This window comes from Pipistrellus kuhlii, unplaced genomic scaffold (genome assembly GCF_014108245.1).
Source record: "Pipistrellus kuhlii isolate mPipKuh1 unplaced genomic scaffold, mPipKuh1.p scaffold_m20_p_4, whole genome shotgun sequence".
In the NCBI taxonomy this organism is placed as follows: domain Eukaryota; kingdom Metazoa; phylum Chordata; class Mammalia; order Chiroptera; family Vespertilionidae; genus Pipistrellus; species Pipistrellus kuhlii.
This window is the reverse complement of record NW_023425540.1, coordinates 79,097,947-79,674,662: the sequence shown is the minus strand read 5'-3', so window position 1 is coordinate 79,674,662 and position 576,716 is coordinate 79,097,947. Positions and strand designations below refer to the sequence as shown.

At 47.5% G+C, this 576,716-nt stretch overlaps 1 protein-coding gene and 1 non-coding gene across 2 annotated transcripts; both read left to right on the top strand.

The window, feature by feature from the left end:
* Nucleotides 1-204,204: 204,204 nt before the first annotated feature.
* XYLT1 (xylosyltransferase 1) lies at nucleotides 204,205-510,756 on the top strand. The gene is made up of 12 exons (XM_045571260.1): nucleotides 204,205-204,834; nucleotides 302,775-302,813; nucleotides 380,766-381,273; nucleotides 437,067-437,239; nucleotides 438,170-438,372; nucleotides 469,744-469,824; nucleotides 482,593-482,809; nucleotides 485,745-485,921; nucleotides 490,324-490,586; nucleotides 496,944-497,139; nucleotides 500,359-500,692; nucleotides 504,575-510,756. The coding sequence occupies exons 1-12, from the start codon at nucleotides 204,511-204,513 to the stop codon at nucleotides 504,895-504,897; spliced, it is 2,838 nt and encodes a 945-aa protein (XP_045427216.1). The 5' UTR covers nucleotides 204,205-204,510; the 3' UTR covers nucleotides 504,898-510,756.
* Nucleotides 510,757-511,528: 772 nt separating this feature from the next.
* Nucleotides 511,529-511,719, top strand: LOC118704053. The gene has a single exon (XR_004983277.1). It is a non-coding gene; the product is annotated as a U2 spliceosomal RNA (small nuclear RNA).
* Nucleotides 511,720-576,716: the final 64,997 nt, after the last annotated feature.

Sequence of the window (576,716 nt, the reverse complement as noted above, 5' to 3'; positions counted from 1 at the left end):
ATTGAAATTTTTCATAGCATCAAGTCAAGGAAGGGAACACAGAATTTATGCTCTTAGTGACCCTGCCCTACGGCCTGAAGTTGGACGGGAGGCAGGGAACCCTGCGAGTCTGGCCCCTGGCGTGCCTCAGCTGCCCCTGCTGGGCCCCCAAGCCACAAGCCACACATCAAACTGAGCTGTTGTCCCTTCCCAGGGCAGTGGCCACTCCCAGCTCTGTTTCTGCCTAAGCGGGGAGCCCAGAATGCTCCTCAGCTTTATTGGAGCATCCTATCTTGCTCTTACCCACTCTGAAGGTTTTGGTGCGGTCTGTAGTCAGTGGTCGCAGGATCATCCTTGCCCCCTGGCCTGCCCTGTATCTCTCAGCAGGTTGCAAGGGGGTTCAGGACCACCCGAAGCCTCCTTTTCTCATTGCCCTCCTTCCCCCTGAAGCACAATCCGCCGTGACATTCCCTTGCAGATCATAGCTGTGCATCTTCCCGGTCCACAAGCAGATGCAGAGCAATTGGTCAGGCGAGAGGCCTGTGCCACGGGGCTCCGGGAATCGGAAGTTCAGGCCCGGTGTCTGCAGCCCAGATGGCCATCCTGAATCTTCCCATCAAAACGCACTCTCAGAGATTAGGCCACACGTCGCCAAGCATATGCCTTTCCCTCCGCTGCTCGCTCGGAATCAGCTGAGCATCCTCTGTAAGCCTCTGATGTCTGGAATTTGGAAATGTGCAGCAGGCTGTTGAGGGTAATGGTCACAGGCGAGCGGAGACTGAGCTGAATCCATCACAGGGAGCAGCCAGCCGCCCACACGGACGTTTCATCCAAGACCTGCATCACCGTGCCTCGGGCTCCGTCCTGGGCCCTGAGCTTCCCCTCTGGGTGGCTAAAGAGCACGCACACACTTGCCTTACGTTCAGCACCGGGAAGTCCTGTGTGTGATCTAATCTCCGTTAGGTGTGCTGTAGCTTGAACCGGTTTCTTTGTTTCACTTTTTACTGTTTGTCTTTTTTTCTTCTTCTTCCAGAACTAAATGGTACCCTGTAGACCTTTCTTTAGGGTGTCTAAGCTCGCTTTGCCTGGAATTTTCCTTTATGGAAGCAAGTCACTTATACGAGGAAACCCCTCAGTCCCCAGGCAACCAGGAAGCTTGGTCCTCTCTCTCTTCCTCCCTCTCTCCTCTTCTCCCTCCCTCTCTCTGTCTGTCCCTCTCTCTCCCTTTCCTTACCACAAGAGGAATAGCTCCCATCTGTTCTGCTTCTCCTGTGCAGGGACATATCCCAGGAGTGAGGTGGTGACAGTATTTGCTTCACTGAGGCAGGAAGGGTGTGCCATGCCTCACCTGGGTCAGTCCTCACCAGCCGCTGAGGGACTGGGTTCCCTCCATTTACAACGGAACAAACCAAGGCGCACTCAGGCATCTGCTGAGCCGCTGCTGGAGAGTGGGGAGCTGGGCTCCTAACCAGAGTAGATGGTTAGGCCCCAGAGCCTTCTCACCCGACCGCTCAGGACACACATCACAGTTGCTGGTGGTTTCCAAGAGCGGAATCGGGTCTGCGGGCCGGACCCAAGGCTGCGAGCCAGGGTCTGTGTCCTAGTGCCCTCCACCCCGTGTGGACAGAATAGAACCTCACTCTTTCACACTCACTCAGAGCCCGTGGGTCCTGCTCCCCCCTCACCGCTCCCACTCCCCACAGGACACCCTCACCACCCTGAACCTGTCCCTTTCCCAGACGCCCCACCCTCCTTCCTGCCCTGCACACGCTGCTCCCCGGGACCGGAGCCCCTTCTCCGTGGCTGAGCCCTGCTCCCGCCCCACAGCCCAGCGGTGAGCAGGCCTGGCCCGCGACTAGCTTCCTGCTCAGACTGCCCACCCCATTAGCCCCAGAGGTGACACTGTCCACATTAAACCTGGACCCTTGGACAAACATGCTACTCTCCCGGTGCCTCAGTTTCCTCATCTGTAAAATGGGGACAGTGACGAGGAAAATCCCATTTTACAGAAGAGGAAGTGGAGGCACAGAGCATAAATGACCAGCTATTGAGCCCCGGCCCAGGGATACAACCCCTGCTCCTGTGGTTTGAGGATCCAGCTTCTCAGTTACTGTTTGTTTTGTTTTATTTTTTGTTAATCCTCACCTGAGGATATCTTTCCATTGATTTTTATTTTTATTTTCTTAGAAACAGTGGAAAGAATGGGAAGAGAGAGAGACATTGATTGGTTGCCTCCCACACGTACTCCGGCCGGAGGTACATGTCCTTGACCAGAATTGAACCCAGGGCTCTTCGGTCTGCAGGCCGGTGCTCTATCCACTGAGCCAAACCGGCTAGGGCTCAATTATTGTTTTAGCTGCTAATGCTGTGCCGAAGTGGATGGGGCTTTGCAACAGAGTTGGTGGAGGGAGGGTTCCCAGGAAGAGCCCTGGAAGGCAGGCAGCAGGGAGGATCCATCGGGCGCAGGACCTGGGTCCTGGCTGCTCATCGGAGTCCTAAGGGCAGGCTCAGAAGTGCAGACCCTCGCCCAGAACAACTCAACCAGGGCCTCGGGGTAGACCCATCTCTCCCACCCGCCCCCCCATGTCTGAGACTTCAGGGGAGTCCAGCGTGCAGTCCAGGCTGAGAACTGTTGGAGGGGAGACGGGCATTTTGGGGAGCAGGGACACACCCCCACCTATCCCTTGCCGCTGCCCCCTGTTCTCCCTGCTGCCGGGTCTGATGGGAAGGCGAGGGAATTAAAGCTCCATTAAGGGAAAAGGTTAAGAGCATCCTTCGCCTCCCAAGTTAGCAGGCGGCCAGGACGGGGCTGGATCAATGCGGCCGCCCACCCGTCAGGCCCCCGTGACAAATGACCTTCTGAACCGGTGCCTCCGCAGATACTTCTACGCTGACCCTTGGAGATAGCTAATAAAAGACCAACCTGTCCTTCGAGATTAACGACTAGGGAGGAAGATGGAGGGAGGGAGGGCGGGCTGGAGCAGCGGCTCCGGCAACCTCTGCTGTCCCAAGCCCTCCCCTCGTTGCTGCGAGGAAGCCGGACAAAGGAGTCGCTGGACAGGGCAGGGCCAGCTCCGTCATTCCAGCCCGCCCTTCTGCACAGGAGCCACCTGGGCTTCCCCTGCCCTCTGACCCCATCTGTGGCAACCCCCCCTCCATGGCTGCCAGCGTCATCTGTGCCGCCCCCCTTTCTTGAGATTTCTGTTTTCCATCCTGCTGTCCACTCTTCCCAGGGCTGTGGTCTCTGGGCATTTTCCAGGCCTCTCCATCTGTGCCTTCATAGCATTTCCTCTCCCACTTCCTCTCTCCCACTCTTGTTTCTCTCTTCCTATGTTTGCGCCTCTCTCAGCCTCTGTCTCCTTCAGAGTGTGTGTGTGTGTATGTGTGTGTATGCTGTTTTTCTCATCTTGCTCTGCGTCTGTCTCTCTCAAAGCCTTTTTTTTTTTTTTTTTTTTTTTTTGCTCTGTCTCTGTCTGTCCCTTGACAAGCCCTGTGTCTCTGTCTCTCTCTACCTCTGCTCCCCTCTGGCTGTCTCAGATCTGTCTTTAGGCCTTCCTTTCTGTCTCTGCCTCTTTGATACTCCACCTCTATCTGTTTGCACCTTGCTCCCTGTCTGCGTCCCCTCTGCATCTTCCCAGTGTGTGTTTATCTGGAGCCCCCTGTCCTCTCCCCGGCCTGCCTCTCCTCTCCTCCTTTCTAGGATGCTGACAGGGTCTGGCAGAGGGGCCTCTCCTCACCTCGGACTAATCAGTGGTGGGCAGATCGGGGGTGAAGACCGCAGCCCCCCTCCTGCCTGCGCACCAGCACCTGGCCCACTTGCTGCCTGATTGTATGGGGGGAGGGGTCCCTGAATCTGAACTTGTCCTGCTGATTGGCCCCCTGCAGAGTCCTCATCAATTCCCCACTCTCCACTCTAATGCTTTTTCCTCAGAAAAATACAGATGAAACTCCTCATGCTTCACCCCATCCACGTTAGCAAGAGCCCGTGTTTACAACCTGGGAGCTCCAAGCAAGTGACAGAGCCACCAGCCATGTTTGCTACTTCACATCTGCAGCTGGGATTTACCAAAAGCACATGGCCTGCCGGGCGGTCTGTGCATGCAACACATTCCCACAATCCTGCAAGTCAATACCACCTTCCCCGTTGCTCAGGCGAGGAGGAGACTGGGGACCAGAGGGATGAAGACACCTGCCCAGCTCACACAGCTAGTTTAAACGGTAGAGGCAGAATCCAAGCCGGTTCCGGGTGAGCCTGAGGAGGGTCCTCCTTCTACGGAACCTCCCAGCACTGTGCTGCTCCAGGAGGCAACCGTTAGCCAGATGTGGCTGTTTAAACGAATATTTTAAATTGAGTTTCTCCATCGCACTCGCCGCAGTCCCAGGGCACAGTGGCCACGTGTGGCTGGTGGCTGCCACGTTGGCTAGTGCAGATACAGGTGGCCTCCTGTTCTGTGCTGAGCACTGACTGTTTCAGGTGCCCATGGAGGAGTTCTCGGCATTGCTTTTGTGGAAGAACAAAGGAAAACAGAAAATTGCCATAACTTGGGGCCTGTCCCAGTGGGTCCCAGTCCTTGCCACGTGAGCCGTGGCCGGAAGAACCTGGACTGAGACAGCAGCCTGCTCCCGAACACCTGCGGGCGGGTGGCCTTACTGGGGCCGTGGCAGACCTGCTTCCAGCCTGATTCTATCAGGATCGCCACACAGGCGCACTCTGGTTTCATTAGGGGGTGGTGGGGGAGCAGGTTCTTCTCCGAGGCAGACCAAGTACAATCTTATGCCAGAAATTGAATTTTCTTATTTCAGCTGGTGTCCAGGGCTTTGAACCCTCTCTCCACGTGAGCAGCTTATCGTGTTCCCTTCGATCAAAAACATTTCATAACGCCGGCGCCTTCCGCAAGGTCACCTTGAGATCTCTTCCCTGCTCGAAGCATCCTGAATCTTGCTTTCCTTAATAGAAACATTCTCGAAATCTGAGTAAATGGACTTGCTCAGCCATTTCTCCTCTCTGGGAAAATAGTACCTCGCCTCTCTGTAACAAGTCACTCAGAAGAGGGAAATGTTTATGATTTCTTGCCAAGTTTACCAGTCTGGGCAATCCAAACGCCCAGCACCCTCCAGCTCCCCTACACAGGTTAACAGAAACAGACCTGGAGACAGAGAAGCAGCGATCAGACTGTCGGGACTCGGAGGGTTGGGGAGCGTAGCGGCAAAGGGGAGATATCAGTCAAAGGTCTGTGCATGCATATAAGCCTAACCAGAGATTATGGACAATAGGGGTTGGGCATACACGGGGAGGGATCTGGGATGGGAATGGGGGGATGAGGACAATTATGTGACACCATAATCAATAAAGAAATTAAAAAAAAAAGAACCTTGGCTTCATGCACATTTCTCCCAGCTCCTCCAGCCCCCAAGTCTCTCAGGCTGGGAGAATACATCTCTCCTGCAGCTTTCTGTGCTGCTTTGTCGGGCACTGGTCATTCTTAGCATAGGGATCTCCTCCCCTGGGGCTCTGCCTCCCTTTGGAGCACCTAGTCGGAGGGTTGCCATCCTGAGCCGGCGTGTGGGTTAGGCAAGACTTGTTCTCTCTCCTGTCTGCTTTGTTTTGATTCTCAGTGACCCGAGGTGGTGTTATTTGGCTCCAAGGCATAGTGCTTCCTGGAGCTCCTCTGACAGTGTCGTGGTTGAGAGCATGCACCAAGGAGCCAGGTGACCTTGGTTTGTATCCCAGCTCTGTCACTTGCGTACTGGAAGGGTGGCCTGATGTAGCTTAGTTAGCCTCCATGTGCTCAGTTTTCTCATCTGTAATATGGGAATAATAATGCTGACGCCTCAGGGTGAAGACTGAATTAGCTCTTACTGTTGTTTATATCTCGGTTTGTCCTTTGGGCTGAGAAGTGCCTCTGGGTGTGGTTTCCCCCACAGCCATCATACCAGACTCAGAGTCTCTGCTCCCCACAGCCACAGACGGCTCTGTCCCTGGGTTGTTTGGGCTGCTAATTCTGTTGCCCTGTCTCCTGGAGGCCTTTCTTAATCACTCCTGTCCTCCCCGTCTTTTCCCTCAGACCTCAGGTTATCCCAGCATGGCCACAGAAAGCACCGTGAGCTTGAGCGTGGGAACACACACGACTGCCTCCGCAGCATCCCTCTGGCTGCCATCTGTCCTGTTTGACCAGGTCCTTCCAGTCTTAGCCTGTGGACGCATTCAGCTTATCTTGACCATCTGTAGTTCACACCTGATTCACCTTTCTTCCCGTTCTCCAGCCTCCATGAGACTCCTTATTCTGGATCCCCAACCTCGGCATCTTCCCCTCCACCCCACTGCACCCCACCCCTTGCTCGACTTGACTTTCCCGTTACATGCTCCCAGCCTTCAGAGGCAGCACTCACACCCAGCTCAAAACACACGCTCCTGCCTCCAAGGGCCTTCCATCCTGGGGGAGCAGAGCACAGGCTGGACACGGGCACCCCTGATTCCCACCCCTGATGACTCCAGCAGGAGAAGGTGCTGACAGCTGCAACTTTTTTTTTTTTTTAATAGTGACCTCTAAATCCCTTTCCAGGCGGGACGGACTCATGACTTCTGTATTTAATGTGTGCTCTCTGTCTCTCTCGGTTCACTGGCTCCAGACTTATAATCTTGCATTTGTCTGCATTACCTGCCTTTTCCTCTGACCGTCTGAGTCGCCTGCAATAACCCAGGCCTACCCCATCCCAATTCTTTCTGGGTGCCTGTGCACATGCATCCATGTAAGAGGGTGCATGTGGGTGCACACATACGTGTGCATGCATTGTTTATGTATGCATGTGTGCATGCATTTGCACTTTGCCTCTTATGATTCCCATAAGCTTAGGTCCTGGGACAGGGAGGTGAGTTCTGAGTTCCAGGTGGTGTTGGGGATGTGAAGGGAGGAGATCTAATGCTGCAGAAGTTTTATTAATGGTTCAGTTTGCTGGTGTGAACAATGGGAATAATAACCACCTCATAGTTATCGTGAGAACAAATAAGATGAATCTCACAACAGTGCCAGCACCCACTCAACACTGTGTAAATATTTGCTACCATTATTGTTGTTACTGTGACAACTGCTCAAAAGTTATGGCAGATTAATCCCAAGATTTACAGAATGATAAAATAATGGCCACCATTACCAAGTACCCATTAGTACTATGTGCTAAGTACTTCATCTTCAACAACAACAAAAAAAGCCCTGTTTCTCTGCTCTGATTAAAAATATTTACTGCCCTCTTCAGTGTGGCTCAGTTGGTTGGGTGTTGTTCTATGCACCAAAAGATTGCTGGTTTGATTCCCGGTTGCAGACTTGATCCTGGTAGGGTATGTGCAGGAGGCAGGTAATCAATGTTATGCTCTCACATCAATGTTTTTTTCTCTCTTTCCCTCTCCTTTCCTCTCAATAAAAATCAATTAAAATATTATAAAATTATACATATGGATTGTGGGAAACGATATAGATAGATTACTAGATAAAACCAAGAAGAATGAGTGCCTAGCAGAGCGACTATAATTCCTCATAAACATTAGTAAATATTGGCCAGGCTGAGGGTGGTTAAAGAGAGGCTGTGTACACTATTCAGATGGGGCCACTCTCAATGTTTGAATGTCTGCATTTCTATACATCCAGTTATGAACTGCTATCCTTTTACAAAAGTATGATTACATTGTACATCATGATTTTCTTATTTCCACTTACCAATGTATTATAGTTACAGTTCCTTGCTGGTAACTATGGTATGAAGAACATGCAGGTGCTCCTCAACTTATGATGAGGTAACATCCCAGTGAGCACATCGGAATTTGAAAATACTGTAAGCCAAAAATGCATTTAATATACCAAATGCATTTAAAATGCCAGACACCGTGAAGCTTAGCCCACCTGCCTTCAACGTGCTCACAACACTTCAGCCTTGGGCGAAGTCACTTAACACAAATCCTGCTTTATAACATAGTTTTGAATATCTCATAATTTAATGTGCATATTGCTTTCACATCATCATAAAGTCAAAAAGTTATCATTGAACCGTCGTTACGTCGGGGACCATCTGTACTGTGTGTGGCTTCTAATTCTCCAGTGTTGACCACCTTACATAGACTGATGGGAAAGAGGTTTCCTTAAACTTACAGAGCTATTAACTGTCTAATTAAAATAGGACATCGAATTTAAGTTTCAAGAACCCCTAATAAGCATGTACTAGTGATTTGTTTGATATTTGAATTATGTTACCGATACCTCACACTCACACACACACACACACACACACACACACGGGGAAAACAAGAGGGGGGGGGGGCAGTTATAAAGACCTTTTACTAACTGCATGCTGTCCCATCAAATAGTTGTACTATATTGTGTTTAATTTCTGTTTGATGAATTATTTCCTAAGTATGGCCCATTTGATTGACAAGTATCAAGTCATGGATGGAAAACCCTGAAAGAATTTTATTTTTCCAGTAACTGTTACTAACTCTGCCCTTTCAGCTCTCCCCTTTCCTGTCACCTCCGTAGTGGGCTTGCTCCCAAAGTTGCATGACCTCCACCAGCCAGACCCCTTCTGGTGTGCAAAGTCTCACTTTGCTTTTAAGGCCCAGTTTGTATCATGTTACAGCTGCAATCTCATATGCTACTTAAAGCCGCTGCTCCACCCCTTCCATTTGGGAAAGATAGAACTTAAATCAGGGTGGTTTATCTTTGCTACATGTGTATGCATATATGTATGCATGTGCATGTGCATGCATGCAACCATTGTTGCATCCCAGAGTCTTTGCCCAGGAAACACTAGAACCTGTCAGCAAGCAGGGAGGGGCTTCTTATAAACGCCCCAACTTAATGCACTCTTGGCCCATGCCTGCCTCATCTGGGGACAGGAGCAGAAGCTCTGGGGACATGAGAGGAGGTAGGGAGAAGCTCTCTTCATCAACATGGCCCCTCTCCAAAAGGGTGGCCACGCTCTCCCTCCCTGTGTATTTTCTGTGGGCCTTGAGGTGTGAAGCTCCTCTCTGCTCGTGAGTGCCAACTGTCAGTCTCTCTTCCAAACGCCATGTCTATGAGGGCACACCGGTGGCTGGAAATCAGCACTGGTGGCAATATTTATGCCAGGGAAACTGATGTCACCTGACAAACCACCTATCCCTCCCTGCGAAGCTGGTGGTTAAATATTTACCATCACATCCCTGCTCCAGCCCGCCCAGCAGTGCGGTCCCCAGCTGGGGTGTGGGATGCTGGCTCCCTTTGTTCTCAGCCTTTAAAGCCAATGGTGGGAACTCAGGAAAGATTCCACCATCACAACAAGCATTGCATATTATTAATGATCTTTCAAAGAGTGATTGTTTTCCATTTAACCCGCCCGTTTGAGTGATTATTTCCCTTGGCTAGGTGCCTGGAAATGGAAACGCTCCATCCAAAGGTATGTCTGGTTTAAGTTTCCGATGCATGTGGTTCAATTGTCCTCCAGAAAATACGGACCAGTTACACTCCCACCACCAGGGTGCCTGGCCTGCTGTTCCCTCACCATAACTATTATGGTTTAAAAATATACTTTTAGTCTTTTAGGTAAAATATATATATATATATATATATATTTTGTTTTCATCTGTACCAATATGTTTAGACGGTTTTTTAGAACATGCACTGTATTGATTCATAGCATTTTCTGAATGTCCTGTTCCTTTATGAGTTTCAAAAAAGGCAGGCAAGTCGGGTCCCAGGCAGGGAGGACGGGCAGAGGACTGCTCTGTCCTGAGGCCCCACTGTGTTCCCTGTGGCCCCCCTGTGTTCCCCGCCCACCCTGAGCTCTGCCCCAGCAGAGCAGGCAGATCGGTGCATCGTACAGACACCTTTTTAGAGGCAGCACTTTAATTAAAACCTTTCTTACATGATACATTGTCTATAAAAGCAATTCGGTTAGAATATTGATTTTGCTGTGTGGTTACAGAGCTCCCATAGGAGGTCTTACTCCATGATCTACAGCTTTCTGGACATGCTATGGCAAGCAGCTTTGTTTGGACTGTGTACTCACCACACCCGTACACCTGGACACACACACTCATCAGACACACACGTTCACATGCATATGTTGGACACACAAACATTCATCAGACACACGTGTTCACATACATGTGCCTGGACACACACATGCACCTGCACATACTCATTCAGACACACACATTTACGTGCATATGCCTGGATACACCCACACATTCATTCATTCACACATTCACACACATGCCTGGACATACATGCACACACTCATTCAAACACACACACTTTCACATGCATATACATGGGCACACACATTCACAATCATGCCTGGGGACATACATATATGCACACACATGTGCCTGGGTGCACATGCACACATAAACTTACTCATAAAGATTCTGCACACATGTACAGGATGCACGTACACACTCATACATATAGTCTTTCTCCCGGTCACTCTCAGTGCTGCTGCCATATTCCACTTCCGTCAGCACTTCAAAGGCGCCCTGAGAACTCTGCACAATGTTTCCTCTGCTTGGGACCCTTTTCCCTCCCCTTGTCATTTGGCTGAGTCACATGCACTCTTTATGTATGAGTTTAAAGGTCACTTCCTTCAGACCCTTCCCCTGAAGGGTCCTATGGGGCCTCTGGCCACTGCTCTGCTGTACCCTTGTCTTCCCTGCAGTGACCCTCACTGTGCTCCACACAGGACAGCTATTCCAGGAGCGCAGGCTCGTGTCTGCTCTGCTCCCGGCTGTGTCCCAGAGCCGAGGCAGTGCCCTTGGGAGGTGTGCAAAACTAGTTATTCCATGAGTGAATAGTCTGGGAAACTGAGGCTCTGGTGGCTGATAGACATGCAGCTAATGTAGACGCAGGACTCAAGTGCTTGGAGTCTGACTCCAGAGCTCACATTCTTTATCTTCTAGCTCTTCTCCTCACTGACTCTTGACTCTTTCAATGCATTCTTTATTTCTAAACACACATGTGCACACACACACACACACACACACGCAGAAACCGAAGGAAAGGGTCCTTATATAACTTTCCAATGGGGAATTTCTTCATCCATCAGTCATCCATCTTCCCCATGACCCCAGCTCTCCATGAAGAGAGATTCTTCATCTTGTTGGCTGTGGTAATAACCTCCGCAAGTAACACAGAGGCTGGCCCATGGCAGGCACTCGGAGTATATGTTAAATGAACAGGCAAAACTGTTCAATACACAGTCGCTGAACATCTACCAGGCACTGGGCTCAGTGCTAATGGGGTTGCGGAGATGAATGAAAACAGCCGTCGACCTCAATATCTTGCTGGCTGGTTGGGGAAACAGTGAAATAAACCTTTGCCCTCTGGGCTGTGCAGACAGTCTGGCCCTTTCCTCATGCCTGTGTACAGACCAGAGGCGCATACACACACACACACACACACACGCACACACACACACACACACACACACACACACACACAGCTTCACGTGTGTGACAAACTCCAAGTGCCCCACGCACATGCATCTGCACGCCCAGACCCCCCGTCCAACCTGGAAATAAACAGGTTGCAGCATTTGCAGCCCAGCCTGATGTGTTTTCTCCGAGTTCAAAGGAGTTTATTAATTTCAGCCCCTTCATGTGGAACTCGCAAAGCCTCCTGGAGGAGATATCCATAGCAACTATGGTTACCATCTGAAAAAGATGTTAACCTTTTGGAGCCTGCTGCCCACTCTGTATGTCACTCTTAGCATATTTACAGCGTTTCTCCACATCTTGCAAGCAATGTGGAGCTCTGAGTAAAAGAAGCAGCCATGGGAAGTGGAGAGGTCTGAGCCAGGAGAATGCTTCCTCCCTGAGCCCAGGGCCTGTGCCCCTGGGCAGGTTCGCGCTTGATTAGATAAGCCTGGTGCCAGCTGGTGTTCAGAGCTGGAGGTGGAGAGCGGGGCTTGCATGGTGTCGGAATCAGCCTCAGTGCTGCCTGCAAGCTACAGGCTGAACTTTCTGAAATTGCCAAAAGGTCTCAGTCTGGGTCTCGCTGCCTCCAAGCTGACCTTTTCAGTGAGAGTGAAAAATGCTCGGTGCCTCATCTTTGGGTCCATAATGGATTGTTTTTCTTAAGCAGGTCAGCCATTTCTACTCGATTCCTGGCCGTGGGCACACCACCCCAATTTTCTGATCTCACGGGATTGGGGAGGCTCCAGGGTGCTGTGTGGATGGGGAGAGGCACCTCAGTGCCTGCTCTCAGGGGATGCTTGGTGGAGAGGAGAGGTTTGGGGTGTAAAACACAGACCCATTCACATATTTGCCGTGTACCCTCAGTTCCTTCTCTCCAAGCCTCAGTTTCTTCATTGGCAAAATGGACACAGTGATACATTCCTGACAAACCTATTCAAAAATCAAGGACAGTCACATGTGCAAGCGGTTTAGTTTTGTACTTGTTATCCAGTAGGACTTGGAATATAGTAGGTGCTCAATGCATGCCCCTCCCCCCATTCCAAATCCCACTTTTAAATAGCAGTTTCCTTTCTTCTCTATCCTGCTGTCTGCTGCCCTCCTCTCTGTGCCAACTACAGATATAGATATAAACAAAGCCTGCCCCAAGGGGCTCTCGGTCTAGCAGACAGATGAGCAAACAAAGAATATGAAACAATGAAGGGAGCGGCTGACTGGACATGGGGAAGGCAGGGAATGTCACTGAGAAGAGGTGACACTAACCTAGGGCTGAGTGAGCAAGCAGACTAGGAGGGGAATCCATTTCCTGTAGAGCAGTGGTTGCCCCCAGGGGATGTTTGCCAACGTCTGGAGACATTCTTGGTTGTGAAGCTGGTGATGGGAGCTTCTGGCATCACGTTAGCGAGAGAGGCTGCTCACATTTCACCATGCACAGGGCAGTCCCAGCAACAAGAAATCATCCAGCCCAAAGTGTCAGCAGGGCCAAGGCTGAGCAGTGCTGCTGTAGAATATCACAGTATTCCTCGTCATGAACATTATAATCACTATCGATTTCTGAGAACCTACTGTGTGCCAGACAGGGCACTAGGGGCCCTCTCCACGCATTACTCATTTAATGATCACAGCCAGCCTGTGGGGTGCTTCTCAGTGACTGCACTTTAAAGCTAAGGAATCTGGGGCTCAGCGAGACTGAGGACTTGTTGGAAGCCTCTTGGAATCAGAAATGAATTTGGAATTCAGGTCCGCAGGACTCCAACCCCACTTTTTTTTTTTTTTTTTTTTTTTAAATCGTACCATGCTGTCTCAAACCTCTGTTGTGGAAAGATCTGGGGCTTGCTTGACCCCTGCTGGACATGTATGCAGGTTGTGTCAGACTAGCTCCAAGATTCAGGGAAGAGGGGCCGCTGCTGCCTTTGAAGGTGCCGCCTGGGTCCTCAGGCAGGGGAGCAGCCAGCTCAGCCCAGGAACAAGGCACTTCCATGGGTGGGAATAGCAGAGGGGGAGCAGCTGCGTGTCCCTTCCCCACAGCTCTCGATGCAAATTCTGCCACCGCTGCTAACTTCTGTGATTACTACCACTCCTTCAGCTAATAATTAAGGAGCACGCACCCAGCTCTGCCTTCTGTTCACTTTATGTTGTTGCTGTCCCTCCAGCAACACAGTGAAATGGGTATGGTAGCCTGTATTTCGCATAAACAAACTGAGGCCCAGAGAAGGGCCAAGCATATGAGGGCAGACTTGTCATGGAGCCCATGTTATTCTATCAGTGGTTCCCAATGGGGGGAATCTGTCCCTCCTGGAGGGGGTATCATGTGAGACTCCAGAGATTGTCTGGGGACCGTTTTGATTGTCACATCTGGAACGGGGTGGTGATGTGTGCTGTTGGCCTCCACCAGGTAGAGACCAAGGGTACTGCTAAGCATGAAACACCTACAATGGCAGGACAGCTGCCCACCATACAGAATCCCCTGTCCACACCCCCTTTAGCTGTGCCAAGGTTGGGAACCTTGGACTCTACCTCAGCATGCAGTGGGATTAACGGTTCTGGGTTGTGCTAAGTAAATGTTTGTTGGAAGTTTTCTAAGGACAGCAGCTCCATGCATGGTGCCTCGGAGCACAGAGGAGCAGCAAGAAAGTTAAAAATTCATTTTTGACAAACGGGATGACTTCTGTGGCAAAACTATGAGCAAGGCCAGGAACCTGAATATTGTGAATCCAGCTGCTTATGGCTCTGTGAGGGTTGTTGTTTTTTTTCAGATGGAAATTGGGAAGGCGAGCAGTGAGCCCTGGTGAAATATTCATGACCCCCATCTAATTTCTAATCCAATTAAAAGGTGTTAATGTAGTTTACTGTGACAACGATTATTTTTGTTAATGAATACATTTAAATGCTTATCAGCAAAGGTGATGAGGAGTGGCCACAAGACCCAGCTGCAAACTTGAATTTCAAATTGGTTTCCAGGTTTAACGGTTGTTTTCAGAAAGCTGTGAGCCAAATTCTGAATTTACAAAATGGATAATTTCAGAATTAGATATGCAGTTCCAAAGGCAGTCTTCCATTTTTTGAGGCTTCAAGACAGAATTCTTTTTAAAGTGTAAGTTCTTCTATTATGTTTGAAATAGGATTTATTCAAAAAAATCAAATTACAGTGACTTTGTAAGAACTCAAGGACAAGGAACTGGGCAAATCCCAGACATGGTTGCTGAGCAGAAGACAGAATGTCTCTGCCTTAGGTGTCACAAAATTGTCCCAGGTATGGGAGGTTGTGTCTGGGAACCCCTTTTAAGAGGAACTGAGCAGCATCTCTTTCTAAAAGTTCAGCTTGTCCTGTGGGCTGGAGGGATGAACAACAGATGGGTGTACTGAGGCTGGTAGACCAGATGTCTAGACACAGTCTCTCGTCCTTTCACTGGCATTTAAACCATGTACTTGATGTTGCCTAATTTTAAACACAGTCATCAACATGTGAAATTGCCTGTTTGAAATTTCACTGTGTTTGCATGACTTTTAAAAAGGTTGGTTTCTGGCTTCTGGATGAAAAAAAAAAATGTCTCTTTTCATGTTCTTGAGTCTCACTGTCACTGTTCTGCTAAAGACAGTAGCTACAGTGTTGGGTGTGATGCCAACTTGGTGACCAACATTTCTGCTTTTGACATTCAATCCTACACACTGTGGGATTTGGGGGAAATCATTTCCCCTGTTTATTTCTCATCTGTGAAAGAAAGTTTATAATATCTTGCATTCCTTGCCAGGTTGTTGGAGGGTTAGAGAGGTAACCTGTACGTTTAGTAACTAACAATTTAAGCACCTGACAGTGTTTTAACGTATTAATGCTCCATACTTTCGGCATTGGTGGTGGTGGTACTGGTAACAGTTGTTGGGTTGTTAATCTCAACACTCTTTAATCTCAAAGTGTCCCACAAAATAGGCAACATTATTTTTATTTTGCTGATAGGAAGACTGAGATCCAAAGAAGCTTACTTATCCTGTATCACACTGTTGCTAAGTGGGATTAAAATTTAACCCAGACTGGTTTGATTCTAAAGGGCAGGTTCTGTTGATGTAGCATGGTCCTTTCACTTACAATCCACATCCTGTCATTCCTCCACTAGAAATCTCAGCACACCATACAATGCCTACTAATTCCAATTCACTTCTAGGTCCATACTTAGACTTCACTTGAGAATGGCCAGTTCCCACCATTACTTTGAGCAAAACCCACTCATTTCCTGTATTTTATATTGGGTTATTTTCTTCAGTTGATAATGCAGAAAGTGGGACAAAAGGTTCTGAAGAAGCATCAAGCTCTTTGGGGGGAAAAAATCCAGGGTACTGGTTTCTGCATTTAGACCTAATTATCACCATAGAGACCTCCCAGGTAATGTCTGAAGTGTAGTTGTTTGTAAATATAACCTTTGTCCCAAGACTAATCAGGTCCTGGAAATGGTATGTTCTTGGTAATGTAGGCATGAGAGGAAAGGGCAAAGACCTTAGTATTTGACTGGTGATGTTAGCTCTATAAAATGAACCAGCAGGGGATGTTGGCTCATGCTCCTGAAAAATCCCAAGTATCTGAGTCCAACTCTTTCCCTGGAGATCCCAGGGAAGGGGACACACAGCATTCAAATCTTTCTGGTAAGGACTGCAGAGAGGAATGCAGCTGGTGTGATTTGAAATGCCAGGGAAAAAAATCTCAAAATCTTAACTTGAAGAAGAAATCTGTAACTCATTCAAGGAGAGAAGATAGTTTTAGAAACCATTCAAATCTCAGTGACCCATGAACCTTGAAAACACTATGCTAAGTGAAAGAAGCCACTCATGAGAGACCACATAGTATATGCTTCCATTCCTAAGGAAGTCTGGACTAGGGAAATTTATGTAGACAGAAAGTAGCTTAGTGATTGCTCAGGGCTGGAGGAGAGTGGGGAATTGGAGGGGGAAAGCTAAGGAGACTATAGGGCTGCTTTTTGAGGTGATGAAAATGTTGCAAAACTGACTGTGATGATGGTTGCCCAACTTGTGAATATCCTAAAAACCACCGAGCTGGGCACTTTAAATGTGTGAGTTACATGGTATGTGAATTTTATCTCCATAAGGTTGTTTTTAAAACTCTCAGCAGTCATTGACAGCTCTTGCTTTCGATGCCCACCTATTGCTTTCTCGGCGCCTTTTGTGATCTTGCTTTCCTTATCCTCCCAATCTTACCAAATTGATATTATCCATATGGTCTCGGAAGATGCATAATGATACATATCTTGGAAGCAAAAGAGTCGTTTCTTTCCTTTTGTACAGCATGCTGATTTTTCTGATCACCCTAATTTGTTTTTGTATATTGCGGATATATACTTGAAGGCTTCAAGGAAATTTATGTACCACCACCACCCAACAGCCATCTGTCTCCTGCTTTTAAGCCTACTCTGGGAAGCCTTGGAAATGGGGAGGGGAAATCACTTCAATATGATGTTGAATTTTCTCCTCAGTATCCTCAGGGGAGACAAAGAATAGCAGAAAGACTTTGGTACTTCATTTTCTAACAAAATTTAGATGTTACCACCTGTGAGATCCAGGGAAAATACTTAACCTCCCTGAGCCTGCTTTCTCATCCATAGAAAGGAGGTAATTATAGTACCTGATAGGCTTGTTGTATAAATGAAAGAAAATGATGTCTATAAATCATTTATCTTGACAAATAGTAGGTACTCTGTGGATCAAAGTTATTTATTATAATTGCTGTGGTTTCATTACAATTGATTAGAGGGTGTATATTTATTTATTATTTTTTAAATTTCTTTATTGATTACGGTATCACATAATTGTCCTCATCCCCCCATTCCCATCCCAAACCCCTCCCCACGAATGCCCCCCTCCACCCCCTTGTCCATGACCACTGGCTAGGCCCATATGCATTCACACAAGTCCTTGGTTGATCTCTTCCCCTTGTCCCCACCCTCCCCTACCTTCCCTCTGAGGTTTGACAGTCTGATCGCTGCTTCTCTGTCTCCAGGTCTGTTTCTGTTCATCAATTTATGTTGTTCATTATTTCCCCTAGATACGTGAGATCATGTGATGCAAAGAATTCCCTTATAAAAACCAAAACTGAGACAAGCCATAATGGTTATGCTCAGAGGCAAATGAATCAGCCTGTAGTGAGTTCCTTTCTGGGCCAACAGTTCTTTTGAGGGTGTGTAATATATTTCTTAAAGTTCAGTCTTTTTTACTCCTGGAGGACCTCCACCTAGGAATAGCCACCTTATTGTGGACTCTTCTTTCTTGAAGGAACTGCCATTCTAACTTGACCCAAAATTTATATGAACAGGAGTATGCCTCTTCAAAGCCCCTGGGAGCCACGATGGGGGTGGCCTGGAGGGCTGGCACTCAGACCGGCGGCATCAGTTTTGATGTTGCAGCCTGACCATTCGGTAGCCAGAGATGGGTGGTTGTTGGGTCCTTTTACCTTTACATTTGGAGGGTGATTTTCCAGAGAAGCAAACCAGGGCCCCATGGAGAAAATCGTCCACAGGTGTGTGTGTGTGGTTTGCACCTGGAAGTGTCCCTGCCTTTCAGATATGTTTGTTTTATAACTGGCCTTTTAGAGAGAGGAGGGCAGAGGGAGAGAGAGATAGTAATGTCAATGTGAGAGAAACACCAATCGTCTGCCTCTGCAGCCCCCCACTGGGGATCGAGCCCACAACCTGGGCATGTGCCCTGACTGGCAGTCAAACCAGTGACTTCTAGGTGCATAGGACAATGCCCAGCTGAGTCACACTGGCCAGCTGGAAGTGTCCCTGTTTTCCAATTAGTCACTGGCACCAAATAAAAGTCAGGCTTCCCTTATTACCTAGATTTCTGACTCTTCTGGAACAGCTGAGCACATACACTGAGTGGCCAGGTTATTATGATCTTTGAACACCTAATAATCTGGCCACTCAGTGTACTTCTCTTGAGTGCCTAATTTATTTGATATCAAAGATACTATAAGATCGGTTTTCCCCTTTGCACTGGCTGATAGAAGGCTTAAGGTAAATAGGTGGTTGATCTCCAGCAAAAGTCTAGAATACTTTTAGTACCCATTTGAGATACAAATACACCGAGTGGCCAGACTATTATGCATTCAGAGATCATAATGACCTGGCCACTCAGTGTATTTCTGCAGGACTCGGCCAGCTAGAGCTGAAAGGCAGCTGGCCCTTCCAAAGGGATGTGCCTCCTTGGTTCTCCCAGTCTCCCCTGTTCCTGGCTTACTCATGTCACCTGTCTGGTGTCTGGATACACCTGAGTTTATAATCCCCAAGGTAAGCCTCTGTGACCCACAGCAGAAGAGACATTGCTAGGCTTTCTTTCTTTCTTTCTTTCTTTCTTTCTTTCTTTCTTTCTTTCTTTCTTTCTTTCTTTCTTTCTTTCTTTCTTTCTTCCTTCCTTCCTTCCTTCCTTCCTTCCTTCCTTCCTTCCTTCCTTCCTTTCTTTTTTTAATATATTTTATTTATTTTTTTACAGAGAGGGATAGAGAGTTAGAAATATCGATGAGAGAGAATCATCTATCAGCTGCCTCTTGCACACCCCCTACTGGGGATGTGCCCGCAACCAAGGTACATACCCTTGACCAGAATCGAACCCAGGACCTTCCAGTCAGCAGGCTGACGCTCTGTCCACTAAGCCAAACCGGTTTCGGCTGCTAGGCTTTCTTGGTGACCCTAGAATAATCCTAGTCTATGAGGCCAAGTTCAGGGATTAAGGTATTTTGTCTGGAAGTACACAGGAACAGGAAACAAACGAGGACTGGAAACTCTGGCTCCAAACCTGTTCTCAGGAGCCTGAGGGGAGGAGATGAAGCTTCTAGAACAGAGAAGATGCACTACATCACCTCTCCAGATTTAACACCACGTCGTCATTGAATCAAACTCCTAAGGGACAGGTCGGGGAATCTGCATTACGCTCCCTCTTCCTTAAATAGGTCACAGGAGGGACAGCTCCACAGCCGCACATTCCGCTCCCAGCTCACATCCGGCCTCGGAGGCCCCTCTCCTCCTCCTAGTCCAGACTCCGATCAGCTCGCGTTTGACATTCTCTAATAGAAGCACAAATGAGGTTTATGAACCATTAACCTTAGGTCAGTTTTCCAAAGTCTCAGAAAGCATTTTAAAACACTTAATTACTTTGCTTCGGTGGAAACAGATTGTAGATCAGTGCAATTAGGCAGATGCTCCGGGTGAAACGTTTCGCTAAGACGGACAGTACCCTCCCGCCCCAGAACTTTGGGGAGAGAGACGCATACCTAGACTTCTGATACAGGCCCCCACCCGGGACCCTGGCAATGTCACCACCATTTATTTCTAAGCAGGAGTTTTTTTGTTTGTTTGTTTGTTTGTTTTGGTTTTGGTTTTTTGGTTTTTTTGCATTTTCCAAACCCTTTCTCCTTACAGTTTTGAAGTATAACCTTGATTTTTTTTTTTTCACTTGGGGGAAGGACAGTTCTGAGTAAATGAATTTGTAGGTTAAAGGAAGACCCTCTTAAATTCATTTGGTTCTGTGATGAACAAAATAGATCCAGAGACATAAAACCAGGGAACAGGCTGACAAGCTTCAGATGGAAGGACGGGAAGGGAGGGTGTAAGGGTGGGGGCCAAAATGAACCAGGGGGTTTAGATGCACATCTGCAAAGCCCATGGACTCAGCCAATAGTGTGGTGAGGGCTTGGGAGAGACAGGGGTGGGGTGGAGGGGGTCAATAGGAAAAAAACACACACACACACAAAAAAACAACCAAAAAAACAAAAAACAAAGGGTACATTTATAATACTTTCCACAATAAAGATAAATTTAAAAATTAATTTGGTTCTGTTGGAAACTTCTTTTAGAAAAAGAAATTATTTTGCATTAAAAGAGCTTAGGAAAGAGCTGATTAACAAGACAACAACCACACTGAGCCCAGGGACCAGGTGGGCTGAGTCCTTGGGCCCCTCTTGTAATTTCTCAGGGCTCTTAGAGCAGAAGACAAAGGCCAGGGGCCAGTGTAGGGGGTTAGTGACTTCCTTCTTTGTTTTCCACTCCCACCTCCATGCTGCAGAGGCTTGGGCAAGCCAGTTCCCTTATAGGAGCCTTACCCGTCATCTATAAAAAGATTGGATTGTCCTGGGTCTCAGATTTCCTTTTTAACCCTGACAGTCTATGATTCCTTATAAAGTGTATTCTGTCAACACAAAAGGCATAAGAAACCAGGCCACTACTCTCGGTTCAAGATGGCTCATCGAGCACATCCCTGCGAAAGGCATAAAAGCGGGAGAATAAATCTAAGGCCGCGCTGGAAGCTGGGGAGTGTTGCCATCGGCAGGCCAGAAATGGTGAGAAATGTGTGGAAGAGATAAAATGTACGGCATCAGATTAATGGCGAGTCCTTAACAGCCTTCAGGAAACTATAACCCCAAGTAGATAAAAGAGGAGACAATTGTAAAACCCAGTCTTTCCAACGGAACTCTGGAGGAAAATCAAAATCCGAGATGGCCGTCTGGGAGAAGCAGTGGTCTACGGGTAATAAATTACAAAACAACAGAACGATTACACAAATTCCTCATTCAAAACACAGGCTGGCTGCAGTGCTCACGCCAGGTTTTCTGTGAAGTCAGCGCTCTGTCTGAAGCTGGGATGGGAGTCTGGGAGCCGAGGGGGAGAAATGAACCACTGTCCTGAGAAACCTGAGCTGAACAACGGAGCTGGAGCATCCGCAACCAGAGGCCAAGCTTCTCCCCATGGACACACCTCCTCCCTCCCAGCAGCCGCTCTCTCTGCCTGGGACATAGTGACTGTCACGTGTCTGGAAGAAAGCCATGTTAGCTGCCAAAACTTTCCATCTGGCGCAGCAACGCACAATAGAACAGTCCGTGGTCATACAAACGCTCTAAGGGCCTGTGCTGCCCAGTCCCATAGCCCATGGCTACTGAGCACTTGAAATGTGACTAGTGCTATGGAGGACCTGAATTCCAATTTCATTTTAATCCACTTAAATGGAAATTTAAATAGCCCCAGGTGACTAGTGGCTACCACATATGGATAATTAACCAGCTGCCATGTTGGCCCTGGCTGAGGGAGTCAGTTGGCCATTCCCTACACCAAAAGGTTGTGGGTTCAATTCAGAGTACATACCTAGTTGCAGGTTTGATCATCGGATGCATACAGGAAGAAACCAGTCGATATTTCTCTTTCACATCAATGTTTCTCTCTCTGAAAATCAATCCTATCTAATAAAAGAGTAATATGCAAATTGACCATCACTCCAAGACACAAGATGGCTGCCCCATTGTGGACACAAGATGGCTGCCACAAGATGGTCTGCAGGGGAGGGCAGTTGTGGGGGGGTGGGCAGGCCTACAGTGGAGGACAGTTGGGGGGACCCAGGCCTGCAGGGGAGGGCAGTGTGGGAAGTTAGTGGTGACCAGACCAACAGAGGAGGGCAATTGGGGGAAACCAGGCCTGCAGTGGAGGGCAGTTGGGGGGGGGTGGGGAGCAGGCCTACAGTGGAGGACAGTTGGGGGGACAAGGCCTGCAGGGGAGGACAGTTGGGGGGGCCCAGGACAGCAGGAGAGGGGAGTGGGGGAGGGGGAGGGAAATAGGCCTGCAGGGGAGGGAAGTTGGAAGCCAACAGTCCTGGACTGTGAGAGTGATGTGGGATCAGGCCTAAATGGGTAATCGGACATCCCTCAAGGGGTCCCAGATTGGAGAGGGTGCAGGCTGGGCTGAGGGACACCCCCATGAATGAATTTCATGCACCGGGCCTCTCATTAAAACATATCCTCAGGTAAGGATTTAAAAAAAATAAATAGTTGCATGTTAGCACGTAGTCCTTTATTCATATAAACAGCCACAAGGCGTTGGTGGTATAGTGGTGAGCATAGCTGCCTTCTATATAAACAGCCAAATACTTGAGAGAACTAAATGACATAAAAGAGAAACATAAAACTGAGCATACTGAGATCCTGAATCTCAACCAAAGTTGATACAGGCAACAGAAGATGACTTCAAAGAGTGCTAATTAGTACCCTCAGATCTGGGAAGATGTACCATCCATGCAAAAACTGGGGGTTACTCATAAGAATACTTTAATAATATGAAATAAGGCTTGAAAATTAAAATATGACTAGGAATACTGAGAACTAAACAAAAGGGCTGCATGGCAGAGTTAAAATTAGATAAAAGGATTGACTTAGTAATCTGGAACATCTAGCAAAAGTACTCTCCCAACCCACAGAGCAATGACATAAAAATTACTACAGAAAAGTTAACATGTGAAAGCTGGATCCAAGAGACCAAATATTCAGCCAAGAAAGACAAGTACCATATGATTTCACTCATATGTGGAATTTAATGAACAAACTGAACTACCAAGCAAAATAGGGACAGACTCATAGATGGGGAGCAGGCGGACAACTCTAGTGGTGGTGGTGGTGGTGTGTGTGGAGGTGGGGGGATATCAAGGATTGGGAATGGAAGAACTGAGCAAAAAAGAGAGAGCTCATTATGGACATGGACAACAGTGTGGTGATTGTGGGGGAAGGGGAGATGGAAGAAGGCATAGACGGGATAAATGGTGATGAAAAAATAAAATAATCCTATCTGATAAAGAGGGAATATGCTAATTGATCATCACTCCATCAAAGATGGCTCCATTCACAGCAGAGGCCAAGTTCCCATAAGGAGCCTTAACAAGCAATCAGCAGGGACCTGAGACTACGCCTTCCCCTGCCCCTGTGGGGCTTGACAGGGGAGCTCAGGCCACATCCCCCACCCTTCAGGGCTTGACGGGAGACCTCAGGCTGCACCCCCCACCTGGCAGGCTTGGCAAGGGACTTTAGGCCACATCCTCCACCCCAGTGCCAGGCCAGGGGACCTGAGGCCATGCTCCCTGCCCGGCGGGGCTTGACAGGGGACCCCAAGGTGCACTTCCCGTCCTGATGCTGGGCTAGGGGACCTCAGGCTGCTCCCCAAACCCCAGCTCCAGGCCAAGGGAACATCAGGCCACGCCCTCCACCACTTGGGACTTGACAGGGTACTTCAGGCTGCGCCCCCCACCCTGGCACCAGGCCCAGTGACCTCAAACCACAACCCCCATTTGGTGGGCCTTGTCAGGGGACCTCAGGCTGTGCCCCTGCCCCAGCACCAGGCCAGGGAATCTGAAGCTGCACGCCCTGCCTGGCTGGGTTTGACGGGGACCTCAGGCCATGCCCTCTACCCAGTGGGGCTTGACAGGGAACTTCAAGGTGCACTCCCAGTGCTGGGTCTGGGGAATCCAATCCATGCCCCCCTACCCCCAGCAGGGCTTGACAGGGGATCACGGGCCATTTCTCTCATCTAGCAGGGCTTAATGTAGGACCTCAAGGCACACCCCTCATTCTGGTCTAGACTGGGGGACCTCAGGCCACCCCCCTGCCCCCCGTCCTGGTGCCAGAGGACCTGAGGCGATGCCCCCTGCCTGGCAAGGCTTAACAAGTGTGGGACTGCCTGGGTCTGGATCTAGCTCAATGGGGAGGGGTGCTGGCTGGGTCTGGGTCCCATGTGATTTTGAGGTGTATGTGGGGGGGGGGGGGGACTTGACTCTGTGTCCTGTGGTGTGCCCCAGACCCTGACAGGAGGAAGATTTTCATATACATTTTACTAATTTTCTTTCATCTCTGACATTTCTATTATTGAGAAAGGACAAATAGCAAAATTAAATTATTTCCTCTATCTAATTAATCCCTTTTTAATGTGCACAAATTTCATGCACCAGGTCACTAGTATAAAATAAAAAATGAAGAAGGTACAGTCATGATTGAAGGAAGAAAGGAGCTAAAGAAATAATAGTGGGAAAAATCCAAATAATTGCTGATAATTCAGAGGTAAAATTTCAATACGATTGTAAATTAATAATAAAATAGAAGAGATATGCCATAAAATTAAATATATAAAATCCGTACATGTCTACAACAAAATATTAATCTTACACCAAATCTCTACATCATAAGGCCTGGGAAGTAGAGAGCAGAGGGGAGAAATGAAAGTATGCGACTAGGATTGTCCTTTCAGAGAGAAGATTTTAGACTACTGATTACTTTTTGACATTGCTAAGGAAATAGGATTTGAAATATATGTGTGTGTAAAAATACATATAAATTAAAATACAAGTATAAAAAAAAAGAAAGCAGATTTCTATTTCACTGGAGAAATAAAAGCAAGAAATAATGTTTGCTCAATTAGCTGAAGTCTGGAAAGGAGAACATTTAGGGAAAGAGGAAATGTAAACACCATAAATTAAGATGGCAGAAATAAAACCAAACATACAGTGATTACAGTAAATATTAATAATTTAATTTCTATTAAAAGACAAACACTATTAGAATTTTTCAGGGGAATTTAACCATATGTTGCTGAGAATATATGAAGGAAAATAATGGAAAAAGGTTAGAAATAAAGGTTAGGGAAAACTATAACTATTGAGTTAAGTTGGCAATCATTTTTCCTAAGGAAAGATTTTCTGTATTTAAAGATTATATGCCCCACTGTTTTTTATTTTGCTCTATTAATATGCTCTTATTTTATGAAATGTTAACCTTAGGTCAGTTGCTGAATTATTTTGAAAATTTTAACTCTTGGGAAAAAAAAAAAAATCTCAAAGACTGGCCTCAGGGATATTTGAGTTCCAATAAGAAATCAAGCTTCTGTCAAGGATTTAAAAAAATAATAAAACTTGCTAATTCAAGATTATCTTCCAGGGCCACAATTATATGTTACCTAATTTCTCTTTGTATCATTTTCCATGTTTTGTTTTGTATTACAAAATGTCAAACTTGGTAGTTGGAAAAAATTCAAATGAATCAAAGGTATGTAAAACACATAATTCCTAACACACACACACACACACACAAACACCAATTAGCTCCTCAATTACTGCAGTGGTGTGGAGAGCCAGTTCTCCCTTTGAACATCTTCGATGCTTATTTCCATTTCTCAAAGCTTTAATGCATCTGCTCTAACCCATCTACTTGTCCTAAGGGCCCAGGTTCAGGGTGTTCTGCCTGTCTCTTACAAAGATCCGTGTTTAAAACATTAAGTCAGCAAAATACCCTAAAAGGCCAAAGCTAAAATACCCGCTACATCCCCATCTAGGTTTCCTCATTAGTGGCCTCCCAGATGAGGAAACCTAGATCCAGAGAGGAAAGAGGCCTGCCAAGGCCCCACTGCCGGTATGTGAGGCAGAGCTGGGACTAGGGACTGGGTGCAGAACTCTTCCTCTGGTTTGTTTCATGTGATTGAAAACCCAGCCCCAACTGGCTTTGATCCCCATAAATGAGAAGCTGAGTATCAAAGTGGACTCAAGTGAGACCTGACCCGCTGTTGCATTGTATGACACCAGAATGACATTCCCTGGTCACGTGGCTTTCTTCCATGCTGGCTTTATTCTCGGGCTCCATGTGGTGGCAACATGACTGCTAGCATCACCGAGTTTGAATCCAAATTCACATCTAGCTGTGAAGAGCCCGGAACCCTAATTTTTACCATCAAAGGATCTTTGTGTCTCCCTGGATCAACCAGGATCATGTGACCATCCCTGAACCAACCAGCATACCCACAGCAATGCCTATTCTGATGGATCTGGTCTGAGCCATGTGACCATCCCTAGAACAGGAAATGCATTTAACTCCACCCAAAACACATGAGCTGAGAGTCGGAGAGGAGTGTTCCCTGGAGGAAATGCTGGGCCCTCTAGAAAAAGGATGCATGAGGGAGGGCTGCGTGGCCAAGCCAAGTCTCCTTCCTCCTGACCCAGCAAGTGCACGCTGCACAGTCATCAACACTTGTTCACCCCTCCACTCAAGGAAGATACTGTTACTAGTCATCCTGTTTCAGGGGCAGGAACAACCAGGCAGGAGAATCTGGGCTCCTTTTTTTGTTTGTTGTTGTTTTTTTCCTGGAGTGCTGGCTGAGGGGCAATAGTGAAGGATGAACAATAGCAACACCATTGTTCATTGTTCTGTCATCATCTATTGCAAATTCCAAATCAGCAAAAGCATAAGCTGTCTGGAGTGACAAATCCTGTGATAAATGGAAGGCTTCCTGGTTGCTAAGCACTGACCTTGTTCCAATTATTGATTGTGAAAAATCAATGGAGAATATGGAACCTGAGCTAATAATCTTCTCAACTCTATAGAATACTTTTAAAACTGGCTAGCCAGAGTATCGAATTCAGACAGTGGCCAGTCCTACGGGTGCTGCTTATGGAATCCTTTCCGTCTTGGGTGTGCACTTCAGGACGGTGGAGGGCTGTGTCAGGCATCCTAGCTGCTCTTGGACTTGGGATAGTGTTGGAGGGCCTCTGTCGCTCGTAACTGCTCAAAACCAGTAGTCTCCTTGTGTAGAAAACATCCTTCTCCATCACATTCCTTAGACATTTTATCCCTGATTACAACCCTGCATTTTGCATTGGAAAAGCAGAGCATCTTGCCTGCAGGATGTATATAACCCAGGACGGGACAATCGATATTTCTATGTCTCCTGGTTACAGTGATGGGGCCCATGGTTGAACTAATCAGAAATCTACCTTAGATTTTTTTTTTATAGAAAGCTAATTGAAAAAGTTATCTTTTTTTCCTTCTATTTGAGGTTGTGAATATCTGAGCCCATAGCTGCTGGTGATGGTGAGGAGCAGGGTTTAGAAAAGCTGTGTGCAGGCAGGGAGAGGGGGCATGAAAAAGAAAAAAAAAAAAAAAAAAAAGGCCTGTAAAACTTCTAGTAGGACATTTGCATACACATTTCCAGTTTTTCTTCCATAAGCCTCTGTAGTTGGGTTTTTCCGCTGATTGTGACCATAGGTTTATGCTAAGTTCTTGTGGAGTAGAATGGCCAAACCAGACCTTCTCCTTTTTTAACCAGAGAACCTGCCAGCTGCTCTTCGTTCTGGAGGGAACAGAAGGTCATTTTAGAGCAGATGTGTGCGCTCTCTTTTTTAATATGCAGATATATGCAAACAGGCCGAGATTTGAGAACTGATGATGAGGGCTTTGATCTGACTTGGAGAAGCTACCCTGTGCACTCCTCTATGGTTGCTAAGAGAAGGCCACTCTGCATATGGAGGCGGGGGAATTTTGGGGGAGGAAAGACACCAACCTTCCCACAATAGCTGCCCTGATTATTTTACTTGGGAAGCTGTCTTGGAGAAGACTGGAGTGGACCTGGCCAAGAGTCAATGAAACAGAAGAGCAATCGGGCCATTGATGAAAGTAATCATGAGCTTAGGGAGATATTGGACTAATGGTGTCTCTCCTACATGGACTCAGGAAAAAAGAGCAAAAGTGTTTCTGTGGATCCAAGATAAATACATCTTAGGGAGGCTTTCTGATCTGTGCTATGGTATTTAGCTTGTGTCAGAAAGTGGCTAGGTGCTAACTGTTGCTAAGGGTCAAAGCATCTCGGTTTTCCCTCTGTGGGAAGGTTTTAGAGATGTGGGTAGGGCCATCTCCCTGCATTCTGTTCTCCACATTTCTCATTTCTGGTGCCGATAGACCAAGAGGCTATCCTAGTGAAACTGATCCTGTATTGAGTGGGACCTTGCATGTGTATATGTTTGTGTGTTTTTCTTACTGCAGACAATGCCAGCTGTTCAAATTGCATTCCATTACTATGACTTAAGAGTGTTTGGTGTGCTGAAACCAGTTTGGCTCAGTGGATAGAGCGTCAGCTTGCGGACTGAAGAATCCCGGGTTCGATTCCGGTCAAGGGCATATACCTTCATTGCAGGCACATCCCCAGTGGCAGGTGTGCCAGAGGTAGCTGATATATATATATATATATATATATATATATATATATATATATATGTGTGTGTGTGTGTGTGTGTGTGTGTGTGTGTGTGTGTGTGTGTTTGGTACACTTTTGTAATCCATAGAACATGCACCAGGTTATTGGCTTTCTGTTTGAATACATGCAGTAGGATACGTTGGTGCTTGGGATTTGGCGCTCATGTCTACTGAGCTGATTGTTGCTTCTAGAAGTTTTCAGGAAATAAATCATAATAAAATACCTGGTGGATTCATGTTGATACTTAGAGTTTTAAGTCAGGCTTCTCTTATTCAGCCTCTTCCCCATACATCAATATGTCCTCTCTTCCATTCCAAGAGTCCTGGTGTTGAAGGGCACAGGGAGTGATACAATTAGAATAATTCCTCATCTGTTTCATCCAATTTTAAACACAAAACAGCCTCAGAATAATAATAGTAACACCATCTCCACTGTGATTCTTGAAAACATTAAAAATTTTTATATATGCTCTTCTCATCCCCCCCCCCCCTTTTTTTTTCAAGCTTAATACATAAAACCTACATACAACAAAGGTTACCTGTTTCAGGTACACAGGTCTATAAATTTGACAAACTTTTAGATAATCCTTTTATTGTTGTTAATCCTCACCTGAGGATATTTTTCCATTGTTTTTTCTTTTCTTTCTTTCTTTTTTTTTCTTCTTTTTAGAGAGAGGGAGGGAGACAGAGAGAGATGAGAAAGAGATGAGAGAGACACATGGATCAGTTGCCTCCTGCGTGCACCCAGGGCCAGGGATCAAATATGTAACCCAGGTATGTGTCCTTACCCAGAAATTGAACCCACAACCCTTTGCTCTGATGCTCTAATCACTGAGCCACATTGGCTAGGGCAGACCCTGCTTGCCATTCTTAATAATTGTGCTGACTCTGCATTGCCAGAACACATGTAACAATTTCATGATCTATTCCTTCCTGTGCTTTTTCATTTTGTCTTAGTTCTATGTATCTTGGTAGCTATTAAATTAATGCTCACCAGTCATTGTGTCACTGACCCTTTAGTTATGCTGGCTGTCTAAAACTCATTCCACACTAGAGTACTCAGAAAGGGCTGTAGGAACAAAATTTCAGAGGCTTGTCTGTGTCCATTGTACTTAAGAATCAATTTTGCTACATATAAATCCTTGGTGCTTTTTTCCTTGAGTTATCTCAAATATATTAATTTTCTTCTGATCTAAAGCCTGGTTTTTCAATGCTTTAATAACAATAATCTAATTTTCCCTTAAAAGTCACATACTCTTCTTCGCTGGATGCAGAAGTGTGTGTGTGTGTGTGTGTGTGTGTGTGTGTGTGTGTTAATGTCCCAGATCTTGCTGGAATATGTCTTGATATTGAACATTTTGGTTCAGTGTTTTTATGTATGTATTATGCTCTTTTGAAATGTGATTTCCAATTGTTATTTATTTAATTTCAGGAACATTTTTTTCAAATATATTTTTTAATATTTTTCCTTTTCCATTGCTTTGGTTTTAATCTTCATAGATGCCTACTATCCATGTGTTCAGTCTTCTTTGACTATTTTTAGTTCTTGCCTCTCTCTTGATCACTTTTTCTGTCATTCCTTGTTTTGAAATTTATTTTTAATTTTTTTAAATTGTGGTAAAATATCCATAACATAAATTTTAACATTTTAAGCATTGTATAGTATACAGTTTAGTGTAGTTAAGTATATTCACATTATTGTACAACCATCACCACCATCAATCTCTAAAACTATTTTTCGTCTTGCAAATCAGAAACTCTACCCATTGAAGAGTAACTTCCCACTTGCTCCTACCCTGGCAGCCGCCATTCTGCTTTTTGTCTCTATGAATGTGACTACTCTGGGTACTCCATATGAGTAGAATCACAATATTTATCATGTCTTCACTGCCTTATGTCACTTAACATAATGTTTTCAAGTTTCTTTATGTTACAGCATGTGTCAGAATTTCCTTCCTTTTTATGGCTAATATTCAGTTGTATGGTTCTACCACATTTTGTTTATCCATTCATTCATCATTGGACTTTTGAATCGTTTCCACTTTGGGCTAATGTGAACAAATATCATGTTCCTCGTTTCTTACTGACTTTTGATGTTTCCTGACTTTCCACCTTCAGTTTCTTTCTCCTCCTCTCCCACCCCTCTCCATCAGTTACCATATTTAATCCTCAAAACAACTGTGAGAGTTACTATTACCCCATTTTACAGACATGCAAACAGGCTAAGCGACCAATGGTTCCCACCTCACGCCTGTGTTCTTGGATTCTTCTCACCTCCACATGTGTTTTCCTGCTGTTAAGTGGAGATCAACGGCACTTACTTCCTCTTGTAGTGGACTAATGGGCATGTGTTTTGTCATCATCGTGGCTCCTACAACCCAGTGGGCCAGTCGGGTTCCTTCTCTTACTTTAAGGCGTTGCTTCTGTTGTGCTTAGTTGCCCACAGTCCTCAGTTTCTGCCTCCTACACCTCCTTCCTAGTCCTCCCTCACAGACATCTGGTCCATGCAGGTCTCCATCTCTTAGTGGTGTGTCCCCGCCCTCTTGCATTTTGGAGTTAGTGGTGGTTTCTTGTTCCCTAGATTTGTTTTTAAATGTTGTCCATGAGTTTCCACTTTTTCTATCAGTTGCTCTGTTTTTGTGGGGATTGAAGGAGATTGGAAAACTGTTGCCACTGCTACCATCTCCTAAGGACCGTCCCACCTTGTTTCTCTTCTTACTTCCTGTTTTATTTCCTGTGTGCTTAGACATTCATGACTGGTTGCTGCTCATTTGTCTTGGAAATTTATTTGTGGCAACCCCCTAAGGACTGGGGGAAAGCTGTGTTTCTCCAGAGAGCATCTTCATCTGTCTCTCCCTGGCCCCTGGGGCACAGTCTGTGAGTGTGTCCATGCCTTGGCGATCTTTGGACATTGTGGGTGGTTCAGTTTAGGCTGAGCCCCTGTGATCATGGCTTTTTAGAGAAGGTGTTTTTCTTCCTGTGCTTCTCAGCACAGAATAAAGTTTCTTTCAGACTTGGTATTGGGGCCTGTTTAGGTGCAATGGTTCTCCTCTGGTTCCATGGTCGGCAAACTGCGGCTCATGAGCCACATGCAGTTCTTTGGCTCCTTGAGTGTGGTTCTTCCACAAAATACCACAGCCTGGGCAAGTCTATTTTGAAGAAGTGGCGTTAGAAGAAGTTTAAGTTTAAAAAATTTGGCTCTCAAAAGAAATTTCAATCGTTGTACTGTTGATATTTGGCTCTGTTGACTAATGAGTTTGCCGACCACTGCTCTGGTTCATCCTGACACTGATATTGCAGCATTTGAGGTCCCATATTTTGTAGTCTTACTTTTCACTTTCCACTTTGGGAAGGTCGTAGGCTCAACATTTATAGTTCCTTGTGTCCTATGAGGTTATAAAACCTGAAGCCTAAGTTCATTAGATTTGAGAAATGCTTTCAGCACACACACACACACACAAAAAATAGATTCAACATTGTGCTTACCATCCCGGATTTCCGCCTTCCCTTAGATTTTGGCCAGGCAATTTGTCACCATCAGCCTCTGTTGTTGTTTTCAGTGAGATGCTTGGACTCCCATTAAGTCAGAAACAACAGTTTAAAATGATCTTCTTCTAGGTAGGGTTTTGTAGAAATATCTATGAAGCGTTTTATAGAAATATCGTCCCTCTGTACAGTCTTAGAAATCGCTCTCTTTTTCTTTCAGCTAGCTACCAGGAACTATGCTAGGTGAAGTCGGGGTTTCCAATTATGGGCACCCAAGAGCCTCTAACAAGGCTCAAGAAGGCCAGGTTAGTTCCAGTCACATCTACACACACGGCAAGCATGTTGGATCCGTCCTTCCCTACCTTTTTCTCCCGCAGTAAGGGCACTGGCTACAGAACACCCACCTTTGCTTCTGAGCTGGCGCAGATGTGTTTTTCTTAGTTATCATCAAGGACAGGACATGTGTCCTCCAATCAGACAGCCTGGTTCCATAGGACAGTGTCACGACCTTGAACATGAAATTTAATCTCACAAAGCCCCTTTCTGCATTTTCAACGGGAATGAAAAAGTACGCGCTTTATTGGATGTCCAGAGAACTGCGTGTGATCAGGTGTTGAACACGGCGCCGGGCCCGACTAAAAGCTCTCAGCAAACATTATCTTTACTTTTCATATCCCCAAAGGGAAGCTTTGTGGCATCTTTTTCTTCATTTTCTTTCTTTTCACTTTCCACTTTGGGGAGGTCCTTTTCACACCTATCCCCTCACACTTCATCCAGAGTGAGATCTCTTTGCTCATCGCAGTTACTCTTTGCCGGACCAGAAATGCTGAAGCAAAGTTTTAGGGGCTGAAATGGGAACACAAAATTGACTGATGCCACAACCTGTGAATCTCCAGAAAATTGTGCTGCGTGAAAAACACAAATCTCAAAAGGTTACATACTGTGTTATACATTTACGTAACATTCTTAAAACGGCAGACTTATAAAAATGGAGAACAGATGAGTGATGGCAGGGTCAGGAGAGAGGGTGAGGGGCAGGAGGGATGCAGGAACAACTACTTGATGGATACCTTCAGTGATAGAAATACCCAGTACCCTGACTGTAATGATGTTAATCTCCTTGTTGTTATACCCTCCTATAATTTTGCAAAGCATTCCTGTTGGGGGAAATTGGGTAAAGGGCACTTGGGATTCCTGCCTTATTTCTTACAACTGCCTGTGAATCTACAATTATCTAAAAATAAACTTTCATTTTTTAAAATGCTAATGTACCTCAAGGACTCGGAGCAGTGACTAATGCAAGGCCAGAACTATGTAGTGAGCATTTGCTCTTGTTAATAGTGATCGTATATTAACATGCCAGCTGTGTTGGATTCCAATCCCTTGGAGGATAGGAAGTGAAACAGTCTCCACCCGTGTGGGATGGAGAGGAGAAAGTGGAGAATCTGGCCAGCCTCCGTGCAGGTACCTAGAAGCAGCCTCTTTCACATCCTGGCATCAGGAGAGCTCCTCCCTTCCGTTCAGCTCCTTCTTGGCCTCCAGAGGGCCTAGCATGACAGGACAGACCAATGGTGTCCTTCCCAGAAGGTCACAAATCTCTAAGACACTGTAGGATCCCCCAGCCTTGGGGAAACATCTCCTGCCCAGTTCCTGGTAGAAGCTTTTAAGCGGAGCCCACGGCTCATTTGCTTTCATCAGCATGTAGATGGTGCAAGTAACATAGACCTGTGTGTGGAGGAGAAAGATGTCTCATTCGTGTTGTCGTGGTCCCAGAATCCAACACAGTTCTCTCCTCCTTAGGCATGTGACACTCTGAGAGCCTCCCTCAATGTCCTCCTGCTCTGGAATGCAAGGTCCTCCCGCTCAGGGCTATTATGACCCATGTTCCCAGAATCCCTTTGGCCCTCTCTCTGAAGGCGTTCAAGCCTCAGTCATGTTTGTATTTGGGCTGGCGGTTCTGAAGGAGGGCTGATACCAGCCCCTCGAGAGTGGGGCATTCGGACTCAGAGCCAGAGTTTTGGTTGCTTGCCTGGCTCCCAGAACACGGTGCTTTCCTCCTCCCTTTCCTTGGCATGAATGCATAGCATGTTTTCTGTCCTCTGGCTTTTATCTTGCAACCACACCGTGCCGTGATTACGAAGCCATGAAGACCCAGTACACAGGGGCTGATCATGGTGTTGACACTAAAGTGAAACTCCTAACCTGGGAGATCGGACACCTATTTCACGATACGCATCACTGTCACCGTGCCTGAGGGCAATTAGGCACAACTTACATGCTCTTCACGTAAGTGAAAGCAATTCCTCTCTTCAAGATGCCAGACCATGTATGTCTAGAGTTAAGAGAATGGCAGCTGGGAAGAGGCTGGCTCAGCAAAGGTTCTCTTCTTGCCTAAGGACAGCCTTTCCTTCTTGGTCCCACTCGGGTGCGACAGGTGGGACCAGAACCAGGACCAGAACCAAAGGGCACTCACCCGACAGCGGCTCTAACCCCCTGTGCTTATACTTTCCTTAAGGACCAGATGACAGTGATAGTTGAGCCTAGTGTATCTCCACCGGTAGCAGAGCTGTATTCTGGTGATGGAGAGGTGCCTGAGTGTAGATTTCTAACCAGTGTTTCGCACTCTCAGCTCCAGGAACTAGCTCTTCTGGAGAAGAGAGTTTAAACAGGTGTAGATTCACCACCGTGAGACCCTGAAAGGAGTTTGTCTCTGGGACTGGAGAGATCTGGGTTCCCTGTTAAGCTCTGTCACGTCCCACCTCTGTGAACCTGGACATGTTACTCACTTACCTCTCAGAACTTCAAGTCTTTATCTCTAAATAGTCACTTGGCTACTTTTTTTTTTTTTTTTTTTGAAGTTTGAGATCATATTTATTCAGTTTCTGGTCTATATTAGACACTCAGTAGCTAGGAAACTAAAATTCTTCATCATAACTCAGGCAGATGACAGAACGCCAGAACTGTATGATCGTTGTTGACATCTTAACCTTAATGTCCGCTGGGGTTACTCGTTCTTTGGAATTCAGATGAAATGGGCTTTACCTCCATCCTACATGGTGGGAGAGCCCATGTCCCTCCTGTCTCTGGGACCAACAGAGCCAAATATCAATAGTACAACGATTGAAATTTCTTTTGACAGCCAAATTTTTTGAACTTAAACTACCATGTTTCCTCGAAAATAAGACATCCTCTGAAAATAAGACCTACTCACAGGTTTTCTTCTGAGTGAAATATAAAGCATCCCCCTGAAAATAAGCCCCCCCCCCCCCAGGCTCTGTCTCAGAATGCTATTGCTAAACATGAGAGATTTGGTCCATGATTCTAAAAGAAATGGAGTCACAAGAAATTCACCAGGAAATTCAGGAATTGGATTGTTATGATGATGTTCCAGAAGATGATGACATGATTGTCATTAAATAAATGAGTAAATTCTTGATACTGTAGGATTCACAGTTTGTCTGGTTTGTGTTGACAACTACCGTACTACCGTACTGTATACAGGTAATAAATTTCCTTTATTTTTATTTAACAATAAATATGTACCGTATTCTTCTTCATGGAAAAATAAGACATCCCCTGAAAATAAAACCTAGCGCATCTTTGGGAGCAAAAATTAATATAAGACACTGTCTTGTTTTCGGGGAAACAGGATATATGGGTAGGTACATTGTTATTAACTTAATTAAGGTACTCCTAAGCTGGCCTTTGCTAAAAATTCAAGGGGCCAAAGAGCTGCATGTGGCTGACCACTGTCCTAGGCCAAGTACTAATGTGGGAATAGCTTTCTATCCTTCTCTGCTGGGACTGGGAGTGAGTGGTGGTGGTGCTTTCTTCTAGTTTACCTTTCAAGAGGGCATCATTTTCCCTTTCTCATAAAGGTCTGTGTGTTAGCAGCGGCAGAGCCCTGGACCGAAGTAACACAGCATCAGCAACTGAGTGGGAACCACAACAAGGCTGTGTCGCTTTGAGGGAAGATGCCTGCGGTTCTCCCCCAGCTGCCACTGGGAGGTATCATTTGCATATTAAACAAATATTTAAAATTAGCCATGCAGCAAACAATCAGAAGCTGGCATCACAGATGTCACTCCTTCAAAGCAACAGCAGGGACTTAAATGTGCCTCTAGGTGTTCACATCTGGATCAGGGTGGTGTGACTTGAGCTGGGATCACTTTCTATGATAGGTGAACTCTTCAGGTACAAAAGGGAAAATAATTTTTTTTAAAGTGAAATAAAATAAAAACCACCTTCTATAAACCCCAATCCTAGAGAGCTATTCTGAGGGTCAGCTGTGATAATGCATTTAGACTAGTGCCTGGCCAAACTAAGTGCTACAACTGCCATTATTCCTGGGGTGACAGCTGAAATATCCATTAATGGACTGATGAGAATGGACAACACCTATAGACAGTTAGTACAGCCATTATCCGACTTGGTGTTTCTTACTCTATCAAACTGTGTTTTCAGAGTAAGCTAAGAGCATGACATGTTTTATTTTGTTTAATAAATAAACATGTAGCCAAAACCTCATATTGTAGGGAATAGCATTAGCCCATGTTACAGATGAGGAGACTGAGGTAAAGAAAAGTTGAGTTGGCCAAAGTCACACCACAGCCATTGGAACTCAAGGCAGGACTCATGTCCTTGGTCCCATGCTCTCCCTGAGGCTCAATAGAAGGACATATCTAACTCCTTAGATTTAACGGGTAATTCTTTTTGGTGATGCAGTCGCTATGGCCAGCTAAGTACATTTTTTTTCTTTTAACAACTTTATGCTTTTCCCTAGTTTCCAATTTTTCCTCAGTTGTTCGAGTATCTTTATAATTGGAAAAGGAGTGATAAAATGTTAGTTAAGCCGAAACCGGTTTGGCTCAGTGGATAGAGTGTTGGCCTGCGGACTGGGGGGTCCCGGGTTCCATTCCAGTCAAGGGCATGTACCTTGGTTGTGGGCACATCCCCAATGGGGGTGTGCAGGAGGCAGCTGATCGATGTTTCTCTCTCATCGATGTTTCTAGCTTTCTATCCCTCTTCCTTCCTCTCTGTAAAAAATTAAATAAAATATATTTTTTTAAATGTTTGTTAAATTTAAAGGAGAAAATAAATAGATGCCCCTGCCCAATCAACAGTATAATCGATTTGTGTATTGATTAAAATGCTTTGGTGGGCACATTACTACATACCCATTAGCTCCCTTTGTCTTCACCAAGGGAGGAGGGATTTTATATTCGTATTTGAATGGGATTAAACATTCCCAAGGGCAGTAGGCGCAGATTGGGTGCCTGAATCATCCCCACTGCCCGTGTTCAGCATTTTCTTCATCTGAAGGCAGAACAAGCAGCAACCCACTCTTGAGATTTGAAACTGCTGTTTATCCTTTCTCCAACTAGAGCAGTGTTTGTTTGTTACACTTAGTGACTGTAAGAAAGAAGTGGGGATACTTGTTGAAAATGTGGGTTCTCACGCTAAGAAATCTTGACTTATTGGAGCTGGGGCAGTCCCAGGAGTCTTCTTACCAAGCACCTTAGGAGGTTCACTGAGAGTCATTCTTCTCCGTGGCTGTGGATGGGAGGGGCGTGGGTGAGGGAGGCGGAGGAACAGAAGCAGCACTTTCTCGTTTATCCTCACAACCACCATCATTAGCCCCATTTTACAGATGTGTAAACTGAAACTCAGAGAGTTCAAGCCAATGGCACAGCCAGAGCTCTGCCTCAGCCCGGCCACACCCAAGGCCTGCCCTCTCGACCCACATGTTAACAGTCATTCCCAGATCCTGGTCCACCAGCTGGTCCCATCATAGTCACTAAGGCCTTTTGTTAAAAATCATGTCCCCAGCCCTAGCTAGCTTAGCTCCATGGATAGAGCTTCAGCCTGCAGACCACAGGGTCCTGGATTTGATTCTGATCAAGGGCACGACCCTTTGTGGCAGGTTCATCCCTGGCTTGGGCCCTGGTTGGGGCATGAGCAGGAGGCAACTAATTGAAGTGTTTTTCTTACATCGTTATTTCTGTCTTTCCCTCTCTCTAAAAATTAGTGGTAAAATATCCTCAGGTGAGGCTTTAAAAAAACAAACAATATATATATATTCCCAGACCCACCCTGGAATCACTGAATCAGAACCTGAGTGAAGGGTCCAGATTCTGACTTTTTTCCACAAGTGCCTCAGGTGGTCTGTGATGTGCCCAAGTAGGGCTGTTATTCAGCTGGTGTGCCCTGGCATGGTTATTTATGTTAGTTAAAAGGTCAGAATACCTCCATGCTGGTGGTAAACACCTGCTGTCCACAAACTTGGGCGCCCCCTCCATAGCCTGCACATCCCAGGACGCCTCACCATCCAGCTAGCAGAGAGCTCACCGGGGCCTCCGGGTCTTCTCCAGTGCTGAATCCACTGCGTGTTCTGACCCCTGGGTGCTCACACACACCTGTTACCAGATTTGTAATGTACCCTGCATACAGTCCATCCCCCTCTTCAGTCCACTGGCCCTGAAAGACAGGACAGATGACTGACTCACACATCCTATTTTGCAAATGGGCCTCTGTCAGATGCTTATTGAATTTAGTTGTTTTTTTTTTTTCATCATAATTATATGATTTTTTATTCACTCACATGTGTTGTAAGAGGGGGCCTGTGCAGAAGTGGGGGGAAGACCCAGAGCTGATTTCTGGAGACTGTACCTCGGGGCGACCTGAGAAGCCTGGGATGGAATTAGGGCTCCCAACTTGGAGGCACTTGGGAGAGAACGAGAGAGCAGGGATGTTGCCGGAAGAGAAAATGAGGTGCTCAGCAGCAGACAATGGGTCCTCAAAGAGACATTTGTTCAATGTTAGGTGAGTGAACATAACAAGAGAATTGCAATTGGGCTCATTTTTCACGTAATCTAAAGAGAAGAAAGGACCCGCGGGTGGAAGCATGTCAGTTGCGATTCCACTGCGGCCGCGGCATGTGGGAAAGACATTAAGTTCGCAGGAAGGAACCCATTAAGCCAAATAAACGTCACAGTAGCCACACATTACCGGCTCCCTGACTTCCACAGATAACTTCAGCGATGGTTATTTCCTTAGCCGAGACATCACGGCCAGGTATTTTCTATGGAAATGAGTTTCGCAACCTCCAACACGTTTGAGAAAAAAGAAATATTTTGACACTCCATTCCAATAATAGATAATGCAGAATAATCTCCGGGTGGAATCAGCAATGTGGAACAATTGGCTTCATCACAGAAGAGCCGGCCTCCGCCTACCCCCCTCCTTTCCTTCCTGGAACGTCTGTATCATCTCCCATGCTGCTCTCCGAGCTTCAGAGAAGTAATAAGAAATGTCGGGTAATACACTGTAAACGTGTGTGTGTGCGCGACACTTCCGCGCTGCCCGGCTCGCCCGCCAACATCCTGGGCACTCGGTCAGGTTCACTGACCGGGGTGTCGCAGGGGACTCTGCAGATGTCTAACTAATTAACCCCTGATTATGGCAGAATGAGGTTTATAATAGAGGCTAGCGCACCAAGGCTGCATTTGGGAGATGGAGAGAAAAAAAATAAAAAGTAAAACTGTAACCAAGCCAGCTCAGGGCATGCGAAGGAAATCAGAGCAGAATGCAAACAGCCGACCAGCGGCTCCCTGGCCTCAGAGACGGGATTTCCCAGCTGAACTGAGCTTTAAAAAGAAATTCTCCGAGCCGGTCATTCAGTGCAAACCCCTAACCACCCTGGAGCTCCCTGGTACAAAAACGAACGCGATATCCATTCTTGACCCGCAGAGGTGACTCCCAAGGCAGCCTCTAGCTCCTAAGGAAAGGCGGGTGGAGAGGTCAGGGATGTCCAGGGTCTCTGCCTTCTGTGTGTCCGTCACCACACCTCCGTGGAAAAGCGACGGGCATAAACCACTTTGGCAAGGAAGGTTTTCCATTCCTTGTTGCAAAGATGAGCGCAGTGTTTTCATGTTCTTTCCACACAGTGGGTTGTAAAGGATGAAATCACAGGGTTTGCTGATGTTGTAGAAATAACATGAGGTTTCTCAAACAGGAGTCATCCCACATGTCCAGAAAAACCAATGTTGGGTAACTAAAGATTCCATACATGTAAATATACATGTAGGTATAGATCTGCTTTCATTCCTTCCCAAATACCATCATTTTCTGTCTTAACATAAGCAAAAATTTTGGGGGTTTGGAAGGTTTGAGTTCCAATTGCAGCTCATCTCTTCTGAGTGATGCTAGGCCAGTGGTCGGCAAACTCATTAGTCAACAGAGCCAAATATCAACAGTACAACGATGGAAATTTCTTTTGAGAGCCAAATTTTTTAAACTTAAACTTCTTCTAATGCCACTTCTTCAAAATAGACTGGCCCAGGCCGTGGTATTTTGTGGAAGAGCCACACTCAAGGGGCCAAAGAGCCTCATGTGGCTCTAGGGCCGCAGTTTGCCAACCACTATCCTAGGAAAACCCCTTACTTATCTGAGTCTCAGTTGTCTCTGCTGTGAAATGGGACTGGCCATTTCTGACCAAGGATGCTTTAGAGTGCTCAGATCAGAAGAAGGGTGAATGGTCTTCTCCCCAGTCTAGCTTACACATTGTCACCTGCCCCTGAAATAATCCTGAAAATGCCCAGAGCCCACAACACCCCTAAGGGCAAGGCAGTGTGTCAGCCGCCAGGACATGGGGAAGGCGGGCCAGGAGACTGGGAGAGGCCCATGTCATGCATTATAAAACGAAAGCTCCCATGCATATCAACAGATGCACACAATTCCTGAGAGAAGAGAAAGAAAAATGTACACAATTCTGTGTCTGAGCATAGTTGGCCCAGATGCTCTGACAACTCATCCTCATCATCATCACCACTACCACCATCATCATCCTCATTATCATCACCACCACCACCATCATCTTCATCATCACCATCATCATCATGGCCACTATTCCTTAAAATTCTGATTGGGAAGTCATGCCTCCACCCTGCTGTTGGCTCACGGCTGGGGCAGAACTTTTAGAACAAAGAAAAGTGAAGTCCTGGTCTTGAAAAAGTTACATTTTTCAAAAAGGAACACAGAATGAACATGAACTTGTTTTGTATTTCCACAGTGAATCTTATCAGTGGAATCAGCAGACCAACCCAGCACCGTGCTGATTCAACTGCAGACTCCAGCTTAGTGACTTCCACACCCGGCTACACCTTAGAAATGCCTGGGAGCTTAAAAAACAAACAAGCGAAAACCACATGTCCAGGTGCTGGCCCCACCCAGTCTGAGAAGGGACAGGCATCTGTGACATTACAGCCCCCAAGGGGATTTTCACATGTGGTTAGGATGGAGAAGGACTGATCTGAACTTGTTTCTTTTGTAACTTTTTGAAGGTGCTAGTGCAAAATAAAGATCAGTTCTTGACATTTATGTACAGACCTTATCCTGTCTGACTTCTATCCAATAAAAGCCAACTAGGGTGCCCTGGCCCCCAAGAAATATAGGGTGTGGTCTCAGATTCAAAGTCAAATAAAAATAGTAAAGATGATTTCAGTCAAGAAGTCACAGCGGCAGTTCCCTGGGCTGTGGGAGCCTTCCTTTGGCCATGGCTGCCTTCTCTGGCATACGAGAAGGCTGAGGGGGCTTGTTGCAGAGGAAGAGGTGAAATTGGCGGGAACATACAGCCACTCAGAATCACTGCCTGCTTCCTGTAAAAACTGGGCCTAACTTAGCCAGTGCTGGCTGTGCTTAGCCCACAGTAAGGTGACTGAGACTCCTCAGAAATGGAAGTCACCTAACCATTTATCTGTAACCACTATCAATCGCACCTTTGCCTGAGCACAGTTTCAGTAGGTGAAGCTTGGGTGAGACCTTCCATTTATCTTAGAAATAGCCATGTTCCATCTGCCCGTGTTCATCAAGGTCTGGGAAAAGCACCCTCTTCTTCCCCATTCACCCGCACTGGCCTCTCATATACTGGGTCACCTCTGTGAGCTCTCTGTGAGCTCTCCCCTCCACGCCTCTTCCCTCCCTTTTCTCTCCCCCTCCCCTCCCCCCTCCCTGTTCCTTCACCAAAGCTAAGGACACAGTGTCACTCCTTGCTTCCCTCTGTAGGGAAGATCTTTATATCACTGTAAAGCAAGGCTTATCTTTGGGGCTTGTAGACTTAATTATTGATCTTAATTATTTCTTCCCTTGGAATGGTCTTAGACACCCACCCCCTTGCCATGGGCTTCTGGTGGGCAGTGTTTCCCCACATATTGCCTTTGGGCTTGGTCATGTGAGTTGCCTTAGACAATGGGATGCCGGCAGACAAAAAATAAGCAAAGACTTGAAATGTGTTTGTGTGATTGGACTTGCTGTCTTGTGCATGTTGTCATTGCCATGGCATAAACCTGCTCTCACACACCTGTTGGTGCAAAGAGGGTGAGAGGCCTGTGGAGCTGACTTGCACCTAGATTGCAGCTTGCAGCAGAGCATGACCAACTGGAACCTAGCTGGTGCACAGATCAGTGAAGAAGAAATACACTCTTGCTGTGGTATAGGACTGGGTTTTGGTATGGTTTGTGATGTGGAATTATGGTAGCAGTGACTAGTGCTAGACTCCCCTAACTGCATGGCCTTTAACTATCGAATCTTTCCTACTTTGATACATAAAAATCATTCTATGGTGCCTCTCATCCTATATAATAAAAAGGAAATAAGCAAATTGACCATCATGCCCTCACAAGATGGTTGCCTATGACCAGGCCAGCAGGGGGGTTAATGAGGGATGACCAAATGACTGAACAGCAGGCTGCTTGGGGCAATCAGGCCAGTGGGGGTAAAGGGGTGTGAGGGGCAACCAGGCTGGCGGGGGGGAGGGCAGTTGGGGGCGATTATGCTGGCGGGGGGGTGCAGTGAGGGGTGACTAGGCCCACAGTGGGGGGCTGGGGGGAGTTGGGGATGACCAGGCTAGTAGGGTGGGGGGCATTAGGGGCAACCTGGCTGGCAGAGGGGGGCACTTGGGGGCAATCAGGCTGGCAGGGGGCAGTTAGTAGTGACCAGGTCAGCAGGGAGGTGGGCAGTTAAGGGTGACCAGGCCAGCAGGGGGGCAGTTAGGGGTGATCAGGCCAGCACACAGAGTCAGGGAGGGGTGATCAGGCCAGCAGGGGGGGGGGGCAGTTAGGGGCGATCAGTTAGGCAGGCAGGTAAGCTATTAGGAGCCAGCAGTCCAGGATTGTGAGAGGGATGTCCGACTGCCGGTTTAGGCCAGATCCCCAGAATCAGGCCTAAACCGGCAGTCAGACATCCCCTGAGGGATCCCGGATTGGAGAGGGTGCAGGCTGGGCTGAGGGGACCTCTTCCCCCTGTGCATGAATTTCATGCATGGGGCCTCTAGTTATTTATAGTTCCTATTCTGAACTCATGTCTTCAACCTGCTCACTCACCTGCTAACATGTTGTACATGTTTATCACCTGTGTTCCTTGACTGTTGATGGACTTGCCTTGCTCCTTAGAAAGTGTGCTCTTGGCTATCTCTCCTGCTCCTTCAAGGTTGACTTGCATTTGTTCTCTTTGTTTTCATTGGTGAAGCACTTCTGTGGGTGCTGGGGCTCTGCAGCCACCCTTGGAGCCACAGAGACAGGTCCCCACCAGGGCTCAACTATTCATGTGAGTTCGATTTAGCTACCTCTCCACTTTTCCCAGTTTTCACCCAAGCACACAGTGGAGAAGCAGTGCGTCCCAGTGGTTAGAGCACAGACTCAGGACCCAAGGTGTACAACCTTGGGCAAGCATTTCCTTGTCATCACCTGTTAATAGGGGAGGGCAATGCCTACCCCCAAGTGGCCTCAAAGATTAATTCATGGAAAACACTTAACGCAGAGCCTGGCACTTAGAAACCAGTGTATGTGTTTTTCCTATTATTATTATTGTTAGCGTGATCCTTCACCTCCCTCAAATTACTGCCTTCTACATCCAACACTCTCAACATTCTACCCTGTGACTGGTGTAAAATGCATGAATAGCCAGCCAACTTGACTATGTTAGATGCAAGTGGTGGCATCAAGCTTTAGTGCCAGCTAACGTGTGCAATCCCATATACTACAGGGATTGCAACCAAGGTGTGCAATCCCTGTCGCACATGATTCTGTGCTAGCAAGTACTCCAACTCCATGGAGTAAATACGGTGCCACCTTCCAGAATGTGAATTTTGCTTGACAGTAAATTATTAGAAACACCGCTTTTATGTAGGGAAGTCAATTTTAAAAAAAATATTATTAGCTTGAGGAGAATTTCTCTTAGGGAAGAAATTACCTGTGTTTAAGCAGAAGCTTTATTAGCCTTGTGGTAGAAAATTAAGCCCCAGAGGTAAGGAGCCAAAACAAATAAAATAGTTAAGAATATTTTGGGTTTCAAGTGACAGAAAACAACTCCAAGTGGCTTTAAAAACAAGGGGTCTTAAACATAAAAACAAACAAACAAAACAAGGGGACTTATTAGTTCATGTACCTAAAATCCAGGGAGATATGGTATGAGATAAGGCTTCCTCTAGTAGCTCAAATAATTTTACCAAGGACCCAAGTTTGGTGTAGTGTCTGTCCTCTTTGCTTTCTGTGGTGTTTGGCTTCATCCTCGGTTCTGGGAGTTCTTCTCCCCCCCAGCTCTGAGCGCTTTCCTGGTGATAATAAAATGGCTGAAGTAGTTCCTAGCTTATATATTGTCTAAAGAAAACAAGCCAATCTCTTCTGGGAGTCTCTCTTTCATTGGTCAAAACTGGGTCATGTGTTTAACTCTGAACCAATCACTGTGTCCAGGAAGCTGGGACATGCTAATAGGTTAAGTTTATCAGAGCCAATTCTTGTAGCTGGGGGACCCGATTTGTTCTACCCAGACAGTAAAACTGAGAATGGAGGAGGGCTACATTACAAAAGCAAGATGCTATTGATGGGTGAAGGCAGGCGTATTAGGATGGTAACCCACAAATGTCCAATAACACCAATACAAGAGGTGGTTAAATAGCTTTCTAGAAGATAAAGGAATTCTTTTTTGCATCTGATAGAGAAGGGGAGGATATTACAGGGTTGAGGCAAGAAAGTATACCTATTTCAAAGGATGTTTAGTGTTCAATGTATTTATATTGTTGGGATATAAACCCTTAGTGGTGGGCTGGTAAATCCCGCCTCGTTTAACAACTAGCTCTCTGAGGAAAATACATCCATGTTTAATGAACTTGACTAATGCAATGCAAAGACTGTATAGCACACAACTATAAATGATAACAAAATATACATTATGCTTCACCATATAGCCGGCTGGCTCTATCAGAGTGCTTTCTTGATTTTTGCAGAGTTTTTGCATCTATAGCTGAGCTAAAGTTGCAATTCAACCATGATTTGAGAAAATAGGATACAAATAAACACTTGATTCCAAGCGTATTTCTGGAATGAATGTTGGTTGATATTTTCATTTATATTGATGAATAAGATGGAAGGTGAAACACAAAAGACAGACATGTCAAAACTTCATTCATTTGTCAATGATGAGAGTGACTACTTTGCTGAATGAGGTAATGGTTTTAAAATACTGAAAAATAACAATTTCTTCAATATTTATGCGGGTTACAGATACGACACACTTAATACATTAACATATTATTCATTGATTTTTAAATCTAGACAATCAACAAAGCAACAAACCAAGCCTTGATTTGTAGTATTTTCAGTTAATGTGTCGTACATACTCCCACCATGGCCAGTTTCCTTCTATCTACGTGAAACCACTAAACACAGAACTCAGAAGGGATGTAGCTACCTCTCCCATTTCACGGTGTTTCTACCTCACAGATATACTGGACAACCTCAACAGCATAAATAATAAAATGTAGTAAAAATAATTAGTAAGTAGTGAGTTTTTAATATGTATTACTTTTAATAATGTAGTTTATTTAATTGGAAGTTCATATAATTTAATTTTAATAATGACCATGTTTAACAAACAGATTGCAGAATCCCTGGCAATGCAATGGCTGACCCTTGTGAGCCTAGCCAAACCAGGTCCAGCAGATCGCTGCCCCTCTTCCATGCACTTCTCCCTCAAATAACCATGCTTTCAGTGCACTATTTAGGCTAATTCCTTGTGAGAATGAATTTTACTGGAAATTGAGTATGAGTCACTTGACAATACTGTGAAATGCATCAAAAAGTAGAGATGATTCTCATGGAATGGTGAGACGATCCAGAAGCAAATTGAGTGGAAGCAGGGATTGAGAGCTCTGAGATGAACCCGGGGATATAAGCACCTATTCCTCCCTACCCAACCAGGAATTTTTCTAAATCCTGGGGAAGGCTAGAGCATGGGCCAGACCATGGGCTGTTCTGGGAAATGTTAACAGATCTCCAGGGATAAGCTCATATCTAGGGTGTGTATACACACATATACATATGCAAACACATGCATACCTATATAAACATACACATATTTACACAAAAATTATTAAAGTGGGATGAAAAATTACATAATTTTCAGATAAATGCAAAGATTTCTCAGAAACTCCCCTATGAGAACCACCTAGACCGGAGCTGCGATCTCTTACGGGTATGTGTCATTCTTCTCTGCCATGTGGGACACCGAGTGCTTTCTCTTCCCCGAAAGCCTGTCTTTTTCATCTGGTCTGGGCATAGTTATCAGAAGACTCCTGCATCTGGCTGGGCACCTGCCTCTCCCTGGAGGCACCTGGAAACTACAGGCTCCCGGATCCCAGTGCTAGAGGTTCTGATCAGGAGGCTGAGGCTCAGGGTTGAGCATCTGAATTCGGAAGAACCTACCAGGGTGACTCAGCCACCTGTGGCAGAGAAACTGAGGCTGGGCTGGGTCTAGGTTTGAGCCTTGTTTTGTGACTTGGCAGGTCACATCTCCTCCCGCGACAGGACAGTCTGTCCTCCAAGCTCTGACATTCTGGGCAGCGCTCTGTGCCTCTACTGGGCCAGGAGGCCTCTCCTGTCCCTCCTTGTAGGAAGCAAGTTCCTTCCCACCTTAACATCAACCCAACCCTGCCAGCATGGCCAGCCTCCGTGAGACAAGGAGAAACAATCAAGGTCCCAATTTGCAACAAGATCTCCTGATTGCGGTAAACTTGGAAAGTGTCTCTCCAACAAGGCAAGGACTGGCTCTCCCACCTCCTTTGCCGGGACCAGAGGAGCTCTGTGAGTCAGACTTTCTTCCAAGTGGAGAAAACTTGACGTGAACTTTTAAATCAGTTTAAAAACATTATTATGAATCTGCCTCCTGGGAGACACAATGCTCCGACTAACTGTGGGAAGAGTAAGGGGGCCCCGAGTATCTAATTTAACACCGGAAACTTCCCCAAGATCATTATGCCTCGGAAAGAAGACATATTGAGGGTTGTAAGAAAAGGTTTAATAGAAAAATGTAAATGGAAAGGCCATAAAATTCAAATGAGGAGCATCCCCCGGGTTATAACAAGCTCTGTGCTCAGACCTTGTTAATAGCTTTTTTTTTTTAAAATAATTTTATTGTAGCTTCTATTTTTTCTGTCGGTGTAATTAGAACTTAATTAATTCCCCCCTAAAGGGGAAAAAGAGGACAAAAATGGTATTTGATCTGAGACATGAACAGCAGGCAAAGCAATTAGGATTCACAGTTACTTTCTGTTACCTTTTTTCCTACTCAGCTCTTCCAGGAGGCAGGTGGCTTTGGACAGTGACTCCCAGGGTCTCCCCTGGACCAGAGAATCAGAGGTGCCCAGATGTGCATAGGGCCAAAGGGTTTTATTTAGACAGAAATCATGCAATTAAAAGAACAGCTGTAAAGCCTGCCACATCAATTCTCTTGTAACAAGAAGGGTTCTGGATATAAAATGGGAGTTCAAAGTACTCAAAAGTGTAGTTCATAGAGGGTACCCGAAAGAACATGGTCTCAGTAATACTTACCAGGGGATGGAATCCCAGCCCCAGCCCTGAAGCTGTGTGACTTTGCAGACCTCTCTGAGCTGAAATGTCTTCTAATCTGTAAAATGAGAATGGCAGTAGTCCCTAATCAATAGCTGGTCATGAGGAGTAATGAGGTCATGTAACATAAAGCATCAGATGTAGGAAGTTGTTAAAGTGATGTGTGTGTGTGTGTACCCCTGGTTTCACAATACAGATTAGTGGAATTAGTCTTGAGCAGTCTCTAGTGTTAGAATTAATTGCTTTGAGCTTGCACAGCAATGACTTATTACACCAAACCTGTTAATTCAACCTCTGGTGGCTACATAGGAACGGGAGAAACCACCACAGTATAGGTGTGCTAGCTAATAAGAGGAGAAATATCATGCTCAAGAACCTCGACAGTTCACACTCCGGGATCAGCTCATATCTGTGGTATATATATATATATATATATATACATACACCCGGGGGCTCAGGGAACTGCATGTCAGAAGCCAGGGGCTGGTAGGACCTGCCCAATGGCACAAAGTGATCTAGGTCATGGGTTGGGTGGCAAGAAGATAGGGAGAAATATGCTTGTCTTCCAAAAGCAACCAAGCCAGCCCCCAGCGACTCCAGCATCATGTCAGGGCCTCCAAGGTGATGGACAAGGGAAGGGCTCTTCCTCCAACCCCCAGCATGCTCTGAGGGGTGAAAACCTGGAGCCCGAGCAAAGTCTGTTTCCTACTTCTTGGCCTTGGCATGTTGGTTTTCTCTGAATGTTCACCTTACCTCTTTCATTGAGTGAACCCTTCCTCTGTCTTTCAGAACCTCTGCTCTCTGGGCAACTAATGTGGATGCCAGTCCTAGCCCCCCAACGTATTAAAACCAAGGCAACCACTGTAAGCGTTCATCTCCCCCGCAGCACTTTTAAAATACATCAATTGATTAACGTCTATAAGCTCCAGTAAGTAGGAATTGGTTTCTTGTAGTTGTTGTTTGTTTATTTCTGGTCTCTTCTATAATCCCCTATTTTGAACACAGTTTTGTTGAATGAGCAAACAAATAAGTGGATGGGAAGAGAGAGAGAGAAAAAAAAATGCTGAATCTGCAATAAGAAAAGAGTTTAAGAAGCTGAGATTATTGCCTTTTCTCTTCTATCTGCCCTACCGACCGCCTTTGAGACCCTGTTCACCTTATCCCTTAGATCTCTCTGGGGGCTTTCCCAGGCTCTCTATCTGCCTACTGGAGCAAAGCCTTTCTCCCAATAACAGTGGGTCACCTTGGAATTCCCCGAGGAAGAAGCTGAGGCTGGAATTTCACTGTTCACTCTCTCCTTGAAAAATAGCCCAGATTGGCAGGGTCTGCATAAGCATGTATCTAAGGGTTAACTCTGCCTGAGGTCAATCATCACTTCAAATATGGGGGACTCAGAAAAGAGGAAAGAGAACATTTAGAGTTCCTAGGTTGACTTCTTGGCTTTTATAGTTTGTGACCCCCCAATCTCATACTCCCAGAAAAGGCCAACTTTCTCACTGTTGATACTCTATGGTAAACAAATGGACTGCTGCTGAATTGGAGGAAGAACTGAGATCTGGAAGCCTCCAGGTCAGCCTTGATCACTAATTTGGAGTAAGTACATTAAAGAGGCTAAACAAACAGCACAAAGCCAGCTGTGTCCTGTGAACTCTCTCCAAAATATATATTGAATATCAACCACCAATTCTGGTTCTGTACGGAATCGAATTACAAACATTGGACTTAATCTCTCACCTGAGACAGCCAAAACTAACAACAGCCAATATAAGACACAGTGGTTTTCAAGACATTTGACATCAGGCAACAAAAGTAGTGATCCCGGAGAAATGAGAAACAAATGGCGCAAGCCCTACCATTGCCCTTAGTTTACTGCCTCTCTGGGTAGCACAGGCAGGAAGAGCCTAGGCAGAGCCCACAGATTCGCAGGACAGAATACCAAAGAAGAAACTGTTTTGCGGAGAGAAAACTCAGTGTTTGCAGAGGGCCTCCCTCATTTATTAGCAAGGTACTGATCTGTGCCTGTGTGAGAGTATACTGCTTGAAGCCAGAAGAAGACCACCTGGAAGGATTAGCAAAAGCAGTCATTAGCATTTAGGATAGTACTTTCCCCCATCATCTGGCTTGGAAAAATTCATAAATCACTTAACATTTGGTAGAGTACTTATAGAGTCTTACCTCAGTGGTTAGCAAAATTAGCACTAGATAAAATATCACCTTGGTCATACCTAACAAATCTTAAATGCAAGACCCAAGAGGGTCAAACTGTTTCTAGAACAGTTGTCCCAGAATATACCTAACCCAAGAATATTTATAGAATATGAAAATATCAATTACACAGCAAGGTAATATTCACAATGTTTGACATTCAAAAAAAAAAAATCTAGACATGCAGAGAACCAGGAAAATATAACATATAAAAAAGAGAAAAATTGAACTCACCCAGAACAGGCACAGGTGTTAGGATTGGCAAACAAGGATATTAAAGCAGTTATTATAACTATATCCCATATGTTCAAAAAGTTAAGTGGAAATATAAAAGATACAAAAAATCCAAGTTAAATGTCTAAAGATGAAAACTCCAATGCATCAGGCAGAATTAATGGCAGATTAGACATTGCAGAATAAAAGATAAGTAAATATCAATATATAAAGAATCTCAAATGAAACACAAGAGGAGCCAAAAATGTAAGCAACATCAGTGAACTGTAGACAGAAGCCTAACATACGTATAATTGTTGTCCCTGAAGAGAGAGTTGGAAAAAGGTTTTAAAAAAATAATGCCTGAAATGATTCCAGGTTAGATGATAAACCCACATATCAAGAAGGTCAATAAAACTCTAGCACAACAAACTTGAAGAAAACTACACCAAGCCCCATCATAATTAAAGAGCTCAAAAGCAGTTGTAAAAAATATATATATATATATATATATATATATATATATATATATATATATATATATATATTTTAAGTCATACAGAAAAATAAGTTGAGAAATGTTTTTAAAGTCCTGAGAGGAAAGTGATCCAACTAGAATGTTATAACTAGTAAAAATATTCTTCATAAATGAAGATTAAATAAAGACACCTTCATGCATGCAAAAGGTAGAAATGAAATTACCAGAAGATTCACACTACCATAAGAAATGTTAAAGGAAGGCAAGGGAAAATGATACCGGATGGAAATGTGAAATAGACAAAGGACACCAAATACAGGTAAATACACAAGACTATTTCTTATTATTTAAATCTCTTTAAAGAAAGGATAATTGACTGTTTACATTAAAGATAATAACAATGTAGTGTGAGATACATAAAAGTGGAATGTATGGCAATAGTCCTAATGTTGAAAGGGGAAAAATGGAAGTATACTATATAAAGTACACTATTGTAAAATTGTCAAACAATAAGGCTATAATAGCACGATAAGCTAGATTGTGATAAGGAAAACATGTATCCTCTAAACCACATGTGTCAAACACAAGGCCCGCGGGCCAAATCCGTCCCGCCAGGCCTTGCAATGTGGCCCGCACCGCGCTGTCATCACTGCACTCTGCTGCGTTTCCATCACAATGACAGTTTATGACTGTTCAGTAAACCATTCGGCCCTCGATTTAGGCTGGATTTTAGATTTAGGCCCCTTCTCTGATTGAGTTCGACACTCCTACTCTAAACTCTAAAGCCACCACTAAAATAAGAAGAGTTATAGCTAGAAATTCTTTAAAGGAAATAAAATAAAACAATTTTTTTTTCTCCAATGATGGGGTAAGGACCTCCAAAAACCCATTCCTCTATCAAATCAACAAGAATCCTGGCAAAATTTTTCAAAATTAATCCTTTCCAAAACTCTAGAAATTAACAAAGAGCTTGCAAGAATATTTCTTTAGTCAATAAAAGGGTTGCTGAAACCAGTTTGGCTCAATGAATAGAGTGTCAGCCTGCGGACTGAAAGGTCCCAGGTTCGATTCCGATCAAAGGCATGTACCTTGGTTGTGGGCCCATCCCCAGGAGGGGGTGTGTAAGAGGCAGCTGATCGATGATTCTCCCTCATCGATGTTTCTAATTCTCTATCCCTCCCTCTCTCTTCCTCTCTGTAAAAAATCAACAATATATATATATATATATATATATATATATATTTATATATATATATTTTTTTTTATTTTTTTTTTTTTTTTTTTTTAAGAAAGAAAGAAAAGGGTTAAACCTCAGAAAGAGCAGTGAGCTTTGAGGTGACTTGACTTGTGCTATTCTCCCAGCTCAGTGGTCACCTTCAGACACAGCCCTGCAATTACAGTTGCCGTGAAACCCAGAACCTAGCAGCACGGAAGGGGAAGAACCCCATCCCTGGAGAAGCGTCACTGTCTGCTCTGTCTGGAAGCTCCCTAGAAACTCCCACCCTCTGGGCTCATGTTTATTGGATCACGTTGCCAGAGGAGCAGGTGGGAGATGTTCAAGGAGTAGAGTTTCAGTTATATAGGCTGAGTAAGTTCTGGAGCTCTAATGTATCACTATGTGACTATAATTAATAATACTGTATTCTATGTTTGCAATTTGCCAAGAGAGTAGATCTTATGTGTTTTCACCATAAAAAAACACAACAAAAAACAAAACAAACAAACACACACACACACAAAACACACACATAAAAAAAAAACACAAGAAAAGAAAATAGTAACTATGTTATGTCAGGAAATAGATATGTGGATGTGTTAATCAGCTTAAGTGTGGTAATTATTTTATAATTTAAATGTATATGAAAACATCACATCATACATCTTAAATATTTACAATTTTTATTTAGTAATTTTATCTCAATAAAGGTGAAAAAATAAGAAGAGCCATTATGACCCATCCTCCTGTTGGCAATGGGCCTCAAAGATAATTAATCTTGCTTCTATTTTTATAAGCTATCCAGGAAGGACATCCGTATTGCCTCCCTTAGTTGAATACTCCAAAGAATGAGATAGGGTATGTGGTGAAACAGCCACAATCAATAAAAGCTACAGGAACCGTCAGCAAGGAAGTTAGACCACCTCCCACTGGATTTATGGCTTAAAACTGGCAGTGACCAGCTCAATCCATCTTCTATATCCTTACTGATTTTCCCATCTGTGTAAGGACCAAAACTCTAACCACCAAGTAAACTGGCCAGGCCATCTTGCTTTTTTAAAAAAAAAATTTTTTTTTAAATATAGATATACGGTATAGTTTTTTATTGGTTTCAGAGAGGAAGGGAGGAAGATATATTTATAATGACAGAGAATCATTGACTGGCTACCTCCTGCATACCCCCCATAGGGGATCAAGCCAACAACCGGACATGTGCCCTTGACCAGAATCAAACCCGGGACCCCTCAGTCTGCAGGTCAATGCTCTATCCCCTGAACAAACCAGCAAGGGCCTTTCTTGCCTCTTAATAAGGAGATTTAAACATTAAAATCTAATAGAACTTTTAGTATAAATAGGTTCATGTCTATTATCTCACTGTTGTTGTTTTTAAACCTCTCCCGAGGATATTTTTCCCATTGATTTTCAGACAGAGTGGAAGGGAGGGAAGAGGGGTGGAGAGAGAGGGAGAAATATCGAGAGAGAGAGAGACATTGATTGGTTGCGTGCTGCACATGCCCTGACCTGGGACAGGAATGAACCTGCAACCTAGGTACATGCCATTGACCGGGAATCAAACCCACAACCCTTTGGTACACTGGCTGATGCTTTAACCATTGAGCAAACCAGCCAGGGTTCACTGGTTTGTTTTTGTTTTTGTTTTTGTTTTTGTTTTTGTTTTTTGTGTGTGTGTGTGTGTGTGGTTTTTTTTTTATTAGATCCATTTGTTTTTTTGTTTTCTTTCTGTTTCTTCCTTTTGTTGGGTTAATTGGGTCTCTTTTATAATTTCATTAAAAGTAACAGCTTTAATGAGATATAATTTACTTACCATAAAACTCAGGTTTTTAAAGTCTATGATTTGAGTAAACTCAGACTTATTCAACTATCCCTACCATCTAATTACAGAACATTTTGAGCATCCCTAAAAGAAACTCCATACCCATTGTCATTCCACACTTGTTAGGATCCCCTAGCCTCATTATCCACTCACTGTAATACATGAGCAGGGTACAGTTAGTCATCCTTCACACCGTGATCAGAAATGATAAGCCCATATAGGAGCTCTGCGGAGAAATCTCCACCCTTTTTTCCAGAAAGATTCTGAATATTCCTCTCCCTATTAAATGTCCTACCCTCTAATTAAATGAACCTCAATAAAGGAGGCAGCTCTGGCTGTGGAGTAGCCATTCTCTGTGTCACTACTTCACTAATAAACTCACTTTCACTTTCAGCTCTATGCTGGCTCATATCTGAATTCATCCCTTGCAAATCCCAAGAGCCCTCAGTGGGTCACTGGGGACCCTCAGGTCTCCAGGCCCCTGGAATGCCTGTATCACCAATAGCAGCAAAATACATATTCTTTTCAATGTGTTTTGATGTCCATTCTGAACATTTAGCCACATAGACTATATCCTGGACCAAAATAGGAAGTCCCAGCACAGTCAAAAGGATTTAAGTCATTCAAAATGTGTTTTCAGACTATAACGGAATTAAATTAGAAATTAATAACCTCCCCGGAAAACGCCAATATTTGGATGCCTAACGGCATATTTCTAAGTAACCCGTGGGTCAAGAATTAATCAAAAGGAAAAGTGGAAAGTATCTTGAAAATTAAAACACAACATATGAAAAGGCGTGGAGTGTTGTGAGAGCAGTATTTAGGAATACATTTGCAGTATTAAATAGCTTTGTGAGAAAATTACGAAGGTCTTGATTCAATGACCTCAGTTTCCACCTTAAAATAGAAAATGAAAAGCATGTTAGATTCAAAGTAAGCCTAGGGAAGCATATAAATATCAGAGCAGAAATAAATGAAATAGGAAACAGGGAGCAGAGGAAACCAATCAAAGTGAAAGTTGATGCTTTAAGAACATCAATACAATTGATAAACATCTAGCCAGACTGATCAAGAAAGAGAAGAGGCCATAAATACCAATGTCAGGACTGAGAACGGTGATCTCATTACAGATTCTACAGATAGTTAAAGGATAAAAAGGTGACTAATATTATGAACAGCTTTATGTACATAACATAAATTCAACAACTTGGGTGAAATGAACAAATTCTCTGAAAGGCACAAAATGTGAAAGCTCCTTCAAGATGAAATAGGTAACCTGAAAAGGACTATCTCTACTAAAGAACACGAATCTGTAGCTTCACATCTTCCCACACAAAACAAAACAAAATAAAAAACTTGAGGTTCAGGTGGCTTCATGGGTGAATTCATCCACACATTTTATTTTATTTTTTAATACTTATTATTATTATTATTATTATTATTATTATTATTATTATTACAGAGAGGAAGGGAGAGGGATAGTTAGAAACATCGATGAGAGAGACTCATCGATCAGCTGCCTCCTGCACACCTCCTACTGGGGATGTGCCTGCAACCCAGGTACATGCCCTTGACCGGAATCGAACCTGGGGCCTTTCAGTCTACAGGCTGACGCTCTATCTACTGAGCCAAACTGGCTAGGGCTCATCCACACATTTTAGAAAGAAAATAATACCAGTTCTGCAGAAACTTTCCCCCCAAACAAAAATTGACAAGGAAGGAATACTTCCTAATTCATTGTGTGAGTCCAACATCACTCTGACACCCAAACTCATCAAAGACATTACCAGATAAGCAAATTACAGAGTGAGGTTCTGGTCACCCCCAAGACAGAAACTGCATGTGAGAATACAGAGGGACTATCCGGAGGAAAAGACCATGCAGTCAGCCAAATCTGTGTTCACCATCCCTTCTCTGACGCTTTAGAAGTTCTGTGATCTTGCATGAGTTACTTCACTTCTCTGACCCTTAATTTCTCACCTTACAAAATCAAGGTAGTAACAGCACCTAATGCGCAGACGCGATTGGGTTAGAATGAAGATTAAATTAGATAATACCACCACCGAGTCCTTAAACTCTGCCTGGGGCATAATAGGCAGTTCAATAACTATTAACTGTAACAAAATGATATTCTTATTAAGATAAAGAAGACTTATGCCTTTTGTGGTGTGCATAAATGTTTGCAACAGTAGTTATTTTTTGATCAATGAAGTCATTTCAAAATTATTGGTTTTCTCTGCATTTAAAGGGAGAATTAAAATGCTCTATCACTACATAAGTTATTTAACTACACACTCAGGAAGCAGTGGCGTATTTTTCTCATTTCTTTTTTATTTTTTTCTGTAACGGGAAGAAGTAAAGTAATCTAAAGTCAACCTAAAGTAAAAATTCCTTTTGCCCCGTGTATGTCCCTGCTGACTGAGGGCCTGACCTTCCAGAGCAGTCACTCAGCGACTCAGTTCAAGCTGGGGCAGAGTCCAGAAGAGCCCCACGTGCTAGGATCTGCTGGTTTACCGAAGCCCCTGTGGCTGACGCCCCACTTGAGAAAAGCTGTGTGGAAGAGAGCTTTCCCTGGCTTTGCTCAGAGCCCGGCCTCCCCCTGGCCTGGGAAATATTAATAAAAATGGAGATGTAGCCCTGAGTCCTCATCCTATTTATCTGACATCCAAGTCCCCAGAACACCAAAGCTCAAAGGAGTCAAATCTCACATGCATTCCTTGCCCCTTCCAGCTAATGGAGATGTGCACACAGTGGGGCCAGAGGGTATATGTGATTTCCATGAGCTTTATGTCAGGTTGGCACTTTCCCCCCGTGATGTGGGTGCGAATCACCCACACATTCGCATCCTCCCGTAAGCTGTGTTCTAGAGAGGGGCTTCGATCAGCGCTCACAGGCCTCCCATTTCAAATCGAAACCCAGAATAGGACATGGCTCTCGCCTACGAAAATGTGGCGGACTTTAAGAACCATAAGGACCCATAAGGACCGGGTTCAGACATCAGTGACCAAGTCTCTTTCCCTCCTCCTGTCCTGGGCGGGATGTTCTGCTTATGACAGGATAAGAAGCCTCTCTGTCTGAGGATGGATGGGACCAGAGGAAATAGACAGCCTGGTTCTTGTTTTTAAAGCTTTGGAAGCACAAAGACTCTGCCTGCTTATCACTATGGCTCAATATTATCTCATAGTCTGACAAATGGGATGACTTACTTCCTGTGCCATAGAAAAGATGAAGTAAATGGATAAGGGGGCGGGGGGGGGGGAGAGAGAGAGAGAGAGGAGAGAGAGGGAGGAAGAGGACAGAAATTATTATGGCTTTGTTTTCTCTTCTTTGGGGCTGAAACAGGGTTTCTTACCTGCAGCATTATTGACACTTGGACCAGACCAGTGGTCGGCAAACTCATTAGTCAACAGAGCCAAATATCAACAGTACGACGACTGAAATTTCTTTTGAGAGTCAAATTTTTTAAACTTAAACTTCTTCTAATGCCACTTCTTCAAAATAGACTGGCCCAGGCCGTGGTATTTTGTGGAAGAGCCACAAGCAAGGGGCCAAAGAGCCGCATGTGGCTTGCCAGCTGCAGTTTGCCAACCACAGGACCAGACAATCCTTTGTTCTGTGCACTGTAGGATGCTTAGCTCTCTCCCTGGCCTCTCCCCACGAGATGCCAGAACCAGCCTCGTTTCTAAGTTGTTATGACCAAAATGCCTGCAAACATTGCTGAATGTCCTCTACGATCACCCCACCACCACTCCTGGAGGGCTGAAAACCGCTGACCTATGCAAAAACTTGGGAATAAAGGCATTTCTCATGAGAGTTCTTACAGCTTTGCTTAGAAAAATAAGAAAAGGACACGAATTCCCCAAGTTCACACAGCATATTGTGGGCAATGAGAGAGGAGAAATGGGTTTGCAAAAGCTGCTTGGATGACCCGCCGTGTCTTCTGAATGGCCAAACTTGGCCGGAGTAGAAAATAAAGCACCAATTCATTTAGACTGAAAAATACAAATACTTTGCTTTGGGGGCTCTCGGGTAAGGGCATGGTTGGGGGCTGCAGGAAGACTGAACAATATTTCCTGGCACCCTAGCCTACCCCCAGCGTAATGACCAGGAGTGCAACTCAGACCCTGCTGATGCAGCAGGTGCGACAGAGAGGGGGTGCACACAGGTGTACAGCAGCCTGTCCTAACATCCTCTCCCCTTCAGTAAGGGCGGCCCTTAGTCATCATGAAGCATCCATCTTATATAAAAACTGCTGTTTGAAATGTTAACCCTGCTATTTGGCTTCTGTAAATTCTTGCTTGCTACTACCACTTTGGAGAGGCCATTAAACCTTCCCCAGACAAGGTTATCAGTGCTGGCGCCAGGCCAGGCCTCTGGTTGAGGTCTCAGGGCCCCAGTACGTAGGGGCTCTTTAAGAACTTGCAAAAGGGGCCGGAAACACTCCATATTTGGGAAACAATGAAGGTAAAAACATATACATAGGGAAAATTCCTGCATGTTGGGGCCCAGAATTTGAGAGACATTTTCTCCTGGACCCGTGTGTAATAAATGTAACTCCATCTCTCTAAGTATTGCTTTGCTCTTCTTCGGATTTCTGTAACAATCAAAGGACATTCCTCATCTGTTAGCAAAACTAGGAAGGGGCCAGCCAGAAAGACAAGCTCAGAGAAGGAGACACAGCCTCCTCCCCCACTGCAGAATTCACCATAGATCTGTGATGGGGCAAATGTGAGTGGAGACTGACAGAGCTATGCCAGCAATGGGGACGGGCTAGAACTGTGGACAACTGAATAGGGGCCCTCCCAAAGATGTCTGCATCCTAACCCCAAAGCTCATGAATTCCTTACCTTCTAAGGGAAAGGAGGTTTTCCAGATGTGGTTAAGCCAGGATGTTGAGATGGGGAGATGATCCTGGGTCGTTGTGATGTGATCACAGGGTTTATAAAGGGTGCAGGAGGGTCAGCATAAACAAAGGCAAAGTATTGACAGAGGCAGAGGGAAAGAGAGTGGGAGGTGGGGGCATTGAAGATGTTATTCTGTTGGCTTTGAAGATACACTGAGTGGCCAGATTATTATGGTCTCTGAATGCATAATAATCTGGCCACTCAGTGTATATCCTATATAACAAAAGGCTAATATGCAAATTGTCCCCTCAACCAGGAGTTTAACCAGCAGGCAGGCTGGTCAACTGCCCATGTCCCCTCCCCCTGACCAGGCTAGCTGGACTCCACCCATGCATGAATTTATGCATCTGGCCTTTAATATACATATACATATACATATACATATACATATACATATACATATACATATACATATACATATACATATACATATACATACATATACATACACATACACATACACATACACATACACACAAATACACACACACACATAGGGAAGTGGTCAGATTATTATGCGTTCAGAGATCATAATAATCTGGCCACTCAGTGTATGTTATTGATGAGCCTGGGTTCTTGTCTCCTGGTAGAAAAGAATGTAGACCAGGGACCCTGGTAAACGCAAAGGCAGATGTACTGAGGCTCTGCAGAGGGCATGAACATGGAGATAGGGTTTCAGGTTCTTTGCACTGAACATGGGGGGTAGGCATGTTTATTCCTCAAGGACATGGAGGTTGCCAGTGGTAACCAATCAAGGTGTAGGATGGCTGGTTTTTTCCTCTTTAGGAATGCTGGGATCCCACTGAGGTTTGTGTACGCTTCAGTAGAGCAAGTCTTTCTGGGATTGTGCGGGACTTATTATGGAATGTTGAAAGGAATTTTCCCATCCAGGTATTGGTGGCTTGATTTTAGATTTGAAAAACAGACTTAAATAAGCCAGGTTAGTTCCCAGGAGATTGTTTTATCGATAACAGCCATAGTTGTGGCAGGGCTTGGCTCGAAGGAGCAATTTTGGGGAACATTTTATTCCACCTGTTTCAGATGGAGGGATAGAGAAAGGGGCTCATGAACAAAAAGACATAGGTGACTCCTAGAAGCTGGGCAGGACAAGGAAACAAATTATTCCTACAGATAGTACTAGCCCTGCAGACCCATTTCAGAGTCTGACCTCCAGATCGGTGATAAAGGAGTACCCTGATAAGCCACCAAGGTTGTGGTAATTTGTTTCAGCACCAATGGAAACAAACAGGGCAGGCACCCTCCCATGACTCTGAAGGAGCCTCCGCAGGTGAGGGACCCAGCCTCCAGACCAGTTTTACCATCGGGTGGCTGGCGTTTTGGTATCCATGAGTCTCCATTTACCACTCTGAAAATAGCCAGCCAGCTCTCCTGCTGGGGTGACAGAGAATGCAGGGGCTGTGGTGTCCATGTTGGCCCTGGAGGTATGATTAAAACAAAGGAAAATCTGGTCTTTGTCCTTTCCTGAGTGATGGCTGTCTTTGTTATTCATAAGGAGCCCCTTTGCCCAGGTCTGAATTTATGCTAATGAGGTGACTCATGGTGGAGCCTTAGGCAGTCCCCAGGATGGGTCTGGCCAGGCCAGAAAGACCTAGGGAGTGATGAAAGGGCTGGAACTTTCAGTCTCAGCCTTGCCTAGACCTCCTGGGCAGGGAGGACAGCTGGAGACTGAGCTCTAGTACTTGGTCAATGATTTTACTAATCTCACCTACGCCATGAAACCTTGGCAAACACTCTGGACCCGGCGACTCAGACAGCTTCCCGATTGGTGAACACTGATGGTGTGTGGTGAGGGTGGTGCACCCCAGACTGACCCGGGAGTCACTCCGGACCCTTCCAAATCTTGTCCTTTGGTGGCTCATTTGCCTCCTTTGTGATAAAACTACAATCTCAAGTAGAGTGTTTCCTGAATTCTGTGGGTCCTTCTAACACATTGTCAAGGGGAATCATGGGAACTCCTGAATGTATAACCAGGCTGGTCAGGCACAAGTGTGGGTGGCTCCTGGGTCTTCCAGCTGGCAGCTGAAGTGAAGGGGATCTCGTGGGACTAAGACCCCAACCTATGGACTGTATGCTAATCCCAGGTAGTAGTGCCAGAACTGAACTGAGCTGCTGGACACCCGGTTGGCAGAGGAGAATTGGTATATAGGAGCGCAGCCCTTGACTTGTCGTGTGGCCTTGGGGCCTTGGTTTCCTAATCTAAGTGAGTAGACTAGTGGGGCTCATGACTTTTAGCAGCAAAAGTTTTTTATCCCTATGCTGAAACCGGTTTGGCTCAGTGGATAGAGCATCGGCCTGCAGACTGAAGGGTCCCAGGTTCGATTCCTGTCAAGGGCACGTACCTTGGTTGCGGGCACATCCAGAAGGCAGCTGATAAATGTTTCTCTCTCATCGATGTTTCTAACTCTCTATCCCTCTCCCTTCTTCTCTGTAAAAATTCAGTAAAATATATTTTTTAAAAAAGTTTTTTTTATCTCTAAATAATATCTTGTCCCTAAGCCATCGGTATATGAATTCAAGTAAAAGCCAGGCCATGCATCTTTTCTAAATCTTCCTACCTCTTACTCCTGAGATGCATTTGTGAGAACCGAGGGCCCTATGGAGCAATCAGAAAGCCACTGGCCTGGGTATTCCGAGATTCCCCTTTCTCTCCGGAAATGCTATTTTGCACTCTCACATCTAAAGAGCAGAGGCCTGATTTCCCCAAGGCCCTGGGGCTCCTTCCGAGGGCCCCCTCATCTCCCAAGCAGCTCCAAGGAGAACTAGGGGAAAGTAAGCCCGCCTCTGGCCTGAGTCAGAAATGAGCCCTCACTCCCTCTAAAGTTCTCCCCTCAGGACCCAAGGTCGAGCCTGGGTGGCCGCAGAGCCCAGCTCTTTACGATCAGAAATAATAAACATGAATCCCGCTCCTCTCTCCTCCCCCACCCAAGGCGGCAGCACACTCTGGCCCCATCTCTGGTAATATCAGGTTTATAAGAACAGTTTCTCACTTTTATTCATTTGAGAATTGAATTAGCTTTCACATTTGCCTCCACAGCTTCAAAGAACATCTCCCAGCCATCATTTACCACGCTATTAAATCGAGGAGCATCTTGTCGGTACATCTGATAATTTGATTCTGAGTGATGTTTGTGTTGTTGCTAAGCATTTTAGCCAGCCACAACAACGTTACGAATGTGTGCCTGGGCCTTTTAACTACCAACTCAAAAGAGATTTCGACAACTGGATGTAGCCCTGGTAATGAAGACACTAGATTACTTTAAAAGTTATTATGTTTCAACGGGGGGAACTGGATTCAATTTAAAGATACTCCCAGCTCTGGCCAAAATAACGTCTTTAGTTTCTCTTATGAGGTAAAAATCTCATGTCGGAACAGCGGGATATTTTCAAGTCCCAGCGTATTAAAGAGGTTTAGGGTTGTATGTGTCAAGTTCCATAGTTAGTTTGACCTCATAGGTAAGACCTGCCAAGAGTTATAGGAAAGGTGGTGAGAACATAGGTTCAGATCCCAGCTTGTTACTTGAACAATGTACATATTCATTAGTTTCCTCGCCTGGAAAATCAGCAAAGTAATAATAAGAGTAATAACGATAATAGTTTTTAGATAATAAGGTTGTAGATGGGATTAATTTAGATCAGAATATCTTAACCTTAGCACTGTTGACATTTGGGGCTGGACCATTCTTTTTTGTGAGGGTCTGTCCTGTGTAATGCAGGATGTTTATCAGAAACCCTGGCCTCTACCCATTAGATGCCAGCAGCAAACCCTTCCCAGAGAGTCAATCAAAATCATGTCCAAATCTTGTCAAATCACCCCGATTGAGAACCATTTGTGTAGACAGTGTTTTCAACGCTCTTAGATGGTGTCTGACACATAGTAAGGGCTCAGGAATTGCTAAGTGCTATCAAGATTTGGAATCTAATGAACAAAATAAACTGATGGACAAAATAGAAACAGAGGCATGAGTACATGGAAAAGACTGGCATCTGTCAGAGGAGAGGAGTGTGGGGACTGAATGAAAGAAGGTGAAAGGATCAGCAAAAGAACATATGGGCCTAGCCCATGGACACAGACAACAGTGTGGTGATGGCCAGAGGGAAGGGGTGGAGGGGGTTGGGTGGGCAAAGGTGGGGGGGATGGGGACATCTGTAATCATGTCAACCACAAATATAAAGGTTTTTTTTAAGTGTCTGAGCAGCTTCCACTACTCCCATTAATAGTGGATGGAGCATTTTGTGCTTAACCTCTGCTGCATACATAGACTCGGATTTTCTGTGAATGCAATTCAAGAGAGCCTATAAGGATGTGTGACTTCTGGTGGCTTTTGTGATCTGACAGCCTGAGTTATCTATTCCACAAACTCATGATTCAAAAAATCACATCATCACTGTTTTTGCTTAGAGCAGGATAGGACATGTCAATGGATAAGTGAGGTTGGCCAACACAATGAGTCGTATATCCACCCACCCTCTTGTTTAATAAACACTGAGTGTCTATTATACCAGCGCCTGTGTTTAGCATCAGGAATATAATGAATGAGGGCTGGTCTCTGTCTTCTGGAAATTGCCGTGTAGCAGGGAGAACAAAGAGGTAAAATGTGATTATACCACAGAACTGCAACCAAAAAGAAAAGAAAAAGAAATGATCCCTAACTTAAGCTGGATATCATGGAAAGATTTCTTTATAGGGCCTATTTTGAAAATGTAGGATTTGTTTCTTCTCTCCCAAAACTGATTGCTGGGATTTATCTCATAGGGAAGCTCTTCACTTTCCTGGTGAGAACACTAAAGGACAAAGAGGAGTAACTCTTGTTCGTGGAAACGCTGTGCGTCTGCGCCAGAGTCAAGTTCTGTTTTTTAGTTTTTTTGTTTGTTTTTATGATACAGATCTTCCCATAGCAGGCAAGTCAATACAGTAGTGTGAACGTGGCCCGCAAACTCTTTCATTCCCTAGAGAAAACTCAATGATTTCTCATTGTCTAGCAGGGCATCCTGGTGTGTGTGTGTGTGTATGTGTGAGTGTGTGTGAGTGTGTGTGTGTTGAGATTGGGAAGAGCTGTGTGATATTTGTCTGTGTGTTGCTGGATGTTCCGGAGAAAGTAGGTTTCTCAATAAGAGCATAGTTGGTGTGAAGTGGGGACAAGCTCTCTCCCTGTCAGATGGGCTGAGGGCCTCTCCAGCGAAGGCACTGAAGGGTGTGAGGGAGTCTTTGGGTTAGAAATGTATCGGCAGCAGGAGGGGGCACTTTGCTCCACACTAAACCCAGAAATCACCCCTACCTGACAGATAGCACTTAAATGAGCACTCGGCGTTTGAAGGCAATGAATGCATCAATGATGAGATGAGTAAATGAATGAGGAAACCTAAGCAATAGTGTCCTCCCCATGTTCGCTCTCAGAAAGAGAAGGGTATAGTTCACCCACGGTTTAGTCTGTCCTGCCTGGCACTTTTTCTGGAGACTGTCCCTCTGCCTAGACTGGTTTCCCTTTGAGGCATCATGTTCTCAAATGACCCTTTATATTCAGCCACTGTTAATTGGTCCAGGTGTGGACAGCTGACCTAGAATGGGCCAATCACAGTATAGTATTTTGCACTGAAGACTGCTGATTGGCCCAGGAATGGTCACCTGACCCAAGCTAAGCCGGTGGGTCCATGCATTAGGACCTTTTGCCTGGCACTGAGAAGACTGACATTTTAAGGTGTTGAGGGAAGGGGGGAAACTCAGGAGTTATCAGGGGCCCTGTTTTTGTTGTTGTTTGCTGTGTATGGAGAGAGAAGAATATGGAAACAAGCAGACAAATGCAGAAAGAAATGGAAAAAGAAGCACAGTATTCTGAATTCTTGGTTTTACAATCCTTGGCTTCATGGTCCCATTCTTTCAGGAGAGTCCTCAGCGTCCCTATAATTCCAGGTTTCCTTAAGCTATCTGGAGTTGTATGTCTGTCACCTGCAACCTGATGTGTCCTGGCTAAATACACGGGTCAGGTATCAAGGCGAGTTCATTTCCTTTGCATGATTCCTCACTTCTGTGCATGGTGCCAGGCAGGCAGACCCCGCCAAGCTGTAAATCATAAACACAAGGCCTTTCATCTGTAATAAAGCATCATTCTTCTTCAAATGCATTCAATACGCCTCTGTAAGAGTAATAGATCAGCGGTTACCTCATAACAAAGATGCCGATATTACAGAAGTTCAAGATGGAGAATTTACTAGGGAGAGAAGAGTGGTCTATTGACCCACTACAGATGTTCTGGCTCTGCCATTATTCAAATATCCATATTGCCCGGAGTCCTGATTTTTTTTCTCTCTCCACCCTATCAACGTTCATCTCCCAAGCACATGGGAGAGTTCTGCAAGTCAGCCTTCCCCACCTGTACTATTTTGAATCCGTGTCACATCGTGGAAATGGCTGTGCATGGTGGAACCGTCTGTGGCCATGAATAGAGGCAGCTGGTGATGAAGCCACATAGTCGGATGCCACCATTCAGAAAGGAGGGGAAATCGGCCTTTATCCCCTGCCAACCAGCCTCTGAGGCATTTGTCCAAATGTTATGTGTCATTGGATTCTCACCACCAAACTGGGAAGTATTGGCCTTCCCATTTTGTAGATGAGGATATGGATACTCAGTTAGTTAAGGAAATTGCGTAGCAGACTGACTATGGGATAGAGGTTTGAAGTTGGATTGGTGTGGCTCCACATTCCGTGTTCTTTTCTGGTTGAGATTTTTTAGGGACACAGAAAACTGCCTGGGAGAGATGCTTGACTGCCCAGAATTGAAGGGAGCCCTGGTTTGACCAATCCAGGCTCTTCTTACTGAAAAATGAGCGCCTGCAGGCCAATAGGGGTCCAGGCATGGGCTTGTAATGAGTTGCAGGAGACTCTTCCCATCATAGGGACTCTGTACCAGGAGCCAAAGACTTTATATAATAACGGAACAAAATGTTCCAATACCCTGTGTCCCATAATTTCAGTTGCGGACTTCTTTTCCTCGTTTCCACTAAAATGATCCTTCTCCTTCCCACTCAGGTGGGTCCAACACCTTTGAAACATTTGCTAACTTCTTTCGTTATTCACATTTCTGTTTTGCACCCCAGAGCAGAAGTGAGATCTGGAAGGAAAAAAAAAAAAAAAAAAAAGGAAAAAAAAATGGCAAATCTGTATGGTGCTGCTACTTTGCTTTAATCCCTTCTCTCTGTGGCTTCCCCTGACCCCTGGGATAAGGTCGAAAATGCTGAGCAGGGCTTGCAAGGACCTCCACGGTCACCCAAGGCTTCTCTTGCCTCATCTATCTTTGCTCAGCTTCACTCTTGCTTCACCTAATACAGTTGTGTTTTCCTAGTTCTCTTCCCTCTCCCTCTTCCACCCCACCTGAAGCTTGTAGTCCTCAGGGAAAGGTGTTTTCCTGGGAGAAATGTTTTCCAGCTCTGAGTCCAGGTGAGGTGCCTGCTCGATGCTCCCGGGCTCTCTGTGCTTCACTTTGTAACACCACGTTAGTAACTGCCTTCCCCATCGGTCGTCCTGACTGAACTCCGGGAAGACCACATGGCTGCCCTATTCCCAAAGGCAACTGCCCATACCGCCTGCCATCACCTAGCTAGTCCTCCTGCAGAGGGCCGGTGGGATTCATTGTTTCCTTTCCATTTCTCATCATCTCCCATTTATTAAAATATAATTCAGTTTGTTCCTGGATGTCCTCATTCTAATCCCTTCTGTGCTGGTGATGCACTCAACTTCTTAGAATACCACTTTGAACCTGAAGCATCCTTGTTCCGAAGTGTTCACTGGCCTCCCCTTGCCGACCCTAAGAATAACAAAATAATATTCATAGCTCTTCAAATACGATGCCAACTGAGGTTTTCAGCTGTAGTAGCCAGATTTCTCTTTGCAATCTTAGTCTAGCCCACATGTGTCAAACACAAGGCCCGCGGGCCAAATCTGTCCTGCCAGGCCTTGCAATGTGGCCCGCACCGCGCTGTCATCACTGCACTCCGCTGCGTTTCCATCACAATGACAGTTTATGACTGTTCAGTAAACCATTCGGCCCACGATTTAGGCTGGATTTTAGATTTTGGCCCCTTCTCTGATTGAGTTCGACACCCCTAGTCTAGCCAGAGGTTTTGGTTTTATCTCTTCCTTTTCCCTTCCTTGTATTTCCTCTACCTCTCCCTCCCTGCCTCCCTCCTCCCTTCCTTCTCTCTCTCTCTCTCTCTCTCTCTCTCTCTCCCCCCCCCCCCTCACTATCTCCATTCCTCCCTTGCATTCATCCAGCAAAGACTGCAACAATGGACACCTTTTCTGTGATTATCAAACCCAGCTGTACAGAAGATCTAAATATTTTTTGGATGCCTAGACCTCAATCCGGACCCCACCTCCTCAGAGAGTCCTATTTACTTACTATGGGGCCCTATCATGCATCATAATTTTTAAAAGCTCCCTAAGTGATTCTAAAAGGCAGCTGGAATTGAGAAACACACATTTACATTCGCCAGGCATTGGCTGGGCCTCTTTCCTCCTGGAGTACAGAACACTGTAGAGCGGGGGCTCTCCGTGTCTAGTGTCCAAGGCTTAGGCCAGTGCTGCCGCTACCTCTCTGGTATGCTCAGGGCAGTAGCTTCCCCCCCCCACACACATATCAAAGGATTATCTGGCCCAAAATGTCACTAGATCCAAGGCTAAGAAACCTTGGTGTGAAAGGAAGACTTGTTGATGGAATGGTCACACAAATAAAGTTTTATTTACTCACTGAAATAAGGGCAATGGAGATAAATATGGGGGATACTGGTTATGCAGACCAGGGAGATCTGAAGGAGCATGGCTAGAGTGGTCTTCCTTGGATAGAAATCTGAAGGAAAGGTATAAAGTCATCACTGTGAATGGGATGGAGGTGTGAACAGCCTCTCAGGTGGCTTCCCCAGCATATCTGTAGCTTTGGAAAATTTACAACTCAAAGGACATAGGTGGACTGGAGTGCAAAGAGAGAAGGTGGAAGGAGCATTTTAATCTAGATCACCAGAGCAATAGGAAACTGATTGAGAGGGTAGAAGGGTGCCATTATGATCAGATTTGCATTTGGGAGGGGGGGAAAATGCTCTACCTAGTCAGTGGAATGGAAGCAAAATGTGTAGGAATCTGGCCAGGTGGGACGGGCCAGAGTGGGAGAAAGAGATGCAAGAGCTATTTCAAAGGTAGTCCCACTGCCTTTGAAATCCTGGGGTTCTCTGGACCCTTGGAACGAGCGTTTACTTGTGATGTCCAATCACTATACATTTTGTTTATCTACCATATAGAAAGGTCCTTGACAGCTGATATCTGTCTTACTCATCTTTAGTCTCCATACATTTTTCTTGTTATTTAGTCCAGGACTGGTGACAAGGAAGAGAAACCTACTCGGACTAACTTAAAACAGATTTTCTTTTTAAAGGGAGGCTGGGCAATAGCAAATGTGCCCTGGTATTGCCTGCCCCACACCCATGTTCTGGGAACAGCATCCGAGAGTTCCTTTGCTTTCTGCCCCTTCATCCTCATGGTTTGGATAGGCTGGTTCCACTCCATCATGAGTTCTAAGGACGGAGTGGCCAGTGAGCATGTGCCACCCAGAGCCTTGGTTCCTTGGTGGTTATGTAACCTAAGCCATCCAATAAGCATTAGCCCCTCAGTGTTTCTCAATTTACTGGGGATGTGAGGGCACTTTCTCCATTGCAATCGCTAAGCCAGAATTTCTGGGAGCTTTTTGGCGAGCCCACCTGAGAATGAAGCCAGCCCAGAGGAAAGCAGACAGGAGCTGGGGAGAGGGGACGCTGATGATGTGGTCTGAGCACCTGCAGCCAGTGTGGCAGCTCAGGGGGCCAGCACAGTCCTCTGGTGCTTGAGCAAGGTAGAGTTATGCTTCCGGCACTTGTATCTAAAGGAGCTGTGACTGGCTCTGGAAACCCAGGAGACCAGGGACCTGCCTTCATCGTAAGGGGCATGGCTGAATGGAACACACCAGTCTCTCGTCAGTGTCTTTCTAAAGGCGTATCTGCATCAGTCTAACCCGGTGGTCGGCAAACTCATTAGTCAACAGCGCCAAATATCAACAGTACGATGATTGAAATTTCTTTGGAGAGCCAATGTTTTTAAATTTAAACTTCTTCTAACGCCACTTCTTCAAAATAGACTCACCCAGGCTGTGGTATTTTGTGGAAGAGCCACACTCAAGGGGCCAAAGAGCCGCATGTGGCTCTTGAGCCGCAGTTTGCAGACAACAGGTCTAACCTTTCTCCCTCTCTGCGTATCAGTTGTGTCTTTCTGAGTCAGGTCATCTTCAGAATTGTGTGGCTCTTCACACAGTGCCCAACTGCAAGTGACTACGCAGAGCTCTTGAACTGCCTTCGGCATCCCTGAGGGATGGCTGTCGTTATTCCAGGGCAGGCTTAGATTTCATGTCCATCCATGGCCCATCTGTAACTGCAGAAATGTCATTTCTTTACTGTGACCTTTTCTCTCTTCTCTCCTTTCGATTCAGACTGGCCTCACCCAGCACCCTGACTCAGCTGCCTCATTTTCCCTTGCATGATCACTCCCTTAAGCAGTAAGCCCTCAGGACAACGAGGTGCTGGTTGGCATCGAATAATCTTAGGAACAAAGGCTTGGGTTTATTGTTCCCAGAGACAGAGTTCCAGTCAAACTAGAGATAACATCTAGACCCTAGTTGTGTTGCAACTCCAGCCCGGAAAAAACAACAACAAACAAACAGTAAAACCAAAGGAAAAGATGCCATGGCTGACGTTAGGACCAGATTCAAAGGACCAATCGGTAAACACCAGGATTGTGACCATGACCCTAAATCCCACCTTAGTCACCAAGATTAGTGATTTTTCCCCTATTAACCCATCGCCTGGAAACATCAGGGAGTCAGGTCTTTCGAGCTTTGTTCACCAGTGACTCGGGGCCTGGACCACTTCCTCCACTAATAACCCCTTACTTTCTTTGCTGCAAGCTCCTGTTCCTGTCTTATGGGGTTCTGATGCGTGCAGTCCAGGGGCAGAACAAAAGGCTTGTTATCCACTCAGCAGGCTCGTTGGAAGCCTCCGGAGTGATGGGGTGGGTGCAGCACGCAGCGATTAACACGCCAGCTCTGTGCACGGCTCTGGCTCACCATTAACGAGCACCAATGGACAGCATATGGAGTCGCCCCAGCTTCCCCTCCAGAGCCTACTTGTTGAAACATCAGGAAACAGTCCAGCCAAAGGGACGGCTGTATTCTGACACTTGCATTATCTTCTGTGGTTGAAATGATGAGTCCATGGTAAACTCCAATTATCTCTCCCTTTCGTCTTGTCTGAGATCTGACATGTGAAGCTCCTTCCCCCCCTGGCTCCGGAGATGTGCTGAACAAGCCAAGCAACCAGGCAGGATTCCTCAACCCCGGCCTCACATATCACGCCTGCAGGCCCCCATTCTGCAGGGGGCGGAGACCTTGTTACACCTCTGCTTAAAGCATTCCCAGGATCTGATGATCTCATCTGTTCCTGTGAAAAGGAAAAAAAAAAAAAATCATGCTGAAGGGACAGAGCCCCTTAGAGCATATTTCCCCAAGAACCTCCCAGAATAACCCTCTGGACCCCAAAGGCTCTGGCACAGGGTCCCTGTGTCCCCACTGGAGTCGGGGAAGGTTGGAGCTCCATGATGCTGCCCCAACTTCAATTAGCATCTCTACTTTCTTCTTATTCTTCTTTTTTTTTTTGTTTTTTTTTTTTGTTGTTGTTGTTGTCGATTAGGATTCCAGTGCCTTAAAAAAAAATCTATAACGACACAAAGCAGACTAGTGGGCCCAGGAGCCGAGGAGCAGGTGACTAAGAGGGACGGCTCTGCAGGCACAAATTGCATCGGCAGTGGTGCAAGTGCTTTAAACTAGAGAGAAGCTATGGTTGCTCAACCCTATGAAGGCACTAAATGACCGAATTATTCCCTTTAATTGGTTAATGGTTAATTTTAGGTTATACAGATTTTACCTCGATAAAAAAAAAAAAAAAAAAAAGGCTTGAAAACTGCTAATTCAGTAATCTCATTTAGAAGTCCTTGTCCTGCCTAGAGTATTTACTCTCTCTTAGCCTCAGTTTCCTCCTCTGGAAAAGGGGGTGTCTAGCTGCACCAGTATCGTGGGCCTGATGGGAGATTCTGATGGGAAACCAGTTGGAAGGCATGGGCATGCGGTTGGAAAACATCAGCGCCTTTCCTCTCCATCCCTCTCAGTCCCATGGCTTTGCTGTTCTGCTTGACCCGATAGCTCACTGGGAACACCGCTGGGATATCAGCAGGGACGAGAGGCGATGCCGGTGTTTTATTCTCTCTTTGCACTGAGCTGGAGAGCTTTGCGTACCCTCCTTTCTCTTCCTTCTTCCAGAATCTCTCTGGAGGTCCAGCATGGAAAGGCCACATTTTTCCCCCCTCCCAAACGGCGCCAGAGACTGCCGAGAATGAGGATGAAATTGCCAGACTCTCGAGTCGATGATGCCTACTCAGAGGCGCCCCTGAAAGGGAGCCAGCACTGGCAGGGATGGCTTGGGCTCGCTGAAACGGGCTGATGAATCGGGGCCCATACTGTCGCAATAAAGATGGTGATGCTGTTAGGAGACCAGATTAGATTTTTCTGGACTGCAATGGGCTGCAATTGTCTTGTTATGTCAGCTTGTTTATTGTTTTGGGTCCTGACTTATTTTCTCCGTGCCAGGTGCATGCAGAATAACTCGGCTGTGAATACGAAAATAGTTTGGGTGGCAGACATTCAATCCCTCCAGGGTCTCCCGTTTTTAGTAGACCGGCATGCCCTACGGGGATGCTTACCCTGTATTGTTGAGGAATGTTTCATCATGGTAGAAACTTCACACCCAGTAAATTGCCAATGAAAATGTCATTTTTCCTGCTGAGTTTACCTGACATACTATTTATCTTGCCACTGCCATTAGAGATTGAATTACTGTCAGATTTACTACAAAAAGAACCCAAAACAAAACAAAACAGAATTGATTTTTAATTAGGGTTTCCAGAACTGAAGGTTAAAGATGGTTTAAAGAAATAGGCCTGTGGTTTTCTCCTTAAGTATCCCTGAGATCGCTTCCTTAGTATGGTTAGAAGCCAGAACCCTCGACACTCAGAAAATGCTTACTTCCTTTTCTAACTGGAGTGTGGACAGATTCCCCCCTGTCCCCGCCTCCATCACTTTGGCAAGCCAGGGGTGTCAGTGTCAGAGTAGAACAGGTTGCTTTGTTTGGTGTAACAAGGGTTGCTAAAATTGCCATCTTACCTTTGCAGACAATCCAGGGAATTCTCCGATAACCTCATGCAGGCATTTCATATACAGGCAATTACAGGGAGATAGATTAGAGTGTCCAGAAGAATCATAACTTCCCTTTGCCTGATTTATTAGCCGTATCCTTAGTTTTTCATAATACCATTTATAATATCAACACCATCTAGACAGCTGTCATTGGGAGTTGGATTCTCCAAAGCATCTGCTGGTTCCACACTGACACTGGGACAGGATCCCGGCGGCCAACTCCTTGGAAGAGCTGATCGCAACAGAGGACATGAGTTCAGGTTCTGGGTCAGGCTTGGGTGTGAGTCCCAGTCCCGCTACTCCTAAGCTGCATACCAGTGGACAAGTGGCCGAACCTCTCTGAACTTCTGTTTTCTCTTGTACAAACACAGGGGCACAATAGTTCCTACTCTGTAGGATTGTTCTCTGCAGTAAATGACCTGTACATGGCACATACTAGTAGTTAGCATCCAATGTATATTAGCTAAAGGGCAGATACAGTGATGGAGCTGAGACCTAAAACTTTAGTGGGGGGCAGAGAGAAGGGGCTGTCCATAATTCATTCTCCCAAATATCCATGAGTTTGTATGCTGTCACTAGACACCCACCCCACACTCTGCTTCAAATATAGCTCCAATTTTCTTTGCTATTGTAGGAAAAACTATTTCCATGGCCCTTTCTTCTCGTTTGCTTTTCATGTTGTCCAGCTCATTCCCTAGGGCCAGGCCAAATGTCCACTTGGCCATTATCAGCAGGAACTCTCAACCTGGTGCTCCATCACGTGACGTCTGTGTTCCCGGTGACCCCTCCCCCGAGTCCCCAGACTAGAAAGAGGAGAATGAGAAACCAAATAAGGAAAGACTCTCCCCCTGCCCGGGGCTGTACACCTGGGACAGCACTGAGGCCGCGGGGCGGCAGGAATCCTGCGAGCATCTCCACACTGCCCTTTGGGTTGCTTCCACAGGAAGCCACGACTCTCCTACCTGAAACGGTCGGTCTTTATGCTTTAAACAAAAGAGATTATTGGAAAGGAAGGGCACGAGTGTCTCAAAGTGGTATTTTGGTACTAAAGGATGTCTTAAAATAGCATCTGTGCGCTTCCCATCGGGGCAGGAAGAACTGAGGAGAGAACATTAGGTCTGGAAAAGGCAACATGATTGCTGGGCATTACGGTCCCCTGATGGGTAAGAGGGCTCTCTCTGTGAGACGCGTCATGCACTGGACTGATGGGCTGTGGGCAGAGGAGCGGCCCATGATTAAGGGGAGGCGGGACACGTCCTCTCAGAGGACAGAGCCAATATGACCCCATGAGCTGGAGCTCATTTAGGCAGTAGGAAGGGAAGGGGGTGATGAGTTTGTGTCATTCCTCCTGGGCCTGACCTGAGACCTACAGACAATAAACAGGGAAGAACAGGGAGGCTGGAAGTGACCAGCTGATGGCTGTTCTCTCGTGCACTCGCTTCTGCTTCTGCATGTCCTCTTTTCCGATGTATAGGTTGAGTGCATACAACCACCCCACGTTACCTAGCAAAGAGCCCACGACTCACAAGTCTTAATGGTCAATGCAGATGCAACACAGCTTCCCTAGAGGACATGGAACAGAGCTATATATGGAACACCTTATTGTGAACATCTTAAAAATCGATGGATGACAAGTCTATTCTCCAAATTTAATCTCTGGGGATTCTTTCTCCTTCTATATCAGGGATCCACAAACTTTTTCTTTTCTTTCTTTCTTTCTTTCTTTCTTTCTTTCTTTCTTTTTTTTGTATGTGTTTTTAAATTGATATTAGAGAGAGAGAGAGTGAGAGGGGAGAGAGAGAGAGAGAGAAATATCAATGTGAAAAACATTGATCGCTTGCTTTCATAAGAGCCCCAACTGGGGATCGAACCTGCAACCTGGTTATGTTCCCTGACCAGAAGTTGAACAAGCAACCTTTCAGTACCTGGGATGATGTTCAACTAACTGAGCCACATCGGCCAGGGCCAGCAAACTTTTTTTTGCAAATGGATATATATAATAAATATTTTAGGATTTGCAGGTCAAAAGGCAAATTTTTATACATAATATAGGTAGGGAAAAAAGGCAAAAATCAGTTGTAGCACAAGGGCCATGAAAAACAGAGCTGGGGTTGCCCTGTGGACTGTAGTTTGCCGACCTCCATCCTACCCAATTCTCATGTTTCTGGCTCACCATCTTGCCCATATAGGTCCGAGGCCCGTCAGATGCTCAGCTCTGCGCCAGCTATATCCTGAAGCCAAGCCCAACTCCCCAAAACAAACAGACTCCACAACAAATGGTTAACGGGCTCTATATAGGAACAAATGTGTGGGGAAATAATCAGGATTGTGGATATTTTTTTTTTTTGCCCTGTCATATGAAGAAAGATTGGGGACATTGGTGGAAAGGGACCAACATCTCAGGGTTTCTGCCCATGAGTCGGTAAATTAGGTCATGTTTCAAAGTGAGGGTAATGCCTCTTGGTCTGCTCGGAGGGAACTGGTCCAGTGATTTGTGGAGGAGAATGAGATTCGCTATTGTTATATCCATGTTTATGTCCAGCTCGAATACAAGGTACATACATCCATGGGGCAAGATAAGACTCCTTAATATTGGACTTATTTTTCTTTAGAAACCTTTAAAGACAAATCACCCGGCTACCAAACTACAGAGAAGCCTGGATTTCTCCAGACGTAGCAGTCAGTAAAAGCCAGTGTTCATGGATCTATTTATTTGTTTTAGAAGCATGTATTAGACACCTACCATCTTCAGAGATTTTTTTTTTTAAATGCAGCCAGTGAACTTGTAGAGCTCAGGTTTACATAGGGAAGAAAATTACAGAAATGGACAAATACAATTCCATTTAGCCCAGAATAATTGCATGCTTGCAAGGTATGGGCATCTATGGGAGGACTATTCCCCAGACTGGGAGGGATAGAACAAAGGGACACTTAACACTTCGTCTAGGTCAGTGGTTGTCAAATTCATTAGTCAACAGAGCCAAATATCAACAGTACAACGATTTAAATTTCTTTTGAGAGCCAACTTTTTAAACTTAAACTTCTTCTAACGCTACTTCTTCAAAATAAGCTTGGCCAGGCCATGGTATTTTATGGAAGAGCTACACTCAAGGGGCCAAAAAGCCGCATGTGGCTTGTGAGCCGCAGTTTGCTGATCACCGGTCTAGGTAGTCAAAAGGCAGAAATGGGAGAGGCATCCAGGACAAGAGCAAGCTTATAAAAACACAAGAGCCCTAGCTGGTTTGGCTCAGTGCACAGAGCATTGGCTTACAGACCAAAGAGTCCCAGGTTCAATTCTGGTCAAGGCAACCTACCTCAGTTGCAGGCTCCTCCCCAGCCTGGGCACTGGTCAGAGTGCCTGCGGGAGGTAATCAATCGATGTGTTTCTCTCATATCAATATTTCTCTCTGTCTTTCCCTCTCTCTTCTACTCTTTTGAGTGTGTGTGTGCCTATGTGTGTGTGAGTGTGTCTGTATCTGTGTGTCTATGTATGTGTGAGTGTGTGTGTGTCTATATGTGTGTGTGTGTATCTGTGTGTGAGTGTGTGTGTGTGTGTGTGTATCTGTGTGTCTGTGTGTGTGTGAGTGTTTGAGTGTGTCTGTGTGTCTGTGTGTCTATGTGTGTGCATGCGTGCGTGTGTGTGTGTGTGTGTGTGTGTGTGTGTGTGTGTGTTGGGATGGGGACAGTACTGGAACAGAGTGTCCAAAGATGAGGCTGACCAGTTAGTAGGCAGGAGAAAGAACATGAAAGGGCCCCTCTGCTTTACTTAGTGTTTTTCCTTTATGCTTAACCAACCAGAAGAGGACCCAGATTGGTGTTATTAGAGATGAAAAAGGCATAAGTCTTGTGGGTCCATATGGCTTCAGATCCCATGCAAATGAAGGCCAAATTCTGGAGCATGCATTTCAAGGTCCTCTGCAACTTTGTGTTTGTCTGCCCTTCCCATCTCTCTCCTTTGCCTCCCGACTGTCATGCACCCCCAAAACCAGCCATTCTAGACCACTTACTCCTTTCCTCAACATGCCATTTACTTTGTATAGTTATCTAATGCAACAGAACCAATAGTCCAAAGCTTAACATCTTAAAATACAAGCATGTATTATCTCAGTGAGTTTCCAAGGGTCAAGAATTCAGGAATGGCTTACTGGGTGGGTTGGGCTCGGCTGAGGCTTCAGTCATCTGAAGCCTTGTCTGGGGCTGGGCTTCTATATAATTCCAAGGCGGCTCACTCAATAGCATTTGACCAGTTGCCTCAGCTCCTCACTGGCTATAGGCAGGAGGCTCAGTCCTCACTGTGGAGATTATTCCAAGGCGGCTCACTCAATAGCATTTGACCAGTTGCCTCAGCTCCTTACTGGCTATAGGCAGGAGGCTCATTCATCACCGTGGAGATTTCTCCATGGGGCTGCTTATGTGTTCTCATTTCCTGAGAGCAAGTGATTCAATGGAGAGAACAAAGATGCTTTCTATGACCTAATCTCCAACGTCCCAATGACATCCACCACCTCCACTTATCAGAGGCCCATCACTATGTTCTCCCCATATTCAAGAGGAGAGGAACAAGGCTCCAGTTCTTTAAAGGAAGAATATCAAAGACTCTAGATGGCATGTGTTAACATATACTTTAATGTTGATGTCCTTTTCTTTAAGCCAGTGATTCTCAAATGGGAGTAATTGTGTCCCCCTACTATGAGAGAGCGTTTGTCAATGTCTGCAGACATTTTTGGCTGTCATAAGTGGAGGGGAGTGTGCCACTGGCTGGCATCCATTGGCTGGAGGCCATGGATGTTCTTAAACTTTCCACATGGCACAGAGGGCAGTCCCCAACCCCAACAAAGAATTATCTATCCCAAAGCACTAAACTCTAGTGCTGAGGCTGAGCTATCGTGGTCTAAGATGCTAGCAACCCTGTGACTTTGAGCAAATGAATAACTCTCTCTAAGCCTCAGTTTTCTTAGCAATGAGATGGAGACACGATAGGATTCATCTGGTAAGAAAATGAGATAGAGCATATGCAAAATACTTATACAGTCACTCAAAGGAGTACCTTCTCTGTGCTAGATACAGGCAAGTAGGAGGTGCACTCGCCAGACATGGTCCCGGGCCTCATAGCATTTTGTGTTTGGGACCTTAATCATTACATCAGTCTGAGTTTGAGTATAATTTAATAGAATAGGTTATTGTTTCATTTGTCTGTAAAAATCTTTGAAACAGGAATAGTTTTCTATTTATGTCCAGCCCACCTCACTGCCTGGCAGCCTGCTTTGCACTAACAAGATACCCAATCAATATTTGTGCAATTGAATTCTACCCGCTTGCTTCTTGAAACTACAACTCTTTGTATGAGTTTAGGGTGCTAGAGACTGTAAAATGCCCAATCTATTTAATAACAGCTTTCAATTTTGTTAGAAGCATTTTTTTGGGGGGGAAAACTCTATTAACTGTATTCTTCAATTGCGAGATACATCCTGATTTGAGAAATGTTAAAATTTGAAAAACAAAACACATCTGCATTGCAAAATTGAAAAAACAGAGTAATGTCTTTTTTTTTTTTTTGCATCCTAGCCTACTAATTTTGAGTAAAAGATTTGTTTGCCAATTTCCCTATTATTCTTTCTATGTACATGCTTTTAGTGTCCATGTGTTATTTTTCTATTGCTGCCATAACAAATTACCTCTAGCCACTTGACTTGAACAACATACATTTATTATCTTACAGTTCTATGTGTTCAAAGTCTGAGAGAAATCTCACTAGGCTAACATCTAGGTGTTCCTTCTGGAGACTTTGGGGGAGAGTGTGTTTTCTGGCCTATTCCAGCTTCTTGAGGCCGCCAGCATTCCATGGCTCATGGTCCCTTCCTCCATCTTTAAAGCCAGCCACGGCAGCTCACATTCTTCTAACATCACACCACTTTGTCCTTCTTCCATAATCACATCTTCCTCTGCCTCTTCTCCTCTGACTTCTTTTCCTTTTATAAGGACCCTTGGGATTATATTGGGCCAATCTGGAGAATCCAGTCAGATCCCTATGACTGAAGGTCAGCTGATTAGCAACATAACTCTACCTGCAACCTTGATTCCCCTTTCCCATGTTACCTGAGATATTCACAGGACCCAGGGATTCAAACATGGGCATCTTTGGAGAACCCCCTCTTTCACCTATCATGGTAATAGTGATAACAAAGGAACTACAAAATCCCTCTAGACTTGGAAATGTAGTCCAAGCCATATCTCCCTAAGCAGTGACAGTTGAGCATGAGTTACATTATTCAATTGGATGGATGAATTTCAGCCATTGCTTTACAGTGATAGGGTCCAAAGAAAGAGCACATTTCTGAGCTCCTTGCCACTGGGTGAAGTGAGACTCAATCTTTTTCTACATAAGCAAACAAAACCTATAAACCTCAATTGGCTACTTCATTGTTCCAACATAACATTGCTCAGTGTCGTGAAACGTGGCTCTTCGAAAATCTATTATGTGACAAGCTGGGTGGTTTATGACACAAATATTGTATTTTGCACACTTCATTTGCAGTTAAATTATTGAGCATCTGACAACACAGGCCATGTTCTGTTTCTTAGTGCAAATCCATTAGAAGGTTTTTGTTTTTTTTCTTGGTTGCTGCTGTTAAATTAGGGCTTTCACATTTTCAGACGTGAAGAGTGAATTTATTTTACAATGATTAAAAATCATTTTGTAATTAGATTTGAATGAAGAGGGAGTTATTGGAAAAGCTAAGCCTAATGCTCATACTCTGAAGGAACAATTCCAGCACTCATGTTTTGATGATATTTACTGTTGCATCACTTAGCTATTTTATAAGAGAGGAAATTAAGGCCAAAGGGGAATGACCAATGAGAATTGAGACCAGGGAGGAGGTAACCTTCAGGCAGATTTTCATTTTGTTTCACATCCTGAGATGGGTCAACTTTCTTGTTTTGGTAACATTTTGCCCCATCCTCTCAGTGATTAGGCCATTTATTGCCAAGAATAGGGTCATCAAAGTCTTCTAGAGCTCAGCAGTTAATTAGAATGAGAGGAATTATGCTGGTGCAATAGGGAATGGTGGGGACTTTGGAAAATTGGAAAGCATATGCCCTGTCTAAATGCCCTGAGTCAAAAAATATATATATATATTTGTTGTTCTTGTTGTTTCATATATAAGTGAAATCATCAAACAAAATAAAGGAACAAACAAAACAGAAACAAACTCACAGATACAGAGAACAAACTGATGGCTGCCAGATGGGAGGGGCGTTGGGTGAAAAAGTAAAGGCTATGGAGAAGTACAAGAGTAAAAGCTAAGCCTAATTTCCTCTCTTATAAAATGGCTAAGTGATGTTACTCAGGTCCCACTGGATTTTCCAAAAGAGTATATGGGAGACCAGTCTTGCCATATTTTCCAACTAACCCAAATTCTGGATTTTTGTTTAAAATCTTCAGATTTCAAAATATAGGCTGTTAATACCAACAATGTTTTTCATTTTTAAAAAATCTTTTAATTACAGTTGACATTCAGTATTATATTAGTTTGAGGTGACAGCTAGCACAGTGGTTGTATCTTCTGATGTGATCCCCCTGATAAGTCTAGTACCCACCTGGCACCATACATGGTTATTACAATATTGCTGACTATATTCCATATGCTTCACTTTGCATCTCTGTGACTATTTTTATAATTGCCAGCTTGTACTTCTCAATAGCCTTCACTTTTTTCACCCAACCCCCCTCCCATCTGGCAGCCATCAGTTTGTTCTCTGTATCTGTGAGTTTGTTTCTGTTTTGTTTGTTCTTTTATTTTGTTTCACTTACATGTGAAACAACAAGGACAACAAAAATATATATTTTTTAATGACTCAGGTCAAACAAAACAAGCACAAGTTGCAGTATATAGCCCAGAGGCTATTTTGTTTTTGATGTCTGGGTTCCAATGTGCCACACACACTATATACAATAACTCATCCAATACTGTAGACGCTGCAGGAAGCAATGAAGGTCAGAAGAGTGAGGTGTGGTTCACGGTGTAGATGCTTAAACAGCCTAGGAACAGAATCATCTGTTTCAACCGAAGCTTGTGCATCGACTAACAGTTAATGACCTTGGGCAAGTCACTTAACCTCTCCATTTTGGTTTCTTTTTCATAAAACTGAGAATACTATCTATCTCACCTGGTTATGGTGAAGATTTAGAATTAATTCCTGTTTAATTCCAGCAGAAACTGGATGTAGGAAGTGTTTGTGTGGGTTTGTTGTTGTTTCTGGTAAGGAAAGGAAAGCAACTCCTTGTTCAGCGTTCAGGTGATCTTGCCCAAAATCACACACTGTGACTCTGCACGTGGCCTCTCATGTGTCGCTACTGGTGAAAATGTCAGGGGCTGTCTCATAACTGGTTTAAAAGTGGAAAATATTAAGTCCATGGTTTGGGTGCTAAGATTCCCAAAGCCTTTTTCATTAACACTTGATAAACATACCGCACGAATGCCAATGAATGCCCTCAGCTTCTGATTCAAGCTGACTGCCTTCATTTGCTAGAGTTTGGAATGAGACTTAAAAAGAAATCCTATGACTTGTAATCTTTCAATGACTCCCTTCTACTCTTGGGATATATCTTGATTATTTAGTGTGGCTTCTGGGGCCTTCCATCCGCTGCTTACCCCAGAACTCACCACTCCCTGCCTTACATTCTTTAATCCAGCCCTACTGAAGGCTTCTCTGTACCCAGAATGTATTATATCCTCTTTTTCTCTGCAAATTGTACTTATTATTCCTCTGCATGAGACACTGCTTTTTTTTTGCATTCCTTTTCTTTTAATCTATTGATTGAATGTTTATTGGATCTCAGGAGCATTGAACTGAACTAATCATATTTCCTAGACCATGGTGCATCATTATACTTGGCCAATGGGTACTCCTTGTATTATTTCCTTGCTCATTTATTTCTTCCTGTATACACATAGTCCCCAATATCATTTCCCTCTCTCGTGTGTTTGATATATGTTTGTAAACATCATAAAACATGCAGAGTTATGTTGAGTGCCAATGTGTTTTTAATTAACATAAATAGCATTGTTTTCCACAGCTCAGCCTGGGGCTTTCTCTACTCTACACTATTTTCACATCTACCTATATTGCTTCATACCTATTTATTGTGTCTTCCTTCTGTTGTATGACTTACTATAATGTGCATTTATCTCATTTTATTTATCCAATCCCTAATAATGGGCACCTGGGTTGCCTCCAACTTCTTGCTTGATATTGTAAACAAACCTGATGTGATGAACTCATCATCTTATAAAGCTATATGAGAGCTCCCCTGGGATATCCACCTAGGAGAGAGGTTAATATAATAGGACTGACAAATGCCCAAGTTCACCCCTGAGTCCCGCCAGATAGCTTTTCTGTGTGGTATTGCCAGTTTATGCTTCCACAGGAAACCATTGGCCACCTGTCTAACGTTCTGCCATTCTGATGGATTGATAGCATCTTACTATTTTAACTTGCATTCATTTCTCTAGCTATTAAAGAGTTTGTCCATCTCTTCCTATAGCACAGAACTATGGTATTGTTTCTCCATATCTGAATTATGTATTTATGAGAGATGTTTGTTTGTTTGTTTTCATCATTCCACTGGGTTTCCTGCCTTTTCTTGATAATTTACAGGAGTTTGTTGTATATTGTAGCTATCTAACCCTTTGATTCCAGGTGTTATAAATGCCCCTCGGGGTCTATCACATTCATCTCCTTCCTCTTGGGCTAATAGCAACTCATTCTCCATGCTCCCTAGACATCTCTTCCTCCATGGGGCATCCCACAGGCTCCCTGGATTCTGTCACCCAACTCGTATACAGTCCTGCAGTCCCCTGAGTTTCTGACACACTTAGCAATGTGTCATTATCATCTATTTGAGTCCTAGCTTATGAGCTCCCTGAGGTCACTTCTTGTTCACGGTGACATCTTCAGCTCCTATCTCAGGGTTTAAAGAATGAAGGACCAGGACAAATACTTGTTGAATAAATGAGAAGTATTTAACTCATTTACGAAATATTCCCTATGCATCGAACCCTGATATGTGAGCATTATAGGCAATGATCCTTTAAACCTTCCTAATAGCCGAGACCGGTTTGGCTCAGTGGATAGAGCGTCGGCCTGCAGACTGAAAGGTCCCAGGTTCGATTCTGGTCAAGGGCATGTACCGTGGTTGCGGGCACGTCCCCGGTGGGGGGTGTGCAAGAGGTGGCTGGTCGATGATTCTCTCTCATTGATGTTTCTAACTCTCTATCACTCTCTCTTCCTCTCTATAAAAAGTCAATAAAATATATTCTAAATAAATAAACAAACAAACAAACCATCCCAATAACCCCTTGTAATTGAGGATGAGTGAATTCTAGTTTACACGAGGGAACAGATGATATACATATATGTTGTAGGGAAGATGGGTAACCACAAACATTTCCAATTTTCATACTTTTTGTGTATACCAGTATATGTGTGTATATATATACATATACCTATATAGATATACATATATACATATATACATACTAGTAGTCCTATGCACAAATCTATGTGCCAGTAGCTCACCAATAGCTTGCTGCCACCCTCCAGTAGCTCTCCACCTGCTGCCCCGCCCTCCTGTAGTTCCCTCTTCCTCACCCCACCCCCGCCACCCCCTCATAGCTTGCCGCTCTGCCCCCTCCTGTAGCTTTCTGCCTCCAACTTGTAGCTTGCTGCCCCACCCTCCTGCTGATCCGTGATCCAGTCATTATGTGGTTGGTTGTTACACTTCATGGTGAAATGACAATTTGCATATTACATCTTTAATATATATATATATATATATATATATATATATATATATATATATATATCTCCTATATAATAAAAGGCTAATATGCAAATCAACCAAACAGCAGAACAACCAGTCATTATGACATGCACTGACCACCAGGGGGCAGATGCTCAATTAAGGAATTGCCCCCTGGTAGTCAGTTAAAAGGGGAAGCACTGATCAGCTAAAAGCCAGGCTCATGGCTGGCGAGTCAGCAGCAATGGCAGGAGCCTCTCCCATCTCTGTTGTAAGACTAAGAACCCCTCAGGGGATCTCCAGCTGCTGGCTTAGGTCCACAGGGAGCAAGCCTAAGCTGGCAGGTGGACATCCCTCAAGGGTCCTGGACTGTGAGAGAGTGCAGACAGGCTGAGGCCCACCCCACCCCCCACCCCTCAGTGCATGAATGTTGTGCACTGGGCCTCTAATATATATATATATATTCCCTCAATTGCCAAATTAGGGTTCTAAAAGTTCTTGCCAAAACCATAACCATTTATTTACCCTCAAATATTTCTTATTTCACTTGCCATGGCTACAAGTCCTAGCTTATGAGCTCCCTGAAGTCACTACCACCTATCTACCATCACCACCACCTCTTTCTCTCTATGTTCCAGGAATACCTGATCCTCTTGTGATTCTTCAGATGCTGTTCCTTCTCTTCAGAACAGTACTTATCAATCTCCAATGCAACTATTAACCACTGGGGATCTTGTTATAAAGTTTGGGCTCTTGCTCACTACCTTGGAGAGCAGACTGGAGATCTGCATTGCTAACAGGTTCCAGGTGCTGAGGCCACTGCTCCTAGGACCACACTTGGAGTAGCAGGAATTTAGAACACTCTTTACTCAAATCTACTCTCATCTCCCAACTACTCATGCCTCAGAGCTCAGCTGATATATTGCCACCTCCAGAACCCTACTCCTAACCAGACTAGACCAGGAATGTAATCTCACTGCACTGTCCTTGTTTCTTTTTGAGGCAATCGACACCATCGTATTCATGAGCCACCAGATGAACCCGTTAATGTCTGTCTCCCTGACTCAAACACAATCTCCACAAATGAAGAACATCTGCTCAGTTCCCCATCATGGTCCTTGTGCCTGGTCACAACTCACCCACCATTGGATCTCAGTAAATGGGCATTAAATGAAAGAAGGACTGAATGGAGATGCATATCCTAACATTTGATACAGAGATTCCCCCCATGACTGTGGGTTTGTACCCTCTTTGGGGCTACAGATCCCCTTTGACAATGTGAGAAAAGCTATCCCCAGAAAAACCCTCTCCCAGAAAATCAAAGCCTAGTAACTAAAATTTACCCAACCATTGCATTCCATTTCAGGAGGCGAAGAATCACTGGCCTATGCAAATATAATCACAGTGCGTGTCCTCTCATGAGCATCGGGTGCCCACTAGAGCTTCCCTCCCTCCCCTCACTTCAGTCCAGCATCAGAGGGCACTGAGGGGACGCCTCTTATTCTTATAGCATCTCCATCTCTAAGATCAGTCGCTGCAGGAAAATGTGGCCAGAATGAGGCAGGGGTATGTGCCTACTGCTGGGGAAGTCAAAGACCTGCCAAGTCAACCAAAAAATCAGTCTGCCTTGAATGAACTGAGACTTGCATCAACTAGAAATCACTTCCCCCCAGAAATGGGCTGATCATGGGCCTCATTCCTATCTGTCCCACGGTCCCTGGAGACAGCAATCCTTGTCTCCAGTGACACATCCTACATGCCAAAGTTTATTCCCTTTGAGACCAGTGGGCAAAAGTGTTAACTTCTCTGTGCCTCAGTTTTCTCCTCTGTGAAATGGGTCCCATCAGAGCAGCCTCTGAAAGTCCTGGGACATATTTTCATATGTCTGCCATTTATATTGCTGCTGCTTATAATTGAGGCTTCCCAATTCTGTCCCACTGCTGCCCAACCCCCCTAAAATAACCAGTTTAGAAGAACTTTCTTTGCCCTTTCAGGCCTATTGTCTAATCTTTCTGCTCACCTTTCTCCTCCCAGGATTCTGGGATGTAGCACATTAAAATCTGTCATTGGCATCATTATTTATTTGGAGCCGGGGACATTTTCCAACTTGAACAAACCTGAGCGTGACATCCATTCACAGCCAGATCTAGAAATTAGAACGCATTACCAGGAAGGTATTCCTTTCCTGGCATTCTTCTAAAAGACTTCTGGGGATTAAGAAATTCTGAGCAGCGTCTTTCAGGAAGACGCTCTGCAGGCTGCAGTAAAAGCCTGCATGGGCAATGTTTAAGGTGGGCTTTTTAACGTTCTTTAATATTCTTTTAAAGATTCGATTATTTAATGTGCTGGTTTCAAGTGGAGTAATTGGAATATCACTGCCGGTGAGGGACAGGTGGGAGAGAAGGCAGCAGTTTGAAAATCACACAAGTCAGCTTTGGCTTTGCTGAATACAGTACCTCTCAGGTGCACAAATGGAGGAGGGTTGCATTATTCTCTGTGTTACCGTTTATTAATTTTTTTAAATTACACAGGTAGCCATGGCTGGTGCGGCTCAGTTGGTTGAGCATCATCTGGTATACCAAAAGGTTGCCGGTTGGTAAACTTTCAGAATATTTAGTCTCTCTCTGTCTTTTCTGCCTCTGTTTCTCTTAAACATTTTTCTTTTCCTTGAAGGAGGAGTACAAACAATGCCACAGAGTATGTCTGTGTCCTTGTACAAGTTAGCCTCTCTACAGCTTTTATTTCTGGAATATGTGCTTCAACAGAAAGAATTGCTGGCCCTAATGGTAGGAATATTTTGAATGTTAAGAAACAGAACATTGTAAAAAAAAAAAAAAAAAAAAAAAAAAAAAAAAAGTATATGTGAGCCCTAACTGGTTTGCTCAGTGGTTAGAGCATCGGCCTACAGACTCAAGGGTCCTAAATTTGATTCCACTCAAGGGCATGTACCTTGGTTGCGGGCACATACCTAGTAGGGAGTGTGCAGGAGGCAGCTGATTAATGCTTCTCTTTCATCAATGGTTGTAACTCTCTATCCCTCTCCCTTCCTCTCTGTAAAAAGATCAATAAAATATATAGTATTTTTTAAAAGAGTGAGATGATGGTCTTAAAAAAAAAAAAGTGTATGTGACTTTAACTAGTTGTACATGCAGTTGCCATTTCTCCACACCCTTTCCAGCGCCGGAGGTTATCAATCTTTTTAATGTTTTGCCCCAGATGGAAGAGGAATGGTGCCACGTGGTTGCCTTAATTTACATTTTTCTGATTATCACTGATGTTGAACAATGTTCATATGTTTAATGTCCTCCTGCTCGGGGATTGTCTGTTCCTGTCGGTGGATTTTGCCTAATCTTAAACTGGGCTGTTTATCTTTTGATCGGTTTGTAGGAGACCTTTGGGAATATTAACTGTTGGGAATCATCACCCTTTGTCAGATACATGTATTGCCAAGGTTCTGTCCGGCCTAGCATTGCCCTTGTTTTTATATGGTCTTTAGTTGAACAGGTTTTTTTGTGTGTGGGTTTGTGTGTGTGTGTGTGTGTGTGTGTGTGTGTGTGTTTAATTGTTAGTGTATTCGGTTTGCCAATCATTTATTTTACAGCTTCTGGACTTTCTATCGAGCATTAAAAGGTCCCCTCCACCCAGAGTTTCTGCATATCCTCTTATTTTCTTCCCTGTTTCTTTCATACATTTACATATTCAATTTACTTAGAATTGATTTCTGTCTCTGATTTGATGTGTGAATCTGTTTTCCTCCAGACGGAGAGTCAGATACACACAGCTCCTCTGATTGAATTAACCGCAGGCCGCCCCACGTGTTGAGAATGCCACAGTCAGTGCTGCGTCCAGCATCGTGACCCCAGGAGGGACCTCAGGGAGCCAGAGTCCTAACCCTTCTTTCCCTGGATGGGCCGCCTGGGGGCCACACCTGGCCTGGAGGCGCCTTGGAAAAGTATCTTCTCTAACCATCTGCTCCTCTTGAAAACGTAGACGGTGTTCAGTGTGTGCACTAAGAGAAAGGGGACCGCCAAGTCTAGACAAAAGGATGCCATACCCCTGCTCCCCAGGAAGGCTGGGCCCCAAGCCCGGTCCCTATGAAGAGCATCAGAGAAACCAAATCACATTCTGGTTTATTACGCACCAACCTGGCAGGAAGGGCAGCGGCAGCCTGAAAGGTCTGAATTATGCAGTCAGCTCCTGCCTGCTGCTTGAAATATGCACTGACAGCTAAACCCCGGAGCACGGATGAGCTGGCACCAGCTTCCTGCTTTACCTGGGAACCAATATAAGCAAATCCTGGGTGACTGTCAGTCAACCCGGTTTCAGCGTGCAGATATCTGTATCAAAGTTCAGCCAAAGACTAGAAGTGCTTGGCATTTGCCAACCAAAATGGAAAGCTGGAAAGCTGGCCTGGCCACTTCTTATTTTTCTTTTGTTCTTTTTCTGCACCCCCTCCCCTCTTTCCCTGAACACATGGACACACACCTTTTCCTTCCTTTCCTTCTCTTTCCTTTTCCCCTTCCTCGCTCCCTCCTTCTCTTCTCTTCCTCCTATCCTCCCTCTCTTCCTCCCTCTCCATCTCCCTTCATTTTGGGGAAGATGAGGTCCAGACCATTCCACAGAGGGGTCATTACAGGACAGAACCTCAGCAGCCCATTCTGTGTTTGATCAACATTTGTGGGGGGGGTTGTTTGTTTGTTTGCTTGTTTTTGTTTTGCTTTTTAAATATATTTTATTGATTTTTTTACAGAGAGGGAGAGGGATAGAAAGTCAGAAACATTGATGAGAGAGGAGCATCAATCAGCTGCCTCCTGCACACTCCTCACTGGGAATGTGCCCGCAACCACTGTACATACCCTTGACCAGAATTGAACCTGGGACCCTTCAGTCCGCAGGCCAAAGCTCTCTCCACTGAACCAAACCGGTTTCAGCTGATCAACATTTAAAGTGGCTGCAAATACTCTCACTTCTCATTTAAATTTGTATTGATCTTCCAAAGGGCAAACAGCAACCAAAATAAATTCTATCAAAAGAGTCCACCAATGGGAGAGAGCCAGTGCCAGAGAGGAATCAGAAGCTGGCCCTGGAATGAGATGCGTGTGCTTCAGGGAGAACAAGATAGACAGCGCCGGTCTCTGAGAAGTGAGCCTGGGCCTCCTTGAGCAGAATTGCCCTGTGCTGGCAAGACCTGGAGGTGGCAATAGGCAGCCCTGGAGGACTGAGGGTCCCTTCCGAACCACCACAATGAAGCAAATAGCGAAATCAAGTGGGTTGAAATGTTTTGCTGGTGGAGGGTCTCTCCTTCGTGTGTGAAACAGATATGTAACACCTGTGAAGTTCAGTCAAGGGAAACACAATGAAACCAGGCGTGCCTGAGCATGGGCCGTGAAGGCTGCCTCCTTCCTGAGACCAGGTTTTGGGAATCCCCTGTAGGGAAGGACAGCTCTGGTTATAAGAGCGGCGTCTTGATTTTTTTCTTTTTCCCCCAATCAAACTATTTCAGGCTAGATAATGAATGCCTGGTTCTGGGAAGGAAAGAAGCAGCGGGGAGCCTGGGTGGTAGTGCCTCGTGGCAGATATCTGTAGTGTTTGTCTAACTTTCCCTGTTTTGACGTAAGGAGTCATCTTGTTATCAGTGGAAATGCTTCTTGAGATGCCTCGGGGAAAAGAGTTTCCAAAGGCCCTCACAGGGGGGGCTTTCCTGGAAAGCTTTATTGGTGGTGTATGAGGGCTTCCCCTATCAGGTCTCTTCTCCATCCGCCGCGGAAAAACTCCCATCCTGTCGTCAGCAGGGCCAGGATTAGGGCCACTGTGCAGAGTTTCCACATTGAAGTCCAGGTCAGTCCAGCATCTGGCCAGCTTAGCTTGTGTTCCTGCTGCAGTCCATTGTGTGGGGGGCCTGAATGGCCTAGGCTTAAGGCCACATGGCGAGTGGCGAGTGCAGGTCATGGAGCAAAAGAGAATAAGTGGAAACCAAAGGCAGGAGAGGGAGAGGAACAAGGATTGCAAGAGAAAACTCTTGTCTGATATGTTGCCCTTCCAAGAGTTTGTGTGCTTGCTGAGGGTCTACCCTCCTAGCCAATCCTTTGTTCCCCGGGTCAAACTGACAGGCAAGCACCTTCCCTACACCATCCCATCACCCTGACTTCACTGCACATGCGCCCATATCTCTTCCTCTTTGTTCCATCCCTTTCCCAGTGATCTGCAGGCGATGGCCAGGACGGGTGGTTTCCTGGGGAGTGTGGCACCGTAGCTTCCTGGGGAAGCTGCCCAGATGACCATGCTGATAATGTCTGGCCTCCCCTTCGCTCTCCTCCTGTCACTGATATTAACTAGCTAACTATGACGGTAACCATCTAACCATCTGAAGAGAGGTGACATGCAATGCAGAATTAGCCACTCGGCTTTCATTCTCCCACTCCCTGCAACTGGTTCAGAAATGAGTCCAACACCAGAATAGTCAACACAAACGTTTTGTTTGGCCAGCACTGTTCTGGTCTGTTGGTTTGTTTAAGTGACTCAGTTGCCAACATTGAAACGATGTATTTTGTGTAAAATCACAAATTTCTGGCTTCTCTTTAGAAAAATCTGATGATCAGGTAGCTCCGTGCAGGTGGTCCCACCTGGCAGGTGTCGCCGCAGGTGCACAGTCGGCGTCCTCTTCAGATGAGCATGGGTTTTGCAGTTCCCCACATTCCACATCCACCCCACACGTGTTTGAGATTCTGCCCTGATCTAATTTTATTTCATATCCAATGTCATCTTCGATGGAGACCTTACACATAGTCTCTCCTTATGGTTGGGGAAACTGAGGTCTTAAAAAGGGGAAGTAGTTGTGTAAAGTCACACAGCAAATTGATAGCAGGAGTGAGAAAGGAACCCAGGACATTTTTTTATATTAACTTCCAGCAGCAGACAATACTTAAGTAACCTGGCAGGGAAGGGCTAGTTCCCCAAGGATGCTCCCAAGGTAATATAGTCTGTGATGCAACCCATTAAAGGTGTTAATGGTGGGGATTTCAGATCCAATCGTGGTGGGTATTTTCAGGCCCTGGGACTGAATGTTCTCTCTCAAATTGCTTTGCACAGGTGGGTGCCGACTTCTCTTAGGGTGAGGGTTGAAGGCTGGCTCTATAAAACTGTTCTTTTCCCAACTATTAAAAAAAAAACATATATGACAACTCCCCCTCAGCCTTTCTGAAGTGGTTGTGACTTATAAGTTTATAGGTGGAAAAGACATCCGTCTTTAATCATTTGTTCATTCAATTGCTTGTTTACCTATCCTGCATATAGTACTATATGCCAGGTACTATGCTAACTTCCAGAGACACAAAGATCAATCCCCGAGGTGTTGGTTGAGTTACAAGCTGTAATGCAGACTCACAGGAGTTATGGTGTCACTGAGGAGATGCTGAGTTGCTAACCTTTCCAAGACAAGGCAGGCTCGGTTTGGGGTCGGAGTCAAGAGTGAGCAGCTATGGGCTGCACTTAGAGCCGAGGCCCACTTCAGTTAGTCTCCATTTTTTAAAAACTAAATTTAAAGAGAGAGGTACTGACCACATTTAAAAATGGGAAGATCTCCAGTAAAAGTGCAGGCTTCCAACTTCTCTTGAAAATGAGCGGATCTGACACACTGGGCCTGCATCCCCTCAGGGCAACGATTAGGTGTTGCTGAGTGGGAGCTGCTCCTTAGAGAGAGGGCATGCCTTCTCCAGTTTGCCACACCCCCCACCTCTCCCTATCACATGATTCACAAAGCTAGGTAACCTGCCTGTCCTCTCATGGGATTTCCATTGGTATTCCCTGGTCTAGTACCTCAAGGAATGCATGATGGTCACAGGGAGAAGGTGGAGAGAAATGTGTGGCCAGAGGCTTAGAGGTAGGATACACAACATAGGTTCAGGGAGCTGCAGATAGTTCCATGTGGCAGGCAGACCAGTAAGTGGGACAGAGGGCAGGCAGAAATGAAGCTGGAGAAGGCGGCAAGGGACAAATTGCCCATGGAGGGCTTGTTAGGTCACACAGAGGACTTTGTACTGAATCCTGTACTCAACAAAGAGCCTCTGGATTCTCTGCAGAGTGATGTGAGGATATTTGTGTTTTTGAAAGACCACTGTGCAGCCATGGAGAGAATAAAACTGGCAGAAGTAGTGCAGGAGGCTGGGAGAGACCATGTGGGCAGTAATTGCACGGGCCCAGGATAGAAATGAGGGATCCTCCCTACCCAACCCCACACACCCCCCCCAAAAAAAAAAAAGGAAGGAAGGAAGGAAGGAAGGAAGGAAGGAAGGAAGGAAGGAAGGAAGGAAGAAAGAAAGAAAGAAAGAAAGAAAGAAAGAAAGAAAGAAAGAAAGAAAGAAAGAAAGAGGAAGAAAGAAAGAAAGGAAGGAAGAAGAAAGGAAGAAAGAAAGGAAAAAGAAAGAAAGAAAGAAAGAAAGAAAAGAAAGAAAGAAAGAAAGAAGAAGAAAGAAAGAAAGAAAGAAAGAAAGAAAGAAAGAAAGGAAGGAAGGAAGGAAGGAAGGAAGGAAGGAAGGAAGGAAGGAAGGAAGGAAGGAATGAGGAATCCGGGCATCTTTAATTAATGGCCAGCACAGGCGCTTGGAAAATGATGGTTAATGTTTGAGAGATGAATGAGGAAGTCACAAGGGTCAGTTGCCCCTGTTATCAACCAAGAGTCACCATGCCCGCCCTCTGGGCTTCCCGGGCCGAAGGTAGGCTTGTGTTCACACACACAGCGCAGTGGAATCCTTTCTTGTCTGTAAACTGCTTCTTGCCAAAGCACAGAGGAAGTTAGACTCTCTCAGAAGTAATTACATTATAATGCCCCAGGTGCCCCCAGGGTACACTCAGAGAATTAATGGGCCTACCAGTCTCATTTACTTCTTAGGGTCCCAGGGTCTCCTTCCACAAATGAGCATTCCCAGTGCACTAAAGGAGACCTCAGAGGACTGGAAGAATGATTGCTCCTCTCAAAGGTGAGCCGGAGGTGACTGTCAGCCCCTAGGGGACGCCTCGGGCCCATTGATTGGGAAACACTGCAGTGACCCAGGCAGAAGGCAGTCCAAACGCAAAGAACATTACTCCGGGCAAACAAGGCAAACCCAGCAATTATTTCCACTCAAAAGTTGGTAATGAATAGGCATGTTATTTATTCATTCATTAAGCGTAGGCAAACAAGCAGCCAAAGAGGAAGCAGTCCGGCCATTCTTTTAATGACTCGGCCCCATTTCTGAGTGAAATGTGGGCTGTGTAGATGAGATGCTGAACTCTGGAAATGTATTACCCACTCAGGAAGCCATCCTTCCAGCCTTAATTAAAGAAAATCAACAACTCCCACTTGGCCGTGGGTGATGATGGAGGAGCTGAACTACAGACTCGCCAAGCAAGCTGGGCTGAGTTTAGCTAGGCTCACAGAAACATGGGAACCTCATGAGCTCATCCAAAAGACTGGGTGTGCCTTGAGTGTCCAGGAAGCCTGCATGTAAAAGCAACAGTGGCAAAGGTATTGCAGGGAATTATAGGACACCAAGTCCTTTTTGATAAAGCTTTGGTCATTCATTCATTCACTCATTCATTCCATTTTTTATTCATTCATGGGCTCATTCATCCACTCAGTCAGCATTTATTGCATACTTATTATGTGCCAGGTACTGGACTGTGGGCATAAAATACTAAGCAAAAATAAACATAGTCTCAGTTCTACTCCTCTTAAATTTTAGTGGAGGAGATGTTTACTAAGTACATAATCACATAAATATGTGACTATAAATTGTGATTAAGAACTTGGAGGGGAGCCGAGACCAGTTTGGCTCAATGGATAGAGCATCGACTTGGGGACTGAAGGGACCCGGGTTCGATTCCGGTCAAGGGCATGTACCTTGGTTGCGGGCATATCCCCAGTAGGGGGTGTGCAAGAGGCAGCTGATCGATGACTCTCTCTCATCGATGTTTCTAGCTTTCTATCTCCCTTCCTCTCTGTACAAAATCAATAAAATATATTAAAAAAAAAAAAAAAAAGAACTCGGAGGGGAAAACATAAGGTACCATGCAAACAGGGCATTCTGAACTAACCTGGGGGAATCAAGGTAGATGTCCCCGGGCATTGACTCTTGAGGCTGGAGTCTAAGGTCAGGAAGTAATTGGATGAGGACAAATAGGAGAGGGGGAAAGAAGGGCGATCAGTGTGTCAATAGCCAGAAATGGAGGAGAGTGCTGTAGCTAGAGAAAATGCCCCTTGGGTGTCATTTTGCCTCACTGTTAGATACCAAATAGTGGAATTTTCTTTGCATGTTTAAATTAGGAAACACTTCTGGGTCTACTGCCATGATAGCATAATGCTTGGTTCTAGTGTGTTGGTTTAGATGTGTATCAAATGAATGGGAACGCACCCTTCACCCTAGTAGCCTCATTAAATAAGGTCTGAGCTTGCCTTGGAAGGCAGTAGGAACCTGGATCTCCGGGAACTTCAGCACTTCCTGCCAGGTTGGCTGCTCACCCCTTGGCTGAGCACAGTGCCCTGGAGGCCTCTCAGGTATCAGGGGGAGGGCCCATGTCCTTCCTCTCCATGAGTCTGCCAACCACTGGAGCATGCCCTCCAGAGTCTAATTAAAACATCGACCTGATGTTTGTAAGCTCCGTAACTTTGGCCAAGTCACTTAACCTCATTGTGCATCAGCTTCCTTATCTAAAAGTTGGGTGTGATGATAGTGCCTACCTTAGAGCAGAGGGCTCTTGTGAGGAAGAGCCATATGGAAAGCATGGAGTAGTGCCTGTTCTATAGTAGGAGCAAAATAAACATTTACATTATTATTACTCAGGGAACTCCCCCCATTTCTGTTTCAGGCCAAGGAGCAAAAAACAAGGTTATTGTTTAACCTCAAAGTAGGCAGATGGACAGATGGGCATGTATGTTCCATGTTGTTGGGCACAGCTGAAAGGTAAATGCTCCTGAGACAGAGGTGTAAAAGGGATGTAACTTGAGCGATTGTCCTTGGCCATGTCCAAGGCAGAGTCAGTGTGGCTGGTGTCCACAAGCCTTGGAGTATTATAGTAGGATTCGGCTGATGGTGTCTGGGCAGAAGCTTGTGACTGTTTCTGCGATAAAAATGTGTGTTCCTGAAAGATAGTAATGTTCCCCAACTCTCCATCTCCTCAGCAGCCCACCACTTTCCACTTAGCTAGCCATGATGTGCTGAGTTCCACACTGTGTCTGGATTTCTCACCTGCATTTCTGCTCTGAAAGCCTTTTATTCCTGCTTCCTCTCTCAATCACAGCCATCAGCCACACTATGTATCCTCCTAGACTTGACTTAGTGTCATGTCCCTAAAAGAATCTCCAGCACTCATCTTCCATCTCCATCCTCATGAAGTCAGCAATTTCTTTCTTTATTTCGAACTGAAATGTGTATATAAGTGTCGTGGCCTCTGTAAGGCTGTATTGTCTCTTTAAATTTATGTCTATCTCCCTACATAGACTCTAGAAAAATCTCTACAAGGGAGAGCTCTATTATGTCTATTTTATGCCCAGGATGTAGCACTGCGCTTGCCATGCAGTTGGTACTTAGTGATTATTGGTTGAATTAATGAGCAAATGAAATAAAAACAACACATATGAAAATCTATTTTGTCGTCCCTTGAGTATGGAAGCAATCAATTAAATCACTACCAATGATTGTTTGGGAATGGGTGCTTGTTCTCTTTTAAAAAGCTCATTCATGGAATGCTACTCACCAATTAAAAGAGATGATTTTGATACATGCAACCACTTGGATGACTTTTAAGAGAATTATGCTAAGTAGAAAAAAATTTCAAAATGTTGCATAATGTATAATTCCATGTACATAACATTTTTGAAAAAAATCTTTACTGTTGAAAGTATTACATATGTTCCCCTTCCCCCCATTGACCTCTTCTAGCCTGCCCACCCCAATATAAAATTCTTGAAATGTTGAAATTACAGAGACCAGTTAGTAGTTGCAGGAAAGAGGGTGTAGGGAAGGGAAGGAAGTAGCAGTAGATATAAATGGTAGAAGAAGGTGTCCTGTGTTCTGTGTCCTCACTGTGGGGGTCGTCAAGTCTTCAATATGTGGTAACATTACAGAACACTAAGCAACACACACAATTAAGTGCATAAAACTGGTGAAATCTGACAAAGGCTGGTGGATTTTATCAATTTCCTCATTGTGATATTATACTATAGTCATGCACGATGTTACCATTGGGGGAAACTAAGTGAAGAGTATATGGGATCTATTTGTATTTTTTCTTGCAATGTGAATCTTCAATTATCTGAGAATAAAAAGAAACACCCAGGCACACACACACACATACACATATATCCCACTACACACCTACTAGAATGGCTAAAATTAAAAATACTGACAACATGAAGTAGTGACAAGAATATGGAGCAACTGTAATTACTGCTGGAAGTGTCGATTGGTACACTCTGAAAAAATGTTTGGCAGTGTGTACAAAGGCTGAAAATACACATCTTATGACCCAGCATTTCCATTCCCAGGAATATGATTCAAGAGAAAAACATACATTTTAGATGATCTGAAGCAGTACTTTTCATGATAGTTCGAAACTAGAAATTTCCAAATGCCCATTGACAGTAGAATGGATAGTCAGTTGTGGTATATTTATTCCCATTGCCTCATTCAGTGTGGGCTGCTCTCACAAAATACAAACAGTGTGTGGTTTAAACAATTAACATTTATTTCTCCTAATTCTGGAGGCAAAGGAGTCCAAGGTCAAGGTACAGGTAGATCCAGTGTCTGGTGAGAATCCCTGGTTTGCAGATGGTTGCCTTCTCCTAATGTCTTTCCCTTATGCATGCATGAGGAAAGAGATTATCTCCTGTCACTTTCTCTCTTGATAAGGCATTAAACCCAGCATGATGGCCCCACCCTCATTACATAATTGAATTCTTATCACCTCCCAAAGGCTCCACCTCCAAATACCATCTTGGGGCTTCAACATATGCAGTGGGGTTGGGGACCACAGACTTTCAGTCCAAAGCACCCATGACAGGGTACTGCATACAGTGAGAATGAACAAGTTGCAACTACATATATCAGTATGAATAAATTTCAGAACCATAATCTTGAATGAAAAAAAGGTAGTCACAAAAGAAGACACACTATGTGGTCCAATTTATATAAAGTTCATCGTTAGCAGTGTTGTTGCTGTTAGACATCAGGAAACTGGTTATATTTGGGGGAGGGGAAGTAGCAACCCAAGAGAGAAATGAGAGGGAGATACTTCTGGGGTCACAGTATTTTTCTGTTTCTTGATCTGGGTCCTGGTTATGTGGGTGAATTCAAGTTTTTTAAAAAATTAATCTTATTGTACATTTAGGATGTGTGCCCTTTTGAGTGTATATGTTATTATCCTATATAATAAAAGTCTAATATGCTAAGTGTCTGGTCGACAAGTAAGCTGTTCAACCAATCAAAGCATAATATGCTAATGATATGCTAAGGCAGCTCATCTGCACGCTATGATGTGCACTGACCACCAGGGGCAGACAGTCCACCAGTTGACCAGTTGCTATGATGTACACTGACCACCAGGGGGCAGGTACTCTGACTGGTAAGTTAGCTTGCTGCTGGAGTCTAGCCAATCGGGACTGAGAGAGATGGGCCGGACATGCCCTAGAGTCCTCTGTGTCCCTCCCTGGCCCTGATCGTGGACCAGTGAGGTCTCTCAGCCTGGCCTGTACCCTCTCACAATCTGGGACTCCTTGAGGGATGTCGGAGAGCCAGTTTCAGCCCAATCCCACAGGCCAGGCTGAGGGACCCCACTGGTGCATGAATTTGTGCACTAGGCTCCTAGTTCTTCCATAAAATGTTTAAAGAAAACAAATCCATTCATTTGCACTGTATTGCCTACTTGGTTCTAGACACCCTACTAAGCTCTGTGGAGACCCAGATAGATGATGGAGCCCCTGCTCTGGAGGACTCACCAAATACAAAGAAACCACTTATTTTCTCTTTCTTTCTTCTCTTGCAAAGAGTTCTAAGTAGCAAATAAGGTCGGGGAAAGTTTTCTGTTGGTGATGGTTGTGATTTAATTAGTTATCGAACCAAAAGAACTTGCATACGAGAGACTTTGTTTTGCCTTTGCATTAGAGCTCCTTTTTTATAAAGTACATATTGAACTTGAAATCTTAAGCTCCAGAGTCCCTTTTAAGTCCTCAGACTAATTTTCAATGAAAAGAAGAGAAAATCAACACAACTAATTGCTGTAAAAGAAAAAAGAAAAATCCCCTTTTAGAGAATCTATAACTCTTTATGAATTCAAAAATAAAAATGTTCAAGTGAAAGAATAGTGGCTTGGCTTCACATGGAAGTATCTCAGCCGAGAGGAAATTCTACATCCGTGTTTTCAGCTCTCAGGCCTGGGTGAGCAGAACCCCTGCCCAGAGTATGCCCTGCGATTTAAGTGAAGGACAGTTGGTCGCTTTAGCCATGATATGGTGAAAAGAGTATCTCTTGCCATTCCATCCATAATAATACTTCAATTTGCGGAACACAGAAGGCATTAGAGCATGGTAATATCATCTTCCCATGCCAAAGATGGAAAAGAGAATTAATGAGATCAGTAAAGCTACTCTCGCAGGAAAAATGGAAGCAGATGGGAAATGACACCAGAGTTGGCAAGCCCCAGAGAGGCCTGGGGATCTGCTTATGGCCCCGTCATAAGGCCAGGGCTGCTCTGTGGGCCCGTGAGCTGCCTCACTCCCACACCTCCAGCAGAGCCCACCTTGGCAGTGCTTGGATGAGAAATCCATCAACAGGTCAGCAGGCATTGATGGAACACTGCCATATGCTTGGCGCCAGGCAAGCATCCCTGTGATGTGAAGAATGATGAAATATTGCCCATTAATCAATGAGCTTATGTTCTAAGTAAGAGTCAGATACCTTCACCTGTCTCATACCCTCCCTTCATTCAAAAAGCCTGTTGTATGGGGATAGACATCTGATCAATATGTACAACAAACATTGTGTTAAAGTTTACCCAAGCGTCTCAAGTAACTGAATCCATTGGGTAGGGGCATAGAAGCATCAATCCAGAAAATAAACATGTATCCCAATGCATGTCTTAGGTCCTCAAGGCGACCCCTAGAAAGACGGATATAATTACAGCCAATGTGCAGATGGAAAAACTGAGGCTGCTGGGATAATGCAAACATTCCCCAATATTCCGCAGCAGGTAGCAAAGCCAAGCCAGATCGTCATTAGTCCAAAGCCCGCTTTCTCTCCCCGCAGGAAGGCTGGCACCAAAGACCGGCAGGTGGCACCTGGATGCACATTTAACATTGTGTTATCATGCATTTATGTTCCCATTTATTTTTTTAAAAATACACACAAAGCCCTGGTTTCAGATATTTTTGTTCCGGATGAGGTCAAAGTATTTATATTAGAAACAATGTATTTTTTAGAGCCATATTCAGTAAATGGCCATGCAGCTGGTGCATTTATAGAAAGAAAAAAAAAAAAAGCATGAACAGTTGACATTGGGACAGTTCATTATAGAAAGTGGCTGTCCCTATTACAGGATGTTTTATGGGGTCCTAGACAGGGATAGAGGAGGTGACTCTGGCTCCTAATTCCGGCGCTGGGCAAAGGCAGATTCTGGAGAGCAGAGAGGTGAGTCAAAGTGAAGGGTATGCTGTTCAGTTGGAGTGGGAATGCACTGAGTGGAGTGGACAAAACACCCAGGGGCTGGAGCAGTCTCAAAAAATCAGTGTCCCTCAGTATCAGAAACCAAAGCACAAGCTCTTTCCTATCAAGTTGGAGTGACAAGGAAATACAAACAGTTTTTGAGAACTTAAAGCAAGGGACATTGGAGTGTCATGGGGTCAGCAACATCGTCACCTGGGTCAGCCCAGTGCCTTGCTCACTCACCTCGATGGGCCTGGCAGCTGATTTAAAGGGTACAGTGGGGGAGATGGGGACAGGAAGCAGCTGGCCCAAGGCAGAGGGAGGAATGATAGTCCTAGTGTGTCACTGCCCTTAGGAATTAGCACACTGGGGAAACATGGGGAGGCAGGAGGGAGGCGGGAAAGAGAAAGCAAAGGGTTACGGAAGGAGAGTCAGAAGGAAAGGCCAGTAGGAAGGAAGAAAGGGAAGGCCAGGTAGTAGAGAGGGAAGGGAAGGAGATGGTATGGAAGGGAGGAAGGAAGAGAGGGAGGGAGGAGACAGAGGACTGAGACATGGTATTCACACTCAGTGTTTTTTCTATTTTTTCTCCCTTCTCTTATCTCCATCACCACCTCTGACATGAGCTTGTCGTTGGCCCTTCTATCTTCCCTTTTCCACCAACTTTCTTTTTGATACTTTAATTTATTGCATTTTGTTGGAGCCTCTTCTCCTTTAAGGCATTGTAATTAATGGACCGGTCTAATTTCCTTTGAGACAACATTCTTAATTGCCGAAATTCTCACTTATGTCTTTTGGGCATTTCTGTTGGCGTTGGCTCATTTTCATTTGCATCCTCAAACTCTTCAATTATAAATAGGCTGTCAATACAGGGAGACAGCTCTCCCTCTGCCGCCACAGCGCTGCGCCGAGCCTGCGAGCTTCACGGGCTCCGGCTACCTTTTAACGTCTCATTTATAATTGAAAATCCTCGCAGTCCTGGTACACAGTGGAATTTTTATGAACTTCTGCAAAGAGGTTGGGTTGCTCTTTTTGAAAAGTCAGCACTGGTGTTTTCACAACATATTTTGCTGGTGGATAAATTTGCTTTTGTTTTCCATTGTTTGTTTGTTTTTCAAACCAGTTTTCATAGAATGTGGCCTAGGCACCCAGCATTGTTTAGGTGCCCGAGGTGACAAAGAGAAAGCCGTGAACGCCCCTTCTTTACCCAGGAGATGGAGTGATACTGTTAACTAACACGCCTCCCCCCAGCCCTAACCCTGACAACCAATGATTTGTTCTTTCTCACTGTAATTTAGACATTCTGAGAATATTATATAAATGGTGTCCTTGTACTTTTGTTTTGGCTCATACTCACCTGAGAATAGTTTTTCATTGATTTTAGATAACATGGAAGGTGGGAGGGCAGGAGGGAGAGAGAAGGAGAGAGAAACATCAATGTGAGAGAGAGACACATCGATTGATTGCCTTCCATATGTACTTGGACCAGGCTAGGGATCAAAACCTGCCACCTAGATACCTGCCCTTGACCAGAAATCAAACCCCAGACCCTTCCATGTGTGGGCTGGTGCTCTATCCACTGAACACACTGGGCAGAGTCACGTCCTTGTACTTTTGATTCTAGTTTTGTTGTGTCTGCTTTCCCACTTATGTCTATTTATTTCCAAAGTATACTTAAATTTATTTTGTATTATAATGTAACTAGAGGTCTGGTGCATGAAAATTCATGCACTGGAAGGGGGTCCCTCAGCCTGGTCTGCCCCCTCTCACAGTCCAGGAGCCCTCAGGGGTGGGAGGTGACCTGGTGATCAGGGGAAGGCGACACCTCATCACACCTCTGCTGCTGCCACTGTCAGCAGCACAAGCCTCGGCTGGCCCTGGTTACCTGAGCCTCCGGCAGCCCTGGTGGCTGGGCAGCCACCATCTGAGGTTTACCTGCATCTTGGGCTGGCCCTGGGTGGCTGGGAAGCTGAGAGGACTGGGAGACTCTGGCGGCAGGCATACGGGTGGGGCTGAGGGGACTGGGCGCTACCATCTTATGGCTGTGGGTGCCGCCATCTTTGAGGGCGGGGCATCAATTAGCATATTTTCTTGTTATTGGTTGTGAGCGTATGGGGTCAGTTAGCATATTCCTTCTTTATTAGGATTAGAGTATGTGAATATAATATAGTTATATCATATCCTGTTATATTTTATATTATATTGTATTATCATAATTACATTATCTTTTTCTTTATTTTCCTTTCCATGATATCCTTTAAGGAATGTACAAAATAGTTGGGGGAAGCAAGACAAAAAAATGAAAGGCTAAAAAGCAAAGAGGCAATCATCAAGGTTTCTAAACAAGGTTTCTAAGGGTGCCCTGCTTTTGTTCCTCCTCAGCACCAGCACTTACAAACATGGAGGAAAGAAAGGTCTGATTACAATGAGAGCAAACTCAACAGTCTCCACTATAAGCTGTGATCTTTGGCAATTCACGCCACCTCTCTGCGCCTCAGTTGCCCCACCTTTAAAATAAGAGTAATAGATCCTCTCTCACAGGGTTGGTGGTGAGGGCTGAATGAGTAAGAACGCGTAATGTGTTTAGCACAACTCATGCAACACATTTCTGTGATTGCTGCTGTCATGCTTCTCATTCTCCTAATCTCAACAGTCAAGGACAACATAAGAAGGGTGAGCACGACCACCCGTTTGCCTCCCAGCCTGAAACCTGTCCTTAAAGACACAGGTAGGCAGAGTGGGGAGTCAGCAGCACAGATGGCACTCACAGCCCGGTGATAGGGTTAGTGGGAGAGTCCTGCAGCACCCACAGTGCAGCTTACGGACAACACACCAGCCTCCTCTCCGCTCTGCTTCCTCTCCTGGCCACCCAGATCTGTCCCCCACCTCCTGCACGACCAAGCGCTCTGCCCTGGGCCCCACAGAGCTGCTCACACTCAGCCCTTGGCTGTCATGATTTCTCCAACAGGGCCAATCTGTGACTGAAAGCACAGGCAGAATTCTAACCTTGGGCTACTGGTGCCTCTGTTTGTTTGTTCTTTAACAAATAACCCTTTCTTCAGCTTTGTTGAGGTATAATTGACAAGTAAAATTATATAGATTTAAGGTGTAGAAGGTGATGACTTCATATACACATACATTGGGAAATGGTTACTGCAATCAAGTTAATTCACATATCCATCCACTCGCATGGCTACATTTTTTTTTAAGTGAGATCTACTCCTTTAGAAAATATCAGTATGCAATGCAGCATGAGTAGCTACAGCCAGGCTGCTGTGCACTCGATCCCAGAACTTCCTCATCCTCCGTAACTCGCACTTTGTAGGTTGGACACCTTCTCAGGGGCTTCGAGGACTTGGGCAAGAGTCAAGGTCTGGGCCAGTGACCTCCCTCTGCGTTGGTCATACAGGAAAGTGCCTATGACTTGCTCCTGTCTTCCTCTCCCACATACAGCATTTTTAGGTGTAAGTGTGATCAGTATAACTTTGTCATTTTATGATTAGTCACTGACTGAAATAAATTCTTTCAGCCATTTCATCTATGTTGCTTTTTGTGTTAGTCAGGATTTTCCAGAGAGACAGGATAAACAAATGTCAAAATACATGTAAATAAATTTATTATAAAGAATTAGCTCATGTAATTATGGAGGCTGAGAAGTCCCAAGGTTTGCAGTTGGATAAGCTGAAGGTAGCACACACATCTACAAAAACTTCTATGTGACATCTATTGAGATTTGAGGGTTTACTTGTTATAGCAGCTAATATTATCTTAATACATGGTGCCAAGTCTGATTAAGTTCAATGTCGTTCACCCAACAACAAATTATGAGCCTCTCTAGGCCAGGCACTGGACTGGGCAGTGGGATTCCAGCTCAGATTGTGTAGCTATGTTTACTTCCATCCAGGGGTCTGCTGGTCGGCTTTGACCTCTCCCAGTGTTCTGTCCATTATCATAACACCGAGCATGCTTGGTTCTCATTGTCCATCCCGTGAAGATGTGAGTAGCTTCAGAGCCACTAACACATTTTTACTGTATTTCTAGCACCACGGTGCCTAAGGCACGGTAAAGGTTGGTAAATGTTTAATGGATAAAGGCATCAGCTGCTGCCCTCATGATTTCCCCCTTAGCCGGTCAGCGGAAGGCCATTGCTCCGTGTCCTTTCTGCACTCAGTGTCAGATTCCTGGACTTGAAAGGGAAATGTTATGCCTCATTCAATGGCTTCCCCACCCACTACCCCCACCATGAGAAAATAAAATATTTGACCATTTTCTCTACTGTCCTGCCACTTTGTTTTGAATTGGGCTGCATTTTGTGGCATTTCTCCCACTCAGAAATGATGCATATATCCTTTAAAGTTACTTACACATGAACTTAAAGAGGAACCGAAGTGCACAGGCTGTGGTGGGCTCCAGCAGCAGGTCAGAAAGTTGCATTTTCCAAGGTACCAAGCAAAAGGAATTTATCCAATTTAATTTTCAGGTAGGTCTATAAAATTAATAAGTATTCTGACTGAAAAGCATAATTAAACCAACGATGAATGTAAATGAGGAAGGGAAGTATTGTGCTATGACTGGAATATCGCTTTGCAACCGAATGGCCCATACCAAGAAAACAAATTATTAATGCAGTCTTATTTTTCGAGACTATTCCAGCAAATAAGAAAGCTCTCACTGTTCTGCATAATCATCTTCTTGGGAATGTATGAGCAAAGAACAGCGGGCCCAGCGGGAAGTAGTGGCAGTTTCCACAGCACCGGAGCCAAGAGATGGCTGCCATTTTTCACATCCAGGGGGAGACGGCTTGAATTAAATTAAAGCCAACCTCCCAACCTGTGGTCCACCTGCTAACAGACTCCTAATTTTGCTGGGGAGTCCGACAGTATCCAAGCTCCAGGGTATGAATCACAACTGGTCTGAGCCATCCAGGCATCCCTGTTCCCCTTTGCTGAACATCTCATGGCCCAGCTCACCTTGCGGCTAAGAGTGGTCATTTGACACTATCCTGGCCAACGAGACATCAGCATCTATCAACTAGGAAAAGTCGGAAAATATTTCCTCCCTAATAAAAGGAGAAAGAAGCAAAGTGGTCCTCTCTTGATGCTCTGTCTCGCCCTGACACACCCGCTCCTTCCTGTTGTTGAACGCAGCCAGGATGCCTGAGCTACAGCAGCCAGCATGCAACCATGAGACAACAAGCAGGAGAATACAAAGCCAACATACTAAAGGCTGGATCCATCCTGGGATGGGTGTGGATCTTTAATGGCATAACTGAGCTGCTGAGCCAACCTTGCGGTGTCTGCCTCCAGTCTTTGTGTTAGTGAGATGAGAGATGTCTGTATTGTTTGGGCTACTATTGATTAGAATTATATTACTTGAAGCCAAACATGTCCTAATTAATAGCCTTCCCGAATCCGGTTGATTTGCAATGCCTCTGAAAGCCCTCTCCTCACCAAGTAGACCTGCTGCCCAGCTCAGGCCAGCTCATCTTTTACCTGGACTCTTGCTACAGCCTTTTAACCAGCCTCCTTGCCTCCCGTCTCACACGGACCATCCCCACACAGCAGCCTGTTGATACAGTGTTCCTCCCCAATTGAGTATCTGGAAAATGCTTAGTCATCCTTCAGGACCCTTCAGGGTCAAGATCAGTCACCACCTCTTTTGAAAAGCCTTCCAGTGTTCCCTTCTCTTTTCCCATGTGTAGTACTGTTTCCATATGTATTTCAGAGTTCCTTCCTCTCTTCCTCACTTCTTTCTCCCTTCCTCCCATCACTCCTTCCTTCCTTCCTTCCTTCCTTCCTTCCTTCCTTCCTTCCTTCTTTGCTTCCTTGCTTCCTTGCTTCCTTCCTTCCTCAAATGTTTTATGCAACAGAAAGCATATGAGGGTCACCTCTTCCCATTTAGGGTGCTTATGTTTCAACAGATACCTGTTTATCCAGCTCTCCTATGGTCAGAGACTACAGCTTATTCTTCTCGTATTCCTAACACCCAGCATGAAATCTGGTGCCTCCTAAGAACTCCACACATATGCATGGAATAAAGCCAGCCTCTAGGCACAGGAGGTGAAGTAGTGAACAAAGCAGTGTGGTCTCTCCCCTTGTGGTCTATCAAATCCACCTGGAAAGGCTCTGGAAACAAACCACTGCACACACATACAAGTTTGGAATCTGTGGGAATGCTGTAAAGGGGGAGCCACTCATGTATGTTGAAACCTTCAAGACCACAAAATTGGAAGAAACTGAATTTTTTAGAGTTGGAAAGAGACATTGTGGCTGCAGCATGGTGAGGAAGAGGTGGGAGATGATGCAAGTGAGGTGAGCAGGTATCCTAAAGGTAACATGAAAAAGCTACCTTTTTAATGTTATAATTGGCCCAGCCAGCATGGCTCAGTATTTGAGCATTGACCTATGAACCAGGAAGTCACGGTTCAGTTCCTGGTCAGGACACATGCCTGGGTTTTAGGCTTGATCCCCAGTAGGGGGCGTGCAAGGAGGGAGCCAAGCAATGATTCTCATCACTGATGTTTCTATCTCTCCCTCTCCCTTCCTCTCTGAAATCAATAAGAATGTATTTTAAAAATTGTCTAATTGTACCACACATTTTTTTTTTATATTTTATTGATTTTTTACAGAGAGGAAGAGAGAGGGATAGACAGTCAGAAACATCAATGAGAGAGAAACATCGATCAGCTGCCTCCTGCACACCCCACACTGGGGATGTGCCCACAACCACAGTACATGCCCTTGACCGGAATCGAACCCGGGACCCTTCAGTCCGCAGGCCGACGCTCTATCCACTGAGCCAAACCGGTTTTGGCGAATTGTACCACACATTTTGTATGTTTAGGAAAATCTCAATATACGGAAAACATTGATTATCAATTTATCAAATCAATAACACTCTTTCCAGCATTTATTAATAATGTACATGTAGCATATCTTGTTGCTGGAATAAATTTGTAAGTGTCTATTTCCCAGATGAGTTGAGGCAGACAAGGATTTGGTCAATCAGTAAATTTCAATTTTAAAATAATGATTAGTGGTAATACTTGGCTTAATCCTTTTTTAAAAGTTTTATTTTATTGTGGTAAGAACACTTAACATATCTGCCTTCTTAACACACTTTTAAGTGCACAATACAAATTGTTGACTGTAGGTACAGTGTGTATAGCTGATCTCTAGAGCGTATTCATCTTGAGCCCATTGATTGGTAACTCCCCTTCCCCAAATCCTGGCAACCAGCATTCCATCCCTTGGTTCTACAGCACAGTCCTCATATAAGCGGTGTGTGCCTCTCTGTGTCTGACTGATCTCCCTTGGCATCAGGTCCTCAAGGCTCATCCATGTTATTTTTTTAAATATATTTTATTGATTTTTTTACAGAGAGGAAGGGATAGGAATAGAGAGCTAGAAACATCGATGAGAGAGAAATATCGATCAGCTGCCTCTTGCACACCCCTTCTGGGGATGTACCTGCAACCAAGGTACATGCCCTTGACCGGAATCGAATCTGGGACCTTTCAGTCTGCATGCTGACGCTCTATCCACTGAGCCAAACCAGTCAGGGCACATCCATGTTATTGCACGTCACAGAATTTCCATCTTTGTTAAGGTCAAATTGTATTCTGTTGCATGTCCCTCCCACATTTTCTTTATCCACCCACCTACTGTTGAACATCCTTCCACGTGTGAAGGGCTTTTGATGTTCATCCTAAATGCTAGGGGAAGTGACTGGCTGCAGGGATTTTAAGAAGTTGGAGGTGACAGCGATCTAACATATATTTTAAGATGGTCACTGTTGCTCAGATGAGAAGATGTTGGGAGGAAATAAGAGTGGAGGCTCAGGGTCAAGTTACTCTATTTCAGGCAAAGATAGCATCTTAGGCTGGAGCTGTGGCAAAGGGTCTGAGAGGAATGGGCAGATTGGAGAGGTTTGGGAATTAAATTAACAGGATTCAGTGGGGAGGGGTTGGATATTGGACTGGGAGAGTGATTGAGACACCATTTCAGACACTTGGGGCTGTCTCTACCTCCACCCTCCTGCCTGGCTGCTTCATGTGACTTCCCTTGGGGCATAGGGCCAGGGTCATCCTCTGAGCAGCTGCCAGACCCCTTGTCCCAGCAAACCTGCTTAGTTGGAACAAGGTCAAAGAGAAGCCTTTTCCTTCTAGAAAAATCAATGAAACTCATAAACCAGAAGAAAAAATATTAACCCTGCCTCCCTTCCTTTCCACACATCTGTCCTTATGGAAAAGGGCACGTGATACTTCCCAATAATTAAATCATATGGTTGAGAGGAACTGCAAGATCATGTAATGCTCCAAAGACTGGTCTCCCTAGAAGATGCAGGAGGGAGGCTGTGCAGACTGCGTAGCCTCCCACGTAAGCCATGCATCTCTTTGACGGCAGTGCCCTTGACCCAGGCTAGGTCAGGACTGCCTGCTACGCACTCTAAGAGCCCCTACACCTTATAGCACTTATCAGTCCGCACTTAATAAGTAATCGTGCCCTAACCAGTTTCAGTGGATAGAGCGTTGTCCTGTGGACTGAAGGGTCCCAGGTTTGATTCCAGTCAAGGGCATGTACCTTAGTTGCGAGCACATCCCCAGTAGGTGTTTAGAGGAGGCAGCTGATGTTTCTTTCTCATCAATGTTTCTAACTCTCTCTTTCTCTCTGTAAGAAAAAAATCATTAAAATATGTTGGGGGGGGGAAAAAGTAATCATGTAAGCAGTTGTTTCATGTCTCATTAGGATGGGAGAGGTGCCTGGTTTTGTTCAGCCTGTTTTTAAGGGGCACCCCAAATCCCAGCTAGCACCCCTGGCCCACTGGCTCAAAGGAAATGCTTCTGTCTCAGCTCTCAGCTCTGATGCTCACGTGCTATATGGCTTTGATCATTAGCTGACTTATCCACTTCTGTTTCTTCTTTCCCAGAATGAGGACCATGCCACACCACCACAACATACTGGGTAAAGGCCCTGGAGTCAGAGTGACTCTGGTTCAAATCCCAGCTATGTCACTTATTTGCTGTGTGACCTTGGGCAAGTCACTCAACCTCTCTGAGTCTGACCCCACTTCTCTAAATTGAGAATCAGAAGAGTGTCTATCTCATAGGGTTACTGTAAAAATTAGATAAGATAATACTTTTTTTAAATAGTCCCAAAGTTGGTATTTATTAGGTAATTAATAGCTATTAACTGTTATCATGATTACGACTGGTTTGTCTCTCCCATGCTTGTTGTGAGGAAAGCACTTTGGTACTAAATGAGTACTTCAATGACAACATCATTAACAATAGGGATAACAATGGCCAACACTGTTGAGTGCTGACTCTGTGCTGGACACTTCTCAATGGTTTGGTGATGTTAACATAGCAACCTTGAGAGCTGTTGCTGATAACATCCTATTGTGATACAAGGAATCTAGAAGTCTTGTGCACAAAATTCGTGCATGGGGGGTTAGGGAAGGGAGGTGTCCTTCAGCCCAGCCTGCACTCTCTCCAATCTGGGACCCCTCAAGGGATGTCTGACTGCCCATTTAGGCCTAATCCTGATAGGATCTGGCCAAAACAGGCAGTTGGATATCCCTCTCACAATCCAGGACTGCTGGCTCCAAACTGCTTGCCTGCCTGCCTTCCTGATTGCCCCTAATTGCTTCTACCTGCCAGCCTGATCACTCCTAACTGCCCTCCCCTGAAGGCCTGGTCACCCCTAACTGCCCTCTCCTGAAGACCTGGTCCCCTCAAACTGCCCTCCCCTGCAGGTCTGGTCCCCTCCAACTGCTCTCTCCTGCAGGCCTGGGTCCCCCCCAACTTCCCTTTCCTGTAGGCCCGGTCACTCCCAACTTCCCTCCTCTGCTGGCCTGCTCACCCCTAACTGCCCTCCTCTGCAGGCTTAACCACCCCAACTGCCCTCCTTTGCAGGCCTGGTCCCTCCCCTGCTGGCCATCTTGTGGTGGCCATCTTGTGTCCACATGGGGGCAGCCATTTTGTGTGTTGGAGTGATAGTCAATTTGCATATTACTCTTTTATTAGATATGATTGGAACAACTCAATAAATATTAGATAATAATACCATCAACAAACAGTTAGCATCTACTCTGCTTGGCCCTAAAATACAAGCATTCTTTTCTTCTATAAATTCACAGACAAGCAGAAAAGTTAGATAAACTCATAACTATTTCAAAGTGCTATGTTCACAGTAAGAAGAAAACAGTATGCAAATATTGAGTTAAGCAATTTTTTCTGAGGGCATAAGAGAGAAGAAGGTTAAATCTAATGTATAAGAATGAACTACAGCAGCTTGAATGCACAAAAAGATGAGAAGTAGTTTTATTAACAATTAGAGGCCCGGTGCATGAAATTTGTGCACTCAGAGGGAAGGGTCCCTCAGCTCAAATTTCAGGCCAGGCTAAGGGACCCCATTGGTGCATGATTGAGGCTGGGAAGGAACATGGGAGGTTGGCCAACCAGGGAGGGACCAAGGGAGGGCTCCAGGGCATGTCTGGCCCATCTTCTTCAGTTCTGATCAGCCAGACCACAGCAGCAAATTAAACCACCAGTCAGAGCATCTGCTTCCTGGTGGTTAGTACTCATCATAGCAAGCAGTACACATCATAGCAAGCCTTAGCATGTCATTAGCATATTACGTTCTAATTTGTTAAATGGACAACCAGACGACTGGACACTTACAATATCAGGCTTTTATTATATAGGACTAGAGGCCTGGTGCTCAAAATTGTGCACTTGTGTGTGTGTGGTGGTGGTGGTGGTGGGGGGGTTTGTCCCTCAGCCCAGCCTGTACCCTCTCCAATCTGGGACCCCTCAGGGGATATCTGCCTTCCTGATTGCCCCTAACCACTTCTACCTGCCAGCCTGATTGCCCTCTAACCACTCCCCTGCTAGCCTGATTGATGCCTAACTGCTCTCCTGCTGGCCTGATCATCCCCAGCTGCCCTCCCCTGCTTGCTTGATAGCTCACAACTGCCCTCCTCTGCTGTGACATGCCTCCTTCACTTGGACCTGCCTCTTTTGTGCAAGGCGGTGTAAATACCGGGACCAGCCTCCTCCATGCCGCTCAGAGCCAGGCCTCACAATGCAGAGCAGCCACCAGGCCCTGCCTCCACTGTGTGCGCGGCCATCTTGTGATGGCCATTTTGTGACGACATGAGGTTGTGACACCATCTAGGCTCTTATTAGTATAGATTACAAACAGCTCCTTACCAACCTGGCCAGGTGAGAAAGAATGTGCCTATGATGTGAAGGGAATAGGGCTAGCTTAGGCCCTCCTTAGTGCCATGGTCATCTTCTTTACAGTTCAGTGGATGGAGTGTTGTTTTATGGGTGACTGTAGATGGTCCATCTAATTCCCAAGTGGTGGCCTCATGTTAGTAACAGTGGCTCTTGTGACTTTTATGAAGTAGAAAAATAATTTCATTAGAAATTGTCCATTTATTCATTCATTCATTCATTCATTCAACAAATTTTTATTGAGAGCAGAACTGTAGATGCTGATGATACATTAGTCAATCTAGGAAATGTGACAAGTGCTCCTAGAGGAAAATAAAGCAGGATATAGTGGTGAGGATAGTCTGGAGGCTAGAAGTTAAGATCAAGGTGTCAGCAGGGTGTGGTTCTCCTGAGACCTTTCTCCTTGGGTTGCAGATGGCAGCCTTCTTGCTGCCCCTTCACATGGTCATCCTTCTACACATGCACACTCCAGGTGTCTCTTTTTGTGTCCTAATCTCTTCTTATAAGGTTGGATTAATGCCCACTCTAAGAGCTTCGTTTTAATGTCATTACCTCTTTAAAGACACCCCTCCCCCAATCCAAATATAACCACATTCTGATGTACTCTGGGATTAGGGCTTCTACATATAAACAGTTTGTTAGGGGGAGGCTTATACATCCTATATAATAAAAGCATAATATGCTAAGTGTACAACTGATCAGAAGAGTTGGACACTCAACCAGTCACTATGACATGCACGGCCACCAGGGGGCAGATGCTCTGACTGGTAGGTTAGCTTGCTGCTGGGATCCAGCCGGTGGGGACTGGTTGAGAGGGCTGGACACACCCTGGAGCCCTCCTGCAGTTCCTTTCCAGCCAGCTGCTTCCCATCAGCCAAGATCGGCCCTGATTGCTGACCAGGCTGAGGGACCCAACCCATGTACGAATTTGTTCATCAGGTCTTTAGTATGATTATATTGGACCAGAACTTGAAGGAAATGAGGAGTCACATGGATAGTTGGAAGAACATTCTGGCAGAGTAGCAGCAAGAGCAAATGCTCTGGGGTGGGAATTGGCTTGGTGAATTTGAAGAAGGAGACAAAGTAACTCAAGTTAATTGAGTAATACTATCAGAGAGGTAATGGCGAGTGGTAGATGGAAGGCAAGTCTTGTATTCACGTGACTTTTACTCTCAGTGTGAGGGAAGTGTTTGGAGAGTTTTGAACAGAGGAGTGATACAGTTTCCATCTCTCTTGTCTTTAAAAGATTTCTCTGGCTGCCATGCTGAGAGCTGGCTTTAGGGAGGCAAAGGAGAAGGAGAATTGGTTAAGCTATTGCAGTAACCTCAGTGAAGGATGAGTGTCCTGAGCCCAGATGGTACCCTAGAGGTTGCAAGAAGCAAGTTGAGGTACACATGTGAAAGTAGAGCTGATCAGACCTGTTGATAAGTTGGATGTGGGTGAGAAAGAGAGAGGAGTCAAGGAGACCCCAAGGTCTTGGTTGTAACTATCAGAAGGATGGGGCCCCAGCCCATATGGACACATTTAGTATGAGAAGCCAACAAGTTGCCCAAGCAGAGCTACTGAAGATGGAGTCTGCAGAGAGACCCAGGTTTGGAGGTAGAAATTTGAGAATCATCAGCATATAAACAAGCACATTTAAGCCTACAAGACCAGAAGGAATGATTGTAGACAAAGAAGAGAAAAGGTCTGTCCACCTGGTGTGGCTCAGCGGTTGAGCATTGTCCCATCCACCAAGAGCTCTCCGGTTCAATTCCCAGTCAGGGTATATGCGCGAGTTGCAAGAGGCAGCTGATTGCTATTTCTCTCTCATCAATATTTCTAGCTCTCTCCTTTCCTCTATCTCTAAAATCAATAAAATAGATTTTAAAAAACCAAAGGGAGGGTATTGTTGAGGAATTGGGCTCTGTATCACTGTCATTTTAAAAGCAAAGGTTTCCAGCCTGATGTGCCAATAGAGTTCAGGAAGGCCATGAATTCAGGGGAAGAATAAAATGCGTTCTCATTTTCACTAACTCCTAACTGAAATTTGACAAGTCCCTCAATTATGAATGAGGGAATAAACCACAGTGGTGTTAGTGTAATTGTGACCATGCCACCAATCGAAATCACAGCTAATTATCATGTTAAAAGTGTTGCAGATATTTCAAAATACCATTTACACATATCATTGTTTCAAAATTATGAAGTCTTAAGAAACTGAAACTTCTTTTTAATATGTTAATAAAGAAGCTCACATGTTATCATTTCATACATTTTTATCAAGTATATTGATCAATGTTTTTAATGTCAGTTTCTTTGACACAAAATATTTTATGATTTTCTAAAAAGCATTATTGGCCATGTGACTCAGTTGGTTGGAGTGTTGTCCCATCCACCAAAAGATTGGGGGTTCAATCCCCATTTGAGATGCCTACGAGAGGCAACTGATTGATGTTTCTCTTGCTCTAAAAAATCAATAAAAACTATCCTAGTATAAGGATTAAAAAACAATGATTAAAAAATGTAAAAAGCATTATTCTGAGAAGGTATCACATGATCCTCACCTACCTGCCAAAGGGATCCAGGTCACAAGAAAATGTTATGCGTTTAAAAGGTTAAGGCTGAAAGGTTGCAAGATCAACAGAGCAACCTCAGTCTGATTCTGCAAACCTAGTGCCTCTCCCTGCCTGCACCCCATCTCCCCGGTGACCGTGTCTGCTTTGTCTGGCCCTCTGTTCAGTGCCGCTGGGATTATAAAATGAGCAGGCCAGAGCATCTCCCCAAGACCCTGCTGTTCAGTCCCTGTGAGGAGACAAGTGCCATCAGACGTTCTTACAGCCGACAAAGGATATTCAGCCACTCTATAAAGTTCCCAAGAAGGTCCCTGTATGGCCTTCAAGTGCAGTTTTTCACTGTTGGCGAGCCGAGAATTGACACTGTCATTGTATTCTTTTGTGGCTTTCTTTCTCTGAGACATATTCGGCTCTTTAGGGAGCATGTTCCGTCGGCATTGATTCCATCACTGGAGAAATGCATCCCTCAAAGAATGGACCGTGGCTCATGAGGCCACTCACGGATGACAGGTTCCTTTCTTCTGGTGATGCTCTGTTGTCTCCTTGCCCACTTAAGTCCCTTTGTGGCCCAGACTGGGGGAGGGGAAGGAGGAGGGGACCAACATGGAGAGCTATTTTGATTGTTCCTTTGCAGATTTTTCTATCCCAAACCTCGTGGGTGCCATTTACCCACCGCACCACTGAAAATAGAAGCTCCCAATTGGCGCTGGGGAGCCTGTAGCCAGAGGCCTTCTATCTCACTGGCGCCCTTGGGATGTCACAAATGGCTGAATAGATGTTCTTGGCTCATACCCACTGTCTTGAGCAGCAGTCAGTGGGCAGAATATTTCAGAGCATCCGCTGTGACCCAAAAGGAAACCAAGAGAGGCAGAAGCATCGCCCTGCCTGCATTGCTGGGGAAGTCTTTCATGTCCCATTTCCATAGTTTGTAAAAGAAATGTAGACAAGAGTTTACTGAGAAAGGCATACCTATGGTGGCCTTTAAGGGACATTCTGGACCAGCTCTATTTTACCCACATTGACCAAATGGGGGAAATGATGCCTGCTAAATGAATGCATGCAGATATGAGGGGTGAGATCTTAACTATGAATCCCCCTTAGTAAAGAGAGGCCTGTCTCTTCTTAGGAAAAACATACTTTAAAAATTAATTTAATAATTTTTCTTCCATCATGAATTTATCTCTCCTGTAGGAAACATGTCTCCATAAGAGATTAGGCTTAAAGGGGCCCTGTGGGAAGTGTGAGCATGCAGAAGCTGAGGCGCCTGAAGATTTGGTTAAACTGCTTGGTCTAGACATGAACAAGAATTGGATAAAAAAAGAGAGACATCCCTTAATAAATAGTGGGAACTTTATTTTAATAACCGGGCGACCATTCATTCATTCAACAACTCCTTTTAAATGCCAGGCGCTGTTCCAGACACAGGGATATGGGTGTTTGTCTTCTAAGTGCCTTCCCTTGAATATAGGTGGATGGGTGTTGGAGCATTTGGAGAAATGTTTGCAAACATAAGGCATCAGGAACGCAGAAGGATTCTGTTAATTTGATGACTGAGAGCGAAGGCTTTGCCATCAGTTGGACCTGCCAGGCTTCAAATCCAAGGTCTTCCACTTACCAGTCATGTCACCATGGTCAAGTTACTACATTGTTTGGGCCTCTGTCACCCTCAGTGTTGTCCTGTGAACCAAATGAGATAATGATGTCAACCATTCATTATTAGAAGGTGTCTTCAAGCAGGGTGCCTGTTCATCATATGTACTTCCCAATGACAGGTTATTTTATTTATGTAAACTCCCCTTGTTATATTTGTTCCCAAAGGACCTAGCCTGCGAGAGTACACCTTCATAATAAGCTGGTGTTATTAGTAAAGTTCAGCCATTAGGAAATGGCCTTTTCTCTGCTTCCCTAGAACAAGAGGTGGCATTTGTTCCCAAAGAACCTGACCTGCGGAAGCGCACTTTCATAGTAAGCTGGTGTAATTAGTAAAGTTCAGCCACTAGAAAATGGTTCTTTCTCTGTTTCCCTAGAATAAGAGGTGGTACTATGTCTATCTGTGTGCCTTGTCTTTCAGTCAGTCATGAATAGTTTGGGGACAGTTTGGGTTGTCACAACTGGGAGTGGGGATGCCAGCATCATCTGGGGAGTAGAGGCCAGAGATACTGCTAAACAGCCTACTGTGTGAACAGCAGCCCCCACAACAAAGAGCTATCCGGCTAGAAATGTCAATAGTGTGGAACGTGAAAGGCCCTCTTCTGGAGCACATGTGTCAAACACAAGGCCCGCGGGCCAAATCAGTCCCACTAGGCCTTGCAATGTGGCCCGCACCGCGCTGTCATCACTGTACTCCGCTGCGTTTCCATCACAATGACAGTTTATGACTGTTCAGTAAACCATTCGGCCCGCGATTTAGGCTGGATTTTAGATTTTGGCCCCTTCTCTGATTGAGTTCGACACCCCTAAGGAATCAGCATATGCCCATCTAAGATTCATGCACGCATGCTTTCAGCAAGTATCTGCTGAAGCCAAATGTGTGTGTCAAATACAGAGTATGTGTCAAATACTCTGCTAGGCACTGGCAATGCAGTGGTGACCGAGGCGGGGAGACATGATCCCCATTCTTATGGAGACTGCATTGTAGCTGAAGAGATAAAGAACTTGCACAAATAATGACTTAACCATGACACCACAGACCACCAAATGGCACACTGTGAAGTGAGAGGGTGATGGCAGAAGCTCTCCTGGTATGGGAGCCAGGAACGCCTGCTGCTTGGGAGTGGCATTTAGGCTAACACTTGAAGGGTGTGGCAGGATTTAACACGTGACCTTGAGATCCCAGTCACTGTGTGTTGCACCACCGGACTCAGCAGTCCCCAAGCATCATTATTGCTGAAATCAGAGAGAGATTAAATAAGCATGGCAGATAAAAACATGAACTCACACCCTAACAGGTTTGGCTCAGTGGATAGAGCATCGGCCTGCAGGCTAGAAAGTCCCAGGTTTGATTCTGGTCAAGGGCATGTACCTTGATTGCGGGAACATCCCAAGTAGGAGGTGTGCAGGAGGCAGCTGATCGATGTTTCTCTCTCATCTATGTTTCTAGCTCTCTCTCCCTCTCCCTTCCTCTCTGTAAAAAAAAAAAAAAAAAAAAAAAAAAAGAACCCTGCAGCCAAGTTGCCTTGATTTGTAACCATCTTGGGAGACCTCTGCCTCAGTTTTCTCACCTATAAAATGGGGATAAAAATGCCGCCTGCCCCGTTGGTTCATGGTGAAGATTAAATGAGTTAAATGATGTAATTAAATAATGAGACACTCATGCAATGAGCACCTTTTGAGAATTAGTGATTATTTGAATTAACATTGTTACTTGTAATGGAGGAGCAGGTGTTCTCCACTAGACCAGCCCAAATAGCTGAGAAATGGTGAGAAAACATGTGACAAAGGTGAGCTAATCAGCACAAGCCCATCTTCTCCCGTTTTCTCTCAATGTCATCTTTTTGGAGTGAACTTGGCCATCTTTCTTTGAAAGTGACAGCACCAGAGGCTGGGAGTTGGACCTATATTCTTAGAAAAGTGGGAACTCCAGTGGGCAGAGTGTCAAGCAGACAAAGATGCAAAATCCAATTGTTCTCATATCGTAGTATTTTTGGACTCACCTTCAGAGTCCCAATTCTTTAAATCCCCAGTGAATTCATCCAATTCCTCCCTTCTATGGAGCTTCTGTCCCATAAAAAATGGACTGAAAATGTTATTTTTATAGCTGGCAGGAAAATACCATTTAGGGGATTCTGTCTTTTTTAGAAAAACAGCTTGATAATAAGCTTTAACTGTGGAAGGGCAGTGATACAAAGAGAGAGATGACTAGGCTCGTACCCCAGGAACCTGGGGTAGGGAGAAGTAAGAAAGAGAGAGGAAAGTCACAGAAAAATCCCCCAGCAAAAGGGCCAGGAATGGTCAGCTTTTGGAAAACGCCAGGAGCAGGAGTAGCTGGGGGAATTTTTAGGTCACATGCCCCTAAAACTCAGTTTTCAGGTTGTGTGATTGGATAGATGTCATCCCTTGCCTCAGACTTTCCTTTGAGCATGTTTAACACCAAAATAAATGTCTTCTGTGGATCTTGGGCTCGGAATATCGAGGAGAAGTTTCTGGCGTCCACATCTGCATTGGCCTCCCCAGAGAGAGACTGGTGAGAGCGGCAGGAAATGAAAAGCAAGGGCGCCTGGGAGAACTGAAGACCCTGGAACCTGCAGAAATCCTGGAGCTGAGGATACATTTTCCAGCGGAGTGCTTGAGTCCATTGTCAGAAATCAGGGCAGGATGTACTCAGTTACTTGTGGGTCGGTCACACAACCTTCTTCTTTGCATTTCGTGTGGGCAATTCATGCATCCCAGTAGGAGCTACATTCTAGAATATCCTTATGATTGTTTGAGGCAGATTCTATGTAAAAGACAGTGAAAGTAGTTCTCAGGCTCTCATAATGAATGAACAACAGCATAGAAATCTCAACCTAAAAACGTACAAGAGCCTAACTTAACCTAAAACAACAACAGCCCACAAAAACAAGGGCCTTACAGACTGAGACAAAGAAATCAATAGAAAGGCAAAAAACATAGTGGTTGTACTGACTTCAGAATCCTGTTCTCTTCTAGATTGTAAAGCTGTGTGTTAACTTTGACTTGCTTCCCCTGAGGTGCTGGGATGGACTCCGTCTTGCCTGGGGGTGCACTGAAGTGAGTTTTAAAGAACATCTCTTGGAGAGGTCTTTTGTTCTAGTTGATCACCCCACAGTCTGCCTCTTTCTGAGATGAGAAGGGCAGAAACAAGAGCATGATAATTTAATTAAAAATTCAGGCGCTTTGGGGAGTTTTGGCCAAGTAGCTCAGTTGGTTAGAGCATCTTTCTGATACATGAAGGTTATGGGTTTGATCCCTGGTCAGGGAACATATAAGAATCAATGAATGAATAAATAAGTGGAGTAACAAATCAATGTCTCTTATTTTTAAAAAAATTTTTTTTAAAATTCAGATGCTTTTGAGTGCACTCTGCACGTGGCTGTGAATGATTGCCAGAGCAGCACAGACATGGAATTAGGGTTATAAATACTGTCTAGCAAGGAGGCAAATTCACAAATATAGAATCTGTTATTAATGACAATCAAATGAAAAAAAAAAGTTATACATAGGCATACTTTATACATATACTAGAGGCCCAATGCATGAAGGGGAGGTGTCCCTCAGCCCAGCCTGCACCCTCTCCAATCTGGGACCCCTTAGGGATGTCTGACTGCCTGTTTAGGCCCAATTCCACCAGGATCAGTCCTAAATGGGCAGTCGGACATCCCTCTCACAATCCAGAACTGCTGGCTCCCAACTGCTCGCCTGCCTGCCTTCCCAATTGCCTCTAACCATTCCCCTGTCAGCATGATTGATGCCTAACTGCTCCCCTGCCAGCCTGTTTTCCCCTAACTGCTCTCCCCTGCGGGCCTGGTCACTCACCCTCCAAATGCCCTCCCCTGCAGACTTGATCGCTCCCAATTGCCCTTCCTTGTAGGCCCTCCCTGCTGGCCATCTTGTAGTGGCCATCTTGTGTCCACATGGGGGCAGGATCTTTGACCACATGGGGGCAGCTGCCTTGTGTGTTGAAGTGATGATCAATCTGCATATTACTCCTTTATTAGATAGGATAGAGGCCTGGTGTACGGGTGGAAGCCTGTTGGTTTGCCCTGAAGGATGTCTCAGATCAGGGTGGGGGTTCCCTTGGGGCATGGGGCGGCCCGGGCAAGGGGCCTGTCATGGTTTTCAGGCTGACCACGCCCCCTAGTGATCCAAGTAGAGTTTATTTATCTTCTACAATTGAAACTTTGTAGCCTGGAGAGAGCCAAACCTTCTGCTTGCTCCATGGCCCCAGCCATTTCTGTTGGAAATTATTTACCATCTATAATTGAAACGTTGTAGCCTTAAGAGGAGACCTGGGCCTGCCAGGGTGTGCAGAAATCATGGCTTCTGCCATTGCTTGGGGCAACCCTAGACTCGTGCTTTTTCTAGCTCCATGGCTGCTGCCATTTCTGTTTTGATTTATGTATCTTCTATCATTGAAACTTTGTAGCCTGGAATGGAGGCCTAGGCTGACAAGGGCAGGCAGAAAGCTTGGCTTCCTCCATTGCTGGGGAAACCCAAGCCTCCTGTTCTCTGTGACCAGTAGCCATCTTAGTTGGGTTAATTTGCATATTTGCTCCTGATTGGCTGGTGGGTGTGTCTTGTTGGTGTAGTGGAGTGATATTTAATTTGCATATTACTCTTATTATATAGGATACCTATATGCATATTGTATATGTATATGTGGACATAGAAGGGACTAACAATGTTTAAATCCCAGTTTCTTATCTTGTATTAGTAATTATTATAATAACTACTGTCTTAGCTAACCCTGAATTCTGCTGCTGAGAAGGTACAGAATTCTGACAGTAAATAAGACACACACTGAGCCAAATCAAAACATGGTCTATGTCATTGGAATATCCTCAAAAGCTACTAGTGGACATCATTATTATTATTCTTATTTTCTGGATGAGGTACCTGAGGCACAGAGAACCAAAGTAACTTAAGTTCCCCTAGTTAGAAAGAGTTAAGTCCAAGTTGGGGAGCCAAGCATTCGGACTCCAGATCCTATGCTTTAATGATTGTAAATCATCCTACTGCTCAGTTTTGTCATCAACTTGCTGTGTGACCTTAAGTAAGCTACTTTCCCTCTCTGGACATTAGCCAAAGCGGGAGCATTGAACTAGGTCGAGATTTCATGCACTGACATTTGGGGCTGAATCGTTCTGGGTGGTAGAGCGGCCCTGTGCACTGTAGGATGTTTGGCAGACTCTCGCCTCTGCCCACTATGCCCCCAGTCCTCTCCCTCCCAGTGTCATCGCCATAAATGTCTCCAGACCTATGACCAAATTTCCTTTGTGGGGGACAACATCTCTCCTGGTTGAGAACCACCGAGAAGGAACCTAACCCATCAGGACTTGCCAAACTTAAGAATATTCTGGGATTTCTTTCATTCTTTCTTCAGCTTCAAGTTAGGCAGTTGCTTTACATTCAGGAAGCTCTCTGGGCAGGCGAGAGTTCAGATGCAATGTGCAAGCTAACCAGTCTTATAAATTAGCACGAACATATGTCAGTGGTAATTAATTAAATAGCTCCTTTGCATCACTAATGGCGCCGGCGGAGGACACGTTTGCCGTGCAGAGTGCAGTGCCACCCACTTCTCAGCCTCACGTCGCACACGGTATGGGAGTAAACAGTTTGCTTCAGGGTTTAAACAAAAGCTGTTGCTTTTTCACTTTAAAGGAAAGGAGGAGCCTCCTGAAATAGAAACAGAGTCTTCTCACTTGCCATTCCTGCCACTTCCACCGGATCAGATGGACCCAAGGAGCCAATTTAGACACAGTGCACCAAAGGACAGGACCTCAGTGCCAGTAGGATCTTGTCCCCTCTCTGTGTGGTCAGGACTGTGGGTCTGCCTCTGAGCCTTCAGGTTTTCCCAGCTCATTATTGTAGAAGGGCGCTCTAGCCCTATTCTTCTGCATGGTACATAGGTGCTGTTTTCATATCACTTGACATTATTCTCCACGTAAATCAGTTTTTGGAGGTACTGACTGAAGTCATGAAAAAAACATAGAGAAATATCTGAATCTGTATTGCAACTCTACCTGGGATTGTGCCTTACTGCCTTAGCCTCAGTGGCCTCGTCTGTAAAATGGAGATAATAACACTTATGGGTGGCCATCAAGATGAAACTAGGTCATATCTCTTCAGCACCTGGACAGTGCCTGGCAGGCATTAGTTGCTCCCTGCTGCCAAAGTGATTAGTCAATAGGCAGGTAAGTGGCTTTGGGCTTCTCCCTTAGCTTCCTGCTGTCACTACTGAAGAGCAGTGCTGATGCATATGAGCAAGATGGTCAAAGTCCACATTCAAAGGAGGAAAGAGGTGGGATCATCTGCCCCCGAGTAATGAGCAGCTGACTGTGTATAATGGCTCTGGGAAGCACAGCTTCTGAAGGCCGATTCCATGCTGGCTTTCAGCAGGAACATGTGTCCTCCTGACATGAGCTCAGTCTGGAAAGCTTCATCACACACACACACACACACACACACACACACAAGCACACACTTCGCGTGCACACATAGTGAAGCTGAAAAACTCAGACCCATGGAGCCACCAAACTCCTGAATAATCAGAAAGAGCAGGAGCAATATTTCATTGGATTAAGTTTGAGGAGTTTAGCATTAGAAAAAAAATCTCCAGCCTCTCTGACAATGTTGAACAACCAGGTCGCCTCCTATGTCAGTGGGCTTTTCCTAGGTTATGCTGTGTAAGAAGCAACACCCAAATCTCAGTGGCTTACAAGAGCTTAGTTTTATTTTGCCACCTCCTTATATGTTGGCAGTCACAGGTTAACTACAGCTCTATTCCACGTGTTTTCTCATTCCAAGATCCAAGTTGAAGGAACATCCTCTGTCCATGCCCCATGACATTCATGGAGCAAAGGGAAAGAGAAAGAGAACTGACAGAGACACATAATCCTAAAACTTGTGCTTGAATGTGGTTTACATTGCATCTAATCATGTGCCACTGGTCAGAGCAAGTCACATGGATGAATCTAACACCAGGGGGCCAAGGAGTACAGTCCTCTTACAGGAAAAGCTGATGAGTACTCAGGAGCATGCCCCCATTGGATGGCAGATTGTTCTCTGAGCATTCTCAGGCAGGGATACATTATGGGAATGCCAAAGTGCAGAGTTCCTCTTGGTTTCTTAGGGTCTGTGGACTCCAACTAAGGTTTGTCCAACGCCGTGGTCGGCAAACTGCAGCTCGAAAGCCACGTGTGGCTCTTTGGCCCCTTGAGTGTGGCTCTTCCACAAAACACCATGGCCTGGGGCAAGTCTATTTTGAAGAAGTGGCATTAGAAGAAGTTTAAGTTTAAAAAATGTGGCTCTCAAAAGAAATTTCAATCATTGTACTGTTGATATTTGGTTCTATTGACTAATGAGTTTGCTGACCACTGGTACTCATAAATATTTAAATACACTTCATTAGAGCAGAGATCCATTTACGAGAACAATAATTCATAGCAAAATATTCCTTAGGGGCATCTCTGTGGCTTATGGGTGTTTTCAGCTGAGGAGTGTCACAATTCCTTCTAAAGTTGCAATGGCTGCGACAGACTCCCATTGATGAGAGATGGAAGGATGTGTGTGGAAGGTGGGATGTGTGCGCATCTTGTGAAGGGCCCCTCAGGAATGTCACAACGCCATCACCAGATGGTGGACAGCCCACCCTGCAAATGTTTAAGGGAAATCAGTCCTTCCCTTGGTTTCTGAGCTTTCTTCCACACCTAGGGTATTATGGGTATAGGTTTAGAAACCATCCTCATCTACATTTCAAACCAATTACAGCACCAATTTCCATGTGTGGTCCTTTCCCTCACACCATTGACCTCCCCACTGCCGCTCAGGGAAGCCCCCACGGTGGCCTTCATTGCCTCTCCTCCTCACACTACCACCCTTTCCTTCTTATCAGCAGCACCCACCTCCATAGACCCTCACCCGTCTTCCTCAGATTCTGATTTCCCACTTTCCCCCGAAACTTTTGACATTGGAAAACTTCTCTGACCTTGGAAGTGTGTGTAAGCATCCCATAGCATTCTGCAGCAGCAGTGTGACTGCTCACATTGAGCGTGAATGTCCATTAAAGGAAAAAAAAAAAAAAAGCTCACTCGTCTCCTTTGCTATCACCACTATCATGTTAGCTCTTTACTGAGTGCCCTATAATGTTCCAGGCCCAGGGCTCCATCATGTTCGTGTAGTATATGCTCTCCTGAGTCCAGGAGAGAACGTATGGTCACGCCGGCTGAAGGGACGAGCCAGTGGAAACTCAGAAATGTCAAATGACTTGCCCAAGGTCACAGAAGCTAATAACTGGAAAGCGGGAATTCAAACTCAGTTTTGCCCGACCTCCATCTCCATGTCTTCCTGCCTGCCCCCCCCCCCCCCCCCCTCCTGCTCCCTCACACTCGCCTCCACCTCGGCCCTTGATGAAACAAGCAGCAGCAGGAAGGGCACGCCACACTGGGTATGAGCCATGCCCAGTACGTGGGGCTCACGCCTCCTTTGTTCTCTCTGCACACCCTGATTCACTCAACACACTGAGGCCCGGAACGGGAGACACTTCTTCTCGCTCAGGCCATAAATCATTGGCTTTCTATCTGTCACCAGCTCGATTTTCCAAAGATTTGTTTTCGTCAGTTTAATGAATTTTTGGATCACCTGGAAATTGCTCAGAATTAACCTGTGGCTGACATTAATGGATCCGCAACACAAAGTTTCGAGCTCCCTCTAACCAGCCCAATCCATCCTTTTTGCGGGGAGGAGGCCAGCTGCCTGGCATCGGGCGATCCATTTATTCTGAGGCCGCATCTGCCTGCTCCAGCTGCGGGGGAGCTCGACGGGAAGCCAGCGGCTGCCTCCTCACAGGGTGCCCAGGGCACCGACTGCTGCTTCGCCCTGCCCTGCCCGTCTGGGCAGGAGGCGGGAATCATAATAAACCCCATGGCAGCCTGGCACTCTGTCCCTGGTGCTTTCGGGAGCCTCTGGCAAGCCTCCGGCTTCTTTATTAGAATCCACTCTACATCCCAGCCATCCGTGAGTCCTCTCGCTCTGACTCCAAATATCTCCCCAAGTCAAACCCTTCTCTCCATCTCCCTTGTTACCGGCCTGTTCAAGCCCCTCCTACTTCATGCCTGAGTAACTCCCCCACCCACACCCTTCGTCAACACGTTCTCTACCAAGTGGCCCCAGTCTTCAGTTTAAAGCAGATCCCGCCACCTCCCACTCAGCTTCAAAGTTCTCGGTGCCCTTGGGATGAAATCCCACTGCAAGAACCTCCATGCTCTGGCTCTGCTCCCTCCCAGTCTCATTGAGGACATTGCTCCAGCTCTCACTTGGCCCGTATGGTGCTGGCCTTTATCTCTTTCCCGTTCCACACTCATGCCGTGGTCTGTTTTGCTTACAGCTCTCTCCACAAGAGAGCTTGGCAAACTGCAAGTACTTACTGTGTTGACTTTATGCATTGATGGTGTTGTCAGGGTCCTAGTAGGGTGGGGAATGGAGAGGTGGAGGGCTGCTGATGCCTGCTGAGTGGCTTCACAACACAGTTCTCCTCCCGGGGAGTCCCACAGCTCGCTGCCACCTCCCTTCATGCTCTGGTGCTCAAGTTCCAATTTTATGTGTCAGTCGGATCTCTGGACCAGGAGTCAGCACACTTTTTTCTTCCAAGGACCGGATAGTAAACATTTGCAGTCCACTCAGTCTCTGTCACAACTACTTTACTCAGCCACTGTTGCACAAACACAGCCATAGACATTATGCAAAGGGACAGATGTAGTGGGTGCCAGGAAACCTTTATTTACCTGCAGCAGGCTAGGTCAGGTGCACTGGCCTTGATTTAGACTCTAAGCTTCTTGAGTAAAACTAGTACATGGCTTGTCATCACTCAATAAGGGTCCACTGGGGAAGGTCCAATGTGGTAGAGGCAAGAATTCACCCACTGCTGCCCCAGCCGAGTGACCCAGTTGGTTGGAGCACCCTCCCATACACATAAAAAGTTGTGGGTTTGATTCCAGTCAGGGCACATATCTAGGTTACACGTTTGATCCCCAGTCCAGGCGTGTATGGGAGGCAACCAATGAACTATGTTGCCTCTCTCACCTCTCTCTCTCTCTCTCTCTCTCTCTCTCTCTCTCTCTCTCTCTCTCTCTCTCTCTCTCTCTCTCTCTCAAAAAACAAACAAACAAACAAAACAAACAAAAAACAACCCACCAATAAACATAGTCTACGGTAAGGATTAAAAAAAAAAAAAAAAAAGAATTCACCCACTACTGTGAAAATCAAGAAAGCCTTCCATTTCTGGACCAGCTTTTCAAGTCATGAATATTGGAATTAGGTCTGTGTTCCAGACAATTTATTGAGTTGTTGTCAGTCCTCCTTCCTATACAGTGGGATGAAATAATCTCTCAGGGATGTTTTAAGTGGCAAAGGGGACAACATAAGTGATTTCAGGTGAAATGAGAATCACCCAACACAGGACCACGTGTGCATGCACACTCACACACATGTATGCATGCAGAAACAGTTTTGATTGTCACTGCTCAGTGGACATCCTGAGTGATGTCTACCACCTAGAGGCACAGCAGGACAATAGAAAACATTTCTTCTTTATGGGGAAGAGAAAAAAGATGAGACAAATGACAAATAGAGGAGATTTGGGGGTGGGAGAACTGGTGTTTGGAGATTTTCATGTTGTATGTGATGTCTGATGTAAAGCCTCAACCTTTCCCCAGGGACTCCAGTGCACTATCCTCTTCCCATCACTGCATTGGGGAGTTGGATCTGTTTGCTCTCAGGAGGGGCTAATCTGCCAAGAGCTGAGCCCCTCTTGGTTTGGGCATGACCAGAGAATAGGGGTTCCCTTGCCTGGCATATACAGTAAATGCTAGTCGGTCCCGTTCTCATTCTACCTTAATCATTTCATCTCTACAAAAGAGTCTTTGTAATTCAGACTCAGTGCCAAAATCAGTAAATCTCAAGTACTGGGTGTTTGTTGAAGGAAGAGAGTAATTCAAATGAGGTTTGCTCCATAGAGATCCCTTAAAGGATACACAAGAATGGCTTGCAATTAGCATACTCGTTCTTAATATATAAATGGATTCTTCTAAAGTGCTGAAGTGTGCTTAAAAGCAATTTTATTGTCAGTAGTTCAAGCATCATCTTTGCAGCCTTTTCCCCACACTGTGCACGCTGCTTTATGAGGAAGTTTCCCCAAGAGAGGGGAAACGCGAGAGCAGCCCTTGCCTGAATTACCTACCAGTCTACGAAGGAATAATTGTCCTTGCTCTCTCTGGGAGAGAGAACGCGCTAGGTTGAGTTCTAACATTTTCCCGTATGTTAGTGATATGATATTGAATAAAGCACTCTTTCTCTGAGTTTCAGTAACTTAATAAATTGAAACATCTTGTGTTCATGGATTGGAAGACTTAATATTGTTAAAGTGCCGATATACTGAAAGTAATCTATAGATCTTCCCGGTGTTGTCTGTTGAACTGTGACTCAACTCTGGGGTGAAGGTGCTCTAAAAAATTATTGTTATTGATATTTGTTCTCCTCTAATTCTGGGGATATGCGTGCGTGCATACACACACACACACACACACACACACACACTCACACACACACTCACACACACACAATTTCTTTCTTTGTTTAGTATCATATCTAAGAACCTGTTGCTAAATACAAGATCATGAAGATTTATTCCTATGTTTTCTTCTAAGAGTGTTATGGTGTTAGCTTTATATTTAAGTAATTGGTCTGTTTTAGGTTAATTTTTATCTAAGATGTGAGGTAGTGGTCCACATTCATTCTTTTGTACCTGGAAATCCAGTTTTCCTATCACTAACTGGTGAAGTGACTGTTCTTTCTTCAGTCAGTTGATGGGCTTGATACCCTTGTCAAAAATCAATTGACCATAGGTGTATGGACTTATTTATGGAATTCTATTCCATTGGTGTATCTGTTTATCCTTATGGCAGTATCACACTGTTTTAATTGCTATAGCTTTTTAGTAAGTTTTGAAATGGGGGAATATGAGTTATTTGATATTGTTTTGGCTATTTATATATATAAATTTTGCAATTCCATATGAATTTGAGTAATAGCTTTTTCATTTCTGCAAAAAAACAAGGTCACTGAAATTTTGATAGACTATTGAAGCCATATATCACATCTGAGCAATAGGAGTTCTTCTAATCCATGCACACAGAACGGTAGTGGTTTTTTGTTTGTTTTTTTCATTTTTAAGGTCTTCTTTATTTTTTCCCCCAGCACTATTTTATAGATTTCAGTTACATACAATTTTAACCTCCTTGGTTAATTTGTCTCTTTTGGACCTGTAAATGGGCTTGCTTTCTTAATTTTCTTTTGGGCTGAGTTTGTTTATTAGCTCTAGTGCCTTTCTTGTAGATTCTTTGGGAGTCTCTCTATATAAGATCAAATCATTTGTGAACAGAGATCATTTTCTTTCTTCTTTTCCAGTTTGGATGACATTTTCATTTTTTATTGTGTAGTTGCTCTGACTAAAACTTCTAGTACAATGTCTAGTACAGTGGGGAAAGCGGGCAACTTCCTTTTGTTCCCCATCTTAGGAGGGAAGCTTTCAGTTCCTCACCACTGATGTGATGTTAGCTGTAGGTTTTCATAAATGCTCTTGGTTATAGTGAGGAAGTTTGCTCTGTCCTTGGTTTCTGAGTTGTTTTTTATTTTTATCCTAAAAAGATGTTGGATCTTATCAAATGCATTTTCTTTATCATTGGAGATGATTATATGTTTTTTCTTCATTCCAGTAATATGATGTGTTACACTGATTGATTTTCTTACATTGAACTACCCTTGCATTCCTGGGGGTGAAATCCTCCTTGGCTGTGATGTATAATTCTTTCAATAGGCTGCTGGATTCTATTTGCTAGCATTTATCACTTTAAAATAATATTTTGGATAAAAGCCAAATCGTCAGAAATGTCATTTTAACCATGTGGTAATGAACAGTAGTCCTCTCTTCTGCCTAGATATAATGAACTCATTTTCTAATAAGTGCACTAGATTTTTACTTAGATGTTTGCTGTCTTGGGGGTAGCTTAGTTAAATGGCTAACCTTTTACCTCCTTAAACATGTGCGTGTGTGTGTGTGTGTGTGAATGTGTGTGTGTGAGTGTGTGTGTGTGTGAGTGTGTGTGAGTGTGTGTGTGTGAGTGTGTGTGTGTGTGTGTGAGTGTGTGTGTGTGTGTGTGTGTGAGTGTGTGTGAGTGTGTGTGTGTGTGTGTGTGTGTGTGTGTGTGTGTGTGTAGTTGAGGCATTATAGCACAGTAGTCTACTCTGGGCTTGAGAGGCAGAACGGTCTACACTCAGCTCCCAGCTCAGTCACACACCGTCTGTTGGAACCTGGACAGTGTCTTGGGCTTCACTGAGGTTCAGAGAAATAATTTAATCTCTAGCTCGTAGAGCTATGAAAAAAAGAGCAGGTGAGCCCTGGCTGGGTGGCTCAGCTGGTTGGAGCAATGCCCAGTACACCAAAAGGTTGCAGGTTTGATTCCCAGTCAGGGCAAATACCCAGGTTGCTTGCTGATTCAATCTGGTCAGGGGCACGAATGGGAGACAGTTAATCAATGTTTCTCTCTCATATCAATGTTTCTGTCTTTCTCCCCCACCGCTCCCCTATTTCTCTAAAAAGAAAATAAAAAACATCCTCGAGTGAGGATTTAAAAAAGAGCAGGTGAGACACTATGCACAGCACTCAGCACAGTGCCTAGCATAAAACAGAAAGTCTCAATAAGAAGACCGATTGGTTTGTTCATCAGGGTTATTTTATATGTAACAGTTTTCAAGTATGTTTTGTTTGTGCAGTTTCCTCCCCCAGGAAGTTAGATTCGTCAGGAAAAAAGATGTTCAGTTGACATGAGCCTGTGATGGTGGCTGTGGTAACTACCCAGCCAGATGTACTGTGAAAACAAGAGCATCGGGCTCCAGGAGTGTTCACAATGAAGTGTATGGACATCTCACCCAGGTGCTGGGCACATTGCCTCCGGGCCATGGCCTTGGCGATGTCCTTCCTTCTTGTCCTTTCTCATCTAGCATGGCCCTTCCCCCATCTCCCTCCTGGACCAAGGGGAAGGTGCAATTCCTCACTTGGTCACTTGGTGGCGGGCATCTATTCTCAGGCAGGAAGCTTGGCTGCATGGGTGCCCTGAATTCCAGGTGGAAAACAATAAATAAATTAAAAAAAGAAAAAGAAAAAAAAGTCAGATATTGGAGGTGCAGCCTAAAACTGTGGCCCTGTTATTACAGCCCAATAATAGAGAAATGCTAATGCTGCTGCTTCATTTCTCTGTTGTTTCTCAAGAAGTTGTTGTTTCTCAATGTTGAGGATGGACTCACATTTCATCATACACATACACTGCATATGAAAGAAAAGTTACATTCAATTCCAGGAACCAAACAGCAACCTTAAAACTAAAGCACACTCAGAGATTCACTGTGACAAAAGTCCACAGGAAGGCAGGATAGCATGCTGGCAAAGAACCAGGTCTCAGGAGTCAGACTGCCTCCCCCAAGGCCCAGAATGTTTCACCCGTGACCTTCTAGCTGTGCGATCTTGGGCAAGTCACTTACTCTCTCTGTGCTTTAGTTCTCTCATCTGTAAAATGTTGTAACAGTAAAAGCTAGCTCTGGGCTTTGGGAAGGAGTACATGAGACATGTGAGTATGGTACCTGGCACATGGTAAATATTCAGTAAATAAGACCTGTTATTCATTTAGCCAACATTTATGAGAGTTCATAACAGTATCTCCCCCAAAGAGCAGCTGTGAGAATTAAATGAGATGACATAGGTCAAGTGCTTGGGAAGAGTCAGCACTCAAATCAAGGGTAACTATCAGAGCATTAAGGGGGGGAAGTTTACAAAATACTGATATAGAATATAATCCTGTGTTGAAAATATACAGAGGGCTGGAAGATTAGTCCAAATGTTCTCTTTCTTCTTCTCCTCCACCTTTGGTGCTACTCCAGAGAACCTTAAAGTTGGTAACAACAACTTCCACCCTGGGGCCTTAGAATGAGCACTTTACTGGGGAGTGGTGAAGCCTTCAAGGCCCAAGGAAAGACTTACCTAATGGGATTCCAGGTATCCCAACCAGCTGTGCCAGATTCTGACCCTCGCTCATACCCCGGGTCTCCTGGAACAGGGGTATTAACCCTTCATGTGCCACGAACGCCTTGGCAATCTGAGAAAGCCCATGGACTCCTCCTTACAATGGCGTTTTTAAATGCAGAAAGTGGACTACATCAGGTTACAACAGAAGCCTGCCATTGATAGTCACTCTCTATGATTTCTATAAATGAAAAAGTCAAAATACAAGGTGGACAAAAGTAGATTTAGAGTTGTTCTAGTGGAAAATAATACAATCATTAATAAATAATCATACAAGAAGAAAACTATTTCACATACAACTATAAACCTCCTTTTGTCCATCCTGTACTACTAATACTATTGTCATTTTTTAATATTCGTAACTGACTGAAATGCTAAATTTTAGGTGGAAGTTCATGAAAACTGTTATGAAAAATTTTCCCATTCAAGGCACAGACTCCTGAATTTATTCATGGGTGATGTGGGTCAGTGGGCCTCAGGTGCAGAACCTGGATAAGACAAGTACACGTCATTCCTACCACTTACTTACTTTGTCCATGCCCACTGAGTTGATGAGATTTTTGTTTATTTCCGGAACAACAGCATTCTATTATGCTCCTCGAAATCTAAGTGAATTGATTCAGAACACATAGCTTATCACCTTTTTTAATTATAAGACTGAGAAAAACTACAGCTGCACCTTATGTTAAGGGGAAAATCCATCTGATTGCTATTGAATGGTATCAACAGCTAATTTTTTTTAACACCACTGTTCTGCATGGAGCGAATTGGTTTGGATGGTCAATACTGTTTTAGGGCTTAATGAAAATAATTCCTTCATTCCTTATAAAGTTCTCAATTCACAACTAAATTGATCTGTTTCTTATTAGCAATTGGAAGTGGTGCCACATGCTTTTTAGTTTTTTAAAACATTTTCTGAAAGCTTTCAGTTGCATCAATATTTGTGTCTGAGTACAGATATGAGTGTACACATGTGTGTACATGCGTGCATATGCATGAGTTTTATTCCAGAGTTATGAAATGAAAGTAAATAATTCCATTCCTAATATAGAAAGACTTTTGAGATTGTCTCCATAAATAAACACTTAGAAAAGATGGAAGATACAAGAAGTGAAGAAGAAGAGGACAAAGAGATTCCTTATTCCTGGCTCCCCCGAAACAAACCTGTTTCTGTTACAGTAGACACTCATTCACAGCACTGGATAGTCTTCCCTATTGGCCAAGATGGCATAGGGGGAGGTTCTTATACTGAGCCCACCAAAAGCTAAAAAGATGAAAGGATAGAGACTGAGAGTGCCAAAAGCTAGCAAGATAATTGTATAGAAAAAAAAAAGAAAAAGAAAAAAGGCCCTCCTATATTTATCCCTATAAGAATTGTGAGCTTGAGCAGGAAGAGGGGATGGTCTTTGAGACTGTAGTCCACCATTGTCCTAGGTCTCAGCATCTGAATAAACCTCTTTCCTTTTGCACCAGCACTTGTCTCAGGAGTTTGGCTTTTACTGAGGTAGGCAGCTGAACCTGTGTTTTTGGTTACCTTTTCTTATTTGTTTTCCTTCATCAGGTCATTTATCAGAGAAACAACTTTAGAACATTTACTCCAGTTTCAAAGATCAAGAGGATTAAAAAAAAAGTTTATAGAATATTCCTCTTGATTTTGCCTACCTGTGATTACCTATTGCTTCTTAAAGCAGAGCCTCAAGAACAGTCATTTTCTACTATATCTGTAGCACACCTCCAATGCTAATAAATGTCCTTAAAGTAATCACCATAAATCAAGTTACTTAACACTTAGCCAATTAAGGGCATATCAGGATAACCTGGTATATGGTTGAATTATAATTATTTCAAAACAAAACCAAGCCAAAAGATTGATTTGGTCAAGAAAGTCAATTCTAGGGAAAGAAAAAGGAAATAACTACCCACTGGGGTGAAGAATCCATGACTCTTTCCTATAAGCAGCAGGGTCTTGATGTCTTTCAATGTTATTTTCCAGGACACTCTAAACAAAGCATTGAAAGCTTAGTTAAACTTAGACCACAAAATTCAACGTGTATATATGGTGGTTTGCTTTATGTGTGTCTACATGTCTGTGCCTTGAATTGTATAAGTTTTGATTTCTTTATGTCAGTGTGTTTATGTGTGTGTATATGTTGATGTGTTTTTATGGGGGTGAGCCAATATACAATACATTGCAGGTTAAATGACACGGTAGATACAACCTTCAGCTGGGCTCCAGGATTATGCTTTGTATTTTGCTGAACAAATGCCACCAAAGAGAACTCAATTATTCTCAGATTCAAAAACCTTAAATATTAGAAACCCCTTGACAAGGGAAGCAGAATCTCTAAATCTATAGTGTCTCCTGATACTACATTTAGATGAGCAAAGGTGGGAATGTTGAGTGAAAAGTTAAGGTTCTGGCAACAAAAAATGTTATTTTAATATTTTACCAAGCAAGACTACATAATGGAGTTGAATAAAAACTTGGGATATATTTTAAAGATAAAGCTTGAGACATATTGTTGAATGAATATAAAATAGAAGGGTATTAGAGACATGGATGTATGGCTGACTGGTGCCAGGTTGGAGAGTGCCCTGAATGCCAAGTCAAGGTGAGTGGATCTGGCAGAGGCATGGCACAATGGGAGGCAGGCATGCCATCCTCAGGGGGCTCCTGCTATTGGCCATCGTCCCTGGGTCTTCCTCGTAGACCAATGTGAATGTGGGCATATTCTAACAGGCACACTGGAGGGTTTCTGTGGAAATGAAACTGAGTTAGCTTGAGCCCCAGCTTCCTATTGACTGCCAAACCCCAGACTCTGCTTCACTCTCAGCTTTTCCAATAGCCCATTCCTATGTATTACTTTATTAGTTCATTCAGCAAATGTTTATTGAGGGCCTACATGTTTCAGGCTCTGTTCTTGGCACTGGACAAAAATTATGCAGTCAATATTATCAACCAAATGCCTGCTCTTATAGGCATACATTTAACAATTAATTTATAGACTACATTAGATAGGAATAAGTGCTAAGGAGGAAAAAGGATAAAGTGGACAAGGGAGTTAGGAAGAGATGGGCAGATTAGAATGTTAGGTTGGGCTAACAGGGAAGGCAATGTTCAGGGTGAAACCTGAGGATGTGAGGAGCAAGTCTGTGCCTGGAGAAGGAGAGTATTTTCTATTTTTTTAAATTAAATGCATTGGGATGACATTGATTGACATGATCATATAGGTTTCAGGTCTTTGGAGAAGAAGGATTTTAAGCAGAGATTTGACATGGGATCTTGTCTGCCATCTTCATGGTATTATGAAGATGCCAGTGGCTGGAGCGGAGTGAACATAAAGGAAGTGAGGTCAGCGAGGTGACAGAGGTCATACTCTAGGGGTTGACTCAATCTGAAATCTGGAAAAAGTGAGCTATAGGAGATTAGAAACAAAGCTAACATTCTTCAGACCAGTACCTGGACCTGCACCGACAAAACAAAGCTATTGCTGTTGGCATGTTTCAGGACGGATGCTCTGCCAATCATGGATTGTAATAATATTGACATGCTGTAGCAGTGAACTGGATTCCCTGTTCAGTTCCCAGACAGTTTGGAGTTAGGAACCTCTTAAAAGGCACAGGCGAGTTGGTGGCAACCTCTGCTCCCATTAGACACTGATGTCCATGTGTCAGTATCTGCGAACTTTCCCCTGCAGACATGGACTTGCCATCCACCATCAGTTGAATTCACCAAGCACTGAGAATCCAGAGAGGGTGACCAAAAATATCCAAATCTCCATTTTGAGGGAAATTCTGAGACCAAGGCCCCCCTGTGTCCTACCTCCTTTCTGTTCTTTTCATACACATCTGGTTTTCAAAGGAAATTAAAGCCACATGTAACAGATTAATCACAGACATTGAACCCATCAGATGGATTTGCACAATCCACTGGATATTTTAAACCTTTAGATTCTAATGTTCCTTCCTCTTTCCCTTCCTTTCCTTTTGTTGCTCCTTCTTCCTCTCCCCCTCTATAAATATTCTTTTTCTAGGCAGAGATAATAAAGAGTGTTTTTGTTTTCTGTTGTTTATTTATTTTTTGGCCAACCAGGCACTTTGCCTGAAAAGACTGGGACTCTACCTCCCTCTTCTCATTGACACCCTTTGGCGTATCCTCCCAACTCAGGCCATCATGGCTTCTCACTCAGTCCGTCCCCTCCCTTCCCGCGAGGAGACGTTTCACTTCACCTTTTGTCCTTCTAGGCTCACATCTGCTGAAAGGACCCACAATAAAGTATGGGTGGGGTCCTTGTGTCTTCCTCTGGGAGGAGTTGTAATTTGTCAGAGGGGATTTTCAGCCTCTTCTGCAATTTTCCTCAAAAAAGAGCATTACTTAAAGAGAGGCAGTTTGTTTTAAAGTTCCCTGGCATACAACAGGCTCATTCCAGTCAGGACTTGCCTGCCATGCTCAACAAAAATCTGTGGAGAATGCATCTTGCTTTGAAAGTATGTTCTGGCACGGTGCATAGCAAACATCTAGAAACCCCAGCTCAGTCCACTTTGTCCTTACTTGAGAAAATCTGGCTTCAAATTTTAGCTATCTATGGGTTTGGCCTAGTCCGCCTAGTCCTAGGGTTTGGTGAGACTTGTTGGGAAATGAAAAGCTGATCTACCAAAAATAAATCCAGTACCATCCCCATAGCACAGATTCTCTCTCTTCCTCAACCTCAGAGTTCACTTTTGTTTCTGGTTAAACACTTCCACATCTTTACCAGTGAGGCATCAAGTACTCCATGTAGTACCATTCTCAGTGGTGCTAAAACTTAGAGGGCTAATCTGGTCTAACCAGAACCAGGCATCTTCAACAACGAGTGGAGAAGAGTCTGATCTGTCCTTCACTACTTTTGCTGCATGGGGCCACATGATGGCGCTGTTGAAGATTGGTTATGTTGAGATTGGTTCAACAATGCTCTACTTGGTTACCTAAATCCCTACAGAAGATGCAGTGGTTCCTGTGTGTGTGTGTGTGTGTGTGTGTGTGTGTGTGTGTGTGTGTGTGTGAATCCTCACCTGAGGATATTGTTCCATTGATATTTTAGAGAGAGTGAAAGGGAGGAGGAGAGACACAGAGAGAGAAACATTGATGTGAGAGAGACATCAAACCAGCTAGGGCTGCAATGGTTCTTTGAGGGATAAACAATTCCACTTCTTAGGGATCAGCATAGCCAGCAGTGTTTTGTGCTCATTTTTGAAAGATTACGCATCTTTAGCACTCCTGCAATTATCCACTGATCTCAGAATCACAAGCATGGTATCGCAGGCATGGATGTCCTAGTTCATCAGAGCTTCCTGCATCACTCAAGACTACACCCAAAATATCTCTTCTTGTGAAATTGTAGACTTTATTGTTGAGCTCAGTGCTATAATTATCCTGGGTCTAGAACTTCCTCTAAGACTTCCTCTTTCTTCAAAGAAACCTTACTAAATGGGTCTTATTGACTGCCCTTGCCCCTTTGCCTTGGTCAGGGCCTCCTGGTCAACCTAGTCACAGAAATTCTTAGCTGCAAATCTCAAAGTGAAGGAATGGTATTCTTGGCCCAAACTACCTTTTTCAGCTTCCTTTGCCTGCGGGCAGGGGCAGCCAATGAGGTGTGAGTGGAGGCCATTGGATGGGATTTGGGGAAATGGCTCTGGATCCTTTCCTATTGCTTCCAGCTGGCAGCCAGGCTTGTGGTGGATTCTCCAAGAAACTCTCTTGAGCCACGAAGTGACCTTCAGGATGGAAATCATGAAATAAAGATGTTAGAGAGAGAAAATAAGAAGATTGTGGATCCCTGACAATGAAGGAACTATTGTACCATCTTTGGACTGTCTTAGTTCACCTTTCAGATGGACTTCCCAAACTTTAATACTAGTATGTACACAAACCATCTGTTAAAATGCAGATTCTGATTTAGTAGGTCTGGGGTGTCCTGATATTCTGGAGTTCTCACGTGACCCCAGATTAGGGTTGCTGGATAACATATAGTTAACTTGAATTTCAGTTAAATGCCAAATAAATAATTCAGTAAAAGTATGTTCTAAATATAATTGCATGGGATATTCTTATATTTAAAATATTATAAATATGACCAGAATAGTTTATAGTGAGACAACAGGTGAGCTTCCTTTTAGAAGCAACAAAAAATGCATACCCATAAGGGCCCAGATTCCTGGAGCTTGTGGACTTGTAGTTTTTATTTGCTTGCTTTTATAGTATAAACAGGAGAAAATCTCACTCCATCTAAATCAGGGGAAAAATGATAAAGTCAAAGGAAAAGATACATGGGAAACCCTAGGACTCTAAGACAAGATGTCCAGTAAGTCATTATGCAGTGGCTGGGCCTCAGCAGTTGAGGACAAAGGACTCTCTCTCCCTCTCTCCCTGGGGCAGGTTTTTGTCCCATCTGTGCTGTCTACCCAGGGGGATGACTGTACTCACTCCCGGCCCCTGCTAGTTTCTGACCTTATAGACCTTCAGCCGGCCAGCAGTTTTACAAGATACCAGCCTAGCGCGGGCTCTCCTGGAGTGCAGGAGGCGCTGTGGCCCCATGGCTCAGAGCAGGGACTCTGGATTCATGCGCTGGTGCAGCCACTATTGGTACAAGGGCAGGGGGTGCATCATCTTCTCTGTGCACCAGCGTCCGTATAATGGGAACTCAATGGTACCCACCTTGTAGGAGGGCTGTGGGCCTGAAATAAGGTGAACTATGCAAAGGCCTTAGCACAGGGCCTGGTACAAAGTAAGCACTAACTAAGCCCGCACCGGCTGTTGTTATAGCACAGCTCTGGCCTCATGCTCCCACTGGCTCTGGGCCTCTAAGCTAAAGCCCTCCAGAGAGGAAAGGTCAGGCTACCACGCAGGGGCTGTCAGAAGGTCAGCAGCACCTCTGCCTCCAGGAATAGCTGTGACCTTGGTGCTGTGGGGAACCAAAGGAGGGGCATCAGCCTTTTTAAATTTGGGGGCAGCATCCCAGAGAGGGGACACTGAGCACCTTGGAGGAGGTTTCCAGGTGGGAAAGGCAGAGGAAAGCCTTCTAAGTGGAAGAAGCAGGACAGTGAGTGTGTGATGCCCTCTTGGGGTTCCACCAGATATATGATGAGGTAGGAGCAGCAATAGATGAGAATGTGGCCGGTGGGGGGTGTCAATTGGGGAAAAAGGAGACATATGTAAAACTTTAGACAATAAAAAGAAAGTGTTGAGGATGCAGAGCCCAGCAGGAAGGATGAGGAAGGTCTTTTATCAGCAAACTCGGGAGTCTGTATTTATGCTGCCTACTGCTCTCAGACTAGAGTCCAAGAACCCCTCCTCAGAGGTCTGTGAGTTCACTTTGAGGATTTTCTTTTTTTTTTTTTTTTAATATATTTTATTGATTTTGTACAGAGAGGAAGGGAGAGAGATAGAGAGCTAGAAACATCGATGAGAGAGAATCATCAATCAGCTGCCTCCTACATACCCCCCACTGGGGATATGCCCGCAACCAAGGTACATGCCCTTGACCAGAATCGAACCCGGGTCCCTTCAGTCCCCAAGCCGACGCTCTATCCATTGAGCCAAACCAGTCTTGGCTCACTTTGAGGATTTTCTTAGACACCTTCTGGTGGGATGACTCCAGAGAAGGTAATGTCCCCTCCCTGAGCCTCATTTTTCTCATCTACAATACGGCAATAATCATAGTGCCTGCCTTAAGGAGTTACGATTCGTAAGTTATTGTATGGCAAGTACCTAGCAGTTGCCCAATAAATGCTAATTATTGTTACTGTTATTTCAATGTTGTTCTTATTTAAAACAAGCATTTTCAGGTCACTTGGGTGGCTCACTCCCACTTATAAGATGGCATTGCAATGGGATGACAATGCCCATGTTTGCATCCCTATTTACGATCCAACGGGCACCAACTAGCACGTCTTTCATTGTCAGGGGCTAATTGGAAAAGAACAGCGAGGAGCTTGAGCCCTAAAGGGTGGCTTTGCAGTAAGCGAGGCTCCAGTGGTGTCAGGGCATGATGCTTAAACAAAGGTGCCCCGACGTGTTCAGTGACAGAAATGTGATGCCCTGTCATGGGGCCAGCCCCGAGGAGGATATCCATGAAATAGCATCTGCATCCAGCCGCCAGTGCGGGCCAGCATCACTGCCAGAGGCACTTCAGTGTTGGCAAGACAACCTCATCCGTTCCATTAAGTTAATGTTGTTGATTTTAATTTTATTGGTTCTAAAGTCTCACTTTAAAAAAAAATTACAAATTTTTGTAAGAGCCATTAACACACAAAGTTTATGCCGAGTTTTATGTTGGTACATATTTAAGTGGTGGTGTAGTAAAAATAATTTCAGTAAGTCCTGGGAGTTTGGCAGTTTCTGGAATAGTATTACCACTCACAGTGAGAATACTATAGATGCTGGGGAGGGTACCGAATGGCTTTAGCGGGGGGAGTGGCATGGTTTTGTGTTTCAGAAAGCTCTGGTGGTGGGAAGGCGGGTGGAAGGGGGAAGCAAGTCCTCTTGCCTCAGTCACACAGGTTGCTGTGGGAAATTAACCACATTGTGGGAATAACAATACATTCTCTTCCCTGGATCTCTGTATGGGAAGCGGGCTAACCCACAGTCCTGGTTTACCTGGGGCCTGAGCAGGCTCCGTGAGCCCATAGCTTGTACAGTCACAGGGGCCCCAGGCTCAGAAGGATGCCACCCTTGGTTTGATGCTCTGCTGCTACACTCTTGAAGTTCTTCACACTTTCAAACAAGAGCCCTGCACTTTCATTTTGCTTCGGGTCCCACAAGTTCCAGGGGTCCTCAAACTTTTTTAAAGTGGGGGCCAGATCACGGTCCCTCAGAGAGCTGGAGGGCCGGACTATATGAACTACTAATTCCTACTGTAACACCTCGGCTGTGCTCACTGCCCAAAAAACCTGGCGGGCCGGATCAGACTCCTCTGCGGGCCTCAGTTTGAAGACCCCTGATTACACCATCGGTCCTTCTCGGACCGAGGAGTTTCCCAGATATGAGACATTCCGTGCTAATCCCGGGACAGCCCCAGGCAAACTGGAATGGTTGGTCACCCTACATTGCATGCATGGCTCAGGTGAGAAAGAGAGTGAGTCACCTTTGAGGGGCATCTGGTGCGTGGACTCCCAAACCTCTGGCTGTCCCAAGAGGGTGCCCGCCCGCAGAGGATTCGCTGAGCCCTCGGGTCCAGATGCCGCGCACAGCCAGGCTCAGGGTGTTGGCTCAGAGACGCAGGTTGGGCATTTCCAAAGGGACCACTCACAGCAGAGCAGGAGGGGGCTGGGGCCGCCTGGGGAAGCAGCTGGATGCCATTTGGCACATGGGTGAGCGGGATGGGGGGGAGGTGGTGCTACTCTTCGTAAATGATTGTGACACAAGGGTGGAAACAATGTCCAGATGTGTCTCCTGACAGGCGTGCTTCGTCCAAAGTATGAGGCATTCACAGAAGTCCCTCACCCCCCACTCCCTGCCACCTTGGGAAGGAAAGGGTTCTGTCTCCTCTGCAGCAAAACCCAGCAAGATGTGGTGCTGGTGCCTTCATAGCCAGCGCCAAAGTCAGTCCAGCTGCAGTCTGCTGCTGCACCCCAGGGACTAACTGCGGTGAGGAAGAGGAGGAATACTTTACCTGTCAGGCCCCGGACTCCGGCTGGAGCAAGGTTCAAGGAATGCAGAGGACAGAGGTGTGGGGGTTATGGGAAGCAACACAGGTAGAGGAGCCTCCAATCAAATGCTCCGCTGTCATTGCAGCCAAAGGCCTTGCCTTTCTCCGAAAGATGCTTAAGGCCACTCCATGAGAATTAGAAAGTGCAGTCACCTGAGTGAGGCCAAACAGTCTAACTTGAGAATAGGCGGCATAGTCCACTGGGGTACCAAATGGCAGCATTTAAATTTCTGTTCACCTTTATGTTTTTATCTCATGCTTTTCAATAGCCCTTTCTTCTATGTGCATCATCATTTGGAGACTACATAATTCAACGTATAATTTCTACATAATTATTCTAATAATGGGGTGCCCATTCACTTTTTTGAAAGAGCTGTTTATGATAAGAAATATTTGGAGACTATTGGCTCAGATGTTGCCTTTGGAGTCAAAAGAGGCTGTAAGTTTCACCCTGTCTGGTGTGGCTCAGTTGGTTAGAGCATTGTCCCATACCCTGAAGGGTTGTGGGTTTGATTCCCAGTCAGGGCACACACTGAGGGTACAGGTTCGATCCCTGCTTGGAGTGTATATGGGAGGCAACTGATCACTGTTTCTCTCTAGCTCTCAAAAAAAAAATCAATAAAACATATGCTTGGGTAAGGATTAAAAGGGGGGGGGGGGCTGAAGGTCTCTATTTGGGCTCTTGTCTTCTTTCACCACTCAGCAGGTTATGTGCTGCCACCTTGCATGGGACAGCCTGTGGGTGCGAAGAAGCACCTGTGTTCCTCTGGATCTGCAATCCGATGCAGGGACACCCATAGAAGGGCCTTAACACATGTTTTTGAATAAAAGGTTGAAGATGAGATTTAAATGATGGGGAATGCATTATTGGGTAGATGCAGAGTGGGAAAGTATTTTAGGCAGAAGAAAGAGTTTGGCCCTGACTGGTTTGGCTCAGTAGACTGAAAGGTCCCAGGTTCGATTCCAGTCAAGGGCATGTACCAGTAGGAGGTGTGCAAGAGGCAGCTGATTGATGTTTTTCTCATCAATGTTTCTAGCTCTCTATCCCTCTCCCTTTCTCTCTGTAAAAAATCAATAAAATATATTTTTAAAAAAGAGTTTGGGGAAACATCTGGAGGGAAAAGTATTCAGTCTGTAATGAAGACATGAACTCAAGTAGTGAGAATGGAGAAGGGATGTTTGGATGGCAGATGGCAGATGACTTGGCGAGGAGTGGAGAGAAGATAGAACACTGCCTGAAACAGTAGGTGCTTCATATGTCTTTTTGAATGAATAGGTAAAGGAATGGATCAAAGGCGACCTTGATTGTCACGATAAGAGCCTGGGATTTGACAATGGCCAGTGAGAAGGCACATGAAAACTTTAGTGAACATTTATTATCTTCCATAATTTTGAGAATGGGGATGATCTGCTCATTCACTGCAAAGCTGGGGATGAGGGAGATCTTCACTTTGGAAAACAGGGCACATGTGTATGTCATGATGGCACATATGTGGGTTGGATAGAGAGACACTCAAGTCCAACAGTGTCTGAACCAATGGAGGTGAAAGTCCGTTGATGGAAACTGAGGTTGAAGAAATGTAAATGCATAGAAAAACAAGCAAATACAGCGCTAAGAAGGATAAAAACAGTAGCATGAGATACATAGAACAATGGGAGGAGGTTCCCATGAAGAGTTCAGGTGAGCAGTGAAGATTCAGAATCAGCCAGGCACAGGGAGAGGAGAGCATCCTTTGGGACAAGGGACAATCTCATGCACATGCCCTCGGTGAGAAGGGCCTGACAGACTAGAGAAAGTTAACAAAACAGAATAAAGCAACAACAACAAAGTTAATGTGACTGCACCCTTGTGAGTCGTATGGAGAGAGTGGCCCAAGGTAGCCCAGGACACAGACAGGGCCAGCTCAGCCTCACTGCCAATACACCAAGCAGTCAGAGCAGAGAAGGGGCCTTATGTCTCCTCTCCTCTCCTTTTTACCAGCAGTGGGTATATCTCCCTGAAATCTCTCAGCAGATTTCCTCTTTATGGGGGCTGGGTCACTGGCCATTCCATAGCGAGTAGCCACCATGTTTCTGCTATCATGGCAGGTGGTCGCTCAGCAGGCAAACACGAGTGCCTGCCATACAGCTTCTTGAGACTAAGTTTGCTCCCCTTGGCTTGTTCAGACTTTCTGATGCAGCCTATGAAAGGACATTTCCGTTTCTGGCACTGAAGCCATACAGCAACCAAACCACATTCGGGGGGCTGGGGCCACCTGGGCCACTTGAAAGAAGGTGTGGCGAGTGAGGGTAAGGGTGTAACTGGGAAAGGGAAGGGGTAGAGATGAGGATCACTTGGATTTCACCTCCTCCCTAAGTTGCACCATGGGGATAACTACCTCCTTTTTGGACAGCTTGCTGTATAGCAGAAAGCACTGGACTAGGAATCCAGAGGCATATGTACTTGTCCTGCTCCATCGTCAACCAGTTGGGGAGCCTTAGGCAAGACCGGACTTTTATTTTTATAAATGATATATTCCTTCTAGGAAGAAAAGATATAAACTAATGTGACTAGTACCCACCCAGCTTAAGGAAAACATCATGGGAACCACTGAGACCTCTGTTTACACCCTACCCTATCATCCCCATCCCTCAGATCATAGTCTGGAATTTGGTGCCAATAATCCCTTGAATTTGAGCATTTCTGTCGCATATGCATGTCATTAAACGATGCGTGGTGATGTCGGGTATATGTTTCAACTTTGCCGTACAGTGATGTCATGTCAATGTATTCTTTGGCAGTCGATTCTGCCACCCACGCTTGGTTTTCTCCTCCACTTCATAGGTGACCCTGTACCTCCAGTTCATTGAGCGTCACTGCTTCAGTGTTTAAATGTCCCAGCTTGTTTATCCTTCCTCCCACCATTTGTTTTCGCCACTACAGCCTGACACTTTTGTATTTGTTTCCCTGTGCACATGTGTAAGTTTCTCTAGGGCACATGTGTCAAACACAAGGCCCGCGGGCCAAATCCGTCCCGCCAGGCCTTGCAATGTGGCCCGCACCGCGCTGTCATCACTGCACTCCGCTGCGTTTCCATCACAATGACAGTTTATGACTGTTCAGTAAACCATTCGGCCCTCGATTTAGGCTGGATTTTAGATTTTGGCCCCTTCTCTGATTGAGTTCGACACCCCTACTCTAGGGTATGGCATGAGACTCGCTGTCTGGGCAAAGCACACGATTTAGTCAGACCCACCAGGACTGGCTTCTGGTCCTGCCACCCCCCAGCTGCACGATCTTGGGCAAGCCCGCGAACCTCTCCCCCCAGTCCTGCCTCTGTGAACTCGGGGGGTAATGATATCGTCAGGAGAATCATCGTGAAATTAAATTAAATCGTGTCCATTGAAAGCCTCACAGAGTCCGGGCACAAAGCAAGTTCAGAGGTAATGGTTCCTCCCTCCCTTTCCCTCTGTTCTCCCATTCCATCATTTATAAAATGGTGATTACATCCCCCATCTTGCTGGCTACCTAGGATCAAAGGGGAGAAGGTAATAGGGAAAAACCTTAGGAAATTGCTAAAATTATAAGACAAAAATGTCCTAATGCCAGCAATATCACACACTTCAACAAAATACACAGCAATGCTTTGAAAGTGAAAGCCAGCCCCTTATTCATCCATTCATCAGGTGCCTTTGAAGGTCTACCGCACACCAGGCACCGGGGCATCAGACAGAACAGACAGACACGGGCTCCCCTTCACGCAGACGCAGACCGTCTGCGGGGGGAGGTGTGGAACAATTAGTACACAAACAAGTGCAAAGTGTGCCACGTGAGAGGAAGGAAAAAAATAGCTAACGAGAACAATAATAACAATAACAAATAATAATACTCTTGGCACTTACTATGTGCCCTGCACTAAAACTACTTTAATTCTCACAGTAATCCTGCGAGATTGGCACTATTGTTGGGTGGTGTCTCACTCCCAGAGGTAACTGAGGTGGGGGCAATGAAGGGGATATTTACAAAGGTGCGGGCAGGGCTGAAGGAACTATGGTGGGGTACTGGGGAGGGGATTGGCTAGCAAGCAGGGAGCTGGGACCACCCTTGGTGCTGAAGGTGCATGGTGGGGAGTGGTTTCAGAACTGAGGACAGGCTGTGGGTCAGGAGCCTGGTTGGGGTGGAGGGAGGGGAGGCAGAGCCACCACCAGGCAAGGAGCTGGGTGAATAAATGGCCTGATCTCTCCTGCAGCCTCTCTTTGATTGAATCCAGCCAGAGGACATTGGAAAAACCACCGGTCAGTTCAAGGAAGCATAGAGGAAGGTGGAAAGGGAAGGGCAGATAGAGAATATTCACCACAACTGTTAACCTTTTTATATATATATATATTATTGATTTTTTTACAGAAAGGAAGGGAGAGAGATAGAGAGCTAGAAACGTCGATGAGAGAGAAACTTCGACCAGCTGTCTCTTGCACACCCCCCACCAAGGATGTGCCCGCAACTAAGGTACATGCCCTTGACCGGAATCGAACCTGAGACCTTTCAGTTCGCAGAACGACACTCTACCACTGAGCCAAACTGGTTTCGGCAACTGTTAACCTTTTTTACAAATAAGAAAGGTGGGGCACAGCGAAGGGGAAAAACAGTCTTAAGATAAAGGATAATCAAAAGGCAACTTTTGATATCGTGTAATCCAAGAGGGCTTCTCTGAGGAGGGGACTCATGCAGTGAGGAGGGACCCATGGAGGGAAGAACGTTTCAGAGGGGATTTCAGGGGTAAGGCCTGTAGGTCAGGAAAGTTCCAGGTGTGCTGGAGAGTCAGGAAGAAGATGGGTCAGAGCCGCCGCAGTGTTGGAGCAAGGTGGAAATGTGTTAAAGAGGAAGCACTCATCATCGCCAGCAGCCCTTCCTGCTGGGGAGGCTGATCTGGGTTCACAGAAGGCTGGTGTGGGCACAGGCTGGGGCTGGCTTCTCCTTGTGGGGTCGCCCGCCTGGTGAGTGGTGAGCCGAGAGTGGCCAGGTCTCGGCTGGAGGTTCTTGGCAGGATGCCCGTCCGGATGGACGGGCTGAGCTTGGCTCAGGGCCACGAGGATCCTGCAATGCAGCCATCAGCCCCCTGAGCGATAAGGGCTGCTAATTGCACGGAATGTGTTTAGGATGCAGTCCAGGTGCCAGGCCCTGCTCTACATGCAGCGCCAGCGGGAGGCTCCATCCCCCACGCACAGGACACCTCTCAGACTGAGATGCCCTGCAGCTGTCTGGGTGGTGAGTGATCACTCCAGGTCTCAATGACTCCTGTTTCACGCCTTGCCCAGGACCACAAGGGGTGCGGCACACTGCTGAGGGGAAACATCTTCCAGCTGTGTCACATCTGCAATCCAGGGGTTGGCATTATATAATTTACATATTTACTTTCATAACTTTTTTCCATATGCATGTATGTATTCATCCATCCATCCATCTTCCTATCTATCCACCTATGTGCTTTTATCTTTCTACTAGAATCCCAGTGCATGAAATTCATGCACTGGGGGTTGGGGGGGTCCTTCAGCCTGGATTTCGAGAGGGTGCAGGCCAGGCTGAGGTACCCCACCAGTGATCAGGGCCAGGGGACCCAGGAAGTTGGCCAGCCAGGAAGGGACTGCAGGAGGGCTCCAGGGCATGTCCCACATGTCTCCCCCAGTCCCGCTCAGTCAGACCCCAGCAGCAAGCTGACCTACCAGTCAGAGTGTCTGCTCCCTGGTGGTCAGGGCACAGCATAGTGAGCAGTTGAGCGACCTTAGCATATCATTAGCATATTATGCTTTGATTGGTTGAATGACCGAGGGAACGATCAGACACTTAGCATATTAGGCTTTTATTATATAGGATCATCTATCTATCCATCTGCTTACTTCCTACTTTTCTATTACCTATCTATAAATCTATCATCTATCTATTATCTCTCTGTCTATAAATTATCATCTATTATATATCTCCATCCATTCATCTACCTTCTTCCTACTTTTCTATCTATATTTATCTATCTATAAATCCTCTTGTCTATTATTTGTTTATCACAAACAGCTAGCTATTGGGCTAACCATTATTGATCACTTACTCCATTTAAGGAATGATTTCTAGAACATTAACTTATTTCATTCTCACAAAAACCCTGTGAGGTCGATATTACATGATTCTCATTTTACGATGGTGATACTGAGGCACAGTATGGTTATGTAACTGTCTTAGGGTCATCACACAGCTAGTATATGAGAGAGTAGAGACTTGAACCCAAAAAGTCTGGCTCCAGAGAAAGGCTGAAAGAATAACACAGTGATCACCTCCAAATCCTCCAACTTAGAGAAAACATTGTTGCCACTTTGCAATTTCTGCTCTCTCTTCCTCTACACACACACACACACACACACACACACAAATACAGAGATGTTTTTCTGAACTATTTGTAAGTATTATAGATTGCATATGCCATAATACTTCACCTTTAATACCTCAGTATGCACCCTCTAAGAATAATATATTCTCCTAGAATTAGAATTATTCCTTTCTCCCCAGCTTTATTTTACATATAGCATGTCATTTACATATACCGTAGCATTGTATAATAAGGTTAGGGTGTAATGACTTGACATATATATATATTATGAAATGATCATCACAATAAAGTTGGTTAACACATCCATCACTTCACATAGGTATAGCTGTGTGTGTCTGTGATGAGAACTATTAGCACTTTTCAAATATACCCTACAGTATGCTAACTACAGTCACCATGCTGCACACTGCTTCCCCAGCACTTGTTTATTGTATCATTGGAAGACTGTATCTTTTGACCATCTTCACCCATTTCCCACGCCCCCCACCAATCTGTTTCCTGTTTCAATGAGTTCTGTTATTTTAGACTAGAGGCCAGGTGCATAAAATTTGTCCTCACCTGCAGTCAGGGCCATCTTCTCCAGCTGGTGGCAGCCCACCCCACCCCACCCCCACCAACACCCACCTCTGGTTCCATATTTGTCATTGGGTGAGATTGGGGCTTGCGGGCTGAGGTAGCTTCTGCATTAAGTGCCTGTCCCCTGGTGGTCAGTGTGCATCATAGTGACCAGTCATTCCATCGTTCGGTTGATTTGCATATTATTCTTTTATTATATAGGATTCCACATGTAAGTGAAACCTTACGGTATTGGTCCTTCTCTGCCTGACTTATTTCACTGAGCATAATGCCCTGGAGGTACATCTGTGTGGTCACAAATGGCAGAATTTCTTTTTTATGGCTGCATGATATTTCATTGTGTATATGTCACATGTTTTTATCCATTAATTCATTCATCCACAGACACTTAGTAGTCTGGTTCCTATGAGTAATTCTGCAAGGCACCTGGGGTGCAGATATTCCTTCGAGTTAGTGCTTTCATTTATTTAGGTATAAACCCAGAAGCCGATACTATGGCAGTTGCTGGATCATATGGTAATTCTACGTTTTATATTTTTGAGGAGTCTCCATATTGTTTTTCACAGTGGCTGCACCAATTGACATTCCCACCACCAGTGCACAAGAGTCCCCTTTTCTCCACATCCCCACCAACACTATCTCGTGTTTTTTACAATGGCCATTCTGATGAGTGTGAGGTGACATCTCGTTGTGGTTTGGATTTGCATTTCCCTGATGTTTAGTGATGTTGAGCAATTTTGGAATGTCTTGTTTGGGAAAATGTCTATTCAGGTCCTTTGCCCGTTTTTAACTGAATTACACACAGCTGGTCCTCAAATAACATTTCGTTCAGCATGGTTTAGTAGTAAGGTTCTGACATTGGTGAGAAAAAAATCGATGCCCAAACAGCTGTCTGTGGAGTTTGCAGGTTCCCCCAAGTCTGCATTCACCTTCTCCGGGTTCTCAGGATCCCTTTCCTCCTCCCACATCCCAAAATGTGCAGATGAGGTGAACCGGGCTGTCTACGTGGTCCCAGTCTGAGTGAGCGCGGGTGGCTGTGCGAGTGGCCGTGTGAGTGGCCCTGTGGTGGGTGGGTGGCCAGTGGAATAGGCTCAGGAAATGTGAGCAAGAGAAAGTCCCCTGCAAGTGACAAAGAGGAAGTGGAGCCCAATTCCGCTGAAGGCAACCGTCTCCCGCTGAGCGATTCTCCACCACTCACCCTCGTTATAGAAACTTGCAATGCATGAAGGAATTTCAATCCCCCTTCCCCCCTGCCCCCCTGAAAGCTTCAGCTCATTCTGCGGGCTCCCCATCGGGATGCCCACATACATCAGACCATCCTCTGCCTCTGTTGATTCACTTGCAGCTTTCTCTGCTGCAGCTGCAAGGCTGCTCGGAGCTGTCTCTTCCCTCAGCATCTTTCACGTTTCCTCTAGCCACGAGCCTAACATTTTTCAATCCCCTCTGCTCTTTGCTTTTCCCCAAACCCGTCTGCTTGTTTCTCTTTGGTGGTGGGAAAGCCGGCCTTTCTGACAGCTAGAGACTTAAATAGATCACGGCCCCTAATGGACCTCACAAAAAAATAGTTACACTGCTCTGAGCGATGGCCCCGCTCAGAATGAGCTATAAAGCTGGCCGGGGCGTTAGCTCGGCACGTGTGTACACCGTAACTCCTGCTCAGTATGATGCATTCCACCGGGAGCATCCTGAGCCAAAATACGGCTTTCTACAAAATCCAACAAGATGTTACGTTGGGCAGAGTTTTAACAAAAAACGTTTCTTGAGGCTTGCACGGGGCAGGGAGCTTTGAAGAGAATAGCCATTGTAATAGCAACAACAGCTACCACTGATGGATTCTGACTATATTCGAGGCACCGTGTTAAGTATTTTACATGCGTATCTCATTTACTCCTTGCCGTGGGTCTTTGAGATACAGGTACTACAATTATGCTAGTTTAGAGAAAATCCAGACTCAGAGAGAAGTCACTTGCCCCGCCCCCAGTGTTTCGGACTGTGTGTGTCTGGGGTGCCACCTGATAATCTGCATCTCTAACCAGTGCCCAGGCGAGGCTGCTGGCCCCGGGAACACAATGTAAGAACTGTTGAGTTTCCGAGAATCTGTTCTTGCGCCGGTGTCTCCCCGTTTACCTGGGCTGGCCCGCACTACCATTCGGCCAGTGAGTTTCATTACCCCGTTTGAGTTTCAGAAGAGGGAAGTGGCGTTTACTCAGAAACACAGGTGTGGCTGGCTTCACTTCCACTCCTCTGCACACTCACTGCCTGAGCTGATGGACCCAGGCACATGGAGGGTTCAGAAATACTTTTTGTTAAAAGATTCTTAACATGTTTTTTTTATTTTAATATTTTTATTGATTTTTTTTTTTTGAAATAGAGGGAGAGAAACATCCATGGGAAAGAGACATCAATGGGCTGTCTCCTGCATGCCCCCTATGGCTTCGAACCCACAACCAGGGCATGTGTGACCTTTTGGTGCACAAAACGACACCCAACCAACTGAGCCACATGGGTCAGGCTTGAGATGGTTTTTAAAACCATTGAGTCCCATGGAGAAGCTGGGTTAGGGTTTGCTCATCCCTCTTTGCTGTCCCTGGGCCACTGCAAGGAGCGTGAGGAAATCCTTACGGACCCCCTTGTGGTGCTCCCCACTCTGACCTGCATGTTTTTCCCAGCAGTGCTTGGGAGGAAGGTCCCAGACACTTCCTTCTTGTGCATTTGTGGTTCCTGACTCCATGTGCCCCTTGCCCAGGACTGATAACCCTGCCCCTTCTCAGCACTGCGCCTGGCCCTCTGGTGGACTGTAAGAGTTAATGCAGTTTCCAGGGTTTGTCATGGGAGGCACAGAGCCTTAGGGGCGTGTCTGCATTGAGAGTCTCAGTCCTGGCTGTGGAATGCCAATAGCCAGTCCAGCTAGCAGAGCAGCGCATGGCATTGTGCTGGGGGAATCTGGCATCAGGAGTCCTATCCTTAGCAAGCATCCCTGGTAAATTCTGAGATCAGCGAGGGGTGAGATCTGCTGAGGATGAATCAGAGGGCTGAGGACTCCAGTGCACGGGGCCTGGGGAGGAGCAAGAGAAGTTGCATGTCTGACCACCTTGTGCCAGGTAGTGCGATGCCACCCTCCTCACCCATCCCTGGCGAAGCGCTCGTCACCCATGTCATTCAGAGAACCAAACTCGGAGCCACAGTGAACGGTTGCCTGGGCCACACAACCAGGTCCCGGCACACCCAGGAGGAAGACCTGGTCCTCCGACTGTAGCCTTTGCTGCTCAGCCAGAATCTTCGTCCATCCTCACAACAGACAGTTTTAAGGACCAGATAAATAACTTGGTGCTCACCTAGCTCTCCTAGGTGCTAGGGCTTTAGGACAGGTGGACACAGTTCCTCTCCTCCTGGAGGTAGCAGTCCAAGTAAAGTGGTTAGAACTGGGAGAATTTCACACCTGCTCCACCCCGGGACACTGGACCATGTCTGGAACATTTCTGATCATCACAACTGGGACTGGCATCTGGGGACAGAGGCCAGCGATGCTGCTTCAACATCCTGCAATGCCCATGACAGCCCCTGCAACCCAGAATGATCGGGCCCACAATGTCAGTAGTGCTGAGGTTGAGTAACCCTGGAATGGTGGGTAAGACAGATGTATAAAGAGGCAACTAAAATATAAGTGGGGGGAGGGTGACCTCTGTGTTGGAGGAAGTTGAGGTTGGGTCCAGAGAAAGGCACCTCATGCACGGATGTGGGATCTAGAAGGATTCCAGGAAGAGGCGGGGTCTAAGTTGAAAACCGACAAGATGAGTCAAACAAGAGACTGTGGGTTGGGGCAGGAGTGATCCAGACAAAGGAAGCAGCGTGTGCTCACAGCTCGCCTCTTCTGGGCACCCAGCATCCACCACACTGTCCTAAGCAGTTCAATCACTCATGCTTTTACTTCAGGGACCTTGGAGGCGAATGCTCCTATTACGCCCATGTTGTAGATGTGGCACCTGTAGCATATCTACAGGTCAAATCTCTTGCCCAAGGTCACACAGTTTATATGTAGTGGGAGCTGGAATTAGAACCAGGCATTGTGGCTCCCAGAATCCACAACTTTGACCACTTTGTTACTCGCAGATGCTAATTCACTCTATTGGGGGCATGAGATATTGGGGGGCGGGGAGGTGCATGAAGAGGTGGCCAGTATGCAAGCTACCTGAGTGGTTTAGGCAAATCCTAATGGCCATGGGAAGTCACTGAAGGATTTAGCTGGGAAAGGGACATAGTTTGATATCTGGGGAGTAGCACAGGTCAAGCAAGAGCCCAGATTAAAAGGGCATCGAGGTAGAGAAGCCTTTTAGATTCATGTTCCTAGAGGAAATCCAGTTCCCTTTGTAGTCCAGGGAGATGCAGGCATTGCTAAGCTTTGTGAGAAATCTCCCTTGTCCAGTATCTCTCCTCGAAAGTGCCAGGGGAATCACAGGTCGTCCTGTGATAAAATTAGAACAAAGTTAGAACAAAGTGGGGGAAGTGGCTTTGGAGGAGTCTTCTCTGGGGCCGCCCCATCCCCCTTTTGCTGGGAGCGGGTCCCACCTGACTTCTGACAGGCAATTCCCCACCACCACCTCCTTTCCCCACATTTCAGAAAAGAGGAACCCAAACCTTGCAAGTGGATCTGCATTGTTTGTTATTTTTAAACAAATCCAGCGGAAATTGATCTGCCTTCTTGGGACCACGGTGGCTGCCAAATGGCCTGGCTCCCCTACAGGTTTTTGTGGTGAATGCCGTCGGTTAGCCATGATGGCTTCCATCGTGAATAAGCAGAGAACTAATTGTGGGCCCAGTGGCGTCGCCTTCACGAGCAGGTAACATCATTCACTGCTAAGGGGGGGTGACAGCGAGCCTCTCAGCTACGGAGGAAGCTGGCATTGCCCGGGAACATGCCGGCCCTTGGCTGCTCGTGTTCCCCCAAGGAAGCTGGGATCTAGTGGGCTTCGGCTTTAAGGAGAACCCCGTCCGCCTCCCATCCCTTCCTTCTCCACAGATACTTACTGAGGACCTAAGTCTCAGACACTGGCCAATGGAGCTGGTATCCTGGGGGATAAGCCAGAGGATAAGTAGGCAACTAAGGAAGACCATTATTCAATGCTGATGAGGGCTGTAAGGACAGCAAACACCATGTACCTTAGGATGGAGTCCTTACTGGGGGACTTCTCTGAAGAGGCCGCATCCCACAGACCTGACGTGGCCCTGACGTGCAGATATTCCAGGAAGAGGCCCATGGAAGCAGCAAGCTGGAGGTGCAGAGGCCCCAGGAAGCAGCAAGCTGGAGGTGTCGAAGGGCAGAAGGGAGTGTGTGGAGTGAATTGAAGGGGGAGGAGAGTGTAGGAGAGTGGGCAGGTCACGTCAGCTTTGCAGCCATCGCCGGCTTAGCTGCATTCCGAGGGCAGCAGATTACTCCTGGAGGGCTTCAGGAAAGAGGCAGGCAGGATTCCTCTGAGATCAGTGGCGAGAAGGGACCACGCTTGGCTGATGGAGGCTTGGACCAAGATGCTTAGGCAGGGGTGAGGAGAAGGGCAGGATCCCAGGCATATTCTGGAGGTTGAGGCCTTGGGCGCTGGGTGATGGTGTTGGATGTGATCATTGAAGGTGACCACCTCCCTGCAAAGCATCCTCTTTCCCCACCCTGTGTTTGTTAAGTACCTACTGTGTCCTCTCTAAGTGCTCTGTCTACTGCGATACCAACACTCAAAGGCAATAGACTTTTCTCAATAGCAAACCACAGTGGTTTCCAGAGTGCCTGCCGTGCGAATATGAAACAACATACGTTTTATTTTTGGTTTGGGTTTATTTCTGGGTCACAAGGACCTTTCAGATTCTCACGAAGAGTGATGTGGACTAACTCCCAGGAACATGTGTGTGCTTTCAGGGTAGTTTGCACATGGAACCCCTAACGACTATCCATGAGCATGGTGGGGACCTGGGGACCTCAGGGAAGAGTCCCTTCTATCAAGCTCACCCCCTGTATCTAACAAATCTCTCAACAATGCCCTTGAATCCAGCTTAAGTGCCACCAGCATGCCTTGTCACCCAAGTCCTTGCCTGTCCTAAGGAACAGGACAAGGGACAGTACGTCCTGGATGTGTATTATCTCTGCCATTCTGAACTGGAGATGAATCGCCCTTGGTGAACCACATGAGCTCATGGGAAAACGAGTCAGGAGTCAGCAGGGACATCTTAGCCAGACACTAGAGAAGAGCCACATTAGGGGGGAAGATTATTAGGAAAGCTTGCGTCTGCAGAGGTGGTTGTATGCTGAGCGGGTTTGGGCAAGTCCAGGCACTCCCGAGCTTCACGTAACAACGTTCCTGCCCTAGCAGGCTGGGTTATTTGGAGAATCAAACGAGAGAACGTACACGAGAACCCCTTTATAACCCCAACAGGCAATGCTTAAAGTGCGAGAGCTCTGAGCATTCATCAAGACATGCTTCCAAAGCTTGCTGCTCAGCCCAGGGAGGTTCTGCCATGGAAAGCAAACAAGCTAACTTTCTTTGCAGTCTGTTGCAACGTCTTTTGAGGTAATTGTTGGCATCCCAAGAAACGGGCTGGGAAATGTTCGCCTACGCTCATAAAGCAGGTTGACTTAAACAATTGTTGCATTCCGCCAAGTAGCTGATGAATCACTGCTTCTCACTGGATGTGTTCCAACATGTGGCCACATCTGGATCTTCTGGAGGTTCACGGGGGCTGGTGGAGGAGGCAATTCTGATCAATTAGCTCTGCAGGTTAGGCGAGATTTCCCTTTTTGTCCTTGCCGTTGTGTTTGGGAAGGTTTCTGAAGACCCGGAGTCCACCATTGTCCTTGGTCAGTAGGAACTAAGGGGGAAAAGGGAAGCTTTGGTGAGTTCAGGTCGCCGGTATCATTGTTGTCAGGGCGATGGCCACTGCCCCTGCAGAGGGCTGGATGAGGACAGGCCGCAGGCTGTGTGTTCAATGTGAAGGAGGATTGACCCTGGACATTTGTACATCTGTAAAATAGAATATATTTTAGCCACTGGAAACTGATCTTAAAAAACAATATTAAATGCCAAGAGAAGCTGTTATTGCCAGGTTTGTGTGGCTCAGTGGTTTGACCATTGACCTATGCACCAGGAGATCACAGTTCGATTCCCAGTCAGGGCACATACCCGGGGCTGCAGGCTCCATCCCCCATGTGGGCTGTGCAGAAAGCAGCCAATGAATGATTTTCTCTCACCATTGATGTTTCTATCTCTCTTCCTCTCTTTTCCTCTCTGAAATCAATAAAAATATATTTTTAGAAAGCTTTTATGGGTTACACTCCCCCAATAAAAATAAAAAGATATGTTGAAGTCATAAATCCCAGTACCTCAGGATGTGACCTTATTTGGAAACTAGAGGCCCAGTGCATGAATTTGTGCACAGGTGGGGTCCCTCAGCGTGGCCTGCGGAGTTCAGGTCCCAGCTCGCACCCCAGCCTCGCAGCCCTGCAGCCCCCCCTGGCACCCTGCCTTGGCCTGGGACTACCCTTCATTTGCTCTACCATCCTGACTGTTGGGCAATTGATCAGGGCAAGGCCCCTGCCTGCCTTCCTCAGCACCTGGGAGCCAAGAGGTGGCTCCAACCCCCACTGTATTCGGGGTGACCAGCAGGGCAATCTGGCCTCCCACTACCACCCACCTTGACCTGGTACTGCCCACTCACCTGCTCCATCATCCTTCCATGGTCCTGCTCTTATGAGGGCCCATTGGGGCTGGCAGCACTTCCATTGCTGCCCACTGCCAGCACCACATCGCTGACCAGCACCACATCTGCCATGTTTCATGCTGCCCCTTGGTGGTCAGCACAGGTCATAGCAAGTGGTTGAACTTCCGGTCATACAACCACCCGAGGGAACAATTTGCATATTAGACTTTTATTATATAGGATAAGGTGATGACAAATGTTATTAGTAAAAATAAGATCATACTGGACTAAGATGGGCCTCTAATCACATATAACCAGTGTCCTTTCCAAAAAGAGGCGAGACAGAAACACACAGAGAACACCAAGTGATGGTGGAGGTGGAGATGGGACTGATGCCACTTCTAGCCTAGGAATATGAAGGTCAGCCAACAACCACCAGAAGCCAGAGAAAACTAGAAGGATTCCCTACAGGTTTCCTGGAAGCTGGGCCCTGCCAACACCTTGATCTTTGATGTCTAGCTCCCAGACTGTGAGACAATCCATTTTTGTTGTTTTCAGCCACCCAGATGGTGGTGTTCTGTCTGGGCAGCCCTAGGAAATAAATGCAGAAGCTGTGAATGCTACATTGCTAAGTGAAAATGCTAACTAATAAATCAGTGTGCCGAGTATGATCTCATTTATATAAAAATCATGATTCTGTAATTTCAAATGATGGGAGGATATACAATAAAATACGAGCAGAGTTATCACTAGGTGACAGAATTTCAGGTGTAAATGTTGGTTCATTTTTCTAGTCCATATTTTCTCAATTTTCAAAACAAACGGGTGATCAGCATAATAGGAAAAAAGTTTATTTTTTTTACAAGAGTGATAGTTCCACCGGGAAGTAGGATCCTCACACATATGCCATATATTGTACCACAAATATCATATTGAATGTGGTCCCCCAGACGTTTCCTCTCTCAGCCACATGTGCCCAGACTAGGGCTCTCCCAGAGAGAAGCAGAAGGAGGAGGGTTTGTCCCTCTCTCTTTTCTGATCAGTGGCTCCCCAGCACCTCAGGGTGGGATCCATGTAAGATCTACCATGCCTAGTGCCTGCCAATATCTCCACTTTCATTTCTCACATCTAGCCACCTCATCAATACTGATCAGCCTATACCTACACCTACACACATGCTTGCACGGCGCACACACACACACACACACACACACACACTCTCTCACACACACATTCACACACACCACTGATACATACCTGTATGGTAATACCCTGCCTCATTCCTGAAGGAATCTCTTGTGCCCCACATGAAACCTTACCGCCCCAGGCCTCAGTGCCTGGTTCATGCTGTTTGCTTTGCCAAGAGTGGCCTTCCCCAGCTGAGTTTCAATCATACTAAGATCCTCAGTTTAAATGCCAATTCCTCCAAGAAGCCCTCCTTGATACCTCTGCCTTGTGAGGCTTTGTTGGAGCTCCCACCTTGTGCTGGCTGGCACATAGTAAGTCCTCATTGTATTCTAAAATGAATAAGAATAGGAGAGCATGATTCTCGGGCTCATATAAGTAGGTGAAAATGGTCGTCTGCAGAAGCCCTGTAGTGAGCAGCCCTTACCTCCATCGGTGTCCTTCCGTCTAACTCCAGGCTAGGCCAAGCTCTCTTTCAGGACACTGTGAGAATAGCTTTGGTTTCACTTTGGGTTCATAGGGGAGATGTTTGGGGAAAGCTGCACGTCTCAGAGGACCCTGGAGAGAAGTTTGGTTGGCATATGGATGCATCCCGTGAAAGAATGGCCACCATGACCAGGCCTAGCTCCATGGAGCCCCCCTCCACTTTGCCCTCTCTGCCTGCCTCCCCTGGAAGGAGAGAATTATGACCTTCTTTGTTCTAGCACTAAAGCCATGGCCATCAGGAATGTTGCCAAGATAATACTCACCCTCAAGATCTTAACCTCTTGGTAGATGAAAACAGACTTAAGGACTCCAGGACCAGAATTAGCACCTGAGCTAATATGTGCTTCGTGACTCCGCTGAGGGAATAGGCCACTTAATCCAATTCTGTTAAAATGTGCTGTCAATTACATCCGTGGGTAATGGGTCCAGTATGGCAACTGAAGAGCAGAAAGAGACATTTTACAATTGGATGTTTGCTCTTTCTCTGTGAGCCATCTCCCTCATCTTCCTACAGACATTTACATGTGTGTGGGGGTGCACACATACACATACACATACACACATGTACATACATGCACACATATGCAACACATACACAAATACACACACACCTCTTTGCTGGAGCCCCAGGATGGTTTATTCTTCAGAGGCCATGAAAAGAATGTGGTTATGTTAAAGTCTAAGAGAACTGGGTTAGCATCCCAGCTCTTTCACTAATTAACTGTGTTAGCCCCAGCAGCTTCCTTTACCTCTCTGAACCTCCATTTATTCACATGTGTCAAACACAAGGCCCGCGGGCCAAATCCGTCCCGCCAGGCCTTGCAATGTGGCCCGCACCGCGCTGTCATCACTGCACTCCGCTGCGTTTCCATCACAATGACAGTTTATGACTGTTCAGTAAACCATTCGGCCCGCGATTTAGGCTGGATTTTAGATTTTGGCCCCTTCTCTGATTGAGTTCGACACCCCTAAAATGGGCATCTCACTAATATGCCAGTCATCATGGCATGGCACACACGAAGTGCACGCCTAGGGTTTGGAGCGTGAGTCAGCCTCCTTTCTCCACCCCAGGAGCCTCGGCGTGAGTGGGAGGAAGGAGCGAAGGCCAGCAGGCTTGGGCATTTCAGGGCCCTGGCAGCCCCGTCCTGGGAAAGTCATCTGGCAGACAGGGCCTAGTGGAGGTGGTTGGTGATAATTAGAAATCACAAAGAACACCATGTAACCCCGCGGTCTTTGAAATACCCATTAGCACAAACCATTAAGAAAAAAGCAGAGAGAGCCAAGGCATAATTCAGCACTCCATTTCAGACGGACACACTTTAATCTAGCTTTTACATTTTTAATTACGTTAATCTAATTTTAGACATTAATGAGATTGTGGTACGCCGTGTTTATTTCTATTTCGGGTTGTTTTCTTTCCTTCTCATTCCTCACCCCCCCATCCCCACCCCGGGGCACACAATGCCCAGCGCTGGAGCCAGCCTGCTTCCCTTCCCCAGGTGTGCGTGCTGGGGACCACTTCTCAGCGCACATCTGCTGGCTGCACAAAGCCTGCTCCACTAAGTGGGCTCCACCGACCGCAGCAGAGGCTGAGAGCTGGTTAGAAATGCAGAACCTCGGGCCTGCTCTGGACCTCCCGAATCACAATCTGCACTTTCAAAAGACCCCCAGGTGCCTCAAGCACATTGAAGCATGGGAAGTACTGCTTTTGAGGAGCCTCTAGTCGCCGGGTGATGTTTCTGAGAACATGCCTGGTCCATGGACCCATGGGCCTCAGTGGGCCATCAACATAGTCAAAGCCCACTCACTCTTTCCCCAGGGTGTTTGTAGTTCTTGTTCTTGTTCAAACCCAAAGCCCAGAAAGGTACATCAATCCTCTGGCCACACAAGGTTTGTTCTTTCACCGGTGAGAGTGAACAGAGCTCATCTTTCCCCTATGCTGACTCTATGCCAGGCCCTGGTCTCAATGCTTTATGGGTAGCAGCTCACTTCATCCTTCTAGCATCCCTGGAAGCATCCCCATTTCACAGATGAGGGAATGGAGGCTTACAAGTGTAAATGACTTTCCCAGGATCCCTTCTCATTGGACTTGGAACCCAAGAGTCTGACTCCAGAGCCTGAACTCTTAGCAGTTGTGTGCCTTGGGGGACGCCACCCCAAGAGAGACAGACCCGATTCCTTTACCCAACAAGTATTTAAAGAGCACCTTCAAAGTGCAGGGCATGTGCAGGGCACTGGGGATAGGATTGGGAATGGAGACAAGGATTTCACACCGGGAAGCTTACAGAACAGTGGAAAAGAAAGATATTGACCAGAGAATCACACGTGTGCACATGTATGCACACGTATTAATGGAGAGAATGCTCAAGAGAAGGGAACATGGTGCTCCATGAGTAGCTAGCTGGGGAATCTGCCTGGAGTGGTGTCAGCCTGGCCTCCTGGGAGAAGAGCTCATAGGATGTGCACAGCATCTTAGAGGTGGTTCAAGGGGGAGGGCACAGGAAGCCAAGGGGGTGGAGCAGAACAGGGAGGAGGAGAGTGAAGAGATAGGCCCGACCAGGAGGGCTTTGCCGGCCAGGCACTGAAGGGCCTTATTCATGATCCCTTTATCGTCGCACTGTCCCTCTCAGCCCTAGGATGTCTCTCCACCTTCTTCTCCCACTCCACACTTCACCATCCCCAGGGGAAGTTGGTTGCTTATGGCAGGAGCTTCACTCAGACAGGCTCGAACCTGACTTGTCCAGATTCAGAGACAGCTGGGTTCTGACTCTGCAATGGCACCTGGAATGGCCTCTCTCCATCTTTGGACTCTGACTTCCCATGTTGGCTTCATCTCCAATGGACCCCTTCCAGCTCCGGTCCTACATGTCCTTATACCAGCCTCATGGTTCTGTGACCTTCCCAAGAACAAGTCCCAGTGGCCCAGCTGGGATGATGTGCTAATCACTCCAGGACATGCTAACGCTTCCGTTTGCCAGGCCTGGGCACCACCTCTGGAGGGAGGGAACTAGAGAGAAGGGAACTACAGCTGGCGTCTTGGTGCCCTTCAACATTTGGTTTGCAGTCACTCTTCACTTTGTGCCTAAAAACAGGGCCGCTGAGTCATTCACTCTTACCTGTAGGAATTTACTTCAGTTATAAAATGCCGTTGGCTATTTTAAAAACATCGTATTAAAAGTGAACATTGACCATAAAACACATACTGGTTTTGGAAATGTCAGTGTGGTAAGGGCAGCATCTTGGAATCGCAATTGAGTGCTCATGCGGGCATGAGGTGAGGCACCTGGAAAACCCCAAGCAATGAATTCTCATCTCATTTCCCAGAGTTGCTGAGTACTACTCCTCAGGCCCAGCAGTGTGGCTTATGCTAATTCATAAGGACATCGTCAGTATCTACCAAGGATGGAATTCTGTATCTGAGGGTGGAGGAGAGAAGGAGGCAGAAACACAAAAAGACGGGGCGACAGAGACAGGTATAAACTGAGAGTGCAAGACACCAAAAATAAGTGCAGAGTAGGCTTATAGAAGAGTTGAGGGCAAGGCCCAAGCACAGGTGTAGAGTTAATCAAGATTCCACGCATACATGGATATGGTTCTTGGGCCAAAGGACAGGAATTTTCTTAGGAACTGTGCCTCGGAGGGGAGAGGAGGAGGCAGGATCAGAGATGGGGGAGGCTCCTCTCCTGGGAGCCATCTCCTGCTCTCAGAGGGAATGCAGGCAAACTGTGTCTGCCTCCAGCATGGCCCATGCACATGGCATCCCAGCCCAATGCAGACACATCCCCCCTCATCCTGTTGTTGACAAGACGTTTACAAATTCAGCGAGAGAAAAATGTGGTCATTTATACTGCCGTGTTGTAAAGCTTGACATTAGTGGAGCTATTGGAGTCCATGAATCACAGAAGGAGGTAAAAATTCAAATGGATATAAATGTCCATTAATAGTGGGAAAGTTAAATAAATTGCACTTCATCCATATTATGGAATAATGTGAAGCCATTATAAAAATGAGACAGACCTTTATGCAGTGCCACGGAAAGATCGCCAAGAAATGCTCAGTTAAAATAAAAAAAGCAAATTGCAGAACAATACCTCCAGTAGGATTCCATTTATTTATGCCAGAAAAAAATACCTATGCAAGTAAATGCACAGATAAAGAATCTATGCCAAGTAACACAGTGGTGATCTCCTGGGAGGAACTGAGCATAGTAGGATTAGATTTCCATAATTTTTATGCATTTATATTCTTTATGTATTTTCACTGCCAGACTCTTTTTCAATATATATAATGGCATCATTGTTCCCACCATATGAGAGATAACAATGATGCTTAGTGATTTGGAGAAAAAGAAAAATATATCAATTTATTCACCTTCAGCCTTATCTCTATCTCCACCACAACCATCATCACCACTACCTCTAGCCACGCTGGTCTACTTGTTCTCCTGCCAGGGCTGGAATATTCTCCATCCCATCACTCTCCACCATTCTGCTCCATCCACAGGGTTGTTTTAATGCACATGCAGTTTGTTCAAAAACCATGTAGACTCCACTACTATAATCACATAAGTGTATTAGTCAGGACAGGCATGGCTATACTGCAGTAACAAATGACCCCTAAACCTTAGTGCCTCCGAACAATGGAGGTTTATTTCTTGCTCATGTTTCAAATCCATCAGAGGTCAGATATGACTTGGTTTCAAATTGTCTTAATTCTGGGGTCCAGAGTTAGTCTCAGAGTGGCCTCTATCTGGGATGTTGCTGGTTTCATGTCCAAAGCAAAATGAAATCAGACTGAACTGCACAATGGTTCTTAAAGATTTTTTTCTGTAAGAAATTAGGCTCATGTCACTTCTATTCATGTTTCACTGACATGGCCAAGCCCAATGTCAAAGGGTTAGAGTCCTCCTGAGGGACTAGTAGGGGTGCTGTATGATGAGAAGTAGGCAGAGAATATGTTTGAACAATGATACGTTTCTTTGTGTGCTTCTCAAAGACTTGAGTCACAGCGAATATTTCTGGAGAGCCTACTATGTGCCAGGAGGCAGATGAAGAAATCATAATAATAAAAACTAGAAGTTTTGGGGCCTTATTACCTCAGCTACTATTGTAAATACATTGCATGCATCAGCTCTTGTAAATTTTCAATCAGCAGTTATTAGAGATAAGATGAGGAGCTCAGGAAGGTCATGCCACTTGCCCAAGATCACATAATCTGAGCCCCCTGGGAGTTTATATTCTCTGAGTATCCTAGGATGTGTTCCAGACTTTAAACAAAAAGGTGGATCCCTACTTTATGCTTTCCAAGAACTTATTTAGTAACTTACCAATCACCCATCATATGCAAGAACTGAGCAGAAGTCTTAAGCCGCATTAGAAGAAAGACCGCAGGGCAGTGCTTGGGAATATCACCAGAGCCCTCATTCTTCCCATCTCTCTGTTAGCTGTATGACCTAGGGGAGTCACCCCTCTCAGCCTCCAGATCTTCATCTAAAACTGGGGATGCTACTTGTCTACCTTTGGGCTGTCCAGTCAGCAGGATCCACTGAGCGCCTCCTCTAGGCCATATGCTGTTCCTGATATCAGCGCTGTAGCCATGAGCAGACCACCCTATACCATATTTTCTTCTGGGGAGAGAAATAAAGGAAATGAATGAATCAATACACAGTATAACAACTATATATATATATATATATATATATATATATATATATATATATATATGTATAATGCTAATTAACCGGGATGCCATAATGGGTAGATCAGACAGGAGGAGATTGTGTGCACAGTATCAGGGGTGGGGTAGCAGGGGCCTCTGCATGCTTGCGCTGGGGGAGGGCCTGATCAGCAGCAGTTGTGACTGGTTCAAAGGCCAGAGAGTGAAGCAGGGCTGGACCGGCAACTCAAGGGTGGGCGGCACCACATGATTTCCAATCACAGGCTGGACTCTTGGTGTGAATATAATAAGTGCTATAAAAATAAGGCTGAGAAGGGAGATTGAGTGATGGCAGTGCTATTTGAAATAGAGTGGTCAGCAAGGACCTTATATACTGATGAGGTGACATTTGAGTGTAGACCCAAATACCGTGAAAGACGAACAGGTCACGTGAATTTGTCAGATGGTGTGTTTCCAATGGAGAAAATAGCAAATCTAAAGCCCAGGAGGTCAGGCTGCGTTCCATGGCAGGGGGAAGGAGTGTAGAGGAGGCCAGCGCAGCCCAGTGAAGCAGGTGAACATGGAGGAGGTGGCAGGAGAGAGGCAGGACCAGACTGTGAAGGACCTCACAGGCCACAGAAAGGAGTCTCACTTCTATTCAAACCTGAGTGTTAAGTGATATCTCATGGAAAGGGGCTTAGCTCAGTGCCAGGTGCATAGTCAGCTTTCAACAAATGAATGAACGTCAGCAATTCTTCATGCATTCGGTGACCAAAGGTTTATGCAGGACCTGTTATGTGCTAGGCATGATCCCGAATGCTTGGAAATCACTAGTGTGCATGGCAATCAAGGAGGCACCTGAGAAGTTTGATTTGAGCACAAGTACCAGGCAGTAAAATAAATAAATGAATGAATAAAGTAAGTAAATGATAGAGCATGTTAGAAAGTAAATGCAATGATGAGGAAGAGGAGTGTCAGGCTGTGATGTTAAGTGCTGAGAAAGGGACCAGCAGGCCTCACTGAGAACAAAGACTCCAAGCGGGTGAGGGCCGTGGGGATGCAGATTTTGGGGGGAAGAGCATTGCAGGAAGAGGGAACAGCTGGACAAAGGCCTGGAGGTAGGATCATTCTGGTGTGTCTAGTGATAGCAAGGTTACCAGGATTCAGGGCTGGGTGAGCCAGAAGGAGAGGAGCAGAGGTGATCCCTGGGGGCCAGGTCATGTCGGACCTAGAAGGCCACAGAAGGACTTTGGCTTTGTTCTGAGAGATGTGGTAGAGAGTTCTGAGACAGAGGAGAGACATGATCTGAGGTGAGTTTAATAAGGAGACTCCAGCTGCTGGGCGGAAAGGGTACTTGATGGGACATGTTGGAAGCAGGGAGATCATTAGGAAGCCATCGCTGTAGTCCACGTGGGGGGTGATGGTAGGTGGTGCCCAGGTGGCAGCGGTGGAGGTGATGAGAAGGAATAGGACTCTGGATCTATGTTCAGGCCAGCCCTCTCCCCAGCCCCTATTTCCTCAGTGTTATTACTGCCAGGAGGGAGGAGGGAGCCACCATCAGCATCCCATGCCTAAGCTCTAAGCTCAGGACACAGCCGGGTCTCTGCCCCACTATGTGGGAGCACTGCCTGTTTATTCATGTCCGCTGCTCCTGCTCTGACAGTGTGGAGGCCATCCGAGGCCGGGCCTGAGAGGAGCACAGGATCCGGATGCCAGCAGCAGAGAGAAAGGGCGCTTTTCTATGACAGGAATCTCTTCTCCCAATCCTCCTGGCGCTATTTTTAGAAGATCCCCTCAAATCCCATTGTCACCCCCTTAAAGTCTTAGAACAACACCCTCACCTGATGCCCTGTTACCATGCAGACCTTTTTAAAAAGCCTTTCTTTGCCAAAGGAATTAATGTATTCTGGTTTTCATGTGTTTATTCACTTATGAATTCATTTTGCAGATAATTCATGTGACCTCACAGGGGTCAGCTCCTATAGCCATGTCTGTGACATGTGACTTTGACCCCCACCCCAGCTGTAGATGATGATAAACATAGGAAAACATAATTTTATTTGGACGCTATTTGAATATGAAAAAGAATATTCCTTTGCAATAATGTCTTAGTGCCAGACACCCTGCTACGTGGTAAAGATACTATGTGGGCACAGTCAATACAGCCCTGACTGCAGAGAGCATATCATTGAGTCGACAGACAGATAATGAGAAGTAACCCAGCCCATGAGCAGTGCCACGTTGAAGCAGGGGCGAAGGGTGCACACTTGGGAGTAACTCCTTGCTGGAGGATCTTGGGCAAGTTACCCAACCACTCTGTGCTTCATTTTGCTCACTTGTGAAATGAGGAATAAGAAGATTCCCTACTTTGTAGATTTACTGATGTACAAAGCTTTCATGGAGATATCACACATAGAAAACACCATGTGGGTGTCATCTATTGTTATTATAAGCATTTAATTCAGATTATGATCATCTGTGAAAGGAACATATAGGGCATTTATAAAGATTGAAGAGAAAGGGTATAGAGGGTGTCTCTCCAGGGAAGTGAGTTTAGGGTCAGCCCTGAAGGATGATGAGGAATCAGCTTTGCAAAAGTGTAGGGTGAGGGGGCAAAGTGTTTGAGGCAGAGGAGAAGGTTGAGGTAAAGACAGACGCTGGTGCTGGGAAAGAGATTGTGCCTCTGGAGTTAGAGAGAGGGTGGCGCAGGACACAGTGAGCCTTCAAAGCTCCCTGGTCCTTTCCCGGGCCTTGGACACCAGGAAGCAAGAGACAAGTGGACTGACCTGAACTAGCCAATGGCAAGTTTAATGCCCTGGAAGACGATGGACATATCATTGTCAAAGTGGTCCTTCCAGAGATTGTCATGTCAGTCACTGCATGCCTTTGGGCTCTTTTCCTGCTGTGTCTAAGGCAGACACCTCTTAGGGTATCTTAGGGTATCCCAGCACACCCCTGTGATCTGATATCTGCCTCACCCAAGGAAGTCAGCTCCTACAGCCATGTTTGGGACACATGATTTCAACTACACCTTGAGCAGAACTGATTGGACTGGGCACGAAATGGATCAATCGGGTTCTCACCTGGGAATTTAGAGTTGGACTTGGTTATTCTTATCAGTTCATTGTGGGCACTTGAAATGAAATAACACGAAGAGGAATGGGCTGGCACATTTGAGTCATGGGCAATAGAGGCAGAAAAGGCTGCTCTGCTGAGGAAGAAAAAATACAAAGAAATTAGCTGAGAGCAGCAGAAAGGAGGGAGAGTGCAGCTTGAGGAGAGGGAGAGAGAACAGTGGCCTTGGAACTGATATGATTTCATGGACGGTCTGCAGGATATTTGCTTCCATGAGCCTTTTAAAGTAGAACATTCTTAGCAACTAACAGGTGTGCCTTCCAAGAATCGAAAACCCAGGTCAACACATAAGCTCTCTGTCTATGGATTTATACAAACAACAATAATCTTAGGTCATTCATCCTGGAATTTCTGTTTCTCTGAGCATCTGGTTGACTAAAACAGTGGAAGGGGCCTAGGAACAGATCTAGCCACAGGGCAGTATTTATGGATTTTTTTAAAAAATTTTCTCTTCTTGATTAATTTGTTGTGGAATTCATCATCATCATAATTAATATTTATCAAATAATTCCTATGTGCCAGATATGTTGAATGCTTGACATAAATTCACTTATTTAATTCTCAGAGCAATCCGATGAAACAGGTGCTATCATTCCCATTTAAGGATGAAAAATGGGAGCATAGAAAATGAAGCAACTTGCTCAAGAGCACCTGTTGGTACATGTCAGAACTGGAGCTCAAACTCAGCTGAGGGGTTTGAGTCCAGGCTTCCAGCATCACACTTTCAGCATTTGCCCCCATGGCTAGTTCATGACCCTCATGGCTGGTTCCGTAGCTGACTTTTATAGGATTGCCATGTTCCTGGAAGTTATTGTGTTACTTCTCTGAGATGTTAGAAAGGCTCTCTCTCCCCATCCTCTCTGCCACCCCCTGCCCACTCTTCATCCCCAAATATTTAGCAGCCATGGCAGAGCAACCAGAAGGCAGCATTTGCACGTGGCAAAGTAGAGCCATTAGGCAAATCATTTACCCAAGATAATAAAAATGGTAGTTAGCATTTATTTACTACTTAATGTATGCCAGGCTATGCTCTCTGCAGCCAGAATTTCATGTAATCATTACATTTCCCTATGAGGAAGATATAACTATCGATATTTCCCCCATTTTGCAGATAATAAAATTCAGATTTTTTAAAAAGTATATGATCTAGCGAGGGTCACAGAGAGTATATGATGGAGCCAATATTTAGTCCCTGTCCTATGACACATTTACACACACACATACACTCAAAGCCTTGACTCTTAACACATTGCGGACAGATCATGAGAATTCTTGCTCCATATTACACAGTGTTTTACAAAGCATCCTACTTTAAAAAGATATTAGCTTGTAAGAACATGTAATAAATAACCTCAAAATGCAATGGGTATTTAATTTTATAGTGTGCCTTTAACATTTATGTAAAACATTTTTTGTACTCAGTCAATAGAAACTTATCTGGCCACTGGGTAAAGCTAGCAATAAACTACTGGTCCGCAATGTGTTAAGTACCAAGAACCTTGGTTCCAGAACTGAAAGGAGAGGCAAAACAGAACCCAGCATGGACCTGGCAATGGCCATCAGTACCTTCTGAATCCTAGGTATTCATGCATGAATGCTGAAAAGGACAGGCTTTTACAGTGAAAGAGGGGGTCAAACTAAAAGGGTTGTTTTGGTGACATTTCTGGGGGCACTGAGTGCACCAAAGGTCATAGGTCATAGATGGTCTCAGCAGTATCTGTTTCAACATGGACTTTTGGAGTTGTGTGGTGGTTCCAATGCCATCTCTTCCTTCTTGCCTCACCGCCTCACCCTTAGCAGGCAGCAAAGAGCAGAAGAAAAAGGCAGGTTTCCTATGATGGCCTAGGCCAGACATTCCCCATGAGACTCTCCCAAATGGTGAGCCTGAGGTCTTGGTGAGCTTGAAGTGGAGATGGGGTTGCCATTGTAGATAGGATGCAGCCAGAGAAATAAGGCTCTGGGATGTGTGTCCATGATGCTCACTCTAATTTTGTCACCTGTGGTCTACTACACGGAGATTACACACATCAAAACAGGACAGCTTTTTTCACCAAAGATTCACAGGAACGCCTGCCAGGTGCCAGGCACTGTGGCATACAGCACACACAACAAATAGCAGGGTTCAAAATGATGCTATTATTATAGATAAGAAGGTGACAACAGAGGCAAAAGAATTTAAGATGTTTTCACATGTTCACATGTACCAACACTAAACTAAGAACTGTATTGAACCTATTGAATCTGCACAAAACCAAAAATTATGAAGTAGGCACTAATATCCTCAGCGATGAGAAAACCCAGGATCAGAGAGGCAGATTATTCTTAGGCTCACACAGCAAGTAAGCAATAGCTCCAGGTTTCAGATTTCTTACCCACATCCATCTGGCTCCTGATTCTAAGTATGTGAATAAACACCATGCTCTTTGGCTTCTCATATTTGTCAAGTTGATGTTTCCTTCCTTAAAATGGGCTTCTAGTCTTCCTGGGAGGTTGTCCTTGGAGAGACCACTCCCACCCCACAGGCTGATGAGTGTCAGTGCCTGCTGAGAAATCATGGTGGTACACAGGGAGGTGAGGAGACACGGCTGTCCCCAGCAGTGTTCCAAGGGCTTGTGCTTGTTCTGTAGCTCTGTGTGTGGGTGAGGTGGGCCTGGTGTTTGTTTTTTCACACAACCATAAATAGTTGATGTGGTACAGCTCTCCACCTCACCAGCCTCTCTGTGGTGGGATCTGCATCCCAAATTTGTAGGGCCTGGAGACGTGTTTTAGCCTTAAAAAAAAACATTTCTCAACCACCGAGCTGCTGAGACAAGCATTTTATTCCGAGGCCGGGAGTCAAGGTGAGCAGACAGGAAGGCCAGGATTTGACCACACCTGCTGAGACCAGAGCCTCAGGCTGGGGACCTCAAGCAGGGCTGCATTCTACACACCGTGTCCTCTCCGGGGACGCGGAATGGAAACACAAGTAGGGCAATGTCAGTGTCATGTTTCTGGTTTGCAAACAACAGAAACCATTTCAGGCTGGTAGTGCTGAAAAGAAGTGTATTAAAAGTTATCAGTTGTCAGTTAGCTCCTGGGACCTCCAGGAGGTGGTACAGTGGATTAAATAGAGGCCTGCAAAAAGATATGTCCATATTTGAATCCCTGAAACTGGTGAGTGTGACCTTATTTGGGAAAAGGGTATGTGCAGATGTACTTAAGTTAAGGATCTTTGAGATAAGGAGGTAATTCTGGATTATCCTGGTGGGCCCTAAATCCAATGACAAGTGTCTGTATAAGAACAAGTAGAAAGAGAGTTGACACACTCAGAAGAAAAGGAGAAGAGAGTGTGACCACAGAGGCAGAGATTGGAGTGGTGCGGCCATAAGTCAAGGAATGCCAACAGCCACCGAAAGATGTTAGAAGCAAAGAACGAATTCTCCCCTAGAACCCTTAGAGGAAATGGCAGACACCTTGATTTTGAACTTTTGGCCTCCAGCACGGTCACAGAATATGTTTTTGTTGTTTTAAGCCACCCAGTGTGTGGTCGTTTGTAACAACAGAGATAGGAAACTAATGGAGGTGGAGAGGACAAGCTTGGAAGCTACATCAAGAGCAATCCTGAAACTCACACTGCAGAACTGATGCATCAGAGGTGTCCCTGTCCCCACCGTGGGCCTCACAGACCATGCAAGGCCAGCCCTGACACTCTACTAAGCTTTGGTCCCTGGAACAGCTGGATGAAAATGCTGCCCTTATAGGCTGTACCAGCTCCCAAGGTGAAGTCTGGAACAAGCAACCTAAGTCACATGCTTTCACTCTAGCTGCAAGGGAGTCTGGGAGAGGTGGTGTCTGGCTTCTGTAGTGAAAGGTGGGAACTTACAGCAGGGGAATTCCCCAAACATAGGGAGGAGCTGGGCAGCCAGAAACAGGGAGAGGTGTCCAGAGGTGGCTAGCAGAGCAGACCCACATCCTGTTCCCTCACTCCCCCGATTCATTGGAAATAACAGGGTAGCCCACCTTTCCACGGCATCGGCAGCCCTAGAACCATTTCACTGAGGGAGCCGTGCGTCAGGAGTCTTACGTGTGGCTATAGTACACTGCCGGTCTTGCTTGCCCGATTTCATTGCTGTGGCAGCTGGGGTTTGTTTTGTTTTTCAGAGTTAGCTTTTCCTTTGTTGTTGATGTTTGCTTCTGCCTGAATGCTGGGCATTGACGCAGGTCCATTACCTCATCAGGCTCCTTCACTCCTTGCACTGCTCCCTATGCCCCAGCCATGCTGATCTCACTCTGCTTCTGGAACATTCCCGCTCCCTTCCTCCTCGGGGCGTTTGTTCATCCATTCCCCTCTGCCTGGAATTCACTCCCCTCGACCTGACATGATTCACCACCTCACTTGATTCAGCTTCAACTCTATGTCTAAATGTCATCCCTTCTGGAAAAACCTTTCCTGACCACCCGGTCTAAAATAGCCCCTCACCATCACTTTACCCTGCTTTATTGTTGAAGCACTTATCACTAGCTAGTATGAATGAAGTATTTATTTGCTTATTTTTATTGCATCTTCACCCACCCACCCTCCTCCCCAAACTAGACTGTAAGTTCCTTTTTTATGTTTTGTTTGCTGTTGTATCCCTGGTGCTGAGGAGAATTCCTGGCATGGTGCTCAATAGTAGTAATCAGATGCAGGAAACCATATTGCCTCTACTACTTTAAACATTCTTTTCTTCCCCACTAGGATTTAGCCATTTCTGGGCAATGGTTTAATCTCATCTGGATCTCCCCCGGAGCCTAGGAGAGTGCTAAGCACACACAGGACCCTAGGGAATATTTGCCAGAGGGATGCGTGGATGGGTGGGCACATTTACACTCTTATTAAACCCAATCACTTGGATGTAAACATGCAAGATTCTCAAGGTGTGCTTTCTCCTAATGGTGCTTCCCAGCCTTAAGCTAGCATCCAGTATAATTGGAGCTGTTTTGGTACAGCTTTGTTCACGCACACAGCAGCTCTGTGCGAATACAGCAAGCTATGTACACATAGAATTTTACACTGGTAAGTAGCTATAAGCATCCACCTAATTTGCAAGTTTTATTCATTAGCAGAAGAGCCCTCTTTCCCTCAAACAAGAACAGATGCTGATGTCGTTCTATAAAACAGATGAACAGCGAATGTCCCTGGCCAAGGGCCTGGGACCTGGCCCATATGATCTCTCCTTACAGCATCATGGCTACAAGCGCTGGGTCTCACTAGCAGCTTTGGGAACCCCTGTACAGATAAGAGCGAAGACTGCAACCTTTATTGACTCAACCTAAAGTTTCCCAAGGCCAGTGGGCTCTCCTACAGCAGCAGACTTTACTTCTCACAAGTGGGCACTACCTGTGCTGGCCCCTGCTCTGTGGTACAGTTGCTCTGTTCTGTCCACACTGTGGACCATATCTTGAGGGCAGCTCTGCCACCCTTATAGGATATGTACCACCACAGCTGGCCTCCACTCACCAGCTGCCAGAAGCAGCTCTCCAGGTGTGACAACCAAAACCATCTTGGTGTTGCCAGAGGGCAAGGTCACCCACATTGAGAAGCTCTGTGCTATGACTAATACACATCCTTTTTCTCACCATTTCATGGGATTATCATTGAGATCATTTCTAACCAAGGTGCATAGAAGGCTCCGTTTCCATGGATATCGACATGTGGGCCTTTCATGTAAGCTCCTGTGGGTTTTATCCTTCCATCAATAAGACTCAAGGCTTTCGCTGACCCTTCCACCACATTCGGAGACTCTTGTCAAGCTCCATCTCATTGTCCCATTTGGCCTCTCTTTATCTTCAGTGGTGTCCCCTTTCTCGCAGCCGTGCAGGCGTCACTCAGAATGCGGAGTCCTGTAAGGCTCAGAGGAAAAGGGCACTGGGCAGTACTGACATAGCAGACACATTTTTCTGTGTTGGAAACTGCAAGGCCTTTTATGATATACTGGGGTGTCTCTAGACTCCTAAATGGTTTGAACTTTTTTAACATGACCTTGAACAGAAATGATCTTTGGATAATAAGTGAGAGAATTCATATTTCTAAAACAGAAAGCTTCCCTGTGTGCCTTCCAAAAGGAGAACTGTTGTATTAGCAGGTTCAGACATACCCCTGAATGTTATTTATCCATTTCACATTCTCTACAAAGGCAACGGGCTTGGGTGGCTGTATTTCCAAGCTTCCCATGCTCGCTCATTTCTCTATAGAAGAAGAGCAGGTGGCCTGGCTGCCACAAAGTGCCTAGAAGGGAACTCATCCTCGGAGTTCGGTTCATTGGAACAGGAATGACAGAATGTCAATTTCCCTCCTAACTGCATGTCATCCTCAGGCATCAAATAAGCAATTATAGGAGGCTAAATGGAATTTATTTCCCAGTCAGATGGGCAACCCATGCCTGGGATGCTCCACCAAGAGACACAGCCTTTGTGACTATGTGTGTAATAGCAAGCCCAGGGTGGTGGTCTCTGAGCCATGTTGCCTCCTGCCACTCAGGGTCAGCCTGGCTGAAATTGTCACTGGCTTTTCCATGTCTACCCTCCTGCTCTCACCTCCCCTGGTTACTCTAAGCCTAGAGCTGTGAAAAGTGGCTGCAACATATCTCTAAGGGTAGAATTTTAGGCATCCAGTCCCCATATAAGATCATCCCTTTCAAATGTGGCTCCTCTCAAGGGCTCCTGTAGAATGTCCATTTAGTTGGTCCTGCCATGTAATGTGGTGCTCTCTGAAGTCAAAGAGGAGGAGGATGAAAGAAAGACTAATTTTTCTGAATGTCAGTTACTGAATGACAAGTGATTAAATGAGCTAATCCATGTTAGCTCATTTAATGGGAAAAGTAAGTCTCTGAAATAGGCATTACTATAATTCTCTCCAGTTCTATAGTCTTACTCAACAGAGATGGTGCTCACCATATATTCACATTCTCTCCTGTAATTGCTTGCTTTCCTTGATATTATAATATTGGGTCGGCAACTAAGTACTTGCGGATTTTTTAAAGAAAATCAAAGACAATTTTTTCATGGAACTAAATAACTTTATTCTGTAATGTATTGACCATTTTGATCAATGACCTTTTACCATCTTTCAGGCAGCATCATAATCCCACGTTCAAAAAACTTCTGGTTTTTATTAGCAAAAAACTGAATCAGGTACGATTTGACATCATCATCATTATTGAAATTTTTACCATTCAAGGAGTTTTGTAAAGATCGAAACAAAAAGTAATCAGATGGTGCAAGGTCAGGACTATATGGTGGATGTGGCAAAACATCCCAACCAAGCTCCATTAATTTTTGCCGAGTGACCAAAGATGTGTGTGGCCTTGCATTGTCATGATGGAATACAACACCTTTTCGATTTGTCAATTCGGGCCGCTTTTCTTCAACTGCATTGTTTAATTTCGTTAGTTGTTCAATGTAGACATCAGAATTGATCGTTCGGTTGGGTGGTAAGAGTTCAAAGTAGACAATTCCTTTGTAATCCCACCAAACTGATAACAAAACCTTCTTTTGATGAATATCAGCTTTTGATGTTGTTTGAGTTGGTTCACCTGGCCTGCTCCACGATCTTTTCCGCTTGATATTGTTGTAAACAACCCATTTTTCATCGCCAGTTATCAGTCGTTTTAAAAATGGATCATTTTCATTACGTTTCTTTAGCAAATCGCAGCTGCTAATGCGTTGTGTTAACTGTGATTCTTTCAGTTCGTGAGGAACCCATGTATCGAGTTTTTGAACATAGCCAAGTTGTTTTAAGTGATTTTCAATGCATGTATGTGATTCATGAAGCTTCTCTGCAATCTCACGTGTTGTACTGTGACAGTCTGAATTGATTATTGCTTTGATTAGGGCGTCATCAACTTCAACTGGACGACCAGAGCATTTTTCAACTTTGAGTGAAAAATCACCAGAACGAAATTTGGCAAACCAATTTTGACACTGCCGTTCTTTTAAGGCTTCGTCACCATAAACAGCACATAACTTTTTATGAGCTTGCAATGCGTTTTTCCCTTGTGGAAATAAAAAAGCAAAATATGACGAAAATGTTCCTTTTGATTTTCCATTTTTCAACGAACGCCAAACGAAAACTACAAAACAGATCAAAAAACTTTTTTCACTGATTAACAGCTGAATAGCCAACTACCAAATAACAAAATGTGTTTTACATTTGTACTACGTCTGCAAACCTAAAAATTCAACTGAAGCCATATGTGTGTGAAACCCGCAATTACTTAGCTGCCGACCCAATAGTTTGGGGCCATGAGACTCGTTATGGCTGATGGGCTGAAATGATCAGTGTCACTTCTCGGCCAAGGTAGGCCTCCTTCCCTCTCTTCTGCTATAGCAAACTCAGAGGTCACGTGGTCCCAATGCAGCAATGCCATGGTGGGGAGGTAGTGTTAATGATGCTTATATACTCATATTTGGAAGGGCATTTAAAAGGCTGAGACTTGTGCCTTTCCTCATCACCCCAGCAAGTATATTTCCAACCTCTTCTTGCACATTTCCAGCAGCAAAGTACTCACTACCTCCTTGGCTCCTCGTCATGGGGCTGAGCTCTGTCTCCAAATAAGGACTTTATTTTATCCTCGGGAACCACACAGATCAGTTATCCTTACTCTTCAATAAACACCCTTTTTGCCAGGCTGGCATGGCTCAGTGGTTGAACGTCAACCTATGAACCAGGAGGTCACACTTTGATTCCTAGTCAGGGCACATGCCCAGGTTGCAGGCTCCATTCCCAGTGTGTGGCATGCAGGAGGCAGCCAATCAATGATCTCTCTGAAATAAATAAAAACACATTTTTATAAAAGGAAACAAACAAACATAAAAAACATACCTTTCTTAGTATTTGGACTAGACATTCTGTCCTCAATGAGTTTTCCTTCCTCCAGTCTTAGTTCTTGAAGCTCTTCCTCTCAATCACCTTTCAAGTCACAAACAAGGAAACAGCGTCCACAGAGGGTAAGTGACCACAGTGCAGCTCATTCCCTCACTATAGAGCCTGGCATTGAACCCTCTAAGGCTTAAGCCCTATGAGGGAAGGGATTTGTTCTGTTCACTCCCTATTGTATCCTAGAACAGTGCCTGGCACATAGTAGGTGCTAAATTTATTAGTTGAGTAAATGAATGAACCTGAGTCCCAATTCCCAGTCATTTTTTCCTCGTTTCTTTTAAACAATAGGAAGAAATCGATATTCAGTTGTAAATTCCATGCTGAACTTGTTTGGGAGCACGTGGGCACCAAACACGATGACACACAGTTGTCATTTAAATTCAACGTGTCAAATAGGCGTGGACTTATAAAAGCACCTCAACTTGGTAGGGTAAACTTTTTATGAAAAGATGGATATGATTTTGGGATGAAAATGGACATTGGTTAATAAAGCCACAGATAACTATACCCTTGCAAGATGCCGTTGTGTTTAGGCAATAATTCAAATACATCTACCTTGTTGCGTCTCTCCTACCCCCATCAGATGAGGCAACATGTTCCTGAGAAAAATGTAGGTGAGGGGATAGGTGCAGATCCAAGCTCTACCTTAGCTGTGGTGATCCACCTTTGTGTTGTGTGAAATGAGAATAAGGCCACGACCCCCGGTGTGGCTTAGTGGTTGGAGTGTCAAACAGTGCACCAAAGGGTCACAGGTTGGATTCCCGGTTAGGGGCATGTACCTGAGTTGAGAGATTCAATCTACAAACCCAGTAGGGCATGTGAAGGAAGCACCTAATTGATGTGTCTCTCTTATACCGATGTTTCTCTCTCTCTCACTCTCCCTCCCTTCTTCTTTTCCTCCCTCCCTCCCACTCTCTCTAAAGATCAATTGAAAAAAATATATATCCTTAGGTGAGAATTAACAAAAAAAGGGAGAATAAGATGAAATTGATTAAAAAAAAAAAAAAAACTAACAATGTTGAAATGCCATGCACTAAAAGCTTAATTGCTTTTTACTGTAAAAGGAAGAGCAGTCACCAGCTAGCTAATTATCTGAGTAACTATGTGGATGGGTGGCTAGATATGTATGTGTGTGGGTGGATGGGTGGACTGCAAATAGACAGAAAGGAGGATAGAGTCTTTCTTTGCACTTCCAGGATCATTCCCCTCCATCCAGTAACAGCAATCCAGTTTTCCTTAGGGAATTACACTTCCTGGTTCTCTGTCCACATGGTTTGTGCGGATCTGGCCATACCTCTGACCAGTGGATCCATCCTGGCCAGTGAGAACACTGACTCAGTTCTCGAATGGAGGGCAGGCATGAGCTAGAGAGAAACAACTCTTTTCTATTGGACTTGGACTTAGGAGGGTGTGAGCTTGGCTCTGTTTGGTGGGTTGTGGGCTTCAGAGGGAAGCCACCAGCGAGGACAGCAGAATTGAGGAAGACAAAGGAATACTGAGTAAATTATTTGGACATCTGACTTCTGCCAGGCCTGATACTATCCCCTGGGCTTTGGAACTCCTGTTAGGTTTTACATCTCCATTTGTGTGTGTGTACATTTTCCTGCTTGTCTCTTGCAATCAAAAGAGTTCTAAATAACAGATGTAACCCAGGAGAAGGACCCAGTTTTTGCACAATGGGCCATGGAAGGTGGAAAGTGGAATCAGCCAGAGCCTGGCCAAGTAGCCATGGCCTGCGGGCCACCTGTGACCTGCCTGAGTATTCTGATACAGTCCGAGATCTAATTCCGAACTGAACTATTTGGAAGCCAACTCCACAGGGGCTGCTTCTCAAACATACCCAAATATTTGCATTTCAGTGGCCAAAAGGCAGTGGAAATCTTTTCTTAATGGCCTTCTATTCAGTCAAGGAGGTAAGCTCCATTTTGGGAATATCTCTCTTACCCCAAGCAGCTCAACACAACGATTTTCTCTTTGAAGCAACCATTTTTTATTTATTTATTTATTTATTTATTTATTTATTTATCTATCTATCTATTTATTTATTTATTTATTTATTTTGAGCACGATTATTTTCTCTGGAGCATTCCCTGGGTGCAGAAGGTTGTTCACCGTTGTTCTAGAAAGAGGATGCCCTCCAGTGGTCTTTCCAGCTTTAAAATTCTGAGATCGCCTGGAAAGTCCAGTGGGAAACTTTTCTTTGCATCCATGTACCATCCTCCAAGCCCAGCATGGTATGTAGCACAGAGGAAGTTCTCGGTATTTGGTGACTAATCAGTTAAAAAGTTTTGACCCCTTCAGATCCCCATCTCCTACCTGCTCACTGGGATCTGAGGACCCCAGTAGAGAAGGATCTTAAGAGGCAATTAGATTTCAAAGCATCATCTAAAGAAACAATCACACTGCTAAGGCCGGCATGGCTCAGTGGTTTAGTGTCGACTTAACTAGGAGGACACCTTTTGATTCCAGTCAGGGCACACGCCAGGGTCGTAGGTTTGATCCCCAGGGTGTGGCATGCAGGAGGCAGCCAATCAATGATTCTCTCTCATCATTGATGTTTCTATCTCTCTCTCCCTCTCCCTTCCTCTCTGAAATCCATAAAGTTATATTTTTTAAAAAGTAAAAGAAGAAACAATTACATATCACATATATATTGTACTGTGGAAATTTTGTATTTACATTTGTATGATGTGACATAATTGATGCGACTGTTAATCACTGCTTGACTATGTTAAGTTGTTCAACTATAAAAACGGAACAACTACAGAGCATCAAAACATCCCTTAAAATGTCTCTTCAGTCACCCACGCTGTGAAGAAGTGGCTAGTTTCTCAGGATGACCACCTCGGTCCCTTTCCCCTCCAGCTTCAACTGACCTTGTGTCTTGGGCTGAGCAACGGATGAAGAGGCCGACTTGTTTGAGGATCGGCAGGTTGGCACTCAGCATGGGGAAGGCTCACTCCAGGAGAGGCAAAGGGGCGAAGGGAAGGACATGTACAACCAGATTTTCTATCCCTGCTTTCTGCGCTGTGAGTGGGATGGAGGTGGGAATAACCACCTCTGCCCTGGCCTCCTTCTCCCTCACCCCCTACTTTCCGCCCTTCCCTTCTCTCTCCTTTCTCTTCCTCTTACCCTTCCCACTACCCTCCTCATTTAGTATAATTTAGATAACTAAAACACACTTCTGTGTTCCTAAACTTTCACAGACCAATGAATGTCCCCAGTCAAAGGCACAGGGGGGAGCTGGCCCTCTGTCCCCTGGTGCCCATCCCCTGGTGGCCATCCTCACACAGAACATTCAGAGGTTGGTAGGAAGTGGTCTTTTTAAAAAAATATATTTTATTGATTTTTTACAGAGAGGAAGAGAGAAGGATAGAGTTAGAAACATTGATGAGAGAGAGTCATCAATCAGCTGCCTCTTGCACACTCCCTACTGGGGATGTGCCTGCAACCAAGGTACATGACCTTGACTGGAATCGAACCTGGGACCTTTCGGTTGGCAAGACCGACGCTCTATCCACTGAGCCAAACCAGTGGCAAGGAAGTGTTCTTTGCATCCTTCCTGTTCCAATCTTCAAATAATCTTGAGGAAACAGAAAGATCAGGGGGAAGTGCTTCAAGCAAGCGCCACATTAGATTCTAAAACCACTGATTCATCCTTTTTTCATCCAAATAAAATCCCTGTCTTTACAGTAAATGTGATGAATAGAAATAGTATCCTGGGAGATTTATGCACATCTCGCGGGCGTTCCCCCCTGCCCCCTTTCTCCCCTCCTTCCCCATCTCCTTTTCATTTTGCAGTGCGACGAAGTTTCACGAGAAAGGGTTTTATAGAAAATCCATGCCTGGGGATTTATTCCAGCCTTTGTCATGAATTATGGCAGCATAGAACCAGCCTCTCGTTATACAATTCGAAATATCTCAACAAGGCTATAACAGGGAAGTCCACAGCTCTCTTCAGCGGGAGACGGACTTGGGCGTAGGCAGGTGCTCGCCCAGAGAGGAGCAAGGGGGACGCGCTACAAAGGCTGCCTTTGATGGGAAGGCAAGGCTGACTTTTTGAAGGGAAGGCAGTCTTTTCCCCCAAACAATACCACTCGGAACTAGAATTGTCTTTTTAAAACCCAGACCAGCATCTCTGGGGCACGGAAGTGACAGCACTCGAGACTAAAGAGTTTCCCTGCATGAAAAATGACCTCCTCCCCTGATGCATCTTTGCAGCTCGTATAATGACCTTTAAAATCGACTGGCTGAGAATTGGAAAAAGTGGGAAGAAATCCAGCAAGAAAGCCCCGAGACGATGATAAGGGAGTGTTTAAAGGCCTGCTAATCGGTCGCGGTGCCATCTGTGACCTACAACATAAACCAAGGGAGCAGGCAAGTCACTTTCCTCAGCTTTTCGGATAAAAATCTAATGTGAGAATTAAGATCACTTTGATAATCGGTTTCTGTTCCGGGCCAAATCTCTATGGCCCGTCCAGCCCCCAGAATCAGTTTCCATGGAGACCTCCAGGGATGTTCAGTGGTCCAGCTGACCATCTCAGATAAGCAGAATGGTTCCCACCATCTATCAGATGACGCTGTTGGTTACAATGAGCTTCAAGTTAGGAACCTGTGGGTCTTGTCAGTTCCAACAGATACAATTTATCTGCAGAAGCCTAGACCTTCTTTGTCCTTCACGTCTCAACACCACTGCCAACTGCTCCAGAGGTCCACCCTGGCCACTTGGTCAGAACAATCTTCCCATCCCCCAGACACTGGCTAACAGCCCCTATTTTGATGAGTATTAATAGCTATTCTTTTTATGAGTATTAATAGCTATTCTTCCTCTCATAGAAAATCTGTGTGTCTTATTCGCCATGGTGTTTACAGTACCCAGAAAAGCACCTGGACACTGTAGTTATGAAACAAAATTGTGGATAAAGGAATAGCTTTCCATCCTAATACTCATTTTTACACATGTATCTTATTGTATGCAAGTCAACTAACCTGGCATCGCATCCTTAAATAATTGAGCATATTCTCCCACTTGAAATTTCACAGAAGGATCCCACGGCCAGCCCCACCTGGCCGTGACAGGACAACTTCATCCTCTTTCTTTTGGGAGTGCAACAGGTATACATGGGGGATGCGTGTGGGCTTTGGAGAGTGTGGAGGCACTTGTGGCAGGCGAGGTCTTCTGGAAGCAGATGTTGAGTTGGAGTCTGGGGTAGGAGGTGTTGGTGAGGCATCGACACCTAGGAAAGGAACTGGGAGGAAGCAGGTTGGAGGTAGAGACAGGAAGGCTTGGAATAGCAACAGCGGGCAGGGCTCAGCCCCGGAGCAAGTACTGGGCGGTGTCAAAGTGACTCAGTGTCCCGCAGAGCTACCCCTGCTTCCCTGCATCACAGGTGTGGGCTGGCCCGGGGACCTCTCCACTGAGCGAGGCCAGTCCTGAAGGAGCTGACTGCCCAGGCCATTTCAGGCCACACTCCCTGAAGCAGAGGAGTGGGTCCCCCCCAAACAGGGCACCTCCTCTGAGCTTCAACGTTGCAACGTTCAAGTAGCAGCCTGGCTACTGGGTGTCTTCGAAGATGAGCCTCACGTAGTCCAGTTCCTAAATTAGAAGTCACGTCCTGTAAGTGCTTGCTGACTTGGCAGCAGCAACACTGACACGATTTCACAAATAACGATGTTATCCCAGGCAAACGTTGCACCAGATCAATCACCACTCTATTTCGGTGGCATCTGCTAGCTCCCATGTTTATTTCAGGTCACCTATTTTTAAACCAACCTCTCAGGCTTCTGAACCACAACCAGGAGCTACCTTCCTTTCTCAGCCCTTGATAGCATCTGGCTCACATTTTGAAGTGAAGACGGTGATGGGTGGGGGTGGGGGAGTGGGGAGAAGCTGTTCAGCTACAAGGGGAGCCAGAAACTTAAGGCAAAAAAAAAGAAAGGAGAGAATATTGTTGCCTGCGGACAATGGAAAGCGATGGACGTGAACTGTGACAGGAGAAGGTTTCGGTTCGTTCGGAGAATATCTTCTACTTCTCGTAAGGGGAATGGGGGGATATTTTCCTGTTGGAGAAGGATGCTGAACACAGGTGGAGGGGGCACTGTCAAGAGAAGTCCTCAAAGATGCACCCCGTGTGGCTGATGGGTCTGAGTGCGAGTTGGATTGTGTTGCCCCCAAGTTTTTATGTTGAAGTCCTAACGCCTGGTGTCTCAGAAGGTGACCTTATTGGGAAATGAAGTGGTTATGACGGTTGTAGCGAGGTCATGAGGGTGGTCCCTAATCCAGTATAACTGATGTCTTTATAAAGAGGGGAAACTTGGTCACAGAGAATCGCAAAGGGGGAAAGGGGTGTGAAGAGACACAGAGAGGATTGTTACCGGCTGGAGAGCAGAATTTATGTCTCCCACTGTCCTCACCCCACGTAGGGAAAACCAGCCCTCCTCCTGGGTGTCTCTAACCTCGAGCAACACCCACACTCATGATTCCCTGACACCGATGAGGGGAGTTTCCCCACACCACGCAATTCTGCCGCACCAGCTGGTGTTCTATAGTTAAACTCAATTCTGTCCCCATCTACCTGCAGACAATGTCAGGTCCCAAAGTTAAGGACCTGGTCCCCCACACACACTGCAGACGCCAATCATAAGAAATAGGTACCCAAAACTGCTGTTCTGTCCGATTTAGCTACACATCAGAGGTTCCCACGCCCCCCTCCTCAGGTTCAATTAATTTGTTAGAACAGCTCGCAGAACTCAGAGAACCATGCTTGCTAGTTTATTGAAGGATGCGATAAATGATACAGATGAACAGCCAGCCGATAGGATGCGCAGGGTGAGGTCTGGGGTCCCGAGTGCAGGAGCTTCTCTCCCTGTGGATTGGAATGTGTCTTCCTCATGGTGTGGATGTGATCGCCAGCCTGGAAACTCCGAGAGGTGCAGGTGCAGGTGTTGGTTTTCTGGAGACTTTCTCATGCAGGCCCGGTCACTGATTACCTCCATTTCCAGCCCTCTCTCCTCTCTGGACAATGTGAGTAAGGCTGAGAATTCCAAGCTTCTGATCACAACTTGGTGATTCCAGTGACCAGATCCCACCCTGGCATCACCCAGAGTCGCCTCATTAGCATGAAAGATGCTCCTAGTGTTCTCACCACTGAGGAAATGTAAAGGTTTTTAGTGGTTCTGTGCCAGACCCCGGGGGGCAGAGCCCAATCTATATATTTTCTATTATCTCACACCCCAGATTCACTTGTTGAGGTCCCAGCCCCCAGAGTGATGGCATTTGGAGGTACCGCTCAGGGTGTGGCACTTGGGAAGGCAGCCCCAGCTGGGTTAAGTCAGCAGAAGGCAAGGTGACCCTTATGAACTGTCCTAGCTCCAGGCGAAGGATCCCCTGAGTCCCAGGATGCCGAACACTTGGAGGTCATAGTCCTGCTGTCTCGGGAGACCCATGAGAAAAAGACAAAAGCACCTCCTTCTCCTCTCCTGAGTCTCCTGACTTTGTCATTCCCTGCCCTCTTGTGTCTCTCTCTGAATCTGTTAAACAGTGGATGTGCTGGTGGTGATACGGACTCTCCAGGTCTCAGTGCCCTCATAGGTCAAATGGTCATAACGCGGTACTGGATGTGGAGATTGTGTGGAGAGGAATACGTAGGTACCACGAGTCAGGTGCAAGTGTATAGCAAGGACTTGATAAATAGATGCCCAAACCACCATTTTTGTGGGAAGCAAGAATTTTACATTATAGTTAAGCATTAGCATCTGTCACTGTGATTAATAATTATAAGTGATAATTAGTGAGTAAATCATTATTATTATTATTGGCAAATCAAAGTCCCCTCCCACCACAAGCCTGGGTTGGAAGCTTGGCTCTACCATAGACAAGTGATTGATCCAGGTAAGATGGTTAAGGGGTCTGTTTAAGATGGTGAAGGAGGTCCCTAACAGCACTGAAACATTGCCAGGGAGGCAGCGGAAGTCGGTCCATCCTGGTGAAGGTGGAGTCATGTGGGGAAAACAGGCTGGCAGATGCAATAACAAGTCATTTTCAAACATCTGGGTAACTTTAGGGAAGAGGCAAGAGTTAGTATTAAAGATGGAACCCATAGTCCTCAGCACCTAACTCCTGATGTCTTGAAGATCTTGTTGGAGATAAAGATAGCAAACATCTTCAAGTTCACCAGGGACCAGGAAGTATTTCATCTATTTGTGATAAAAATAATTTTGGGTGGGGTTTTCTGTTTATTTTTCTTGTCGCTTTTATTGATGTTTGGAGTTTGACTCTGTGTCAATAACTGGGAACTACCTTGAATATATTGCTCATACTTTGAACGGCTCCATAATGTAGACTTTATTGTTACCCCGTCTTGGAGAGATAAGTAATCACAGGCTTCAAAGGTTAAAGTAAGTTGCACAAGGTTCCACAGCCAGTAAGTAGCAGAGGCAAGATTTGAACCCACATGGTCAGAACCCAGATGGGGCCCAGTTAACCCCTGTGTTAGTCTGTAAGACCTGCCATAACACAGTGCCACAGACTGGGTGGCTTAAACAACAGAGATGTATCTTCTCACACTTTTGGAGGCTGGAAGTCCAAGGTCAATGTGTCCGCAGGGTTTGTTTCTCCTCAGGCTTCTTCCCCTAGTTGTAGATGGGCATCTCAGTGTTTTTACATGGTTTTCCTCTGTACATGTCTGTGTCCTAATCTCTGCTTCTTATAACGACAGCCATCAGATTGGATGAGGGCCCACCCTAACGACTTCATTTTAATGCAATTACAGCCATCAAGACCCTATCTCCAAATAGTCTTGAGATACTAGGCGTTTGGATTTCCACACTTGACTTTTTGGGGAACACAATCGAGTCCATAGCAAGCCCCTTACCTGTGTTTCCTCAGGGGTGAAGCACATACCATTGTTAAAGCAGCATGGTTTCAGGTAGTGACCTGAACACTAACAGCAGTGAGTTATACCTACAGAAGGCGCTTTGCTTTTCAGATCTCTCCCAGGGACTCTGATTGCACCAAGGAGAACCTCTCAGCAAGGTGCTAATGACTGCAACTTTCCAAGGCTGACAGGTCTGCCCTATGAACAAAGACAGCTATCTGGCTAACTAGAATGTACTAGTCTTGCCTATTTCTGTTGTATTTTGTTTTCAGTGATTTTTTTCTAGTCATGGCAAGGAAAACCAGCCTTTCCTCTTAGTGTAGAGATTTAAAGTTTTCTTTTCAAATACCTTTTTAAAAAAAGAGTGAGTCCATTTAAAGAAACTAAAGTAATGAACAAATCAGGACAAGAGTGAAGTTAGGGAGATGCTTGTCCATACTACAGCCACGGGCACTGCTGTTAGGGAGACTGAAGTTAGGGAGATGCTTGTCCATACTACAGCCACGGGCACTGCTGAAACACAGAGAAAGAATCCGCAAGTCAAAGGCTGGGGAAATGCCTCTGCTGGGTATTGAGGGGGCAACTTAGGAGGGTCTCAGGTTAAGACTCTGGAGTCTTAAGTGGATGCTATAAACTTATCGAGTATTCCCCACCTTGGGAATGCTGTTCTTTTTAGCATTCAGCCTCTAACTCTCACCCTTCTCCTCCCTCTTTACCCCTGATGGGGCTAAGAGTTGGCCAGTTTCAAGAAAGCCTTTTTTTTCCCTTAAGCCATCCCGCCAACCACTACCAGGATGGTGCTGTTGGCAGTTCATCAGTGTTCACATCTTCATAGATTCTCCCGGAAGCTCTTCAGAAAAAAGCTAAGTGACACAGACTTGAGTTCCAATGCCAGCTTCGCCATTTAGCAACTATAGGCCTTTGAAAGGGTTTCCATGACCTGGGTCTCAGTCTCCTCATCTGCAAAACGGATCTAATAATGGATGGCTGTGAGGCCCAAATGGGAACCTGGATAAACCTAGGGAAGAGCTCCTGGCACATATAAGCACTCAATAAAGGGTAGCTATTATTAGCTTCCCCCATGGATAGAGAAATGTAAATGTGTACCTGCCAAGTATTCTGGGACTGTAGCCAAATTACCCCACCTCAGACATGAGAATCCTTCCTGAGTTTGGGATTCCACTCAGTAATATACCCACATTTATTTTAATATAAAAATGATGCTTTAATTTGCCATTGAGGACAATTAATGCTCCAGGAAATGGGCTCTAAGTATTCTCTGCCATGAGCCCATCCTTCCCCTGTTTGTACACAGTTTAAACTTTGAGAGGCATACAGGTTTACATCCCTTTAATTCAGCAGTCTCCATGAAGAGCAGTTTTGTCCACAGAGGACATTTACCAAGTATGGAGACACTTCTGGTTGTCACCACCAGCGGATCTGCTAAATCTCCTACCAGGCTGGGAAAGCCCCCCTTTCCTCCCAAAAGGCCCCAGTCTCAAATGTCAAAGTCAAAAAACTGTGACCTGGAGATATCTAGAAGGCTTTGTTGTTGAAACAAGGCTGGCTTGTTTAATTCTCATTCTTTCCTTCACACCCCCACCAGTCTCTCCTTCATCCTCTCTCCATCTTTGAGTGCTGTGGCCCTAAGTGTAGAATAATGGAATCTTGTCATCACAAGCAAACTATGTTGAGAAACCTTGCTTTAAGATGAGGTGGGGGAGATTATGGAAACAAGAGGTGTTTATGCTGCCCTATTATTCGCACTCATTTAGACCAAACCAATGAGTGAGTGCCCATCAGGCACCAAATGTTATTCTGGGCCTCCAAGAGTTTTCTGGAGTGACAGGCTGCTCAATAGAAAGGTGGCCATAGTGACCCAAGCCAGACCTTAGCAAGACCCAGGCGGCAACAGGTAGGGTCTTCCTAACTTTTCTACCTCTGCTTATCTCCCTGTTCAGGACACTTCTAACTTATTCCCCTTCTTTCAACCAGGTTTCTATTTTCAACCATCTACCTAAGATATCACCTGCTGCTTTAGTCAGTGTTTTCCAGAGAAACAGAACCAATAGGATTTATATATATCTGGAAGGAAATGATAAGGAATTGGATCACATGATTATAGAGACTGGTGAGTCCAAATCTGCAGTGTGGGCCTGCTGCCTAGACACCCAGGAAAATCAATAGTATAGTTCCTGTTAGGAAGGCCAATCTTTTTCTTCTATTCAGGCTATCAACTGATTAGACAGGGCCCACCAACATTTTAAAGGTGCATCGTCTGGATTATTTCTGTCAGTTTAATGACAGTCACTGAAGTCTTAACACATGCTCTATATCCTACAGGTTGAAGTAACCAAAATTCTATCTGAGTTAACATTGCTGAAGAAGTATTAACAGAGGAGAAAAAAGAGAATGAGGGTGCCTTACATGGAGTCAGCATGCCTGCCTCGGGGCTTGGGACTGGCCTGGTGGAGACCAGAGAGGATGTCTACCTCTCTCACTCATGGGGTCTAGCACAGTTCCCTTGCAGCTGCTGGGATGAGTGTTCCACTCACCTGCTGCTTCTCTTTACTGGATCCCCAGGTCCATGCTCAGGAGCAGATACCAGGGAGCCACTGTGGTCCTAAGTCCAAGCCACACCTCCCAGCCTAGCATTACCAACAGCCCAACTGATATTTTAGCCAGCTATTTGTTCCTGTATCTGTTTCTCAATAAAAGAGGTGTTTATAAGTAGCACACAACAGGGATCTCAAAAGGGACAACATCCAAACTTCTACCCTGTGGGTTAATCCAGAATCAAGCAGAAACAGCTCAGAGAAAATGACCTTCAGCTGCAAGGTCAGAGTCTGTTTTGGGTGAGATTGTGGGGACCACATCCCACATCCTTACCCCTTTCTGTGTATCAGCAGCTGTTACCACAGGCAGTTATGGGCCAGTTGTGCTGTGTATGGGGAATCGGAGCATGTTTATCCAATAGACCACATGTGTCAAACACAAGGCCCGCGGGCCAAATCCGTCCCGCCAGGCCTTGCAATGTGGCCCGCACCAAGCTGTTATCACTGCACTCCGCTGCGTTTCCATCACAATGACAGTTTATGACTGTTCAGTAAACCATTCGGCCCGCGATTTAGGCTGGATTTTAGATTTTGGCCCCTTCTCTGATTGAGTTCGACACCCCTACAATAGACACTGGAGATGGCAGGAGGTCTCAGACCCTGGGATGGCAGTTCTGCAGGATGCAAACTGTGGTTGACCAGTTGGCCGGTTGTTCTGATCTTGCTTGCCATCAACAAGGATTCCTGTATTTTTATTAATTTCTACAAAGTTAGGGAAGAAACCTTGAAGGAATTTATAGACCAGATAAAGAACCAAGCTCCCTCTACACATCAGTCACTTCCAAGGACTTCCCTCTTCAGCTCCAGAAACCTTTAGAAATAATTTGGTTTGTTTAACAACACAGGGGCTCTGAGTCAGTCCCTTTATTTCAATAGTGAAGTTAATTGGTTAATGGGCTTCAAGGCCTCCTAACCAATGGCTTTCTGCCTGCCTGTGCTTTGTGTTGGAAAACAAAATGCTTTTAAAATACATGGGCTCAAAAGCTCCTATGGAACAAATGATCCTGGGGCAAATGGGACTGTTGGCCAAGTTTAGGGATGGGGAGTCTTCTAATTACCAATTGTAATGCAGCCGTTGGTTGCTTCATGGAGAATGTCCCCATTTCCTACCCTGAAAAATTACTTGCTGAGCACTTGCCCATCTTTCGTTTACTTCCTTTCTGCCACCTGAGCCATATGGTGAGGGACTTTCTCATCTATGCAGAAAACCACATATTGCATGATTTTATTTATGTAAAATGTCCAGCAAAGGAAATTTTATAGAGACAGAAAGTAGATTAGTTGTTGCCAGAAGCTGGCAGTGGGAATGGGGATTAACTGTAAATGGGCATGTGGGATCTTATTGGGATGATGAAAATGTCCTGAAACTATGCATTTTATGGCGATGGTCACAGTACTTGGTATAAAAAATAAAATAAAATAAAATAAAATAAAACAAAACAAAATAAAACAAAATAAAATAAAATAAAATAAAATAAAATAAAACAAAATAAAACAAAATAAAATAAAATAAAAATTTTAAAAAAAGGAAATTGTTAAAATTGTACAGTTAAAATGGGGGAAATGTTATGGTCTATAATAGATACCTCAATAAAGTTGTTTATTAAGAGCAGGAGGAAGAAAGCGAAGGAGACCCTGGCCATTGTTGATGTCCTGCCCACGTCCCTTAGGCCCTATGTTTTTTTACAGGCTCACTGGCTTCCACCTCCATCCCAGAGCTTTGCCTACGGGCTTTCTCTGGTCCCTAGAGCCCCGTCTGCTCACACGTTTGGCTCATTGTGATGCAGGTGTGCCCAGGCTCTGAGGACCCTAAGGTCTTAGACTTACAGTGGGTTCTTGGCTTTGCTCAGAAAAGAATTCAAATAGCAGCCAGCATAGAGTTTAAAGTGAGAGAAAGTGTGTTAATGAAGCAGCGAGACAGAGAATGGGCCACTCCGCCGACAGATCAGCCCCTCCCTAGTGGGATTTGCTTCTTTCATTGAGGCTCATTGAATCGAGGGGTAGGGCATTCAATAAGAAGGAGGAATATTCAGGATTTTTTCAGGAAGGAGTGAAGACTTCTCAGAAGAGCATGTAGGCGATTTTGTGTCCTTCTATGGCCTTTTCATTTCTAATCAGGGCAGTTTGGGGGGTGTCTTTAGCATGTTCGTGTATTACAAATAACCTACAATGAGGCTAAGGGCTACCAAAAGGTGAAATCAGTGACCGTGTTGGACGGAGTTGGTTTTCTGCTGGTTCTATCTAAGCCGTAAATCCATCGGGGGTTGGGTTTACTATCTCCTTGTAGCCCTTACTAGTTATAGCCACTTCACCACATACCCTGTCTCAACCAGAAGTACCAGGGCAATCATGACCTTTGAGAGAGTCATGACCACGAACTGCTAGGAACCAGTGCAGAAATACCCCGGCTCCCTTGCCCTTTGGGCACCTTCTCTATGGTGTTTCCCAGAGGTCCTCATGCAGGATTGAACTCCAGTTTCCCACTGTGGTCAGTGGTGGATGAAATTCATTGTATAGGCTTCCTTCCCTTCCCTGCCTCAATGTCCCCCTCTTCTACTACCATTTCCTGGGATCCCCACCCAAATATGTTACTTCCACCCAAATCTTTGTCTAAGAGTCTACTTTTGGGGTCACCCAACCGGGAAGGGAAAACCTGTTGGAAATTGGTAAGAACCAAACATAGATTAATCAATTTAAATTGAAGTGAAGCCATAAATTTGGAGGTCTGCTTACCTGGGTTGGAGTCTTGGCTCTCTCTTACTAGTTATGTGACTTTGACTAACTTACGTGATCTTAGTCTCCTATCTCTCACCTGTCTAATCAGGGTAACTCTAGTATCTACATTATAGGGACAGAGTAAGGATGCAATGCAATAGTGCAGCTGGAGCCATTTGTTGAGGAATTGGCACATAGTAAATGTTTAATACGATGTAATTATATGATTTTATGGGGTGACGACTGGTCCACCAAATAATCACAGACATTTGAACCAGGCTGAAAAAGAGGGCTGGCTGGATTTTCCGGGGCTCATCCATAGAGTGTTCATTTGTAGCCAAGATCATAAAGCTTTGGGGTGACACGAGTACCACCCTCACCAACTGACATCAGCCACTCTGGGGATGTGCAGAAAGTGAAACAGACGGTGCCTTTTTTCTTCTTGATGAACAAACTGGATCCAATACTTCTCCAAAGGGAGCTGTTTAAAGTAATGATCAGAGATGAGTAGAATTAGTTTTATGACCTTTGGAAAAGAAGGGGACACTATCATATTTTATTTGGTTCCATATTAAGCCTGAGTTGCTCCCTGGATGGGAGCGCAACTCTGCGGGGACTGAGTGTGGGACTTTGAAAAGTTATTTCCCTTCTCATGGCCCAGGTCTTATCTGCAAAAAGGAGATAAAGGAGGCTTACCTCAAAGGGATAGCTGGAGATTTTGCCATTCATTAAATGTAGAGAGAACTGTGCAAGGCCTACCCTGTAGCAGATGGTCAACATCCACTCCTGTTTTCCCCTTTTCTGTTAATGCTTCTTCAGTCGTGTTAATTTGGGTAAAAACTTGGTTTCTTCAACCAAGTAGGAAATAAGAGTGTGTGTCAGGTCCGTTACCATAACTAAGTTGGCAGAAATAATCCAGCAGGCATGGCAAAGGCATAGTGCACACGCCATCATCCCCCCTCTTGCAACAACATCAGGCATTACCAATCGATCACTGCTCTTTTCATTTGCGTTTGGATACAGTCCCAGAATTTTTTTTTTTTTCTAGCAGAGCACTCTAAGCCACCACTACCGACTGATCAAATTTGGCATGCAAGATGAAAGTCATTTGCCAGCCCCTAGTGTAAGCTTAAACATAATGGAGTTTAGCACAAGGTCTGATAGTCAATAAATACTTAATAAACAGATGACTAAAGGATAAATGCAAGAAGGTTATTTAATACTGCCATCATTATGTCTTCACTAATTCCTCCACATTCCTCCTTCCTGTAGCGTGGATTTTTCCTTAGTTGACTGAAGGTTTTTAGGGTACCCGGAATGCTCATAATTCTTGGGACAAAAGCATCTCCTCTGAAAATATGCTTTCAAATTGGGAGATTGTCTCCGTTGGTTACATCATTTTTATCTAGTGCTGGCTGCACAGACAATTCCCCCAAGTATAAGTTATCTGAAGAGCTTATTCTGGCGATGAAGGAGAAATCCTTAATTGGTTGATCGTAGCCAACTATTTTCTGACCAGGAGGCACATCTCAAAACGGCGTGTCAGGCAGCTGCAACTGAGCTGTAACGCCAAGCTGATGGTGATCTCCTTAGGAAATTGGTTTTAGCCGTAGGAATGCCTCCCCTTCTGAAGTCAAGAGACCAGCCTCTGACATCAAGTCTGCAATTCCAAACATTAGTCACCGCAAGATTGATTCTCAGCCCAATGTTTGCTTTTTCTATCCTAAATTTAAAGGCATTAGTTGTGTTTATACAATTATGAAAATTAAACACATTTATTATAAATGCAGAACGTCTGAAAGAAGGAAACAAAAGCAACCATAGATCCATCACACGGTGGTGGTATTGACATCTGGAGTATTTCCCTCTTGTCATTTCTCTGTGCATATTTTAGCTGTAATTGTATTTGTATATTACATGTAAAGATTTTATGTCCTAAGTTTTTTTTTAATTTAACTTTATAATATAGTGTATCTCCATGTTTTTGCAAGGTCTTCATACACACATTTTAATTGTTGCATAAATCATAAATATTCCAATAAGTAAATACTCTATAATTTGCTTTGCCGTTAGGCAAAGTTGTTCAAAGTTAGGTTGTGTCTGATGTTTTGCTACTGTAAAGGTGCTATGATGACTATATTTTCATTTAATGTTTTTTTCCTATATATACCCTGTTTCCCCGAAAATAAGACAGTGTCTTATATTAATTTTTGCTTCCAAAGATGCACTAGGTCTTATTTTCAGGGGATGTCTTATTTTTCCATGAAGAAGAATATGGTACACATTTATTGTTAAATGAAAATAAAGGAAATTTATTACCTGTATACGGTATGGTAGTATGGTAGTTGTCAACACAAACCAGACAAACTGTGAATCCTACAGTATCAAGAATTTACTCATTTATTCAATGGCAATCATGTCATCATCTTCTGGAACATCATCATAACAATCCAATTCCTGAATTTCCTGGTGAATTTCTTGTGACTCCATTTCTTTCAGAATCATGGACCAAATCTCTCATGTTTAACCTGGGGGGGGAGGGGCTTATTTTAGGAGGGATGCCTTATATTTTATTCAGAAGGAAACCTGTAAGTAGGTCTTATTTTCAGAGGATGTCTTATTTTTGGGGAAACACGGTAGGAGTATTTCCTTGACATTAGGTTAGATTTCAGATCTCTCTCTCTCTCTCTCTCTCTCTCTCTCTCTCTCTCTCTCTCTCTCTCTCCAGCTCTCCCATAAATATGTAAAAATAAATAAAATGGGTAAAGTATACATGTCATAAGTGTAGAGCTCGACTACTTTTTACACATATGTTCCCAGTGTACCACTACCCAGATCAAGTTATAGAACTTGACCTGTCCTTCTATGCATGATATTTAAATAATAATTTGCAGTTTGCTGCTTATAAAGAAACACATCTTTTTCTTTACTCTAAAAAATTAGCAGTTTCTATTCTGACCCGGAATGCTGTCACTGTGTTAGATTATAGCATTCTTTGGTGCACCAAAAATATATTATATATTTTGCCAATCTGACAAAAAAAAAATAGATATATTTCTGATTCATTCACACTGGATGGTTATCATTGTGTTGGCTGTTGTCATTTTTTAAAATTTTATCCAAGGGAAAAGGGGTCAGTGACCCTGACTACATAGTCATGCATTGTATGTTTTAAAATTCTCATGGCTCACCGGGTAAAAATCGCCGGATTATAGCAATATCAGCCTTTATCACCGAGGTGGCACCTCAGTATGTGGGAGGTCCCTCCCATAGCAAGCTTCTCAGCAGTGTTTCAGTGTCTGTGGAAGGAACTCAGAGGAATGCTATTCACTCTACACCTGGCTTTTAGTCCTCTTCCATCTGTCCTCGGCACACTGATTGGAAATTTTAAAGATACAATATATTTTCTATCCAGCTTAATAAATGACTTTGGGAGAAGCCAGTATTTTTTTCCCCTTTTCTAGCAAATGTGGAACTGTACATAATTAACTTGTTGAATGACAACTCACCATGGATGTTAAAATAAAATCTCTTTACTTACAAATATGTGATGTAAGTAAAACATATAACGAATGGAAATAAATACATTTATTAGACTGTTCTCTGATTTGTTCCCTGCTGTAATCCTAGCCACCATCACATTTGTTGAAAGCCTACTGTGTACCAGAGATTGCCTAAATTGTTTATAAACATCACCTCATTTAATTCTCACAATAATCCTATTCCCATTTTACAGATAAGAAAACAGAGGCTGTGTACCACACAGGATTTGAACCCAGTGTTGTCTGCATCCAGAGCTGGCACATTTAATCACCATGCCATACCTCTCCTAAGGTAATACACCCTTGAACTTGTAGGTGATGGTAGTTTATTGATCTCCTGTTCAGATTATTGACTATGGACCTATTTGAAATGATATTTCCCAACTCCAGAAAAAGAAATCTGGAGTTGGGAAAGATACCCTTGGGAAGATACCCTATGTTTGCATAGTTGGTGAACAAATGTGGGTTGAGTGCCTTTGAAATTTTTAATGGCTTTATTGAGATATAATTTGCATACCAAAAGAATTTTCCATTTTGATGTACTTACAGTTAGGCAACTGTCACCAAAACGTAATTTTAGAACATTTCTACTGCCCTCCCTCAGACCCCATCGCCATTACCAGTCATCCCCCTTTTCCCCTTTCCAAACCAGCCTCTGGCAACCGCTAAGCTACTACTTTCTGTCTCGGTAGATTTGCCTGTTCTGGACATTTCATCTAAATGAAGTCATACAGTATGTGGTCTTTTTGTGTCTGGCTTCCTTCCTGAGCATGTTTTTAACTCACCCATGCGGTAGCATGAATCAGTACTTCACTCTAAATAGTTGTTCAGTGAGCCCTTAGTATCTTCATCCTGCGAGACATCTTTCTCATTCTTTCCCTGTTCAAAGTGGTCCTCCCTTTCTCAAGTCAAGCCCCTTTACACCCCTCTTCTTCTGTTGTAATTTATTATTTTTTAAAATAGATATTTTTTATTCATTTCAGAGAGAGAGGAAGGGAGAGGGGGAGAGAGATAGAAACATCGATGATGACAGAGAATCATTGATTGGTTGCCTCCCGCATGCCCCCTACAGGGGCCGGAACGGGAAATCCAGGCATGTGCCCTGATTGGGAACATGACCTCCTGGTTCACGGGTCAAAGCTCAATGGCCAGACAATACTGAACCACAGTGACTAGGCAACACTTCACTCATCTGATGCTGGTAGTTGGGGCAAAATATTTGTCTCATTCATATGTAAAATTTATGCATAGTTTTCTCTTCTGGTGCTATCTTGATCAGATCTGAATTTAAAAAAAAAAATTGCAAAGCTGCTTGTTACTCTCTAAGGCAGAGGTTGTCAACCCTGGCTGCACACCTGTAGACTATTTTAAGCTGCTGTACCTGGCACACCTGACAAAGATTGAACAGGAATTTCGGGGATGGGGTGGGGTTGGACATGAACTTTAACAGGTGATTCTGTCATGCAGTCAACTCAGAGAACCCCCATGTGTGCTCTAGGATTAACATATGAGCAATCTCTGTTTTTCACATAAGGTTATAGGGAACTCAGCCACAGACCTCCCTGACATGGGCGGCTTTTTCACTGATAAGCCTTTTTTCTCTTTTTGGTAACTGGTTTCTTCAAGTTGTCTACTTTTCTCGGTCATTTTATATTTATTTTCCAGAAATGAGCCATAGAATTGCATTTTTCTTCTCTTCTGTAAATTTTATTGTGGTTGTTAAATAAATATAACCATATTTTTGCTTTATCTTAATCATATTTGTGTGTGCATGTGTGTGTGAGTGTGTGTGGGGGGTTAATCTGGTATTTTAAAAAATGAGCTTTTAAGTTTATTCTCCTTTCTGCTATTTGTGGTTTCTCATCCATTACATCAAGATTCTATCATAGTTAATTTTCTACTCAGATTTTTTTTTTTGGTTTATTTTGTTCTTATTTTAACCTCCTGGGGTTTGTAACTCGTTCTCTTACTGTTTTATTAGTTGCCAGTAGCCCTGTGCATGAATCTATGTGGCAGTAGCTTGCTGAGGCCCTCCAGTAGCTCTCTACCCACTGTCCCACCTTCCTGTAGCTCCCCCCCCCCCCCCCCCCAGAGCTTGCTGCCCTGCCCCCTCCTATAGCTCTTCGCCACCTGCTTATAACTTGCTGCCCCCCTCCTGCTGATCTGTGATATGGTGGTTACTAGATCAGTCGTAACTCTTCACAGTGTAATGACCATTTGCATATTACAGGATTCTTTATAATAAAGGTATTAAAGTCTATTAATTTTCCTCTGACAACAACTTTGTTATATTCCATAAATTCTGGGCCAAAACCAGCTCTTCCACATCCCTTGAGGGGTCCCAGATTGCAAGAGGGCACAGGCCAGGCCAAGGGACCCCACCGATGCACGATTGGGGCCAGGAAGAGACACAGGAGGTTGGCCAGTCAGGGAGGGACCTCGGGAGGGCTCCAGGGTGTATCCAGTCTGTCTTGCCCAGTCCTGATCGGCAGGACCCCAGCAGCAAGCTAACCTACCAATTGGCGTGTCTGCACCCTGTTGGTCAGTGCACGTCATAGCAAGCAGTTGAGTGACCTTAGCATATCATTAGCATATTATGCTTTGATTGGTTGAATGGTTGACCCGTTGGCTGGATACTTAGCATATTAGGCTTTTATGATATAGGATTGATTTGAAAAAATTTATTTCATTTGTTGAGGCATTCTTTATATCTAGGTATATGACAGATTTTATGGATACTAAAAAACAATATTTATTTTCCACTAAGGTAAGCATGTTTTGGTATATATCTAATAAATTGAGTTTGTAGATTGAACTATGCAATTTCTCATGTCCTTACTTATTTCTATTTCTATTTTCCTGCTTGATATGGAAAAGAGTATTGATTTCTTCAAATATATAAGTATTTGTTTTATCAAGTTCTCATTATTTTTCAGTTTTTGTGTTTGGTGATACTATGTGGTTGGCATTGTTCCAAGTGCTTTTAACACTAACTCATTTATTCTCAGAACAATCCGAAGAGAAGGGTAAGATGTCCTCCCAGAAGAAATAGGGATGTGAAACAACTTGCCAAGGCCCCAGAGTTAGTAAAAAGTGGGTGCAGCGTTCAGATGGGGTGGTTTGGGTCCAGAGTCTTATTTTCAGTCATCCTGCACATGACTGGCCTTTCCCTCCCGTGAATGGCTCCTCCTTCCAGGTCCGAGGTGGGTTCTCTGTCTTCTGATGGACCCTTTTCCTGTAACTATAATGCATTTGATGAGTCCCAGGTGAGCACTAGCCTCAAGTCAGGATAATTAACACCCTTTGCTGAGATGTTTTTGGACTGTGACTAAGAACCTAATTCATTCATTGATCCAGCAAGAATTACTATGAGTGCCCCACTATGTGTCAAACACTTAGTTCTGAGGGTAGATGGGTAGAGTAGTGAATAAAACAAACAACATCTGCCTTCGTGGATCTTACAATATTGTGGAATAATACAGACCTTATCTCCCCCCCCCCCCCAAAAAAAAAAATCCATAACATATCGGAAAAAAATAAGTGTTGTGGGGTCGAACCATTGGAGGCTGAAGATTGATTAAAAAAAGCAGGCAAGGTTTTATTGAACTGGCCAGGACAGCCACAAGAGCACCACACGCAGGCGGACTTCACACAACTGCACTGCTTCAGGGGCAGGTAGTTTTTTTAAAGGTTCTGAGAAGGAGAACCCCTATTTTGCAACAAACTGTTGTTTGGAATTTCCTGCTGTTCTTCCTACACAAAATATTGCTGTCTGACCGTGTAGGCCAGAGACCAGATATGCCCACAATCTCAATACCGTGCCAGGTACACTTTTTCAATTGGATAGAATTGTATTGTTTTCAAGGCCAGCACTTAGAGATAACCACTAAGTGCACATAGGGCTGGCTCTTTAATAAAAATTAAAAAAAGGAAGTTCTGCCTGTAACCTTGCTTAGAATTTGAATTCATCCTCCCTAAGCCCATCATGTGATGAACAAAGCAAGTCTCTCCAAACTCTCCCCCTGCACCGTCCGACCGCTGGGGAACTCTGCAACAGTTCAAACCACAGGGATTTTCCTTTGTTCTAAATTCTAAATCCTAAAGACTATATTCTAAAAACTGGGGTCAGCCTGCAGGGTCGTCCCCAGACACATCCTGCTGGACATTGGAATGTGCCCCTATCTTACAGAAGCAGAACTCAGAGGTTAATCTCCAAAGGTTATCTATAGTTTCCACCCCTGAAGCTACTGAGTCAGTGGGAATCAATCTCCTGTAACTACCCTATTGTTTAAACAAGTAAGTGAAGGTCGAAGTCAGAATAGTAGGGTTAAAATTCAAACAGCAGTTTTTACCCAAGTATGATTGCTATCATATTTCAATAAGGGCAACAGAAAACAACGGAACAAAGTAAAGGCCATGGGGAGTGTTGGCCAGGGCATTGCGGTTTCACTTGATCGTCAGGAAAAGCTTAAATGAGGTGGTTACCTTTGTGCAAAAGCTTGGACAAGGTGAGGGAGGGAGCAGACATCGGGAGAAGAGCAGTCCAGGCAGAATGAGTAATCAGAGCAGTGTCATGAGGTAGGCCCACCTGGGGAGTTCCGGCAATGGCATGGAAGCCAGGGAGTTGGAGGAGTGAGTAAAGGGGAAGGGAGCAGTGTGTGAGGTGAGAGAGGTGACGGGGGCTGGGCGGTGACGGGCCTTGAAAACTCTTACCTGGACATTGGCTGTTTTGAAGAGAAATGGGGACCTGCTTGAGGGTATTGAGTAGACAAATGGATGACAGCATCACACTTAATTTTTGCTGGGTCCTCGTTGGATGCTGTGTAGGGAATAGAGCTGGGTTAGAAGTTTGGAGACTCCTGCTGAAGTCAAAGGGGAGATGATAGGGGATTAGACCCAGGTGATAGCAGTGGAGGTAGCGAGTTGGTAGCGAGTCGTGCTGAGGAGGGGAGGAGCAACAGGAATGCCAATGAACTGGACATGTGATATGAGAGAGAGGGGCCAGAAGAATGCAAAGGTCTTGAGATAGGGAAGCTTTGAGTAGAGCAGGTTTGGGGAGGAAGATCAAAAATTCAGTTTTGGACAAGGTCTACTTCATATTGTTTGGAGACAATTCTCCGTGGGTCTCTCATGTTTCTGTATATCTTATGAGCAAATGCCCTCATGGTTCTGGGTTCTGGACTACCTTTTCAAGGGTGCTTGAATAATTGAGCAGTCTTAGAAAATGGAGATATTCTCTCTCTGGGGCAGAGTGCACATATGCCTGCTGCCAGGCTAATAATAATATTTTTTTTTCTCTAAGGCAAAGGTTCAGTGGGTTTGCTTATAGCTCATTAGAACATTTAGGTGTTCATGGTATCCTTGTGCATGGTATCCACCTTGATCCCCTTGGCATCGCCCCTCCCCCCATGGGTCTTGAGAGGCCAGGGGAACTGATGCAAAAATGAATGTCCTGCTGCCTGCTCTGCTGTGAGCAACAAAGTCCTTTGTCTCTGACCCAGGCGTCTCATGTCTTCTGCCAGCATCCATAAAAGTGTGGTGGGATAACTTGTTACCTTGCCAATAGGATAACATCCCTGGATTCTTCACCATTCTTAACAGAGATGTCTATTAGACACGCTAGTGGAGATGTAGGCAAGTGGGTCTATGAGTTTGGGGTTCAGGAGAGTAGGGCAGGCTGGGGATATACTAGTAAATGTGTGCCTTTGCAGCATATAGTGCTAGATAAAGCCTTGCATCTGGATGGTGGAGAAGAGAAGTTACAGGACTAAGGCCTGGGAGAAGCCAACACTGAAAACTGGGAAGGACAGGAAGGAGAGCAATATGGGAAGAGGAGGAACTAACCTGAGAAGGAGCACCCGGAAGTAGAGGGAACCAGAGAGAGCAGTTCCAGTCGCCAAAGAAAGGAAGGGGTCCCAGAGGAAGGATAGCAACTGTGTCAAGGTCGAGGAACTATTAACAGTTAGTAATGAAGAGGTCACTTCCGGGCAGTGTGCGTGTGAGGTCCAGAGGGGGGCTGGGGTTACAGACACCTATATAAGAGGAGATGGGAAAAGAGGAATTGGAGACAGTGAGTCAGACAAGTATTTTGAACTTTCACTGTGAAGGGAACAGAAATATGGGGTAGAGGCTGGAGGGAGGAAGTGGGGCTAAGAAAGACAGTGTTCGTGTTTTTAATAGGAAAAGGAGGAGTGAGTTTGGATACTGGAGAGAATGATGCGTAGAAGGGAGAACATTGGGCTAAAGGAAGTGATGTCCATAAATAGGTGAGTGAGGATGTGATCCAGGGAGCAAAGGGAGGAGGAAGAGGTCTCCTGCAGAAGCCTGGATCGTCTGTCCATCAACACTGAATCATTGCACCAGGGCAGGGAAGTGAGGAAATGGGGTAGAGGGAGCTTGTAGGAACTTCCTTCTGCTTGCTTCCTCCTTCCTCGTGAAAGGAGGTCATCAGGCAAGCGAGGGAGGGCGAAGAATGTCCGAAACGGGAGTACAGTGCATACAAGTGGCCTAGGTCACGAGAGAGTGACCGGACTAGCAAAACACAGGACAATCGAGGAGCGTCCAGGTCCTACGTAAGGCCTGTGCTGGTAGAGGGAGAACTGTTCCTTTCCGGCGGCCGCGGGATGTTACATGCAGGCGCTGTGGCAGCCCTGGTTTTTGCCTCATGGAAGGCATTGTCCTGCTGTGAGAGAGAATTAATCAAGCATGCAGAGAGAGGCCGAGACAAGGCGGGGAGGGACTGACTTGTGTGTTTGGGTCCCTGGGTCCAGCTCTTTCTTCCCCAGGCCTGGTTTTATGGATGACCTTCTTTCAGGTAGATTGCCCAATTCCCATCACACACCTCGGTGGACCAGCTCTAGAAACAGAATCCCAGCTTGAGTAACTTCAACCAATGAGTGTGTGTGTAAAGGGGGAAGTGGGGGGGAGTTCAGTCTCAGGTTTGGAAAAAAGTTCCATTGTGGGCCATACCCAACAGACCACAAAAGTATCAGGGACCCAGGCTGCTTTAGCCTTTTCGGCTCATCACCTCTTGCACTGGCTTTTGTCCTCATGGTCACCAAATGGCTGCTGCAGTTCCCTCTATCCTTCTATTAATACGTTCCCGGCAGAAAGAATGGGAATGGTGCCGAAACCGGTTTGGCTCAGCGGTAGAGCTTCGGTCTGCGGACTGAAAGGTCCCAGGTTCAATTCCGGTCAGGGGCATGTACGCTGGTTGTGGGCACATCCCAGGTAGGGGATATGCAAGAGGCAGCTGGTCGGTGTTTCTCTCTCATCGACATTTTTAGCTCTCTATCTCTCTCCCTTCCTCTCTGTAAAATATCAATAAAAATATATTTAAAAAAAAATTGGAATGGCAAGGGGTAAAGAGGTACCCATCCCAACGGACTTAGCACCCTCTGCACAAGGATTTCTTGGAAGCTCCACAGTGATGTCTGCCGTCTTTTCTTGGATCATCCCCAACTACAAGGGAAGCTGGGAAACGCCGTTTCCTGCTTGGGTACAGTATCCCCCCAAATAAGTCAAGAGTCTTCATCAAACAAGAAGGGAGCAATGAGTATTTGGCAGCTAGCAGACTCAGGTATATCCAATGGCCTTCCAATAAACTTCCTTTCCCCTCAAGTTTTTTAGGAATGGATTCCCCAGGTGTACAAACAGCAGAGACCTGAGAGACACTGAGGAATCACAGTAGGTACCAGATGGTTGAGATGGGGAGGTGCCGAACAGAGGCTGCAAACAAGTTGGGAGAAAATTTTTATTTTTATTTTTTTGGCAAACCACCAATTTAAAGATACGCCTCAGGGCTAGATAGAAACCTGTCTAGCACAGAGAACCTTGAGAGGAGTGAGGGTAATAAAATAAAAGGGTATTTGGACAAAAAATATTGAGATTTAATACATCAGTTGTGCTTAATTCCCCCTTTTTTTGTAAGATGTTTTCTTTTTCACTTATTTCTTTTTTTATATATTTTCCTTACCCATCCCATACCCCCTGCCGTGCCAGACAAATAGTACTGAGTTTTTACTAACCATGGTTTGGGAAAATCCAGTGTGATAAAAGAACTACTATGAATTAGGCAGCGTTGTTTACTTACTCATTATAATAGTATGGATACCCATTTGAAAAAATAGACGTACCGTTATTTACCTACAGATGATGCCTGGTGCCTGAAAGAGATCAGACTCCTCAAGTAGTCGCATTTCAGGAGACAATTCGGGAAAGACTCCAAGGTCATGCCAGTGAGGTCCCCCCGACCAGCGCGTTCAGACTTGACCTATTCTAGTCATTCCAGCAGGTGGCTTCTTTCACTTCTCAGCACCCATCACACTCCGAGAGTACTTGTGGGCACTTATTCAAGGACTTTGGCCGCACGTGCCTTACAGAATAAACACCCAGGAGGGCACCCCCCCCCCCTCGTGTTTATCTCTGGATCCCCAGCATGAGCCCCAGCCCTGGTACTGAGTAGGTTCTCAATAAACATTTGACAACTACCGTATTTTCCGGCATATAAGACGACCCCCTAATTTTACAGTTAAAACATAGGTTTAGGTCTATATTCGCTGTATAAGACTATCCCCCCTTCCCCACTTCCGAGGCAACACCAGTCCTTTTTTTAATAGACCGCCTCTCTGATTCTGGCCAATCCAAGCAGGCTTTTTATGCATGCAAATTATACATGTTCTGTACCCGAAGCTACACTGTGTTCTAGTAAAAAGCCTGCTAGGGCGGTGGTATAGTGCCATCCTAGATTTCCAAGTGAGGTGCTTTCTATCTGTCCTCTTTTCTCTGTTCCCTCTGCTGAGACCTGAATTCAGACCACTGAAAAGCCCGGTTGACTTTTTTTCATTTCAAAAGTCGTCTTATACGCCATAAAATACGGTATTCTTTGTTGAAGTCCTTAACTCAGGTATTGGCACATAGTAAGCGCTTAATGTTAACTCTCACCACCATCCACACCACCACCATCACCATCATCATCATCACCATCGTCTCTGCTGTTATTGGTACAATTCCTAAACTTATAAATCCAGGGGTCAGATTGGGCTCCACACAAAATAAACATTTATTTAAAAGAGGAAAAAAAGCCAAAACCGGTTTGGCTCAGTGGATAGAGCATCAGCCTGCAGACTCTAAGGTCCCAGGTTCGATTCTGGTCAAGGGCATGTACCTTGGTTGCAGGCACATCCCCGGTAGGGGGTGTGCAGGAGGCAGCTGGTCGATGTTTCTCTCTCATCAATGTTTCTGGCTCTCTATCCCTCTCCCTTCCTCTCTGTAAAACAAATTTAAAAAGTAAAACATAAAAAAAAATCAATAAAATATATTTTAAAAAAATAAAATGTCTGCCAGTGAATCTAAGACCTAGGCCTGGAGTGTATCTCCTCTTCAAACACCACAGGGTTGCGAAAGAAGCATAAAGGCTGTGAGACCTTGGGGGTCAAGGAGCTGGCGGAGAGCAAGGGCAGATAAGCCTGTCAGCAGGGTGGTGGGTTCTGGTTCTCGTGTCTTTTCTTCATTTGGTGCCTCCTCCTGTGCCCCATCACCCCCCACACCCACCCCTACACCCCTCACCTTGCAAATTGGTTTCCTTCTGCACAGAGGGGACACCATCTCCACTTAAGCCCGCCGCTGTTCCTTGCTGTCTTCAAGTTTTTCTACAGAAAAGTATGTGGTCAGAGGAAAGTTATTTGCTACCTAGAGCTCCCTCTGCTGATGCGCGGGCTGGACGGTTGGCTAGAAGCTAGAAAACCTGCGGTTTCAGAAGCACAGCTGGGTGACTGGCAGGGCATGTCGCCTACCTATGCCGGTGGTCTGATCAAAAGCTGTTTCCTTTTCTTGGGTGCAGTTTTGGGGGAGGGGGTACACTGATGCGTGTCCACAGCCCCGTGTCCTTCAGGGGTGTCTGGGGGCTTTCGGCATCCCGCCTCCTCTGACCTCCTGTGCCCAGGTTGCGCTTTTAGAGAGAACCAGGGGTTCCTGGCGATAGGAAGGTGCTCTGTGCATAACTCCCCCACCGACACTCAGGAACACGTACCATCAGGAACAGGTGTTTATTATTTCTGTTTGACACGGAAGTGAAAACCAGGGGGAGGTTTTTACATTTTTAAGAGCAAAGTCGGGGTCAATTGGTAGAGTCTGGGTAAAAACAGGTTCTAATATAAAACAGGAACAGACACATGCTTAAGATATTTCTAACAACCCACATGTTTGGCTAAATGTGAAGTTTATTGAACTGCAGGAGAAGGTATGCATTGCTCTAGCTCCCCAGCCTCTCCTGTCAGGACCACTGGAGGGAGGGGAGAGCGAGTTCTTTACAGACCAGCCTCCCAGCAATGGCCAGGCTGACATTCCTTCAGCTCTGCCACTGGCCAGTGCCAACGTTTCCTACGAAATCTACAACACCTCTTACATCCAATACCCAGGTCCCCTGCACCCCGCCCCCCCCCTCCCCAGCCTTAGGACATTCTTTGTCTCCACCTTTTACAGATTAGAATATTGAGGCTCAACCATGTCCCGCAAATTCCTTAAAATCACAACAAAAAAGTCCCAGAGATGCCGATGGCATCTGCAAACTTGTAAGCACCACACCATGATCCACCCACTCCACCAGCTGGTGTTTATTCCACACCCCAAGTTTACTCAGTGCTCTGAACTCTCCCAAGAGCCAGAGAGAGCAGGGTTTAATTGAGAAGAGAGATTAACTGCCCCTGAAGTCTTCTATAAAAATAAAGGATTAGGATTTAGTGCCACTTCCTCCAGGCAGCCTGCCCTGACTACCCTTCCCCCTTCTGATATATCTGGGCATTCATCATTAACACTGCCCTCCTGTTATTAAAGAAACAGGAAATACCTAACATTGGTTGAGCACTTACTATGTGCCAGTCCCTATAGAAAAAAAATATTTTAATTGTTTTAATCCTTATAAGAAATCCTTATATGATTATCCCTGTTATAACCCCCTATTTTACACATGATGAGGAAACTGAGGCATAGAGAAGGTAAATGAAGAGAAGACTCCCCTTTTCCTGGTTTCCCTCATAACCCCTGGCATAGAGCTGGCACCCCAGGAGCTCAAGCAGACTGGCTGACTGGTTTACTCTCCTGGAGCTTGAAGGTGACGGTGAAGGGAACCTAAGGGTGGGGGGTGGGGTGGGGAGGGAAGCCCACAACTCAGTTGGAACTTCCTTAGAGATCTGGCTCTCAGTGAAGGCGAGAGTAGGAACCATATTTAAAGAGAAAAATTCCTCGGGGAATCTTCTTCATATCTATATTTCACTTGCCCAATGGGATGCCTGGTGCATAATAGGGTCCAATACATCCGTGTTGAATGACTAAATAAGCTTAGAAATTCTAAAGAAACTTGCTGCTGTTGCTAAGGCAGCTGCTGCTGCCAGGGTCTCAGGCAGTGCTTTGGCGCTGTCTTCTGCATCACGCTCCACAAGGATGCTTGAGGCGCTGTGGGCCTTGGGGCCAGAAGATGGTCTCAGTGACCCTGGGAGCTTGCCTTCCCACTCTGCTATCTCAGGTGATGTTTAGCCTCCCATAAGCTGTTTATGGCACCCATAACCTGCCCTGGAGCTTTTAAACCTCCTTCTCGCGTGGCTTTTTACAAGTTGAAATAAACAACTCTTTCTCTCCAGGGACTTGGGGGCCTGGATCCTTAACCTCACTCCTTCAGCCTGTGGCCCCGAGGGAGCTGAACCAGAGCCAGAGCGTGTGCCCCAAAGGACTGTGGTTAACACATTGCGTGCAGGAAGTAGATAACATCATTGCTGCTTAGAGGAAAACTGCAGCCCAGACCTTGAAGCAAAAATGGTCTTCAGGGGGAGGGGGTGGAGATAGGGGAGGAGAGGGGAGGAGGTGGGAGGAGTGCCCAGAGTCCCCAGCCTCTGCTGGGAATGGGCAGCTCTGTGAGGACACTGAGGAAGAGTTCTGGGGGCCGTCTCCTCCAATCCCTCGCTCGGCATTACAGAACCTGCAGGCCTGGGAGGGACTGACTGGCCCGATGCTGTGTTAGCACCACGGTGGCTGCACGGAATAGATAATGGTGGCTCCCTCCCCTGTACTGATCCTGCCTTCCCAGGAGATCCTGATCCAGGGAGCTGGCTTCTCCCTGGAGCCAGAGGCGATGTGTGGGACCTTGGCCAGGCTGATCAGCTCATTCTATCTTCCTGGCCGCAGTGCTTGGTTTAGGGGCGATCTATGATGTGAAGCTGGTTCAGAGGGAATCTCTGGGCCTGTGAGGGGAATGCTGGGAAATGGGAAATACTGCCCGCCTTCTGCTGGGCTGGCAATGAGTGAAGGATGCCAGTAGTCTCAGCAATGCATTCCAGGCCCATGCGAAGAGAGAACCTCAGGAGGAAGCAGGCCCCGCGAAAGGCAGAGAGGAGAGATGGAGAGAAAAGGAACCCTAGGCCAGAGCTCTGAGTTGCTAGACCAAACCTCATTTTCATGGCAGTCACTCCGGCCCCACCCTCATGAAGCCATAGCACTTTATGCTCATTTCTGAAGAGACATCAACCTCGCTGGGTTTTAATGACTGACACCCGACTTGGTGAAGGGGAGACAGCCTTACTCACCTGTGGATGCCCCCACCTGTGTCTGACGCAATTGGATGTTCACGGACTCTCGTGGTATGAACAAAATGATCTCTTTCCCCTCCTTGCCTCCTTCTCAGATAGATTCTCTTTATTCCTCCACTGTCTTCTTTTTACAAATAAGGATGAGGTTTAAAAGCACAGGGGACAAGATGCAACACACTCGTTTCGAGTCCCCAATTCGCAAACTGGGGGTTTGACCTGCTATCTGTATTCTCCTGGTGTTAATCCCTGCCCTCATCCTGCCTGTGTGTTCAGGGCTGCTGTGTAGAAAGCCTTGGACAAGAGGACAAGGGAGGGGAAGACGGGAAGACTGAGTCAGAGAAGGCTGGGGATGAAACTCAAATCCTTTGGGATCCCCAGTCTAACCTCACTGACAGAGGAGGGAAGCTCAGGCCCAGAGAGGCGCTCTCCTGGCTCAAGGTCACAGGAATAGTCCAGCCCAAATGGAAAAGAACTTCATGGCAAGACCTGCTCCCCATCGAGCTGAACTCTGCCCGGCTGGAAGGCAGGCTTTGGAAGAAGGACCTGGTGGGAGGCTCAGGTGCCAGACTGTGGGACTTGGATCCTGTGAAGGTTGAGAAACTCCACACGGTCTCCCTTTCCCCAGGAAAGCTGCTAGCTCACCAACTGGGGTTGGAGTCTCTTGGCTTGTGCGTCCTCAGGGAGCAAAGGAGTGACTCAAGGAAGCACTTAGGACATCCTTGGCTCTAGGGGGTGGGTGTGATTCAGAAGTCACTCACAGTCAGAGGCTCATCCACAGCCTCCTCCCTGCCCCTTCCCGCCGCCCGGGGATCCAAGGATCCTCCGCGTGAGACACTTGCGTGGCTCTGACACTCCTCACGTCTCCACCTGCCAGGCGGTCTTTGTGCGCGGAGAGCATCCCGGACCCGCAAACTCCAGGGCGGGCAGCCTGCTCCACTCCTCCTGCCTCCTGCTCGCTCCCCACAGGGAAGGCAGGATCTCAGGACCCCCAGATCTTACCCGCCCGCCTCCCTCCCCGGATCCTGAGCGGGCCCACCCTCACCCAAAGCTCCCTCGGCTTTTCTGCCCCCCTCTCCCCCCAAACCCCTCACCCCAGCCTCGTTTTCTCCGCCGCGGGAACCTTCCTTCCCCCTACCCCCTTCTCACTCCTGTCCTAGCGGGGGTCTGCCCTGTCTGCCTGCCCCCACCCCCTTCCTTTCCCTCCTTTTCCTCCCTCCCTCGCTCCGCCCCAGGCCCCGCCCCTCTCCACCCCGGCCCGCGACCCCCGAGCCCGCCCCCCGCCCCTCCGGGGGAGGCGGTGGGAGGGGAAGCCCCGCGGGCCGGCCCCCCTGTCCCTGCGCGCGGATCCCCGCGCGCCGGCGCCCCCCGCGCGGCCTCCCGCGCCCGCCTCCCGCCCCCCTCCTCCCGGTGACGTCCGGGTCCCTGCCCGTCTGAAAACTCCGCGCCGCGGCGGCGGTGGAGGCGGCGGCAGCGGCGGCGGCGGCGGCGGCGGCGGAGGAGGAGCAGCGGCGAGCCGAGGCGGCGGCAGCGGCCCGAGCGGGAGCCCTAGCGGCGGCCGCGGGAGGCACGGGGAGCGCGCGGGCGGCCCGGAGCCCCGGGTCCCCGCGCCCCGCTCGCCCGCCCGCCCGCCGCGCTCCGCTCCGAAGATGGTGGCGGCGCCGTGCGCCCGGAGGCTGGCCCGGCGGTCGCACTCGGCGCTGCTGGCGGCGCTCACGGTGCTGCTGCTGCAGACGCTGGTCGTGTGGAATTTCAGCAGCCTGGACTCCGGGGCCGGCGAGCGCCTCGCCGAGCAGCCGCCCCCGGCGCCGGCCCCGCGCCGCGAGCGCCGGGACCTGCCCGCCGCGCCGGCTGCAGCCCGCGGAGGAGGCGGCGGCGGCGGCGGCCGCGGAGCTCGGGGGCCCCCGGCGCGGGCGCGGGCGGGCGGCGCCGGAGGAGCCCGGGCGCAGCAGCTGGTCGGGCGCGGGGCGCTGGTAAGATGCCCCCTTTTCGCCTGGTGTCCGGGGAGGGGAGGAAGGGAGGCAGCCGAGCAGCCCCGGCCCCACGCCCTCCCCCGCCCCAACCCCTGGCGCCCTGATCTCCAGACTGGGACTCCCCCAGCCTGCTGGCTCCGCGTCCCTTTGGAAGGAGGGGGGTGGGGTGCCTGACACGGCTTAGGGGCCAGGGGCTGCCCCATCCCGAGTCTAAGGACTGGCCCACTTAGGGTCTGGGGAAGTTCTCTCCGGCGGAGGCGCTTTGGGGGTGACGGGAGCTGGCGGGGTGCCTGCTGCTCCTCGTCACTCTTTCTGGACGCTCCGACTTGCTCAGTGCCTGTGGGTGCCGGTGCCTCGGACCCTGTCTGAGGGAGTGGATGGTGCCCGCGATCCTCAGCCGCGGCTCGCCGTGGCCGTGGCTCTCTCTCGCAGCATCTCGGTTTGCAGCGAGCCGGGCGCAGACAACTAGGTGCCAGCCTGCTGGCCGCCGCGTTGCTTTAGGTCTGGGTACAGGGTCCCCAGACGCCAGCCCTGTCCCTGAATCAAGACTCAGCGGAGGTGCCTAGCCTTACTTTGGGTCTTCCTCTCTCCTCTGGGTGTCTGTCTCTAACCTTGCCCTCTCCTTGTGCCCTCTCTGACCCTCCTCCCCCTGCTGCCCAGGGTCAGGGCATGGCCAGGCTCCTGGATGGTGTGGCTGGCTGGCTCTCTGTGGCAGCTCGTGGAGCTGATTGCTGTGGGCAGCTGCGTCCCGCCCTGCCATCAGGACCTGGGCCGCTCCGGGTTTCCTGTGCTCTCTGGGTGTGACAGCCTGGACTCTGACACCGCCCCTTCCATAGGTCTCCCGGAGCCCTCTGGCTGCCTTCCTCCTGTCCCCAGTGCCTCCTCCAGGGGTGTCTTGCATACCTTTTCTTGGGCTGCTTTGCTGAGCCCACTGCCCTGGGAGCCCAGCCCAGAGAACCGGAGGTCAGAGGCCCCCACGCTGGGCCAGGGTTTCAGTGCGGGTGGGTGTGTCTGTCTGAATGGCACCACCAGAGCTGTGTGTCTGTCTTTATCTCCATCACTGCTACTTGGTTGGGGGGGGGGGGGGGCTCTCCTAGCTCCTGTGGGGTTATCAGATAACCGGGGGTAGTTTCAGGATCCCCTAGGCACTTAGCACATGTCTCTGTCATTTGCCACTTCGGGAGCCCTCGCTGAAGGCTGCCTTCGGACAGACACGGTGTGAGGCTTGTGGATCTGCCAAACTTCTTTGCGTCTGGGCGACCCTCTCTGCCAGAGTGCAGCTCTCTGTGCCGCCGAGCTGAGGCTGCGGTGATGTCCTGACACGTCTCTGTGGCTGGTCTGTGTGGGTGGTAGCAGGGAGCCGTCATCCCCTCCTTTGGGGGGTAGGGGCGTGGATGGAGATTCCTGGTGGAGAACCAGAACATTCCCAGTGTCCAGCTGCCCCTTGTTTCCCACAAAGACAGCTCTCGGGCTCTGCCTTTGAATCCGGGAGTGGACAGGGATGTGTCTGGGCAGACATTCTTCCTGGATTTAGGGCCCCACCGGGAGGGAGGTGGGCGGGAGGGGTTCAGGCCGTGCTCTGCTGATCCCACTGGGGGACAGGCAGCACCAGCATGGGGCTTACTGGGTCCTTTGCATCTGGGGTTCAGACCAGCGTCCGGAGGTACCTCTGGGTGCAAACAAACACCCACCTGTTGAAACTAGTCGAGAGGAGGAACGGGGTCTGGCTGGCAAGTGTCTCCCAGGGTCCCTGGCAGTTGAGTTCCCTGTCTATTTCCCCATTTTGTGCGTTCAGTTCGGTGTCCTGCTCGCTCACCTCCGAGCTCAGCCACAGAGAGGCTTGCATTGGGCAGGCGGGTGGGAGGCTGAGAGACTGCTGGCTTTCCTTTTTTAGTCCTTTGGAATGCCAGCAGCCAAGTTGCTTTGCTTTTCTGGAACTCTGCTTTGATCTGCTCAGTTACTGTCCCCCATCCCTACCTCCCAGTCTCAATGTCTTCACCTTCCAATATAGACATACATGTATGTATTTTATGCTGGCCCCCCTCTCCCCTCCCTTCCCCCCGCTTCTTCTTGGCTGTCTACCATACTGTTGTTCATTGTTGGGATTCTGGATTTGTATTTTATTTCATCTGCTTGTCTGTCTCCTCCCCCCTCCCTTCCCCCCTCTCTCTCCCCCTCCCCCGCACCCCTGTAACCTCATGCCCTCCTGGATCCTGAAATCAGTACACACTTGCCAGATGGGGCCAGGGGCCTGTCCTCCTTTGGTTGTGCGTACCCCTGCCCTCCCCCCCCTTTCCCCAGCTCCTGCCCTTCCATGGAGCTCAAGGAGACCAGAAGGGGGCAGGCTGTTCCCAAAGTCTGGTGTCTCCCGAGCTTGGGCTGCAAGCTGGGAGAGGACCAGACCGGTTTGGTTTTTTTTCCTGCCAGTCACTGAGGCCCTTGCAACACGCGGTTTGTTTGCAGACCCTGCTGAGGCGGCTGGCATGGTGCTTTGGAGCTGGATTCAGGAAAGGGACATTAAAAAAAAAAAAGAAAGAAAGAAGCCCTGTGATTTTCCAGATGGCTCTTGTAAAGAGCGGGCGAGGCACGTGCTGGGGAGATGGTGCTTCATCTCGGCTCTGTTGAAGTCTGGGGCGGGATGGGCACTGTGGCTTCCTGCGCGCAGACAGGATCTGGGCCCTGGCGGCGGCGGAGGGGACGTCCCAGAGAGCGCCAGGCAGGCACGGAGCGTAGAGCGTGTTCTAAACCAGACCTTGCCCCCTTCGGCCCACCCGCCCGGAGCTTCTGCACTGGGGCCTTTTATGTTTGAGGAGCTGCAGCCCTTTCGAGGGAGCGGAGGGCATGTTTGGTACATTTTTCGAAAACAAGAGGAAACACCCAGTGTCTCCAGCAGACAGAGACAGAGAGTGCTAGCATGGTGGCAAGCTGGGCATATCCCTACAAGATTTGCAAACTTCCTCTTTCCTCTCAGCTTCTTTCAAAGCTCTTAGCTATTAGAATTATTGGCTGGATTGTCGTTCTGTGGCTGTGACACTGAGTTTTTGTGTGTGTGCTTTTTTTTTTTCATTGAGTCCCCAGTAAGCTGTGGATTTTACTGTCATTTTAGAGTCTAAGAAACAGATGGGTTCACCTATGAAGGGAGGGGACGGTGGGGACACTTGTCAAAAAGATCAAACTACAGTTCTGAATAGATCTGGGGAACGTGAAGGACGGTTGTGTGTGTTAATGTAAGGGATGTTTATTTTTCCCGCTTTGCCTCCGGTGAACTTCTTGCAGTTTATTGCCTGTGCCCTTAGATAAATTGTTACTCTGTAAGTGTCATCGAAGAAACCTAATTTTTATTACCCTTGAACACACCCATACACAGACACACTTAAAGTAAAATGGTTTCTGTATTGTCTGACCCTTTAGAAATGTTGATTTTTTTTTTCTGCAGAAATTCCTCATACTTCACATTGCTCAGATAACTCGGGATGTTTTCAGACACTGGCAGCCACTTTGAAAAATCGGTTCACTGTATGCAGAATGCCTCTGGTTCTAACAGCCTCAGAGGCGTAGCTTTTCTTTCTATCCAAATGTTTTGAGACCGCAGAGAACAGAGGGTATTTTATTGATGGGTGTTTTTTTTTCTCCCTTCACACTCTCAATGGAGTTTTATTTTGCTTGAGCAATGCATTACACTTTGTATACAGAAATATGCATCATCGAACAATATTTACCTTCCTGCAAATGTTGCCATCTGCTTAATCACATACTGGAAAAATGTTAAATAAAATAGATAAATAATAGGAGAAATGATTATCACACACACACACACACACACACACACACACACACACACATATATATGTATATACAGGGTGTCCCCCCAAAATGTATACAAACAATGTCTGTAGCTTCTATTACATTTTGAAAATGAAATGTATTTTAATAAACACTGCCTTTATACTTATTCAAAGTGTGTATATAGTATGTGTGTGCATATATCTATACACACACACACATACATACACACATAGGGTGGGGCAAAAGTGGATTTGCAGCTGTGAGTATGTAAAACAGTTTATTCTTGTCTCATTATTCATTCATTATTGCATTATTTTCCATAGGAACAACTGTAAGCCTACTTTTGCTCCGCCCTATATATACTTTCCTCCAGTCTCTGCACTTTAGACTTTCTCTCTAGTTTGTCAGTTAACAAATGAAAATCTTCCAGAGGTTGAATGACAAAATGCCTATTACTGTTTTCCAGAAAACAAAATGTCCTTAAGAATATCGCTGTGGTAGAGGTCTGCTTCCTGCTCAGAGCTGCGTGTGGTCCGTGGGCCATAAATCTGGGGGCAGAAGGACTAGCATGCGCGGTGCCAACGTGACTCACTGCCTGGGATGAGGCCTGCCTCCTCTCTGTCTTTTGGTTAATACTGCCCTAAGACGTGGCACTGAGGACAGCTCTCTCCTTTGTTTTCCTTTGTACCTCCTCATTTTTATTGACCCTGGTCCCCATCTATTGGAAACAAAGAGAAAATACTTTGGGGGGGGGGCGGGGAGGAGAAAAAGAAAGCAATCACAAACTCAACCCCTGCAAAACCCAAGTTTAAAGGGAAGGGGTGTGAGCTATTCATTTAAAAAGAAACTCATAGTATGTTTGAAAATAATCAATTTTTTTTTTTTCACAATTAGCATCCATTTTCCCCAACCGAATAGAGTTTGAGAGAAATCCAAGGCAGTAGAAAGCATCATCTCCTGTGTGTCGATCCTTGGAGCAGGATGGGGTGTGATATGGGGAGGACTGTAACATTTATTAAGTGCCAGCTGTATGCCACAGGCATCCTTTGGTATTTTGTGTATGTTATGCTCACCCCTCCCCCCCAAAAAAATACAGGATGGAAAAAGGTGTTATCCAACTCAGAAACTAAGGACATTTGGCCAGAAATTGCTGGCCTTACGTTGTCGATTGTGTGGCAGGGATAATGAGGGCTTTGCAGAAATTACCTCACTGTCTCAGTGAGTATTCCCAACTGTGGTTGTTCCCATTTCACAGATGAAGAAACTGAGGCCCAGAGAGGGGAAGCAGCTTGCAGTGCTGGGGAAGAGCAGGACTGGGCCCCAAACCCAGGTCTGCCTTCATTCCAATTGAAGGGCAGATCTCTGAGCCCCTTGTCTGTGCAGTTCTTTGAAAAACCCTAAAGGCAACCGAATCTTCAGATCTCGCTTCTCAGTTCTTATTGCCAACCCTGGAAAAAGAACAGATATGCAGTTTTCATTGACTCTGGCCCTTAAATAAAGAGACAAGTAGAAGGGTAATAATAATAATAATGATAATGATAATAACAACACCACCATAATAATAATGTCTATCAACTCATTTATTCTTTAAAGGCATGTACTATTGTAACTTTAATAGCCAACAGTCATGGTGCTCAATACAACCAATCCTGTTCTTGGTGTTTTACAATTATTAACCCATTTACACCTCATGCTACAGTGAGGAAACTGAAGCATAAGGAACTTAATCAGCTTGCCCAAGGTCCACTGCTCTAAATGGCAGAGCAGGGATTTGAACCAGGCAGCCTGTGCTCTTATAACCACTCTGCTCTACAATGTCCCTCATACAAGCATCTTGCAAAGGTCCACAACCTTGGCATCCCAGCACTCATGTAAGGACGCACATGAGTAGTCGGTGTGGGCACCATGCCCGGCACCAAGGACAGCCCCAGTGGTCCCTGGAGGAGAAGGTATCCCGCTGCCGTGAAATACACGGAGCGTATCTTTGGGAGTAACTGAACTCCCAACGGCCAAGTTGGCTGGAGGAAAGTGTTTTGAACTCAGCTCTCTCTAGCCAGGGGAGGAGGGGGGAGGGGGAAGTGTGCAAAGGTCCTTGGCCAGTGGAAACAGCTTTCATTCCTCCCCCGCAGGCTGCCTGATGCTCCGCTCACCTCGGCGAATGGCTCTGTGGTTCTCTCCGGTGGAGCCCACGTCTTGCCCCCGAGAGACTGGGAGCAGCAGGGCGTTATCTCTGAGAACATGCAGTCCGATGGACTCGTGGGCACTTCTTCTGCCTGCAACCGAAACTACCCGTTTGCCCGCAGATAGGCATCAGGCGGTGCCCCTCTGATCCCTGTGGTTAGGGTTGCCCCTCCCCTAAGGGAAGCCAGAGACATTACCAAGAAGATGACAGGGACAGGGGCAGGGGCAGGATGTGTGTGTCACCTTAACCCCTTCAGTAACGTAGACCGGCATCCACACACCCGGCCAGGCGGGAAGCATGTCCCCTCAGGGCCTTCTTGAGTCCTTCGGGCCGCTCTGAAAGCAACAAAATGGATGTGTTATGTCTCATGTCTGGTTTGTCTCAGCCAGGTGACTGCTGGCTTATCTGGGCATCTAATCCAGGCTAAAGTGTCGCGGACGCTAATGACAAGCACTTCTCCCTGGAAATCCTGTGCTGTCATCCTTGGCCCCGAGGCACATTGTTTAAGCCCAAGGGAGTCCAGTTTACTGGGCGGAGAGATTGATGGGAAGATTGCCCGCTGGGGCACAGACACTGTAAATGGCAATAATGATGAGGAGGAAGAGAAAGGGGATTTCTCTCTTATTGAATGTTTACCTTGCACCAGAAAGGCATGATCTTATTGAATCCTTACAACTTCTTGCAAGTTAAGGGCCATTAGTCTCACCTCTATTTTACTGATTATCTGTATGTATGTATGTGTGTGTGTGTGTATGTGTATATATATATATATATATATATATATATATATATATATATATATATATGGCTAATATGCTAAGTATCCATACGACCAGTAGCTATGATGCACACTGACCACCAGGGGGCAGATGGCAATGCAGGAGCTGCCGCACTGCAGTGACTTGGCAGTTCTTGGGTGATGCACCCTGAAACCAGAAAGGAGGGAGCCCAATTCCTCACAGGGCCGTGTGATTCCACCTTTGGCCGTGTGTTATGTTGTATGTTGTTGCTGGGGCACTGTTGGCCCCAAATCTCGTTTACTGCACATGTGCATTTGTGTTCAGCAGCAACTTTGCAGAGTGCTCTCTGGTGCTCCAGGACCCCTTGGGGGATGTCGGAGAACCGGTTTTGGCCCAATCCCCGCAGGCCAGGCCGAAGGACCCCACCTGCCAGAGGGACCCTGCTCACTCAGCAGGCAGACACCCTTCGAGCCACGAAGCCACCCCAGGTGTGGCCCAGGTGTGGCCGGCTGGGGAGGGTCCCTAGGAAGTTGGCCCCAGGGCATGTCTGGCCCGTCTAGCTCAGTCCCACCCTGCAGGCCACCTTCAAATTCATTTCCTTTCAGTGGGCACGAATCTGTGCACCGGGTCACTAGGAAATAACAAAAGCTAAGGCAGAAAGTTGGGTGAAAGTTAAACAGCTGGAAAGTGACCAGACTAGGAATTCAGGGTTGGTGGTGATTCCAAAGCCTGCATTCTTTGGAATGCCAGCCTCAATTCAGAGCCAGTAAGTCCTTTATTCCATGCCCCTCCTTCACCTCCTTCCTGCCCATTCATGCCGCAATGCATGCACCCATCCTCATGCCTCCACACATGCACCCATCTGTTCCTCTGCATCCATCCATCCACCCACCATCCTCCACTCCAGCCGTTAGAGCATACTTGGCGCTGAGCCCAGCACTGGACCTGCTCCCTGCTCTCAGGAAGACTCGTCCAGCAGGCGAGGGCCCGGGCCCCTGCTAATAGATGGCCTGTCAGCAGAGAGGTTTCTCTCAGGTTCTGTCCAAGTTCATTGCTGATCTCCTTTCCCTATGGTGGCCTTGTGGGCACACGAGGAAAGTGTCCTCTGCACAGGTGGGGGCCAGGAATAGTGTGATTCAGGGGCCTGAAGCTCTGGAGTTTCCCATCACCCCCGTACTCGCAGACACGAGGCCTCGACTGCTGCCTTTGTGGAGTTCACACTCTTCTCCTTTTAGGTGGATAAGGAGCCCAGAGGTGAGCAGGGGCCTGCCTGAGGCTTGCAGGGGAGCAGGTGATCAGATGCTGAATGGCCTGTGAGGCATGCCATGCGATGTTCCGTTGGGAGGGGGGCAGTACTGTGACATCAGAGGGTCACAGCCGAGCTCTGCCATTCATGTCATGCAACCTGACACGTCACATCTTCGTATGCCAGGCAGGGCCATGCGGGCACCGACCTGGAAGGGCCCGTGCAGGGGCACAGCTCTGCTTCATGGCCAGCCCCCTGTCCTTTTTCCAGGGCAGCGGGGGGTTTGCAAGAGGGGCGATGTGTGGCTCCTGGGGAGGTTGTGTTTGGCTCACACAGTGTATGGGGTTCGAAAGGCACTGACATGGAGGGGTTAGGATGTGCTGGAAGACAGTGTGGGATTTTGAAATGCCTTTAAAAAGTCACAAGGTCCGGCAGCACCGGGCTCACATTCCTTCCTGTTGTCCACTGGGCAAGCAGAGGAGGAGCTCCCCCGAGACCCTCCAGGCTCCCCAGGGCCCCCCAAGGCCGCCTCCTTCACCTGTGATCCCCGACGGACCTCTTGACTGTGGCGTTTGCAGCCTCCGTGTGGGAGAGCTTCGTGTTCACGGTGGGTGACGAGCTGAAAATAAGCATCTGTGGTCACCTGTCAGTTATCCCCACGTGACTTACTCCCGGCCCTTCTGTACCTCAACGGCCTTCGCCTCCTGTGGGCACCGTGGTGGCTTCCTTCCCTCCCTGGCTGTTGGCTTATACTCAGAATATGCACATTCTTATACGCAGCAGCCATTACGGAAGAGACATCAGCCACAAAAATTGAATCCATTCTGCCGTCAAATATACAGTCTGGTAAACTGGGCGAGGATAAGGTGCTGTTTCGAATCATCCACCTTCCCCTTTTGATGCTCCCCACAACCTTGCCCCCCAGTATGACAGGGGCTGGGACATGGAGAGTGACCTCAGCTGGCAGGGCCCGGCTCATGGAGGGATGGAGCATCCCGGAGCACCTCGGGGGGGAGGGGGGGTGCCCACTCTGTTGGGGATGACCCGGCACGTCCATCAGATGAGTGAATAGGCCCGCGGTCCTCACCAGCTGGGGGGGATATAATTCAGTAAACGGACAAGAAAGCGTTTGGAGGCTCAGAAAACCCTGAACGCGCGTCAGACGGGGTCACAGAGAGAAGTACGCGAGAGGTGCATACCCGTTGGCAGGGCTCCCCTCACATTGCCTCGTCACCCCTGGGGACAAGGAGGGAGAGAATGAGGAGAGTCCACCGAGGCTTCCCACCCACTCCTCCGTCTGCCCACTAGGTTCACCGGACAGTGGCCGAGGGCCTGCTGGGGCCGGACTCTGTGTGAAGATGGGGACCGGCAAGACAGCTGGGTCCCTCTCCTCCTGTGGTTTATGGTCTGGGGGTAGGATGACCCCCAAACAGAAACAAACAAGCGTAGTGACAGAAGCAGTTGGGGTGCTGAGAAAGGAGGAGGCCATGCGAGAGGGCTTCTTGTGTGCTGGGTGGGTTCATTCTGTTTATTTTCGGTTGAGTGCTTTATTTCGGTCGCACCCCTCTGGCCAGGGGCGCCGCAGACAGACCCCAGGAATCCTAAGCACGGCGCTCACACCGGCTCTGACACAGCCGTGATTGAAGGCGCTGCGTGGGCAAGCCTAGGAGAGCAGCTCTTAATAAAGAGTTTCTATTCCTATCCGCACTGGATGTATTCATTCCTTAAAGTTTGCATATTTTTTTAATGATTTTTAAAACTGAAATAGACTGTACATACAAGAGTGCCCATTATTCTAACTGTACAGTGCGGAGAATTTTCAGGAACAGAACCCACCCAGGTAACTCACACCCACATGGGGACAGAGCACCCTCAGAGTCCCAGCAGCACCGACTCCTGCTTTGTGGGTGAACTTTTTTCTTTTTTAAACTTGTAATAGCTGTATGTATCTTTGAATGAATAGTAGAGAAAATACCAGTATATAAATATAACCAGACAGTCAAAATGACAACATTCGGGCTCCTACTGTCTACTGTGTGGGTAAATTAGGATTTTGGTAAAAGAAGTTAGTTCACATAATGAAAACACATACATGACAGTCCCAAACTCTGATTCTAATGTTAATCCTGGCTCAATTTGGATGGTGAATGGCTGTCCAGGTCATGGAATGACTTAAGGTTTTGTCAGTGGTGGCTTACCACTTTATTTTTATAATTTTTATTTATTATATGATTACTAGGGACCTAGTGCACGAATTTGTGCACCTTGAAAGGAACTGTGGGCCACAGGACTGCGGTGGGCATAGGGGCAGGTCTTGGCCAATCCTCTGTGCCCCCACCCGGCCCCTCCTGCCACTGCCCCCAGTCCCCTGCCAGCAACCTTGCTCCTGCTGCCTCGATGGTGCAGAGCAATTGGGGCCAATGTTAGTAGCTGGTGCAGGCAGCGGTGGCTGCTGCTCCAATCGCCCATCAGGAGCAGGGGGAGGTGGAGAAGCCCTCAGGGATGATGGGAGCCAGCAGCCACAGCTTGAACCTGCTGATGGTGTTGAGCGATCAGGTAGCAGGTACAAATGGTGGCTCCAGTGCTGTCAGCAGGTGCAAGCACCAGGCGAGGCTGCAGCATGCAAGAGCAAAGAATTTTCAATAACCACCAGAAGCTCACCAAAATGATAGCGACTGGTGCCCAGCCTTGGTCTGGAGCATCGCTCACCTGCTCCACCATCCACTGCATCTGACACCCACCGTGTTCTGCTCTCTGCCGCCTGCTGCTGACAACCACCATGTTCCACGTGTGCCCCCTGGTGGTCAGAACACGTCATAGCAATTGGTTGTTTGGTTATTCCACTGTTTGGTCTATTTGCATATTTGCCTTTTATTAAATAGGCAAATATTTGAATTTGAGAGAGAGAGGAAGGGGGGGGGGAGAGAGAGGCATCTATTTGAGAGCAAAACATCAATAGATTGTCTCCCAACTTGGAATTGACCCCTTAAAAATTTTTGGTGTACTGGACAGCAGGCAAACCAACTGAGCCACCCCACCAAGGCATGGCTTAACCATTTTAAAGACACCCTGCTTCTAGGGAACGCTGTAAAGTATTGTATATGACTGTCTAACCACTATGCTGTACACCTGAAACTCATACAAAATAATATCACATGTAAACTGTGATGGAGAAAAAGTTTTAAAATAAAAAAAAAGTAGAAGAAAATTGTAGACACCCTGCTCCTCTGGGGAATTGCCGTGCTGTTTTGTGCCAAAGTTCAAGTGGAAAGGAGGTAGACCTTGGGAGGAGGTGTATTCTGGGTCCCTCCGAGGTGCACCCCCAGCCAGGGCCTCTCTGATGGCCCCTGTTGCTGTCTGTGCTTCTCCCAGTGATGAGGCTCCCGGGCCCGTGTTCTGGGCTTAGGCTTGGACCCTTCCTGTGCATCTCTTCGTTCGTTTCGTGTTGCGTCTGCACTGAAGTCACCCACGTGTTGAACACGGAATTATCTGTGATGAATAGGTCCCCAAATGGGCCCGAAATGACTACATTAACTTAACCCTGAGCCAAGACTCTCTCTGCTCTCCCGAACCAGGATAACAGAACTGCAGCGTAACTGGAACAGCAATTTGAAAGGGCAGCAGAGACAACTAATCATCTTATAACGAGCGAGGGGAGAAGCAATACAAACAGAGCCCAAGGACCGCGTAATTTCGCAAAGTCTCAGCGCTCAGCCAGACTCGGGTTCACAAAATAAACAAATGTTTTGGGTGACGGGGAGCTGGCGTACACATTATAATATTTAAGGACAGTATTGAAACCAGGGTGGATGGATCAAGTAATGCAGTGGCTACCTCAATAAGCTTCGTTTCTTTGGAGACATGGAAAAGCTATTCTCTTTCTTTTTCTTCTTCTTTTCTTGTGAGATGGGGCATTATTCTTAGAGATGTAATGGGAAATCCTTTTTTTTTTTTTTTTTCCTCTTCTTTTCCAGACTGGTGGCTGTGTTCTCTTTACTTTTTAATGCAGGGCCGTGCCTTGCAGGTGTTCCCTTTGAAATACAAGCCTATTCATGGTCTCTCTTCCTCTCTCTCCTCTCTCCTCAGCTCAGAAGGGGCAGCTGCTCTAAAAGATGCTAACAGAGAGCCCCATTTGCTTGTCATCGGGCATCACAGAAGATTCAGTCCTGATGTAAAATGCCCTCATTACCTGCTTTTTTTCTAGTCCTATTGAATAGTAGTTGTGGAGTTGTTCCCTCTGATTCCCTCTTGTTTAGAAGATGCAGCGATGACAGAGGACAGGGCGGAGATGACGTCAGGAGGGGTGTTAAGAGCAAACTTGGGAGGTTTGCAGATGGGTGCTGAGTCAGTTATTCACTCCTTGTAGGTGAGAGGATGACTACCGTTTCTATCTTTTTTTTTTTTTTTAAGGGGAAAACATGTCCCACGGAGCAGATGAACTCTGTTGCAGTGAGAAGGTAGTATAATCCACCAGCAAAAGTGGAAACTATAAAGTTCTGACCCAGTGAACCGGCTTCTGTGGGTCCAGTCTGGGCTACAGATGGGATGATGGCAGCATAGTTTCTCCTCCTCCTCCTCCTCCTCCTCCTCCTCCTCTTCCTTCTCCTCCTCCTCCTCTTCCTTCTCCTCCTCCTAGTCCTCAGAGAGAGGGAAGGAGGGAGGGAGGGAGGGAGAGAGAGAGAGAAAAAGAAACAATAATGAAAGAGAATCCTCCATGTGCTGCCTCCTGCACACCCCACCCTGGAAATCGAGCCCGCAACCCGGGCATGTGCCCTGGCTGGGAACCGAACCGCCACCTCCCAGCTCATAGGTCGACACTCAATCACTGAGCCATTCCGGCTGGGCTCTTCTTTCTTAATTAAAACATTTAAATTACTGGCCAACAGTTCAAAACCAGTGATTTCACATAGAAACCTAATTCGGATTTCCTGTTTAAACATTTGAAGGTCTGGCCTTTATCACCATAGAGGTCATGATTTGTGGGAGGGGAGATGACTCCTCTACAGGGGACAGACACTTCTTTGTCTCGGGGCCGCCAGTCTACTGTGCTCATTAGAGCTACTTGTAGGACTGCTGTTAGGATTTCAGTGTACAGCCACAATCAATGATAATAAAGACAATCATTGCCGATACCTATTAAATGCTCCCTGTGTGCCAGGCCCTGTGCGAAGCAACACCTGGTGGACTGTCTCATCTAATCATTACCAGTCTCATGACATCATTCCCACTCACAGACGAGGAAGCTGGGCACAGAGAGAACAAGGGCTTGCTCAGAGTCCCTGAGCCGTGGACTTGGAATTTGAACTCCAGTCAGGTGACCAGGAGCCTGTGTGCCCGATACCACGAGCAGGCCGCACGCCATGCTCTGACAAAGTGATTCATCCGGGAACTTTTCCGAGCGGCTCTGCCAAAGGGGTGCCATTGTTCGCCCACTGCCTGGATGGAACCACCGAGACCGGCACTGAGGAGGTCTCCCAAAGCCAAGCTATGATGTAAAATGCAGAGCATGGCTCACTATCTCTAAAGAGAGGACAGGCCGAAACCGGTTTGGCTCAGTGGATAGAGTGTCGGCCTGCGGACTCAGGGGTCCCAGGTTCTATTCTGGTCAAGGGCATGTACCTTGGTTGCGGGAACATCCCCAGTAGGGGATGTGCAAGAGGCAGTTGGTCAATGTCTCTCTCTCATTGGTGTTTCTAACTATCTCTCTCCCTTCCTCTCTGTTAAAAAAAATCAATAAACTATATTTTAAAAAAATAGAGGACAGGCATGGCCATGACCGTGCACTTGGGCACCGGTGAAGCCGGCCGGCCGGCTGCGGTGGAAGGACCCTCACCAAGGTGCCCGTCGTCCCGGCACACCGAGCAGGGCAGGGGCTGAGGCACCTCCTCCTCCATCTATAGCCCGGCAGCAATGAGGCAGCATCTACAGGGTAATATTTTGATAAGTTGCTGATTTGTATTAAAATAATAATTACAGCTATAATTACAAGCGCGATTTCAGCGAGACTCAGCTGCTGACTGTGAGGGAAAATAATTAACTGCACCTTCTCTCTCGGAATGCAGTCGGAAGCTGGGCTCGGCCTTTCTCCCGTCTGTGGGTCCGGCACAGGTTCTGCTGCAGGTTGAAGGTCACATGTGTCGCCAGATGGCGTGTTTGATAACGGTATTGACGGCAGGTTTCCGTGCGGGGGGGAGGTGGGCACAGGGTGAACACCACCGTCCTTTCCCACAAACACGGAGGAAAACAGCCTGGCCGCAATCTGCTGGTAGCATCACCCCTACACCCTGACATGCACCTCACCAAGAAGCAGGCGCGTTAACAGCTGACGAAAACGTGATGTAACTCTGCCCTCCGTGACGAAATCTTCTTCAGTACTCCAGCATTGACGGATAACCTGGCCACAGCGAAGGGTTCCATTTATTTGATGGCCGTGGTTCTCTTGACATTTCTGAGTTTGAAGCTGATGGGGTGGTCCCGCCTTCATTTTCCTAAATTTCGCTTGAAGTAGAACATACTTGCAGGAGTCATGCGTGTACAGCCAACCAAGTGGCCACGCTCAAGTAACCAGGACTCAAATCCAGAGCACAGAGCATGACAGCGCCCTTCACCGCCCAGGATCCCTGTCATCCCCACTCCCCCTCCCACCACTCCAAGGGGTAACCTTTATCAGGATTTCTGACCCCAGGAGTTGACTGTGGCCTCCATTTAGAAACGGCACCCTGCGGTAGGCACGCCTTTGTGCCAGGTTTGTTTGGCCTGGCATCGTGCCAGCTTACATTGCTTAGGTGAGACTATATTATGCTTTGGCCAACTCCAGCCCTGCCGCCAGATTCGGCCCCTAGTCTGTTCCTGTGGCTTGTGAGCGAAGAATGTGGTTTACATTTTTAAATGCTTGGGGGGAAAGTGAAAAGAATTATATTTCGTGATGTGAGAAATAATGAAATTACATTGCAGTATGCATGCATTGATGGGCACTTGGCCACATCCATTCATGAACATTGAGGCCATGGCTGCTTTTGCCCGATCCTTGCAGAGTTGAGTACTCTCCACAGAGACCATGGTATTTACTATCTGAGCCTTTACAGAAAAGTTTGCTGAGCCCTGGCTGGGTGGCTCATTTGGTTGGAGCATCGTGCTGTACACCGAAAGGTTGTGGGTTTGATTCCTGGTCAGGGCACATACCTAGGTTTTGGGTTCAATCCCCGGGCGGGGCGCATATGGAAAGGCAACCGATTGATGTTTCTCTCCCCCTCTCTCTCCCTTTCTCTCTAAAATCAATCAAAACATACACTCAGGTGAGGATTAAAAAAAAAATTGAGTTTGCTGACCTTGTATCTGTATTGTTTCATGTATTTGTAGTTGTTTACTTACATTACTGTATCATATTTTATTGTGGAATATACTACAATTTACAAAAAAATGCTGCTTATAGGAATTCGGAAGGTTTCCAATTTGGGACCATTGCAGAGGTCACTGCTATGAACATGCTCACACATGTCTTCCGGTAAACAAATGTTTGGGAAACGGAACTGTTTGGTATTTGTCTTGGGGAGGGATTGTTTTAACCAGTGTTGTTTGTTTTTATCTTGTTTTCACACTGTGAGAGAACATTTATTTAGAAAGTCACAGAGGTAGAAGTGAGCTGTGGAAGAAATGGGCTCAGGCAGGAAATTACAGAGGCAATGAGAAGGGCCCTTGGAGCTTCAGAGAGAGAGGCCAGGAAGAGGCACCCCAAGGGGTTGGGGGTGGGGGGGAAGGCGTGGCCTGTGCGTGCTCCGCAGAGAGCCACCGCCCACTGTTTGCAAGTGCATTTTAATTCTGAAGTCTTACTTTTCCTACCAGGGTATAAGCCTCACTGATACTTTCGTGTGTTGAAACTCTGGACCAAGGCTGACTTTCCAAAAAGTAATTCGTCTTGCAAAACAGAGGGTCAGTCGAACCACAGTTCATTAATGGCTGACTTCTCCTCCATCTCAGTACCTTCACCGAGATCGGGAATAGGCCCGATGCTGTCTGCTTTCGTTGCTTTTGGAACTGGTGCCATCCTGTAGTTCCTCCTCCTGCAACCCTGTTGTCCAAAGGACTCTATGCAGCCAAACAGGTCTGGCAGAATCAGGAGGGCTTTCTTTCTTTTCTTTTCTTTTCTTTTTTCCCCCCAATGTCACTTTCTGCTTTCAGTGATGTCTGTTTATCTCCAGGTGCTCTTGCTAGCAGGGAAGCAGATGAATCCACCTCTCCATCCCAATAAGCAATCCATCCCAATAAGCCCTCGCGCCTACAGTAGCATGTGTCATTTTACAGAGAAACACTGTGCCGACATATCACTTCGGGCGCTGGCTGCGTACCTTGTCCGCGGCCACAGCACCGGAGCTCAGAGATTCCCCCGAGGGGGTGCCTGCGTGGGTGTTGTCAGTACTGGTTAACAGCGCCCGTCCTGCTCAGTTTCCTGCGTGCTGGTCCTCTCCCATTTGCTGTCCCACTTTTGCAGGCAGAGGCACCGACAGGGTTGAGAGAAGAATGTCAGGATTCCCTAGGATCCAGCCATCTTTCAGGTTTGCGTGGCCCTGGCTGGAAAATGACTTAATATTCTTCCTGGGGTTTCCTGTCAGCCTCCTCCTCCTAGCAGGCCCACTTTCCAGGAGCGGAGTCCCGCTTGTTTTCATCCAGCCTCCTGCCTGTGCCTTGTGCAACCTATAAACTTAAGGAATGTCACAAGAGAAGGCTTTCAGCTGCTGTGTTAGTATTTTATTTTATTTTTTGAAAGACAATTGGATTCAGTGGTGAAGGGTTGAGTGGAATTGAAGCCCCAGTCTCAGAGAAAATTCATGTTGTATGTGACTTGTCTCTAGCAGTCTCAATTTAGTCTTTAAAAGAGGGATGGAGTGCTGCAATGGGTATGCTTCCCAGGTATGGAATTCTCATAAAGGAAATTTAATCTTTAAGTTCTGGCAGTTTTGCTCCTCTTCTCCACCTTACCCTCACCCCACTCCAAGCTTGTTTACTTTCTTTGTTTGGATATTTAGTTCTGAAAAGATAAAACTTTTTTTTTTTTTTTGATAAGCATTCTATGAAACTCTTTACAAAGATGTGTGTGCATATTTTAGGAGATGGACTTTTCTTTTTAAAGACTATTTGCTAGATGCCCCAATTAAAATTGATGATTAATTCATCTCAATAGATTGCAAAAGTAGAAATCTCCCAGGCCTCGTTATGAAACAATAAACTATATTAAACTATATTAAAAAGTTAGTCTCTATAAGGGAGTCCCTTTGAAAATTTAAACAAACAAGCAAAGACTCCTCATCTAAATAATTCTTATAGAAGAAGCCAAACTTGGAATTTCAGATTATAGGGTGATTCATGAAAATGAAATAGCTCATACCAAAATCCACAGTGTTGGATGAGGCCAAAACTGTGCTCCAAGGACAATTAATAGCCTATTTTAAGAGCATTCTAGCTTTTGACATGAAACACAACAGATGAAAATGATTAAGAATCACAGCTATTTTTTTTTAATATTGAGAATAAACTGAAATAAAGTAGGAGGAGGGCATAAAAATATAAAAGCAGAAATTTGTGAAACAGGTCACAAATATCATAGCACTTCCTTGCGAGATCCACTAATGACTCAGCAGTACAAAATGTTAATCTAGTTCCTCCTGGGTTAGACTCTGTGAACAGGCTGTGTGTTTCTGTCTCCAGTTGGTTGCTCAGTGCTTGTTGTTACTGAGTAAAGGAAGCAGGAGGAGTCACTGCAATTTCATGATCTTGGTGGGGTGGATTAGGAGAAATTCTCTCCTAGCCTGCCCACATCAAGGCAGGGCAAACCCTGTGCACTTCTTTTCTACTGACCAACTTCCTCTTCTTGCTTTTAACAGTAATTCTGTAGAATACATAGATTCTCCTGCATGTTCCCAGAGATCTTTGTGTCCAGGTTTGATTGCCTTCGTAAGTCTTGTAAAGACAGTGTTCTTCTCCTTATCCTGGAGTTTACCTGTTGGGGTTGGGAGGGGACTGGAGAGTGGATCTGGATCCTGGGAAGACAGGATAAGGGCTTCTGTCTTGCTGAGCACCCATTACTCTGACAGAAACAGGAAGTTAATCTGTTGTTTGGGCATCAGCTTTGATGTACTCCCAGGAACATTCACTGGTAATCATCCGGGTATCCTGTGCCACATGTTTTACATGAGCATGCCGCTGTGTAATGCCCAGGACATTCACAACACTCAATCATTCAACAGACATGACTGGGGGGCTGCTGGGTGCCAGGCACTGTGCTAGGAGCAGTGAGCCAAACACGGCCCCTGCCCACCTGTAGCTCCTGTCCTGGCAGAGTGGACAGTGAGTAGCGGAGGGGGAGGGGTCGTCCTCAAGGCAGTATTCCCTGAGGAGGTGGCATTCAAGGTGAAGTAAATAGAAGGTGCTGGTCAGGCATGGATCAGAGGAGGGAGGGCATCAGTGTTGCCAGGGAGAGAGCAGGCAGGGCCGCAGGGGCTTCTGGGCCATTGGAAAGCATTCTCTTGTGTAAGGTTTCCTGCAGCCCTGTTAGTGGATACCTCACTCCCGTCTTCCCAAAGTCTAAGCTCAGAGACTGATGTGGCCATTGGGAGGTGGGCCTCCAGCAAAGACAAACAGTTCACTGTTGGTTGTACAGAACCTTCTGTCTCCCTGGTCTTCTCAGAGCTGTTCTGCCCTTACTGCCAGCCTGGCTCCGACAGAAGACACTCCAGTCTCCACAGGGCCCTTTCACACACACACACACACACACACACACACCCATCCAGAATGTTGTTCCCAACTCGGAGCTTTTTTCTCTTCTTTCATCTCCGTATGCAAACGCACCTGTTCTGTGTGCCATCCTCAGGGCCTGCGTTTGATGGTGGTGTCCTGCACCATCAGCTTAGCGATATGGCACTGAGAGGGGGCTGCTGGCCCTGGGCCTGGTGGCCACGTCTGTCTGTCGTGGAGGGCTTTGCTGGGCTGGGATGGCTCACACTTGGACTCCCAGGAAATGGGACTCCAGGGGCCAGTCCTTGTTCAGCATGTCACCTAGCGTGGCTGTGGGTAGCCTCTCCCGGCTTCTGTCTCCCCACCTCTCCAGTGAACTAAGAGATGACTAGGTCCCTTCAGCTCCGCAGTGGTTCGTCTCTTACGGTTTCCTGTGTCCTACTTGCCCATGTCTTTCCTTCTCCCAGCTGTCACCTGCACCCAGCAGAGGGAGTTGGTAGGATCCTTACCCCCTACTCCGTAGCGTGTACAGGTGGCTGTATTGGTGTGGCCCTTTGCAGAAAGGGGCCTTATCCCACCCCCACCCCTCACCAGCCTTCCTTCCTTTGGCCTGATGATAAACTCCAGTCCCTAAGAGCTCATTGGCATTCCCATTAGCCCATAGCTGGTCTCTGGCCTGCTTACTCTGGTATCCCCGATACTGGGACAGTAAACCGCACACAGCACTTGCTCAGTACATGTTACTGATTTCTTCAGAAATTGTCTGAAAGGTCAGATGAAGAAATGCTCCAAGAGCAAGAGCTTTGGATCCACACTTAAAAATACTTTTTTATTGATTTTTAGGGAGAGAGGAAGGGAGAGGGTTAGAGAGATAGAAACATTGATGAAAAAGAAACATCATTGATTAGCTCTACACCCCACATTGGGGATCGAGCCCACAATATGGGCATGTGCCCTGACCAGAAATTGAACCGTGACCTCCTGGTTCATATGTTGACACTCAACCACTGAACCACACCTGCCAGGCTGGATCTCCCCTTTAAAGTGACATTTTAAGATCCAAACGCCAGTGACATTTCTAGAACTTAGGATCACGTGTTACATGGTTTCCTGTCAGCTCCCCCAACCATCCTGACAGCACCTTCAAGTTCACTCTGTGTTCTTAGTACCTGATGCAGAGGCCTGTGATGAGGATGTTGATGATGACATAAAATAATAATTAAAGAATAGCAAACAGTAGCAGCTTCCATTTATTAAGCTGCTACTGTTTGCCATTAAGAAATGTGCCAAACATTTTCGTTTAATGTGATGCGTGCTTTGTTGAAGCCACTATTTTGTGGATAAAGGAAGTAGGGCACAGAGAGGGGAAGTAATTATTTCAAGTCTGCACAGCAGGTAGGGGCCATTCTAACCCAGGCGGGCTGGCATGGAGCCCGTGCTCTTAACCAACGTGTTCCCTCATGCTAAGCCCTCTCGATGGGATTGGGAATTGAAGGTTGGCTGTCCCACCTGCTGCCAGTCTGGGAAGCCTCTGCGGCAGGTGTTCAACTGGCTTCTGCCCTCTTTGGGGTCTTCTGTTCTCCACGCCCTCAGAGGGGGAGGGGGTGAGAGGCTGGCTACTGCGGTCGGAGTCTGCACTCAGGATGGGGCAGCAGACTTGAACCATCCTCCACGGGCACGCTCAGCCATCCCACTGCAGATGCAGGAGGAGAGTTCAGAGGAGAGGCATGAACTGGGCCTCACTCAAGGAAGATGATGATGTACCCTCCAGGTTTAGTGGAACTGTTCCGAGAGAGAGAGAGAGAGAGAGAGAGAGAGAGAGAGAGAGAGAGAGAGAGAGAGAGACATAGACATGGCATGCCCTTTCTATGCCACTCCTCTCTTGTTCCCCCAGATGTCCCTGTTTGTCTCAGTCGGAGGATGCACTACAGTGGAATAGATGAGCACATGAGCTCAGAGTTGGAGTTCAGATCCTGCCTCTGTCGCCGGCTGTGTGAGTTTAGACAACTTAGGCAGGCTCTCTGTGCCTCAGTTTCTTCATCTGTCAATGGGGAGGATTATGGTATCTACTTCAGAGGGTTGTTGGGAAGAATGAGTAGTTCACTTAGAACAGTTCCAGGGCACATAGTAATTATCATACAGTGCTCATTATTGTTACTTTAAATCTGGGGAAGTAGAGGAGGAGGAGGAGGAGGAGGAGGAGGAGGAGGAGGAGGAGGAGGGGGGGGAGGGATTTGAGGAGGGGAGTTGCCTGGCTGACTCTACCTCCTCCTCTCTTTCCTCCCACTGGAGTGGTGTGGGGACTGGATCCTATCCCAGCTCCATTATGAGTGAGTCTGTGGCTATAAGTCAGTCACATTACCTCTCTGTGTCTGCTTTCTCACCTAAGATTAATATAGTGATTGTAATAATGATTATAATAATTGACCTCACCTTAAGATGCATGTGTTTTATATTTAGCAAATAGTATTTCTGATATCTGGGATGATAAATGATGTAAACATTTCTTTGAGATTTCCTAACACATCCTAACTGTTATTCAATCAGTGTTGCATCTCAGTAGTGACAACGCCTTAGATTTCAGTAAAGAGGACACACTACCTGTGATGTGCCAGACATGTGCCATTTTATTTAATCCTTAGGGGGATAGGTACTATTTACTCTTCCATTTTACAGATGTGGAAACTGAGGTTGGAGAGAGAAAGAGTAGCTTGCATAGAAGGTGATGCTTGTTTAGGCAGCAGATGTCTCTGATACCATCACATGCCCCAAGGTTTTCTCCAAAGGTGCCCGATAGCATCTCTCTCTCTCTCCCCGGGATGTGGGACTGTGCTCCTGAAGACAGCTTGAAGGCTTTTGGAGGAAAACTGCTCATGGTGGTCCCATTGTCTCCTAAGCCTCTGCCAAGTAGTAAACCTTCTTGACCATGAACTTGGCAGGGCGACAGTATGTCTGGGAGACCCTCACAAGTCGGGCTTTTACAGAACAATGTTTCCAGAGCCCAGAGCATTTTAATAAAATAACGTGGGATTTATCCCAGAGCCTGGCGGAGTGTCTGGAATTCCTGAGCCCTATTTTCCAGTTGGATTAAATTGGATTAAATTGAGGTCAGACGCTCTGCCCCAGAGGCTGATGTGAGTCACACAGGCTGGGGGCAGCCTCTCTGGGCCCTGAGGGCCCTTCCCCACCCATCTCCCCGCCCAGAGTCCAAGTGGGTCTTGGTTGGCAGGCTGCAGGGGGTCTTTAGGGAAGGGAGGAAAGAAACAGTGGGTCGCTTGGCAGCTTAGAGCAGGGCTGTTGAGCAGAGTCCAGAAATTATCTTGCTAACAGTGACAGTCTATGCGTTTGTGGGAAGCGAGGTCGTGAATAATTGATTGCCGCTAACTGAGTTGTGAAAACCATTTTCTGAGATTCCAATCTGCACTCGCCAAGGGAGGGAGTAGACAGGAATGGCTTCCTTCTCCCTGGAGCCCAGGGGGCATCCTGAGGCCCCATTTTATCTGCCCGGTGAGCGGGACCACAGCCTGGGAACAGTGGGGTTGGAAGGGCCAGCTGTGGGGTCGGCCCTGAGGAGCGGTGGCCTCGGTGCTGGTGGAGTTGGGCTGTTTCCCACTGAAGGCTTGTCCAGCCTCCTCTGAGTGGGGGTCCCCGGGTTGTCCCTGAGCCTTCAGAAGGGTTCCATTGGAATGCTGACTTTGGAGTCCTTCCCCCGCCTTCCTCTGGCTTGACCAACCGCAGGACTGAGAGCAAATGTAGATGTGTCTGAACGTGGACCTGACCCCCAAGATTGGGAGGAGCACTGTGTGTGTGTGTTTTATCTTTCTTTTAAAAAAACATGTTTTCATTAATTTTAGAGAGAGAGGAAGGGAGAGGGAGAGAAACGTGGTTGACGTGAGAGGCTAACGTCGATCAGCTGCCTCCCACACACCGCTGAGTTGGAAACCCAAGCATGGGCCCAGACTGAGAATCGAATAGAATCAGCCATCCTTGGGTATGTGAGACGATGCTGAGCCAGCTGAGCCACACCGGCCGGGGCAGGAGCACCATGTTTCTGAGCAGGACACGTTGGCGCTGGTCTAGCCCCCTTCATTTCTAGCAGAGGCAGCATTGCCTGGTCAGTAGGAACCCAGGACCTGGGCTTGAATCCTAGACTCACTCGTTACTGTGTGTTTGAACTTGGACCAGTTGTGGTGCCTCCGCCTCAGTGTTTCTTCTGTGAGATGGGGATGACAGTGGTCTCTGCTCCAGAAGTTTATAGTGACGATTGACTAAGTTAGTATTGAAACGTAAAATAGAAGACACATCCTCTATAATAAAAGGGTAATATGCAAATCGACCAAACGGTGGAACAACTGGTCGCTATGACATGCACCTACCACCAGGGGGCAGGCGCTCAATGCAGGAGCTGCCCCCTGGTGGTCAGTGTGCTCCCACAGGGGGAGTGCTGTTCAACCAGAAGCTGGATTCACAGCTGGCGAGCACAGTGGTGGTGGCGGGAGCCTCTCCTGCCTCCGCAGCAGCGCTAAGGATGTCCACCTGATGGCTTAGGCGGGCAGGCCGCCATCCCCCGAGGGCTCCCGGACTGAGAGAGGGTGCAGGCCAGGCTGAGGACCCCTGCCTGTGCACCGGGCCTCTAGTGCATCCATAAAATAGATCCACAGCCGTTGTCTCCTTGGTCCTCTTAACAGCTCCTTGGGGAAGGTAAGATGAAAAAGGATGGACAAGCAGGCAGAGAGATTCACTGCCGATCCTGGGTTCAAGCCCTGATGCCATCACATGGCGGCTGTGAGACCCTGAGCGGCCCTTTGGGTTGCTTTCTCCTGTGGAACATGGGCTGGTGGCCGCTGTCCTGCTGGGTGGTGGGAACACTGATGGCCGTTCATTCTTCCGTTCGGCAAATATCCACTGAGTGCCTTGTACCTTCCAGGCGCCGTTCTAAGAGTTTGAAATATGTCGCAGCACAAAACACTGGCCTCTGTCTGGTGGGGTGAACATTATACAAGAGCAGGCAGATAATAAACAACAAACATCTTCATAAATGCATAAACACTCTAGAGCAGGGACTAGCAGATTTTCTGTAAATGACCAGATAGGAAATATTTCAGGCTTCCTGGTCCATATGGTTCACTTCCTCTTAACTCTGTCTTGCAAGTGTGGTGACAGCAGCTGTGGGCAGCAGGCCTGGGGGCAGGGAGTGGGTGAGGCTTGCTGACACCTTCTGGAAGGTGCTGTGCCTTAGGGCACAGCCTTTCCCATTACTGCCTTCCCCCATGGGACTCTGCTGGACATAGCGGGAGGCCGATGGGTCGAAGATGGGGAGATGTAGGTATGTGGGGGGCTTTAAGGACCAGAGGTGAAGGCTGCTTTCTGGGTGAGTCTGAACTATGATAGTCGGCTCAGTGCTGACCTTGGGCCAGAACTTCCTTTATCCTTGTGTCCCCTTTAAGCCTTTTCTTCTTCTTTCTCCTCTCCATTCCCCAAGCCTGACCAGGGTCCCTCTGTGTCCCTGACCCCCTGTCTCTTAAAGGGATGTGGACTCCTTCCCTGTGGTCCAACCCTGAGGAATCGGGCCTGCTGCTCACAGTCAGAGGCCCAGAGACCAGGCAGGTTTCCGGCGGCTTCCCTTCCTTCTCAGGCTTGCCAGAGCGCCTTGTTTAATGCTATGGTGTCGCTAACCCTTATGGGGAAACTGGAATAGAGGGAGAATCTGTGGTGTGCAGCCTTCTTGTCAGGAAAGGGATAGTGGCCTTGAGTCTCCTTGTGGGGTTTGAGGCTGGGCTGGTGGCCGTGTCCGCTGGGAGGCTGCTGCACGGCCTTCGTGTAGCCCACGCTGGGTGGGGGTGTGGACAGGCCAGGAAGCAGTGTCTGTGCGGAGAAACGCTGTCCTTTCCTCTGCACAGGGCAGTCCTGGCCTGAGGGGGCAGGGCTTCACGAGCAGATCACTCTGTACAGTGCCCCACCTGGTGTGCACGGAGGGCCTGGGTGCCGCCTGCCACCCACATTCAATAGCAGGAGGTCACCTTCCCTGGGCACCTTGCCCTCTCACTTCCAAGTCTGTGAAGAGCTCGCCGAGACTCTCAGATCCGTGGCTGCTCACCGGGGCCCCCAGTTTGGCTGGTCCCCATGGTCTGAGCCTCAATTTTCTGTTGGGAGTTGGAATAGACTCTCAAGCAACCCTGGAAAGCCTGCCACTGTGCAAGACTAAGCCCGGCACCTCCCAGCGAGCTGGCTTGCTGCTCGTGTCCAAACTTTATAAGAGTCCCCGCTCTTTATCCTGTTAGAAATAAACACCGTTTTCTTCGCTCCCTTCAGATGCTGATTGTGCCCCAGAGAACGAGCATTTGTGTTTCCTCCAAAGGGAGATGAATAAACAAACTGTAAACAGCTGTTTCTCCTCTGGTGACAGGATTCAGACAATAGACCCTCTGAGGGTATTAATCAGCTGCCTTTTCCGCTGCAACTCTGCATCACAGGCCACCGAGGAGCCACCCTGCTGGGGTGATGTGGCTGCGACTTCCTGAACAAGCAGGGGGAGTCGCTCCACAGAGGCCCGTGCAGGCCTGGTGGCAGCTGCCACCTCAGCACAGCCCCGCATGGGCCCGTGCGCTTTCCAGACAGATGTGCAGGCAGCTGCTGGGAAGGCTCTCCTTTCCTCACCTGTAACCTCTTGAGGGGGGACCATGTTTATAAAAGTGGCCTCCAGCAGACTCTATTTATTATTTAGTTATTTTAAAAAATATTTTTATTGACTTCAGGGGGGAAGGGGGGGGGAGAGAGAGAGGGAGAGAGAGAGAGAGAGAGGGAGAGAGAAACCTCAAAGATGAAATAGAACCATTCATGGACTGCCTCCTACTGGGGATTGAGCCTGCAACCCGGGCCTGTGCCCTGACCTGGAATTGAACCGTGACCTTCTGGTTCATAGGTTGACACTCAGCCACTGAGCCAGACCAGCCAGTTCAGAAAACTCACTTTATATGGTCCCCTCTTTCTTGAAAATGTATGACATTCACTCAAATACTGCTGCCTTCCAGGCACTCTGCTAGGTTCTTGGGATAAGTCAGTGACCGGTATTTAATTCAGGAGCTATTTATTGAGCACCTACTGTTTACAGACACTGTACTAGGATCTGGGGACACATCTGTGAACATTGGAAAACGATGCCCTCCCTCCCTTCATCCATCCAATCCTTCAGTCCTTATTTCAGCACATTATTTACTGAGTACCTACTATGTGCCAGGGACTGTTCTCCGTACTTTAAATTAAATGGTGAACCAGGTCGACAAGGTCCCCACATTCTCTAGCAGAGGAGCTTGGACCATCAATCATAAATCTATGAATAGGATCAGCTCGGGTAGCACATAGCTCTTACAAAAATGGAGACGTATGGGATAGAGGGCGACGGGGATGGGGTGAGGCTGGTTCAGCGGGGATGACCAGGGAGGGCCTCTCCGAGGAGGTGAAATTCACACTCACACTGAACATGAGGTGGAATCAGCTACGAGAACATCTGGGGGCGGAGCTTCCCAGGCAGGAGGCATAGCAAATGCAGAGACTGGGCCAAGTTTGGGGTTCAAAGGAGTGAGAAGGGGCCCGTGTGCCTGAGCTTACTGAGTGTGGGGAGTGTGGGTGAAATAGGAAGGAGAAGGGGTCAGCGGGGCTAAGTGGTGTGGAACTTGGAACTTGGCATGGAATAGGGCAAGGAGTTCTGATTTTATTCAGAGTGTATGGGAAGTCATCAGGGAGTTTAAAGCAGGGGGGATGGGCAGCTTTGAGCTTAAAAACAGAAAAAAGAAAGAAAAGAGAAGAGAAGAGAAGAGAAAAAAAGAAATCCCTCTGCTCTAGACATGATGACAAAATGCAGTGTGGTTTTCTAGATTGGATCCTGGACCAGAAAAGGTCATTAGTGGGAAAAGTGGTGAACTCCAAACGGAGCCTACAATTTAGTGTTTTAGTTAAATCATGCACCACCCATGTCGATTTCTTGGATTTGACACATGGGCCGTGGCTGCAGGTGGACTTCAGGGGAGCTGGGCGAAGGATACATAGCAACCCTCTGGACCACCTTGGCAACTTCTCTGCAAATCTAACATTAACTCAGAATCAAGAGCATGATTTCCTAAGACCCCTCTGGGTGTTAGGTGTGAGGGGGATCGCGGAAAGCAGGCAAGAGCGGAGACAGAGACCAGCTGGCGGCTTTTGAGGTCAACCAGATGAGGGACGGTGGCAGGGCAAGCAGAGTGGTGATTCTGACCTAGGAGACGGGGTTCTTCCTTAGCTGGGTGATGGGTCTGCAGCCAGAAAAAAGTCTGGGTCCCAGTGTGAAGGCTGTTGGGCAGGATGAACGCCCCCTTACTTGCGGGAGGGTCAGTTCTTTGTTCCATTCTAGCCTTCCACGGATTGGACCAGGCCCACCACATTAAGGAGGACAGTTTGCTTTTCTCAATCTACCAATGCAACGATGAGTCTCCTACAGAAACACCTTCAAAGACGCCCAGAATACTGTTTGACCAAGTGCCTGGGCACCTGGCAGCCCAGTGGAATGGGCATATACAATGAACCTCCCCGGTCACAAGGGTAGGGCAAACTTTTTGATATTTAAACTCCGGCAGCTTGTTTTTGGGTCATGTGCGCAGGGTTATTGCAGGGAGCTGATCTTATCCTCCTTTTGAGCTGACTCTATCTTTATCCTCAGCCATTATCTGGCACTTACTGTTGCTGTGGATTTCCTTAGGGAGGACTTAATCTTATTCATATCTATTCTTGCTGTTGCTGCTTAGAGTACTTGATTTTTTATTTTTTTTTTTGAAGGGAATTGCAAGTGGAGGCAAGTCTTTAAGGAATTAAAGCAAGGGACAAAAAATGCAAATGCTCTTACAGCCAGGGGCAGCTGGGTGTGATCTCCAGGACAGGTGCAGGGCGGTAAGGAGTGGCGAGGACTGCGGCGAATGAAGGAATGCTGTGCTCCAGGTGGACAGTGGCTCGTGGCTCCAGCTGCCTGTGACTGTGAGAAAACCAGGCCCAGGGTTTTCTGCTCTTTAACCCCACATTTGGATTTCTCAGTGTAATCTGTAATACCTATGAACAAGGAATTCAAGTTTATGTATTTTTCATAACACCCTGTGTGAATCAAACAAAACATTTCCATGGGCTGGATTTGTTTCAATGGATTATGGATTAAATAAGTGAGACTTAACAATAGTTTTAACAAGATAGCTAACATTTATTGAATGTTCACGGTGTGCCTGACATGATTTAAAGACCCTCACTATATCATCCATTTGTCAGAATAGGGGTAGGTGTGGTGTTATTCCCATTTCACAGATGAGGTAAGTAAGGTGGTCACCCATAACTAACAGTGTCCAGTTGCACTGACTGTGACTATATAGGGCTATGGACCTCACTCAGTCACCCTGATATTTACAGTTTATTGCTTATGTGTGTGATAAAATAGTAGACATATAACAGCTCTGAATGTTTTCATGTTGAAATTGTTCTCAGGGAAGTTTTTGTTTTCTTTGTATATAAATTGGTCCAGTAGTGGTGGTGTTCATTTCTGTTTTCACAAAATGAGCATAGATTCATGTAATGCCTTGAGATCGGTGACCTAGCTTTGGCTCTGCAATCTCCAGATGTCCTCTCACCTAACTTGGTCTTTATGAAATACAAAGAAGTTTACCATCTGTACTTTCAGATCCATGTTTGCCACATCATGGGATGTGTATTAATAGTATTCAAATGGACTGTAAGGACTGTATGTGGCAATGTATTAATTATTAATTACCTAATGCTGCATAAAAAAATTATACCAAAACTTAGTGTATTAAAAAAAAAAAACCCAGACATTTATCATCTCACAGTTTCCGTGGGTCAGGGATCAAGGAGCAGCTTAGCTGAGTGTTCTGATTCAAGATCTCTATGAACCTTTCTTTCTGAAATTTTCTCAGTGAGTATGTATTCCGTTGAATCAGAAAAGATGAACGTTACCTGTTCATTCTGCATTCAAGCTGATGGCCAGAGCTGTGGTATCATCTGAAGGCTCAACCGCAGAAAACCATTTTTAAGCTCATTTACTTGTTCATTACTAGACCTCAGTTTCTCATAGGTTTTTGGGACTGAAGCCCTCAGGTCTTTCCTGACCATGAGCCCTGGGGGCCTCTTTTAGCTCCTCACCATAGGGAAGCACCCAGTGTGGCCAGTGATCCAGGGAATCGGGCCCATGGGAGAGGGAGAACCTGAATGGAAGCTTCAGGTTTTATAACATGAAATATTGAAATAGCTTCACGTGTTCCATATTCTGTCCATGAGAATTGAATCATTAAATCCAACTCCCCCTCAAGGGGAGGGATTTTCACAAGAGTGTGAATGGTCCTGCACAGAATGTCTGCCCTGTGTCCCTCCCTCAAGAGGCAGCCAGTAACAGCATCATTACTGCCAGCGTTGTGAAGGATGACTTGGCCCTGAGGGAGTGATGCTGGAGCCCAGGAAAGTGAACCTCTCTGGGTTTTTGACACCAGCCAGATTTATACCCCGCACACTTCGGAAGGCTCCCCCGCCCCCAAGAACCACTTCCTGTAAATGGTGCATGGAGAGAGGTGTTTCGGAGGAGTGATCTCCTCTCTCTCCCCTCTTCATCAAGATAACTGCTCCATGAAAGGCTGTCAGACTTGTTGCACCTGGTGGCATTTGTCCAGGGCAGTGCTCAGAGGAGATAATTCCTAGTGTTATGCTGTGGACACGTGTGTGTGCGTGTGTGCGCGCGCGTGTGCCGGGCAGATGGGGTGACATCGTGCACGTGGGCTTCACGGGGGGCCATTTCCTGGAGCAGCCCCAATAAAACATTTGGTACAGATAAAGATCCCTTGTCCCCAAATGCCTTCTTGGTTTCAGTGGAGCCAACTATATAATTGGAGGCAGAAGATGCTGGGTTTGAAAAGTGCGTGTCTGTGGTCACATGTGGGAGTTCAGCCCAGGGAAATGCCATTAAAGTGGGAAGCAGGCAGCTTGTACCCGACAGGGGCCCAGATGGGCCAGACTTCTTGCCTTCCTGTCTGAGATGTCAGGATTTTGGCAAACATGTTTTTCTTTTTTTTTCTTTTTTTCTTTGACATAATCTTCGGTGTTCTTTGCAGCAGAGTGTTGCAAATGTGACCTTGGGACCGAGAGCCCTCCATCCTGTGGTCTGCATTCCTAGCCAGGCTTCACTCAGCTTTCCTCTCCGTTCCACGGGACCCGTAATATCGGCCAGCCACAAAAGGGCCCTGTGATAGTTGGAGGAGATAATGTGGTAGATCATTTTGCTCGGGCCAGACACCCAGGAAGTACACAGGGGGTCAGTATTTTTATGGTTGTGAGGATCATTATCCCGCCATCGCATATGGACGGCCTTCCAGACTGTTCTCTGTGGGAAGCACAAATGTTAGGAAGCGAGTGAAATGCCTTCATTTCCCTCATGTGACCCAAGCAGTTATATAAAACCCTACTCTGCTATATTACAGACTTAACAGAAATGCTAATTTTACAAAAAGGAGAGTGCCAGCGGAGACTTAAAATCGTGTTTGAGCTGTTACGCAATCCTTCAGTGCATCTCATTTAATCGTAATATATTGAGGACACGTCTTAGCTCCGTGGCCGTTTGAATAGATTCCTGTTCGGACTCCCTACCTCTACACCCAGGAAATTCCTCAGGGTAAATTTCTGCTTTCCATTTTTATCGAATGACCTTGTTCCCAGCCCAGAGCTTTAAACGCCGAGTGTGATTGCTTTAAATAAGATGGTCAAATTAGATTTAGCAGACACTGACGGAGCCCCTACTGTGTCCACCCAGCATGCTTAGAGGCTGATGGTGCCAACGGGACATCAGAGCCACAGGACACTTCCTTGAAAGGAAGCGTGGCCATGTGGCTGAAAGTAGGGACGCTCTGCCCTGCTGGCATGGCTCAGTGGTACCACATCGACCTGTGAACCAGGTGGTCACCGTTTGATTCCTGGTCAGGGCCCATACCCAGATTGCAGGGTGGATCCCCAGTGTGGGGCATGCAGGAGACAGTCGAACAGTGATTCTCTCTCATGATTGATATTTCTACCTCTCCCTCTCCTTTCCTCTCTGAAACCAATATATCCTATCTAATAAAGAGGGGATGCAAATTGACTGTCACACCATCCCACAAAATGGCAGAGCCCAGTCCTCTCAGCCCCGCCAGGGGGTGACAAGTGTATGGTGCGGCCAGATCTGTCCTCAGACCCCCAGCCACCCAGGGCCGGCCTGAGGCTCAGGTAACGAGGGCTGGCTGAGACTTCTGCTGCCTCTGCAGCAGCAGATGTGTGATGGGGCGTCGCCTTCCCCTGATTGCTGAGTCGCCTTCTGCCCCTGAGGGCTCCTGGACTGTGAGAGGGGGCAGGCTGGGCTTAGGAATGCCCCCTCCAGTGCATGGATTTTCATGCACAGGGCTTCTAGTGTGTGTGTGTGTGTGTGTGTGTGTGTGTGTGTGCATGTGTATGTATAAAGAAAGTGGGGACTCCGGATCCAAGCAGCCTTGTTCAAAACCCTTTACCTCTCCCTGGCTGTGTGACCTTGGGCAGATCATTTCCACGCTCTGAGCCTCTATTTCCTCATCTATACAGTGTGCCTATCAGTGGCTGCCTACTTTTAGATGGAAATAAACAAAGACCTGTCGTTTCTTGCCTCTTGTACATAAAAACCATGTAATAACTGTGCACAACTTCTAGCTCCAGGAAGAAAGTAAAGTCAGTGAGAGCCTCTTTAGACCAGGACCATGGGCGGGTGACCGCTGCTTTAGACAGTTCAGCGTGGAGTGAGGGCACTGGGTTTCTAGAGCTCCGAGTGCCTCTGGCCACCACGGGTCTTGTTCTGGGGACGCCATGCTGTCTCCACCATAACATGGGCATTGGGCACCCACCCTTCCCCGGCCCCACCCTTCCTGGCCTGTGATCTCCTGTGGGCGGGGCCTGCTCTGTGCAGCTCACCTCAGGAAGCCGGCTCCTGGCTTGGAGCCTGGCACATGGTGGGACTACATAAATTTGGGCTGAATGAATTCTTACGGGCTCTGGAGATTTTTTTTTTTCTAATAAAGAAGAGTTTACTTCCACAAGTTCTGAGGCCAAACGTAGATGTAACCAAACCCGCAGCTGCCCTCAGACAAAGTCGGAGCCTGAAATAGCCCCCCAAAGCCCCTTGTCACATACAAATACTTCTTCATTGACGGCAGCTGCTGTCGCCGTTTTAGAAGCCCTATTTGTGTGGTGGGACAACGTGACCAGACACTGGATTGCCAGGTTCCCCAGGGGGCTCTGCCTCGGGAAGAGAGGGTCCCAGAAGGCCAGGGGCACTCTCCTAGCTTTGCCTGGGTTTCCAGGGTTGATCCACTGCCAGCCACCTTCCTGGCATTTCTGCTCGAGCCACTTTATGTGGAAAATCGGTGATGGGAGAGCTCTGTGTGTGTGTGTGTGTTGCCACGACAGGCCCCAGGAGGATGGAAATGGCCCATGACCCGCTGATGCTTTAGCTGGTGGCACCCCTGCTGGCCCGTGTGGTGTGCACAGTGCTGGACCCGGAGCTGCTTGCTGGAGGGCATCCTAGGGGCTCTAATGGAAGTATCCTCTCTGGTCCCGCCAGGAGGGAGTGAGCTAGGCGTGAATAACTGGGTGTGCGCTGGGACTGCAAGGGCCAAGTAGCCTTGATCTACGTGCGAGGCACCGGCTCACAGTCCATCCTGCATCTTCATGACCACACGTGTATCCCCAGGTAGATAATTCCATTTTGTTCAGTGGTTAACCTAGGGGTTAGAGAGAAGCTGGCTTACTTATGGTTCCTAACCCAGGCCTTTTTCTTTCTTTCTTTTTTTTTCTTCCTATAGCTCACTCTTCTTTGTAAATTTATTTTCCAGAAATTACAAGTAATAGGCTTTTCTTGTTGGAAGCTTAAGAAATATAGAAATGGGCTGGCCGGCTCAGTGGATGAGTGTGGATCTATTAATCAGGTGGTCATGCCTCAGTTGTGGGCTCAATCCCCAGTATGTGGTGTGCAGAAGGCAGTCAATCAATGATTCTCTCTCATTCTATCTCTCCCTCTCCCTTCCTCTCTGAAATCAATAAAAATATATTTTTAAAAAAGAAAGAAATATAGTCCTGGCTGGGTAGGTCAGTTAGAGCATCATCACAATATGTTAGGGTTGCGGGTTTGATCCCCCGTCGGGGGACATACAGAAACAACCAATGGATGCATGAATAAGTGGAATAAAAAGTCAATGTTCATTTCTCTCTCTCTCTCAATAAATAAATCAATAAGCTAAATAAATAAATACAGAAGTGTATTGCATGCTGACTATTGTCAGAAAGAAAGAGGGGTGTGGGGTGAAGTGGCTCCTGGGAGGGAACAGGTAACTCACTGGACGCCCGGTCACTGACTCCTCGGAGGCTGGGACACGCCTCCGTGCTGTGCCCACAAGGACATGTTCTAAACAGTGCTTGACGTTGATGATGATGGAGATAATCTGCAAAGGCTGGTGGTTCCAGAGGGATCGGAGAGTTTCTGAGCCTGAGCCGGTCATTCCCGGGCTGTCCACTTGAATAAAGCCCTGGCTTACCAAACCCCAAACACGCTAAAGTGGATACTGTGATGGGATTTATGCAATACTCTGTAAGGGCAGCCTCAGCCCCATAAATACATGTCCGAAATTCAATCTGCCAAATGAAATGTTAAAGGCACCAAATGGAACTCTCAAAAGGATCAGAGCTAAGATGTAGTTTGCCGGCACTTGATAAGCTTATCCAGCCTTGCCACGAGGAAAAGAAAAAAGAAAGAAAGGAAGAAAGAACACGGAGTGGAGAATTTTACTGTGTTCTCCAGTATCTTAGATACTTTCTTTTTCAACGAAAAGGGAGAGATTATCAGGCCCCTGGCTGTGAAGCTAGTGTTCCTGATCCAAATACGATCTGGACTACAAAGGGAAGGTGATTAAATCACTAGGAGGGGGGATTACAAGTCTGCTCCCCCAGGCAGAAGCTAAAAAACTTGCCAAACTGAGAAAACTGATAGCCAAATTCACCCCCACCCGCAAATACACCCACACCCACAAACTCACGCCGTCACCCAAGACGGCATGTTCTTTGAAGCAGCTGTCAGCTCCACTGCCTGAGCCCCGCACCCAGGTGACCAGTTCATCCGGAGCTTGCCCGGGGGCCAGCTGGAGTCCCAGTTCCCATCCTCAAGTGCTCCTTGACTCTGAGCCAGCCGCTGCTGCCCTCAAGTGTGTTTGTGAGTGAGGAAGGGAGTTAGGGGCAGAGAGCTGAAGCAGAGAACTGTGCGTCATCTAGGGGTGTCGAACTCAATCAGAGAAGGGGCCAAAATCTAAAATCCAGCCTAAATCGCGGGCCGAATGGTTTACTGAACAGTCATAAACTGTCATTGTGATGGAAACGCAGCGGAGTGCAGTGATGACAGCGCGGTGCGGGCCACATTGCAAGGCCTGGCAGGACGGATTTGGCCCGCGGGCCTTGTGTTTGACACATGTGTTCTGGACAGCCCTCCCTCCACCCTGGCCCCACCTCCTTATTTTTTTTATGATTTTCTGTCTGCTGAAATAGATCATCTCCTACAAGTGGCTTGGATTGTCCTGTTTTTCCAAAGGGGGAGATGTTGTAATAGCTCAGAATTTTAGAAAAAAATTTTGTAGCCCAGCCAGCATGGCTCAGTGGTTGAGCATTGACCTATGAGCCAGGAGGTCACGGTTCAATTCCCAGTAGGGGGGTACAAGCCCGGATTGGGGGCTCAATCCCCAGTGTGGGTCCTGCAGGAGGCAGCCGGTCAATGATTCTCTCTCATCATTGATGTTTCTATGTCTTTCTTCCTCTCCCGCCCTGAAATCAATAAAAAACATACTTTTAAAAAGAGTTTGTACTATTTAGAGGGAAGGCAAAGATCTGTTGCCAATTAGAATCTTCATTCTCTTCCAAGCACATGGGAGTTGCTTCAGGCATTGGAATATGACCCCAGAGAGTCACTTTAGGGTGACAGCTGCTTCAAAGAACATGCCGTCTTGGGTGGCGGCGTGAGTTTGTGGGTGTGGGTGTATTTGCGGATGGGGGTGAATTTGGCTCTCAGTTTTCTCAGTTTGGCAAGTTTTTTAAAAAAATATATATATTTTATTGATTTTTTACAGAGAGGAAGAGAGAGGGATAGAGAGCTAGAAATATCGATGATAGAGAAACATCGACCAGCTGCCTCCTGCACACCTCCTACCAGGGATGTGGCCGCAACCAATGTACCTGCCCTTGTCCAGAATTGAACCTGGGACCTTTCAGTCCGCAGACCGGCGCTCTATCCACTGAGCCAAACTGGTTTAGGCAAGTTTTATTTTTCTTTTCTCCTGAGGGACTAGGCCTTTGTCCATGACTGCCCTCACTCCGGTCCTCCCTCCACCCCCCACCCCCCCCCCGAGGCCCAGACCTTTGTGGGCATGGTGGCCTGGGGTTGGTTGGAGGTCAGGCTGTGGGTCTCGGAGGCATCTTTGCAGACCTTGCCCTGCTCTGTAAAAGTCAAGGACCCGGCTCCTGTGTGTTCACTAGTATTTCCTTCTTTAGTGAGTCAGTTGATTGCCGTGTCCGGGGTATGTGTCTGTGCCTGGGGCCTTGCCATGGCTTCATCGGGAGTAGGGCCTTTCTCAGTTTCTGGGATTCCTAAGGTGATTTTATTTTATTTTATTTTTTATTTATTTTATTTTTTTATGAACTAGGGAGGTGAAACATGACACCCAAAAGGACACAACGGGAACCTTTAATTTTTATTTTTTTAAAAAATACATTTTATTGATTTTGTACAGAGAGGAAGGGAGAGAGATAGAGAGTTAGAAACATCGATGAGAGAGAGTCATCTATCAGCTGCCTCTTGCACACCCCCTACTGGGGATATGCCCGCAACCAAGGTACATGCCCTTGACCGGAATCAAACCCGGGTCCCTTCAGTCCCCAAGCCGACGCTCTATCCATTGAGCCAAACCGGTTTCGGCGGGAACCTTTAATTTTTCAAAACAACGTGGTCGAGGTATGACTTATATGCCATAAAATTCACACATTTTAAGGGTACCCTCCAGTGATTTTTAGTAAATTCACCAAGCTCTGCAACCATTGCTCTAATCTAGTTTCAAAACATTTTTGTCGAATAAGATTCTTCATGCCCATTTGTAGTCACTCCCCAGGCAACTGCTAATCTACTTCCTGTCCCTGTGGGTTTACCCACTCTGGACATTTCATCGAAATGGCCACATTCTGATGCAACAGGTGGCGGTCTTTTAGACCTGGCTTCTTTCAGGGAGCGTCCTGTTTTGCAGGTGTCTACATGTTGTGGCCACACTGCTGGGTGGCAGTCCACCGCACAGACACACCACCTTTTATCGATCTATTCACCGGTGATAGACACTTGGGTCGTTTTCCCGTGTAGACTGTTGTGAATAATGCAGCTTTGAGCCAGTCTGAGTGTGGACTTGAAATGAAATGCTTTTATTTCTCCTGGGTAGATGGATTCCCAATAGTGCAATTCCTGGGTCAGATGGCAAATGTAAATGAAAGTTTTTAAAAAGGTTGCCAAGCCGAAACCGGTTTGGCTCAGTGGTAGAGCGTCGGTCTGCTGACTGAAAGGTCCCGGGTTCAATTCCGGCCAAGGGCATGTACATTGGTTGCAGGCACATCTCCGGTAGGGGGTGTGCAGGAGGCAGCTGGTCGATGTTTCTCTCTCATTGATGTTTCTAGCTCTCTGTCTCTCTCCCTTCCTATCTGTAAAATATCAATAAAATATATTAAAAAAAAAAAAAGAAGGTTGCCAAGTTGTTTTCCAAAGTACTGTACCATTCTACATCCTAACCCCCAGTGAACGAGTGGCCCATTCATTTTTTTTATCTTCCTCTACACTGAATGGTGAAGACGATTATTAGAGACCACTGCATGTGAAATGCCATCTGGCTGTGGGAAACAAGCCCTCACTGGGACCTGGACCCCAGTCGCCACATGAAGTTCCAGCCCCAAAATGCCATCACTGGGCGCATGCCCCTCCCCTCTCCCATCCCAGCCCGGCCTGCGCGCTCCTCTGCAGCCCAGCTCATTCCCAAGAAGATTCACTTTTATAAAACAAGCAAACAAAAGAACGCTCTGTGTCCCACTGTTGCTAATTTAGCGAGCGTATTGGGCAATGTGATTTACCATCCGTGGCCTGCCTTCGAATGGATTCATTTACCTGCATTCATTGCTGCTATATGTCGCTGTTAACTGCCGCCAGAAAACGCATAGCAGTGCTTAAAAACTGTAGCATTTTGCTCTCTGATAATGATCGTTACCTCCCTTCTAGATGGCCAATGACATGGTATTCCTGTCCTAAAGATGGACTTAAATCGCATAACTGCGTTCCCGGGTGATGAGAAAATAAATTACTTTTCTATGCCGTGTTCCGCTAAGCACTTCTTAAAACCTGGGTCCTTTCACAGGTGTTTCTTCTTTTCTTTTCGGGGTACACTCTCCTTGCCACGCAGAGCTGATCCTTGGACTGGCCATGAAACGAAGGTCTGTTAGAACACAGCCACGGCCATTCATTTCTGTTCTGGCTGTGGCCACTGGCCACTCAGATTGCACAGTGGAACTGACAGAGACCTTGGGGCCTGCAGGGCTGGTGATGTTTGCTGTCCAGACCTTTACAGAAAAAGCCGCCAGTGTTTGCTCAGGAGATGGTGTTATTTTTATTTTATTTACTCATTATCATTATATATGTACTAGAGGCCTGGTGCACGAAATTTGTGCAGGGGCGGGGATGGGGGGCGGAGGTCCCTCAACCCAGCCTGCACCCTCTTCAATCCAGGACTCCTTGGGGGATGTCCAACTGCTGGTTTAGGCCCAGTCCCACAGTTGGACATTTCTCTCACCCCTAACTGCTCTCCTCTGCCTGCCTGATCCCTCCTAACTGCCTCTGCCTGCTGGCCTGATGCCCCTAACCTCTTTGTCTGTCTGCATGATAGTCCCTAGCTGCCACTGTCTGTCTGCCTGATGCTCCTAACTGCTCCCCTGCCAGCATGCTCACCCCTAACTGCTCTCTCCTGCTGGTCTGATTGGCCCTAACTGCCTCTGCCTCAGCCCCTACCACCATGGCTTTGTCCAGAAATTAATAGCTTTTAAAGAAGATGCCCTATTGTTGGTTTGACTGGGCACTGCAGCTCCTTGTAGTTGGTGCTGTCAGCCAGCAAGGGAATGGGAAGTCGGGACCCGGGCGCCTTTCCTGGCAGGTGAGAGCAGTGCGGGCTGTCCTGACAGCCGGCCTCCTATTGCCCTGGACCAGGATTGTATCTCCGCCGCTGTCTTCACCAGTGTGATGTGTGTTTTGGCTGTCTTCCTCTCACCTTCCTTTGTGCCCGGGGAAGAAAGGCCACTTTGAATGGTTTTTGTGAATTAAGCCATTAGAGACGCAAATCTGCTCCTGCCCAGCGGGTATCCAAGTGAAGTCTGGATTATCTCCAGCAGAGGAATGGTGTTTGATCCTTGCCACTTGAATGGGATTGTTTTCAGGGGATGGATGAATGGTGCACATTCCCCTGCAGAGCTGATAAGAGATGCTGCCTTTCTAGGAGGGGTGTCCTTAAAGAAACGGGGCTCCCATCCCAGGTCAGGTTTGGGTCCCTGGGGCGCTCTGAGCAGTTGGGGTTCTCAGGCCTCAGGTCATGGGTGGGAGCCTCCCAGTGGTACTGCTTCCTCCAGCCCCGGAGGCAAGGAATTCCATCCAGTGACCTTGCAGGGAGCTGATGGAGTCTGAAGTAGCAGCTTCCCAACCCTCAAGGACCAGAGCCAGGAACATGGCTGTCACTTCGTTCCTCCTCCCCTCTGGGAGATTGCTAATCCGGAGGCCTTTGGAAAGAAAACACAAGGAAAGCAAGGACAAGGAGACCCAGTCTGGTGACCCCAATGAAAACCATCTGCCAAGAGGGCCCCAGAGCCCTCGGGGGCTGAGTGGGCCGTGCAGGGGCTGGGGATGTCTCAGATGCTCAGACACATCGGTGATGAGATGCTTTTAGCACTTTTTGAGAGACCAAAGGACATTTGAGGATCATAATTATAATCACAAGTAATTAGGCATTTGCCATCCTAACTGTGGTTGTTTATTGAGCATCTAGTATGGGCCAGGCACTGGGCCAAGTCATATATGTCTCTCCATTGGTACAGTAATACCCGCACAGCCTCCCTGTGTCACAGGCGAGAAGTCTGAGGCTCTCAGGGTTTGACTGGGCCACAAGCACACAGCGGCTAAGCCACAGGGGTAGGTTAGGCTCTGTCTGCCTCCAGAGGGTCATGCCCCCTAAGCTGCCCTCTGACTTCACTGCCCCCCTGAAAATACTGCATCTGTCCTCCTCCCTGTTATGTCAGGAGCTGGCTGTGGGTTGCATTCATGGGGTTCCATCAGGTTTGAACCTCAGCAATTGCTTCCTGAAGAGATGGCTAACATGAATTTAGGCAGCAGACAAGTGAACATTTTTTTTTTAAAAGGAAAATGTATTCATTGTATTTAAAGGAAATATATATATAACTGGCATATTAAACTAATTTTAGAGTGAACTAAGTTCCTTTTGAAACAAGAGTGTGAGAAAGAAACAGTCATTTAAATAAAAATAGTGTGGGTGAGATACTTGGATGGCCTGCTGGTTCAGCTGTTCTAGAAGCATCTTGCCTGAGCCACTGGAACAAGCTTAAATGCAGTGTTGGGGGGCAGGGAGCAATGCAGGGGCTGGGTACCCTGGCAAGGAGACGTTGTTCCTGGTGGGAAAGAAGTCTTGGAGCAAAGCTGTCAACATTTTAGCCTTTGTCATCCGCACTGCTGGTGCCATCACCTCCTCCTCTTCCATGGAGATGATCTCACCACTTGTTGCCCAAAACCCAGACACCGTCATTGTCTTTCCGAGTTATTCATCAGTAATGGCAAGAACCCCATGCCCTAACCGGTTTGGCTCAGTGGATAGAGCGTTGGCATGTGGACTGAAAGGTCCCAAGTTCTATTCCCATCAAGGGCATGTACATTGGTTGCGGGCACATCCCCAGTAGGGGGTGTGCAGGAGGCAGCTGGTCGATGTTTCTCTTTCATCGATGTTTCTAGCTCTCTATCCCTCTCCCTTCCTCTCTGTAAAAAAAAATCAATAAAATATACTTTTTTAAAAAAGAAGAAGAAGAAGCCCTCACCATAGCCTGTGAGGTTCCATGTCACCAGGTCACCCATCTGTGCTCTGCCTACTGTGTTCTTGTCTGGTACCATTCTCCACCTGATGATGCCACACTAGCCTTCTCTCTGTCTCTAGAATAAGACAAGCCTGAACCTGCCTCAGGGCTTTTGCACTTGCTGTCCTTTTTGCCTGGAGCTCTTCCCCCCTGATATTTTGTACGGCTGATCCTTTCTTATGATTTGGTCTTCACTCAAATGTTACCTTTCTGGCCCTTCCCCCCGCTCCCTACGTAAAGTCTTCCTATCCCACAGTCACCCTCTCTGCCAGGGATCTGAGGATTTGTTTCCGTAAAAGACCAGCTAGTAAATATTTTAGGCTTGTGGGCCATATGGTCTCTCTTGCAAATACTCAACTCCGCCTTTGTTGTGCAAAAGCAGTTAGACAACATATAAGCAAATGGGTATTGCTGTGTTTCGGTAACGCGTCAGCTCCAAAAACCCTGGCTGGCTAGATGTGACCCACCAGCTGTCGTGTGCTCTGTGCTATCAGCACCTTGTTTTATTGTCATCACAACATGTGGTACTCTCCGACATACTTGTGCCTCTTTGTGTTTAACTTTCATCTCCTGGTATCCAGCATGTAAACCCAGCAAGGACAGGAATCGGTCCTTCTTTCTTGTTCCATGTGGTGTGCCTAGCGCCTGGTACGTAGTATATGCTCAATGAATACTGGGCAGAGCTGTCCACATTTTAATTAATGGACTAAATCAATGGACGCCGTCAGTCATGGGATTCCTGTCTCCACTCGTTCTCCAAACAGGTATGGCTCATTGAGTTTGCTCCCGGCCTCCTGTGGAACATTGGAAGCAGCTCACGGCCAATTAACTCTTACGAGGGGCATTAACTCTTACGAGGTCCGAAGTGGCTTCTTGGAGGGAGCCGGGTCTGCGCTGAGCCTGAAGGATGCATGTAAGCTCTCTGGGTAGAGAAGCAGGACCTGGAAGGGCATTGCACACACACAGAACAGCCTGAGCAAGGGCATGGCTGCGGAGAAGGGAACTCCGTTCAGGGTCGATGAAGTAAGTACAGACCAGGGGTGGCCACAGGTAGAATGAACAGCAGCAGGTGGGGGCCTCAGCTGATTAGCTCTTGTGAACAATGAACAAAGGGCCTTTTCTGAAATAGGGACTCGGGGGCCACCCGTTTAAACGTGGGCCGTGGTTTCTGGGAACTGGAACATTATGTGGCTCCATAAAAAGTGTAAGAATGCTTAGCCCACGGGTCTGACTAAGGTAATGTGCCTGCTCAGTTGATTTAGTTGGCTGACCCTCGGAGGGGAGCTACCTGACGTCCTGTATAATTGGTAAGTCCAAGAAAAATAGTTTCTTGGCTCTTAACAGGTATCGATGATGCTAATGAGCAGCCTCCCCTGGCGTTTACTCGGCCCTTCTTCATCCATCTCAATCTCGTCAGTTGTCAGCAGGGAGTTAAACACGCCGGGAAAGGGTAGCATATGGCGTGGAAGAGTGGGGGATTGCAGGCCCCGAATAAAATTTTATGGAGGTGGGCCGGCCCCGCTGTTTACGAGGCACTTAAAGGGGAATCATGACCTGCAAAGCTGAAGACTGCGCCTCCTCGTCCATCCCTCCGGCAAGGGGAAAATCGCAGAGTCTGCGGGGACTCCAACTCCAACGTCAAAGTCCAAGCCTCGGTCAAGCCCTGCCTAAGGAGGCTGGAGTCAAGTCCAAGGGTGGAGGCTGATGCCATCACAAGCACTGGGGCTGCCTGACAGGAGAAGAAGACGGAAAGGGAAACAGACACTTCTCCAGCCCTACTGTGCACTTGGGTGATGGTGGCGTCCATACCTGCTATGTGTGTGCTGAGGTTGGGGGTGAATCCATGTACCTTATATCTTTCGGTGTTCATGCAGCATTCAAGTAGTACTCTCCCCAGCAATAATTATTGTATGTTTCTTTAAATCCACTCAACGTTTGACGTAGCTCCACCTTAAGCTATAAAATCATGGTATTCTTGAAGCCTGTTTTCTTCTAACATACACCGGCATGAATACATTCCTACTGAAGTTTTTTTTTTTTTTTTTCTTTTTTTTTCAGAAAGCCTTGTTCACAAAACGCAGGCAGTAACTGGTGTGCCACCATCTCTAACTTACCGTATTTTTCGGACCATAAGACGCACTTTTTTTCCCCCAGAAGTGGGGGGAAAAGTCCCTGCGTCTTATGGTCCAAATATAGCCTACACATATACTTAAAAAAAAAAGTTTTTTTACTTACCCGGCTCTGTGTGGTCTCTGTGTGCTTGCCCGGCTCTAAAATGGTTCTAAATGCTGCTGTTTACTTTACACATGATTACATGTGCTTATGACTGTGATGTTGGGTTTTAATGCACATAAAATATTTCAGGACACTATTTGTTTCAGAATCTTTTTTTCTTCATTTCCCTTCTCTAAAAACTGGTGCGTCTTATGGTCCGGAGCGTCTTATGGTCTGAAAAATACGGTACTTGGCCTTATCTCCCTGGTCTTCGTAGGTTTGTTAAGTGTTGTTGCCTCTGTTTTATGAGGAGAGAAAACAGAGAAGTTTAGCTAGGAAACGGTAGTCTGGGTTTGAACACAGCTCTCTCTGGCTTTAAGTTCAAGTGATGCGCACCAGCCCCTGAGAGGAAGGAGAGGAAGAGGGTGTCCACACGCCCCCCGAGTTGGATGGGCGAGTTTAGAGCTCTTAGGCTGGGCACAAAGGGTAAGACGGAGGCTGCTCCCACTTCCTGCCTCTCTGGTCAGGCCCACAGCTGCTTTCCTGTGGATCTTGCCTCCTGCGCTTGCTCATGCTGAGAACACTGGTCCCGGCGAGCTTGAGTCATCCCATAGAGCAACCGTAATCCATAGCGACTCCTGCACAAAGGCCCGGAACTGAGGTGGGGGGAGGACGGTGCCCACTGAGCCCCTGCCCAGCGCAGGAGGGCAGCAGGAGGCCCCTCCTTTGTGCTGGAGGCTCATTAGTATTCGGTCCCCGTGGAAGGGGCTTGGAGGGAAACATCACCTTAATGAGTTCTGAATGAGCCCAACTGCCAGCCAAGGTGGAAGGCGACAGGGAGCAGACTGTCTGCCCTTGTGCTACAGCAGCCAGGGCCCAGCGCTGAGCTCTGCCCTGGGGTGGGCAGTGTCCCGTGGCATCATCAACAGGCACCACCCCTGAGAGTGAGCAGACCCACTGGGCAGGGAGGGCACCGAGGCCCACTTGCGGGCAGCTCGGAGCAGAGGGAGGAAGGAACAGACGGAGTCGGTGAGTCCAGCGAGGTCAGCGAGAGACATGCCATGCCCTTAACACTCTCTGGCACCCAGGGCTTCAAGGTCTTGAATCTGGACCAGTGAGCTTGGAGTCACTGCTGGTCTCTATGGGGCCCTCGCCGCTGGGCTGATAAAGGCCTTTCGTGGAGGAATAGGTGAGCAAGGACCATCCCACCTAGGCAGGCCTTGGTGAGGGGCGCTGGCTAGATTTCAGCCCCCACTTCCCCGCCTGCAAACAGGACAGCCGTTCACAGTGACCTCGCGTGAGATTTACCTTGGGCTTCAGTTCTAAAAGGGTGTGCTGGGTCTCTGTGATCATGGCACAGACAACAGGCATCCCTCGGAGGTAGTGATTTGGTTCCAGACGGTGCAATAGAGCAAGTGTCGCAATCCAGTGAATCGGGAGTTCTGTGCGGGGGGAGTCTTGCCTTCCGTTTGTAAAAAGTGCACAGCTGTTCAGTGCAATGAAGTGCATGCAGCTCGAACAGAGCAGGTCTGCCTGTATCTGGAAATCGCCTGGCCCAAATCAACCATTCTGTTTCGGTCCCCAGGAAGGGCTCGGTGGGAGGGAGGTGCGTTTCTGCTCCGTGGGGTGGCAGCTGGGCTGGAGGGCCCACGTCTAGGCTGACGTCTTCGTCCATAAGTCTGTTGTCTTGTTCCTCCCGGACCTCCCCTCGCTCTCCATGTGGCACCTTGCTTTCCAGAGCCCGTGGTTTTCTCACAGCACCGTGGTCTCGGGGCAGTGGTACTTCTCCCCTGGCAGATGGCGTCCGGGACACAGGAAGTGGAGGCCGCCAGGAAATCAAAGGCTCTGCCTGGGATCTGGACAGTGTCACTTCTGCCATATTCTGTTACTCAAAGCAGTCACTGGGCCCAGTCAAGCTGGAAATACACACCCCATCTCTTGTTGAACAGGAGTGGGGGGAGGGAAGGGGAGATGGTGTGTGTGTATAGCAAGGTTGCCTTGCATAAAAAAGCACAGGGATGGGGGATATAGTTGCAGCCATCTTTGGAAAATATGGCTTACCACTCCTGGATTTGGCAAGGATTTCTGAGGGGCCTCACAAGGATTCTGTCTCTGTAGCCTCCTGTCAGAAGCACAGTGAGAAGCAAGGCACAGGTATAGTCTCTTAAGAGCAAACTATATATGTCTGATTCTTAGTTTTCCATGGGTTCTCCATGCAGTGCTCATGTTTGACCTGAAAGATTACGCTAGTAAGGTAAGCCAACTTGCAAAGTGTTAAGTATCCCCACAGTGAGCACCGTGGTGAGGGGAGGGATGCTGTGTATGTGTCTGCAGTGGTTCAAGTACACGGTCACAAGAGCAGGTGGCTTATGTTCAGTGAGGACCCAAAGACAAGGCCATCCGGCTTGGACCAATGCACCTCCCACCCTGGTGTTTAACTCTGAAGTCGGTTTTGTTGGGTCAGTCGAGAAAGATTCAGTTGTTGAAATGGAGGCTGATTCAGTTAGTACATTGAGGTTGGTGGCTGGAATTTGCTTCCAGGACGAGCCCCTGGATCATTACTGGACACTCCCATCCCTTTAAAAACAGGGCATAACCAGCAACATGCCCACCCATTCTACTGAACATTTGGACCCTTTGCTGAAAAATGTCTGAGTCATTAGCCAAGCACATTTTTTTTTTTTTTGCAGGGGGGTGAGGGGAGGGCGTGTGCTAACCTTTGGAAAGGCAGTGGGAAGAAGTGCTGCATACCTGGCATAGAGAGCAGCTACCCTGTTCCTTTGAGGGAAGGAGGCTGGAACTATCAATAGAAGGGTTGGTCTGCAGCCTCATTGCTGCCACGTACTAGCTGTGACCAGGGGCCCACTATGAGCCACACTTGCTTCATCTCTGAATGAAAACAGATGTACCCATTCTCCCTAATCCTGGGACTGATCCAAGAATAAAATGATGCAATTTTTAAAATCACTTTGTAGGGTCAGGAGTTGCTCACATAATGAGCCATTACTGCTAGGAATGATTAGCATAGCAAATGCCTGTTGCCTGAGAGTTAACGTGAGCCAGGCCTTTGTGGCTCACTTAAGAATTAAATGCCTGATGTTTGTAATTATCCTAAAATACGAAGTTAAAAAAGTTAACTATCACTCTGATATCTCGAGTTTGCGTACAAGCCTTAAGTTGGGTCCTTGTGCTTTATATGTACACTAGAGGCCTGGTGCATGAAATTAGTGCACGGATAAGGTCCCTAGGACTGACCAGATATCAGGGCCAATCTGTAGGGTGACCAGCAGGGTGATTGGGGGGGCCCCTGCTGACACCTGCCTTGTCTGGCTTGGGTCCTGCGGGCTAGGGGCAGCTACTTCGTTGAGCATCTGCCCCCTGGTGGTCAGAGGGCATCATAGTGACAAGTCATTCCACCGGTCATTTGACTGTTTGGTCAAATTTGCATATTAGGCTTTTATTATATAGGATAAGTTTGGTTTTTGACCAGTTTGGACTAAGCTAGTAGCACTTTCTGAAATTGAAGGCTTGCTCATACAGAGACAAAAGAGTTCCCGGAATCCTAGCAGGATCTTCTTATACAAAATATTAGACAATATTTTGCTTCACTCAGTAGTTGAGCCCTGTTGTTGCATGGACTAATAGTAATGAGTGGATTACTCTCATTCTGAGAGACACACATTCAGTTATTTACCAAAAATGGTTCGTGGAGGGCCTAGTAGGGGTATTCTCTTTGCAACGAGAAGGCTTAATGGATCCCAAACATCACTGTCATGAATCACTGCTTCATGAGCTGGCCTAGGGCATCCTATACTCAAATTTACAGGAGAAAAAAAGAGGCCATTGGATCTGATCTTTCTCCATGTTAATTCTTTTATTGTAACTTTTTCTTATGTCTTTGGTTCCTGAGCCTGCTTGACCATGCTAAAATACAATGAAAGATGCTATTTACAAGGCAAAGTTATTTTTGTTGGAGGCCTTGCCTATATCATTGGGTGTGTAAACATGAGCACACCTAAATTTAAGAACTTCTGTATTATACAAATCTTGTGCATTGTTTTTGTAAATAAAGTTTTATTGGAAAACAGCCATACACATTCATTTACACATTGCCTATAGCAACTTTCTCCCTATAGCAGAGTTGAGTAATTATGCCAGAGACCTTATGGTGTGCATTACTGAAAAAACTGCAGTGCCCCAATGAGGGCATAACAAGATAATATTTAACTTTGAACTTGACCTGGCATAGAGAGGTGCTGAGGCTCCCATTTTGTGACAAGGCTCAATATGACAATCTCAGTTTTCTTCCCAAACCTGTAGCAAATATGAAAGGCAGGAAATAAAATGTGTTCCTTATCCAGGGAATATTAAATGGTTCAATAGAAAAGGGAAGGGGAGGTTTGGAGTGAGATAACCTGGTTCAGACCCAACCTTCTCCGTTAGTTAATTCACACATTCAGTTTTTCATTTAATCAACACCTAGTCAAAGCTACTGTCTCTAGGTGTGAACAACTGTTCATTATGTCTGATGCTGTGGGGGCCTGGTTATTTATTGCTGTGTGACAAATTGCTCTCAAACTTAGTGGCTTAGCAGTTATATATTACTAGAGGCCTGATGTATGAATTCGTGCTCAGGTGGGGTTCCGCCTGGCTGATGGGGCAATCAGGGCCAGTGGCTCGGAGGAGGGGCTGTGGTAGGTTGGCCGCCAGTGCGGGGAAGGGAAGGTTGGCTGTGGGAATGCACTGACCACCAGGGGGAAGCTCATGCATTGAGCCTCTGTCCCCTAGTGGTCAGTGTACATCATAGCTATCGGCCAGTTGCAGGTTGTCCGGTCATAGCGGTCACTTAGGCTTACCTATATATAGATTATCTCTCAGTTTTGTGGGTTCACTGGGCTTAACTGGACAGTTCTCCCTTAGGTGTTGTTGTGTTGTTTTTTTTAAATTTATTTTAAAGAGAGGAAGAGAGAGAGGGGGAGAGATTTGTTGTTCCATTTATTTATGAACTCATCTTTCCCTCCCTCTCCCCCTCCCCCTCCCCCTCTCTCTCCCTCTCTCTTCCACTTTTTCTAAAAATCGATGGAAAAAAATATCCTCAGGTGAGGATTAACAAGAAATATAGGATGATATTTATCCCATGAGGCTACTGTGAGGACAAATTAGGAATGAGTCAGTAAAGCCTTGCACCCTGATAATTCCTTCCCTCTTGGCAGCGGCTATTAGCAAATGAAAGAAGCACATCACCCGGCCAGTCTTTGCTGACCCCTTCTCCCTCTCCATCCCCATCCTCCAGGGTCCAAACTGAACCTGCAACTCATGCCTGAGGCAAGCTATCCATAAAGTCTTACCTACACCGCTCAGTGCAGTCCCGGGGTCCCTGAAGGGCCCCGATGAACGGAAATCATTGGCTGGCCAACATTTGATTTTTAAAGTGACGCCAACCGCTGTGTCAGCGGCACACGTGGGCACTGCACACACGTCAGATGTCTCCACTTGCTCTCAGTGCTGATTTGCATGGCTCTCCCCGCTACCTCCCACCTCCCACCCCTCCAGCTGTGGTTGACACAGGGCTCCACTCTCACTTCTTGTTTTAAGAGGTATTTGACGATCATGCGGATGAGTGTGCCAGACCATTGCCGGTGGATGCAGCACCGGAGACTGAGAACCTGCCCGCTGGCCTGCAGAACTCAGGACCTCAGGCCCAGCATCTGAGGAGCCCGGCGATGACAGCGGCAGACCTGCCTGCTCGTTCGGGGCCATTTTCAAAGCCAGAGTGGGCCGATGTGTGCCTGCCTGTGGCTGCCGAGGCCGCCAGTGGCAGGGATGTGGCTCCTGGACTCCAGGGAGTTTTCTGTCTTCCTCAAACACTCCCAGGTCCCTCTGTGCCTCGGTGTCTCAGATCCTGTGCAAGGCACCAGGGAGACAGTGGTGAAGGGGACCAAGGTGGAAGATGTCCCTCAGGGAGCTAGCTCCCTGTCTGCTGAGCGCGGGAACTTACTTTCCCCCAAACAGTTCTCCAGAGGAACGGAGTGCCTCCTGTCCACTAACTGGGTCAGGCAAAGGCCAGTTCTGTCTCTCACAAGCACAGGCTTCTGTGCCTGAAATAGCTTGGCCGTGGGGAATTCTATTCTCTACCCTAGCGGGTGGACATTGGGTAATTGAGACATTTTTTGTTGTCCCTCGAGGGGTGGAGCTCCTGAGACCAGTGATGCTGCTAGACATCTTGCAGTGCACAGGCCAGCACACCACCCCCCCGCCCCCGCTATGTTCTGGTCCAAAATGTCAGGGGTGTCGAGGTTGAGAAACCCTGCTCAGCTCTCATCATCTGATGCTTTCCTCTCATCACTACTAGTAAGTCACCATCATTCTAGCTCTCTGGCTATTTCCCCAACATGCCATGCCCCGTCTCCTTTCTGGGTCCTCACAGCTGCCATCCCTTCATCCTGGAGTGATCTCTCTGGGGAGAACTTCCCTGGCCCGGGTTTCTGTTGGAACCTGGGGGCTCTCCCTGCAGCTCCAGCTCCTGCTTTTCCTTCGTGGCTCTTGTTCCAATCTGCACCTCTCCGTGTGTTCCTGCGACCGTTCCTCTGACCCTCTCTCCCCCGAGCCTGGGTGATCCCCAGATGGGCTCCCAGCTGTGGTGCTCACTGCTGTATCCTCAGTTCCCAGCAGCCCCAGTGCCGGGCACGTAACTCAACGTAAAATTTGGTGAAGCTGGGGGACATGAAATGGGGGAGGTTGAACGTGGGGAGAGGCATACAGAGTTTTTTAGAATCAGAAATCCTGGCCGCGTGCACCTAGATTCCTAGCTTTGTGGTTTCGGGGAAAATGTGCTCAGGCTTCCTGAGCCTCAGTTTTCTCATCTGTAAAATGGGGATGGCTTGCTGTGTGCGGACAGTTCTCCATGCTTATACCAGATGCAGTGTGTGCTGCCAGGCGAGGAGTAGGTGCTGCATAAAGAGTGTTTAAACGTGGGGCTATTTTTCCTTCGCAGGACTGGCCCAGATTCTCCTGAGTGCCTGCTTTACAGGTGGAGTGAGGGATGGTAGCAGTTACCACCCACACAGCACTTACATGCACTGGGCTCATTCCCGTATTAATGGGCTTTTAATGCTCACCCCACCTTCTGCTGTCAGGAGCCCCATTCTGCAGGTGCGAGACAGCAGTTAGGGTGGGCGCAGCCGAGCCGGGGCCCATGGTGAGTAGGTGGCAGGGTCACATGCAAACAAGCCCAGGCAGTCTGGCTCCAGAGTCTTTATGAGGATGCCCTGATTTGTTTTTCACCTCGTTTTGCAGAAATGTTCTTTTTCTCATTCCTCATTTACATGTATCAAGACTTCCTGTGGTTGCAGTCAAGGCAAGATGATTAGTCACATTGACGGCAGGGCGAAGGGCTGGGAAGGCAGGACACTCATAAGGAGACCCACCCACACACGCACCCCTGTTCTGTGCCCAAGTCTGAGTTTGTAAAGGTGACCGAGTGACGACCAGGGGACACCACAGACGTTGAAGGAAGTTTCATGTTGCTCACGGTTTCCCTAGAAACGAGAAGCACGGCCCGTCACCCAGGGCCCGGGGGAGCCACAGGCTTTGGTCCGGAAGTGGAAGGCAGGAAGGGAGGGGTGCTGGGGTGCCCCTGGGTTGCCAAGGCACGGCAGGACCAACAGCTGAGGACTGGCTCCTTTGAATAATCGCGGAGGCCTCTGGCCCACACAGATGGCCCCGAGTTGCTTGCTCCTGGGCCTCTGGGTGACTCAGGGCAGGAAAACATGGGCTTGCGTACAAGTTAGATAAGATGGTCATTGAGGGGTGTAGACCGGGATATGGTTGGCCTGTATATGAAAGATGCTCCTGGTCAACCCATTGGGTATTTCTAAGAACTGGCTGGTCCAGGGAAGGTTCAGTCTCTCTCCTTCATCTCAACTGTCAGAGCATCAAGAATATAGAAAGTAAGAAAATATATTTAATATAATTGGTCCTGCCGAAACTGGTTTGGCTCAGTAGATAGAGCATCAGCCTGCGGACTGAAGTGTCCCAGGTTCGATTCTGGTCAAGGGCATGTACCCTGGTTGCAGGTTTCTCTATCATCGATGTTTCTAGCTCTCTATCTCTCTGCCTTCCTCTCTGTAAAAAATTAATAAAATATATTAAAAAAACATATATATATATATATATATGTATATATATATTTATTTATTTATTGGTCCTGTGATGCATGGGTGCCAACTAAACAAAGACAGAATCTAAGAAAACACAGAACAGCCCCTTTGCTCACATGTAGGCACCGGATAGCACTGCAGGGCGGGGTGGGGGAGGGGGTCCTGGGAGGATGTGGAGCCAGCCTGGGTCCCCTGAGGTGCAGAGCTGTGTGCTGTGTTATCTGAAACATCACCTTCCTCTCTCTGCCACCTCCCCCCCCCCCCCCCCCAAACAGAGTGTCAGGCTCCAGGGTCACAGATAGGCCAGTTGTTAGCATGCCTCTCTGTGGGCTGAATACATTGAGTGCCTACTATTTGTCAGGCTCCGGACTAGGACTAAGCACCAGGCACCAGGGTTAAAATGGTAGGAATTCGGCACATTCCCTGACCTCGCCTGTGTAGTGGGGAGACTGAGCTTAATGGAAGTATAGCAGGCGGGCTGGACCAGTCTGGGGATCATAGAAGTCTTCTTGGAGGAAGTGATGTTGTCGCCGAGTTTGGAAGGGGAAAGTGAGGGCTTCTGGAGTGAGGAGGAAGAGGGGGGCATACAAGATTTAGTAACCATAGAATGCACCTCTGTCTCATTGTTGATGAACCGGAACCGGTGAACACCTCTGCCAAAGACGGGCACCTCTGCTGGGGGTTCAGATCTGGCCTGTTGTACAGCCGGATTGCATTGCAAAGTGTGCTTTATCTCGTGGTGTATTTAAGCTTGAATGGTAATGAGTTTTTTTGGGAAAGGTGGCCAATGCCCCTATAGTCTCCCTCCAGGCACACCAGGCTCATATTAGACCCTGGAGTAAGAGACTGAACCTATATGAATGGATATGAATGTACTGACCATGGTTGGATTGCAAGTTGGGTGCAGGATTGACAAGTTATATATCCCTCCCTGCTTCTCCCCAACAGCAGAACCATCAGGAAAAGAACATTGCCCTGGGGTGCACCCTGTTGAGGTGCTTCTTGACTAGGGAAGCAAATGGCATTAGATTCCCCTCCATCTGTGGGGCGACCTTTTAAGGGGGTGCATGGTGGTTGGCTGGGAGAACCCAAGTATGAGACCACCTGTTTCCAACAAAGTTGGGAAAAAATGTGATTACTTAGATTCTTGAGCGCCTCTCTGCCTTGGCCCTCCCCTAATCCCCTGAGAAATGCTAATCTCTAAGTGAATCTTCTTTCCCCCCCCCCATCTTTGGTATTTGCAAGGTTGGAATTTGGTTGCCATGGTGTTTAATCTATTTACATGGGCTTCATTTTGGCCTCTCACTACACAGTGGGCAAGTTTAGGCAGGGTTAAGCCTGGCATACTGGAATCCTTGGTGTGTGTGTGTGTGTGTGTGTGTGTGTGTGTGTGTGCGCGCGCACGCGCGCGCTAGGACCCCATCACATGGACTTGAGCGTATGCCCTCCATGCCTCCCGGGGTGCAATTCACATAGATGCTCACCTGAATGATTTCCATAGACTTGGTCTGGACCGTGGCCATGAGAACACAAACACCACCTCATCAGGACATGGGCCTCAGCTTTAGGGTCTGTGCAGAGTGTGTGTGTGTCTGTGTGTGTGTCTGTGTGTGTGTGTGTGTGTGGAGCCTGGAGAAGCCACCTTGCCTATACTTGTCACACATGCCCTTCAAGACAAGTGAGATAAAGGACCTTGGACACCTACACCTGCCTATTGAACACATGGTATGTTGCCTCGTAGGGGAGGGAGAGCTTGTCCCCCTGTCTGATTCCCCCAGCCCCAAGAAGTCTGACCGGGTTTCCTAAGTGAGCCAGCGGAAAGAAAACATCCTTGTCACTACTGTTGAGAGCCCAGCTGTGTGACAACAGCGGGTTTTGTGATGTAACCTCTGGATTAACTGTGTCCACCAATAATGGGCCTCCTGCTCATGAGAGAGAGGCCCTCAGTGTCGGGTTTTCTCCTCTTGGCTGGTTTCTGGAGTCCTTGGCTGTGTTTTAAAGTCGGGTAAGCAGCCAAAACCGGTTTGGCTCAGTAGATAGAGCCTCGGCCTGCGGACTGAAAGGTCCCAGGTTTGATTCCTGTCAAGGGCATGCACCTTGGTTGTGGGCACATCCCTGTTGGGGGGTGTGCAGGAGGCAGCTGATTGATGATTCTCTCTCATCGATGTTTCTAACTCTCTATCCCTCTCTCTTCCTTTCTGTAAAAAATCAATAAAATATATTAAAAAAAAACAAAAGCCGGGCCGGCATGAGGCCATCCTCACAGGACAGAGCTGGGCCAGGATGATGGTGTTCCTCTCTGACCCAGAGCGGTTAGAGTCCAGAGTCTCCGAAAAGTCACCCTTGCAGGGACCCAACCCCGAGTTCACCGAGGAGTGTGCCCCTCTGCTGTTCAGAAGTGATATTCCTCAGCCCAGCATCCTGAGGCCTCATGGCCAAAAGTCTTCTTGAAAACAATATACTTTCATCGAATGAAACGGCAGGCGAAGCCTCGTGAGCCACTTTTTTGGTGGCGGGGCATTTTTGGCAAGCCCAAGGTGAAACTGCCAGTATTCCTCGGAGAGGGAGACATTATAATTCAATTTGGATGTAACATAATTAATTAATTGGGGAGCAAATTGCATTAAATAGATAGCTCTTGGCTTAATGGCACTCTATCAAGAAACGTAGCACCGCAAATGTCATTATATTAATTTTTATTACCAACACCAACAATAGCAACTACGACTGGCATTTTTGCATACATTTATGTCCCAGGCAGTGTGTTGAGTGCTTGACTTAAATCAGCCCTTGCAAGCCTCACAACCAGCCTGCTACACACACACACACACACACACACACACACACACACACACCGTTATGACTCTCCTGCCATCGGGACTGAGTGAATGGCCCCATGTCCTCCAGGCTGCAAGGGCCGGAGGAGAGCAGGCTGCAGACCCAGGCAGGGAGGTCCCAGGACCCGGGTTCTTTATCGCTGAATGAGCAACCCTGTCTCTCGATGAGAACTTCCACAGCAACCTGTGGGATATGCAGGAAGCCTTCGGCAATGGCGATGGCGATAGGCAGCCGAGGACCTGTGTCCCGGACCTGGTGGCACAGGAACGTTCAGGGTTCCTCTCTGCGCGCGGAGAGCTCTCGTGCGCCTTCTGTATCAGCGTTTCTGGAGTTTGGCGGGGAGGCAGGTGGAACGAGTCGTCGGGCCCAGCACTCCGGTGAGAAGGGCGGCGGTGGTGCTGGCTTCGGGGCAGTCAGCAGAGGTCAGGGTGTCCGTTCTGCGCTGGCCTACACAGTGTCAATGCGGTAGCAGCAAGGGCAGGGGCTGTGCTGGCGAGGCCCCGGGACCGGGTCACGTTCTCCCCCAGCAGAGCCTCTCAGCGGGAGTCCCCGTGTCCCCAAGACCCTGAGGGTCACCCAGTGCATTCCTTTTGAGTCTGTTGTTTGCAACTAAAACCCGATCGTACGCCTTTCAAATTATCAATACGTGGAAAACAACCGAGTCATTTTAGTGAGCATCTTTCACAATGTGTGGCCACTCCCCACCCCATCTTGCCTCCTTAAAAACAGAGCTCTGAAGATACCTGTGGTTCAGAGTCCATGTCACACACGGTCGCTAATTTGCTTGTGCAGGAGGGGGCTCTGGGGGCTAAGTTATGGGAGACCCAGGCCGCTAGGCCTTTGAATGCTTTGATCTGATGTGCGTGCTCCAGTTTCCTCCTTGTCCTCAAGCTGCTGGCCTCTCTCAAATCCCTTTCTTATTTTCTGCTTTCCAGTAAACTTCAAAATAGAATTAAATTGCAAGTTGGAAGGTGACCTCTTACTCTTTCTAGCTCGGAAGTGGGAGGTCTGGGCACCCTCTGGCAGCTGCCTGCTCTTTCTGTTCACTTTTAGAAGGTGGTTTGGAAGGTCTTTGTAATTTGCATCTTTTTTTTCCTCCCTTGACTATGGCTTTCTTCAGATGTGACATGTGTCATTATGGGCAGATCCCTTGGCCCAGTTGCTGCAGCCCAATTTGGGGCCTCAGGACGGTCTAAATCTGGTGTCTGAGCTCAGAACAGGCCTTGACATGTCACACACGGGCGCCCGATGCGTCTGCTCCCGTCCCCAAATATCAAATGCTCCTTATTCTCCCAGTGGTGAAAAACACACCCACCAGAATACTGTGATCCCATCCCCCTGGGGTTTTTAGTACATTGAAGCGGATTTTTCCAGTTTGGGGCTGGACATTGGGTACTTGGTTAGGAAATTTCCGAGGGAACTCCTGTGAGTATCTAGCTACGGAACTCAGCAATGAACATGAACCAGAAGAAAGCTGAGATTGGCTTCAGAAGTGTCGCGCTGCGCAGCTCCCGAGGCTTCAGCTCTGAAGATTTCATGAGAATCTGTAATATGTTCATTCATTCCTCTTCATGAGAGCTTACCGAGCACAGGCCACTGGGCTTAGAAGGCACTTTAAAAAAGCAAGATCCCATTTATTCCTCAAAAAGGGCAGGGAACGGAGGCTCTAAGACACCTAGTAACTTGTGGAGGGTCGCACAGCCAGGAAGTAGCAATGCGGATTAGAACACATGCAGGCCAAAACCGGTGTGGCTCAGTCGATAGAGCGTCGGCGGACTGAAGGGTCCCAGGTTCGATTCCGGTCAAGGGCATGTACATCGGTTGTGGGCACATCCCCAGTAGGGGGTGTGCAGGAGGCAGCTGATCAATGATTCTCTCTCATTGATGTTTCTAACTCTCTATTCCTCTCTCTTCCTCTCTGTAAAAAAAAAAAAAAAAATCAATAATAATAATAAAAAAATGACGTGTGCAGCCTCACCCGATTCCCAAGGCCACACACTCCACACGACCTTCATACAGTGCCTGTTTCAGGAGGAGTGCCCCAGATGGGTGGGGAACAGGCAAGGAAAACGGATGAGTAAATAAAGCAGAGGGGTTCAAATACAAAGCGTGATTCTGAAAGACGGTGTGACCCTTGCATGTAGACACATTTTCCGTGTTACATCCACACACCCAGCCCAGGGCCTCGCAGAGTCCAAGCACACAGAATAAAAGGCCGCTTGTTTTCTCTCTTTTGAATTAACCATTTGGCCGTTCAGCATCTTTCTTCTTGTCCTCAGGGGCCCAGCGGTCCCTTTTAACCCCGGCTTCCAGTGGCTGTTGGAGGTGGCGTGGATACTGACTCTCTCCCTCAGGGCCTCCTCTGCTCCACGTGTCCCCCCATCTGCTTTCCAGATGAGCAGATGACTCATCAGCTCCCTGCTGCCTTCCCAAACTTGCTGTTTGTCTTCTCTGCTCTTTTTTCCCTAATCTCCTAGACAGAACGCTCTTGGCTGCAAGGGATGGAAACCAACTCAATCTAGTTCAGGCTCTGAGGGGAAATTGGGTGGCTCCCAGATGGGTGGTTCTCAGGGCCCTTGGGAGAGACGTCACATGCACAGAGAGGGGAAGCGGGGTGCTCCCGGTCACACAGCTGTCCGTTGTAGGGAGGGCTGGGGAGAGCTTGAGAAACGTGAGAATAAACTAGATGAGAGTGTAGGCTGTTGTGCACACTGTGTGTACCTGAAGCAATAATACCCAGCACATCATAGATGCTCAATAAATATTAAATGAATGAATGAATGAATGAATGAATAGGTGAAGTGTTAGTCTTCCTTCCCGCTCCCCATGGTGGGGAAGAACTGAGAGGAGACAGGAGGTGTGGAAGAACAGTTTCCAGCTCCTCTGCCTGCCATGTCCTTCTCTCCTACACCCGGGGCCCAGGCTTGGCTTCCGCTGGCCCCAGGCCCCAAGCTCTCCCTCTGCCCGGGGTGTCTCAGCCACTGCAGGTGATGAAAGCCCGCCTGCCTCCGTCTCTGCCTGAGTGTCTGGGCTCACAAAGGCCCCACTGTGAATGGCCGGCTTTCATTTCTTACATCAGGCTGGCTCGGCTGACCACAGCGAGCCTGGGCCCCGAGGAAGATGCCAGAAGCCAGGGTTTGCTGCCAAGGGTTCTCCTGTGCCATCCCCGTGAATTCCGACTCCCCGGAGCTCCCAGCGGGTGAGAACAAGGGCCAGCTGTGCCCGAGCCCCCTCTCTTCGGGGCAGGGCTTGGGGGGGGGGGGGGCTGGTGAGTGGAAAGTCAGCCGCTCGGGCCTTGTGGCTTGGCCTCTGCAAGCATGGATGTTTCATAAAGTGATTTTTCAAGGCCGTCTCCCTCTACAGGGCCTTGGCAGCCGTGCCAGCGCTCCAGAACTGAGGGGCCTTGTGTCTGTGGGGAAGAAAGACGTGAAAACGAGGCTGGAGCGGATGGACACAGGGCCCCAATTCCAGGAGAAACTGGGCGTCGCGCGGTGCTGCGGCCCGGGCAGAGCCGACAAGAGGCACATTCATTCCTGAGCGGGAGGTGCCTCCCTCTGTGGCATCACATCCCCACTCCGCACAGCGGGACATTGATCAGCGGTGTCAGCTGTGTAGGGAGGTCAGCGGTGGCTCAGGGTAGGGAGGTCGTTTGCTTAGCCGGGAGAACTCTAAATACTGTTGTTGTTTTTTCTCATCAGAGTCATCCCTCCAGAAAGCTCGATGCTTGTATCCAACCATATCACTGTGTTCATTTTGCATTCGTGTGAATGGCGCCCCCCGGAGGCGTGCAGAGGGGTGGCCCGTGTATGGAGACGGGGGTGCGCGTTTACATGGTTGCAGCCCCCGTGCACACGTTTATGCCCATCTTTGTAACTCTGGGCCACCTTTGTCTGCCTTAAGTGCGGACGTAATTCTGACTACTGTTTGTGTGTGCATGTTGGTGTGTGGAGGAGTGAGTCCCTGAGAGAGATGGGCCGGCTGGATTTAAAATCACGACCACGTGGCCTTGACGGAGTGGCTTACCTCTAGGGAGGCTCGGTTTTCTCACCTGTGTGATGGGGATGAGAATTGTTCTCACCTCACAGAACAGTTACTGTGAGTCAGTGGCTGATAAATGTCAGTTACTGCTGCTGGTATTGTTTTGACTATGCGTGTGCATGTGCATGTGTGTGTATGTGTGTGTTTGGGGGAGTGCCCACTTGCTCTTCTATGTGCATCACTTCATGTCATCAGCTCTGACAGGAATTGTGTCAGCTTTTCCTCTTGTTTTGTGAGCACGAGTTTCAGCATTGTGAGTTCTGAGGTGGACGCTGACAGCATCAGAGACTCTTTTGGTCTCTTTAGAACTGCCCAGCGTGTGCTGTCCCATCTGGGTAGGGGTGGGAAGTGCCCCATGACCCCTGCAGCTCACTCCTGCCTGTCACCCTCCCTCTGATTCACACACACACACACACACACACACACACACACACAGGATCTTTCTGACATCACTATGGTTTCCTGAGAGGCCCTTAAATAATTCTCCGCGGCTGTGGTCTCAGTTTTAGAGAGAATCTCGTTGTCCCTACTCCATCCAGTGGACTCTCCTCACCCAGACGCTGGCTCCTTTATAAAGATTTGCCTGTCTAGCCCCTCAGGCTTGAGGTCGGAGGCCAGCTCTTAATAGGACCTTGTGTCTGAAATAGAGATGAGAGTGAGCTATTCTTGACTGAGCATCTGGGGAAGGGCCTTTCCCCTCCTGCTGGGAGCAGCTTTCCATCAGAAGTGGAGTGGGGAGAGGAAGGGCCCTGGAGGAGGAGTCACAGGTTCAAATCCCGGGCCTACTGACTGGTTGTGTGATCTTGGGCATGTCACTTGCCCTTCCTTAGCATTAAGTTCCTCATGTGTCTAATGGCTGTAGCTGCATCGGAGGTGGGCTGTGAGGAATAAAGGGAGTTATCCTATATAATAAAAGGATAATATGCAAATTGACCCTCATGGCAGAACGACCGGTTACTATGACACACACTGACCACCAGGGGCCAGACGCTCAATGCAGAAGCTGCCCCCTGGTGGTCAGTGCGCTTCCACAGGGGGAGCACTGCTCAGCCAGAAGCAGGCCTAAGCCATTAGTCGGACAGCCCACAAGGGCTCCCAGGCTGCCAGAGGGATGTCTGACTGCCAACTTAGGCCCAGTCACCCAGGGAGCGGGCCTAAGCTGCCAATTGGACATCCCCCATAGGGGTGTCGAACTCAATCAGAGAAGGGGCCAAAATCTAAAATCCAGCCTAAATCGCGGGCCGAATGGTTTACTGAACAGTCATAAACTGTCATTGTGATGGAAACGCAGCGGAGTGCAGTGATGACAGCGCGGTGCGGGCCACATTGCAAGGCCTGGCGGGACGGATTTGGCCCGCGGGCCTTGTGTTTGACACATGTGCCCCAAGGGGTCCTGGACTGTGAGAGGGCACAGGCCAGGCTGAGGTCCCCCCCCCGCCCAGTGCATGAATTTTTGTGCCCGGGCCTCTAGTTCCCCATAAAACCCTTAGAACAATGCCTGGCACATAGGAGCACTGAGGTGTCAGCACTTGCGGGCTTATCCTCAGGTACTAGTCCCTCTTTGCTTATCTTTTTCGTAAGGGAGGCCCTCACTCTTAGACATCTGGACATGGCCATCCCAGTCTTTCCCACAGTAGGCTCTCAACAAGGATTTTGTGATGTGTTTCATTAATCATTCCTTAAAAAGTAAGACATAGTGCAAAAGCACCCAAGTGCATAGATAGGGGAAGACAAACCCTCTATCGGGAGAGCTTAATGATGGACATTTTCAACTCCCAGGCTGTGAAGGAAGGAGGTTCTTGACAGAGAAATTGCATGTTCCTGCTTCCCTCAAATAAATCCCTCCATGCTTGGGACTCATCCCTTTTGCTGTTTATTTTGCATATCCACACGTTAAACCATCTTTTTAAAACTTCACCCGTGACCCACCTTTCCAACCCAGCAGTACTTGTCGCATCTCCATCTTTACCCTCCTTCGTTTCTGAGCAGCGTTCACTTTGGCTTTTTCATGTCCACATAAGGTCGCTTGTAAACATTTTAAAAACAACCGTAGCCTCCATATTATTCATTCTCATTAGTGCGTACTTTTCTGTTGATGTGCCTTAGTTATTACTACCATGCTCTATCGTTGAACGTTGAACGTTCAGATGTGGGTTTTTTTTGTTGTTGTTGTTGTTGTTTTTTTAAATATATTTTATTGATTTTTTACAGAGAGGAAGGGAGAGGGATAGAGACTTAGAAACATCGATGAGAGAGATACATCTGATCAGCTGCCTCCTGCACACCCCCTACTGGGGATGTGCCCGCAACCAAGGTACATGCCCTTGACCGGAATCGAACCTGGGATCCTTCAGCCCACAGGCCGACGCTCTATCCACTGAGCCAAACCGGTTCCAGCACGTTCAGATGCTTTTGTTGTTACTCTAAATAAATAATGTTGTATAAACACCTGTGGACATATTTCACGTTTAAACGTTATTCCCGGCATACTTCTTAAGCTGCGATCACGGACCAAGAAACATCCCATAAATGCTTTGTGCTCCTAAATGTGATGGAGGTTGTTACACAGGAAAAGTGGCCTCCGCTATGAATGCCACTGAGTCTGGTTCACACTGAACAGGGAAGCCAGGCGTCACTCGAGGGCTCAGCATGGGCTCTTAGGTTTTCTCCTTCCAAGAACTGGAGGTGGACCGGTTATTCTTCCCGTCTTACAGAGGCAAGAACTGAAGCAACGAGAGCTTAGGGTTCCGCCCGGGAGCAGAGGGAAGGATGCTAAGGGAAGTCATGCCTTCCCTTAAGGGACTCGGTTGTAGAACATGACAAGCAGTGTCATCACTGAGCTCAATGATGTCCTGGCCAGTTCTGAGGGAAATCATAGCCATCCCCACCACGTCAGCTTGAAAAAGCTAAAGAAGGCCCCATAAGGATATTTCCCTGTATGCTTTTAGGCAGTAATTGAACTTGCAGGCAGTCCCTTCGGACTTTTCACGAAGACTGTGCCTCTCTCTGTGGTGCCATTCCTAGCAGCCCCTGGGCAGAATCGGGGAGGGGTGTATGAGGATGGCAGGGGCTTGAGAAGGTGATCTGAAGCCCCCTCGCCCTGCTTCCTTGGGCCTTTTCCTGGGTGGTGCCCCCTCTCCTGAGGCCCAGCGTCCCGCTGCGCTGCCTTCCAGCTTCCCAGCCGTTCTCTGGAAGCGCGCGTCCACAGCGGGTGGAGAGTGGAATCCATTTCAGACAGTGAGGAGGGAGGCAAGGACCAGTCGCAAAGAACTGACTGGAGAAAATGTTGTAGAAGAGAAGTGTGTGTGTGTGTGTGTGTGTGTGTGTGTGTGTGTGTGTGTCTGAGAGAGAGAGAAGAGAGAGAGATGGAGACTGAGAGAAGGGACTGCTTCACGTTACTGCCCTGTCTCTAACTTTGCAGTCACTTTCTGCTACATTCAGAACAAAATCCCATTTCCTATCCTACACCTTCTGGCTTCATCCTGACTCCCCTCAGTCCCCTCCAATCAAGCCCAATTGGCTTCCTGTCTCTCTTCCAGGTCAATTTCCCCCTCATCCCTCAAATCCCAGATCAAATTCCACCAGCCGTCCTATTCTCTCTATCTCCATACATTGTTTCTTCAATGAAACAAGGTGTGTGGCTTTGTAGGCTGGTTGGTTAGTCGCGTGTCTTGCTTACTAGACTGTAACTGGATGAAGGCATTAGGCGCCGGATCTAGGTTACTCTGCAAGGTACCTAGTGCCCAGCACAGTGCCAGCACGGGGTCAGCCGTGCTCACTGTTTGTTGATTGAGTGCTTGATGTAGCTCCCGGCACCTGAACTTCCCGGCCACAGGGCCACAGACCCAGAAGGCTGCGAGTGCCAGGAGAGAGCTCGAGGCCCTGCTTTCCTTGTTGCATCATGATGGCGAGCCCCATCGCGGGCCAGCTACCTTGACGGCCGCCGTCGGGGACATTTGCTGGCTTGGTTCCTGGTGCTTGTATTGAAAGCACAATGGCTCTGTTCTCCTGCTTCCCAGAGAAATATTTGCCTTTATCAGAGACGGTGCATGTTTTATTGCAACGGAGCAGGAGGATGTTGACCTGGGATGTGAAAACATAGTTTCCAAAGAGCCTCTGTCGATGGCTTAAAATTAATAAAGGCCCCACAGTGGGTGGCAGGGAGGAGGGCGGGGGGACCTGGCCGTGAAACGGCTGCCGTTGGCCCTGGGGGCGACGCGGCCTTGCTTTCAGAGCAGGTTCAGGGGATGGAAACCTGAATTGGCACATCTATAAACAAGTTATTACTTCAGCTGTGAGATAATTTGTTGAGAAAATGCCATTATTTTCCCAATCTAGGGCCTTCAGCATGTGTGGCTGGGGCTCAATGCTGGCTGCTGCTCTTGCATGTCGATGCTGAGAGGTTACTGGGCAGGAGAGTGAATTTCAGGTTAAAGCCTCTTGGTTCTTAAATAAATCGAGTTTTGTCTTTTCCATGGTGTAATGAAAGGGGAGAAGGATCCTCCCCCCCCCCCCCCACACACCCCCTGCAGTGCCTGGTTCCTGGGGCTGTCCACCCTTTGCCCTCTCCCCTCCTCCCTTAGGAAACCTCTAGCAGCAGGGGGGTGGGGGGCTCAGGGGATTCTCCCTGGGCCCTGAACGACCTGGAGGGGACCCCGGTCTCTCCTTTTCATAGGCGGAGAACTCAAAGGGTTTTTGAGAATCTCGGCTCTCATTCCTGTGCTTTCCTGGCACTTTGAGGAAATCGTCTATTATGGGTTGAATTGTGTCCCCCCAACTTGCACATTTGGAAGTCTCAACCTTTGGGACCTAGGATGTGCCCTTGTTTGGAAAGAGGGTCCTTGCATGTGCAGTCAGTCAAGATGAAGTCATTCTGGAGTAGGACGGGCCCTAAAGCAATGTGACTGGTGTCCCCCTTCATAGAAAGGGGAAATCTGGACCACAGACAGGCACACAGGGCAAAGGCCATGTGAACACCAAGGCAGACATTGGGGTGATGCTTCTACAAGCCAAGAAACACCAAAGATTGCCCACAGCTCACCAGAATTTAGGAGAGGGGCATGTGCCAGATTCTTCCTCGGCCCTCAGAGGAACCCACCTACCCACACCCGGATCACAGCCTCCAGCCTCGGGCGCTGTGAGTCAGTACTTTTCCATGGTCTCAGCCACACCGTCCGTGGTGCTTGGTGATGGCGGCCGATAGAACGACTACATCACTCAGGAGCTTTGGTTGACCTTCTCTCCACCACTCCCCCCTGAAAAAAACTCACTCATACCCACTCAGATCTGTCCACCCATGCTCTGAGTGGGCCCTTCACTCTGCCACTTGGCCGCCCGGATTGCAGCGAGGCTGCCCTCACCCTTGCCCAGAACCCAGTCTGACGGTGTTGTTACCGTGCAGGTGTCCGCCTCCACCGCCCTGAGACGTGGGCCCCAGGAAGGAAGCCAGGCCCCCCCCCCCCGCTGTGACCTGCTTCCAGCAGGCGCTCGCTCAGTGCTTGTTGGTCTCATTAGATTGGTGGACTCTGACCTCAGAGACCTGTCCGCTTCCTGTCCTTATTTTCCTGGCATTTTGACCTCTTGCCAAAATGGACATAACAAGTAAGGAACCTGCTCTTTGGCGAGCACGTTCCTTCCTTGCTATGTGGCCTGCGTGGATCCGAGAGCGGCTGTGTCCTCTCAGGCCTCACGCCTGCGGAAGAGCGGTGCCGGCTGTAAGGCGCGCGAGCGAAATCGTAGCGAGGACTGATTCTCTGGTTTGAATGTCTGAGGCCTGGCAGTGAACTGGAGTCAGAAGCCCTGCTTCCTGTCCAGCGTTATCATTTGCCGGCCGGGTTCCTTAAGGAAGTCTCTGGGAGCCTCTGTTTCCCATCTGTGAAATGGCAGTGATTGCCTTGTCTCCCTCTCCCAGGTGGGTAGAGGACCAAAGAGTATGTGTGAGAGGCTCTTGACGGCGATGGAGCGGAGGAGGACATAAACACCGATCCATGTAAAATGGGGAAGGGAAGCGGGCATGGTGGGTCTCGTGGTCAGCCGGAGACCCCCATATAAAGGGGGCTCCGAGGGAGGCTGGGCCAACGTTTTCTAAATATGCAGAACTAACAAGTCAGAAAGGCAGATTATTGTGCTGTATCCCAGGCTGCCAGTGTTATCTCAGGTGTTTTTAAAGCCATGAAAAAACAGGGTTGCACACTACTTCTGGCCCCATAAGCCATCATTTGGTGGCTTCTGTTGTAGAACTTGATATAGGTGGGGTTGGTGGCAGTGTTTGTCCCTCTTTTACCCAAACCTGCTGGTCTAAGCTTCCTCTTTGAAGATTCTGTAAAAAGCAAGAATTAGTACTGACCAAGGAAAAGTTAGGTTGCCACCTCTTCTAGGAAGCCTTCCCTGATTTCATCTCTATCCATTTGAAATGGAGTAGGGTTGGCACACCCTTTTTTAAAAATTAATTTCTTTATTGATTAAGGTATCACATATTTGTCCTCAACCCCCCATTTCAATCCCCTTACCCTCCCTCATGCCCCCACCCCCCTATTGTTCTTGACCACTGGTTAGGCTCATGTGTGGCACACCCTTTCTTAAAGGACCAGATAGTAAATGTTTTAGATATTGAGGACCATTCAGTCTCCTTGGTGACTACTCAACTCTGTCTCTGCAATGTGAAAGCAGCCAGAGATAGTGTATAAATAAATAGGCATGGCTATATTCCAATAAAACTTTTTTTATAAAAAGAAGCCGCCAGCTGAATTTGACCCATGGACTAGCAGTCTAGTAGTTAGCTGATCCCCCCTCTCCCCATTTAGATGCCTCCTATATGTTATTAGAGGCCTGGTGCATGGATTCGTGCACTGGTGGGGTGCCTCAGCCTGGCCTGTGGGGGTCAGGCCAAAACCGGCTCTCCAACATCCCCCAAGGGGTCCTGGATTGCAAGAGGGCATAAGCCAGGCCAAGAGACCACACTGATGCATGATTGGGGTCAGGGAGGAACTGTGAGAGGGCTCCGGGGCATGTCCAGCCCATCTTGCCCAGGCCCAATCGGCCGGACCTCAGCAGCAAGCTAACCTACCAGTCAGAGTGTCTGCTCCTGGTGGTCAGTGCATGTTATAGCGACTGGTCAAACTGTCACATGGTCAGAGGGACAATTAGCATATTAGGTTTTTATTATATAGAATTCTAATACTTGGGACTTAGCCCTTTACAAGCAGTCTAATACTACAACGCAGAATAAAAACATGAATTGAGCACTTACTGTGTGCCAGGAGTTGTTCTAAGCCCTTCATTTATATTCACTCATTTCTCCCAACACGTTGCTATGGAAGGTCCTGCTGCTATCCCGATTCACAGGGGAGAAGACTGAGTCTTCCAGAGGGGTGGAGCCACTTGTCTGGAGCCACCCGGCTGATAAAGACGGCTGAGCTTTCAGACCGTGTTAAACTCTGCGTCTCCGGCTGACCCGCAGACTGTTTCTCTTCATCCTTGTGTCTCCTTGGTGCCCGGCACAGGGACTGGCTCGAAGGCTGTGCTCAGGAACCCCTGAGCCAGTGACAGGCATTGTTTCAGGTTCTGCAAACCTGTCCAGGAGGGGCGATAAAAAAAAAAAAATGCTGCTTTGCAACTGTTTCCAAATGGACTGTGACAGCCCGCCTGCTGCAGGGACACGCCACCCGACGCTCCCAGGCAGGCCCTTTGTTTCCCTCGCACAGGAACCGGGCAGCCTGGGCGGAAGCTCTGGTTTGGGCTTGCACAGGCCGATTGGAACATCTGCTCCTCTTAGCGGCCCCGGAGTCTGACAGATCTGTGTCAACGCTGCTGATCTCTCTGTCCCGGTGCCTTGCGAACTGTCACGGCCTCCGCTGCTGATGGGAGGGGCTCCCAAACCGACTGGCCCATTGACCGATGAGCAGATGCAAGGGACAGAGAGGACACACGCAGCCCGGGTCTCTCCTGGAAGGGTCCCTGGGTCTCTCCCATATGCCACGTCAATATGGTAAATTGATTCTTATTTGGATCGCTTTTCAGATATTCCATTCTATGGGAAGGCGTCTCCGGTGGGAGTCTGTGCTGGGCGGGATCTCCCGGAAATGTCTCCATTTTAAAGTCCTGTCCTGTACTTCTGTCAGCAGTGCTCCAAGCGTCGTAATGAGTCATAATAATGATTACAATGGTTTATATCATCGACACGTTGCTATGTGCCAGGTGCCGTGCCAAATGCTTCCTTACATTATCTCGTTTGACCCTTGACACCCCTCTCTGGGTGAGGTGCCGACCCCTTACCTGTGGGTAAACTGAGGCACGGGGAGGTTAAATAACGTGCCCAAGGCCACATAGCTGGTGAATGGTACTGCTTGTCTAGCTCCAGGCTCTGGGCTCTTCACCACCAGCATGTTGATGCTTCCGCCTCTGTGCAAGGCCTCATTTGCTTCTAGAAATAGCGTCCCCCTCCGTGGTCCTCTGGAGCAGCGGTCGCCAGCCTTTTGGACCTCACGGACCACCATTGGTCCACAGGCCACCGGTTGCCGACGGCTGCTCCGGAGCATCACAGGTGGCCAAGGTCATGCCAGAGGCCGGTGTGGATGGACCCACTGCCTCCTGCCTCCAGAGCAGTTTTTCCCAAACACATGCCTTCTGGGGATGATGGGGACACTGGCGTGGGCCACACCCGGGCCTCCTCCACGGGTGACTGTGGAGCACTGGAAGTCTGCCGCTTGGGGTGAGGAATTGAATTTTTAATCTTGTTTACTTCCGTTTGTTTACATTTAAACCTGATCTAGTCATTGGAAAGCTTTTCAATGTGTCCGGAAGAACTTGGGCCTGGGAACGTACTTTCTCGTTTGACATGCTGATGATGAAGTCCAAATACGGAGCGCATGCTTCTAATGAAAATGTAGCATCTATTGGGTCGGCAACTAAGTAATTGCGGGTTTCACACATATGGCTTCAGTTGAATTTTTAGGTTTGCAGATATAGTACAAATGTAAAACACATTTTGTTATTTGATAGTTGGCTATTCAGCTGTTAATCAGTAAAAAAAGTTTTTTGATCTGTTTTGTAGTTTTTGTTTGGCGTTCGTTGAAAAATGGAAAATCAAAAGGAACATTTTCGTCATATTTTGCTTTTTTATTTCCGCAAAGGGAAAAACGCATCGCAAGCTCATAAAAAGTTATGTGCTGTTTATGGTGACGAAGCCTTAAAAGAACGGCAGTGTCAAAATTGGTTTGCCAAATTTCGTTCTGGTGATTTTTCACTCAAAGATGAAAAACGCTCTGGTCGTCCAGTTGAAGTTGATGACGCCCTAATCAAAGCAATAATCAATTCGGACTGTCACAGTACAACACGTGAGATTGCAGAGAAGCTTCATGTATCACATACATGCATTGAAAATCACTTAAAACAACTTGGCTATGTTCAAAAACTCGATACATGGGTTCCTCACAAACTGAAAGAATCACAGTTAACGCAACGCATTAGCAGCTGCGATTTGCTAAGGAAACGTAATGAAAATGATCCATTTTTAAAACGACTGATAACTGGCGATGAAAAATGGGTTGTTTACAACAATATCAAGCGGAAAAGATCGTGGAGCAGGCCAGGTGAACCAACTCAAACAACATCAAAAGCTGATATTCATCAAAAGAAGGTTTTGTTATCAGTTTGGTGGGATTACAAAGGAATTGTCTACTTTAAACTCTTACCACCCAACCGAACGATCAATTCTGATGTCTACATTGAACAACTAACGAAATTAAACAATGCAGTTGAAGAAAAGCGGCCCGAATTGACAAATCGAAAAGGTGTTGTATTCCATCATGACAATGCAAGGCCACACACATCTTTGGTCACTCGGCAAAAATTAATGGAGCTTGGTTGGGATGTTTTGCCACATCCACCATATAGTCCTGACCTTGCACCATCTGATTACTTTTTGTTTCGATCTTTACAAAACTCCTTGAATGGTAAAAATTTCAATAATGATGATGATGTCAAATCGTACCTGATTCAGTTTTTTGCTAATAAAAACCAGAAGTTTTTTGAACGTGGGATTATGATGCTGCCTGAAAGATGGCAAAAGGTCATTGATCAAAATGGGCAATACATTACAGAATAAAGTTATTTAGTTCCATGAAAAAATTGTCTTTGATTTTCTTTTAAAAATCCGCAATTACTTACTTGCCGACCCAATATATTGATATGAGGTTAATGTGAAATACACGCTGCCTCTTCTGAACTCACCTGTTCCCTCCATGTGCCACAGCCCTGTTTTCTTCCCTGGTCCTTTACTCATCCAACACATATTTCTTGAGGGAGGGCGGGCACTGTTATGCACGCTGACTGCGCAACCGCAAACAAGACACGGAGGTCTACAACGGAAGGAAAAAGTAAAATGACAGACATTGTACATGGAATGAAAACAGCATGAAAGGATAGAGATGGCAGGCACCTGGGTAGGTGACATTTGTCTTGACCCCCCCAAGGACCGAGTGGCCACGTGGAAACCTGGAGGAAAAGCATTGCAGGCAGAGGGAGGCATTGAGGGCGGGCTGCTCTGGAAACAGAAGTGAGGAGCCTGGGGGAGGAGGGAAGGTGGTGCCAGGTGAGCGGGGGGGAATAGGCGGGAGGGAGATCCTGTGGGGCTTTGCCATCCAGACCCAAGAGTGTGGATTCTAACCCCAGTGAAACGGGGGTCTTTGACTTACCGTTTGCTCTTTTGTGAGTTACTTGGTTTATGATCTTATCAAGGCCCCTCCAGCTGCTGGGTGGGGAGACAGGTCCCTGGGGAGGGAACAGATGCTGTGATCTGAAGTGACCGTGACTTGGCTCAGCCTGGGGATGGTCAGGGTCAGAGGCGGGCAGTTGTGGACACATCCCCAGGCAGATCCTGTCAGACTTGCAAGGGAAGTGGAGGTGGCTTGGCTGGGTGGGGTGTGCAGAAGAACACGAGGAATCAAGGGTGGTTCTCCTATTGACTTCGGCACCTTCTCCTTGCTTCCAGCGTGGTGGTATTGTTTTAATTTCCTTCCTCCTCTGTCTGCCTCGCTCTTTCTGGCAGCTGAAATATATATATAGCCGCAGCCTTACTGGATATGTCTGTGTGGAGCAGGGAAAGCGGAACTTGTCTTTCATTTTGGTTCAGGGCCCTATTTTCCTTGTAAACCCCCCCCCCCCCCAAACACACACACCCCCCCACACACACACACACACACACACACACACGTCTGTGTCCACTGATGGAAATGAGGCTGGGATTGAGAAGAGATCTCTTAGACCTGTGCAGACTTCCTGGCTTTTCCCCCCTCTGTGGGGAGTTGCTAAAGATGCCGTAGAGGTCTGGGGGTGAGGGATGGGGGGTGGTGGAGTGATCACTTAATTGTGTGCAAGTGAGAAGTGGCGCAGACAGCAGACAAAAGGGCATGACCGGAGTTCTGTAACAACAACACCTGACAGGATTCCATTTCCTGACTTTCGGGCCCAAATGAATTTCTACTTGACTAAAAATACCTCAAGAGCTAGATGGCAGCTTAAAAAGCTGTCGGTAAATTTAAAACAGGTTTGCGTGCCACTGATTATGGCAGACAGCAGAAAGTTCGTAGGGAATTTTCCGCCACATGTTTTAACTCCTGCTTCTCCGTGTCCTGACTTGGATTCTATCTGCTCTGATGCTTGGAGGAGGGAGGATGTTATATTTTTAAAATTTCTTTCCTCTTTTGAACTTGTCAGTGGCCAGGGACTACACTGACTGTATTTTCGGCATCAAAGTCATCTTGCTGAAGAGGAAATTATCTATCTATATAATAGAGGACTATGCAAATTAGCCAGGATGCCATAACATTACGATCAAATAGCAGGGACCTGAGGTTGCATGGTGCCTGGCCAGGCCGTGCCCCCTGCCCAGTGGGGCTTGACAGGAGACCTCAGGCCACACCTCCCACCCTGGCCCTGGGCTGCTGCCCCCCACTGGAGGGGCTTGATGGGGTGGGGCCAGCCGGGTCTGGGTCTCACCCAATGGGGGTGTGGGTCTCCTGTGTTTTCAAAGCACGTGCAGGTGGTAGGTGGGAACTTGACTCTAGGTCCTGTGGCATGCCCCAGACTCTGACAGGAGGGAGATTTTCATACACATTTTACTAATCATCTTTCATCTCTGACACTTCTATTATAGAGAAAGGGCAAATAGCAATAGTAAAATATTTCCTCTAATTAATTACTTTTAAATGTGCACGAATTTCGTGCACCGGGCCACTAATGTGATAATAATGTCCTGGGGCTGAGTAGAGAGCAGATTCAATGTGATTCAGGAGCATCGCTTGCCTGGCTGTCTAAATACAAACACACTCCCAGGCTGCATGTTTACCTGCAAGACTGTTCCAGCATGCCCCCATCCCATTCTCTGTCTTTCTGCTCCAATAGCCATTGGGCTAGATCTCATCCTGGAAGCATACAAACATTAACCAAAACCCAAAGCAGCTCGAGCTGACTGAGTTTGTTTTAAAGACTTCCTGTGCCTTATGACGTTGAATCCACACAACAACCCTCTTGGCTGTCGCTGGTGTTGAATTTTACCTGAGCCCCTCCACAAAGCACCACCTTCTCCGTAAGACACATATGCCCAGGCTGTGAAAAGGCCAGACAGGCACCCTCCATATTCCCTTCCGCGGCCTCATGAATGATTAGCTGAGGTGCCGTCCTCACCGGTCACGCAGAACGCAATGCTTGCTGACCCAGCTTTGGCTCAGCTTCTCTCCTTCCGCCAGCCCCCCTGCTTCTGCCTGAGCCAGTGGAACTGGCTGGCTGTGGCGTAAAACCTCTTTTTATCCCTGGGATCCTCCCACCCTCCTACCCTGCCTCCCCACGCCCGTACTTTCTGCTGTTTTACTCTCCTCTAGGAAAGACAGACCTTGCTTTTGAGATGCTTGCAGATGTCATGGTCAAAGCTGTCTCCCTTTTGCAAGAGTCCCTGTCCCCTTATTGCAATAACCCCTCTCTCCTCCTCGCAATTGTCCTTTCAGTGAGGTGACCAGACGTCCCGCTTTTGGTGGGACAGTCCCGATTTTCAACAATTTGTCCCGCATCCCGCGGCGTTTTAAAAACAGTCCCGATTTTCTTCCCCAAATTGGGACTTTTTTTTTCTTTTAATATTTTTATTGATTTTACACAGAGAGGAATTGAGAGGGACAGAGAGTTAGAAATGTCGATGAGAGAGAAACATCGACCAGCTGCCACTTGCACACCCCCCACTGGGGATGTGCCCGCAACCAAGGTACATGCCCTTGACCGGAATCGAACCCGGGACCTTTCAGTCCGCAGGCCAACGCTCTATCCACTGAGCCAAACCATCCCGGCAATCAGGACTTCTTTTAAAAAAGCATCAGGACTTGGGACAAATTGTTGAAAATCGGGACTGTCCCACCAAAAGCGGGACGTCTGGTCACCTTACTTTCAGACGAAGTCTCTCCTTGCCCAGCCCAGATCCTGTTTTCTCTGAGACAGCGCCTGCTACGGGGTCTCCGCTTTGCAGAGGAGGAAGTTTGGCCTCTGGGAGGTGGGATGAGCAGAATGGGGAGCCCTCCCCACTCCGAACCGGGGTTGGCTGGCAGCGAGCCACTTCCCGCGGCTCTGTTTATGAAATGTGTGCTTCGTCTCAACTCCGTCTGTCCTCAACATGCTTGGCATCTAGTTGGAGCGATGACACATCGAGGCACAGTTGGCGTGGCATCCTCATTGTGTTGCTCTGGGAACAGAGAAGAGGAAGACACCTGTATATGTGTGTGTGTGTGTGTGTGTGTGTGTGTGTGTGTGTACCTTGTGCCTGTGCTGATAAAACCCACGGGAGAAGAAAATAACGAGACCAGCGACAAACAGGCCCACTGCAGGCTGAGTGCCCAGCTTGCATGTGGGAGAGACTTTATTTGAAAGGACCATTGCAAGGGGGAGATGGACAATGGCGGTAAGGGGACAGGGACTCTGGCAGTAGGGAGAAGGCTTTGACCATGAAATCTACAGGCATCTCAAAAGCTGGGGATGTGCGTGGCCCTGGAGAATGGGCACGATGGGACGATGTGGGACCCTCCCCTGGGGGATTATGGGGTGTCAAAGTGTGGGGCTGAGAAGCCAGGCGAGGGACAGAGCATCAGTGGTACCCAGGGCCTGGCGGGCTGGCTGCTCAGGGCACCTCTTCATGCCTTGGGGAGCCACTTCAGGTCTTCTTCTGGCGGGAGAGTGTCCTGATGGAAGTGATGATAATAATGATGGTGCTGATAATAGCCTGCTCCTCCGTGTTTTTATAGCTCTCTCCCAAGGTGCCCTTCTCCGAAAAGCTGGCAGCGCTTCACAGATGTTACCTAATTAATCACCAGCGCTTCCCCGCTGAGGGAGGTGGGGGGCAGCTAATATCCCCATTTTTCACAGGAGGAAAATGAGGCAGCAAGAAGCTCTCAGGTGTCAGCCCTGGGAGGGACTCTGCAGGAGAGTTTCTCTTTCTCTGCTCGCAGCTCTGCCTTGGAAGTAGAGTACCCCAAGGTAGACCACTGTGTGCTCAGAGAGGTTCCGATGAGTCCCTGACCTGAAGGATGGAGGTGTCCGGTCTGGGCGTTGCGTGTTTAGGGGTGCTGGAGTATGGAGAACCAACTGGGGATTGGTTGAGGTCACATCTGGATTCGGGCACACCTTGGGCTGTTGCTCTTCCCTTCCTCTGCTCCCACAAAAGTCTCCCCCAGGGTGCTTGCCATCCTTCTCTGAATCTGTTGGCCTTTCTGACTGATCTGTGTCCCCCTTGAGACAAGGAACCTACCTTTTATCATCTAACCTCTTTGCCTGCTTCCTGTACTTTGGCTTGCATAAGTGACTCTGCCATCCACTGGCTCAGGGTGAGTCATGTCCCCACTCCTAGCCTCAGTTTCCCCATCTATTAATACAAAGTGATGGTGACTGTTATACCCACCGCAGCAGGTTGCTCCAGATGAAATCATGCCCGACACGTGCTTAGCAGTGCCTGGTACATTGCAGGTACTTACTGCATTTCATAAATTATCCGTGCTCTTCGAGTCAGGGCTTAAAAATACATGTGCTGGATTATTGTTCTGAACTGGCTCCTGGACATAGATTCCCTGGCTTTCATGTGATTGACGTGCAACCAAAATATCGGGTGGGAATAAGGCTTTTTGAAATGAAACTGCTTCTCTTGTGGATATCTGTTATAATTTTAAAGAAAAACATGCACATGTTTAAAAATTTTCTTGTTGGGCCTAATCACGCTTTTGCTCCCAGTTCCTGAGCCGCTCCACCTCCCCATCAAGTGTTTTGTAATCCATAAGCAAGGCTTACGCTGCTATTTAAAGCAACTCTGCTGGTAATCCGTTTGCAGGAGCAAATCCTGTTCGTATGAGTAACCTTCGCCCCCTCGCCCCAGGGCCTCAGCTCCTCCCTTTCGCTCCCGTTGTATAGATTCGGCTTTTCTGATTTTATTTATTTTAAGGTAGGATTCTCCGTGGGTTGAGAGTTCCGGATCCAGAGCTGGGAGAGGAATAGAATGTGAAGAGCGGCCCAACATTCTCATTGAAAAGATAGGAGAATGGGGGCCTGGGCGGGGGGTGGGGGGGTGGGGTTTGACCACAGCTGGATAGCCAAAACCTGTGTCTCCCAAAGTGCTTTTAAACTGTTACCTCAATGACATTTTTTCTTTAAATTATCCTGTATTTATTTTAATATGGCAAGTACTACTGGTGTTTTTCTTTTTTTCTGTAAATATACTACTACGAATAGGGATCATGTGGAGCTTACTATATCTCAGGCACTATTCTAAGTCCTTGCCATGAATTAACTTCATGTGTTTTAGTTCATTTACCCCTAATATATGTGGGGGTCGTGCTCACTAGCCTGTCGTACAAGTGGGGAGACTGAGGCACAGAGAGGTTAAACTCACTTGTTCAAGGTCACACAGGGAATGAAAGATGGCCAGCTCCAAAATCCATCAATTACCGGCGCTTCTCTGTGGCCTGACTACACCACCGTGAAGTTTTATGTTTTCACATAGGCGTATTCCAGTTAAAATAAAGGTTGAAGGAAACACTTAAGTCATTGTATGGGTGCTGAGAAATACGGCAAGAAGAGAGAAACATCACGGGGCACCATGTCAGAGGTGTGCTCAGCAGGTTTCCAGGAGGGGTCCGTTTGGAGACAGGACAGATCCAAGAAGGCCCCTGCCTTCATGGAGCGTGTAGCTGAGCGGAAGGTTGACAGTGCACAAGAGAGCAAACAAGTGAGATGCTGAGGCTTATGGGTCGTGCTGGGGGAAGGCGGACAGGGGAGTCTGTGTGTGTGTGTGTGTGGGTGGGTGTGTATGTGTGTGAATGAACAGGAACAGCTCAGAGCAGGCCCTACTTTCACTAGGTTGATCTCTCTGCCACCCTCTAGGAAACAGTGACACTTCAGAAGAGACATGCAAGTGACCTGATCAGGTTTGTCTCTTCCTCTGGTTATGTCTCTACTGCATCATTTCCTCATTTCCTCTTCGGAGCGTAGGTGGAGGCGGAGAGCTTGCAGGCCTGTGCCTCGCAGCCCTGCAGCCCTCCAGGACTGGCAGGGCCCCTCGTCAGCAGCCCTCCAGGGCTGGCACTGGCGGAGGGCACGCCGCCTGACACCGTCTGCGGGGGGAGATGGATGCACTGTCCACGAGTGATATATTTTTAGCTTCCTCCCCGAGAGGCAGCAAAGGCACGGTTAGTTTATTATTAAACAGAACCATTTATTCATCGTGGCCTTACATATTGGGGATGTCAAAGAGAAGTCGGATGGGTTTGGAGTACGGATTTTTACTCAGACTCAGAGCTGCTCTGCCTTTAACTAGTTAGAAAAAAAAAACACACACACCCAAACAAAACGGGAGTGCCTGTTTCCAGCCAGATCCTCCTCATGAGGCAGGACTTGCCATGTTGGATGTCTTCTGAGCAGGGCATGTGGTGAGAATGCATGAGGCGGCCACCTGGGGCCTCGGAGCGCCCACATCCATCAGCTCCGGCCCACCGGAAATGGGGACCCACGGTGACGCGGTCGGACTTTTCAAGGTCAGACATCCAGACTTTGAAGGCACAGTCTGCCTGAGTTTCAGATATTGGCAGCTAATTGAAACTGTAAAACCGCTTTGCAGGCCAAAAGCAAAATCAACCAGAGACTTAAAATATCTGATTGTTCCGTGACCTCTTTTCTGAGGACCCTGGGGAGTCCGACCCGGCCAGCGGGGAAAGGCGAACGGGAACGGCCTTTCAGAGCCGGTGGGAGCTCGGGAGGAAGACGTGGGCAGAGGAGCTGTGTGCCTGGGGCGGGGGGTGCAGGCTGCCTCCTGTGCTCTGCCTGCTTCCACCCGGCGTGCTGGGCCCACTGCTGCCAGGGCTGGAGGCCCCGCTGCAGACTGTGAGGCCTCAGTCATTCTCTCAGGCGCTTGCCCAGGGCACCCACACATCTCTTGATGCTTTGCCTGTGCTGAGGCTCCAGGCCAGTTGCTTTTCATACATTATTAGCTAAAGCGACCTTCATAGCAAGCCCTGCAAGGGGGTCCTAGTGTCACCCCACCTTGTGGATGGGAAATGGGGGTTCAGGGAGGTAAATATCAGCAGTACAACCATTGAAATTTCTTTTGAGAGCCCAATTTTTTCAACTTAAATTTCTTCTAACGCCACCAGGCCGTGGTATTTTGTGGAAGAGCCACACTTAAGGGGCCAAAGAGCCAGATGTGGCTTGAAAGCCGTGGTTTGCCGACCACGGTCCTAAACCATTCATCTTTATCTTTGCCATTGAGAGTCACCGTTTGCTGTGCAGGGACCATAAGCCAGGCACCCCTTGGCTCTGGGAGAACAGGGGCAGGTAAAACACAACCCTATCCCCTCCCCTCCCCACCCATCAAGATCAAGGCCAAGAACAAAGCAGTTACAAGGTGCTCCTATGGGCGATGCTGGCGAGGGCAGGAAGCAAGGGAAGGGGGTGGTCAGCACATCTTTGGGAGGCCAGGAACGATTTCAAAGAAAAGGTCTGAGTTGAGTTGGGAAGGACAAAGCAGAACCGTCCAGGGGGCAGGAAGAGGAGGCACTCCTGGCTCAGGAAGTGACAGCAAGGCCTTGGAGTGGCACCGCTGCATTTCCCGTTTGTCCTGAGCCGCTGGCTCAGAAGGCGCTGTCCCTTCACCTTGGCTCCTGCCCGTGCGGGCAGGGAGAGGCGCCTTTGTCTGGGAGACAGGCTTGGAACGCGTCCTTTGCAATCAGATCCTCTGGGTTCAAATCCTGTCTCTGCCAAGTCCTTGCGTAGGTTGCTCCCTGCTCTGAGCCTCAGTTTGCTGTCCTGAGAAACGGGGATGGGAGAACTCCCTCGGGTCTCTAGGAGGTTAAGCTCTGAAGCCCTTTGCACAGGAGCTTTTTGTACTGTGAGTGCTCATAATGGGGACCATTAGCATCGGGCGTGTGCATGTGTGTGTCCACATGCCCTCATGCCCTCTGGCTGGCTCACAGGTGGGCAGGTGTGCCCAGCTCACCTCCCATCCTGTCGCAGCTTCTGAAATGCCCGCCTCCCCCCTGTGTCTAGTTCTCCCCGCCGTTCTCCGCTGACACAGCCAGAGAGACTGCAAAATCCCTTTGATGGGTGCTGCCCAATACCATACCCACTAGGCATGTGTGGCTGTTTACATGTAAATTAACTAAAACCAAATAGAAATAGAAAGTCAGTTCCTCCGTTATGCCAGCCACATTTCAAGTGATCAGCAGCCCCATGTAGCTGGTGTACCCTATTAGACAGACTAGAAATAGGACAGTTCTATCTTTATAGGAAGTTCTGAGGGGCAGCGTCACTTAGACAATCCCAGGGCATCTTGCGGAACCCACCCCGGAAGAGCCCTCTGAGTTTCTGTGGTGGAGGTGACGGTGCCTGCACAGCCAGAGATGAAAACGGGCCCAGACTGGTGGCTCTGTGTGCCCCTTCCTACAGCCTGTTGTTGCAAGTGGCTTCTGTCCCTGTGAACCCTGCCTTAGAGAGGGTTTGGCACATAGTAGGTGCCTTAGAGAGGGTTTGGCACATAGTAGGTGCTCACTAATAATTGAGAGAGGAGACCTGCCCAGCCGGTCAGAGTATGGAATGACCCAGTCCTGGTTCAAATTCTGGACAGATGGCCTTTCTGTCTCAGTTTCCTCATTTGCTTAATGGGAAGAAAACCAGTGAATGCTTCATAGGCCTGCTGGGAGGACTTGTGAGATCAGGTGTACAGACCCACGCACAGTGCCTCGCTGGGAGTCAGAGCTCAGGCCATGGTGGCTATCATGATTGGCTAAGTAAGTCAGTTAATTCCTAGAAGTCCTCCATTTTCTGTTTGTAGTGTTTGCCTAGACTTAGAACCATAATTTCATAGATGACAGAGCTAGCAGATTAAAAATTGTCCAGCTATTTTATTTTTGTTTTATGGTGTATCTTTCATAAGTTCCTTTTTTTTCTTTAATTAAATAGCATTAAAACATTTTTTTTGGAAACTTCCTTTGGTCCAGGCTTATGGAGAATTAATCCTTATTGAGGGTTAGTTGACTCACAGTAAGTTTCACATGTTTGAAGAGTACAAGTTGATGGATATTGCTATATGTGTCCACCTGGGCTACTGTCGCTGTAATGGTTAGATAATGAAACCCATCCCCGTAATTTCTCTGTGCCCCTTTGTAATACCAGTCTGCCCCCACACCCATTCCACACACCACCACTGACCTGCTTTCTGTCATGATAGATTAGTTCGAGGTTTTTAGAACAGCGATTTTCAACTGGTGTGCCTCAAGAGTTTTTAAGACATGTAATACCTGGCCATTTAGTCAGGGGCACTGGCCTCTTTCACCTTAGATTATCAAATTTAAAAAATGACAACAGAAAACACAATAACTGGTGTGAATGGAACAAAGTTATTGTTCTTTTGGTGTGCCACAGAAATCTAGTAGTTAATGTGGGACATGAGATGGAAAAGGTTGAAAATCACTGTCCTAGAGTTTCATATAAAGGAACTAGTAGAGTGTGCATTTTTTTTTTTGTCTGCCTCCTTTTACTCCACGTACTTATTTTGAAAGTCATCCATACGGATGCCTTTGTCCATAGGTCATTCCTTTTCACTGCCAAGTAGGATTCCATTATATGGATGCACCACGATGTGTTTATTCTTTCCTATTTGGAGATTCGGGTTGTTAACCTACATGGAAGTTCGCAGAAGAAAGCAAAAGTTATTCATAATTCCCTGGCCACCAAAATGCTCCTGCACTTGCTTCTTTTTAAAAATAAAATCGTTCCATAATTAGGAAAACCTCTCCATGATTCCAAAGTCAAATCTAAAAAACGTTTGGAGAATTCTTATTTGGATTCCCGTGTCTCCAATGTGTTCCTACCCTTTACCCTCAAGTACCCATTTTTATTGGTTTTGGGCTTTTTTCTTTTTTTTTTTCTTTCATATATTTTATAGCGGTATAATGTCTGTAATAAAATGTATCATTGACCATTTTTTAAGTATACTATTCAGTGGTATTAAGTACATTCACTTAAAAAAAAATATATATATATATATATATATATATATTTCAGAGAGGAAGGAAGAGGGAGAAAGAGATAGAAACATCAGTGATGAGAGAAAATCATTGATTGGCTGGCCAGAATTGAACCTGGGACCCTTCAGTCCTTAGGCCGACGCTCTGTCCATTGGGCCAACCTGGCTAGGGCTACATTCACTTTGCTGTGCCACCGTCACCACCACCCATTTCCAGAACTTTTTCCTCTTCCCCAACTCCAACAGAAATCTGTACCATTAAACCCTGACTCCCCCTCTGCCGCCTCCCCCAGCCCCGGCAACCGCCTTCTACTTTCTGTCTCCGTGATTCTGATTCTCCTGACACCTCATTTGCGTGGAATCGTACAGGTTTTGTCTTTTTGTGTCTGGTATGTTTCGCATAGTATAACGTCTTTAAAAGTTCATCCAAGTTGTAGCATGTGTCAAAATTTCCCTTATAATGCTGAGTAATAGTTCATTTTATGTATATACCACATTTGTTTATCCACCCACCCGCCAGTGCAGGTTTAGGCTGATTCTGCCTTTTGCCTCGTGTGAAGAATGAGACTGTCGGGAACATGGATGTGCACCTACCTGTTCAAGTCCCTGCTTTCAATTCTTTTAGGTATACATCCAGAAAACTAAGATGTATAGTAATTCTGTGTTTAAAATTTTGAGGGACCACCATACTGTCCTTCCATTTTTAAATGGCACTTGCTTTTAAAAAAAATTATATTTTTATTGATTTCCAAGGGAAGAAGGGAGAAATAGAAACATCAATGATGAGAAAGAATCACTGATGGGCTACCTCCTACCCCCCACTCAGAACGAGTTCACAACCCGGGCATATGCCCTGTCTGGGAATCGAACCATGACCTCCTGGTTCATAGGTTGACACTCAACCACTGAGTCATACCCGCCAGGCGGCGTTGGCTTCTTAAATAGGAGTACAAGCCTGTGATAGGAAAATTCACCCATGAGAGAAAGGTACAAGGGAAGTAGAATTCCTTTTTCTGTTTTCTCTCATAAGAAATCATTGCTAACCATTTCTGTATACCCTCCAGGGTAAATACCAACATTTTCAAGTGTGTCTTGAGAGCAGATGTGTGAATGATGCCTTTTTTTTTTTTTAAATGCAAGTGTGTGTGTGTGTGTGTGTGTGTGTGTGTGTGTGTGTGTGTGTGTGTGTGTGTGTATGTGTGTGTGTCTTTCCAGGATGGGGACACTGAGGGCCTGCACTTGGCTAATGGCCTGTTCCCAGGAGAACATGGGCCTTAGAGAAATGCGGGACCCCTGACACACAAATATTCGCCCTCTACCACCACCACGCTATCCCCGGGCGTGCCCAGTGGCTGGCCAGGCACCCATGGGCCCCCACCCACCACACCCTATCTAATTTTTCCCCAGCACCCTCCCTGGGAAGAGCTCGAATTTCCCTGCAGTAACCGTCTTCTCAAAAGCCCTGGGGCATCGCTGCCTGGACAGGCTGTGCTGACTTACAGGGTGTTCCAGCTCTCTGCCCACCCCTGGGATTTAAAGCTGCCGCCCCGACGTTGCAGATCACGTTACAGAAGAGCCGTTTGGGCTGAGTTTTGGAGACGCTGCTGCTGCCAGATGGGAACTCTGGTGTTTTCTTCTATATATAGCCTTTATGGCGAGCTAACCGAAGCGAGCGCGGTTTATTTTAGGAGGTAACTCCTTGGAGCAGGCCACCGTGGGTTGGGCGGCTTGCCCCGGGGAGCACTGGAGAGGCTGCTAACACTGAGGCCCTGGCTGGCAGCTCTGCGAGAGGGAGATGCATTTCTGGCTGCATGCGCCTTTGCTGCTGGCTGCAGTCCTGAGGGGTTGTTGGGAGTTATACTCATTTAATAGGTGAAGCAGTTGAGGACAGGCAAATGGCCATGTGCCTACAATTGCAAAGTGGCTGTGATAAAGCTGAGCTACGATAGAGGTTTGGCCACTCCTGTGTTTCTCGGAGTGTTCTGTGCATGGAAACACACTAACGGAAGGAGAGGGCGAAGGTGAGCTGTGGCGCTGGAGCAGTTGTTTTGCTGTCTCTTAGCCTCAGTTTTCTCAGCTGGGAACTGGGGATATCTGTCGATGGGAAGGTGAAAATGAGAAATTAAAATGAGTTAAGGTCAATACAATACCTGGCACATATTAGATGCTTAATAAATAGCAGCTGTTATTGTTTTATTGGAAGGAAAGGAAGCCTTTAGCCACATTTTCCTAGAAATTATCTCAATTAGAAGGGAGTATCTTACTGGAATACTAACTATTAATAGGATGTTAGTTTAAAAGACACAGGCTTGTATTCAAAGTGACCTGGCAGAAGGAAACCAGATTTCCTTTCAAGGGCCTGGCCTTTTTGAGCAAATCCAATGGACATGACCAAGATTACAGAGTATATTAATAGGTTACCTATTATATTGAAATGATTTTTTTTGTAGAAACAAAAATGCCTTAGAACAAGTGAACACCCTTTTGGTATTGGAACCATCCCCTCCCCCCTTTCTCTCTCTCTCTCTCTCTCTCTCTCTCTCTCTCTCTCTCTCTCTCTCTCTCTCTCTCTCTCTCTGTTATACACACACAGACCCTCACACACTCACACATATTGTCCCTCAAATAGTATTCTTACTAAGTGTTGGCTGACTTTTGTTCATTCACGATCATTTATTGAGTGTCAGCTGTATTATACAATGCCTAAGGGATGGAAACCCCTAACATTGGCATATACATGCTTTTGATCTATTTTAATTCAACTACAAAGAAGAAAGCGAAGGAGAAAGGGAACACGGGAAATACTCAAGGTCAATGGTCGCCAACCGGTGGTCTGCGGAGCACTGGTAGTTCGGGAGGTCCGAAAGGTTGGGACCACTGTTCTAGGTATCTTCTTAGTTCTTCTTTGCTTTTTTGAGCCTCGGTTCTTCTCTCTGTACAGTGAGCACAGCTGGGTGTATTAGTTCCTAGGTTCTTTGCAGCTCTTTGATTCTAGACCTCAGCCGAGGTCAAGACTTCTTTTCCTCATTCTGCACCCCTGCAGGATGACTCAGAAGGCTTTGTTCAGCCTTCCCTTTATAGGTCCTGAGTGAGTGGAAAGCCCAAATGCTCACAACTCTCAGGCACCCAGTGGTTAAGCCAGAAGTAAAAATAAACCCTGTCTGGGTCTTGGGGGGGGGGGGGGCTGGTCATTCAAGTTACCTTCAGAACAGGGCGTCACGGAGAGGATGGCCTCATTGCCTAGGATCTTAGCTTTCTTCTCACGAGGGCAAAGAGTTCAGCCTTCCCCATGGGGTTGTGTGTTGGGCGGGGGAGGGGTCTTGAGGGATGTTGCGGGACTGAACCAACCAAGAGGTTTTCAAAGTCCTTCTCCAGAGGGTAGAACAGACTGGCTTGGTAGAATAGATTTGAACCTTGGTCCCCATTACTTGCCTACTGTGTGATGTTGAGAGGTGACTAAGCCTGTGTTTTCCTTATATCGGTACCCATAGCTGTTGTCAGTAGGATGACCACTTTGTCCTATTTTGGGACTTTCCTAAATTTAGTACTCAACACCCATGTCCTCAGTCCTACGGCTGTTGGAATGATGGTCACATTAGTTATGAGGTTGGAATAAACCAGAGCACAGAGCACATAGTAGGTGTCAGTAAATGGGAGCTTGCATGAAGTAGTATGTAGTGTGTGTGTGTGTGTGTGTGTGTGTGTGTGTGTGTGTGTGTTGGGGTGGGGTTGCTATTTTTCTCTTTCAACCTACAAATGCCCGTAGCATTTTCCTAAGCCATAGAACTCAGAGTTGCCGATTGACATTTGTCTAATCTAGATCGATTTCTTGTCTTTTTTTTTTTTTTAAAGACAGAAGAAAGGTATTTTATCAGACTCTAATATGCTGCAGCATGTCACAACTTGATATTTTTCATTGTCTGTCACAATCATGAGGATTGACTAATTTGTAAAGCCTGGCAGGTAGGAGCAACCTATGGCTTAGACTGTGTGGGATGTGTTATGATTCCGAGAAACGGGAAATAGAAATTGCTTGAAACGCATTTTAAAAGTCTCCAGTGTGCTGGCTCACTCTGTTGGTGTTCAGGTGTGCATGTGGATTTGACAGGGAAAGCCACATGTGTAAGTGTGATGGTGGTGGTGCTGAGACTGCTTCTCACGGAGCTGCATCCACAGGAGCCTTGCCAGAGATTCCCAGGTGCTCTCTGGGTGTGATCCAAACTCTCCAGCCGTCCTCCCCCATCAATGCATGGCGCTCACCCCTCCACATTCTTGTTCAGGCTTTCTCTCTTTGTTTCTTTCTTTTTTATTTTTTAAAATATATTTTATTGATTTTTTTACAGAGAGGAAGAGAGAGGGATAGAGAGTTAGAAATGTCGATGAGAGAGAATCATCGATCAGCTGCCTCTTGCACACCCCCTACTGGGGATGTGCCCACAACCAAGGTACATGCCCTTGACCAGAATCGAACCTGGGACCTTTCAGTCCGCAGACCGACACTCTATCCACTGAGCCAAACCAGTTTTGGCATTTCTCTTTGTTTCTTAAAAATGATGTGTGATTTCCTGTTTCAAAGCCTGCACTAATGTTCCTTCTGCCGAAAATGTTTATCCTGCCTCTCATCTCAGACAAGTGGAGTCTTGGTCTTTTTTGAGGCCCAGTTCAATCATCACTTCCTGGAAGAATCTCTGGCTCTCCCACCCCGGTGGAATTTCCTCTGTTTCCTGTCTTCCAGTGCCCTCCCCTGACACCATTGATCACAAATGTAACTAAATCACTAATTTTGTGACCCGCTGAATCAGTCAACCCCTACTCTGTCTTGTCTTCTGTGTTCATTGAAAAGGCCACAGTTGTCAGTTTATAGGCATTGTGAAAAGATGTAGTAGAACCAAGTGTTCAAGAGCAGGGCACCTGGAGACAGATCTCCTGAATTTGGTCAAGTTCTGGCTCTAACACTTTGTAGCTGTGTGACCTTGGGCATGTCCCATAACCTCTCTGAGCCCAGTTCCCTCACCTGTAAAATAGGGGCTAAAATTTTATAGGTTGGGTCCTTGTGAGGATGAAGTGAGTTAATACATGTCACTAGCATGTAGATGCTGGTGGTGGTTATTACCACTAATTCTACTAGTAGTAGCCAGGTAGCTTAAGAAAATGGTGAAGGAGAGAATGTTCATAGTTTGTGCCACATTTTTACTTTGTTTCATTAGCAATCTATGCAATCATAGAAGCTTTGTTTAAAGCCTCTGTCTCCTCATCTATAAGCACTGCCTACCACATGGGATTACCTGTCCACAGAATTGGTGTGAGCTCAAAAGGAGATGGGGCTGTAGACCGCCAAGTCCTTGTGAGTCATGCAGCACGTGCTTGATGGAATTCAGTGGTCCAAGCACCATGAGAACTCGATTAGCAGCTCCTCACACGCCACAAACAGGGATGCCTGAGCTGAGGTTGGGATCTGAGCTGAGGTTGGGATCTGAGCTGTGGTTGGGATCTGAGCTGAGGTTGGGATCTGAGCTGTGGTTGGGATCTGAGCTGAGGTTGGGATCTGAGCTGAGGTTGGGATCTGAGCTGTGGTTGGGATCTGAGCTGTGGTTGGGATCTGAGCTGTGGTTGGGATCTGAGGAGCTAGGTCGCAAACCTTGCCTCCCACAACCGCCATTCTGGTAGCAGTCTGTGTCTCTGTGACTCAACAAAGCAAAACAAAAAATGAAGAATAAGAATGGATGATCCAAGGTCTTGGTTTTACCAGTATATGGCAGCTAGCGAGATAGCAGGACAAGTAATTGGAGAATGTGTCGCTAACAGCCACAGTAAATACAGCCGTGATTATGTATTAGGAGTTCTCAAATGGCCCATAGTGCAGTGAATATGAGTGAGGTCAAGAGCGTGTTAGAGACAATGTTGTATAGGTATGTGACAGCCTTGCAGCCCACACATTTTAAAAGAAATACTTAGTCCTCGCCAGGGTGGCTCAGTTACTAGTTGGAGCATTGCCCCATACACGGAAAGGTGGTGGGTTTGATTCCCAGTCAGGGCACATACCTAGGCTGATCCCTTTTTGAGGCATGTACGAGAGGCTAGCAATTGACATTTCTCTCTCACATCAATGTTTTTCTCACTCACTCTCTCCCTTCCTCTCTCTAAAATAAATAAATGTATCCTGGGGTGGAGTATGAATGAATGAAATATTCATTTGATGATGATTATGATCAGACATTATTCCAAGTTCTTTACAAATGTTAATTCAATCAACCATAATAAGCAGCCTTGAGGTAGATATTATTATTTTCCCTATTTCACAGTTGTCCAAAATGGCAAGTAACTTGCTCATGGTCACATAGCACAATGGGGCACAGGGAATCTGATGCAATAGTTCATGTTCTCCATCAGGACACTGTGCTGAAGTCACACGGAAGAATGTAAATAAATGGAAATAGTTAATCAAATGCAAGATACCCACTTTCTCCTTGAATGGCCCAGACCAGCTGTCCTTGGTCCTGAATTCTGTGGGCTTCTCCATTACTGGATTCTAGAATCCCAGCATTTGGAGGGGTTAGCCCTCAAGCTGATGGAAGCTAGACAGATTCTTCCTTTTCTCTTGGACACTATGCCCTCTCCCTCCCCCCCACCCCAGTCACACCCTCTCCCCCAAATAATTTCCTCGCACTTGGGTAAAATGCTCGAATAGTTTATCATACCTGCCGAAAGCAGGATCTTAATGAACTGTAATTTTTGAAGTCTGCAGCTGTAAACTGTGCTGAAAAGATTGAAAAGATTAGTGCACTAGTAATAAGATAATTGTCCCTGAGAAATGCTATGAGCATGTAAACACGTTTAGCGTGTGAAATCAGAACAACTCTAATAATCCCCCCTTTTGGTGTTTACAGATGCTCCTGCATGAATAATTACAACTAAATGCAAAATGCAGACATGGAATACTGCTTGCTCTGCCTCTCCTCCTTTCTCACTCTGCTATGCCCCGGAAATAAAGGTCAGCTTAGTGGGCTCTCTCCTGAGGTGGCTCTCACTGCTCCCAGCAGCCATTTGAAATTAGTACCAGGAGTGAGGCAATTTGGGGAGGAATTCTGCCAAATTAGGGATGTCAGGCAGATAAATCCTAGAGACCCTACTGCAGCTTCTTAGGAGGGCTTTGGATGTACGAGACCACACATACATGCATGTGAATGCTCCTCATGTTTGCATGTGTGTACACACGCACACACTCATATACAGAGCTGAAGAAACATGGTCACGGCTACATATAGCAGAAGCAGGTGCATGTAACCTCAGGCTACCTTCTCAGGCCTGGAGAGCTGCTGTGAAACGTGTGCCCACCACCACTCTGTGGGACTGCCTTGTCCCTGTTGAGTGTTTGCATCTTTGGATAATTTGGAAAGTGACTTGCATTGTCTGATGTCAGTACATGTAATGTCTTCCCCTCCAAAAAACCATAGCTTATCAGATATGCTATAGAGATGAACCTCTCCACTTGCTCAGACATTCGCTGATCAGTAGGTTGACCTTATCTTTCATTCCCAAGGTTCATCTTTGAGGTGAGGCCTTGACTTGCAGGCAGGCAAACATCATCCAACTCCTAAGTTGGCTGGGTTCAGAGCTCAACCCTTAAATTCCAACCCAATGTGACTTGAGGTTCCGCTGCTTTACTCAGCAGCATCAGGAGTCATTAAGCATAAAAACAAAGAAGATGTTCTTGGCCTCGGGGAAGCAGGGCGAGCTGTCAAAATGACACGTAACAGGGAGTGAGAACAGGGGACCCCAGCTCCTGTCCGGGGCTCGGACTCTGCTGCCGACCCCGTGTTCCTGGGTGTGTACTCATCCTCTCTTCTGTAGTCTAATCATCCTTTGTTTTTTAACCCAGTTTACTTTACAGCCAGTCTGTGGTCCACATCCCATACTTTGGTCCAAACCCAGGGCCTCTGCTGTGAGTGTTAGGATGGGTAAACCAGAGATTGCAAACTCCAGTGCCCACAGCAGCCATGCAGGCAGCCTTGCTGAGGGAAGCGTGGGCGCGGGGTGGGGGGACGGGAGCTGTGACAAGCTGCAGGTGCTTGCCCTTTCTACGAGGGACAGCTACGCCCAGGTCCAGGCAGTCCGTGCCTCAGGAAGGGGATGGGTTTGTGTGGCCATTTCTTCTGATGTTTCTAAGAAATGCCAGACCTTTGCAGTTTGACAGGAGACCTCCTGAACTTGAAGCGTTGGCATCCTATGTAGCATGTTTTAAAGGTGGCACAGGCTGAACCAAACACGTCTGGTGTTTGCTTCCCCTGCAATAAGCCCTTGAGGATGAAACCCTCCAAGTGCCTGCTCAGGGGAGGCTGCCCCGGGCCTCACTGCTGATTCCCACTGCATCGTTCACCTGGTGTCATGCACCAACATGAGACTGCAGACGCTAACGTGCCTGTCCCTTCTCTAGTCCCTTCCCATCCTGGCTGCCCCCTCTGCACAGCTGTCTCAATGAAGTTCCCAGGAAGGGAACACTGAATAGGTCCCACAGTTATGCCAAGCATGTCCCACATGTGAGTGGGACCCCTACCCCACTCGCCCCTGCCCCCCAAGTGCAGAAAAGCATAAACATGAAAGGGGATATTGTGGCGCCCGGGTCAGCAAGCAGCGCTGAGCACAGTGGTCCTCTCCCGGGTGCCGATTATCAGCTCGCTCGGGGATCTCAGGCTCCTGCCTGACCTTGGCACAGGGTCTGGCGAGTTTGGCTCTCTGGGTGCAGAATGGGTCGTCTCAGAAACAAAGCCATTGAGACCGAGTTGAGGAGAGTCCCCTATTCATGGATGAAAGGAGCTCATTGTACAAACTCCGTGTGCCCCGCTGCCGGACCCCCTTCCTCCGGCCGCCGCCCCCTCCCGTCCCCAGCTGGGGCTTTGTCAGGGGCCCTCAGGATGCTCTACCCCGGGCTGTGCTTTCTTCCCATCTTCCTGTCTCCGCAGCGTTGGGGCTGCCCTTCGCAGAAGTCAAAGCTGCGCTCGGAGGCCCCAGCACACCCCCGGCTCCTCCGGCCAAGTCTGTCGTCACGGGCGATGAGAGCGCTTCCTTCCGGAGGGGCAGGAACAAACCGCCCGTTCACAGGGGCCTCGCCAGGTGGCCCTGCAGGAAGCGAGGGGACAGTGGGCACCACTCATCGGTCCTCCCGTCCTGCCTTCTGCACCGAGGCCTCCCCACCACCACCCCCCCCAAGAGGCCAAGACCGATGAGCTCCAGGTGGAGACTCCCAAGTGAATAGGCTCCAGGGCTTCACTTCCTCCCCAGTTATTAGAGCTTTTGTTTCTGCTCCCAAGTCCGGCATCCTGAACTTCTCCTTCTCGGGACGGGGGTGAGGGTGGGGTCGGTGGAATGGGCTGTCCGGTGGGGATAGCAGTAGCGTCTGGTGGTTAAGAGATGGGTGGGGCAGGGGCTGTGGTCAAGAGCAGGGTGTGTACCCACCCTAAGGAGGTAGTAGCTATCCGCCCCAGCGGCGGCTGTGCCAGCCTGCACGTCCCCTAGTCCAGGAAAGTCAGAAATCTGAATATTGTGAAATTACCTAATCTTTCAACGTTGGCAGCTGGTGGGGATAAAAGCACCGTGTACGTGTGCCCTGTAGGTCAAAGCATACCTGGGTACCCATGCCAGCATTTGGTTCCTTCCATGAAACGATGAAGGTTAAGTGGGCCAGGCTCTGTGGCTTTTGAGCAAGCCCTGTGACCTTCCTGCGCCTCCGTCTCCTCCTCTGCACGTTAGGAACAGATCCTACCATCCACGGTCCGGGAACAGGCACATGCATGATGTCATCCAGAGCCCCTCCCAGTGGGAAAAGAGCATAAAATAAATTCATCTACGTTTCCAGACTCTATGGTCAGTCCAATAGCCGTCCGTCCACAGGGGCGTTGAATGAGGATTTATTGAAATAATGCGCACACATCGCTACGTAGGTGCTTCGTAAGGATAGCTATCATAAGGGCCTTCATCACCATCTGTGTCGTCATCATCACCAACACTGTCATTGTCCTGAAGAAATACAGGGGAAGGATGCGGAGGCAGGAGGGAGGCACCGGGTCTCTCCCGAGCTGGAACCTCCTGACTTTGACCCTGACTGTCACAATGGGAAGCTTTCGCCTATGCGTCCCCCACAGGCCGACCTGCCAGCCCAGGAAGGAGGCTCCCTGTGCCAAGGCACAGCAGCCTGGAGCTGGGTGTGCCCTCTGTAACCACTGCACTGTCCTCCACCCCATCACCCTGCGCCCCTTATCCTGTGGTCGTCTCCCCTCCACTCCCCCCTCCCCCCACGGCTTGAATCGGCAGCTGTGTGTGTGGCCTCTTGGAATCGTTCCGGACATGAAACAATGCTGAATCACAGTTTCCCCAGAGCCGGGGTCTGCTATCGTCTGAACAAAAGATGCTCTGGTTAGAGGCTCTTGTGAGAGAGCTGAAGAAGAGGAAATAACGAAAAGGGGGAGGGAACAGACACTTATGTTTGGCAAAAGGGACGAACCCTGGATTTTGTACAAAGAAACTTGGATTGTGGGCGGGTTTGGTGTAAACTGTGTGTGGCCCTTGGCACGTTCCCTTCCCAGCTCGGGTCTCACACGCCTCTCCAGAAAACGAAGGGTTTGATTCAGCTCAGGGATGGAAATAAGTTCCATCCCAGAGGAAAACTGGAGTCTGTGGGTACACGTCTGCTCCCAGGACCGTATTGAGAATCTGAGGCCCAGGAATGGCGTAGTGATCTCCACCTCGGGCACCGTGCAGGGAAGTCACTGCTCACCCGCCCTTGGTCTCATGAGTTTATCTCCGGTATCCACGATCTTGGATGCGGGGACTCACATCGGAACTGTCCTCCTGGGGAACAGGGAAGCCACTCGGAAGCCCCAGAAGCCATGGAACAAAGCACAGTGTCTTTGGACTCTAGACGGTGTCTGCTGGACACTTGGCAGTGTCGGTCCCAGCTGGGCCGCCTGCCGTCTTGGTGACCACAGCAAGTGGGAGCAGAATGGGTGGGAGCTGCGGCCTGGGCCTGGGAAAAGCTAACTGTTGGGCTGAGCTGGAGACTCGGCGAATGTTCTGAGCCTCAGGAAGGCTTGTGTCCACACGGAGCCCGGGTGGCCAGCCTCAGAGGGGCACGGAGCTCTGGACACACGGCCCGTCCCTCCTGCCCGGCTGTGCTGGGTGGAGGCTGCATGTCTCGGATTTCTCTTGGCATGTGGCCTGTCTTGTTTCTGGTCTGGAGTGCCCTGGAGCCGTGAAAGCAGGACGCTGTAAAGTGATAGCAATTGTTCTCCAGGAATGGTCCTGGCCTGCCCGTTCTATGCCGGGACTGAGCGGTGTAAGATTCTGTGTGATACAACATCTCAGGCAGTCTTCACAGTGACACTGTGAGGTGGTTATTGTTATTGTAGCACGTTAAGTAATTAGTAGGAGGACTCACAGCAAGGAGCATGTGATCTCACTCCAGAAGGCTCCCTGGTGCCAGCCGCTCACGGAACCATGGGCTGTGGTTTCGCAATTCGAATCCAAGATGTGGCTGTGCCGCTGGGAAGCTGTATCACTTAGTGGTTCCAAAGCGTGGCCTCAGGAGCCGGGCTTCCCTGGTCCACATCCTGGCTTTGCCACAATTGGACTTTGATCAAGTTGCTTCTTCCTTGCGCCACAGTTGCTCCATCTGTAAGATGGGGTTGTTAAGATCTACATGCTAGAGTCGTTGTGCGGTTTCAATGAGATCTCACAACCCACTTGTACTAATGTCTTGCATTCAGAAAGAAGCCAGTGTGAGCTGCTACGCTGAGCACTGTCAGTGCTGACCAGCCGTGCGACTCCAGGCAAATGGCGTGGCTGCCGGGGTGACACACTCAGGCTGCTTATAGTGGCCAGGCAGCAGCCATTGTCTTTCAGCGATGCATGTCCAGGGTGGCTAAACCTCCCATTTTTAAAAAGGGAAGTGAGACATCTGCCCTTGCCTTGGAAGTATCTTGCTTTTAAAACATCAGTGATGATGTTAAATATTTAATTAACATCGCAGGCCAAAAAAAACACAACCAAACAAACAAACACCTCCATGTGAATCATCCACAGGCCACCAGTGGCCACCCTCTGAATTTTCAAGCCTCTCATCTTTCAGGCAGGTAGGAACTTTCAAAACGTGTCATTGGGAAAATTCTAATTCGGTGTACTGTGTAAAGAATCGCCAGGCCTCTTGAGGGACACTCAGAACAAAGGGCCACATGCATTCGGTAACCATGGTACTCAGAGAGACACCTCGTGGAAGACGCATTCCAGCAATTCCTGAGTTTCCGGGTGTCTGGTTTCTCCTGCCTTCAAGGCTCTGGGTGATGGACCAGCTCCAGGGGCTGGAGCTTTCCTTGGAGATTCCGCTGTTGCTCAATTCTGAGTTCTGGACTAAAAAAATGTGGAAGGCATGCTGAGTGGCAAAGATGCCTGTAAACTTAAAAAATTGAAATGTAACAGAAAGAAACAGGCAGATGGACAGAGGCAGGAAAAGCCACTCCAGAGTTATGGGCCTAACGATATCCGCCACCATCTCTCCAAATCGTGAGAACCCCTCGCCGTCTCAGTGGGGTTTCTGTCCTCCCCCTCCCGCCCCCTCCCCCCCCTCCCCCCCGCCCCAGCCCTATTTGCAGGTGAGTTCGCTTTTCCCAACAAGGCCCGTGCTGTGTGGCTCTGGCCTGGGTTCACATTCCCAGTGCAGCCTCTCTTGGAGAACAAGGGGAGTTCTGTGTCGTTGGCATCCCTCCCTCGTCGCCCGGTGCCGCCCGCCGTGCACACGCCCCGCTCCATCCCGGGAGCCGCGGGCACAGGAGATAAGCTCTCTGTGACATTCCGCAGGGACACCCGGGGACAAAGCTCCCTTGTGTGAGCACCTTGGTGCTGGGACTAGATCGAGAGAAGGAGTTGACAAGAGTCACGCATCCTGGGGAGAGAATGCTGGGAAGAGAAGGGTGGCGACAGGGTCGCAGGGGTGGGAGGGACTTCTCCACCTAATAGTGGGAAGCAAGGAAGGGGCACAAGACACCTCGCACCTGGCAGTGGAGGATGCATCCCTCCCACCAAAAACACTCATGGGCTGAAACAGTAACCCCCAAAGCGATGGTATAAGGCAGTGGTTGGCAAACCGCGGCTCGCGAGCCACATGGTGGCTCTTTGGCCCCTTGAGTGTTCTAAGGCCACTTCTTCAGAATAGACTCGCCCAGGCTGAAAACCGACTTCTGCGCATGGGCCACGAAGTTTCAATCGCACCGTACTTGTGCACACGCACGTGGTGTTTTTGCGGAAGAGCCACACTCAAGGGGCCAGAGAGCCGCATGTGGCTCATAAGCCACGTTTGCCGACCACTGGTATAAGATGATAAGGCCTTGGGGAATTGATTAGGTCCTGGTAGCAGAGCTGTGGAGAATTTCACTAGTGTCCTTAAAGAAAAGACCCTGCAAATGTCCCTCACCCATTCCCCCAGGGGAGGATTCTGCAGGAAGTCCGCTCTCAAGCTAAGAATTTCCGTTGCTAATAAGCCATCCAGGCTGTGGTCCTCTGTTCTTGCAGCCCAATTGGGCGGAGAGACACACAAATTCTTCGGAGGCTCAGATTGAGAGCACCCACGTTCCAGACCTGCATCGGGCACCCGGCGTGGCTGTTAGAGGTTGGGGTCCCGTGCTCTGCCTTCTCACTGGCTGTCTTTGTCACCTTGGGTTATTAAGCTTTCGGTCTTGCATTATTCATGAGCAGTGCAGGGGTTCTCAGGCTCCAGTATACATAAGACTCCCCGTGGGTGTTGAATAAAAAAAGCAGATTCTTTGGCTACTTGCCCAGAGATCCTGAGTCAGTAAGTTTTGGTTAAGGGACCAGTTTCTGAACAGCTTGCAAACTCCGAGCTCCAGTCCTGCCTCCCTCCCATATCAGTCCTGTGTTGTTGAGCAAAATTATCCTCGCCGAGCACGGTTATCTGATCTGTAAAATGGGCAGCACGATACCTCCCTTGGCAGCGTGGCAGGCATTCCATGTGCATGGCACAAAGTAAGCATTCACGACGGAGTAGCTGCATTTACTCCTCTGGCTGCTGTCAAATGGAGCTGGGTTAGCCGGTGTCCACAACTCCCTGCAGTTCAGAAGAATTGTAATTGAGTAGGTGTGGGTAAAGAGGGATAGGTCTTAGCCTTCATGAGCCTGCAAGAAATAAACAGAGGGATGATTAGTTTTGAGCTGTTAACCATGTTCCAGACATTTTTAATACCTGATTTTATTGAATGTTCACGGCAGCCTGTGATGTCATTGGTAACCCACTGGCAACAGGAGGGGATCATAAATCTGCAAGAGACAGCCCGGGTTTCTACCTGTGAAGCTGGTGTCATTGTTACTATTGCCCCTTTTCACTTACAGAAAGATCGCAGACAGTAAGTTCAATACAGCCCCAACCTGTGTACATGGTGTAAATGAGAAAAGCTCACAGAAGCTGAGAAATTGGTGCAAGTTGAGAGGTTACTAAGGGGCTGTTATCTGCCGAATTCAATACCCCAGAACATGACTGTATTTGGATATAGGGCTTTTTACAAAGGTGACTAGTCATCAAGTTCCATTTCTTAGGGACGTGTGATCAGGCTCCCGCCTCCTACTTAAACAGTGAGCGTTGGGAACAGAAGTGTACACAGAGTTGCTTTAAATTCATTCCCGGCTCCTTCCTGGTGCCCGCCGGGCACAGCACTAGCCACTGAATTGGAACTCAGTAAACAGGTGTGAATGGATGTTACTGACTCTACAGTTTCCTGTTGTGGCATTGAGTCTGGGTTCTGTTTTTAGTCACGACACATCTTCAAATTTCCATCAACCATGTCTACTCCTTTTTTAAAAGGACAGATGCTGCCTGGCCTGCATGGCTTGGTGGTTGAGCATTGACCTATGAACCAAGAGGCCACGGTTTGATTCCCAGTCAGGGCGCATGCCCGAGTTGCGGGCTTGATCCCAAGTGGGGGGCGTGCGGGAGGCAGCCGATCAATGATTCTCTCATCATTGATGTTTCTATCTCTTTCTCCCTCTCCCTTCCTCTCCGAAATCAATTTTAAAAACTTTTTTTAAAAAAAGACATGCTAACAAAGAACTCTGGTAGTTGTTAAGGTGGTGCCTTGTATTCTAATGGTAGACACTTATCCAGGTTGCAGGGTGACTTTGACGTGGGACTGTCTTCTCCAATGGAACCCCTATAATTCAGCAGAGCATAGGATTCTCTAGGGCAGGACATTCGGATCGAACCCAGGCTCCAGAACTCTCTCTGTAACCCGAGACAGGCTACTCAGTCTCTCTGGTCTTTAGTTTGCCTATTTCTAAATGGGAACAATAGTAGTATCTACATCAGTATTGTTATAGGGGTAAGTGGAATGATATAGCTATAGACAATAAGCCAGTGCCTGGAACATGGTAAGAACTTAACACGTTATTAGATATTACTTATCACCTTAGTGAGTTAATTATTGCTAGTATTTATGATTATCCTTAACCCTGGTCAAGTTATATGCCCATAAAGTGTAGAATAAACCAGAGGACTGAAAACTGTCTTTACCTCAGGACAGGAGGATTTTGAGTGACAGTTTCCATTAGTGTTGTAATGGGATCTAAATAAATGCGAAAGGACTGGTGTCCTTGGCAAAGAAGGATGAAGTCTAACTCATGGGTAGAACTAGATCCTGGTGGTCACGACTTTCTTTGCTTGGTGTAGTGTACACCTTGCAAGGAGCCTGCACATGGTAGGTTCTTGATAAATCATAGCTATTAGTTATAGTTATTTCGTGCCCCTGGAATATATTTGCAGACTTAGGGAGTATGTATCATTTCGTTTCCAAGGCTGGAGTGTTTTCACAATACACATTGGATCTGTGAAAGTCAATCTTTGAAAAGTATATCAGTTAATTATTGCCACAGTAATCCCATACATGTGTACCTCAAAGACACAGATTTGTTTCCAGACCTCTGAAATATGAATTTTGGGGTTTCCTAGTACATATAAAAGTATGCTTACATTTTACTGTAGTCTATTAAGTATGTTATAGTCATTATTAAAATATAATGTACAAAGCTTAACTCAAAATACTTTATTGCTAAAAAATGCTAACCAGCATCTGAGCCTTCAGCAAGTCATAATCCTTTTGCTGGGGGAGAGTCTTACCTACAACTTGTAAAAACACAGTGTCTATTAAACAATAAAAAGAGGCTCTCACTGTATAACAAGCCACCCTGAAACTCAGTGGGTTCAAATAAATATACAGGTTGGGACAACAGTAGGCCTACAGCTGTTTGTGTGGAAAATAACACAATAATTAATAAGTAGTAATATAAGAATAAACTGTGTTTCTTGTACTCACAAATGTAAACCTCCTGTTGCCCCATGTGTGCTCTCTGTGTCTGAAGGTTGGCTGGGGGATGGCTGATGTCGGCTGGGCTTGTATTCAAGCTATAAGGTGAAACTTGGCCTGTTCTGCGTGCCTCTCATCCTCCTTGGACCAGCATCTACCTGGGGCGTGTTCTTCTTGTGCTAATGGCAAAAGCTCAAGAGGTGATGCTCGATCTCACAAGCACATTTCAAGCTGCTTGCTTATGTCATAGCTGCTAACCTCCCATTGGACAAAGCAAGTCAGATGGGCAAGGCTGAGGCCAAAGGAGGAGGAAGCATATCCTGCAAAGACATACAAAGTCACAGGACCAGAGAGTGTGCATACAGGGACCGGTGGCCAGTGAGGGCCACAGATTCAGCCTACCTCGGTCTGCATTTGACTTTCCCAATGTAGCCATTGCAGTACTTGCTGTGAGAGGGCTTTCCTTGCTTTAGTACCCGCATTAAGATTCTGAAAGCACTCCAGGGTAGCATCCACAGCACATCACAAATTCCCCTTTGGTCTTTCGGAGCCTTTCCTCTGACAGACAGGAGTTTACTCTACTGTAAAGCAGAGAGTCCCAATTGAGACCCACAGGATGGATTAGGCAGACAGCATCATTGACCTGGTTCCACTTCGTTAGCCTTTCCAATTAAGGAAGATGCTGCTGCAAGTGAGACCTCACTACCACGGAGTCATACCTTGCATCCTCCAGATGTGCCTCTGTAGGGAGAGTCCTATATTTCAAATGCGCAACACATGGGGGCAGGGGAGGGGTGTGTGGGGGGATGCGGGAGGGGGAGCAAAATTCTTTTAGCAACTGAATCCTCCTGTGAATGACTGGCCACTTGTGAGTACTATATCTTCTTGGCTAAGTAATTAAGCTAAATAGGTATCATTTGTACTTTTGTCTTCCAAAAGCTTTTCAATAGATGTTGGACCCCCAACCTTGTGCCCATTGGGTCTCTGATCTTAGGGCATCAAATAAAGGGTTGGTGCATCACTGTATCCAGAGATCAGGCTCTGGGTTTTATCACCACAATTGACAAAGGTTTCCCAAGGAAGGTCTTTTCCAGTGAAGTTAGGGGCCCACAATGGCCTTTTCCTTTCTTCACCCCTCGGAATCCTGGGCAATGAAGCATGAGCCCCAAACAATGGCCACATGGGCTGTGAAGTACAACTTAATTAATCTGGGCACACACCCAACACCCCAGTCAGTGCTTTTGCAAGGATGTGGCTTAGAGAATAAGGCTAAGGTTTGAATCTTAGATGCAGCCTCTTGTCTTCTAGTCTCAGTCTTGATGATGGGACCTGAATGCAGAGGCAGACACGGACTTCTCTGAGCCCGAGAGCAGGCGCAACATGCTCTCACTCCCTAAGCTGCAGGCCAGATCTGACTCATGCTGCCTGTCACACACCAGGAGGATAGCCTTAACTCCTAAAGACAAAAATGGGCCCTGCCGAGTGTGCTTGCTTAACATGGGAAGCCTGGAAGTACAGGGTCAACTCTCCCTATGTACCCGTGATAAAGGGCCTGGATAGAGGGGCTCCGTGAAGGACAGCTGGGCCAGTGAGCCTGTTTGCTCGAAAAAACTGTCTCAGGGAAGGTTCTCACCCATCATGGCTACCACCTCTTCACGGTTGGGAAGGAGCAAGTAAAGGTTTGAAGAGAGAGGCCTGAAATATTCCCTCCAAGATTCTCCCAAGTCCTCAAGGGGAGAGTGGAAGAAATGTCCCCCTCAGCATTTTCCTAGGTGTGAGGAGTATTTAGGGCCTGGGTGGAATATGGAAATTAGTGAGATGTTCCTTTGGCAATTCCAGTTGAGTCGCACCATTGAAGAAATGCTTGCTATTGGACTCAGAAATGGAATTGGGGGAGAAGAGTCCTTCATCTTAAAAGAAAAGTTAGAACTGACCAGAGCTCAGAATGTCCCTGGGCTCATAGTTCTTATACTCATCAAAATTATTATAAACTAGAGGCCTGGTGCACGGGTTTGTGCATTGGTGGGGTCCCTCGGCCTGTCCTGCACCCTCTCGCAATCCGGGACCCCTTGGTGGATGTTGGAGAGCCAATTTGGGCCCAATACCTGCAGGCCAGGCCAAGGGACCCTACTGGTGCATGAATCTGCACTGGGCCTCTAGTTTATAATACGCATCTAGTATGCACACAAGATTGTTGGTAATCTCTTCCACTTTTCCTCTGAGATTCATCAGTCTGTTCCATGTTTCCATGCCTGTGGTTTCCACTCCTGCATTGAGCGTCTGCCCCCTGGTGGTCAGTGCACATCATAAGCTACAAATAGGCTGGCTGGTTGCTTAGGCTTTTATATATCTAGATCAGCATCATTGTAAAGATACTACAGAGGAGTAATCCAGAAAGTGACCTTTCATCTAGGGTAGGGGTCCAAAATGTTTCAATTTCTCTATTAGTCCTTTATTTTATTGTGCTAAGAACACTTCACATGAGATTTATCCTATTGGCAAAATTGTAAGTTTACAATATGTATTGTAGGTACAGTGTTGTACAGCAGATCTCTAGAGCTTATGCATCTTGCTCAACTGAAACTCCAAACCTTTTGAACAGCAACGCTCAGTTTCCTTCCCCCAGCCCCTGGCAACCATCATTCTATTCTCTGCTTCTTCGGGTTTGACTATTTTAGAATCCTCATTTAAGTAAAATCATATCTAAACCTCCATGTTCATTTAAGCTATATTTACAGTAACCAAGATAAGGAAACAATCTAAACGTCCACTGATGGATGATGGTATGTGTATATAATGGAATAGTATTCAGCCCCCCAAAAAGGAGATCCTGCCCTATATGACAACATGGATGAGGACATTACGCCAAGTGAATAAATTAGAGACAGAGGACAAATATGGCATGATTACTAGACGTGTTCTTTCTTGTTCACCATACAGGCCAGTGAGCTGGTGCTCATTTGCATGGCTTCCTCGAAGCCTGTGTTGGCAAACCTGCTTGGACAAAGCAAAGCGTCCAACTGAGCTTGCACGTCATGCCCATTCTCTGTAAGAGGCAACTCGAGGTTGCTTTCCCAGAGTTACCAATCCAAGATGGTTAAGTTCCGAGCCAACATTGTGCAGACAAAAATAGCCTTTATGTGCTGGGTTTCCTGTTTTTCTTGGAGGCTGCTTGCTGAAAACCACTGCCTCCTTCCCATCAGTCCCTTCCCTCTGTGTGCCCACGCTGGCCCCCGCCCAAAGAGTTCATGTGTAATGACCCAAGACATGACCACCAGGCACTTTCAGTCAATTGGCTTTTGTAGAGAGTGAATGAATTGGACTTTTCTCCGGCCTTCTCTCTCCTGAAAAGGATCTTCCCAGCCCGTTGGAATGGGCTCTGCAGACTAGGAATTAAGCCCTTCTCTTTGTCTTGTTTCTTCCTTCAATCTTTCCAAGATCAGACACAAGCTGGTGGCCTTGCCTCTAGTTTGGACTTTATATACTTTTGGGTTTATTTCTCATCCTCTTGTGGACCAACTTTCCCTTCACATGGAGAGTTTGAGCACACTTTGGGCTCTTCAGTGAGGATGCTTTGTTTCTTATTTCTTTATACTTCATCCTTCTGCATGATCTCCATGTAGGTGCTCCCTTCACCTCTTGATGAAAAACTTGAATCTTCTTAATCATCTGGGGACTGGGGGGACATTGGAGATTGGACCACTCTGTTCTCATGTTTTGTAGAATTGGGGGGACAGAGTTGGGTGGATTACCTGTGGGCGGCTTACCTGTGGGAAGAGATCCAGCTTTGGTTTGAATGATCCTGGAGCAGTAGGTTCAATACCCACCACTCATGTGTGTTTTCTCCTTTCTTCCCACAGGACCCACACCCAAGTCCACTGATCACCCTGGAGACCCAGGTGAGTACCTTCCCATGGTCTTTGTCACTTCTCTCTGCACTGATGTCCCTGCATCAGCTCTCCAGGGCGAATCTGTGCATCCTCTTGGCTCCATGGCTCGGAAAGTCTAGACAGGCACAAAAGCTGTCCTGTCGGCATGTGCATGTATGTGCAAACAACAGCTGATGTGCATGTGTGTGCAAACATATGTGTACCCAGGTGTCCAAAAGCGCCATGGGAGGTAGAAGAGGGTATGGGGGGGATAAATGGTGATATAAGGAGACCTCATTGGGGGTGGTGAACACATAATACAATATACAGATGCTGTATTATAGAATTGTACACCTGAATCCTATATAATTTTATGAACCAATGTTACTGCAATGAATTCAATTTGATCAAGGAAGAAAGAAAATACCACAGAAAGAACCAGGACGGGAAGGCCGGATGTTGTTGGGATAGAGGATTCTTAGGGTTTCTCTGTGTTCGTTCTGTCCTCAGATTTCCCAGCATACACTTTCAGTTATATTGGCTTCAGGGGTGACCAGACCACAGAGCTGGCAGGAAAGAGCAGTGGGTGGGGCTTTGAGGAGCTTAAGGACCCTGCCTGTTTGGTCATCCTCTGACCTGGCTTTTCCAAATTTCTTCATTCATCTATCACCTCGGCCATGTTTGCTTGCCATGGGTAAATTACACCTGTTCTATCACATCACCTAAATATATTATTTTTCCTTAAGTTAATTTTTGTGTTTTAATTTCAGAAGTAGATTGATCTTAAGCTAATGGTTCCCAATCAGGGGTATCTCTGACCCCCAGCAGGCATTAGGCAATGTCTGAAGACATTCTGGGTTATGTCCCCCTGTGGGATGGGTTAGTACTAGCAACTAGTCAGTGGAGACCAGGGATGCTGCTAAATGTCCCCCAATGCACAGGACCTCTGCATAGCAAGGAATTATCCAGCCTAAAATTGCCTGTGGTGCCAAGCTTGACAGACGCTGTCTCCGGCAAAAATATCTGTGAAACCACAAGTTTGGCATGCTAGTTAAATTTGTTTTTACAGAACGTTAAAATAAATATTAAATCAATACAATTTAAAAGTTCCTTATTCTAAAATAAGGTGACCAGACATCCCGCTTTTTGGTGGGACAGTACCAATTTCTAACAATTGGTCCCGCGTCCCGCGGAGTTTTAAAAAAGTCCCGATTTTTGGAAAGATTCTTATGTCCCCTTGTGGGATGAGTTACTACTTGGAAAGATTCTTTCCAAAAATCGGGACTGTTTTAAAACACCACGGGACACGGGACAAATTGTTAAAAATCGGAACTGTCCCACCAAAAGCCGGATGTCTGGTCACCTTATTCTAAAAGCACCTACTAGTAAAGATAGTCCGTTAGATGTCAGTGTGCTGCACTTGGGGAACGGGTCTCTCCCTGGGCCACCCAGCAGATTGTGAGCGACCTTCCAGGGCGCTTTACACATGATGCCTCTTCTCTTCTTTATCAGTTCCTCCCCACCAGGAAAACTCATTCAACTCGGGAATACCCCCTGGGAAAATAGTCTGTGTCCAGACTCTGGAAGCCAAATCTCACTTCCTGGGGGTGGCGTGGCGCTGCCCCCTGTGGTCTGTCCTTGGCCCTCCTGAGTCCTTCGCTGTGGAAACCGGCTAATCGGCCCTTCAGGAAGTCCATGGGAAAGAGCAGTCACGTGCCAGCGGCTTTGGCCGGCACACTGTGAGTGTGACAGCTCACCCCGACCCAGACCTCTCTTAAAGAGTCACAGGCACGACTCAGGGGACCCGAGCCTCGCGCTGCAGCCGGCCGTGGCACGAGGAGGGCTTTCCGCGTTTGTGCCACGCCACTGGGGAAATGACTCAATTTGTCTCCAAACAGCACGCCGTCAGTCTCATCTGGCTCTTGGTCTCTGGGGAGCCGTCGGATGTTGTTGTCTTTTCCCGACTTCTGGTTTCCCATGTTAAAGGGACACTGGAACCCAACCAAAGTGCAGTTTTTTGTTTTTGTTTTTTTAAACTGTTGGCACAAGCCTGTGGCCAGATCTCACTTGGTGCTGGGCCTCGGCCCATCGTGTGAGTCACGACGGGATCCTATTCAGCTGCGGCAAGCAGGTCAGGCAGGAGGGGCAGGGAAGCGTTTTCTGGCAGAAAGGGGTGCCCCAAATATTAGCCACGTGGCATGAGCAAGATGGCAGCTGTGCCTGAGCTTGGAAGAGTCAGCCACGCAGAGGAAGTGGCCAATGTGCTTGCTCTGAGCCCCTGGTCAGCGCCCATTTCCTTACCTCCCAGTGCCCTTTGCTCCTAGGAAAGGCATGACCTGCTCCATCCTGCAGCACGGGTGCCACAGGTCGACCTGCATTTTGGATTTTACTGCCACCCACGTCCCTATGCCACATGCCAGGGACTTCACGTGTGCAGGGCCACCCGGGGGCCCTTGGCTCTATGCACCCCCTCTCTCCTAGGTAGGCATTGCACCGTTCTTCCCGGTGCTTGGCGAATCTGCCCCATGCAGCTGTTCTGAGTTGGGGGAGACAGATCAATGGGCTGCCGAGGACGACTCTAAGCTCTGCTCTTTGCCGTTAGCACAGCAGAGCTTTGCATCTGTTGGATCAGCAGGACTCTCTCCTTAACGGCCAGATTAATAGAATGAGGAAGCCGAGAAAGGTTGAAATCCCTGGTGTCAGCTTTCCCCTCAGCGGGCAGCCCCTGGGGGGCACCAGGGAAGCCTGGCTATGGTGGGGAATATTCCCTCGTCCCAGATGGCAGTTACCCAGGAACCAGGTGACTTAGAAAGGGAGGGGAAAAAAAGCCTGAGAGGAGTTGGAATTTGGTTATCGGCCTGGTGGCATCATCATGATCCTCACTCCCACTGATGTTCGCCAAGAACTAACTGGCTTCTCCCATTGGATCCCCTAAATGCCCTAATTACATCGGTGCTCTTGTGATCCCCAGTTCAGATAAGGAACAGAGGTTACGTAATTTGTCCAAGGTCACACAGGAGGCATATAGCACTGGAGGGTGTCAGACTCAGAGCCATATGCCATGAGAATCTTCTCCACCTCTGCCCATTTCTCCAATTGCCTTGACCACTAGAAGAATTTGCTAATGCTCAGGCAGAGCTGGAGGGCTGGGCTTTGATGTAAACTGCCCAAGGTCCATGGAAAGAAAGAGGAAGGAAGGAAGGAAGAAGGAAGGAAGGAAGGAAGGAAAAAAGGAAGGAAGGAAGGAAGGAAGGAAGGAAGGAAGGAAGGAAGGAACTTTCTACAAGAATCCATGGATGTATGTAGATAAATAGGAAGAGCAATAGGTTGATGGTGAATGTAGATATATAGATAAATAGTTACATTGCTCCACACAGTGAGTAGTTCTTTGATAGATAGGTTGTCATAGGACTTGTGGGTAAACTGGTTTAAGCAAAGGACCCAATACAACATTTATTTGCAGGCAGCAAAAATGAAACATTTCCTTGTGTATCAGTAGTGTTGTGAAAAATTTGAATTCTCACTATTTGGTTTCCTCTTTCTCATTGACCTCCTCCCCCTCTCCTCCCCTCCCCCCAAGATAGTCTATCATTTCGGAATCCACTCCCAATTGACAAGTCCTCTTGTCATTTCATTTTAGCTTCTCTGCCTCCCTTCTCCCCAGCAGCTTCACTGCCAATTAGTTATTGGCCTCTGCTCAAACCCGGCGGTGCCCTGGGAGCTGTCATAAAGGCCCTCTTCCCTAGAGTAAAAGTTTGTCAGTCTGGCTCTTTGCGAACTTGGCCCCACTTAGACGGACACAGACCTTGGTTTTCTTGAGATCCCTCTCAGGACCTGAAGATCCAGGGCATTGGGAGGAAAACTCCTGACAGCTCAGCCTGGGACGACCAATCAGACTCTTGAATTTCTTTGATCCGCTAACTGGAGGAGAAGGGGAGACAGTTACATTCATATCATTGAAAGTTGACGCTGGGGCCCCTAAGGATGGTGCACAGCGCTCACAAGGAGAATGAGCAGGGATGGAAGGAAATCAATATTTCAGATGTTATGCCGTTGTAAATCCACCCACCCATTCCCTTATTCAATAAATAGTTTGGGGGCCAGGAGGTTGGGGCAGGCCTTGTGGGAGATGCTGAAGTGAAGTTACAAGAATGAGCAAGTCAGGAGGTTCCCTGCCGATGAAGCACCCATTCTGGTTGTGGGAGTCAGATGGTGAATTCACAGATAGAAATGCCCATCCTCTCAGGGGGTAGTAAGTGCACAGGAATAAGACAGGCACGTTAGCAAAGGAGAGTGAGTGGGCACGGTGCAGGGAGGTCTCTCCCTGGAGGTGAGTTTCAAGCTGAGGAGGGAAGATTCGGGCTGAGAGCTTATGGCTGAGAAAGCGTTAGCCAGGCAAAGAGACTGCTGGAATAGTGTTCTGAAATTGTTGCATATTATATCTGGCTTCCTATAAAAACAGTGCCAGTTTTCCTTAGAGTCAATTACAGTGTTGGTTCCTTCGAGCTCCTCTGATGCCTTCGTGTCATCATAACGTCAAGATGAATAAGGAATTACCTTCTCCTGCAGAGGTGAAGGGCAAGGACTGAGGAAGTGGAAGAGGAGAAAGGGGGTTTCAATGTGGAGCCACTGAGCCACACTCATGTCCAGCAGGGCGAGCATTTTGACAGGACCAAGGGAATCTTGGGTCTCAGCAATGTCATGCTGATCACGGGGGTTATGTGGGAAATCCGGCTAATAGCTGTCATTAGTTTAATAGCTGGCTCATGCTCAGTGGGACTGCAGCCTCGGTCTAATCCAGTGGCTCTCAACTGGGAGCAAATTTATCGCTCCGGCCCTCCCCCGTCCCCCCCTCAAGGGACATTTGGTGGAGTGTGGAGACATTTTTGATTGTCACAACTCAGGGTCAGGGATGTGCTACTGGCATCTAGTGGGTAGAGGCCAGGGATGCTGCTCAACACCCTGCAAATACCCGAGAAATATTTATCCAGCCCCACATGTTAGTAGCATCAGGGGTGGGGAAACTTGGTGTAACCCCGTTTGCTCTGTGGACAGCTCATGTACAAAGACAGACCCAGCCGTGACATTGGGACCTTGTAGAAAAGTGAGTTGTTCCTTCCTTGTCCTCTTGTTTATGTTCAAATGCCAGACTGGTCCTGCCCCTGGACTCTGCCCGGGACACATTCATCCCCGGAGCCTGTGTCCGCAGCGATGTCTGCGCTCAGAGCATGCCGCCAGCGAGTGTGTGCACGGTGTGTGAACTGGAAGACATCTCTCAAAGGCAGTTCTGAGAGAATTATGGCTTCACATATGCAACTTTAAAATATATATAAAAACAACAACTTAAAAACCCAGCTTGTTAGCTAGAGTTGCTGGAGAGGCTGGCCAAGGCACTGGACCACTGAGCAGGCCATGCCAGTAACTGGTCGTCGAGGCCCAGTTCCTCTTTCGGAGGCAGACCAGGGCCTCCTCCGCGCAGGAGTCTCTCTCCTGACGCTCTCCCGCCACTCCCAGGATTGCCTCTCTTCCAGTTATGGGCTTCGATTAACCTTTTCCTCCACAGAGAGAGGTATTTGGAGTCATCAGGGAGCTTCTGAATGGCTCTTACCTGAATCTCCAGCCCATTAATTCTTAATGGTGCCCCACATCTGTCGAGAGGACGGGGAGACCAATTGCTTCTCAGCCCATCTGCTCTCCTTCCCCAGCTCCTCGGGGGCGCAGAGCCTCCTTGGAGCAGACAGGCTGGGCTGGGCACAGGCCATATCCCTCTACAGCGACCTTGTCCTCTGGCTGTAATTTGCTGGGTCTGTAACCAGCCCCGGTGAGGGGTGGGACAGCGAATGACCAGCTGGACCATAGCCTGGGCAAGACTTGGCTCCCTGGGCAGGGCGGCCGGGCCGGGGCCGTGGACACGTTCCCAGGGCAGATTTTCGGTCCTGTGGCCACGGGCGCCTTTCTGGGCTGTGTGACTCAGCGTGAGCGATGTGATGCAACATTCCACAAATAGGCAGCAAGTTCCCCAACGCGCAGCCACACACACACCCCGCTTCGAAAAATAGCGTTGAGGTCACTCTTCCTCTGTTCTTGGTGGGGGCTGACTTTGCCCAAGACACCGAAGGTTCGAATTTAGCTCTTTGACTGGGAACACTTCAAATTGTTGCTCTTGTCAATAATGACCAACATGGATGGCATCTATGTTTACGGTGAGCCAGGAACTGTGTATAGTACACATTCGTAAATTTATTATTTGTAGCTAATATGTCCTAAGTATTTATGGGATGCGCTGGGGACTTGTCTAAGTAAGCTCTTTCTATGGAGTCACTCATTCAGACTCCACAGCTGTCCCAGACCAGAGGTATTACTGTCGCCCCTTTGCATGGATGAGAAACTGAGGTACAAAGAGGTTAAGCTGTGAGAGCAACTAGTAAGTGGAGCAGCCAAGATTTGAACCTGGCAGTCTAGCTTTTATTGACCTGGGAACTAGAACCTAATGAGGCAAGGACTAACCTTGGTCCCTTCTCACAGGTGAGCCAGCAGAGGCCTAGAGAGACTGAGATTCCTCTTAAAGGCCCTACAGTCAGTGAGGGGAAGAGGCTGGAGGAGAGCCAGGTTACAAATGAAAGATACCTTTGTTACTAAGATAAAGACATAGATATGGTATAGATATATAGTATAGATAGGTTAGCATAGAGGTTAGATACAGATATAGTTATAGATCTATGACATATATGCACATGTAATACATGTATATACATATATTACATGTACACATGATATATATCTTAATCATACATTTGATGTAGTTGAATGTAATTATACATTGATGTAATCTATGCCTAATTTATATCTATAGCTAATGTATAGATATGATATTGTGTACATTATAATGTGCATGTGTATAGTGCATACAATATAATTACAAATGTCAAGTATAGATTTAGATGTAGAAATTAAATACAGGTATAACTCTAGACTAGAGACTAGATATAGATATGATGTAGCTGTAAACGTAGCTACAGATTGGATGTAGATGTAGATCTAGTTGCAGGTATAGTCATCGGTATAGTGGCAGGTACTAGAGGTGGAGGTGGCGACAGAGGATGAGGTCACTCAGAGCAAGCAGTCCGGAGCAGACGGGTTTGGGAACATGTCTGCACGGAGTGAGCTCCAGGCTGGGGGAGACCCACCCCGCAGCCAGGGAGCAGAGGGATGGCCCTGGGCTGGGAGACACTCACACTCCCCTCCAGCAGGAGGCACGCTCAGACACCCCTCCCGCATCCCATTTCAAGCACCGAGGCAGGAGCTCATGAGCTGCCAACTGAGCACCAAGGTGTTGTCGTTGGATTTGAAGGCTCTGTGAGGAGGCACGGCTGGTGTTTGGCAAAAGTATCTCCAGGACCAAGACCTGGAGGCTTAGCCTATCTTCTCCACAGGGTGTTAGGACAGGGCCATGCACGCCGTGGGCTTAAAAGAGAGAGCTCCAGGCTGGGATGCTCAGGTTGTGTTTGAATGCTCCAGTTATCATGATAACTCAGTCAAGGAAATTGCTTTCAGCCGAAACTGGTTCGGCTCAGTGGATAGAGGGTCAGCCTGCAGACTGAAGGGTCCCAGGTTGGATTCTGGCCAAGGGCATGTACCTTGGTTGCGGGCATCTCCCCAGTAAGGGAGTGTGCAGGTGGCAGCTGATCAATGTTTCTCTCTTATCCATGTTTCTAACTCTCTATCCCTCTCCCTTCCTCTCTGTAAAACATCATTAAAATATATATTTTTTTAAAAATTGCTTTCACATGAAACAGCAGCATCGTGGGGGTGGGGGTGTGTGTGAGGGACACGAATGCCAATACACGGGGCCCAGGCTGGTAGAATGTAAGCGCTGGAAGGGGCCTCGGATGCTACTTACTGTAACATCGCTGTGTGTTTTCTCTGTGCCGAGGACTTGCTAAGCCCTCTGATGCATGAGGTCATGTAATCATGATAGCAGCACTTAGGGAAGGGGCCCGCGTCCCCCACCTCTGCAGGTGCAGACGCAGAGGCATTGTGAGGGTAAATATTGGCCTAAGACCACAGCGCTCCTGAGTGCAGAGGGAGGAGGAGCCCAGGTCTCCCTTTCCCGCAGCGTTTGCGGTGCCGTCACCCCTCGGGGCTCACCAGGGCCCCCCTTTTGCACTTTACACATGAGAAAACCTAGAGTGGCTCAACAGCGTGCTCAGTGGCTCCCATCTGAGCGGAGACCAGGATGCCCTGTCCGAGAAGTACCACGTGGTCCCCAGCAACAGGAGGCTCCACAGTCCCACGTGTCCTCCACCCTCCCTCCCGATTCCATCTTGGGTTAGAGAGGTCTTGGCTGAGAGGAAGCAGGTTGGGTGTCTTCTTTCCGTGCCCCACGCCCAGCAAACCTGCTCTCCTCCCTTCTCCTCCCTTCTCCTCCCTTCTCTGGGTCCCTAGAGGCAGATTGTGATGGATTTTATGCACTGGACTTCTCATTGCTGTGGCCAAGAGGAGGCACTGGCAGGAGATGGCGAGTGGGAGGACAGTAGAGTGGAGCCATTTCCCGTGGGTGGGCCGTGCGTGCCTGTGAGTGTCACTGTGGCCATAGCTACAGCTCCTCTCCCCTGGTTCTGATAACAGCTCCCCAGGTGCTGACAGCTCCCCGCTGGGGCTGGCTCTGCTGCACTCGCCTCCTTTGCTCCTTTCCCTTAGCAAGCATCTCTTTGTACAATCTCCGTAGTCATCATCCCCGAGGAAAGCAGCATCTGTTCCCTTTGGGGACGCTGACCTGGACCTTCAGCCTGCCTCCAGCCTCCTGCTAACACAGCTCCGCCAGCGGGATTTCCCCGGGTAGCCACGGTCACTTCCGGCCGTGTTCTGATAAAGAAGGGGGTCTTTAAACCGGGGAAAGGTCCCAGGGTGGGTGCCAGGGAACCACGATCCTCTTGAAACTCAGTGCCCAGTTGTGGGTGTAGCAGCATTTTTCTAGGCGGAGGTTCTATTTGTGACAACCCCTCCCCAAAGCCAAGCCAAGGAACCGACACTAAACACCACAGCGCTAAATAAAGGATCAGAGGACCCAGACGTGAGAAGAGGTGGGGACAGTGTGGTCCCATGTCCTGGCACTCACTCACACCACTCCTGTCTGCCTGCCTCCGCTCCCTGAGGCAGAGGAGGCCTAAGGGATGAAGGTCTCCAGTTCCTCCTGCAGCCTCACAGCAGACAGACCTGCAGACAAAGAAGCCAGAGTGTTTCTGCCAGCAAGCAAGGCCTCCCACTCCCCCCCCCCACCCCATTCTGCCACGCCTCCAGGAAATAAAACCTCCCTGGCATCTGAACCGGACTTCTGGACTTCTCAGAAGTGCTCCTTTGCCTCGGGGAGCCCGTGGAAGGGCCTCCAGGTGGCCGTTTCTGCAGCCCAAGGGGTCCTGGCTGGGGCCTGGGGTGTTCTCCACCCGCAGGATGGGGAGGTGGGGCCCGTCCAGCTCCAGCCTCAGGGCAGCCCCCCTCCCGGGTTCAATGACTTTCCGGAAAGGAACATCTTATTAATACTAAACCCGTCCTCATTTCCTTCTGGGAACCGTAGCTCTGATTTTTCCACTGAAGCGAAGAGGGCTGGATGGAAAACCGAAGTTCACTATGAAACAGGTGCCAGGTGGGCAAGGACAGAGGCGGGCAGTTTCATTGTCTCGAAGGAGATGCTGAGCCAGCTTGGTGCTGGGAAGAAGGAACTCCGGCTCTGAAAGGGGCCGCAAGCAGCTTCTTCACCAAGTGCTCGCGGCCCGAGTACAAGTGGGCACCAGTTAAGGGGGGAGGGGGAGCTGGTGGTGACGTGCTCGTGGGGGGGTCCTAGGCCCAGAGTGGTACACAGGCCTCCTGGGGCCCCACCTCCAACTGGCCCCTGCGTTGTTCTCCTAGCCTGTGCCATGGCCAGGGCGAAGATGTTGGTATTCGTTCTTTGCAAGAATCTAGTTTGTGCTCTTTCTGGAACATTCTTCCTTTGGGACTTGGACAGCTGCTTCCCTCTTCGAAGAGGGACTTATCCTTTAGTTTAAACACCCAGGTTGTTTTTAGAACCTGAGCCAGGAGCTTGAGTCCAGCGATTAGACCAGGACATTTGCCTGGATGCTGTGCACATAGGGGTGGACGGTGTCGCCATACGAGTAAAGCCAGGCCTGCCTGGCTCTGAGGGGCCGGCACAATGGCCGAGGCGGGGACGGTCCTTCTCAAGAAGAAATGCGTCCGCAGCTGGCCCTGGAGCCTCATCCTGCACAGGCGGCCAGCGCACTGTTTCAGCTGGGAGGGTGTCCGGACCTGGCCAGCAGTGGGACTGACCCACGATTAAGAATGCCCTCACGGCTTCCTTAGGCAGCTGGCTGCCAAGGCCAACTCAGCAGCCTCCAGGTGGAGTGTGGGCAAGGTCTCATCACTCCTGTCCTTCTGCCCCCAGCCCGGAGGTCACTAAGGGTCCCCCTTCCTCAGGGGACCACCTTCTCCTGCTCATCCACTGGGTTATTGAGGCAAAGACTCCTGACATTTTTTAAAATATCCTGAAGATACTTTCCATTGATTTTTAGAGAGACTGGAAGGATGGAGGGAGGGAGGGAGGGAGGGATGAAGGAAGGAAGGGAGAGGAAGGGAGGGAAGAAGGGAGGAGAGGGAGGGAAGGAGGGAGGGAGGGAGGGAGGGAGGGAAGGAGGGAGGGAGGGAGGGAGGGAGGGAGAGGAGAGAGAGAGAGAGAGAGAGAGAGAGAGATTGATTGCCTCCTGCATGCGCCCTGACCATGGCCGGGGATCAAACCCAAAACCTTTGGGTGTGCTGGCAGATGCCCTAACCATTGGGCCAGGGCATTCTAACATTTTGTATGAGACCATTCTTTATTGTGGGGCCTGTCCTGTGGGCATTGGGAGTTTAGCAGCATCCCTGGCCTCTACCCCCTCTCAGTGTCTCCAGAGAGGGCCAGACGTCCCCTGGGGGCAACCCCAACCCCAACGGAGAGCCATTGGCCTGACCAGGGCTCCTCAGCGGGGATGCCGTGGCAGTGGTGCGGCCGGCCTCTAATGAGAGGGTGCTGGGGAGGTTGGGTGAGGTCCACTGGCTTGACACCTCCCTGTGTCTATCTTCAGCTTCTGAGCTTTCCCTCTCCAGTGACCGCCTATGGGCCGGGTTAGGCCCACAGTACAATGAGCCAAGCTTTCAGTGTGGGTGAGATGAGGAACCAAGGCAGGCTATAATGCGCCTCCTCCTTTTTGGAAAGCCAGCAAACGTAGAGGCACGGGAAAGGGAAGGGGCCCCCAGGAGGGTGGGTGATGGGGGGATGAGGCCCTACGTTCCAGCTCTGCACCCTGGCAGCGGGAAGGCTGAGACCCAGGCGGGACCCCAGGGCTCTGTCCTCCTGCAGAGCTGGGGTTGGCAGCTGGGCCATGATTTGGCTGTCCCAGGAGGGTGTGGGCTCGTTGGACACCCAGAAACCATCTGTGGCTTTGGGGCTGAGCCTAGTGGACACACTGTACTGTGATCACTCAGGCTGGCTTACCCTGCGGACTCCATGAAAGAGTCCTATGTGCTGCATGTTGACCTGAAACAACCAGGCTGTTTGCGGGCTGGCTGTTGGGTGTTTACTGGTTAGTTGGTCCATGGGTGGTGTTCCTCCACCCTGTTTGTGAGGGCGGCTGGGGCTGGAAACATGTTTGAGTTCTTATTTATTTATTTTTCATTTATAAATGTTCCTTTGGAGACTTGAGGCCTTTCTCTGGATTTGTTGCTCATAGTTGCTATTTTCAACATTGTATGTATTAATACATGCTGTTTTCCATTGCATATGCTGTATGATTGTTAGTATATTATTGATTAGCTCCATGGTCTGCAAACTGTGGCTCGCGAGCCACATGCTCTTTGGCCCCTTGAGTGTGGCTCTTCCACAAAATACCAAGGCCTGGGCGAGTCTATTTTGAAGAAGTGGATTTAGAAGAACTTTAAGTTTAAAAAATTTGGCGCTCAAAAGAAATTTCAATCGTTGTACTGTTGGTACTTGGCTCTGTTGACTAATGAGTTTGCCGACCACTGGATTAGCTCATTCATTGAGCTATTTATGTATTTTGTGCCTCCTGTGTTCCAGATACTGTTTTAAGGGTGGTCATGTAGCAGTGAACAAGACAGAAGTCCCTGCTGTCATGAGTTTGCATTCTAGACAAATGGTAAATTGAGACAGATGTATTCATATGATACATCAGGTGGTGGCAAGAGCTAAGGAGAAAGGTTAGGCGTGAGGGGTGGGCCAGGCCAGGTCCATCGAGAGGGATTACCCTTGATTTCGGAGGGATTATGAAGGGCCACATAGAAATGAGGCAACATTTCATCAGAGACTGAAGTGTAAGAGTGGGTAAACCTGCAGAGAGCTGGAGGGACAGAGAGCAGCCAGTGCAAAGGCCCTGTGGCAGGCTGTGCTTGGCGTGGCCATTTGCACAATAGAAGCCAGTGTCACTAAAGCAAGAGCGAGCAAGGGAGAGAGGGGGGGTGGAGGAGGGTCTCGATCACTAGGGTCCAACCTAGGAAGGATTTTGCTTCTGCTCCATGCTGGCAGGCCTTTGGAGGAGTTTGAGCAGATGAGTGGCATGGCCTGGCTTTTGAAAAGGGAATCAGCTGCTCTGCTGAGATGGACTGTGGTTGGTCAAAGGGTGGGCACAGGGAAATGGGTGGGAGAGGAGGCGGAGGCAACATCCAGGGAAACAGTGATCTCTTGGGAGCAGGGTGCTAACGGTGGGGGCCAAGAGAAGTGGTTTGATTCTGGATGCTTCTAAGAGTAGAGCTGACTGGACTGAAGGTAGATTGGACGCATATAAATAATACTTTTTTATGAAAGAGCTTTCCTTTTCATTTATTTTTAATACATGCAAAAATAAAAAAGGCATCAAGTGAAAAGGAAAGCTCTCATATTCCTTGCCACAGTCTTCAGAGGTAACTACCAGTAACTATTTCCTCACCTCTCCTCCAGAATGGCCTTCGTACACACGCAGGCGCACAGGCAGGAATTTTATTGGTTTTCTTGAAGTGGAGTCTGATGAAATACATGTTGGAACAGCTTCCGTTCCTTTCTTTGTATCTCAGACCTCATTTCACAGCAGCACGAATCACGTCCTCACTGTTCTTAGCTGCCTTCTGTGTTGCCCACCCCCCTATTCCCTGCACTTGGCATGGTGTCTGATAGGTAGGAATGAACTGTTCAATAGGTGTTAATGAAACGGATTAAATATTCTGTCACCTAGTTTACTTCCTCCTTTCCTGCTGGTGGATGTTTAGCTTGTCCCCCCACCCCCCATCTTCACTAATGCTCCATTCTTCGGCATCCCTGGTGTCACAGTGGGGTGTGCACATCAGGACGGTGAGTGGCTAGCTTTGCGACCGCTGGCTGAAGTGCTGTGTGCGTTTTACATTTTGACAGGCACCGCTGGATTGTCCTATCCGGGGGTTTCTTCAAACCATCTAGCAAAGCGATTTCCTGTTTCCCCTCTCAGAAGCACTGATATGATTATCCTCCATATCATCGGTGTCAGCCCCATGAGTAAAAACAGTATCTTGCTGTTTTGATTTGCATTTTCGATATGAGTGGGTTGGAGCATTTGAAAAAAAAAAAAAGAAAAAAAAAAGTGCTGTCAGTTGATCACATCCTTCGCCCGTTTTCCTGGTGCCTGGTGGCAGTTCTCTCGCTCTTGCCTCCTTTGAAATGTCTTGGGTAATCTCAGCTAAGACTTGCCAAGCTCTTCTCACATGCCAGCCATTGTGCTAAGTACTTTACGTGTGTTAACCCCCTTAATCTTCCCCTGAACCCCCTGAAGGAGGTGGTTCCTACCCCCACTTTCAGATAATGAAATGGGTGCTCAGAGAAGAGCTCGGTAAGTAAGTCACCCCAGGTCCTATGGAGAGGAAGCGGGGAGCTAGCACCTGGGACCTGCGCAGAATTGTGAGCCTCCCTGCCTTGTAGTTGGGCGGAATGGATAATAGCCATGACTGTGCTTTAAGGCTCGGCCACTCTGATATTTTGAAAACAGAACAGCCAGAGCATTCCCTGGCTTTGGGGAGTAAATGGAAAGGATGAAGGCATGTGGCCCCCAGTCCATAGACACCTGAGCAATGATCCTGGACTAACTAGAAAGACAAGTCATTGCAAGACTGTGTACGCTCACTGTAGTCTGCCCTCAGCGCCTGAAAGATGACTGAGCCACAGGCACCTCCAGGGACATGTCCAAGGCCACACAAGAGATCAGTGCCGCCGGGTTTCACACGAATCCCGTTTTCCCCTGAGCAAGTCTTCGACTGTTCTGTTCTGCAGAACTGGACGTGGGGCTCACTGCAGAGGCATCAGTAGTTAGAACTGTGGTCTGGCCTAACTAGATGGAGAGATGGATGAGAAATGATGGACAGACACATGGGAGGAAGAAAGGGAGGAGGGAAGTAGGAGGGAGGAAACAGAAATGATAGATTGATTGGTAGATGTAATATCTCAGTTTATACAAAACATCCCTGCTATACACTGGGATTGGAAGGTGAGAACCTGGTGCCCCTTGCCCAGAAAGCTCCTGGTGAGGGCAGGGCTTTCTTGAATCATGGACCCCTTTGGCATCTTTTGAAACCTATGGCCTCTTTCTCTGAATGATATTTCTAAATGCAAAAAAAAAGTTAAAATAAATGCATAGGATTACAAAGTTATCAAAATATACATAGAAATAACATTGAAATGCAGCTATCAAAATATATAAATATAACAAATATGTGAGATAATGCAATTGGCATGCTTATTAATATGGCAAGTCATTAGATTTGGTGTCAGGTGTATGAACTATTGTAATTTTGAAGCAGTGGCAAATGGAAATGTTATCTTGAGATATCTGCTACCAAACCATGTGGTAGGAAAATATCTGTAATTTCTATTGGTGTCACAGCCTCAGGTCTTGCTAATGCGCCTGCATTCTGGTGTTTACACTCATAACTGAAGGAGGTCCTAAATTTTAGTTATAGAGTTAGAGACTATAGTTATGAAAATAAACTGTACATGCTAAGACCCCCAGAATTCCCTTCATGCTTCCCCCCACCAGTCCATGGATACCTGGGCAATGATCCTGGACTAAATGGAAGGACCTGTCATTGCAAGGCAGTGTATACTCACTGAGGGAAATGGCAAACTGAGTCGGTCACATGTTATTCAGATGAGTCGTCTTGCTGTCTCTCTCGGTCCTGCTTCCCCCCTCTGACCCTGGATAGATGAGTTGTTGTAAGAGAAATGGACTTTTGGCATTAGTGTTGTCTGATCGATGGTAATGTAGGCATGCCCAGTACACCCCAGAATATTCTGGAAGGCTTCCTGGAGGAGCTGTTGCCCACACCATGTCCTAAAAGATGAGCTGGAGTAGGCCAGGAGAGGCAGGGATGAGAGAAAACACAGACCACTCCCAACAGCAGAGACTAGCCAGAGAGGGGGCTGATGAGGTGGGCCCAGGCCCAGATAGTGTAGGCAGGTCAGGGAGCTTGAGGTTTACTGGGGAGGCAGTGGGAGCCACTGAAGGTGTTTGAGCAGGAGAGTCACACGGTCCAGGATCAGTCTGAGAAGATTTCTCTGGCTGCTGCCTGGGGAATGGATGGAAAGGGGAGCTCAGAGGCAGGGAACCAGGCCAGGGACATTCAATCCAGAAGAGCTACGATGAAGGCCTGAACTGGGGCCCTGTCAGAGAAAGGAGGGAAGGGCAGACTTGAGGTCCATTAGTCTGCAGACAGGGCAGGATTTTGGCAAGTGGAGGGAGGGTGCAAAAAAATTGAGATAGGGATGCGTAAACAGGCAAGTTTGGAGGGAAAATTAATTCACTTTGGACATAGGAGTTTGCATCTTGCGAAGTTGTCAAAGAGCCGGTGGAGAGGGAGAGATCTTGAGGAGCCCCACACCTGTGTCCCCAGAAGACCAGGCTCTGGGGGCTCCCCTGGACTGAGCACGGTGGCCTCCTGTGCCCAGGACTCGGGTGGAATTGCAGCGCTGCAAGTTCAGTGCAGGCCGCTCTCTCCCGGGAATGAACGGAGGCAAAAGGCAGTAAGAATTAAACCACTTTTAAAAGAAAACCCTGCGCTTTGCAGGGATTTATATGCCTTTCTGGGCTGAATAATAAATTTTTTTACAGCTGCAGCTGGCATTATATACGACCTTATAAAATGCCAGGGTAGCGTCTCACGAATATCGTGTTGCAGGAGATAGGGCTTTCTTTTCCAAGGGCTTTTGAAAGCACCGTCCCCGGCTTGTGCAGGCAGGACAGCCACGCTGCACTTCATCCTAGAGAGAGGTGAGCGTCTTCTCTGTGGCTGCTCATCACTGTCAGGGCTCCCTGGGGGCAGGCACGGGCAGGGAGGGAGGGGGCTGAGCTGACATGCATGCCAAAGCCCCCATGTTTGGGTGGGGGGAGGTCAGCTCAGCACATCAAAGGTCAGGCTGGCTCTTCCCTGTGGAATTCAGCTTGGCTAGACTTGCCCTGACCAATTTAGAAGCTGACCTTTTACAAGGTATGTGTGTCTCTTTCATGGCCTGGAGTGAGCCTGGGAGAACACACACACACACACACACACACACACACACACACACGCACACATGCACGCACACGCACACAGACACAGACACATACTCAAACACACACACTCACATAGGTGCATGCAGGCAATGGGATTGCAACTGTCAAGACCCTCTGATTGGCCTTTGCCCACCTTTTTTCTCCTTTCCCACCCCTCCCCCCGATGTGGACATCTGCATTCAGAAGTCACCATTGTCCAGGAAATAAGGATTTTCCCCCCACAGGAACAGTTCGGTCAGACAATAGCATTGGGGAGCACTGGGGAGCAGCCATGGGGGCTTGGGTTAATTGTTTTCTGGTTACCTGGGAGTTAAGAGAACACTATGATTTCAGTCCTTGCTTTAAAAATACTTCTAAAGTGTGCCAGCCCGTATTTGCAATGTGTTAAATCCATTGCAGGCAACTAGATGTTGGAGTGATTTAAATCACACAGGTGTCAGCTTCCTCTCTCATTTTATGCTCCATGCTCCACCTGTGTCCACCTCTGCACTCTCTCCATACTGTGTGCCTCCCTAGGGTGCCTGCTCCCCCTCCTCCTGCACTAGTCTTCCCTGCTGCCACGCGAAGCCACAATCTCAGCTTCTCCGTGGCAGTCTTTGCCACAGCGGCAAGCATGAACCCGTGGCCTGCAAGATCATTTCAAGCATCGCATGAACAAGCTTTGAAAACATTAATAGCTATCCGTTTATTTTCCTAGTTACATCCTATTTATGGCAAATTATACTAGTTTTTTTCCTTCCCATGTATGGGTAATGTTTGCTTTTTAAATTAGTTCACCACAAAGAAAAATAGATGAGCTGATTTAAAGAGCATTGCCGGGAAAAGAAAACGGCATTCTGTGGATAGGGCGACATTGGCAACCTTAGCAGATGGGGCCATTAGAATTTGGGAAGAGCGCCCTGGCTGGTGTGGCTCAGTTGTTTTGGCATTGCCCCATGCACCAAAAGGTCGAAGGTTCGATTCCCGGTCAGGGCACATGCCTGGGTTGTGGGCTCAATCCTCAGTAAGGGATTTACAGAGGACAGCCCATCAATGTCCTACTCTCAGATTGATGTCTCCCTCCTCCTCCCCCTTTCTCTCCCCTTCTCCTTCTTCCTCTCTCTAAAAATCAGTAAACTATTCTTTTAAAATTTGAGTGGGGAAGAGGGACTTGATTCCTTGTGGTCCTCTTCCTGCTGGGATTCTGAGTGCCGCAGGTAGGTGATTCATTCATTTCTCTGATCTCAGCGTTGCCCATCATGGTGCCTGCCTCAGATGCTCATTAGCCCTTGTTCCCGGTGGTCAGCAGCGGTTTTGATGGATTCCATGATTGATATTTTCTGTATGGGATTGATCACTGCCCCTGCTAGTCGGTAAGACACAAACTACATTTTCCCAGGTGGGCAGTAGGTAAAAGGCCTTTTCAGGGCTTTCTTACTGTCTGTTGCTCTAAAGTAGGAGTGTCGAACTCAATCAGAGAAGGGGCCAAAATCTAAAATCCAGCCTAAATCGCGGGCCGAATGGTTTACTGAACAGTCATAAACTGTCATTGTGATGGAAACGCAGCGGAGTGCAGTGATGACAGCGCGGTGCGGGCCACATTGCAAGGCCTGGCGGGACGGATTTGGCCCGCGGGCCTTGTGTTTGACACATGTGCTCTAAAGCGTGAGTTCATGGAAGTGAAGGTGAGAAGACTCACGGATTGCAAGCCCGAGGAGACAGGTATGGGCGGAGGCAGGGCAGGCAGCTTCTCCGGCAGCCAGCTTCCTGCTGGGCCAGGCCCTGGCTGTAGAGAAAGGCCTTGGCAGCCCCTACCCAGGTCCTGATACACCTGTTTGTGCCCAAGATCAGCGTGTCAGCTGTGCCAGGCCAGTTGGAGAAGACACTTAGCAAGCGACTGTTGACCAGTTTGTTTGAAACGCCCAGAACAGGCATTCTGAACAGTCACCGCATGATGACCCCGTGCCATGCTCTCCACTGTGGGGCCAGCAGGTGAGCAGGACCCATGAGCACTTGAAACTGGCTCGGCCCGGCTGAGCTGGGCTCTAGGAGTAAGACAGACCCCGTGCGAACCCCACCGTGGAAACTTGTCACATGATAAATGCTCACATTTAGGATATATTGGGTTGAGTTAAATAGGTTATTCGAATCGCTCTCTCCCACTTACTTTTCTTTTCTTCCTTCCTTTCATGTCTTTAAACGTGGCTACTAGGACATGTGAAGTTACCCGTGTGGCTTTCACGATGATGAAAGAAATCGGGCCGGATCAAAGCTGAGCCTGAGAGAAGCTCAGAAAACAGTTGTTCTTTTTAAATTGCGATTTCCCCCCCCCCCCCCCCACTTCCTACGCTTCGGGTCTGCTGAGAGGGGACAAAGAGAGATTTCATTGAATTGGTGGTTCTGGTTAGCGGAGCTCAGTGACTTGGGGCTTTGCCTCTAATTGCACCCACTGCCGCCTCTCTCCGGGGCCAGAGCACTCCGCTCTGAGTGCCCATCGCCCAGCTCCATGCAGAGCGGTGGAGGTTTCTGCCTCCGGAGCCGCTGCCAGCAGACTGGGGGTAGCCTGACAGTGGAAGGAGAGAAGGATTGTGAAGCAGCTGTCAGCAGCCGGCCCAGGGATGAATGGAGGCTCCGGTATCTGAATGCCAGTGTCCTCCGTCCTGTCCCTCCTGGCACCGGCCGGCATTTCACCGGTGGGGTCGCCACACGACACCTACCACCACCAGATGAGACGGACAGCAGTTTAGTAGTCACATACACTGAGTGTCGGGGGGGTAGGATGCCACTCGCCAGGCAGGGCCACACAGGCCCTGGGGGTGCGCCCAGGAGCCCAGGGAACACCAGGCACTGTGGGAGGCAGACTCTGTAGTGTTGGGAGGGGAGGTGACCACAGGTTCCCCTGAGACGACGTGATTGTCTTGTTTGCATAGTTTTGAGGGATTGGCGGGAGCTGTGCCCGGCTTCTGTGAGAAGAGGGCTGTTGGGCTAAGGCACCTCCTCTGAGGGAGCCCAGTGGGCAGGGGGGCGTACATTAGGCCACTTGAGGTCCTCTTGGTGTTCCCCGATGTTATAGGTTTAGCCCATACCACAGTGCGATGGGGACGATGGAGGGTGCAGCCCTCCTATCTGGCTTTGAATCTTGGCTGTTACCTATGGGCAGTTTACCTTTTGGACAGTCAGCGTGCCCCTCAGTAAACTGCCAATGTTAACATCTTGCCACATGTGTGTGTCTGTCTTTCTACATGGGCAGGTACACACACACACATATTTCCCCTTTCCAGAGTGTGCGTTCACCTCACCCCTTTCCACAGCAACCACAACATCGCAGCCACAACCAAATCCCAAACAGCGTTTAATGAAAAGCAGATGTGCTAATGAGCAAGCGGACTTCTTGAAGCCGGAGGCTGTCTCTGGCCCTCCCTGTACTGTTTCCACTGACTAACCCAGGTCTTGGTTTTTTGCGCGGCTGAAGGCAGACATTGGCTCATTCTGTCCCCGGGCCAATGAGCCAGGCCGTGAGGTTTATGTAATGCTCAGAAGACGCGGCCTCCACCCTCGTTTGGACGCAGGGTCCAAGGTCTAAGGTCTTGACTTTGGCACTGGAAGGCAGCGCTGGGAGCAGGCGCGATGTGGGCCGCTCTCCGAGGGCCTTGTGCACCGCAGCCCTCCCCAGAGGTGAGCTGTCGCTTGCTTTCTCCTCTGAGAAGCGGCCTCACCCACGCGTGACTCAGGGACTCAGAGGGGATTCCGGGAAGACGACCTGCCTGTCTGCCCAGGGGACTGGCTGGAACCTGGTTGAGCATAAGTGCCCGCTTCGTGCAGGGGGGTGGGGGTGGGGGTGGGGTATGGCATCTGATGGCTCTGTCCTTCCAGGTACACACGCTGTCTCTGTTCAAAGACAGACCCTCACCCCAGCAGTTCAAGGGACAGACCTGTGTCTCCTCAGATGCTAGCACTCCAGCTGATCCTGTGTGGGGATTTTATTGCTCCCTGTTCATCCCCCACGTTTGGGAGGTTCTCCATAGACACCCCAGCCTTGGTCACCTCCTGGGATCCTGGAGTTGCAGCTGTGCTGAGCAGCTCAGGGAACTGAATGCGATTCTTTGAGCAATGTGGGTGGTGGCGTTCTGGCATCCGGCAAACGGGCAGCAACGTTTCCCAAATATATTTTTTAAAAATAGATGATGTTCCAACAACACAAATATGACCATATCATCCTAATCTGTCAAATCATATATTCTAAACTTTTTGTAGTAAAACTAATAACTTTACTTCAGAATGTGGTTGTATTTGGAGAGGTGGTCTTTAAAGAGGTAATGACATTAAAATGAAGCTCTGAGCATGGGCATTAATCTCATCTTTTTAAAAATATATATATTTTATTAGTTTTTTAAAGAGAGGAAGAGAGAGGGATAGAGAGTTAGAAATGCATATGCCCTTGACCGGAATCGAACCTGGGACCCCTCAGTCCGCAGGCCGATGCTCTATCCACTGAGCCAAATTGGTTTCGGCTCTACTACATTTTCTATTCAATATTCATAATTACTTATCAAAGCTGGCATCACTATCCCCCTCCCCGTCATCCCAAAAAATGGAAAATGAGTCTCAGTAAAGAAAGGGTAGAGTCACGATTTGAATCCAGGTCTAGTCCTGTCTGGAGCACAAGCTCTTTGTTCTAGACCAGGGGTTGGTACGCTTCGGCTCATGGGCCAGATGTGTCCGCTGTCTAGAATTGTAAGTGGAGTTCTATTAGGGAACCAGCCACGCCCTCTCGTTGCACGCTGGCTGTTGCTGCTCTGAGCCACGGGGCAGAGCTGAATCATTGTGACAGAGACCAGTGGCCTATGAAGCTGAAAGTCTTGGCTCTCTGACCCTTGACTGAGAATGGTACAAAGCTTTGTTCTGGGCTGTACGACCGGTGATAAGGTAGAAAGAAATGTTACAGATGTGAGCATACACACAGACCGTGTATACACACATGCCCGGCAAAACTCTGCCTGCTGGAGCCTTTGGGAGATAAGACTATCTTCATTTTCTCACGAGTTAGGTTTTCCCCGAGAAATGTTTCTAAGTGATATCACCCATTCCCTACCCTCTGAAACAGAGTGTGCTGGGCATGCGTTCAGCGCTCCGGGGAGAAATTCTTTGCCATCATGTGCAGCCTGAGTTTGCATTCTGCTCAAAGTGCTGATGACCCCCAGGGCATCTCGAATGCTGGAGTTCTGCCCTCAGTGGCCTCAGAGTCCTTTTCCAAACTTGGCTTTCTGATAATTTTTTTCTGCGCTTGCCAACTGTAATTTCTCGCTGCTTTCAGCGTGCCTGATTGTGGCCATCAGCTGGCTCTGCTTTTCAGCTCTAGAAATCATCGAATTCCTTAGAAATGCGCCAAGAAGGCCTGGCCAGCGTGACTCAGAGGTTGAGTGTCAACCTAGGAACCAGGAGGTCACGGTTCCATTCCCGGTCAGGGCACATGCCCGGGTGGTGGGCTGATTCCCAGTGTGGAAGGAAAGTCACACTGTGTGTGTTGCTTCCCTCCTGAAGTCCAGAGATGGGGTGGTGGGCCAAGTTTCCGGCTCCACCTTGGCCCTGTGGTCCCAGGATTCGGGTTGATGCCAGCCAAGATAACTGCAAGCCCTGGAAGCAGATGGTGAGTGTGGCTGGCTCCTCACAACTCTGAAAAACTCCAGATCTTATCCTCAGGTTTGAGCTTCCGTCGCCAGAGCTGACTGCGTAATACCTTAATCTTGATCACAGATGTTAGCAGAAGCAAGGGTTCGCTGAGTCTGGCTCACAGCGTTGGAATTTAAGACTCGGGAAGCAGACTTGCCTGTGAAATCCAAGCACCATTTCATATTCAGAGACGTGTTTTGAAGATAGAACTAATTGTAATCAAGTATGAAAAGGCAATTGCCGTTCGTTTTTAATCGCAGGACCCGAGCCTGGTTAGCTATTTTGGTTGACAGGTGTTTTATCTACCTTGTGAGTAATTCTTATTGAACTCTGCATGGTTGGTTTGCCAGACACTTAAATCCACTCTTGTTCCAGTTGGTGCTAGTTTGTATTTTACCTTCTGCCATCCATCGGCAGAACCTGGGCAGTCACACGGGGCACTGGGCTCAGTGGGGCCCTGCCCTTGGCTGAATGCCCTGAGATCACTGTGTTTGTTTCATTTTGCACCAGGTTCTGCCCCTTATGGGGCTGATTTGGGGCATTATGGAATGGGATCAGGGAATATCAGAGTTGGAAGGAGTTTAGTAATCAACCTTTCAAAACCCTTTATTTTAAAGACGAAGGAAGGAACTGAGGCCAAAACAAAAATGGAAGAGACTTGTCCAAGGTCATAGGGCGATCGATGTATGGTAGATCGGGACAAGGGGGGCACTTTGATCTCCGGATCCCTTCTGATCCGATGTAGAGAGGCCAATTCCTGCCGAGTCCATGCTTAGGGGGAATGAGAAAATGTAATAATAGTCTGAGCAGTTAATACTTAACGTATTTACATTTGCCATGTATCCTTCTTCTCCCAACACCAATACACACAGAGTAAGTAACCATTTTTGTCTGCACTATTCAAAAGTGGCTATTTAATATAGTGGAATTCTTGGCTAATTATATAAACACTAGAGGCCTGGTGCACAAAAATTGTGCATTGGGGGAGGGGGTCTCTCAGCCTGGCCTGTGCCCTATTGCAGTTCAGGATCCCTTCAGGGATGTCTAACTGATAGCTTAGGTCCACTTCTTGCAGGGAGCAGCCTAAGCTAGCAGTCGGACAGCCTTAGCACTGCCACAGAGGCAGGACAGACTCCTGCCACCACCACTGCACTCGCCAGCCATGAGCCTGGCTTCTGGCTGAGCAGCGCTCCCCTTGTGGGAGTGCATTGACCACCAGGGGGCAGCTCCTGCATTGAGTATCTTCCCCCTGGTGGTCAGTGTACGTCATAGTGATCAGTGGTTCTGCTGTTCAGTCGATTTGCATATTAGCCTTTTATTATATAGGATTGGGATAAAACTATCTCAAAAATGCTAACAATTTCCCTGAATTAAAAATTTGAATGCCATTTTTTTCTGCTCATAAAAGTACTACATCTCATTGTTGGGCATTTAAAAGGTGACCAAGAAGAAAAAAAAAATCTTAATGCCATAGTTTTAGCTGTGCTTTTCCACTCCTCTTTTCCATGCATGTGCACTTTTTACTTAATCTCATTTTTATGTTCCATCTAAAATTATATCAACCGTATGAAATTGTGTTTTTTGTAGGTCAAAAAGGGCTGAATATTGGCAATTTGATGTTGTTCACCAAATTGCAACAGTATCTCCTTAAATCATAGTTTATTCTTTGTAAATATTATGTTTACTGGTTGTATAAAATTCCATTATGTAACTGTATGCAGATATGTAACTTATCGAACCATGATGAACACTTATTATATTTTACAGAATAATTAATATACCACAACCAATGTTGATCACAGTTGAAACTTCCCAAGTAAAGATGATATATATGCCTAAGTGACCGAACAATCGGAATGACCAGTCACTATGACACACACTGACTACCAGGGAGCAGATGCTCAACCCAGGAGCTGCCCCTGGTGGTCAATGCGCTCTCACAGCAGAAGCTCTGTTCAGCTGGCAGCCTCACTCCCTCAGTAGTTCTGCAAGTCCAATCTCTGAAAAACAGGGCAGGCACTGATGGACCAGCACTGCAGGCATGATCCTGACAGCGCTGTCGGCCTCCTGGAAGTTGGCCTGAAGCACTGCAATCACTTCCCCTCCCTAGATGCTCCACAAGAAAGAAACAATATAAAAGTAGCTGCCAGGTGGCTCCCAACAACCAGCACAAATGTCAACAGGACAGATCCAGATTCCTGGCCAGGCCAGCAAGGGCATCCCACCACCCACCCAGGTTGATCCCACCCCCTCTACCCCACCCATGCATGAATTCATGCATCAGGCCTCTAGTACATAAATATATATAAATCAATGTCAGTCATGATTTGATAAAGCATCTTATTACATTGCCTTCATACATTAAATACTCTTTTAAAAATAACTTTAAATTTTTGTTAAAATAATTATTTTGTAAAAAAAAAAAAAAAAGCTTGAAAAAAGTAGAAGGAAAGAAAGATTAAAATCATCATCTTGAAATAAAATATTTGGTACATTTCTTTCTGGATCTGTTTCCTACATTTATATTTCTTAGAAAGCCTACATTTTTTGTCATCCAAGAGCATGTGGGGAACATTAAATAGAATATGCTGAATCCGATTCAGTGCATTTCTAGTGACTGTGGGGGATCTTTGAGGAAAGAGCTACTCCAAGTGTGGTCCATGGATCAGTGCCATCACAGAGTGTTTATCATTGTCGGTGCTGAGACAAGTTCGAAAATTGGGGACAAGCTTTGAGAAACTTTTATAGTAATTGGCACTCAAGCATCTTAACACCACCTCTCTCTCTCTCTCTCTCTCTCTCTCTCTCTCTCTCTCTCTCTCTCTCTCTCTCTCTCTCCTCCCTCCCTCCCTCTCTCTCTCTCATACTTCATTTTATTGTTTTTATTTTATAATATTATCAGTCTGTGGTAGGGAGGGGAAAGATCTTTCACCATAGCTGGATTCAGAGGCATCATTCTATTGCCCAGCCAGTATCCCAGCCCAAGGCAGGGAGGGGTCGACACTCACTCCCAGATCATCCCCACCGGCCGCATCGGGCTTGTAAAATTTCTGTGTCTGCTCTCTTGTAGTATTTTTATTTCCCTGTCCCTTTCTGCTACTTTCAAAGAGCATGTCTCTTATTTTCTCTTTTCCTCCCTTTACCTATTCTGCTCTCTTTTTCTCTCTTTTTCTGCCCCCCCCCCCCTCTCTCTCTCTCATCATTTTCCCTCCTCTTCATTCCTGGTATCAGGGGAGGAAAGAAGCTAGCAAACCACAGTAGGGTGCGTTGGGAAGTGTGTTTGTAAAAAAGCAACCATGCTTTTATATCCAGCTGTTGTGACAAGTCTTTCTGTGGCTTGAGAACGAGCCTTTTTCTGACCTAGTAGAGATTGATTGCATTTTTTGGATCTGAAGTTGTCTGGCTCTGAATAAGTTAGGTATGCTTTACAGATAAACATTCTTTTTTTATTAGTTAGCTAAACTTTGGCACCTTCTCTACCTTTGACATAATCAAGAGATGTAGGTAAACCTGGGCATGTTGGGGGACACGTGCAGTACCTGACCTTTTTCTCAGCAGGGTCAGGAGCCCAGAGGAAACAGCTGCACATCAGTGATGTCCCGTTGCCAGGGAGCAGGAGCGAGTGGCAGCGGCTCCGGAGTGGTTCCTCCGAGTCCCTCAGCCTAATGTCCCTGGGGCTACACGCACAGGTCCGGTGCTGGGACTAAAGCAAACAGCGATGACGAAATAACTGGCTTCAGTTAAATAATTTGCTGTTTACGGCGTCTCTGTTTATGAATCGGTTAAAAGCCCTTTTAAACGAAATTGGATAGACTACAAAGTGTTGGTTTCATGTGTTTTATTTGCAGTTTAATCAGCGTGATCCAGCTGCTGGAGTGGGGAGCGTGGAGCCGGGGTTTTAATTATCCCTGCTTTGCCCGAGTTAGGAATTCCCAACGGTGCCGTCTGTGCAGAGATGCCAAAAACCGCATTGTTCTTTAATTAGCTGTTGTAATTGTTTTAGTCTAATCTCCGTGATTAGCAGCAGCATTAAATACAGCAGGAAGAAAAGGCCTGTCCTCTACCCGCTGCCCCAGTAAACAGAACCATTCTCCCTTCTGCAGAGGGATAGCAGAGAAAAATCAATTAGGACTCAACCAGCGTTGATGGGGAAATGATAAAGACCAGCCACCATGAAGACGAGAGGGCTCCGGGGAGTTGGTTGATGACCCCTACTCCCCCGCGCCCGGAGAGCTCTGCAGGCCCGACCTGTTGCAGAGGCGATGGACAGGCCCCCCCTGGCTGGCTCTGCCTCGCCCTGGGAGCAGGGAAATGGACTGCATGGGTACCAGCTGTTGTGTTGGCTCCCGGTCCTCTGCTTCATGCATTCAACCATAGCTTCTATCCAGCGCCTCCTTTTGCTGGGCATGGTGCCAGACGCCGGGATACGGTGACGATCGAAGCGGGCTCAGTCCCTGTCCACACAGAGTCTGTAATCTAGAGGAGGAGACTGATGTCCATCAAGCAACTGCACAAGTGGTGAGTGCACTGTAAATTGTGAAAAGCTATGAATGGAAGTTAGGAGTTTAACAAAGGGAACTCACCTGGTCTGAAGGCCAGGGAGATGTACTTCAAAAGTGTAAGCTGTGCCGAAACCGATTTGGCTTAGTGGATAGAGCATCGGTCTGCAGACTGAAACGTCCCAGGTTCGATTCCGGTCAAGGGCATGTACATTGGTTGCGGGCACATCCCCGGTAGGGGGTGTGCAGGAGGCAGCTGGTCAGTGTTTCTCATGGATGTTCCCAGCTCTCTATCCCTCTCCCTTCCTCTCTGTAAAAAAATCAACACATATCTTAAAAAAACACAAAAAACTGTTATATTCTAAAAAAAAAAAAAAAAAAAAAAAAAAAAAAAAAAAAAAAAATGTAAGCTGAGACCCAGTGTGCTACAAGAGTTACTGGACAAACAGATCTGAAGAAAGGTGTTTGTGGCAGGGAGGACCACTTGTGCAAAGGGCCTGAGGCAGGGAGGAGTTGATCTTTCCTTCTCACTCTCTTAGAGGAAGTCAGGTGAGGTGGGAATGAGCCAAATTCTAGATATGAGCGCCCTGGGTTCAAATTTCATCTCTGCTACTTACTAGCTATGTGAAACTTCCCAAGTGGCTTCACACCACTCTGCCTCAGTGTTCCCATTCTGTAAAATGGGGATGAAGATGATAAAAAAAAAAAGTAGTATCTAGTTCACGGAGGAGTTATGAAGATGCTCATACACGTTAAGCCAGTGGTTCTCAACTTTTCTAATGCCTCAACCCTTTAACACAGTTCCTCGTGTTGTGGTGACCCCCCAGCCATAAAATTATTTGCGTTGCTACTTCATAACTGTAATTTTGCTACTGTTAATAAATAGAATGTAAATATTTGTGTTTTCCGATGGTCGTAGCTCTACCTCAGCGGTTCTCAGTTTGAGAATCGATAGCAGGGTTGCCTAAGACCATTGAAAAACACAGATATTTACATTACGATTAATGGTTAAGCACTCAGAACATTGCCTGCTGAGGCTCAGAAAGCGTGAGCTGGTGCAGCCATGACTTTGGAGTCAAACAAAATGGGCTAAAATCTAGATCTGCTGTGTGCAAGCTTTGTGGCCTTGGCTTGATTACCTCACCTTACTATCCCTGCTTTCTTATGCATGAAGTGGAGACAATATCCACTAACTCACAATTGCCTTGTGGTTATGTAAGCTGTGTCAGCCCTGTTGTAGCCTGTTGTAGGTGCTCAGAGAGCATTAGCCATTGTCATTATTCATGAAACATCTGCTGGACACATGGCTGGAGGTGGATATTCAGTAAGGATAAGTTTCCTTCTCCTTTTCTTCCTGTTTCCACTGCCTCTGCTGTCCTCCACACACCCACAGAAAGGATACCTCTGTGGCACGGTTCCCAACCTCAGCACTATGCCATTGGGGGCTGGATCATTCTTTTCCATGGGGACCGCCCCGTGTTTTGTAAGGTGGTCAGCAGCATCTGCTACTCACTAGATGCCGGTAGCACCCTTTCCCCCAAGTCTCATATCCAGAATGTCTCCAGACATTGCCAGTATCCTCTGGGGGACAAAATTGCCTCCAGTTGAGAACTGCCGCTCTAGAGAAAAACACATCATCGTCATCATTAAAATGCCAAAGGTTAAAGACAAAGAGAGAATCTTAAAGGCAGCAAGAGAAAAGTAGTTAATTATCTACAAGAGTGTATCCATATGACTGTCAGCTGATTTCTCAACAGAAACTTTGCGGGCAAGAAGGGAGTGGCAAGAAATATTTAAAGTGAAGAATAGCAAGGACCTACAACCAAGATTAATCTACCCAGCAAAGCTACCATTTAGAATTGAAGGTCAGATAAAGAGCTTCACAGACAAGAAAAAGCAAAATGAGTTCATCACCACCAAAAACACGAACAATAAAATGGCAGTGCATAGCTATCAACAGTTGAATCTAAAGATCAAGATAAACGACCAAGGAATCTTAACAAAATAAACTGATAAATAAAATAGAGCCAGAGGCATGGAAATATGGAACAAACCGAGGAATCTCAGAGAGAAGAGGGGAGAGGATGGGAAGAAATGAACCAAAGAATTTATACGCGTATATGCATTATCTGTGGGCCCAGACAATAGGATGGTGAAGGCTTGGGGTCAGGTGGGAACCAGGCGGAGGGGGGCAGTGGGGAGAGGAGAGGGGACATCTTTAATACTCTCAACAACAACAACAAAAATATTTAAACAAAAAAAATAAAAACAAATTACACTAGCTGGTAAATTGGGAATGAGCCAGTGAAGGATACTAGGGTAAAAACGGCAAACGTCTGCTGGCGAGGAGGGTGTGTAACTGGTAGTTTTGAGGTCCTTTGGGCATGAGGAGTTTACAGTGGGTCTCAGTTTCCACATCAGGATCATCGGGGGCGATTAAAAAACGGAGGCTGGAGCTCCTACCAGAGAGGCTAATATAACTGGTCCGGATGCCACCCGGGCATCAGGATCACTGAACGCCGCCTCCGTGCTTCTAACGGGATGCCATAGTTGAGGATCCCTGTCCAGTTGAGGAGCCGATATACCTGTGTGCAAGGAAAGGTACTCAGGAATACGTACCATGGAGTGGCAGGGATAGGAATATTATTACTACTGCTGCTAGGTGTACAAAGCATAATTCCAATGCTTTACATGCGCGAACTCACAATGCTGAAAACGATTCTAAGAGATATGTACTATGATTTATTAGCCCTGATGTAATGGCAAGGAAGCTAAGGCACAGCGTGGTTAAGATGCTTTTCTAAGATAACCCAGTAAAAAGCGGTGGAAACTCTATGCTCCCTGGTGTCTAGGTCCCTGACTTCATGGCATTTACCTAGAAGAAACGGACTATAAACATCTAAGCAAACACATAAATAAGAAAACTTCAAGGAGGTGCAACAGGGCTGTGAAAATGACTAAAGAGAGATGAGATGAATAATGGCTTGGGTGGGGGTTGGTGCTACCTGAGCCCAGCTGTGGGTAATGAGAATAAACCTGGAAGATGTTCAAGGACGTGGGGAAAAGTACTCCAGGCCGGAGTGGCAGGTGCCAATGTACTGAGGCGAGTGTGAGCTTGGCCTCTGGTGGTTGAAACGTCGTGCTGATGGAGGGGAGGAGAGAGGAGCTCAGGGGGGTGGGCAGTCCCTGGATCCCATAGGGCCTCCTAGGACCGTGGTCGGCAAACTGCAGCTCGACGAGCCTCATGCGGTTCTTTGGCTCCTTGAGTGTGGCTCTTCCACAAAAGACCACGGCCTGGGCGAGTCTATTTTGAAGAAGTGGTGTTAGAAGAAGTTGAAGTTCCAAAACATTTGGCTCCCAAAAGAAATGTCAATTGTTGTACTGTTGATATTTGGCTCTGTGGACTAATTAATGAGTTTGCCGACCACTGTCCTAGGCCATCACAAGGAGCTTGGGTTTAATTCTGATTTCAAAAGAACACCTGAGGTTAATGAGGAACTGCATGTGAGTATCGGTTCAGCGCCTGGCACATGTGCCGGGGCCCATAAATACCAGCTCTTGATGCTGCTATTTATTTGTAGTTACTTTCTATTTGAGCCTTCCTGCCCCAGTGTAGCTCTCCTGAATCTCAAAGGTAGCCTTCTCTCTATAGTCACAAATGACCCGATGGAAGTTACAGCTCAAAGAACCATGAAGAGATGGCAGGGGGCGAACACCTAGAAATCGAATCGCATTGCCATCCATCGCTGCCAACCACGAGAGGCCCCATTAAGTCCGCCTGGGGTTTAAAAGTCAATTCTTTCAGGTACCAGGGTCCGTGGAAAATTAGCCTTATCCCAATTCCTTCCCCTAGCCAGGCCAGCCAAATGGAGATGAAGCAGGGCCTTAAAACAGGGACTCGGTCTCAGAAATCCACATGGGTAGTCATATCCCACTATCCCCCCCCACCCCCAGCTGTCATTTGAAACTCAGTAAATACCCACTGCCAGGAACCCTTCGTCCCCCAGGCTCAGATGACAAGTGTAAATATTCTTCTCCATGTGGTACCCAAAGACTGAGTCAATAAACTTAGTCTCCTGTGGATCCCACTGTTGGGCTGCCACAGCCTGGAAATGGATCAGATGCAGGCTGTGTCCTTCTGGGAGCACAGTCTGTGTTGAAACTTGGCAGCAGTAAGGCCAGCCCCGTGGGATCCTGACTAATCCCGCATTGCTCCCCCTCTCTACTGGGGCCTGACGCACGCCCGGCTGCCACTTCCCAACCCTCTTCCAGCATCTCCCCAGAGCTTCACAGATCATCTTCCCCTTCCTGTTGCCCTCCCCCCACCCCCTTCCTCGTGTGAAGGCTCGAAGATCGTGATTTGGTTTAACCAAGGGGTGAGACTCTTGCAGGAGTTACGATCTGGGCAAGGTCTTCTGGTCTGAGCCCAGAGCAGCTGGGTGTAAGAGTCAAAGGCCCTGTCCTTGGACTGAGACGTGGGGGCCACCAGCAGGTTGCCTGAGCTCTCTGAGCCTCCACTTCCTAGCCTGGGAAGCATTCTGGGTCTACCTCACAGGGTTCGATTATTCACCAGAATTCGTTCAGTGCCCGTTAGGTGTACGGTCCTGGGTGATGGAAGATACAGCTGTGTCTTCGTGGAATACTAGGTGTCCTGGTGGAAAGAGGGGCCAAAATCAGCCAGCCAATAAGTACACCAAGGCCACAACAGTGATCTGTGGCCATGGGATGCTAGGAAAGAAGCAGAAAGAGTCTGGAATTGAGGGAGGTCCAGCAGTGTCTCCTTGTGCCACTTAAAGTATAAGTCAAAGGCCTGACCTTGTCCCAGCTGCCACTCACCCATGGACCTCACTGTCTACTGCCTCCCCCTCATCACACCTGCCAGTCACCTCACACCAGCACCCAGGTTTTCCCTTTTCTGTGGCTAAGCGTCCAGGTGTCAGATTATGAGTTATTCAATACAGTGCATCCTGGTTTTTGCTTGGGCCTCCAGGAAGCTCAGAGCCTCATCTAACATCAATGGGAATCATTCTGTTCCCGTCAGTTTGTCAAGTTTCCCCTGCCTCATTGTGGTTATTGATTTTCTCTCTCCAGTGGAGTGGTTTTCTCTTACACATCTTGTTGAATTTGTCTTCCATTCTTTTCATCCACCTTATGGACAATTCCTCTGAATTCTTTCTCTGACAGGTTGCTTGCCTCTGTTTCATTTACTTCCTTTTCTGGTGATGCCTGCTTTCCTTTCATATGTGGGCTGTTTCTTTGTCTCCCTATGATCTCTCTTCTCTGAGTGTCTGGTTATGTAGTTCTCTCTCTCCTTTCGTGGGGGGGGGGGGGGGAGCTCCTCTGAATCCAGGTGCTCATGCCACTTGGGAACCAGTGTTCTCAGGTTCGTAGCAGTTCTCTGGGTGCCGTAGTTGTAGATGTTCAGGCTTCCGATAACATCCACTTTCTTCTTCAGGATGGTGTGGTCTCCGTCTAGTGTAGTGGTTCTCTGGCTTCTGTATCTTTCATCGCAGGAATGGGTGGGCACACACTGTAATTTGGTCTTATATGCTGCTTTCAGCTAACTGACTGTGTGTCCATTTTCCCTGCCATGAGGGTTGTTTTGGAGAGCAGAAGTGTGGATGCCATTCAAGGAGAAGCAATTGGTGGGGTGAGGGGAACTGGTGGTGTCCTGAGGGGAACCCGTAATGCATATTCTGGGGTCTAGACTCTGACTCTATGGTTTCTAGGGGCTCTGAGAGGGACTGACTCAGCCACGTGCAGCTGGGGTGGGCTGACTGCCCCCTTCTCCTCCTCCTCCTCCTTCCCCCTCCTCCTCCTCCTCCTTCTCCCCCTCCTTCTCTCCTCCTCCCCCCCTTCTCCTCCTCCTCCTCCTCCCCCTCCTCTCCTCCTCCTCCTCCTCCCCCTCCTCCTCCTCCTCCTCCTCCTCTCTTTTCTCCTCCTCCTCCAAGGCATCCAAGGGAGCTGGTGGGTGAGTGATGGATGGGGATGTGCTTGGGGATCTCTTGGCCAGAGAGCAGGGAGTTGCCTGAATGTTCCAGAACCACGATTCAGTGACCGAGGGACAGTTGTTCAGATCTTTCTCCAGAATCTCCTGATCCGAAGATTGCAGAGAACTTCTGAATGATTCCGAAGAAGGGGCTGACTTCAGAAGTCAGAACTATTAACTAGGGAGGAGATGAGTTGGATTGGACCTGCAGGATGTTTGCAAACAACTCGGTTTTAATGCTCTTTTTTATATATTTTTTTGCTAGACAAGCCTGGTCCAGTGCTCACCACCCACCCAAAGTGGAGTGACCTTGTAATTAATAACCATGACCCATGGATGCTCCTGTCCAGGCTGCGTTTTAAATCTCAGCACAGAATATAAGACCCTCTTAACTCTCAGTCCCAGTTTGGGGTGGACCCTTCTGGCCTCACCCGCCCTTTCCGGTTGAGGGAGGGGAGGCCTGGAGAGACTAAGACGGGACAGTATTTCTCAGGCCCTGACAGTAGTTGCTCCACATCAAGGCAAAACTACCCCCTTACCGTGGTTGATTTTTTAAAAACTCTTTTCTATGGTTTGAACTTTTTCCCCCCTGATGAAAGGAAAGCATTTTTTTTGCCTAAGGGCACCAACAGCATGAGAGCAGCACTAACAGAATGCCACGGTGAAGAAGGAAGGAATCCACCCACCGCCCCACGGATCTGGCCATAGATCGGCGCTGTGTGTGGGCCCGGCAGCCCCTGTCCACGAGCATAGATCCCCGTGCGTGTTTGTCTGCACAGGGGACGTGCCCTTCCAGGGAACAGAAGGCACCACAAACGCGGGCAGGGAGAGGGATTGCCGGGGAGGGCCCTGGCCAATGAGGAGGCGGCTGGAGGCCCTGTTCGTGAGGGAGCCCTTGTTTGGTGTGTGAGGCCTCTTGTGTCCCCCCTCCCCTCTCCTTCCCACCCCACGCCGGCCCTGGCAGCCAGGGGCCATGGGGCTGGCAGAGTGAAAGGCACAGCAGCCCAGCCCCCGCTTCCTGCCCTCAGAACCAGCCGCAGTGGGGTTGCAGGCGCCAGGGCAGAGGTGGGACGGGACGTGGAACAGCAGATTTTTGTCTGGTCCTGATGTTGGCAGCCAGCCCCGCGAGCATTGCCAGGCCAGGTAGCTGGGGTGGACGTGGCCAGGCGCGCGTTTGGGTTCGGAGTGAGGCTGCCCAGGAGCCCGCAGGGCAGGGCAGGGCAGGGCAGGCGCCTGTGGCCTGTGCCCTCTCCCGCAGCCTCTCTGCTCAGCTTCCCTTCGTGGGGCTTCTTCCTATGGGCCTGGCGTCTCCAGTGGATGCCCCACAGTCCTTTTCAGATATGGATGCCCCCAGAAAGATTCCTGGACGGTGAGAGTGTACGTACATGCCAGGACTTGCCAGCATAGCGATAAGGAGCAGTGGCTATGAGCCAGACTTCTCCAATTCAGTGCCTGCTCCTGCCCCTCCTGTGCCAATCGCTTAATTCCCTGTGTGCCTCTGTTTCCTCATCTGCAAACTGGGACAGTAAAAGGGTTGTTGTGAGGACTAAAGAGTCACACACACACATACACACACACACACACACACACACGTACACACACACACATTCAGGCGCATGCGAATGTGAGAACCACGTGGTCTAGGTGACAGCACGGTGCCCACGTGAATAGCCGGCTTTCACATTGCACTGCAGTTGCGTAAGAGGCCACCGCTGGGGGACTCCGGGCCAAGGAACACGGAACCCTCTGTCCTGTCTTGGCAACTTCCTGTGAGTCTACGATCATTTCTTCACATGAGGTGAAACAGAAGGAAAGGAAGCTGTGTTGATGTGCGTAAGGCCTTAGGACAGGCTTGCGGCATGGGGAGCCCTACCTGAGTGTCAGTGAGGATGATGGTGACGATGGTGATGATGGCAGTTTGAGGAGGCTTTATTCCATCCTACACAGTGCTGTGCACAGAATCATTTGCTGTGGCCCGGAATTAGCAGAGTTTCCGTGGGGAAGTGATATTTAAACTGAAATGAAGTGTAGGCTAGAAAGAGCTTCTGTGACCTGCAGGACCCTCCCTTCCTGTCTGTCCTCCCTCCCCCGCCCCCACCCCCCACCTGGCCAGAGCTCCAGGCACTGCTGATGAAGTGCTTCAGGCTGCTTAGTTCTGCTCATGCAGTGCCTCTGTCTGGATGCCCCTCTAACCCGTGCTCTCTGGGCAGCTCCTGTGCGTCCTCCCAGCTCTCGCCTCTTCTAGAATGCCTTCCCTGGCCCCTCCGAGCTTCACCTGGACCCCCATGAGGCCGTAAAACAGTCCAGGGATTGCTGGACCTGGGACCACAGTGTATAAACATGAGAGAAATGCGCATTCTCCTGCTTCACCTGGGACTCCTGAATCAGAAACCCGGGGTGGGGGTGAGGGTGGGAGAGGGGCGGTACTGTGGAGTCTAACTATCTGCCTTGTGACAACCCCATCCCTATCCCCGCCCCTACCCCCACTCCCTGGTGTTCTGAGGAGCCTGCTCCTGCCCAATGCTCCTCACACTGTAACACCAGTCACCGGGGATCTTGTTCAAGCACAGACCCTGACTGAGCAGGCCTGGGCGGAGCCTGGGGTCTGCATTTCCCACAAGCCCTCAGGGGCTGCTCCTGCAGCGCCCTGCCCTCACCTCCTTCCCCCCAGCAGGGCAGCAGGGGCTTGGCGATTGGCTGCTGTTGTTGAAATAGTGGGTGGGTTTGCAGGGGCTGATTATCCCAATGAAGAGCTGTTCTTCTCCTGGAGGGGATGGAGGTGAGGGAGGGCCCATCATGAGCCTGGGGCGGGGAAAGGGGAGCGTGCAAGCTGAAGAGGAAGGAGGCAGGCCACCTCTCCCTCCCAGGCACACAGTGCTCTGTCCGCCCCCCGTCCTTACTCTGAGTGTCTGGGATGGAGCCATGGACCCAGCCTGTGAAAGGGGCACCCTTGGAAGCCAGCCTCTCTCGTTCTTCCCCCATGCATGCATTTATTTACCCCGCAACTGTTTGCTGAATTGAACAGGAGCAAAGACATGTGAGTGAGCCAGACAGATGTGCACCGTGCCCTCGGCAGCATCCTCCTCTGTGGGGACAGATGTCAGGGCCGTGGCAAGTCTGAGGGTCCTGGGACTGTGCTGTGGCCCGGAATTAGCAGAGTTTCCGTGGGGAAGCGACATTTAAACTGAAATGAAGGGTAGGCTGGAAAGGGATTCTGTTAGGAAGAGCAAGCAGCATATGCAAAGGACCTGGTCTACATGGGCACCTCGTCAAGACTGAGGAGAATGCCAAGAAGCAAGAGAGACAGCAAGAAGGAGGGGGGAAGCGGAGGGTCGGCAGGGGGTCCATTGGGCAGGGCTCCACAGGCTACAGCAAGGATTCCACCTTTGTCCTGAGAAAAACTGGAATAACTGGAAGGACTTTGGCAAAGGAGTGACATCCAATTTGCCTTTTCAAAGGGCCACTCAGGCTGCCGGGTGGGGCAGGGATGGGTGGGTGGGCAGCAGCTCGATGCAGGGACGGTCGGGGGAATCTGCTGCCCTTGTCTAGGTGCCAGGTGATGGTGGAGCTGGAGGGAAGGTGATGGGACCAGGGAGACCTGGGGCTTGGTTAGGACGGGAGCTTGGGCATGAGCAAGAGCCAGGGGTGGAGGAAGTGCCCAGTAAACCAGTTCAGTTGTGGCTCGTGCCTACAGGCAGGTCCTAGAAGTTTCCGATCCTATCTTTATAGGGCAATGTGTCCCCCGTCCCCAGCCTCCACCCTCAGCTGCCTGTGGGCTCACAGGACCTCTCTCTCCTGCCATCCCTGTTCCCAGGGACCCTCTGCCTGTGCACCTTTGACCTGTGCGTTTTACTTTCCCTGCCGAGCCTCCCTCAGCACCCGCCCAAAGGTTATGTTCTGACAATGGGGAGTGGCTCACCCACCCATCAGTGTAAGTGAGAGCCGGGCTGAAGCAGCGGGACAGCGAGTCAGCAAGGTTTCCTCGCCCTCTCCACCTGCCCCCTGCCAGCCTGTTTTTGCTGCGTGAGGGCCCACTGTGTGTCAGACACCTTTAGTCCAGTGGTTCTCAGGGCTGATTGTGCCCTCAGGGGACATTTGGCAATGTCCAAAGACATGTTTGGTTGTCACAACTGTCATGGAAGGGGAGGGGTGTGACTGGCATCTAGTGGGTAGAGGCCAGAGATGCTGCAAAGTGTCCCATGATGCCCAGGGCAGCCCACAGCAAAGAATCATCTGGCCCCAGGTGTCAGTGTTGCTGAGGTTGAGACACTCTGGCACAGACCCTTGCGATGCCCTGAGCCGTCTCCTCTTCTCCTCTTTCTTGGCAAAAATCACTGGCCGTCTCTCTGCATGCGAGGCTCCCTGCTAGACACCTGCTTTTCCGGGAATCTTCAGTTCCTCTTTGTCTTTCATGTTCCTGTCCACCTGTTGACCTTTGGCCTCCACCCACCAAGATTTACTCAGCGTCAGCCAAGGCACGAGGCACGGTGCTGACCACTCTTTGTTTTACTTCTCATCTTCATGACAGCCGGAGGCCCTAGACATTGCTCTTCCCACAAAAAAAGAATGAGTCCCATTTCCTGAGCATCTGCAGCCTGGTTTCTAATTCTCCTAACAACTCTGGCTTAACTTGGGTTCTGTAATCCCAAGTATCCAACACTGAAATGGATGCTTGGCTAAGAGAAGGCTCTCGTTCATGTTCAGGTGCTGAGGAAGTGGGAAAGAAGGTCAGGGGGTTGGGGTGATCTTTAGGCGGGTGGCTCAGGACCGAACCAGTCCGCGAGGATGCCGGTGAGCAGTGCCTGTGCCAGTGGCCCACCCTCACTTTGCAGGGTGGTGGGTGGGGAGGAAAAGGGTCAGGAGGGAGCGTTCTGAGGAGGAGAAGACAGGAGCTCCCTTCATTCTATATGCCCGACCCTGGGCTGTGCCCTGTATTTCATAGTCTTGAGACTCTGAGCAGCCACGTGTAAGGCAGGGTTTGCCGGCTTCGGCGCACTGTTCACATTTTGATCTGTGTCTTTCTCTGTGGGGGCACGGAGGCTGTCCTGTGCTTTGTGGGATACCTATCGGCATCCTGACCTCTGCACTCTGGGTGCCAGGAGGGCCCCACCCCACCTCCCCCAGCTGTGAAAAACAACCGTGTCTCCAGACATTTCCAAATGTCCGGTGGGGGCCTCCCCACTGGCCGAGATTGAGAACCACCGCCCTCACCGAGCAGCCTGGCCCCAGGCTCATAGACGAGGAAGGCCGGGTCTTAGTGTAAGAAGTCCCCTGCCCAGGGACTGACAGCAGCTCAGTCTGGGATGAGCTCAGGCCTGGTGGTCTCCCACTGAGGCTGACTGCACCCACAGTGCATGGGAGACCACCGAGAAGGACACGGAGCTGCATTCCTGGACACCCAGGAGCGAGCCTTCCCTCAGAGTCCTTCGAAGTCCTCTCTTTCCGACTTGCAGGCATCCAACCCTCTGCAGACCCCAGGGGCAAGGCTGAGCATGCGGCATGCGTAACCCTTCCCTGGGCCGCCCTTCAATGCCAGGCTCGCCCCACTGCGCTCCCTCCTCAGGAGCGATCGCCCAATTACGTTCCATTTGTAGACTCTGCCTCCTAGGGCACGGGAAGGCCTGTGGGCCTAGGAGCGGTCCAAGCCTGGATCAATCCCTTCTTTTATGCAGGGCACCGTTACAGACGGGCGGGAGCCAGGGGGAAGGGCCTCCGCCTCGCTGTGCAGAGACGCCCTTATGAAAGATGTATTGATGGGTCCCCTTGTACCAGGATGTTCCTGGCCTCCGAACGGCAGGAAATAGGGATCCGTTGGCTCCTCTTTCTGCCACAAAAACCCTCTTTCAGGTCAGATTTCCTCTGTGCCCAAACACATTTGATTTAAATCATTTCGCTGCAGGAAAATAAATAAAACAGAGAGGACTCCTGTAATGGAAAAGAGAAACACTTTTGTGATGCAGTTTTGACGTTCAGAAAATAGGGCACTAAAACGATAGGCTCGTAAAACTAACGGATTCCCAGGCCCCGGGCACTGGCAGCACACGCGAGTGAGCCAAGAACACGCCCCGCCAGGAAGACCAGACTCTCAGGTCCACGCTCAGCCCTGACGCCTCCAGCTGTGTGACCTTGGGTGAGTCCCTTTGCCTCTCTGGGCCTCAGACCCTTTCCCCTATAATGAGGGCGCTGGAATATATGACTCTTCACTTCAAGTATGTCAAAACACTCAAGAGTCGAGAACTCAAACTTATCAAAGGATACGATTTAGAGGTTGGGAACCAATGTTCCATTTTACCCAAAGATCCTTATCTTCGCCAGTGAGTTTGGAGATGGTATTATGGACTGACTGGTTATGTCCCTACAAATTCATATGCTGAAGATCCCCTCCCCCCCGCCAATGTGAGGGTTTTAGGAGGTGGGACCTTTAGGAAGAAATTAGGGTTAGATGAGGTCATGAGGGTGGAGCCCCCATGATAGGATTAGGGCCCTTACAAGTAATGGAAGAGAGACAGAGCACTCTCTCCACCAGGGGAGGACACAGCAAGAAGGCAGCCGCCTGCAAGCCTGGAAGAGAGCTCTCACCAGAACCACGCTGGGTTCTCAGACTCCCAGCCTCCAGACTGTGAGAAATAAATGTCGGCTGTTTAAATGTCTGCTGTTTAAGTCCCCAGTCTGTGCTATTTTGTATGGCAGCCTGAACAGACGAAGACAAATGGTCACCTTCAAATTGTGGGCTTTCAAAGATGTATACAAAAGGGATTTTTTTTTTTTTTTTTAAATCCTGTTCATATCCAATTTTTCCAAAGTCCGTCTGCTGTATAAAGCAACACAGAGACATGCGGATGGATTGCATTTTACTTGGGGTTTCATTTTGGAAGCCAGCACGTAGGGCAAAAAGCCCTGTGGAGTCTGAATTTTTGTCCTCTCTTGCATATTCTCTCTCCTCTTCCTCTCTCACTCATCCTTTCTCTCTTTGATTCTCTCACTCTTTCCCCCGCTCCAGCCATCCACATTTGGATTCACTATTGGGATATACATGTGATGTGTAGCCACCTGTCTTAGCTCGGGCTGCTGAAACAGAGTACCGTGGAGCGGCTGGCTTAGAAACGACAGGCATTTAATTTTCGCAGTTCTGAAGTCTGGAAGTTCGAGATCAGGGTGCTGGCATGGTCCCTCTTCCCGGATGCAAACCACTGATGTCTCCTTGTCTCCTCCGGGGCAGAAAGAGGGCCCTTTAGTAAGGGCTAATCCCACCCTGATGGATCTACCCTCCTGACCCAATCACCTTCCCCAGGCCCCACCTCCTAGCACCCCACCACTGGGGATGAGGATCTTCACATGAATATGGGGGTGACACAAAGTTGGGTCTCTAGCACCACCCACCTCATCTCATAATAGAAAAGGACGCTTGGTAAATTGCCCTGAAACTGGTCCCCGTGTGCCCAGGGAGAGAAAAGCCCTCCCAGCGGCCCTCAGTGCTCGGACTCTCAGGGGAGGGGGGGGGGGCACTTGGTAATTGTTTCCCATGTCACACACATGTCCCTCTGTGTGTCGGGGAGAGGACATCACACAGCCGGTGAGGGCTCCCCATCCCCACTCTTAGCCTAAGGCCTGTAGTGATGTGAGTCACAGCCAGGTAAGGAGAAATGAGTAAACACCCCTCCCGGCACCCCAGTTCCCTGGTTCCCTGTGGCGCCCGAGCATCTGCGGGGAGAGGGCCTGCACACAGGCCGCCTGTTCCCCACGTGTGTGGGCTGGAGCTGGCTCTTTCATCTGGAAATAAAAGTTCTCCGGAAGCCAGAGCCCGGGTTTGTGGGGTCTCACAGTTATGAATGCTTTGGTAGAGAAACACTTCAGCTGTTCAGTGCTGTTGAGAAAGAAGGTATTCTGTACTATAAGTAACCAAGAGGCCCAATGCATGAAAATTCATGCAAGAGTAGGCCTTCCTTCCTCCGGCTGCTGGCACTGGCTTCCCTCCAGCACCCGGGACCCCAGCTGGCTTCCCTGGGCCACCCCCAGGCACCCGGGACCCGGGCTGGCTTCTCTCTGCCCCGGCTTCGTCAGGAAGGATGTCCGAATGACATCCGGAAGACGTCCAGTCTAATTAACATATCACCCTTTTATTTTATTATAGATGTTCCAGAAAATGAAAACAGGCCCTATCAGTCTCTCTCTCCCTCTCTCCCTCTCTCCCTCTCCCTCTCCCTCCCTCTCCCTCTCCCTCCCTCTCCCTCTCTCCCTCTCTCTCTCTCCCTCCCTCTCTCCCTCTCTCTCTCTCTCTCCCTCTCTCTCTCTCTCTCTCTCTCTCTCTCTCTCTCTCTCTCTCTCTCTCTCTCACACACACACACACACACACACACACACACTATTTAGTTAACACGCCTTCATGGCAGCTGTGCCTTATAAACAGGGTCCAGAGAACGAAACACAAAACGTGCTCAGTGGCTTCGTGACTATCACCATTGACTACTGCACTGTGCTGTGCTTTGTGCTGCCTGAAGGAGACAAGAAGGTGCCACAGGGCCCCAAACTTCACTCCTGTACTCCCTGCTGACCCTGTCCCCTCCCTTCCTCCCGGCATCACCCTCAATGCATTTGCTTCTAAAAGCCTCTTTGAGCCCAGCCAGTGTGGCTCAGTCATTGAAGGTCGACCTGTGAAACAAGAGGTCATGGTTCAATTCCTGGTCAGGGCACATTCCCGGGTTGCAGGCTCGATCCCCAGTGGGGGGCATGCATTGATCAATGATTCTCTCTCATCATTGATGTTTCTGTCTCCCTCTCCCTCTCACTTCCTCTCTCAAATCAATAAAAATATATTTTAAAATAAAAAAATAATAGACTTAGCTGGTTTGGCTCAGTGGATAGAGCGTCAGCCTGCAGACTGAAGGGTCCTAGGTTCGATTCCTGTCAAGGGCACGTGCCCAGGTTGCAGGCTCGATCCCCAGTGGGGGCGGAGGGGCGGGGCAGGAGGCAGCCGATCAATGATTCTCTCTCATTCTTGATGTTTCTATCTCTCTGTCCCTTCCTCTCTGAAATCAATATACAGTATATATATATATATATATATATATATATATATATATATATATATGTGTGTGTGTGTGTGTGTGTGTGTGTGTGTGTGTATAAAATAAATAAAAAGCCTCTTTAACCTTCTCTTCTGCTCTCTTCTCCCCTCCTCACCACTCTCCAGCCTTCCTCCCTCTCCTCACTCCTCTCACATTCTGATCTGCTGTCCACCAGAATCCCCAAGGACTTTTTTTTGATATCAGAGAAGGTAGATTAGTGACTGGAGATTTATACTCATGTTTATACTCATATAGTCATAAATTTGAACCCACGTCTGAGAATGATACACCTCCTGCCCCATATAGTCAAGGTGCATCCTGACATAGGGATCTGCGATGAGCTTCGGAGTTGGCACATCCCGAGCTTCTGTCCCCTCTTCCGTGCCAGGGGGAGCATGCAGGGTGGCTGGGAGTCGCTGGGGAATGAACTCTGGCTATTGGCCTCAGTGGGCATTTGGACGGGCTGTCACCATACATGTGGGATTTAGGATCAGGTGTTCCTTGTCGCCTGCAGGCTGGGGCTGTGACTTTGTTCTTGGCAAGTTTGCCGAAAGTCCTGGCAGAGGAATGCCACAGCCACAACTGCATCGCTCCACACCCTCCTCTGTCTGTGCGAAGTTGGGCGATTTATACACAAACCAAGTTATTTCTCTTGAATCTCTGAGAACATTCTGTGAAAACAGACACCTTCTCATTCAGGTTTACCTGCCAGCTGCACAGAAGGAGCTGGGACTGGCTTAGCTTGTTGCAACTTTGCTGATGACTCATTTGGTTCCCACGATGTTTGGGGTTAAAAAAAAAATCCTCTTACCTATGGATTTACTCCACTGTTGACAGGTGATGCTTTTGGACATAGGCTTACAGCAGGCTCAGAGCCAAGGCAACATCAGCCCTTTCAAAGGAGCTGAGCCTGGAGAGTAAGCTGCAATAAAACGTGCTAGTCACACCCCCCTCTCCTCTCCCAGCCACAGTCCCAGCACCGTTACTTCACACCACACCCGTACTGTGTGCACACGGCATTTCTGTCATCCAGGAGAGCATCGCCTTAGAAACAGCTTTGGTGGGGGCGGGGAAAGGGGACAGGGAAAACGATGCTGCCAAAGGTAGGCATCTTTGCATCTGAATTTGCACCTGTCCTTTCCCCTGGGTAGAGCCCGGTTGCTCCCAAATTCCAGCAATCTCGCTCCCACACCTGCCTCAGGTCCTGTCCGAAGGGAGCTTCTGGGAGAGGCCATCCGACCACCACTTTTAAAATTGCACAAAGTCACCACTCTCTACCCCTCGGCTCTGATCTGTTTTTCGCTATAGCTGTCATTTACCAACTGACAGACGAGGCACCGTTATTGTTTGCCTTTCCCGTTTTAGTGTAAATGGCAAGCAAGCGTAACTGCATGTCTTGCGAACTCTTCTTATACACATATCTATACATATGTTTACTGTTTGCATGTTTGTTTTGTTCCTTTGTCCTGAGTACTTGCTACAGAAATGCTTCTCAACAGATAGGAATGAACAAAGCACATGTGCCCATGGATTATAAGATGAACCTCAATTTTCAGAAACGTTAAAATGGTGAAAAAATATATCTTTTATCGAAGTCAAGAGACCCTTGCAAAATGGCCTGTAAAATGTTTGGATTATTTAGATCAACTAATCATCCTATTTCTAGAATCAGAGTGAAATAGTTGAGCATGGATAATGTGCATCGGGGTGAAATTATTCCTCTTCTGAGCCCCGGCCATTGTATTATCAATAATTGCACAAATAAAAAAGATGCCAGCTAGTATGTTCGAGGCTGATTTCTGAGAACTTCCCACGCCGCCTCTCATTTCATCCTCACAGCGGCATGGGTATCGGACCAGGTTAATAGATGAGACACCTGGGGCTCAGGAGGGTGTCAGAATCTTTTGGTTGACGTGAAAATGTTTATGTACTCATGGATAAAATTCAGGGTTGGCAAACTTACCGGAAAGGGCCAGAGAGTCAATATTTGAGGCCATATGCTCTCTGCCACAACCACTCAGGTCTGCCCGTGCAGCTCTAAAGCAACTGTAGAAAGTGTGTAAATGAACAGGTGTGGCTGTGTTCCAATAAACTTCGCAAAAAGATGCTGGCAGGCCAGGTTTGGCCCATCGGCTATATTTGCTGATCCCTCAACGAAATAAAATCTTCATGAGGGCAAGGGCCATGTATAGTTTTTGTTCATCGTTGTATCCCATGCGTGGAGCACAGAGCTGAGTGAATGAATGAATGAATGAACAAATGAATGAACTAGGATCAGTTAGTGATCTGCATGTTGGGACCATCAGACTAACGCTCCTACTTTCTCATTTTTCTCCCCATACTCTTATTTCCTTTACCTTCTTATGCTTTCTCTCCCCACTTCCTGTCCTCCTCACCCATGCCAGGACCAAGGGCCAGCCCTGCCTTCCCAGCCAGGCTCAAATGCTCCTGTGGAATCGGGTGAAGTATCCCAGGGAGTTCTTTTTTCTTTCTTTTTTTTTTTTTTTTTGCTTTTAATTTCTTTTATATATATATATATATATATATATATATATATATATATATATATTATTGACTTTATTTACTTTTTAGAGAGGAAGGGAGAGGGATAGAGAGCTAGAAACATCGATGAGAGAGAAACATCAACCAGCTGCCTCCTGCACACCTTCCACTGGGGATGTGCCTGCAACCAAGGTACATGCCCCATGACTAGAATCGAACCTGGGACCTTTCAGTCCGCAGGCCAACCACTAAGCCAAACCGGTTTTGGCAGCTTTTAATTTCTTTATTGATTAAAGTATCATACATTTGTCTTCATCCCCTCCCATTCCCATCCCAAACCCCTCCCCACATATGCCCTGTTATCCATGACTACTGGCTAGGCTTATATGCATGCACACAAGTCCTTTGGTTGATCTCTCCCCTTTACCCCCACCCTCCCCTACCTTCCCTCTGAGGTTTTACAGTCTGATTGATGCTTCCCTATCTCCAGATCTGTTTTTGTTCATCAGTTTATGTTGTTCATTATTTCCCCTAGATGAGTGAGATCATGTGATACTAGAAATAAGAACCGAAAATGAGACTACGGCTTTTTCTGGAGCCTCTTGGGGTTCCGTGAGTGTGTGTTGACTCGTCTCCTTACGCTGCTCCCTGTTCTCAGAGGGTGCATAGCAGCCTACAGAGCAAGACTGAGTAAATGAAAGTGAAGCCAGTGGAAGGAAGTACGATGGAGTCAGGCCTGATCAGAAATCACAGGCCACAAAGACCTTGGCTTAGAACTCGCGTTTGGCTCAGTGGTAGAGCGTTGGTCTGCAGACTGAAAGGTCCTAGGTTCGATTCTGGTCAAAGGCATGTACGTTGGTTGCGGGCACATCCCTGGTGGGGGGGTGTGCAAGAGGCAGCTGGTCGATGGTTCTCTCTCATTGGCATTTCTAGCTCTCTATCTCTCTCCCTTCCTCTCTGTAAAAAATCAATAAAATATATTTAAAAAAAAAAAGAACTCTCTAGAAGCCATTGGAAAAGCACATTGTTCCCTCCCACCATCCTGGTCTCAAATAACTGACACTGACCATTGCTCATGGCAGGCAGGTCTGTTCTCAGGGCTCAGGGCAGCTGGAGGTTCCCCCAGGGAGCCCCACAAGAAGGCACTGTGAGGGCCAAGGACCAGCAGCCTTGGGGCCTCCTTCTAGTGGGCATTGTGGGAGTACCTGGCTGTCTGCTAGTCCCTGGGCTAGTCGTCTCTTGTCTTATCCTGATGGGTTTATCCCCCAAAATTAGCCTCACGTGGGTGAGGACACACCTGGATTTCAGGGCAGCTAATGAGCAACTGGACCACCAGGTTTTCAAACCCCATTGGAGCACACACTGGGAGCTGTCAGGGAAACCACGTGAAAATCTGACTGCTTCTGACCTTTGGCCTAGTCCCTTCCCTTCTCCAGACCTCAGGCTCCACCTCTGAGATACCGGGATTGGTATGAGCATTCACCACTGGCGGAGGGGTGGGGCCTGGATAAAAAGACAGCATTGTGCCAAAACCGGTTTGGCTCAGTGGATAGAGCTTCCTTCTGTGGACTGAAAGGTCCCAGGTTCGATTCTGGTCAAGGGCATGTAGCTTGGTTGCAGGCACATTCCCAGTAGGGGGTGTGCAAGAGGCAGCTGATCAATGATTCTCTCTCATGGATGTTTCTAACTCTCTCTATCTCTCCCTTCCTCTCTGTAAAAAAATCAATAAAAAATATATTTTAAAAAAAAGACAGCATTGTGGCTTTTGCCACTATTATTTCATTTAAGCCTCCCTGAAACATCAGCAGGTAAACGTCATCCCCATTTATCTCACGCTGAGAATGCTTTAGATCAGGGTTCCTAGGCCTGCTTCTCATCTCTCCCCTCCTGGGAAGAAACTTTAAATTCTCCTTGGTGAGAGAAGTTAAATGCCAAGGGGTGAGATTTTTGTTGGGTAGGGTTGATCTTGGGAGGGCCCAAAGCCATTGTCATAGCTAAGGTTTTCTCACCACCACTCCCCCTGAACCAGCCTTTGCCCTCTGGGGGGACAATGTCATGCTTTAGCTCCTCTTCGCAGTCCGTTTGATGGATGAGGAAACTGAGGCCCCAGAGGTAAAGGAACTTGCCCAAGTCCCATTGCCAGTGAGAGGGAGTTGGAGTCCAGTCTTTGAGTCTGACTCTGGCCTGTGGGTTGAGCCACTCCTCCTAACTCATGGCATCCATCGAACTCCGTGTTATCTGCTTTTTTCCCACTCAACTTTAGATCTCCTTGATTATTGATTGTTTTCTTCTGTTGCATACAGTATTGCCTCAATTTTTTTTTTTTTTTTTACAGTATTGCCTCATTCTTTTTTGTTGTTGTTGTTAATCCTCACCCAAGGATATATTTTTCCATTGATTTTTAGAGAGAGTGGAAGGGAGTGGGGGGAGGGAGAGAGAAAGAGAAATATTAATGTGAGAAAGACACATCGATCAGTGGCCTCCCACCTGCACCCCCAACCGGGGCTGGGGATCAAACCAGCAACACAGGCATGTGCCCTTGACCAGGAATCAAACCTGCGGTCCTTCAGTGCACGGCTGATGCTCTAACCATACGGCCTCACCCGCCAGGGCCTGCCTCATTCTTTTAAATAGCCGCATTGTTTTCCATTTGCATCAACACAACGCACACGTTATTTAACCAGGTGGGTTATTTCCAGTCTTTTGCAATAAAACACTCTGCCGATACAATCCTCCCTGCGCATGTGTCATTTTACTGACGTGCAAGCAGCCCTGAAGGTTAAATTCCTAGACATGGAATTGCCTCACGCTTGCTTACAACACAGCATATTTTGGGAGCGTGGCAATGTCTCTGCAGAGCTGAAATTCTTACGGGGGCCGTCCAAGGTCAATTTGCACCACTTTCTTAACAACCCACCTGCTGTTTTAACCCCCAAAGGCTGCCCGACCTGGTTATTGACTGAGATGTGGGCTCCCCGCCCCTGCCACCTTTTATGCATTCAGTCACCGAATTGCCCTCTTGTCATCTGGTGTTTCCCTACGAGGGCTCTGCACTGTTTATTGTTGAACTTCAATTCTCATTTCATTAAAGGTAAGGCAGCCAGCTTTCAGTACAGCTGCTTTGGTGTGTGCTTTGAAGCAGGGCTGGGAGCAAGCAGCCTCGCCTTCTCCCAGGTCTCAACGCCTTGCAGCTGCGTGTGGCAGGGCAGAATCCCACACGTGCCTCTCATCTTCCTGGAACTGCCTCCAAGGACAGGTTCTCGTCCTGTAGATGCTGATTGGCCTTCCTTTACAAGGGTCAGAGGCTGGCTTTTAGCGGATAGGGAGAGTCAGCGCGAGCGGTCCCGGGTCGGGATCTGCAGGGGGCACGTCCAGCTCGCTTCTCCTGGGCCTCGCTGGTGAGTCTCTATGGCTGAGTCCAGGCTCAGTCGGGCCCCTGTGTACCGTGTTCCCAGCTAGACAACCGGGGGGGGAGGGGAGGTACAAAGGGGGCGGGGAAGTCATGGGGTACCTCTGACCCCTCTCCGCAGCAGTGTGTCCTGTATTAAAAGCCTGCTATTATGAGCGTCGTCTTCATCATTAAACCCAACGGCGTTTGGCGGCAGTTTGTCCTGTAAGTTCCTGGAGGAACCTGGGCCAGTGGGATGGAGAGGCCTAGGTCAGTGGTCGGCAAACCCATCAGTCAACGGAGCCCAATATTAACAGTACAACTATTGAAGTTTCTTTTGAGGGCCAAATGTTTTAAACCGAAACTTCTAACGCCACTTCTTCAAAACAGACTCTCCCAGGCCGTGGTATTTTGCGGAAGAGCCACACTCAAGGGGCCAAAGAGCCGCATGTGGCTCTCGAGCCGCAGTTTGCCAACCACGGGCCTAGGTGGTATTTTGAGCAGATGGACTGTGCAGCCTACTTGGTCTGGTTCTAAGTCTAGCTCTGGCTGGCTGCCGCCTCCTCTCCTGTCCTGTGAGCTGTTTTCTCAGACTTAGATCTGCTGGCTGAATATGGTGGCCCGGTTGATGATTGCATGTAGCTGGATCTCAGTGTGGTGATTGGGTAACTCTGCTTTCCCACTCTGCCTGCAGCACAGTAGATATGCAGAAATGGAGTTAATGCATTCAGGCATCCATTCAACAAATGTTTATCCAGATGCTATCATGTGTTAGGTAGGGTTTAGGGTCAGAGCTGAGCGGCATTCAGTCAGTCAGGCCCCTTCCCTGTCAGATGAAGACTGAGGCCAGAAAGGGGGGGGGGGGGGGGGGGAAGAAGAACTGACTGTCCCAAGGTCACACAGCTGCTGGTGGGACAGTTTTTCAGGACTCCCAGTGGCCCTCCTCACACTTCACCGAGACTTCTAGGGGCCTCGAAGCAGCTGGGAGCATGCCAGCCCACCTGGTTCAACTCCCAACGCCTCCATTCGCCAGCTGCGTGGCTCACCTCCCTGAACCTCAGCTGCCTCATCTGTGAAATGGGGATGTTTCTGTAAAATGTTTAGTTTCCCATTACTGAAGGAAGCCTGACTCAGTTTACAGAGTATGCAGAGACCTTCAGACTCGCTGTGTGGGTTAAATGAGAATATGTGGGCTCAGTGCTTGGTGCTAGTAGCTATGTGGGCATTAGTCACAGGTCTCACACTGCTTGGTACTGAACTGTACACATGACATGCCCTGCCCAGCCCCTCAGCCCTGGATGTGACACTCATCCTTACCTGTGTGCTTATCCCCTGACCCAAACCATATTTGCATTTGTTTGGATTGGGGGGGGGGGGGGGTCTGTTTGTGCCGTGGAGACTTGTGGCAGCGGGTACCTTGAAGGGGGTGCCATGCTTTGTTTCCCTCATTGGTACCATGGAACAGTGATAGTGCTCAGAACTGGCTCTCCTGCCTGTTATAAGGACCCGGCATGGCCACACACATGTGAGAAGTTCAAAGTCCTCTGCATATTGTGGTGTTACTAATAGAACATGGAGTTTGGGGCAGTATCCTGGAAAGGGCTGACCCCTCTACACCACAGCATGCTCATCTTAAAATGGGGTCCCCAGAACCACACCGAGGGTTCCATAAGCTAATAATGCTAACGTCTAAACGTTTAGTGTCCTGTCGTGTCTGGCGCCAAGAATTGGGAGCTATGACTTGGGCCCTCTTCTCCATTCCTTCCCTCTCCCACCAAAAGGATTTCTCAGGGTCTTTCCTGATTGTTTGTTCCATTTTCCAGATGAAAAAACTGAGACTCAAAGAATTTAGACTACTTATCCCAGCCAGGATGTGAGGAGCCGGGGACTTGAACCCCGATAGTCTGACTGCAGCCTGGAGAGCCGCCCTCTTTTCCCCAGTTGCATAACTCACTCTGGATCCCTAGTGCTTTGATTTGCTTTGATTTGATTGATTCGTGGTCTGACTGAGAAAGGCCAGATCCTTGGTGACTCCCCATTTTCCATCTTTGGTGTGAGCCAGAGAGTGAGTGGGTCTGGCCCTGGAGAAAGCCACCCCCATTTGTCCCCAGGCTCTGGGCTCCAGGTCCTGGTTGGCCTCATCCCCAGCCATGCCTGCAGGTGTCCCGTCAGATCCACCTCACACTTTCTTTTCAGAGCCTCTTCTCAGATGTCTGGCGCATCTAATTCCTGGTCCCACGGGGCCGTGGCTAATTAGCCTTCAATTATTCACAAACACAGAGGCAGGAGCGGGATTCGGGGCCTCGCTGCTCTAATCACCCACTGGAAAGTTAAGGCAAAGCTGTAACTTTCTAGAAGTCGCTGGGCCAGGGTTTGGTGATCGCAGGTCAAAGCATTCAAGAGGTGACCAGTCTCCTCGTCCTAGTCCTCGCGTGGGGAGAAACAGATACTGAGCTGGTCTCCTCGGGGGAGGGGCTCAGAAGAAGCATGTTCTTTGTTGTTGATTTTGGGTTTTTCCCGTGGGCCGGTCCTGGCCGCCTTCCGTTACCACGCCCGGCTTTCCAAGAATGCACCAGGCCAGGAGACAGTCGGTGTCCTTTTAGGCCGCACCTAAAGTAGGACATTTCACAACCAGGAGTTGTACGTGTGTCTCGGCAGGAAGAATGGTCCCTGTTACTACTCCCTGACTCTATTGACCGGAGAAAGAGCTCTAAGGAGGATGGCGGACGGTGTGTGTTACCATGCACACGCATGGGGTTGTTCGTTCATTCAACAAATAATCTCACCTGATTCAGAGCAAAATCTATACGTCTTTTCAACAGTCTAGATTTGCCCTTGTTGACATTTGGGGCCCCGGAATTCCTTCTTGTTGGGATGCCCTGTGCACAGGGCACCCTTGCCTCTGCCCACGAGATGCCAGTACCCCCGGTTATGACAACAAAAAAATGTCTCTAGACGTTTCACTTCCTCCTTTCCAATCACATGGGCCTGCTTGCTGGTCCTCCCTGGCAAAGCCAGCCATGCCTGGCACACTGCCACCCCAGGGCCTTTGCACTGCAGCTCCCTCTTTGTGAAATGTTTTCCTCTAGATACCTACCAGGTACACAGCCTGCTCACTGGCACACTTCAATTCAAATCTCCACTTAAATCCCACCCTCTAGTTCAAAACCTACCCAACCATCCTTTTATTTATTTTTATTTTTTTAAAATATATTTTACTGATTTTTACAGAGAGGAAGAGAGAGGGATAGAGATTTAGAAACATCGATGAGAGAGAAACATGGACCAGCTGCCTCTTGCACACCCCCAACCAAGAATGTGCCCGCAACCAAGGTACATGTCTTTGACCGGAATCGAACCCAGGACCTTTCAGTCCACAGGCGGACGCTCTATCCTCTGAGCCAAACTGGTTTCGGCTCAACCATCCTTTTAAAAGTTGCCCCCTCCCAGCATCCTAACCCCCTTCCTCCTACTCTCTTCTACCCTGCTCTACACATTATCCGTGCATTGTATTGTTGCTAACATGATTGGCTGTCTGACTCCCCATGCTAGAATACAGTCCTGTGAGGGGAGGACTTTGGTTGGCATTGTTCATGGATGCATGCCCCCGCCCCCCTTCCCAATCCTTGAATGACACTTCTCTGGACACAATATAAATACATATGTACCCCGTGCATGCACCAGGCACTGTCATGGCCCTGGGAATATAATGGTGAGACCAGTTCCTGCGCTGAAGGAGCTCAGAATGTCACAATTCAGATCTGACCAGCGGTAAGGCAGGGCTGAGTTTGAGGAGAGAAAAGCCCTTCTCTACCCCCTCCCCCTGCCCCCCCCGCCCCGGCCCCGCATCCCCACGAGGCCTGCCCCCCTGGACCCTGCCCCTTGGAAGTGCTTGCAGCCGCACAGCCTCCCGCAGCCACATTGGTATTCAGGCCACCCCACTCTGAATAAACATTTCCCCGCCATCCTCCCTTAAGCAGCCGCTTTTGCCTGTGGCCTGAGATGTCAGGAAGGCGATAAAAATAGTGTTTAGTTACCCGCACTCTGCTTATTTTGTACTTTGGAGCAGTAACACGTCTTCTGATGTGTCAGGCCGGCCAGCAAGCCCATCATTTCTCCCTCACGTGGTGGAGCAGCCCGGAGACAGCCTCCCAGGTGCCCCCCCACCCCCCGCCAGACAGGCGTCCTCAGCGGTCCATGGCACCAGCCACGTTGTGCCCAGCCCAGGCAGCCAGGTTTTCCAGAATCCCCCACGCGGGATGCACCCCCCTAAGGAATGCACAGAGCGGATGGATTCTGAGGCTGCGCCTAGCCACACCACTTCCTGGGAGCAGCAGCAGTCCTTACGGTTGCTCTTGCACTTAACTGCAAGGTTGCTTTGTAGATTCCTAGGGACATAGGCCTGGACACCCTTCTCTCTTTTCATTTTTCTCCCCCACATCGTAGCTAGCTTTGCCCCATTTTATAGATGAGGACAGTGAGGCACAGAGAGATCAAGTAACCCGCTCCAGGTCACTCAGGGCTGGAGCAGTATGATATAGAGTCCGGAATCCCCACCCATTCCTCCCCAAGCCCGTGCCCTCCTCCCTTCACTGCCACTCCAGTGTGCCTCCCCAGAGGGGCCAGGGTGTCCCGCCTGTAACTGCTTGTGTTGGGCTTCCTGAAGAGCTAGCAATGGTCGCTAATGTTGACTCTTAAAAGGGAGATTCTTTTTCCTCTTAAAATCTGTAAGTAAGAACCCTCAGGACTCTGGTTTGGGAGTAAATACATAGCTTTACACCGCCATCGTGTCACGTTATTTAATTGCTACAACTGTCCTAGGGGAACTGCAGTGGCTTCTGTAAGTGGTGTTTGCATTAGGGAGATGCTCGCAGGTTAGCAGAATGAAAAATTAAATACCGGTTGTTGGGTCTTATACGGAGGTTCGCTGGTGGTGGGCTCAGGGAGGCCGGGACACGCTGTCCTGCCCATCACTCCTCCTCCCTCCTGGTGTCCCGGGTTCTCTGGACATCAGCTAGTGCAGCAGAGAGGGAACAGCCTCCTGAAGGCCTAGACAGTTCTGCTAAAAGGCTGCTCTGGAGCACAGCGCTGAAGGTGTCCTCTCCTCGGCCTGGCTCGCAGCTGCAGATCTGCATCTAGGCCCTGGCGTGTTCCCGTCACTGTGGGAAGCCTGACTCAGTTTACAGTGTCATCGCAACACATGCCAGAGTCTGGTCCCTGCCTCTCACATGCGGTGGCCACGCCCATTGGTCACATGGCCCACTCAGGGCTTGGGGCTGCGATCCATTGGAGGAGCCTCTCAAGCTTCACCCACCCGAGAGTAGGGATAGCATCCAGGGAAGTGGGGAGGGGGGAGGGGGGGACTCCTATTCCCATGGGCCCCACTTTGTATAGAAAGGGTTTCAGAGAAACAGTGTGTGGCCCCGTGGAATGATGTCAGCCCAAACGTGCATTTTCTCATCCACTTCTGCTTCCTCTCTGATTGCTATTCTGGTGGCACAGTCTCCTGCCAAAGTGACTTTAAACTTCTCCATCGCCAGTCTGTTCAGGTGATGCTTGCTAAATAAGCACTTGATTATAGCATGGGTGCGGGGATGCAGACCAGCCAGCTTATCTGAGTTTAGAAGCTTTTCTGCAGAGCCTTCCTGCAGGTCATTTCAACAGATCAGCTCAACAGATAGAGACGGGACTCATACGTGGCAAACGGAACACAATCGCAGCTGAGGTCAATGAAAAACGAGGGGCGAGAAAGAGTCTTTTTCATAAAAAGAGGAATCCTTGTATGACCCAGAACCAAATAACTAATTGTATTTCCCTCTTTGCATTGCCTGCTAGGTAGCTCAGAGACAGAGTCCATACCATGCACATGTTCCCAGGGTCTATGATGATTTTCTAGATGCCTCCCATGCTCCTGGTGACAAATTTCCTATTGGGTTTTTTTCTTTTGATTCCCTTCCTGACTTTGCCTACATCCTATGTTTTGTCTGTTTAATGTTTGCTCAATGAAACTGTTTTTTGTTGTTGTTGTTGTTGTTGTTGTTTGCTTAAACCGGTGAATAGCTAACTATATATATGGCTAATATGCAATGTCTCCCTGGGAGTTCAACTGGGAGACTGCGAGCTTGATTGCTCACTATGACATGTGCTGACCACCGGGGGGCAGTGTGGAATGAAGGGAGGGCCCAGCAGGCTACTGGAAGGGGCCTCCCTATCCGTGCATGAATTTCGTTCACTGGGCCTCTAGTTAAGAAAATAGAATTTTCAGCTCTGTATATGTCTTTTACTTAAGCATCTTTCACCCCTACACCCCTTTTCCCATATCCTAAATACAAGGCACTCAACAGCATATTTTGGCCTTGAAAGCTTTAGGAAAGCACAGCTTAATGAGCTCACAGGACTCCTGGCCTTGGAGTGTGTAAAGGCCACGCAAAACACAGTGGGTGCCGTTTGTTCCAGCCAAGTCCACACCCCGCTGTTGTCTCTGAGCTGGAAGTCTAGGAACAGTGGTTTGTTCTTGTCTGCTGGTGACAAGGCAGGCTGTCTCCCCTCCCTGGGCCTCAGTTTCCTCATCTACGTAATGGGAAAGAATTACCCCCAGTTGCTGACCTCATAGATCCCACATTTCACATGCTGTTCATCAAATGAAAGTCCTTTTAAAACAAGACAACTGTCAGGTGGCCTGAGGATGACCAGGGTTTAGTGGAAGATCCAGGGATGTCGATCAGCACCAGGCCCTTGGCACCCCGTTGCCCACACAGATGGGACCATTCACAGAGTCAGTTATGGTGTCTTGATTAAGAGAAGCCTCTGGACTCAGGTGAACTGGCTATGAATCTCGATTCTCCAACTCCATTAGCTATGGAGCCTGGGCCTTGGTCTTTGTTTCTTCATCTGCATCATGGAGAGAATTACGTGAGACATGGCTAACGCCGCCTCCAGCACAGAGCACGCTGATGTCATTGGGGACCCATTCACACGGCAGGTTTTGGGCTCTTGGTTGGGTGGATCACACTTTTGGGGTGTACCACGTGCAGGAGGGGGTCCTGGGCATGGAATGTACTAGTAGCTCCACATCGTCAGGGCCCCTGTCCTGCAAGGCCTTCCCTTCCACTGTGCCCTGGGCCCTCCTGGCAGCGGCAGCCTCCAGAAACAGCCGCTCGATGCCAGGTCCCGGGACCAAGGCCAGCCCGTCTTGGAAGTGAAGTATAACCATCATGAAACACGAGATGGGCCTCTTCTGCATCCCTAGCTCAGACTTGAACACTTCAAGTCCGTCTGGATGGACAGCTTTGTTTTTACTTAGGAGGTTGTTAAAAATCATGGAAAGTTTGACGCGAACCCTGACTTACCTTGGATGAAACGTTCATGTCGAGGCAGGGTTTCTAAATTGGATGAACTCCTTTGCAAACTCTCAAGTCTACTTTTATTTTCTTTCAGTCAGGTGGAAGATGGGCCAAATTCAGAGTCTACTTTAATTGCAGACAAGGTTCTGTGTTCTAAGTAGGGCAGCTAAGACGTGGAAAGGGCCAAAAAGAGGTGGAAAAACAGAAATCTATCCTAACACTTTATTTTCAGGAGGTGATCAACATCCTGGAATCTGGAAATCAGTGGGATTTTATGTGCTCCAGGCCCAATTTTCATTCTCTGCAAGAAGTCTTCATCACATGCCTTCCCTGCCTCTTAGAGAGAGGTTGCCCCAGAGACCAGGTGTGTGGGTTGATGAAACAGCTCTCAGAGTTACTTCTGCATCACTCTGGATATTTGGCGGGGAGGAGGACTCTTTGAGGAGGAGCAAGTCAAATTTTGTAGCTACAGAAATGAAACTTTTTTTTTTTTTTTCAATGTCTGAACACCAGTAATTTACATTCCCAGCTGTCACAGTGATGATGCTGGGTCTTGGATTTAGAATACAATCATGCTTATTTAAAGATCTCATATCTGGGGAATCCAGAGAGCTATCAGCCTAACATTGGGAAAACATATCAGTCAAACTGATTTTTGAAAGTGACAGAGATTTGCGAAATTGGGGAGCAGAGTCACACACACGCTGGGGAAACAAAGCCTTGGAGTTTAGAGTTAGTTGTCACATGTCATAGAGTATAAAAATGGTGGGAGGTAATTGAGGGGTTTTACATGGAAATGAGAGAGAAAGGAAAAAGTGAAATAACAAGGAAGGGAAAGGGAAGAAGGGCTGACACAATGGTGAGGATGCAGGGGAGTGGTCTAAAGTAGGGGGTAGCAATCTACAGTTCATGGGCCAAATTTGGCCCTCCACTTGGTTTTATAAATAAAGTTTTATTGGCACACAGCCACACCCACTTATTTGCATAGGTTTTATGATTACTTTCACTCTACATTAGCAGAGTTGAGTACTTGTAACAGGGACTGTATAGCCTACAATGACTAAAATACTATCTGGTTCTTTATAGAAATAATTTGTTAAACTCTGGTCTAGATAATCATGAATAAAAACTCTTGACAATGGGGCAGAATTCCTACCCCACCACTTACTAGCTGGGTGACCTTAGATAGTGACTTCATGTGTCTATCTGGGGCTGTTTCTTTGTCTATATAATGTTCATTGTATCATTGGGATGACTTAATAAATCATCACAAAACTCAGTGGTAAACTCTGTTTTTTTGTGTGATTTGTTTGGGTTTTTTGGTCAACTAGATAATTCTGTTCTCAGTAGTGGCTCCATGATCTTGGCTGGCTCTCATCTCTGGGGATCGGCTTGCTATAGGCTGCTAGGATTGCCTCAGCCAGGACATGTGTACTCTCCTCCCTGCAGTCTCTCATCCCCCAGGACATAAGCCCGGCCCTCTCCACATGGCAGTCGGGGATCTGAAGGAGAGTGAGTGTCTACCTGGCTTCTCGAAGCCAAATTTAGAACGGGAGCCAAAACCGGTTTGGCTCAGTGGATAGAGCGTTGGTCTGCGGACTGAAAGGTCCCAGGTTCGATTCTGGTCAAGGGCATGTACCTTGGTTGCGGGCACATCCCCAGTAGGGGGTGTGCAAGAGGCAGCTGACTGATGATTCTCTCCCATCAATGTTTCTAACTCTCCCTCTTCCTTCCTCTCTGTAAAAAAAAATCAATAAAATATATATTTTAAAAATTTAGAACTGGAGCAGGGCCACCTCCACCACAGTTGTGGACAATGCAAGCCCCAGGCAGCCCACAGGCAAGGTGTGAGAAAACAGACCCCACCTCTCCATGGGAGGAGACTGCCAAGGGCGTGGGTTCAGCAGCCATGAGTGCACTCAGTGTACCTACTCATAAGAGGACAGACCCCTACAGGATCCAAAGAGAAATGCCCAGCACCTGACAAGTAGGGGGCTCGTGAGAAATTCCTGCTGCTATTGCTCTTACCCTGCATGAGGCTGCACGCCTGGGGCTGCACTCCACAGACGTGGCTGGTGGTTAGCTTATTGTGGGGCCTTCTGCTCCGGGCAGGGTCCCTCCCATGCTTCTACGGAGGAAGGGACATGTGACTGCTACAGTCAGCTGACGTGTGCTTAACCTAGTGCCTGGCGCATATCAAACTCTCACTCAGTTGCAGCCTGTGTTACTAAGTGACTGATACATGTAAGCTTTTTGATTCTTATTTCCACTACCGGTCGGAAGTACCCGTCTCTCTACTTTAGATCAACGTGGGTTAGCGTCTGTTTTCCTTCTTCAGATGCCCAGTGTGTCTGTCTGTCTGTCTCCGTCCCTCTCTCTTCTCTCTGCTGACCCCTCGCCATCTTCCTGGGTCTCTGCCCCCTCCCCTCCTTCCTCATCTGACTTCTCTCGGGGGGACATTTAGCAGAGTTCCCTGGTCCTCCCTCTCTGGGAGTCGGGCACACAGGCCCTCAATGCAAAGCGACATCTGAGCGGAGCCCAGGGCCCCGGCGTGCTCCAGGCGGCACGCTTTGGCGGGAGAAGCCTCCAGCGGAGTCCTCAGAACGGCTAAATTGCAGCCTGACAGTGTGGATCAGGAAGGTCACCGTGCAAAGTGGCTTCCCGGTCAGTCGGGGTGGGGAGCCAGGGCCACGCGCAGTCCCCGCTGCGGGGACTCCACAGCTGTCTCCCAGGACGGACTCGCCTTCTGTGAGCCCGGTTGGTCTAAGACTGCGGAGACGTGATCAGCAGCCCCGAGGGATGGAGGGGACTGTTTGAGGAGGCTCTGTCTGGCCAGTGCACCCTTCCTGAGCTTCTGCCCACTCAAGGATGCTGCACTGGACATGTTCTGAGCAACCCGGGATGGGTTTGGATTGAGAACTGGGTTAAAAGAAGAGGGGAGTGATGTCTGAGGTGGGGGATGGAGCACCGAGAAGTGATTAAAAGTGAGATTCTGGTCAGACCAGGGTTGGAATCTCAGTTCTGCTGCTTATTAGCTGATGAGTAAATAACCTGCTTCTAATATAGTTGTCATCCTGATATAGTTGTCAGGATGTCCACAGCACCAGGGAGCCAGCAGGAGCTGAAATCGGCCTCCCTCGTCACCAAGGTGAGCACCCAGACTCGGGGCTGCCGTTGCCCAGAGTAAGGGGCGTGCTTTTGTAAGTCTCACAAAGCTGCCTGTGAGCGAGCAGTGGCCTCCGCTGAGTGGCAGTGGGACCCCTCGACCTCTCTGGCCATCAGTTTCTTCATCTGTAAACTAGAGATGAAAATAGCACCGGGTTTCATAAGTTTCCTTGTAGCATAAAGTATTTCTAAAATGCTTAGAGCAGTGTAAAGGCTCCATAAATGATGGTGATGCCTCATGGTTAGAAGAGCAGGTGACATGAGTTCAAATCCTGCTCTGCCACTTGCCAGCAAACTCCCACTGCCTTAATTCATATTTAAAATGGGGATGATAACAATACCCACCCATGGGGTCACTGTGGGGGTGAAACGAGTTAATATACGTCAGTTATTCAGTTAGCTCATAAATATTAGCCGGTTATAGCGCTGTGATGAACAAGGCCCCATGTAGGTGACCTGTCAGTCTGGGCTAAAGGACTTGCTGTGAAATAAGCACCTGTGGCAACTTGAGGCTGGGGTGTAGCCTGTGAGTAGAGTGGCTTGTGCACTGGCAGGCTGAAGGGCATTTCCCCCATTTGATCAGGACCCTGAAGAGATTCTCTGACTTTCCATCACCTTCCTCTTTCCCGATGATCTAGACCAGTGGTCGGCAAACTCATTAGTTAACAGAGCCAAATATCAACAGTACAATGATTGAAATTTCTCTTGAGAGCCTAATTTTTTAAACTTACACTTTATACATAGGTATATTGTTATTAACTTAATTGGGGTACGTGGTAGTTTGTGGAAGAGCCACACTCAAGGGGCCAAAGAGCTGCATGTGGCTCGCGAGCTGCAGATGGCTGACCACTGATCTAGAGGAAGCATGTCAAATTCAAAGGATAACACAGGCCAAATAAATGAGGCATATGGCACCTGGGCCTCGAGTTTGACATGCTTGTGATTTACACAGTACCTGCCTACCTACCCTTCCACCCACTAGGACCCTCTCTCTGTCCACCCATTTAAGAAAGCGTGGTAGTGAGTGGGCTTGATTGGTGGCCTTAAGTGAGCCTGGTTCAAATCCCCATTCCTACCAGCCCCTGGCGGTGATCTTGGGCTAATGCCCTCTGCGATCCTGCTCTGGCCTGTGAGCACGTGGGGGCTGAGTGCTGTCAACCAAGCTGGGTCCTTAAAGAGCCCGGGGAGCTGGTGACATTCCACCTGAGAGTCATCGTCAGGGGTTGTCAAATGGAAACTCTGACGCAAAAATACTGTCTACAGACACCACCTCCAATCTGCCCCTATGTGGTGGTGGTGATGGTGTGATTTGTATGGGTCCAGGAGGGATCCAGGCCAGAAGACAGGGTTCCCAAGTGTTCATGCTGCATTTCCGTAAGAAGATGAGCTATTTTTGCTTTGCAAGAACTATTGATATGTAGCACAGCAGTTTGAGCCATTTGAATGTTTACAAATTGGAGGTTTTTCTTTTTTCTTTTTCCAAAGGCAGAAATCTGGAAGTCCACTTAATTCTTATTGCTGAGTAGGAAGGAACACTGACAGGAGCTTTCAAAAGCCCTAGAATGTCGGTGAAAATCTGGCTGTCAGGGCAAGCCAGGAGAGGGAGAAAGAGAGAGAGAAAAGAGAGAATATGTATATATGTATGTGTGCGCACGCGTGTGTGTGTGTGTGTGTGTGTGTGTGTGTGTGCATGCTCAGGGCTGGATCACGCTGTGCTTGGTGTCTTTCTTGACCCTCTGCGTCCTTCCTCTGTTATGTGAAGGGACGGCCTAGGCAGCTTCCCTGTGTGTCTCTCTGAGTGACTGTGACTGCCACCTGCCTTCAGAGTTGAAGCTCCTGACAGATATTAAAGAACAATTCACTTATTACAGCTAAACGGAAAAGCATATGGAGAAAGCACACTGCATTAACATCTGCCGCCCGGGCTCCATCTGCTCCCGTTGGCTGGGCTTCGCCTCCACACGTGCCAGCCTGGCAGTTTCCAGGGCCGGCTTTTTCCTTCCCAGCAAGGGCAGGGTGTGCCCGTTCATTCTGACCCACTCGCGCAGGACCGGCCACTCCTTAGGTGTTCGGAACATGGGGAAACGCACAAAATGCGTGGACTTGGGAGCTCATACTCCCCACCGCTATTTACTAGCTGTACGGCCTGGGGCAGGTGGCTTATCATTTCTGTGCCTCAGCTTTCTTGTCTGTTAAATGGGGTTAGCAATAGTGCTACCTACATCTCAGGATCACCAGGAGGATAAAACATATCCTGCAGGGAAATCCTTGCAGGCCAGCCTCCTGGAAGCTCCTCCCCCTTTCACATGTACACTCTTAAAGTCCCAGCCCCTTCTCCCCACCACTCCTTATAGAGCGCCATGCGGAGCTGCCATCATGGTGGGATGGACATGCCGGTGCCCCCACAGAATGGGGCCAACTCAGGGCTGGCCGCCTGACCTGGCCTCGCCTTCCTTTAGCCAGCAGCCCCCTCCTCCCCCCTGAGCTGATTTTGCCTGCAGCGAGCAAGGCAAACCAAATGTTGTTATTTTAGTATCTGGTTGCCTGTCAGAAATCATTTCTAAAAATGTTTTCCCTCCTTTTCCCCCTTGCTTCCTGAAGCAACCGCATCTGGGGAGCAATTAGGACAGGGTGGTTGGCAGTCCCCCGGGAATAAGAGAGAGGGCTGTAGTCTATTGGTACTGTAGTCTGCTGGCTGGGGTGGGAGGTTGGGGTGAAGTTCTTAAGCAAGTCAGTTCACCTCTCCATGCCTCTGTTTCCTCCTCTATAAAATGAGGATGCTGGCAGCATTTGCCTCCTAGGACTGCCATGCAAGATCTTAGACCCTGCTATTCAATATATATTACCATCAGCATTCCTGGGAGGCAAAGGGCAAGAGGACAGCCTGAATAGGGAGGAGGGGCATAACCGGTCCTAGGCCCTCCTGACCCATCCCTACCCTGTGGGGGCCTAGGAGGAACTAGGGGGGTGTCACTCCCCTTTCTTGCTCTGTAATCTCAGGTGTGGCCCATGGTCCCATAGAATCCTAGAGCATCCATGTGATAAGGAATCAGAGGGACCGGTGTGTCCCATGTTTTACCAAGAGGGCGATGTGGCTCCCAGGATGCTTTGGGGTGTCCCAGGGATATTAAATAACTAGAATCGCCTAAGACCGTGGTCTGCAAACCTCGGCTCGCGAGCCACACGCAGCTCTTTGGCCCCTTGAGTGTGGCTCTTCCACACAATACCACGGCCTGGGCGAGTCTATTTTGAAGAAGTGGCGTTAGAAGAAGTTCAAGTTTAAAAAATTTGGCTCTCGAAAGAAATTTCAATCGTTGTACGGTTGGTATTTGGCTCTGTTGACTAATGACTCTGCCAACCACTGCCCTAAGAAGGAAGTGAGTGCCTTTTCATGCTCCTTCAATCTCTTTGAGTGCACACAACAAGGAGCTCGGCTCCGCGTGGTCTGGTCGCCTTCACCTCCGGACACTTGCACATCTTCCCACAACGAGGCGAGTGAGCCCTGGGCTCACAGTCTCCGGCAAGCAACCGGATGTTGTTGGGCTGGAGTAGCATTGTTTCCTATTTTGTGTTCAGATTTTAGAAAGGATTACGGGTCAACCTTTTTATTCACAGTGGGAGTATAAACGTCTAAATGGTAGCAAACGGGAAGAGTGTTAGAAGTATGGCCCTGGCTCGACATGCCCTGTTTACAGATGGTCAGTGGGGTCCAGAGCGTTCCAACAGAGCCGGGCCGTCACCGCCAGAGGTGGGCCCAGAAGCTGCAGCTCCCGTGCCTGCCCCTGTTCCAGGCACCCCACCACTGTTCCACTAGGCACCGCAGGCTGGCCCCAGGTGGCCCTTTCTTTCCTCTGACGTGTGGGCGTGGCTGATGCTGGAGGGCCCCCAGAAACTGAGGACTCAGAAAAGCTTCTTAGAGATGTGTCCCGTCCAGAGAGAAAGCAGCCTGTCCTCAGAACCCCAGTCCAGCTAGCAGCTTGCATGCTGAAGTTCCCCGAAAGAGCCATCTAGTGGCCTGAACAACTGCGGTCCATCAGGTCTCCCAGAAGCACCTTCTGCTGGGTTTATTTCAGGGGCGCTGTGAGGATGAAAGGGAGCCTCTTTGAATCCAGCCAGACTTAGGAAGTCAGGGTGCCACTGGTCACACCAGGAGAGATGCCACTGCTCAGGCCCTCAAGTAAGGAACCTGGCCAATAGCAGCTCATCTACCCAACCTGGATGGCCCTTGTCCAGATGGGGAGGGACAAGAGGAGGCAGAAACCACCTGTCGCCCTGGCACCTGGCCTCTCCCTAGTTCCTCTTCCCACTTTCTGAACTCTCTGGCCCCTCAACCTGCTTAGATAGCCTCTTTGAGCCTCAGTTTCCTCATCTTCAAAATGGGTAGATAAAAAAGCATTTAGCAGATGTTCAGCATTGTATCTATAGCACATTATATACTCTTTTTATCGAGTTTTGGTAGTCTGGCCGTTTATCTCATTATACTAAAATGTAAGCTCTGTGAGAGCAGGTATCTGTCTTTCTCATTCATAGACACAGCCCTCTTGCCTAAGACAGCGGCTAGCACATACTTGCCAGTCAGTGAAATGTGTGAATGAATGCATGAAAGGGTATGATGGAAGTTTGAATGAAACGGTGTTGATAATTTTACCTTCCTTTGACTGCTTCACTCTGTGTTGTAAATTGTGCTTTTTTACACTGGTTAAGTCGACATAGCTTCTTATCAACCCTATGAGGTTTAGATATCAAGATGCCCGTTTACATAGGAAGGTTGACTAACCTTTGCAAGGTCACACAGAGCCAGATCTCAAATTCAGAAGAGTGACTCCAGAACTTGCACTTGTGATCCTCATCGCCCCGTGTCCAGCCTGTCACGGGAGCTGTGATTACTGCTCCTTCTCGCTCGGACATTGGACGTATTCCACCTGAAGAGAGTGACCAGAACTTTCCTTTGGGCGGTCCAGGCAAACGTTGGTTGTGAAAAGGTTTTGCACTTCCGTCCTAAAGCCTGTTAGAAATTGTCAGGGTCTAATCAACTGCCCGCCAGCACAACCCTCAGTCCAGGATACAGAAATGATTTCCAACAGCCCAGGCATGGGTGTTGCTGTCACTTTAATCCCCAGGGTCCTCCAATAGAGATGCCTGATCTCTACGTCATGCCAGGTTCACATGTGAATGGGAAGTGCCAACCAGGTGCCCACAGTCTATAGCCAGTAGGCCTGCAAGACAGCAGCCTCCTTCGGGACCTGGGCCAATGCCAACTCGCTGGGAAGCCCCTGTCCCTGGCAGGGTGGGCCAAGGCAAACACAGGCCCATAAAGGAGATTTAGGGGGTGACAGCAGCATATTCATTTGTACCTCTGCATAGTAAAGATAATTTATTGGCAGCTGCTGGGAGGCTCAGTTCCGAAGTCACAGAGAGAAGGCAATATTAACTGCCTCTCCCTGTCTCTCTCCCCCCCCCCCGAATGGCTCTGGCTTTCAGATGATATAAATTAATTGAGCTTGTGTGTATATGCATTTCTATTTATTTATTTACAGGTGTCTTTCCTTATTTATATCACTGGCTCTCTGGACATTTACATTTCTTTAGAGACTCTGCTGTAATGAGCTTACAAGTGTGTCATTTGTTACCCACTTGTGGCAGGGTGTGTGTGTGTGTATGGTGAGGGGAGGGGGCCACCCAGCAGAGGCAGAGGATGAGTTTGAAAGCTGATGTCTTTCATCCACAGGAGGCCCATTTTTCTCCTTAAGTGTCCCTTCCCCAGAGGGACCCGGATGGGAGAATGTTAAGAAGGTAAAAGCCAGCACAAGGAGGGCTTCTGGGGAATGGGGGCAAGAGAAGCAAAGATGTGTAGGAAAATAAAACCACAGGCTGGGGGTTGGTCTGGAGTGACAGAGACAGAGGCAGTGAGGCAAGAGGACTTTACACCAAGGATCCAACTTATTTATGGAGCCTTCTACCTCCTGACCCTCCTCCTTAAAGACTTCAGCCACAGGCAGTGATCACCTCCTTCCAGGGTCTTCAGTGGAGGTGGTGTCGCTCCCTTGGAAATACGTGGGGCACTCCACAAAGGCAAGTCATTCTTTTTAAAATGAATTTTCCAATTATAATTGACATACAATATTATGTTAATTTCAGGTACACAACATAGTGAGCAGACATTTATATGCCTTATGAAATGGCCGCCCAGAAAGTCTAGTACCCATCTGGCACCATACATAGTTATTACAGTATTATTGACTGTATTCCCTATCCTGTACTTTCCATCCCTGTGACTATTTTTATAACTAGCAATTTGTACTTCTTAATTCCTTTCAACTTTTCATCCATTCCCCCAACCTCCCTCCCATCGGGTGACTATCAGCTGTTCTCTGTATCCATGAGTTTGTTTGTGTTTCGTTTGGTCATTTATTTTGTTGTTTAGATTCCACATACAGTGAAATAATGTTGCAGTAAACATAGGGGTGCATAGATCTTTTCAAATTACGTGTTTTGGATTTCTTTAAATAAATGCTCAGAAGTGGGATTGCTGGGTCATATGGTAGTTCTATTTTTAATTATTGGACAAACCTTCAAACTGGTTTTCATTGTGGCTACACCAATTTACAGTCCAACCAACAGTACACAAGGGTTCCCTTTTATCCACATTCTTGCCAATCCTTGTTTGCTGATTTATTGATAATAGCAAAAGGCTAGTTGTTAACAGCCCATGAGAGGAGTGTGTAGGTTTTATAACCATGCTGTGTGATTTGGGGCATGTTACTTAACCTCTCTGTGCTTCCATAGTTTCACCTGTAAAATGTGGATAGAGTTGTTCTGGGATTTCCCGCCTTCTCTCCCCCTAGCTTTATTGAGGTATAATTGACAAATAAAATGGTAAGATGTTTAAAATGTACAGTTTGAAGATTTAATATACGTAAACGTTGTGAAACGATTCCCTTCATTGACTAATATGTTCTCAGATTTTTTTTAAAAAAATGATCTGCGTCAGGTGTCTGACAAGTTACAGAATACATATTCAATAATTATTAGCGGTGATAGTTGTTATTTCCAAGTTTGGTTTTTGCTAGTCTCTCCTGCCCTTGCTTTCTTTGTCTGCCTCTTCCTCGTCAGGATTAGGCCGGAAAACTGCTTTCTCTGTGAAACTCTCCTCCCCTTTTGCTGGACCCCCCCACCAGCTTCCAATTCTTGATGAAACCATGGCACCCACCCACCTCTGCACCCCCTTTTCACTTGTAATCCTGCACTGACATGAATATGTACATTTAACCCATTGCCCTCTCCTGTGTGTGAGCTCCACCAACAGCAGGAGGCGGGCCTCAATTCACCTTTCTATCCTCTCCCTCCGCTGTGCCTGGTAGGGCGCAGGCATTAGCGTTTACAGACTGAAGCAACCCGTGCTTCTCGACCCTATTTGACCCAGCCCCTTCTTACCGCCAACAACTCTTTAAAAATAGTCCTTGTAACCATCCTGAAATGAAACCCATACTTATCACCTACTTGCTCTCACAACTCTAAAACAGATCAGTCCACTGCCCAACTAATTATATAAAGAGCATGGAAAAGTAAATGATAATAAAAAATAATGTATGTTGTGTTTTGTAAATGATTAGGCACAACACTAGGCTAGTGCTTCTCAGACTTTCACGTGCAAATGCATCGCCTGGGGATCTGGTGAAAATGCAGATTCTGACTCCCTTGGCCCACATGTGGTCCATGACCTGCATCTCTACCAGACCCTGAGGGGGCACACTTTGTAGGGAGGGCTGGAAGTCACCTGAAGAGGTCAGACATGTGGAAACACGGGGAATTCAGTGGCTACACATGCAGGTGGGTAACAGGTGTGTTTACTGGTGACTCAGAGCCACATCTTGTGTGGACGTTGATCATGTCTGATTTTGAAATCAGAGTAGACTCTGGATGATGTAAAACCTCCCCTCTCATTAAATGGCAATGGCTTTGCTAGAAGATGCGGTTATGCTGAAATCATTCCCAAGTACCCCATGTTATATGAAAATGGAAGTTAGGTTCCTGGCCCCCGTGATTCAACAGGAGCTGTGCAGCCAGTTGAGAATCTGGAGACCTTCAGCTGCCTTGTAAGACCCAGGACAGTTCTCAGTGCTCAGCAGTGCATGTTCCTGAGCTCTGCTAGGGTGCTGGTGTTCCCACACACTGCCTGCCAGGGACACCCCCCTGTCATGGTGGCAACCACAAATGCCAACACGTTTTCAGAACACCCCATGAGGGTCAGTGTCACTTCTATCAAAGCCCCGGAATGAAAGGATTTGTTAAGGATTCTGAGGGTGTGTGTGTGTGTGTGTGTGTGTGTGTGTGTGTGTGTGTATATATATATATATATATATATATATATATAAAAATAATTTTTTATTATTGATTTCAGAGAGGCAAACAGAGAGAAATAGAAACATCAGTGATGAGAGAGAGTCATTGATCAGCTGCCTCCTGCATGCCCTACTCTGGGGATTGAGCCCACAACCCAGGTATGTGACCTGATCTGGTATTAGACCATGACCTTCTGGTTCACAGGTTGATGCTCAGCCACTGAAACACGCCAGCTAGGCTGGTTCTGAGATCTTTGAAGCAAGGCTCAGGAGATAGTTACCTGGAGACCTTGGGTCCTTGGTTTTGAGCAGTTGGTCGCCCAGTTCCCAGTGCGTAGGTGGCTAAGGGAACAGGGGCTGGGCCGGAAGGGAGCTATGATGATCTACAAAGCTGATGCCCCTTCTAGACCACCGGGCCACACCTCCACCCAGACAATCATCACATATGGGAACCCTGCCCAGTGTTGGAAGCTCCCCTGATGTTGCAAGAGAGGGCATAAATCCTGATTTTTACATGAAATCTCCAGGTATTGAAGTGTTGCCTCCCATTAAAAACCAACCCAATGAAAACACTCTGCAGAGGAAGCCAAACGTCTATGCACTTGATGGGGCCATTGGCCCCCAGTGTGACCTCTGGTTTGAGTTAAGGCAGTGGTCGGCAAACTCATTAGTCAACAGAGCCAAATATCAACAGTACAATGATTGAAATTTCTTTTTAGAGCCAAATTTTTTGAATTTAAACTATATAGGTGGGTATATTGTTATTAACTTAATTAGGGTACTCCTAAGCTGGCCTTTACCAAAAACTCAAGGCCCAAAGAGTCGCGTGTGGCTCGTGAGCTGCAGTTTGCCGACCACTGAGTTAAGCGATGTGCCATAGCTTAGAGCACATGTGTCAAACACAAGGCCCGCGGGCCAAATCCTTCCCGCCAGGCCTTGCAATGTGGCCTGCACCACGCTGTCATCACTGCACTCCGCTGCGTTTCCATCACAATGACTGTTCAGTAAACCATTCGGCCCGCGATTTAGGCTGGATTTTAGATTTTGGCCCCTTCTCTGATTGAGTTCGACACCCCTAGCTTAGAGGCTGTCCACTGCCCAAATGAATGCTCCTCCCTTCCTGAGGTCAGCCCTTAACCCTTCTTCTGTTTTCCCCATGCAGCCCCTGCTGCTCCCTGCTCACTGCCAGCTCCCCACCCCACTCCCCTCCAGAACACAGTTCTCGGGTTAACTCTGCCCCTTCCTCTGGTCATCTCCTTCCTTCCCTGCTCAGCCCTCCTGTTCTGACCACCCTGGCTGGTCACTAGGGCCCATTGTTCTGGGTGGGAACAGGGTTTGAAGAGCTAAGTCTAGCACATTGATCCCAGAGTCCTTCCCCCTAGGCCGTGGGGTCAACCAGGGCTGAGTTTTGCCACCCAGGGGACATTAGGCAGTGACTGGAGACAGTTTAGGTTGTCATAGGGCTGTTACCTCTAGTGGGTAGAGACCACAGAGGCTGCTAGAAATGCACAGGGAAGCCCCACAATACAAGGTTAGCCACTCGAAATGTCAATAGGGTCACTGCTGAGAAACTGCCCTTGGAGGTGTCCAAACAGCTTTGTTACTGCAGCAGACTGGGCTGTTACTGTAACCATTGCTGTCCTGTCGCCCAGTGGGGCTGGAGGGAGCACGTGGTCGAGGCCTGTGTTGGGCTCTGGGCACAATTCCATTGGACTTCTGTGCTTAGGCCTCAAGGTCGCGGCATTTGGGGGCTGAGGTCCAGGCCATGGGGCTGTGGGCAACATCAGAGATAACCAAAGCAGTAAGGACAGGTTTTAATGAGTAAAATGCTATTGCAGGAGAGAAAAGAGTCCAGCATGAACTCCACTGAGATTTGTACAGAGGTGACAGGTGTTTTGAGGGGGACATGAGGGTCTTGGGAGATGGTGAGTGGGGGCTCAATGAGTCAGGGAAGGGGAAAATGACAAAAAAAAAAAAAAAAAAGGAAGAGGGTGTCTGTCCCAGTGAAACCTATCTGGGTTTGCTAGCTGGTGCTCAGCCAAGTTAGACACCTCCCTCCCACAGAGGCGGGGACACAGGAGGCTTATCTAGGGTTTTGCTGAAACAAAGGAGACTTTTTGGCAGCCTTGAGCTTTCTCAGGCAGACACAACAAGTGGGCCCCAAGTCACCCTAGGGATGTGACAGTGAGCCATCAGAAACTGTTAGTATTTGCTCTGTCTGTAGAGGCGAAGGTTGAGGCTTCGCTGCGAAGCGGCTCAGACGGGCCTGGCTAGAGTTTGGTCCACGGATGAGTCTTTGTCAGATGGTTCAGGACTTCAGGGTTTGAGGTCCCGGCTGCCTCTCTCTCTGTAAAAGTGTCTATCAGCATCCCTCTTCCCCTTGACCCACATTCCATCAGGTGTATATTTATTGTACGTGTAATACACCCTGATGAGAGTGAAATATAAATCCATAGGCTTAACCTGGCCAGTGTGGCTGAGTTAGTTGAGCATCATCCCATGCACCGAAAGGTTGCTGGTTCTGTTCCCGGTCAGGTCACATGCCTGGGTTGTGGGCGTGGACCCTATGGGGTATGTATAGGAAGCAACTGATTGATATTGTTCTCTCACATCAATGTCTCTCTCTCCCTATCTCCTTTTCTCTCTCTCTAAAATAAATAAATAAAAAAATTTTAATAGCCATAGGCTTGGCATATAGTGAAAAAGGTCCTAAGCTTCTTCCTTCATTAATGACTAGACATTGAGGATTCTGAGCATGTATTATGTCAGCAGTTCTCAAAGGTGTTAGTCTCAGGGCCCCCTTACCTTCCCAATGTTACCGTGGACCCCCAAAGAGTTTTTGTTTATGGAGGTTACATCTATCAATTATTTCTATTTATCTAAATTTAAACTAAAAGCATCCTTGAAATGTTTGTTAATTTGCTTAAAATAACAATAATAACTAATAGATCTATATAAGTAAAGATTTTATAAAAAATACAAATACCTTTTACAACAAAACCAAGAGATATGGTCCTACCTTTTTGCAAATCTTTGTAATATCTGCCTTAATAAAAGACAGCTAGATGTAGGAGGAAAGAGGTTCGCTCAACTTTTTGCCTAAAAGAGTCGAATGTAACCCCCCAAAAGCGGAGCTCACCCCAAAGACCCGAGCCAGGCCCCGAAAGGCCGAGCAGAGCCCCAAGAGCTGAAGCTAGTCCGTAAGGGCTGACTAGTGCCTAAGGGCCGAGCTGAGCCCCAAAGAGCCCAGCCTATTCACGAAAAGTCAAGCCTCGCTGCAGAGATCCTAGCTTAGCTCTGAGGAGCTGGTTGTAGCCCCAAAGAGATGAGCTTAAAAAAAAAAGAAAAAAGAGAGCTAGATTCTTACCGTTACTTCTGCTTTCAGTGTGTTGTGATTTCACATGTCATGTAACCTCCAGAAAACTCTACTGTATGCTTGTCAAAGGATGAGGGGGGAAGGAAAAAATAACAGCTTTGTATTATGGTGAAAATAGTTTGACCTTAAAGGTCCCCAGGAAGGCTCTTAGGGACCCCGAGGAGGCCCCAGGTGACACGTGGAGAACCACACATTGGATCATCATGGCGAGCCTTCGGTTGTAATAAATTACAGCTCAAGTTTATTAAGTGAGAGGCATTATACTAAGTGCATTACATGTATTAACACTTTAACTCTCATAAAAGCTCCATCATGTAGTTGTGAGTATTATGCCTGTCTTGCAGAGAAGTAAACAGAAGCTCACAGAGTCGGGTACTGTACCCAGGGCCACAGCATTAGCAAAGTGGTGGAGGTTGGATTTGAGCGCACTGCACCTCACCACCCTGCCTTGCCCACAGAGGTAGGTCTGCTCCTCGATGACCAGGCACTAGCTACCCTGTTTCCCCGAAAATAAGACAGTGTCTTATATTAATTTTTTCTCCCAAAGTTGCGCTAGGTCTTATTTTCAGGGGATGTCTTATCTTTCCATGTGCTAGGTCTTATTTTTGGAGGATGTCTTATTTTCGGGGAAACACGGTAGTGACACCAGTTGAGTGCTGAGTATTACCAAGCCTCATGCTAAATGTTCTTTTATCAAAACAATCAAATACAAGTTCATGTCTGTCTCACCTTTGCAGAACAGGTCTTCTAACCCCCTTTATTGTGTATGCGAACACTGAGCCCCTAAAGAGGTAAACTTCTTTCCCTCTGTCTCAGGGTAAGGGGCTGAGACAGGCTTCCAAGCCAGCTCCTTCCACCCAGCTTCCCCCTCCTCACCCCATGCTGTGCTTCGTGTTAACATAAATAAATTTGCTAAATTGCACCAGAATTATTATTTAGGGTTTTGTTAAACCAGACACTGTTTGTGCCCAGTGTAGCCCATGGGTTTCTAAGTGCTGGCCGGCCCAGCCACGTTTTGTGCATGCAAATGAGCCGGGCAAGGGGCCTCTCTTAGGTCTATTTGCATTGGCAGCCTGGGTAATTGCATGTCCTAATTGGGTGCAGCCATGCACACTGCTCCTCCACCATCCGTCTACCCTGGCGCGGAGGTCTTTTTGGAAGCAGGTGCGGGCTTCTCCCCCAGTGTCCTTCCCAATGGTCTCGGTCACCTTGGTGATTGGAATGAAGCTCAGACACCGAGTTCAATAGCAAACAGCTACTCAGCTGGCTTGGTGCCCTCATGGCACAAAAGGCACCGTAAAGTGGCCGTGATGAGCAAGCGGTGGGGCAGGCGTCCTCCCGTCTGAACAGCGGAACTGGCCGAGGATTCCTTTTGGCGGCATGCATATGCCTAATAGCGGCTAAGAGGCATCGTGGTGCTGGCAGGCATGGCCTCTGGATCCTGCCCGTCTGGGTTCCAATCCTGACTCTTCTACTTCCTAGATCTTAACTTTCCTGAACCTCAGTGCTCCCATCAGAAAAAATGGGGAGGAAAATGTATTATAGCATCTCCTTCATAGGGTTAACATGAGGGTCAAATGAATAAGTACACACAGTCAGCTTGGAACAGAGCTCGGACATGGAAGTGCTGTACCTGTACTTTTTTTTTTTTTAATATATTTTATTGATTTTTTTTTTACAAAGAGGAGAGAGGGATGGAGAGTTAGAAACATCAATGAGAGAGAATCATCGATCAGCTGCCTCTTGCACACCCTCTACTGGGAATGTGCCGGCAACCAAGGTACATGCCCTTGACCGGAATCAAACCCGGGACCTTTCAGTCGGCAGACTGACACTCTATCCACTGAGCTAAACCGGTTTTGGCTTTACCAGTACTTTCTAATAGATACATGTTCTGTAAGCACCTTGGGTGTCAAGCACCATGTTCTGTGCTTTGTAGATTCTATCTGTCCCCGGGAGGAGGTCCCAACCTCAGGCCTGGGTGACCGATGAGGAAATGGAGGCTCAGAGAGACGCAATGACCTGTCCCAGGTTCAGGAGCTGCCAGAGGTAATGATCCAGGAGTGAAGCAGGGAAAACACCTGACGCCCTTGGAGTATCCGCCTACTCCTCAGTGCCTGGCCTCTTCAGGTCCATCAGATGACTCCTCAGTGAGCTGAAATGGCAGGACTTCATTATTAGATCGTACTGATTGACTAACTCAGAGGCTATCTAGGGACACACAGGACCTGTCACTTTACAGAGGAGAAAGTTGGACAGTTGCTCAAAGCAAGGCAAAAACCTAGGTCCTTTCCTTCCCTGCCCAGTGTTCTTCCTACACAAAAATAAGACCGAAGGTTAATCAACGAGCAGATAGTTTAAAAACCATAGCGACTCACCACCGCCCTCCAAAACAGAACCAGGGGGCTGGGATTCCTTTGACTAAGTGAGTTGAGATCCATCCTGAAGTCTGAACGTTGCAGAACCAGGGAAGGTCGGACCAGATGTCTCTGGAGCAGCAACCCGGGTCATGTCACCTGCCTCTGTTGTGTTTAGCATATTTCTACCTGATTGAAATTGGATCTAAACATGCCCAAGGTTGAATGGGAATGGAGGACATCATTGCATTTAATTATTCCTTTGGTATAAAAATGGATTCGAGCAACAGCTTAGTGGGGAGGCGCCCGCAGAGCAATTACAGTTCTTAAGCGCTCACGCAACCACTTGAATGTGCAATCATTGTAGTAAGTGCATTAAAATAAAAGAAGTCAAAGGGTTGCATTTGCATAAACAACCCAAGGTGAGGGTGTGGGATCAGTTAAACAGAAAGGGGACTCAGCTAGTTGATCATAATGAAGAACTAATAACCGGCCTGTCCTCCAGGCCGAGACCCTTGGGTGTGATGGTTGAGGCCCCCAGGTAATGAGTAGCGAACCTGACCTGGGTTCTCTGCACATTCCTCCTCCTCCCTCCGTGGTGGGCAAGTTTTGGAAGCTTCACGTACATTCATTCATTCTCACCAATGTGGGATTATGCTCCTCGTTTCCCACATGAGGAAACTGAGGCATGAGTTTGAGTCACCTCATTCCCAGCACTGTGGCCTTGGGCCAGTTGTCTAACCCCGATGTGCCTTCTTTTCCTCCCCTTAATTAGGATGAATGCTGCCCAGCTTAGTCCTTTTTGAGAGGGTGGGGGCACAGGGTGTGTGAAAAGCCAGAGTATGAGGTCCATGGATGTTGGGGACGCGATGATTATCCTGCACATATTTGCCTAGAAACCTCTCCGGGTTGGTTTTTATAGGAAAGGAACCTGGGTTTGGGATTTGAGATCTCTGGCCTCCAGGGAAAGGAGAGGTAAGCTAGGCCAGTGAAGAGCTAGGGGGAAGGTGTGGTGTGATATCTCATGTTCACAGAGGGGCGGATGGATAAAGAAAGGGTGATATATCCATACATTGGGATCTTATTCAACCTTTTAAAAGAGGAAATCCAGTCATTTATGAGAACACGGAGGAACCTTGTGCTGAGTGACATAAGCCAATCCTAGAGAGACACAGACTGCACGGTCCCACTTAGGTGAGGAATCTGAAATAGTCAAATTCATCAAAGAAGAAAGTAGAAAGGTGGTTTCCAGGGCCTGCTGAGGAGCGAAGTTGGGAGATGCTGATCACAAATCCTTAGTTATACAAGATGAGTGAACATTGTCCTGTGCTCTTAAACGTGTTGAGGGTAAACGTGTCAAGGGTTCTTCCCACAATAAAAGTTAAAACAGGAAAAACTGGCTACTGGAGAAAACAGTACCGACTCGGGGTGACAGGAGGTGTCAGGCCTCTGGATGCTGCCTGATTCTCCCTGACTGTGCCTCTCTCTGACTTTTCTGGAAGCTGTCTAATGTCTGTGAGCTTTCTATTCCAGAAGAAAAAATACTTCCCTTCCCGTACACTGGGACCTTTAGACTTCCTGCGGCAGCTGAGCGGCGTCTGGGGCCAGCGGAAGGCCACAGGGCCACACTGAGCCAATCACCCATCGTGGGGCCTCTGAGTAGACAACGTGTATAAATCAGGAGTCGTGTTAGAACCGATGGCCACGCCTGGTCCTGCTATCAGAAATTAGCCAGAGGCATCGGCTGTTCTCGGATGGTCAGATGAGCTTCATCCACGGCAGTGTTTCCGGTGTCTGGTTTAGCTGAGGTTCTGCCAGGAAGTGCTCGCACACGTGAGCTATTGAAATCAGTGGTTTATAGAGGTTTTCTGCTCAGGGGGCCAAATTGCAATCCTCAGTTAATGAGGAAAGAGAACAGCCCAAGAATAATACTCAGGATGTGCCTGATGAGAGAGGGTGCAGATGGCTGTAAGGACAGGGTCTCTTCTGCTTCCTCTCTGCCCTCTCATTAACTTCAGAGGAAAAAGAAAAGAACACAACAGGCTCCAGGACAGAATTGAAATTCATATTCTTGGACAGCAGGCATCACTGAACTGATTTTCTGTCAGAGACAGAAAAAAGGCTTTTGAACCAGAGGACAGCTGAAAGGAAGAAAGCAGATCAGGTCGGCTCCTGTATTAATCAGGATGAGCTAGATCGTGCTGCAGTAACAAAGATCCCCAAATCTCAGTGACAGAAAATGACAGAGATTTATTTCTGTCCCAGGGTGGGGGGAGGGAGTCTCTTCTCCACACTGGACTCACTCAGAAATACAAGAACTGCGCTATCAGGAGTGCGGCTGGATGGTATGGCTGAAAGGGGATGTGGCAAATTGGCCCTGGCTTCTCTGTCTCTTGTTTTGGCCGCAGCAAGTTGCTTGGCTGTGCTTAATTTTCAGGGGGTGGGAAATAGAATCCTATCATGTGCCTAGAAGGAAGAGGACTGAAATATTTGTCAGGCACTTTATGATTGAATACCATCCCTGCCCCTGCTTCCAACTCTATGCCTACCTGGGCTATATGAGCAAACAGGGAGATACCCCTCCCACTGCCCCATAGAGAAGGGGGAGCTAAATGCTCCTTGTTTACCTCTCAGCCAAACGGAAGAGACACTATACTAGAGCCAAGTTTAAGAATCAGAGTGGTGCAAGTTCCCTTCCTCCCCCAGATGACTCTGAGCAAGTTATTGAACATTCCCAAGCGTTTTCCCCTCCCTGTGGGATGGGAATACTATTACCTTCTTCAAAGTTATTCTTGACGGTCAAATGAGATATCAGATATAAAGACTTGGCATGGTGCCTGGTGCCTGCTACGTGTTCTTACAACTAAGAACACCTTGGTTCCTCCTCCTGTTAAATGGCAAGGAGTGCACCTCCTCGTGGGGTGACTGTTGCTATCCAGTAAGTCATACCTGGGATCACTTAGTTTGTGATGCCGGCTCATGTCGTTGCTCGGGGAGGAGTGCATTAAGAGGCTGCTGAGGATTCTTCAAGGAACTCTGGGTGGAAAGAAGAGAAAAGAGGACTGTCAGTGGGATTCAAAAATAGACATGGAGCCTCACTGAGGGGGATTTCTTGCAAGTCCATGAGGGGAATTAAAAAAGACGTAAACCAGCCCTGGCTGTTTTGGCTCAGTGGATAGAGCGTCGGCCTGCAGACTAAAGGGTCCCAGGTTCAATTCTGGTCAAGGGCATGTACCTTGGTTGCGGGCACATCCCCTTTGGGGGGTGTGCAGGAGGCAGCTGATTGATGTTTCTCTCTCATCAATGTTTCTGGCTCTCTAAAAAACAATAAAAAATATATTTATTTTAAAAAAAGACCTGAACTAGGTATCAGAACTGGAAGGTCCTGGTCACCAACAAAGATATAGCATCGGCTCCTGTGTGTGATCAGGCAACCTCTCGTGACTCAAAACAGACTCGGCTCTCCCTTCGTGGCATCTCTTTATTTCCTGCCACCTACCCCGTGGCACCCCAGGTCCTGCGCCTCAAGCTCCTGGTGCTTCGTGGCCCCTACTTACTGTCTTCTCCCTTTCTGTAGCTCCCTGCCTCCTGGTGGCTATTTGCAGGTGATATGCTTATCCCAGCTCCATTTATCTGGGTGGAATAGACGGGAAGGGAGGCAGATCTTGTGGTACAAAGCCAGGCTGCAGTGGTTAAGAAGACAGGCTAATGGAATGGGTAGCCCATACACTTGTGAGCTGATGCTCAGTTTCCTCGCCTGTATAATGAAAATAACAACAATATTCATCTTACAGAATGGCCACGAGGGATCTCAGGGTCCACTGTCATTCTTATTGTCTCTCTGATTGGAGAAATCAGTGCTGGATGCTAGGAGGCACAGGGCAAACAAAAAAGGGCAGCCATGATGGGGCTGCTTCTCCAGAGCACTGCTGAGCCAAACGGGGCACTGGGGGCACAGCGAACTGCACCAAGCCCCGGGGCCGGCGCCTTCTAAACGCACACTCCGGGAGAGCTGGAGCCTGCATTCTTCTTCTTCTTTTTTTTAATAAAGATTTTTAAATTGCTTTTTAGAGAGAGGAAGGGAGAAAGAGAGAAACATCAATGTGAGAATTGAAACATCAATCAGCTGCCTCCTGCATGCCTGCCACTGGGGATCAAGCCCACACCCCTGGGCATGTGCCTGGACCAGGAATGGAACTGGCAACCCCTCGCTGCATTGAATGATGCCCAGCCATCTGAGCCACACCAGCCAGGGTTCAACACTGGTCTGCCACCCTTTCTTAAAGGGCCAGATAGAAATATTTTAGGCTTTGCGGCCAGATAGTCTCTATTGCAGCTGCTGACCTCTGCTGTTGAGGCAGCCCTAGATAATTCATAAATGGACAGGCATCGCCACGTTTCAATAAAAGTTTATTTGCAAAAACAAGTGGCAGGTAGGAATTGGCCCGCCAAGGAGTTTTGCAGCCTGCCAGAGGAGGAGGCATGCTGAGTGCCAGTCTCCTGGGCTCCAGCACTGCTTCCACTGTCCGTCAATCCAGACCATCCCAGTCCTCAGGAGCCCTTTGGAGGCACATTTAGGAAAACTCACAGGGAAGCCTTCCCTCAGAGTTCCTACAGCAATGCATTCAAGGCACTTCTGCAGCAACGGCGTAGATTTATGGAACCAATTAGTGTTCCCTGTGGCTTCAGAGGTCTCCCGGAGGGCTCGCTTTAGGGCTGAGGGTACTCTGTCAGGGTATGGCCTTGGCAGTGGGTGTCAGCAGGAGCAACATGCTTTCGAGATGACCCAGGGAGGAGCTGAGTATGAGGCGCCCGCTTTCCTGGAAACATGCACCCCGTGCATTGTCTCCTGGCCCATCTCTTGAAACCCCATGTGACCTCATCAGTACTGCCCCAGGTAGGGGCGTGGAGAGCCAAGGCTCAAACACAAGAGGGTCACAGGTGTGTGTCTCCACTGGGATCCACTGCAAGGACCATTCGTTCTCCAAGAGCCCAGGGACGTCTCTCCTTCGGAACTGACGCTGGGGCGCTGTCTTATTTCTCTTCCGGGCATAGGTCTGTGACTACATCCTGAAGGCAGTGGAACGTACATAATATCCTACTGATATTCTCTCCCTTATAACTTCACTATGGCATCGCCAGCCCTTAAATAAGCCATCAGGGCACTCTCTGCTGAAATTTAACAGGAAGCCGGAACAAAACGCCCTTAATCCGGCGGCAGAGACAGTCCAGGACACTTCCTTGAACAGGAGGTACGGTTCATAACAACCCTGGCGACTCACAGGCCTAGCCCTTCTTTCTAGTTAGAGCACATGTGTCAAACACAAGGCCCGCGGGCCAAATCCGTCCCGCCAGGCCTTGCAATGTGGCCCGCACCGCGCTGTCATCACTGCACTCCGCTGCGTTTCCATCACAATGACAGTTTATGACTGTTCAGTAAACCATTCGGCCCGCGATTTAGGCTGGATTTTAGATTTTGGCCCCTTCTCTGATTGAGTTCGACACCCCTAAGTTAGAGCATCTCGGGTTTCCAGATGGGGAAACTGAGGTCCAGAGAGAAAAGTCTTACCCGAAGGGAAGCTCTTGGCAGAGGTGGGGACTGAAACCAGGGTGCAGACTCCCACCCCTCTGTGCACCCCTCTCCAAGGGCCAGCCGAGGCAGCGTGATCGCTGAGTAAAATTTATCTTCCGTGTCTCTTTCCTCGTCTCCTCTAGGATGGCTACTTCTCTCACCGGCCCAAAGAGAAAGTGCGGACAGACAGCAACAACGAGAACTCGGTCCCCAAAGACTTTGAGAACGTGGACAATAGCAACTTTGCCCCGAGGACGCAGAAGCAGAAGCACCAGCCCGAGCTGGCGAAGAAGCCCCTGAGCCGGCAGAAGGAGCTTCTGAAAAGGAAGCTGGAGCAGGACAAGGGCAAGGGGCACCCCTCCCCGGGCAAAGGCGCCAACGAGGTGCTGCCTCCGGGCGAGAGAGCCCCCGGGAACAGTAGCCGCGGGAAGGAGGCCGCCCGACAGCCCCACGCCAGGAAAAGCGGGGGCAGCTCCCCCGAGATCAAGTATGACCAGCCCCCCAAGTGCGACGTCTCGGGCAAGGAGGCCATCTCCGCCCTGTCCCGCTCCAAGTCCAAGCACTGCCGCCAGGAGATCGGGGAGACCTACTGCCGCCACAAGCTGGGGCTGCTGATGCCGGAGAAGGTGACCCGCCTCTGCCCGCTGGAAGGTAAGCCCCAGGCCTGGCTGGGCAGGGAGAGGTGCCACCTCTCCAGCTCTCCCTCCTGCCCGGCCCCCTTCTGCTCACGCTCTCAGACCTGCTGAGAACGGCCACCCTGGTTTTCAGACCCCAAATCAGGTCACAAGACCTGACTTCTTTGGTAGCCCCTGAATTCTGAAGTTTCCCACGGAAAAGTATTTTCAGTATCAAATTGCCTTTAGTTCTAGTTTCAATTGAACCAGGTGCCGTTATGGCAAAGGAGGGCATACCATGAAATCAGGCTATGGTGGAAGCGGCAGAAGGCGAGGTGACTATGCTGATAGAGTTGGTTTTCTGTCTCGGCAGATTATCGGGATTAAAACTGACACAGATATTATTGCAATCAAATATGATCCGAAAGGTTTCTAATCGTTGCATTGACTTTGGAGGCTCTGAAAACCAGCCTTCCCGTTTTCCTCCATCTAAAATTTCTTCCTTCCTTCCTCCCCTCCTTCCTTCCTAATTTTTCCTCATTTTCTTCCTATTTTCTTTCTTCGCCATTTCCTATTCCTCCCTTCCCCTCCGTCTCTCTCCCCTGCCCTGAGCTGGACACTCATGTGCTGGTGACCAGTGCGGAAGCAGAGCTCTTGCTGTGAGAGGTCAGCACCCGCTGTGTTGGGACAGAAGTCAGCGCATCAGGAAAGCCAGCCACAGGGCTGATCCAGGCGTGGTGTGGGCAGGCGGGACTTTCGGTTCCCCTGACAGGGATGGACCTAGGAGGCAGGCAGGGAAGCCTCTGCCAAGCGGCCTCCCTCTTCTGAGCAGCTCCGGTGTCCCTGCATCTGTCTGGATGCAGAAGGGCGATGCGTGGTGACAATGGCTCCCAAGGAGCAGCAGGCTAGAGAAAGCTCAGTGCCGTTTATCCACTGGACAGACGGGAATGCGAGGCCCATGGGGGGAAGGAGACTTGCCCAGACTCACCCCCTGGACCAGAGGCTGAACTTGAGCTAGAACCCAGGCCTCCTCCTCAGACAGGAGCCTCTGTAGAGACTGCCGGTCCCAGAAGGAAGGACTGGGGCCAGGTTGGGAGCAGCCCTGTGTGCCACGGGCACAGAGAGGCCTGGAAGGATGCATGGCCAGCTCTCCCGGTGGCCCCTGGGCAAGGTGCAGTGGGGACAGCTCCCATATTTTACCCAAGTTCATCTGTATGTTTTGAGTTTTCTGCGTTTCCGCTTTCCAAGGTTCCAGTTACCTCCAGTCAACCAAGGCCTGAAAATATTAGCAACAATGGAAAAGTCCAGAAATTCACGAGTTTACATTGTGCGCCGTTCTGAGTAGCATGCTGAAATCTCACGCTGGCCCCGTACTTCCCACCCGGGATGAGAGTCACCCCTCTCTGCAGCATGTCCTCACTGTATATGCTCCCACCCACTAGTCACCCAGTGGCCATCTGGGTTATCGGAGCTACTGCCCTGGTATCGCTTGTGTCCAAGTTATTCTTAATAGTACCGCATCCACATAACCTTTATTACACTGTTATAATTATTATGTTTTATTATTGTTGTTGTTCATCTCTTACTGCGCCTAATTCATAAATTAATTCATACGTACTTTACCATAGTACATATGTGTAGGAAAGAACATAGCATAGACAGGGTTCAGTGCTTCGCAGTTCCAGGCATCCACTGGGGTCTTGGATAAGGGGGTACTACTGTACTAGTATATCGGACACTGTTCCCACCATATATGGCAGTGAATCCTCACACTAGCATATGTGGCAGATCTGTTATCCACCCATTTTGTTGATGAAGAAACCGAGGCTTAGAGAGACTGAATACTTGGCCAGAGGAACACAGCTAAGTAGATGGCAGAGCCGGGCTTAGAACTCAGGTTTGAGAGTGTGCATCCTTTCCCAGAGCGTCTGCATCTCCTGGAGGCTAACGCTCCCATTTGAGCTGATTGCCAAATCTCAGGGATGTCCTTACAGCCTGCAGACTGCATCTCTCTGTCATCCGTTAGTTGCAAGAGGAAGAGAGGGCATTAATGGGGAAAAACGGGGGATGTCCCCAGTGGAGGCCAAGGGTCTCCATGCTTCTCCTGCTCATACTGAGCCATCCCTCGTGTGGGTTTTCAGGGTGAATTTGCTGGGGGTTCCCTGTGGCCTTGGCTGCATCAGCCAAGGGGGCACAGCCGCCGGGACGGTTAATAAGGTTGGCTTTTAAGAGCCGTTGCACACCCAGCCCAGGCAATGCCTTAATTTGCTGCACCACAGCCTCCCCTTCTGCAGTAAATTTAGTGTGAATAGACTAATTGCAAAATAACCCTAATTGGATAGTTATCAATGAACAAGTTCCCGTGGAACAAAACGGCTTACAATTAATAGCATTTAAGCCATAAACTATTCTTCTGCAGAAAGCTAAGATGTAATTACACCCCATGCGGAGATTGTGTTCCCTTTCTGGAAACTGTGACACCCAGATTTGCCTCCGCTTAGGCAGGATTTGAGCTCCAGCCCACTGGTCCTTTTATTTCCTGCTAAATGGAGGAATGACAGTGGGAGGGGAGAGAAATGTAGTACATGCATAAATATACATAACGCACATGCGTGCATACACAGATGTACGCACGGTGCTTGTCATTTAGCTGAGTTCAGCGTCGCCCAAACTTCAGCAGATACGATGCCAGAAGTTGAATGTAATTAAGGAGGCAATTCCTCTTGGCCTGAGGACTGAACATTTCAGAAGAAAGAAAATAGATTTGATTTTATTTATTTATATGTTTTGTTACTCCTCACCCAAGGATATTTTTCCACTGATTTTTAGAGGGAGTGGAAGGGAAGGGAAGAGACAGAGAGAAACATTGATATGAGAGAGAGACACATTGATTGGTTGCCTCCTGCACATGTCCCAACCAGGGCCAGAGATCAAACCTACAACAGAGGTAGGCAATCAAACCCGGGACCCTTCAGTTCGCAGCCAGTGCTCTAGCCAATGAGTTAAACCACCTGAGGCAAGAAAATAGATCTTAATTGTTGAGTTTTACAAAGGACCGCTGCTCCTCCCACCCCCAGTGCCTCCTGTCCCTTGCCCAGCACCACGTGGAGGAAAGGAAGAGTCTAGAAGCCCAGAAGATGGTTTGCTTCCTGTGAACACAGCCCTTGTGTTTGTGCATTGGCCACTTCACTCTCTGCCTCCCAGAAAAGGAAGCTGGAGGGGTGACGGCCTTCACCAGGAAAGGAGGGGTCTGCAGACCGTCCATTAACAATCCCCTAGCTGAGATGTTGTGAGGGGCAGGGTGGCCCCAGGTGGGCTTATTTCCAATCCAAGTGCAGGCCCTCATTCCCCCCAGAGCCCCTGTGCTCACTGTAGCAGCCAAGCCGCCACCCCCGCCCTCCCCCCACACCCATCCCCCGTTCTGCACCTAGGTAGCTCAGCAACCCCTAGCTCCCACAGTCACCTGAGGGCCTTCAGTCACACCAGCTGGACCTCCCAGTGGTTCATGGAAATGAAACCGAGTCAGCTGGAAAGCTAATGGAGGCCTGGGCTGGAAAAGGGCGTTTTCCATCCAGAGATCTTTAGGCCCTGGGGTTTGAATCCCGGTTCTGCGTTTACTAGCTGTGCGGCCCTCCCCTCCCAGTGCCTCAGCTTCCTCATCTGTAAAATGGACACAGAACCTTGTACCTTGTCCTCATAGGACTGTGGCTGAAGCGGGATCGTACAAATAAAATGCTTGGTGTAGTGGGGGCTCAGGTAAAGCAGATGTGTCTGGCTGTTGGCAGTAGTGAGGTTAGCAGTATACATGAGGGGGATGTGGAGAAGAGAAAGCCAGCTCTGATGGTGACCTCCCATTGCCTAGCCCCATGCTCGGCAAACTGCGGCTCATGAGCCACATGCGGCTCTTTGGCCTCTTGAGTGTGGCTCTTCCACAAAATACCATGGCCTGGGCGAGTCTATTTTGAAGAAGTGGCGTTAGAAGAAGTTTAAGGTTAAAAAAATTTTGGCTCTCAAAAGAAATTTCGATCATTGTACTATTGATATTTGGCTCTGTTGACTAATGAGTTTGCCGACCACTGGCCTAGCCCCATCTCGCTCTGTTCTTCAGATGGGGCCCAGTGTGCCTCAGGCATTCCCTCCTAGTGCTCCGCCCCCGCTCCATCCCACCTTCTCTGGCTGTCACCTCCTTTGACTCCAGATTGTAGCCCTACATGCCACCTCCTCAGGGAAGCCTTCCCAGACCACCCCTCCCCCCGACGCCCTGGCCACAGGGGACACACTGACCCGCGTGAGGGACAGAGGTGGCTTTCCCAATAAGTATCTTTCCTAATAAAGATTGTTCGACCGTAAGAGGCATGCTGGTGCGGAGAGCTAGGTAATGCAACTTCTTCTGCCTCATTACCTTTGGAACACATTAGGAAGCTCCCTCCATCTCGAGCTAAAATATGCCAAGAAAGGCCCCACTGGTTATCCCGGCCCCTCCCGCCTCACTTCACCCTTCCCTGTGCCAGCTGAAGCTGTGACTGCAGCCCCGGTGCCAGGTGAAGGACGCGAGATGAGCAATGGGAGACGTTGTGGAGAAAGCAGTGGGCGGGGAAGGGGTGGCTGCCACCGTAGCGGGAGCTCGGAGCGTGCAGCTGAGGCGGCGGCAGTTCTCCGGTGAGTGGTGAGCGAGGACTCTGCATCAGCCGGTTTGGCTGCAGGGCTGCAAGCTTTCACTCAGGACTGGGGGAAGCCGGCTCAGGGTCAGAGTGAGGGTCTCTGATAGAAAGGCAACTGTCCGTGTCTTTACCCAGCAGCCTTTGCATGAGGCCAGAGGCTCTGGACAAATGGGCTCTGGACGGAGGTGGCTGCAGGGAGCTGGCGGCCACTGCAGAGAGAGCCTGGCAGATGGCACCGCCAGCTGCGGAAGGGCTGTCTCCTGCACATGGCCTCACGCCGGGGGCAGCAGGGTGACTACTACACAGCACGAGTAGCATGAAAGTGCGGCTGGCAGCCTGGTATGGAGGGAGGGATATGGAGACGTGGGTGCCAGCTCGGCCGCTCCGAGTGCCCCAGAGCATGCGCCTCGGTTTCCCCATTTGTTGGTCAGAGACACAGCGTTCTCCCGGGTCTTTTGCTGTATCACTCAGGATGAGGGAATGAGGGAACAGCTGTGAAAAGCTGAAAGATGCCACGCTAATAGGCGTGGTGTGCTGAGGCCAAATCGATCCGTATGCGGCCAGGCCAGTGGTCGGCAAACTCATTAGTCAACAGAGCCAAATAACAACAGGACAATGACTGAACTTTCTTTTGAGAGCCAAATTGTTTGAACTTAAACTTCTTCTAACGCCACTTCTTGAAAATAGACTCGCCCAGGCCGTGGCATTTTGCACAAGAGCCACACTCAAGAGGCCAAAGAGCCGCACGTGGCTCGCGAGCCTTGGTTTGCCGACCACGGGCGCTAGGCCAAGTGGGCAGGGCTGGCCTGCTCTCCAAAGGCCAGGTTTACAGAGGACCCGCTCAGGCTTTTTCCGCCTCCTACTGGGGAGGCACAAAGCCCAGCCCAGAGGAGGTTTGCAGAAATGGTTCCTCAGGATGAGACAGAACTGGTCCCAGAGGTGCTTCCTGGGCTGCTAGCGGGGAGAAGGAGACTGAGCGTGGTAGGTCCGGGAAAGTCTGCAGACCTCACTGCATGGCCAAGGCCAGGGCCCCACAGAGCGTCTCTGCGAAGGGCCGGGTGTTGGATAAGCTTTGCAGGCCGTACGGTCTCCGTCTCCACTCTCCAGCTCTGCATGAAAGCAGCGCACACGGTACGCAGTACATGGACCAGTGAGGCTGCGTTCCAGTAAAACTGTTATTGCTGGTGCCAACTGTGAATCGCACATAATGCTCATGTGTCATGAAACCTTATTCTTCCGATGCATTTCAAACATTTAAACACGAAAAAACTGTGCTTACCTCATAGCTGCACCAAAATGGTCAGCCGTGGTTATGACGGTCCCCCCTTATTCCAGGACCTGGGGACGCGGCAGTGAACAGAGGCAGAGGACGCCTTGTCCTACGGGGCCTCTACCTGCACAGCTCAGGGCACGGGTTCATCAGCGGGAGATGGGTGGGGGTCTCCGCGGAGCCTCTGCCCTAATGTGACTCAGCAGCCCCAGTTCTGATCTGGCGTAGCTTTAAGGGAGGAGTAGACACAAGGAAATCGTGGGGAGGTTCTCAGTGGTCCCGGTGAGAGGGCGTGGCAGTAGGTAAAAGCTACAGGCAGTGGCCGGTGGATCGGATGGGGTGACCATCCGTGGGTGTTCTCGGCTCTGGGGTTTCTTTGGGGCACAAAGACCACTCAAGCCTGGTACTTTCCCTTATTGAGTACCTTGGCTATGCCAGGCAGTGTGGCCAACGGCCCCCATAGGCCTCCCATTGGGAAGCGAGTCCCAACAGGCCAAGTCCACGGAGCCTTTTCCTTCTACAGCACGGGGGTGGCTCCCCCTCCCAGTCTCGGGGTCATAAAGAAAGGCAGCTGCCACCCGCGGGGCTTTTTAGAAAGCTAAATATGTGGCTATAGGAATTGTCATAAATGCCCCCTGCATCTCACTCCCACGTCCCCCTCGTCCCTCTCTCTTTCCCCAGGAGTGCTCCGCCAGCTGCGCAGCCCTGCCATTCACTCCCACACTTGTCATTAGGGGGTGCGTGTGCCCTCGCTGCCTTGCCTGAGAGCAGAGCAGAAAGGTTTTGGCACAGGAAGGAGATGAAAACATGAATGTCCTTCTTGGCCAGCCGGGCACGCCCTTTCCGAAACTTCAAGCACAATATGAGCACTCCCCAAGCCAAGTGTGTTTGAGACCAGCAGATCGTGGTTAGGTGGACTTTCCCTCCTTCTATGTGCTCACAATGACACTTAATGGCCTGGGGGATTGGGAGTGTATTTATAAGCACGCATTTATGGACCGCACTGCTTGGAGCAGCTTGGAGAAGAGCCTGACCAGTCAGCTTCCCTTTTGTCCGAGGCTAGAAGGAAACTTTGGCAAAAGGGGTGACTCTCGGGAGATTCTGGCTGGTGGGGTGGAGCCTGGATGTTGGCCCAAACCTGGAGCTCATAGATACCTGCACCCATTCCCCCCTCGCCCCCCTTCCCCCTGCCATTACCCTCCCCTGAGCACAGCCCCCTCCCTCTCTCCCACAGCATGTGGGATACTGACAGGCCAGCCTACATGGCCAGGAATGTCGCAGGCGATTGGGGATTGCTAATTCAGGTGCCACAGTTGGCAAGTTCCTTTTTTAATAAGTCAGAGCAAAATCACGATTCTCCTAGCACCTGGCACCGTGGTAGACACGCTACAAGTATCTCTGCTGCTCAGTGAGCAAGGAACCCCTAATGTGACATCTCTTGCTTTGCTTTTTTTGCACCTCAGGGAGAAAGTAGGAGAACCCCGCGGATGCCTACGGAAAGTCATAATGAACATGAAAGGCATTCTTCCCCTTAGCGTTCTTACATTTATTTAATTTGTTTCATCCATTCAACAAATGCCTATCGAGCAGCTACCCCCGTGCCAAGCATGTGCAAAGTACTGGGATCCGATAAACAAGAGAGAAGACACCCCCCCCCCCCCCCCCCCAGAGCTCACCATCCTGGGAGAGAAGGGGGGCACACAATAAACAGAGCACAGGCAAATGGTCATACACACAAGGGAAAGAGAGGAAGTCAGAGGGGCCATTTCTGAATGGCCTCAAGAGAGATGTGGATGCAAGGTACTCAGAGATGGATTTGGTCTAGGGCAGTGGTCGGCAAACTCATTAGTCAACAGAGCCAAATATCAACAGTACAACGATTGAAATTCCTTTTGAGAGCCAAATTTTTTAAACTTTATAGGTAGGTACATTGTTATTAATTAGGGTACTCCTAGGCTGGCCTTTGCTAAAACACTCAAAGGGGCCAAAGAGCCACATGCCGACCACTGGTCTAGTGGGAGAATGTGCTGTGGATCTGAGCTTCCTCAAAATGGAATGGTTCTAGTCTTTGGACATACAGAGTTCATTCATTAATTCAACCAATAGTTAATGAGAGCCTGCTCTGTGCCAGGCACTGAACAAAATGAACAAAACAGACAGAACTGTCTTCATGGAGTTTATGTTCTGGAAGTGGGAGATGGGTGGTTGACATAAAAGTGTCTCATGTCAGATGGAGAAGACAAAAGCAGGAAGGAAGGGGAGGGTGTTGTGGGAATGAGTGGGGGCCCCCAAGGAGGCCACGTGGCTGGAGCAGCAGACGGGGCCTTACAGACCAGTAGAGATTTGGTTTTTATCTGGGTGAGGGGTTCTGGTCTGACGTGTTTCAGAGGCTCGATCCCCTGGCTGTTGTGTTGACACTAGACTATTGGGGTGAGGGAGCAGCAGGAAAGCGGTGAGGAGCCCACTGGTGTACTGCGGGGGCCTGGCAAGGCGGGAGTGAGCGGGCTTACCTGTTTCCTTAGCGCCAACAGCGCTTGCTCTCAGGTTGCACATGGGGCCTGAGGAAAACACCCACCCATCAGATGCTTACTCCTCTCTGCATAGTCAGTGCTTGGGCTCTACAAGTCTCGATCTTACTCTCACGCACAGTTCTTTTGAGCTTCACTGGCTGCCCCCAGGAGCTATGCAGGGACCTGTGTGTGCTGGGTGAAGTGATGGGAAGGGAGCATTTAGAAGTCTCTCTGCAAAGGACAGCCACCACCTGCGGACTGTCCCAGCTCCCATCACCACTCATCCATTCAGCAGTGATCCAGCCTGCGCCTGTCATCTATGCCAGGCACTGTGTTTGGAGGATTCATGTGGGAGGAAAACAGACAGAATCCCTGTCCTGTAGAGCTTGCAGCCTATTACACCTGGGTGGGGAAGCCCATGAATCCAAAATAAATGCTGAATTGCAACAGTGACCATCGCTTCTGCAGACAAGTGTCGGGTTTTAGTTGGGCTGAGGGATGAAGGGTGGGAGGAGTTAACTAGGGGAAGGGCAGGAGGAGGAACATTCTGGTCTGGGGTGCATCTGTGCAGAGGCCCTGGGGTAGGAGCAGGTGTGGGGTGGTTGAGGAACTGGGGGAGCTCTGAATCCGAGCAGTAGGGCCAGCCTGTCTTCCTCCCAGCCAGATTTCAGTTCTGCAGATCACTGGCTTTAGATGGCCTGTGTCTTTGCCTTGAGCAGAAACATGTCAGACCAGAACCCCTCACCCCCAATCTTGCCCTTTTACTCTTGCTGAGCTGGTGCCATTTAGGGGAAGGCTCTGCACCAGGCGTGCTTCAAAAGACCATCAGGCACCTCTACCATTGTGTCACCTGCAAGACCCTCGGACAAGGCACTTGCTCTCTGTAAACCTCACTTCTTACCTATAAAATGCCCTGTTTGATGTCTCTCCTGCCTCCTCAGGTTGCTGAGTAGAATACTGTATTTGAGAATGCTTAAGTAATTCCCTCTATTCAGCCAGCAAAATTTACCAGCCCCATGTTACAAATCAGCAGCAGGTTATTGTGATTCTGAAAGCCTCCAGGGTGGGCAGGGTGGGCCCCTTCCATGGAGGGAAGTTGTGATGCTTTTCTCAGCTTCCATGAGTGTCTGGCCCAGAAACTGCCCCAGGATAGGGTAGGGAGGGGCAAGAGGATAGCGGTCTGGCCTTCTGAGGCATTCCTTCCTTTGGGTGCAGCTGGTTATGTGTCGGCCACTCGGGGTCCCCAAAACAGAGACCTTGTGCAGAAAGAGGCAGCCCAGGGCTGGCCCTGGAAGTGGCCCATAGAGGAAAGTGCTAAATTCCATCTATGGTTCTTCCTAGCCAGTCCCTCCTTCTGCACGAACCAGCAAAACCAGCTTGCTTTTTCTCCTTCCTCAGTTACTTGGCGTGAAGGTTAGGAATTCCTTTCAGCATCACTTCCTCCTGGAAGTCTTCTGTGGTTCCCTCCCCACACTCCACCTCCCCAAGTCTCCATGAGGTGCCAGACTGTGAATCCCCAAATCACCTTACCCACCCCCACCAGAGCACACTTCCCATCATCCTGGAGATACCAGAGTTGTCTGTAGCCCCCACTAAGTCTTGTCTGTGTGTGTTCACCGGGGTACCTGCAGCCCGCACAGAGCCTGGGATGGAGAGCTCACTTCCTGTTTGTAGGCACTTCCTGAATGCCAGGGGCAAAGCTCAGCACTTCCCATGCGTGAGCGCTCCAAGCCTTCCCCAGAGCCCCAGAGAGAAGGATGTCTCCTCATCCCGTTTTCCAGGCGGGGAACCTGAGGGTTGGAGAGGTCAAGTAGCTTGCCCCGGGTCACATTCACAGATGGCACACCGTGGACCCAAACCCAGTTCTGCCTGACTTCAGAACCCACGCTTTAGCCCCTCTCTATGTGGCGCCCGTACTCAATGTGCAGTCAGCGCGTGTTGAATGGCTAATGGAGTGTCTCCGGAGATAAAGGGAAACGCAGAGGAAATGTTAACACCTTTCTCCAGCTATTCATTACCCTCCTTCCCTGAGACCCAGTAGGACGGGAGCTGAGGCCTCTACAATGTTCCCTGCTCTTAAATCCTGATGTTTAACCTTTATCTAGGGATCGCTAAATGCCAGGGACCATCCTGAGCGTTTTAGCCATATTAGGTCATTTGTTCTGACAACAGCTCTGTATTCAGGAAATGGATGCTCAGAGAGGGAGGCGATCTGCCTAGAAGCGCACATCTCCTCAGCGGCACCGCCAGGCTCAGCGCAGAGACTCCATGCCAGCGGCAAAGTGCTTCAGCCCTGGCTTCGCTGCCAGTAGCAGCAGCACCTCTGGCTGAAGGAGCCTGAGCAGTTCAGCTTGCTCCCCAGTGTTGCAAGGATGTCCGTGCAACAGGTAATTCACCTGGTTCTGGAGGGGGCCGGTCCCATCCAAGACCCTCCGGCCTGGCCTGCAAAGCCATCTCTGGTGAAAGAAAAATAGCCAGCAGTGGGTGCATCCCATTTCTCTGCGGGTTTCGAGTTGCCGGGGTCTATTTGTGTGAGTGTGAAAAAATGACAAAGCAATAATTTTTCATTGTATTCTTCAGTCACCCATGAGAGATTGGATTTAGGTCACAATTTATTACCCCGTGGAATTGAATCCAATTTTTAACACCATGTCAGCCATGCTGGCGTTAGAGCCCCTTAATGGCTGTGAAATTTATACAATGATCAAGTAATTTAAAACATATGTAGGAAGTGCATCAGGCAAATTGATGTGTACGGGGCCCCGTGGTAGAAATTGAGCAGGAGATAAACATGGGAAATGGTGATTGATTAGGAGGCCGTGGAAGTGGTGCTCGCTTTGATAAACTCTTAATGGCGAAATTAGCAGCCGAATTCATTCTCCGGGCTTTTGAGGAGGGGGTTCTGTTGCCTTAAATCAGAATTGAGGATGAGCCACAAGGTGCAAACGAGCAGCTCACCTCAGAGCGAGGCCCCGGTAGAGTGGGAAGCCCGTGCCAGGAGCCTGTCCCTGTGACGTGTCCAAAGGGAAAAGACAGGGAGAAGACAGGGCGACAGGAGGGAAAGCGGGCTTTTCCTTCATTTTGAAAACTTGGCTCAGATCATGCAGAAGGCATGTCTGCTATTCATGTCTTTAATTACTCAAGCAGGACAGTGTACATTCTCGTTATTTAAAAAACCCAGAAGACACTGCAGATCAAGGGGCCATCTGTCTTGACCAGGCTCCCCTGAGGGGGCAGCACTGCAGGCACATTTTTATTTTTGTTTAGAGCTTGAAGTCTAACCCAGGCAAAAACGGAGTTTGTTTTATGAGGGGGAGTATATTATAGGAGACTGATGATCAGTCTGGAACTTGTGAAAACACAGAATCTGGTTTGGAGATGAGAAAATTTTAAAACGATATAAAACTGATGTATACTTTCTGGGACGTTTTATATTTGGATGTGTATCTAGGTCTGACACTTGTGTCCCTGTCAGGAAATAGAGACCTGTGCCATCCTTCTCTTTTTTTTTTTTTTCTATGTAGCGTCTCTTTTCCCCTTGTCATCTGTCGCGTATATAATTCCTTGCAGGGGCTGGCTTCCTCTGGCGTCTGGCCATTCCCCTACTGGTGGACATTGAGGTTGTCACAGGCTTTGCTCTATCAAGTGGTCATTTTCTCAGTTCCCCCAGAGATGGTGCATAAGCAGTAGCATTCTAGATGAATTGGAGAAAAGCTAATTTGCTGCTTATAGTTGATGCCTCTGACATTAGCACTTAATTCTCTTGGGGCTGTTGAGACTGGCTGCTAGGAACATCCTGAGAAATGAAACTGGTGACTCAGAAGGCTTGTCTGTTTTGAAATTTTGACAGACGCCATCAAACTGTCCTCATGAATGTCATACCAGTTACGGGAGCACCTCCTGTCCAGTATTATTCACACCCAGGAATGTTGGACACTTCCAGCTCAGTCTCATTCTCCTAAAGGGACCTGCTTTCTTCCCAGGAGCCCTGGCCAGGCTTCAGACTAGTACCGGCTCCAGTTCCTAATCTTCCGAGATCCCAGCCAGCCTCCTCCACGGCCAGGGTAGTGGTTTGCACACGAGCTCCTTACAGCACAGACTCCCGGGCCTCCCCCGGAGGTGCAGATCCGGGTCCGGGATGGGGCCCCGGAAGTTCCATTGCTGCCAGCGGCTGCTCCACACCCTACTTTGAGAAGCACTGATGTGGGAGAACAGAGCATCCCTCCGATTCTGCCCTTTTCTTCGGGTCCTCGGTTCTGTAAGGGGGTGATTGCACCCCCACCCCCTAGGGGACATTGGCCATAGCTGGAAACATTTTTGCTGTCACCACCAGTGTGGGGATGGGAGGCTGCCAACTCGATTCTAGCAGGTAGAGATCAGAGATGCTGACAAACATTCTACAATGTACAGAACAGCCCTCAAGTAATTTTCCATTCCAATGTAATTTTTTATTCCAAAATGTCATAGTGCCTTGGTTTAGAAACCCGAGTGTGGTCCCAGCCAGGGAGGTGTGACTGAGATGGGGTGTCTGCCTCCCGCTGTGGGTTACTATCTCCTCCATGCGGCTGGTCCCCAGTCTCATTCCTGGGCGTAGAATCCCTCCAACTCACCCTTAATCTTTCTCAGCTCTTACTGACCCCTCTCCCCCTGTGAAGGCCCTTCTTCCCAGTCTGAAGAGCCAGTAGTGGTTAGACACCAAGTCCTGGTCACTGGCTGTTTCCTGGTTATGTGCTGTATCCATGGAATTGTGTTCGCAGTGAAAGCTTAGTCGGTCAGTCTGGGTTTGACTTCTAGCTATGCCGCATGCTAGCCGGGTGGCCTTGAGCCGGTGACTTCACCTCTTTGTGCCTTGTTTTTTGTTTGTTTGTTTGTTTTTAATAAAATATATTTTTTTATTTTTTACAGAGAGGAGGGGAGAGGGATAGAGAGCTAGAAACATCGATGAAAGAGAAACATCGACCAGCTGCCTCCTGCACACCCCCAACTGGGGATGTGCCCGCAACCAATGTACATGCCCTTGACCGGAATCAAACCTGGGACCCTTCAGTCTGCACGACGCTCTATCCACTGAGCCAAACCGGTTTCAGCTTTGTGCCTTGTTTTAATCTGTAAAGTGGGGTGATGATTGATGTCCCAATTTTCCTGAAATAGTCTCAGTTGTGTCTGCTTTCTCAGGGTCATTATTGGCAGCACCCCTTTCCCCCCTGAAGAGTTTCCCAGTGAGGGTAGTACATATTTTGGTCACTCTCATGATAGTTCACACCGTATAGAGACTGGATGAGGTGATCCGTATGAAGTATAATGCTGAGGCTGGTTCTAGAAAGTGCTGAATAGAAGGTAGCTCTTCTGTTCTGGTTTTATACACAAAAGAATTAAAAGCAGGTCTCAAAAAGGTATTTGTACAGCCATGTTCTTAGCAGCATTATTCACAAGAGTCAAAAGGGGAAAGCAACCCAAGTGTCCATTGACAGATGTATGGATAAGCAAAATGTGGTCTGTTGATATAATGGAATATTATTCAGCCTTAAAAAGGAAGGAAACGTTCAAACATGCTATATCATGGATGAACCTTAAGGACATTATGCTAAGTGAAATAAGCCTGTCACAGAAAGACACATACTTGTATGATTCTACCTGTACGAGTTACCTAGAGTAGTCAAATTCATAGGAACAGAAAGTAGAATGGTGGTTGCTCGGGGTTAGGGGTTGGGGGAGAGAGAATGAGGATTGTTTAATGGATAGCATTTCAGTTCTGCGAGATACAAAGAGTTCTGGAAATTGGTTGCACAGCAATGTGAATGTGCTTACTAGTACTCTTAAAAATGATTGCGATGGTAAATTTCATATTACATGTATTTTATCCTGATTAAAAGTAAAAAGTTAGCTCCTCTGCAAACATGCCTTGTCTCAGCTAAGCCTCACTCCAACCACTGAAACGGGCTTCATCTTCCGTAGAATCAGTGGGGACGGTGATTTGTCCCAGGGCTACACACAGCCACATTCCACTGAGAGTGCAGGTCAGACCGGCCGCCTGAGGCAGGGTCCCCATTAGAAAGGTCTTGAGGCCCAGATAGGGGGTGTCACTCTTACCCTAGAGTAGGAAGGCACTATCCATGAGTTTGAGCAGGAACAGTGGCGAGATCTGATTTATGCTTTCTAATAGGGATTGACAAATTTTCCATAAAAGGCCAGATAGGCCGGGACCGGTTTGGCTCAATGGATAGAGCGTCAGCTTGGGGACTGAAGGGTCCCGGGTTCGATTCTGGTCAAGGGCATGTACCTTGGTTGCGGGCACATCCCCAGTAGGGGGTGTGCAAGAGGCAGCTGATCGATGACTCTCGCTCATCGATGTTTCTAACTCTCTATCTCTCTCCCTTCCTCTCTGTACAAAATCAATAAAATATATTAAAAAAAAAAAAAAAGGCCAGATAGTACATATGTTAGGTTTCTTGGGACATTAATAAGGTCTCTGTTTGCCCTGGCTGGCTGGCTCTGTTGGTTGTCATCCTGTACACCACCAAAGGTTGCGATTTTGACCCTCAGGGCACATATTCAAACCCCAGTCAGGGTGTGTACGGAGGTAAACCGATCAATGTTTCTCATATCTGTGCTTCTCTCCCTCTCTCCTCCTTCCTCTCTCTCTAAAAGTCAATAAAAACATATCCAGGGGTGAAGAATTTAAAAATTTTAGAAAAAAAATAAACAAGGTCTCTGTCTTAACTATCCAACTGAATATGTGCTCTAATAAAAATGTTATTTATAAGACAGGCAGGCTGGATTTGGCTCAAGGGCCGTAGTTTGCTGATCCCTTCTTCAGAATGAGCTGACCCCTCTGCCCTTGCAGCTGTGTGGGTTGGGGAGAGAATTGCAGAAGGCCGGATACTCAATCCACTTCTTCCCCCACTGGTCCCCCAAAGAGTCACCCCTGTGGTAACCTGGAAGTTGGTAAGAGCTGCCCCAAGAAGCAGCAAGCCCCAGCGGGTGACCCTTAGGTCCCAACCTGGATGAACTGGCTGTTCTGCTCCTCAGACCCAGCGCTCCCAGGAGGGAGGACCCTGACAAGGTGGCCCGGAGGCCAAGCGAAGCCCCAACAGCCAGGCCAGGCATGAAGGAGCCACACTCTCCTGGCTCCTGATCTTGGCTTGACAGTGTTGTTTGTTTCAAGACTATATTAGCCTTGCAGCCCGAGACCCAGAGAATTTAGAGGAACTCCTGCCATTGCTTTCTCAGCCTAGACCTCCAAGGGTAATTAACCTGGTTACCCAAGCCCCTATCTCTCCCCTTGTTTATTGCTGTGAACACAGGAAATGCACTATTAAGGTGCATGGAACCCTATCCGGGAATTTAAGTGTAATTTAGCGGCTCTATGGGGAGGGCCTGGGTAGCTGATTAATAATGCATTTGTAGAGCAATAAAGACTCCAGCAGATCAGTGGAGCTGAGCCTCCAGACTTTATTTATGTATCTGGAATCCTATGAGGCTCTTCTCTGGGGAGTGTCTGCGTTGGGGTTTTCTGTCTGGTAGTGCATTGGGCAGGATCCTGAGAAACTGAGACTTCCTTGGGCAGCTCTTCCTGCAATTCTTTTCCCAACTGAAACATGGATGTGAGAAACATTGAAGTGGTGCTGCCTACATTGTGGTCAGAGACACGGGGTGCCAATCCTTGTGGTTCTGGAGTTGGATCCTGATCCTACCAGGAGCTGACTGAGGAACCTACTGTGTGCTATTTAAACCTCTTTGAACCTCACTTTCCCCCTCTGTAAAATGGAATTGATGGTAACACCTATTTCATAGTTCTGTTAAATGAGATGATGCATCTAACAAAGTACTGAGCACATACAGAGTATGTGCTCCTTCAGTATTAACTATCCTATTACTGTGATCATCATCATTAGGATTAGGATTCCCTTCTGAGGAGCTCCAGGGCCTGGGGCTGGCTTATGCTTGGTTTTGAAGAGACTTAAAAAGTCCGTTTTCTCCTTTTCCCATCTCACCAGCATTGAGACCTTTCTGTTGTACTTTCTGAAAACGTCTCACTAGTCCACCTCTGTGTCTCCTCCACAACCTCCCTGGCCAGGGGGCAACATGTCCCGTGTGGATTGTGCCAATATATTCTTTTTTTTTTAAATATATTTTATTGATTTTTCACAGAGAGGAAGGAAGAGGGACAGAGAGCTAGAAACGTTGATGAGAGAGAAACATCAACCAGCTGCCTCCCGCACACCCCCTACCGAGGATGTGCCCGCACCCAATGTACATGCCCTTGATCGGAATCGAACCTGGGACCTTTCAATCCGCAAGCCGATGCTCTATCCACTGAGCCAAACCAGTTTTGGCTGTGCCAATATATTCTTAACTAGTCTTCTCACGTCTGCTCTGCCAGCCCCTTCACCCCCTCTGCCAAGTGACTGTCCATTCAGCATTCAGAGATATATTGCTAGTTGAACATGGCTTGCTTGTCTGAAAACCCACCAATCCTGCCCACAGCACCGAAGGCAAATCTGTCTCCTACAGGGGCCTTCAGGCCCATGTGATCCAGGCCACTTCTCTCTCCAGTCTTGTCGCCTGTCACTCGTGGCCCTCCTTTCCCTGTGATCGCCCAGCATGCTGCAGCACCTAGGGAAAGCCGAGTCCAGTTCTAGGCTTTTCCACATCTGGTCTCCCTGTCTAAACTCTGTTCTCATGTCTTTTCTGGCAAGCTCATGTAATTCTTCAGATCTGAGTTTAAATCCAATTATGCTTTCTCAAGGGAAATTTTACTTTTATAGCATTCTAGTTTGTAACGTGCATGTATTTGTATGGCTGTTTGTTTAGCATATCTTTTCTAATTACACCAAAGTATCCAGGAAGGTAGGGTCAATATTTTTTACTCACTACTTACCCTCACTGCCCAATACAAAGTAAGTGCCAGGATGGATGGATGGATGGATGGATGGGAAGATAGATTGATAGATTAATAGATTGATAGATGGATAGATGGATGTGTGAATGGATGAAAAGATGAGTGGATTAGATGGGCAAATGGGTGGATAGATGGATTGATTAGAAGAGTTGGAATCTATAGGTAGAGAGTCCAATGATCATGCTTTGAAGATAGCCCAGCTAAGAGATGACCATAGGTCCAATTATGAAAGAGGAATGGTTGGATCTGAGAACAACTCAGGAGGCAAATTTGGCAGAAATTGGTTGACTGTAGAGATGAGAATGGAGAGAAATGAAAGAAGACACCTGTGTCGTTCATCAGAGTGACTTGCTGGTGTTACTCTAACCTATTGAAATGGAGAATTCACCACTTACCACATCTGGAAAATGAGGATGATTATGGCTCCCTGCGTTAGATGGTAAATAAGATAATGCTGTTCAACGGTAAATAAGATAATGGCTATTTTGCAAAAGCGTAGGCAAATGGGGAAAATCCTCCTAGTTTCTGAACGGAACTGGAATCCACTTCAGGTGGAACTTTCCAAACAGGAAGAGCAGCTGTGCAACATCCTGCAGCAGCTGCGCGCTTGGCGTGACTCAGCACAGAGAGGAGGAGTGGGTGGCTGGGGCTCAGTGAGCAGTGGGGGTGCGGTGGGCCAGGAAGACAAAGAGGAGGGTAGGAAAGAAACTTGGAATATTTCTTCAGTTGGGTCCAGTGTCGTGAAAACCCACACCTGATTTCTCAAGGACAGGGTTGCCTGACTTCTCTAAGACGGGCGACCTTGGTCCAAGTGGGCGCGCAGCCTGCTTTTGTAAAACCACACCACGCCCGTTGGGTTTCGCACCATTGGTGGCTGCTTTCCAAGCTCAAGAACAGAGTGGAGCAGTTGCCGCGGAGACTGCGTGGCTCCAAAGCCTAAACTATTTACAGCCTGTTCCTTTACTGAAAAAGTTGGCCGGCTCCTGTACTGAGAGAGACACAGAGCTCCTGCCCGCTCAGTCCAGTGCGCGTTCCAACACTTTCCAGATCTGCCACTGCCTTCAAGACTGATTAATGGGAATTACTTACACATTTCACAAGGAATGACTTGAAGCTGGCTTCTCCGGGGTTTCCGTAGACTCTCAGGGATGGGAGGCATGGGTGGGAAATCAGAGGAAAAGACGCTGGCATTTCAGCTCATAAAAACCCTCAGCCTGTGTCCCAGGGGCACCTACACCTACTGGAAAGATGCTATCTTAAGGCGGGAGGCCTGACACACAACAGATGTGCAGCCCATGCTTGTTGAATGGCTAACGACTGAACAGTGACCTTCACAGGAGTTTGGAGCTGGCTCCCACCTGGAGTGCTTGAATACTGACATGGCGATGAGGGCAAAGACATACCAGTCTGCTGCCACCTTTGACCTGGGCTCTCAGCCAACTTGTCCAGAACTGGCTACACACAGTGTCATCCAAGGGACACCATAGGCACCTCTAAACTCTGCCAACAGATAGCACACAGCACAGACACTGCCGTGGTCTCACGGGGAGCAGAGCTGGGCCCAAATGAATATCGGGTCACCATTTAAGCATGCTGCGAAGGAAGGCTGCTGATTGCTGTCTCCGGGTTGTAATTACACCACAGCGTCTCTCAGGAAGGAAGAGACCTTTTGCCATAGGCACACTTCACAGCTAATCTGAAACCCAGCCCGGCTCCGTGTAATTACACGTGCACTTCCTGAAGCCGCGAGAAAGGTCCTGAAAAACGGATTCACTGCCTGCTGGGACAAAGGGCACAGACCTTAAACCTGGGACATCACTGATATCTTCAGCCAGGACACATTGATGTGCTTGGCAGGGGGTGGGGAGGGCAGCAACTGCTGTAAGGAGAAGAAAAAAAAAAAAAAAAAGAGTGAATAATTTCCCTAATATATCTTTGAGCTTCTTTCTGAATTGAGAAAGGGGGGGTGGGGCGGGTGAAATGCTGAAAAACACAGATCTGACTAGGAGCCCTTCCAAATAATAAAAATAACGGTAGGTACTGTTTGTTTATGGCATACTATTATTTACACTTATGGACACCAACGTTTGAGGATGACGAAGCTTTGTTACCAATGCACATTATTACACACTAGAAGCCCAGTACACCAATTCATGCACCAGTGGGGTCCCTCGGCCTGGCCTGCAGGGATAGGGTTGAAACTGGCTCTCCAATATCCTGCAAAGGGTCCTGCATTGTGAGAGGGTGGTTCTCAGGTGATGCACCCCAGAATTGGGCTCCCTCCTTTCTGGTTCCTGTTGAGTCACCCGAGAACTGCAGCTGCCAATTCACCACAGCTTGGCAGCTCCTGCATTAAGCGTCTGCCCCCTGGTGGTCAGTGTGCATCTGGTCAGAGCATTTGCCCCTTGGTAAGCTATTGATTGTTTACCCTTTTATATATATAGATGCTTGGATCTTAATATTTTAAATCCCCAAATGGTATTCGCATTCACCAGAAGATGGTTCTTTATCTTACTTACTTTTCTGCATTGAATGGTGGTTCCCAAATCAGGGATCTTCCCAGAGTCCCAGAATCCTACCCTAATTGCTAGGTTGATATCATGGTTTGCATTGTTGCCCCCAGAAGACATTGAGGCCCTGGGGCCCCCCCCCCCCCCCTCCAGTGGCTGTGAATGTGACCTTGTTTGGAAGTAGAGTCTTTGCAGATGATCAAGTTAAGATGAGGTCACCGGCCTGGGCCCCTAATCTAATACACCTGGCGCTCTTATAAAAAGGGGAAATTTGGACACAGAGAAAGACACTCAGGGATAACACCAGGGAATGGGAAAGAGGAGATTGTAGTGATGCATCTACAAGCCAAAGAACGCCACAACTTGTCAATAAAGCACTGGACACTGGGGAGAGGCCTGGAACAGAATCTCCCTCCCGGCCTCAGAGGGGACCCGCCCCACTGCACCTGCACTCGCCCTCCAGCCTCCAGGAAACTGATAGAGCAGTGACACCACCTCACCCAGCTTTCCAACCCCCACCCCTAACCACATCCAGCCTCCTTCTGCATTCTCCACTTCAGCTGGCAACACCCATCTGTCACTCTACCGAACAGCCTTCCATGCTGCTCGATAGCCATGTAGGCCAGTAGCTACCCAGAGGAGGTCCCACCTCTGACCTCTGACGCGCACTCTTAGCCTTGGACTGGAGCAGGCGTGCTGGCAGGCCCCTGCTGGATGTTTCCATTTTCAGAAGCAGTTGCTAATCATTATAAATCGGAGATCCTCGTTTTAATGTCCAGGTTTCCAGCTTCTTTTGAAATGAAGGGGAAGAGCTGGCCAACGGAACCGGTGGTGCCCCACACACATCTGTCTGCTGCCGAGAGATGTCACCTCCTTTGGATGGGACGCGGATTCTACCCTTCGCAGTCCCCCACTCAGCCGGGTCTCATCCCAGGGTCTCCTCACTCAGCGGGTCTCTGCCTGGCCCCTGTGGGCTTTGCCTTTCCAACCCAGTGGCAGCCGACAGGGTGACGGGGGACCACTTCCAGCACACTGTGGAAGTGGGAACAAGCTTCCGGAACTCCCAGGATGAGGAGCAATGAAACCATCCCATCCACTAATGTGCCCTCCCCATTTTTTTCTCAGAATCTCTCCACCCTTAATGGCTTTATTCTCCCCTCCTTCCCATCAGTACAATCTCTGATAAAGTCATGGAGGCTGATCTGTGTGGTTAAAATATAGGAACTGGGTTTGGACAGAAGTTGATACTTGGAGGATGCCCAAAGGGCAACGTTGCCAACAGCTCAGCTTTTCTGCGAACACAGGCAGGCACCAGGCACAGGTGTTTGCAGCCTGGGAGCCCTACCACCAAGAGAGAGATAGTCCTTTAAGGCACTGCGGCGAGAGCATTCATTATAATCCCTCCGCTCAGTATCCTGGATGCGTGACTTCTACCATGATGCAGCACATCTCTGAGGACTGAAGAACAAATGATCTCACTTGTGTGTATGCGGAAAATTGAGAGGCCGTGGGATGGGGCTCTTGGGGAAGCCTGCTGCTGCTGCTGCTTTCTAGCTGTGTGGCCTTGGGCAGGCCAGTGACCTCTCTGAGCCCCATTTGTAAGTGAGGATGTTGGCACCTCCCTTTCCTGGCGCCGTGGAGGGACTGGGAAGAAGGCTTGTGGAGCATCAGCGCTGTGCTTAGCACATAGTAGATCCTCAAAAAAAGCAAGCGTGATGATAGGGATTTGCCTCTGCAAACTTGAAGTCACTTTCAACATGCTTAATTTGTGAGTTGAATAGCTTTATTTGGTGTGTCTGGAATAAGGGAGGGTCCCCTTCCTTCCCCTCCTTCCCCACTGCCCTGAAATCCAGAACTACGTTTAATTAGGTTTCAGGAACTTCCGTTTCCAAACTGAACCGAAATAAGCTATTTTCCCCGCACTAACACAAAGCAGTGAGTAAAATGGAGCAAGATGACTCCACTTTTTTTTTTTTTCAAGGAGTTTCCTCATTTCCTCATAATGAGAGACTATTAAAATAACCAGAAGACAAATGGTACCAAATTAATAAAAATGGAGATCAAATGATCCTCTGTTACCTATTTTTGCTCAATTGCAGTTGAGGAATGCATTGATTAAACTGCCAGCAAACCGTTATGGTCGTATTCATTACTATAGCATCATCTATTTTATTATGAAAGGATAATCACTAACACAGTCTTGCAGACAGACGTTTCTCTGCGGGCTAAGCCGCCATTTACAGTGGCTCTGCACCAGAGGACACTGAGTTCATGCTCCTGGGGGTGGCGTTGAGCTGTCGAGTTGGGGAGGGGCGAAGATGGTTTATTTTCTTTGCGTTTATCGCATGGCATGGCTTGTGGAGTCCCACGTGGAGGGCGCTGTGAGTGCTGCTGTGAAATTTTTAATAATCCTGGAGAGATTTTCAAAATGTCAAGAGAAGGTAGTCAGTGAGCTGATTTATTTTTATTTTTAATTTTTTGTTGCTGATGTTTTTATCTACTCCGTGCCCAATAGCTGATGTGATTGATTTCTCCTGTGCTGATTTATTCATTAGGCTTATTTATTCATTAGGCATTTATTTATTATTCATTAGGCAAACAGGTGATGGGGCATGGCGGTGTGCCAAGCCCTGGCTATGCAGAGATCAGTATCACAAGACCTTGAGTTTCTCACAACCTGGCAGGAGAGGCAAGGGCAGAACTGAGTGGTTACGGTATGCAGGGAAGGAGGGATGTGCAGAGATTTGCAATAGCAAAAACAGAGGGAGGATCTTGCCACTGGATGATGGGATGGCCTCTGAAGTGCAGCACTCAGGGTGGGTGGCAGTGATGAACTTGGATACAGGAAGCAGGCCCTCTGCATTTGACCCCAGAGTCTGTCACAGGTGACCTACGATTTCCGGGGCAGGTCACTTCATTCCTGCAATCCCCAGTGTCATCTCTGCAAGATGGGGGTTAGTCATGGGACTCACTTCGCTGTGGAGCCGGGTTCCTATGTGGGGGTTACTCCAGTGCATTTCCTGGTAGAATCTTGGTTGTATACTGTCATCCACATCCTTGCTTGGCCTGTGGGGAAACTAGGATTCAGAGAGAGTAAGCACTTTGCCTGAGGTCACCTAGCCAGCCAGAGGCAGAAACAAGATTTGAAGCCAAGCCTACTATAATCCCAGGCGGGTGCTCTTAACCAGTAGGAAGCTGGCATTTTCGTATATCGGTATTACTTAATGCAAGGGTCACAAAGCACCCTGAGGGGTCAGGCAGATGGTAACCACCCGGAGCAGGAAGGCGGGGACTGTGGCTGGCCGAATAGCACAAGTGCCAGCTGAAGCCCCAGTAGATCTTCCCATGTAGATTGCAGGCTCACGCTTCTTATTATTTTTTTCAGAAGTAAGAAATCTGAATATTTGTCTGAAGTCTCTTGACTTAACTAACAACTATTTTAATTTGAAACAGAGAGTGGGGCCAATACAACCTGGGCAGGCCCAGAAAGCGCTAGCCTGCTCGCTCTGCTTTGAAGAGAGGCACCTCTCTTGCTATGCTGAGAGCCCCCTGCCCTGCACCTGCCTTCTTACCCTTCTGCTCGCAGGACTGTGCTGGTCTCTGCACGGCAGGCAGCAGGGAGCCGGGCTGCTTCTCTTCCAGGCCCTTCTCTGCTGGGCACAGCTCCAGCACCAGCCTCACTGTTTTCAAGCAGGATGATCAGGGCCTGGGCTGTGATGAAGCGTCTCTTCGGCCACTGCCCCATTCTCAGAGAGGCTTAATGCTGGGGTGGGCTTGCCTGGAGGCGTCCATCAAGTAGGTAGAGAGGCAAGATTCTCACTGTTTTCATTGTTTCTTTGAGGTTGGAAGACCACAAGTTGGCAATTTCTGATGCCCTAGTATTCCACCCTCATTAGATATCAGTGTGTATTTATTTAATGGCCACTCTTTGCAAATGCCTGGTGAGAGGAGAGGGGTACCCCGGTAGGGGTGTCGAACTCAATCAGAGAAGGGGCCAAAATCTAAAATCCAGCCTAAATCGCGGGCCGAATGGTTTACTGAACAGTCATAAACTGTCATTGTGATGGAAACGCAGCGGAGTGCAGTGATGACAGCGCGGTGCGGGCCACATTGCAAGGCCTGGAGGGACGGATTTGGCCCGCGGGCCTTGTGTTTGACATATGTGCCGTAGAGCAAGGGAGATAGGTAGGTACAGGAACCTGATGACATATGGCAGATAGAGGTGTGGTTAGAGGCATTAACAAAATGTACAGAACAGAAATGAAGAGTTTCCTCAAAGGAGGCAACCAGTGAAAGTGTCCTAGTCTTTGAGCTAAATCACTAGGTGTGAGTATAATTTCACCAGGTCTAGAGAAAAGAGGAAGGACCATCTAGACAGAGCACTCTCACCCTCATCACCATCGCTGCCATCACCATCACCAACACCATCACCGCCATCAACCACATCACCTCCATCACTACCATCACCAGCTCCATCAACACACCATTCCCACCATAATCAGCAACACTACCATCACCATTTCATCACCAAAGACCATCATTACCTCCACCACCACCATCATCACCTTCATCACAACCATGACCACCTCCATCGCTATCACCACCACCACCACAACCATCAGCTCTGTCCCTCCTTCCCTGCCACCATTTTCACCATCATCCGTAAATCAATAGCCAACATTACTGAGATCTTACATTAATCCCTTTACATGTCTTATCTAATGTGAGCCTCACCACCCTTTGAAATGGGTGCTAATTGCATTCTCATTTAAAGGCGAGGAAATGGAGGCTTAGAGAAGTGAAGGGATTTGCCAAGGACACATGGCTCAGTAATGTGATTCACCCCAGATGCAAAGCCACTGCCTGACTGCAGAGCCTGCACCCGTCACTGCACCTCACTGCCTGCCCTACACACACGTCTGAAGGAGAGAGTACACATGCATGCCTAGGGGACTGCCGGCACAGAGCCGGTGCTAAGTAAATGTTAGCAGTTGTCGATCTTTCAGGAGAATGTTAGTGGCTACTGCCTAATCAAAGGGTTTCCGTAGTCAAATACATTTAGGAAATGGTAGATTAATTTCGCTATATAACTTGCCAGAGCCTTTCCAGTGTGAATACACACTGGGGATCTTTAAGGAGCAAGGCAGGATTCCTCAAGACTAGGATTCCTTGCGAAATGCCAGTCATCAGGTCAACGGTCTAGGCACATGTGTCAAACACAAGGCCCGCGGGCCAAATCCGTCCCGCCAGGCCTTGCAATGTGGCCCACACCGCGCTGTCATCACTGCACTCCGTTGCGTTTCCATCACAATGACAGTTTATGACTGTTCAGTAAACCATTCGGCCCTTGATTTAGGCTGGATTTTAGATTTTGGCCCCTTCTCTGATTGAGTTCGACACCCCTAGTAGAGCCTCGGTCGCCAACCTTTTGGACATCACGGACCACCAGTGGTCCGTAGACCGCTGGTTGGCAACCGCTAGTTCAGAATCAAAATGGGGTTACGTTTGCTCAGACTTTCTCAGCTGTGGCCTGTGGACAGTTGGGGCTGACGCCATCACTGTTAGGGGCTGTCCTGTGCATGTTGGATGCTTTGGCCCCTACTAGCTAGATGCCTGTAATGCCACACCCTCCCCCCCCATTGTGACAATCAGATATGTCTCCAGACATTGGTAAATGACCCCTGAGAGACAAAATCACTTCCCGTTGAGGGCCACTGGATTAGCTTATTTAAAGCTAAAATATAAGAGAACAGGCAGAAATACCTACATTTAAGGAGTCGGAGCGTGAAGAAAGGGCCACTGTTCAACCAAGAGAAAGAGTCAAAAGAGCTCTGATGATCAAGGAAAGGAGGGGCAGGGCTGCCACGGGAGCAGGGGGTTCCCAGAAGAGGAGGTGGCCCCCGTGGTGTCAGAGCTCCGGAGAAGAAAGACGTGGAGCAGAGAGTCCCCAGTTTGCTCATCGGCTTCCTTTGAGGAAGCAGCTCCAGCGGAGGGACAGGCAGCAGATGGCCGGAGCCCAGAGACTCCACTGTTCATGGGAGACTAGTGGCCAATAGCAGGAAGTGGTGTTAAGATGGGAAAATCTGGCCTGGTCCAGAGAAGGAAGGAGGAAAGCACGGTGGGGAGGAAGTCGAGGAGGAAGCGAGTTGATCAAGACCTGGAAGCGCAGGTGGGCAGAGAAAGGTCCTCTAACCCAGGGAAGTGCAGTGGGCTCTTGACGCTGACAGATGTATTTGGTATGGCTCACTGAGGTAGTTTCCTGGGGCTGCCGTAGCTATGACCACTCACGAGGGGGCTTAAGACAACATGAATTGATGTTCTCAATCTGGGGGATGAGAGTTCTGCAGAACAGAAGTGGGAGGCCAGGTGGTCTGCAGTGCTGGTTCCTTCTGGGGGATATGAAGGAGAGTCCATGCCTCTCCCCGGGGTGTGTGCAGGTTCCTGGCACTCTTCACCATTCCTTTGCCTATATGCATCACCGCCATTGCTGCCTCCATTATATCTGCAAAGACACCATTTCCAAATAAGGTCATAGCTTCCAAGTAGACATGAATTTTGAGGAGTTGCTGTTCAAACCAGTACACTCTCAAACAGCTTCCTTTTTTATATAAATTTGACTTAGTAACCATTTTTAAATGGAATATTGAACATAATTATTTCTGGAGCCTTCCGGAACTCAGCAGCACAGCACTAAGAAGGGACCATCCCTGTTAGACAAGATGACCGCTCATTCTAATTTGCCACAGCTCCCACCAGCCTTCCTTTCCCATTGACCTTACACTAGGGGCCCCTCTGTGGGCTGGAGTTTGAGGTGCCCGGCATAAGTCCTTCCTCTCTGAGGCCCAGCTCCCTCCTAGGAACAAAGCCCACATTCTCTACATTCCTGATGGAGATCGGAGCTATCACCCCTTCCCTGATGTGTGCTGATCCTAGCTTCAACCACAACCCTGTTTAACCAGTCCAGGTCAAAGCACAGGCTGGGCTAGCACAAAATGGGCCCTCCTAGGCTAGGATTGGCGGGGTCTGCTAGCGTTTTTCTAGCCGGAGCTCAGGAGGTATTATTGCCTATTGTTTGCTTGGTAGTTCTGGAATCTCACCTGGGAAGGGCATGATGCTGTAGGTGAAGGACACCAGCTTTAGAAATCCAGCAGATTTGGCTTTGAATCCTAGCCGCAGCCCTACCGAGCTGTATGGCCTTCGAATGAGAATACCATCTACTCAGCCCAAGGGTTTTGTAAGAATGAGAAATAATGCCACCGTGCCAGCTATGAGTTGGGCTCTCATGAAATGCAAAATCGTAATAATTGTAAAAAGTACTACCAGTCCCAGTGTTAGATGAGCTCCAGACTCCAGACAGATGGCATACAGTGTTCACAGGTCAGGGCAGAACAACGTGGGTGGAGAGGAGGCTTCTCCCCCAGTCAGAAGCCTCAGCAAGGACGTAAGGTCAGCATCAGTGTGCTAAGTCACCCCCTGGCTATTTGAAACAGGAAATCTTCTAAGCAACAACCACCCATCCCTTATCCCCCCACTCCTGATCCGTGCTCATTTTGTATGCATCATCCAGTGTGTAGGTGACACCTTATTAAACAAGGTTTGCCTGTGACCCCGCCAGTCATATTGAAGTCAGAAATTAAGACATCTCTTCCCACACTGCCTAATTGGATGAGAAGCATCATAGGAAAGCCGGGTTGACTAGAAATGTGCAAGGGATTCTTCAGTAATGACTACCTTCTGCCCTCCTTCACTAATCCTATCAATTGGAAGAGCTCTAGATTAGGAGAGAATCCCAGTAGAAGGGGCTATCTTTCTCATTCACAGTTAGGTCTCTCTAGGCATTGCGGGGGTGAGGTGGGGGGAATGTAGGTAATTGATTGGCCGGTGGTGACCCCCTTGCTTTGTGTAAGCTAATGACTCTGGTTCTTAGCAGTCATCTGGATTCCTGATCCACATACCCAACAGTCAGTCACATTTCTACCCTGGGGTCTCACAGGCATCTCAGGATCCCATAAAGAACCTTTCTAAGTTATCCTCAGCTTTCTTCCTTAATGGATGACACCAGCAACCTCCCAGTTGCCCAACCCAGAAACCCAGGAGTCTCTAAATTATCTCTACCCCCTAAAAGCCAAGAGGCCATTCTCAGTTCTAACTCCTGGACATCTCTTGTGCCCATCACCTTCTGCACAATCACCCTGCTCTGCCTATTAGGTCTTTATCATCTCTGTCTTATGGTATTACAGTCACTTCTCCACTCCTCAATTTTTACTTTAAAAAGAAGAAGAAAAAATAAAGCCCACTTCCAGAGTGTTTCCTAAAACGTTTTTCTGCTTATATCACTCCCCTGAGGAAAATCCTTCACAAAACCAGTAAAATACATTGCATGCTGGGGTCTATTCTTCCTTCTAGGGCCCAAGCAGACATTACTAATCAATCACCGCACTATTTCCTACTGAGTAAGATTTGGACTGAGCTTTGCTATGAGTTCATTGGCATTAGCATTTCATAGTCCTTCATCTCCTGCCTCCTGCCTACCTGGCTTGTCCCCTGCTGATCCCTTTCTTTCTCCACCTTCCCTGTGGAATTCAAATACCCCACCATGCCTTTACACACGCAGTTTCCTCTACCTGCAATGCCCTTCCTCACGTGTGTCTGACTGGAAAACTCTGATATCGCTCAAGTGTCATCACTAGGAACCCCCAAGATTTGGGACTTTTTTCTCAGCCCCCATTTCCCTGTGCCCCCATTGTGGAGCAAGTGTTTCATTGCTCTGATGTTGGTCTGCATGTCTGACTGCTCAAGAGTTTTCCAGCACCCTTAGTGGGCCAGGGTCCGTGGCTTAGGCATCTTTGCATCCCCAGCACCTGTCATGGCTTTACTGTGACCAGTTATCTATCAAGTAATTGACTGCACTAACTTAAATTGAACATTTATTTTATGCCAGACCCTGAGCTAAACACTCTGCACGCATCATCATCCTCCATCCTTGTAATATCTCCAAAAGGTAGTCATGCTCTTTTCCATTTTATATGTGAGGAAACTGAGGTGCAGAGAGATGAAGTCATTCATGTGCTCGAGGCCACACAGCAGAGGTCCCAAGTCTGTCTAAGCTAGTGTTCTCCCAAGCGACACTTGGCAATGTGTGGAGACATTTTCAGTTGTCACAGCTGAGTCAGGGGTGTCCCTGGCATCTAGTGGGGAGAGTCCAGAGATGCAGCCAAACTTCCTACAGAGCACAGGACAGCCCCTACCCCCAACAGAGATTCACCCAGCCCACCACGTCAATAGTCCCAAGGGGGAGACACCCTACCCCTAAGACTTTACACACAGTCCTGGCCTTGAGCGCATCCCTATAGTCTGTGTACCTCTAACTGTTGGTGTCTCCATCAGTTTGGGTTGCTGAGACTAAGGAGCTGCAAAATGGCAGTTAGAAGAAGCATTGATTACATCAACTCTGGATGAGGGGATGGGGACTCAGAAGAAGTGTACTTCTTTTAAATCCTGGGGCTTCAGCAAAGACATCAAACCATGATGACCTCCAAAGATTATAGGTCTCAGGACAAGCCATCTCCCCAGTCTGTCCATTCCTGAGGATCACTGCCATCCCACTGCCTTATGCACATTTCCAACAGCTTAAAGGAGTGCCTGCAGGTGTTGGGGGCAGGGGGTAGGGGGGAAGGCAGATGCTCTTAGAACTAGGTAAATAAGTAACTTAGATCAACCCAAAGAGCCCCTGATCCAAATCTGCTTAAGCTGCATGGAGTCGGCAGAGGGTTCACAGTTTATTTTCCTTCTATCCATTTTCATCCAGAAATTTGAACTTTGGTCCTCGTATGCAACTTGAGTTGTGATTCTCGCATTATTTATTATTCATGGGGCATTGTAATTTACCGCAGCTTCTGAGTAATCTTCTTAAGCTGCCAAAGGAACCGGTGTTAATTGCTTACACTGGAACATATTTGCTGTTGGAAATGTCACACCATAATTATATCCCATTTCACCGTCTGACAAGTAATATACTAAAGGAAAATTGGGTTTCTTTTTTTCCTTCTCCTCCTCCTCCTTGTGATGTGTAAAACCATTACCGCAACCCTTCAGGCAGCAAGCAGGTGGCAAGTTTCTGGACTTGATCAGAGGTTAATCAAAACTTTCTGGGCTGGCTGATAGCACCTGCGAGCAGGGCTGCCTTTCTGGACGGGTGCACAGCCCAGGCAGTCGCTCCGAGCCCACACCCATGAGGCCAAGTTTGATTCAGTGCTCTGCGTTCACTCCCTCGAAACCCTTAATCATCATTAGATAAGGGGCCCCAAATCTTCATTTGTCTTGGGCAATGCCAGTTATGGAGGCAGCCCTGCTAAAGAGGAAAGAACAGCGATGACATAGGAGATGATGTGAACGGAAATAGTGAGAATTTTAAGGACATAGAACAGTTAGAAATTATAGAAAAATAAATACAGACATACTTATATAGAAATTATAGAAATATATATATATACACACATATGTGTGTCATAAGAATTGGTGGCATGTGAGGTCATGCAGAGCAGAATGTCTAATCAGATAGCACTTTCTGGAAAATAGAGACTGTATTTGAGAAGCTGAGCTTCTCCTAAACCAGGGATTGGCCAACTATGGCACACGGACCAAACCCAGCCCACTCCTGTTTTGTTAAGTTGTTGTATCGGAATGTAGCCACATGCCTTTGGTTAGGACTTGTCTGTGGCCACTTTTACACTACCAATGGCAGAATGGAGTAGTTTCAACAGAGAGCCATATGGCCCGCAAAGCCCAAAATGTCCACTGTCTGGCCTCCTATAGAAAAGGTTTGCTGACTCCTGTTAGTCATTATGGCTTCAGCCACCTGGCTGCAGAAGGGGCCAAGAGAAGTACTTTCCCAAACAGCGGCCCCTTTCTTATGTATAATTGTATAGAAGAGAAGGGAGAATGGATTTTGAAGGATGGTTAGTTCTCTGTGCTACACCCATTTTACAGATTTAGAAGTCAAGGAGACTTCAAAGAGATTAAGCCATTTGCTCAAGTGCACAGACTGAGTGGCAGAGCCAGCCCACAAAGAGAAGCCCGCCTGGCTTGATCAAAGTACAGAACGCGTTTTTTACAACTGACCTGTATTTGTCACTTCCCGGCATCTTTTTCCTCTCTTCGAGGAATAAATATGTACCGTCTCCCTTTGTCAGTCTTGTTCCAGGAACTGGCACCAGGGTTTTTAAGTGAAGTAGAATAATAAATGAAATCTGCTTGTATGTAAAAAAAAAAGATATTATGCATTTATTCTGTAAATACTGAGTCAATATGCACTCTGGGCTAGGTACTTGGGATGTAAAATTGAATAAATTTTCCAGGTATTCTAAATCCATTCATTCATTGAAATAAACTGCATGTTTTCTAAATCATAGTCACTTCCCCGAATCAGGCAACAAGAAGGCGTTGACTGAGTAATCTTTTGCACAGGGCACTCTTCTAAGACTGGGAAGGAAAACAGCTGAGTCACAAATGGGTCTTGTCCCTGAGGGGAGATTAAACTTACATATGCATGATCCTCCTAGGAGGAGAGGCGGCTAAAGCTGTTTGTTTATCCTTGTGTTCATTTAAGAAATATATAGAAAGTTTAGGCTAATGGCTAAACAATTGCACCTCTACCATGCCTTTCCTTTATCCTGTCTGGCTGCTGACAGGATGTGGCCAACAATGACAGCATGTGTAATAGCTAACAGTTGCTAGATGGTTACTCTACGCCACATGCATTAATTATAATATATAGGTTAATTCTCCCAAGTATTTTATTTCCATTTTCCATTTGAGGAAATTAGGCTCACAGAGGTTCTTATAACTTCTCCATATCACACAGTTAGCAGGTTCTGGCCTTAGACCTTTCAGCCTTCCGAGCCCAATGTGCAGTCAGTATATTAGCTATGGCAACATTAGCTGCTATAACAAACGACCCCAATATAAGGCTTCCAACACAAAGGAGGCTTATTTCTTCATCCTACACCATCCAATGTGGATGTTCCTGGTTGGCTGACCTTCAAGTAGTGATTCAGAGACCCAAGACCCCTAGGTGTGCTCCACCATCCCCAGCTCATGGTACCCAAAGTCACCTGGTCTTCTACATCCAGATGGTAGGAGGGGAGGGGGGGAGAAAAGCCCTGGGGGAGCATGAGCAGGAGGTATCCAAGGGGTCAAGCCTAGAACTTGTGCTTGTCACGTACACTTACATTTTATGGGCTCAAGCATAGCCATTTGGCCAGATGAAACTGCAAAGGATGCTGGGAAGAAGGTCCCAATAGGGGTCCAGGAAAAAGCAGAACTGGGTTCCACCACTTTGCTCACCCTAGTGCTCTAGTCTTGGTTGCCTCTGCTGTGGCTTATTTCTAGCCAAGCCCAACGAAGTCTCCGGCGTCTCTGAAAATATATGTGACACAAGGCTCTTTTCCCAACAAAAGGGTCACCTTCCCTGATGCTGGGAACACATTTCTAGGAAGCATTCTTCCCTTCCTGTACTGTGGCTGCGTATTTGACAGGGATCCAGGGCACAGAGGAAGGCAAGGTTAGTAATTTAGTTGTCATTGGCTGACAGGTTCGTCTTAGAATGTTCCCTGCAATTCAAGGCTTGTGTGAGAGAGAGACACAGAGAGATGCCTAACAAGTGTCAGCTTTTTTTTTTTTTTTGTCTTCCTGACACACTGCCTGATGCTGACCCTGACACGTGTGGGGAGTGTCAGCACGATTCCTAATCACCCTTGGTGTTCTCATTTTTTCTCCCCAGCGCGGTGTCCCTGGGTGTGACCCATGGTAGTGGGCTTCACGATTACTAGGGGACCCTGGAGAAACTACCGTGAGGAGGGTGATCTTGAGAGGAGCCCAGGAATCTGCATTTAAACAAGCTAACCAATGAATCATTTTGCGAGAGACTGTCCAGTGCATAGTAGGATGTTTTGCAACATCCCTGGCCTCTACCCATTTGATGCCAGTAGCACCCTCTCCCCCAGTTGTGACACCTATAAATGTCTCCTGGCATTGCCAAATGTCCCCTGGGGAGGCAGAGTTACCCCCCGGTGGTAACTCAAACACAGCATCACTCCCTGTGTTTGACAGGGTATGTTATTGCTGCAGAGCTTAGCGTGGCCCTGACTAATACAGGTCCTGGTGCTCTGAGGCTTTTCTGTGAGAAGCAGTCACCTTGCTCTCCTTACCTGCCATCTGGAACAGGTTCAGAGTACATCTGAAGGCAGACTGGGCAGCAGCTATGAAATCAGATTAGCCTTGGTTCAATTCCCAGCTCTGCCCCTGGCTGGGTGATCCCCATTACGTTACCTGACCCCTCTCAGTCTCCGTCCTTCCTCCTCTGGAAAATTAGGATAGCGATCATACCTGCCTCACAGTGCTTGGTGAGGATTAAATGAAAACAATGCAACAAAGCAACAGCATAAACCAACGGAAAGGCACTTAACCCCACGCCCGGCGTATTGTAAGTGCACAACAAAATGTTCGTTTTTATCAATGTTATGTTCTCGGCAGGCTCATGGTACGCATTGTTTCTTGGGTCAGCATCTTCAGCAGAGCCCTGTTTCTTTCCAGTCCATCAGCTTCCTGTAGCTTTATTGACCAAAGGACTAGTTTCTGTTAGCATTGAAAAGGAGTGTCGGCAAGTGGTCAGGGACAAGGACCCCTCAAACCACTGTGTCTGAAAGAGTGTGGATTGGAGGTGATTGCTAATACCACAGTAATGACTAGGCCCACCATGACACTGTAACAGTGTAAGACAAGACAGAGGCATGTCAGTATTATTGGTGTATTTCACATGTGTTGCCTGATTGCCTACTATGTGCCAGGAAACAGAGATGGAAAGGAAAGTCCATCTTTTTTTTTTTTTTTTTTTTTTCACATGCCTTAAATCTTATGTCATCTATTGCTTTTAAGAAACAAAGGGAACTAATCAAGCATAGACATCTTTTCTGCCCTGGGCAAGACTTCAGTCGTGGTGGAAAATTAAGCAGATGACCGTGTCTGCCCAGGCAAATGGGAGGGCATCCAAGTAATCAGGGCCAGTGGCCAGAGTCCCCTAAGTTCACCCAGACTGCCTGCACCCCATGCCGCCACTGCTGCTCTCACACACGCTGCATTGAGGACGCTCACGTGGCCTGGCCCAGGTGACAGCTTGCTCAACTTTCAATTATGCTCTTTTTTTTTTTTTTTTTAATGGCAGTTTCAACAAATCGTACCCACTGATGCATTATTTAACCAAATGTCATCTCTCTGCTTTTCTCATTTAAGTATCATCTGTTAGGTTTACACATTGGTACACCCATGAAATTAGCACTACACGTGTTTCCTTTTGGAGCCGATTGCATTTAATCTCATTTAAGTTGCTGTCGCTGTCAGTGGCCTTCCTTAGCCGCAGTGGTGCGGGTCCTGGCTCCCGAAGGCGTATCTTAACCCCATCCTGTCTGAAAAGCTACGGTTCCCCTTGTCCCTGGAGCTCACTAGTCTAGCGGTCAAGTCCATGTTTAAGACGAGCTTCATCTGCTAGTTCATGTATAGGGGTTCTTATTTAGGAAGGGCTGTTCTCAGACTCCCCCTGGCTTAAATGAGGCTTCCAAGCCTTGGTTGAGCAATCAGGGTCTCTTTGCTCTTCTAGGTTAATCAAGGCATAGTTGAAGGTGAACTGAGATAAACTGTCCAGGTGAGGGGATTTTGGCAAAGGATGGTTATGAAGCTGTTATCAGGGAAAGGCAAGGCATCCCGGTCATTCTTTCCACATTCATTTAGAGACTTGCTGGGCGAGGGATTGTGTCCATCAGGTCTAGTGCCGGACACCTCAGTGTGCCCCCAGGAGTAAGCATCTGATAGTGATTTCTCCAATACGTGACATCGCCACCCTCATGAGCCCTGTACTCCTCTCGTACCCCAGGGTGTAGCACTCTTGCTGCGTATATAATTATTTATCAGGTGAATGAATGAATTTGTGCCGTCACTTGCTCACAAGGCTTAAAAATTCTTTATAAATGATCTCCGGCTGTGCTGGTACAGGGTGTTAATCAAGAGAGATGTCAGCTATAGGCTGTTGACTTGTAGTCACTCTCAGGAAGGACCATGACAAAGGGAACAGGCACCCTAGAAGGAGTAGGAGCAAACTGAAATGAGCTGGGGGTGCACACTGGGCCTGGACTTGGACTATGTGTGTGTGTGTTGGGGGGGGGGGGGCGGCGTGGGGGACAGGGGTGCAGGAGGCAGAGTAATTGCATAATATCACTTTCCACACATGTGAGAGGTTGGCTGGCAGCAGGAGTAGTGGTGCTGTCTTTGAAGGCAGAATTCAGTCCTGTGGATGAAACCTTTGTTGCTGATGGGAGTGGGGTTCTTGGGTGTCATGCGAAAAGTGTTTTTGGGGACCCATAGGGGAAGATGAGGTCTGGTGGTAAGATCTATTAGGGTGAAAATAGAAGGCGGCCCATGGGTTCCCAGTGTCCCATCTGCATCCCTCCCACCATGAAAATCAGGGCCAGGAAGAGGGCCAGTGTCCAAAGATTCTGTGCCATTTGAAAGCCCAGTCCAGTCTAGCCTTCCTCACCATCCGGCTAGCTTAGCTTGTGTTCTGTCTGCGATCTGTTTACTGTGCTGTACCCAGACTCCCACCTGGAGCCTGCATTTGGCTTCTGCGTGGCCATTGGCTACATGGCGGCTAAGGCCTCAAGGTTATGGAGAGAGAACACCAAACGGCATGAGTGCAGGCCACTGAGCATACCACAGAGACCCTCTTTGTTCCTCGGGCTTGGGAAGAACCCAGAGCTTTTTCAAAATAACCATCAGTTTCCCAAGATTTCCCGGTCTTGGGCTGGGTCCACCCCCTAGCCAATTGATCCCTTTTCCAGGTTAGACTGACAGGCCTCTATGGTCAAGCACCGCCCCCTGCACCATTTTGACTTCTGTACATGTGCTTACCTAACACAATCAGATGGAGAAGTGGGGAAAGGAGGGGGTTAGTTCTTGGGGGCAGTGCTGTGATCCCCTGGAGGGTGTCAAAGCTGTACCTTCTTAGTAAAGTAAATAAGCTCATGCTCCCCAGCCCACTAGGCTCAACAATGTCAGATCCTCTTTGCTTCCTTCCCCATTAGTATCTACCTGCCCACACTAACACCTTCTGGCAGGCATATTTTGGGGAAATACAGCTCCTGATCAGCACTGTCCACAAGTGCAGCTGGCTGCTGTGTGAGGCACTGAGGTCCCTGTCTTTGGAGGCATTCAAAAAGTAATGGAAAAGCCGAAACCGGTTTGGTTCAGTGGATAGAGTGTAGGCCTGTGGACTGAAAGGTCCCAGGTTCGATTCCGGTCAAGGGCATGTACCTTGGTTGTGGGCACATCGAGTATGGGGTGTACAAGAGTCAGCTGGTCGATGATTCTCTCTCATCGATGTTTCTAACTCTCTATCCCTCTCTCTTCCTCTCTGTAAAAAATCAATAAAATATCTTTTTTTTTTTTAAGTAATGGAATGACCTTTATGTATTTAATCTGTTTTTGTCATGACATCATATACATTTCAAAAATATAGAAAAAGGAAGTGTAAAACCTAACATGCCCTTTCCCTCCTTCCTTTTCTTTATTCTTCAGAGTAAGATTTTTACCTGTCAAGACCTTGACACATGGCCTGCCTTGTGCCTGAAATGACATCCTCTTGACCTGGTTCCCTCTTTCTCGTGGCTAAAGATTTTGGCTTCACTGTTGCTTCTTCAGAAAAGTCTAAAGATCTGTCTACATTAGACGCCCTGACCCCACCTTCCTCCTCCTAGTGAGCACCTATTTATTTCCTTCATTGCATTAAACACCTCTTATAAAATGTGTTCATCTGTTCTCCCCACCCGCTTCCCATCAGACTGCAAGCTCCATGAAGACAAATCCAATATACCTTGTTCAATGCACCGCCAGCATCTAGCAGGTTATCTGCTCATAGTGGGAGTTCAGTGAATAGCTGTGAAGGAAAGAAAGAATTCCTGTATTCATTGACATGGAAAAGACATCATGGGGATATGTCTAAAAAGGAATGCATATGACAGCAGAATGTATAGGATTCTATATTACATGTGCCTATCAAAATATTTGGAAAACGTTCACTATAAATTTTAATAATATGATATCTAGATGCTATATTATTGGAGGGGTTTTTCTCTTTTTTTTCTACCTTCTTCATATCGTTCTGTATGTTGAATTTTCTACAATGAGTACGTCTTATCGATGTAGACAGGGAACTCAAACTCCCAGAGCAGGCACAGAAGTGAAGCTAACTGTGATTAAAAATAAGCTTCTCCGTGGTTTCATCCTAGAAATTGCAGTCCCTGAGCTGCGATCTGCTGTCTGGTATCGTAGCCCCATGGCCAGGTCTCACCATTGCAGGGCATGGATCTAGCAGGAATCCAAGTTCACATGAGACGCTCCCTGTTACCCATGGCCATGAACCCTCTTGCCTGTGTGTTTCCATATCTATTTTCTCCTTCAGCAGGAATGTGCCTAAGACCCTGCAAGGGGCCTCTGTTGCTGTCTTTCAGGGTGACCCAGTGCTCCTGGTATTGTCACTGGGCATTGGATAGGCCCTGGGGAGGGAGAAGTCAAGAAACACGTAAGCCCTGCCCTCTAGGAGCAAACACAGTTGTTGTATTGGATTGACAGTTGTTGCTGTTGAAATAATCTGGACAGCTCGTTGGCAATGGGTAGGCCAAGAGGACCGCTCTGCTTAGAGTCCCCTATGGTGTTTGCTTCTCAGGAAGCAGGGGGGGAGTGTTCTGGAATCGGGTTGCCTGGATTCAGATTTCAGCTCCATTACTTCCTAGGAGCTTGGCCCGGGAAAATGACCCCTCCCTCTGTGGCTCAGTTTCCCCATCTGTACAATGGGGGTTGATAGCAGCACTCACCTCATACATTTGCTGCAAGAACAAAATGAGATGATGCAGGGCTTGGCCAGTGACCAGTGGGGAGTAAAGTGGCAGAAATGTGAGCCGTTGTAATTACTCCTGTCTGCATCTGTGACGCGACAGCATTAACGTGACAAATGGGTAACCATTTGCAGAAATGTCCATTTTTTAAAAAGAAGGCACCTGCAGAACATATTTATGGTTTATGATCAAGAGACAGCGTTAATGGCCCATAATGTGATTACGATGAGGACTTTTATTAGGAAAATTCCAACCAATTCGGCGCTAATTAATGTACTGTTAACTTTAGAGTGTTGCTCCTCTGGTCCTTGGAGAGTTGAGGAAAATAAACCTGTTGTCAAAAGCTTACCCAGAGAAGTAAATAAGAGCTGTTTGCTCCTCAGGCGGCCCCATTTGTAACAGGAATAGATGAGTCCGCACTTTTCCATGGCAGTATTTATTGAGCCTGTGAGTCCCTTCAGAAGAGGGGAAAGGAGGACAGAGATGAAAATGTCTTAGGAGGGCTTGCAAACGGCAGCCTCAGGGTCAAAAGGTGGAGCTGGAGCAGGTGTCAACACCCCAAGCCACAGACGGGAGGGTGCAGGGGGCTCCTAGCCTCCTACCCTACCTCCACTCAGCACTGTGGCCATCACTCTCACACCCTCCCACCTGCCACTTCCAGAATGCGTCCTGCCTGCAACCCGCCCCTCAACCATCAGCAACAAGCCTGTGTGACAGCTTGTCGTTCCCTTCTGTTGCAGTTCTTTAAAATGTGCCCAAGACCCTACCTGGGGATCCTCTTGCTGTTTTTCTATCGCCATTTCCCCCGATGCTTATTCTTGGTTTCTGTGCTTCCTTCACACTGGCCCTCCTTTATGTCCCCTCATTGACTGCCCGTTTCATCCCTCAGCAGGTAGAGTTAGTTCCTTAGACTGTAGCTCTTAACCCAGTGGTTGGCAAACTCATTAGTCAACAGAGCCAAATATCAACAGTACAACGATTGACATTTCTTTGGAGAGCCAAACTTAATTCTTCTAATAGACTAGCCCAGGCCATGGTGTTTTGTGGAAGAGCCACACTCAAGGGGTCACAGAGCCTCATGTGGCTCTCGAGCCACAGTTTGCCAACCGCGGTCTTAACCAGCTAGAGTAGTTTTAGTGTATTAGTCAGCTCCGGCTGTCATAACAAGCTACTCCAGATTGGGTGTCTTCCACAACAATCATTTATTTTTTCACAGTTTTGGAGCCTGGAAGTCTAAGATCGGAGTGCCATCTGGTTGGGTTCTGGTATAAGTTCTCATCCTCCCTTGCAAATGGCCACCTTGTCGCTGTGTCCTCCCATGGCAGAGAGAGAAGGCTCTCTGGTGTCTCTTCTTATAAGGCCATCAATCCCATCAGACTCGGTCTCTACCCTTATGACCTCATCTAACCTAATGGCCCCTCTAAAGGCCCGTCTCCAATGTAGCCGCATGGGGATTCGGGCTTCATTAGAGGTATTTGGGTGGGGGCACAATCCAGTGCATAATCATTAGTATCTTTGGAAAAGGAAAGGCTACCCCAGCCTCGTCAGGAGCAGAAGCAGAGGTTTGATGACTGTAAGCCACATCATAGCTTCATGGGAAGGCTAACTAGCATTCTGCAGAGAGAAATAAGGCTGGAAAGGGGAGAAGAGACAGAAAATGCAGTCACTCACATGTCATTATTTAAGATACTAGTAATGATGGCCACCGTTTAATTTTTTCCGGGTCATGGAAATGGTCACGTGTTTATTGCTTGTCTTCCCCGCCCAGAGAGTCCGTGCCTCATAAGCCAAGGCTGTCGGTAGCGTGTACATTAGCCTGTGACCCACTTCCTGACGGTGCCTGCCTGGCATATTGCTCATTCCAGTTCCTACTTCTGGGTCAAAAGCCACTCCAAACTCAGTGGCATAGAACTCATGGTGTGATGCTCATGGGGTCTGTGGGTCAGGAATTTGGAAAGAGCACATCTCCACCGCAGATGGGTGGCAGGAGGGACAAGGTTCAGAGCCCCTCTTTCTGCGCTCAGGACTTTTCTGAGCAACCGATCCCATGGATTCTTCCCTATGAGTTAGGGGCCCATCATTGCCCTCACTTTACTGATGAGGTAGTAGGATCTTAGAGAGGTGATACAGCTTGTCCAAACTCAACAGAGTTAGGGAATGAGGAGGAGGAGGTATGCTTTAAACCCAGATCTTGTATTTCAAAGCTAGTCTTCTCTTCATTTGCCATACTGCCTTTCCATGGGTGACTACCCACGTTGCAAAAAAGTGAAGTAGGCCATCTTGGCAGGAAATCTCCTGCCTCCCGATGAGATGAGTTCCTCTCAAGTAACAACCATATTGATCGCCTCGGGGGCATTGGGAAATGTAAGGGGGAAAGGACTATTTTGGGGATTAGAGATATTAAATGTCCTGAATGCATGGACAGCCCCACCCAATGAAGAATATTCTCTCCCCAAATGCCAGTAGTCCCTGAAGAGAAACACTGCTTTCTCTAGAGAAAGACCAGGTGGCCATCTGCCAGGGGAGAAAATGTGTGCAGTATTAAACTGTACCGAACACATTAGAAAGGTTGTTCAGGTCCAATAGGAGCTGCTGCTTCCTTGCATGGGTTAGCTTAGGGGGCATCTCAGTTTGTCCAGGCTGCTACAACAAAATGTCACGGACTGGGTAGCTTATAAAGAACAGAAATTCATTTCTCACAGTTCTGGAGGCTGGAAGTCCATGATCAAGGCACCAGCATATTCAGTGTCTGCTGAAACTCATCAGAACCAGGACGCAGGCCCTCACCAGACACTGGATCTGCTCGTAACTTCTCCCTGTATCCTGCTTGATGGAAGAGGAAGGGAGCTCTGGGAGGCCTCGTTTGTAAGGGCACTAATTCCATTCATGAGGACACCGTCCTCATGACCTAATCACCTCCCAAAGGTCCCACCTCCTCATAGCATTGCCTTGGGAATTAGGTTTTCAACCTATGTATGTGGGTAGAAATGCAAAAATTCATACCACAGTGGGGGTTAAAAACCCTCCGTTTCTGAGGAAGGAAGATTTGAATCCCAATTCTGGGGTGTATTAGCTGGTCAGATCTGCGTCTTAACTTCCTTGTCTGTAAAATGGGAATGATCACAGTAGCTCCCCCAAAGGTCAGCTGTGAGAACAAAGTGACACAATATCTGTTTGAAAACCCTCACCCAGGGCCTGGCACACAGAAGTAGCTCTTTCGCCCTTGATGCCTGGGAAAGGTAACCCCAGAGGCGGACAGGAGCTTGCAGGCCAAAGCACAGCCTTTCCACAGATGACGTGGAACAGGCAGAGTGACTGGGACCCAGTGAATTGCGGCGAAATGTACCATACGCCATCAATATCTATCCCACCAGTTTCCATTTATTGAGCAGTACATCATTAGAATATCCCAGGGCTTTCGACAATAAAATCAATAAGACGCTTCAGCCATGGGCTGTGGTTTAATAACTCCAGACTTGAATGAGGGGAGAAAAACCAGTGAGCAGGAAAATTTCCCGAGTGCTTGGTCGGGGGTGGAGGGAGACATTTTCTCAAGAGTGGGAGAAAAATAGCCAGCGAGCTAGCCTTCGGTCTCTGGCGGAGCAGGAGGCCCTGAGGACTTCACGCGGCACCCAGAGATGGATTTGAATAAAACGCCACCTTGAGAGATGCATTTTTTAAAGTGGTAGTTGGGAAGAAAAGAAGAAATCCAGAATGTGGTTCTCAGCCCTGACTGCACACTAGATCCGTTGGGGAGCTTTAAAATATTGCCAGTACTGGCACCCACCCAAGTAATTAAATTAGAATTTTCTGGGGTGGAGCCAAGGCATGGTTTTGTTTTGTTTAATATATTGTTATTGATTTTTAGAGAGAGGAAGGGAGCAGGAGAGAGAGAAAGAAACATGGACCAGAAAGAAACATCTATTGGCTACCTCCTACTGGGAATTGAGCCTGCAACCTAGCATGTGCCTTGTCTGGGAATCGAACTGATGACCCCTTTGGTTCATGGGTCAATGCTCAACCACTGAACCACACTATCCAGGCTTGGATTGGAATTTTTTTGTTTGTTTGTTTTTTATAGATGCTCAGGTGATTCTGATGTGCAGCTAGGGTTAAGAATTATTTGCTGACGCCAGCAGTATTTAACCCTTTGCACTCTGAACCATTCTGGACATTGGCTACCAGCTACTCGACGCTAATGGCAGAAACGTGCTTTGAATTAACTCAATTCCCCATAATCACTAATAAACTGCAATGTCCCCTGAGAGGGGACATCCGAGTGATATGCTAGAATTCCGATGTCCCCTGAGAGGGGACAGCAGAGTGCAGAGGGTTAAATATTAGCATCAGAATCATCTGATGGTCTTGTTAAACCACAGAGTGCCCAGCCCCAGCCCCAAAGTTTCTGACTGAGAAGGTCTGGCAGGGAACTGAAATTTGCATGTCTGACATAGGTGTGACACATTGCTGGTCTGAGACCACATTTGAGAACTTCTGTCCCAGAGCAGCGCTTCTCAACTGAGAGTGGTTTTGCCGGTCTTCCTAGGGCCTGTTTGTCAATGAGGGCAGATATTTTGGGGAAGAGTGTTGAGAGTAGGGGCCAGGGATGTGACTAAACCTCCCACAACAAAGAACTGTCTGGCCCCAAACAGCAGTGGTGCTGAGATTGAAAACCCCCACCTGGAGTAGACAGTGGTTTAGAAGCCACTTGGGGGTGGTGATGCTTTGGCTGGGAGTGAGCGCGCAGCAGGAGCCTGAGTGGAGGCAGGGAGGTCTCGTCATGGAGCATGGCATTTAAATGAGGTCTGTGTGTACCCTCATCTCTTCCGCGCCTCCTGGCTCTGTGACAGTGGGTTAGCTCCTTTCCCTGTCTGAGCCTGGGACATTTATTCGGAAATGGAGGTAACTTCCTTGCATAGGGTTGATATGAGGTAAAGAGCCTGTGGAAGAACATCTTAAACGTTATGTGATCGACAGATTGGAGTGAAAAATGAAAAGCTGGTGTGTGTTTGTTGTTGGGTTTTGTGTGTGTGTGTGTGTGTGTGTGTGTGTGTGTTTTGTAGAATCCTAGCTTGCACTCTCTCTTAGCAGCACCCCCTCCCCCTAGAGCGTACCCCAGAAAATTCCCAACAAAAAAAATTCTGAACAAAGGCCCCTGAAATCAGGAAAGCAGGCATTGTACCCACGAGTTCTTCCCAGGCATATGGGGCTGTGTAGGCATCCCTCTGAACCCGGCCCTCACCTGCCCTCGTTTGTTTAACAGACTCAGCACATCCCTGTTGGGAAGCAAGCTTGTGGCGTCTAATTAATATTCTCCCAGCTGCCCTTGCATTTCTCCCCTCCTCACGATTTTGCAATATCCGCATTCCACCTGCCTTATTATTCTCATGTTTTCATTGTAACCTACCTACTTGCATTTTTTACTCAAGTCAGTTTTATTTTAAAAGTAATTTCGCATCACTACCATATGTGGAAATCTCCCTGCCCCTTGCCATAAAGAGACAGCAACTCTGTGAATGAATCAGTGAAATCAAAACAGTGGTGTTCACTGCTGGCAGGTTCTCCTGTGGCCTGCCAGAGGTGCCTGTTTTGTGGGCAGGTCTCTGTTGGAAAAAGATGAGCAAGCACTATTGAGGACATGTCTGTGTGCACTGACTGGAGACTTCCGGGCGGGCTGAGCCACAAAGACTGGACGAGAGCTGAAAAGGGAATTGTTGTCTCACTCTGACTCAGTGCCAGTTGCTGTCTGTGGGCCACAGAAACCTTCCACTGGGGAGCTCGGACATGATGTGGGTGAACCCCAGCTCTGCAACTCTCAAGGTCAGGTTCTGGCCACCCTCCTCAGCCGTGGGAACAGTGAACAGGTTGCAGGGCAGTGAGTGAGGCTCAGAGTCACGCCGCGTTGGCTCAACAACTGACTCCTCCTCCACTGTGGAGCTGAATCGCCTTCTGCTGACTAAGTTACAGCTTTTGGTCCTTACAGCGTCCCTCAGAGATGAGCTCTCTCTTTCATTAGGAAGCTGAGGCACAGATCAGCCAAGTGACCTGTGAGCCAATGGTGGGACAAGGATGCAGACCCAGGCGGAGCCCCCACATGGAATGACTGAGTTGGGAAGTGTAGAATGGGTTTCTCAAGATAAATTATTACATGAAACATAGTTACCGTAGGATCTAGCAGTTCCAGTTCTGGGTATACACCCCCAAAGAATTGAAAGCAGCGTCTCCAGGAGATATTTGCACATGTGTCCATAGCAGCATTCTTTGCAAGAGCCAAAAAAGTGGAAGCAACCCAGCTATCCATCAACAGATGATTGGGCAAAGGAAAGGTATACATACAGGGGAATATTTCTTAGCCTTCACATGAAAGGAATTCCTGCCACCTACTGCAGCATAGATGAGCCTTGAAAACATTGTGCTGAGAAAGAAACCAGTCACCAAAGAACAAATAGTACACGATTCCACCTCTTTGAGGTCTCTGGAGTGGAGAGAGGCCAGAACCTGGCCTTGAGAGTTCCAACGCTGGAGTTCACACACATCATGTCAGAGCTCCCCAGTGGCCAGGTTCATAGAGACAGGAAGTACGATGGTAGCTGCCAGGGGCTGGGAGGAGGGAGAAGGGGAAGGTGCTGCTTAATGTTTCCAGATGAAAACATTCTGGAAATGGATGGTGGTGGTGGTTGTAGAACGTGTGCATTTACTTAACATTATGGAACTGGTCACTTGAAAATAAATAAGAGGATAAATTTTATGGTCTGTGTATTTCACCAGCATTTTTTTTTTCCCTTAAAAAAGAAGTGCAGGATGCTTGGAAGGCCCATGGGGGATGAAGGGGACAGGACCACAAGAAGGAATGGGGAAGGGGGTCAGGGCGGGCTTCACCAAAGACAGTCGTTTCTCCTGAGACCCAGAGGGTGCGGCCTGGCCAGCTCTGTCCTAGGAACTGTGTGCTCTCATCTCCTCCTCTCCCATCTCCACCAGCTCTACTTGATCAGCTTCTTACTTCTCATTAAGTTGGGCTGGCGGTGATGTAAAGGCCCTGAGTTAGCAATAGCTCTGATGCTAGAGGACTGCTAGGCACCCGCCAGACCCTCCTGGCAAGGCTGGGTGCTCCTGAGTGGGGTCCTCAAGCTGCCTCCCCCTCTCCCCCCAGGCCTCAAGGAAAAGTGGGACCCAGCCCCCATCCCGTTCGTTGGTTGAGTAGAGACCATCAAGTTAAACAGTTGGGGCCTGAGGGTCCCACTCAGCCTCCAGGGCCTGGGCCTGGACCAAGCTGTCTGACTGAATCCGTCAGTGAGAAATCATTCACTCACCGAGGCTTGTCCTCTGAGCTCAGCTCTGTGCCAGGCGGGGGGCCAGGACGGCTTCCTGGGAGAGAGAAAACCTTGGCTCGTGGGGAACCGCAGACATCCAGGGAAGCAGCCTGATGTGGTTCCTACAAACAAGGGAGCGTATTCAGCCCCGAGGAAGGACATCCTGCCGCTGGTGGCAACACGGCTGGGCCTGGGGGCACTGTGCTGTGAGAGCGAAGTCGGGGAAAGACAAAACTGCACGTTTTCACTTATACGTGGGATTTAAAAAGAAAGAAAGTCATAGACTCATAAAACAGAGGGTAGAAAATGGTTGCCTGGGTCTCGGGGTTGGGGGCTAGGGAGAGGTCGGTAAAAGGTGCAAACTTGCAGCCATAAGATGAATAAGATCTGAGGATGTAATGTAAAACATGGTGACTGTAGTTGATGACATGGTGTTGTATAATTGAAATTTGCTGAGCGACTATAACTTCAATGTTCTCACCAAACTCCCCCACCAAAAAAAGGTAGACATGTGAGATGTTGCATGTGCTATGAGTTAGGTGAATGGGATAATCCTTTTACAATGTGCACAATTGTCAAATCACCACAACCAATATCTTCCAATTTTATGTCAATCACTATAGGCCCAGTGCGCAAATTTCATGCACTGGGCCTATAGTGATTGTCCCTAGTGGCTGCTGGATGCTGGCTGGGGCCTCTCTTCCCTGAGGCCAGCCAGGGGGAGGGGCTGCAGGCAGTTGGCTGGCCAGCCCCACCCCCTGGTCCAATTCCTTGTCAAAACTCCAGTTGAGGGGACAATTTGCATATTAGACTTCTATTACGTAGGATTCTTCAATAAAGCAAAAGGAAGGAAGGAAAGGAGGGAGGGAGGGAAGGAGGGAGGGAGGGAGGGAGGGAAAGAAAGGAAGAAAAGAAAGGAAGGCAGGGAGAGAAGGAAGAAAACCAGCCTTCTCTCAAAGGGAGGACAGTTTTCAGTGCAGTGCTGCTACTTCATGGTCACATTAGAATCTCAGACTGGAACTTTCAACTCCTTTATCTCATAAGACAAAACATGGGTCTTGGAGTCCAGCTGACCCAAGTGTTTATCTCTGCTGGGCACTCTATGGAGAGAGCTTCTATTCTTAGTTACTCAGCACCTCCCAGCCACAGTGAGATGGGTTTATCGTCATGGTACCTGCCACCTTCGACCTTAGGAAAATGAAATAATGAAACCTTGCATGCATAGTGCTTAGGACATAGTAAGTGCTCAGCTGGCCTTAGACATCATCATTGCTCTGTGAGAGTGTGCAGGGAAGAAAATGACTTACCCAGGGTCCCACGGCTGGTTCACAGCAGGAGCAGGGTTTGAACCCAGACTTGTGACCTTCTGTGCTGTCCCTGCCACACTATGCCACCATAAAGAGCCTTTGGAGAGTAGGGGCTTCTTTCTGGGCACTTTCTGGTTCTAATGTCCAAAAATCTGCCTTAAAATTTCCCAGTAAGGCCCTGACCCACATTGTTCAGTGGTTAGAGCATCATCCCATGCGCTAAAGGGTTGAAGGTTCGATTCTGGGCCAAGGGCACATACCTGGGTTGTAAATTCAATTCCCAACAATGGGGAAAGAATCATCATCATCCCATTATGATAATTCCAATAAACAGCTGGTATTAGAACTACTGATAAATTACTGATAATACCGATAATTATATATGTCCTTGGATAAGGATTAACAAAACAAAAAAAAGAAATTTCCCCGTGGGGAAAAAAGCACCTCCAGTCAAGTCTGACAGAAAACCTGGAACCTGACATGAATCCTGCTTCCCTGCACCTGCCTTTTGATGATGTGAAACTGCCCCCTTCACAGTCAGGAATCACCACCCAGCCCGCTGAGGTCAGGGATGAATGGTGTGTCCCTCTCGGTTCCTTAAAAATGTCATTGCACTTTGATTAGGACACTTAACCCGAGATCTGCTCTCTGTACGCAGTCTGAGCAGCAGATTCCCCCCACCTGCCCCGTCTTGCGTGCCTGACACTTTACACCCAGTGACCACAGATCCTCACTTCCTCTGCTCCCCATCCCCTGGCAGCCACCCTCCCACTCTGATTCTATGACTTTGGTCATCTCAGACCTCTCCTCTGAGTGGATTCAGGCATTATCTGTCGTTCTGGCTTATATCACTCAGCATCCTGTCCTCGGTGTTCATCCCTTTGATCAACATGGTGCAACTACTATGTGGTCAGTATGGAGGCTCCTTCAAAACAAAGCTAGCCCCACCGGCGTGGCTCAGTGGTTGAGCATTTGACCTGTGAACCAGGAGGTCATGGTTCGATTCCTGGTGAAGGGCACGTGCCTAAGCTGCAGGCTTGATCCCCAGTGTGGGGTATGCAGGAGGCAACCGATCAATAATTCTCTCTCATCATTGATGTTTTTCTCTCTCTCTCCCTCTCCCTTTCTCTCTGAAAAAAAAAATGTATTAAATTAAAAAAATAAAATAAAACTAGAGTTACTACATGATCATCCACTTTATGGATGAAGAACTGACGATCCTAGTGTCTTTCCAAAGTCCCCACCAGGGAAAGCCAGAGTGGGGCGCCAGTCTGGAACCCCAGTGCAGCGCCTTCCCTGCAGGCAGTGAGCTGGTGGCACCAGCTCTGTCTTCTGACCCGAGCCCCTTTTGCACACAATATTGTTTCCACTCCTCTCCCTTCCCCAGACCCAACCAGCGCTCTCATCTGGAGCCATGTCAGAAAGCTCCCCTTGTTGCAGCGCGAGAGGCCCGTTGGAGTATAAATGGAACCAAGGGCTTTGTTGGTGGAGTAACTATTCCAGTCAAGCCGCGCCTTCACTTCCCATGTGTTATTAATTGTGGTCTGAGGGAGATTCCGGTGGGGGCGGGGTGGGGGAGAGGGTTATTTGGAAGCAGCATCTACAGCCTATGCTCAGCCATGGGAGCCTGTGCAGCCCTGGGGTGGTACTCCATAGCTGGACCCAGTGGTTAAACCAAACTTTATCTGATCACTGAGGATGAACAGCCAAATAGAAATGATGACACTCACCCTGATGATGATGATGATAGATAGATAGATAGATAGATAGCTCTTGTTTATTGAGCATTTACTACAGGCCGTGCTGTGCTCAGTACTGGACACAAAATGCAATGACATTTACAAGGAATAAATGTCTGTGAGGCAGATGCTGTGATGATATAATTCTGATTTTACAGATAATAAAATTGAGGCTTGGAGAGCTTGTATAACCAATCCAAGCTGACACAGCTCTGCCTAACTCCATGGTCAGCAAACTGCGGCTCAGGAGCCACATGCAGCTCTTTGGCCCCTTGAGTGTGGTTCTTCCACAAAATACCACGGCCTGGGCGAGTCTATTTTGAAGAAGTGGCGTTAGCAGAAGTTTGTTTAAAAATGTTGGCACTCTATCAATCGTTGTACTGTTGATATTTGGCTCTGTTGACTAATGAGTTTGCCGACTACTGGCCTAACCAGAGGCCCTGACCTTAACCCTTGCACCCGCTTTTCCTCCTGGATCATGTTCTACAAAGTATCACAGGCACGGTTGTTGGCAGCTTCACGTTGACCCTTGCAAAGCGCCTTCCTCCTCGTCACATCTTCATTCTTACAGGGCCCAGGACCACTGCGGCATACAGAGTCTGGGTGGCAGGCCTAATGTGGCACAGCTAGTCACTCACAGCTCTCCGTGACTCCCTATCCTTGCCCCTCGCACCTGCCTCGCAGAAAGAAGCCCTCCCCCACTAACCTGGCTTTTCACATTTGTCTGAAGTCGGCGTCTCCTGCTGCCTCAGATCACTCAGATTCTTCCACGTATTTTATGTTTTGAGCCACAGGAACCTGATTGTATTTTTAAATTCATAGTGTTTTTAGGAGCTGGGAAGCGTTTGGGTTTCAGTCCGTAATAGCATGCATTGCTCTGACCACACGTCACTGCTTTTTGTCCTGCAGCTGCAAGTCCACTGACACACTTCCACCAGGACAGAGTTTTCTTCTTTGGAAATGGGGGCAGTGTGATTGACAGGGCCATGGCTCCGGCGTCACAGGCTCACTCTGTTCCCAGTGCAGCCGCCTCCTCACTGGGACTTCTCTGCGCTTCACATCTTCCCTAACATCATGGGATGGTGATGACTCTTTTCTCATAGAGGTTTGGGTAGAAGTAAAAACCATCATGCACAGAAATTACTTAGCTCATGGTAGGCACTCGATAACTAGCTGGTATTAGAATTGCCGAATAGCATCACCTTAGTGGTTATGTTGCATTATAAAAGTAGCCCATTTTACAAAATGCAGATAAGTCAGGAAAGTATAAAGAAGACACAAAAACTGTCATGCCACTCTACGGACCTCTGTTAACATTTGGGAGCATGTCTTCTGAATGGTTACGGATTACATTTTAGGACTTCTCTTTTGCTTGCTATGTTATAGATGAGTCCTGTGTTGATAAGTATTAATAAGAGCGTTTGGTTGATCCTGTTTGGAACCATTATAAGTACTATTGAGGTCAAGACCACAGTACCTTTGCACTTGCCATGCCAGATACCCAGAATCCTCCTCCACCCCTAACAATCACATGACTCATGCCCTCACTTCATTCAGAGTTTGCTCAAGTGTCTCCCTTCACATCACCCTCCACTGGCCACCGTGTCCAAAGGAACCCATCCCTTTACATGCTAAAGTTCTTTCTCTCCGTTGCCTTTATCACCAACTGCAATAGTAGTCTCTGTTTGCTTACTTTTGTATTGGCTTTCTACCCCACTAGACTAAGCAGCATTCGGGAAAGGACTCTGTTGTGTTTGCTATGATAGGACATAGACAGAGAATGAAAGAATAAATGAACAAGATAATATCTTATACATAGAGACTTCCATATAAGCCTTTTCCTTCCTTTAACTTGGATTTTTAGGGGGTGGAGTGACTGGGTCCAGGGGAATGAATATTTAAAATTGCGGTACTTGTTGCCACCTCGCCTCTGACAGTGTGCCAGCTCCTGCTCCCTCCAGCAGGACGAGAGTCCATTCCCGCCTTGCTGGAACCTTGCCACAACCCATTGCCCATCTCACTCCTGGCGTAGGAGGCCGTGTGCTTTTCAGGGCCCCAGTCCCGGAAATGGTGGCCAGGGTGTGGAGGAGGCCCACGCCACAGGACACCTCTGCCCACGCTGCGGTGCGGTTTATTGTCGTTTCCAGCTCCCCTGTGTCAGAGCAGCTTGCCGGAAAGGTCGTTACAGGAGCCAGGGATGTGGAGCAAAAATAGGAAGCTGGTTATTGGCAACCGGCGAAGGGAGCCATGCGGGAGCCTCAGTCCCTGAAATGGCACCCCCCCACACACACACACCCTGCCGCAAGGTGGGGCAGAAAACTCACCCATTCACTCCCTTGTTCGTTCAGTAAGCTGTGTGGAGGTCCTACTATGTGCCAGTATGGGAGCGATTGCAGTTGTCGTTCTGGAGCCAACCTGAGGATGTCCCGCCACGTTTGGTAGGTTCCTGGGCACGTTGCTTCACCTCTCTGAGCCCTGGCTTCCTCCTCCATCCCTGGGCTCTTGAGAGGGCAGGAGTTGGCCAGGCGAGAGGGGAAGGGCAGGGGTGTAAGGGACAGAAGAGACGGGGGGCAGGGCAGGCAGTCTTAGGCCTGGGGTGTTGTTTAATGCTGAGATTCTGGGACCCTGGTGTGCCTTTGCTTTTAAGGACAGCTGCAATGTTTGGAGGTTGGATAGGTCCAGCTTTTTTAATGTGACTGCCCCTCTGCCTCTTCCTGTCTGTGTGTGTGTGTCTGATTATATGTTTGTCTCTATTTATACCTGCATATGTCTGTCTTTCTCAGGGTTTCTGTTTAGGTCTCTATATGTCTCTCTCCGTATGTGGGAGTAAGGGGGAGGGCTTTCTGTCCTCAGGTCTCCATGGTTTGTTCTCAATGTGTGTGTGGGCTTTCTCCATCTCTATTCCTGCTCATTTGCTATCATCTGTGTATCCATCCATCATTTCTCTTTTTCTATCCATCTGTCTTTTTGCCTCTGTTTCTCGGTCTCTCTTTCTCTTTCTCTCTCTCTCTCTCTCTCTCTCTCTCTCTCTCTCTCTCTCTCTCTCATCTGTCACTCTGTTTCTGCCTCTCATCACCATCTCCATCTGTCCCTGTGTGTGTGTGTGTGTGTGTGTGTGTGTCCTTTCTTTGGATGTTTTTGCTCCTTCTCACCTCCCCTAATCCCCAAAATAGCTGTCCTCCAGAGGAACTCTGGGTGTTATTCCCTCGTGTCTTTGCTGCTCTCCAGGCCAGCCGCCTGGTCCACGGGGACTGTATATTTTTAAATGGAGGAGGCTGAGTGGGAGTGTTCGATTTCCCAGGCTCCCTCCCCCTCCAGAGGGCAGCAACCTCCTTTGTGTCTGTCCATCTTTGCACCTCCCCCACGTCCTAAAACCCTACTGAGACATTGCAAAGGGCCCTTCTCAGCATCAACATGCAAGTCCCTCTAAAGACCAGAATTGTCATGCCGGTCCTCCCGTCTCCCTGCTCTTAGCTTCAGGAGAGGGTAGGCTGGAGGGGGCAAGGTCAGCACTCGGCTCAGCCACTCCCAGCTTTCACTCCCACCTCTGGCCTCACGCACTGTGTGACCAGAACAAAAGCCCCAACCTCTCTGAGCCTCAGAACCTGGCAGTGCCTTCCGTCCAAAGCCAAGGGGCACTGATGCAGCCTCTGGCACAGGCTGGAGCACAGCAGGCCTGCAGGCAAGTCACCCTTTCTGGACCAGAGCACATCCACCCACTTGTTCATTCGTTCACTCAACAAGCATGGCAAGAGCCCGCCAGTGTGGCTCAGTGGTTGAGCATCGACCCATGAACCAGGAAGTCATGGTTCAATTCCTGGTCAGGACACATACCCAGGTTGCAGGCTGGATTCCAGTGTGGGGCATGCAGGAGGCAGCTGATCAATGATTCTCTCTCATCATTGATGTTTCTATCCCTCTCTTTCTTCCTCTCTCTGACATAAATTAAAAAAAAAACAGTCATGACAAGAGACATTGTGGTTGGAGAGAACACAGGCTGATCCCGAAGGCCCTGTGAGTCTCAGTTGCTAAGGACTCCAGATTCATTGTTACCCAGAGACCTTGGGGCAGGGATGAGCAGTGTCATCTGAGTACAGCAGGAGCCCCTACAGAGGGGACTTCCTATGAAAGACAGTGTCATGGACTATGGTGAGACCTTTGAAAAACCACCCAGTGAAATCCAGGTGGAAAAAAGTGGCACAAGTAGCTGTTGCTTTTAAGTGCCCCTCCCTTTGTTTGATAAAGGGTCCCCCAGGGGCAAGGAGAGGTCACGCCCAGTATGGCAAAGGCCCGTTCACGGCCTTTGGGCTGAGGTCTTGGGGAGAGAATATAAGCTTTACTCATATATTATCTTTTTACTTTGGATTCTCACATTCTTTAATCCATTTATAATGCATCTGTGAAAACAAGCTCATGTTCTACATGTCTTTGTCCTCCAGGCCTTGTCCAAGAGTGGCAGGTAGGAGGTTTTTTAAGGATACTTCATGGTTGATTGGATGGATGGATGGTTGTATGAGTGTTTAAAGGGACATGATCTCTCCAGGCATACTCTCCTCCCCCCCCCCCCAACCCCCTGAATGATCACCACAAAAGCCCCGTGTCTTGTGATTGGCTTGGAGAGAAGATTAGAGGGTGGTGAGGAGACCCCCCCTGGTTACTGCCCATTCTGTCTTCAACCAAAGCCACAAGGATAATTATCCTCAGGATCATAGCTACTGATTGAACAGCCAATAGTCAAAGACCTTAGGACTCATCCGGAGAGCATGGAGAAATGGGCTCAGAAGCTTTGGGCTACACTCTCTGAGGTCTCCTCTGTCCCTGCAAACAGACTGTCCCCTTCTTCCCCAGCCTCCAAGAGCAGCCTGAACACACTTCTATTGTAAAACAATTGAGCATTGTCTTCTGTTTTCCCAAGTTGGCTGAGAACTCCTCAAAAGCAAGGATTCCCCTCTTTTCCCCCCCATCCCCCCAAAAAGCTTATTTTTCTAGAACCTAGCTCAGACCTAATAATGTGGTAAAAGCTAAGTTAATATTGCATGGATCAACAAGTTGATAGTTAGATGGTTGAAGAGTAGATTCACGGATGATTTGCTTTGAGCATGCTGGATGAGTGGATGGATGAGTGGGTGGATGGATGGATGGATGATTGGTTTTAAAGGTGATGGGTGGTTGGATGGATGGATGAATAGATGATTGGTATATTTTTTATAATAAGCTGTTGAATGCTTTGCTAGATGGGTTGTTGAATGGTTTCTGGGTGATTGGTTAGATTTGGATGGATGGATAGATGACTGGATGGATAGATGACTGGATGGATAGATGAATGGATGGATGGATGGAAGGAAGGAAACATGTGCCCATAACGAAGACTAGAGTCAGCTTTTCACATGATACAGCAATCTGCCCTGCAGTGCCTCTGATAGTCCTCAAATGCATGCCTATTTACCTGTAGTAACTCAAAGGTATTTTCATTAACTAACAAGAAAAATTGTAAACTTTCCCAAATTCTGGGTATGGTGATGTAGTATATATTAGTAGGTAAGGGCTTAGACTCTGAAAACAGACCTGGGTTTGAATCTCAGCTGAACTAATTAAAGCAGTGTGACCTTGAACAAATAAATCCCTTGGCCTCTCTAAGCTGTGGTTTCCACATTTGCAAAATGGAAATAATGTCATGGTGCAGGGTTGTTATGAGGGTTACATGAAATAATGAATGGCAAGGGCTGATCAGTGCTCAGCAAACTCTATTGCTATTATTATGGCACTGAACCAAACACACCCTCCTGTAACTTCTTTTTTCCACCAAGAATACGGTGTGCCATCGTGTTGTGTATTTAATGACACACGAGGCTAAATGGTCCCTCATCTCTTGTAGTTTATGTTCTAGTGGAATATTTAAACAATAAACAAGTAAATGAATAAACGATTTCAGGCAGTGCTAAATGCTATGCAGGAAACTGAAATAGGGTGAGGTGAAGGAGAGTCACCTTGCTGGGGGCAGGGTGAGGTGGTCTTTTATTGATCTGTGAACTAATGACAGGAAGAAGCAGCCATGTAAAGAGCTAAGGAAAGGGTGTTCCAGGAGCAAGAATAGCCCGTGAAAAGGCGCTGAGACAAACACCTCAAGTAAAGATAGAAAAGGGTCCGGGGGCGAGGTAAGTAGTAGTAGCAGAGCCTGCCAATCAAGGCACCCAGGTCTGCAGGAAGCAGATCACGTAGGTGTGGAGGCTGGGCCGTGTGACTTGAACATTAGCCATGCTCATCTCCTCCTGTCTTCTGGAACTACGTAGAAGGTGCCTTGTTCCTTCCGCTTTCTGGTGGCAGCGGACAGGCTCCCAATCTCCCGACCTCCAGGCTACACACTCCCAGTTCTCCGCTTTCCCCATTGACATTCTGGGATACATGCCGTGAATGCCCTGACAATGGTTCTGGTCCCATTAACCTCGAACCCACAAGAAATCAGGTTAGACTCAAAGGGAATCAGGCTGAAGAAAGCCGGGAGATCTCCAGCTGGAATTGTAATGAACTACTAAGCCAGTGGCTGTGTTTCTCCTTGAAACCTTGCCCCTGGTGTGTTTGCAGGGGAAAACAGCCTCTCTGAGCTGCATCTGGGACCAAAAACAAAACATCTGGAGCCATTTATCCAGATGGGTCTGGTGTAGGATCCAGGCTTGCAAAGAAAACTAGGATGTGGCTGACGGTGGCCCATCTCCAGCTGGCTGATGTAGGAGCTCCAGCGGGTCCTCGGGCTCTAGCCCTCTCCCTCACTCGGCAGTGCTGCTTCTGTGTTGGGCCCTCTCAGGCAGCCTCCATGTGGGGACAAATGTGCTTTTAGGACCCCCCAGTTTTGTGTGCACCAAAAAAATGAGCATCTCTTATTTAGTTGTCTCAACAGAAGTGTAGAATTCTGTTTGGAGCTAATTAGCTTGGTTGGGTTACATGCTTACCTCTGCATCATGCAAACTATGGCCAGGGAGATGCAGTGTTTGAACTAGCCAAGCCAAAATTCTGTGAATGCCCCTGAATTTGATAATGGAGGGAGGTCCTCCTCATCCATGTGGACTGAGATTGGAGGAGAGGGGGTGATGCCTCTCAAAATACTGGCTGAGACTTTTCGCTATGCAAGAGGAATAAGTTCTAAAGACCTTCTGTACAGCATTGTGTTTGTAATTGACAAGACTCTACAGAGCTCTTAAAATTTTGATAAGAAGGTAGATCTCCTGTTACCTGTTCTCACCGCCATTTTTTTATTTTTTTTATTTTTGAATGGATGCTTTTCAGAGGAAACAGGAGAATAGACTTGGACGGATGGGTAAGACAGGTATCTTAAATTTTCCAGCTCAGAGGTAACTTCTCCTCCTCTGTGGTTCAGAGATGCATCCCTTATGCCTCTTATCTCCTCCTGTTCGATAGTTTAATATGTGTACCTGTGTCTCCATCAGCTCTTTAAAGCTCCTTGGGGACGGAAATTGTGACATAAGCACCTCACAGTCCCCCCACTCCTATTGCACCAGGAAAGCATAAGGGTCCAGGACACGCTTGGTTATGCTGAACCAGGTTTCAGGGCCCAGTGTGACTGTGGTGCCCCGGCCCAGTCACACAAGACGAAGCATCAGAGAACCTGCCCCCGACAGGAGCCGCTGAGCCTCACCCACCTCTGCGATCTTTCCGGTTTTCCTCAGGCAAAGCCAACAAGAACGTCCAGTGGGACGAGGACTCCGTGGAGTACATGCTGGCCAACCCGGTCCGGATCGCTTTCGTCCTGGTGGTGCATGGCCGCGCCTCCCGGCAGCTGCAGCGCATGTTCAAGGCCATCTACCACAAAGACCACTTCTACTACATCCACGTGGACAAGGTGAGCCCCCGGCCGGTCACCTCCCGCTGGCCTTTCTCTGCGGGTCCCTCTGCCCCTCTGCAAGCCAGCCTCCCTTTCAGGGAAGGCGAATAGGCTGAGCAGCGACCTCTCCTAGAACGTGTGTGTGTGTGTGTGTGTGTGTGTGTGTGTGTGTGTGTGAGTGTTTATGACAGTCTCCATAAATACTGGTTTCTTCCCTCTTTTCCTCACTGTCCCACTGCCCAGTACACTGCCTGCCGCTCTGTGAGGAGAGCTATCCCAGGCGTAGGCACGCTTTTCCTATGAAGGGCCATATAGAAAGATTTTAGGCTTGAAGGCCATACCCGCTCTGTCGCAGCTGCTCAGCTCTGCTGTTGTCATGTGAAAGCAGCCATAAACAACACGTAAATGAGTAATGAATGTGTGTGGCGGTGTCCAATAAAACTTTATTTATAAAACCCCCGCAGCACGCCTGCTGACCCCTGAACTATCTTGTCCCAGGGGTTTCTCTTTGCCTGGAGTGTGACATGATTACGTCCTTACTCAAGAGGCAAAGGATCTGCTTCTGGCGGGCCTGTGAGAGGGGGATGGAGACATTCCACTCCTCACAATACCCCTCAGGCTTCGATACAGCCGTATTTCACCGCTTGCTATCCTCAGACCTCATGCCTCCATCTGTATACAAATGCAGAGCCCCGGGCTCCTAGTGACCCGTAGGTCAGAGGATGGGGCCGGGGAATCTGCACCTAAAATAACTAACGTAAAATGTAAACAATAATAAATGTTCGAATGGCCACGTAGAAAGAATGCCCCCAACCCGAATCAGCTACTGGGCAACATTCAGAAACCCAACCCAGCCACCTAGAAGGGAAGGGACAGAGAAGGGGCAAGGGGCATGTCTGGGTGTTTTCTGGGCTGCTGAACGTCACCCCTTTCTCTCCTGGGACAAAGCGCTCCAACTACCTGCACCGCCAAGTGCTCCAGTTCGCCCGGCAGTACGGCAACGTCCGCGTCACGCCCTGGCGGATGGCCACCATCTGGGGCGGCGCCAGCCTCCTGGCCACCTACCTGCAGAGCATGCGGGACCTGCTGGAGATGGCCGACTGGCCCTGGGACTTCTTTATCAACCTCAGCGCTGCCGACTACCCCATCAGGTAAGGCGGCCCTCAGCCCCAGCGGCCTGCGCCGAGGTCCCACTCCCTCCCACCCTTTCTGGTCTTAGCGTTTTACCTCCTCTGCAGAGCAGCGTCTGCTCATGCGCTGCCTTCACAGATGCCTCAGCATAGGATCCACACTGGACCTGAGCATCATTTTCACATTCACGCATTCATTCATTCAACAGATATTTGTTGCATATGCAGTTTTTCCCGCTCTGTTTGAGGAAACACTAAAGCGACTGTCACCCTTCCCCACATGGAGCTTCCAGTCAAGTCAGGGAGACAAATAACAAATAAGTCAAATGGTGCACGGGAAAAGCAAAGCCAAGAGGACACAGGGGAGAGTTGGAATTTTAACCAGCGTGACCAGGACTGCCCTCACTGGGTGGAATGGAAAAGGAAAGAGGAATGAGTCGCTCAGGCAGGGAAAGTGGTCCTGGAACAGGGAACAGAAGGTGCAGAGCCCTGGGGTGGAAACACACCTGGTGTGTCCAAGGAACAGTGGGGCTCAGTGTGGCTGGAACAGACTAAGTGAAGCGTAGGGGAGTAAGAGACAGAAGAGCAGAGAGCAACTCGGGGTGAGATTGTAGAGATTCCAGAATTTGGCTGTCATGCAAGCAAGATGGGAACCGCTGGTATGTTCTGAGCAGAGGAGGAGAAGGTGTGGCATCAGAGTTAAACCAGGAGGGGCAGAGAGGGGGGAAAGAGGATCGGTGCGACAGTTCAGGGACAGTCACAGATATGTGGGTGTCTTTGGGCTATCCGAGGACCTTGGGTGTCTTGGATTTTATGCTTTGGCTCCTAACAAATTTTAACAAGCAAATTGATTGTCTGCATGTTTTAATTGGGAAGTTTCATGTGAAACTACAGATTTTGAGCTTCTCTCGGTCTTCCCACTCAGCCTGCCGCCTGCTTGGCCACGGTCGCGTGGGGCAGATAGAGCAGCCCGCAGTCTGCAGCCCCGAGGTGGTGGAGATGCTACAGGAAGGTCCCTGAGCACAGATCTGCTCCGTAAAATAGACCATAAGCAAAGAAAACCCCTCCAGAGACTACAAAGGAAAAGGGCAAGGAAAATGAAGTCTATTTCTTTTTTAAAAAATATATTTCTTTTATTGATTTCATTGAGGGAGAGGGAGAAAGAGAAAGAACCATCAATGATGAGAGAGAATCATTGATTGGCTGCTCCCTGCATGACCCCCACTGGGGATCGAGCCCACAACCCGGGCACATGCCCTTGGCTGGAATTGAACCTGGGACCCTTCAGTCTGCAGGCCGATGCTCTATCCACTGAGCCAAACCGTCTAGGGCTGAGGTCTATTTCCTAATAAGACGGCAGCTCTATGCTCAGCCATGTCTTCCATCCTGATTTATTGAGGAGGCTGAGAGGCAGAAGTGAGTGGACGGGGAGGGGGACAGTGTGTGAAGCAGAGGGTCTTCCTCCTCCTGATGCCTTGAGGACACTGAACAGCATTCCCAGAAATGAAGGGATCTTAAAAGAACTCACTCACTCTTTTATCAGGGCGATTTTCAAATGTGCACAAGAGTGCCGAGACTAATATAAGGAACCCCTACTTATACATCACCCGGTTTCAAAGATAATCAATTCGTGACAGGCTGGTAATGTCTGTGCTCATGTCTCTTCCTCCCTTACCGCTCTCTCCGCCCCGTGAACCATTTCCAAGGCATCTTCAAATCGTATCTATAAACATTCCAGTATATATCTCTCTTTGAACATAACATCAATATGATTATGACATCTAAAACATTCAGCAGTCACTCCTAAGTCATTAAATAGCGAGGCCACACATGCCCCGGAGTTTGGGTTTTGAGTGAGAATCTAGATGAGACACAGGCGTGGAAGGAAGGCCTCTATTTAAAGTGACCACCTTTTTAGTTCTAGGCTTGGTGGCATCCCATCATCTGCCAGGGGACCCTGGACTTGGGAGGAGACCTGGGGGAGGCACAGTCTTTGCTCATTTTAGGCAAAATGTACCTGACACCCTTGAACCTGAGAAAGATGATAGGGGTTATTTTCTTTTGTTTGAAGGATAGCAGGGGGGAAAAAGTGATTTTAAAACATCACTGGCAGGTTTTTATTTACTTATTCATTCAAACATTCATTCAAGGTTTATTAAGCAATTACCATGCTACGCATCATTTGGGCATTTAGTGAATAAAAGCCACACAGCCCCTACCTGGTGGTACCCTAGAAGGAATCAAATTATCATGTAAAAGAGGCATCATGCAAGGTGTGACAGGGCCATCAAGAGGAAGCAGCAGATGGTCAGAGCGCTAAGGGGCAAAATCAGGACATCAGACAGGCCTTTGAATGTGCAGTTTTGAGTTGAGACCTGGGGGTAAGAAGGGATTATCAGCTCTGACCAGGTGGCTTGGTTGGTTAGAGCATTATCCTATACACCAATGGGCTTTAGATTGGATTCCTGGTTGGGGCGAATGCAGGAGGCAACCATTGATGTTTCTCTCTCACTCTTTCTCCCTTCCTCTCTCTCCAAAATCAATAAACTTAGCCTCAGGGGAGGATTAAAAAAAAAAAAAAGATTGGCAAGCAAATGAGAGAAAAGTCATTCTAGTCTAGGATTTCCCAACCTGGGCACTATTGGCATAATGGGCTGGAGCATTCCATGCTGATGGGGCTGTCCTGGGCACTGTAGGGTGTTTAGCAGTATCCCTGGCCTCCACCCACCAGATGCTCCTCCCCACCCCGGGCACCGTGACAACCACAAACATCCCCAGTTGCTGTTTCCCTCAGGGCAGCATCACTCTCAGTTCCTGGGAGAAAGGACAGCCTGGATAAGACTTGGGTGAAAGGTGAACTGGATGCGTTAGAGAAATTGAAACAGAGTGTAATAAAAGAACGAGGAGAGGTGAGTTAGCAAGGGACAGGGCAAGATGAGTTAGAACATTCTCCTCCATCTTCCAAGGAAGGGCTGAGTTCAGAAATATCCTAACGTGTGTAGCTGCTGATGCGGGAGGTGCTTCCTTCAGTCCTCAAAGCAAACCTGCTTTATTGAAAGGCAAGCTGTACAGAATACATGGCAGGCTGGGGATTAGAACCAGTTCTGTCTGGCCCTAAAGTTGGTATTCTTTCTGCTTGAAGTTGGTTCCTGGGGATGTCAGCTGGCCCAGAGTGGAGGGATGGCCCCAGGCCGCCTAGAGAGCATAGCAGCTCCTCAAACTCCAGGCTGGGCAGGCATGTGATTGCACCACCTGGCAGCAGGAAATCTCATGAGGAAAGGTCACCTATTGTCCCCGAGTCTGACTAGCTAGAATCAAGATTACCACACTTTCTTCCAGGCCTCCCGGGGAGGCCCTAGAGATCATTTCAGCCTAGGTTAGGTGGCGGAACTCGGCCAGAGACCTCTTGAGATCAGTTAGGTGTGGCCAGGCCCCTGGACCTTCCCAGGAGATTCATGCCAGGTCTGGAGACTGCCCTCTAGAGGCTTTGTGTTGACTTGCAAGTTGACACCATAACCAACCATCACCACTTAACTAAGGCTGCTCTGCCCGGTTATCAGAATTTCTAGCATTTCAGCTTCCAAGAGGATGAGTGCTCCGACTCTCGGCAGGTGGCCAAGGTTTGAGTCTGAGTTCTGCCACTTCACTGGCAGAACTAAAACCATCAGAAGTAAATTCAGTCTTTGTGAGATCAGATTGTAGCAATGCAACCAGCAGAGTGTTGAGCACTTAGAAAGCGCCCAGTCAATGTCCACAGTCAATTCCGTTGTGTGTGAGGCTGAGCCTCATATCTGAGGGGCCCAGAAGTCCTTCCTTAGACTGTGTGCCCCACCTATTTGGGGATTCGGGGAAGAGAGTCATCATATTTCTAACTTTTTAGCTTCACGCTCTGGGTCTCTGCGTCTCTGTCTCTCTGTCTTTCTCTGTTCTCATTTCCGTGCCCCCTCCCCCAGTTCTTCTGTCCACTGTGCTTTGCCAGCCTGGTGGCCAGAGGCATGTCATGCATCAGGCACTGCTGCTTCCTCTTGCTGTTGTTTTCACAAAGTTGCCCCACACAAAAACATATGAGTTTTGCAGACCAATGGTTTTATCCTGGGCAACTCTGATAGGCCTTCACTTCCCATCTGCCACTCCATCTGTAGCTTCCCAAACCACGACTTCTTCCATCTCCGGCTCAGCAAAGGCTGCTTTAGCTTGTACCTGAGAAATGGCCCAGTCTCAGTGCCTATTTCATAGGGAGGTTAGGACAATGAAAGGAAACGTTGCGTGTCAAGGGCTTGACACGGTGCCTGACATATAGAAAGTGCTTGGTAGACGCAGACTGTTACTGGTGTGGCGATGGGATAGTGTGGGCACCACAGGCTGGGCTCAGTCATCAACTGAACTGCTTTTGGGTTTCCGTTCATCGTGAAAAGACTGATGCAATATTTCTTGAGCTCAAATCTCTTTCAGCAGTCAAAAAAGCAGTGTTAGACTGTAAAGGCCAATGTTCCAAGGGAAAGCAGGACAGAAGCACCTCGTTTGTCCACATGCGGACTATTTCTGCATTTGGAACATGCACGCTAAGTGCGTTCAGGAATTCGGGTCCTCCGCTCTGGGGCTAACCAGCCCGCCTGGCCCATGCGGGCTACGGTTGGAGCTGGTGCTGTATCCGGTGCATGGATGAAACAGGATATTTTCAAACACGGAGACCTTGTGAGGTCTTGAATCATCAGAGGACATGCTTTTATTCAATATATTCTACTCAGTAAGGCAGGAAATGGCTCTGGCATGCGTTAGTTACATGGACCACAGGAAGGCATGAAACCAGAAGCAGTCTGCACTGTTGCTTAGGGGAGGCCAGTGTCCACCTTCACCAGGCCCTGTGTCTTGGGGCTAAATGCAGTGCAAAGGGAGGAAGGCTCAGTATGTCCTTGGCCCCTCCAGAGCTCACATGCTGTTTGTGATGTGCGTGCGAGAGAGAGAGAGAGAGAGAGAGAGAGAGAGAGAGAGAGAGAGAGAGGGGGAGAGGGAGCGCACGCACACGCATATGACAGGGGAAATAGTATTTAAATTTTCAGCTAAACCCAGGGCCTACTATTTCTGACCCACCCGCGCTCACCATGTGGACATTTACGTTACACTTGACTGTGGACCTAAGCTACTGTCTGGAGCTACCACCCAGACCAGAGCTCAGAGCAGTTCTGTGGAGCCTCGCCAGGAAGCGCCAGCTCATAGACAGGAAGCAGGTGGCCGAGCTTCTCCAGAGACCAGCGTGTGTATGGGACTGATCAGGCGAGGCTCACCCGCATCCAGCAAACATTTGCTTTGTACCTACTATGTCCTAGACCTGCCACAGAGGCCTTTAACACAAGTTTTGTCTTAAATTTCATTTCCCACACAAAAACTTCTATGTAAGAAAGTGTAAAGAGGTTAGTGTTGAAACAGAACCTCCAGGAAACTTTGCAAGAAAGCCAAGCTTTTGGTAATATTTAGCATGTTACCCTAGGATTGGAAGTTAAATTACCTGGTACGGATACTCAGGCATCAGCCTCTCCCTTACTTTGCATTCCTTTAGTTGGCTTAGGGTTTCTTGAGTGGGTCACGGAATTCCTTTGTCAGTAGCCAACCATATATAGCAAGTGCATGTATAGCACTTAATACCCCCTGGCATTTTTCTATGTAAATATTTAACATAGTCCTCACAGTGACCCTGTGAAGTATACTTTTGCTACCCCCATTTTTCAGATGGGGAAACTAAGGCACAATGATGTAGCCAGTAAGTGATAGAATCAGGATCTTTTTTTAAAATTGAGGTAAAATTCACTGACCATATAATTAACCAATGGTTTGATCCAGTGGCCTTTAGTACATGCTCAATGGTGTGCAACCATCACCTCCATCTGGTTCCTAATCACTTCATCTCCCCACTAGGGAAGCCCTGTGCTTATGAAGCAATCCCTTGCCATTCACATCCCCCACTTCCCCCACCAGCCCCTGTCAACCACTCATCTGTCTCCTGGGTTTGCTGATGTTGGATATTTCATATGAATGGAATCAGACAGGATGTGACATTTTGTGACAGACTTCTTTCACTTGGAACTGTTTTCATGGTTATTCACGTTGTAGCATGTATCGGCACGTCATTCCTTTTCATGGCCAAATGCTATTCCATTGTATAGATATACCACTGTTTGTTTAGCCTTCCCTGAACAGATAGGCCTGGAATTCTTAAGAGCCCCCCCCTAAAAAAAAACTCTGTCTCTTGGCTAGCTTGGATGATGCCATGTGCCCTGAGTCAAGGATCTCATCTGATTAAAGATATGTCTGCATCTCATGGAATTCCATACAGCATGGAGCTTGGGACTCTTGTTGACTGAGCCCTGATGATGTTGGGGCTAGGGTGGGGGTGTCATACCCAAAAGAGGCTGTGACCTTTCCCATTCAGCCTGGTCCTCCTCTGCCTGCCTCTTCCCATGATTCCAGTTAGGTGAGGCAGTTTTGGGGTTGAAGATGGGAAGATGGAAGATAAGGTTGAGGTGTAAGCTTCTCCTTTCCTCCTCTTTCTTCCTTCACCATCCAAGCCCCTCTGAAGGCGGTCTGGGGGGGTGTTGGGTAGGAAAGAGCTCAGGCCCCTGGTGCCCAGCTGAAGACCATGCTCTACTTCCACAGATGAGTTTGGGGGATGGGGCTCCTACTGACTCCATTCGTTCACTAAGTACCAGGCATTCAACAGTGAGGGAAAGCACAACCAGTCCTTGCCCTCCTCATCATGGTCAAGTGCGCAGACTCAGGTCAGGCCACCTGGGGTCAATCCCAGCTCTTCTGTGTACTCGCCGTGCAAACTTGGACTTGAGAAAAATCACTCCATGTCTTGGTACCTTGGTCCCCTCATCTGTAAAACGGAGATAGCACAGTATCACCCATATGGTTGCTCAAGGATGACATGAGCTGACGTATGTAAGGTGCTCAGCCCCGGTAAGCACTGTCTATGTGACAGCCACTGTTATGAATGTGGGGGAGACTGACATCAATCAGAATGGTCACAGGAGGGAACGTGTCATCACAAAGTGGTCTAGTGCAGGGGTCTTCAAACTTCTCTCATTATGAGAATCACCTGGTGGAGGTGTTAAAACACAGATTCCTGATAGCACTTCTTATAGTTGGGATCCGGGAATCTGTGTTTTAACAACTCCACCAGGTGATTCTCATAATGAGAGAAGTTTGAAGACCCCTGGTCTAGAGGAAAGGAAGGAGGGGTCTAAGAGCACTTTGCAAGTGAGACTCCCTTAGCCTGGGGCCTGGAACGGCCTCCCTCAGGAGGCAGCATGGGAACTGGGATGAGTAAGAGGGGTAGGAGTTCACCAGCGGAAGTGTGAGGGGTCCCAGGAGAGTGTTCCAAGAAAGGGGGTGGCATGGGCAAGGGCCCTGTGGGAAGACAGCCCTTCACATGTACGAGGAGCTGAAAAAAGGCTAACGTGGCTGAAACTCAAAGAGCAAGGGGTTCCTGACTAGCAGTGAGATGGGTCGAGGCTAGCCCCTCGGAGACTTTAGGTTACCTGTTGGTGGTTGAAACCATAGCCCATGATTAGTGTGGTTTTAGCGGGCAGTACTCCCATTTGCAGTCTGGAGAGATCATGTTGGCTACCCTGGGAGGGGGCTCCAGTGGGGAGGCCAGTGAGGAAGGGGGTGCTTGCTGACCCCAGAATTGTGCCCAGAGGGTCCCCTCTCCTCTCCAGCCTCCTGGCAGAGGCAGGTGTCCTGAGTCCAAGCAGAGCGGGTGGTTAGCCTTCAATCACACAGAGCCAGACAGCCACCTTCTGTTTGGGGACCATGACTCCATACCTGCATGAATCGGGCCTCATCCAGGAGACTGGCAGAGCAGGGCTGATTCACAGAACCCAGAGAGCCAAGATGGCCCAGTGACCTGGGGCAACAGTTTGGGGAGCAGGTCAGGAGCACTGAGCAGGGAGGCAGAAGGGGACAACCTGAGGGTTCGGGAAGGGACTGTGAAAGCCTTTTGTCCTTTTGTTTTTAATTGTGGGAAAATAGACATAACAACCTTGAGCATCTTAACTGTTTATGTGTATGGTTCAGTAATGCAAAGTGCATTCACACTGCTGTGTAACCAATCTCCAGAGCTCTTCATCTTGGAAAAGTGAAAGTCTACCCATCAAACAAGCCCCATGTCCCTCCCCCACCCCCTGGCAACCATGGTTCTACTTCCTGTCTCATTGACTACTCTAAGTTCCTCATTAAGTGAAATCACATGGTGTTTGTCTCTTTGTGCCCGGCTTGTTTTGCTTAACATGATGTATTGTCCTCCATGTCATAGAACGTAAGAAATTCCTTCCCTTTTAAGTCTGAATACTATTCTTGTTGTAGGAGTAGGCCACCTTTGCTCCGTGCTCACCCATCACCAGTGGTTACTTGGGTTGCTTCCACGTCTTGGCTACATGGTTAATGCTGCTATGAGCATGTGGAAGCGGGTAGCTCCTCGCCTCTCTGCTCTCAGTCCTTTGGGCTGTACACTCAGAAGTAGAATTGCTGGCTCACACTGTAATTCTTTGTGGGGGTTTTTTTGGTGGACTCTCCAGACTGTTTTCCACAGCACTGCACCACCCCTTCACATTCCCACCAGCTGTGCCCAGGGTTCCATCATCCGCACATTATTTTCACGTGTTTTTGACAGTAGCCCTCCTAAGGGGTGTGAGGTGCTTGTTCTTTTTAAGGAGCATAAACTCCTGAAACAACAGAGCTTTCTCTCCACAACCACTAGGGTAGCTACAGGGAATTGTCTCCCCACAGGACCAGGCTCTCAAAGGATTCCTCTGAAACTTCTCTCCAACCCACATCAGCTCCTCCTCATTGCCCTCCGCTGAGTGGGACCCTCCGTTAGCCTGTTCACTGGTGCTGGAAGCCCGTGTGCCCTCCACCTCGCCAGCCCCAGGGCCTGCACGTTCTAATTCTACCCCTGACCTTTTTCTCATGTGCATCTCCTGGGGGCCCTCTCCATCTCTGGCCAAGCCAGACCTCATTGCTTCACTCCGGGGCCCTCAGAGCCCCCGGGAGGACAGAGCTTTGGCAGACCCTGAAAACGGACTCGAGCTTCTCCCCAGCCACTGGGGAAAGCATTGGCCCCAGCCCCCCTGAGAGCAGCGGGCAGCCCATAATCATGTATTTACCCAAGCAGGTGTGCTGTTCACTTGCTGAGTGTATGTTGAGCACAAACCGAGGGCCAGGCACTGGGCTGGGTACTGGGAGATGCAGCAGGGAAAGACCTGCTCATTCACTGAGAGAACTCACCGTCCGAGGGAGAAATGGAGGCCATATTCATAAAATCACGCCAGGGCGTCACAGTGGAGAATAAGAAGGGTTTCTACAGTTAGGAGTGCGGCCAGGGCAGAGAAGATGCCCTTAGACAGGGATGTTTAAGCCAAGACTGGAAATGGGGCTCACTATGAAAAAAAGGGTGGGGGTACCAGGCAAAGGGGAGCAGCATGTGCAAGGTCCCTGAGGCAGGGCAGAGCCCAGCACGTTCCCGGAGCTAAAGAGAAGGGAGGTCAGGTGGGGCAGAGCGATGGAGGTGAGGAGTAGGGAAGACGAATTTGGAGAAGGACATTGGGGACTTACCAGCCCTGCGAGTCATCTTCTGCCCAGCAGACTCCTCTCCCAGTGCCCTTAGCCTCTGCCTCAGTTTCCTGTGGCTGCAGGAGAACATGACCATAGGCTTAAGACCACAATGTAGTTTCTCACAGCTCTGAAGCCTGAGATCAAGGTGTTGTTAGGGCCGTGCTCCCTCTGAAGATTCTGGAGAGAATCCTTCCTTGGCCTCTTCCTCGTTTCTGGTGGTTGCCCTCAATCCTGGCGTTCCTTGACTTGTAGCTGTGTCACTCCCATCTCCCTCCATCTTCCTTTGGCCCCTCTGTCTTACGTTTGCCTCTCCTGACATGACCTTCTCATAAAAACAGCAGTTGTTGGGTTTAGGGCTCACCCTAATCTGGCAGGACCCCATCTTAACTAATTGCAAAGTTCCTGTTTCCCAAAAAGGTGCCTGCTGAGGTGCCTGGGGGATGTGAATTTTAGGAGGGGGGGATTCCCTTCAATCCAGTACAGCCTGCCATCACCCTTGAGTGCAAGACACACTTGGGAGGCGTGGTGCTGTCCTAGGTCCCCAGCTGTGTGTGTGTGTGTGGGGGGGGGGGGGGGGGGGGGATCAGTAGCCCCCTCTGGAGGCAGTTCTGGCAAAGACACCATCCTCTGGCCTCATGCTGGGGTGGTGCTGTGCTATCCAGTGCCTCCATTCAGCCTTCACTTCCTGAGCACCTACCATCACTCATCTCCAGGGGCAGAGCAGGCAGCCAAGCAGACAGGGTTCCCTCTATGGGAGCACAGCACCCTGAGAAAGGTGCTGTGTTCCCTTAAAACATCAGAACTCCACTGCAGGCCGGTTAAATATAAACTCCTTGTGGGAGACAAGGATCTATGTGTATGTTTTAAAGCTTTCCAGGTGATGGGAATATGGTTGGGGTTGAAAACCACTGGCCTGGGGGAGACACAGACATCCTTCACTTGGATGACAGTAATAAATCGCAAGGGGAATGCTACGATGGAAATGTGCTTCAGTACCTCACAGGAAGTCAAAGCTGTGGCCCCAACACCAGGTCTTTGGGTGTGACCCTCTCCCTTGCTGGCCACATTCTCAGCATCCAACCACTTTTATTCTTTCCCGAGACCCCAAAACCCTGGTGTGACACCGTCTAAGGAAAGCTCCACCCAGAGAATGTTCGAGTCGGAGAGGGTGGATCTGCTCAGGCTGTGGTTCATGAGGAAATGGGGGAAAATGCCAGTAGTTATTCCATTAACAGTTTTGTTTGCATCTCGTAGCAAAATAGTCATTTCCTCAGCCCTGTTATTTTTCAGCCTGACATGTACACTCCTGTCTTTGCGGGAGCACAGGTGGCCCCTCTGGCCGGCTGCTCTTTGTCGCCTGAGCTGAGGGTGGGCCGCTCTCCTGGCCTAGTGGAGGGGAGGGCTGACCCAGAGTGTCCCCGGAAGAGCCGAGTGGGGCTGGCGTCCATACAGTCCTCACAGGACCCGGTTGAGAAGCACCCTGGTACCTCAGAAAGTGGTCCTATCGGTTTAGAACACTGTCTTGGCTGACAGAGATAAGGAAGGAGGTTTCTGGAAGGATGGAGGCAGTTCACTTAACCAGGGCAAAAGGTGGCAGAACAAAAGGCAGGAATGACATGTCTGTTTCGCCCACGAGATGCCACTGTGTGGCTTAAAAACATCGCAGCCCAGTTGTCTGTTTGCCTGTCATTTTCATGCTTTCATTGCTGAGAGGGAAAAATGAAGTTCTGGGGAAAAGAATTGGGTGCTTTTATCTTGAGTCCTATGTCCATCCTTAGGCCAACAGAGAGTAAAGTGTGTTGGTCATTCATTTATTCATTTACCACCTTGAGAGCCTACTGGGCACTGGGTGATGCTTCGGATCAGAGCTGTCCCACAGAGCTGACTGTGGCAACAGAACATTCCATTCAGTGCAGGAGCCGCCCGCACCACGTGGCTATGGGGAGCTGGAAACATGCTTTGTGGGACAGAGGCACTACGTTTTAAAGTGAATTTGATTTTTAAAAATACATTTTTATTGATTTCAGATAGGAAGGGAGAAGCATCAAGGATGAGAGAGAATCATTGAGGGGCTGCCTCCTGCACACCCCCTGCTGGGGATCAAGCTCGAAATCCAGGCACGTGCCCTGACCTGGAATCTAACTGCGACCATTCAGCCATGCCGGCCTGGTACAGTTGATTTTAATTTAAACAAATAGCCTATGGAGCAGCGCAGATCTTGGTGTTGAAGATGGAGTAGTGAACAAAACCAATTGAAAACTCCTGTCCTCCTTGCCCTAATCAGTTTGGCTCAGTGGATAGAGCATTGGCCTTCGGACTGAAGAGTCCCAGGTTTCGATTCTGGTCAAGGGCATGTACCTTGGTTGCAGGCACATCCCCAGTAAGGAGTGTGCAAGATGTTTCTCTCTCATCGATGTTTCTAATTCTCTATCTCTCTCCTTTCCTCTCTGTAAAAAAATCAATCATATATATACATATACATATACATATACATATACATATACATATACATATACATATACATATACATATATACATATACATATACATATATATATATATCCTGTCCTCATGGGCCTTACCTTTGTGTCGGGGGCAGAAATGCTTCCACAGGAGAGTTACACTGCTGTTAAGGTAATAGGAGAGTGTGGATACTGAGTTTAGAAACATCCAAAGCCAAATGGTTTCACCAGAGCCCAGACTGGCCATGCATTGCATTTTGTAGGTATTTTTTCCTAACTGCCTCCTCCTAGTTCCCCTTCCTCTCAGCAACTGCTAGCTATGTGTCTGTGGATGAACATTTCCAACGCTGGGCACCTTCCTACCCAGTTCATTGAACATATTTGCTTCTCTGGAGAGCAATTCTTCATGTATGGTGCTTGTCCCCAGTGGCCAAGAGCCACTGGGTGCTCTAGGTGCATCCTGGGAATTTGGGTGTGAGCCAGGGTGGTCCACAGCGTGGGTGATGGGATTGTGAGTCTGTCATTCTTCCCCTGCCTCCCCCTCACATTTCACTCCCTGGGAAGATTGCTCTCAAGGGCAATCTGGAAGGACCCCATGCTTTTAAAGGCCAAGTGGGATAAGGGAGGGATGTTTCTGCTCCTTTCATTGATGAGAGAAGAAACCTGGATAAGCACGAGGCCTCATAGACAGGGTTAAGGTCCGGCTATGGGGTGGGTAGGTGGGAACTATAGATTTTTAAATTATTATATTCATTTCCTTCCTCCCCCTTATTGCTACCCTGAGTCATTGCCCAGCATGGAGAGTGGCCAGTAAAGGATTCTCCAAATAGATGCCTGGGGAAGCCCTTCAAGATCTTCCCTGTTTCAGGAGCTGATGTCAGCTAGCATTTTGTGAGTTCCTGCCACTGGGAGGTCCTGGCCAAGAGATCTCCATGTGTCATCAGATGCCACCACACCTCCACAGGGCAGATACTCTCACCACATCCCATTTTAAGATGAAGAGACTAAGCCTGAGAAAGTTCAGGAGTTTACCCGGTGTCTCACAGCCCGTGGGGATCAGAGCCAGGATCCAAACCCATGCTTTGTTCATCCCTGGGAAAAACAAAAGGAGACCTGAGCTCCTCACACACAGGTCTTACTGTTCCCACTGGGCAGGTCTGGACCAAAGCTCTCCCCGCTCATTCTTCTTCAGCCTAAGTCCTTGTCTGCTTCGTCTGGATGAGGACCCAGAAGGGAGAAAAGACCATAACCGGGCATGCACATCAGAACCAAAATCCAGGGTCGTCAGCACTCGGCCAGATGCTGAGCTGCTGTCACGTTCTGCTTCGGTCCTGCCATGCCAGTCCTCACAGTGCCCCCGGGGGTAGTGTGGAGATGGACACTGAGATGCCATGGGTTTGAATGACTCGCCCAAGGTCACAGAGCTTGGTAGGTTAGGCAGTATTTGAACATAGGCCCAATTGACTATCATGATTTCTGCTCTGCCCAGCTGCCTCACTGGCGAGGTGGGCCAGAGTGTTGCATAAGCAGTTGACCCCAGGGGTTGAAAACCAATCACACAAGAGCACAACCCCCCCCCCCCCCCATGGCCACTATAGCCTGCGTGGTCCCATCACCAGATGGGCTCTCTCTGGCTGGTGAGAGAGCCGAGGCTTTACAAATTGTCTTTGCTCTAAGCCTGGAGGAGGAACCAGCTGCCTGCATTAGCTGGAAGATCCCGGCCTTCTAATTCCTTTGTAATCCCGTTTCTTCTTGATCTAAGACTTTCTAGACCCCTCCCCAGCGGCCTAAGGGTGGTGCCTGATGAAATTCTCACTCATTTAAATGTTAGCCTCAAGCAAGCAGAATCAGTTAGGAATGGCTGCTGTCCCCCCAAATGTGCACGATGGTTCCACAGCTGGCATTTTCTACATCATCACTCACTCCACCAGCACACACATAAGGCCATGTGCTGTCAGCTGACCTGGATGTTTATCCTATCTCCATCCCCTGCTATCTGTATGATCTCAAGACAAGTGAATTCAATCTTTCTGAGTCTTGGTTTTCTCACCTGTAAGAGGGAGATGATAATGTTAACACCCAGGGAGCCACGCAGGGAACAGCAGTGCGGTGGGGACCCAAGCTCTGCCTTACTCCCAGCTCCATGAGCTGGTCTGATAAACAATTGGGTTAGAGCACAGTGGCTCAGGTCTGGCACCTGCGTGCTACCTCATGTTCATCCCTCCCTCCACCTAGACATGGGGATTGGGGTGCTGAGCTGTGCCAAGGAACAGAGAGAAGAGAGAGATGGCCATGGAGACCTTACCTTACTGCATCCACCCAGTTGTATGAACCAAAGAGGCAGGAGAGAAAAGTGGAGGCCTGGTATGGGAAGCCAGGCCAAGCCCCTCTCCCCACAGCGCCATCATCAGGTCACGATGAAGATGACAGATACTGAAACACAGGGCCTAATAGAGAGCTGGGCATTTATTATAAGTACTCATGAAATGGTTCTGTTGTTACTATGGTCTCTAAAAATCCTGCATTATCATTATAGGTAAAAACACATGGTCTGGCCTTCTCTGCGGCCACTATGTTTATTCTCAACCTCTTCTCTTCTATATGTCATATCTCTATACTTTATATATTTATACTAAATTGGAACTGGAGAGAGAGAGAGAGAATGAGAGAGAGAATGAGAATGAGAAATGGAACATGCCTTTGAGGACATTCAGTTGTATGAGAGTCAAGAAGATGGTTGCCTTCAGTTGAGCCAAGTTTGGATCCGTGTGTAGTTGAGTTCTCCTAGTCCCTCCCTGCCCTCCTGTTGAGCGGTTGTTTGAAGAGAGCCTTGGTGTTGATCAGCATTCTTGGCCACCGGGGGCTAAAGCAACACTGTCCTTCTCACGTCCACTTACTCTTAAAAAGTTTCAAGTTGGAAACTCCCTTCAAAGTTCTGCCTGTAGATCTCATCCACCTGCCCACCCTAACCCATCCCCAGGCTCAAGCCGTGGGCCTCTGGCCTGTGACCACTTGGAGCCCTCCCGGCAGTGTCAGGACTTGGCTCAATCACCTGGACGGGTCAGCAGTGTCTAGCCTTGGCCCAGGGCCCATAACACCCCTTACCCAGAACGTGGAGAATGGCAAAGAGGAAGCTGTAGGTGGCGGCAGCCAGTTTTCCCGGGGCCACAAGGGCACATGCTGGGGACCCCACAGCAGGACCACCTCTCATGTGGAGGTGTCTCCAGACACCTGCCTCCTGTGCCCTTTCCTCCTTCAGGGAAGGATTCTCCTGGGTGCGGTTTAATTGTGTTCATCAGTCTGCATTCGTTGGCAGACACACCCAGGGGCACAAACATCACCACCCCTTTCTCGGCGCAATTGCACTGTTTGGAATGCTGGAGTGTGGTTTAAGACCAGGCAGTTTTTGATTACAGAGTCAATCTTTGTGTAAAAGTTTGCCGCCTTGGGGAAGTTTCTAACAAGTTACTTTAAACAATGCTATCTCTGGACACATACAGCTAAATAGTCCCATTAATCCAGAATGCTTTGCCAGGATGCTGTGGAACCTTCAGCAACCGGGGCAGTGTCCACAGGGCTCCGCTGAGAGCGATGGCCACAATACCCAGTGGGGTGCGTCTGCCACCTCTATTCACCCAGCCCTGAGCGTGTGCAGGACGCTGTGCTAATTACTACCACAGTTTCATTTAATTTCTCAGCCACCTGGTGAGGGAGGACCTTCATCTCCCCCAATCTAGAGAGAAGGGATATGTGGAATTTGCCCAAAGTTGTTCACCTACTGAGAGGTGGAACTCAGACAACCCCATCCATGTCCTTCACCACAAGCCAGGCTTCCCAAGTCTGACCGAGGGGCCATGTGCAGTGGGCAGCGATTTAAAGTGGCATGCAGACAAGTTTCTGAAAATGTCGATATTTACCAACATGAACGCATAAGGGAAAACTTACATACCCCAGGTTTCTGAAGCTGAAGTTTCCTAGTTTTAAGAATAGTTTATCTACATGTTAACAAAGCGATAATACAAGTGGTTGGTGGCTCTTCAGTCATTCAACAAATATTTATTAAGTGCTTATTACTATGTGCCAGGCGCTTTTCTGGATGCTGGGATAGAGCAGTAAAGAAAGCATCTTACTGCCAAGGAGAAGAGACATTAGATAGTGAAGGAATAATATATCCAGTTGGAGATGTGTCCTAGGAAAAAATATGGCATGGGAGGCAGAGGATAGGCTAGGAAGATGTTTTGGGAAAAGTTGTGAGGAAAGTGTATGGATGACCAAAAAGAGAGAAACATCATGATGGCAGGGACTGGTAAACCTTTTTATAAAGGGCCAGATAGTAAATAGTTTAGATGCTACAGTCTCTATCACAACAGAGCAGTCCTACCACCTTAGGAAGAGGCAGCCACAGTGTGCACATGGGTGGGCATGACTCCATTCCAACAAGACTGTACTTAAATCACAAGTGGTGGGTTGTGGTTTGCAGGCCCCTGCATTAGACCACCAGGCCAGATCTCCCACCTTCCAGATAATGGCTTTGCCCACATCACCCCTTGCTGACTCAGTTTCCTATTCACCTACCCATCTTCACTCACGCAACCTTTCCTACATTATCTGTCCAGAGTCTGTCACCCTAGATGCCAGCTTGTGATGCTACTGATTTCAGGACCCTGGAGAGAGGAGTGGTAGATTCCCAAAGCTGTCTGGTCAATCTCTCCTGGGCCTTGGCTTAGACCACATGTGTCAAACACAAGGCCCGCGGGCCAAATCCGTCCCGCCAGGCCTTGCAATGTGGCCCGCACCGCGCTGTCATCACTGCACTCCGCTGTGTTTCCATCACAATGACAGTTTATGACTGTTCAGTAAACCATTCGGCCCGCGATTTAGGCTGGATTTTAGATTTTGGCCCCTTCTCTGATTGAGTTCGACACCCCTAGCTTAGACTCTCACCTCTCCCAGGGTATCTCAGTGTAAAACAACAGTCTCTCTTTCCTTTATTTTCCCACAGCCTGCATGGCTTACCAGTCCTAAACCTGAGCTAGAAAGCAGCACGTGAAATATGGCTCACCCATCAGTGTTGCCTGACCTGGACTAGCCAAGAGGAGGCATGCAGTTTATTCATGGTGTCCTCCATGACTGTGGCCCTGTCTAGCCCCCGTAGTAAGTGTCAGGCAGAGCGAACAGTATGTTCGAACCACCCTGCCTTCTGTACATAAACCTGTCAGAAATACCTGGTCTCATTAGCACCATAATTCACCCCACGCCACCTTCCTCAATCTGAATCAGAAAGGTTAATGATGCTGAATCCCAAGACTCATTGGTTTCAGCACTTACCCCAGCTCACTGCTCCCCCTGAGAGCACAAGACTCGTTTATCTTTCTGGGCTGGCCAGGCAAGGTGCTGACGAATGCTTTAATGCCAACTGATTCTCAAAGCTTCCCCAGAGTGACTGGACCTGTGTTCCTCTTTTGCTTGCTATACATCTGGCTGATCTTGTGTGTCTGGCTCCCCACCCTCTTTCTGCCTAGATGTGTCTGGGTTCCCCTCTTAAAATTCGTCTCATGAGTCCACCACAGGTTGCACTGTCAACTTGGGAAGACAGAGCACTTTTCAGCTAAGGCAATGACCATGTTGCTTTTAATGAAATAGCTTTAGGACCTCATTATTGATTAATTCAGTCAATCAACCCACGCTTATTGGAAACCTACTACGTGCCAGACATTTGCTAGAATCTGGGGTTACAACCACCAGTTGGATAGCTAACCTCTCTGGCCTCGCGGATTGGGCCATGAAATTATTACATCTTTATGACATGGTAAGGAAAGAAATCTATATGCATAAATATAGGAAACAGACATGCATATAATCTATTCTTTTCTAGGGAGTCAGGGAAAGCTTCCCTGGAGAAGCGCCTTTGAGCTAAAAGTTGAAGAGAAATTAACTGGGGGGGGGGGGGGGGGGGGGATCAGTGTTCCAACCAGAGCAAGCTTCATGTGCAAAGGCCCTGGGGCATGAGGGAACATGGCCCATGCAGCAAGTCAAGAGAGGCTTAAGTGGACAGGATGTGGTAAGGGGATATGCCAGTAGAATAAAGCTGTGGGAGATGGGTCAGCCCAGATTGTATGGAAGCCTGAGAGCCATGGTAAGGAGCCCAAGTTTATTCTAAAAGCAGCAAGTTACCTTTTGAAAGGTGTTTTATTGGGTTATGCCACGATGAGATAGCGTTAGTTCCTAATCAACTATTTGGCAGTGAGAACAAAAGGAAGGGGAAAGAAGTAGAGAACTTCACCAGACTGCTGGAGGACAGGAAATATGATAGGTAATATTTTCTGCTGGTGGATATGTATATTACAGCTCAGGCCATTTCTTACCACCAGGCTACCTCCCCACCCCTGTGCTTTCACTGCTGTTATTTCCTTTCTGCTGGGCCTTCTTACAGCACATAATATACTTGCTCTCCCCAGGGAGCCCAGGGCCTGGACCCTGAAACTCTCTCTCTCTCTGCCCTCTGTTTGGTAGAAATTTCCCAGGACTCAGGCCATTAGGACTGTAGCAAAGCCATCAGAAGTGTGCATGTGAGGAGTTGGCAGAGTCCCAGTCCAGCTGTCCCTTTTCTGGCCATGAAACCTTGGGCAAGTTGCTCATCCTCCCCACGCCTTGGTTTTCTCATCTGCAAAGTGGGGACCATCGCAGTGGCCTATGTCAGCCTTCGCTGTGAGGATTCATCGGCGAAAGGCGAGGTGCCTTACCTGGGGGAGAGAAAATGCTCCACAGATGATGACAGCGAAGGAGGCCCAGAGTGACAGTTCCAGGAGAGCAGAGATGATTTGTGTTCTGCTTAGCACTGTTTCGCTAGTGCCTGGTACAGTGCCTGGCACATAGTAGAAGCAGTTATTCCTTACTAACGTAAGGAATAAAGGATCAAATGAATGGTCAGTGGCCATCCACAGTCCCCACTGTGACAACAGCAGGCCTGTTGTCATTTATTCCTAAGTGGCAGAAGCCTCGCCGATGCTTCATTGCATGATTTTCGTTTCCACAATCATAAAAAGCATCCCCGGGCTTATTCCTGGATTGAGGATCAGTTGAAGGGTTTTGTCTTCACTTATTTCTTCCAGCTAGAGGCATTTCCTGGTGTTTCCATGATGAGAATGGGAAAATGTTCCAAAGAGCCAGAGTCCATTTCAGAAGAACAGTGAGCCACGGTGGCTTGTCCTCAATCCCACCATTGGCTCAGCCACTTCTCCACTCAACCGGAAGTGCTAGCCTAGATAGAGGGTCCCCATCTGAGAGCCCAGCAGCTGAGGGATGTTGACAAGTGACACCTGTCTGGACACATGCTGGCTTGCACACGGTCTGTGAGAAAGTCTGAATCCCACACAAAACCTCTTGATGTCATGTGGCAAGTGTCCAGTCTACCCATACTCCTTGAGAGGCAGCGCCTCTGCTACCCACATTCTCTCCAGTTTCCGTGACCAAACCTCATGATCTCCCTCTGTGGCCTTTGGACTCTGAGGTCGGGTGGCCTGGGTGCAAATCCCTGCTCCTATTGTGTGTGTGTGTGTGTGTGGGGGGGGGGGGGGTCCTAGTCCTGCACAAGTAACTTAACCTCTGTTCCTCCTATTCTGCAAAACGGGTGAGAATAATAGCACCTACTTCATGCGGTTGTTGGGGAGGCAGAATGAATCTCTGTCTATCAGATGCCTAGAGCACATGACTTAGACTCTCCGTATATTAGCATCATGGCTATTAGATGAGTTGTCCAAGCTTTGAGGAGCTCAGTTCGCTCTTTGTGAAAGGGACCCAACCTGCCTACCATCTAGGCTGCTTGTGAGGATTCGGTGCATAGTGTATATAAAATAGGTATGGCATACCAAGCGTGGTTATTACTATAGCTGTGTTATGATGGCTTTTTTACCTGTTTGATTTGGAGGTTCAACTGGTACTTTTTTTATTATGGTAAAATACACATAACATGAAATTTATCATCAGAGACATTTACAGTGTTGGGCAGGCATCATCACCATCTAGTTCCAGATATTGTCATCACCCCAAAAGGAAACCCTGGGCCCATTAAGCAGTTTCTCTCCTTTCTAGTCCCTGGCAACCACCAATCTGCCGCCTGTCCCTGGATCTACTTGTTCTGGACATTTCACACACAAGGAACCGTGCAGTAGGCGACCTCTGGTGCCTGGCTTCTTCGGCAGAGCACCAGGGTCCGACCCTGTTGTCGCCTGTGTCCGGCATTTCATTGCATTTTATGGCTGAATACTGTTCCATTGTACAGACAGGCTTAGCCATTCATCCGTCGATGGCTATTTGGGTTATTTCCTCTTCAGGGCTTCCATGAATGTCCGTGCACAAGTTATTGTTTGAGCAATTGTTTTCAGTTCTTCCGTACTATGGCGCCTTTTTAATGTAGATCATTCAACTACTTAAGAGAGAAAGGGAAGAAAGAGTAAGAGCATAGAGTAGGAAAGGAAGGGAATCCCAGCTTCTATATGCGGGCTTCCTCAGTCAGCCCTTTGGGGCCAGCAAGGGGATGACCAGAGAGGGCTTGGTCTTGGCTTGTGGGCCCTGTTGAGGTCCTCGGGGCCGCAGCTTCCCCTGGGGAACCCCCGCGAGGCCTGTATGTTGCAGCCTAGGAAACCCAGCCGTCTCGTCCCTCCTCGGAAGGATGAAGTAACTAGAGCACATGTGTCAAACACAAGGCCCGCGGGCCAAATCCGTCCCGCCAGGCCTTGCAATGTGGCCCGCACCGCGCTGTCATCACTGCACTCCGCTGCGTTTCCATCACAATGACAGTTTATGACTGTTCAGTAAACCATTCGGCCCGCGATTTAGGCTGGATTTTAGATTTTGGCCCCTTCTCTGATTGAGTTCGACACCCCTAAACTAGAGCAATGAGATCATCAAGCGTTTTCACATGTTCCAGGCACTGGACTAAGCCTTTCCCACATGTTACTAACCCAGCTAATACTTAAGTGTTTACTGCATGGCAAGCACCCATGGTAAGTGCATCATGCCTTTTGTCCTCAAAACGCCTTTATGAAATGTGTCCTGTCATGAATCCCGTTGTTTAAAAGGCAGTTGTGCTGCTCAGAGTAATGGCACCAGCCCAGGGGAGATGGTGAGAGCAGAGCCCAGCCAGTCCTGCCAGAGGCTCTTCTCTGCAGAGACCTCTTGTGAGCTGGCCCGAGGCTGCCCCCTCCCCCTCCAGCCGGCAGGGAGCAGGACCACCCCAGATGCTGCCTGAGGACCACTGAGCTCCATGGTCAAGTTTCTCTCAGAACGCTTTACAAGTTTTCTGTCTCTGAGAACTGCAGATCCGTACCTCAGAGCCCTCAGTGTCCTCTGTTTCAACAGCCTGCGTTCTTTTTTTAACGTCTCTTCTTCGGTCCTCTGAAATAAACACGCAGCCTTGGAACTCCGAGGGGAAAGAATACACGGGGTGCAGCCTGTCCTCGTCCTCCAGGCTCGCGCGCGCTCGCTCGCGCTTGCGCGCGCGCGCGCTCTCTCTCTCTCTCTCTCTCTCTCTCTCTCTCTCTCTCTCAAGCCAAGAACCTGCGGGTGCTTGAGGTCTGGCATTTGTTTTCTGTGGGGGAACGTGCGGCTTCTCGGTGTGGCAGCACAGTTTGACCTTGTAACAGGACAGGCTAGGGAGCCTGGCATGCTGCCCAAGGCTCTCGGTGACAGTCAGCTGTCCTTCGAGCTCAGTCCCACCCTGGGGCGGAAATCTGAACTGACTTGGCTCTGACATTCTGAGATCCTTGTGGTATCTTACCCCCAGCAGAACACAGGCTCCAGTCCCGGAGAAGAAGTCATAGTAACAACAATAACAGCTAACAGTCTAGCACGGGGGGAGGGGGGGGGGCGGCTAGGGGAGATCTTTGTGCTTTCCCCTACACAGCACAGCACCATTCATTACCCCACTTCCAGTACCAGTTTTGCTATCAGCCAGGATTTTTCCATTGTGGCCAACAGTTAATGCCCTCTTATCTCATTCAATCCTTATCACAACCTAGTAGATAAGTATAAAGTAGATATTCTTGCCATCCTCAGATTTAAAGGTGTGGAAATTGAACTTCAAATGACCTGCCTCAGGCTACACAGTTAATAAGTGGTGGAACCAGGAGTTGAACCTGTGTCTCTCTGGTCTTGGGTCTGCATTATTTTCATTGCTCCCAAATCTGACATGTTAGTGTTGGTGCATTAGGGATTCCTGTCTGGTGAAATTGGAATTAATAAGTTATTACTATAGGTCTTTGCCATCGTTTCTATAAATCCAGGGTAGGGTAAAATGTGTGTGGAGGCAGGGGCAGGGTCTTAGCCACACACGCAAGAGGGAAAGTTGAGCTTTTCAGTTCAGTTTAGGTTAATGCTTACTTATACTCTAGCCCTTTCCAGCTGGGCTGACACTAAGCCGGTTCTTACAAAGATAAGCAGGAGCTGATTGGGCAAAAATATGGACAAAGGGCCTCATTCTGGAATGCAACACATATAGCCTGAACAATTTCTGTGGGCTGCTCTGAAATGGGCATGGGCACCCCAAAGAGAAAGAGGCGTAAGGCTGCTAGAACCTGCTAAAGGTATGGGGCCTATTCTGGACACTGGGGAAATACAGATGAATCAGACAAGATTCCCGTCCTCAAGTCGCTTGCAGTCAAGGGACTTAAACATACCTAACTTACACTGGTGTGTATAACACAGGTATGTGGGATAACAATGTCACAGGTTGGTGGAGGACTGGCAAGCAGTGGGCATGCCTTTCCTCTGGCATTTCTAAGCAAAGGCCTAGGAGCCTCCTCCTGAAGGCTTCCATTTACTGAGCACCTACAGGGGCCAAGCACTGTGTGGGCTGCACCCACAACACAGGGCAACTTAGAGACCATTGGTTGTTACCCGCTTCGTGCAGATTGGGAAGCGCAGGCTCCATGAACTTGAGAAACTGGCTGAAAATCAACAGCAGCAAAGTGGCAAAGATCAGAGAGAAATTTCTACAAATGCTTCTTCTGAAAACAGCTTTTATCGTGGCCGGGATTTCACTTTTCTACCTAAATCACATGGTCTTTTAAGATTCAATCTTTGTCCTCCAGAGCAGGCCTGGTCTTGTTTCCCTTCCGTCCCCCAGAACCAAATCAAACAACTGCCTGCAATCAGTGGCTGTAAGGGGATGCACAATTTGGTTAACCAAAATGTCCTGCTCGTTTGAGATGCCTGGCGATATAAGAGAACAGCCAGATCTCAGATAATTAAAATACCAATCAAATAGACCACACACACACACACACACACACACACACACGCCACTGTTGAAGGACAATTTCGTTCTTCACGATTCCTGGTGGTGTTCTAGGATCAGGCGTAGCCTCTGGATGCTGATGCTTGTCAGTGACCTTTCTGTGCTATTTGGGGGAAGGGCTGATGTGTGAAAAGTTCCCGCTGATGGACGGTCAGATAAACTGCTTCTCAGAACGGCTTGTGTACGTTCAAAGTGAAAAATGTGTGTCTTACAAAAATGTTCTGTGGAAGCATGGAGAGTTTGAGAAATGATTTGCTAGTTCCTGCAACGGCGCTGAGCATGGTTTAATTCTGGAATGTTTTTGTCGGTAACCAACAAAACAAAAAAGACAAATGCAATGAGAAGTGAGCGGGTTTTGTTATCCAGGTGGTTCTTCGATGCGCTGTCTGCCTGAGTGGAGGGAGCCACCAGCCCCTGGTGTCTCCAGCGTGCATGGTGCATCAGTTCACCCCGTGCTTCACCCCCCATCATAAGACTCTACCTGAAGGCCTCCCTTCCCTACTGTCCTGTGTGCTACGTGAGGTTATGGGACCACAGCTACATTACCCACTGCTGTTCCCGGTGTCTGGCACCTGAGCTGTCCAGGAAATGGGAGGTGTTTCTCAGGAGAGCAAACAGCTTGCAAAGCCTTAGAGTGATGAAGAGCTCGGGACGCTTAGAAAACTTCAAGTAATTGCAGAGATGGAGCAGGCAGGGCAAGCTCACAAGCCACCCTGCATGCTTGTGAGGGAGTCAGGGCACCGCCCTGCAGGGGATAGAGAGCATCGGGGGTGTTAAAGTAGAAGAGGGGGCGTGATCACACTTAAGTTCCAGAAGAGCCAATCGGTCCCCAACTGTGGCTGCAATTGTGCCCACGGGGTCCTGGGAGAAAGACACCTCGCTTCTCCCACCCATTTCCCCATGCATCTCACAGACATGGATGTCACTGTAAACGGACTGCATCCCAATCAGGGCTCACCCTTTTCTGATCCCGGTGCTTTGCTCTGGAGCTCTCTTACTGATCTGTCATCCTGGCCTTCTTATTAGTCAAGAAGACTTCAGTAGGGTCCAAGCATGACCCGTCCAGAGAGTCCAGAGAAAGTGATGGCAGGCGCTGCCCCCACTCAAACAGAAATAGGCCACGTGGGAAAGGGGTTCGAACCACTCAGGAGAGGAAAGCAGGTGATGGGGCTCAGATGTCAGACAAGCACAGCAGCTCGGCTCACCCCCTGGACAGAGGCTTAATCTGTCACTCTCGCGGCACAACCAGTGTGGGCCGTGGTCCCCTTGAAGGGATGTAGGAGCCTTCAGGGGCCGCTGAGGATTCCCGTGTTTGCTTCCTGGCTCTTCCTAAGGAAACGGAGCACAGGCATGAAGCTTATTCCCCACAGGAAGCGGGACTGATAAGAGCCCTGACTCTGGACCTGGAGCGGAGATCCCTATCTCCTGTCTCCTAAGACTGTGGCCAAGCCCTTAAATCTCCTTGAGCCTGACCTTATTTGCTTATAAACTAGTGCTGGCTTGCTGGGGTGATTGTAAGGTTAAAGGAGGGAGGAGGTGCACTTGGCACTTTATAGGCAATGAAGAGAGGATCTCTGCAATGCAATGACTCCGTGTGTTCCCATGCCCTAGGTTCGCTGCCCCACGACTCTCCCAGTTCTGGGTGAGGACATGGGGAAGAGCATCCTGGGTGAGAGAATGGGCTGGGCAAAGGCACGGATGCAGAGAGAGGGACAGAGCTCTCTGCCTCCCTGGGCAGAGCCCCTCTAGGGAAGCAGGCTCTATGGTAGGCCTGGAGCCACACCCAGGAGCCAGGCACACCAGCCCCCCACCCCAGGGCATTTGTTAAGCATGTCAGTAAATAGTTGTTGAGCACCTACTGTGTGTCAAGTCCTGGAGGGAGCAGAACAGAATTAGACCCAATGCAAGCTCATCTCAGCACTATAGCCAGGCTCCCAAAAAAAGTATTGTCCAAGGGGCCCAGCTAGCAGACAGATGGGCACCAGCTGGAACAGCTCCCTGGGCATTGGAGGAGCTAGCTCTGTGCATCCCCACTCACACCTCTTGTTCCTGGACAGAAAGCCCATTTGGGTCCCACTGGTTGTTGGTAGCAGGAATCTAGATGGCCCCTGCCTGGCCTCACCGGCCTGCCAGAGAAGCCCGCCAGCCTCTGCAGGGCATCCCCTGCTCTTAGTCTATCACCTTTGCCATTTCTCTCCCACCCACACCTGCCTGGTGGCCAGCTGGCTTGCTTCCTGTGCAATGGCGGGGGGCCCCAGAAATGCCCCCACTGGGGCAGCCTCATTCCCATTCGTGCCTCTTTCTGAAAGCAAAGAGACTAAAAGGGGCCCTTTGCATGAACAATTCCACATCTAGAAATCTAATCCTGCAGAATCCATCTATCCTACCTACATCTGGAAAGATAAATATGCAAAGATGTTCATAGTAGCAGAATCTATAAGGGGAGCGGGGAGTAATCTAAATGTCCATCGCTAGGGGATTGGCTGTGCCCATCCACAGAATTCTGTGCATTAAAAGGTGAAGTTCACCAATGTGTGCGCTTATTAGACAGAACAGCAGGCTGTATCTTTGCATAAAACAGTCAGGTACGTACTTGTCCTAAAACATGGACATGAATATAACAGCATTTATTTCACAGGGTTGCCATAAGGAATAAGTGGGTTAACAAATGCTTAGGAGAGTGTCTGGCCCCACGGCAGGCACTCCAGTGTCAGATGCTGTTGCCATTGCTGTCGTTCCGTTCTCTATCTCGCTGTAATCTGAGTTTCCATAATCATCGTGTTAGAAGCATAGGGCAGGGTTACAGCTGGCCATCCCACCACTGTGTGTTCTGTGTGCTTCAGCTCGTCATAAAAGGACAGAGGGTGACATTTCTCCTGTGGCCACACGTCCCTCGGCAGATCGATCTGCCTGGAATCACCAACTCATCTAGGTTTTCTAGGACTGTCTGACTTTAAAGCTCAGAACTCTGTGACGGGGGCATCCCCTCAGCCCTAGGGCAAACCAGATCTGTTTTTGCCCTACCTATGCCCCTGGCAGCCAAGGTGCTGTAGGAGGCACACAGACAAGTAGTAGTTGTTGTTGCTTTTCACATGTAACAGGAAACCACATAACAGTGGTTCGCCCTGATGGAATATTACCCGGCCTTAAAAAAGAAAGAAGTTCTGACACATGCTATCATGTGGATGAGCCTGGAGGAAAGGATTTGGGGTGAAAGAAGGCAGCCAGTCACAAAAAAATACAAATACCATGTGATTCCACTTAGGTGAGGTATCTAGCGTTTGTCTACTGTATGAATGTGACTGTTCATTGAAACGGAAAGAAGAATGGTGGTTACCAGAGGCTCAGGGCAGGGAGGAAATAGGGAGCCATTATTTAATGAGTTCAGAGTTTCAGTTTTACAAGATGGAAAGAAGTTTGGGGATGGATGGTGGGGATGGTTGCACAACAGTACGAATGTACTTAACACTGTGGAACTGTACACTTAATGACGGTTGAGATGGCAAAGGCAAGCTTGTGTGTTTACCTCAGTTTAAAATTTGAGGGGGGAAAGGTACACAAGCGATCACATGCATTGTTGCTTAGGGTGAAGCTAAAGTGGTATGTAAATGCAACATACATAAGGGGTGAGATCACAGTACAGATGATACACCAGGAGTAGACCCTGAGCTCAGACTGAAGGTGCCTCCTAGACCCTCGCCACCCTCTGCTTGTCCCTTCCCACAGTCCTGCCTTCACTTCCCTCCTGCACATTTCCGCGCCACAGGGGGCCCAGGGCCTGAGCCCAGGAGGGCTGACTCTGGTCCCTTGGGTCTGTGCATACTCACCAGTCTGCATCAGGGATTTGAAATCCTTAATCCTGACATTCACAAAACTCTCTGTGCTTCACTTCCGCCTGAGCACCATCAGCCTCACCCTCAGTCGTGAGCACCCGATTCTTCTCAGCATCCTCTATTGGAGGAGATTTGGGGCCCAATTGTGGGGGGCAGGAGGGACCCAGAGAAGGGCTCTGTGTTGGGCCTAAGCAGGCTCCATCCTCTCCTCGCCTGTCACACATGCCAGCAGATGGCATGGCTGTGGCTGGGCTCCTGAGGGAGGGAGGGTGTGGGGAAGGACCAGAGAGTGAGCCATGCTCCTCCCTATGTGTGCAGCCCAGAGCCATTCTGCATATTAGACACGTGTGGTGGTGCAGGAGCCCCTGGGAGACAGTTCCCAACTCTGACACCGACTTGGAGACCGGATAAGTCCCTCTAGGGGTGTGCAGACCTCGCTCTGCAGAACATTGCGTGGGTGTGATGCAAAGGAAGCCTTCCAAGTTCAAAGTAGGCTGGGTCCTCACACTGCTGAGCCCGTGCAAATGTCTTAGGCGCTCAAAATGGCAATAACAGTGCAGGGCGGGGCAAAAGGAGGCTTACAGCTGACGGTATGGAAATTAATACAATAATCAATAAATAAGAATGTAAGAATAAATTCTGTGTTTCGTGTACTCACAACAGTAAACCCATGTTTGCTCCGCCCTGTATTGTTAAGTAACAGGCAACGTTTATCAAAGGCTTAGGATATGCCAGGTGCCACTGCACAGGTCTCACACGCATGATTTTACTTAATACTCGCAACACGTGAGGCTCACGGAGATGAAAGGAACATGCTCGAGGTCTGGGCTTTCAGGAAGAGCCCATGGGGAGAAGATGAAGAAGGAAAGAGAATTAACTACCGATATCCATGCTTGACTTAAAGCAGCACTCCTTAAGCTCTAAAGGGCAGGCGCCTCACCTGGGAATCTTGTTAAAAAGCAGAGTTTAACTCAGTAGGTGTTGGGGGAGCCTGAGATACGGCGTCTCACAGCGGAGGGCTGGTGCTCTCGCTGTGAAGACCAGATGCAACGGGGAGGCCTCTTCTGCACCTGGAGTGGAATTCACTCACTCACTCATTCATTTATTCGCACATTCACTGGCGAAGCGGTCGATCTGGTAGTTCCAATCCTGAGTCTTCATTTTACTAAAGGTCTGAGTCTCAGCTGTCCATCCATAAGATGGAAATGAAGCTCACCTTGGATGGCATCTTTGTGAAGACTAAATGCAGTCACGTGGGGCCTGTGCTGTGATGGACATTCCATACGTGGTCAGCGGAGCTGCTTTCGTTATTCATTTATTTATTCATTTCAGCCAATATCCCCATATGGTTCCAATACCCTTATTTTAATATGTATTTATTGAAAATCATGTTTATTAAAACAAAGATGTCCCAGTGTCTCCAGCGGGGACTGTGATGGACCCGAGTCACCATCACGAGTCAGAGGACAGATGATGGTTTCTGCACGAGGTGCAAAGAAATTCGCGGGGAGACAGACACAGTGCTGAGCTGTGGGAGCCACTTGGCAAATGACTGCACCAAAGAGAGTGAGTGAGAAGTGTGTGTGTGAGGGGGAGAGAGAGAGAAACTAGAACTGGGTAAAATGTCAACAGATTGCAAGCTGTTAATTATCTGGAGAGAACTAAATATTATGTAGGCAATTATCCACAGGCGTCTGCAAGCAACAATAGGAAAACTTGGTCCCCAGCCGAATTCCCTCCCCCTTGGAGGAGAGCTGGGAGATGGGCTTTAGCATTCCCAGCAGGCTTTTCATGCAGAGGGAGAGTGAGGGGGACCAGGCCCCAGGGAGAGGGGACAAGCCGGGGACACCGCTCTCTGCTTTGAAAAGCGGCTTTACCCACAAGCTATGGGCCTGGAATCCACAGCTCCCTCCCCGTCGGCCCTCCCCCCTCCACCACGATGTCATCTTTTGAGAGGATTTCATGTGGAAGCATCGCTAAGTAAATTCGCTAAATGCCTATTCATCCCAGTCAGATGGGGACTTGGTGAAGCGGTAAATGTGAAAATGGCCCCAGCTCGGGGCCCTGAAAGGGCTTTCTGGGGTTGCCAAATGGAGCTGCAGCCGCTGACCCTGGGAGGCCTGAGGCTTCGAGAACCCTCTCCCTCCCCACATCCCCCCGGCCCCCAATCCGGCCCCTTCAACCCTCCCACTGTGGCTACTGAGAGGCCCCTGTTTATTATTCCTGCTGCCAGGGACTTATTCAGAGGTTAACTTGTCCCCGCATTCATCAGGACAACAATAATGAACTGGCACAGAGAGCAGCGAGGGGGCTGGCAAGTAGGAAATGCTAGGACGTGGAGATGGTTGGGAGGGAGCTCGCTTTAATTTTTGTATTGGCTGCTTCAGTGAAGACCTCTCCCAGCAACTTTAGGAGGCCCTCTGCCCACAAGCTGCCGCCACTTGGTGTGGGACACGTGTGGGCTTCACCTGGCCGTGAGTGGGCGGGTGTGTCCACCCGGGAGACGCACCTTCACTGTGCAGACACGTGGTGCGAGCCTTTGTCTGCAGCCCCGGGGTTCACCTCCGGGCACAGGCAGGGCTGAGTCGCTGTGTGTGCCGGATGTAGCGCGTTGCAGGTGCAAACGGGGTTTCTCTGGAGTCTGCCAGCCAGAAGGGCCGGTTTTGCATCCGTGTTTATTTCAGCAATGGGACGGGACATCAGCAGTGCTCGCTTCCACTGCAGCATCTCTTCACTGCTCTGTGGCCCCTCCGCGGGTATTATGAGTTGGTCAAACATGAGCCATCCAATCACGGAACAGGGGCTCAGAGAGGCGAGACTGCAGGGAATTGCAGGGAAATGAAGGAGCGAGCAGGGAGGGGTTGTGGCGGCTTGGACCAGATGTTGGGAGGCAGAGAGAGTAGAGAAGCTTGTACTCATTGTACACCTACTGTGTGCCCCTTAAACCCACCCAGGTGAGTCTAGGGAAGGCAAATGACTTACCTCGAGAGACACAGAGCCTGGTCAGGAGAGCCCCAGGGATCTGTCTCCAGATTTACCCGCGTCTTGAGCCCAGGCATCACCTTCCAAGGTACCCGCCTGCCGCCCAGTCTGTTCCCATAAATGTCCTTCCTTTTCACCGCCTGCACGTCTCTCCCAACTTCAAACAATGGTTAACCCTTTTCTTCTAAATAAAAACCCCTGCGCAGAGAAGCCCGATGATAAAGGAGCTGTCACTTCAGCACCGGTTTACCTGTTTGGGTTTATTCGGTGGAAGAGGAGACTACATTTCTGGCAGACGGAGACCGGTGTGACTGCCTTTTAAAATGCTGTCACAGCTGTGTGCACACGCTGATTAGCTGTGACTACACTGCTAGTGCCGAGATTGATGGAGATACGTTTGGGATAACAATGCAGGGAACGTTGTCATTTGTTTGTATCGCACTTTATCTCTTGTAAAGACCTCTCAATCAGTGGCCCGGTGGTTATTGAGAACGTGGTAGTCACTCGTTCACTCACTCATTCATTCGCTTCTCAAAATACATTTGAAAGAGTCAGTTCACACTCAATCTCACTTTGAGTCATTTATTCGTCCACAAGCATTTGTGTGGCTCCTGCTACATGCCAGTGGTGAGCAAGTGCAGCTAGTTCTGTCCTGATGGAACTTAAAATCCTAATGTCAGGAAGTTCAACATCTTCAGATGCTGGTAAGAGGGTGAAGTCAATAAAGTGATATGATAAAGGCAGACAGGGAGGACGCGGGTGCCACATTAGGTGGGGTGACTATCAAAACCCTCTCTGATGAGATGACATTTGAAAGGGGATCTGCATAACCACAAGCGGCTAGTGAGGAGAAGATATAGGGCAGGATTTGGCATGCTCAGCAAGTGCAAAGGCCCTGGAGTTGCTATGTATTTGCATTGAGCTACGCAATGATGATTTACTATATTTATCAAGCCCAAGGCTGGGCACCAAAGATTCCAAAATAAGATGTTATGCTTATCCTCAAGGAGCTCACAGTGTTTTGTTTTGGTGTGGTGTGGTGTGGTGTGGTGTGGCCAGTGATGGCGACTCATCAAGGAATACAGCCTTTTCAGCGGGTATGGTGTGAAAGGAGGAGGGATGCTATTTTCTGTAACAGAGAATGGAGCAAGACTCAATTCCCCAGGGTCTCTGGCGGATTCTAACTTTCCTCTTTGTTTGTTTACAGGACAAATGACCAACTGGTGGCATTTCTCTCCCGATACCGAGATATGAATTTCTTGAAGTCACACGGCCGGGACAATGCAAGGTAGCATATCTCCTCCGTCTTAGTACAAAAATGGAAGTGAAAATCTGAGTGGTCATTTGGGGGCTTCCTTCTAAGCAGGTTGGTGCAGCCAGAAGAAAATGGAGGGTGTGAGAAAGGCAGCCACGGTGGGATCTGAAGTAGTCCCTCAATTGTCAGGGAAGAGCAGCAATCATAATAAGTGTTTCTCCTCACGTCATTGTCCTTTACACCTTTTGTCAAGCACTTTTGTGCATCCAGTGTCCCATTGTGGCAACTTTGAGGTAAATAGGACAGCCTTGTTAACTCCCTCTTTATTGTGGGAAGCCTGAGGCCCATAGCTTGTGATGTCCCCAACCATTTGGTCAGCTGGTCATTCAACAAATATGCCAAGCATGTGCCAGGCAGCCTTCTAGCAGTGAACAAGACAAAATCCTCGCTCTTAGGGAGTTTACTCTTTAGTGGGAAAGAGTCCCATGCCAGCATGGAGCTGAGTTTTCCAGTATCCTGACTTCAACCCTGTGCCCTCACCGTTGCCTCACTTTGCTGCCCAAGACTTCGGCAGGAATTTGAGGCACCCAAAGCCCAATTGGGCCCATTGTGCCTACCTCATTAAAATGAACAGGGCCCAATAGCATCACTACCATCCAGCTTTGAACTGGGTTCAAATCTCCATGGCCAGAGATCAGCCTGAAGGGATACAGTCTTGAGCGCCCCCTGTAGGAGAGATTGCATGATCAGCAACACCATCCAGAGGTAAAATACCATTAAAATCCAGCCCAGGAGCATTCAAGCATCTTAGAATTGATCTCCAGACACAATCTGATAGCTCATAGGGTGATGTTAGCTCGTTAACCTGTCTTGTTTGGCCCTCATGTTGGTTTGGTTTTGTTGTGTTTACTTCAGGTGTTCTATTTGAAAATTAATAGCCCATTTAAAAATAGCAGAATTTCCCATGAAAATCCAGATTTCTGGTTCATCTTAAAAGATAAGAAGTTTATCCAAGTCTCTGAAGTTCTCACCTGTCCCCCTTCCCTATCTGGCCCAGTTGTCATTTCAATTGTGATCTCTGCTTTCGGTGTTCTCCCGCTGCTGGTGGAGGTGTGGCTTGGGCTGGCTCTGTGACTTAGTTCACCCAGTTATCCACAGCAGGGAGGGACAAAAGAAGCAGCAGGCTCCATTTTCTGGCCTTTAGAGTAGTCCCCCAGAGTCCTTGCGGTGCATCGATTTCCTGCAGTGTAACTTTGATCTCATCCAGCTGTCTATTTATAGATTGTTCCTGTCGTATTGACAACCTGCATTCTTTCCTTGCCCTGGCTGGGGGGCTCAGTTGGAGCACATCCTGTACACCAAAAGGGTAACGGGTTCAATTCCCATTTAGGGCACATAGCTAGCTTTCAGGTTTGGTCCCCAGTCGGAGTGTGTATGGTATATGGGAGACAACTAATATCTCTCTTTCTCTCTCTCTCTCTCTCTCTCTCTCTCTCTCTCTCTCTCTCTCTCTCTCTCTCTCTCTCTCTCTCTCCTCCCTTCCTCCCTTCCACCTCCCCTCTCCCTCTCTCCTTTCTCTCTCTAAAAATCAATAAACATATCCTCAGGGGAGGAATATAAAAAGAGCCCCAGATTTGAGGAAGCTCTGTAAATCAGCACAGATGAGTATAGCATGGCCAGTAACTAAGGTGGGGGAGGCCTGGCAGAGGAGGAATTATAGCCTCTGTGTGGTGTCCCTGCTAAGTGTCCATTGCTCTGCCGGACCCTTTCCATGCAGGATCCAATTGCATTCTTATAGTCACACTATGCAGAACCAAGAATTAGTAGCCCCATTTGTCAGAAAAAAAGGGGGGGATTTTTCCCTGGTCACACAGCTGGAAAGTGCTGGAATCTGAACCCAGGTCTCTAGCCCCAAAGTCCATGGGAATGAGGTAGAGCTGAACGAGATTCCTTGGAGGTGGCTAGCTGTCAAAACTAGATCACATTTTCAGGTCCCTACCTTCGCTAGAGATTGAAGATCCTTTTTCCCTTCTAGGTAACCTTGTTGTACATGTTTTGAGCAAATACATTGAGAACAGAGCTTATTGTAAGTTAATAGATATGTCTGAATTACATCTAACCCTGCTATTCTTGTTTCAGCCTAGTCAGTATTTGTTCTCTGATCACTGTTTCCAGCCACTCTGCTAGGAAATGGGTGTCAGACAAAGGGTAAAATCATGGGTTTTGAGATTACACCTCTAGGATTAAAGTTCTGCTCTACCGTGTCCTAGCTGTGTTACATTAGACTGGTGGATTGACTTCTCTGAGCCTTTTTCTTTACCTGTATAATGGAAATATTAATAGACCTACATTCATGGGATTGTTGGGAAGATTAAATGAGATGCTGCACAAAAAACATTTGACATAGTATAACTGTCCTATGATGGTGGTGGTGATGATAATGATGGCTGCACCATAAGTATTGGACTAAAATGTTGCTGTTGAGAGGAAGAAACAGATGGTATAAGGACCAGAGTCGTGCCTCTGGGTGTGGGAGTATATCCCATCTAATTGATGTGCATCAGCAGTTGACAGGTGGTACCCAAACAGCATGGGACAAGAAAAGTCTGAGGTCAAAGAGAAGTTGCTTGCACCTCCTTCTAAAAACCTCAAATCCAAGGACAGGCATTCCAACACCAACCCATGCCCATGAGTCCTCAGCTTGGATTTTCTTACTTGATGAATAAAGTCAGTAATTTAGTATTAATTTAATAGCAACATGAACCAACATGTCATCGTCTGCCAGTCTCTCCATTAGCTGCAGTCTTGCCTATGACACAAGCTCAGCCTATGCCTTTCTCCTGTATCCTCTGTCCCACATGTGCAAAGCTCAGCTGGGTCCTTGTGCTGGTCATGAGGGACACGGTGGGTGGGGCATGATAGACACCCAGCTCCAAGTAGCTTAAGGGGGAAAGGGAGCCATTGTATAATGCAACTCAAGCATCAGTGTCTGACTTTAGACATGGCTACTCAAGCAGTCCAGCTGCTATCGCCAAGCGCTTTTAGTTATTTGGTTGTGTAATTCTTTTTCATTATTTCTGGAGAGGGTTAAAGTAAAATAAACGCATCCCATCAAATCACCAAGGAGTTCACTGGCAGGAGTCTGTTTTTTTTAAGTTAGGATATAGCATCATCTTACTTCCAGGTGAACAGCATAATGATTCGATATGTGGATATATTGTGAAATGTCTTGTTACCATTCATCACTACATGTAGTTACAGATGTTTTTCTTGCCATGAGAACTTTTAAGATCTACTCTCCTAGCAACTTTCAAATACACACTGCAGTATTATTGACTGTAGTCCCCATGCTGTGTACAGGACAGTCCCAGGTCTTATCTGTTTTTTTAACTGGGTGTTTGTACCTTGTGACCCCGCCTCCCTCCTCCCCCCACCTCCACTTCTGCTTTTCCCATTAACTTAACTTTCATTAGTTCTGTTGTCCTTTGTGTTGGTTTTAATGTTGTGGCTCCAGCTGGTGAGCCCTCCCAGCTTATTAGCCTCACTTCACAGATAAGGAAACTGAGACTCAGAGAGATGACGGAGTTGCTTAAGCTCACACAGCGAGGCCAGGGCCAGGGCTCAGACAGGGGACTGTGTCCCCAGAGCTGGGTGTCCCATCCCTGCATGAGCCCTGGGCTACCGACATGCTAACTTAGGGGTGTCGAACTCAATCAGAGAAGGGGCCAAAATCTAAAATCCAGCCTAAATCGCGGGCCGAATGGTTTACTGAACAGTCATAAACTGTCATTGTGATGGAAACGCAGCGGAGTGCAGTGATGACAGCGCGGTGCGGGCCACATTGCAAGGCCTGGCGGGACAGATTTGGCCCACGGGCCTTGTGTTTGACCCATGTGTGCTAACTGCTCACTCAGTATGTGACCTTGGGTAAGTTACATCAACCACCTGTGTGTCAGTTGTCTCCTCTGTTAAATGGAAATGATGATAAAGCCAACCACATAGATTTACTGCAAGAATTAAGTGAATGAGCCTGGTCGGCGTAACTCAGTGGTTGAGCATGGACCTATGAAACAGGAGGTCACAGTTTGATTCCCTGTCAAAGCATGTGCCCTAGTTTCAGGCTCAGTCCCTAGTGGAGTGTGTGCAGGAGGCATCTGATCAGTGATTCTCTTTCATCATTGATATTTCTATCTCTCTCTTCTTATCCCTTCCTCTCTGAAATAAATATATTTTTTAAAAGGAATTGAATGAATATATGGATAAGCTCTCTGTGCTCTGGTCCTGCCTGCCTCCAACATGCTGGCTGGCTTGGAGGCAGCCACTCGGCCTCTCTGGCTTCATCTCCTCCCTTTGGAAAACAAGCAGAATGAACAAGACAGTCCCCAAAGTCCCTTCCCATTCCGATGCTTCTGGGCCAGTTCTTGTAAAAGACATTGTGACAGAGCAGAGAGCTTACAAGGCCAAGAGATAGGGAGGGACAAAAGCAGGCAGTGAGACAGAGCAGGCCACATGGTGCCTCTGTTTTTTAACTCCACTTGGTTCCTAATAGCGGCGTTGACCTTCTGTCCCCATCGCCCGCCCTTAGCAGCCAATTTGAACTTCCAGCTCCCGCTGCGAAGAGATAGCATAAAGGCAAACTAGTATTTTAATAGCTGCCAAATTGGTCCGGACTGTTCCTGTAATTAAATGAAGGGGAGTGTTGTGTTCGCTGTTCCTCCTTGCTTTCCTTCAAAAATAAAGTACCTAGATATATCGAAAGACACAGCACAATTACCATCTTCCCAGAGAGCTTGGGCAGGACTAGCAGAAGCAGGTGCCCTAAAGTCTACTGGCAGCCTGAGGTAGCGGGTCTTTGCAGACACCCCCAGGAGCCCCCAGCTTTGGCTTAGGGATCACCGGGAAAGTTTCCCACATCTTGGCAACCTAATCAAATCCCAGTGTGTGGGGACAGGTCTCTTACAAGGAGATGGAGAGGAAAAAGCATTCCCCTCAGCCAGAATAGTGCTTCCTTAGGGACTTTTGCTGAGGAAAAGTTTTGGTTGACCTAAGTTCTCCACCTAATTCAAGGTCACAGAGGCCCCATGCTCAGTTCTGGGGTGCAGTAGGATGTAGTTTTAAGAGCGTGAGCACTGGGCTACTGCCAGCTATGCCATGTGACAGCTGTAGAACTTCAACAAATGACTTTGACTTCTCATACCCTCGTTTCCTCATCTTTATAAAGTTTGGACAGTGATGTTGGGATTGTGGAGGACTGAGTGTCCTCAATGAACCTGGGAGGGCCCTGGACTTTCAAGTATGTTATCTCATTCCAGCCTCACTCGGCAGGTATTACCCCATTGTAGAGATGAGAACAACTGAGGCATGGAGAGCTGCTTGAACATGCTCAAGGCCCTATAGCTAGTGAATGGCACAGCTGGGATTAGAAGCGGTTCAGTCCCATGTTTAAGGCCTGAGTTCTTTTGTCACCCCAGGATCTGAGAGGCCCCTGTCTAAGGTGATGACTTTAAACAGAATCATTTTTTAAATGATTAGGGTAGGGAAATCAGGTCCTTCTCCTACTTTCTAGAGTCAGCCTGTCGCAGAGTGTATTCAGGATCCACCCATGATGTGTGGCGCTAAATGGGTATACTGGGAAAGTTGGGTATTGATCCAGTGTGCATCAATGAACATTTATGTATTTTGCCAGTCTAGCCCATGACTCCATGGATATTATGCTTAGAATAAGACTAAGTTTAAATAAAATGTTGAAGCTACTTACTCATTTTCAATAAAAAGATTAAGGGACTTCTCCTATAGTTACTACATTAAACACATAGCAGGGCATTTAAGAACTCAGGCTCTGAGACCAGACTCTGCAGGATTTACATGCTAACTGCTCACTAAATATATGACCTTGAGTAAGTTACATCAACCACCTGTGTGTCAGTTGTCCCCTCTGTTAAATAGAAGTGATGATAAAGCCAATCACATAGATTTATTGCATGAATTAAGTGAATGAGCCTGGCCACCGTAGCTCAGTGGTTGAGCGTTGACCTATGAAACGGGGTCACAGTTTGATTCCCAGTCAGGGCATGTGCCCTAGTTGCAGGCTCAATCCCCAGTGGAGTGTGTGCAGGCGGCAGCTGATCAGTGATTCTCTTTCATCATTGATATTTCTATCTCTCTTCCTCTCCCTTCCTCTCTGATATATATATATATATATATATATATATATATATATATATATATATATATAATTTTTTAAAAGGAATTAAATGAATGAATATGTGGATAAGCTTTTGGAACATGTAGTTTGCCTATTAAGTTAATGGTGGTGGTAGTGATGATGGTGATGGTGATGGTGATGATGGTAATGGAGAAAAATATTGAAGATGGTATACAAGTTATTAACATTTTAGAAACACTCCCTGCCATTCCTAGGACCTAGGGAAACAATCAGCATTTCAAATGTAAGAAGGCTAGACCGGAAAGAGGTTAGAGCAGGTCCCAGCCCCCAGGATTGGCAGCGCCTTCACTCTGACCCTGAACTAATCTTCAGACCCAAACCTCCCTTGATGTGTAAACAGGCAACTATTTAGCCAAAAGTTGGCAAATCCTTCGAGAGCCGGGCCAGGAGCCTCCTCCAAGCAAACCTGCTTTCAGGAGGCCCTTTGGTGCCAACTTGCTCATCAGCCGAAGAGCGCTCTCCAGCTGTCTCGTAGCACCATGATTGATGGGGGAAGATAATCAGTGTCTCTCTAGTGGGGAAAGCACATTGCCTTTCGAATTAGCTTTTCTTAAACCCAACCAGTGAGTGTATCTCTGTTTTCATGTTCATTTATTTAATTCCATTATGGCAACTGTGTCAACGTACTGCTAAGATTGCACAGGCACCCACGCCACTGTGCACACATACCTGCCCCTGGCCTCGGCTTGGGTTTTGGGGTCAACTTTGGAGCTTTTAGTTTTTCCAGACAATGCATGTCAAGTAGGACAAAAGACCAGAAGGAAAATATTTCACAGCATCATCTCTGAGAGGCAGAGTATAGTTTTTATTTTCTCCGGTTTCTTTTTATGTTCCAAGCTTCTACGAAACATATGCATTACTTTTACAATCAGAATAAAAGGCAGCAAACGTTGTTTTTAGAAATGCGTGAAATGTGGAAAACCAATCAGCGTTCAGAGGGCCTTTAGACTCTTGGGGGTGCAGGTTGCTTGGAGTCTAAGGGTAGTGAAGAGCATGGGCCACAGAGCTGGGAAACCGTAGGTTCCAGAATTTGGGCCCTGACTCTGTTTTTCTTTCATCGTAGAATGTCAAACCTAAATCAGCTTTCTTAGCATAAGGCACATAATGATAGTAACACATAGGCAATGTACTGTGTGCCAGGAACTGTTCTAAATGCCTTTCAATTCCCACAACAACTCCATGGCATAAGTCATTATCATGCCCATTTTCCAGGTGGGGACACTGAGGCTAGAGAGATTAAATGATGCATAGCTCCTAAGTGCAAACTAGAACAGACTGGAACCCTGGCAGCCTGGCTCCAGTCTGCACTCCTGGCCACTGCGCTACACTGATCCCCTACGTATGTCCCTTGTAGCATTTCCTGCCTTGTCCAGGCCACATGTACATACAGATGATACATTCCTTCCACCAGTCGGGTCAGAGTCTGCCTGTCCTGTGTCTGGCCTACTCCTCAGCCATTCCCCTGCAGCTCTGACTCCAGCTACCTTAGCCTCTTTCCGCTCCTGTGGGTTCTTGCACATGTTATTTCTCATAAAGCTGATAAAACTCTTCCCCACGACACTTCGGATAACAGAGTCCTTCTCCTGCTTCTCACCCAACTTAAATCTGACCTCCTCAGGGAAGCTCCCCCAGCAGTCATCACTAGCTAAGCCCCTGTCTGTTTACTTTCTGTCACCGCCCTCTGAGTTTCTCTGTAGAGCACTTACCAAAAACATCTCATTGCATATTAATGTGTTTTGTCACTTTTTGTGTCTACTTGTTTATTTGTTAGAGCAGCATTATAACCTTGTGGCTAAGAGTGTGGAACCCAGAGCCTGACTGCTAAGGTTTGAGTCCCACCCTTGCCACTAACCAGCTGGGTGGCCTTGGGAAAATTACTCGCTCTCTGTCTTGATTCCTTCATGTGTAAAATGAACCCTCATTTGTAAAAAAAAAAAAAAAAAAAAAAAAAAAAAAAAAAAAAAAAAAAAAAAAAAAAAAAAAGACGGATTGTGGTGAATACTAAAGGAGAGAATACATATTAAGTTACATGCTTGGTAAATGGTAGATGGCATTATTTCATCCTTTTGTCTCTATATTTAGAAGAGAGAGAAGAAAAAGGGGTGGTGTCCATCTCAGCCCGTAGACCTGAGGAAAAGGGGCACTCTAGAGCTGCTGAATGAGGAAATGCCCCAGGCCCCCTTGTTCTGCCGGCAGCTGAGGTCAGGAAGGGTCACAACCCACCCTGGGCCTGAGACAAATGGCCAGCAGGGCCCCTATGGAGCTGCCAAAGTAGGAACCCAGTGAGCCAGACTGTCACTGACTGACTCATGGCATGGAAAGATGGGCGGGGTTTGTATTCATGGTGCTAGGACAGAATTAGGATACCCATGATACTTGCCACCTCTGCCACCACAAGCATGGGCATTGCTTAACTAACATAATAGCAAGAGATGGGGTTCATTGTGTGGGGGCTTTGGGCTTCTGTCCTTGGTGCTGAAATATCCTGCTTTTTTTCCTTTTATACAGGGTTTCTCCTTAGTTTTGCGTGTGTCCTGCATGTACCTATACCAAATGGCAGGAGAGATAGAAATTTAATCTTTCTAGCTTGATAAAGGAAAAAGGTTGGCATCTTGGTGAGCATTTCTGGAGCACTTACTGTGTGCTGAGCACTTTGCTAAGCCCTCTCCGTATATCGTCTCATTTAAACCTTCATACCCACTCTGTAAGGCAGCTATTGTTATGATCACCATTTTCCACATGAGAAACTGAGCCATCTCATGTTCGGGTCGCCCAAGGTTATTGCAAATGCAATTCTTGAATCAAACAGTCTGGCTCCAATGCCCAAAGCTTGGCCCCCGCATTATCATGTGGCTGTCATGAGTGAGCCCATTCACATAGCTGGCTGACTTCAGACATTGTGGCTTTCATGCTTCGTCCCATGTCTTTATTTTTTAACTAAAATGCTTAGGTTGTACTTATGCTAAAGGAGTAATCTGAGTTCAGTGACAGATCACTGGGCAGGAAACGCGGAGAAGGGGAGTTTTTCCCCCGAGGTTATGTGACTTTGGATGACTTTGGCTCATCCATCCCTCTGAGTCTCCGTGAGTCTGCGTCTGTGTGTTTAATCTGTAGAATTAGTTATATGAGCTGATTGCTGAGATCCCCTTGTGCTCAAACATGCTGTAAAATCCGAGGGGCAGAGTTCTTCCTTTGAGAACTCATTATAGGACAAGACGGTTCTGGAGTAATTTCCTACTCCATGACGATGCTGAGATTGCAGCAGGGGAATTGACTGAATTGAGGGGCTTCTTCACTGCCTGCCTTTTCTCAGAGATCATTTCCAAAGGCTATAGGTGCTTTCTTAACTGAATTCTCCTCCTCGGGGCGAGAATCCGGGCCCCTCCTCAGCTCCCATTTGGTTTCTTGATGCTCAGCCAAGTAGACTGGGGACCTGTGACATCCCAGTAGAATCCTATTGAGCTTTGACTATAGTTTTCTGTATTTCCACCTATGGACACAGTTGCCCCAGGAAACCAAGTCAATGGGAAGTGAAACTGTAGGGAGGAGAGCGTCATTAGTTACCTTCAGTGACTTGGGCCCCTTGCTACAAATCAACCTGTCTTCCTTGAGAACCAGGCTTCCTGGTGAGCCTGCATCTATGAAAAAACACATCCAGGAGTTTGCTGACTTAACCTTGATTTTCAACCTTGACCTTTCCAAGGAATGGTGAATGCACAGGGCAGGAAAAACAGCAAGTCACTTCCTAAGCAGCTGATTTCTTTCACCTGCTAGATACCCAGGCCCTGGGTCTCTGCCACCTTCTCCCAGCCCAGACCCAGGTCCCAGTAGCGCCTCTCAACCCAGGAACTTAGAAAATCCTGAGACCTTGGGAGCGGTTGTCTCTATTTTTACTCATAATTAACCAAAGCTTGTGTTTGCAGCTTATCAGTTTTGGAATGCAGTAAATACAGCAACCAATCTCCCAACCCCATGAATATTTCATTTTGGAGATTACTGCATAAATATTGTATTTGGATATTATGGTCTGGGACATCACATTAAAATTGCAAGGCGATGCTATTATCCCATATAATGGAACATAAAATTAAAACGCTGGTTCGTGGAAAGAAAAATTTTGCAAGTCCTCGCACCTGGATACCTTTTATTTCTCTCTCTGGGTTAGTCCTGGTTACCATGTAAGTTTTGATATAAATTATCTAAAATTTTAAAGTGTTAAGCACAGTTAAATGCACCGACTGTATGGTATTGTACAAGTTAGCATCAACCAGAGTCGAGATAGGATTTTATTTTCCTAAACTCAGGGCTCCTTTTAATGAACTGGTTAAATCCAAGTTTGGTGTGATATGATGAGTATAATGAAAAACCCCCGTCAGGTCACATCCCCCCAAAGAGATTCCTAACCTTTCGTTTACGTGAGGCCAAACTTGGATTTAGTGTGTGGAAAGATGTGTTAGAGAAAGAACTAGACCAGCGATGTTGGCTACCTGGGTCTTCTGGTGTGTCCTCAGAACAGTGGCAACTTTCCCTGGGCTCCCATGTAATGTGGCCTCCCTCCCACTTCTTTCTGTGTTCCCTCCACTGTCAGACAGCCTCTGTACTCATGGTGATAAGAAGCTGCCAGCCAGCTGTAGGCTTGCATTCTCTCAGCTAAGAATCCCATCGAAGGTTCTTCCATTCTGGTAAATTCAGCAAAAATCCAGGACCCAATCTCAACACCAGCTTGAATCTCTCACCCATTTCTGAACCAATATGGCAGCCAAGCAGATGGAATTGACCAGGCTGGGTCATGTTCAACCCCTGGTGTTAGGGTTTAGGTGCAAACCCAAGTTGAAGATTAGTGACTGTCCAAAGTAAAGTCGAGATGTAATTCCCAGGAAACTGAGGAACGGATGCTGGATTGACAGAAACAAGGAAGGAAGCACCAGCATGTGCTATAGTATGAATGAACTTTGAAAACATTATGGTAAGTGGAAGAAGCCAAACAAAAACACCAACAGCCCTGGCAGGTGTGGCTCGGTTGGTTGAGCATCCTCCCATGCACCTAAAGGTCACCGGTTTGATTCCCTGTTGGAGCACATGCCCAAGTTGTGGGTTTGGTCCCCGGTTGGAGTGCATGCAGGAGGCAACCAATTGATGTTTCTCTCTCTCTCCCTCTCCCTTCCTCTCTCTCTAAGATCAGTGAAAACATATTTTTTAAAAGGCCAACATATTATAGAATTCCTTCTATATGAAATACCCAAAATTGGTAATTCATAGAGACAGAAAATAGTTCAGTGGTTTCCAAGGGCTAAGGGATACGGGGCATGGGGTCTGCTTATGGGCATGGGGTCTCCTTTGGAGTGATGAAATATTTTGAAACTAGATAGAGGTGATGGTGGCACAGCATTGTGAATGAACTTCAAGCCATTGAACTGTACAGGTTAAAATGGGTGACTTTATGTTGTAGACCTGGGGGAGCAGCAGGATCCCTGAGCAGGGAGGCTACTAGACTAAGCTCCCAACTCAGTAACCAGCCCCTGAGGAGCAGGGATCATCCTTACTCCTCCTTGCCCGGCACAGGGCCAGCAGCATGCCTGGCACATAGTAAGTGTGCAGTTAATGCTCTCTGTCAGCGCACAGAGTTTGGGCCAGAGGCTGGGTTCTTGCTCTTTCCAGTGTCCCCTCACAACTGTATTACCAGCTCTTCGACCGTTGCTTTCTGCTTTTACAGAACAGGAAGTGCCAGAGCTGCCAGCCTGCCTTGCAAAATCCCAAATATTTATGCATTTTATTCTCTCAAGCAGGGGTTGTCCATCTGAGGTTCATAGATGGGGTTCCGAGGGCCCATGATGTTGAATGTCCTTTATTTTCACTGAAATCTACCTAAATGTAGAGTCCAAACCACAATAGTATGAGCAGTAACTATTAAGAGTCACGTATTTTCATATCACATATTAGTTGATGAGTCTGCGCCTGTCATTTACGCTCGCCACTTCCTTGCCTTTACAGTGGTCTTTAGACCTGCCACACGGTCTTGCTATTTTATGTGCCAAGAGAGAAACGCACCCTGGGTAATTATCATAAATTCAGTGTTTTAAGAAATATTTAGTAATCCTGTTTTTAATGTGTGAGTCAAAAAGCAGAATTACTATATCATAAACTTCTTTTTTCAGTACTTTGTCATTCTGTGTGTTATGATTGAAGAACATTATTCTGAGATGAGTGTCTATAGGCTGTGTTCACTAAGTTACCCAGGCGTCCATGGCAATGAAGGATGGTTTCAGAGTTCTCTAAAGAGGAAGTCGAGATGCTGGGTGATCATTGCTATCTAGTTGTGCTCCGCAAGTGCCCTGAACTCTCTAAGCTTCAGTGTCACCATCTGTGAAATGGGCATAATAATAGTACCCACCTCAGAGGGGTGGCGTGACCTGTCTCTCTGTGGAAACCAAGGGACAGCGTATGCACAGAGCCCTGGCTCAGTGCCTGGCTCACGGTCAGTGCTCCATAAATGCTTTGATCGCTGGGATTGCGCCATCTCCTTTGGACTCTGGGTGGAGGCACCTTTGGGCTAATCAGTTCTTTGTGTCTTTCAGGTTCATCCGGAAACAGGGCCTGGACCGGCTCTTCCTGGAGTGTGACGCCCACATGTGGCGCCTGGGGGACCGGCGGATCCCAGAGGGCATCGCCGTGGACGGAGGCTCTGATTGGTTCCTGCTGAACCGCAAGTTTGTGGAGTATGTGACCTTCTCCACAGACGATCTGGTGACTAAAATGAAGCAGTTCTACTCCTACACCCTGCTTCCTGCCGAGGTGAGCATCCCAGAAAAAAAATCCCCTAGGATGGCCGGGGCTGGCACTCGCATTTAGAGCAAAGCAGATGCTCAATTTTTACTGAATTTTTGGCAAAGCAATGCTGAGTCCAATACAGAGCCCTCCAAACAACCAGATGAGGACGGAGAGCGGCATTGACTGCCAGGGACCTAGTTGCAATGGCAGGGACCCTGGTCCCCTCCCATCTTTGGAGGCAGCACAGCGCTGCCACCAGCAGTCCACGGCATCCTCATGCAAAGTGGAAAAGGCATCCCTTTAAGACACGTGACTTACATGGGTGCTAAAATAATCATATACTGATTTTATTAGAAGAAGACACTGCCATTTTCTAGAAAACTGTTACTTAAAAAATGGCAAGCCTCTGGGTGTTGACCTGCTGTGTGGACGGCAGCCCCTCACACCCGAGTGGAGCCATGTGGGATCCGCACATCTGTGCAGGCCCTTTCGGGACACACCCACATCAGCTCCGCAGTCACCAGGCCTGTCACAGCTTTATCAACCAAGAATCCCGCTTCTGGTTTTGAATACTGTGGTTCTTTCAGTTCCTGACAGACAGACACTAGTGTTGGCCTCATCAGTCAGACAAGAAATGGCAGTGGTCCCAAAGACAGCAGGCGGGGCCTGTGCCAGATGCATCAGCCTCTGCACCGACAGCCCTCGTGGCCAAGTGCCTGGGACTCGGCGCTTCCCGTGGCTTTCGGAAATATTTGAAAAGCTCTGAGGAGTCTGTCCCCACGTGTCAGACCTCAAGGTGGGAAGCAGACTTCAGGCTGCAAAATACGATAGGGCAGGTGGCTTACAAACAACAGAAATGTACCTCTCACAGGTCTGGAGGCAAGACAGCCCAGCTCAGAGTGCCAGCATGACCGGGGGAGGGCCCTTTTCCTGGTGACAGGATGTCTCCGGACAGTTCTCACTGTGTTCTCACAGGACCGAAGGGAATACGGATCTTTCTGGGCTCCTTTTTATAAGGGCACTAATCCCCACTCATCTCCTGATCAGCTTCCAAAGGCCCCAGCTTGTAACATCACATTGGGGGTTAAGATATCCACCTTTGGATGTTGGGGCAACACAGACATCCAGCCCGTGTTAGTCTTCCCTGTTGTGGAAGACTGCAGGCTGTTCTGAAACAGCCCTGGCCCCATCTGGAGTGTGGCTCGTAGCGTGCCATTATAGCCTCTTCATCAGACCTGGGCTGAGAGAGTCCAGGTTAAGCTCCCTGACCTCCAGCTCCTAGTTTCCTACCTCAGAAAAGTCCAGAGCTGGTTCTGTTTCCGCTGAGCCCATGACCCCTCCCACGAGTGACCCACCATTCCTTCCGGCCTGTGCCCCCTCTCTGCACCACTGTGTTTCTAGTCCAGTCAAGACAGGGCATCTCCTCTGATAGTTTCCATGTTTCTCACCAACATCTGGGGCGATGACAACATCTAGGGCCGACTGTCCGCTTCACTCCAGAGAGATGATGGGCTTCTTGTCACGGGGCCAGGTTTTGCTATTCTGCACACATGTTAAGTAATCAGCTTTTAATCCCATTTCAGCAAAACATCACCTTTTCTCTCAATTCCGATAACCTCCTCATCCATTATCTTGAAGAGACTTTTGGTATCATTATGAAAGGACACAGGGCAGCTGGTAATTGGGTACTTTCCCCCACCACTTGATGGAGAATATGGGCCTCTGTGGGCTTGGAGACAACTCAAGCTTGAAACCCAGGTTCGCGGACATGTCACTTAGCATCACAGGAAGGTCAACCGGGGGCAGAGGGGGAGGGGAGCCTCATTGTGCCCACCCACCCTTTGAGAAAAGACTGTTTGAGGCTTTGGTTCTTTTCATCAAGATGCTGATCCTGGCACTGGCTCTCTGTCCCATCCCTGTCCCAGTACACACCAGCACGTGATACTCCAGGCCCCTGTTAGACCCCCTCCTCCATTCCAGCATCTCCGCCTTGCCCTCCCTTCTCCCAGACCACTTCCAGGGAACTGGTTCGGAAGAAATCTGAAAGCTGTGCCATAAATTTATAACAGGCAACTACATATTCCCCAACAGCTTCCCCTAGTGAGCAGAGAGCAGAGGAAATGTATCTGCCTGGTATCTGGGTTGTGTTAAAGCAGTGTCCAAATAAAAGCCTCTCTCTCTCTCTATCTCTATCTCTCTCTATCTCTATCTCTATTTCTATCTGTCTACATCTCTAACCATATCTCTCCTCTCCAGTCTCTCTCTTCACTCTCAACATTGCCTCTTTCTCAGGTTCCTAGGAGAGGTGGGCCAAGAGTCAGGATTAGGGGAAAGCAATGGTGCCTGTTTCAGCACCATGGACAGCAGGCGACCCCCACCCTTCACCTCCCTTGTGTTTGTAGTCACCTACTCCAGCAGCTTAAGTCAGGAGGGCGCCCTGGGGCCTGATGCACCCATGAATCTGACCTCCCTTACCCAGGGGTGAAATTCCAGAGTGCTGGTCTTTCTTCTTAAGATATTTCAGAGCTGAGTCCCTTCGTTCTCAGTCCTGGCTATTTGCAAAGCAAGAGCCAAAGGGCCCCAGGTTTTCTGAATAATCATCCCCTTGTTTTCCTCTGGTCCCCATGTGTTGACATACCCTAAGGAGCTTCTCCTCTCTGCTGAGCAGACAGAAGATGTCCTGGTTGATAAGAGATACCTTGAAATTGGGTTTTAGACTTCTGGGGAAAGGTCATTAGAGGAACACTCAGGACCTTAGACTGCTGAGCAGAATTCAGCCCCTCTGGGCAAAACATCCAGTGCCCCCTGAGGAGGGCCAGACTGGCACCCCATTTACAGAAAGAACAGAAGAGTCTCTACGAGAGCCCCTTCGCAGGCAGGTGGTCCCACGAGGGACCCCACCCAGCCCATCGGAGGGAGGCGGGAAGCGGTCTCAGGCTGGCCCCTCTCTCCCCTGCAGTCCTTCTTCCACACGGTGCTGGAGAACAGCCCCCACTGCGACACCATGGTGGACAACAACCTGCGCATCACCAACTGGAACCGCAAGCTGGGCTGCAAGTGCCAGTACAAGCACATCGTGGACTGGTGCGGCTGCTCCCCCAATGACTTCAAGCCCCAGGACTTCCACCGCTTCCAGGTGAGCCCGCCGGGCCCTGCAGCCCCCACACCAGCCTCCCAGCATCCTCTGCAGCAACCAGGGCCAGGCCTGTTGATCATCTCACCCCCCAGTTTTCAACCCTGCCCGTTGATAATAATAATGGCAATGTCAACAGTAGCCAACATTTTTTTAAATGACTCTCTAGACCAAGACAATGCTAACCACTTTGCCTGTCGTGATTCATCAACCCCACAGCGACTTATTAGATAGATAGATGATAGATAATTAAAATTATTATTATTATTCCATTTTATAAATAGGTAAATTGAGGCATATAAAGATCAAAAACCTTATCCAAGTTCAACCCCACGTATCTATTGATATTTCCAAAGGCCATATTTGTATCCATTTCCTTATATTGCCTTTTAACCAGAATCCTCTGAAAACATTTGTTCAAAACATATTCCTGGGTGCAAACTTGAGCCTGTCTGGGGCAGAGCTCGTCAGCCTCGGCACTGTGAACACTGTGGTGGGTAATCCCGTGCTGTGGGCTGTCCTGTGCAGGCCGTTGAGCAGCATCCCTGGCCCTACCCACTGGCTGCAGGTAGCACACTGCAGTGTGACAACCAGAAATGTCTTTGGGCATGGCCACCGTGCCCTGAGGGCAAACCACCAATCTCCAGTGAGGTCCAGGAATTTCTAATAGATTACACCTTGGGGACAGTGTGATGGGCAGGCTTGGAAACCAGCACAATCTGTGAACTGAAAGGAGTAACAGGAGGTAGGAGCATTATTGTCCTCCCAGGTGTCTCTGCCTGGCCTCGTTCACAGTGATGGGGGAGAGCAGAGGCAGAGGGCGGTAAATGCTCCATCTGCTTCCCTTGAGCCCCCAGACCCACCCCGAATGGCACCCTGTTTCCACCCTGTGTGAGCACCCTCCGGGTCACCATGCTCAACCCAGCTGCAGAGGGCACAAACAGGAAGCTACCAAATGGTTAAACACGTCACTCTGAGGTCACTGGAGCTGTCACGTGGAGATGGTATGCTGCTGCCCAAACCATTCACCCAGAGGGAGAATGGGGACAGCAGTAACTGAGGTGCCCCCGCTGACTCACTGGCTCCTAACTGAGCCTCTGCCCGCATGGGGCATCAGTCTCTCAGCCTGGCTCGTCTGTGTGGTCCTGGACCCGCAGCACCAGCGTCGCCAGGGAGAGGGTTAGCAACGCATTGCATAGTGTGTGGCTGCAGAATCCGCTGAACTGGTGCATGGGTGGTTCAGTGGTAGAATTCTCGCCTGCCACGCAGAATCCGCTGAGTCAGAGTCTGCACGTGAACGAGATCCCCAGGCGGCTGGGAGGCTCTCCACGTTTGGGCACAGGAGTTGGGATCTGCTCTCTCCCAGGCTGTGTGCCAGGCCCCCCGTGGGCATTTCATTGGCTTCCCTGGGGTAGACATCATCTCCATTGTGCAGGTGGGGAAACTGAGGCACCAGTGGGCGAACTTGTTCACAGACACACACAATGGAGCGGTAGGGCTGAAGGTCCCACCCAGGTGTTCCCAGGCCCAGCCCCGGGCTTGTGCACCAGCCCCCGCTGCCTTCCCGGCTTTGTGTCTGCCCAGGTGCAGAATACACAGCAGGTTTCATCCCTCAAGGTTCTTATTCCCTCAAGGTCCCCACCTAATGTCTTTCTCCTCAGCAAGCGGTTGCTGCAATAGTATTTTTCCAGCCTTTTTTCTTTTTTTTTTCTTTTCTTTTTTTTTTGTAGCAGATTGAGAGCTACCCGGGGACCTTCCCAAGCCCATGTTAATTTGGGCATAAACTTGGGTGACATTTTCACTCCATTGTCCATGTAGAAAGGATCTGCTGAGCAGAAAGAGGACTGCAGGGGGAATATTTGACCTATTCAAAAGGGGGGAAAAAAGAATTCCTACTTTTTAGAGGAGTCGTCGTCCTCACGCAAAGGACCTCACCATGTAGATAAAGTCCGTGGTGGTTCCTGGGAGCGCGCCCTCCCCGGCTGCTTGTTCGCGGGCAGCAACATCTGTACTCCAGGCCCAGCGTCCCATGGACCGCGGTCTCTGATAAAGACCGACGAACACAGAGACAGTGAGTGCCCTGTGCTCACAGCTCTTTCTTCCTCAGTAAATAGTAAATAGAGGTCAAGAGTATCCCCCAACATCTAGAATCCAGAAACTGTTGCCTGTAAGGAACTCGGCGTTCTTCTTCAAAGAGCTCTGAGGAAGAGGACGATAAATATAGAAACATGCCCTTTTAGGAAATCCAGCTCTGATCAAAGAATCATGGATGAGGAAAGAAGGCTGCCCTCCCACTGAATTTGATTTTCTTCCTCCAGAAAATCAAGACTTAGAAGCCCCTGGTAGCAGGCTCAGGCCGGGGGAATGGGAGGGGAGTGATAATAGTCACATAATAATTGCAGCTAACACTCTGTGCCAGACGCTGTGCTAAGTACCCTCGGGGTACCCATGTTCAGGGTGAGGAAGCTGAGGTCCTGGGTGACTTGCCCAGAGGCATATACCGGTAGAAAGTAGCACAGTGAGGATTCGAACGGAACTGGCCACAGAGGCAGGACGTCCTAAGGGTCCATGAAGCAGAGGAATGAGGGGATGTTCAGAATCATGCGGAAGGTTTTTGTGATCAGGAGCTTCCAGTTTCCTCAGTTCGCAGCTGGATCCTAGGAGGCGCCATAGAAAGAGCTTAGGTTCAAGGAGCATCCAATTCGAGTCCAAATCTTAACGACTGTGTGTGTGTGTTTGTCCATATCACTTCCCCTCCCTGAGCTCCGTTTCCCCATCAGTAAAATGGGCATTGGAATACCCACTTCGCAGAGTTGTTGGGAGGACTTGAGGTGACGCCATAACTCCAGTGCTTGGTAATTATTGCCATGATTGTTGCTGCTTATTCACAGCAGCAAAAACAGTGCCCGACCCAAACTTAGCTCAATAATAACACTAGACCAGTAGTCAGCGAACTGAGGCTCGCAAGCCACATGCGGCTCTTTGGCCCCTTGAGTTTGGCTCTTCCACAAAATACCATGGCCCGGGCGAGTCTATTTTGAAGAAGTGGCGTTAGAAGAAGTTTAAGTTTAAAAAATTTGGCTCTCAAAAGAAATTTCAGTCATTATACTGTTGATACCGTGTTTCCCCGAAAATAAGACATTCTCCGAAAATAAGACCTAGCGCATGGAAAGATAAGACATCCCCTGAAAATAAGACCTAGCACAGCTTTGGGAGAAAAAAATTAATATAAGACACTGTCTTATTTTCGGGGAAACAGGGTAGTTGGCTCTGTTGACTAGTGAGTTTGCCAACCACTGCCCTACACCATAAGCACCTCAAGGGAGTAGCTATGTTTGAATTGTTTCCTTAGCCCTGGTCAGGAGTCAGCAAACTAATCTGGGTCAGATCCAGCCCCCTGCCTGCTTTTGTAAGTTCTTTTGTGACACCGCCACACCCATTCACCTGCTAGTGTGCCCATGGCTACTTTCACCCTGCAACAGCAGCGTTGGATCCTTACAAAGCTAGAAATAGTTATTATCTGGCCCTTTACTAAAAAAAAACTGCATTTGTTGATCCCCGCCCAGACGATAGCATAAGACTTGATAGATAGCAGGCATTCAGTAGTTTATTTGCTTAATCCTGGACCCTGGATTTTAATCCTGACTCTGTCATTACCTTGTTTTGTGACCTTAGATAAGTCCCTTTTCCTTTCTGGGCCCCAGTCTCCTTGAACATTTGGGCTACATAAGTGGTCTTCAGATTCTGCATCGTAACCACCAGGGGAGCATTTTGGGATACAGGTTCCTAAACCTCATCTCTGGAGACGCTGACTCTGCTGTTGTGCCCAGGAGACGCAGGCAGTGGTGGGGACGGCGGCGGTGAGCTGAAGAAACCATGGCCGCCTAAAGGGACAGCTGCCTGCCAGCTTTAAGCAGTTGTTCCCACGCAGAAACATGGGCCTGGGTTGCTGGATCTATTTCTGTTTAAAGGGAAACCAGGAATCGTTCCTGGGAAGTCTTCCACTTTTTAAATATTGCCGGCTAATTCAATTTTAAAACACTCTGCTGGACAATTAAAATATATCCGTAGGCAGTATTTGCCCTAGACCTTCAGTTAAATGGTTCTGGAGACCCATCCCAGCTGTAAACACCAGGGTGTGATTTATTTAACCAGCATTTAACAAACATGATGCTTCCCAGGCGCCTGTCGTTGCTCCCAATGCCTCACCAGCATTAACCCATTCCATCCTGACACCCTTAGTATGTATTGCCTTCGTGTAACAGAGGAGGACACAGAACAGAGCAGGCAGGCTGGCTGCAGAGCCCTGCTCCCACCCATAACCCCACCAAACACACACACACACACACACACACACACACACCACCCACCTGCTGACGCTAATCTTTTTATCCCTTGAGCACAGCAGACAGCCCGGCCCACCTTCTTTGCCCGCAAGTTTGAGGCGGTGGTGAATCAGGAGATCATCGGGCAGCTGGACTATTACCTGTACGGGAACTACCCCGCGGGCACCCCCGGGCTCCGCTCCTACTGGGAGAACGTCTACGACGAGCCCGACGGCATCCACAGCCTCAGTGACGTGGCGCTGACCTTGTACCACTCCTTCGCCCGCCTGGGCCTCCGCAGGGCCGAGACGTCGCTGCACACCGATGGGGAGAACAGCTGCAGGTGAGCCAGGCTGGCCAGGGAGGAGCGGCAGGGTGGAGGAGGAGCAGGGAGGGGACCAGGGAGGAGGTGCAGGCCTTCCTCTGTGGTAGGGGCCGCGTGCTTCTCCCTCTCTTCCTTTGCCTAGAAAGCACTATGCTACCATCCCCGCATTTAGAGCATGTCCCGTCTACCCTCCACCCCCGTCTAAGCCAGCATCAGGATTTTATTTTTTCAGAGCACCAGATCTCATGCTTACCCCAATCATTTCCTTTATGTTAACCATATGTATTTTAAAAGGAAGCTCTATGTCATCCTGTTATATAGTTATATTTGTCTTAAATGGAAGGTAACCATGGAAATACAGAACTTTTTTTTTTCCTTTTTATTATGGAAAATAATAAAATAGAGAAGAGAGTGTAACCCCTTGCTCCCACCACCCAGCTCTCCTGGTGACCAGCTCCAGGCGACCAGCTCCAGGCCAATCCCGTGCCCCGGCCCCTCCTCCCAGGTCGGTCTGATGAAGGCACATCCCTGACATCACGTCACCTCAGCCATAAATATCTTAATGTTTGTCTCCGAAAAAGAAGAGTCCATTTTAAAACATAACCATGTCATCGTTACCACACCCTACACATATGACCAAAGACATCGGCAAAATGCAGAACTGCTATTTAAAGCCCTCCGCTCTGGTAGCCCCTTAGAATCATCCCTTTCGGTGTCGCTTAGAAATCACCCCACCTGCCACGAGCAGGTGCAGGTTGACACTTGAGGAAAGAGTGTTCCAGAATGTATGGAAATAGAGGGGAATGTAGGAAAAGAATCCAGCAGAACCCCCTCCCCTCCGCGGTCTTTCCCTGAGCCAAGCAGCCCTTTTGTTGGCGCGGCTTCCTTTCTCCAGCAATGTGCACTGCAGATATCCCCGTACTTGTATTTGCAACAGGAGCGTGGAGCCCTGTCATATTCCTGATCGGCATTATAATATTAGCCCCCTCTCCCGCTCTCTGCGGCTTCCTTCATGCTGATGATCCTCTTTAATGCCGCTCCTGCTCCGAAGAGCAGAAACTCAGGAGTTTGCTTAATCCAGCCCTTTCCTGTTGCTATTGTCAGTAATGGGCCATTGTAAATAACGTCCTGATGATTCGCTTCTTTGCAGAAAGCCTCTTTCTTCCCTTGTTGTTTTTTTTTTGTTTTTTTTTCCTCCTGGTTATTTTTTTAGGTTGGATTTTCAAAAGTGCCTCTAATCACTCTCCTCTTTCTTGTTCTCCCTTCTCCTTCTCCCACCTCCATCTTTTAAAGCAAAAAAAAAAAGTTTAACATCAGTCTCTCTCCACTGAGGCTCCTTCTGTGTACCCTTCCTTGCCTAGCTCTTCCCTCTTCTCTGGAACTATTGCCTCAATCCTGAACACCCCGGAAGGAGTCCTGGCTGGGACTGCCTACGTGGCCAGCTGGGTTTCTGCAGGGCCGCCACAGTTTGTTCTTATCTCCTTATGGCCTCAGCCTCTATCCTCTTCCTGTGGGTTCTGACTTAGTTTAAGGAAAACCCAGTGTGGGTTGGAAACTGGGACCTGCAGATCGAACTCAGCTTTCATTTACTACCTGTTGACCTTGGACAAAGTGATTAACCTCTCTGACCCTCCGTTTCCTCACCTGTAAAATGGGAATAATAAGAAGCCTTACAGCATAAGGTGTTGTGAGGTTTAAAGGAGGTAATCCTCAAAAGTGACCTCTGACTTACGTATTATTATTATTATCCCCGTTTTTAACCATGTCTTACTTACAAAGTGCTTAGTAAATGTGCATGCCATTATTATTAAGCTGCCAACGTCAGCAGGGAGCCTACTGTGTGAGCCACGCACTCCGTAACCAGCTACATGAACCGCTCGTTGCTCCCTCTGTGCTTTCCTTTGCCTATTGCCCCCACTGTCCCCACACAGCCAGCCCTCTCCCAGTCTCAGGGTACCATCTCAGGCGCCACGTCCCCTGAGAAGCTTGCTGAGAGCTCCCCTTGATCGCCCATCCCCTCCCTCTCCCAAGCTGAGAGTAGCTCAGACTCACTTCCCACCCCTCCCCACCCTCCATTGCATGTAGCAGCATTTACTTTGGGTCAAGGTCAACGGGGAAGGTCATCTGTCCCTGCTAGTCTGGGCACAGTCCCCTTGCTCACAGAACCTCAGTGTGCATCCCCAGCACAGAACCCAACACCACTCTTGGAAGCGGAATGTTATTCAAGAATAGTCTTCATCCCAGGCTTCTTAGAATTTATAAAATAAATAATCTTAATAGGAGATTCTAGAAGACAGCCCCAAACAAATCCTAGGACTTGTTTGGGGATTAAGCGGGCCATCTGGGTGCCCCTGGCCTGGAATCCTTTGACTTCTCTCTTTTTTTTTTTTTTTTTTTAATCATACTACAACCACTGTCCTTGCTGTGGGCAAAGCCCACTATATTTATGAATATGAGCCTGAAAATAAATCAGGACAAAGGACCCTTATCCCAAAAGGCAGCAGAGAGTAAATTCCTTCCCCCAGGGTATCTGGGGAAACAGCAAAGCGAGAACTTCATTTCAAGAGTCTCATTCTCTTTGGGCACTTCATGCAAATTGTGTCTTTCCAGTCCGTGAGATAACCTTTCATAAAAATAATGTTTATTGATTTTTTTCATTATAAAATAACTCAGGCTTGTTGCAGAAATTTTCAAAATGGCAGATTGAGAGCACAAGAAAATAAAGTTTGCTTGTGAGTCACCCTCCAGAGAGAAAGATGTCGGTATTTTATTACAAGTCCTCAAATTCTAATGCCCTGCTGGACCTGACTGGTAGCATGTGGCAGCCGGTGCTGGCTGGCCCCTGCAGCACGGGCTCGCCGTGCCAGCCGAGACGGCCGGGGGCCCTGGTACTGAGCCCCAGCACTTTTCCCCACGGGCATGTAGACATTGAACAGCCAGCCATTTTTCAAGACAAATCAGAAATTTAGATTTTTGTGCGTCTCTTAATTTTGTCAATGCCCACCCACTTATTTATCAGTAAGAAAAAACAAACAAACACTTTTGGGTGAGATGAATGCATCTACCTGTGGCATTCTTTAGGTTCTGTTGTACTGCATCTATTGAACACAAACTCCCGTCTTAATTTTAATTATCATATACAGTCAAGACAAATACGGGGAGGTTTTGTGTTCAGTCCTGGGTTACATGTATCCTAGATGTACCTTAGAAGCAAAGGGTTCAAGAGAAAATCCTTCTAGAATTTTCTCTCAATCAACAAGTATTGTTTGAAGCATCTACCATGTGTCAGGCCCTGTGTTAGGCACTGGACACCCAGCCATGACCCAGACAGACCAGCCCTCCCATTTCAGTGTGAATACAAACTGTGTCTAAGCACTGGTTCACAAGAACAAAGGATCAGTAGGAATAAATGCTCTGCTCAGAATAAAGGTAAGGTCACATGATGGCAGTGAGTTGGTGACTAAGATTCAGCAGTCAAGGAAGATCTCTCTGAAGTAGTGACATTTAAGCAAGATGATAAGACAGAGCCAGCCAAGCAATCTAAGAGGAAAAGGGCAGTCCCAGTGCAGAGAGTAACCCGTGCAAAGGCCCTGAGATGGAAATGAGCTTGCTGTGTTCAAGAATCCAAAAGAATGTCTGTGTAGAATCTAAAACAAGGTCCATGTGGCTAGAAGGTGGAGGTTTGGGGCGGAGAGAAACAAAATGAGGCTGGAGAAAGAGGCAGGGCTTTGTGGTCCAGGCGAGGAGTTTTGGTTTCGTTGTAAGCCGAGCCATGTGTGGTGTTTAAGCAGAGACGGTGGGGATGGCTGTTATGAGGGCAAAGTGGACGGAAGCAGGAGGGAGAGAAGGAAGCTCCTGCGAAGGTCCAGGGGAGGCACGATGGTGGCCTGGATCAGGAAGCTGGCAGTAGCAGGTGGATTCAGGTGGAGACAGCAGGGTTTCTTAATAGAAGGGAAGGAATGCAGGCAGGCAGGCAAACTTAGTTTCTAGAGTGCTTGCCCATTGCTCATTTACTTGGCCCCATCTGGTCCTCTCCCTTCTGGAAACTTTTTTTCCCCTTCACTTCCATGCCAACAAGCTCTCCTGTTCTTCTCCCACCACCACTGACCCAACCACCTTCCAGCACAAACATTGACACTATATTATTTAGCTCCTGCCATAATGCCACATAACAAACAAGCCCCAAATCAGTGCTTTGAAATGATAAGCAATGACATTGAGCTCAAGTTCTCGGGTCAGCTGGGCAGGGTTCCTGGTCTCAGCTGGCATCTCTCCTAAATCTGCAGCCGCTGCAGGTCAGGAACAGGGCGCTGTTGTTCTTGCTGGGAGCTGCTGGCAGGGACAACTGGGGTGGCTCTGTGTGCCCCAAATGTCTCTTTCCTCCAGCAGGTAGCCCAGGCACGCTCCCAGTGCCCTAGGGGTCAATCTTTGCTAGCTTGCTTTCAAGAAATCCTGCTGTCTTTCACCTGAACCCATCCTCCACCTCAGTCACCTCTGCACTGCCAGCTTCCCGGTCCAGGCCACCATCGTGCCTGCCCTGGGCCTCCGCAGGAGCGCCCTTACTTGTCTGCCTCCTACTTTTGTCCATAACCTAACAGCCATATCCAGCGCCCCTGCTTGAATACCACAAGTGACTCTACTTAATGCTTATGATTGGAATCCTCTCTGCACTGCAAAGGTATGCTCTCATCACAAAAGAGCAAGAGAGGAAATGTGCAAGGCTTCTTGGGGTCCTGGCTGGGAGCTGGCATGACGCCTTCTGGTCAAGGCAGGTCAGGAATGGGGAAATGGACTCTGCCTCTTCAGGGAAAGGAAGCCTGCCAAGCCACGTGGGAAGGAACGTGGAGACAGAGAGGTGAAGGGTCAGAGGCACTGATGCCAGCAGCCACAAGACGCTGTCATGACTATCTATGCCTCCAGTATAGTTGCCACTGGCCACCAGTGGGTATTTAAGTTAATGAAAGTGAAATGAAATTTAAAAAAAAAAAAAGTCCTTTCTTCCGCCACAGCAGCCACACTCAGTGCTCGGTGGCCGCAGTGGGTAGTGGCTGCTGAGGCAGAGATAGCACCGCTGCAACCCGCCTCCCTCCAGCACAGGGCGAGTCCCTCCGCAGCACCGTCCAGGGCGAGGCTTTTCTGCTCCCAAAGCCCAGGCCCAGCGCAGACCTGTGTGAGCCGATGCCCAGCGAGCAGTGTGAAGAGGGTGCTGGCTTCTCTCTCAGAGCCCCCGGGGCATCCCAGACACCAGGCAGGGATTTCCAGAGATGGGGGAGCACAAGAAGCGGCTATCCTAACCATTGTAATGGGACATAAAGACTGAAGCTCCAGAGCAGGACCAGAGGGAAGGAGGCTAAGCAGAAGCAGTGATTTGTAGAACACTGTTAAGGGGCCACAAGCACCTTCTGAGGCCAGCAGCCTTTTATTCCTCAAGAAGGAAAGAAAGCTGGCCGCATCCCAAGTTCCTCCCACCTGAGCTCCCTCCTGGGCATCTCTGCTGAGTTCCCCAGGCCCTTTCTCCCAGTGATTGTTTGTGGGTCAAAGTCAAGTGTCCTAAAACAGTTACCTTTTCGTGTCTGAATTTTATTTTTAAGAATAATGTCCAGTGCCTTGACTGAGGACAGTGAGAGTGTAAATCAATACAACCTTTTTGATAAAGTTGGACAGCAGGCATGAAGGGCCCTTTGGAAAATAGAGGAAGATGGGGAGAGAGAGCGCGCGCGTGAGGAGGTTCCATTTTTACTCAAGGATGTTTAATACAGTATTGTCTACAATGGCCAAAAAATTAGAAACCAGTTAAACAGCCAATGATGGGGAACTTGCCCTGTACAATATGGTATTACATACAGTAGAATAATATGTGTGTGTGTGTTACGTTTTCAGAGACTCTTCAAAAATGTGATAATGCCTGCAAAATACTCTGAAGCAAAAGCAGGATATAACCAGTGTGTATATTATGATCTAGTATGAGATTTATGCAAATATATGCATAGGAAATAAGGCCGAAGGGAAATGAGTCAATATGACATTGTTTGCACACCATTGGTGCTTCCCAACACCTAGCACCAGAGAGTCAATAAATATCTGTGCATTGGCACCGTCTGTGTAAAGAAACCTCCAAAGTGTAGCAATGTTTATTTTCTTTATTGTGCTTTCATACAATCAACATGCTTTACAATTTGTAATCATCCCAAAAGCTAGTAATAGTTATTGAGATCATAGATTCACAGGGAGCAGCGTCAGGAATACAGTAAGCATTGTATAAAACGGAGGTTATTTTAGGAATAAGGCCAGCATGATGGGGGGGCACCCCATTATGAGCCTACACATCTCCAGCCCTGACCCATGAGCTCATGTGAGACTGTGTGTTTCTTTCAGGTACTATCCCATGGGCCACCCAGCATCTGTCCACCTCTACTTCCTTGCTGACCGCTTCCAGGGCTTTCTGATCAAGCATCATGCTACCAATCTGGCCATGAGCAAACTCGAGACGCTGGAGACATGGGTGATGCCAAAGAAGGTCTTCAAGATTGCAAGCCCACCCAGCGACTTTGGGCGGCTCCAGTTTTCCGAGGTAAGAGACTAAGTGTTGTTGTACTTCACTGCCTTTTGCGTCCCCCTGGCTGGGCCCTGTTCCATGGTCTGACACCTGTAGTTGGAGATGGAGGACAAGGGGACTTGGAGAGCCCCAAGATAAGCTCAACCTGTGCCTGTAGAGGGTTCTTCAGTCCCGAACACTGGAACTGGCATCTTAAACAGGTCGGGAGGAGAAGGACAGTGGACCAAACCAACTTGGGCCCTTGGTCTATTTTTCATAGAACTTCTATCTCTTTTCATTTTTTTTATCCTTGCTAGTGATTCCTCCTAGACTTGTGTTAGTAGTGGATCAATAACAAACCAGTTTCCTGATGAAGTAGGGGCATCTATCCTGTTTTACATATGGGAAAATTGAAGCCTATGGGGATTCAGTGATTTTCCAGATCCGAGTTAGGAAGTAGGAGAGCTCACACTTGAACCCAGGTCTCTTAGGCTGCAAGTCCCGTGCTTAATTGTGCTTTTGTCTCCCCGGATGTTAGCACAGGATTTAGCTTAAAATAAGTATCAGATCAATTACTAAATGGATGAGTTGATGGATGGATGGATGGATGGATGGATGGATGGATGGATGGGTGGGTGGGTGGACAGACGGACAAAGGGGTGGATGGATGGATAGATAGATGGATGGAGGAAGGGAGGAAAGGATGGATGGATGGATGGATGGATGGATGGACGGACGGACGGACGGACGGATAAATGTGTCAGTGTTTGGACAGATGGACTGAACCTATGGAATGCAGTTTCCACCTCTCCAGTACAGCATCAGCTTTCAGTTATTTTCCTGCCTGGGGAGATGGATTTATCCAGCACCACCCTTAAGACCTCAGCCCCACCTCCAGACCTGAATTGCCCTCTTTCTACTTCTCCAGCCTCATCCAGGACCACTTTCCTCACACTTGTGTCTTTGTCAAGCATGCCACGTTTGTTCCCGCCTCAGGTGTGGCATGCTTGATCCTCCTGCCTCAAACGCTCTCTCACAGGTTTTCACCTATTTTGGAGGTCATTCTAAATCCAAACAATGCACCTTCCGAGATGCCTTCTCTGCCCCCTCACTTAGGCCATAATATCGATAGCTACCCTCTCTGCCTGACACATCTTTATTTTAGTTCTTTTCTTAGCATTTACCATCTAGCATCATCTTGTTGGTTTTGCTAATCACTTGATGATTGTCCGCAATAGAGCGAAGACAATAAATATCCCTCTCACTCACTGCATAAACCAGCACATAGAAGAGTATGTAGTGTTTGCAGATGCGGAATAAGGTGGAGAGATTAGCCGAATAACATACATGCCTAGTCCTTGGACACAGACAACAGTGTAGTGAAGGCCAGGGAAGGTGGATGGAGGCGGGTGGAGGTGGGCAAATAGGGGGAGATGGGAGACATCCGTGCTAGTGTCAGCAACAATGACTTCTGAATGAATGAGCGCCTGCACTTGGCTGGAGACCTGGAAGGAAGGGGAAGCCTGGTCAAGTATCGCACCCACTTATGTTCCCTTGCTAGTCTTTTTCCAGTCCCCAGTGGCCCACCTGGCCAACCTGTGCCCTGCCGAGGGGCACTAACCAGGCACAGACGAGAGTTTCTTGTGAAGCCACGGTTTTCAATTAAGGCTCCAAACAGATTGGCTGGATCTGAGCTGCGACGGGAGCCCACGCCATAAATTACTGGCACCAGGGGGCAATTAGATGCTGCCCCCATTGGAATCTGTGCGGGGAGGGGGGGGGGGGGCAGGCGGCCAATTGAAGACATTAATGTCCCATTAAGGAGATGGATGCCTGGTGGCTGGGCTCTCCCTGTTTATTAGCCTGTCATTGGGGGGCCGGGCACTCTGGCAGTGACAAAAGACGCTGGCCACTCGTGGCTGGTGATTTGTGAGGGATCCTGCATTAGATAGCTCTGGTACCCTTGGTGTGAGAGCCACCGAGACCTCTGGCAGAGTACCAGCGTGTGAGCAGGGAACCTCGGATCTTGTATTTCGATTTTTTAAAACCTTAATTTTTTTTAAGGCAAATGTGAAATTGGACAAGAAGGAGGAATAGAACTCCACATTGAGTCGTTCTTTCCAATCGGGCTGTGCGTAGGGCCTGGCCTAGGGCAGGTGGTGAGCTCGGATAGAGTTCTCCAACCCGTGGATGCCCCAGGGCAGTGGCTTAGACAGTCACGGAGTGCCCAAGATACACAAGGTGCAGAAGGAACAATGTCAACCAGATAGAGCGGACCCTTGTAGTCATGGGAGCCAATGAGTGAGCAAACAAATGAACAAGAACACTTCCATTAATAACAAGCATCATACAAAGAAGGTCAAATTCCCTCCATGTGATTGCTGAGGAGGACTACTTTCCATGGGGTGATTCTTTGAGCAAGGCTTTTCTAAGAATAATTTCAGAGCTGAAAACTGTACCCTGGGACCTTCTCAGAGAAGAGCATGTGCAAGGCAAAGGCCCTGGGGCTCCAGGCAGGAGCTTGGGTTCCGGGAGCAGCAAGGCCAGTGCGACCAGAGCACAGTGAGCGGGAGGGAGAGTGATAGGAGGGAGGCCTCTGAGGGGACAGAAGTTTGGGTTGTATTTTAAGGGCTGTGAGAAACCTTTGATGGGTTTGAAGCTGGGAGGCATTGTTAAGCCTGAACTTGGGGTCCAGCTCAGAATGTGTTAGGGAGGCCAGAGCTGTATCTTCCTGGGAAAGCCGTGTGAACCCCTGCAGGTGACGGGCGATGCTGAGGGACCCTTCTTTTCTAGTTGATGACAGGGCAGCTCCAAAACCTGAGCTCTAGTCTCACTCAGAACAATCATTCTCGACAGAGGCGCATGACCTGGAAAACCAAGGAGCAAAGCAGAATCCTGCACCTGTTGAATGGCAGGGTGTGTGTTTTCTTGGAATGGCCTCAAGCAGGGACTTATTCACTCATTGATTCAGTGCACATTTTTTCCAAAGCACCCAGCAGGCGCCAGGCACTGGAGGCCCTGAGGTTTAGTCAACGGGCCAGAGGCCTTGTAGTCCTCCAACCTGGATCCAAATACCAGGTCTTCCGCTTGCTTTCTGTCTGACCACGAGCAAGTAACTTAATCAGTACCTTAGTGTCCCCATGTCCTTCTCTGTAAAATGGGTATATCCTGCCCCACAAGCAGGATCCAAGCCTTTCTGGGACCCATCACCATAGCTCAGTCTCAGTGATTTCAGGACTCGCTCTCCTGTTCCAGGTTGGCACTGACTGGGATGCCAAGGAGCGGCTCTTCCGCAACTTCGGGGGCCTCCTGGGGCCCATGGACGAGCCGGTGGGCATGCAGAAGTGGGGCAAGGGCCCCAACGTGACCGTGACCGTCGTCTGGGTGGATCCCGTCAACGTCATCGCAGCCACCTACGACATCCTGATCGAGTCCACGGCCGAGTTTACCCACTACAAGCCCCCTCTGAACTTGCCCCTGCGGCCGGGGGTCTGGACCGTGAGAATTCTCCACCACTGGGTGCCGGTCGCAGAGACCAGATTCCTCGTCGCACCTCTGACCTTCTCCAACAGGCAGCCCATCAAAACGGGTGAGTACTCCCTGTGTGTCTGCTGGGAGTGCAGGGTCGGGGGGGGGGGGGGGGGGGGGGGACGGACGCGGGCGGGTAATATGCCATCCCCTGGGATCTTGGGGGTCCATCGCCTGGGCAGTGGTCCTGCCCAGATGTGGGGGGATGGGTCCACTCTCGAGGACCACGCTCTCTGCTCTCAGTGGCTGTTTTTCTGCCTGCACACGGAGATGACGTCACCCGTCTGTGACTCGGGTAACTTTTGATTAAATGCTCTCCCGCCGGGCTCCCAGAAGGTTCTGATCATATTTAAGACAGGATGGAAAATAAACCCAGGCAGATACTGAGTTTTAGCAAATCTTGTTCCCTGTGTGAAAAATATTAATTAAAACAGGAAGTCCTGCTCATCAAAAAGATGATACACCAGGTCAGCGGTTTTTCAACCGGTGAGCCACAGGAACTTTTAAAGCATGCTGCACCTGACTGTTTAGTCGGGGGCACTGACCTCTTTTCTCTTGCAGTGGTTCTCCACCTTCCTAATGCCACGGCCCTTTAATATAGTTCCTCACGTTGTGGTGACCCCCATCCACAAAATTATTATTTTAAAAAAATATATTTTATTGATTTTTTTACAGAGAGGAAGAAAGAGGGAGAGTTTGAAACATCGATGAGAGAGAATCATCAATCAGCTGCCTCTTGCACACCTCCTACTGGGGATGTGCCCGCAACCCAGGTACATGCCCTTGACCAGAATTGAACTCGGGACCTTTCAGTCCACAGGCTGATGCTCTATCCACTGAGCCAAACCGGTTTTCGCAACACAAAATTATTTTCGTTGCTACGTCGTAACTGTAATTTTGCTACTATTATGAATCGTAATGTAAATATCTGTGTTTTCCCATGGTCTTAGGCTCTACAGCAGCGTTTCTCAACCTGTGGGTCGCCTAAGACCATCGGAAAACACAGATATTTATATTATGATTCATAACAGTAGCAAAATTACAGTAATGAAGTAGCAACGAAAATGATTTTACGGTTTGGGGGGGTCACCACAGCATGAGGAACTGTATTAAAGGGTCGCAGCATTAGAAAGGTTGAGAACCACTGCCTTAGATTGTCAAGCAGTAGCTGCCTGGTGTTGTCTCCATCTAACTAACAGATCTCAGCCTCTGGTAGCTAAGCATCTGAGCTGGGTGCCATTCAGCCGGTGACACAAGAAGAAGGCACATAGATATGGGGAGGGGAGGGAAGGGGCAGAGTCCTATAAAAAGGGAGTGTGGAAGGGATTCTGTCGACTTTGCTACGTTTCTGTGCTGAGCAAGCAGAAAGGGAGGGCCCTCAGGTTTTCTCAAGATGGAAGTCTGCTTTTCCTCCCCGCGGAAACAGACAAAAGCTCCCCAGGACTGTCTGGGCCAGCGCACAACCCTGAGGACCCCCAGGGTGTCCCGGATCAGGTTCACGTCCTTGGCATCCCGCGGGGTCTCCATAGCCAGGAGTGGAGGGGTGGGATGGGAAGGGCAGTCCAGACCTCTGTGGCGGGGGCACCCGCTGGACAGAATAAGAGCGCGGTCCTGTCTCCATCCCACCTCAGCAAGCAGCCTGGGCCCTTTCCCGGGGCCTGAGTTTCCCAATGTTTTTCTCCTGGAGACTCTTCCCATGCCTAGCATGAACCAGGGGGTCCCTGTACCCCCGCACTGGGAGCCCCGCCCCATTGTCATCGTTGGTATCTGTTAACGATGTTCCAACGACGGGGAACATGAAGGAGGGAGCCATGCAATTTGTAAAATGATTCATCAAGAGCAATTTGCTATTGATGCATCCCCAGTAATCTCAGGAAATCTGAGGAGGTGGCATTGAGGAAAATTTAATTACAGAGGTGAGCCCTGGAGGCTGATGCTGTCAGAGCACATCCCAGTAACCTCCCTTTTCATAAGGGTTTTCTGCAGCCACCGCAATGTTTGGTGTTAGATGGGGCTGCTCTCCTCACTCTTCGTGCCAGCGTGTTGTGGGTTTGGCGTCTCCCGGCTCCCCACCTGCAGGCTGGAGGCATGGAGAGGTGTGAGTAGAAATTAGACCCTCACCAGCGAGAGCAGCCTCTGTTCTCCTGGTGAAGGACACAAGAGCTGCCTGCCCTCTGCCAGCATCAAGGAGCGGAGGGCCAGGGCCGATAGACACACCCGGGCTTACCTATCGGGAAAGGGAGAAGTGCCGCTAAGTCACAGAGGACAGGGTACATGCTCACGCCTGCCGGTCTCTTCTCTCCCACTTGTTCCTAAACTGTGGAGCCTGGCCCGTCAGCTTCCTGAAGCATTAGGGATGGAAGGAATGACTTTTTTGTCTGTGTTAGCCAAGGCATACTTTTAATTCAACTGGACAGCAGACATAGATAGGGTGCGCCCCCAAAATATATACACACACTCGGAATAATCATAAAGGCAGTGTTTACTAAAATGCATTCATTTTAAAAACTGAGCTCTCAGCTGTGAAAGTGTGTATGCATTTTGCGGGGCGCCCTGTACATGGTCTTTCTTCCTCCTCTTTCCCCCTGAAGACCATACTTGTTAGAAAACAACCTGCCGACAATGAGGGTGTCCTGGTTGCCGCGAAGGGTGACGGGCACTGTTCTGCTTGCTGAACATCGGTTAGAGTTAGAAACATCGATGAGAGAGAATCATCGAATAGCTGCCTCTTGCACACCCCCCCACTAGGGATGTGCCCACAACCAAGGTATGTGCCCTTGACCAGAATCGAACCTGGGACCTTTTCAGTCCGCAGGCCAACGCTCTATCCACTGAGCCAAACCAGTTTCAGCAAGGGTTAAGTTTTGAGCACCACTTAGTCTTACAGGGAAGTTCCTTCTCATCTTTTCTTCTAATTTTCATCAGGATCATTAGTCGGTATTTACAATATATATATATATATATATATATATATATATATATATATATATATGAACAATATATTCATATTCTTGTGTTTGACAACAAACAATGAGTGGAAGCTCCTTCAAAATAGAAACAACTCACGTCTTTCCTTCAGCCCAAATCGCTGCCCTTTCTGCTTCCCCATCACTAAGTGCCTCTGGTTTATACATCACGTTACCATTGACAAAGTGCGTGCATTTCCATCAGAGCCTCTTGCCAGCCCAGCGGATCCAATTAGTACAAGGATGAGAGCCCCCATTTTACAGGCGGGGAAAGCAGGTCTTTGAAAGACTGGCTCTGAGATGGAAAAACAAAACTAGTGCTTTAGCTTTCTGCTGGTGAGTGAGCCCTTCAGTAGATTATCATGAAGACAAACACCAGCTTTGGAGTCAGCCAGTCTTAAATTTAACCCCAGATCTGTCTCTAGCAGAGCTGCCTCTGTTTTCCCATCTATAAAATGGATAGAATAATACCAGCCCAACAGCTGTACATGTATGTGTTGTATACTAATACCACCAACAGTGAACAATAGTCATTCAAGCTGAACCTTCCCAAGCACTTTGTATATTCTGATGGCCGCTGTAAGCATTTTGTGTGAGTCCATGCATTTCATCATCATGAAGCTGTGAGGAAGGAATTAGTACTCCACCCATTCTACTGATGAGCAAACTGAGACACTGGGCTTTGAAGTCAGAAGTCACACCCTGGTATGTGGGACGTGGGGATTCAGACCCAGACAGCCTAAACTGTACTCGCTGTGCTCTGCCCAAGGGAATGAATGAACTTTGCTCCGAAGTGGGCTCAGAGCGGTCTCGGGCTCCGTTTCTTCATCTGTGCAGTGGGACTGAGGAAACAGGTCCTCCTGAGCCTGTCCTGCGAATTAAGTGGTGCCACTCCGGTGCCCAGCGTGGTGCCGGGCCCACAGCAGGCGCCAGGTTCCTGGCTCTTCTAATGACATGATGGTTCCCTCTGCTTTCAGAGGAGGCGCTGAAGCTGCACAACGGGCCCCCCCGCGGCGCCTACATGGAGCAGAGCTTCCAGAGCCTGAACCCGGTCCTCAGCCTGCCCGTGAGCCCGGCGCAGGTGGAGCAGGCGCGGAGGAACGCGGCCTCCGCCGGCGCCGCGCTGGAGCGCTGGCTGGACACGCTGGTGGGCGGCATGTGGACCGCCATGGACGTCTGCGCCACGGGCCCCACCGCCTGCCCGGTCATGCAGACCTGCAGCCAGACGGCCTGGAGCTCCTTCAGCCCGGACCCCAAGTCGGAGCTGGGGGCCGTCAAGCCCGACGGCCGGCTCAGGTAGCACCGGACACACACGGGTGGGCCGCGGCGGATGTCAAAGGGAACACAGCCCGAGGGCCCCCCGCCCTGGGGGCGCCTTTTGCGGGAGGGGCTCTCCTGGCCATGGAAACATGCAGAAGGAAGGTTCTGAGGCCAAAGCAGGGTCTGCCGACTACGACGACCTGCACTTGGCGAGCTGGCTCCTGGGGGTGTGGTCTTACCTCTTCCGGCTGGTCCTCGAGTCCTACAGGGTCCTTGTCTTCCCCTCCAGCGACCAACCCCCGAGACGAGTGGTCCTCAGACTTTCCCTTTGAGCAGCAGAGCTCTGTTTACGAAGCGCAGCGGCGGGTGGCCTTCTAGGTGCAGGTGACACCCAGGTTGCTCTGGGCAGAGCCAGGAAGAGGGAGATTCTCCCTCCTCGCTCAGCCCGCCGGGCGGTCCCTTCGCCAAGGGCATCTCCTACGGTACCTCTCCAGAACCCAAGGGCTCTGCAAAAACCCATTTCGAAAAGCACTGCCCAGACGGTGGGTTTGATCGCCAGCCCCACCCTTCGGCTCCTCTTCCTGCCCCGAAATGACAGGTCCCTGAGATCATGCTCACGGGCTCTCCCCAGGGAGGCAGCAGGCCTCCCACCAGCCCTTCTTCGCCACCACATGAGCAGGGAAGCCTGTGGCGTGGCCAAGGTCCAGCAGGGTGTGACTGCCAAAGGTCCTGGATCCCGTGCCCCCTCCCTCGAGGGAAAATGGGATGATGACTATCACGTCTCCAGCCGTTCATGGGCCAGGAGACCAAGGCCAGGATCTTGCGGATCCCGGACAGCGGGAACACCGGGGCCCATGGCCATGAAACGCCTAGAGATGGTTTGGAGCAAAACTCCCGAGCTAGTCAGCGCAGCAATATCGGTCCCCGGCCTGAGCCCTTCCATTCTGAGGTCAGGCTCTCCCACCGCCCACACCTTTGGGAATTGCAGTCGGTGCTGTTGGGAGTGACCAAACCAGACTTTTCACGTCCAGGAAAAAAGCATTTCCGATTTGGTTCTTAAATTCATGCCCTTCTTTTATCCCAGGCGACATGCCGTGTAAAAGTGGGACCCCTGAGAGTCCGCTTGTTTAAAGCCTAAACGAGAGTAGTGTCCCAGCGGCCTGCGCTCCCAGGAGCCTGGAGGGTTTCCTTGCCATATGCCCCATGGAGCGTCCCCCGCTCCTCTGAGAGCCTCTCGCAGGAGACTCGCTTCTCCCTCTGGTCCCATCCCTGGCTGCAAACTGCCCTTCCCGGAGAGCCAGTTCCAGGCGCGTCTCCCAAGCAGGAATACGAAGGTACCGCCCTTTGCTCCCATGACCTTTCAACTGTTGCCCCCGGAACGACCCCATCCCCCACCCAGCCAGGCAGGATGTCCCATGGGCCATGGAGTCTACAGAGAAAGGACACTTTGGGTATTTATTATTTATGTTTTAGTCAATGACTAATTAGTAGGTGCTGTTTTTGCAGCTTGTCAATTATGTTCTCTTACTAACGGAAGCTGCCTTTGTTCACAAAAGGCGCCCCAGCCCTTCCCCTCCCTGTACTCCCCCAGTCACCAAGCTCCTAGTGTCTGTCTCTGTTTCTTGGCGTGTGTCTGCCCTCCGTTCTCCGAGTCCTCAGCAGGGGTGTTGGACAGCATCATGTCCTGGCTGAAAGGGGGAACCTGGGGAACATGGCGCCCCACCTTTCCTTACGCAGGGCGTGAGCTTCATCTAGCCCCCCCTCCCGTTCCTGGGGGTGTTGGAATTCCTGAGCCATCCCCACTCCCACCCCAGGCACAGGGCAGGCCCAGCACCTGAGGCGGGAGAGTGTGCCGACCACAGAGCTCAACAGTCCTGCTTCCTCCTCACTTACCTCCCTCAGCCGGTCTGGCCATGCACTTCCATGTAGCATGACAAGATGCACAGGGAAACCAGCTGCTCCAGGCCTGGGAGGAAAAGAGATCCTTGTCAGGAAGAGGGGAGGTGGTCGGATGGGGCCAGGTAGGTGGATGCTGTCAATAGTGGCCCTAGGGACCTCAGAGCGGCTTTCTCAGAAAACCCCTGTCATCGCTAAATGGACTTAAAGTGGTGGGAGGCCTGTGCCACATCCCCTCTCTGCCCTCAGCTTCTGGCCATGTCCCTGTGCCTGTCCGAGCTACCCAGGAAGCCTCCCTCCTCCCTCCTCACCAGGCCGAGGACAGGGTGTTTCCCGCGGTGCCACTGCAGTGGCTGCGGAGTGTGTGCCTGCAGGCTCCTGCGCAGACCTTCCTGCACTTGTTGATGAGGCTGCCTCCTCTTCCCACCCTGAAACAGGTGTGGCAGTGGCAGAGCTGGCTTATTCTGGGGACACCCACACCCCATCCCTGTCCTTGGCTTCCATCACCGCTCCCCGCAGTGCATTCTGGGACACAGAGAGATCATCTGGCTATTTCTTAATGTCTTTTGTTTCCGGACAGAGAACAACTTTGCAGATGTTACTTTAGGGAGAAAAGGGAGAGAGAGAATTCCAGACAAAGCCCAGGATGATTTGAGAAAAAGCGATCTTTTCCGGGGAAAATGGTTTAATTCGTTCTTTAATCTCCCTGAGCATGGTTTACTGGTCAGACAGCCTTCGGCAATGGTGCCCGAGGGCGTCAGTGAAAAGCAGGAGGCCGAGGTCTCCGGAGGCCCTGTGCAGGCTGCGCACGGGCTGCACCCCCTGGGCCCGGGACTGCAGGAAAGCTGGAAGGTGGGACAGGGTCAGCTTTGGGCAGGAGGAAGCAGTGAGTAGGCTGTGGCACTCGGCAGTTTCCCAGCCTGCCCCGGGACCGGCAGGCCCCCTTTCTCCCTCCTCACCAGGCCTCAAGGCCTCTGTTTCCCACAGTGTCATTTGAACCGCTGAGGTCCCTAGAACCACTCTCCCTCCTGGTGGCCTGGTGAGGAGAGAGAGAGAGTATAGGAGGTAGGCAGCCCTCCCAAGTCCCCCCACACAGGCCTTGCACTATGTCTGGAGAGGAGGGGAGAGGGGGGAGCAATTCCCAGGGCCCCCATGTTTAACAAATGCACCCGTTCCTTCCTGTGGAGCAAGGCCTTTCTGATCAGATCGGAGCCATCCTGACTTCATTTCCCGTTGTTGGCTGAACTTCTTAAAATGCAGGTGGCCTTGAGACAGGCTGAAAGGAAGGCCACACAAGCCCATGAAGGTGCAGAGCGCAGCTACTCTGGTCCCCGCTTCCTCCTGGTTCTCTAGTTTCCAGGTTCAAGAAAGTCACAGGCCAGAACCCGGGTCTCTTTTCTGAGAAGGTGCAGAATAGAGGGGAGCACTGGCTGCTGGGTGTGGTTGTGAGCAAAGACCCCTTTCCCAGCCGCCTTCCCTAGGAACTCAGGACACAAGCTCCCCAGCAGCATCCAAGGCGGAGACACTAGAAAAGCTGCTGGCAAAGGCCTGCCAGGCACCCCATGGTCAAGGCCATAAGTATCCAGAGGGGGTTTGCTGGCAGCACATGCCCCCCCCCCCCCCCCCAAAAAAAAAAAAAAAAAAAAAAAAGAGCAGCAGCTCCCCAGCTCCAGCCTGCTGGTACCTGTGAGCATGCAGGCGCAGCTCAGCAGAACCTTCCAGTTTGGTAAAGGAAGCCAGAAATCCAGACTTCAATAGGAAATCTGATTTTTAAATGTTGGCTTTTTTTTTTTTTTCTTTAACAGAGGATGGGCACAGAGAAATGCCACAGCTCAGCCTGTGGACCTCGCTCTGCAGAGGTGGGTGAAAAGGAGGTTAGGCGTGGCCCCGGTGAGGTGAGGAAAGCCAGTGTTAAGGGCAAAAATAGTAGCTCCTGTTGAATGCTGAAGGGAAAAGGAATCTCTTCCTAGTCATTCCCGTCCCACAGGTGTCCCCGGTCCCGGGAGAACCGGCTCATCCTGATCCCCACAGTTTGTGCTGGAGGGAAGGAGGGACACAATCTGGATACCCCAACGGTTGCCCCTGTACCCAAGGAGGTCCACACCTAGGCGGAGGGGTCAAGGATGGGGGCCAGAAAGAGGGGGTGGCGTGGGAAACGGCCCGGCTCACTCCAAACCCCAGGTTTTAGCAGCCAGCTTGCCACACATCTGGAAGCTTCCCAGGAAGCCCTGCTGGAGCTGAGCTCAGCCCCAGAATGTCCTCCCAGCCTCTGCCTCAGTTACCTTACTTTGCCCATGGGTCTACCACAGGCGCTACCTCACTGTGTCTGCTGAGAAGTTTACCTGCAGGGGGTGGGGAGGGAGGGAGAAGTGGAGATAAAGGTGGCCAAATCTGCTTGGGCTGAATGTACAATCTATGCAAATTCTCTCTCTCCCTCCCTCCCTCCAATTCTCTATTTTTCACCCTGCAAACAAAATACTGTATAGACCCCTCTTAAGACCAAGGAGGGCTTTCTTGCGCCACCCATGTCCGCCCCTAGCGTTGGCTTTGGTTCTGTCCTTGCCCGCCCCATGCAGGGAGCACGTGGCCCACCCTTCCGGTCCCCTCAGCTGGGCCTTCTCCAGCTGCCTCTGCCCACCACCGCCCCCCCCCCCCAATTCCTAATTAATCGTCTCCATTTCTCCCTTTCTCTGACTTGCCGTATCTTCCCCCCATCCCCATCCCCAAAAAGCCTTAGGTTCTCCTTTTTGAAATGTGGCCTTAAAATTATTTTTGGAAAGCTGACCGCCCTCTCCCTCCCGTTTCCACCCACATCCTAGAAGAAAGAGCCCCTTGAAGCTTTCTTGGAAACCTCCTAAGCAAGGGGCGGCCAATCTGGAGTCTGCAGACGCTTAGAAATTGCTAATAACTGTCGTCTTTAGGAAAAATGTGTTTCCCAGGGGCGAACTGAAGGCCTGGGTGCTCACCTGCAGCTCAGCCGGCTCCTGCAGCTCTCCCCCGCCCAGCGCCGCGGTGAGGGGGCGGCTTCCTTACCCTCGGAGAGCTAACCCCAGCTCTCCAGCCCTCCCCTTCCCAAAGACGCCCGACTTACCTCCTCAGTCAAGGGTGAACCTGGAGAGTTCCTCAAATTGATCTCTTTGTCCTTCCTGCCAGGAAAGAGAGAGCATTAAGGATTCCCAGCGGATGGGTCTTGTTCTCCAAGGGCAACACTCTCCCTAGGTCTAGAGCCCCTCCCATCGCTCCAGGGCTGATGGAGGCCAAAGACAACCCAGGGTTTTCATAGGAAATTCACTGGAATTGCGCGCAATCGTCTTTGTAGTCCTTCCTTTTTTTTTTTTTTTTTTTTTAATTCTTAATATTATTATGTTGTCAGTAGCATTGGGTATTTTTTTAGAGGCCTCACAATAAGTTATTGCCGTCCCCTTCATTTCTTTTCCCGGAGACATGTGGTGATATAGTTTTTAAAAAAATAACTATTTTGTTATAGATCATAATATGCATAAAACTGTACAGAAATATTTTGTAACGTATTGATTTTTTTAAAAAGAGAGAATCTGTAAATAGAGTTTTAAAAAAAGAGAGAGAGAATTCAAAAGGCACACACTGAAAGATGTAGATATTTTGCTATTTATTTAAAGGAGTATTTTAAGAGATATTGAGCTATCTGAAATTGACCAGTAATCAAAGTTCCAATCAACCCAAATGCTTTTTTCCTCGCGGTAGAATGTGATTCTCAGAAACGATTGCACTACCCGCCCATTTTTGCACCTTTTCTGTCTTTTCCTTTAGCAGAAAAACAACGAAATTGTGCCTTAGCTGTATTTTTTTGTCTAGGGGAGTTTGTTTCTGTCCGACAAAGCAAATTCTTTTGCAGAAAACAGTGGATGTAATAAATACTGTACCATACCAAAAACACTGCAGGTGTACATAGATGCTTTCTGTCATACCGTGTTTTCAGATGCAGAATTTTAAAATTAAAAAAAAAAATACTATCTTTATGGAACAGTGGCTGTGTGGCTTCTTTTTAGCAGTTTCGTGTACCTTCGTGTACCTTTGCACACCCTGGTATTCTCGTCCTCTGCGCTGTCCACCCCCAGAATTAGGGTGACTATATGAGCATCGAGGGAACACCGACTAAAAGGAATGATGAAACCATAGACATAAACTGGGTCTCTCTCGAGAAAAGCTAGATGTGAGGACACACTTCCTAATCAAGCCTGCTGTCACCTCTCAACACCTGGAAATGACTCTCCTGGTGGAGGCAGAAGTATATGCTTTTACCCTCTTGGTTAAGTAGAAGTTAGCGAAGAGGGACTGCCATCTAAGGTGGCAAACAGGTTTTTTTGTTTGTTTTCTAAATATATGTTTTATTGATTTTTTACAGAGAGGAAGGGAGAGCGATAGTTAGAAACATCGATGAGAGAGAAACATCGATCAGCTGCCTCCTGCACACCCCTTACTAGGGATGTGCCCACAACCAAGATACATGCCCTTGACCAGAATCGAACCTGGGTGGGGCCTTTGAGTCTGCAGGCTGACGCTCTATCCACTGAGCCAAACCAGTTAGGGCGCAAACCGGTTGTTTTGTTTTGTTTTTACCAGCTGGTTGGTTATGTAGCAAATCTGTTTTCCTTTTCTCTTTACCACACAGCTAGACTACATTTCCCAGACTTCCTTGTGCTTAGGTGTGGCTCTATGACCAACTTTGGCCAATAGAATGCAGGTGGAATAGGTGAATGCACTTTTAGACCTGGCCCATAAAATTTCCCAGGAAAACCACTTCTCAGCCTTTAGGCTAAGATCAAGTGAAGTGTCTATTCTTATCCATTTAAGATCCGATACATCCTCTATCTGAGGACAATGCAATAAATGGATTTTCAAAGCAGGGAGAAGGAATGGGAGCTTGTTCTGTCCACTCTGCACACGGACGCTGTATAGCAGTACTTCTAGGAACAGTGCACCGAAACAACAAAACCAAAAAAAAAAAAAAAAAAAAATTTCCCATGGAGCCGCCTCTCTTTCCCTGGGTACCAGCGCAAATATTTTGAATCATCTTGATTTGAGACATTGATTAGTTGATTGACTGCTCTCCTTGCAACCCCGACTTAAAGAGGGAGAGCCACAATGAGAGAGGAGCAGGCCCCTGGGTAGCAACATGGAAGGCCATCTGGCCTATCAACCCACTTGCCTGTGACATGAAAAGAAATAAGCCTGTACTGCGTATGCAACTGAAAATTTATGTCTTACAGCAGCAAGCCTTATATCTAATAATTCACCCATAAATGCAAACTCCGATGTTCCCGTGGGAAAGCCCACATTTTAGCCCCTTAATCCTATAGGTAAAAATTCAGAAACTCAGATGGGGAAGGTGATTCGCCTAAAGCCGTGGTCGGCAAACTGCGGCTTGCAAGCCACATGCGGCTCTTTGGCCCCTTGAGTGTGGCTCTTCCACAAAATACCACGGCCTGGGTGAGTCTGTTTTGAAGAAGTGGCATTAGAAGAAGTTGAAGTTTAACAAATTTGGCTCTCAAAAAAAAATTTCAATCGTTGTACTGTTGATATTGGGCTCTGTTGACAAATGAGTTTGCCGATCACTAAAGCCGCAGAGCTATTGGCATCACAGTCAGATCCAGAGCCAAGGTGTCCCATCCCCCAGAGACCTTCCTTAGGAGGACTGGTTCTGCATCCTCCCATTGCCCTCACAGCATGTTTACACGTGGCTCCTGAAGACTGTGACCAAGGATGGGGAGGACCAGGTGGCTGCGTTGCAGAGGTGCTTTAACCTTCAAACCCTTAAAGGCAAAGAGAAGCACTGAGACCCGGGTGGGGATTTACAGCTGGCACTAACGAGGGTAGTGGAGGTGAGTGACTACTATATTTGGAAAGACAGTGAATCCCAGATTCACCTGCCCAAACCTTTTTTCTAGTCTGGTCTTAGAGCTAGTCTGCTCAAAGGTGAGTCCTCAGAAAAAAAGGCTTTGGGAAAGGTTTACAGGTCCTCCTTGGGAGGAGGCTGCACAGAGCAGTAGCGGCTAGGTGCCCAGACTAGCCACGGTTGGGGGTCTGAACCCATGTGGCAACTCCATCCATATCCCACACGTATGTGCCCTAAGGACGCAATCCCTGGTTCGCATACCTAGTCAATAGCAGCAGCAGCAGCAGGAGCCCCAATGCGCCCACCACAGACAACACCCAGCTGTGCCCAAGGAAACAGCTGTGGGACCCTGTGCTATGGGCACAAGGAGCCTCTGCTTCCTCCACAGCCACTCTGTGGGCACAGTTTCAGCGTGGAGAGCATGTCACCTCCAAAGGTTTACAAGGTCCTCGAGAGGCGTCAGTGGCCAGGCACCACACTTTGCCACCATCCTGACTCACCATGGCATGGGCCCGAACCCATGTGCACCCTGCCCCGGTCCCTGTGGACCCACAGAGGTGACACCCAGACCCACACACCTGCAACAAACACTTGTGGGGCCTCTGTGCCCCTGGCACGAACCCAGCCTGAACCTGTGCGCCCGACAGGACCCAACCTGGACGCTGTGCCACCGCCCTGCGACCACCACTGGCCCAGCAGGGCCCTTGCCCCTGCCGTGTCAACACAGTCTGATCAACCACTGCCACCACTGCGGTGCTGCCACCTCCGCCCTAGAGCCCAGCTGCTCAGCTCCACCGCCAGGGCTCAGGGGCGGGAGCTGCGCTAAAGGCCGGGAGGTGGCTGCAGCCTTCCCTGACCTGGACCTACTGAACTGAGGACCTGAGGAGACTGAAGAGGCTGCAGATCTGTTAGGTGAGACGGGAGGGCCTGGGACCGAGAGAGGAGGCCTCGAGGGCACTGGCTGTGGAGACTGCGAGTGGGTGTGGGTGCCGCTATGGACGCCTGGGGCTGAAGTCCCTGGATAGAGTAGCCCTAGCACCCCGCCATCACGAAGCCTGGGGAGTTCCTCCTGACCAGTGGGAAGGGCCATACAATGGAGCTCACTTAGCAATGAATACACTTAACATGGAGGGGGGGCTTTTATTTCTTGGAGGAACTCCTATGGGTGAGCAGCAAGGGGGCTGGACAGTAGGTCCAGGGAGATCAGCCCTGCCCACCTGGAATGAAGGGGAAGTCCTCTCTTTCCCCTCCTCATCCTACCCACCCCCCCACCTCACCCCAACACACACACACACACACACACACAGAGCAAAACAGCTGCTTCTAACCAGACCTACAGCAACCTAAGGCAGTGGGGAACACCCTGAGGCAGGAAATCTCTGCCCCTGCAGGTGACAGAGGAGGTGCCAGAAAATGAGACAGAGCTGAGGCATTAGAAGGAGAGAAGTGGCCTGCCCCCATCCACACCCCTTCTACAAACCACTAACGCTATCCCCCACACAACCGCTAACCCCCACACAACCGGATCAAACCATCCTGGCCAAGACCAGGATGTCCCTGCAGAGCCCAGCTCCATGGGGGAAGGGAGCAGAGCTTAGAACAGGGACAAGCAAGGTGTGAGACCCCAGGCAGAACCAGCCTCTGGGCTAAGGAGTTGACACCTGCTGGACTACTAGGGGCTTCAACCTATCGACCTCAATCAGGTTGCCCAGGATCAGAAAGGGACAGCAGTTCACATTGACCTGCACCAGAGAAGCTTCCAGGAGAGCCAGGATAGACACACCAATGGACCAGATTCAACAACATCAGAGCAAAACCCCACGAGCTCCACAACAGCAGATCCAACGGATTTTCACTGTGTGAGTGTGAGCAGTTCTGTTTTCTGTCAGTGTGTGTATGTGTAATTTTTATGTATATTTGTCTCCCCTCCCCCCCATTTTTCTTTCTTTTTTTATGCATGTCTCCAATTTCTCTCTTCCCTTTGGTTCTATTCTACTTTTGTCTATTCTTATTGTTATAATTAATTTTCCTTATTTTATTGTGCTTTTCTCTTTTTTCTCATTTTACTTTTTCTATCTATATGTTACATCCATTATCACTATATTTTAAATTCACTATTATTATTTCACTTATTTTCTGTTTCCTTCTCTTTTTTCCTCTTATACTAGTTCTTATAGCTTCCTCCTTGCTTCCATAGAGCCATTTTTTGTCTTCTTCTTTCTCCCTTTGTCTTAAAATCCCCTGTCTTTGGCCACGTGTCTTTTAGTATTCTCTTTATTTTTCCTTTGCTTTGCATCCTCTTCTTTTTCCTTCTTAGTCTTTCCTGTTGTTATTGCACTAAGTAGCTTGATTTTCATGGCATTTTTGGTGCGTTCCTCTTGTGTCGTGTTCTGTTCTGTCAGCACCTATATAACAGCTGGCACAACATTGAGGTTGAACCTCATTGGCAGTAAGTCAGAGGGCAGATCTCTTCCCATGAACAGGACGTCAACAATCAAGTCCCAATTACAACAGGAGAGCCCAAGTAACACACACAAGGGGCATTCCTAGAGTATTCAGCTCCCGTGAATAAAGACTGCATCACTGGAACCCCTCAAGAAACTTTCTACATAAAGCCATTCCACAAAAACTGAGAGGCATAACAGTTCTATCTGTTATGGATTTTCCATTAGAATGTCAACTGACTTTTCAATTGAAAAACTTCAGGCCAGAAGCGAATGACATGAAGTAATCAAAGTAATGAAAAGCCTATCATCGAAATTCATCAAATGACAAGTGCTGGAGAGGATGCAGAGAAAAGGAACCCTCGTTCACTGCTGGTGGGAATGCAGACTGGTGCAGCCACTGTGGAGAACAGTATGGCATTTCCTCAAAAAATTAAAGGTGGAACTGCCATTTCACCCCGTAAGCAGCCCTATGTTCATAGCAGCACAATTTACAATAGCTAAGATTTGGAAACAGCCTAAATGACCATCAGCAGATGAGTAGATTAGAAAACTGTGGTACACAATGGAATAGTATGCTGCTGTAAAAAAAAAAAAAAAAAAAAAAAAAAAAAAAAGGAATTCTTACCATTTGCAACAGCATGGATGGAACTGGAGAGCATTATGCTAAGTAATCTCACTCATTTGTGGAATATAAAGAACATTATAAACTGATGAACAAAAGTAGATACAGAGGCAAAGAAGCACCAAACAGACTGTCAAACTACAGTGGGAAGGCAGACAAAGGTTGGGGGAAGGGGAGGTAAGAGACCAACCAAAGGACTTGCATGCATGTATGTAAGCAAAACCAATGGACGCCAGACACGGGGGGCAAAGGGGGTTTGATGATGAGGGTATGTGCCAAGGGGTAGGAGAGGCCGTGGGGAGGTCAAGGGGGAAAAAGGAGAGACATATGTACTACTATTTGTAATTCTTTAAACAAAAATAATAAAGTAATGAAATGCAAGGGCCTAAATCCAAGACTACTGTATCCAGCAAGGCTATCACTTAACATCAATGGTGAAATAAAAAGCTTTCCAGACAAAAAAAAAAAGGTTAAAGGAGTACATTACCATCAAACCAGGAATGCAAGAACTATTAACAGGACTGCTTTAAGAAGAAGAAGAAAAGGAGAGAAAGAAGATCATAAGCATAAATAAAATAACAATGGCAATAAAAAAATACCTATCAATAATAACCTTGAATGTAAATGGATTAAATGCTCCAGTAAAAATACATAGGTGACTGAATGGATAAGAAAACATAACCCATATATTTGCTGTCTACAAGAGACCCACCTCGGAACAAAAGATCACACAGACTGAGATTGAAGGGATGGAAAAATATATTCCATGCAAATGAAAAGGGAAAAAAAGCTGGCATAGTAATACTTACATCAGACAAAATAGATGTCAAAACAAAGGCCATAACAAGAGACAAAACCACTACACAATGCTAAAGAGAATGATTCGACAAGAAAATATAAACCTTGTAAACATATATGCACCCAAAATAGGAGCACGCAAGTTCATTAAAAAAACAAACAAACAAAAAAAAAACTCTCAATGGACTGTAAGGGAGAAATTAATAGCAATACTGTCATAGTAAGAACTTTAGCACTCCACTGACACCACTGGATAGATATTCCAGAAAAAAAAAAAATCAACAAGAAAAAAGGGGCCTTAAATGACACACTGGATCAGATGGATCTAACTGATATTTATAGAACATTTCACCCCAAAGCAACAGAATATACATTCTTCTCAAGCGCACATGGACTCAAAGATAAGACCACATGTTAGAACACAAAACAAGCCTATACAATTTCAAGAAGACTGATATAATACCAAGCATCTTCTCAGACCACAATGGCATAAAGTTAGAAATCAACTATAATAGCCAAAACCGGTTTGGCTCAATGGATAGAGCGTTGGCTTGGGGACTGAAAGGTCCCGGGTTCGATTCTGGTCAAGGGCATGTACCTTGGTTGTGGGCACATCCCCAGTGGAAGATGCAAGAGGCAGCTGATTGATGATTCTCTCATTGATGTTTCTAACTCTCTCTCTTCCTCTCTGTACAAAATCAATAAAATATATTTTTTTTAAATCAACTATAATAGTAAAACTCAAAAACACTAAAATACATGAAGGCTAAATAGCCTGTTATTTAAACAATAAATGGGATACCAATGAGATCAAGCACGAAATTAAAAACTTCCTGGAAACCAATGAAAATGAACATACAATCATGCAAAATCTATGGGACGTGGTGAAAACAGTCCTGAGAGGGAAGTTTATAGAATTACAGGCCTACCTCAAGAAACAAGAAAAACCACTAATAAACTATCTAACCCTACAATTAATTGAATTAGAAATAAAATAGCAAGAAAAGTCCAGAGGAAGTAAAAGGAAGGAAATAATAACGATCAGAGTGGAAATCAATGACAGAGAATAAAAAATAAAATAGTACAAAAGATCAATGAATCCAAGAGCTGGCACTTTGAAAAGATAAACACAATTGATGAACCCCTAGCCAGGCTCATCAAGAAAGAGAGGAACCAAATAAACAAAATGAGAAATGAAAGTGGCATTATAAAAATGGACACTACAGAAATATGAAGGATCATAAGCAAATACTATGAATAGGTATATGTCAACAAACTGGACAATCTGAGTGAAATTGACAGACAAATTCCTAGAAATATATTTTTCAAAACTCAATCAGGAAGAATTAGAAAACCTGAATAGGCCAATAACAATTGATGAAATAGAAGCAGTAATTTAAAAACTCCCAGCAAACAAAAGGCCTTCATTGAAGGGGTTTACAGGAGAATTTTACCAATCATTCAAAGAAGAACTAACACCTATCTTCCTCAAACGATTCCAAAATATTCAAGAGGAAGAAACACTTTCAAGATTTTTTAATAAAGCCAGCATTATCTTAATTCCAAAAATAGATAAAGACACTACAAAGAAAGAACAATACAGGCCAGTATTCCTAATAAGCACAGGTGTTAAAAATCCTCAACAAAATGTTAGCTAATCGGATCCAGCAATATACTAAAAAGATCATACACCATGATCAAATGGGATTTATTCTGGGGATACAAGGCTGGCACAATATTCACAAATCAATAAATGTGATACATCACATAAACAAACTGAAAGATAAAAATCACATGAAAATATCAAAGATACTGGAAAAGTATTTGACAAAAACCTTTTTCAATAAAAACTTTCAGGAAAGTGGGAATAGAGGGGTCATATCTCAACATAACAAAGGCCATATATAACAAACCTATAGCCAGCATAATACTCAATGGTCAACAACTAACAGTTTTTCTTTTAAGAGCAGGAAGAAGATAAGAATGTCTACTTTCACCACTTCTATTCAACAGTAATGGATGTCCTAGCCATAGCAATCAGAGAAGAGATAAAAGGCACCCAAATTGGGAAAGGAGGAAATAAAATTGACATTATTTGCATATGACATGATATTGTACATAGAAAATCCTAAAGACTCCACTAGGAAACCACTAGATTTAATAAATGAACTTGGCAAGGCAGCATAATACAAAATCAAAATCCAGAAATCTATGGCATTTTTATACACCAATAATGAACTCTCAAAAAGAGAAACTAAAAAAGCAATCCCAATTACCATTGCAACAACAAAAAATAAGAATCCGAGGAATGAACCTAACTAAGGAGGTAAAACACCTATACTTGGAAAACTATAGGACATTGAAAAGGAAATAGAGGAAGATAGGGACAAATGGAAGTGTATAACATATTCATGGATTAGAAGAATTAACAGCATTAACATCATTATACTACCCAAAGCAATGTATGGATTCAACACAATCTCTATTAAAATACCAATGGCATACTTCACAGACCTAGAACAAATACTCCAAAAATGTATATTGAACCATAAAAGACACAGAATAGCTGTGGCAATATTGAGAAAGAACAAAGTAAGAGGGATCATAATCCCAGATATCAAACTATACTTTAATAGAAAAACCACTAATAAACTAGCAAACCCTCCATTATAACCAAAATCGCCTGGTACTGGCACAAGAACAGGCATATAGACCAATGGATCAGAACAGAGACTCCAGAAATTGACTCACACTATTATGGTCAACTAATATTTGACAAAGGAAGCAAGAATATACAATGGAGTAAAGACAGTCTCTTCAACAAATGGTGCTGGGAAAACTGGACAGATACATGCAAAAAAATGAAACTAGACCACCAACTTACACCATAGACAAAATACAGGAGAACATAGGCAGTAAAATCTCAGACATCTTACATAGCAATATGTTTATGGATTATCTCCTCAGGCAAAGAAAACTAAGGGGGGAAAATACATAGGACTACACCAAAATAAAAAGTTTCTGCACAGCAAAAGAAACCACCATCAAAATGAAAAGAGAACCCATGATATCGGAGAACATATTTGCCAATTATACATCTGATAAGAGGTTAATATCCAAAATATATAAAATACTCATACATAACAACAAAAGGAAGACAAACAATCCAATTAAAAAATAAAGACCTGAATAGACATTTCTCCGAAGAGAACATACAGATGGCCAAGAGATATACGAAAAAAATTCTCAGTCATTAATCAGATAATGCAAATTAAAAACACAATAAGATATCACCTCACACCAGTCAGAATGGCTATCATCAAAAAATCAACGAACAGCAAGTGGTAATGAGGAAACTGGAAAAGTGAACACTACTAGTTTACTGCTGGTGGGAATGCAGATTGGTGCAGCCACTATGGAAAACAGTATAGTTTCCTCAAAAAATGATGAATGGAACTTCTGTTTGACCCAGTGATCCCACTTCTGGGAATATATCCTAAAAATCCTGAAACACCAATCAGAAAGAATGTATGCACACCTATGTTCATAGCAGCATTATTACCTATAGCCAAGATTTGGAAAAAGCCCAAGGGTCCATCAGTAGATGAATGGATATAAAAACTGTGGGATGGAATATTATGCAGCTGTAAAAATGAGGTATATCTTACCCTTTGGGACAGCATGGATGGACCTAAGAATATTATGCTCAGTGAAATAAGCCAATCTAAGAAAGACAAATATCACATGATTTTACTTATTTGTGGAACAAAATGAATTGACAAATAAAATAAGATCCAAAGCCTGGAGGCATGGAACAGACTAACATACCCTCATGTGGGGGGTTGGGAGATGAGAAGAGATAAACCAAAGAACTTATATACCTTCATGCATAGCCCATGGACATGGCAAAAGGGTGGTAAAGACTTGGGGGGGGGGGAGGGGGAAGGGGGTTAGCATAGGGGCTGGGAGGAGGGCAGTAATGGATGGGTAACTGGGAGACTACTGTAATACTACCAACAATAAAAGATATACATTAAAAAATTAGAGAGATAAGCAATTGATTCATTTTCTTACTTAATCTATAAAATTTATGATAGTAATTTCTGATATTTTTACTGCTTTATTACTCAGATTTCTAAGATCATTTTCAAAATTGTTCTCTATGTAAAGAAATAAACCATATAGGGCAGATATACCTACTATATACATTTTTCATATAGAAAATTTTAAATCTTCTTTAAGTATACAGAAATAAAATGAACAAACTAGAAAGGAATGGGTCATTATTTAATTGACAAGAAAATCTACTTCCTTCCTTGTAAGAAACACATAAAATATAAGGTTTTTCTTCAGATATAATGTGTGCAGCCTATTAGCAATTCCAGGAGAATCTATTGGATCATGAAACTAAAGAGACAACAGAATTAAAATGCAAGTAGAAGAATGAGGGCAGCCCCAGAGGACTCAAGAACTGGAATTGGAGTCTCCATACTCATTGTTCCTTTTTCCTCCATTTCTGCTGGTCCCAATTTGATTCTACTCTCCCCTGCAGACAGCTAAGAAATAGAGAATGAATGCACCACAAATCTCTGTTTCTTGTTCTTCAAACACCAACACACAGAAACATTAATGTTCTTTGTCCTCATTGCCAAAGGAGATGGTTTTAACAAGCAAGCTTGGGTCACCTGCTTGGACCAATCATTGGGACCAGGGAAATAGATGCTATAATTGGCTAAGTCCAAATCATATGTCCACCCCTGTGGCCAGGGGGTTGGGTAAGAAACTGTGATTGGCAGCCCCATCCCAATCACATGATCCAAGTGGAAGAGGAACATTCCCCCAAAGGGAGAGAGGATGGTGCCAAACAGACATAAACAACAGATGTCCATCCACTTGCCACAGCCAACTCCAGGCTCAGGTGGCTCCTCAGATGCCAGTCCAATTCGTTTTTGCTCCTCAAGTGCCCAAATCATCTCCGCCCAGCTCCGAGCTGTCTCCCGGAGGAGAAGAGCTCTGGGCCTGTCTTGAGCAAATCATTTTACATAAATATCGTATGGATGGTGCAGAGGATTTCACCCTCACTTAATTAGTTGTGCACTATTTATGCTTATGGGACACCATGATGGATTTCTCCTTTTATCCGTGTAGCCTGGGCACAGGACTCATTAAAAGGGCTTATGTACTGCCCTTTGCTAATTATGGTGGGTGATTCTATTGTAACAGGCAGCAGAAAGCAGAGCCTGTGGACCTGCAAAGAACAATTTCTCTCTCCACATTTCTGTAGAATCATCCTAGGTCCCAGTCTCCCCTCTGAGCCTTTCACTGCTCTGTCCTCTCAGCAGGTACAAGAACCCCCAGCTAGCAAGCTCATCCAAGATGATGTGGATGTACCTTACTGGGTTAGTACATTAAGAATCAAAAAGTGGATTTGATGAGGAAAACCTTGGTTAACCCAATGCTACAAAACTCAGAGAGCAGATAGGCTAGTAGGCATCACGGTAGATTGACAAGGACTCAGGAGAAATATGGGGAATGCTTTTCAAGTCACACTGTCCATGCTGACCATTACTACCAATGTTTCAGTGCCTCTGACCAAAATAAGGGCCCTCCTCAAACTCTGGAGTCAGATAGTCCTATGTCTAAACACAGATTTCATATGGATCAACAGTCAAGTTTGAGTTTACTTCCCTAACATATCTGCTCCATGACCAACTTGTCTGTATGTTGGGGATGATAGTTACTGACTCATAAAGCTATTGGAAGAATTTTAGAAAGACAATACATGTGAAGTACACAGCCCACTGTGTGCACATAGAAAGAGCTCAATGTTAGCTCCCCTTGCTTTCACACCTCAAAGGTGAAAACTCCTTAAGGCCAGGGACAATGTCTATATTTTAAGCAAATATTAAAGGTTTTGACACAGAAAATGGCATGCCAGTGTTTGATGAATGAATGAAGGAACGAATGAACCAGACTGCTGCTACTTCCACAGTTTCTTCAGGGGTGTTCCATTTAGCCTGGTCTCCACAATAATTCTGGGTTTAGATGTGATATCTTCCTTAAGCCACAATTCATGACAAGGTGGTATTGTGTTGGCCTCAGAGATCCAAGGGCCATGTTTCCCACACACCCTAACACATAGCACTGCCCCGAGGATTTGGGGGGAGACCCAAGTTCAGCTACGAACCTGGGTTCCACTTCCACTGAATTGGTTTCTTTTAGAGATCATTCCTCTATGCTGCAGGGATTTATTTCTCCTTTGTGCACCATATCACCCCCAATAAGTACCCCAACCCATCACTCCCCAAATTACTACTGCCAGGCTAAGTGGACAGAAAATGTTATCAAAGCTTTCAGGGAAGGGATTTCATGAGAGCATTTCAAATGATTTAACATCAGCTACTTCCACTCTCAAAAGCCACAGAATCTCTCATCAGCCGCCTGCCTACCCAGTTTCTAGCTTCCAGGCATGTTTCCCTCTCCCCATTTTCATGCCCTGATCTTCTCTCTGCTGTCTGCTCTTCTCCATCCCCCCAAAGTGCCCTATTGCCCCTTGTCCTGCTGCCTCTCTGCATACCAGTCCCTTGGGCCACACATTCCACACCAGAGAAAACTGTAAATGCAAATTCTCTCACAAGTTCTGAATGTCTTTCTCACCTCTGGAGCCAGCTATGAGAACAATTACTACAAAATACTTCTTCCCTCTGATTATTCTGTTTTAACACAATCCCTGGCTAATAAGTGGGGTCTAAGTTCTTTGGCTTTGTTCCTTAGAGCATCCTTTTTATTATTTTGGAAAACACTCCAGTCTCTGTCACCATCATGGGTGACAGCACCTCCAACCTTGGTCTCATTCTATTGGGCAGGTAGGTTTCGAGTGGCCAAAGATAAACCTGGATGAACTCCAGGCTGGAGTTACTCAGAACTAAGAACACTGACATTCTAGGGTTGGGTTCAATGAATTACAGTCCTTCCTGCCAACTTTTCTTTTCCAGCCTTGACTATTCATGGCCTGCGCTGGTAGACACTGTCATTGACCTTATCAAGTCTTTGTTCATCTAATATGGGTATTGGCCCAAATTTAGCTTCAAAGTCTAGAAACAGGAGAGGAAGAAACATTTATGGAATGAGGGATATTCAACCCTCTCTAACTGCACCCTAACTCAAAGACTGACCTGTACCCATAAAAGCCTAATTGCTCCATCTGTCAGTATGGAAGTCAGGCTTTTCCAAAGAAATAGAACCAATAGGATGTGTGTATGTGTATGGTCAGAGAGAAAGAAAGAAAAAGAAAGGCCTTATTAGGAATACTCCCAGGATTATGGACGCTGGCAGTACAAAGAGCTACAGTTAGCCAGCTGGAGACCAGGGAGAGCTAGCGACATAAGTTCCAGTCCTTGTCAAAGGCCTAAGAACCAGGGAGCAGATGGTATAGTTCCAGTCCAATACCAGCCACTCAAGACCCAAGAAGAACCAATGGTTCGGCTCAAATCCAAAAAATAAAGACGCATTTCCCAGCTGGAGGAGTTCCCCTTATCAGCAGGAAGGTCAGCCTTTTGTTCCAATCAGGACTTCAACTGAATGATTGGATGAGGCCCAGCTGCATTAGGGAGAGCACTGCACTTCAGTCTGCTCATTTCCATGGTCACTGTACCCCTAAACAGCCTCACAGACACACCCAGAATAATCTTTAACCAATATCTTGGCACCCAGTGGCCCAGTCAAGTTAACATAAAATTAGCCATCACACCCAGTTTCTCTTCCTTTGTAAGGGGCATACTGCTAGCCACACTGGTGAAGCAAACTGAAAGAGCGCTAACTAGCTAACAGAGGTCTTGGTTCTGACCCTCCTGCTTAGCGGTGTGTGACTTTGAGTTAATCACTCAACTTTGTAATACCGTTTTTTCCATTTGTTTAAAAAAAAAAACAGAAAGCAGGAGATATAATCGTATCTCCCTTACCTGCTTCTGAAGCGTTTCTGGTAAGAAGAGATCAACAACAGCTCTCAGCCAGGACTACACAATGCAATCACCTGGAGGAGTTAAATATTGATGAGCAAGCCACACCCCCAACCAATCAAATCAGAAGCTCTGGAGGCGGGACCCAGGCATCAGTAGGTAATTTTAAAGCTCCCAGGTGATGAATCCAATGCGCAGGCCAGGCTGAGAAGCACTGGGTTAAATGGTTTCACCTTTCCGCAAGTGTTCGGATTATCATTACTGCCCTTCACTTATTCTAGCCCCTGTGCAGCGAGAAGAGCTCACCTGGCTTGAGACTACAGTGCCCCCCACAAGGATAAGAGTGAGATCCAAGGCATTAGCAGAAAACATCTCAATGTTCTGAATCAATTCAGTTTACCTGAAAAATACGACCCTTAGCATTGCATATCCCCAGAACTGAAAAGAATGTAAATATATCATCTATCCCCTGCCTTCAGCCAAAGTCATGCTTCAACCTTATGGGAGAGATTGGGCTTCATGAGATCTCTGGGGTGGGGGTGAGGACTCTATCACCAACTACTACCCAGCTCTCTTTTGGATCCTCCCATGCAGGTAAGCCAGCTTCCATCTGGCTCTTGCCCATGTCTCACAATCCCTTTGCCCAATTATGAGTGACCCTTACCCAGATCTATTCCAGAATATGCATAAGCTTGGAAGGCTTCCTGTATGCCACAGCCCCTTCCTTGACTGCCTTACTGACATGTCCTCAGTCATACTGGGCCCATGATTGCAGGGAGAGCCCAGCACCCAGTAGGTGTGCCCACAGTTAGGCCTACACTGCCATGTGGCTGGCCTCAGACGATCCCACTGGGTGAGCTGTCTCCCCAGCTAGTTTATTAAGCTTATTTGGGATGAGGATGATGTGTGCTAGACCCTCCCTACTCAAAGTGTGCTCCAAGGAGCACAGCATCAGGATCCCCCGGGCGCTTGCTAGGAAAACAGCATCTAGGGCTCCACCCCAGAACTTCTGAATTGGGATCCTCATTTTAACAAAGCACCCGGGTGATTTGTACACTTTAAATGGGTGGATTCATTAGTATATGAGTTATATCTTGATAAAAGTGTTTTTTAGAAGACATTTCGCCTACTTAATGGAGAATATAAAAGCATCTGATGGAAATGCTGGCTGACTTTACTGCTTTAATTTGACTGTTGTTTACTTACTTCAGATAGAACATAAGCTTCATGAGGACAAAATCTTGGTCAATTTTATTCAACCCTGGTTCTCCAGAGACTAAAACAAAGCCATACACTTAGCAGGTGCTTGAAAAAGCTTTGATGAATGAATAAACTAACAACAAATAAACATCTTAACCAACAGTGGAAGCAAATGTTCTAAAGCAGCAGTCACCAATCTTTCGGACCTCACAGACCACCAGTGGTCCGAGGGCCACCAACTGGCAACCACTATTGAAGGAAGAAGCATCCCTCCTCCTTCCAAAGGTCTATAGGAGGGATGTTGGCATTCATGAAGAATAGCTTTCACCTGTGATATTGTCATCCATACAAAAACCTAATTCCCAGAAACCTCAGGATTCAACCCTCACACCAGTGAGCTCCTCCTCCATTTGACAAGGTCTTGCTAAACCAGCTGAGTCAGCACCAATTAACACTCATTAATGCAATTTTGAAATTGGACAAGCAGACACGGGAATTCACAAGAGCAGAACAAATTACTGGAAACCAAAGAAAAATGCTTCTTCTGGATTCTTAGCCTGCTAAGATGTTAGGGGCCCTTTCAGTGGGAATTGGAAAGTAAGTAAGTAATTCAAGGTCACTTTGTATGCAGACTGCAATCTTACCACCATCAGAGGCTTGAGAAATTGGGGGTCATGTAATAATAACAGGCTCTCTCAGGCTTGTGTGGAGCTGGATCTCAATGCATGAATCACACACATACATCCTCTTGTTTAATCTTAAGACTTGAGTAGGAATGGAACCTTCCATCTGACCTGAAGGCAAAAGGTGTTGGCGGGCTCGCTTCTGGACCCAGAGTTAGTGAAGGAGGTCCTTGCAGTAAACTGGCTAAGCTCATGAATTTTGAAGTCAGACGCAAGTTTAAATACTAATTGCCAGCTACTGTCTGACCTTAGGCTGTTTAGTTGTCTCTAAGGTTCAGTTTCTCAGCCTATTAATTACGCAGCAGCTAAAAATTAACTTCTTGGTGTTTAACAAGATAATGCATATAAAGCATTTATCACAGAACTTGGCAGAAAGTATGTTTTTAATAAATGTTAGCTTAAGAAGAAACCACTTGGGCTCTTTCTATCATGTTTTAAGAAAAGCTCCAGTATACCACAGTTTATTATTAAAGAACCATCTCAAGCCTTCCCTTCCTAATTTGTCCAAAAGGAACCTCAGTTCCAATGATAAGTTTGGTGTTAACTCCATAATGCATGCATCTATCCATTTAGTACAGCTTTGTTGAGCACCTACTGTATACCAGATGAGCTGGATGAGAGTGATACAAAAATAAAAATTTTTATGCCTTCCCTCAAGGGATTTGTAATATAGGACAAGAGTGCAAACACGAAGGGTAAGAGAATATCAAGTAATACAATTTCCTGATGTTCTGACCTGCCCTGACACTTCATGGATTACAATGGCCATAGTCTGCCCTATCCTCAACCTGTCAGCCATGGCTCCAAAAAACCTCCTGTTGGTTTCAGCCTCCCAACATGGGTCATAGTACTTGAAGAGTGTCTGAGATACTCTCCATCCCTCAAATACTATTTATTTAGCACCTAATATGAGTAAGGCACTGAACTGAACACTGGGTTCGAAATGGTAACAAAACAGACATGGTCTCTTTCCTCCCAGAGCTTATAGTCTGGTATGGAAGAAAGCTGTTAACATAATAAACGTGTGACTAAATGTGAAAGGAAGTAGTGAACAAGAGTTTATAATGCACTAGGGTGTATCATGGAGGACAGGAACTATTAATAGTTGGAGGTGAGAGAGGTCCTCATGAGGAAACAATGCTGAAGCTCAGATTTGATGTTGATGAAGACTTAATGGGCATGAAGGGAAGGGAAGAGTTTCTAGTGTAAAGGCAGCGACTTGAGCAAAGGCCCTGTGATGGGGAGACCCCTGCATGCACAAGAGGCAGAAAGAACATAACAGCTGGACCACAGAGGTGGGAGGTCACCGGAAGTAATGTCAGACTGGTGGGTAGAAACCAGATTGTGGCCGATTCAGACCTTGTTGAGATTCTTACTCTCAGGATAGCTGTGTATCAGGGAATGTTTGTAAGGCCTTTGGAGGCGGAGGAGTGGTTCCTGAAAGGGGGGGGGGGGGGGGTTTGACATATTTGTATTTTAAGTTGTAAATAAGCTATGAACACTGATGGGGCAAGAATCGGGCAAGCACAGGGGAGTGGTCAGTAATGAAATTAGAGAGGAGGGTTAGATCCTGTAGGCCAGGGCCAGGAGTCTGAATTTTAGTCTAAGTTCAATGGGAAGACTTTGGTCTCTGGTGCACAAAGGATGGATGAGCAAGAGTAGGAGTGAGGGGATCATGTAGATAGGATATGATGACAGCACAAACAGGAGAGAGAGCATGGGGAGAGCATGCAGTGGAAATTGAGAGAATTGGAAAGATTGAAGGGCTATTAAAGACACCATCGGGTTCCTGGGCAGTCTCTCTGTGTCTCAGATGTCTCTGGGAATGGATGCATGCAGAGCAATGAGGAGTGAGGCTAAGTGGGTTATATTGCTAAGACTCAGGAGCTCACCTTGGAAGTGATGACCTTGGAAGTTGGCTGCCCTAGTCTTGACCTGATACCCTAGAAGGCATGTTCCTTTTCATTGAGCTGGGGGAACCAGTAACATGGCTGATCTCTGTGGAATTCTTTAGTGAGAAAGACCTCACTCTGCTTTTGTCCCATGGAGAAATCTTGAGATGAGCTTTGTAGTTATGGAGTTTTTGATATAATCAGAGCACGAATCCACAGGCACTAAGCTGGGTCTGCAATCCAAGTTAAGGACAATTTCATTATCGTAACTACTTCTTCAGTTAGCCTTGGAGATACTTTTTGAAGGAGTCACAATTCTCAGAGGTGATGGAAAGAGCTTCTGTGGGTAAGATTCCATTTCTAACTTCATTGAAGGACCGCAAGCCTCTCCTGTTTTCCTGAGCAAGAAAACATATCTCTAGAAAACAAACTGTCCAGAAATGCCACTATTGCTGCTGAAATTAAAGTCCTGAGTTCATTTGCCCCTCAGGGACAAATGCCTGGAGACATATTTGGTTGGTGGTATAGGAATCTAAAGGGTAGAAGCCAGGGATGCTGCTCACACTCTATAATTCAAAGAATGGGCCCCCACAATGAAGGATATGTGGCCCCACATGGTAGTAGTGCTGAGGTTCAGTCTATAAGCCTTGTCTATACCTGCCTTTTTATGGCCCTTGTTACTTTGAATATGGGGTTTATGTCATTTTTGTCTTACTCCTTCAGAAAATGTCAGGTAGAAGGTTAAATAGTGGAAGGATGGATGGATGATACCTGACTGAAAATTTGTCACTGAATTACAAACAAATAAATTATTGGATGGATAACATAAATGAATTAATAAATAAAAAGTAGGTAGCGTACATTTGCAACTTCCATGTACCTATGTGAAAGCCTTTACTTGAACTTTGTTTCAGGACTTGCTCCGTGAGATTTTCCATGATGCTCTCATCAATATTCTCAGCTTCTCTGGCTTCATCCATAGTATTTTGGTTTTTATTATCCATCGCTTCCTACCAGAATGTAACTTCCTTCAGGGCAGGGATTTATTTTCTTTACTTTGGTGCCTGTAGCACCAAGGACAGTGCCTGGCAAAGAGGGAGCCCTGACCCTGGATGAGTATTTGTTAAATTCATTATGCACCTTCATGCTCCCAGCAAACCCCTGGATCGTTGTGTGACAAGTGAAGAAACTGAAGCCCAAAAACGCAATTTTCCCAAGGCCATACAGCTCGTCAGTGACAGAGCCAATTCCTACTGACCCTAAAGAACACTCTTGACTAGCAAGCAATGCTACCTCTTTTTTTAAATTGAATTTATTGGGATGATATTGCTTCACCAAACCATATAGGTTTCAAGTGTACAATTCAACAAAAACATCATCTACGTACTGCATTGTGTGACCATCACCCAAAGCAAAGTCTCTTTCCATCCCCATTTATCCCCCTTCTGTCCACCTCCATCTCCCCTCACCCGCCTTTCCCTCTGGCTATCACCACACTGTTGTCTGTGTCTATGTGATATATATATATATATATATATATATATATATATATATATATATATATATATATATATTTATTTTTTTTTTTTTCTTAATCCCTTCACCTTCTTTAGAATGAATAGGAGCAAGTCCACTCCTTTGAGGACTTCCCCTTGGACTGTGTTTCAGGACTCGATCCTTCTGTTGAATTCTAAAGACAACCCAGCTGGTCCCTAACCCACCTCTCACCTCCCACTTTCTTTTACTTCCCAGGTGAAACTATGATTGCACAGGATAGCTGAGGCATCTTCCAGGCTAGCTCTTCAGAGGCAAACCAGACTCAGAGGAATGCGCTTAAGGAGCATGGACTTGAGGCTCTTTGTTTTGGCTTTACAAACTTCAATTGGTTGCTAAGAGACTGTACAATGGGAAGCCCATTAGAAGCCTTCAGAAGCCACAGGCAGTTGCATAATACTGGGCCCTTCCTTTATAGAAATGCAAATAGTCCAGTGCCCGCTCGCCTGTGATCTGTGCTGCTGTGTGATAAGGGGATTTCTGTTTGGGCCCCCAGGAAATCCTATCTCCTGAGGAATGGACTGTGAAAGAACCAAAGGGTTAGGGGAGGGTTCTTCCTTCTGTGCCACTTCCAAGGGACTTAAATATTAATTAACATGCAATCCAATCCCCACTTCACAATAACCGGATTTTACACAGTCTGTATCCATGCTAATGAATTCAATGATCCCATTGTGTTATTTGCAGCATTGCTTTTTTGGCCTTTCCAATCAATAAGCAGGGAGCAAGAGCATTTATTATTTTAAATTTTTTTAAAATTTTATTTATTTATTTATTTATTTGCCCCAAATGTTGCAAAACTGTGACATTTTCTAATCAGCTTGAGTAAGTACCTTTCCCTCCGGGAACTATTTTCTGATTTATTCTTGTCAAACCAAATTCAAACAAGGGAGCCACTAAGAGTAGCTAAGCAACCTCTGGGTGACCCTGTGCATTTCAAGTCAGCTTTGGTTGGAATCTCCTAATTTGGTCAAGAACAGGATTCCCAGTCAGCACCGGAAGGCAAGTTTTATGATTCATTGTGCAAAATGATGAAAAGTGTAGCCAGGATAACTAACCCACAGTTATCTAATCCAAGGCAACTCAAGTGTCTTACATTCAACATATTTTATTCCACACATATTTGTAAAGCACCTACTATGTGCTAAAGACTATAGTTAAAAATAAGACAACAGGGCCAAAATTGAATCACTTATGCTAAGATCCACATCACCAAACCAAGACTTAATCACAGTTTCATCGCTCCCAAAAATGGAATCTGGAAGCAGTCCATCAGGAACTTCTGAGAAGGCTAAAAAGGGCTAATTCCAATGTAACGCTGATATTTGGGGGGCTAGTAATCTGGATCTGTGCCAGCAAGCCCTGTGTACATACTTGATAACCTATAATTAAGTCATTGCCTCTTTCCAGAAACTGGTCTTGCAGAACCTGGCATCTAAATACAGAGGCCATAAAACTTTGAACAGTACACTGACCCAGAGTGGGGTATTAACGCTGGTGCCAGGCCAAACCATCAAATATGGCCCGGAGAATCCCAACACCTGGGGTCCCTCTTGCAAAGCCTTGAAATAGACCAGAAGCATAATTCATATTTGTGGGACAAAGACCCCAGAAAGATATAAAAGAGAAGCCCCCTGCATGTTACTTTATTCATATTGGGGAAGTTATTCCTCTGGGTCTGCCAGTGTAAATAAACAGTGTAACTTCTTTTCTCTAAAAGCATTGCTTGGTTTTTCTTTGGTCTTCTGTAACAGCAGCACCTGATCAGCACTAGTTAGGTCATTTGCCTGGTAGACACCTGCCATGGTCTAAAGCAGAGGTCCCAAACTCATTAGTCAGCAGAGCCAAATATCAAATATTTTGAAGAAGTGGTGTTAGAAGAAGTCTAAGTTTAAAAATTTTGACTCTCAAAAGAAATTTCAAAAGTTGTACAACTTTTGAAATTTCTTTTGAGAGTCAAAATTTTTAAACTTAGACTTTTGAGAGTCAAAATTTTTAAACTTAGACTTCTTCTAACACCACTTCTTCAAAATAGATTCACCCAGGCCATAGAAGAGTCATACTCCAGGGGCCAAAGAGCCGCATGTGGCTGGCGAGACTCGGTCTGCTAACTACTGGTCTAAAGGAAAGAGGCCTTGTAATAGCCAATTGTGTTTTGGCCATGGATAATAACTTCCTCATTCCCACTCTCTTTGGGCTATGAAAGTCTTTCATTTTGTGCAGCTCCATGGAGCTCCTTTCTATCTGCTAAATGGGAATTACTGAATAAAGCCAATAGATTTTTAAAACTTTCTCACTTGAATTTTGTTTTTTAACGGTGTTCATGGGATGAGGATGCAACAGTGACAGCATGCTCATCCTCTTGGAGTTTATGTTGTAATCAAGCAGAGAGGTAATAAGTATGTAAACATATAATATCTGTTCATGACAAGGGTAATGAAGACAATGAAGCACAGGGATGTGATAGACAGGGCAAGCATAGTGGGAAGGGGATCGATCGCACATTCTGATTTACCCAGGACTATCCTGCTTCAAACCCATTGTCCTGGCTTAATTGTTGTAGAGCCTATCACTTCTATTAAATGCTTTAGACTGGACAATATATGTTATCTTGCAAATGACCATATAATGAAAGGCTACATTAGACAAGGTGGACAGGGAAGGTCTCTCTAGTCTAGGAGGTGACAATTCTGCTAAGGCCTGAACAATGAAAATGAACTATTCAGGGAAAGGACATCCTAAAAAACCACAAGTACAAAGTCTGGAGGGAGGAAGGAGCTTGTCTTATTGGAGGAAGAGAGAAAAGCTCAGCATAGCAGAGTGTATATAGGGAAAATAGTGTTGATGAACAGAAATAGCATGATGAACAGAAACGAGAGAACAAGATGAGACAGTGGAGGTGGCAGAGGTCTGATCACATGAGACCACCAAAACCTGGGTATGGAGATTCAATTTCATTCTAAGTGGCATGGGATGCCATTGGCAGTTTTAAGCAAAGGGGTGAATGTGAGTCAAATTTCTAAAAGAAGAGTCTGCTATGAAGACAGATTCTCAACGTCCATGAATCCAAGGACCAATTAGGATGTTATTGCCACAGCCACAATAATGGGGGGTGGAAGCTTGAAAGAGGGTCTTGGGAATAGAGATGAAGAAACAAGAATGGGCCAAAGCATGTTTTTGAGGTAGAGATCATTAGTTTTACCAATGGGTTAGATGCACACAGTGTAAGAGAAGGGAAGTACCCACCTTTGGACTAGAGCAACCTGTGGCCTGAGATGTATGAAGCCCAGAGTTGAGTGGGAGGAGTTTATACTAGAGTGAGGATTCAGTGAAGAATGCTATGAGCCAGGCACGCCACACCTGAATCTCATTTAATCCGTACAACCACCTATTTCACAAGTGAAGGAGATGACACCTGATTGGCCCAAGAGATTAGGCTGCAATACACAGATGTGCGCCAGGATTCCTGCAACATCAAATCCTATAAGAAATAATGCAAAATCTCTCCCCAATCAATATATATATATATATATATATATATATATATATATATATATCACACAGCCCCACTTGGCCCACATCTAAGATTTTTGCTTTGAAATAATGTATTACCTTCAGTAAACACTTAAGTGGTTGGTGGAACTACTCATAAGGACAATATTTCAGATGGGGTTGAGAAGAGGGGAATGTCAGGACGATACCCTCCTTTCAGACCCTAAAGAACAGGAAACTTTATCTACCATCTTCAATCAGCAATTGGAAGAAACTCCAAAGATAATAAAGCCCAGGAGAAAGGGTTGGAGTGAAGGAGTCCCAGGGCTGAACAGAGAGCATCCTTCAGGAACCTTCAGTTCTCAATGGGAGCCAAACTTCTTTCCTTCTGAAATCCCAAGCTCTGCTACGAGTCCCCCAGTTCTGAAGCAGAGAGAACACTGATGTCAGAAAAGACTTCCACGGCCCTCAGCATGGACTACAGCTTGTCTGCCACTGAGGAGTCCCAGCATGGGGAAGGTCGGCCTGGCCCAGATGGCACTGCTCACCGGAGGAATGTCCAGCTTTAATCCAAACCAGCAGTGACCAGTCCTGCCTTTGGGGACAGCACCATCATTTCTCCCAGGGGCAACATGTAAGGGAATTCGTATTTAGCTGAAATCTAACGAAGGTCAGGCTCAGGGAGGAGAGGAGTATCCACCAGGGTCTCAGGAAATAGGAGGAGGCTGAACGCTTAGTCTGAGACAAATCCCATTAGCAATAACATGGATCTGGGTAAAGATTCGTTCAATGACGCTGAGGACAAACAGGAATGTGACAAGGGAGACATGCTGAACCTGTCAAGTTAGATGATAAAAAAAATTGGTTCACTTTCAATTTTCTGGATGTGGGATGCATGCCATGGTTCTCGCTTGCTTTTAGCCTCAGGGAAAGAGGGGTGCCAGCCCAGATGTGGCCAAAGCCTTCCAGAGCAGTGGTGTTTGCTATGCACTTTTTAATTAAAATATAGCTGTGGCCTCAGCATGGGCAATTCCCCCTCCCAGGAGGCATTGGGAAATGTGTGGGGTTGCTTTTGGTTGTCCCAATGGTGGGACGTGGGAGTGGGACACTCTGGTTATTTAGAGGATCAGGTCCCTGCCATAGAGGAGACAACTTCAGCCCATGCAAAATTGCCCCACATCCTAGTTGACTTTTTAATGTCCCTCTGGACACTCAGGTCAATGAAAAACGTATTTATAAACTCTATTTTCCCTATAAACACTAAGTTATTTTTCACAGTCTTAATTTGCATGGAAACTTACAACTAAATTGACAATCTCACTTTATTTTATTCTGCACTTGACCAGCCCTCCCCTTTTCAGAGAACCTCATCACTGGTGGAAATGCCACTCAAGGTATTAAGAGTCCTGAATAAAACACACCTGTGGGGTGGCTTCTGTAGGCATCCCATTCATTAGGATTCTAGATGGAGGTGCAAGTATCTTTCTACTTCACCATGTCTTCTATACTCATGGCCAACTAGTTACATATGGAAATACATTTCCTTTTATATAAATTACTTTCCTTTTATTCTCCTTTAAAATATGGTTAGGGCATTTTATTAATTTTTATGAAATTATGTGTGTGAGTTATACAATCTATGAATTTCATTTTAGGATAATAAAGATGATGTCACAAACTATTAGTTATAAAAAGAGGGCCTTCAGTTTGACAGGGTTGAGAACCCCAGATATATTGTATAATGAAACAACATTATTAAAGAAAATGTAGAAAAAGGAGAAAATCACCCAAGTCATCTTTAGTTTTCAGTATTCCTTCCCAGTCCTCTTCCCCACACATGCTCACTTTTGAATAGTTGCAATTCCAGTCCACATAACTATACAGTTATAGTTTCAGTGAAAGGGTGGTTATTCATGACTCTTTAAGGCACCTACTTTATGGACATGGAAGCAGAGGCTGAAAGATGTTATGCATCTTCAGGGGATTTATGAGTAGCTGAGCCAAATTTTCACTCTAACTTTTCATTCTAAAATGGACTACTTCCTGAGCAAAGTCTGCTTTCAGCATAACGGTAAGCTTTTGCTGGTGCAATTGATCCTTGGATAAGAATAACAGAGACCAAGGCTTTGGAGGAGGAGATGGAGAAGAGAGATAATGGAGGAGTAGAAAATGGAGGAAGAGAAGGTTGGGGGAAGGTGATAGTGAGTTGGGTTGTTTTCCTGAGCAGGATTCAAAGCTGGTTTCTTTCCCATGTTCTTGACCAGATGGATTCGAAGAATGAAGCCACAGACAAAAGGTGGTAGATGAAAAGGGTGGAAATTTATTGGAAACAAGTACAGACTCCCATGTAGGGTGGGGGTTACTAGGAGGTAACCCACTAAGCTCCTTTTTGCTAAGTTTATCAAAGTTTCAATTCTTTGTTTCTTGATATTCTCTTTTTATTGGTCACATATCAGCTTCAAAGCTCAAACCCCATGTGGTGACCCCTCTTTTCCTCCCCCTTCAGTGGTAGGATTCTCTATCTCCTGTGAAAATCTGTTTTCCTCTTTCTACCATTTGTCTGTCCCTTGTGAAAGCTGATTTCCTCTTTCTTTCTCCCCATACCCTGTGGCTTTTCCCTGTCTTCTGTGAATGGATGGCTTCCTCTCCCCTTATCCTGTGGAATCTCCTCTCTCTCTCTCTCTCTCTCTCTCTCTCTCTCTCTCTCTCTCTCTCTCTCAATGTATGCCTTTTGGCAGCTCCAAGCCCTCACCTGTGCCTTCTTCTCCCACAGACCTCCTAATTCCTAAAACTCCCTAAACCTGCCTATTTTATCCCTAAAATTTCTTTTAATAGGGAAGATAAAGACAGAAGGGGAGGTTAAGAATGAGAAGGAAGGGAGGGGATGGAGAGAAATAGATGAGTAAGGGGAGTATAAAGGGGAGGGGATGAAGAGGGAGGCAATGCAGTGGGGAGGAGATGGAGGAGGAAAGCTGGCCAGGGTAGAGGGTGAGGAAGACAAAGTGTAGGGTGAAGAAATGAGAGTGGGGAGGTAGAGGAGGAAGGGAAAGAGACAGAGGTGGAACCCAGTTCCCACTGTGCTATTTCTGTGACTGTGAGCAAGTCCATCTCTGTGTCTACCTTTCATTTGCATGTTGCCTGATCAGTTAATTGCTCAAGGTTTTGGTAGGGCCAACCAGCACAATAGAGAGGGGGAGAACTCTGGAAATGTGCAAAGGCTGGTCACACAATGGAAAGAGACACATTCTAGCATCCTTCTCCCAGGTACTGCGAGCTCATGTGTGTGCTAGTGTGTGTCCCATGGGTGCCTTCTCTCACATCCCCACCCATACACAGGTCATTCTGGAGCAAGCCGCTGAAACCCACCCAGCAACAAGCACCTCAGATGCTCTGACTTCTCCCCAGCCGGCTGCCATTCCTGCGCTGAGACGGCCCTGGCCAGGCCAGAGGGATGTATGAAGCATTTGTCACTGAGGTCCATTGAATTTTATTAGCAATTTTCTCCTTTGTTAGCAATTTCACATTGCATATTAGCATTTGTTTTCATATCATATTAGTATTCATCTCAAAAGGCTAATCTCATTAGCACTTTTCACATTGTATTAGAGAAAACAATCGCTCGATGCCAGTGCATCACGGATGGCCTTTTCATCTGCTGCTCTCCTGCTTCCGCCTGATCGGTCCAGCCTCCCTCTGCAGAGCTGCCTGCAAATACGGAAGCTCACCAGTGCAGCCTCTGAGAACCAGGGGAACAGTTCTAGGGCTGAGATTTGTCCTTCCAGAGACTCGTTCACTCACTCATTCGGTGAATATCTGTTGAGCGTACACCTGCCCCAGGTGTTATGCTAAATAAGTGTTTTTCTCAGATGACAGTAACATATAGGCAAATTTCAAGGGAATGGTGATGCTAACTTTCCAGAGCACTTTATGGTTATTCCATTGTTGATGAAATGGCAATTTCAATGCTTTTCAACTTGATCTGTTTCTTTGCAGGTCCTTTGAAGTTTAGCCTGTGCACCTGGTCAACCCTAAAAAAAAAAATAATAATCCTGCATTTTCAATGTTTTTCATAGTTCAAGATTTCCCTAATTACTGATTTGTTTCTGAACAAGTAAGGTGCTTTTAGAATTTTGCAGTTCACAAATGCAGATATTTAGGCATACATATAAAATTTAAATCGTTTTTCTTTTAAAATGTGTCCACTTTCTTATATATTTTCAGATTATTCTGAGAGTGCAATTGACCACTTCTTACTTATTAGGTTCAGATACTGACATTCGCACAATTTCTGGAAAATGCCTCATTTACCAAAGGGATGGCCATTAGAAACCTGACCTTCAGTCCTGCATAGGTCAGGGGGGGCTCTGTGACTGTGCAGATAAAATGTACCAATGGGAAAAGGAGATTTTATAAGTTGTAAAGCACTCTACAAATGCGTGGAGCTGTGATTACAAATCAGGTTGATGTCTCTTGCCAGGAAAAACCATGATGAAGATGAAGGAATCTTTAATACTTCAGTGCAAAGGAAATCTTCAGCTGCCTGGAAAAGCCTGTGAACCCCATCTCAAAAAAAAAAAATCTGGTTTTCAGATGCACAAAGCAAAACACCTAGTAATTCAAAAGAAACTTATTGTGTTGAACTACAATCACCACACTGCTTCTTAAACTTGAGATAAACCAATATAGGAGGCTTATTTTTATTTATTTATTTAAAAATATTGTTGAGCCGAAACCGATTTGACTCAGTGGTAGAGCGTTGGTCTGCAGACTGAAAGGTCCCAGGTTCGATTCTGGTTAAGGGCATGTACATTGGTTGCGGGCACATCCCCGGTAGGGGGTGTGCAAGAGGCAGCTGGTCGATGTTTCTCTCTCATCGACGTTTCTAGCTCTCTATCTCTCTCTCTTCCTCCTTTCTGTAAAATATCAATAAAATATATTTTTAAAAAATAAAATAAAAATATTGTTGAATGTATTACTATGTATATCTCCCTTTCCCCCCCATTAACCTCTTATAGCCTGCCCCTGCCCCCCTGCCCCAGGCCTCTACCACTCTATTGTCTGTGCCCATGGGTTATGCATACAAGCTCTTTGGTTGATCTCTTCCCATTCTCACCTTCCCTCTGAGATTCGACTGTCGGTTCCATACTTCTATACCTCTATATTTTGTTCTTCAGCTTATTTTGTTCACGAGAGTCCACATGAGTGAGATCACTTGATACTTGCCTTTCTCTGTCTGGCTTATTTCGCTTAGCATAACATTCTCCAGATATCTCCAAGCTGTCTCAAAGGGCAAGAGATTCTTCTTTTTCACTGGTGCATATTATTCCATGGTGTAGATGTACCACAGCTTTTTTATCCACTCATTTACTGATGGGCTCTTGGGCTGTTTCCAGATCTTAGCTATTGTAAATTGTGCTGCTATGAACATAAATTTAGCTCATAACTTTTTTTTGTTAGTTTTAGAAAATGTCTTCCAGTTGAATGACTAGTTGCCCCAGTAAAGACTAGCACTGTTGAAGAGTTTTGTAAAGAAGTCGTTAATTACTTAAACATAGATCAATATAAAGAGAGACCTGGTCCATGGAGGCGATGAGGTTGATGATGATTATGATGATGAGAATAACTGTATTAAATTGCCTTTTGGGCTGCAGTTCTTCATCCCTCTCTGTACCTGCACCCTTGCCATAAAACTATGCAATTCCTCCCATAAAAGGGAGGGAGTATTTTCCGATTCCTTAACTTCAGGCTCAATCACGTGACTTGCTTTGGCCAATGGGTCATTAGCAGACATGGCACAAGAGGGGTTTGAAATGTCCTGTGTGGTTGGGCATATGCTTCCCCTTCACCTGGGCCCAAGAACAAACACTTGAGGATCAGAGCCAGCCTATCCTGGGTGAGGCTTAGTGTTTGTGCCATGAGAGTTAATTTTAATAGGGAGTTAGTTTTAATAATACTGAGCAGACAGAAAATACAAGGGCTGTGGTTGGTGAGGCCTGACTTGGTTCAAATTCAGATTCTACAATTCACTGAGGATGAAGGCATTCAAGCCCTCTTACTCTCAGGGTCCTCATCTGTAAAATAAGAACAATGTGTGTCTTACAGTGTAGTCATAAAAGAGAAAAATGTCTATTAGGTGCCTGATACAGTGTAAGGATTCAAAAAAAACAAGGAAGGAAGGAAGAAAGGAAGTGAGGGAGGGAAAGATGAGGGGAGGGAGAGAGGGAGAAAGAGGAAAGGGAGGAAAGTTCATGAAAACAGAAAGTTCATCTGCAATGGAGGTCGAAGGGTCACAGCTCACACTTTGCCTGCCTCTGAGTTCTTTCCACCCAGCCCAAACTTGGAGAAGAATGCTCTGCCTCCCTCCCTGGGCCTCCCAAGGCACACAGCGTTTCCAGGAGTCCCATGCCAGGTGTTTGATGCTTCCACAAAGCCTCTCTTCCTTTTGAACCTGTTGCCACAAGAATAGAGCTCCCGTGCCTGCAAAGGATTGGCAGAAAGAATGAGGGAGTGTGTGTGTTTGGGGGAGTGACGGGGGGGCGCAGGCAAAAATCCACGCTCGTGTATGCTCACTGGGAAATTATCCCTAGCCTTTGATATATTAAAATTGAAGAGCTGTAAATGCCGGTTGTCATGGCAACATCTTGCATGCCGCCCTGCAATTGGTGGTGCAAGTTCACTTTCCTTTGGGTGTTGCAGCCTAATTAACTGTTATTTTTGTCAGTATGGAGGAAGAGCCTACACTTGGGGTTCCGGGCAATGATTGCAGCCCCTGCAGACTGAGTAATTTTCATAGACTACAAAGAGAGAAATGGCTGGCCCCAATCACATTTCTAGTCTTCAGAAAGTTGCCAACGTTTAAGTAAGTCAAAGAAAATATTAGAGGTCCCCCTCCCCTAACTTCTCTCACTTGTAATTTCCATTTCTCTCGCAATCACCGGACTTCTATGGGCTGGAGCCGAGCAGCAGTTAACCCACATTGAGAATCAGCCCTTGGTTCCCGGTTCCAGCTGACTTCACCGCCCCACCAGACATGCAGACACTTGTGTGCCTGCATCAGCCGGAATGTTTGCACTGACATCCCCTCTAGCATAGTGCACACTGACAGTACCGAGCCAGGCCAGCAGAGACACGTACCAGCCCTTTGATGTATTTCTCCATCTCCACACCCAACTATGTTATAATTATGCCGGCCAACTGGGTGGATCCGACTCTTTCTCTGGAGACTCCAGGGAGGAAACTCCATGTTACCACCAGCCAGAAAGCTGTCTTCCTGCAATTTAAGCCAATTTGTTGTCAATTTTGATTCTTAGATGAGCTGAAGTTAACCGGTGTTATAATACGAATTGCTCAGCTCATCTTCATATTCCCTCTCTCTCCCTCCCTCCCTCCCTCCCTCCTTCCCTCCCTCCCTCCCTCTCTCTCTCTTTCCTTTCCTTTCCTTTCCTTTCCTTTCCTTTCCTTTCCTTTCCTTTCCTTTCCTTTCCTTTCCTTTCCTTTCCTTTCCTTTCCTTTCCTTTCCTTTCCTTTCCTTTCCTTTCCTTTCCTTTCCTTTCCTTTCCTTTCCTTTCCTTTCCTTTTTGCTTCCTGCCATGTGTTTTTAAAAACTGAAGACTCCTGCCCTGACCGGTTTGGCTCAGTGGATAGAGCGTCGGACTGCAGACTGAAGGGTCACAGTTTCGATTCCAGTCAAGCAGTGGTTCTCAATCTTTCTAATGCCCCGACCCTTTAATACAGTTCCTCATGTTGGAACTGTATTAAATGGTTGTGGCATTAGAAAGGTTGAGAACCACTGAGTCAAGAGCATGTACCTTGGTTGCAGGCACATCCCCAATAGGGGGTGTGCAGGAGGCAACTGATCAATGTTTCTCTCTCATCGATGTTTCTAACTATCCCTCTACCTTCCTCTCTGTAAAAAAAAAAAAAAAGAAAAGAAAAAGAAAGAAAATCAATAAAAATAAAAACTGAAGACTCCTTTTTCTCCAGGAAAGAGGAAAGAAAGCAAATGTTGCGCTACTAATAATATGGGTTCCATCCTTAGCTCTTCCCCAGGGGCCAATAGATATGCAGATATGCACGTGTGTTGCTGGCCAGCAAATGAAGAGGATGTGGTGGAAACTTAATCTAGGAAGAGAGGAAAAGTAGAAGAAACACTGAATTGAGGCCCTGGTTCCCAAAAGCTGTCTTCGGGGATACAGTGGGCATTTTAAAACTCTTTGGCCCACTCACTCTGCTCCTTTGCATGTCCTTTCACTGTGAGTTTTCTCCACTTTGTAGCAGAAGCTTAAGACTTTCTTTCCCAGCAGCTTCTGCATGGAGGGCGCAGGCATAGGGCAGAGACTGCCCATCAGTCGTCCCCTTACATGACTGAAATGGGCTGAAATGGGAGCTGGTTATCATGAGGAATCCACTCTGGAGAGAGGGCAGTGGGATGCTCAGTCCAGAGGAAAGAAAGGCAGAGGATGCTTTCAACAGCATCCCATGCTCAGTGGCAACGTGTTAGGCAAGGGTGTCTGGCCCAGGGTAGCCATGGTGGGAGCTCCATTCAACAAGGCTGCACAAAAATACCCTTTCATGCAATCTCTGTGTGCATATGTGCGTGTAGGTGTGTGCATATTCCTACATGCATATGCACAAACATGCATGTGTTCTCTATAGCTCATTGGGGGTTAGAAGTAGAATGAGACTGGCCCAAGAAGTGTTGGGAGAGAGAATATATATCAGTTCCCTCGTGAAACAGGTCCCAGCTCTTACCCAAAGACCCCATTTGGGACCATATGATATTTTCGACACCATAACTAGTGGAGCGCTCCTTAGCTACCATGACCTCAAACTAATGGTTACAGCAAATTTGATAAAGCCTCCCTCATGGGAGATAAGGGTTTTCTGTAATCCAGGAAACTTGAACTTGGCCCTGAATTGGGCTCCATCATATACTCCTATTCTAGACCTGACGACTTGGCTGACTGGGGGCAAGCTTTTCCTAGGCACTTTGCATATCTGTATGTATCTATTGATACTGGCACAGGGCATGTCTTTGATGTATATCTAGCAGATCTTGTTGATGTGTGTTACATAGGAGGCTGGTGCTCACACCAGCATTCTTTGTCACCTGTGAGTTACATATATGCAGACACCCTCCAGCTTCAGAGGAGAGCCACTGGTGAACATTGGACACTACATGGGCAGAGATGGGACACATCCCTTCTTGCATGTTTCCTACTGAGATCAAAGACACCCATCGGTAATTAGAGATGACTTGTGAGTGTTTTTGAAGCATCAGTTACGTTTCACAAGGCAATAGCCCCCGGTGGAATAGGCTAGTGGTTTGCCAATGGGAAGTGGTAATCAAGTTCTTGCCTCACTAAACTAACCAGTGATTTCTGCTGCCATCAGTTAAGGAGCCTAACTGATGCAGCAGGGCTCAGCTGCCAGAGTTGGAAAATAAAATTTTATTGGAACACATGCTCATCCATTTACATTGTGTCTATAACCGCTTTTGCCCTGCAATGGCAGAGTTGAGTAGTTAAGATTGTTTAAGCCACAAAACCCAATATATATTCTCTGGCTCTTTCCAGAAAATGTTTGCTGACCCTTGGTCTATGTAGGCCAGTGGTCGGCAAACTCATTAGTCAACAGAGCCAACTATCAACAGTATAACGATTGACATTTATTTTGAGAGCCAATTTTTTTAAACTTAAACTTCTTCTAACGCCACTTCTTCAAAATAGACTCACCTGGATCGTGGTATTTTATGGAAGAACCATACTCAAGGGGCCAAAGAGCCGCATGTGGCTTGCATGCCACAGTTTGCCGACCTCTGGTCTAGGGTGCTGCTACTCAAAGAGTGGTCTGGGGAACAGCAGTATTATTAGAAATACAAATGGCTGGGACCCACCCCAGCCTTACTGGGTATGGGGGTATGAATTTGTGTACTAATCAGCTTTCAAAGTGATTCTCATGCACATTCTCATTTGAGACATGCTTTTCTGGAAAGCTTGTTCTTCATATTACACAGAAATCTGTGGACCTGAAGATGTGATGTTTCTAGTGCTGCCCTAAAACTACCCCAAGCAAATCTAATCCCTCCTTCTCCCAATGGCCTTCAAGAGATCTGAAGGTCTCCTCATTCTCCAAGGGTTTCTCTTGTCCTTGACAAAGAGACTCATTGACCACAAAGGTTCTCTATCCATCCCTCTTCAGTTCATCTTGGCCACCTGAGGTGCTTAATTTTATCAGTGCTCCTCTCACTGTGTTGCCTAAACCCTAAAGCATAAGGTGTTTTTGCAGGACCAGCATAAATGCACCCTCAGGTCGTGAGCAAACAACAAAGTGCTTAAGTCCTGGGAGCTTGGAATCAGACAGATGAATTTACACCCTGCCCTTGCCCTGTGAGAGGTATGACCTTGTCCAAGTGACTTAATCTCTCCAACATGTGAAGTGAGCGAAATAATTACAGCATCCGCCTCCTGGGACCATTATGAGAGTTAAATGAGGCAATGCACAGATATCTGACTCTTAATAAACGCTGAAAGGATGGTGTTATTAACCAGTGGCCAATCACAAACATTGTACCTGCTTAGTTAGAGCTGTGTCTACGCTCAAAAGGGAGCAGAAAATGGTCAGCTGTCTTTGTACACAAGCTTTTGCCTGGTGGTCTTACCATTATAAGGGCACCATCAGCTCTCCCTGTGTTCCAAATTCCCTTAGCTTCCTTTCCATGATTTAGAATTTTCTAATAATCTTATTCTGTTGCCTTTTCCTGGTTGTCTGTCAGCACTTTCAGTTCCATTTGACTGTTCAGCAATGACAGTGCCTACTGTGTGCCAGTCACTATACTAATCACCCTGGAGACAGAGGTAAACCAAAGGACTTTATTGATTTTGATTTTATTGATTTTAGAGAGAGGAGAAGGGAGAGAAATATTGACGTGAGAGTGCAACATCAATCAGCTGCCTCTTGCACCCCTCACCTCACCGGGGATTGAGCCAAAAACCTGGGCATGTGTCCTGACCAGGATTTGAACTGACAATGCTTTAGTGCATGGGATGACACTTAATCAACTGAGCAACATTGGCTGGGGCAAGGATTTCATTCTTGAGAATATCTCAGTGTAGAGCAGTATTTAGCAGAGGAACCTTTTCCCCAAATAAGGCCACATGCAAAAATGAATTGAAAAGAGACAGGGAAGTGGGAATGCTCTGAGTGAAGCCAACAAGGGATCTGCATGCCACACATTGAGCTTCCTTCTGAATCTCACTCCCCACTTCTTTCTAAAGATCCTGAGGAATCCTCCTAGAGCTCTAGGTACCTGCAGGACAAAACCTGAAGACCACTGGCTTATGCAGTATGGGATGTGGGAGTCAGACAGGGCTGTAGGGTTAAAGTATTTCTTCCTGTGTTCTGCCTCTCTCATGAGGAGTTGAAGGGACATCTTTTTGGTTCTTCTCTAACTCTGTATTTCCATGTTTGGGAAAACCCTTCTAAAAGGATCCTTCTATCTTTGGCACTTATCTGTCATTCCTTCCTCAATCCTGGTTCTCTCTCTCCTATAACTCAGCACCCAGAGGGTGGGAGGCAGGGAGGCTTGATGAGTGAAGTGGGCATCGTTGGTTTTGCCTAGTCAGCATCTCTTTCTCCTTCTTTAGTCAGAACAGCCTAACTATCCTGAGGAGGACCACCACCTTTCTCCTGCCCTCAGACCACATCATTCAGGGATGATGACTTCATCCACAGCTGCAATAGGAAGCATGTGATCTCTCTTGGCCAATCAGAGCAACCCATCCCTAACCTCAGTTCCCCTCTATGTTCTGACTTTGAGCTTCCAATCAGAGCTGAAACTATTGAGAGAAAAGCAAAAGCTTTCCTGCTGAGTTTGATCTCTGAGGTTGTACACCTGATTCTCTCAGAGCATGGTGTAGAGGAAATTTGGGTCCCACATAGGCACATCCCTCCCATGGGGTGGGAGGCAACTAGAGGAGGCTGGGGGACCTCACTGTCCAAGTTTAAGGGAAGTCCTTCACCATGGGTCCACTTGATCAAGATTTGCGCTCTCATCCTTAAAAAGACAACCCCCCCTCCCCCAACATTAGATCTATGTGGTTTAGTAATGAAGAGGGAGGACTCTGAAGTCAAGCAGACCTGGTCTCCGTTTCTTCTGATCACAAGCTGTGTAAACTTGGGGAGTTACTTAGCTTCTCACAGCCTCAGTTTTCTCATCTGTAAATTGGGGAGAGGAGGGGCCCTAGGACTTTCATCAGTGATTATTAAGAGAATTTAATGAGGTCACAGGTAATATGCTTTATCACAGTATCTAGTACCTAGAGGCTTTTCTAAAATGTCATTATCAGCTCCAACAAGAACCAAGAGTAGATTCCCAGTTCTAGAATACCATGATTTTTATGGGCTTTGGATGAATGCAACAATAGATGGAGGAATGGGGAGTCGGTTTCTTTTAGCATTTAGAAAGAAAAGGGATAGGGGAGGGATAGGCAGTGACGACAAGAATATAAAACTTTAAGAAATGGCTTAAGACTTAGTCTTCAGAGAGCCGCCACTCCCTGACAGTAGCCATTTCATGCTTGACTGTCTACGTTGACTGTCTGGAGGTGGCCAAGCTTTGTAGATGGGCAGATAGTGTGGCTATCACATTATTGTGCTATGAATTAACACCTCAACATGAAACTGGTATTGAAATGCAGCTCAAATCAATTCTACCACTCCCTCTTCAGTCTTACCTTGCAGACACTACCCTCTGATTCTTATTGAGCACCCATGAACCCAACCAGCCTCGGCTCATCTCAAGTAGTAAGTCAAAACAATGGGATTGCTGTGCCAGTGGCTGGCACTTTTTTGTTGCTACTGTTTGATTCAGGGCCATTATTATCGGTGTCTTTGTAGACTCCAGTGGGGCTTGAAATCTCACCCCCTTTCATTTCTCCTCTGCTTTGAAGGGAACAGTGCCGGGCAGCCCAACCGTGGGGAGATATGGGGAGACTTTCTATCCGTATCATTTTACACTGCATTACAACAGAAGTTGCCCGGCTCCAAAGGATGCCTTTGATTTTAAAGTTCCTGTGCTCTATTTGTGCTAACACATGTTAAATTAGAAATTCATTTGTCACTCCCAGATAATAATGTTCAGAATGGTGCTTCCTGCATGAATCATTATCTTCATCCTGGAGTTCTACTCATGAATATGCATGAGCTGAGAGAGAGAGAAAGAGAGAGAGAGAGAAGAGATTTGCACAACCTGTTTTCTGGAGGAGCCACAGAGAGTTCCCCTCAACGTTCTGACTTTGAGCTTCCAGAGACAACCCAGCATCTGCCTTCCAACCCACAGCTTGTCCGGCGTCTCTGAACACCTGCTCTCTGCTGATGGCGAGGGCCTGGTGACAGCGGGGAGCCAGCGGCCAGGGAAAGGCAGCTGCTTGTTCATTCACGTGCCATGAGCTGCACAGAGGGCTAGAAGGCAGAGGAAATGGAAGTGGCCTCATGGTGTCCTTCAGAAACTCTAGCTGGAGAATCGAGAAACCATGAGAGACACCACTTGCTGGCTCTCCCTCCAGGAAGCAGGAATTAGAAACAGAGGAATTAATTTCAAAGAGGGATCAATGCTGTGTGCTGGCTGCAGCGGTGGTGAGTGAAGGAGGCTCTTCACAGCTGAGCAGTTGAACCTCAAATACAGGAAGAATGGGAACGTAGTGCTTTGCCCAAATTCCCTGAAGTCCCTGTTGGTGTGACCACACCTGCATGATGTTTTGCCTTTGGGCCTTTTTCTCAAGATCTAGGCTTCAGTTTCTCATATAAAACTCATTTCCTGCCACAGTGGACAGTTCTTCAGAGTGTTCCATTCTGCTGGCTTGAGAAGGAAACGGATGGTTCTGGCAGAATCAGAAAGGAACAATGTCCAGCTTTTGACTCCCCAGTTAGGCTTTCAATGCCCACCAGAAAACAATAGTCTCCATATATGGGTTTTGTTTCTCTGGATAGATATATGGCATTTTATTATAGAAATTGGCTCATATGATTATGGAGACTAAGCAAGTCCCACCATCTGCTGTCTTCAAGCTGGAGAACCAAGAACACTGGTGGTGCAATTCAGCCTAAGTCTGAAGGCCTGAGGACCAGGGGAGCTGATGGTGTGTTGGTCCAAGTCTGAAGACCCAAGAACCAGCGGGCCAATCCTCAAGGCTAGAAACAGATGGGTACCCCAGCACCAGCAGAGAAAGCAAACATTCTCTTCCGCTGCTGTTTCCTTTATTCAAGCCTTTGATGGGTTGGACAATGCCCATTTTCACTGAGGAGGGTGATCTACTCAGTCCATTGATTCAAATGCTAATCTCTTTCAGAAACACTCACAGACACACCCAGACATAATGTTCTACCAGCTCTCTGGGCATCCCTTAGCCCAGTCAGGATGACACATAAAACTAACTATCCCAAGGGATCTGCAAGGAATACCACACAGGATCAGGATGAGGTCCAGAATCCCATGGTGGAGTCTGGATGGCACATGGACAGAGACCACTTCTCCTTGGCTTTGAAACACCTGGACTTTCATGTGCCCAGACGCCACTTTCAGGAAGTGAAGGAGAAGGAGCCTTGGAGAGAGGAGATGAACCACCTGAATGAGCAATGACTATACACTGAGATTTTACCATAACTGAGTTAACTTGGGGGTGGGGGTGGGGGGGGGGAGATGATGCAAAACCAGCATCTCTCACACTCCTGTCCCAGGAATTCAGGCATGGGGACTTTGAGCATGATGAGATCACTTATAAAAACATGAGGAAGTTACACAAATTCCTTGCTCATCTGAAGGCTAGAGGGCAAATCCCCCATCTCCTGCAAGCAGGGCTGGTCAGAGGATCCCCCAGCAGGCCAGGCCAGACATGCAGCCTGTTCAGGCAAAGCCACTGCTTTTGGCGACATGTGTGATGCTGACCTGGAGGAGGGGAGAGCTATCGTGCATGGCATGCAATGGTCTGACTATCCGTACAGGCCTGGAATGTTCTACTTTGTTTTTTCATTCAGGCTAATGGAAGAACTACAGGGACAGATCATTAGGCTCCAAAATGCAAAGAAGCTCACTAGAAATACTACAGGTGGCTCTAGGAGTCCCAGGGGAGCACAGACGAGGAGCACCACATCTGCCAAGTGGAAATGAGAGTGCTTGGAGGCGGAAGGGGTGTTCTAAATGACACAGGCACTGCCTTCTGGTCATTCAAAGTGTGGTCCAGGCTATGGCCTGGGAGTGTCAGAAATGCAGAAGCTCGGCCCCACCCAGACTTACTGAGTCAGGATCTGCACTTTAACAACCACCCCAGGAGGTGTATGTGCATGTTCAATTTGGGGGAAATGACAAGGCTGGCACTCTACACTGAGGAGCCTGAAGGTTCTTGAGCCCCTAAAAGCCCTCCAAGATCCCGCTGAAGGCCCACTGGCCCGCCCGCTCAGGGCTCCCAGAGCCTGAGCTGTGTCACCATATTTCCAGGACATAATCAAACTAAGAGTCCCCTGAGGCACCAATGCACAAACTGTGGAAATTAGATTTTCCTTTAAATCAAGCCTTACAAAGTGTTTAAAATAGACTTAGAAATGCCAGTGAGTCCCACCTGCTGAGGAAAATGAAACAACAACCAGCCAAAGAAGGGCTTGTCAGAGGAGGAAAGAGATGCAAACCACACCGATGAGAGAGAGAGAGAGAGAGAGAGAGAGAGAGAGAGAGAGAGAGAGAGAGAGAGAGAGAGAGAGAGAGAGAGAGAGAGAGAGAGAGAGAGAGAGAGAGAGAGAGAGAGAGAGAGAGAGAGAGAGAGAGAGAAGGGGGGTTAGAATGAGAATGGAAAAAAGAAGAGAAGGGGGAAAGACAAAAACCATCCGGAGAATTTGTTGGACCCTCTCTGCTCACTGGCGCCACCTGGAGCCAACCCAGCAAAGACACAGGGAGAAGCTGCCCTGGTCCAGGCCCCAAGGCTCCTTGTCAGTGGCCTTAACTCACTTTTAAGGACTTCACGGCATTTCCTGGGGTCACCACTCAGCCCAGCATGCCTCCTTCCGAGCACACCTTGCTCTCTCACACTCCTGAACCTTCTGCACACCGCACCACAGCCTGGCATGCCCTCCTGCCTTACCCCAGGGTACCTCCTGTGTATTCATCAGGCCCCGATTCCAATCCCAATTCCACTACCCGTTCCTGGCTCAGTTGGCTCTGGCAGAATGCTCAGCCCTCTGTGCACTATCACGGTCCCCGTGACCATCCACAGCACCACTAGCCTCCCCAGCACGGGTTCTTGCTTACTCTGATGTCTCTTCTGTCAGCCAGTGAGCTCCGTGAAGACAAGAGGTGAGCCTGATTTAATTCTATAGCTCTGGCACCTAGTGTATGCTTTGTCACAGAGTTGGCACTCCATTTGTGCTGGTAAAGTAGTGTATTCTCTGAGATAGAATGAAAGAAAACAGTATCACAGATTCAAAAGTTAGTGCAATTTTCCTTACAGCAAATGGGAGGAAAGCCACAATCTGGATTCCATGAGACCAATATAACTGAACTGAAAGCATTGCCACTCTTCATTTCTGAGCCAGTGGCAGAAGTCACTAATCCATCAAGGACACTTCTTTCCCGCTGAGCTCAAATGTGACCTCAGAATTTCTGTCAGCACCACTGTAACCCAGACAGACACTGCCAACAGACTGAAGTCAGCTTCGGCCACTGCCCACCTCCCACTCAGGGCCCCCAGAGCCTGGGCGCTGTCACAATTCTGCAGGAAGCTTTTTGTTCCTTCCAAACAACCTCCACTTTCACTACCTTACTTCCTATGGGGTGACGCTAGACAATACACAGACATTCAGAAGAACTAGTAAAATTAATCCTGATGGGTAAAAATAACATTTTTATATTCCATAAACATTTATGAATACACATACACACATATGTTCATAATAATTACTGATAGCACTGATTGATTGTTGCATGAAGTGCTTTCCATACTTTATCTCAACTAATCCTCCTGAGTCTTACACTCCTGAGTCTGGCACTCCTATGACCCCTCATTTACAGATGAGCAAACTAAGTTTCAGAGAAATTACATGGCCGCTCAAGGTTAGCAAACAGAGTGAATATTTGAAGTCTTATTTGTCTGATGTTCAGATCAGTGTTCCTAATGATTATGCTAGACAGAAATCTTCCAGTGGGTAATAGATAGAGGTCTTAGAGTGCATAAAAATCTTCAGTAGGAAAAAACGAGTAAATGCCATGGCCTCCGGTTCAAGCTTGTTTTTAATGTGGTTCTTGCCATTGCTGCTGCTAATCATTTATTCATTTTGTCATAAACTTATTGTAAGTGGGCTGCTACCATCTGGCATGCTATTTCCACCTGCCCGGCGGTAGGAGCCCGCACAGCCTGATAATTTAAGCTCCTTGATAATTTAAGCTCCATGCCATTCAGCTTCCATACAACTAGTCTCCTCAACGGGAAAATTAGAGTTTTGTTCTCTCCAGGGAGATTTGGGTGGCTGGGTTTCACTAGGCATGAGAGATGAAGCTGTAGGAGGTCTTTGAGCAGAGAAGTTATGTGATATTCTCACATCACTCTGACTGTTTTGTTAAGAATGGACTGCAAGGGGCCAGGGGCAGAAGTGGAATGAGCAGTCAGGAGACTATCGCAGCAATAGGGGTGGCATACAACGGGGTCTGGGGCCGGGGTGGGATCCATGGAGTGGTGAGAAAGGATGGGTTTTGGAAAATGTGCAGAAGACTTTGCAGACCTCAGACACACTATCTTGTTCAATGCTCGTGAAGAATTAAATGATGTGGGGATTATCCTCTCCTATTTTTAAAACGAAGTGTGCCTGCCCAAGGTCACACTGTGGACAGGAGACAGACCCCGCCGAGGCGTGGAGTTCCCAAGTCAGTTCTCTAGAGTATTTACCCTGGTCCAGGGAGCCTTCTCCTACCCTTCAGTCAGAAAAGTCTATGGTCTGAGACTACACTTCGTGAGAACAGTACTTCCTAAACATTCTTGGCCATCAGGCCCCCATTTCAGAAGCCAATCAAGACCTGAGGATGAAAAAGTTCCTGGCAGAGCTGAGACAAAAAAGAGAGAGAGAAAGAGAGAGAGAGAGAGAAGCCCAGAGGACAGACACTGAAAATCCCAGTGCTCTGTAGGCAGGGATCAAATCCTTGGAATGTTTCCCCCTTTACTGGAGGTTTCCACTTAAGTGGAAACTTCATTAAAAGTGTGACTCAATTCAAAGAGGGGCATGGAGGATGTGACACTATGAAAATATCAGTGTTGGATTTGGCGATGATTCTGAGAAAATGCCTCCCAAGCCTTCAGACATTTGCACACAGGATGATGTACAAGGAGATGTTGGCAGGAAGGAATTACATCATCAAATACATTATGACCTACTAGGGGCCTGATGCATAAAGATGCATTAGGCCTGATGCAAGAATGGGCCTTCCTTCCCCTGGCTGCCAGCACTGCATTTGCTCCAGTCACCTTTCTACCTTCGCCGCCTTTCCACCTTCCCACACTGCCCAGAGACCCAAATGGCTGGGGTGGTGCAAAACGCCTTCATTGTCACCATGGCGACAATGCAAGCGCCCTGCCCCCGCTGCTCAGCATCTGCACATGCATATTAACCCGGCATATTTGTTGGGTTAATTTGCATATCCACTCCTGATTGGCTAGTGAGCATCATGAAGGTATGGTCAATTTGCATCTTTCTCTTTTATTAGTATAGATAATGGTAGCAAAACTTTTCTAGTCCTGCCCGCCTTCTGTAGTTCCACCATGCTGTGTACCTGCATTTAAACTTGGATAGACAATCAGTATTTCCAATCTGTGAGTCCAAAACAAGCCTCGTTTCCCATTACCCCAACCTGTTCCTTCAGATGTCTTTCCAACTTAGTTAATACTACTACCCCCACTCAGTGCCTCAAGCAAAAAAAACTTAGCAGTTGCCCTTGATTTCTCTCTCTCCCTCACCCCTAAGATTCCCTGTCTCTCTTCGGTGAGGTCAGATCTGCCTTCAAAATACATCTCTAATCTGTTCCTTTCTCTTCACCCCTTCTCCCCCCACCCTTATAAGACTATAGATGCCACCAGCTCCTGCATGAGCTACTGCTATTGCCTCCCTCCAGTTCTCAAGCCAGCCAGCAGGAGCTTTTCACAATGTGAAATGTAAACCCAAACTGTGGTCTCATTGCTTCACTGGCTTCCCAGTACTCTTGGAATAAACTCTTGACATGACTTGTAAGATCTTGTGAGATCTGGCTGCTGACTTCTCTAATCGCTGCCTCTGGAGAGATTCTTCTCCTAGCAGCTTCCCAACCACCTGGCCTCTTTTCTGATACTTTAATGCATCAGAAAGCCTCTGGGCTTTGCAGATGCTGTTCCCTCTGCCTAAAGTGCTCTTGGATCAGCTATTCTCAAGAATAGTTTGTTTTTCTCATCCTTGAACTCCTATCCAAATATGCTCACCTCAGAAAAGCTTGCTCCCTGAGTTTCTCAGCCTCAGCACTATTGACATTTGAGGCAGAATTGTCCTCTGTTATGGGGGCCTCCCTGTGTGTTGTGTGATGTTTAACAGCATCCCTGGCTTCTGCCCACTAGATGCCCTTAGCACTTTCCTCCAAGTTGTGACTATCAAGGGCATCTTAAGACATTGCCAAATGTCCCCTGGGGAGGGGATGGAACAAGTTGCCTACAGTTAAGAGCATTTGCCATCTAAAGTTTCCCCTGACAGCTGTGCTTTATCTCTTTGCCCTTTTGGCTTCTTGCATATACTTAGCATTCTCTGTAATTGTGTTGTCAGGATGTCCTCAAGAATGTAATCTCCATGAGTACAAGAACTTTGACTATCTCTTATTCATAGGCTGAACCCCCAGAACTTAGGAGAGTGCCTAGAAGAATGTTCACTAGATATTCACTGAATGAATAAATAAATAATAATTGGTATTAATTAAATGCTTACCATGAGCCTAGCAATGTGCTAAGCACTGTTTATTTCTTAGCTCATTTAATGCAGGTAATACTTCTGTCCCCATTTTGGGGTATGAAAAAGTGAGATTCAGAGAGATCCAATCAGAAAGCAAGCAAGGGACAGAACCAGGATTCCAACTCTTGAGTTCACTTAACTGCTGGGCTGTATTGTCTTATCTCCGTTGATGAAAATATCAACCACACAACCACCCAAACTGGAAGCTTTGAATTGGTCTTGACTCTCTTCTGCTTTTATTTCTATCGGTCTTTCAGTCCCATTAAATTTGACCACATAAAAGCTACCAGATTCAGCACTCATCTCTGTGCTGATGCTATTGAATTCATGGAGGGCCCCATCAATTCATGGTTGGGACTAGGAATAGCCTCCTAAATCTGGTCTCCACACTGCCAGCCTCTATCCACTCTACACTTCTATATGGGCACCAGTGTTCACTTCTCCATCAGTTTGGGTTATACTCTGCTTTGGAAAATGTCTGTTGGTTTCCTGGTACTTATTACAAGATAAAGTCCAAACTATGTTATGTGGCCTTGGGTATGTGATTAGATCTCATTGAACCTCAGTTTTTCATCTATAAGAATGGGAATATGGAAATAACCTTTCAGAGATGTATTTAGGATTCAGTGGGACAAGGTGTGTAATGGCGTATAATAGACTAGAGGCCCAGAGCATGACATTCATGCACTCACTCAGTGGAGTTGAGGTTGAGGGGTTTCCTCAGCCTAGCATGCTGCTCCACCCATCAATAGATGAAATTCATTTCTCCTTCCAGTAAAGTCTAGGCTGCCCTGGTAATTCATCAACAGAATGACAGTGGAGGTGATACTGTGCCAGTTCTGTACCTAGCCCTTTTGAGGCCTGGCAGCTTTCACTTTTGCTCTTAGAAGCAGCCACCATGCTATGAAGACACTTGGACTATACTGCTGAATGATAAGATATTACCTAAAAAGAAAGAAGGGGGTGAGGCCCCAGAAACATGGGGAAAACTTCTCAGACCTCAGTCCCAGTCCAGATAGCCAAAACAGCAGCTGAGTGAAAGACACCAGCTAATGCCACATGAAGCAGAAGAATAACCCTGCTGAACCCTGCCTCAATTTTTAATCCACAGAGGTATGAAAAATAATAAATTGTGGGTTTAAGCCACTAAGTTTGGGGATTATTTGTTAAAAAGCAATATATGAAAGAAACGCACTTATTGCTGGTGGCAATGCACAGAGGTACAGCCACTTTGGAAGACAGTTTGATGGTTTCTTACTAAACTAAACATAAAATCCAGCAATGGCATTCCTTGGTATTTATAAAAAGGAATAAAAAAACTTGTCTATAGAAAAACCTGCACACATGTTTATAGCAACTTTATTCATAATAGCCCAAACTTTGAAACAACCATGATGACCTTCAGTAAGTGAATGGATAAATAACCTTTGGAATATCATTCATTGCTAAAAAGAACTGAACTATCAAGCCATGAAAAGACATGGAAGAAACTTAAATGAATATATAATTAAGTGAAAGGAACCAACCTGAAAATGCTACACAGTAGATGATTATGACTATATGACCTTCTGGAAAAAGCAAAACTATGGAGACAGTAAAAAGATCGGTGGTTGTCAGGGGTTTGAAGGGAGGGAGTGATGAATAGATAGAGCACAGAGGATTTTTAGGCAGTGAAACTATATGTATGATACTATAATGGTGGACCCGTGTCATTATAATTTTGGCCAAACCCACAGAATGTACAACACCAAGAATAAATCCTAATGTAAATTATGGACTTTGGATGATAATAATGTGTCAGTGTAGGTTCATCTGTCATAACAAATGTACCACTCTGGTGGGGATGTTGATAATGGGGGATGCCAGGCATGTGTGGACAGGGGTATATGGGAAATTTCTTTAGCTTCTGCTAACTATTTATCTGAACCTAAAAGTGGTCTAAAAAGTAAGTCTTAAAAACAAACAAACAAAAGAAGCAGGTGGGAATTTGAATACAGGTAGGCCTGACACATATAGGCAAGCTGGTAAGAAAGGTCGCCAAATAGGGAAACCCAAGGTCATGAATGAATTAAGCTTAATAACTGCCCCAGGCTTACCTTCTAGCCTCTCAGCCCAGGCTCTCCCCTTCACCCTCTACAACCCAACCATGCTGTGCTTCTCTCAGGCCTAGTCCTTGCTCCTTCTGGTCCTCTGTCAGCCACTTTTAGGTCTCAAATTTGCTTCTTTTGCAAACCTTTTTTTTTTTTTTTTTTTTTTTTTTTTTTGCTATGCCCACAATTCCAGCATATATCAGAGCATTACCCTTGTTAGTCTAATGACCTTATATCTCCATGGGGTGATTAATTAATTAATGGAGGGAAGGGAAAGCACTTACAGCAGAATGCTAACTAATTACTGAAGAAGGAATAATGGAAGTAGAAAAGTACTATTTGCAGCCATCATAGTAATAACTGGTTCTGGCCCGAATCATCAATAGATGCTAAAAGGAGTGGGTGAAAGTTCAGTGAAGTAGAGGATACTTGCACATCCTCAGAGCATATGCCCTAAAATTATTTGTTAACTATAAAAAAAGATGTACAAGTAATTGTATAATAGATAAACCTGGCACACATCATCTCTTTAATCAGGTGAGCCAAGTTAAAACCAATGGTGATGGAACAAACCCTTGTAGTACACCTACTAGGAAGGGGAAACCACCAGCTGTGGAATAAACTGGCAAAAAATGTATAACCTGAATCTAATCAGGAGACATTCACAACTTGTGTATAAGTTTGAAATGATTTCAGAATAAAAAGTTGGAAAAATAAAAGAAAATACCAGACATTTGGTGAATGAAATACAAGGTGAGGTGACTACACATTCGCAAGATGGGCTAAAATGAAAAACAGGACATACCAAGCGTTAGTAAAGAGGTAGAGCATCTGGAACTTGCTTACACTATTGGAAGGAGTGTAAACTGTCACAATCACTTAAGAAAACTATTTGGCAGTGTCTGCTAAAGTTGAACAGAGCCTTACCCTATGACTTATGCTGACGTATAGACCTATAATATGCATAGACATGCACATCCTGCAAAAGATGTGCATTACATTGCACTATGCCCATGGTCGGCAAACTGCAGTTCATCCATGGATGAACTCCAATTGGCAAATCATGAAATATATGCTATCATGAAGGGCTATTGCCACACAGCCCTCATTTTCACAAATGAGAAACTGATGTCCAGAGAGGTTAAGCAAATTGCACAGTGTCACACAGCCAGGAAGTGGCTGATAACTCAAACCCAGGCAATCCAGCTGCCTGCACAGTCTGCATCCCTAGGTGTGATGTTCCACTGAGTCTTAATGAGGAGCCCTTTGATGTAATAGGATCTTCTTCATTCCTTCATCAAAGGGCCTCCTCAATAAACTCGGGATGTTAGGAATTATGCAAATGAGCTGAAAGAATCAGAGACTTCGCTAATACAGATGGAGAGAGGAACTCAGTGCCAAAGTGAAATGTGATAATGAGACTGATCTTAATGTCACTTCTCAGTCCTCATTTGAAAAATTAAGATCTGAGAGGGGGAGGAATAAAACCCATCCCAACCATAAAAGGCAGGGTGGATACTCAGGAGATAAGATGGTCAAAGAAGTGCTAATGATCCAATTAAGAGATGGAAAGCAGCGCTGTGATCCTGGTTCCAATTACCGTAGACTCTGAGCCCTGTAGCATCTTCATTGCTGCGATAGAGAGTGCAGGGGGAAATTGATGGCTTGATTTCATTTTCTTTCACCTGTGGCAGACAACTTTTTGAATTATTAATCTGTGTTTTCTTGGCGGTATGTTTGGTCTTCCATTCCAAAAAGATCTCAGGGATTTTTTTTTTTTTCCAAGCAGAACTCAGGATAGGTCCCTCTGGAAGCTGAACTCCAGGCTCAGGGCCCCTCAGCCTTACCACAGGGTCTTGGGCTCCAAGCTTGAAAAAGCAGCAGAAAGTCTGCAGGTCACATGATCTCAGCAGTGGGTCTCCTACAAATGCTCAACTCAACAGATACTGAATGAACTCTAGAGGTGAAGAAGCTCAATACTGACTGTAAAAATAATTATATATATACATACACACACACATACAACCTCACAGTTTGAGGGTTTGGAGTGAGTTGAGTTGAAGTAAGAAAAATAGTGATATTACTTTCACTTCTGAGTCTGAGGATTTAGATGTGTATCTCCTGCATAGAAAATCCTTGGAAACCACCTGTATGGACTCCAAAGAGCATTTATTTGCACTGAGGAAAATCACTTGGATGGAAAGAACATTATTGCCCTTGCTTTTCCCAGCGCCTACTTAATAATTCCCAGAACCCGTTCTGCTGTGACAAGAAAGGCTGGATTTGACTACACATTCCCTCTTCTTGACCTTGGGGTCCAACTGCTCATGAATTCCTGATGCTCGTATTTTCGTCAGGCAGAGCTGTTTTTAAGATGACTCGAGCCTTAACAAAACGGAATTAAATATTCAACCGAGAGGCTCTTCCTCCTGTGAGTAAAGATATGATTGAAAGTTGTGGGTGACTGCTGTTATCATCACATGTTATAAGGCAGGTGTATCAAGCCAGGATATTTAAATTTACCTGGAAGCCTACTGTTAGTGCTACCAGGGGCGGCACAGAACCAGTGAGACACAGAATTGGGTAAAATATGAGAGTCATCTTGGAAGCTGCAGCCATTAGCCCAGATGTGTACAAGGCTTGTAGCGATGATAATTACACATCATTAGTGCACTTGCAGGATGAGATCCCCTCTTCCAGCAGGAGAGGAAAATCCGCCCAGTGTGGCTAAATACACAGCATCCTGGTGGCAATCCATCACCATCCGGCCACTGGGAAAAGTACATCCTTCCCCAGCAACTTTTCCTGCAGGCACGAGGATTCTGGAACCTTCAGCGAAGGGTAACTGGCTAGCAGAGATCATGGCTGTTGTCTGGATCCCAGAAGGGTAACTGGCTAGCAGAGATCATGGCTGTTGTCTGGCATAAGCAGAGTGTCAGAGCTGGGGAGCAGAAGAGGATGTCCTGATTAAAAATGAGGAGTGTCAGTAGGTGCATGTGAATATCATTTGCAAACCGTCTCTCATGTGAAACCTTCATGCTGAGGGAAGTAAAGGGTCTTGGATCTGCAAGGCAGAGTTTCTCTGGCATTTTTGACTCGATGTAGGTATTTGTGTGAGTGAGCTAAGCAGCCTCCATCTATGTAAAGCCACCATCCGAATATTGAAATTGTAGCATCAACTATGTAGGGATTCAACTCATTGAACAGAGCTAGATGGTGAGAATTTGAGAGTTTGAGAGCCACAGGACTATGTTGACAATGGGTTGCTAAGTTTGGGTGCTCTAGACAGGCAAGATTTGAGTCCCTAAACCCTCATTTATTGACTGTGTGACCTTGTGTAAATGACTTTACCCCCTGAAATTCCATTTCTTTATCAATAAAATTATAATCTCTCCCAATAGATTATTGGGAAGATTCAGTGAGATATTCATGTCATAGCACAAGGCATGTGCCCTACATAGAACATACTCACAAACATTAGCTGTCATTTTTTTTTCTTTTAAAAAAATATTTATTGTTTAAAGTATTACATATTTCCCCTCTTTCCCCCATTGACCCCTTCTTGCCCACCCACCACCTGCCCCAGGCCTTCACCCTATTGTCTATGGGTTATGCATATATGCATACAAGTTCATTGGTTGATCTCTTCCCACCCACATACCCACTCCCACCTTCCCTTTGAGATTCAACAATCTGTTCCATGCTTCTTTCTATATCTCTGGGTCTATTTTGTTCATCAGATTCTACATATGAGTGAGATCATGCGATACTTGTCTTTCTGGCTTATTTTGCTTAGCATAATACTCTCCAGGTCCTTCTATGATGTCTGAAAGGGTAAGAGATCCTTCTTTTTTTTACTACTGCATAGTATTCTATAGTGTAGATGTACCACAGCTTTTTTATCCTTTCATCTGCTGATGGGCATTTGGGCTGTTTTCAGATCTTAGTTTAGCTGTCATTCTTACTGAGGCATATATGACATTATAAGAAACATATATTTGGTGTCTGCCGTCAGTTCCTGACATAGATCTCCTCAGCCCCTTGGAATTTTCTGGGTGATAGAAGCATCTTTTGTCCTAATGAGATAACTCTTGGTGGGATCCTAGGCACCTTCAGGATGGGGGCTGGTCACCAAGAAGACCACATTTCAGCCCCATCCCCCATTCTCCAGGGAGACGGAGTTAATGATCAGTGATACCTATGTGATGAAGTCTCCATAAAGATCCTTAAACAATGGTGTGTGAGAGATCTCTGGTTGGTGAACACATCCGCGTGTCAGGAGGGTGACACACCCAACTCTACAGGGACAGGAGCTCCTGTACTCAGGACCTTCTAGACTTTTCCCTGGGCACCTCTTCCTCAGGCTACTCACCTGCAATATCTTTAGAATAAACCAGCTGGCATAAGTGAAGTGTTTTCCTGAGTCCTGTGAGCTATTTGTACAGAAAGGGGTTGTAGAAACCTCTAATACATATCAGTTGTCAGAAGTACAGGTGACAGCCTGGGACTTGGAATTGGTATGTAAAGTTGGGGTAGGGGCGAGCAGTCTTGTGGGACTGAGCCCTTCACCTGTGGAATCTGCTCTCACTCAGGGCAGTCAGCATCAGAACTGAATTGTGGGACACCCAGCAGGTGTCTGGAGAACTGGGGAAGAGGTTGGGGTTGGGGAAATTCACACACACTTGCTGTCAGAAGTCTTCTGTGAGTAGAGAGAGTTTTCCTTGGAAGTGCTGTCCAGCCAGCTGGTGGCTCTGTCAATATGGAAAACACCAAGACAAAAGGAAAGGTGTGGCCACCAAAGAGCAAACTTAAGCGTGCCCTGAGCACCTCTAAGCCTCAGCTTGAGGGGCAAATGAGGCTGTGAATAGTAACAATTCTTTCCTGGCTCTTGACTTCCAATGTAAGATCCAGGGCCTCTGGACCCACCTTCACATTTCACATGGTCCCTTGAGAAAAGTTCTTTTGGATTCTCCTTGCAGCCCTCCCTGAAGGAATGTTAAAAAACCAGTCCATGGGGCCAGGTAAGAGGCAGACATTACAACAGAAGCCAAGGTTTACTGAACACATACTCTGTGCAGGGAAGAAGGCTAAGCTGCCTTGGATGCACTATCACGCTGAGCCCTCAGAATGATGAGAGGAGGTTAGTAGTAATTGTCCTCATTTTGTAAATGTGAAAAAGGAGCCCCAGAAGTTTAAGTAACGGGCCTAACATAAGAGAGACAAGAAGTGAGGCCAAGAATGTCTGTCCCCAAAACAGCCATCTTTATGTCGTTCTCCCAAGGTATCTTCTCAATTGTCCTTACCACTCTATCCTCACCATGGACATCTACCCATTCAGGCAGATACTTGATGGGTCCATACAACAGATTTAGATGCCTTGGATCCAAGTGGGAGCCACAATTAGGCTCAGAATGAACCACCACGTCCCCTGACATAAATCAGGGCATTCATAAGCAATGGAGAAATTGCAAATGAGCTCAGAGCCCAATGGCTTGCCCCAGATCAAAAATATGCCATTAAAAAAAGTTAATAGACTTAGAGCAGTCTACTGGGTAGAGAGGCCATTAATATATGATAAATAATGGTAGTGAGCTGGGTGAGAGCAAGCTCATAAATTCTCACTTGCTTATTAAGGGAGGTATCTCCTGGACTCACATTTATAATGTATATGCCTGCATACAGATGAATAATAAATGTATGTTTTCCTTAAATATCAAATACTGGCTGCTCTTTCCCCCCGATGCAGGAAAGTGAAATCATAAAGGAACGAATTAAGATTCTGTTTACCTTCCCATTATCAAAGAGAATACTTCATAGCTGGAAGGGAATTTTGAGATCCACTATCTGTTCCTTTTGCCTCTGAGAAAACTTCCAGTGTGGGCCACATCAGGATTTCGAATGATTTGAAATTCAAACACACCAGTGGAGCACAAGCACATTTTAATTTACTGCTTACCACTGACAGCTCTAATCAAGGTACGAGTCTTCTGTTCAAAGCCAACAACTGATTAGCCTTACTGATGAATGGACTCAGAATCTTAATTCATAGACTCCAGCTTCAGGCCGTCGCTGCTATTTCAGGCCTGAACGTGCACAGTTATCCTCCATGTTACAAAGCAGTATTGATGTTTGGCATCATCGGCTGGAGCACTGATTGGCCTACCTTTTGAAGAGAGGTATTTTTTAAGGTCATTTGAAACGATTAGGATTGTACGTGCCAACCCCAGATAATCAGAATAAAGATGGTCTGTAGGATGATGAAGGAAACCATGGATGAGTTGGCGAAAACCCAGAGCAAAGAGCCACAATTCCTTGGTCTGTAGAGAAGCTTCTTCTCCAACATGGCGCCTAAGCCATCGAGCAGAAGAGACTAAGGGGACTGTCTGGTGGAGAGGACCGAGGGCAGCCTTCTAGATCCTGGCCGTACCAGTGTGGGGTGAGGAAAGCAGTTGGGAGCCCCCAATCTCCTAAGAAGGGCATGTAAGTGGCTGTGAGAACCAGGAAACCAAAAATGTCCTCATGGTTGGGGACCAGAATGTGGATGCATTGGCCTGAAATCCACAGGCTGCTGAAATCAATGGTCAGCAGCAGGAGAAGCAAAGGGGACAGATAGCTACGCACAGGTGAGGATAACAAAGATGATACTTCTCCCTGTGCCTGGCATGTCCCAATACTAAGCCTTCACTAAACACCAGGAATGTCAAGCAGACCTGGGGAAAAGTCTAGAAAGGAATACAAAAGAGAGAGAAATCTGAGTCAACTGAGTAGGATCCAAAAGAGACTGACCCTAAACTAGAAGTAACTTCATTTCCCGCCATTCCATTTTCCAATGTGTCATGGAAGTAGATGCTTGAGAGTGAAAGTAAACTCCTGTTATATAGGAAAATAAAGCTCCATTTCACACATCTGAGTTTTGTGACTGTGAATTTAACTACTGCATAAGATATGCTCTAATTCAGTAACTAGCTTAATAACTCTTGGCTGTAACTTGGCTGTAACAGTACCTATTATAGGTACTGTTTCTTTTGTTATTATTATTATACTGTGAACCCTGGAAGCAAGTACAGCATCTTCTGTTTCTGTATCTCCAATGTTTATCACAAAATAGTTTCGTCAGCTCACATGTGTTGATTAAATAACTCAAAACCTGAATTTATTCCAACAAACACAGGTTCCATCGTTTGTGGAACCTGGTGTCCAGGTGGCACTTGCACTTGCGTTGCTGAGTGACGAATGAGAGAAAGCTGGCAACCAGTGTTAGACATGTAGCACAAGTAAAAAATAAATTGCTATTGTGCCAAGCCAAAAAGTAGATTTCGGGGTTACTTGTTACCACAGCACAACCCAGCCCATTCTGACTGATACAAATGAATATGTGAAATGCATTTAGAAGAGAGAACCTGGTCTGTGACATGCCCTTTATATCTTTTATGAATTTAATTCTCATTATTTGTATTTTATAGCCAATGAATCTGAAACTCTGTGATGTTGTATGATTCAAGGCCAAGGTCAGTAAAAAACAAGACCACCTGAGTCAAGAATCCTAGAATTTCTATTACATTGGGAACTGCCCCCACTTTAAGGCCTTCTTATACCACTTTTGCCTTGATTTTCATAGGAAAGCTCGCTACTTGATTTATATTGCCATTCACTTCTCCAGTTTAAAGTAAGTAAGGTTTGGAATGAGGTACCAGGAAAGACAGATGACAGCTGGGAGAAATCAGAGTAGGATGGGAAAATCATTACTGTAAATTTTGGGGTATATGTCACCAGTAGGGGCAGTCAGTGTCACGTGCCAGAAAACCCCAATGGTGAAATAAACAGTGTCCTATTTGTCTGCAGGCTGAAATGGAATAAAAAAGAAAGGCAGAAGTCTTGGCAAGGATATGAAGCAACTGGAGCTCCCACACATTGTTGGGGGAGTGTAAAATACTTCAATCCCACTGCAAAGCCATTCGGCATAAAGCAATTTCCCATAAAACTAAATACACCCCTGCCCTATGACCCCTCGGTCTCAGTTCTAGAACAGTACTCAAGGGGCACGAGCATCTATGTCCACAAAACAATTTTTATGAGGATGTTCAGAGAAGCCTAATTCATGATAGTCCTATCCTGGAAATAATTCAAAGGGCTATGAACAGGAAAATAGATCACTGAGACATATTCATGCAACATAATACTAATCATCAACAAAGAAGAATGAACTATGGAAAAATCACGTGGATGGTTTTCAAAAACATGATTTGAGAAGCTAGACACAAAGAAAGTCCACTGTGCGAGTCAATGTATGTGAACAGCAAACACAGACAAGGCTCACCTGCAGCCACTGAGGTCACAAGGCGGTTGCATCCAAGGGTACAGGGTGCTGGCCGGGAAGGTCATGAGGGATTTTTCTGAGATGATGAAAACATTCTGTAACTAGATCTGGATGGTGGTTACACGAGGCAAGTACCTCTACAGAAACCCTCTAGTCTGCATGCTTCAGATCTGTGCATTTTACTGTACATAAGCCATGCCTCCAAATAGGCAAAAATCATATTGGGGAGCCCTCATTCGGCAGCTGAGGGGCATGGTTCTGAGCAAGAACAAAGTAAGTGATGGTGTCCCCCCAAGACTGAGGGTGGGGATTCCTAAGTGTTAGGGAATCGCTAAAGTGGCTTTTTAGAAAGCCAGGAAAAGGAGAGCGAATGTAACTCCTGCCAGAGAGGGGAAAGCAAGTTTAACTGGCTCATAACCAGAGCATTTAGCTTCCCAGCCAGTCTCCACGGCTTGCTGCTGTGTGGCCCTGGGCGAGTCACCCTCCCCCTCCCCCGCCCTCCGTGAGACTCTGTAGCTCCCGCTCCTCCACACAGTTCTGGTGAGGATTAAATGAGAAAATAGGTGTAATTGGAAAGCCTCCTAGAGATCAACGGTGTGGTTAACTCAGCTAGCTTTCCGGCTGTTCGGTCAGAGGCTGCGGATGCAGAGACTGAGCCAAGTGGGAAGACAGGCCCGCTTTCAGGAATAAGTTCTTGGGTCCCCAGCTGGGAGCTGCCCTCACTCACGGACACCATGGCTGTTCAGATGGAGTGAGGTGGAAACCGAGGTGCAATGACCCAGCAAAGTCTGGAGCCGGGAAGGAGAGCATTAAGACTCTTTACAGAGAAGAAAGCAGCAGGTCTGGGACTGAATTCCAAGGAGGGTGGTCTTACAGCAGGGGTGGGGAACGTCCAGCCCTCGGGCCACATGAGGCCCTTGAAATCATCCGGTCTGGCCTGCCAAGGCATTAGGGTCATGAAATGTGTGATCACATGCAGCAGGCTAACTTTTAAGTTGATAATTTTGTATGGCCCTTGAAGGATGTTATAAATATCCAAACAGCCCTTGTCAGAAAAAAGGTTCTCCACCCCTGACTAAGAGGCTGAATTCACCATGCTGCCTAAAATAGAGTTTTCTTGTATCTTCTTCCCACAAGGTATAAACTCACTCTCTCTCTCTCTCTCTCTCTCTCTCTCTCTCTCTCTCTCTCTCTCTCTCTCTCTCTCTCTCTCTCTCTCTCTCTCTCTCTCTCTCTCTCTCTCTCTCTCTCTCTCTCTCTCTCTCAGTTTGGGGACTTGACACAGAATGTAGGATGTGACATCTAAAATCTAGCTTTGATCTTATTTCACATTGACCCCCAGAGTTCTTCCTCTCTCACTTCCCTAGGCCAGTCCTACCCAGAAGCATCCATCCCCTTTTGAAATTCCGTGTGTGTCAGGTTTCTTCAGGCAACAAGGGAAATCAAGAGGGCCATTATGCTAACTGGGTGGTAGAAGCTCTAGAAGGACAGTCACAAGTCTGGGTCTGGTCCTAGCCTGCCCCTCCCCTGCTGAGTGACATTGGTTAAGTCACTTCATCTCCCACAACCTCAGCTTCTCTACCTGTGTAATCAGGGCCTAAAGAAAGTAATTCTAGCACAGATAATTTCTGATTTTCTCTTTCAGAAACAGTTATTGTAGCAGTAGGAACCTGGGAAGTGAAACAATTACCCAAAAGACTCAATTATAGGATATTTTCAATCATTGTTCAACAAACATTTTTCTTTAGAGCTGTAAATTGAGATAACAACAATGGAACAAGATGTTTACTTTCTGCAGGAAAGTTGCAGTCCAGTGAGGACCAACAGAATGCATACTTGTCACACACACACACACACACACACACACACACACACACACATATCCTTCCAGCCTGTATGATATACATATATGCATTCCTTTTTTAAAAGCTGGATCTTATAATATATACTATTTTTAATCTGCTCATTTTTCACTTAATGCATTATGAACATCTTCCTAGGAAGTGAAAGTTTAATAATCTTCATACTATTCCATTAAATGAATGTACCATAATGTCTTTGTCCTCACCTGAGGACAGGTTTATTGATTGTAGAAAGAGAAGAAGGTAGAGAGAAACATCAACATGAGAGAGAAACATTCATCCCACACATGCCCCAACCCAAAACCTAGGTATGTGCCTTAACTGGGAATCGAACCAGCAACCTTCTGGTGTAGGGATCGACATACCAACCAACGGAGACACCTGGCCAGGGCATACCATGATTTTTTAAATGAAGACTTTAAATGTGGACCCTTAGGTTGCTTCCAATTTTCCTTGCCACTGTTAACAACTTTGTGATGAATATATTTGTAGCTAACATACTGCACATATCCTTCTTTATTTTTCCAGAATGAATTTCTAGCAGTGAAATTGTTGAGCCAAAATCACACAGATTTTAAAGGTTTTGGATACACCAGGCTAGCTTTTTTTCTCCCAGAAGTTTCTGCTGATTTTCAATTCCACCAGCACTACACAAATTTTCCAATTACTCCCACAGTCCCCCCGTCGGCAGGCATCACTCCTTACTTTATGTATCAGTTATACTTATTTTTGGCTTTTCAAAATTTCTTGTTTGTGTCTTTGCCTTTTATATCAGTTTGAAAGATCTCTTTATATATTCAAGACACTGTCATTCTGGTCCATCGTGCACGATACAAATATTTTCCCGTTTAAATGAGTATTTTTCATTCACATAGGATTTTTAAAACTGGTTTTCTCAGAGAAAGATTAGTCTGGTTATTTAAAGTTTCAGCCTGTGGTTTCCCATCAGAAAGTCCTTCCTTACCATTTGATTTTTAAAATAGTCTCTCTCATATTGTTTATCCAGATGCCTTCTAGTTTTAAATATTTAAATCCTTATTCAAATGAGTTGCTTCCGAAATCTAATGGAGATGAAAAGGACAGGTTTCAATCTTTACTTTTTATACTCTTGCAATACTGGTCTTGGGGCTTTTTTGCAATGAGCAACATATAATTGCTTTATATTTTTTGTGACCTAAACTTTTAGAATTTAAACAATCATGGAACATGTATCGTGTTGAATGGGCTCTTATTTTGATAAGGTAGGGGTGGAACTTTGGTTGGTTTTCTAAATGGTTCATCAGATGCCCTGTCACCCATTTCTTCACTCTAAGCTGAGATTTGGGGAACAGGAAAGGTAAGTCAGGTGAGCAAGATGAAGACATTCAAGAGAGGGAAGCAGGATGTGCAGAGAGGTAAGAAAATAGCCAGGGTGCTCAGGAAATTCCAGCGCAATTCAGGTGACTAGAGTAAAAGGTGTGGAGAGAGCTCTCTCCATTTCTGAGGGAATTTGGGGGGAATGCAATTTTTAAAATTCAGAATTTAACAATCAATAGTTTCATTATTTCTAATGACGGTTTACACCTTCTAAAATTCATAACTATCAACTTTTGCTATATTTGCTCTATCTTCTTTTAATAAAAGAAATAAAACATTACAGAGAAGGTTAAGGTTCCCTTTGATCATCATTTCCCATTCCAGTCTCCTTATGTTCATGTGTTTGGAATGGTCCCACTTATGTTCCAATAAGTTATATATTTGTGTGTGTGTGTGTGTGAGTGTGTGTGAGTGTGTGTGTGTGTGTGTGTTAAGAAAGGTTTGGTGCAAGTAAAAGAAACCCCAATATAAAGGGAATAAGGGTTTTTAAAAGATAAATATTCATTTCTATTTCATATAGAAGTCTTGGTAAATAGTTTATTCCTGATATGGCTTCTTAATGATGTCAAGAACCCAGCTTCCTTCTATCTTGTAGCTCCCCCATCCATGGATTCCATTCTAAAATTTACTCCTTGGCTGTTCTAGCTCCTATCGTCACCTTCACATTCCAACCAACAGGAAGAATAGAGGGGTAAAGAAGAAATATGAGGAGAAGAGGAAGGTGTTGTGAGTTAAATATGACTGCCAAAGATAAGTTGTAGTCCTGGCCCCCATGTCTGTCCACGAACCTTAGTTGGAAATGGGGGTTTTGTGAGTGTTAATCAGGTTAAGATGAGGTCATACTCAACTAGTGTGGGTCCTAATTCAATACGTCTAGTGTCCCTATAAGAAGAGGAGAGACACAAACTCAGACACACAGGAGAGAATATTCTGTGAAGACTGAGGCAGATTCTGGAGTGGTGGGTCTACAAGCCAACGATTGACCAGAATTGCCAACAACAGAAGCCAGGAGAAAGCTGGGAACAGCTTTTGCCCGAGAGCCACCAAGACAGCATGCCATGCTGACAGGACTTCGTGCCTTCTCCACCACGAAGAAAATAACCATCTGTTGCTTAAAGCCACTCCATGCATGCTGGTTTGTTACGGCAGCCTATGAAACCAACACAGAAAGCCACAGGAGGAAGAGGAAGAAAAGGGGAGTGGAAGCGTTCTAGGGCTCTTCTCACTTGCCCTTAGAGAGGTTCCTGGAAGCTGCCAAGCGACAGGGCTCACAGCGCACTGAGCAGCATGAGACACGGTCACGCCTGGCCAGGAAAGCTTGATTCTGGATTTCCCTGGGCCCACCTTAAGTTTTTATTACAGTGGGGGAAATGGAAAAATGCTGGGATTTTAAAAACTGACATGAATGACATCAACAATGGCTTTCTTCTTACAGCCTTTTTTTTTTTTTTTAAACTCATTTGTTTGAGGAATTTGTCCAGATTGAAACATGTAGCCCTAAATCACTATACTTAAGGCTGATATCCTCTCTACTATGCATGTACATCACTACTTCCCTTCTAAATAATGATAGTATTTTTTCACTTTCCTTCTCTTATGAAGAGAGCTGCAGTAAATGTGGTCCTAGCTTGTTGCACATATGTGGGAGAGTTTATCTACAGTGTCTACCTGAGGTGGAACGTTTAGAAGGCAGCATGGATACATTTTCATTTAAAAGATATTTCCAAATTGTTATCCCCAAAGGTTGTGCAAATGTATATACTCTCTTCTGCAGTATATCTCATTTTACTCATTATTTTTAAGTTTTGGGTGAAATAAAATGTACCTATTTGGAGCATAGGATTAATAAGTCTTGAGCAATATATGTCCCCATGTAAACACTACCACAATCAACACATAGAACATTTCTATCAGATAAATAATTCCTTCACGCATCGTAGAACAGTTTTAAGCCAATAATGGGTTTGAAAATTTAGATGGAATGGGAGATTTTCTTTAAAAATAACTTAGCAAAACTGACACAAGAGACAACAGAAAATATAAATGCTCCTATAGTTAATAATGACATTGAATCTGCAGTTATAATCTATCACACACACACACACACACACACACACACACACACAAACTCCACACCTGCAGGGTTTTATCATGAATTCTTTTGAGCATTTAGAAAATAAATAATTCCAACCTAACAAAATTCTCAAATTAATATATCAATTCAATATGATCTCACTTTAAAGTCCCAGCATGCTTTTCTCCTTGTGTAAAGAAACTACATCATCCTAAAATGCATACAGAATGCAAAGGGTCAGCAGAGTAAAGATCACCTTGATGAGAACAGGGTCAGAGGGAGGCTGTCAGGGATGTCAGCCATGTTCTAGGACTTGATCAGGCGGTGGTCTCCTAGGGAACTTGGTAAAAATTCAGTGAGCTGTTGCATTGCTATCCTGCTGTACTACACGTTAATAAAATATTTACCAAACAAAGCGACCACCACGACAAAAACTCTCTCCTTGCTGGGGGCCCAGGTTCCCCGGAAACTGCCTATTGTTTGTACATGGCACTCTGGTGAGACATCCTGCAGCGGGTCAGAGTATGAGAGCCGCGTCAGCCAGGCCCAGCTTCAGACCTGGCCCTGCCTCGGGAGTTGCTGCAACGCCTTTGGAAATGGCTTGGTGGCATCCAGCAGTGGCCACATCCCCGGCCAATGACAAGCAATGAATCCTCAAGGCACATACTCAGCGTAAGTGACCTGCATATGTGGAGCCACTCAGGTTCTATGGACTGACCATCTGTGGGCAAGTTGTTTCACCCCTTGGAGTTTTAGCTCCCACATCTGTAAAAGGGACATCGTAACACCTACAGCGACCTCACAGACTTGTGTGCTGCCTAAGACCAGCATCTAGCATTTAGCAGGTGTTCCATAAATGGTAGCTGATATTTCTGTTTGGCTTTTAAATAAAGATGCCATCACAAATGACCTAATCTATAACAATAAAAGTGTGATATGTTAATTAGACCAGACGTCCATCTGGATGAAGTCGGGGCTGCGAGGGAAGCCTGTGCTGGCAGCCGGGGGAAGAAAGACCTACTTTTTTTTTTTTTTTTCTAATATATTTTATTGATTTTTTACAGAGAGGAAGGGAGAGGGACAGAGAGCTAGAAACATCGAAGAGAGAGAAACATCGACCAGCTGCCTCCTGCACACCTCCCATTGGGGATGTGCCCACAACTGAGGTGCATGCCCTTGACCAGAATCGAACCCGGGACCTTTCAGTCCCCAGACCGATGCTCTATCCACTGAGCCAAACCGGTTTCGGCAGAAAGGCCTACTCTTACATGGATCCCATGCATCGGGCCTCTAATAAAGTCTAAAATGCCTCTGCCACCACTCCACGGCACCAGACTCCTTCCCAACGCCAATATTCTAAGTAAGACAAGTAAGGTGGAAAGTGCTATATAAGAAGCTCAACCCGCTCTGCACCAAGGTTCCTGGTGGGCCAAGTGGGAGTGGGGGGAGTTGCTAACATCACAGCATCATGGCGCTCCCCAGGGCAAAAGTCCCCCCTCTGTCTCTGCATCTGGGACGCTGGGACCCCTGTCGGTTCAGTGAGGGCTCCCATTCACAGCCCTCCCACATCCGCTCCCTCAGGACTGCCTGCCATCAAGGGACGGCCTCTTCGGAGTTCGCTCCCTCTGGAATCCTCCGGGAAAACAGGCCCGGGTTGTGTGCGCCGCAGAATCAGCCTTTCTATTCCATTGTGTGCCCATTGAGGCGGCGGTGAACCAGATGTGGTTTTGCGGCAGACACAACTTCGAAAGCTGTAAACACACTTATCAGCAACCGGCAGCACGCGAGGCAGCCGGCAACAGTCAAGGTCACTGGCAGGTGACACGGCAAATAAAGGGAGATTAAAAGCCATGCCGTGTCTGACATGGGCCCATTTGCTACTTACCACCGGCAGGACACGGAACACTGCCTACTCTTGATGGGAAGCCGCTGAACACGGTGTAATTTCTTAAAAAGTGAGTCCCTGCCATTTTGCTCTAGGGGAAAAAAAAAAAAAAAAAGAAAAGGAAATGAAGCAAAATAGAGGTAGCTCTCGGCTAATAGTCTAGCAGTTTTCATTGATTTTATTGATAACCTTGATTAAGAGTTCGCCACCAGCTGCATTTTCTGCCAAGGATTCTCCTTCTCCATCCTCAGGACAACCATATTCATCCTCATTTTAATAATTATTTTCCTTTTCGGGAGGGGAAATTGAGACTTCCCAAGCTGGTCAGTGACCAGCCGGGCCCGGGACCCAGAGATTATGTCATAATGCCCCTGCGAAATGACAGAGACTCCGTGCGGGTGCAGGAGGGAGTGTGTCAGGATGAGTGGCATCCAGATGGCCTGGTGCCCTGGCACCTGGAACACCTGGCATGCAATGAGCATCCTCTCTCCTTTTGGACACCATCCCCTCTGCAGCCGAGAAACGTGCCCTCCAAAGGATTTCTAGAAATGGTCATTTGCATGCCAGCGCACCGGCCCTTGGTGCTGCATCTCTGTGGCATAAGTAGGATTTCCATAAATCAGGCTTTCTTTTATCCCAAAGAACATTCTACACGTGCCAAGGAAACACACTATTTGGAAGAGCCCATGCATGAAGCATTCTTTTGCTTTTCACCCACCAATCTAGCTGTTATGGCATGGAGATTTTAAAACCCAATTTGAAAATCAGGTCTGAGCCACAGGGAGCATCCACTAAGAACAAACCAAATAAAGGTGAGATGATTCTCTAAATATCTGGTGTCTTCCATGGACTGAAGAATAAAAACTCCCTTTTCTGATGTTCCTTAATATGTTGTCATTGTCAACCCTTTGGGGTGGCCAGAGGGGTTCCATCACAGCAATGCCAGTGCCTTAAAATTGCATATTAGATGTCTGAAGCCTACTTGACCCTATCTCTCAATCTCCTCATACTTTCAGAACTGGCAGAGTAAGCTCTGCTCCAGCCACTGTGGCCTCTCACGGTTCCTTAAACATGCCGAGTTCTCTCCTGCCTCAGGGCCTTTGCATGTGCTAGATGATTGTCTCTCACAGAGCCTCCAGATTGCTCCATCACTTCCTTTATGTCTCTGCACGGTCACCTTATCCAACACACCTTTCTGTTCATCCTGCATAAGAACACCTCCACTTCCTTTTTCCTCTCTTATTGTGTCCATAGCTTTCACCAACACCTCCTACACTGCATATTTATTTGCTTCCAATTTTGTTTCTCCCCTGCCAAATCATGTTCCATATGAGTGGTGATTTTGCCTATTTTGTTCTCTTCTGTCTTCCCAGCATCTATAGGGGGAATGCACAGGGCGGGGCATCATTGTAATGTGTTGACAGAATAAGAGAGTCAGTAAAGACACTTTTTATTGGATTAAAGGTTTTCTCTCCAGGAGCAGTGTCAATGTGACTTCATTGGAGTGCAGTAAAGTAATCAGGGTGATATTTGCCACCAGAGAGAGAGCGAAGCAGGGGCAACATTGCCTGGGAGTAGGACTCGTGATCCGGGCTGGAGGGACAAGGAGGAAGCTGGGATCAGTGCTGCAGAGGGCGGCTCAGGACACTGAGATGGGCAGTTCAAGCTGCAGGTGCGATGGGAGAGCCTGTGTGCCTGGCCCTGGGAGAGGGGCCACAGCCAGGAGCACCCCCTGAGGTTAGACACAGGCTCTTGTCCTTGAGCAATTATTTGTCTGGTCCACAGAAACACTTCTCCCCTAAGTTAGAGAGAACATTATTACTTTGTTGAAGATCTGCTTTGTTTAAAAAAAAAATCAGAAAATGCAGACAAGTGTGATGAACAAAAAGAAAAATATCTCAACTTGACCATTTGTGTATTACAGTTTGTATATATCTTTCTAGACTTGCCCTGTGCTACAGGGGGGTCACTATGGTGAGGTGTGGCTAAATCTAAATGAGGATATGCAATAAGTGTGAAAGGCATACTGATTTACAAACACATAAAAATTTTAAATATCTCATTAATAATTTTACATTGGTTCCAGATTGAAATATCATATATTTTGGATATGTCATGATAAATAAAATGTTATACTCAATTTCGCCATTTTTGCTTTACCTTTTAATGTGGCTATTAGAAAAATTTTAATTACATATGCAACTTGCATTATACTTCTATTGGACAGTACTGTTCTAGATTCTCTCTCCTCTTACATACTTATAAGTATACATTCATATTTTGTATTAAAAATAGGAGTATATTACACATATTGTTTTGTAAACCTGCTATTTTTTAAGTATTTTTTATTGATTTCTGAGAAAGGAAGAGGGAGATAGGAACATCAATGATGAGAGAAAATCATCAATCAGCTGCCTCCTGCACGCCCCCTACTGGGGGTGGAGCCTGAAACCCAGGCATGTGCCCTGATCAGGAATCAAACCAGGATTTCCAGGCTCATGGATCAACACTCAACCACCGAGCTATATTGGCCAGGCCTAAACCTGCTATTTTTATGTCACAATTTATCAGGAACATTTTTTCATGTCAGTAAGCTAATAATTCTCATCACCATTTTTAATGGCTATAGAATATAATGCTGAATAAATGCATCATAATTTATTTAACCTATAATTAAGTTTTTAAGCTATTTCTCTTTTTTGTTCTCTCTCTCTTTCTCTCTCTTTCTTTCTCTGCTTTCCTTTCTTTTTTATTTCTTGTTTATTGGTATCTAATGTGCCCTTTGACAAGTTGTATTAAAACAACAACAGTAAATTCCTAAAAAATTCTTATGGTTCATAGAAACAGAATAGTAACAAGTTCCTCAGACCAGCAACTTTGTGAATTGGGGCTGCCCTGAGATGGAGCAGCAGAGTGACTTCAAAGGCTTTTGACCAATTGCTTTGAGGTTCAGACACGTTTAGTCCCAGGACACAAGAAAAGAGTAATGTCTGGTCAGACACACGGGCTCTGGAGACAGACAAGCCACATTATGAGCCTAGTTCCCGTCATTTCTATGTGACCTCTAGACAGTTCCATAACCGCTCTGAGTCTCAGTATCCATACCTAAGAAATGGGAACACTAGCTGTACTTCCCTTACAAGATCATTTGAAGGATTGGATGAAATGTTATATGTAATTGGTCAACAGTGCCTGGCTAGCTCTTGGTAAATCCTCAGAAAATGTAATTATAACATTCTTGAGATCTTATTTGGATGTCAATCAAAACACCCACACACACACACACACACACACATGATTTCTGAAATTTTATCATACTCTCTCTTCTCTCAACTACTTTTTTCAAGTAGAGATCTATTTGCTAAAATAAATTGAAATGGGTAAAGAATGTGAGGCACAATTTATACTAGATATATCTGCAATTACTAACTCTGAATTAAACATATCCCTTCATGAATAATGAAGCAGAAATGGTCCAAAGGAAAAATGAGATAAGATCTTAAATCCATGTATTTTTAATTGCTTCATTATCTAAAATTTGCTATGAATAGCAGTGGATACAGTTTGCTGTTTAAAGCACAAAAAAAGAAATAAGAATTTTCACCCAAATCACAAAAGGCTATCAAAAATTAATTTTATATGCTGTGATCATTGAAAATGTAAGTAATTCTGAGCAAGAGTGACATTAAAAATGCCATTTATATGCTAATAATAAATGAGCCATATTTTTTTCATCTTGATGCAAAATAAATTTTATTTTCATTTTAATGAACTGTAATGAATTGTAAGTTCTGGGTAAAAGTTAGAGGCAGAGAGTAGAAGGTTGGCAGATGGTAGGCAAGAGGTGGAGAGGGAGTGAAAATGAGACAGTTCTCTCAGCGGGACTGACCCCTTAGACTAGAGGAGAATCTTTGGAGGTAAGGTCATTTTCTCTAGGTTTCTAGAAATTTCCAAAAGTCAGATTTACCTAAAAAGAGGCCAACTATTTATAGAAAAATGTCTCAGCCCTGGCCAAGTAGCTCAGTTGGTTAGAGCATCATCCTGATGCACCAAGGTTTCAGGTTTGATTCTTAGTTAGGGCACATACAGGAACTAACCAATGAGCCAAGACCAGTTTGAGGTCAGTGGATAGAGCATCAGCTTATAGACTGAAGGGTCCCAGGTTCAATTTCGGTCAAGGGCATGTACCTTGGTCGCGGGCACATCCTTGCAGGAGGCAGCTGATTGATGTTTCTCTCTCATTGATATTTCTAACTGTCTATCCCTCTCCCTTTCTCTCTGTAAAAAATCAATAAAATGTATTTAAAAAAAAACAATTAACTAATGAATGCATAAATAAGTGGACAACAAACCAATGTTTCTCTTTCTCTCTTCCACTCTCTAAAATCAATCACTAAATTAAAATGTCTATGGCCCTGGCTGGTGTGGCTCAGTTGGTTGGGCATCATCCTGTGCACTAAATGGTTGCTGGTTTGATTCCTGGTCAGGGCACATGCCTAGGTTACAGGCACAGCCTTTCCCCAGTAAGAGGTATACAGTGGGCAGCCGATAGACAGTTCACTCTCACATCAATGTTTCTCTCACTCTCCCTTCCTTTCTCTCTAAAAATCTATTAAAAATCTTTTAAAATGTCTCTACAAACTATATGGAATGCATCATCCTTATTTTTACATGGAATGACATCCACCTTCTAGAATTTACAAAGGAGAATGCAGTCAGTTATGTGATTCTTGGCATGCATATTGCTCTCTGAAGGATATTTTTCAATAGTCATGTTTATTCTTTATCAAAGTGTCTATAGCAGACATTATTCTAAGTACTATCTCCATCCTTTTATCTAATCATCATGACAGTTCTAAGAAGTTGGTAATATTATCATCCTCATTTTAAAGATGAGAAACTCGAAACACAGAGAGGGTAAGCAATTTCTGCAAGATCTGACAGTTTGCAGGCTGTGGAGTTTAGATCTGAACTCATGTCTGTCTCCGAGGAAAGTGCCACACACTTACTTACATACCATGTCAATGCCTTTTCAAAAAGAAGACATAGAGGAGTGTAAACACTTAACCCAAACAAATCCATTTCAAATAGTGAAATTTCAGGCACCAGTGAGAACACCACTTTCAGGGAGGACAGGCAGAGGGCCATCAGGGTGCCCTAGGCTGTCACTGCCCATACTGCCTCCAGGATGCAGGCACCTGCCTGACCACATCACCTCCATTCCAGCTAGCTTTCAAGGCCAATTAGCTCTTTTATCAGATCTGAGAGGATGGAACGCTGAAGACTTCCACACAGGGGAGTCAAGGCTTTGGAGATTAAATACCCAGAGCCCAGCTGGGCTGAGAGGCCATCCGTTTTTAACTGAAGGTCGGACATTATTCTCTGATGTCTAACTTCTTTGAAGTGAAGAGCCAGGTTTCCAAATTCATCCCTGTATTCCCCTTTGTCCTTTACTCTTGGATCTTGGGTTGCCTTTGCCTGACTTGGCTGTTGATGTTAATTATCTTTAACCAGACTCTCTCTAAACGGGACCTTGTGAGTTATGGAGCAGTAATTCACCCCCTCAGATCTAAGGGACTCAAGGCCACAGGCCAGAGCCAATTAAACAGAAAGGCCTGAGTTATTACCCCATAATTCACCTCTTGGACGTGTCTTAATTCAATTAAACAGTGTCCCCGAATGACTATTAAAAGAAATGGAAAAGAGGGTTCTGGATCTCTCTCTCTTGCTGTGATCCAAAGTAATTTTCAGGGCCAAAGAGTTCTTCTTTTAAAGCCATTAGAAAGAGAATTAAACAGAAAGATGAAAGAAAAGAGACTCTTATCATGGGCAAGGCTACGCTATAGACCATCAATCA

Excerpts from the sequence above, each read along its gene's own strand:
- XYLT1 (XM_045571260.1), top strand. The coding sequence starts at position 204,511 with ATGGTGGCGGCGCCGTGCGCCCGGAGGCTGGCCCGGCGGTCGCACTCG. Across the intron at positions 204,835-302,774 it reads TGGTCGGGCGCGGGGCGCTG|GACCCACACCCAAGTCCACT; the intron begins GTAAGATGCCCC and ends TTCTTCCCACAG. Across the intron at positions 497,140-500,358 it reads GGCGGCTCCAGTTTTCCGAG|GTTGGCACTGACTGGGATGC; the intron begins GTAAGAGACTAA and ends CTCCTGTTCCAG.